The sequence below is a fragment of the Arabidopsis thaliana genome, chromosome 5 (genome assembly GCF_000001735.4).
Source record: "Arabidopsis thaliana chromosome 5, partial sequence".
Lineage (NCBI taxonomy): Eukaryota > Viridiplantae > Streptophyta > Magnoliopsida > Brassicales > Brassicaceae > Arabidopsis > Arabidopsis thaliana.
Genome location: NC_003076.8, coordinates 19,558,625 through 20,073,272, shown reverse-complemented (window position 1 = coordinate 20,073,272; position 514,648 = coordinate 19,558,625). Strand labels below are relative to the sequence as shown.

Below are 514,648 nucleotides of genomic sequence, written 5' to 3'. Positions count from 1 at the left end.
GTGATTTACAATAACCATGCGGCTAATCCATTTGCAACTTCAGAAGATCTTCTTGGTCTCAAACCCTTAGTTGAAGGTTTGTTTCTTTATCCCGATCAGCGAAGATTTAGTGACAACTACGTATGGATCCGTGTCCAGGAAGAGAGATAAAAGATTGGTAATTATTTTTTATTGGTCGAGCTTAAAGGTTACTTTGATCATCTTCTAATTTCAAACCGTTCTTCAAAATTTTCAGTTGTGCTTTTGTAGTCTCGATCTCGATCTGGATTAGGTCAAATTGGATTCATCTTAAAGTCTGTTTATCAATTTTGGTTTCAAGATTCTGTGTATTTGGATGTTACAAGATAACTAAGGTTCTCTTTTGCGATTTTGCAGTTGGGGAGGAAACTTTGAACAACAAAGAAATTATTAAACAATAGAGGTTGTATGAACCAAATATTGAATTATGCATTTATGCTGTTCATGAAGTATGTATTTCCCAAATTCATCAACACCTATTGGATATATAGATTCGTTTGAACGGCGATCGGAAAATCCTAGCTCTATACAGAGAGAGCTTATCACAAAAATTTGGTCTTTTTGCAAAATATACGATTGTCTAGTAGTTTCGTGAAGATGTATCATCTTCGAGTTCGAAACTTCAGTATGGCTTAAGAGATCTCTTTTGTTTTCCAACAGAATAATAAAATTATTCAAAATTTGATGTAGCGGCCCATTTTTTCCTCATGTATGTGGTCTTATAAAATTCAGGGTCGACACTGGTCACGAGCTTAATTAACCCGCCAATAGTGATAATGGACTTTTGGCAGATAGGAATTCATACGGACATGACTTTGGTGGACCGGATAAAAAGCTTGGTTCAACATCCCCATTAACTAATATTGGTAATCGATCGACAAAAATTATGTATGAATATATGGCTTAGCTGAAAGTGTATGTTCTATATTGGATAAATCAAATGATTCTATCTTCAAGCAAAAAAGATAAACACAAAACACCAAAATACAAACACAACATGCGTTAACATATTCGGTCGAGTCAGATGATCAAATAGCACGATCCTTCCTTGCCCTTCACGCATGAATGCGGATACCAATAAATCTATTAGAATCGAGGAAGAACATCACTGGAAGCCATGGCAGACGTGTGAACTGTGAGAGAAAGAGACCATTACTAAGAAGTAGCCATATCTGGTCCAAACGGTTCAGATAGAAAAAATCTAAAGATTGAATTGTGAAAAGTGAGAGTAAGCAAAGGAAGTAGAACACAGTTAATGTGTTTTTCTGTCCTTTCTCTCTATACAACCAATGAGAAAGTATCATTGCCTTTTCACTTTCTTTTGTTTTATCAAACTAATGTTCCGGGATATGCCCATATAAGATAGAACCGTTTTCATCAAAAACTTTGATTCCTCTACATGTTCATCACAACACTAAACAAAGGAAGACCTACTCAAAGTACTTTTACGAATCAAAAAAAAAAAAAAAGTACTACAAACATGAAAGTTCTCTCCTTCGAATAGGCATTGGAAGAGTGGTTGCATTGAAAAGATACATGGTGCTAAATGCCAGTTAAGTGATTTATGGGGTTGATATATTTGGATTCAGAATAGAAGATGAAGAGGCATTTGTACTCTCTAGAATGTTTTCAATGTTTGGTATTAAAAACATAGTTTTCAATGATAGTGAAGAAAGATGTACAACTAGTTTTTGATTGCTCTGCTTAAAAACATAGTATCAACATCAAACAAGATATGTATCATTCGTTGGTGGGTTGGGCCCAAAAGACTTTTGAGAGCCGTTGCTGTAAATCACAAAATATATGAATAGTGTTCCAACATTAGTTTTCTCACATTTTTATAACAACATAAAACAAAATCTGGGTGGACACAAATACACTTCTGCAAACAAACAAACAAAACTGAGAAACAAAATAAAGTTGGAAAATGTGCGGTGTCAAAAAAAACGAACTTTTTTTTTCAACACCCAAAGATCTTAAGCAGACCGTCGAACGAAACGCCGTCGTTTAAATCACCACCGGCTAATCGAATCATAGATTTGATTTCATCGTCGGTTACAGCTAAACCAGCCGAATCCATATAACTCTTCAGATCTCCGTAACTCAGTCTCCCATCTCCGTCTTTATCCATCACCTTAAACACATCTTTCATCAATCCATCGTCTCCTCCGTTACCAGATCTAGAAAACGGCGTCGTTTCTAGAACTTTCTCGAATTCATCGAACTCAACGAATCCGTCTTTGTTCGCGTCCGCTACTGATATCATCGTTCCGATCATCGTCTCGTCGTTGTTTTCACCGGAAGGGATTCCGGCGTAGAATGCACGGAGATCGTCGCTGCTGATTTTACCGTCGTGATCTGTGTCGATGATTTCGAAAGCTGGTCGGAAATTTGGATTCGCGGTGGTGGTTATCGGAATCGCGATTCTACCAGAAGGACACATCTCTCTCTCTCTGAGTTTGAAATTTGAAAAATGGCTTTTGAGATTGTGAAGGAAGCTTTAAGAGATTTTAGAGAAGACGTGTGGGAGCGTAAGGTTTATATAAGGCCAGGGATGAGAGGTGGCTCAAAAGTCAAATGTTTGACTATATTATCTCTAAAGCTTGCTTTGAAAGATTGGTTACTTCTTTACTTATTTTTCTCCCAATTATTATTTTTTTGTTGTTATTTATTTCATCATTTTGGTCAAAATTTGGTTGTTATTATAATTTATACTGTTTTTGTTCCTCAGATTTTTTAATGTTAAGCTATAAATAGACCATTTTCTTAAACTAATTATTTCTCTATATTAATTCAACAGATTCAAAGATTCTTAATTGATAGTTTTTGAAATTTAGAACTATAATTAGTAGCGTACAAAAGTGTTATTTTGACATGTTTTACATTAATTAAGAAAACTATATAAATTTCTATTATATCCTTTATACATACACTAAAAAGCTTTATCTTTTAATTATTAAGTTAAAGTAATAGGGATGAAAAGAAAAAAAGAAAAGAGATTTAGTTTTAAAAACTGCATCGAAAATACAAAATGATATTTTTTGTGACACAAAACTTAAGTATTAAAACGGCACTTTTGTGAAATGAATTAGTATTATTTGATAAAATTCAAAACATTGAAAAATAAATCTTATAGAACAAGAAATTTATATTTTAAAAAATCTCTCTTTTAGGAAGGAAATAGTGAGTACTATTTTAGAGAGGACTCCATCACAAATATATCACATTTATTAAGAGGGGGGAAAATACGAGTTTTTAATATTAAAAAAAAACAAAAAGGGTCGGTTACGAATAAATAACATTAATGGAAGTGAAATTTGTGGTAAGATATTTGGAGTCGGAAGTACGTACGTAGTGCATGACATCACCAAAGTAGTGACTGGTATCTGATTCGTTGAGAAAGTTGATTTTGTCTTTTCATGTTAGGATCAACTAAAGGTCTATCTTGCGAGCAATAGGATCCGCAAATTTTTAAATGGACCCATTTTCTAACAATTTTAGTCTTTTAGTAGGAAGGTATCTTCGTTTTCATCACAAGAATCATTTTCATGGTGGAATAATATTTTGTGGATGGAGAACAAAACTGCAATTTGCTTCATTTTTTATTTCACGTATCCAATATTAGTGTGGTCTACGGTTACCACACGTACGATAATTTGTTTTCTTGTAAGGTCAAACATTTGTAAAAAAGCCAAATTTTCGGATATAAATGTTAATTGTTAGGTAAGTATTATATTAGCCACCATGCAAAAGAGGCAAGTCGTCGATAAGAAACATAAGAAAATCGTTTCTGATCGTCAGGATCAGTAACGTATACGATCAGATATTTTTGTAATATTTTACAAAGATTTTTGGCTGATACTGCTTGTCACATTCTCTTAACTTAAACTACTGTCTACTAATATATATGGGTATTACTTATAAATCATATTTTTCGTAGGGGATGTTACATTAATACATTAGATGTGTTGACGCCTCGGATTAAAAACTAAAAATCCAAAGGGCACCCGTGACCCGACCTTGTCGTGACATTACATAAGATGTCTTGCGGATTCTTTAAATTTTGGGTGTTGTTGTGTAAGTGGTGATTTCTCTATTTTTCCTCAAAACACTTGTGCTTGGCGAGTTTTGGAGTAATTTATGTGGATTACTCTTTAATAGCCTTTTTCTTTTTTTTTTGAGCAACATAGCCTTTTTTTTTCTTTTAAAGACTTGATTTTCAATAGAAACAACAATACATAGGCCCAAAAGTCCAAAGACAACACGGCCCACTAGAGGAACACATCTCCAGCGCCAAAAAGAACAACATTCTGCAAAACCCAAGGCACACCACCTGTTACAAAAGTCAACTTTGAAAGAATTCAATCTGAACCACAGCAGAACACTAAGTAACTCTTTAGTTTGTAAATGTGACATTATCGGATTTACATACATATCACGAAGCATAATGCTAATGAAGAGCTATGAACACCTTTTTAAGTCAAGTCGCATACCTTTGTGGCATTTGATAACTTGGGATGTTGAGGTTATAATGAACAAACTTTCTGAGTTTTTAAGAAAGAAAATAGAATAACCTGACTCCAAACATTAACAAGGCATGTTCCAATAAAAATGGCAATATTTACTCAGAATCAGTGTTCCAAATCTTGATTCTATCTCATACTTTCACCTGTACAGACTATTCTTAAAAAATTGGGTCTGTCACAGGCATAATGGTTTTACATAAATAACCTCTTTAGCTCGCCTCGCAATCGATGACGTTTTCAGAATCAATTCCATACAAAAGAATGGCTCGAGAGAATATGTTTGCATATACCAAAACCCTTCTTTTTGGTGCTTCTCGTCATTGCGCTTCAACGCAAACATGAAACACCTTTCTGCTTTGCTTATGTAGCTCAGCTTTCTCAACGCATAATCAGACTCCGCTCGGTCCATTTAATGGTTTATTTTTCCTTGAGGGCAGAGTTTTCTATTGATGCAGCACGAGCCGCCTGAAACTGTATAGTGTACTTTCTTTGAAGCTCTCTTAGTTTCTCCATAATTTCTTGGAACGATGGTCTGTCCTGCGGTTCACTGCAAAAATTATCTTACTAACATTAGCTGCTGCTTCATCTACTACAGAAACACATTAATCAAACAGCTGTGTAAGAGTTTAAGAATGTTTATCAGCTACTTTGTTTAGTTAAACTTAATAGAGTTTAAATATCTTTTCTATAACACTTTCTAATTTCCTACCAAGGTTTCGGTTGAAAGAAAATCTCCAAAATGACACCAAAGTACCAAACTTACACTAATCATGATACCAAAATTTCTTGTGTAAAAGATCTAAAATGATACCAAACTTACACTCATCAAACTTTTGTTTACTTAAAGGTCTCTTTACACATTATCAACTATTCCAAAGTTTGCATTGTAATAGTTACAAGCACATTCACTTTCTTTCTTTGCTAAAAGATACAATAAACACACGATCAAACAAAAAACCGTTTTTGTTTGCTGACATTTCTACAAAACTAGTTTTTATCTACTCATTCTACAAGTAAAATGACACAAACTTGCAGATTTAGCATCTACTTCCGAAAATCAGAGACTGTGGCATATGATCTAAGTCGTTTATGAAAAATCAGATTTTGGTCCCAAACTTTATGCAACACAATTGAGGCTAATTATTCTCTAGCAAGGTATATGTAATGTTAAGTGTGTTATACATACCTATGCCAGCAGCTTTCCATTAAAGAAATCCACTGAGGATCAACATTTTTCGGGACTTCCAGTCTCTGGTTCATGAACCCTACAGCTCCAATCACCTGCAAGTATCCTAAATAGAATTCTCTTCATATTTGGTTCACTTTGTGTGTTCACAACATAATATGCAAACTTTCTTAAGCAGAAGGGATGTTCAAGACGGCTCTAATTCATACAAATTTACCCTTTCAATTTGCCCCCAAAAAAACAATCATCAACTCACTGGACTTGCAGTCACAGGAAGTATTTATTTACAGTAAAAGATCATTCATTGTACTGTTTTACATTCATATATTGATATTACTAAATATCAAAAATGAGTAGTATGCTTTCCTAATACCCTTTACTGAGTACAGCATATTGATAGGGTTGGTGGACTAGATGCATTTTAACAGCGACCATATAGCTATTAGCTGCAATATTTACCTAAATACGCAAATTATACCTGCATAGCATTTAGACTTTCCCACGGGATCTTCTCAGTCACCAGCTCCCATAGTATTACTCCAAAGCTGTAAACGTCAGACCTGTAGTTTAAAGAGTAGGAGGAACATTTTCAGAGATGAACGGTAGAACAGTAGTTAGGTAACCCAAGCAGAAAATGGGGAATATACTTTTCATCAGCAGCCTCATTTCGGAGAACTTCCGGTGCCATCCATTGAGGCTGCAACACAGGTAAAAAAGCAATGGGATTTCACCCTAGGAAGAAATAAAATCATAAAAATAGAGGAATCAATTCGTTAAAGTCTATCTCTAGTACCGTTCCCCTTCCTGTCTTTGTAGTGAGGTACGTCTCATGCTTGATACGCGAAAGACCAAAGTCAGCAACCTGTTAGAGATGACACGGTAAGTCAACTATGACAAGCGAAGCCTTTTTTATGGTAAATATTAAAATCTAGTTCCATTGTGGACAGTATTTTCTACGGAATATAACTATCTTGCTTTTAGCTCTATTGAGATTACCAAAGGCATGGTGAAAAGTTTGTATTTTTCTGTCTTAAGGGAAATTATATGACTTCTAAAATGAAAACAATACCTTCACGGTCCAGTTTTTATCAACCAGTAGATTTGATGACTTCAAATCTCGGTGAATGATCGGTGGAGTACAATGGTGAAGATAATTCATGCCACGAGCCTGTGCGAAGAAGTATGTAAGAAAAATGTGTAACATGTTGTAGACAAGATACAGTAACTGAATTAAAGAGTCCAAAGAATAATACGCAAGATAGCTGCAAGTAAAAAACCAAATAGAACAACTTTACTTAGAAAACAGTGGGTCTGCAGACTCTGCAGTCACACAACTGGAAAACTAGTGTGTGACTAATACTCACAATATCCGAGGCCATATGGATACGTCGCCTCCAATCCAGTTTTGACGTGTTCCTCTGCAGCAAACGGAAGAGACTTCCACTGCAAATGTTATTTGATAGGGTAAGTCAGAGTTTTGGCCCCGGAGTTCGAATAGCACAAAAGGAAGTGTAATATTAGCCAAAGTAATAAGACCAAACCGTGGAAGGAACTCTGTCACTATACAGAGACGCTGAGGTGATGTCACGGCTCCCATAAACAGTAAAACGTTAGGATGTCTAAGTCTTTTCATCAACGATACCTTCAGAAAAAACCAAGTTCAGCCGATGTACATCAAAATGAGAATGAGTAGCTAAGCTGGTTTCATAAAGGATAAACTTTTCGGGTAGATGCAGTTCCGAAGAAGATTATATATGAGGAAATTGTGGTAGTTTAGGGACTAAATTTTCTAACGAAAGAAACTAAGAGAGATGTGAAGGCAGGTGTGACTCACTAAAAAAAACAAATAAAAATTCAATTTTCTTTTACCAAACATGCTTAGAGAATTGATAGAAAACATAATACCTCTTGTCTAAAAGATGTTATGATCTCTTCTGAATATTCTTGTTTGGAAAACACCTTTACAGCCACATCCTGCAGTGACATTAGCAACTCTTAGTAAGAGGCTTGTAAAAATCGATGATGCATATTCTACAACATCAATAGAAGGCAAAAACGTACGGATCCAAACCATAGACCGTGATAGACAGTTCCACATGAACCTGTATGTACAGAAAAGGGAAACTGTCTTAAAATCTTAGCAGAACAGAGATAAGAAAACCACATAAATACGTAAGATATCTTCAAGGATGGATTTTTTCGCAAAATGGTTCATCTTTCTCAAAGGAGTACATCACCTTGCCCGATTTGTTCTCCAATTGTCAAATCTTCCCATAAGATTTCATAATCCAAGCAGTCACTATCCATATCGACCTTGTTCATAACACTGCTGCTGGTACTTCCACAGCTGCTACTACTGCTTGTGCTGTTCACATTAACAGAGGAAGACCAATACCCCATAGGCTCGTTACTGGAAGCCTTAATACTTTCACATGCCTGGCTTTCAGACTTAACACTGTGATTAGAATTGCTTTGATAAGCCTGTTGTTTTTGTTGTTCATTCCGCACCCAAGGCCACACAGAATGACTACGCCTTCCTTCCAAACCTTCCCTTTCATTCCCTTTCCATGGCCATGATAATCCTTTCTTTACCATCCACTCTTCAGCTTTTGAGGTCAGTGTTTTAGGTACAACAGAGTTTCCATCACTTTCATCACTGGAATCTCTGAAGGGCTTTGTAGAAGCTTTCTCATCGCTACGTAAGAATACACCAAAAGGAGATTGGATAAAATCCCCCCTAGGTGTATCAGCACCACTTGTTGCTGCATCCTCCCTCCGGTCAGCGAAAGCAGCATCAAAGAAACCCTGATCAGATTGATGACTGTCCCCACTTCCACCCTCAAGGTTTGCAGCGTTATTATCACCTGCTCGCATTTTCGACTTGACCTTGTTGCCCACCTTAGATGCCTGAAATGTTGACTACACTAGTCATACGACAGTTTACGAAAAGATCAGAATATGCAACCTAATTAGACTAACCAAATCTGATATCTTTGAAGCTATAGCAACTTGTATAGGCTGCTGAGAATCAAGGCCAAGTTTTGATACAACCGCCTCTTTCGAGTCAAGACCAAGCTTAGATGCAACACTACTAGTCACCCGACTAAAGCTCGTTTCACCTTCTTGCCCCCTCCTTGTCTTAGCCGGAGAGCCTCTCGGGTCTTGAAAGAGTGCCGAATCATTTGTGATACATATGATCCCAATAAGACAACCATCATCATCATAAGAAGGAGACATCGTAGTCACAACTGAAAACCTCTCTCCAGCTTTGTTCTTTACAGGAAACTCACCAGTCCAACTCTCTCCACTACTGCAACGCCGAGTGATATTCTGTGCAACCGAAGCATCCTGAACATCTACAAGAATATCAATCGGATCCTTCCCCAGTGCTTCTGAAGCTGAGAATCCATAAAGCTTCTCCGCCATTGAGTTCCTGGAATTTTGAATCTGAATATCAGTTGGGACATATCAGCTACTACAAAGACATACACATTACAACGAAACTATAGGAATCAAAATCCACAATCCCAGAAATGTTCTAACTAGTACTCACCAAAAGATAATTTGGCCATTTAGATCGAAGACATGAACAGCTTGAGCCATAGACTGCAAAATATTCAAATACTGTTTATCGGTGAACTTGCCTGCCGATTGCCCCTCGCCTCCGCCGCCGGCAACTTTCGCATGGCTCTCCTTACGCAACGGAGAAGCGTGACGAAACGAAGCCGCACCGGTTTTTCTCCACATCGGAGTTCCGTCGTTACTGTTTCTCCTCACAGGACGTTGCGGCGATGCTGAATGCGAACGCTGCTTCATCTCCGCCGATACTTTAAGTCTCGACATCTCTCGTTTTAGATGCTCTTGGCTTTCTTCTAACTCTCGTATCTTCTTTAGAAGCTCCTCCGCTGGTGGAGTCGTCTTCTCCATTGCCAGAAAAACGCAGTCAAATCAAATCAACGGAGATCAAATCTGAGTTTGAATCGGAGAAGCTGAATCAAGGTGAAAATGGTGGAGAAGCTTGAGAGATGGATTAAGGAAGAAGAAACAGAATCTGGAGAGAGTCAACAAAGAAGGAAAACTAATTTGCTTATCTTTCTTTGTTTTGATTCCTTTTTTTCTGGTTTTAGGTTTCTCAGTTTGTCCTTACTTTTTTCTTTAATTTTTCAATTTCTGTTTTTTGCTTCTTATAGAGTTTTTCTTTTTCTTCTTCCTAATTCATGAATAACGATTAAAGTTGTTTATTATAGTGGGGAGATTATGTAACTAAATAATCTAGATTTTTTCTAATTTCAAACAAAAGTGTTTTGGATTAGTGGTGTGATAAATGGTTTGTTTCAAATTACTTAAGTTTGGCTGCTTGTTTGGTATAAGCAATTTTTTATTTTTTGGTTTTTTTCCTCTGAAAGACCATTAAAAAAGAAAAAGTGAAGACTTTATAAATAAATTTTTAAAAAACAGATAAGATGGAAATATAAATTGCTTTATTTTAGTCATTTAGGCAGCCTATATTTTGACCCAAAATAATGCCTTAATTTTTAGATAATTCAGTATAATAAATTATTAAAATATTTATAAAGAAGATAAATTGTAAAAAATGGTGATAAACAAACACAAAAATTTCAACAAACTATTTATTAAAAAAAATGTATTTTATACTACTAGGAGACTAACAAAATTCTCTAATCGAATTAAAAATAACTCCAAACACATATTACGCTCAATAAATTAGAAATCTCATATGTGATTTAGTGTAGTGATATACTTTAAGGAGCTATCCTTAAATACAAGACCCCACGCAATTAATTTTGCATGCAACCCATTTCCATTAATTACTCAAGAAAAAAAAAGTTATCTTTTTTTGGCAAGCTCTCAAATTTAAAGTCTCCCATTGGTTGGACTTCTTTGTTTGTTTCTATTATGACCGTACAAAACTACAGTACAAAATCATCATCGATGTGAAACTTTTTTTGTCGTTCATGTTATTTATTTATTTATTTTCTTGTTTTTTTTTTTTATCGTCTGAAAATTTATTATAGAGATTTCGATAAATTACAAAGCCGGCGATTAACAACTAACCCTAGAAATATAAGCCGACGATTAAAAGATAATCTCGGAAACAAAGCCTAAAGGAAAGGGAAGCAAACAAGGCAAAACAAACCTTACATACAAAGAAAAAATTTTAAAACTGAAACAAAGAAGCAACCAAAACAACCCAATGTTTAAACACAATATCTCGTCAACCACATTACCAGACAAAGGAAAGGCAGAGCTTTACATCAAGCCACTCCGTAGGGGATAAGGAACTCCCAACCAAACGGACAGCGGTGCCACCTATTACGATGAAGACTACCTTACATAGAAGAGTTCCAAGGAATCCATACCGGCGAGAAGAACTAGGCCAAAGACGACAAGTCACACCTACACTCCCGGAGCGGCAAAATCAAAGAATATGATTGTTTAGCGCCTCAAAGGAAACCAGCCAATGAACATATGAGATCTCGATAAGATCTTTAGAGTAGAGACAAGGAGAGAACCAAATCAATCTGAACCACACCGAAGAAGATAAACGGTAGGAGATCGAACCGGACAGAAGCGAAAGCAACCACCATACCTGGTAATAGGCTAAACGAGAAGAAGGTTAAACCAAATCGGATCAAGAGGCGCTACAAGCAACAGAGACGACCAACCCACAAAAACAACATGAGCCATCTAAGAACCACCTTAAATCACTACACTAAAACGCACATAAACCAAACAAAAGAACCATAAAGTTTACAGGAGAGCAAGAGAGGCATAGCTCCGGCGCTATGGAAGCCACCGGAGCCAACCAACGCAAACTGAGATCTAGATTTACTTTTAGAGAGAAAAGAGAGCTTTTAGAGAGAGAAAAGGTAGTGAAAACTTTTGTTTAAAAACTTTTGTGTATGCTAGGGGACTTCAATGCCATTCTGCATAATGGAGAGAAGAGAGGTGGTCCTAGAAGGGGAGATTCTGCTTTCTTACCCTTCAAAGATATGTTGGAGAGTTGTGAAATGCTGGAGCTGTCAAGTAAAGGTAATCCCTTTACGTGGGGTGGTAAGAGAAGTGACATGTGGATTCAAAGTCGTCTAGACCGTTGTTTTGGTAACAAGAATTGGTTCAGGACTTTTCCAGCTTCTTTTCAAGAATTTTTGGATAAGAGAGGTTCTGACCATCGGCCAGTTCTTGTTAGACTGTTTAAGATCACGGAGGAGTATAGGGGAAATTTCAGGTTTGATAAAAGACTTTTCAACCAACCGAATGTGAAAGAAGTCATTTCTCAAGCTTGGAATGGGATTCATAGTCAGAATAGGCCTTTAGTGCTGGAGAAACTGAAGAATTGTCGGTCAGCCTTGAGTAGGTGGAAAAGGGAGAACAACTCCAACTCTTTGACAAGAATTACTCAGGCTAGAGCTGCGCTTAAGGTGGAACAGTCCTCTGCTTTCCCGAGTACTGAGGTGGTTTGGACTCTCAAAAATGATCTCTGTAAAGCAAATCAAGATGAAGAAACCTTTTGGAGTCAAAAAAGCAGAGCAAAGTGGATGCATAGTGGTGACAAGAATACCTCTTTCTTCCACGCTTCTGTAAAAGACAACAGAGGGAAGCAGAATATTAATCAGCTATGTGATGTTAATGGCAATCTCCACAAAGATGAGGCGACAAAAGGGATTATTGCTGAAGCTTATTTTAAAGAACTGTTCACATCTTCGGACCCTCGCAGCTTTGAGGATCTTTTTGCAGATTATCCTTCTCGGGTCACTGATGGAATGAATACAGTGCTTACAGCTTCAGTCTCTAAGAATGAAGTGAGAGAGGCAGTTTTTGGGATAAGAAGCTCTAGTGCTCCGGGAGCTGATGGTTTTACTGGTTTTTTCTTCCAGAAATATTGGAGTATCATAGGATCTCAAGTTATTTTGGAGGTGCAGAGTTTCTTTCTTCAAGGTACCTTTCCTAAAGAATGGAACTTCACTCAGTTATGTTTGCTGCCAAAAAAGAAAAATCCTGTCAAGATGTCTGATTTGAGACCTATAAGTTTGTGTTCAGTTCTGTACAAGATCATCTCAATGATTATGGTTAGACGTCTCCAACCCTTTCTCTCTGATCTGGTTTCTCCTAATCAATCCGCCTTTGTGACTGATAGGTTGATTTCAGATAACATTCTCATAGCTCATGAGGTTGTTCACGGGTTGCATACTCATCGAACTGTGTCAAAAGAGTTCATAGCCATCAAATCAGACATGTCAAAAGCTTTTGACAAAGTGGAGTGGAATTATGTTAAAGCTTTGCTAGAGGCGCTGAGATTCCATCAGAAATGGGTGCAATGGATCATGTTTATGATCACTTCGGTCTCCTTCTCACTTCTAATCAATTAGATATTCTTTCACCGTTTCTGTTCGTCTTGTGCTCAGAAGATCTCACTCACCTTATGAATCGGGCTGAATGTCAATGCCTCATCAGTAGTATCAGGTTCTCTCCAAATGGACCAGCTATCCATCACCTTCTATTCGCAGATGACAGTCTATTTATGTGTAAAGCGGATAGAAATGAGGTGGCTGTGATTAAGAATATCTTCAAGATTTACAGTAATGCTACAAGGCAAAGAATCAATTTTAACAAGTCCAGTATCACCTTTGGAGCTAACGTGGAGGAAGAGAGTAAAGTCTGGATCAAATCAGAGACGGGAATCACCAATGAGTTATTTCATTACTTACGTTTTTTTTTCTCTTGAGTTATTTCCAATTATCACTTCCGTTTTTGAGAAGTATGCTATTTTGAAGAATTGACGATAATAAACAAGTTTTTTATAATAGAAAATTTTGACTTTCAAGATAAAGTAGATACATGCATGCTCTTACTAAAATTTTTTTTTACAGAAATAATTCCAAGTCTCCTACATTAATATAGTTACAAAGTAAAATGAATTATATACACATATTTGACAAAACGGGTACTGAAAACAAAATAATCTAAACGGGTACATGATAATACAGGGTTTTGTTTTGAAGATGGACATGTTCTATCTTCTCAAGAAAATAATCCTTGAAGATATATGTTTCAATCGATATAGCTTTAGTATGCAAATTTTTCGTTGTTTCTAATGAAGATATTAGTTCCCCAACGATTTAGCTTTGATATATATGTAAATTTTTCGTTGTTTGTAATGAAAAATATTAGTTCTCCATCGATATAGCTTTGATAATATGCAAATTAACGTCGTCATCACTGAAATGAAGGTGCTTAATTAAGAATACACTTAATAATTTAATTAAATCTTGTGATCGCGTGCGTCCAAGCTCTTATTGGCTCCAAATGTCAACTCTTTCCCCCTCTCTCTTGTTTTTCTCCATCTCATCATTATTCTTTTGTGGAGGTAATCAAAAAATAAGAAGTTTGAAATGGATAATCCAGTGACCATTCTTGTTACATGTATTAAAACTCGCAATAATGTCATTGTAAAATCTACATGTATACATTCATTTATAACCAAACTTTTAAAAATCAAGTCACGGATACTTAGAAGATTCGACAGTTCGACACCCATCCTAATCAAAATTAATTTCTGTAGCGAGTGGACAACAAGATCCCTAGCTCATCTAAGATATTTAAGTTACTGACCAAATATATATCTATATCTATATAGATATTTGACCATATATATATATATATATACATATATGTTTTCCTCATATAAGATATTAGAGTAGTTGGTAAAAAAAGAAGTATGGCACCAAACAAATTACGTGTCTGAAAATAGAAACTTAACCGAATTCTTAACCTAATGAAGGAATAGGTGGGAAGTTTTGTTTTATTCATATAAGTTTAGACATGAATTTAACAAAAAAAGAGTTTGGACATGCAAAATAAAAACCTAATCACTTGAAAAATCAGAATACAAAACATCACATATTGTTTAATGATGAAATAAAGAACGTCGTCGACGCATCTATATCCATAAACAGAGGAGAGGTTATAGATTCTATGAGTTGGTAATATAGATATATATTTGCTTTGATATGGTTGGACTACAATTTGGTAGTTGTACTTGGTAGATCACCAACATTTCGAAGGACAAATCACGATTAAGATATAGACATGCATGAGCATGACTCATAGAATCCCAAAAAATGGTGATTTGGATGTAACAGAGAAAGAGAGACAAAGAAAGTTTAAATAATTGAAAAAAGAAGAAGAAGTGAACAAACATACATGACAACAAAAGAGACAGAAGAAGAGCATATAGATATGCATTTTTTAAGTAAACATCTCTCAGAAGAATTTTAAAAGGCTAATTAATTGGAATAATAACAAAAATAGGATTGAAATGAGTTTTACTTGGTGTACAACACATCTTCCCATGGGTGACGATACAGTGGCTGCTTCAATCTCTTCTGATCAAACGTGTGCCCGATCAAACCGATGGAGCGAGCAAGAACAAACAGACCGTTGAGATAACCGATCTGAACAATCTCGTCAATCTCTTGTTTAGTGAACATCCCACTTCCAGCTAGAAGGTCCAAGAAGAGAGATCCAATGGCTCCATCAACGTTGAGTACGAGGTTGTTTGCCTTTGAGAGCGTGTATGTCTCCACTGTCACTGCGTACTCCATGTACTTCACTGATGGGAAGTTGGACCGAGCAAATTTCTGAAGAAGCTCCACTCTTTTGTCTCTGTTGTCTCTGCTCTTGATCCTACCATAAAGAAGAAAACAGTTTTCAGACAAGACAAGCTGTGTGGATTTGCCTGTTTCTTTGGTACAATGTTCTGTTTTCTACCTGTGTCCAATCCCGGGGACTCGGATTCCCTTTTTCTTCATTCCCTCAACAAATTCATAAGGTGTGAGATTCTGAAACAAGCAACCAATGTTATTAATACCAATTACAATTCAGATTCAGAAATTTATATTGGGGAAAATGATATAGCCTTTTACCCTGTCACACGCGTCTTTGAAGTATCGAGCAGCGTCATCAATGGCACCACCAAATCGGGGACCAATGGTCAATAAACCTGTTTTATGGTTTAACATTCTTAGAGATTGTTGGACGGTAAAGAGAACTTATGTGTTTTGTGGGGGAAAAAAAATGTTGACTGACCTGAGACAAGACTTGAGACGAGGTCTTTGCCTGCTCTTGCTGTTACAATGGTGTTGTGAGCGCCGGAGACGCATGGACCGTGATCAGCACACAGCATTATGCATATCTAATTCAGAAGAATTATCAAAAGTTGCAGACCAGAGTCAAATTTCACTACGTAACAGTATGTATGTAGTGAGAAAGAATAGGTTAAAAAGGCAAAGAGAGAAACTGATACCTCAATGAATTTTGTACAGTAACGAGGTAGACTACGTTTGAACCATAGAAGGGAAATGACATCACCCACTCCATAGCCTTGTTCGATGATGGAAGACATTGGAACACCAGCATAGCATGGTTCCTCCCCTGCAGATTAATATGAGAAGACAAATTTTGTAGTTTAGTGTCAGAAAATGGGCTTAAAGAGGCATATGAATCTATGTTCTGTGTAACTCATTTGCCAATTTCTCTGTGTTTCAACTCCTTAGAATATGGTTTAGTGTCCATAACAATACCTCTGTCATCAGATATGGTGGAGATGATGTGAGTAGGAGCCCGGACTTTCCCACTCTTAATTGCAGAATTGAGATCCTCAGGGATTTGTGGAGGAATGACTTCCTTGATAGGAGAGACCTTTCCTTCTTCAACCTTTTAAGAGTAATTGAAAAGAACACATAAGATTGCAACAGAAGTCAATGCCAGCTAGCGAATAACACGGGAAAACTAACCAGTTTCTCAAAAGTCTCTTTGATTGCAGATTCTAGAGCTTCAAATGAAGTGGGAACAATAGCTCCAGCATCTATGAGAGCTTGATTCTTGGCTTGTGCAGACTCCATCTCGCCGCCACTTTTGGCACCCTATTCATATATAACATGTTCAAGAACTATTTTGATTTGTACAAGAGATAAAAAAAAGGCATTGCTTTGAAAGTTCTTCCGCGCCACTTACTGCATGACCAAACTGTACTTCAGACTTGAAGAGTCGTGCACAAGTTCCACTGACCCAAGCAACCACAGGTTTATTGACTTTTCCCTCTTTCAAAGCTTCAACAAGAGAGTATTCATCTCTTCCTCCAAGCTCTCCAAGTACAACCATCATTTTTATCTGCAACATAGCTCTTGAATTAAGGCATAATGAATTGAAAGAGTGAATATAAGTTCAATTTGTAACATCAAAACTCCACCACCAGAGGCGCGTTCCAGCGAGCAGCAGGTTAAACAATTGAAGATTGGTATATACCTGTGGGATGTTGTTAAACCGAAGGATGTGGTCAGATAAAGTCGATCCTGGGAACACGTCTCCACCAATAGCAATGCCTATAACAATCCCCCAAATATAAAACAGTGTTAACAATCTTCAGCTTAATACGTCATTAGTAGATTATCTTACATTAAAACTCACCTTCGTAGATCCCATCAGTCACACGGGCAACAGTATTGTACATTTCATTAGACATTCCACCCTGCGGGAAAAGAAGAGTAACGAATAAAACTCTCAGACATCAAAGTGAGCTTTAGGCAGATTATGAAATTTTGCAAAATCAGCACATACAGATTTGGAGACAAAACCAACAGATCCAGGTCTGTATAGCTTGCACTGGATAATGTTATCAATTGTTCCTGCAGTATCACCAATCTTAAAGGCTCCAGCTTGAATACCTCCAACAGTAGCCGGTCCAATAACAACCTGAACCAATTCAATCAGTCTCACAAATTAAGTTCACCATACGGTTAACTGAAGCTAATCATCACACAAAACACACCTTATTGTTTGCACGAGCATACGCAATCAGCTGCTTAGTGTCTGATTCTGGAACACCTTCAGCTATAATTGCCACAACTTTAATAGTCGGCTGCTTCAAAGCAGCCATGGATGAAGCAGCAGCACTATAAAACAGAAGAAAGAATGAAAACATCAACAAAACTATCACAAAGAGGCAATGCTAAGTTTATTCCATGAAATTCTCATAACAAACCTCCTAAAAGATGCAAAGTTGATGAATACATCCGCTGTTGGATGCGCAGCACAAGCTGCCTCAATGCTGTATAACAGAAAACAAGTTAAAACAAAATTTTCACATAGTTAGTTCCTCTCAAGAACTCACATGACATTCTCAAAACTTACGCGGCATGAACAGGGATAGCGATTTCCTCCTGCCCGAAAAAGAGCTTTTGAAAACCTTCAGAACCAGGATTTATGATTCCAGCAACAGAAGGCGTTTCACGTCCTGTAAAAGCAAATCATCTTTAACATCAAAACTTGATCCAAACCAACTGAAAACTAGACAATGTAAATTGTTATGTTACCACAGAGAAAGTCGAAATCGAGCATTCGTTGAACAGGAAGCTGCTTATAGTTGTAGAACAAAGCTTGTGTGGTACGAGAAAAAAGCTGTCCCGTTGCCATAGCTCAGATAGAAAAAACTGAGAATCACAACAAACAAAAGAGAGACAATGATCAGATCCACAAGCTATAAATTGTTCCTATCTCAATGTCGAATTCGAAATTAGGCAACATTACACTAATTCGATAATCACTAACAAACAGATCTCATTACTCCATTAACGAATCTGGGATTGAGAAAGAAAAAAAGTTCCGATTTTTACGCAACCCTCCTCGTAAATATCGAAACTTTGGTATCAAAAACACGAATCGGAATCAAGACAGATCTAAGAAAAAAAGTTACGAATTGTTAGAAGAGAACAGACCTGGTCACGACCCGAGTCGAGTCAGTGATTAAGGAGAGAATAAATGGTGGTAGAGAGAAAGAGAGAGGAATGGTTTAGAGAGGAAGCACCATTAATATAGAGAAATGGGAGGGAAACAAAAGCTTCTCACAGTCATGTGGCTTATTGGTAGGTAGTTAGTTCACAACTTCTTTCTACCCAAAATTGATTTCTCTATCTTACATTGACAAAGAGAAACACCTAACAGTTTTTTTTTATTACAAATTTGTTTTTGTAACATCTTTTGTTTTATTTTATTGCAATTTTGGTCGTTAACATGTCGTCCTTGCTGGTGGTGTTAATGAATAGGCTGTTTTGTCTTCAAGATTCAGCAATATTTTTTGAAGATTGTGAATCACGCATTCATCAAAACATTGTTTAATGTGTTTTTGAAGTATTTTAAAAGTTAGAACGTGTTATAATTTCTTCCTAATCACAAACATAAATAAATGTAAAGAAACATGACTAATGAATACTTGGAGAGAATGATAGAAAGAGAGGAGGACTCTTTTTTTGGCTTATACTTTCTTATGGAAGTGAAAGTGGTTAATCAATTGTGCAATAAAACTTATGTTCGTATATATTGAAGTAAAGTGATAAAGATTTATTGTGCATATATAGATGAGCTCTACACGAATATATGCATACTTATGTCACTTTCTCTTGCTTGATCTAGAACGTTATCATACTAAGACTATGTCTTACGGACTTTTTGTTTTGTGACTTGTCATATGGTCTATTTTCTGAGCGAAAAGAATTATCGGGAAGATAAACTTATGCCGTTGTGAGGTTTCCTGACCATTGCTGTGGACTTGTGGTCGCATATTTCATTCCTGACCATTGCTGTGGACTTGTGGTTGCATATTTCATACTCCTACAAAGAACGGATATGCTCTACGAATTGTTTCAGTTTAAGGAGGCGATTTTTCTTGAAATTGATAGACATATCACTAGAGCTAAAAAATCACCTCGATCATATTTGAAATCATTGAATTTTATGGTTTATGATAGTTCATCTATTGTTCTATACATCGAATATATATATAACATTTATAGACAAATAAATCACTTAAAATCAATTAAACTCCTACGCGTTTAGAATACTCCATGTTGAAAAAGATAGAAAAATCTTATAATTATCACATTTTCATTAATCTATGGGCTTGAATGGTTTACCGTATACCAGTTCACGTGGTCACGTTTTTAAAACGTGATTCCGCTATTTTTACCTTTCAAAATTTTATCAAGTTTTAACGTTTTCATGTTTAAAAAAATGATTCCATTATATAGCACTAGCGTATTAAAAATTATAACTAAGAAACGTGATTAATCTACAATAACTAGTTTTTTTTAGCAATTTATAATCATTCTACATAAACTTTCTTTAGTTCATTTCATTCAGCTAACCATTATTTAGTTATTCTATTGTTCAGCTATCCATCTCACATACCAATCAAACCCATCAAAACGAGAAAACTCTAAACTAAGGGGTAAAGACTTGACTGGTACATTAGTTGAATAACTGAACAATACAATAGCGGAATCACCAGGACGACAAAATTCAAAACGGAATAAACTTAACACGCCAAAAAGCTACTTAATAAATGACTTTGTCTAAACTAGTTAGTTATACATTTAACACATGCGAAATAGATTGGAAAATAGCTTATTAATTTTCACGGTTTATCACTCCGTGGTTATTATTGTGAATGGTATACACTCGGCAAAATCACGTTTTGAAACACATGAACATGCAAATAAGACACATACCATTCAAGCCCTATATTATTTTGAATTATTCATAAAATTGAAAAATTTGACACAAAAAATTGTTATCGTGTTACCAAAGCAATTTTTATCGGTAATACTCAATTATGACCAGAACATATACTACTTCCCCACTTTTTGCTTCAATTTTGATTACTTCATCAGTTCTGCCATTTACATGCAAGGTACCAAAAAAACTTTTTTTTTTTCTTTCGGGTTAACCACCGAAAATCATATAACGTTAAATGAAAATGTTGAAAACAATAAGATATGCAATTGTATCAGAATTCAGAAAGTAATGAGAAGAAACAATTCGATATAAAAAGATTACAAAAACTATAAAATGACCAAAGTAAAACACACACTAATACACAAATCTCATGTCTTAAAGGACGCCATTGGTTGTAGAGAACCACAACTCAATTTCCACGGTGTACGTCTACAATCTCCAACCGCTATTCCCGCGTTTGCGTTCTGATCGTCGACACAATCGCCACCACCACTCTGCGTCAGCGTTAAACTCGTCGTAGCAATCATATTCTCTAAATCGCTAACGTAACTCGAGAGCCAAATCTTCTCCGATCTAAGACCCGCGTTCTCCGTTTCGACCGAGTCAAGCCTCTGTTTTACAGCTCGACATCTCTCACTGTTCTCTTTGATTCGTCGTTCAAGACTGGAGATCTCATGAATCGTGTCTTCCATTAACTTCTGTTTCTTCAAACGCGACCTCCTTGCAGATTCGCGGTTTGATAACTTGCGTTTTCTTTTCTTCTCATCTATGTCGGAACCTGAACTTGTCTTCTCTGCGTTTGCCATGTTTTTTTGTTCAAGAGATAACGTAAAACCAATGAAGAATCACAACTGATATAGAATGATAAACAAGGAATTGGTTGAGATTTATCATTTCATAACTCTGTCCATTGTCTTTTCATAACTCAAGAACTCAAGAATTTCAAGACAAGAAAAAAGAATTTCAAGAATCTGTGATTTTGCGAGGATCAAGAGAAATTAAACAAGAAGATCTTTATTTATGATTACGTTTGATTTTAAGAGAAGAGAAGAGATTAGTTAGAAGAGAAATAGAACAAGGAAGAAGATAAGGATAAGATCGAAAATAAGGAAAGTGGGAGAAGTTGTTCGTTTTAGGTTGCTCTTATTTATAGATTTAACATTATAAAAAAAAATCTCGAATTTTTACATTAGAAAAGATTATCCAAATTGTATAAGAAAGGAAGATTCATCGAATGACGAATCGGAAAAGAAAGAGAATTTTAGTCAAACATTTTTATTTTTTACTTTTTTGGTTTATTGTTTTTATTTTATTTTATTTTTATTAGGACATAACAGCTAAATAGGTGTTGGTGTTGTTCCTTAATAGGTGACCAGTAATTACTATTTTTGCTTTTTAGCATTTAAATTGTTGTTTTGTTGTGCATTTAGTTGTCACACTCGTAGGATAATTCAAGAAATATCCTACGAAAACTAGATTCTATAACCTTCTAATTATGTATATATACTTGTCCAAATTTAATTCATCGTTTTGTAAGTCCCTTTTTCTGCAACTCCAGTAAAAATAGAGTATGATTGTCTAAAATCAGTAAACTGGATCAGTTAATGTCAGTGGGTAATGCATTAGCTGACATAAACACGTTCCGATCATTATTTCTTCTTAGTTCGGTTTTAACTACTAAGCATTTCAAAAAGTTACACAACCATTTTAAATTTTAAATTGCTAATGGGACAAAAATACCTCATTTAGAAAGAATCATACGTACGTAAACTATATCGTCAATGAAACACGAAGTTCTTTTGGAATTGGACAGGTTAAACGTGGAGCAATGACCGACTATTTTTAGTGTTTTTAATTTTGGGGATTTAGAGATTACGCTTAACATGGTTGACAATTTTATTATTAAAGAAAATTATCCATGTTGAAAGCAAAATTCCATTTGATATTACTTTTGTGTGGGTCTTATCTGAAATGATTTTAGTAAACTAAAAGAAAGAGACTGTATATATTGATAAGCCAGCCCTGCTTTCTTTTCAAATGAAAATACAAAACAATAGAAGATGGGCGATAATTTATTAATTAATATAATACTTGAAAATACACGATCCTTATCTGCTCACCGATAAACTATATATCATTATTTATTTATCAGATAAATAAAATACTTCAATATAATTATTTTTCATAAAAAAAAAGTAGATGCACTTCATTGGTTGGCTAGTTTTAGAAATTTGTTTAGGTTCTACGGACCTTTTGTTCGGGTCTGAGTCAATCTTGATATTTGAGGTTTTGAACAAACTAGAAAAAAATGAAAAAACTAATGCAGAAATCTACATGTAAATTGCTGTTAATTGTTATTTTATTTTAAGTGTTTATAACGTGGTAAAGTATATTAAAAGTTTTATTTAGATAACAAATTTATTATTATTTTTGTTTGACATATTTTCATTAATAAGATCTGATCTATAGATAATCCCTAACTATTATCCAAATAACGTGATTTAATAAAGTCAAACTCCAGTAGAAAATGTGGAGTTAAATAGGTTTAACCAATTGACTATTACCACCATTATTGTTTAAACTACTGGTTACATATTTCTTTGTTTTTTTTATGAAATTTGTTAAATTTGTAATCATATACATGATATATTGAAATTTAATGTTTTGGGTTTTAGGGAGTGTTGTAGTTTCTCTTTTTTTTGCCATTGATATTTCTCTATCAACTTTCTTAATTATTTTTTTAATTATTAGTTCCAAATTGTGGTTGAAACTTAGTGGTTTGTTTTAAAAGTGTTGTTGTCATATTAGAATCCTAATTTATAGTTTAAAATGTATGTGTATAAACTAAATGATAGAATAAACATGCAAGTTTTTTTTTTGAACCCTATATCTAATTTTAAGAAGACAAGTACAAAACAGAAATAAAACTTCTCAAATTCTAACACATTTATCTAAGAACGTGAACTAAATCAAGTTTAACAAATAAAAACATTTGCTCCTGTTTATCGTATTAAGAAAGTTTGCATTCTTATTTTTGTTTTCTTTGTTTTAACAGTAGTTTTGTGTGTGCTCTAGAAAGTCAATCAAGTGTTTCAAATATAGAATTTTATAATCCTTCTAACGTTATAGCAAATACCTATGTGTACAGAATATATATATATGATTTATCGTCTTCGACTTCTTTGTATACAGACATTTATAATCTTTTAATGGGTTCAATATAGATAATTGCTGATCCGACAATTAGTATATTCTCGTAGTTATCACGATTCATGATGATGATGATGATGATGATTACATCATCCAATTTGTTAGACAATTTCTATGGATGACATCTGATAAACAGAGTGAGAAGTTTGCTTAACGCGGAACATATATACACTCAAGTATTTAAAGAAGATCACGCGCGGCGATTGATTAAGCGAGAACGACGCTACAGTAAACCAAAACCAAATCTAGATCTGTGCCTCTCCGGTCACGGTGCTTCTCACCGGTGGCCGGAGAGGGCTTCTCCCTCTTCTCCTTTCCTCTCTCTTATCTCCTCTGCCTCTCCTTTGAAGCTCCGGTGGTGTTCAAATCTGGCTTGCTCTTCGTCTCTTGTTGGTGGTATGCGGCGAGTGGTCACGCACGGAGCAAAGGACGTGCGGCGTGTCTCTCTCCGTTTAAGGCAGTGGCTTTGATGAGACGACTGTAGCGGTTGTGCGGCTCCTATCGACGGGACCATCTTCCAGATCTGATAAATTGGTGGTGCATCGCCATGTTTCTTCAGACATCGTCGTTCTTCTTTGATTTGGGCACAACGGTGAGTTTTCGGTGTGGCAGATCTTCTCTTCTCGGGTCTCTCTACCTGTTTTTTCTCCAGCTCTGGTGATGGTGTGATTGATCCGACGGGCTTCTCTTGTGGAGGCAATCCAAGGAGTCGTTTGGCTCTTGTGGATTGTTCGTGGTGGTTAGTGGCGTTGTGGGTTTTGTTTGGTGGTCGACGTCTCTCCTCCATTGGTGGGCAGTTGAGGGTGGTAGCCTCTTCGGCCATGGGTATGGATTCTCTGTGTCCATTGGGTTTCGTCCCTTTTGCTTCATCTCTGGTTTGCTTTCAGGTGGAGTTTTGTTGTTCATGGTGTTGTCGGTGTTGGTTCATTTGGTGAAGGTGAGCCTTTGGGTGTTATGGCTATGTTCACCGAGGGTTGAATAGAGGCGGCGGATAGGTCTAAGTGGCATCACTAACTCAACGAGTTAGTGTAGAAGTCCGCGGTTGTCTTTACGTTTTTGCGTTAGTTCTTTGAGAATCTGTAGGCACCTATCTCGAGGTTTGTGGACGGATCTCAGATAGTTGAGCTCGTGGCAACAACGATGAGGATTCCAATACTTCGGTATTGTGGCAATCACGCAAATTTCCAAGTTTCGCGGACTTGAAATCGGTGTTTCCCTTCGCAACTTAGTCATAATTACTCAGCTGCAATCCGAAGTTTTTTGAGTAGTAATGTTGTTTTTAATTTTCTGTAGTGTGCTTTAATCCGTTCTTGTATTTTCTGTAACTTCTGTCAAAAATCTTAAAATGGTATAAAATTTAACTTTTTACCAAAAAAAAAAAAAGTTTGCTTAACGCTTACATATGACGTATCTACGTGGATGATTTATGATTACAAGCTTTTGTAGTTACATTTTCTTTAATTGTTATTTATCATATTTTTGTTAATTAATAATGTTGGATCTTTTTTTTCCAAACTAATAAAACTTAGCAATATGTAGTATATATGCCATATAGAAATACATACTCCAAATTATTTTCTTTTCTGGTGTTAATTTTTTTTTTTTCGAAAAAAAGAGAAAAGAGTTAAGTCTGTGTTAATTCTTTCTCTACTAACTTTAAAAGAGAGAGATCATGTTACAAAGAATAGAGAACATTGCGTAAATCTCTCCATCTCAAACTCTTCTTAGTTTATTATTACAAAGCCACTCTACATAATTGGGATGCAAACGACAACGTTCATGTCTATAGATGGATAGAAGATAACATCATCGCTCATATTTAGTTAGGCAAAGTATTTTATTATATAGTTGAAAGAGTCTATTTAGAGTCCGACACGTGACAAATTTTCTAAAATATGTAATAAAGTTGCAACGCGTAACAACAAATCGATTAAATTTTGACTTATTTAAAATATTTTATATGTTATTGGAGTGTACAAGTTTTATAATTTTTTTTTCTTATATTTTATCTTGTTATTTTAATAACATTACAAGCTATGAGATTAAAAATGCAGAAATCAATTTACATTTTGTTACTTTTCAAAGTACTAATTAAACAGAGTAAAATATTGATAAAAATTTGAAAGTTCCATAATCTTTTATTTTGCAGGATACCAGTCAAAAATGGTAAGAATTTATCATTTCACTACATAGAATACCAATTCAAATATATAGCTCAAATTCCCCCCCCCCCCCAAAAAAATATAGCTCAACATAAAGTTCACTACATAAATCCTTATTTTCTCAATATATCATTTTATATAATTTTTGTTCATTACTTTACATGGTATAAATTTTATCGATTTATATTCAATTAGGTAATATAATCTTTTATTTTTAATAATATCATATTTAAAGCATGATGATACGCGATATAATTTTTTGGATAAAAGTAAAGACGCGATATGATTATTATGTGTTCAACATAATGTACATAAGATAAAATTTATTTAAATCTATTAATTTTTTTTATAAAATCAATTTGAATGTGTATGTGACATTGGGACATCATCTAGTTTATTTTGAAATATATGTAATTAGGTAGTATGAAACTCTTTTAGACAATAAAAGGTAGTATGAAACTCTTTCTGACTTTGGTTTTTAAACAACCCATATATGTCTCTTGTAAATTTACTTTCAAGGTTGGTTTGAACTCTTATTTCAGTGCAACTGGTTGGTTTTTGGTTGGTTAGATTTTGTTTATTAAATGTCGGCCCATTAGTTAGATGGCAAAAACCATGGGCTTAGTAGAATTCTAATCTATAAGTCCAAGCCTCTTTTTGATAAAAGAATAAATAGAAAAAAAATGTGGCTGCTGGGATTCGAGCCCAGGTCTCCACGGCCACAACGTGGAATTCTTACCACTAAACTACAGCCACTTTGTTGGTTTGAAGCATCAAGAAACAAATACAAAACAAAAACTATCTGATGATAATGGGCCATGGCACGTGACCCATTGAATGAAATCAGCAAAACGCAGCGTTTTAGGTTCGAGTTCGTTTTTTTGCGTTGTGCTCTGTTTCTTCCCTTCTCTCTCTATCCAGTGCGTTTCTCCACAATCCTTTCGCCTTCTTCTGCCGAAATTTTGTCTTGCCCAAAAAACACTAAAAAACCGAATAACGCAAACTACTAAAAAGCTTCAACAAGATTGAAACTTTCTGCTTCTATTGATTCTAATCATCTCTCTTTCACAATACCCTAGTATCAATTTCTCCTTTTGACTCTCTCGGTTTCTAGAGATTATTTGTCTTCCATCTTCAAATCCAAACCAAGCTTTAGAGGTTTCGACGACTCTCTAGCCGCCGCTTTTTCTTAAACAGAGAAGACTTCAAGAGGTTCGAGAAAGTTTTCTCTTTTTAATTGGGATTTTTTTTTTATTGTATAGAGGAACTGATGCTGGCATTGTGCATGTGCTTTGTTCAATCCTGATTCTGTATTGAAATGTTTTGATTTAATTTGCGTTTGGATTCTTTGGTGATTAGAGATGGGGCAATTCTAATTTAGGGTTTTTGTTTTTTTGATTGTTGCAGAGACAATGTGTTATGGTTTTGGACTTCTTTCGAAACAATCGTTTGCTCTGTGATCGTAGTTCTCCTTAGCTCACGCGGCATCACCGAGGTACACTTCCTAAGATCTCTTATTTTATTTGAAAGTTAATTAGAATGTTTTGTACTGTTGTTCGTGGAATGTTTTGGCATGTATATGTATGTGTTGTGGGTTTAGGATATTTTAGTTAACTTTTGAAGTGTATTCAATGGAGTTCTTAATCTTGGTTACTTGAGTTATGTAGTTTTAAGTTCCCTTCTGGTGCTAGAAATTATCCTTGTAATTGTCAAAGATTGTATTTTTTAACATTAGTGTAAGGATGGAGTAGACTGGTTTAAGCTTTAGTACAAGGATTATATTCCGCCAATTTGTTCAGTTTTTCATTTATCCTATAGTGTTTTAGATAGTTTCCGTCGAAGAATTAATAGGAACTACTTGGTGTAGGTTTTAGTATGCTTGAAGCTTATGAGATGCATAGGTTTTGACGTTATTTGCAATCCCTCTAGATTTCCACAGTTGTCTCACTGTAATTTTCCAGAGAGTAGAACTAACTGAAAAATCTCCCAGGATCTTATTTTCACTTCTCTTGTTGGTTGAAAGTATAATATCTTCATGATGTTTTTTTATTTTTCTATTCATGTTCTAGCTGTTGGATTTGCGTTGATGATTAACGTCAGTGTCTGGCAAATTGACAGGGTCTTATGGCTCTTAGGAAAAATACTCCAAAAGGCGATTCAGTTTCACTACCTATGAAGCCTTTGAATTTCTCCAGAAAATTGCCAGGAAATGTGCAGATTCCAGACCCTGATATTGTTCAAAGTGTTGCGCCTAACATTGATCTAGACCTCCGGGAAGTTTACTTTTTGATGCTCCACTTACTTTCATCTGGGCCGTGCCAGAAAACTTATGCACTGTTGCGGCATGAACTTCTTGAACATGAGCTTCTTCCTAGAAGATATCATGCTTGGTACTCGAGGAGTGGATTGCCTAGTGGGGATGAGAATGATGATGGCAATTCCTTTCCTTTGAACTATACTGAGTTGGCTAAGAGGTAACTAACAGTGTTACTCTCACCGTTTGTAGTACTAGTGTGAATTTTAAATTATTTTTCAAGTGAAGAAGTTAATATGTCATTCATTTCTCCTAATTCTGTATTTTCTAATTTGTTAATGACTGGGTTTAGGGTTCTTCTCACCAGAAATATTTAACTTGTTTCATGGCATTGTATGTGCACTTCCAGGTATTCTCATGTAAAAAAAGATCACCTGGTGGAGCTTCTAAAGCAATTGGTCTTTGTTTCAAATAGGCCTAATCCCTCACGAGGGATCGGTGATGGAAATAAAATGATTGGAGCTGGGGTTCCAACACTTTTAGGCACTGGCTCGTTCTCCCTTTTGAGCTGTAGGTGATTTCTAGAATTTGTTATTTTATTGGCACGTTTAACTCACTCACATGCACATACATAGACTCATACATACATATGCTTGCATATGTCTATAATAACATATTAATACTACTAAGGTCTCTTATAAATTATTTGGGGATTCTTTAGCATTTACTAAATTCTCTTTGAAAATCTTGATTTGCTATTAAGCTACTTCGTTTGGTTTTTCAGCTGACAAGGAAATAGTTGGAAGTGATCTCAAACCACCACCTATTGGCATGCGTTGGCCTCATATGCATGCTGATCAGGTTCGTGGTATTAGTTTGAGGGAAATTGGTGGTGGTTTTGCCAGACATCATCGTGCCCCATCAATTCGAGCAGCATGTTACGTCATTGCAAAACCATCGTCAATGGTACAAAAGATGCAGAACATCAAGAGGCTACGTGGACACAGAAATGCTGTGTACTGTGGTATGATATTTAATTGTTTAGGGATGAAATTTTTAGTGTCAAGTTCCATTACTAAATAATAGACTAATCATTTAGATGAACTGGATACCTGAAGCTATCTTTAAATGCTGCAGCTATATTAGATCGCTCAGGAAGGTATGTAATCACTGGTTCAGATGACCGCCTTGTAAAAGTATGGTCGATGGATACTGCATACTGCCTGGCCAGCTGTCGAGGGCATGAAGTGAGTTCCAAGTACTTTGTGAGAATGCTATCATTTTGTTACTGTATCTTTAAGTGGTGCTTAAAATTGTTTTTGGTGCATTTGTAAGGGTGACATAACTGATCTTGCTGTGAGTTCGAACAACATTTTCATAGCATCCGCATCAAATGATTGTGTGATCCGCGTTGTAAGTTTCTTGTATCGTCCTCTGTATATGATTGACTTCCACATATTAGCCTCTTGATGACTTCACCCATCTGGATTTTTGTAGTGGCGATTGCCAGATGGCTTACCAGTTTCTGTTCTCCGTGGACATACTGGAGCTGTTACTGCTATTGCCTTTAGTCCCAGACCTGGATCCCCGTACCAGCTTCTCTCGTAAGAATTCTTCCTTCTTTTTTGGCATCATGTACGCTAAATGTTGCATTATTTTCCCTCTTAATAAATCATTATGTTTTGTCACTTGTTTTCACACTATTGGTTTGGTGTTTGCCTATGTTATTGTTTTGTGATTTTGAATCAACTAACCTTGTGGTCACAAGCTGCAAAGTTAAATGCACTCTGATTCATACACCCTCAGATGGAATTTATTATTTAAGCTGTGGATTCTATCTCTGCTATTTCATAACTCGTGTCTTTATGTTGTCTGGAGATTCTATTTGTGTGTTTGGAAAAGGTGCTTTATTTCATTGGTATCTTTATAAGCTGAGCCTTTGTTATATCTCTGCAGATCGTCTGATGATGGTACATGTAGGATATGGGATGCCCGGGGAGCCCAATTTGCTCCCCGGATATATGTCCCTAGGCCTCCTAGTCCTGATGGTGATTGCTTTACGTTCATAGTTAAATTATTTTGCGTTGACTTATTGGAAGCTGTAGGACTGACTTGGGAATCCTATTCCAGGAAAGAACAGTGGCCCTTCTTCTAGTAATGCTCAGCAGAGTCACCAAATCTTTTGCTGTGCATTCAATGCTAGTGGATCTGTCTTTGTCACTGGCAGTTCTGACACTCTTGCTAGAGTATACTCGGTACTGAAAAATGTTTTCTGACTGCATCTTGGTTTGAGTCAAATATTGCAAATCCACATAAGGTTTTTGCCAAATTAGGATTCACTTAATTTACAAAAGGTGTTTTCTTTGGTTACAGGTTTGGAGTGCTAATAAGACCAATACTGATGATCCAGAGCAGCCAAATCATGAGATGGATGTTCTGGCTGGACATGAGAATGATGTTAATTATGTTCAGTTCAGGTTGGCTATTCACTTTTGAAATTACTTTTCTCATGAGATCCTAATTGTCTTGATCCTATTCATTTGCTGTTGTGCTTTCCAGTGGTTGTGCTGCGGGGTCTAAATTTTCTGTAACTGACTACTCAAAAGACGAGAATGTTCCAAAATTTAAGAATTCCTGGTGTGTGTTCTCTGCTGCAACTAGATAATCATGCAACTACTATTAACTTTTCACCTTTTTCTAATGTTTTTTTTTGTTTTTGACATGGTGTCTTTTCTAGGTTTTGTCATGATAACATAGTTACATGCTCTCGTGATGGTAGTGCAATCATTTGGATCCCAAGATTACGGAGATCTCATGTAACATTCAGTTTTGCTAAGATAACTGCGACTTTAATAGTTTATTTACATATTGTATATTTTCATAGGAGCAGAAAATCAGATCTTTACTTGTGCCTTTCAGGGAAAAAGCTGCCGATGGACACGAGCATATCATCTCAAGGTTCCACCTCCGCCCATGCCCCCTCAACCTCCTAGAGGGGGGCCACGTCAAAGGATCCTACCTACACCCCGTGGGGTTAACATGATTGCTTGGAGTCTGGATAATCGTTTTGTCCTTGCCGCTATTATGGGTAATACTATTTTGACACTCTTAATGGCTATGAGTTTATCCAGGTCGATTTCTAGAACGCTGCACTCTTTCTAACTAGAATCAATTTGTATGTTAAAGATTGTAGAATATGCGTGTGGAATGCCTCTGATGGTAGCTTGGTACATTCTTTGACTGGTCATACAGCATCTGTGAGTGCTTGATCCCTTCTGTATATTTCTCTTTCTCTCTTAAGGCAGGTTTGGGAATTGCAAAAACTTTTGACCTGTGTACGTTAAAGAAGAAAAAGCAAGAAATTTCTGCCCATGCCTAAAATAATGAAAAATCATAATTCTGTTAAGAAGACCATAATGCTCTGCATTATTTCAACCATAAGTTAATTTCTTTTCGTTTTCTGGAAACACTCCCAAGTCCCAACTCTACTTAATGTCATTTATGCCTTGTTATAGTCTGTAAAGTATGACTAGTAAAGTTAGTCTGGTTTCTGTTTTAGTGTTCCAGATATGATTTCCTCTTTGTTCCTTGTATTACCGTTATCAACATGTTACTTTTTGATTGTAGACATATGTTATGGACGTCCATCCATTCAATCCTCGTATAGCTATGAGTGCTGGCTATGATGGAAAAACAATAGTGTGGGATGTAAGTTTTACCTTCCTCACTGTCTAAACCCTTCTTCTTCAGCATCTATATTACTAAAGCACTTGTTCTCTTCCTCTAGATATGGGAAGGCATACCTATACAAATATACGACATTTCACACTACAAGTTGGTTGATGGGAAGTTTTCACCGTAAGCAAATAGGTTTTGGGCTGTACTCCTTATGCTCCTACTCCATCAGATTGCTAATCTGTATCTTCATAATGTAGGGATGGAACTTCAATTATACTTTCAGATGATGTGGGCCAATTGTACATATTAAGTACTGGCCAAGGGGATTCTCAAAAAGACGCTAAATATGATCAGGTACCAATATAACTTCAATTGTGGAGAAAGCTTCATTACTGTACTTCAACTAATTCCGTTAATCGGAGAGGACAATATCTCCTTTCTATCAAAACATTCAATAAACATTAAAGATCTCTGTGTATAGGGTTTAAACCAATAAAACCGTAGAGAAGATATAGGAAACATTCACATCCATACATTCCTACTAAACATTATAGAAATATTTTAGTTCTACTTGCCCCAGTTACCTCCTCTAAGCTAGCTGGCTTCATCAATATCATATGCAAAAATAGAATTTTCTTATATCTGCTCTGTGCATCTTGCAGTTCTTCCTGGGGGATTATCGTCCATTAATTCAGGACACATATGGTAATGTCCTTGACCAGGTAAGGAGCTCATCTTTTCTTCCCCTTCGAGTGGTTCTACTTATAATGTAATCACTAATTGGCATTGGAAAACTTTGATTCAGGAATCTCAGCTTCAACCTTATCGCCGAAATATGGAGGATCCTCTTTGTGATTCAGGTTTTAATTTCTTTTACTATGATTCTAAATGCTTTGTGGATCCTTCCACTTAGGATAAGCATATTTTATTCACTCTCTATTGTTCTGCATTTTAGGGATGATTCCATATGAAGAGCCATATCAGACCACGTTTCAGAAACGGCGACTCGGCGCCTTAGGCAAAGAATGGCGACCATCTTCTTTGAAGCTTGCTGTCGGGCCAGATATCACTTTAGATCGAGATTACCAAATGCCACCTCTGGCAGATCTAGACTTAGCCGAACCGTTGCCAGAGTTTATAGATGTAATGGAGTGGGAACCAGAAGTTGATATCTTAAGTGATGAAAACGACTCTGAATACAATGTGCCAGAGGAGTATTCGTCTGGAAAAGAGCAAGAATGTTTAAATTCTTCAACCTCTGGTGAGTCAGGTTCCAGTTCTGGTGAAAGCTATGAGGATGATGATCATCAGAATAGCCTTAGAAGATCCAAAAGGAAAAAACATAAGAAAGAAGTGAGTATTTTGTAATATTGCTTTGATCTTGTGCCTAAATAGGCTTCTAATCCCTTTTAACCTCTTTACCAGGCTGGGATCATGACTTCTTCGGGTAGGCGTGTCAAAAAGAGGAACTTTGATGAGCTTGAGGGAGCTCCAAGCAACAAAAAACGTACCAGAAAATCTAGGAGTGGTCGTAAAGAATCGAAGAGGAAATCTTCAAAATCTAAATCGTCTAGACCTAGGCGAGCAGCTGCACGAAATGCTCTCTCTTGGTTTTCTAAGATTACAGGTACATCTAAAGATGCAGAAGAGGAGGAAGTCTCTGAATTGAGTGATTCATCAGAAAGTGAATCGACAACACAAGACTCAGGTACTGGGGATAGTGAACTTGAAGTAGCTTTGTTAAATGGGCATGGGAAGCAATCGAAGGGGAAAACTATCCTCGTATGTGATTCTGATGATGGGGCTCAACAATGTGATATCAGAGAAACTCATACTGCTGAAAGGAGGAGATTGGTTCTTAGATTTCCTGTTAGGAATTCAGATAAGCTTACCTTACTGGAGAACCTACCTGGATCATCTTGTGATGTTCCAAGTCCAACTTTAGGGAACGGCTGTACTGAAGACTCGAGGATTCCTGGGAACCAATTTGAAGGGCTAGATGTAAGTAAAGTCAAATGGGGAATGGTTAAGGCTCGTACAACAAAGCGAATAAGAGGTGAAGCAATATCATCGCATGAACTTATGGGCTCTGACCCGGAGGGAAAGGAAAATAATGTTAAGGAAGACTCAAATCACCGTGGAAATGGTGTTACAGCACCTAGTTGTTTGGAATTGAAAACAGATATAGATGACATGGCAGTTGACACTGACACGGTGATCTCTAATGGTTTGCCAAATGGTGGGAAGCGATATCCAGAACTGGATGGGTCACCAAGTCGAGTGGCTGATGACAAGGCCTCTAATAGTTCTCAAAATGTAACCCACCGGCACGATCTAATAGATAGCCTTCCACCAATCTCAACGACATTGAAGATACGCTCCAAGAGAGTTTCAAGGGCTCCGGATACATCTTTGAGGCAAGAAGGAAAATCCTTATCAATAGATCAAGAGACTGGTGGCTCTGATGCATTAAATGATGGTTTTGAAGATGCTAAATGTGATTTGACATTGGACTGTCAAAAGGATGGTGTGGTTGGGACAGAGATATCTCTGCGAAATGATTGTGTTCTGGAATTAAATCCTCAGATCTGTGATGCGCTCTCAATTGCTAATGATGTTCCTGTGTCACACTCACATCCTAAACGGATGTTTGATTTTGTCTATAGACGAAAGTCACGGAAGCATAAGAACAACTTAGACAGGGATGCTGCTCTTACTAAAGAAGTCAGTCCAGGTTCTTGTAGTCAGGATCATGGTAGTGGCTCTAAGTCCCATGAAGGTGCCTCTAATGGGTTCCATGGGACTGAGTTGAATGGATTAGAGAAGTCGGAAGGCAGTTTGACCCACATCCAAGATAAAATAAGTGATTCACGTGGAAACCAAAACTCTCAGGAAGAATTGAGATCCGCTTCTGGAGCAACACTTCGGTTGAGATCCACAAGAAATAGAAAGTCTACTTATCCCTTTAGTGAAACTAAACCTATTGAAACAAAGAAGCCTCAGCAGTTAATAGAAAATGTATCCTGGTTGACATTATCGATACATGAAGAGGGTTCTCGTTATATTCCACAAATGGGGGATGAAGTTGCGTATTTGCGACAGGTAAGTTTTGAGGGTAATCTTATCTGTTGTTTCGTTTAGTCGACCTTTGGTATCAGTTCTCTTATCTGCGGCTGTTACTCTTATCTTTCAGGGGCATCAAGAATACTTAAACTTTAGCTCCCTGAGGGAAGTGGCTCCTTGGACATCAATAAAAGGAGGAAATATAAAGGCTGTAGAAATTTGTAAAGTGGAAAGTCTTGAATATGCAACTCTGCCTGGTTCTGGGGATAGCTGCTGCAAAATGATACTTAAGGTCATCGATCCAAACTCCGAAGTGTTCAACAAAGCTTTCAAACTTACGTTGCCTGAAGTGGTGACGTTTCCAGATTTTCTTGTGGAAAGAAGTCGGTATGAAGCAGCAATACAGAGGAACTGGACTTGCAGGGACAAGTGTAAAGTTTGGTGGAGAGACGAAGGCGAAGAAGATGGTAGTTGGTGGGAAGGACGGATTCTAGCTGTGAAACCCAAATCACCTGATTTTCCTGATAGTCCGTGGGAGAGGTACACAGTTAAGTACAAGAGTGACCCTGCCGAGACACATCTTCACAGTCCCTGGGAGCTTTTTGATGCAGATACCAAGTGGGAGCAGCCTCACATTGATGATGAGCAACGAAACCGTTTGCTCTCGGCCTTAACAAAGTTAGAGACTTCAGACAAGAGAACCCAGGTATGTGATCCTAATGAATATAATATCTCATGGTGTTAAATCTAGCCTATCCTCCCCACCAAATTCAGACTTCACCCAAAGAGCTTAGGCCCATGTTTACATTAGCTTAGTTGGTTTATAGATCACATTCTAAAGCTTAGTGGATTAAGACACAACATTATCCCAAGAACTAACAATATTGATATAATGTGGGCTAATTTGTTTCAGGATTCTTTTGGCCTCCGAAAACTGAACCAGACCGTGGGAAATTCCAGCTACTCCAACAGGTAAATTTCTACAACCCTGGAAGAGTCTTTGGTGGAGCCAAAGCTGACATGGTTTTGTTCTATGGATTCATTCTGCAGGTTCCCAGTTCCTTTGTCTCTTGAAGTAATCAGATCAAGGCTTGAGAACAACTATTACCGAAGTGTGGAAGCATTACGACACGACGTATCAGTTATGTTGTCCAATGCAGAGACTTTCTTTGGTCGAAATAAAAGTGTAGCAGCCAAAATCTCAAATCTCTCTAACTGGTTCGACCGGACGCTACCTTCTTCGTAGCTTATCATCGCGCCTATGTAGATAAACTGATGTTTTTTTTTCTCATGTTTCCAAATTATTTAGTTAGGTTTCCTGCAATTCTTTAAAAACTCTGGTTCTAATGGCAGAAGAGAATTTTAGGGGATTTTTTTTCCTTCAGTTAGAAAATTTTAGGTTTAGGGTTTAGTTGGAGATAATCTTTTTCTTTTTGAAATTGTATGTAAAGAGAAATTGGAGGAGAGGTCAAAAACGTTTGATGCTTTGGAATCATCTTCTGTTGACTGACCAACCCCAAATTTGAGAATCATTTCTTTTTCTGCTAATGGTACAACAACAGATGAAATTGTTGACATTACATGTGCAAATATCCAGTCTACAATAGATGATCAAGACAAAAACAGTATAATTGCAAATATTTTTGACAAAAAATTGATGAATACTAAGAAACAACGTTTTTATAGAAAGTCTGGACGATTTGGTTGCTCTAGACAGTGGTAGTAAACTGAGTGATAGATATTGCTAGGTGTTTTTGAAACACTGTCAAGGTTAAGCTCCAATGAAATCAGTCAGTGATTATATGTTGATGACCCTCTCTCAAGGTTTGTTCTATAGTCACCAATTACAATTGTTTCTTCTTGGTATTGATATTTTGAGTTTTGTGTGTTTAGGATAGCTGATAGGCTTTTTTGTTAGTTTTATTTGATGGACTATTGTTTTTCAGTAGGTCTTTAACAAAGTTTTCTTCTGCTACCAGGTCACCTTTGTCAACTCCATAGCCACATTTTAAGGAGTGAAGAACCAGAAAGAATGAACACGATAATGTGAAGAACCAGCTATATATTTGTTTGTCTCTCTCATAATAATCTGACAAAATTTTTTTTGTAGAATCTAGCAAAATAATATTTTTTGAAAAATAAAAATATCTCCAAATAAATCTGAATCATAATACAATAACTAAAAATTATCAAAATAAAAATAAATAAGACTGCACTAAAAAAGGATTCTGGTGGATAGTTGGGCTTAGCCCATACAAGATTACGGTCCATGTGGTTTAATCGGTTTAGGTGGATGATATTGATATGGGGTTTCGATATTTCCCTTATATATATGAGACTGAGAGATAGAAGAAGCCTTCACTTTTCAATTATCTTTCTCCACACTCAACAAAATTGAGAAAAATCAATCAGAATGGTGAAAAAAGGTGGCACGAAGAGGAAGATTGCGATTGAGACGATACAGAAGAGAGATTCCCTTAGGGTTACCTGCACCAAACGCCGTGAAGGTCTCTATAGCAAAGCCTCTCAGCTTTGTCTTCTCTCAGACGCACAGATCGCTATCTTAGCGACTCCTCCTTCTTCTGAATCCAACGTATCCTTCTACTCTTTCGGTCACTCCTCTGTTGATGCCGTTGTCTCTGCTTTTCTCTCCGGACAACGTCCTGTTCCGAAGGATAACAAAGAGACGAGGGAGGACGTTGGTATCTGTTTGACTCGCAATAATCTAGGGTTAGGTTTTTGGTGGAACGACGAGAGCCTTGCCAGATCGGAGAATCCTCAAGAGATTAGTGAAGCGATCGACTCTATGCGGACGCTGTTGAGGAATCTCAAGGAATTGCGTGCGGATGAAGCTTTAGCCTGTAATCAAGCTTTCGTTAATGATCGCGAGGACCTGAAGAACAACGACAAGTGCGATTTTGTTTCAGACCACGAAACTCATGATCAAACCCTAATTCTTCAGTCCGCTTCTCCAATTTGTTGCATCCCAGAAAATCTCAACGAGATTACTCAAGAGCCAAATCAAACCCTAAATATTCAGTCGAGTACTTCTGCAATTTGTTGCGTCCCTGATAATTCACCTGAAAATTTCAATGAGATCACTGAAGAACAAGATCAGATTCGCTCGATTTGTGAAACTTTTTGTGTTATGGATAACAACGCTGCTTTACCTGAAATGAACCTGGATTACGATCAAGACATTGGCTTCGACACGCCTTTTGAGAGCGCGCTAAATGATTGGTTTTCGGACAACACTACTCATCAGGAGATTAGTGCAAGTATTTTGAACGCTGTTGTTGATGATCAAGTCTCGGTGGATCTAACTCCGTTTTCTTATTTTCAGAGATGTTTGGATGGAGATAATCTACGATTCTCTGATTGTTTCAAAGACTTTGCAAACACTATTTCAGCACTTTGAAGATAATTTCTCTGCAGTTTTCAAACTAACTTCTAGTTACTTCTTTATTATATGTATGTATTGATTCTGCTAATTTTGGTTACAGATATGTTTTAGCAATGTAATGAATGAAAGGGTCTGGTTTGACCTCGATCAGTTTTCCATACATATATGTATGAGGGAAATTGATCGAAATCAAACTGGTTCTCTGCTTCATCAGTTTGGTTTAATGATAATATTTGTCTTCTGTTTCTATGTTTTGTATTTGTAGTTTCAAGTCCAAACTCATGCGATGAGAACATGACCAAGGCAACCAAACCACTTGAACCACAAAAAGACGAGAAGCAGCTTGTACCGGAGGAAGCATTAATCGTTCTGGCGGGTCCTCTAACAAGATCAAAATCTAAGAAGTTCAACCAAGCTATCAATGGACTACTCAAGGAGCTAAAGAAGAATCAAGAAGACGTGACTCAATCCTCCTTCATAGTGATCACGGCTCAAGAGGCTCGGTAAAGGGTTAAGTGTTGCTTATGCATTCTTTTTCCCTTATCAAGTTTTGTCCCAATGGGTTTTCTTGACAAGGTTTTTAATGAGGCCTAAGGAACACTTTCAAGCCTCCCTTTATCAGCTCAATTCGTGGTCCAAGGCCCACTCACAATGCCGTGGCCCATTTTCTATTTTCTCTTCAAACTTTGCATTTATTGTTTTTGTTATTTCCAAAACTCTTTGCATGAGTGTGTACTTGTGCATGCTCTTGCATGTCTTTCTTCTCTCACCTCTTCCCCTTCTTCCTCCTCTCCTATATAAACTCATTGTAGTTCTCATTTGTAATCATCAAACATTTTAATCAAAAACTTTCTCTTTCACTTGTTTGATCTGAAAAGTGTGTAGTATCTTTTCAACTTGTTTTCTTCTTAGTGTGTAATATCTAAGTTGGATCCAAGCTCGTAGTCTAAGAGTCTTTCATCACTCTTGGAAGTACAATTCGTTCCCCTTTCATTCCGCTGCATCCACTCGATCTCGTCGCCATCCCCATTCATCGTCTTTCCACCGCTTTGATTAAGATCAATCCATTATTCACTATCAACTACATCATTTCCAATTCAAAACCAACAAAGTGAGTCCTTGGAGTATAGATCCACTTCCAGGAGTGTATCATCATGTCTTTTTAATATGACAACAGAATCAGGTGAAATTTCGATTATATACATAAAGTTAACCAACTGGTATGCAGTTGTATCATTTACACATTCTTCAACTGTAACAACATCAACTTTCATCTCATGTCTTTTCATATTCAATTGTCACGAGAATCTAGACAAGGAATCTTCAGATGCAGGCTACATATATGTGCTATTGATTTTACTAAGGTGATCATTAATAACTGTAAGAGGAAGATTCAAGAAACAAAGCCTTAAAACTTAACAGAGTCGGCTCAGGGAAGTTTAGGAGGGTGGCCAGAGGATTTTCCTGTGAGATTTTCCGGTGGTAACTTGGGGAATTTAGAAGAAGGGTTGTGTTTAGTGAACCAAGTAGTGTACAAGAATTGCTTGTGAGGACCAACATGGTTACATATCAGCTTCAGCTTCTGTCTCTCTCTCATCCACCTTAGTATTATCTTCATGTGACGCTTGCTCGTCAGCCCTCTTAATCCCACTTCCTGTTCAAAAACATTTATACCAATTATTATCAAATTGAAAACTACAGTTTTGTGCTGACTATCAATGGTGATGATACTTGCATAATCTCTGTTTGAAAGCTAACCAACAACGATTCCACTTCTCTAAGAGTTATCGTTACTTAACACATCACCAATTGGTTTTGAGACAGTGTCTATGAACCTTAACATTCTCTACCTATAGTTATAAAATTTCAGGTCCAAAACCTCTAACAAAGAAAGTGAAACCATCTAGTAATGTAGAAGAAGAGTATTATATCAAAATCGATTTTGAGATATCACTCTCTCTACCTTTGGAACAGATTTGAGAAACAATCATTCTACTTGTCAAAGTCAATCTAAAACCTCTAACAAAAGAAATGAAAAATGCATATGGTAATGTAAAAAGTCTATACCTTGACACGATCCCAAGTTTCAGCAATGGTTAGAGGTCCATGATCCTTCAAAATATCAAAGATCACTCGGGTTATCGTCTGAGTTTGCTCCGGTGGTGTGTTCAGCTCAATCGGTTTCATCTTGGGTTTTGGTTTTGTGGCGAAATGCCTTGTTAACATTCCAACTACATTGTGATCGCTACTGTTCCAAGGCATCATCATGTTCCGTAACATACTTTCACTTGTTTTCTCAGAAGCTATAAATGAAGATCACAAAACCAAAACTGTTATGATTAAAGTACCAACGAAATGGAGACGATTAAACCGTTATGTTCCTAAATAACACCTCTAGAGAATTCCTACGAAAAAAAATTCAAGAAGTTGAGGGATAGAGAGTGAGAAACAAACCAGTTATATGCAATTTTTGTTTCGGCTAGGCATTTTATCGAACACTTTGTGTGCAATATGAGCTTTACAGGTGTATCAACAACAGAGATTGAAAAAAGGTAAAAACTTTTCAAGGAGAACACAAAGTGGAAGCTCCAAGCTTAGACTTTGTACTAGTTTAAAACTTAATGCAACTTTGGGAGAGAGAGGGATCAGTCTGTGAGGAAGGAGACTGGGGACAGAGTCACAGAGATAATTAATGCAACTATTTCTGGAAGATAAATTACGGATATTTACAAAAGAAGCCCTTGACTTTATTACACATATTTGTATGTTTCAGGGGATGATTTTAATTTTGTTTGAACTGATTACTTTCCAATTAGTATTGGATTGATGTGGTTATTATTTTTTTGTTACAGAGTATCTAGTACATAGATAATTTCCATTGAATGCCAAAAAACCTCCTCCATCCTTCGAATATATGCATGCTATAACCAACAGTCACTAAAATCTCTCTATCATAACAACACAAAGGTATTTCGTTTAGGTTTACAACATTCTCCAAGGAGCTATTGAGCTATGAAAACTTGAGGAGATTCTAAAGATTTATCAGTTTGTTACAACATAAAGCCATAAATGGCTGACAAAAAGAAAAAATCGAACTTGAAGAAAAAGAAGTAACATAGCAGTGAGTTTCCTTTAAGAAGCTTAAAATGATTCTAAGGCATGAAAATTTTCATCCACTTATCGATTTCCTAAAACCAATTCAACGACGCTTGTTGCTGTGCCTCTTGCTCTTCTTCTTTCTTCTGCTTCTATCTTCATCAGAATCTGAGTCCGAAGCTGATTCTGACTCAGATGACTCCGATGAAGAAGAGCTGTACCTTCTTCGCCTTTCTTTCCTCTGCTTTTGCTTCTTCTTGCTCTTCTTGGCCTTTCTTCTCCTCCTCCTTTCGTCCTCTGAGTCCGACGATGAACTGTATTCTGAACTACTCTCTCCAGATGAGCCATCACTATCTGTTTCAAACACAGAGGCTTCACTATCACTTTCAGAATCAGACTTTGACCTATGCTTTCGCTTACTCTTCTTAGATCGCTTCTCAACTTCTGCTTTCCCATTAGTTGCATCAGGCCTTTCTTCTTCATCATCATCATCACTACCATCAAGATCATCAACAGAAGGCTTCGTTCTCAGTTTAGGATTCTTAAGCTGCTGAGTTCTCGAAGGCCTCGAGATATAAACCCTTTCATTCTTACACTCATAAGTCCAATGCCCAGCTTGGAAACATTTCTGACACTGTGAAGCCGCCGAAGCACTGCTTCCCACGGCTGAAGCTGACATTGTTTTATCTTTCCTTTCACCAAGCCTGACAGCTTTCTCAGTACTCATCAAATACATCTGCCTCTTTAATTCTCTTTTCTCCTGCCATCTACTCGGACCTTCTTCTTTCTGGCCATAAGCGTTAACGTTTCTCGCTGCTGCAGCCGCTGCTCTCTCCGCTTGTGTACGGCTTAGACCTTTAGCAGCAGTGAGTGTTGCAGCCTTGATTCTATCAGCTGCATCTTGTGATTTCTCGTCCTTTGAATTAGACATGTTTCTGCATTGCATAACAAAGAATATACTAGAGACTTAGAATCAAATCTTCAAAATTGGACAAATAGAATCAGTATAAAGCTGAACAAAATAGACAAATTTCGAAACCCTAAGCAGGGGATCTAAGATTAGGGATTCTACTTGATGGAGACGATTCAATAAACTGGGTTTTCGTTAACTAAACATCACAATATAATTCGATTTCTAAATCCTTACGATTATATACGGAGAAATCTAGGGGAAGTTGCTAGAATATCCACGGAGAAACTAGGGTTTATCGATCTAATTGCTCGAATACAAGATCTACACAAACGTTGGAATAGGAGTTGAAGAAAACTTACAATTAGAAACGAGCGTACCAAGAGGAAGATCGAAGGAGCGTGCTTGGAATGGATGAGCCAATTTGAGAGTGTGAGAAGGCGGCGTTAGAGCGAGGAAGACGAAAGAGAAAGACAAAAGATTATTCACAAACTCTTTTCTTATTTTCTCTCAAGTCCTTCACTCCTTTTTTATTTCCTTTTTTTCCTAAAATTACAAATTGTTTCTCTATGAAGATATATCAAATTGAATTAAATAATATGAATATGTGTGAAATTTCATCGTTTGAACTTTGAATTATTTAATTATACTGTATGATGCAAATAGGCGCTTTTTGGTGTTTGTAAAAACGCTTGAGTTGATGATATCAATTAGAGGTAAATGGTAAATGTGGACATCAAGAGAAACGGAAATTATCAAGACATCTACAAACAAAAACAACCCATTACCTGTTTCAAAAAAATCTGATATATATACACAGAAACACCTGCCTGAAATTATCTTAAATCCTCGGGTGTATGATGAAATCCTCCAAGTCTCTCTTTAAGAAATTGTAATTTCATTTTCACACAAGATTCATTTACAAAATGCAATTGCATAGTCATTTACACGGATCATCGAGTTGTCTTCAAAAGCATCATTTTAACCCTCTATACACAGTTTCTTCTATTCTTCAAAAATCCTATCTATTGTCAAGAATGTTAATCTCAACATCTCTTTACATCTGCTTGCTGTCAATTTCTTCATCTAAACTATTGCTATCGTCATTAGCTCCTTAGAGTTCTCCAGGTTCCTTAGCTTCACCACCTTGTTCTGGGGTGTTCTTATTTCCTTCACTTGTTGAACTGAGCTTCTGTCTTTTACTCTTCTCTAGCTCATCTTCGTCATCCTCATAATCAACCAAACCTCCAGACCTCTTGCTATATGATTAATAGAAAACAGAAAGCAAATCTATTAACTATATTTGTTGCTTCTAATGAATTTCTATCGAGAGAAACCAGAAACAAATACCTCGGAGAAACAGAACTTGCAGCTGTGACACCAGGATTATAGGGCTCAGCTACTTCCATCGGTGTGATAGAAGTAGAACTTGCAGCTGTGACATCAGGATTATAGGGCTCAGCTACTTCCATCGGTGTGATAGAAGTAGAACTTGCAGCTGTGACATCAGGATTATAGGGATCAGCTTCTTCCATCTGTGTGCTAGAAGTAGAACTTGCAGCGGTGACACCAGGATTATAGGGCTCAGCTACTTCCATCTGTGTGCTACAAGTAGAACTTGCAGCTGTGACATCAGGATTATAGGGCTCAGCATCTTCCATCTGTGTGCTAGAAGCAGAACTTGCAGCTGTGGCATTGGAATTATGGGGATCAGCTTCTTCCATCTGTGTACTGGAAGCAGAAGCTGGCTTTTTTTCATCCAGAGCACGCCCATCTTGTCTCATATCAGATTCATCATCAGTGGTGCTCTTTGGTCCCTAAGACAACATTGACACATTGTTAAACAAAGAATAGTTTAGGAAAACTTTTCAAAGTAGAAGTTAGATCGAAGAATGATACCTTCTCATATTTCGTTTTCAAATCCTTGATGGAACGCAGGTTCTCAAATGGAGCTAGCTGGTCCCAAAATGTATCACCTACGTATTTGACCAACACTGCATATTCCTGCACACAAAACAGTAATATGTATTATGTACAGAGGAACACCCCAAAGAAACAGTGAAGAAAAGGATGAAATAATAGGAACCTTGCGTATGTGCTCAAGAAGCTCCAACACAGCAGCAGTCATCAGGTTGTCCCGATGACGATTAGCAACAAAAACTTCGATAATCGGTTTCAGCGTGTTGTTCTCAACAATGTAACTCTGGACATTATCATTCTGAAATAGAACAATATTTTAGAAATTGCATAACTTACCTAAAGACTTATTGTCATCCGAGAACATTTTCTAGCCATTATAGAATCAATTGTCTAATTCATTCTCAAGAGAGAATGCACAGATGAGCCTATAAGAAAAAATGCTGATCGAAGACTACTTTACTTACATGGACAGAGAGGAGAGTGCGGACAAATCGAACAGCTGCAGCCACTAGGGTTTTTTCCTTTCTTCGAGTGAGAAGCAAAACCTTTTCTATCACACTGTTATGGAGAAAACTGCACGTAGCAGACAAGAGAAGTAAATGCACAAGAATATTAGATGGCTACTGTAGTGATACACTAAAACAGAAATAATGTGATAATCATCATAAAGGTTACTTTGTCCTGGATGGATCCAGCTGAACGCAAGAGCACAGCAATTCACAAATGCGCAATAGGATTCCCGGCTTTGTTCCACGATGGCTGCCAACTCTTACGAATGCACCTTCAGATGTATCGCCAGGTCTTTCAGGACATGAGGCCATTATGAAATCAACTAATTCAGGTAGATGCTTCTCACAGAAAATATCCCAAATGATCCTTTGCTGCGAAATTGAAAAATTTATCAAAGAACTCTTAATAGAAATCAAGATGTATTGTAGTTCAATAAAAAGAAGAATTACGGATCTTATACCAACCATTCTAGCAGATATGTATCGAAGAACTATCAATACAAGGCAAGAAAAACTTACTCTGTGAGAAACATTTTTTATTATTTTTCTTCTGCTAATTGTTACGTGCAACTATAACCATCAGACCTTATTTGACTATGACATTTTCTTACAATGGTACATATAAAAAGGGGAAAATACCATATTCGTCTTCTTATCAGAGACCTGAGCTCCACCACATCCCAATACATTTTGAATAATGTCCACAAACAGCGATTCCATCTCATCACCAAAATCTTCCATCATTCCCTTAACCTATTGCACATCACGAAAACCAATTATCACTCCATTCTAATATAGAAAGAAACAGGAACGGCCTCGTAGCTGAAAAGACAAACAATCCAAAAGAGAACAATAGCTAAAGAAAATATACCAAGAGACCAAGGAGGTAAGTTTCTGGTCGAACAACATAAGAGCATAAGCGGATGGAATCTTGAGCCAACAAAACACTAAGGATTTTTGCCCTGCATCCATCAAACAATAATTATAGTGAGTATCATGTACTGAGGGCATAAGACAATAATAACAAAAAATTGACGACCAATCTATCATATATAAGTGGCTAAAGGTAATATAATATACCCCATTAATACGAGTTTCTTATCTGAACTCATCAAGACTTCTGCAATGATGTCAAAAAGACCGACTCTGATAAGTTCCCTACACGATAAGTAAATAGACAAGCACCCCACGTAAGATACAGAAATTGACAACATTCTCAACTGCACTGAATTGATAATCCACAAATGATAATTCAATAGCTGCTACATATCCATTTCAAAAGACTATTTCTCAGTACTAACAATAGAATTAGTTTCTGAAAAGTAAGTACCTCAAGACTGATACATTCTTCTCTTTCGTGCATAAACTACAAAATTCGAGCAAGAAGTACACCTATTTTTTGAAGAATTAAAAACACATCAGTCTAACTCACCCAGGAAACACTATGGTTTTGGCAAAGATATATTGTATGCGTCTATACAAGATTAGCTCTAGTTTCTTCAACCAAATGCCTGAATTAAACTGCAATCCCTTCAATGAATTTTGACTATGACCAATGCCTCAATATCTGAATACGCGTGCAGACACAAATGTTTGGAACTCTTTCATCTAAGAACCTAAATGACAGGACCCTGCCCAAAATCAAAGAACGTCTACATGGATTTCAACTAAAATAACCATTTCCATACATTACTCCATGAATTACAAAAAGACCATAATCTCAAGAAAATGATGGATGCCTCATGAAGCGGAAATACCAAATTATTCCTTGATTCGTCAGATGTAGAAGGTGACCGTAACCTTGCAAATGACTCTTGGATGTCATCCTTCAGTAGTGTAAGAACCTGCAGAACATAGTCATTAATAAAGCAACATATGGGATGCATAAATGTTGCATTCAATGCGTTAAGTTTGAGATTGTTTATTTGGATGACTTACAGTAGCTTTGTTTGCATTGATTACTGAATCTAGGAATGCGGATGTAGCAACATCTAGTACATCCGTCAAAACAACATCCTGCAAAGATTTGAGGAAAAGGTGAGACCAAAAACCACAGAAAAATAAATCAGTAAAATGTTTTCAGGAGAGTTCATGGGATTGAACCTTCAGAAAATCAATTCTGTATGTTTGGTGTATCTTCGACAGAACCAGGGGATTCTTAATTGGTATATCCTGCAAACAATTGTGGGGTTTTAATAACAATGTTTTCAAGTTAGAACTTTTTCTACAAATATCCTACAGAATGTGTCACCAGTAATTCTTATTGAAATAATGTGTTCCCTAAGCTCAGTTTGTGCTAACTGGTCCATAAGTACATGGAATCATGAACATACGAGAACATTATATTACCTCCACAAAAACAACATTCTTTCTCAGAGAAGTCCGGTGATCTTTAGATTGGGGAACATCGGGATCATCTGTGTGGAAAAACAAAACACACAGCATTCTTTAGCATCAAAGATTACGAATAGGGCAAGAAACAAAATGCATACATTGGCCTATAATATTTGCGGTTCCAAATGCACGTAAATTTTTTACTCTCCACAGGTGAGAAGTTCTCAGTACAAGTCCACATGAGATAATTAAACGCTCACACTATCCCTAGATACAAAACAGCTACATCCTACTGGTCATGCCCTTCGTCGTCACTGAAACTTATAATGATCAACATTCTACCAGAGTCTTGAAGCTTACACTCAAGGCACCCGAAAATTTTCATGAACAGTTGATCCCCTAAGATAATCTCCAGGATCTGATAATTGTTGACCGAAACTGCAGTAAAAACAAGAAATGCTGCTCATTACATAAAATCCAGAAGCTTAGGTAAGAAAAAATGATGTTGAGATGTAATTACTAACTGATTTCTTTGACAATATTGAACATCATATGAAGGCCATCAATATCTTTCCGATTCTCACAGTCATCAAATACATCGATCAATTTCTGAAAGAAAGCACCCTGCTGTAAGTGTGAAAAAAGTAGGTTAAGGAGGGTGTGCTTGGTAAAAGTTTTCACAGAGAGAGAGAAAGAATGAAAACTCAATTATTTCTTACAAAAAGAAACATTAGAACTTTGGAATGCACTTAATACTTACATTCTTCAGCATAAGTTCGGTTAATCGCATCTGATCTGTGTTGCCATAGTCAGCAACAACCTGCAGGGAAGAGTGAAACAAATACATTAAGTCCTCGACAAAATAGAGACCTATAATGAAAAATCAGGACAATAAAGGGCACCGTTTAACACAAGAAAATTTCTACGTATTCACGTAAATGCATTGAGAGCGTAAATAAAGATGAGAACAAACAATCGCAGTTCTGGGAGATACAAACTATGAAAAGAAACTTTGAAAAATCGGTAGCACTCTGGACGATGAAAAGACAATGAGAGTAATAAAAAAGTAGGCATCCAAAAGCAATCAAGAGAAAAATATAAACTTATAGTCGAACCCTTACGATAGATATTACAGTTAAGGCTGGTAAGTTGCAATTATCAACACAACGGAGCTCTAAGCTAACCACGAGCAGAGAAATCACAAGATCATTATTATCTTTGAACCTTGAGTATTAGGGGAAGATTAGAAATGTTGACATCAGGAAGCTCCTTCAACTCACTGATCACATTGTGAAACGCTTCGCCTGTTCAAGCAAAGATGATTATGTTGTCAAATACAAAATTTGTGACCGTTACATAGAAAACAATACTTGGAAAGCGATCAAAAGGTTTAATCACCATGAAAGTCCTAAAACAAAAAGGTACAGTCATTATATGATTATATTCAAATACAACAATCATGACTACTATAATAGAAAAAATGCTAGTAGATCAAAAGTTTCATCTTCATAAAAGTTCTAAAACAAATTATTTCTTTTCAGATATTCTAAAGTCCAACTGTTCACAGATGGAAATGAGCAATTGGCCACAGAAATCTGAAAACTCTATGAACTAATATATGCAAACCTCAAACTCAGTCGGTCAGTCCTATGACACATTGAACAGACCATATATATATAATAAGAAAATGAAAAAGCAGAATATCAGACTGATATGAAAGTTTGACAAATACTATATATTTGATCAGGAAAAATCTCTTACTGTTCAGAGAATCGAAATGTAGAATCCGTTGCATACTGGATATTTGATTCCTGCATAGGATGAAGCACCATTTTTGTAGTCAGTAGAATGATCCGTAGAATGGAAGATATTTTTTGTCACTCACCATACGATCGTGCATCCTGCAGTCTCTTGAAAGCTCAAAGCCAATTGTGCTGAGTGTTGTGGGTCAATCCATGAGATAATTGAGTCTGTACATTGACACCACTTATGTAAACAAACCGTGGACCGAAGACATAATAGTTAATAAAACCATAACACACAAAGGTTACCGTCTTGCTGCTTGTAGATATTATCAATGCTGATGCGGTGTGCAAGCAATGTCGCATTATCATCTTCATCAATTACATAAAGATTGAATACTTCCGATCGCTGCATGTTTTAGCGTTTCCATTTAGCTACAAGTAATTTTCCAGAATGCGCAGTGCTGGCCCGCAGGAGGGATCCAGGAATGAGAACAAACCTCCATATAATCCATAGTAATGTGTCCAGTTCCTTTATCATCCCATTGACCATCTTCATTCAAACGATAAACCTTCACTCTCTGAACAACAATAGTAACAATGGCAAGTATAATCATTTTCTTGTGGTTTCTGAATACATGTAAAGATCCAATTGGAAATAAACTCATGAATCTCAAAGATTTTATCAAATAGTATCAGTTATCTCCTCTCCTACACTACCAACAAAACGCAAATCCAGTGAATCCCATCTTTGAGATCCTCTAAAAACACCATCACTAGTGAATTGATTCGCAATTGAACCAAGAAAGATCAATACATTACTAGTTATGATCCGCGAGCACTCGAACTCTCAGTGACATCTTCGCGCAGACTAACGAACAAGAAGATAAGCAACAATGCAAAGATAGAGCTAAGAGACAGACCTGCATTGAATTGGTGTTTCCCCGAGTGGCCATAGCTAGCTATCACCTCCGTAGATCACCGAATGGAGCCGGTAAAGTCAGTACGGTGGTCAGAGGGAGCGAAATTCAGGGTTTTTGGAGGAAGAAGAAGAGATACAGAAGTAGACGGAGGAGATTTGAAGTTTACTTGAGGTTGAAAAGAAATCAACAGAAACTCGAAACCTCCATTAACGTAGAACCAAGAAAGCTTGACATTCTTCTCTCTAGTAGTTTCTCTCACTTGTCTCTGTGTTTTCTGTTATTTTGTTGCGCAAAGAGCTTTTCTTTGACTGGAGAAGAAAACAAAAACAAAATTAAGCAAAAAAAAAGGAAAATTTTATGCATCGAATTAATTTAAAATCCGTCAAATTTATAACAAACTTATATTTTCATTTCGTGTATTTGTCGGCGCAACTAAGGAATATTAATTCAAGAAAACCTTATTATAAATTAGTTAAAATATGATTTGTTTGGGTGAACCTTCGTTAATTATTTAATTGCTACAGAAATGGTTTAAAATTTATAAATTAGAATTTTGTTTTTTTCGTCACTTGATGAAGTCTGATGTCAAAAAAATTCCAAGTTTACATATTGGGCTTTTCATTTAAGTTATTGGGCTTTCTTTTTGTTTGGGCTTTTGCCCGTATTGTTTATGTGTAGGAGAATGTTAGCCTACACTTCTGTTGGCCAGTTCTTGTGTTGTTTGCAAAGAGAAGGGGAAGTGCACAAGTGTGCACTGACTGTTTCCTTTGGAGAATATGAGAATAATTACATGGACTAAAACCAAATTGTTGGATGCATTTGTCACAATTTTTCGAGCCTTTTCTCACAAGAACTTGAAGAGATCTCTAGAAACACCAAGCTTTTCTTTCTCTCTTTTGAAGATTGATAAAAATCTTCAAAGGAGAACCAACAACAATCTGCACACTTTTGAAGTTTGTATACCGTTCGAAAGTATGCTGAAATTGTGGTAAACTTGCTTCTATAGTTTTTGCTTTCTTAGTTGTAGTTGTTTTCTCATTTCAATTAGTTTTGTGGTGTGTTTTTTTTTTTTGGAATTTTAACCTGTTTTTAACCGTATATCAATAAAAATTTTTTTTGACAATTTTTACCTATTTTCTTAATTGGCAAAAAGGCACATAAATAATATGACTAAGGATTTAAAAATAACAATAATAATAATGTGATTTCAAATTATTGCTAGAATATTTTACTCGAATGCTCTTGATTGAATAACCTCGTCATGTTTTGATCCTCTCTTTTTTTTTTAAACTTTTACAATCTACTTTAATTTTATTTTTTTATTGGTTAACTAACTACTTTTCGCTTTCTCTTAATTGTTCTTGATAACTTATAATAGTCCTGAAATATCATATGGAGCATTAATTTCAAACTTGTGACATATCGTGTAGAAGAATATAACTTCGGATCGGATTTGAGTGATAGTATGACACTGCAACTGATGATGTTACCCAGATGGCTAAAAGTTTAGAAGTCTTATGAAATGGATCAAATTTAGATTTGTTATCAAATTAGGCTTGTTTCGGGCCCATCCTTTGCCTTATCTCTTCTGTTGATCATTTTTTTGTCTTACACAATTGTATTAAATTATAACTTCCAGCTTGCTAATATAGAATTTAAAGTGAGAAAAAGACATTACTTTATAGATATGCCTGATTAAAAGACAAGCGGGTTAAGCAGAAGATTCATACTATTTAACTTGTTTGGTATAGTAAGTATTGCATTTTGATGATCATCAATGTGATAAATTTTTACACATTTGAAAGTAAATTTAGAAGGGATCGCAGTACAGTTTTTTTTTCCCTTGATTTGTTAAACAATTGTAATTAATGGTCCTGTTTATGGAGACCAAAGTTGTATATTTGTTACATAAACTAACACATGTACGTGATTTCTTTTATTATTCCTTTTTTGCAAATGTTATGAAATTGTTTTTCGAAATTTTGATTCATGCAGATATATAAAAAATGATTAGATGAGATGAGTTGTGTGGATAGAGGGTGATACAATCCAAAGAAAGAAAATGAGTCGTTAAGATAGAGATAGAGCTGTCTAATATCATTGGAAGGTTGGAAACAAGAAGACGCATTCTTCCATCAAAGTCACGTTACGTTGCCAATTTAATGAACACAATTTTATGTCATAATAATTACAATATTGAAGTATATACTATAACTCTATAAGTGGTGATAGCTAACTAGATTTTCAAAAATTCAATTAGTATTATTGCTTCAATAATTTTCTGAAAGATGAATTACGCTTTTATTATCAAAATCAACGTTTAGTCTCATGTGGAGGAAACTTATGGGCTAAAGATCTATACAATATAGAGCATATGCTGCATATCTATGAATGTATACGTACATGTACATGCATAATTGCATATGAGGATATGAATAGAGAGATACATGGAGACAGATATTGTTAGTTGGCAATGCCTCCAAGCAAAACCACAAACTTTTTTTGATCCAAAATTATCTTCAATTTCTTCCAACTTGTATAAGTTTGTCTAGAGGTATAGCCGTTCATCATTAATGCGATTGTTTGTTTATTTTATCCACCACAATATCAATATATAAGATGCATCAATTATTCGGATTGAGATTCGAAGTAATTATTTTTGTTATAATTAATAACCGATTGAATTGTCGGTTTCGAGGATGATTAGATGCGATCTCTTCATATAAAATTTGTAATGATTTTATATTTGACTACATCTTTATCGGTTGTTCAGATCTATTCAACACAATTGGACTTGTTAGTATACTTTTTCAAATATTTTTCTTTCTATTTCTTCAGTCTAATTAAAAAAACAGAGAAACACATACGATCATTAATCACCATAAGATGTAGATAAATTAGATATGCATGATTACGTCCTTTTCATTACTATTTTTGTAAGAAATTATTTGTTTGTGTGGATTGACACGAATTGACCTGGATTGCGAGGCTGACGTGGCACAGTAATGTCGTAATCAATTTCATAGAAGAAAGTTAACGGAAACGGACATATCGAATCATATTCATATGAATGTCTGTTATATTTTTTTAATTTTTTGTAAGTTTTTTCCAAAAACATTTATAAGTGAGAAAAGCATATAATTCTGGCCTCTCGATCACATCACCCAATAACCAACTAATTACTTACATATACTCATATAGGTGTACTCATTTATACGTACACGCATACAAATTTTCTGCTATGTTATAATCTTTATTCAATGATTGGTGGAAATGTACGTTTATTTCTTTTTGATTTTTAACGTACGATTTCTCTAACGGCGTATTCGTAGGATGAGCAAATATTTTCTCCCGAAATAAAAATTTCCTAAAATGTAAAGAAATAAGCGGATAAGTAATTCACTTGTATATATATATATATATATATATATATATATATATATATATATATACACAAATTAAAGTAACACTTGTAAAATAACATGATTTATCCACCGAAAGTTTTTTGATAGTCCGTTCAGTAATTAGTATTTTCATGAAAATGTTAATGAGTTGACCAAAGGTACTGTTCACAAATGACAAAAAAAAACTATTATTTTTGGGTTTTGTTTATTACAATTTCGTTTGTGATGCAACAAAACATTTATGATTTCAAAAAAAATTAGTTCTAGAAACTTTGGCATGTAATTGTTTATAAAATAAAATACATTATTTCAGAGATTTAAGCATAGGTGGGATATGCATGTTTCAAGTAATAAAAAGGCCATAAAAAAGTAATATACAACAAAGATTATAATTTTTGAAAATTTTCACGGAAACTTTCACTTGTTTTAGGAATTTTTATGTGTGCATTATAAATAAACACAGTTCATTTTCTTCATTTGAATGGTTAATTTTTATATATCTAAATCCTAAATAGTAAAATCCAAATTTTCAATCCAAACATTATAAATCTTAACCGTTGTTTGTATATTAATTTTTGAATCTCGTAATTCTTTAATTATAAAATCTAAACATCAACCTATAGTTTATAGTTTCAAATTCGTATCACTCATCGAACATGTAAAAGTATCCGCTTGCCAGATAAATTTCAACAGAAAAAAACATAAATAAAAGGGTATTTTATCAACTTTGACAAAAAAATAAGTAATTTATCTAATCTAGGGTGAATATAAAAGTGAAAACGTAAAATACTGTACGACCTTGTACTATCCAAATTAATTTCTACTAACTACTATGTAGTTTATATGTACTATTTCACATAACTTGAAATTATGTTTGAATAATTGGTAACATATTTGATATAACTATAATTGATCTGAGGCTGCTATGTAAATAAGATATCCCCAATACTTTGCACGACGTTTGATTAGAAAGACACTGAAAAAGAATTAGTATATACTTAATTTTATGGGTTTTGTTTGCTAGAGACGTTGAAAGTTAAACTATAATTTCTTTAGAATTTTCAAATCCGGATTATTTGTTGTGGCCATTCAAATTCGAATTTTTAGTTGTTATGTTTCAAAAACGAAAATAATAACTTGTTTTACTTTTTAAAAAACAATAAATAATAAAATCCCTAATTTGTATATAGATAGACAAAAAGTATTAACTGCTACTTCTGGAACAAAAGTAAAAATGTAAGGGTCACGAGTGAGTGTTTTCGTTGGGCCTCACGTGTCTGTAAAACTTGTTTTGGTTGCTCAGACCACTTGTGAACCGTACAGTTATAAACTTATAATCATTCCACCAATCCCATTTCAGATTCCTATTTTACGTTATATATTCACAAGTCTTCTTTTTTTTCTCCCGTAGCTTTATGTTTTGGCTTTTGTTTGCATCAACCTTACCTTGTGCAATTTGTTCTTTTGTCTTTAATTAGGTAAAACGAGAACTTTGGTTATAACTATCCATCAGTTTACCGTTAACGGTCAAAACTTTGTCAATGACAGAATGGTATATAGTCATTCGTTGTCAACGAATATATGAGAAGTTGTTAGAAGGAATTGAAATCTTTCTATTTACATAAACTTTCGTATCCAGTATAACTCGAACGAGAAAAGTAATTACAAGCAGGTTTATACTTATAATAATAATAATAATTCGTTCTAGTGTTTTCATTACAGAAGCAATATTTGGTTGTATTAGACCACAAGTATCTATACCCGAAACAAAAGAAAACGAGCGTCGTTATGTTGATGGGTCAATTATTTAATAATTGATGAATATCTCTAACAATAAGCTGATCTGTTAGAAACTTATAATAAAGAAGACCAATAAATCAAATAACAATTAGGAAAATAAATAAAGAAGTATGGGCAACATGACTAGATGCTTATTATTGGCCAATTTGGTAAAGAGTCGATCGATGCTCGAGACCCGTGACAACCTTCTCTGTCTGTCTCACAGCTTTATTAGGTCTTACGTTTCATTTTTGAATTTCTTTATAACTAAATCTGTAAATGTTTCTATATAGATATTCTAATTGATAAACTAAATATACTTCTCTCTGTTTATTTATGGGTTATTTATTTGCTCATAGTGTCATTGCCTCGTCTGACCACGACCTTGTTCGCGTGGTTTTTTCCCATGCCTATACATTGATCTAACCATATGTGCATAAAATTACTTACAAAATATATGTATGCTAATAAAGAGGACTGAAATCAAGAATAGTCTTCAAAATTTGCATAAAACGTGTATTTTTGCCATATCAAACGTTTATAATTCTCATTCATGACTAAAAATACAGTTGGAGGGATCCAATGTCTAAGTCCATAATAAATCTTTCAACTATACTAAACGGACATGAAGTGGTTCATGTGTAAATACTCTTACATGCCACCAAACTTAATTTTAAAATTCCACCAACTAAATATTTTTGTCTAGATTATAAGAAACTTTTGATTACAAAAGTGTACTCCCCAAGGCCCCAAATGTTTTGTATGAAAAAATTGTTGTATAATCTGATCAATAATATATCTGCAAACATATTAATATAAAATTGTTAAAATGTTTGAACAAGGAATTAGTAAATTAGTATAAAATGTCAGAACTTACAAAATTGAAGTAGTTTGTTAGCTGTATAATGGCATGCAAAGAGTGAGTTATGGTTTAATTAAATGTAATAGTAAGTCCATTAAAACAAAAGAGCTAAGATTATAACATTTTTTAACTAGCGTTAGGGATTATGCGGATGTAGTGGCGGCGGTGGGGCACGAGTCCAAGCATGGACATGACTGGAGGCTACGGTAGGTGGTTTCAACGATATATAATTAACAACAAATGAGTCTTTAACGTTGAAAAAAAATTAACGACAAATGAGTCTTTAACGTTGAAAAAGTTTAACAGGTTGATTGATGTGTTGATTAGTTAATATTACTGATATATTTATGTTATTTGTAGCACATTAAAATTGAGGAAACACATTAAAACCTTCATGATAAATAGTCACAACAGTTATATGTATTTTCTTTATAAATAAAAAAAAATATTTATTTCACTCACATTTATCTTAAAATTAGCCATTGTTTTTTCTCTGTAATAGATCTATCGAACATAGTTGCTACCGAATTTTTCATTTTATCGAAGACCATTTTAAAAATATTATAATGAACGATTCTTTGCATAACCAGCATATTTATATATAAGTTACGATAAAATTATAATTAGACGTTGTGCGCTTCAAATAATCATCATCACTGGTGTTGCTTGAGTCTTTATATTGACAAATGTGATCGTACTGAGAAAACGTAAAAATAATGTTGAAGAAAGGAAAAACAAACTGACGCTTTTGAAAAAGGGAAAACAAACTATTAATTTTTTAAATGTTTTCAACAAAAAAAGTTTTTTCTTTTTCTTTTGAGATATCTCATTTTCGTAACCTGTCCAGCTAGATCGTTTTATCTCTATCTTATTTTATGTTCATAACAAGAGTCTCTTATCCTTTGTCATCAATTTTCGCCGAAAAGATCTCTATAAATACCATCATTCACTTTCTATCACATGAAAACTAAAAAACACAAACATCACATGTATACACACATATAGTTACAAACACACATACACAAAACACAGATATATAAAAATGTCTTGTTATAATAAAGCACTATTGATCGGCAACAAAGTCGTCGTTATACTTGTATTCCTCTTATGTTTGGTTCACTCGTCAGAGTCACTTCGACCACTGTTTGCATGTGATCCAGCAAACGGGTTAACCCGGACGCTCCGGTTCTGTCGGGCCAATGTACCGATCCATGTGAGAGTTCAAGATTTGCTCGGAAGGCTCACGTTGCAGGAGAAGATCCGCAACCTCGTCAACAATGCTGCCGCCGTACCACGTCTCGGTATTGGAGGCTATGAGTGGTGGTCCGAGGCTCTCCACGGCATTTCCGACGTTGGTCCAGGCGCTAAGTTCGGTGGTGCTTTTCCCGGTGCCACCAGCTTCCCTCAGGTCATCACCACCGCAGCTTCTTTCAACCAGTCTCTATGGGAAGAGATCGGACGGGTGAGAATAATTTAAGAATATTATGCTTTAAAATACATTTTTAAAAAAAGGAAGAGAATATAAAATTTATGATTTTTCTACGTGAAAAAACGACATTGAAATGGACATTGTAGAAGACTAGAAGTCATACAGTAGAGTTTGTAGTGGGACGCTCTATATTTTTTTTTTTTATAAAATTATAAATCTTGAATATTATGATTTTCATTTGAATTATATCTGACTACGACATGAGTCTATCAAATAAGTCCGAAACGTAAGTTAGAAAAAATCCAAAAACCGATAATATTTTCCTTTAGACATCAAATGCAAAACCAATATATAAATTTATATGGGTACTACCAAACTTTTATTTTGTAATGTTTTTGATAAATTACTTAGTGTGTATATATGCTGTACTGATATCCACGATACTTCCATAGTTAATATGATGATGGGCAAGCTAGCTATAACCAGTGAATATAAGAGAATACTTTTTAACATATGGTTTATATATCAAGTATATTTATTTCTTTCAACAAAAGCAAAGGTGTGTGGAGAATATCTTAATATTGACATGATTTAAAATGAATAAAAGGTGGTGTCTGATGAGGCAAGAGCTATGTACAATGGTGGCGTGGCCGGTCTGACATATTGGAGTCCGAATGTGAATATCTTGAGGGACCCGCGGTGGGGCCGAGGCCAAGAAACTCCCGGAGAAGATCCTATCGTTGCCGCAAAATATGCCGCCAGCTACGTCCGGGGACTTCAGGGTACTGCTGCCGGTAACCGCCTTAAAGTCGCCGCATGTTGCAAACATTACACTGCTTATGATCTTGATAATTGGAATGGCGTCGACCGTTTCCACTTCAACGCTAAGGTAAATCTTCTTCACATATTATATATATCTAATATCGTATATAGTAAGAAAATATTTTGCAATTTATTATCAAATTTATATAACCAATTTTGCATGTTTTGTTTCAAAGTTTGTATGCATGTTTCATTTCAAAATTATATTTTTGCAATTCATTTTGAGGCTAACTTCTTATTGTTTGGTCGAAAAATGCCAAAAATCTTTGAAATTTAGATATTAGACATTGTTATATATTTGTAATTTGTGTGGAAATAAAAGAGAACCCGTGAGTCTCTATTTTCTTACAATTTAAGTGGTTTTTCATTTCAATAAAAATTTCAAATTTCATTTCGTTATCAAGAAATATAAAACAAAATACGTATTGAATTTTCTGCTTAAACATATAAATATACTTGCTCGAATTAGAAAGCTCTACTTTATGTCGTTTTCTGTTATTTATAGCTCCACGTAACCAATTGGATGTGACTAAATATGCGTTTTCTTGTTAAGGCCCATCGTCTTTTATCTTGTTTCATGACTAGTTTCGTTAAATTCAGAAGATAGCTTAAATCTAGATATATCCCAATCGTTAGTCATTAGTTATTTTTGGAGTTCCGTAGAATATGCGTCACTTCGTAATATTGCAAAACACTTTTTTCATACGACTCAATTTAAATTCATTATCAAATAAATAAAATATGTATAGATTTGTATGCATGTCACAGTCAGATACAAACAAAACATTTGCCTAATATAAAACAGCTAATTTTAAGACAATAGACAGCGTGACTTTGTGATGTGTCATATGCATAGTCTTAAGTAATATTGGTGGAGAATCTTATCCTTATTGGTTCATGTGGACCAACTTGGCCCAAGCTCATTGCATTCTATCTTGTTCATCCAAAACATATACTTTAACATTAAATTATATTTTAAAAAGATTCGTTTCTCATGCATAAATAATTCAAAACATAACAATCTAAACGAAAATTCTTTAGCCGGCAAAAAAAAAAAAAAACGAAAATTCATTATTGATATGTATAATTCAAGATAATAGTAGTATGTTTTATTACAGATAGCTAATAGGTGCATGGGTTGGTCCTAAGACTTTGGGACCTCAAACCTAAAAGAATATTATATCCATTTAGTTAAGATTAAACAAATAAAAACACAATAAATTGAAGTAGTGATTTTTTAAACAAAACTTTCAAAGAACTAACCATTTAAAACTAATACAAGTTTAGGATCTTCAAGCTAATTATATCATTTACTAAAGTGGTGAATCATTCGAAATTTTCCTAAGAATGGGTTATTTATAAAAGTTCTGATGGGTTTAGGTCACCCAACAAGATTTAGAGGACACATACAACGTGCCATTCAAATCATGTGTTTACGAAGGAAAAGTAGCGAGTGTAATGTGTTCGTACAACCAAGTCAATGGAAAGCCCACATGTGCTGATGAAAATCTCTTAAAGAACACTATTCGTGGTCAATGGCGTCTCAATGGGTAAGTTATTAAAAATCAACATAATCAATGGTTCATATCGATTTTACATAAAGACTAATAATATCATCAATGCATACGTATGTAGGTACATTGTCTCAGATTGTGACTCTGTTGATGTTTTCTTCAACCAACAACATTACACTAGCACTCCGGAAGAAGCCGCCGCCAGATCCATTAAAGCCGGTGAGTTGTTTTCCTCCACCGTTGATGTTAAATCTAATGCATATGGACCGTTGCATCAATTTTGATACGAAAAACATCGTGTCGTTTTTCAGGTTTGGACTTGGACTGCGGGCCGTTTTTGGCGATTTTCACGGAAGGTGCAGTGAAGAAAGGATTGTTAACGGAGAATGACATCAATTTAGCACTTGCTAATACATTAACAGTCCAAATGAGACTTGGTATGTTTGATGGTAACCTTGGGCCGTACGCTAATCTTGGGCCAAGAGATGTTTGTACTCCGGCCCATAAACATTTAGCTCTTGAAGCAGCCCATCAAGGGATTGTTCTTCTCAAAAACTCTGCTCGCTCTCTTCCACTCTCCCCCAGACGCCACCGCACCGTCGCCGTGATTGGTCCAAACTCCGACGTCACTGAGACTATGATCGGCAACTATGCAGGGAAAGCATGCGCCTATACGTCGCCGTTGCAAGGGATTTCAAGATACGCGAGGACACTTCACCAAGCTGGCTGTGCCGGCGTGGCTTGCAAAGGGAACCAAGGATTTGGTGCAGCGGAGGCAGCGGCGCGTGAAGCCGACGCGACGGTTCTTGTGATGGGATTAGATCAGTCGATAGAGGCAGAGACACGAGATCGAACCGGGCTTCTCTTACCGGGTTATCAACAAGACCTAGTGACCCGTGTAGCTCAAGCTTCTAGAGGTCCAGTCATTTTGGTCCTTATGAGTGGTGGACCAATCGATGTAACCTTCGCTAAGAATGATCCTCGTGTTGCTGCCATCATTTGGGCTGGGTATCCGGGTCAAGCGGGTGGAGCTGCCATCGCCAATATCATCTTTGGTGCTGCTAATCCCGGTACGTTGTTGGTTTTCATTTAGATCAAAGTAAAAATTAAATTTATTTAATTTAGCTTTTAGTAACATTCAACATTATATATCTTATGATAGGAGGAAAACTACCAATGACATGGTATCCACAAGATTACGTGGCCAAAGTGCCAATGACGGTAATGGCCATGAGAGCATCCGGTAATTATCCAGGAAGGACATACAGATTCTACAAAGGTCCAGTAGTATTTCCATTTGGGTTCGGTTTAAGTTACACTACCTTCACTCATAGTTTGGCCAAAAGCCCATTGGCCCAACTATCAGTTTCACTCTCCAATCTCAACTCTGCCAATACCATTCTCAACTCTTCATCACACTCCATCAAAGTGTCTCACACCAACTGCAATTCATTTCCGAAAATGCCCCTTCACGTCGAAGTATCAAACACAGGTGAATTCGATGGAACACACACGGTGTTTGTATTTGCTGAGCCGCCGATAAACGGAATAAAAGGATTGGGTGTGAACAAACAATTGATAGCGTTCGAGAAGGTTCATGTCATGGCAGGGGCAAAACAGACCGTTCAAGTTGATGTTGATGCTTGCAAGCATCTTGGTGTAGTGGATGAGTATGGAAAGAGGAGAATCCCAATGGGTGAGCATAAGCTGCACATTGGTGACCTTAAACATACTATTTTGGTCCAACCGCAACTTTGACGGACGCATAAAAAAACCAACAAATAAGGAAAGCATTTTAACAAAGTGGAGTGTTTCCTCTTATTTATATAATATAGAGAGATAGGTTTATTTTCTTATGAAATTATTACTCAAGAAAGTATGAATTTGTAAAGAACCACCAAAGGGTTGCTTCTTGGTTGTGTCTTTTTTCCTTTAATTTTTTTTTGGACCAAAGGTATTGTAACTTGTGGCTCCCAACATAAGAAATACAAGGAGCCCTTGTAAAATGCTGAAACTAAAGATAAATGATAAATTTGATATATACTGGATTTTTAGAGTATACATCGCGAAATTAGAAGAAAAATAATTCCTTCACATGTATTTGAAAAACGAAGAACAAAACACTCTGTTTATGGAAAGAAAAAAATATGTAACATGTCCCATATTGATAAGTTTGGAAAATGTTATTATTTGTCAAATACTAATGCCTTAAAATTAAGGGTGTGTGTGTTGTTCTTTTCTGTTTTTGTCTTTGTATAATTAGTGTCTTTAAGTATTTTCGATGTTGTGAGAGGAGGAGTTTTTGGTTGGACCATTGGGCATAAAGTCGCAAATGACTCACTGCAACTTTATAGGTTCATGGAATGGTGTGAAGATGTTGTTCTGGTAGATGAGATTTATTTTTAAAGTACATTGATTTGTATCTGAGCCTCTGAGGTCACTTTTTGGTTAGGTTTGATTATGTATTTTAGTTTTTTTTTGGTTTGAAATATGTCTTTAAGTTAGATTTGTAAATGCTTTCACTATCCTTCTTTGGCTATAAAACAAAAAAAGAACACCTTCTTTCGTGTCGGGTCTTGAGATCACTTTTAGGTTTGATTTAACCTTTCTTCCTAATATGGTTTAGTTTCATGGCAGTCAATAAATGGATTACAATATATAGGCAAAGTAAAAACACAGAAGGTGGTTGGTGATGACTTTTACTCAACTGCTACAAACTTCTCTGTATATATACAAAAAACCTAAATTCTACTTACTTGCATCACACGTCTTGAAATTTTCCAGAAACACCTAACAAGAATTATATAAGAAGGATTTACTAATTCTTGTAAACTCTTAGCAATGGCGTTTTCATTCAACAGAGAGCTCCGGATCTCAGTCACCATTGTCACTTTTTTCTTCCTCTTAGTTTCCTTTCCAGGTCTGTTGTTCATTTAATACACACGCATGTATGTTACTTGTACTGCAGGCTTTGGGTTGCTTCATTTAAGAATGTCAATATTACAGGGAACACTTATAGTGAAGAAGACGATTCAGAGGTAGGAGGTGAAGGTGGAGGAATTGGAGGTGGCGGCACAGGATTTGGCGGTGGTGGGACTGGTGTGGGAGGCGGAGGGACAGGTTTTGGCGGAGGAGGATTGGGTGCTGGTGGCAGTGGTGGAGGAGGAGCAGGAGGATTAGGCAGTGGTGGGACTGGTGTGGGAGGCGGAGGAGGATTGGGTGCTGGTGGCAGTGGTGGAGGAGGAGCAGGAGGATTAGGCGGTGGTGGGACTGGTGTGGGAGGCGGAGGGACAGGTGGTGGTACTGGATTTAACGGCGGAGGGACAGGTTTTGGGCCTTTTGGCGGAGGAGGGTTGGGTACTGGTGGAGGCGGAGCAGGAGGATTAGGTGGGGGTGGGGGTAATGGAGGTTTCGGAGGAGGAGGATTAGGCGGCGGGGGATTAGGTGGGGAAGATCCACCGGAGATAGTTGCCAAAGCTTTGGAATGCTTAAATGAGAAACACGTAATCAAATTTAAAGCCAGTTACTTGCAACACAAGAAAGCGCGAACTAGTTCAAAAATTAAAAAACCAACACCCACTCTAATATTATTTATTTATAACTTAACTTTTCAGTTTTCATCCTTGGCTATTACTTTCGATTGATTACAATTTTCACTCAAAACTCCCAAATAAAATGCAGATATACAGAGAGTGTGATGAATCATGGAGGCTAACGTTAAACGGAGACCTAAATATTCCGCTGGGGAGGACAGAAGAGTTCTGTGAAGGACCATGCTTCTCAGAAACACATTTGGCTTTGAATTGCATTGAAGAAATTATTCACCACTACAGATTCTTTAACAGAGCCACCATTCACGACATCCGTGAAACCCTCAAGTCTGGCTGCAGCTACGGACCTGAACGAGGTTTACGATTTTTAAAGACTGGTTCTTGTTCTGGTTTATACCGGTTATTCGCTTCCTTGTTTAATGTTAGTTTATATAATTGTATGCAGGTGTTTTCAACGTCTTGGAGCATATTGAAGATGAAGAAGAAAATGCAAGTGAGAAGATAAAGTCAAGATTTGGGCCGTTGCTATTCATTATTGCCTTGCTTCTCTAAGACCTCTCTTAATTTTTAATCTTAGCCATTATCTGATATACATATATGTTGCTTATCTAGTTAATACAATAAATATAAACCGAACTATTTGAATACTTTTTATGGTGGAATCTTTTCACTTCCATTATATTCAGAGGCTCATGTGTTCTTCAAAAGAAGAGCCAAACCGATGAGAAACTGAGGTCAGATTGGAAGTTTTTTCTGACGTTGCTTCATCGTTTACATATCAATAGATGGGGAAGCTTTTATTTGTTGGTGATCAAATCTGTCTTCAAAGACAAAGAGGAGACTTTTACATTCAATATTGAGTTCACAAGTTGCATATCAGGTTTTGTTTCTTTCCATATTCTAGTTGGAAGGTCACTCAAAGCAGACATGCTTCATCAAGTTGTGTTCTAAGACAAGAGGAAGATTATGTGCTAGTGTTGTTCACTATTGGGGAGGCTGGCTTTAACTACAAAACTGATTTCTAAGCAAAATAAATCTATAAAACTAGATTATGTCAATCAACTCAGAACAATTCACCGTAATTCAATTCTGTATTTAGGAATTTAAAATTTATATATACCCTTAAATTCTGTAATACAACTTAAATATTCTTTTTTTGAACAAACAAAGTACAACTTAATTAATTTTATATTTTCACTAGGACTCTGATTATCTAACAAAGCAATTTAATTTCTAACCGTTGGATTTTCCCTTTCCCTCCAAAGATATCAGATCATAATTGTTTTCTTTTTCTTTTTCCCGAAAACAGAGAAGAAGAAGACGAAGAACAAGATTGTCGACGTATCAATGGCGGATCTAAAGAATCTCTTCCTCATCACGAAACATCCATCAACAACACAGATCTTCCTAACGTCTCTCTTCTTCCTTTCTCTCTTCCTCCTCTCCTCTTCTTCTCTCTCAGATTTCTCTCCATCACTCATCGTCTCTAGCTTCACCTCTCGTCTTCTCACAGCAGCAAACTTCTTCTCTTCTCCTTCTTCTTATACTTCCTCTGCTTCAGATACAACTATGTTTCTCTCTTCTGTTTCTCCCAGAAGAATCAACGAGCCAAAGATTGATTCGGAGACCAAAGAACTCGCTTCTTGCGACATTTTTGATGGAACTTGGGTCTTTGACGATTCTGAACCGGTTTATCTTCCTGGTTATTGTCCTTTCGTTGAAGATAAATTCAACTGCTTCAAGAATGGTCGACCTGATTCGGGGTTTCTCCGTCATCGATGGCAACCTCATGGATGCTCGATTCCAAGGTTAGTTCTTGTTTTCGTGTTAATTACGATTCTGCCATTACCCTTTGCGACTCTGTTTTCATGAGATTGTTTCTGTCTTGCGTCTTTTAGATTCGATGGGAAGAAGATGTTGAAGATGCTGAGAGGGAAAAGAGTTGTTTTTGTTGGTGATTCATTGAATAGAAACATGTGGGAGTCTCTGGTTTGTTCACTTAGGTCAACATTGGAAGACAAAAACAGAGTTTCTAAGATTATTGGAAAACAGAGTAATCTTCCTAACGAAGGCTTTTACGGTTTCAGGTTCAATGTAAGTGTCTCACAGAACAGAATCCTCCGTTGGTTTATTTTAGTTTTGGTGATGAATTTTGATATTTGCTGTTAGGACTTTGAATGCTCTATTGACTTCATCAAATCACCATTCCTCGTTCAAGAATCAGAAGTTGTAGATGTATACGGGAAGAGAAGAGAGACACTGAGACTCGATATGATTCAAAGATCGATGACGAAGATATACAAAAACGCAGACATTGTTATATTTAACACTGGTCACTGGTGGACTCACCAGAAAACCTACGAAGGGTATGTGAACTATGAGAAAAACCTTCTTCTTTGTTTTTGATTCGTATCACTTCAACCGATTTTTCGATTTGCAGGAAAGGTTATTACCAGGAAGGAAATAGGGTTTACGAAAGATTAGAAGTGAAAGAAGCTTATACAAAAGCTATTCATACATGGGCTGACTGGGTTGATTCCAATATCAACAGTACTAAAACCAGAGTCTTCTTCGTTGGTTATTCCTCTTCACATTTTAGGTATGAACTGCTTTCTTTCAATCCAAGCAATGTGTTGAACGGCTTAGGGTTAGTTTTGATTCTGAGTTTTAACTGCAGAAAAGGGGCGTGGAATAGCGGAGGACAATGCGATGGAGAAACAAGACCGATACAGAACGAAACGTACACAGGAGTGTATCCATGGATGATGAAAGTTGTAGAATCTGTGATCTCGGAAATGAAAACGCCTGTGTTTTACATGAACATTACGAAGATGACTTGGTACCGAACAGATGGTCATCCGTCGGTTTACAGACAGCCCGCCGACCCCCGAGGAACTTCTCCTGCAGCGGGAATGTACCAAGATTGTAGTCATTGGTGCTTACCTGGAGTTCCTGATTCATGGAACCAGCTTCTCTACGCTACTCTGCTAGTTTCACATGGTTCCTTGCCTGACAAGTCACTTGGAAGTCTCTTGTAAAATTGTGTTTTACTTTCTTTCTCTGTAAATTAGCCACTTTTTTGTTGATATTAAGTAAGCTTTCTTTTCCATTGTTCTTCTAAGAAATTTAAAATAGAATAGGTCCAAGTAATATAGTTCGGGAGGTGTACCATTTTAGAACCCTCTTATAAACTAAAAAAAAAAAAATACCTCTTATAAACTTCTCGTATTTAAGATTTTGACAAAACAAAAGAAAAAGATTTTACTACATTTTCTACACGGACAGCTATATTGTTCCACTGCTAGTATGTTGATATTTCAATTAGTAGATTATTTTGAAATTTCAAGTTTATTACGACTAAAGTAATGCAATATAGCAAACCAACCGCACATACATAATATTATTATAGGACATGTTCAAAACTAAAAATTTTATTAAATAAATCAATCAATTCTTAAAGAAGAAAATAAAAAACGTTTTTTTAGATAATTTAATTATGGGGTTTACAGTTTTCCTTAGATAAATAACCTTGGTAAATAAAAGCTTATTAGATAACTTAATCGGTCGATGTATAAAAAAGGATTATCCTCACATGTAACTAGTAAACTTTGTTGATGATGTAATTATTTTCTGTTAAGAAAACTCTATTAGTTAAATTTGTGTGATTATAAGTTTTTTACATAGTGAAAGAATAGTTGCAGTCTTGTAGATGTTTTTTTTTGTGTGTGTGTGTGCAAGACTAAGAATATACCGTTTTCTTAGTATAATATGTCGAACGCATATTCGTAATTTAAAACCCCAATTTATTGGCTATGGGTAAAAGATCCAACTTGTGTATGGTTTTCAATTTTCATATGATCGTGATGTGGCTTCACAATCACAGCCATACTGATTACCGACATACTCTCTCTCTATTTATATCTAAAATCTTCTCTATTCTCTTATTTCGAATGTTTTTTTAGCTAAATTGATTTGCATAAACATTAGGCTTCCAGGATTTTTTTGTTTGTTTGTTGTTGTTGTTGTTGTTGTTGTTGTTAAAGGGTACTAGTTTTTGCAGGATCAAAATTTGAAATCAAAAGGTCAAATTGATATTTAGATGTAGAAATGTCCTGAAAGACACCGTGAGTTATAAATAAGGCTAATCATGTTTAATAAGAGGTTTGTCAATTAATCAGAGTTTATGTGAACCGCTCTATAGCTTTGGCCTTTGCAGGGCGATTCCTGTCGCTAGAAGGGAAAATGTGATATTTGCTATTCTTAATTTGTGTACCCAATTACACATCAAACAACTCACTCTGTCCAAAAAATACACACATCTTGCTTACGATTCAATTTATGAATAAGTATCAACAAATATGATAGAAATTTGAGTATCTAACAAATATCAACACTTTAAAACATATAAAAGAAATAATAATGATTTTAAAATATCTAGTACAAACAATAATAATAAAAAAAAAAATCTATGACGAATCAAGCTATATACCTGTCTCATTCAAAAGAAAGAAAAATAAATACCGGTGACTTAATTACATAGACTTTATTTTTGTGTCTTGTCTCGTGAATGTTATAACATGTTACATTTTTCTGTTTAATTGGCAGGTTACTAATTTCTTTAGGGGACGAACTGTTTGGATTTTGTCATCAAATTGAAGACAAAAAACAGAGCTAGCGTAGCAAGTTTATACATGTATAAATGTATAACAACCATACTCAATATGATCATAGTTTTTTTGACCTAATTCATCCATAAAAGAATTGTTGGCAGCAATTATCTGTAACATAAAAAGAAAAGTTAGATTTGAGGTCTAGAAAGCATAAACACTTGATCTTTGGCTACTATTATTGAAAAAATTCATTTTAAGAATATAATTTCAACTAAAAGAAGTTTCATTTTGAAGAAATATAATTATGGTTTCTAGAGCTACGGGCTACAAGTGTATATGTATATGGTTACATGCAGGACATGTCAAAGAGATCGGTTGGGTAATTATTACTCAAGTGCTCATATGCAAAACAAAGCGTATTTATATCAAAGGTCAGATTTATGTAAGTTGGTGAGAGGATCGCAGGATCCTTATGGACCTGCATGGCCATTATAATCTCCGTATTTATACCAACGTCTCCTTACGCGTGGACCCAAATAAAGCATTTTAATATAGACCTAATTTCTATATATGTACAAGTGTGATATTACCAATTTCTAAGAATATAGAAAGAGATCTAAAAAATATATGGCTTCATAAAGTTATAAAACGAAAAATAAACTCTTCTTTTATTGAAAGAAATATATGTACATATGATTTAAATTGTAACTTAATGGTTTATATACTAATGCCATCGTTGTATTATCACATGAATTCATATCCGCATAGTACATGTTGTTTGTAATTTTTTTTTGTTAAATATCTAATTTGAATATCTGTATTATTCGGGATTTTTGTAGGAATACAAAGTAATACATATATATACGTAATTACGTATAGCGTATGCATATATACAATGCAGCAAAGTAATAAATTTATTTGAGTGAGTTAGAATCGGTGTACATTCAATAGATTGGATTGTTGTATGAATTTTACGAAGAATGGGGGATAGGGAGAGGTAGAGGAAGAGACAAAGGACAAAAAGAATTTAGAGCAATGCCTTTAATGGCAAAGCTTTTGCTCGTTGTTACTAAAGTGACTCGTGATGTTAACGTGACTGGTTCATATGTAATATCATCATCCTTTTTCCCTTCACTCTTTCTACGTTCAATATTCATTTTATACATATACCTCAATATATTAGGGTCAATTTTACTTTAATTCTTCTTAATGATGCTTAGGAAAAAGCCCTCTTATTTTATTTGTTCATGGTTATAAACGCATATAATTATTATGAATTGACAAAAAAAGGAAAGAAAATGGGATGTGTTTCAAATTAGGAAATGAGATGTGTAACTACATTAACTCAAGATCTTATAACCAATATATTAGACGGAGTCTTACTCACACTATCTATACCCAATATGTTAGGCTAACTCTCATTGTCTTTTTGTAGAACTCATAATCAACTTGATACTTCACCTATCCATTTATGTTTCCATTTACCAATTTCGGTGGCCCATCTATATCTTCATCGTTTACTACTTTCACAAACATGATTTGTCAAATACTTTTACTAGTTTCAAAGCACGTAATCATGTGTTGCCTCAACTCCCACTCAGCTTGATTTGCTACCACACTAGAGATTACATTTCAACTCCTATGAGTGCTTGAAATTTTTGTTAGACCTTACCATGATCACGCTGAGGACTCTCCAACATTCAAGTAAAAACCGGATTTTCTACGGTGAAAGCGGAGAGCATCCTCGTTTGCTTATAGCTTCATCAAACCGGATCCACCTTCTTCAGAATCTTCTAGTGGAAATGTGAAGAGAGTATTTTTAGTAATTGTCATATATAGCTATCAAAACGAAAATTATAGTACTCTTACGTACAAGACCTAGCTCAACAATCGGATTAGATGTTGTTGGGTAGATTTTACCTAATTAGTAGTTAGGACTAGAGCGTAGGGTTTTGCATAATTTAGGTTGCATTAATTTGAAGAAAATGGACTGCCTTGATCAGAAGAACGTTCTAAGATTAGAAGAGGCAAAGTCCTAATTAATTTCTTATTTGAAAACATGTAGTCCCAAAAGCAACCAAAATGTGACTTTGAAACCTGACTCTTGAGGGCTTATATATTACTTATCTTCCTAACTAATTTCTTATTTGAAAACATGTACAATAATAAGTATTAGGAAACCTACACTATTAATTCTGATTATATATTTGTTTAGTATAAATTTTAGATTTAAACTATTATCATTATTAGTTATGGTTTAAAAAATAGTTAAGTGAAACACAATAATACATGCACTTGCAATGTGGGAGAGTTGCATCGTGAGTGGCTGTATAAAAAAAAATTGTAACTTAAAGAAAAAAATTTGTAAAGAAATATTGAAAATTGATTAAAATAACAATATATGTTAGTTGTCAAAAGAAAAGACAAATAAACGAAGGTTAGTTGTAAAAAGGAAGAACATGTAACCAAAAAATTAGCTGAAAGCCTAAAAATAAATATAATAATCGACTTTGGATTAAAACCCCTGTGCTTTAAGGCTCGACCAGTATAAGCCATTTGCCTTTAAGAATAAAAGAAATGAATTTCATGAGCATACTACACTAAAATCCTTTTTCTTCTTAATTTTCAGTATTGTCTTGACAATTTTCTACACTTCATCATTAGTAAACAAATGCAAATAAAACAGTGGAAGAAATTCAAGATTCCCTTCAACTTTACCACTAATTTAAATATCACAGATAAGATGAAAATATATTTCTGAGTTACTAAAACACTGAATCCAACATTAAACAACGCTTCTTCCCCTTTTGTAAGCTGAACAAGAGAGCCCTGTTGGATACGAGGATTTAATTTACACTGGCTGTTTTGAAGGAGATATTGAGATTCTCATCAACAATATTAATAGTTCGTAAAAAATTGCGAAATAGCAAATTTACTTATCGACTAAGTTTAAGTTTAAGTTTTCATCCATATGTATTAGTTTCACAAAAGTTTGGACCATAATGTAGCTCATAATCTTGCTAAATTTAGTTGTATTCACTCCTTTTTCTATTCCAAAAATGTAACTCACCCGCGGTGGCTTAGATACTTTTTATCTCGATTATTTGTATTCGTTATTTAATTTAAATCAAATAATAGTATATATAATATAGAAATAGTCGAATCAATTTACATGAAGAGACGAAAAAAACAAGAAAAAACAAAAAGAGAGTCGTTGGAATATTCCTACTACATTCTGGATGATACCCGAATTAACCGACCCATGTATGTAAGTATGTAAGTATGTAACTATTACTCAATAATTAAATCAACTTCTTCTTTTTTTTGTCAAAGAAATCAACAACTTCTTATGGCCTACCACAAGACAAAACATGTCCACTTACGAATATGGACCATGATCTTCCACATTAACGTCTATGTATTAACATAGCCATTGTGACCGACTCTAATACTCATTAGACGTGTTCGTTTCATAGACTAGTGTTCTGATTTTATACGCTGTAGTATTAATGTTTTTTGTCTTAGCAATTTCTGATTCGAATCCGGATACATAAACGGCCTCATAATTGTACTCTTAGGCTTCAATCAGATATCTTATAATGTAAATAGTATACACCTAATTTATTAATTATACTCCCAAATTAATTAATATGTACAACTAGTATATATATATATATATATACATTTTGAGTTTTGAAAACTAACTTAAGCACCATTCAACTTAGAGAAGACATGCAAAAATCCTCCAAGTGACAAAATATCCAAGATCAATCTCGTACGATCTAAGAAAATTGCAAATCAAACAATGATCCTATTTTTTTTTTTTAAACCCTTAATCTAAGAATCTAACAATCGTAACTTGTTGGAGAGAACGGAAACCACAATCGTTTCCAATCACAACCTTAACGACATTGTTTACGTCAAGGTTAAATTAACCCCCTTTTAAAAAAAAAATATGATCGAGGTTTTATTGCAGTTTCTTACCACTTCAACTATTAAATAATTTTTACCACCTACTGAAGAGGTGAACCAAGTGAAGAAAAGAATGTTGTAGACACGCTCATTGAATGCATATACAAGTAGGTATATGCGTATAGCTACATTACATGTACATGTATATGCATGAAGTACGTATTTAGGTATAAAAGTATACATAGTAATAAATATCTTGTAATCACGGAAAAAGGGTCGAGAGGGAGGGACCAAAGGTTAGAAGGAGAGGTACGTGGAGTGTCTTATGTGCCGATGGTTTTTAGGATGGACAATACATAACTTTTAATTCCACCGCAACGTGGTTCATTCCTTCACCTATACGAAGTCATTTTCAAACCTTACTATCTTTCTCCCTTTTGTCCTCTCCTATATTAATCACCTGGATGGTTTCTCCTATTCTCACTAACTCACTCTCTCACTCAAGGGTCCAAAAGTGTTTTCTCTTTTTCAGTTTCTCTTTCTCTTTTTGACAGAAGAGACCGAGAAGCAATGGGAAGGGCTCCGTGTTGTGAGAAAATCGGGTTGAAGAGAGGGAGATGGACAGCCGAGGAAGATGAGATCCTCACCAAGTATATTCAGACCAATGGTGAAGGTTCTTGGCGATCTTTGCCTAAGAAAGCTGGTATATACATCTTTATATAAAAAAAATTACCTTTCCTAATTGTCGATACATCTCTCAGTTTAGTAATCGATTCGATTTTAACATTCAAAAAAGTACTAATTTCTTCAAGTTGTTGATGCATGAAAACAAAAAAATGTGCCAATATATCTAAAACCAAAACTTGTGATGTTATATTAATAGAAAAAAGCGTTGTAGTTATACATGTTTTAATAGTTACTTAAAAAATGTGTAGGATTGTTGAGATGTGGAAAGAGCTGTAGACTAAGGTGGATAAACTACTTAAGAAGAGACTTAAAAAGAGGAAATATTACTTCCGACGAAGAAGAAATAATCGTCAAGTTGCATTCCCTTCTCGGCAACAGGTATTAAACCAAAATTAATCAATTTCCCAATCGTTCATTTATATGTGATTCAGAATTTCGTTTTTATATTTACAATTTTGCCACTATGTGAATAGTGACTGTTAATGCTGGGGTCACGTACACAGTACAATTATATGCATGTCTTGTCAACTTAAGAAACATATAGAAATGGTCAGACTCCGTTCCAACCGTCCAAAAATAAATAAGAAACAAAATTTATCAAATGTATTGCCATGTAACATTTCAGCGGTTGATCACTGTTGGAATGGTCCAGCCTTTGAAAAAATATATATATATATATATATATACGAGAATATCCAATTTGACTTTTTGTCAATAAGAAGCTTTGGCATTATGTTGCTATATATCTAAGCGAATTGACCTCTCTAATTAGTCTTGTCTCATGTGTGTTTTGTGTACGGCCCTGATTGTTACTGGCTCTATTGCCAGTTGGTCACTGTAACAATGAGTGGCAAAGTGGTCATGAGTCTATAGAGTTAATGCATTGTTAAAGCTCCAAATTTGAATTTTACTGTGCCTAAACTTCTAATCTTCTTCATTGAGTTTCGGTATTTTTAGTTGCAATAAAATTTAGAAACTTATTTACCAATAAATCAACTCATTTCTAGAATTAAGGTGTTTCTACGAAATCTGAATATATTCAGTGCTAACTCTTATAAAAAAATGAGGAACAGTCCAACCATTTTTAAAGAAAAATTAGTTACACATAACTAAACCATGCAATTTTTCTGACGTCATACATTTTGTTGTAGTATTGGTATTGAATTAATGAGAAGCCAACTTGTAAAGAGTGTGTACACATAATTAATTGATTTGTCTAAATTTATGTTGTCTCACGTGTGTGCATGTGACTATTTTCTTATAGATGGTCACTTATTGCAACACATCTACCAGGAAGAACAGACAACGAAATTAAAAACTATTGGAACTCACATCTCAGCCGCAAAATCTATGCCTTCACTGCCGTTTCCGGAGATGGACACAATCTACTCGTCAACGATGTAGTCTTGAAGAAATCTTGTTCATCGTCTTCTGGAGCCAAGAACAATAACAAGACCAAGAAGAAGAAGAAGGGAAGGACTAGTAGGTCATCCATGAAGAAACACAAGCAAATGGTGACGGCCTCACAATGTTTCTCACAACCTAAGGAGCTAGAGAGTGATTTCAGTGAGGGAGGGCAAAATGGTAATTTTGAAGGAGAGTCTTTGGGGCCTTATGAGTGGTTGGATGGTGAGTTAGAACGGCTCTTGAGTAGTTGTGTCTGGGAATGCACTAGTGAAGAGGCTGTGATTGGAGTAAATGATGAAAAGGTGTGTGAGAGTGGGGACAATAGTAGTTGTTGTGTTAATTTGTTTGAAGAAGAACAAGGAAGCGAGACAAAGATTGGTCACGTAGGAATCACAGAGGTTGATCATGATATGACGGTGGAAAGAGAAAGAGAGGGAAGTTTTTTAAGTTCGAATTCAAATGAAAATAATGATAAAGATTGGTGGGTTGGTCTATGTAATTCTTCAGAAGTTGGGTTTGGGGTTGATGAGGAGTTGCTTGATTGGGAGTTTCAAGGTAATGTCACTTGTCAAAGTGATGATCTATGGGATCTCTCAGATATTGGAGAGATAACATTGGAGTGATACTACCGAGCAAGTGGATTGTACATTAGAAGGCGCGCGTAGAAATCCAATAAAACATCGATGTTTTGATTGTAAAGTCTAGTGTTTTGTTTGGTTATAGTGGATCTTGTGGTTTTGTAGTAGCTTGTTGGAGTGTTTTAAGAAAGTTAAGATAAATGTAGTTTCTAGTTTAGACTAGTTTGAAGCATGTTATGCCTTTTCTTCTTTGTGACTCTTTCGTTCTCTTTTTGTTGCTAGTTATAATGTTTGTTTGTACTTTTTTTATGTTTCCTTGTCAATGTTCTGAAATAATGATGAATAGAATGGGATCATTTTAGTCTTCGAAGTATATGTTTTTACTTCATGTGTTAAAATTCTCAAGTTTCAACGAACCGCCTAACTATAAATCCTAAATTATTAAGTGTTTGTCTTTTTTTTTTTTTTCCAGTTGATGTAAATAACTTTCTTGGTTATTTTTTGTAAAAAAATGGCTGATAAATTTTACATTTTAATAGGATCAAGTATTTGACCCAGCTAGTATTTTACTCAAATTAGATTTTACCCTCTTATAGTACTTTCACACACTCTTGTTTTTTTTTTGCTCTCTCTTGTGAAATTTTAATTTACTCTCGAAGAGTTCAAAATTCAAATAAAACTAACCAAAATACTATAGAATATTTGTCTATAATTACACAACTAATATATATATATATAACAAGGAGTCAATATCTTGATATGGTATATGTAGGTCTTCAAACGACAATTCTTCTCAAGGAGACCATAAGACCATTTCCATCAATGGTTTCTCATTGAGAAACTGTTCAATATAAAAATAAAATATAATCAAAAAGTATGAAAGAGAGTAGAATTAGTCTCTCAAGTGAGAAACTTTGAGAAACCCATAAAAATACTTGTATATCATCTATTGGTCAAATATTATTTTATTGTTAAAATTTAATTATATAACTAATATTTATTAAAATACAACTTTTTTTTTTTTTGATAAACCAAGAAGGTATCTCACTGATGGAGATGCCCTAATATTGGTTTCGTCCAAATAATAGTTTGAACTCTCAACCTTATTTATGGTCCAGAGACCAGTCAATGAAATATAATGCTAATGTTTGGTTATTTTTCACAAAGTTCGAATAAAGAGAGAAAATTAAAAGTTTATTAATAATGCAAAAAAATTCTAGAACTTTTTGATCATATTTTTCAATTCTTTTTGCTTTCCCTTTTTTTTTTGAAGAAACTATTTTTTTTAGAGGCTTTATATATTAGATTTAACGAGTTAAAGAAGAAAAAAAAATATCATTAAAAATATAAATATGAATAAATAGGAACAAAAATAGACAGAATGAAATATATAAAGATAAACCTATTTTATAGATTCACTTTGATACTTGCGTGATGGATCCGAGAGATTTTTTTTTTTTTTCTTTTTTCTTTTTTTTTTCTGTCATCCTCGAGAATTGTCTCTAAGAAAAAAAATATATATAGATATTCGGACCAAAGAACTTCAATAGCACCATGGACGATCCAACGTTATTGAAGGCTCTATTCATGTTATAACGTTTCCCCTCTTTTTAATGTTATTGAAACTTTGATTAAAAAAAAAGTTATTGAAACTCATATATCATAAATAAATCATAAACAACCAAAAAACATATATCATAACTATAAAAAATTATCTAAATAAAATACTACTTTAATAATCTGGTAGGAGTTAAAAGTTCAAAATAAAAAAAACTAACTAATGCAAATCTATTGGGGGAGATCAACAGTTTTTACTCTATTTAATTTTTTTTTATATATATCAATTTTGTTTTAAAAAATCAAAATTTCAATGTCCATACAAATTTTGGATCCTAGTTCATGGCTTTTTTTTTTTTTTTTTTTTTTTTTTTGTCAAAGATCCTAATCTATATATGCCTTAAGGTGCTTATACCATGGACTTTGAGTATAAGTAAAATTTTAAACCCAATATTTTCACATCATAATTTCGAGCTTTGGCGATGGTAACCTCAACTTTCATAACTCATATAGCACAATTTAGGTACATTAAATTCAAAATTCTTACGACGAGTGACGACATCACAAACTTTGTCATGAAAATACCACATGAGTGATGAGTACTTAATACACAACCATGTTCTTTTCAAAACCGATGCGACCAGTGTCGGCAACAATAAAAATATATACTATCACAACGGCAAACACAACATCGGCGAGACACTAACATTAAGGTGATGACAACTTGACAAGTAGTGTTGATCCAATTCGAAGCTAAAGATATCAGTGACACGAGCTCGTTTTTTCTGTCACTATATGTCTTTGCTTTTGAAATGGAGTATCAGAAACCGCTTCTCTATTGGTTATTTATGGTGGGGTGTGGAAGGCTTTTGGCTTCCTATTAAAAATTACACGCCCTCACATGATTATGCTAATAAATAGTATATAGAAATAAGACAACACTCAGTCACTCACGACTCACGAACAAAGTTCATCACCTTATCTTTTTATCTTTATCTTTATTTACTTTCAAGATAATAAAAGGTACGATGTTCTTTGTATGAACACAAAATAAAAAGAAGAAAAGAATGTTCTTATACACGTGTAATATATGAAAAGAATCATCCAACTAACTCCATTAACGAACTCTCGTCACATTATATATTTTACACATCATCGTTTAATAGACACTATACGAAAACAGTATAGTATTTCTAAAAAGACATCCGAAAGAGAACCTGCGAATCTTGGCCTTTAAGCAACCTTTGGCTGAAGCAATTCTTCTATCCTCCTCTCCTTTTTCATTTATTTATCAAATATACTCCAGTTTATTCTTTTCTTCCCACTTTCAATGCCTCTCATATATGTAAAACAAATCAAAGTATAATAACTCTCAAAACATGTAACTTCGATTCCTATCTATTAGAAATTGACGAGAGACATGTCGAGAACAAGAGTGCGAGCTGTGACCCATCAAGATCTTGTTCCAAACCCTAAAACCACAGATCTCAGCAGCAAAACCGGTATTTTCATCGCTGTTTTGACAATAATCTTTGGCCTCTCCTGCTTTGTTCTCTGCCTCTATGCCGAAGCCACAAGATCTCAGGTACATTACTATACAGGGATGTATATAAACTTTCTCTCATATGTTTTCATCATTTATATTTTCAAAATAAATCAGAAATCTATATTGATTCATGTTTTATATTAATTACCATATCGTTCGATTATAATAGTATTTAGTATAAGTTATATCATTGCCATTAATATGTTGTCAATCATTTGCAATAGGCGACATGGGGAAGCAAAACATGCGTGTATAATGGTAGCGGGAAAACGCCGTTGTTGTGTGGTGCGATTGCGTTTGTGGGACTAGCGGTGGCGATGGTGGGCTTCCACATGTACTTACTTATCGCAGTCACCACATCGCCGTCTCTGGTTCTGGTTGAGTGGGATCCTGACTCTGTTCCTGCGAAGAGGCTCACTTTTCAAGCTGCCTTCTTCTTCGTCTCAACATGGTACGTAGACTTATTCTAACGCAACGAATTAATGTCATGTAGTTATAAAAAATAAAATAAAAATAAAAAAATCCTAACTATAAGCAATCGTGAAATGACATATTTATGTTACTGACCATAGCTTAAGTTAATGATAATTTTGTGATTATATTATTCTTTTTTGTTCCTATAAGGGTTTGCTTTGGTGTTGGAGAGGTTCTACTGTTGGTTGCACTTAGTGTGGAATCAGGACATCTAAAGAACTGGTCTAAACCAAAACCTAGTTGTCTAGTAATCCGGCAAGGCTTGTTTTCAGCGGCCGGAGTGTTCTCACTTATAACCGTCTTTCTAGCCACGGGACTTTACCTAACCGCTCTTCAAGCACATCGAATCTCTAAGGATCTTGAAAACACACATAGAGAGATCATCGAGGCATCAGTTCTTTATGCATCTCCTCCAAGATCGCCTACAAATCGGATGGCTACGGTTGCTCGAGAAGGTCTTGCTACTGTTAGAGATGAATCGACGTCTTTGGAATATCTTGTTTCTTTAAAGCAACTTGCACATATAGTATAGTGTACAATGTATAGTAGTTAACATAATCATATGAGAAAAAACAATGTTTTTACTTCTTACATAAGCAATTCAAAATCACAAACCAAAACCTACTTTTTCCAATCAATACATGAACTTTACCGGAAAAGTAGGTTTTCCTTCGCCGGAGAAAACACTACACATCTAACGAGTAAACTCTGCAAATATGGTTCTTTTTATCGTCGGTAACGAGTAACTAAACCAACTTCACGGTTTAGTTCGGTTTAGATTCAAGTATTTTAGCTTATAATAATTATTGACTAATTATTTCAATTTGGAGCTCTTAATAATATGATTGTAAACTTTATCTTAAATTTAGATTATCAATGATTTATGATTCAATCTACTGTATAAATACGGTTAACAATTAAAAACGATAATTAGAAAACCCTCCCGCTTCTTCAAATTGAAACTGTTGTCGCTTCTTCTTCATCTTCACCACTCTTGCATTCTCTTCTTCACTTTGCAAATCCCATTCAGTTCAAATTTCTAGGGTTTCGCTTCGATTTTGTGAATTGATTTAGAGAGGTCGAAGAATCGAGAAAGCTATGTCCTTGCGACCGAGCACGAAGACAGAGATCCGTCGAATCCGTTACAAAGTCTCTGTAGATGCGGAAGAAGGACGCAGAAGAAGAGAAGACTTTTTAGTCGAGATTCGCAAGAGTAAACGCAACGAAAATTTGATGAAGAAACGTCGTGTAAAAGTTTTGCCTCCTGATTACAAGTTGATTTCCAACGACCCCTTTGAGAGTTTGGTAAAAGTTTGATCTTTGGTTTTGGATTAGTGAAACCTAGGTTTTGAAAGATACGACCTTTATCATTATACTCGAATGCTTTCGAATTGGGTAATTAAATTAGATCCTCTCTGGTGATGGTTGTAGTTGGAGATAGCGAATATGATCACTGGGGTTTTCTCGGATGATCCTTCATTGCAGCTTGAGTACACAACTCGGTTCAGGGTGGTTCTATCATTCGGTAAAACTCTTTACTTTTCTTTGATCTTGAGTTGAAAAAGATACGAACTTATATTTACTTGAATGGTTTCTTAAAGTCTTGTGGTTTTATATATTGTTCAGATAGAAGTCCACCTACTGATAATGTGATAAAATCTGGAGTTGTGCCACGTTTTGTAGAGTTTCTTAAGAAGGATGATAACCCTAAGCTTCAGGTTAGACTTAAAGTTCCCATCTTTGATGATTAGTGTAATCTTTGGTTCTGAATTCTTTGATCTTTTTTATAGTTTGAGGCTGCTTGGGCTTTAACAAACATTGCTTCTGGCGCATCTGAGCATACCAAGGTAGTGATTGATCACGGTGTTGTGCCACTCTTTGTTCAGCTTCTTGCTTCCCCTGATGATGATGTCCGTGAGCAGGTATAGTGCTTCTTCTGAGTATGAATGGTTAAATATGTGAGTTCAAATTTTGAAGAGTTTGATGTTACACTTAATTTGCAGGCTATATGGGGACTGGGTAATGTTGCTGGTGATTCAATACAGTGCCGTGACTTTGTTCTTAACTCTGGGGCATTTATTCCACTGTTGCATCAGCTGAATAACCATGCTACATTGTCGATACTTAGAAATGCGACTTGGACTTTATCAAACTTCTTCCGTGGCAAGCCTTCACCACCCTTTGACCTGGTATTCTTACTTCTCTATTTCCTCAGTTTTATAGGTGCAATACTTAAACTTATGAAACATGATTTATAGGTGAAACATGTTCTCCCTGTACTTAAAAGACTTGTTTATTCGGATGATGAACAAGTCTTGATAGATGCTTGCTGGGCGCTTTCGAATCTGTCTGATGCTTCAAATGAAAATATCCAAAGTGTGATCGAGGCGGGTGTTGTCCCAAGACTAGTTGAACTTCTCCAGTTAGTACTTCTCTCCAAATATTAAAAAATTTAACCGTTTGATACATGTTTGGATAATGAAGGCTCGCCATTTTTTTCTTTTGCAGACACGCTTCTCCAGTTGTACTTGTTCCTGCACTTCGTTGCATTGGGAATATAGTTTCTGGAAATAGTCAGCAGACTCACGTATGTAATTCATATTCCTTTGATGGAGCCTTCAAGAACACGTCTCTTGTACACCGTGTGAATTTATTGTTTTTCAAAGCAATAGCACTATCAAAAGCTTAATTTGTAATCCTGTATCTTGGATGATTATATCCTGGAGAACACTTCATTTATATGTTGCTTGAGTACTGTGTTGAGATTAGATTTTGTAACCAAATAACTCTTTGAACTTATTTTTCAGTGTGTGATCAATTGTGGTGTTTTACCCGTTCTTGCTGACCTGCTTACTCAAAACCATATGAGAGGCATAAGGAGGGAAGCTTGCTGGACGATTTCAAACATCACTGCCGGTTTAGAAGAACAAATTCAGGTGAGCATGAGTTTGTGATTGTTACTGTTGCAGAACTTGAACAATTTACGTTGCTATCACTAAATATTTTCTATTTGTCTTTCTTGCATTGATGATGATAACAGTCGGTTATTGATGCAAATTTGATTCCATCGTTGGTCAATCTGGCACAACATGCTGAATTTGACATAAAGAAAGAAGCTATATGGGCAATTTCAAATGCTTCCGTGGGTGGTTCTCCTAATCAAATCAAGTACATCCCTGTCTTCTTTCTTTATCACTTTTTTCATGCTTATTGATCATCTATATTCACAATATCCATTGGTGTGTATCAGATACTTGGTGGAGCAGAATTGCATAAAAGCTTTATGTGACATCCTGGTTTGTCCAGATCTAAGAATCATCTTAGTGTCTCTAGGTGGACTGGAAATGATTTTGATTGCTGGAGAGGTGGACAAGAACCTAAGAGACGTGAACTGTTACTCTCAAATGATTGAAGATGCAGAAGGGCTAGAAAAGATTGAGAACTTGCAGCACCATGGCAACAATGAGATCTACGAGAAGGCTGTGAAGATTCTGCAAACATACGGGCTTGTAGAGGAAGATGGAAGGTTAGTTGAAGAGGAAGATGAAGGTGGTGATGGTTGTTCTCATCCGGAATTCCAGTTTGATTTTTCTCGTTAAGATCCCACATAATCTGATATTAGATTTTGATGTAAAGAAATAGCTGTCATATTGAACCAAAAGCATGCACATAATATGATGGTCCTAAAAGACAAAACAATGTGGATTCCAACAGGAAGTGGAACTTGGTTCTCTAACAGCTACTCATCATATTGGAATCAAGTTCCACTTCCTGTTAGAGAACCAAGTTCCACTTCCTGTTGGAATCCACATTGTTTTGTCTTTTAGGAAAAAATTTTACTCAAATTTACCGAACTAACGGTCAAAATTAAGAAAGGGTTAAATTATTTGTTTACCGAACTAACGGTCAAACTTTAAAGATGGATTCAGTTTTTTTGACGCGGGACGGATTTGTTTTTTTTTTTTTCTTTCGAAATGGATGGGCTCTTATGCTATGGGCTTTGGTATAACGTAAAAGGCCCATATATTCCGAAACCACTTTGTGTTTCGTTTCCATGGAGAAATTGAATCATCGAATTTGGTCGCCACTTTGAGAATTTAGATGAATTCGATAACAAGCTCAAGTAAGAAGGTGCAGAGATGCTTTATTATTTCTTCGCTCGTTGTTAACTCTTCTTCATTCTCGTCTCTGCTATTTTTTCTTAAGCTTCGATCAAAAACCCTAAACAATTCATCTGGATTGAAAATAGAGAATGCTAGACCACAGTGAGAAGATAAAATGATCTGATTCTGATTCGGGTGATCGAAGATGAACTGTTGGAAATGATGATGATCTGCTTCTGTGTTTGTTTCAGATCTTCTTGGTCAATTCAGAAACCATGAAAGCAAGAGCTCAAGTTATGATCGAACAGAGAAACCACAAGAAGAATTGTGCTGATCGTGGTCTTCGTCATGGTGGTGCTAAGGTGATTAGACATATAAACCCTAATTTCACTCCGATTTGGGGGGTAATTCGAGATTGGCAATGATCCGATGATCCTAACCAACACGCCTAACATGTTGAAATTTGGGTTTTATTAAACCGGATTTAAACCCAAAACCAAACTGAATCAATTTGGTTGAACTGAACCGGTTTCAGTCGAAATTAAATCAAACCAAACAAGCCGGTTCTGATAACGATATTGTCGTAGTAAATTCATCTGTTATTTTCGCTCCATTCTTGTTTGCATTCTTGCACTGAATTGCAAAATTTCTTTGCCTCTTTCACATTTCAGCTCAGATTTCTCTTCAAGTTTTGCAAATTTCTCTGGATAGGTCAAAGAAGAGAGAAAACCCACGTTGCTTAAGACCCAAGCTTCCTCTAAACGATCTCACACAAAGTTTCAGCAGCTATGAGTTTAGCCAATGGCCTTTATTCAAAAGATCCTTTGATACAGCTTGATTCAGCTATCAAGATCAACAGGATTCTATCAGATGGTAAATAAAACTTCCTCTGTTTCGATCTGAAAGATTTCATCTTTTAACATTTCTTTAAGTTTTGTGCTCTTATATCTGTCCAGGAATGCAAAGAAACTTGCCTCTTGGTACAAAAGATCTAATACGATCTGGAATTGTTGCTCGTTTCGTTTTCCTTCTTCACAATGAAGAATTCCCTAAGCTTCAAGTTAGAAGAAAAAAAAGAACCCATCAAATTGTTTTTTACGATGATCAGTGTAATCTTTGATTGTGATATATTCAATGGTCTTTTCTAGTTTGAAGCAGCTCGCGGTCTAGCAATCATTGCTGCTTTTAAACCGGATGTGGTAGTTGATCACAAGGTTGTTCCAATCTTAGTCACGCTTCTTGCTTCTTCGACAGATAATGTCCGTGGACAGGTAAAGATTGTACCTATGTAGTAGATAAGTATGAATGATATGAGTTTTGACATTATTCTTGCAGGCTATATTGGCACTGGGTAATGTTGCTTATCATCCAATACACCGTGACTATGTTCTTCAATGTGGGGCATTGACGCCACTGCTGATTAGGCTGTACAAGGATACTAACTTGCCGATGCTCAGAGCTGCCATTCGGACTTTGGCTTTCTTGTGTCGTGGCATGCCTCCGTCTACCTTCAACGAGGTCTTCTTAATTCTCTCTCTCTCTGTTTCCTCTATTTGTATGCGTCCAATACTTTCAACATATGAAGCATTGATTAACAGGTGAAGCCTGCACTTGAAATACATCTTAATTCAAGTGATAAAGAAATCTTGAGATATGTTTGCTTGGCAATTTCGCATCTGTGTTATGGTTCAGTAGATGGAATCCAACGTGTGATTCAAGCTGGTTTTGTCCCAAAACTAGTTAGCGTTCTCCGGTTAGTATTTCTCAAAATCCTTTGTGACATCTGACATGTTTGGATACTGAAGGCTGACAGTTTTTTCTTTTTTCAGACGCCCTTCCCCAGTTTTATCTGCTCCTGAACTTCGTACCATTGGGACTCTAGTTACTGGAAATAATCACCAGAGCCAAGTATGTAATTCATGTTCCACTTATGTTGTCCATCTTGTGGAGTAATCGTTTATCAAAAACGATAAATCTGTCGAAAGCTTATGTTTATCACAATGTCTATAGAATGTTTAGTAGAAGGGATGCAGTGCTTACTTTGTTATATGTCCCTTGTTTACAATGTTATGATTAGATTTTGTAACCAAACAACAAAGTACGTAGACTCTGAATAAACCTTTTTGAACATATTCTTTAGGCTGTAATCAATTGTGGTATCACTTATTGTTTTCTATTTGTATTTCTTGCAATGATGATAACAGTTGCTTATTGATGCAAATTTGATTCCATCGTCGGTCAATCTGGCTCTAAATGCTGAATTGGACATAAAGAGAGAAGCTGTACGGGTAATTTTAAGGGCCACCGTAGGTGGTTCGCCTAATCAAATCAAGTACATCCCTGTCTTCTCTCTTTATCACTTTTTTCATGCGTTTTGATTGATCATCAAGTAACAATCTCCATATATTGGTGTGATTCAGATACTTGGTGCAGCAGGGTTGCACAAAACTTCTATGTGATCTCCTGGTATGTCCAGATATAATGATCATCAAACTGTGTCTGTATGGGTTGAAAAACATTTTGAAGGCCGGAGAGTCGGAAAAGAACAGAGGAGACGTGAACTATTATCGCCAACTGATTGATGCCGCGGAAGGGGTGAAAAAGATTAAGAACCTGCTAAAACACGAAAGGAATGAGATCTACGATAAGGCTTTGAATATTCTGGAGACATACTGGGATGTAGAGGATGATGAGAAGACACAAAAGCCTCCAAGGTGATGATGATCTTGTCTTTCAGTTCCAGTTCCTGTTGGAGGATTCAACTACAGTTTTGTTTTGTGAAGTTTTGAGACTTAGAGTAGGATTTTTTTGCCACCTTCACATGTATTCAACCTAAAGCTAGCACAAGTGATGGATTACACAGTAGGGGCATCGGTATTCTTGACATGGATGAAACTTTTGATTACTATTCATCTTTCCAAGTTGATAATATAATCTCTCTAGGACATTTGGGTATATGTTTGTTTATTCACTCTCATATAGATGAAGTTTGATCTCGAGATTTGGCATATTTGTGACTAGGTTTTAGAAATGTCTTGATCATTAGACGTAGTAAGTTGTAATATATGTCTTGTATTCAAAAAACTCAGCTGCATACACTTAAGGAATCGGCAGCTAGCAATAGGCTATGTACCTGAACGTAAATGTTAATCAAGAGATTAGGACCAATCGTGAGTCTTAATCACATGTATTAAAGATTAAGATCTTGTCTCCGGTCCAGCTTCTTGCTAGTTATCTGAGGAATTTGTCCTAATCATGCAGTTGTGTTTCATTGAAAGAAATGGCTACCGTTTAGGTTCAAAAAGAGCAACATGCTTCTTTCTTGGATGTTTTGAGAAACGTGCTTCTTTCTGTAACTTACAATCTTTCTTTCTTGGATGTTTTGAGAAATGGAGACTGGCCACTCGTGTAAAGTTCTCTGATCAAAGGGATAGAAAAGATTCAGAACCTGCAACAACACGGAAGCTATGAAGTAGACAAGAAGGCTTTGAAGATTCTGCAAACATACTTGAAGAAGTCTTGAGATATGTTTGCTTGGCAATTTCCTATCTGTGTGATGGTTCAGAAGCTGTTATCCAAAGTGTGATTGAAGCTGGTTTTGACCCAAAATTAGTTGAAGTTCTCCAGTTAGTACTTCTCATAATATATACACATATTTAACCCTTTGTGCAAGTTTGGTTTAGATACTGAAGACTGACAATTTTCTTCTTTTGCAGACGCCCTTCCCCAGATGTGCTTGCTCCTGTACTTCATAACATTGGGACTATAGCTAGACAATATAATCACCAGAGCCAAGTATGTAATCATATTCCACCTACGTTGCCACCTTGTGGAGTTATCCTTTATCAAGTTAAAAAAACTGTCAAAATCTATGTTTATCATAATGTTTATATCACTATACCGCTTTTAGTAGAGAGGATGGAGTGCTTGCTTTGTTATATGTTCCTTGTTTACAATGTTGCGATTAGATTTTGTAACCAAACAACGAAGTGCTCTGAATAAACCTCTTTGAACATATTCTTTAGATTGTGATCAATTGTGGTGTTTTACCCATTCTTGCCAACCTGTTTACTCGAGACTATGAGAAATACATAAAGATAGAAATTTTCTCAACAATTTCAAGCATCACTGCAGGCTTTACAGAACAACTTCAGGTGAGAAGCTTTTGTTGCAGAACATATACAAATTTACCCTTATGTTGCTATCACTAATTGTTTTCTAGTTGTCTTTCTTGTACCGATGATAACAGTCGGTTATTGATGCAAATTTGATTCCACCGTTGGTCAATCTGGCTCAACATGCTTAATTTGACGTAAAGAAAGAAGCTGCATGGGCATTTTGAAATGCCACCGTGGGTAGTTCTCCTAATCAAATCAAGTACATCCCTGTCTTCTCTCTATTTGATATAGCTTTTTATTGATCACTAAATCACAATCTCCATATACTGGTGTGGTTCAGATACTTGGTGGAGCAGGGTTGCACAAAACTTCTATGTGATCTCTTGGTATGTCCAGATGTAATGATCATCTCAGTGTGTCTTGATGGGTTGGAAAACATTTTAAAAGCCGGAGAGGCGGCAAATAACACAGGAGACGTCAACTGTTATCGCCAACTGATTGAAGATGCGAAAGGAGTCAAAAAGATTGAGAACCTGCAAGAACACGAAAGCGTGGAGATCTACAAGAAGGCTTTGAAGATTCTGGAGACAAACTGGCGTGTAGAGGATGTTGAGATCTGGCTTTGATCTGGTTTTGCAGCTGTGAGAGAACTAAGTTGCAGTTCCTGTTGGAGGGATTCAACTTCAGTTGAAAAGTAAACTCAAAACTACACAATCTGATATTAGAGAATAGAGACTATAAAGTAAAAAAAAGCCTCCGACATGTAACCAAAAGCTTGCTATGAAGGGTCAAACTCAATGTGGTTCCATGGGAGACCAAGAAGTCCCTTTCTTTCTACTCAATCAATTACAAAATAAATTTACGCTGTCCAAAAAAAGAGAGCAAAATCTTATGTTTTTCTACATTAAAAGATATGCCTTTAATATTAAAACTTATTTCGAGTATTGTCACTTTGACCAGGAAATTGTTGAGTCAACATTACACACAAGCACACTCTCTTATTTTGGAACTATGCAGAATAAACCAATAATATATGGTCTGAATTCTATCTAGTAGTAGTCTACATGGCTTAACCCCTACCACTCTCTTTGTTTGTTTCTTCCTCTTTATAATCCATCTATCTTTAGTATCTAAAATTTCACTAATTTTGGTTTCCCAGTGGATCTTCTACTTAGGATATAACCAAAATGCATCTATATTTAAAATTTACATACACCCAACATAAAAAAAATTTGTGATTTTGCTTACTTTGCAATCTGATCTACACAAAAAGAATTGAATTATGACATTTTTTATCTGTGAGATTTATATGATTGTCTAGTGCTGTACACTCCAAAAAAAAAAAAAAAAAAAAAATCCTTAAATCCACACGGAAGAAAAGAACCGTTAAATTTGTAGAGATCGTTAACGAACGGCTACGATCAAATACATGTGAATCATCATCATTGACCATTCGAAGAAACCTTACTCTTTACCGTATCTGATCAAACAATGGTCAAAGTGGCGCCCTTTTTCTTTTCACCAAATCAGACAATAAGCGAAAATACACATTTTCCTCAAAAATTCCATATTTTGGCGGGTGGCTTCTTCTGATAATGGGGACGAATAAAAGGGCAGTTTCGTCATTTAAAGACCAAATCCTAGGGTTTAATTCTGAACCAATTTATAATCGCGTTTGGTTTTTCTTTGGATCATTGTCTCTGTCGGTTCGACCCTTTGAAAACCCTCTCTTCCTCGCTGACACTCTTCTTCACTCTTTCCAAGTCCTCTGCATGTGAATTTGCGAAGAAACGTGATCTTCTCTAAACCCTAGTAACCAGATTGATTCTGATCCTTTCCTTGATCTCTGTTTTCCCGATCGCGGCGCCAAACTTCAACCACATCCTCAAAAGTCCATTTCAATTGACGATCTAACAGAATGCTAGATCACAGTGAAAAGGTAAAAATGATTTGCTTCTCTTCTGATCTCTATTTTTTGATTCTGACGACGATGATCTAATAATAAGCTGATCGCTCTTCTGTGTTTGTTTCAGGTCTTATTGGTTGATTCAGAAACCATGAAAACAAGAGCTGAAGATATGATCGAACAGAACAACACTAGTGTTAACGACAAGAAGAAGACTTGTGCTGATTGTGGAACCAGTAAAACTCCTCTTTGGCGTGGTGGTCCTGTTGGTCCAAAGGTTCATACATAAACCCTAATTTCACTCTGATTTTGGGGAAAAAATCGAGGTTGATCATTTGATCTTGTCTCTGATCTCTGATTCTGATATGTTTTGGTTTTGGTTCTGTGTAGTCGTTGTGTAACGCGTGTGGGATCAGAAACAGAAAGAAGAGAAGAGGAGGAACAGAAGATAATAAGAAATTAAAGAAATCGAGTTCTGGCGGCGGAAACCGTAAATTTGGTGAATCGTTAAAACAGAGTTTGATGGATTTGGGGATAAGGAAGAGATCAACGGTGGAGAAGCAACGACAGAAGCTTGGTGAAGAAGAACAAGCCGCTGTGTTACTCATGGCTCTTTCTTATGGCTCTGTTTACGCTTAGTGCTTTTTTTTCTTCTGGATCTTACCATGATTAGGGTTTGGAGAGCAATGATGATGACTAACAACAACAACAAACTAAATGTGTACTTTTTGGTAATTGTTTGGTTTTTGTGTTCTTTCAATCATTTTCTACTCTTTTTTTACACCTATGAATTTTGGGTATCTCGATGATGTGAGATTTGGTGGTAATCAAAAACGTTTTGGAAATTGTAAGAAGATGAATGAAAAAAAAAAAAAAAATCGGTGGTTATTACTAGTTTTTTATTTAATTTTTAAATAATTGTTCTGTGCTGAGATTTTGTCTTTATTGCGACAGGAATGTGACTTGCCTATCTGTTAAGCACAATCTTTGTCAAGTCAAAAAAATAATTATATAACTTAACTTTAAATTGAAAAATGGTTTAAATTTCGTCAAATTGTTATTTTTTAGTTTTCTTTTTCAACATCAGATTGTAATGTTCTACTTTAATTCTGCTGCCATTTTAAGGATTGATTGACTCTTCAATCGTATTTGGTAATTTAACAGTGGAGTTTTTTTAAAAAAAATTCATTAGTTCCGTGGGCATCAAACAATTCTAGAAGTAGGGAATAATCATTTTTGTACACAATGAGACTAGCATTATAATTATGTCAACATTAAAACCATAGTCATTAATAATACATGTCCTTTAGTTAGGTAACACAGATCTTGGTCTCTGCCCGCATGAAAAATGTTTATCTTTTTTCCTTTAAATCAAGTCCAATTGCCATTTATACCAATATCACTTAACTAACTAAACCAGATTTTTTAACCTTATTATCAATGATTTGATCATTAACCATACATAGACGAATCTTTTGAAACAGAGAACCTGCATCAACTTACATTCCTCTGTCACAGCAAGTAAAATCCAAAGCACATATATACTTACAAAAAAAGACAGAGGATTGAAGCCTGTTTTGCTTGATAAGGAAGACGTAAGAACTGTGCTGAAATGGTTTTAAGCCAACTTACTTTTCGCAGAGGCAATGAAAGCATCGACAAGGCGGAGCCATGCTCGACGCCAAGAACAATCAACACACATAAGTACAAGAATACCTATCAATGCAGTCACATAAGTTCCAGCAGTACTCCAATAGAAGACCAACATGTCAATAGCAACTTCTTTGTCATCTTCTTCTCCTCCATTGGCATTTTCCTCTGAGTTCTTCTTAGTTTCACAGCTTGTATCGGTTGGCGGTCCACAGAGAAGAGGATTTCCTAAGTAGCTGTTCTCGTCGAAGGTGTTAAATTGCTTTCCTTGGGGAATGATGCCTGATAAATTGTTGTAAGAGACGTTGAAGATAGCAAGAGAAGTGAGGTTGGTTAACTGGTGAGGAATGCTTCCTTGTAACATGTTATAAGAAAGATCAAGGCTCTCAATGTCCTGCAATTTAGAGAAGCTATCCGGTATATGACTCGACAAGAAATTGTGAGACAAATTCAGGGCTCTTAGTTTGAAGAGATCTCCAAGCTCTGCTGGGATAACACCACTTAATTCATTGCTTGACAGATCCAAGCCATACATAGAATTAAGTGTTCCTTCGCTGAACTGAAATGCTCCTATATAAGAATCATACCTTTGCTTGGTTGCGAATTTTACATCAATTTCAAAATAGTTACTGTAGTCTAACCTGAAATTCTCAACCACAAATGTGGATTTGTAGAATCCCAAGTAAAAGCTCTCCAATGCAACTGCAACATAGTAGTTAGTAATCTCCTCTTTTCTCGCCAGTCCAAATGATAAATTATTGAAACATGAAGGTATGAAGCCATTGAGCTTGTTATCAGAAAGATCTAAAAGTCTCATCTTGCTGAATTCACAAAGCGTACTTGGAATATATCCCGTTAAACTGTTCCCCCTCAACAAAAGAAAACTGATGTCTTGGGTATCTACAAACTGCGGTATATTCCCAGAGAGTTTATTGTTCCGTAGATCAAGTATCTGGATGCTTCCCAAAAATGTGTCCGGAATTGGCCCTGTGAAGTTGTTGTTGTGTAGGAACAAAACATTATCCAAACTAACATGTGATGGTAAGGCTCCAGATAATAGATTTCCAGAGAGGTCCAGAAAATTAAGATATTCAAATACCAGAAGCAAAGGTGGTAGCTCACCTTCTAAGAAATTGTTGGACATGTCAAGTATACACAAATCAACCAAGGTAAGCAAACCAACTCCGATCTTCCCAGTAAATAAGTTGTTATTGATTCTCAGCACGATCAATGAAGTGAAGTTTGTTTGTCTTGGAAGAAAATGGCCGCTAAATTTGTTGTGAGACAGCTGCAGGATGCTTAATGAAAAACAACTTGAGACAAAACTTTGAGGTAACTCCCCTGATAAATTGTTATAAGACAGGTCCAGGAATGAAATATTATACATTTCACCCATGGAGGATGGGAAATTCCCTTGGAACCCATTATTGGAGCCATTCATATGTACCAGATTCGGAAGCACACGACCAAAATTATCAGGGAACAGTCCACCAATATTATTTTCTGAAAAATCCAAAACCTGCAAATTATGCACTGATGTAGGCATCTGAAAGATGGTGAATGAGTTATTCTTCAACTGTAGGACTTCAAGTTCTGGATTATTCTCCAAAAGCCATGTAGGAATGATTCCAGATATTCTATTGCCAGATAGATCAACGACATGCAAGTTCTTCTGGTACATGAGAAAGTTAGGGATTTTCTCCAAGCTGCAAAGTCGTAGTACAAGAACACTTAGTTGAAATAATGGCTGCCAAGTACTTTCAATCTTTACTTGTACCATATCATCTTTTGATGAAAATATGAACACCTTGAGCTTTGTGAGGTTGGTAAGTGGATTGAGCGAGAAAAAGCCTTCAAAGCTATTATCTGACAATGATAGATATTCGAGGGACTCGAGGCTACTGAAACTGGGTGGTATATTTCCAGTTAATTGGTTTGATGAGAGGTCAAGAAACCGTAGCTTGTTCAAGTTACCAAAACAAAGAGGAAGCTGACCTACAAAATTAATTCCTCTCAGATCAAGCTCCTGCAAATTCTTCATTTCACAAAACACTGCGAAAAAGAAAGTTTGGAGAACAACAAGATGATGAGAATAATAAGAGTAGTTGTATTCCTCTCGAGAATTCATGAGACACTTTTCAGAGTAAAAGTTATGATGCCCATATTGATAATCTTGGAGGTGAAGCAAAGACAGATCACCTTCTATTGGTATAGGCCCGTCGAAATAATTATAACCAAGACTCAGGACTTCCAAGTTAGTCAAATTCTTTAATCCTGAAATAACGTAAAGACATAAAGGATATACCTTGAAAAATGATCTTGGGAAAAGGGATTCACATCCATTCTTAGTAAAATAAAAAATAACGTTAAACTTGAGCAAACTTGCCTTGCCATTCCATTGAGCTATAAATTCCATTAGAACTTAGATCTAAAGCTTTCAGCTTCTTTAAGTAAGGAAACTCTGCCACAAAACAAAGAAACCAAAAGCAAATTAGGCACCTACTACAATTAATATGGATATGATGTTCTTAAAGATGGCATAAATAATTTCAATAACTATGTAGAGGGTTAAATGTGTTAAAGTTCTACTCTAGAAAAGAAACAGACATATTTTATATGGACAGTCACCAGTGACGTAAATGATACCTCTTACAGGCATGGAACCATCAATTCTGTTTCCACTTAGATCCAGCAGTTCCAAGTTTGTCAAGTTTTTAAGTTCTGAAAGGGAGTCCAAGAGAATAGTAGACTGATAAGAAAATAAAGAGACAGCAAATTGTAGCGTATATATACTACATAAAAATCAAACAATCTAACCAATGATACATCAGCAATAAGTAGGTGTACTAGAAGGAGAAACATACCTTTAAGGGGAATAGGGCCATACATATTGTTACGCCGAAGAGAAAGAGTTGTAAGTGATGTAGCAGCATTAAGAAAGGGAAAGATGCTGTTGTTGAATTCATTTGAAGAGAAATTCAGAATCTGCAGGTTTCTTAATCTCCTTAGGCTTTTATAACCTGCAAGAAAATAAATTCTTGTTAACAAAGTATACGAAAACTCTAATAACTATGATAAGTTCCATTACAGTCTGAGTCTAATCTACATGTCAATATAGAATTATGAGAATTTAAAACTGTACAGACACTTCAGAATTCAGTAATTTTGTTCTTCATGGCATAGTTCTAAACGGTATCAACTTACACGAATCTATAATTCAAACCTTTTTTATTGCAGGGAAAAATGTTTCCAAATGGAGACCATAATAGGTAAGAAAGAGACATTGGGAAAAGCATGATGTTATACCTTCCACGTCATCAACCAATCCGTTTAATCTGGAGTTTGATAAGTCCAGACTTCGAACCTCTTCAAAAGGATGCAGCAAAGAAAGGTTTAGAAGAGAAATCTCTAAGTAGTACGATGTGTAAAGGGAAAGTCCCGTAAGACGCCTGCTTGTACGATTGCACTTAATATTCTCCCACTGACAGCAATCGCTCTTTGTGTCATTAGTCCAAGTAGGGAGAACAGAGTCATACTCGCATTCTTCGCACCTTGACATGACGAATTTCTTGAGCTCCAACAAAGCTTTCCTTTCTTTCTCAATACAGCTGCTGAAACCATGTAGATGTCCCAACAGTAACATCACCAAGATCAGTTTTTGACCAGAGAACACCTTTCCTTCCATTGGTTTGAGCCCAAAAGATAAATAGCAATCAGAGATTCAAAAACATTGCAAAAGTTTGATGTTGTCCAGATATATACAAGGACTACGACTACTGGTTGACATTGAATATTACCAAGTTGCATTAGAAAATATATATTATACGAAGTCAATATCTTCTGTGACAAAACATTCATATGATAATGACATATACTTGTGGCGTGCTTAGCATTATCAACTTCAACTAATCTTTAGTAGACAAATTGTATGCATTAGCCATTACGATTTCCTCATCCTCAAGAAGAAAAGCTCAGTCATAATTAACATGATTCAAGTACAAGCAGACAATTAATAATGAAATCATTTCAGAAGAAAGATCTAACCTTTTAAGTTCTCTGCCAAACAAATGATCAACACTCAAAACGGTAAGAACTGAAGTTGCTTAAACACCAAATACAAAACGCCATCGTTTCACTCCTTTTGATTAACGCGAAACCTCTTGATTACCATTGCCATGAGAGCCAATTCCCATCGAATCGGAGAAGATACACGAATAAGGAATCCGATCGAAACAAAAGATGACAATTCTGAATTTCAAACTCTTTTTGTTAATTCCGGTGATGAATTGAGCGGTGTTTCTCATGACTGTAGAGTAATACAGTTCTCCAATAGGGTTATTGGGCTTTTTGTTATTGGGCCACTAAGAACTGGCCCAATAAATAGAAGAAATGCTCTCTATAGATATAAATTGAATTTCACAGATCGACGACAACTTTTTGTTTTTATTCAATTGAAACCCAAAAAGCAAAAAGTTCTCACTTATATAACCAACTTTTGTTCCTCAACAATCAAATGAAATATAAAAGTTGTCTTTAAACGAAACGAATAACTAGTAGGATGGTGAATTGCTATTTTGAATCTAATTAAGCCAGAGTTCAATTCTCAACCCAACGCTGCAACGCATCTTCTCTTTAGCCATTGCAAAATTCACATACTTTGCAAACTTTAGAGATTAGTTTAAGATTTTGTATGACTTTCCAGTTTTTTTTTTCTTCTTTGTTAACATGAAAATGTTTTAGCATTAACAATTGATTTGAGTCAGAAAAGCAAGCAAAATATTTATCTTTTAAAAAGCAGAGTAACTTTAATCATGAGATCACCATAAGCATGGTGTGATCATCTTCAATCGCCTGTTCAGTTTGATTATAAACTAAGAGTCTAAGCTTGCTCAGATTTTGTGATTGGTATCATCTTATTTTAAGTACCTAAAAGATTAAGACAAACAGGAAACATTTTTTTTTTTTTTTTCTTGTTCTTTTTTAACTAAATCAGTCGTTTTAGCGGTATCATTTTACTTCGATTATGATATTTTTGATAAAATGAGTTCTTATAGAATGCAAAAAATATGTGCTCAACACCTATCCACTAGGTTTCGTGACTTAGTTTCTCTTCCACAATGTTCACATATTCTTTTGCTATGAAAATATGACATCTCAATACGGGACATAACATCCGAACATGTGGTATGTTCCAAGTCTCTCACTGCTGATACAGTGACCCAATTTTATTAATTTGATTATGAAATAAGAAAAACGTAACCCAATTTTACGCCATTTATAATCATGACGATCCGATGTTTTAAATGCTTCGTAAAATTGCCTACTTTTTAATGTTCTTTTTTTTTTTTTAAATAAATACTTTTTAATGTTAATAATGAAATTTGTTTGGAAAAAAATACCACATAACTTGATATTCTACTTGCATATTGTCTAGACTGGATAAAACTGATCATACCATGGTTAAACCTAGAGCTAATTTAAACTTGATGTTATACATTTGAAGTCACAACGCTAATTAGTAGAGCTTTGAACTTTTCTTGTTTGTCTTATATATGGAGGAATGTTTTTGCTTTTGTTTGCTACTCAACGAAATTTCTCATATGTTTTTATTGTCGAAACGAAAGAAGTTGTTGATGAGAAAAAACGCTACTTCACACTAATCGCTTAAGTAGGGGACTTCCGTCATCTTCACGTCTACTCTTCTAAAGCTACCACGTCATAAAACAAAAAACCAATGAATTACGTCCACGTGTGAAAGCTTGCAAAAGAGTCAAGCCCCACTATAATGACTTTTGTTGAAGATTCTCTTTTATTTCCCCAACCCTACTTGGCTCGTCGACGCAGCCGCCACGAGGTCGCCACGGGACTAGAGGTATCATCGTAATTTCTACATTTCAAGAGATTACGTGACGTCTTTGCCCCCGACATCCGCGTATTTCCGGTGCTTTATTACAAGACCTTTGGTTAAAAAGGTTAACGTGTCCGCGTCAACTTTTTCTTGCATTCTATTCATTTCTTTTCTTAAAACACTGTGATTTCTAAATTAAAATTATTTACCAAAAAATTCTACGTCCTCGACTACTAAAATCATGCTTTGAATAAATAAAATCATGCACCACAAAAATTACAATAATTTTGTATCTGCAATGGATAATTATAATTTTCACACACAAAACTATTGATAAATATAATATCCCAAGAATCTCCAATAATTAATCTCCAGTAAACTCTATTTTATAAGAATCAGATAAATTCTTAATACACTCCACCGAACTTTTACTAATTGTTTCTTTATTAAAACACCTTTTTTATGCTGAAAATATTTATTTATAAATTATTTGTAAAAGCCATCGATAAAAAGAAGAACACTCCTCCTCTGAACGTGCTTCTTCTTCTTCTTCTTCTTCTTCTTTCCCACTCCTACTCTTTCTCCCTCCTCTGCTCTCTCATCTACTTCCTCTGTATATTCTTCGCACAAAATTAAGTTTCTAAATCCAGTTTCTGACAATGGAAACAAACCATTTATACACTTTGTCTACACTTGTTGTTATGCTGCTAGTGTCAGTGACACCGACAGTGACATCAAAAGACGAGGTTGTTTCTTGTACAATGTGTTCTTCATGCGACAATCCATGTAGTCCTGTCCAATCATCTCCTCCGCCACCTTCTCCTCCACCACCGTCAACCCCCACAACCGCATGTCCTCCCCCTCCTTCTCCTCCAAGCTCCGGTGGCGGTAGCTCTTACTATTACCCTCCTCCTTCTCAGTCCGGTGGAGGCAGTAAATACCCTCCACCATACGGTGGCGGTGGTCAAGGTTATTACTATCCTCCGCCGTATTCAGGAAACTATCCTACGCCGCCTCCGCCGAATCCGATCGTCCCTTATTTCCCGTTTTACTATCATACTCCACCACCAGGTTCTGGCTCAGATCGGTTTATGAGTTCTTACTCTATTATTTTTGCTCTTTTTGCTGTCTTTCTCTGTTTAGTGTGACGGAAAATAGTCGGAAAATTCGCCGGGAAAATGACGAAGAAAAAGTCGAAATAATGTGGCAGATCCGTAGATCTATAAATCTTTAGATTTCTTTGATCATGGAAACTAAATGATGTTGGATCTTTTACTTTCTTCGATCTGTTTTAACTTTTTCTTTTGTTGTTGACAATTTGTATTTAATTGTTCTTGATTATTAACATATTAATTACTCGTTATTCAGATTTCAAAAATAAAGAATTGTTACTTTCTATGTACTCTTTTAGTGGTTTACACTCAATTAGTTCAATTTAACACTATTTTGTCGGTTGGGTTTAATTTGCGCTGAAACTACAATTTCTTATCTCATTATTCGTTAATCAACTAATTCTGCATGTCGTGTCACGACTAATGGAAATTGGTCAAACAATACAGTAAATAATTAGTTATGTAATCTATTAATCAGCTAAATTCACGGCTAGTAGTATATTTTACTCTTCTTAATCCATAGTATTAGTTTATAATTAACATGTGATTGTCGTTAAAGCAGAATATCTTTCTTTTCTTCAATTATTATGAATTCGCACCGTTGGAAAATTCAAAATACACATGCAAGACAATTTTATCGCCAGCTTTGCTCCAACACATATCTCTCTGTTTTCCCAACACGCTAAATTATGTATAGCTAAGAAAAAAAAATTCGCCTTTGTTTAGCTGATACGGTGGAAATTTATAAATACGTGAACTTTATTGTTGACCTTAAGATAAGCCGTAAATACCTAGAGAGTATTAAAATACGAATACCCAAAATATAGATAGTATATTATTGAGGTAGTGGCAATTAACCCAAAAAAGTTGTTGAGGGAGTGGGACAAAAGATCAATGGTCTGTCTCTACCACTCTCTACAATAATTGATTACATTTACTATATAGTATACAGTGTATTGTTGAATGTTGGTCTTTAGTTTAGGAGACGATAATGGTAAAATGTTGCTGACACTCTGTTTCGGTTAGAGGGTTAGTTTATTTGATCAAGCTGAAACATGGGACTACAACGGCCTGAGAATTTGAAGGCTATCAGCATTAAAAAGATTCGGGCCATTCATTATTGAATTTTTTGAAGGAAAAATTATTCAGGATCATAGTCAGTTTTCTAAGATATACTATACGACTAAGCATATCCGGCCCTCTATTGAAAACCCGGTCTTCGGACTTGGGTCACGTTTTGTTCCCTATAGATACCTTCTTTATTACCTTCAACTAAAAAATGAGATGGACATCAAATTATGATCCTTCTAGGATATATATAGTACGGAAAGGTTCTTAAAAACGATATGTATGGTGAATCAAAGAAAGATATCTTTGAGATCTCATACCCATCCATCTCTTTCTAAACAGTGCTGTCGTTGACCTAGTGCAAGATGTGCATTGCCAAAAAAAAATTGCATCTCTAGACCTTCTAAAATTAACATGAGCTTAGTGAGAAAAGTTGGCCGACTACATATGCTCATTGCACCGCTGTGATCAAATATAAGGTCACTAGATCAATCACTGTTATTCTCCATGCTGTACAACATAGCTACATGTCATATAGGGCCAAAGTCCAACTACATTCAGATCTGAAAAAGTGGCGCTTTCCAAGTTAAACGTGTTCAAAATACTATGAAACGTTATAGTTTTTTTTTTTTTTTCTTAATCTGATCGGATTCGATTCGGCCTTCTCATACTATGAAACATTTAGTTTTGTTTGATGCAAGACTACATGTTTTCAATCTTAACTTAACCATTTTGTTATTTATATATTGTTAAATTTTGGTTGGCTTTTAGGATAACTTCAAAGCGTATGAAAATATATATCATTAATGAAAATAGGAAGTATAGGTTGAATTTGTATTCAATTTCTTTACATTCAAATTTACGTTTAGACTAATGTGGATTTTTAAAAGTAAAAGATATATATCATTGTTGAATCTTAAAAACAGTTTTTGTTAATTAAAAAAAAAAAAAAACTGAAACAATACAGGCTTACCTTGTAGCTGTTATCGGCTGGATCATACTTTAAAATATAAGTCCAAGAAAATCGAGCATGATCAAACCAAATTCAAAAATATACAGGTTTTACGAGTTTGGGCCGGGACTGACCATAATATCTTAAATCTCTTAGAAATATATATGTTGGCATATTGTTGGAATGATCGTGTCATGCCGATGATGTGAAAACTAATAATTTTAATTTGCGTCCACGACTCTATTATTACATTCCCTACTTCATAATCGACCCACCAACGTGCGTGGCACGAGTTCTAAACTCAAAACCTCTCGACGTGCATCCTAGTATCATACAACGTTTTACCATAACCTCCTATGATTATAGACTCGCGTTACACTATTTGTTTCAAATAAACAAAACAAAAACCATTTGGGTTCTTTCTCCAAGTAAACTTAACTTTCTCTGGAGAAAGACACAATGGGCGTTCTCCTTCCGATATTCTTCGGAGTGTTACTCTTATTCACCGTTACTCCACCGTCTATGTCTCAGCTTCCTCCGACAATCATGGTTCCGGCACCGGCACCGGCCCCGATTTCTCCATCAGATCTTTGCAACGGAATATTTCTCTCTTATGATTTCATACTCGGTCGCAAGATCCCTCCGAACGACACAGCCGATCAGCCTTATCGGTTCGAGTCAGTTCTTACGGTTCTAAACAATGGCCGTGAAGAGTTAAAAGAATGGAGAGTGTTTGTTGGATTCCAACACAACGAAATCCTTATTTCCGCCACAGATGCGTTAATAGTCAACGGGACAGAGCTTCCTGCTTTGGTAGGAAATGGTACCATCTTCGGTGGCTATCCTGTCTCCGACCTCAAAACGGCTATTCAAACGGCCGGAGACTTGAAGCAAATGACGGCTGAGATTGAGCTTGTCGGGACTCAGTTCATGGTGGCTCCTCCGGCGGTTCCTTTGCCATCCAACATATCGCTTGTTAACGAGGGTTGGCTCTGTCCTGTGCCTACTCTTCAAAGTAATCATTCCAATCAATTTTTTACTTTTTTATTTTTATTTTTTAAAAACATTTTATATGGTAATTGCTAATGTTCAAAACTTGATTAGAGGTCAGACACTCTAATTGCTTTTATAGGTTTACGGATTTAACTGATTTAAAAACTCGTTTTTTTGAAGATCTTTACTAGTTAATCAAAAGTGTTAACTAGTGTAAACAAAAAGTGGACTTTCAAATAACAAAGTTTATAAATACTTTGTAGATATTTTTCCTAATTCTGATATTATATGAATACAATATTTTAGGAAACAAAATACACATACATGTAACTTTATTTTTTACGGAGATGCAGTAAAATTTGAAGTGAAAATATTAATGTTAGTCTTAACTAATTTTGTGTCCATTAGGCAAAAGAGAACTAACGACGTGCTGCATACGAGACGCGAGCATTATAGTCAACACAACAATCACCACCAAATTCCTCCCACGACAACCCGGAGACTTGACCATAATGTACGACGTGATCCGAGCCTACGACCAGAACTACCTAACTGAAGTAACCATGGAAAACCACAACCCGCTAGGCAGGCTTGACCATTGGGAGCTTAGTTTCGATTGGATGCGAGACGAGTTCATACAAAAAATGCAAGGCGCATATCCAACGGTCGTGGACGCCACAAAATGCATCTTTGGTCCTCAGTCCCTAATCTACACTGGTCTAGATTTCGCTGACGTTCTCACATGTGAAAGAAGACCAATCATCATAGACTTGCCTCCAACCAAAAAAGATGACTCTACTTTAGGAAATATTCCTTCTTGCTGCAGAAACGGTACCATCTTACCACGTATCATGGACCCTTCCAAATCAGTCTCCGTCTTCACGATGCAAGTTGCCAAAATGCCTCCTGATTTCAACCGATCCGCGCTTTTCCCACCGCAGAACTGGAGGATTAAAGGGACGCTAAACCCGGATTACTCGTGCGGGCCACCCGTTCGGGTAACCCCGACTTTTTATCCGGATCCGAGTGGTATGCCGACCAACAAATCATCTTTCGCCAGTTGGCAGATCGTATGCAACATCACGCAAGCCAAAACCGAGATACCAAAATGTTGTGTCTCCTTCTCTGCTTTCTTCAACGACTCTATCATCCCTTGTAACACTTGCGCTTGTGGTTGCGTTTCCGAAACGCGACGCACATGCAGTGCAGAAACTCCGTCTCTTCTCATCCCTCCAGACGCTCTTCTCTTACCTTTCGAAAACAGAACCGCTCTAACGCTTGCTTGGAACGCACTCAAACACAAAACCCTACCTAATCCAATGCCGTGTGGGGACAATTGCGGTGTATCGATTAACTGGCACATGGCGTCGGATTATAGAGGTGGTTGGACAGTGAGGATCACGATTTTCAACTGGGGAGAGATAGATTTTCCCAACTGGTTCCTTGCGGTTCAGATGAAGAAACCGGCGCTTCTAGGGTTCGAGAAAGCCTACTCGTTTAACGCGAGTCTCCTTAGCGTGGACGGAGGTGTAAACAACACCATCTTCATGGAAGGTCTTCCGGGTCTAGATTATCTTGTGGCGGAGGCTGATGAAAAAGATCCAAAGAAGAAGAATATTAGGATTCCTGGTAAACAACAATCCGTGATACAGTTCAGCAAGAAACTCACGCCGGGGATTAATGTGGCGGAACGTGACGGGTTTCCGGCGAAAGTGATATTTAACGGTGAGGAATGTTTGCTTCCTGATCTGCTTCCGATGGCTAGTGGTGGCAGACGAAATGGGGCTATCACGGTTTTGTCCTTTATAACGTTTTATGTTGCGGCGTTTATGGTTCTATTATAAGCTTTTTACTAGGGTTTTATTATACTCTGTTTTGTTGATTGATTAATTTGTTTTGTAAAATAAAATTGATCTTTACTCTGCAGTTGTTTGTAAAACCATGCAATATTCTAGATTTTTGTTTTGTCTTTTAATACCACAAAATTTTGAACACAAAAATGTAGAGAATAAACTTTCAAGTTTTTCTATGCACTTACTTGGCAGACGAAAAGCAGAAAACCATATGTTTGTGTGGCTTGAAAAGACTGATTTTATCAATTGGAGGCAACCGACGAAATATAAACAACGACAAGTGCATGAGGTGATACGTGATTTGATCTAATTCTCTTTATCAGAGGAAGATAATCAGCTCGCGCCATGCTCAATGCTGTGTAGCAAACCATGCCATGAACACTAGGGAACTCTCTAACAAAAAAAAAATCGTTACCATCGAGTCGAGTAAAACCGTATTACTGATTAATAGTTGTTACCGTTCGAATATTGCGTTTGTTATGCAATAATCCAAACCTTTTTTTTCAACTGGTAACGAGGTCGAAGCTTGCAGTCAAGAAGGACCTAATTAAGTATTAGAGCATTCATAGAAGCCAAACATTATCTCACGAGAAGTTCACAAATCCATGTAATTAACTTTTTCTAACAAGTTTAGATTCATGCTGTTATGATATGAGCATCAATGTAGTAACTTGGGGAGTTGATGCCACTTTGAACAACTGTCCTTATTCCCACTTATTGTATGATATCAATCTATTATTTACCAAGGTTATAGTGTTCTTCCAGTAATCTTCCCTCTTTTACTTTCCTTGCATCTATATAAAGCTCATTAATGATCTATTTCCTTAAAAGTACATATATAATCTAGGTCTAGCTATCATAATAAAGCTATAACAGTTTGAATCCTTCTAGTTTTGGATTTTCCTACACTGAGTTGCAGGTATTTTTTTCATAAACAGGAAATAATTTAAAATATAGTCAACACATTACTCATTTGGTCATTGGTAACGCGCGATCGTTTACTGGTAAAACATTTCTAATTTCTGTAGTAATTTAGGGACGATAGTGTTCTAGCTAGGTAAACAAGAGAATCTTGTATATACATACTATAAAAGCATTGGTAGCAACGTGTCGACTATATACAATTTTAAAATATTTATCTCTTGCTACCTTCTCTCAACTATATAGGGATTCAGATACTTATAACGGGATTAAGATAGAATTGGATCAAAAAGAAAAGAAAATTTTCCTTTTGACCGGGAATTTTTATATTTAAATTTTATCGTTAATAATTATCTTCGTTACATGTTTACTTTTTCTATACTTTATAGGGCTGGGCGGTTTTTCGGTTTGGTTTCGGTTCGGTTTTTTCGGTTTTACGGTTTTTCGGTTTTAAAAAAAGTAAAACCATATAAAAACCATATGAAATTCGGTTTGGTTACGGTTCGGTTTTAACGGTAATACCGTTTTTTGGTTTTAGAAAAATTAAAACCATTTAAAAGCCATATGTATTTTGGTTCGGATCGGTTCCGGTTTTGACCAAAACAATTAAAATCATTTAAAACCAATTTTTCATGTTTTTACCAAAACAATTATAACTTTGATGCATAAATAAAATTAAAATCTAGTTTGTAAACCCAAATTCTAAATGACAGCATGTGATTTATATAGAATTTTAGTTTAGGTTAGGGTTAGGGTTTTGTTTTTGATAGTTTAATAGATATGATATTATCAAATGAACATTATATTTATATATACACAATTAATTTTAATTTTAATCAAAAACCAAAAAAAACATTCGGTTTTGCGGTTTTTAACCAAACCAAACCTAAACCGAAACTTAAATAAGAATTACAACCAAATGGATTTTTATTCAAAACCATAACCAAATCAAACCATTTGTTTCGGTTTTTCGGTTTTCGTTTTTTTTGCCCACCCCTGAGTTTATTAACCTTTTTAGATTGTAGTACAATTATTAATATTTACTTATTCAATATTGTTTTTACGCAGTCAGATTTGTTAGCGTGATCTACAATATAAAGATTAAAAATCAAGAGAATAATCTTTAAAAATCTTCATTAATTTGAATTCTTCGAGCATATATATATATGTTCTTCTTTCATAGACCTATATATAAACCCTCAAGGCCTCAATAGTCTCTCCGATCTTTACACCTTTTTCACTTAGTTCCACCTCATTTTTATTTTCCTTTCTTTTTTATGAAAGATCATAGGTCGGACTAGAACTCATCTGCGGAATTTACAATCTCCATGTAAATTTCGCAATGAAAGAAAAGGATGCGTCCAATATAAATCGCTATGTGACGTTGATGATCGAACAAAATGATTATGATAATCAAACAATGAACTATCGTTAATTATTTAGCTTATATTGGCTTTTACACTAAGAAACGTTTATTGGGGTTTTTTAGTTCCAACTCTAAGAATGTTTTAAGGTGTTTTTTTTCTTTCTCAAGTTTGTTTAGTTCCTCCATTTTTTTAGATATTTCCTTTCTTATCTATGAATAGATGAGTTAAAGTTGGTTGGTCCAACTGGATCAAAGACAATCTAATAAAATGATCTATGGCGGGTCAGTCCCAACATGCAGGGCTCGTGGTTGACATGAAAAATTGTATTTGGTCTGCGAGTGTCCATCGTTTTGGGCCTTCCCATGGGATTTTTTAATATATATATAAATAACAATTTCAATGTCATTTTGTTTTTGTTTTTAACCTTTTTAGTTTCATTCATAAGAAATTCACACATACAAATTGTATTTTTATTTTTTTTAACTTGTGGATATACGAGGTCCTCTTTTTGATGGATTAAAATTTTATAATAACATCCGCCGTGTGGTGGTATTGATTAGGTTCTGCCCGGGGTGTTCCCATTTGAACACTTCTATCAACCGATTCACTTTTTTCAATCGAATTTAATAATTAGTTTTATGTGGGTTTTTTGTTGCGACGTCCAAATTAATCGCCGAGATGAGCAAGCATTCCGATAAGAAAATTCGACAATCTCATCTCGGATAAAGCAATGGACTGAAATTCAGTGTAATGACCGATTAGCTTACATGAAATATTTGATCGATATATTGAATCCGGAAACGTATTCTTTGTTTTGATTTAGTTTTAGATCACGTTTGACATTGCTCTTATAAGAGAAATGTGAATATTTTTGTATGGCATACTCCTTCTGTTGCATTATATTAGATGTTTTAGGAATTTTATTTTGTTTTATATTATAAGATTGTTTGATAGTTTAAATGCATTGACAACTTATGTCTATTTATATTCTGCAGACTATGTTGTGATTGGTTGATTTTTTCTTAAACTAAAAATAATGATGTTTTAAAAAGAAAAATAAATGATCTAAATATGTGGGTATTTACCTTTTTTTTTTTTTATTGTCAATGTGGGCATTTACCTTCAACCTCTTATTTGAAACTGAGGGAATACTAGTTTTGGTTTTACTTAACATTGCATGAAATAGATGATTGATTTATTCGAAGATTTATTTTATTACTAGCTGTAGTTTAATTAAGTACGGGACAAGACGTCTTTTCTGGTTTGGTTCTATTTTTAGTAAAAGTGTATCCGTTATTGATTGTTCACATTACTCCAAAGATCCTACCTGAAGAGTGAGGAAGTGCATCAGTCACAAAAATTTTGGTAGGTTGGATTTCTTTAGTCGTTTTGATCATGTCTTGGTTGTACAGTTTTTAAATATGTAAGTAAACAATTTTCATAAATATTATTTGACATTTTAATTTCTTAACCAATTTTTTTTTTTGAACGTTTGGTCAATAATCTCTTTAGATTCGAAACTAGTTTGGGTGGTTTCATCATATCATCAGTTTCCAAGCGTATTTGATTAAAACATAAATGTTTTGCATATTATTATCACTTTTTCATTATGGATGTTTTCTCTTCATATATTTTGTGCTAGTAATGGGCGTACAACTTAAACGTTATGGACAACGACGACCACATTATTTGCTGTTGGAGGAGGAAATACGGCTCATTTATTGAATAGTTGTAATCACTTGCAAAATATTCTATTTTTTTATATATATATATCCTATTAGTTGATCCGGTTAGTTTTGGTAGGAACGCACTGAAGTGTTACAGAGTGGATTTCTCCTGATTCAGATAGAATTGGGCCACCACACTGCCTGATCCAAGTTTAGAATGTCTTCCGACTAATGTCAGAATATAATCAATAATCAGGCCGCCTGCATTTCTAACTACCAGGTAAACCAATTAAAGCAAAACCCAACTGATATACTTCCCAAACAAATGTAAAAAACAACTTTTTCTATTTTTGCAAATTCTTACTTTAAATGAAGAAAGAAAACAAACAATGTATTGATTTGACTCGCAACAATGCAATGATAATTCGAGCATGTAGAAAAGAGAGAGAAGAGTACTTAGAATATGAATTAAACCCTAAACGCTAGATATTAATAAAATTAAAAAAAAAAAAAAATTGTAGTACGTACATCATCTTCCGTCTTCATGCTTGGCTCCGATCTTGACCCATCTTGATCCCTTCTTGCAAATCCCAATGTTGGATTCATCATTAGAAAAAACAGTATTGTAGCTAAGTCCTCCACTTTCTTGCTGAAGAAGCACACACACACAAAATACAAAGATATGAATAACACATAATGTTTATTCAAGAAACATAAGACTTGTAAGAAACATAAGCCTCATCACCTGATCAAGAAAGGAACTACGTTGGTACTTATTAGAGGAAAACGGCGAATGAAATATGGGCGATGGCACAACTTCATGCCCATTCTTCTTTTCAAAAGAAGCATCATCCGGCTCGCTCAAATAATATGTTGATGCCATCATTAAATCTTCCTCAGTAAAGTTGTTATCACCAAGATTCTCTTCTGGCGTGAAGTCCGAGGTCTGTTGGTGGTGAAAAAATTGTTGATTCATCTCTAGGTTTGTATCGGGAACCACAATAGAGCCTCGATGATCAAAATGATGTCCGAGAGATGGTATGAGCTGTGTGTTGAGATTGTTAGGGTTCAAGGTGTGTTGCGGCACATAAGAAGGTTGAGGAATATTGTTGACATGATGTGTTGGGAAATGATCATTTCTTCCTCTGTAGAAATTTGATGGATCTTCTCCAACATACATTCTTCCATTTTGTGGGGTTATTAAAGATTTGTTCATCTCCTCTTTCTTAATCTTTTCATCATTCTCCTTCTTCAGCATGAGCCGGAATTTCTACACACCCAATTCAGGACAAAAGAAAATTAGTACGATATATATATATATTAAAACATAACCAAATAAGGATTATCTTTTGACATTTTTAAATGTATTTTACTCTAAATTTGTGTCAACCATATTTAATTTGGTGTAGTTTAATTAGTTGAGCTTTCTGATAATATAACTAGTATATTAACATCCATATACTCTGATTTATGTATATGATGTCTTATTGTCTTACTTATTTATCCCCAACAGTTCAATAAGAACTAAATCATGTTAAAATTTTACCAAAAAAAGAAAGAAAGAGCTAAATCATGCTAATATTTTACCAACAAAAGAAAAGAAAGAACTACTTTATTTCTAAATAAGAAAATAGTTGAATGGAATCTACCCATGAATTAAAGTTCCCAAAAAAGAAAGACTAGAAAGCAAATACAAAATTTTAACTACTAAGTATGTCTTAGTATGGTCTGTATCATGATTTAAAACAATAAGTAAGAGGTCATGAACTATATATGAATATCAATTAAAAAAACGGAAAACCTCTGTGACTGTTATCAGAAGAAATCTGAAAATCACACTAATACACATAACTTTAAAATAAAATAACTAACAAAAGATGATCTATAAGCATTTTATTGGGTGAACACCTCTCTATTATTTCTCCTAACATCTCTATTAGTAGAGTGATCAAAAATATGGGTAATGATGACTAAGATATTCAGCTGATAAAAACATACTGGTAACACCATGGTCTAATCTGTTACATTTTTAATATCATCTAATTAAAAACATGCAAAATCGGTTGACCACAAAAAAAAAAAGGAAATTGTAAAGAGAAATTGTGAAAATATCATTTTTGGAAAAGGCAAGGAAGCGCAATGCACCATGAGAGGTCACGGTAAATCGAGAGATCATCCTCGAAGAGTTCGAAGGACGACGGATTAGTCACAGTCGAAGGATATAGTGACATTGACAAACGGATCAATGATATGAATCTCGCCGGAGCAAGCTTCATTACCCACAGTAACACGATACCAAGGATTCGGGAGACTATGGTGCGATAGTCAGGTGAGGGTGGCTTTAGAAACCAACTCGAATGAGGATCTCTCCGGTCAATAGCGGCAAAGACTATGAAGCATATGGTCTGGAAGATGGAGATGATAAAGAGGGTACAGTGTTTGAAGACGAAAAGTGAGCTGCTTAGTGGCAAATGAGCAACGAAAAAGAATAATCCAATACCACAAATGCCACAACAATAAGAACGATTCAAGGAACTTAGCACAACAATCTTCAATTCTTTATAAGGATACCATAAAGCCTTAAAGGTAGCTAAAACCAAGGTTCGCATAAGGTAAATGAAAACCCAAACCGTCAATGTTGATGTCTCTTTCACATGGAGTCCATGACCATAGAACAGAGGAGATCGACACAAAGAAAGTAATGGGCTAAGCATAAGAATAATGAGTTCAGACCTAAGATTAAAAGCCTTAGAATGATTAAACCAGCAGGTGGGCTTGGACCTTATTATAGGTAATGGGCCAACAGAAGAGTCTAGGTCCACTGGGGAAAACCCTAGGTTCACTTCAGGATGCCAAAATGGGGCAGACTCTGACCGTGGTTGTGTTGAGGTTCCAGGGGTTCGTAGCCTTTCCTACAAAGGGAAGCAGATCTGAAGGGAGTGTCCAAGGAGATGCAGGGAAAGAGTGGGAGAAGGGAAGAGCACAATGTCTCATCCTTCCTTCTTCGATTGGATCTGAAGAGCAACCTGAAACCGATGCAAGGTGAGGTAAAAAGTTTGGAAGGGTTCGTGGTGTGTTTTTTGTTTTTTAATCTATCCTTTTAGTTAAAAACTATTTTTTTTTTAGTTTTATAGAAAAAAATTTGTAACTCAATCCATTAAATTATAGTTTTTTTTTACTTTATACTCAAATAAAGTTATTTGCTACTATCTCATAGTTAAAACATATAAACAATAATGTTAATTATGTGGTTAACTAATATTTTAATATTAAAATGACATATATTACCTACTCCCTATGTATAACTTTAAGTGATGTTTAAGAAAATTTATTTTGTTTCATTTTAAGTGATGCTCTCATGTTTCTATGCAATAATTCAATATCTAAATGTTGTTTTTTTCGACCAATTATATTTTAGAGTATGTTTTCAAATTGGTTGAATTCATTTTATTTAGTTTTGTTTCTATGTAAAAGAGGTATATTAAATGAAAGATTTATGTTTTCATAATTTATGTGTAGAAACCTTAAACATCACTTATAATGATGAGGGATCAGAGTATAACATAACTAAGGTAAAATTACAAATATATGGGTTGAATTTGTAATTTTCATAAGTAAATTATAAAGGGTCATTCTGAAAATCAATAACTAAATAGATTTGAAATCTTACTCCATTTTGAAGTATAAAAAAAATGGAGATGCTATTCAAGAATAAAAGCAAAAATGTTGTTGAAAATGAACAATTATGTTGTATATAAGAAACGTTACCTGAAGATGACTGGCTACGTTTTCTCGACTGATGTAATCAACCTTCATAACATCTAATATTTTTTTGGGAACAGCTCCTGCATGAAAATATAATTATTCACACATTTATTATATAAATATAGAGAGGTATAGTATATATAATAAATTGGGAATGGTAATTATAAACAATAATATTAGTGTTTGTGACTCACTTTCGAGTCCAAGAAAATCCACGGCGTTGAGAAAGTTTTGGTGAAGCTCCTCGTCCCAAACGACTCGTCTTTTCTTGGCACTAGAAGCACAAGCACGATCATTATGATCATGACGATCCTCCTCGTTGACTTCTGCTTCAAGGCAACTACTTCTTTTACTCTTGTTAGGGTTTCTTATGGTGGAATCTCCGACAGAGGATGATTTCTCACCTGCTGCTTTCTCTGCCTCTCCGGTCACCACACTCCTCCTTTCTCTCATCTTCTTTACCAAATGTTTGAATACTATCCGTAGATCTTCGGGTCTTATCGGTTTTATAAGATAGTCGGCAGCACCGTTAATCATCCATTTCTTCACCGACTTCACTGAATCGTCTTCAGATATTACTGCGGTATAAAAAAAGGTGTGTTTTCTTGTTGCATATCGAATTTACACTTAGTTCAATGAAATGACATTTTTATTAAAATTATGATACGCTTATAAAATAGTAAGAGAGAGTAGAGAGAAAGACATCCTGCGTGATGATTGATGAGTAAAGAGGATTAGAGCTTTATGTGCTCTGTTCTTGGGTGATTAGATATCTTACTGATGATTGGAAGATCCATTTCCGATCCGATTTCCGAGAGAAACCGGAATATATCACCTTCTGCATTATTTACTTGTATCATAGCGAGGTCGAACCTATTCCTATGGTTGCGGAGTGTATGCATAGCTTTGTTCACTTCGTTGCATATAGTCACTGCAAAAATACACATCGCCATTAATATGGAGAGATCTAGTCCAAAGCATGTCATGGCCTCAAATATAGGTCAAAATTTGGGAGAAATGTTTTAGGTTTTTTTTTTGTCAACGACTATATGAAAAGGGGAACAAAACTTTTTCATACATTTGAAAATGTTAGACCAGCTTTGAATATAGACTTAAATAAACACTAGATCAACTTCGAAAATGGTTAAATAGCTACCTTGGTATTGAAACTTTTGGAGATGTCTCTCCAATATCAGAAGATACGATGGATCTTCATCGAAGACTAACACTCGCAAACCTTCAGGAAAGTTGCTTGAAAACATATCATAGAAGTTTGTTAGATTTCTAAATGGACCATCATCACCGTCGGTCAAGACTCCACGGTGATCCAATATCTCAGCCATATTTAATGGCTGCATATAAACACTCTGCGTGTTTTTGTGAAGGTGTCCGGCCTTTTAAACGAAGGAAATCTGAAGAAATCTGTTTTTTTTTTTTTTTTTTTTTTTTTTAAAGATTGTGATCAAATTTTGATATTATCTTATACAAATATTAATGTCATTTTTAAGAGTAAAATTAGGAGGTGGACCCCAAAATCATCATCTTGTTAACAGATTTAGAATTTTGAAAAATTAAAATCGTAACAATTAAAAACTATAATGTGTTAAAACAATTAAAATCCTCTCCTAAGATAACACGCCACCATCTATTCGTTTTAATAAAACCGTTATCACGATCTTCATCTCTTTTTGCAAAGCTTCTTCATGATCATAATTTGAGTTTTTCAAAATTAAAATGGATCCTCTAAGCTTTTATTTATTTATTTAATTTATATAGTTAGATCCAAAGCTAAACAAAGGTAAAAAAAAAAAAAGGAATAAGATTCTTACAATTTAGAAAAACTATAAACATTGTGAGGTAAAAACTCAACTAATTAATGTATGTCTAACTATCAAATATAACAAACTAAACATTTTGCTATAAAAACTCAACCAGTCAGTTTAAAACACTCATAAACATAAAATTGCTATATAGAGAAATGACTCTTGTGTCAAAATTAAATTACTATCCAAATTTTCCTTATTGATTTCAAAAATTCAAAATTTGTAATTTTGTTTCATGTATTTTCTTTTTTGAATTTTTATTTAAAATATTTTAGTGGATTTATCATAAGGAGTTTCGAAGTTAACATTAGTGATATGAAAATATATAAAGAGAAAAATCAAACAGAAACAAAAGTTTAAGAGATCGGATGAAACTAAATTGGTCGAAATGAATAGATATTTAATCAATAACAAAAGGAAATAGCTATTGAAAATTGTGAAAACAAATGACAGAAAAATGGTTTTGAGAAATATGTCAACAAAAAAAAAGAGTTGGAATTAAGCATCAAACTACTTCTATAAAATTTTAATAGAGATATTCTTCACTAATTACTCCAACAACCTTTAATTTTTATAACAAATTGCAGTTTTTAAAAAATCATAAGTAAATGAATGAACGATGAAGTATCACATTTATGTTAATTTCAGTTCGAATTATGAATAAAAAACCAAAATACTTGTTAAGAAAAAAAAACCAGTTTGTTTTTGTTCTTAACAAAAAAAAGGAAATTGGGGATCTTTTTGTGCGTGACCATAAGTATTTTTACTTTACAAAATTTGCATGCATAAATTTTAGTATTAAAATAATATATTTACTTTATAAAAACTCATATGATATTGGCTCTAAAAAAAATAACAAGACTAAATTAAAAGTGAAGTTAACCATGATAACTGTAAGAAACATTGTTAGGATTAAAATCTTATAAGGTAATATCATACTTTAATTTATGAAAAAAAGAAAGTCTTAGAGAGCCTTACTTATTAATTTTTTAAATAAAATTCTCTTGAACAATATCTTCCTTTTCAAATATTAATGTAAAACTTTTTTTTTTTTTAATACCAATATTAATGTAAAACTTATGTAAACCAAAACCTTCTACATCGTCGTTAGCAACCGGTTTAACAATTTTTATGAGTTGCTTTCTTTTTTTAATTATCACTTTAGGTGACTCTCCTTTTCAGTTGCTTTTAAACCTTGTACTGTTCTCCCACTTCTCCTTGCTTATATATTGATCAAAAGCTCTTGAAATGTAGGAAAAATACGGTTCATATAAAACTTCCTTAATCAATCTTAGAAGAAAAATCGGAAAACTTTTTTGATCAGAAGTTTCGTTCGATATATGTCTTGAGCTCTAGGGTATAGTTTCAAAGATTCTAACATGAGATATGGTCGAAGTCAAAGTCAAAAGACCTTGGGACTCAACACGTCAAATCACGAAGCTTATAATAGTATGTCCGATCAAGAAAAGATACAATGCTCGATCAATTGATTTTAATATTTTATATTGTAAAAAATTATATAAAAAAAACACATTCCTCTCCATAAAAATTTTGTAGTAGATTAACCATTATCAAAAATAATAGTAGCATAATTAAAAAGCTTAAATATTTCCCCAACATCAAGAAAACCAAGGTTGCTAATATATTTTTTTTGTCAGAATTTTTAAAAAAATAGTGGTTCATGTCAATGTCATTTGCTATCCACTTTTCTACTAAAACCAAAACTTGGATACAAAAAATTAGATGGAAAAAGGAAGGAAAAAACAAAAAGCACACGAGCCAGAAAAAGTCACACGTGTGAAAGTGAAACATAATGAACGCAGTACAAAACACAACTACCACTAGTTTCGGTTTGGTCAAGACTGTAAATACTCAAACAAACTCCGAACCAGTAGTAGTAGTTCTGGTCACAGCTCTTTGTTTCCACTCTCTCTCTCTCTACCTCTCACATCGTTCTACTTCTAGGGTTTGGCTAATTTAGATTCAACATCTCCTTTAAAATTCTCTGTTCTTTTGTATTCCTAATCTTTAACAATTTAAGAAGAAATGGATTCGAATTCATGGATCAATTGTCCCCCTGTGTTTTCATCATCGCCTTCTTCACGCCGTTACCAATCTCGATCAGGTTTGTTTAAAAAAATGCTTGAGGTAGATTGATTATGTAAAGTTTCATCCTTTGTTCTGAATTGATGGTGATTAACACTTTTTGACGCAGATTTGTATTTGGGAGATGTTGAAGGAGAAGACGATTTGAAAGCTGAGTTTATGTGTCCTTTTTGTGCAGATGAGTTTGATATTGTTGGTCTTTGTTGTCATATTGATGTGAATCATCCTGTTGAAGCTAAGAATGGGGTAATGTTCATTGAGTTTTTTTTATTTCAAGAGTTTCATGATGATTCTTAGGTTTTATATTTAGGTTTAAATTTCCAAATCTCTAAGCTTTCCTGAAATAGAAAAAGTTGCTTTTCAGTTTTAACCCATTGTTTAGCTTAATCAAGTGAGCATTGTAATTACCATTTGTAGAAGATTATATAATCAGTAATTTAGGGTCTCTTATGTGTCATCTTTGATATGAGAACAGAGTGCTTAAATGATCATCCGCATTTTACATTTACATGTTATTCTTAGATTGATTATGTTTATACTTAGGTTTGATTTCCAAATCGTGAAACTTGCTTGTAATGGAAAAGGTTGCTTTTTTACGCAGTGTTTAGCTTAGTCAAGTGAGCATTGTAATCTCGCAGTGCTTCTGGATTAGAAAGTTATTTAGGTTCTCTTATGTGCTATCTTTGATGTGAGAACAGTATGTTTTTGCTTTGTTACTAGGTTTGTCCTGTCTGCACAAAGAAGGTGGGATTGGACATTGTTGGCCATATAACAACGCAACACGGGAACGTATTTAAGATATCCTTTTGAAACTTTGATATTCTCTTTTAACGGTTTTAGTAGAGTTTGAAGAGTCATTTTGTGTATTCCTTGACGTGAGAGATTTTACGTGCAGCGAAGAAGAAGGTTGCGTAAAGGTGGATATAGCTCTACCTATCTTACTCTTAAAAAAGAGCTTCGAGAAGCTAACTTACAGTCTCTTGGAGGGTCTTCCACTTTCATTCCCTCTTCCAATATAGATTCTGATCCTCTACTCTCATCCTTTATGTTTAAACCCCCTTCGGCTATACCTATCACTGAAGGAGACTCGGTAGCACAAGTCTCACCTAAGGACACCTCTAAAAGGTATAATTCCATACTGTATTCTCAAAAAAATGTGTCGCTTCCGTTTGTTTTCTCACAGTGCCTGTTTTTATCATTCCTTTACAGCAAAATACAACAAGAATCATTCTCAAACGAAGATCAAGAGAAGGCAAAGAAGAGCAAGTTTGTGCGGGGCTTGCTTTGGTCAACCATGCTTGAAGACAAGTTCTAATTTATCTAGATATCTTATATTGTAATCAATGTATCAAGAAATCATACATTAGTCTCAATGTATGTAGCAGAGGCTTGTAGCAAGCATAATGGCATGCTGAGTATGTTGTAATCGGATGTTCGTGGGGTATCTTTTATGTGCATAATCAGAAGATATATAAGTACTATTTCACTCTACTCAGGACTCGTAAAATTAGCCAACGCTTAAAACTTTTCAGTATAAAACTTATAAGCCAACCCTGTGTTTCATCAGTTCAGCAATCAAATTGTATCACAAAAAGTGTTGCATCTCAACATTACAAAAACACTCCTCGCAAATTTCACTATATGGGCTCCTCAAATCCTTATTCAGGGAAAATCAAAAGACTAAGTTTCAGAAGAAGAAAGAGGAAGATTAGGCTACAATTCACAAAGCATCTTCTGGAAACGAAACAGCAGAGACTCTTAAATCGCCTGAAAAACACGCAAGAGTCTAACCACTATTTGGTGGTTCTTCAGTGTAAGAGAGACTTTATATGTGAAGTAAGAGCAGCAGATAATGGGTCTTTTGATCAGACCAGAGCCAAATCCATGGTCAAGAATGTATCTTTCATTTTCACCTCATTTGTGGACTGTTAGAGGTGAAGAATCTGTAGTCTGGATGATCAACTTGCAGACGCTTGAGCCATTTATCTGCAGCTTGTAGCAAAGAAGTCATCTTTTGGGACTCTTGAATTCTATTTTGGTTCCACACAGATACTTTCAGCTTATAAGATGCGAGTCCAAAAGTAGGCAACGGTAGCTTTGTGGATGGTTGTGAATCACTACAACCCATAGCACCTGCTCCAATACATACACAACACTGAGAAAGAGATCACAAGTACGAGGACATAAGAGGATATTGTGTTCCATTACGTCATCGGGTGCTTACTTTGAGGAGGTGCTGTTGAGAGAGAGTGAAAAGTTAGAAAGCAGGCATCAAGATTTTGTAGTGTTGGACCAACCGGTATTCTGTATATTGGATACCTACACACCAACAAATTCACAACTCAATATTTTCAAATCCATTTCCACATATATTCCAAAATGTAACGATCCCAAGAGTCAAGACTCAGGAAGGTTCACATGAAACATACCATGACACAGAGACCCAACTTGAAGGAAGAAGATCACAGCTCCGGTATGTCATTAGCTCAGGAACTCTTGACGCGAGATCCGAGATCTGGTGTGTATGAAAACTTTATTAGAAAATATTGAAAGTTAATAATGATCTAACTGTCTTTGCTTAAGAGGATATTTACTTTGTTAGCCAGAGGTTCCCTGCCAAATGGAGGTTCATACTCCAAGTACTCGAATAGTAATCGTCCCTGCGGATTGCTGATCTCAGCTTCTCCACTAGACAACGAGCCAGTAATAGATTGATCTTTCAGACTAATTCTATTCAGTTCACCGACACTCAAGTCCACCGGCAAAGTCCTACTGTTGCTGCTTCCTTCACTACTTCCTTCATTATCTCCAACTGGATTTCTATTCAACAAGACCATAATCAAAACCGTCAAATGTAAAAAATCCTGGAGTTCTTCCGCGCAATAAATCATATACATATCAAACAACTAACCTAGGCTTCTTCAACGGATCAACATACAACTGAATACCGGATAAGTAAGGCACATAATACTGCACAGTGGAGTCATTCCCATGCATTTCTAGAGGATGCATCTCTAAAGGAACACCAGCACCGTATGCACTCCATTCAGCAAATGACTCCCAAAGATCCTCCAAAACAAAATACGTATGGCAATCCGATTCACGGGTTTTAAGTTCCCACCTGCTCCTCTACACAAAACAAATTGCAGCAAAAAGCAATGCTCATAAGCCATAATACAAAATCAACTGAGTTCTACACTAAATCACATGACAAAACTCAAAGTCTTCTCCAATTCAACTCTATAATATCAAACAGAGATTACAAACACAACGAACACTATAGTATCAAGTTCAAGTAGCCACAACAGACACAGAATAAGTATCAAGACCCAATAGATTTGAAAACAGTGCTTACCATGGGAAATAAACGAGCAGGAACAACAGGAGTAGTATGCTCCAAGAACCGATCCAAGTTAGACCCATCACTAAGAACCCGACCCGACCCGGAAGAAGAATCAGAAGAACCGGCACATACTTCCGAACCCGAAACAACAACCCGACTCTTACTCTCCGACACACCAAGACCTTTCCTAGTAGTCCTCGGAGCAACAGTAGCAGCCTTTCTCCTTTCCTTATCCATCAAAACCTCATCTTCATCATCACGACGTTGCTTCTCCCTAATCTGTTGCTGCAATTGGGCCTCTTGCTGCATCCTACGCATCGGAGGTGGATTATAAAACCGATTCTCACCACGGATCGCTGTACGTGCGATTGAAACTCCTCCAGAACCCGACATTGTTTGCTAATTTCTCAAAATCGATCGCAAAAATCCAAAACCCAGATGAAGCAGAAATCGGATAAAAAAAAGTGAAATTTCTTTCTCCCCAGAAAAAATAAAGAAGAGAAGAGACTAAAGATTGCTTCTTTTAGGGTTTCGCTTGATGATACGAAGTACAGAGTTGGAGAAACTGAGGAAGTGAGTTTCTAGGGTTTTAGAGAGATTGGGGAAGATGAAGGAAATGGGTGAATTTTTGATTATATTATTATCTAATCAGGAAGGTGATGAAAAATATTTTATATAAAAATAATTCTAGTGGCATACACTAAATTAGTTAATTTAATAATAATAAGTTGAACATAGTGAGAAAAAGTAAATATTTACGGGTGTGGCGAAAAGAAGAAGATGGTTGGAAAATGAAGAGATGTGTCTCTGTGTGGTTTGGTAAGCGAATGGTTTCGTGACGTCTCTTTTTACGAAGCAGCTCTTTGTTATTGGGCTGGGCTTTTTAACGAGGCCCAAATATTTAAAAAAATTAATATCTGGTTACTGGGCTAATACAAAATTTCTTTGGTTACACATGAATGAAGAAATGAACCTGTACAAGATATATTAATCTCACAAGCTGCAAATAACAGGGACAACAACACCAACAAGGAACAGGTAATAATTCTACACACTGTGGTTTATTTTTGGGGAAAAGAAAAGAATCAGAACCATTTGCTCTCTCTTAAACAAATATGAATCATCATTCCTAATGAAGTTTGGTTTCATAAGGCCTCAGCTCTACCATAGTAACTATCAAAACTCTTCAGCTCAAGGCACGGTTCAGGGACTACGAATTCCGAAGACCCGTCAACATATGAGCATTGCCAAGAATCAGCAGGGGAAGCCGAGTTTTTAATCGACAGAGAGATATTCGATAACAAAATCGAAGTGAAAGGAGACTCTTTCGTTCCAAAGAAATATCCAGCAGTGCTTATGTTTTCTCCAACAATGTCATGTAACCTGATGTGACTCACAAGCGGGTAAGCATTTTCATCGAAACCAGAATCCGGATGAGTACCGAAGCTACCGTTGGCTAGAAATGCAGTACCAACATTAACCATATGGATGTTGGAAATATCAATCTCCTTAATATAACCACCTCTTCCATTTGTTGTTCTAAAGGCAATCCCGGATAACGAGTTGTGTATGTGAGCATCACTGACCTCAACATCAGATATACCACCAGACATTTCACTACCAAAGGAAATGGAGGAACCAGAAGCTGCTCTAAGGTAAACATTTCTTATCTGGACATTAGCAGTAGGTCTTGCATACGATAAACCGTATTCATCACAACCACTTTTAAGAGAAATGGCATCATACCCCATGTTGATACTAGATTCTTGGATACACACATTTTCAGAAGAATCTGAAAAAAATAACAGTTTGAGATTTTAGTGCTGCAACAAATTGTTTCAAATTACACATATATCTGGATAATAACAACTAACCTGGGACAATACCGATGGTATAAGGAGATTCTGGACAAGTATTAGCCGTTACTCTATGAATGTATAAATTGCTGCAAAACGAGTCAAGAGGTTACCAAATGATTTCAAAACCAAAGGAGGTATAATAATAAGAGGGAATTTTCAAACTATTTTTACCGACAATAAACTGAATGGATAGTATAAGCCGGAGCGTTCAAGAATGTAAGATTTGATACAATGACATTTTCGGCAGAGACAAACTCGACAAGGTGAGGGCGACTGTACTCTAAAGAATGAGAATTAAACCGATCCCACCAAACAAGGCCTTGCCCATCTATGGTACCGTTATCACCTAAGCCAATGAATATGGTATACAACAGTGAGTTTTTATTTAGCATTAGCAAACAAAATGAAATGAATGGAACAAAATATGTATATAACCTGTTACTACTACATCATGTAGCATGTCACCGTTTATCAAACTCATGTATCTCTTCCCTGGTAGATCAATACCCCGCCCATATGACGGTAAGGCATCCGTGACTTGCCAATGCGATGGATCCTTCACACGGTTGAGGTAAGAACAACAAATAAAAGACAAAATGAGAAACAAATACACAAATGTTCTGACTGATAACAATGCAGAACCATGGAACATTGGTAGATATATATATTGATTTAACTGAAAACCAGCGCAATGAGATATATCCTTTTATAATCCCCAATCTTGCTAGCAATTGGAGCCAGAGGTCATCCTAAGCCACAATGCCTAACTACTGAACCAAATTTGGGTTTCTACACATCAATTCAAAAACAGGATTCTCTGAAGCTAATCAGAAGTCTATGAAACAGTTAAGCTGCAAACTCTGATCTTTACTCTTTAGAATGATCAAGACTTTAGACAAAGAGAGAGAGAGAGAGACACACACACAGACCTGTGAGGCAAGTATGACGGCGTCTTTCTCGAGAAAGAGAGTGAGATGACTGGTGAGGTTGAAACTTCCGGTGAGCCACCGTCCCGGAGGAACATAAAGCTGAGCACCACCTTTATCAGCGAAAGACTTTAGATAAAAGACAGCATTTTGAAACGCAAGTGTGTTCAACGTTTTCCCATCTCCCACAGCACCAAAATCAGTGATTTTGACACTGTGTGGTCTCTCGCTCGGTCTCCGACCACGATCGCATATGTTTCCGACGCCGTAACTTCTCCCATTAATCAGAATCACACTGCTCAATGTCAACAGCAAAACTAGTGCCACCTGAATAAAAACATACTAAGAGCTTCAAATTCAGATCGGGAATCAATAGATAACAAAAAGGAATCATTTTTCTAACGGATCCAGTGAAATGACGAAGACCCAGAAACCATTAACGAACTGGGTTTGTTTTTCAAGCTTCGTCAAAATCGAGAATCAAGCAATTTCGGACAAGAGAGTAAAAGAAAGACAAGAGACTTCAGAACTAAACTTATAAAAAGACACTTACACTTACTGGCATCTTTATTTGTAACCAAACAAAAAAAAAAACTGTCAGAGAACAAAAAAAAGCTGGAAAAAGTGAAGAACTTTTCGCGCCAAATGGAACCCGACAGTGAGAAGAAGAGCGAAGAAGAAGAAGAAGTGAAAAGAAAGAAGAATGACCACAGAGAACAACACAGAGAAGCCTTTTTTTCTATTGATTGAGAAAACAGTCTACAAATGAAATGATAGGAAAAAACGAATTATGTTTTTTTAACATATAGTATAAAATAATTCCATTAAAAAGGAAATAAAATTAACGCCAAATGACAGCCTTTTTTATATTCGTATTAACAATTTAAGAATTTATAATTAATTTTTCTTTCTTTTCACTTGTAAAGGTAAATGAAAGCATAACGTTATTAATATTTATCATTAATTTCCACTAATTAGCAATTAATAGCATTTTGGCTACAAACTTGTTTGAAGAACGAGCGTAACGTATATTATCGCCGACAGGACTACCGGAGAGAAAGAGAAAACGACGTTTTTTTTCTCTCTTCTTCATGAAGAAAAAAGTTGTGGAAAGGAAAATTGGTTGTCTGAAATCGATCTTTTTGTCTTTTACTTGAGAGTGCATGTGTTTGGTTTTAGTTTTTGTAAATTTATTTTGATAAGAACATTATTTTAGTGTTTGATTTTTTCTAATGTTTTGTTTTTATTATGTCTTTTTCATTGTTTTGTCGCCGTCAGTGTGATGTGACGGTGTTATGGTTGAATTGTATTCAGAAAAAGTTGGACATGTTGATTTGCTTTCATGTATACTTTGTTTGATAATTTCTGTATAAAACTTTAGATTAATCTACCGGCCAAATTAATTCTCGATTTTATATTGACGTGACATAGTCAGTTAAAAGATTGGATATAATTCTGTCAAATTAACATAAAAATAAAAAATTAATTTAGTTGAAAAATAAGTTAGATACTGATAACCACAATTATATACCCGATTTAAAATCTATAAAGACGGTTGTCTACATTTAGCTAAACAAAAAAAACACAACCAACACCAATACCATATTAACCTAATGAAAATTACATTCTAAAACCAGATTGTTGTTGTCTTTACTTGAGATTCTTGTGGAGTGGAACCTCTTTGCTTTGCAGAAAACTTTTCAATAGTTTGCTTCCAGACAGATTTCAAGTTCTCTCTTGCAGCCGTGACATGACGCAGTTTCTGTTTCAACTGGCTCACGATCATAGGTAAAACTCTTTGATGATCTTCTGTCACTATTTCAAACATATCTCCACCATATAACATTTCTACACATTTGTAGAACTTCTCTCCAAGATCTTTTGGTTTCATCTCTCCCTTAATAACTTCTTATGCACTCTCCACTACACTTGTTAGAGCTCCCATCAATATATCTACCTCGAACATCTGATCTTCGCATTTGTACATATCTTCCTCGATATCGGTTAGATTTTTATGTCCCTAGATATCATAACTCTACACAACACAAGTGTTGTTTAGTACTTTTGATGAGACCGGCCTTTGTTTTTTCTTATGGATTAGCTTATAGCAAATTTTCTCCTTTTCTTGAGAGGTCTCTCAGGTTGGTCCAGCAACATTCCTCTCTTCCTTTTTCCCTCCAAATTGATCTTATCCGACTCTGTTTTTTGCGGGCTATCATCTACTTTAACCCTAGTTACAGCCTCATCTTTTCTATCACCGTAGACAATTTTTACGAACCGTTGATAAAGATTCTTGTACTTGTCGATCAAACATTGAAGAGACTTACTAAGCCCATTACTCGAATTAACTATTGGGCCTCTAGAAATTTACAAATTCGGTTCCTATAGAAAACTACAATATTGTCCCTCATGGCATTGTATAAATTTACAAAACATGTCACGCTGATAGGCCTACTAAGCCCATTACTCGATTAACTATTGGGCCTAGGTTCATTATATTCGAAACCAATGAGGAAGATGATTTACCAAAAAACAATCTTCTACTGATAACAATCAACAAGAGAAAACTTCTTATTAATGATGATATTACGACACCAGAACCACAACAAACAAGAGATTGGTCACAAGACCACAATTCTCATTATGTGCTTGATGCAAAAAGGCTAAAACAGCCTTCGCTTTCTTCTCTAAGAAAAAAAAAAGACTTGTCTTCAACAAAAGGACTAAAGTGATTGTTTCTTAAACAAAGATTCAGAGGAGAAGCTTTGGTTTAGAGAACAACGTTGTCAACCAAGGCTTCTGTAATCTTCCTCTCCAGTTCTTTTTGCTCGATCCATAGTGAACTCTGTTCACGCAGTAGCTTCTCTCTCTCTTTGATCTTCTCTTCCCTCTTTTGGCCCATCATCTTCCACATCTCTAGCTTTTCTGCTCTTTCTTTTATCTACAGTTTATTAAACACATAAACCAGTCAGTGAATCAAGCTTGAATCAGTTTTACAACTTTAAGAAGAAAAGCACTATGACCATTACTGCTCTGAGGCTGTGACCAAGAAACATGAGGAACTCAAACTAGAAATAGAAACCTAGGAGTGGTACTACTCTTCTGAATTAATTTGCAGACATAAGTACGTGAAATCAATTAATGAATCAGTGAATACTGCTTTGGTCAGTGTGTGTGTGTGCGATGTCTCATCTACCTACAGCCCGAACAAAGGAAGCTTCTAACTAACAAGTTTCACTGCCCTCAAAAGAATTCCCATTAAAAGCATCAAGATCCAGCATCAAAATCCATCTTATTTTTGATTGTTAGGTACGATGCTAAAGCTGTAACCAGAACAACAACAGCTAATGTAAGGAGACAATGATAACTACAGGATTCATCAAAACCTCCACTTGATGCTAAGCAACGTTTATCAAAGCTCTTAGTCATACATCTCCATCAGCTCTAATCTAAAGTTCTCTTCCAATCACAAACATAATACTATACCTTGAAGTTCTCTTCTATATAATACTACTACACCCTGATGCATAACTAGGAAAAGGTTCCAAATTTTCAAGAGGAAAACAACAATTTGATTCTCCACATGCTAGATGAACCTTATCCAGACAAACCCATTCTCCTATTTACTCAAGAATCATCTCACACTAATCCAACTACTTGATCAAACATCCACCATGGTTTCTATACAATAAACAAAGAACGGAGAAGAGAGAAAGTGAACTCACCAGAGTTTGCCTGAACTCTTCGTCAGCAATCTTACGTTCCTCAGCTCTAACCTTAGCAGCCTCAGCCTTCAAGAGTCGCCTCTCTTCATTAGCAGCTCGTTCAGCCAACAATCTAGCCTCATCCTTACGCTGTTTCTCAACACGAAGCATCTCAATCTCATGAATGTACTCTTTACGATACACTCGAACTTTCTTAGCATAATCTCTCCTAAGCTGAGCAAGCTTTCTCTCTGCATCTTTCGGATCACTCGGAGCTTCCCAGCTACCAATATAGTATTCTGGCTCAAGAAAATTGTGAGTCTCCTGGTGGAATCTATGGTGAGTGGCATCAGCAGAGAAAGACCTGAGAGAGCCAATCATGGAAGCATTCTCACTCTGCCTCCTCACGAAACGGCTTAGCTTATTGCAAAAAGCCATTTCACTAAATCTTCTGATTCTACACAAGGAGACAAAACGTTAAACTCAAATACAGATTCAGATTCAAAAACAATTAGATCCCTAGAAGTTTCTGGCTAAATCCTGATTAATGGGAACAGCTAGGGTCTGTGAATCGGAGAAAAATGCGAAAGTAAAATTGGTCGAAGAAGCTTACCTGGGAGGAACGAATGAGTCGTCGGAGATTTGTTTGTTTGAGAGAGAACCCAGGTAGAAGAAGAAGAAGAAGCACAACGGCGGTGAAACAAACCGGCGTGAAGCTTTTTTAGGGCTGAGAGAGAAATGAAGGAATTTTTTTTGTTGTTGTTCGAACAGTGAATATTTTATTCTACTCGAACCAAACCAATAAAACTAAACATTCTAAATCAAATATGTAAACCGAATATAACCGAATAAATTGGCTTTAATCAGAATCATAAAATTGTTAGTTATTCAGTCGATTAATTACTACATTGGCTTTAATCAGAATATTTCCTTGTTCTTGATCCATTTTTGTTGAATGAGTTAGTATTTCACTGTCTCAAGGTTTAAAAGAAGTTAGTCAATGGATTAATTACTACTTTGGCCTTCAATACTAAAAGGTTTACATCATTGTTAACATATGATATTGACTCTAGGGTGGTCTTGGCTAACAGTAATTAGACAAGTTGCGATGGACTCATCCTGATTTAGCTCTAATTAGTAATTAGTATACAGAATAAAGACCTCTTTTTTTCTACTAGTACAGAGATTTTAGGGTATAATTAATGACCTAACCTAATGATAGAATTGAACATTAATTGGACCCACGAATGATGGGCCTAAAGTTAAGCCCAATAGAAATTATTATAGCGTAACCGCCACGCTCATCTATATATACACCATTCCTCTGCAGCCCCAGATCATTCTACTCTTTACATGTTCTTTACTCCGTCTCAAAATTTCCTTTTTTTGTTGGCTCTCTCCGAACGAGTTGGAGAAATCGTTAACCCTAATCGAAGATCTAGATTCCTCTACATACGTTTGATCTCTCTCTCAGTATGGATTACAAAGCGCCAAGGAGATACTACTCACACGGAGTTGTTGCGAGACAGCAAGATTTCGCAACAGATATAGTTACGAGAAGAAGACCTTATGTCCCTTACGACCGTCCAAATAAGTTTTCAAGGAGTCTGGTTTGGACGTCAAAAGAGTACAAATCACCCGAGGGCAATAATATGCCAAGGACCAATGATGTGTCACCGAAACCACCAGTTTTAGGTTTGGCGAGGAAGAATGCTGCTTGTGGGCCAATGAGATCTTCTAGTCTCAGAAAATGGGTATGTAAGTATTGGAAAGATGGAAAGTGCAAGAGGGGTGAGCAGTGCCAGTTCTTACACTCTTGGTCTTGTTTCCCTGGATTGGCCATGGTAGCTTCTCTTGAAGGGCACAATAAGGAACTAAAGGGGATCGCTCTCCCTGAGGGTTCAGATAAACTCTTTTCAGTCAGTATTGATGGTACATTGCGAGTTTGGGACTGCAATTCTGGTCAGTGTGTACATTCCATCAACCTTGACGCAGAAGCAGGGTCTCTAATCAGTGAAGGCCCTTGGGTTTTCCTTGGCTTGCCAAACGCTATAAAGGCTTTTAACGTTCAAACCAGTCAAGATTTGCATCTTCAAGCAGCAGGGGTGGTTGGTCAGGTGAATGCAATGACTATTGCAAACGGAATGCTTTTTGCTGGAACAAGTTCTGGTAGTATCTTAGTCTGGAAAGCTACTACAGACTCTGAGTCTGATCCATTCAAATACTTGACATCTCTTGAGGGACATAGTGGTGAAGTCACTTGTTTTGCTGTTGGAGGTCAAATGCTATACTCTGGTTCTGTCGATAAAACAATCAAGATGTGGGATCTCAACACCCTGCAATGTATAATGACCCTGAAGCAACATACCGGCACTGTCACTTCACTCTTATGTTGGGATAAATGTTTGATATCGTCTTCCTTGGATGGGACCATAAAAGTTTGGGCTTATTCTGAAAACGGAATCTTGAAAGTTGTTCAAACTCGCAGACAAGAACAGAGTAGTGTTCATGCTCTTTCTGGTATGCATGATGCAGAAGCCAAACCGATAATATTCTGCTCTTACCAAAACGGAACCGTTGGCATTTTCGACCTACCATCTTTTCAAGAAAGAGGAAGGATGTTCTCTACGCACACGATCGCCACACTCACAATTGGTCCTCAAGGATTGTTATTCAGTGGAGACGAGAGTGGTAACTTGCGTGTATGGACCTTAGCTGCTGGCAACAAAGTTTAGTCTTTTCGACTAAAGAATTCTGATTTAATTTTGTGGTTTATATGTTGAGTTAACTGTTAAGAGAGTTTTATTTTGTAATAGGTGTATCAGTCAATAAACAATCTTTGTATCAACCAAATGTAATTTTTCTCGTTAATTCGATTTCAGAGTTTTTACTTTAAGATAAACAAACTCTTTCACACATCATTTAATGAAAGTGGAGAAGCTTAAAAAACAAACAAAGAAACTGATCCATTTTTGGCGGGTCTTCTTCTACTCTTATTCATATGTGTTAACGAACTATAGCGTAAAATTCAGAGCAAGCGATCTCCGATTTGAACGTGGCTATCACCGGAGGCCCACCACTACGGGCGATACGCTCTAAGTGAGGATTAAAGTGCTCTGGTGGTGACGTTGAAGAAACTCGCCCATGGTTTTTGTTATCTCTGCAGCCAAGTGTCGTTCTTTCTTCGCCACTTCTCATCAAGCTACAGTGAATTTAAAAATGGCGTCTTTCTTTGATCTCGTATACATAAGCTGGATTGGTTTCTTAAACAAATTCCTCTCCTTTTGGGTCTTCTGGGTTTGCCTTGTAAGTGTTTGTGTTTTTGCCTCTGAGAAAAAATCATGCCGACTGGTAGGTTCGAGACTATGCGTGAATGGGTTTATGACGCTATCTCTGCTCAACGCAATGAGCTCCTCTCTCTTTTCTCCAGGTTTCTTCTTAACCCTCTCGCTCTCTCTCCCTGAGCCTTGCTTATAAATGCATGTGTGTTGTGATTGGTCTCAAGTCATGGGTAATGGTTTTGGTTGTTATCTTTATTAGATATGTAGCCCAGGGAAAGGGGATATTGCAGTCCCACCAGCTGATTGATGAGTTCCTTAAGACTGTGAAAGTTGATGGAACATTAGAAGATCTTAACAAAAGTCCATTCATGAAAGTTCTGCAGTCTGCAGAGGTGAACATATAGGATCCGAGTATCATTTTATGGCTACGTTGTGTTCATATATCTTGATTTGTTAATAAACTCAAGTTTTCGCATTCAGGAAGCCATAGTTTTGCCTCCATTTGTTGCTTTGGCTATACGTCCCAGACCTGGTGTTAGGGAATATGTCCGTGTGAATGTGTATGAGCTGAGCGTAGATCATTTAACTGTTTCTGAATATCTTCGGTTTAAGGAAGAGCTCGTTAATGGCCAGTAAGTAAATCCTGCGAGCAAAGTTTTTGTGTATATGTGTCTATACTTCTTTTCTGCTTGGCTTAAAGTCTCAACCTTTTTCATTAGTGCCAATGGAGATTATCTCCTTGAACTTGATTTTGAACCTTTCAATGCAACATTGCCTCGCCCAACTCGTTCATCATCCATTGGGAATGGGGTTCAGTTCCTCAATCGTCACCTCTCTTCAATTATGTTCCGTAACAAAGAAAGCATGGAGCCTTTGCTTGAGTTTCTCCGCACTCACAAACATGATGGCCGTGTTAGTTTTTTCTACACTTGAACGTAGCTTATGTCATAAACAATGCGTAATTAGTATATAACACTGACTCTGTACTCTCTCTGTATAATGTGCAGCCTATGATGCTGAATGATCGAATACAGAATATCCCCATACTTCAGGGAGCTTTGGCAAGAGCAGAGGAGTTCCTTTCTAAACTTCCTCTGGCAACACCATACTCTGAATTCGAATTTGAGTAAAGATCTTTTGCTATTCGCGTCATATCTGTTTTTTTCTGTATTTGTTAGTTAGCAGATTATGTTGCCTTTTTTCTTATATTGGCAATGTTCTTTGGTGAAGACTACAAGGGATGGGATTTGAAAGGGGATGGGGTGACACAGCACAGAAGGTTTCAGAAATGGTGCATCTTCTTCTGGACATACTCCAGGCACCTGATCCTTCTGTCTTGGAGACGTTTCTAGGAAGGATTCCTATGGTGTTCAATGTTGTGATTTTGTCTCCGCATGGTTACTTTGGCCAAGCCAATGTCTTGGGTCTGCCTGATACTGGTGGACAGGTATACAGTATTTAGTTGGAAACTTCCATATCTTAGAACTTGGTGATCCTCTGTTGATTCAACTTACAATCTACTGTTCTGACTTGCAGGTTGTCTACATTCTTGATCAAGTACGTGCATTGGAAAATGAGATGCTCCTTAGGATACAGAAGCAAGGACTGGAAGTTATTCCAAAGATTCTCATTGTATATTTGCTTGCTCACTATCATCTACTTCGTTCTTCATGTTTGAAAGTATTTGTTATTCGAGTTCCAATAAAATTTTATGCTTCTATGCTGGCTTATATAGGTAACAAGACTGCTACCCGAAGCAAAGGGAACAACGTGCAACCAGAGGTTAGAAAGAGTTAGTGGTACAGAACACGCACACATTCTGCGAATACCATTTAGGACTGAAAAGGGAATTCTTCGCAAGTGGATCTCAAGGTTTGATGTCTGGCCATACCTGGAGACTTTTGCAGAGGTTAGCATTAATTAGTAGCTAGAGTTCTATGTAACTTCTGCAGATTATTCTTGCTTCTTCACTTAGATGTGGTTAGCTTAAAGTTACGGTGAATTAAAGAATATACTTGTTCGTATCACATAGGACAATCTGCTTCAGCTGTGTATGCATGCCCTATGTATTGGCTAACACTTTACTTCTATCAATGTGACTAGGATGCATCAAATGAAATTTCTGCGGAGTTGCAGGGTGTACCAAATCTCATCATTGGCAACTACAGTGATGGAAATCTCGTTGCTTCTTTGTTAGCTAGTAAGCTAGGTGTGATACAGGTTGACGGGTTTTATGCTCTCTGTAATATTAAATTCTTTTTTGTTGTCTTTTGTTCTGATCTCTCCTTTACCATTTCGGATGCAGTGTAATATTGCTCATGCTTTAGAGAAAACCAAGTACCCCGAGTCTGACATTTACTGGAGAAACCATGAAGATAAGTATCACTTTTCAAGTCAGTTCACTGCAGATCTAATTGCCATGAATAATGCCGATTTCATCATCACCAGCACATACCAAGAGATTGCGGGAAGGTAAAAATTCATCCGCTATTCAAAGGCATGTTATTGCCTCTGGAATTGTGGTTTGATGCCAACAGAAACTATTTTGCTTTTGTCACAGCAAGAACAATGTTGGGCAATACGAGAGCCACACAGCTTTCACTATGCCTGGTCTTTACCGAGTTGTTCATGGAATTGATGTCTTTGATCCTAAGTTTAATATAGTCTCTCCAGGAGCTGATATGACCATATACTTTCCATATTCTGACAAGGAAAGAAGACTCACTGCCCTTCATGAGTCAATTGAAGAACTCCTCTTTAGTGCCGAACAGAATGATGAGCATGTGTAAGTCCTCTTACAACAATTCTGATTTAGCAATTAAAAAAACAATCTCAGACAACCACATAATATTAAGATTGGTTTGCATGTCTCAATCTTCTTGTGTTGATGCAGTGGTTTACTGAGCGACCAATCGAAGCCAATCATCTTCTCTATGGCAAGACTTGACAGGGTGAAAAACTTGACTGGGCTAGTTGAATGCTATGCCAAGAATAGCAAGCTTAGAGAGCTTGCAAATCTTGTTATAGTCGGTGGCTACATCGATGAGAATCAGTCCAGGGATAGAGAGGAAATGGCTGAGATACAAAAGATGCACAGCCTGATTGAGCAGTATGATTTACACGGTGAGTTTAGGTGGATAGCTGCTCAAATGAACCGTGCTCGAAATGGTGAGCTTTACCGTTATATCGCAGACACAAAAGGTGTTTTTGTTCAGGTAACATGAGATAAATTCCCTTGTATTTGGATTTTTTTTTTGTTGAGTCAGCAGACCATCTAATCTCTCTTTTTCCACCACAGCCTGCTTTCTATGAAGCATTTGGGCTTACGGTTGTGGAATCAATGACTTGTGCACTCCCAACGTTTGCTACCTGTCATGGTGGACCCGCAGAGATTATCGAAAACGGAGTTTCTGGGTTCCACATTGACCCATATCATCCAGACCAGGTTGCAGCTACCTTGGTCAGCTTCTTTGAGACCTGTAACACCAATCCAAATCATTGGGTTAAAATCTCTGAAGGAGGGCTCAAGCGAATCTATGAAAGGTTGGCCCATTCTCCTTGACAGGCTTAACAATACAACTTGTATCGCTTCAACAAGATGATGGCTTAATAAGGATTTTTGCATGTATAGGTACACATGGAAGAAGTACTCAGAGAGACTGCTTACCCTGGCTGGAGTCTATGCATTCTGGAAACATGTGTCTAAGCTCGAAAGGAGAGAAACACGACGTTACCTAGAGATGTTTTACTCATTGAAATTTCGTGATTTGGTTAGTGTAACCCACTGTTATTCTTTTGATGTCTACATCTACTTTACTTACATTATTCTTTTCTTCGGTTTGCAGGCCAATTCAATCCCGCTGGCAACAGATGAGAACTGATCATGACAGGGTAGGATTTTATTTCCTGCACTTTCTTTAGATCTTTTGTTTGTGTTATCTTGAATAAAAATTGTTGGGTTTTGTTTCCTTCAGTGGTTTGATTTTGGACTTATTTGTGTTAATGTTGTTTTGGCTGTTCTCTTAATATCAATAACAAATAAATTTACTGGTTGGTATCTAAGATCTAACAATAGTTACTATTTTTAGAGGTAAAGACACCAACCTTGTTATATTGGTCAGAGAGCTAAAACCTTGACTTGTTGGGAAAACAAAACTCTAATGACAGAAAATCTGACATGATGCCTTATAATTCACAGCCTCATGTTCTACATAAATCCTAACAATAGCACTTTGTTTCTTCATTATATTTTGTTAAGTCCACTCTTCTCTCTCATATCTTCTAACCAAAACAGAGTCACAAGGGGCTCTTAAGCCCTTCCAACTAAATTCTTTTCTTTTGTTCTCTTGAAACTGAATCCACCAGACAAAAAAATGGGGGTTGATGGTGAACTGAAAAAGAAGAAATGCATCATTGCTGGGGTTATCACAGCCTTGCTCGTTCTCATGGTTGTCGCTGTTGGCATCACAACATCAAGAAACACCAGTCATTCAGAAAAAATCGTCCCTGTGCAGATTAAAACAGCCACCACGGCAGTTGAAGCAGTTTGTGCACCTACTGATTACAAAGAGACTTGTGTCAATAGTCTCATGAAAGCTTCTCCTGACTCTACTCAGCCTCTTGATCTCATTAAGCTTGGCTTCAACGTCACCATTCGATCCATAGAAGATAGCATCAAGAAAGCTTCCGTGGAGCTGACAGCCAAGGCAGCTAATGACAAGGATACCAAAGGGGCTTTGGAGTTGTGTGAGAAGCTTATGAATGATGCTACAGATGATCTGAAGAAGTGTCTTGATAACTTTGATGGGTTCTCAATTCCTCAGATTGAGGACTTTGTCGAAGATCTTCGTGTTTGGCTTAGTGGCTCCATTGCTTATCAACAAACATGTATGGATACGTTTGAAGAAACTAACTCGAAACTTTCACAAGACATGCAGAAAATCTTTAAAACATCTAGAGAACTCACTAGTAATGGCCTTGCCATGATTACTAACATCTCTAACCTTCTCGGAGAGTTCAACGTCACAGGTAAAACATTTTATATACATGTTTAAGTCTTACACAAGAATTATGAATGAACAAGACTACAATTTTTGGTGGCAGGAGTAACCGGGGATCTCGGTAAATACGCAAGAAAACTTTTGTCGGCGGAAGACGGTATACCAAGTTGGGTTGGACCAAACACTAGACGGCTCATGGCAACGAAAGGAGGTGTGAAAGCTAACGTGGTGGTTGCACACGACGGAAGTGGTCAGTACAAGACTATCAATGAAGCCTTGAATGCAGTGCCTAAAGCCAACCAAAAGCCATTTGTTATCTACATTAAGCAAGGTGTCTATAACGAGAAAGTTGACGTCACCAAGAAAATGACTCATGTCACTTTCATCGGTGATGGACCAACCAAAACTAAGATCACTGGTAGTCTCAACTATTACATTGGCAAGGTCAAGACATACCTTACTGCCACTGTTGGTGAGTCCAATTCTGTTTCTAATCCCTAAAAATTCCCACATTTCAACCACAAACATAATTATCAAAAATTTGATAGGACTTAAATTTTATATCCAAGTTGGTAAAAGTGATATGAAGACATTTAGTTTGCAAAATACCCCTATGTTGATGAAAATTGCGAGCTTTATATTTCATGGTTTCATTCAGTGACACTTTTTTCATTTTTAACATGCTATTTTTCAATATGTCTCCCGTAATTACTATTTTGCTACTTGTTTTTGTGCGATCTAGTTAACCCAATTTAACATGCATACTTTGTTACAGCGATCAATGGTGATAACTTCACGGCGAAGAACATCGGGTTTGAAAACACTGCAGGTCCCGAAGGACATCAAGCTGTGGCCCTAAGAGTCTCGGCGGATTTGGCCGTCTTCTACAACTGCCAAATCGATGGTTACCAAGACACACTCTACGTCCATTCTCATCGTCAATTCTTCCGTGACTGCACAGTCTCGGGCACCGTTGACTTCATTTTCGGCGATGGTATAGTAGTCTTACAAAACTGTAACATTGTTGTGAGAAAACCCATGAAAAGTCAGTCTTGCATGATCACAGCCCAAGGCCGCTCCGATAAACGTGAATCCACCGGACTCGTGCTACAAAACTGCCATATTACCGGAGAACCAGCGTATATTCCCGTAAAATCTATAAACAAAGCATATCTTGGAAGGCCATGGAAAGAGTTTTCAAGAACCATTATAATGGGAACAACCATAGACGACGTTATTGATCCAGCGGGATGGCTTCCTTGGAATGGTGATTTTGCACTTAATACGCTTTACTATGCTGAGTATGAGAATAATGGGCCTGGGTCAAACCAAGCCCAACGTGTTAAGTGGCCTGGAATTAAGAAACTATCGCCCAAGCAAGCTCTTCGATTTACTCCTGCTAGGTTTTTACGTGGTAACTTGTGGATTCCACCAAATCGTGTGCCTTACATGGGGAATTTTCAGTAGATTCCAATTGGTGAATTTTCCACTTTCTGTGTGCTCTTTAAAAAAAAAAATGAAGGTGAATAATTTATATGCGTGTCTTGTCTTAAAGTCCTGACTTGCCGAATCTAGTATCTTACTCTCAGCCAAGTTACTACATTGAAGATAAAAGGCTTGTCGTGTGCTCTTAGGACAAAATTGGTCAGGCTTGGATCTATGTTTTTGGTACAAATAAGTTGATCAGTAAAACTCATATAGATTTGTGGTTGATCATTGGCCTTATCATTGTACCTTTATTACTAATTGGTACCGGTTCCTCGAGGTCAACGTGAAGAACCAGCAGAATTACAAGCTTGATGTTATTGATTTTTAGGTTCTTGTTTCTTGTAATTTTTTGATTTGTTTTGTTTTATTTTAGTACAGATTCTAGTTTAATCATTTATTTTTCGGGTGCGCATTCTTTAAGATTGAGTTTGAATGTATTTGGGAATGGACTAACCGAAAAAGAAGGTGGAAAGTGACAAGAGAGTAAAGACTGAAGAGAGTATTAAATCAAGCAAAGCACCTTTACTCTTGGAACCCCTAACCGATGTCTAACAACAAATATCCTAGTTTCTCGATATCCAAATCCACTACTTTCAGTTTCATGGTTTTTTATCTTCTTCTTCTTCCACTAATAAATCAATGTAACTATATTACTTCAGGGAACCACTAATAATATAAACTTTTTTGATAAAAGTATTATTTAACTTAAAAGAATAAAAGAACCATTTAATACAAAGTTCTAGCATCCTGAATTTTAACCTAGTTCTTGTATTAAAGAACCACTCGTTTGGAGTAAAGTGTCATATGCTTTTTGTGAAAGTCATCTCAAATTCTTAATGGTTATTACATAAACATAGTAAATGTGTGGAAGAATAAATGATGAGAAGGACCCATGCAAATTCCTTGGTAGTATTAAATGTTCAATGGATCTTAAGATTTTCAAAACAAAAGATATAGTATTACTTTTCCGTTTCTAGTGGGTCATATATACAAAAGCAAAACAAAACAAAAATCGTCAAAATTACGACAATGTTTTGTATAATAAGAAACCATACCCATGTGATTGGTTACAGAATACAATTCTAACTTTTTATTATTTTTAAATACGGATCTCCATTTTTTTTTTTAAATAGCTTGAAAGTATTTGGGATATAGATTATAGACTAACCGAAAAGAAGGTAGAAAGAGACAAGAGAGTGAAGAAGCATTGAATCAACCAAAACACTAACACTAGAACACCTTTTCTCTTGAAACACTAAAAACTAAAGTCACTTCACCAATGTCTAACAAGAGCATATCTCCAATTTTCCCAATGCTCCAATCTCAACATTTTAGCGATTATGGCTTCGATCCCCAGATCCATTACTTTCAGGTTCTCTTCTTCTTCTTCTTCCACATTGTTCCTAGGGTTTCGATATAAAGCTAACTCTGTTTTTTTTTGTTTTTGTATATCTTAAGGTTTTGGAAGAAGCAAAGAAACACAAGTCTTCCTCCATTGACACATTTCAGTTCAAACTTCAAAAACCTATCTCGAAAGACGATTTGATCCGAACCACTCTCCACAACAAGAACAAGAACAAGAAGCGTTGGTTATGGTGCAAGAACGCTTTGTTCTTCTTTAAGTGGCGGAAATGGCCAATCTCCTCTGCCGTCGTTGGAAGATGCTCCGGCGAAAACGACGGAGACAATGAGTTCGACGATCGTAGCGATGTTCATTTTGCTAGAGCTAGAAATTTTCGAGCTGGTTCGATATCAGGTCCGGTTTACGTGACAGAGAGTTGGAGCGGTTCGAGTACACCATACCGGCCGATGACTACGACGTCGGCAGTTCAGTATTTGAGTCTACGGGAGCTTAATATGGAGCGACAGCAGAGGATCACTACCTCTTCTTCTATGTCCGGTCCAATTTACTTGGTCACGTGAATAAAAACATCAATTTGCAGAATTATCCTTTTATAGGATCAAAAAAGGAAAAAGAAATTAATAAGATTTGTTTTGGGAGGTGTGGAAGATAAGTTTAGATTTGGTTTGTGGGCCTAATGGGCCCAATTGTTTTATAGGATATGATGAGTCCATTACATAAGTGTGACTGGGTAGCTTAAGGTAATAATAACCAGCTCCCGTTATTTGTTGTTTCTTTCCGTTGGTTGATGCGAGATAATTATAAACTGTTTTAGGTGTTTTTTATTTACCTAATTTTTATAATATTGAAGTTTATATTATTATTAACTGTTGTACAGTGCATTTTTCAAGAGTCTAAAATTGATAGATGACTGAAACCTTTACATGTTCTGGACAAACTTTATTTCGACGCAATATCATTGAAACTGTCTCTCATATCTTTAAATTTTCGACGCAATATTATTTCAACCCAATTCACAAGGCAAATAAATCATAGTCTATAGACATCATTGCTTGCTTGTATAATGAGATTTTTCAATCCGAATACGGAATATACAAAAACTCTTCGTAGGCTTTCTTTATCAAAAGTATCAGCACCAATGAGTTTCATTCAAGACAAGGATCATAATGACTAATATTATTGAAAAAGGAAATGCCAAATTTGGGTGGTTATCTAGGGTTGGTGTTGAGGAGACTTCTTGAGATGTAGGGCTTCTTTGAGCTTACGACCTAGAGCAAATGCCAATGGTGGAGGGACTGCATTCCCAATCTGCCTGTGCTTGTGATTTATGTTCCCTGCAAACTCGTAGCTATCCGGAAACCCCTGCAGTTTTCATTAACAACAATTTCGCTTAAAAGGCCATATCGATAAAGCTAACATTACTACTCTATCTCCCAAAACCATTCAGTGCTTTGCAATCTCTAAGTCTGTAACTGATGCTATAGGACTGACTGGGAACAGAAGAGTTTTTCTTACCTGAGATCGGGCGCATTCACGGACTGTAAGGATTCTGTGCTGTTCAGGATGAAAGCACATTCCAACCTTACCCATGGGCTGAGGATCCGTGACGGAAGTCGGAAAGTTTCCTTGCCAATCTAATCTCCCATATAGTCCCTTCCAACCGTTGTGGCGCTCAGCTGTGTTTGGGAGACAAAAAGGAATCATTTCTTCTACGCGCCCATCAGATAACGTAACCTGTGATATTAAAACAAAGCGATTTGGGTTGATTTCTAGTTTCAAAAGCAATTCTTTTGACCGTAGTCAACCTGACAAAGGTATTCCTGAGGTAGGATGTATAAGACTGACCTTTCTCTTTGGCAAGTCATGCCAATCAGCCCCAGGCCTAGTTGGGATTAATTTGCATCGAATGAGGTTAAGCTCATTCATAGCCTTGCAGATATGATCAGTGAGAGCAATCGTGTTTCCTCTTATCTCCTTTTGGAACCACGAGACTGCAACCTCTTTATACTGCAAGAAACAAGAATTTCCCCCACATAAATTAATAAATTAATGGGTTCACGTCATTTGTGTTTAGCAAATATGTATGTATAGATATTTTCTCCAGATGTGTTATCATACCTCTTTGTTTGTCCTAGAGTCTCCGTTTTCTACTGATGGAAGATCACCAATTGTGTCTCTCACGGTGATTGGACGGAAAGGGGCACCAAGTGCAGTACTACGAACAGCAGCATAATGTAAACCTTGAGATAGTGAGATTTTCAACTTTGGAACACCAAAGACATGCATCGGCTCAGGCCATTCAGGGAGAACTTCTTCTGGTGCAGCAGCCCAAATGAAAGCTCGTTTACGAGATTGGGATACTCCATATGCACCGGCCTCCAGGATTCCAAATCTCACCTGGGAAACATCATAGAAACATCATATTTAAGAGATTTAAGTCAATTTTTGTACTTCGCAAACCATTCTTCACAGAGCATGCCAACTTCTACTAAAGAGAAATCAATTTAACAAAAGCGTTAGGACTTTACCTGGTAACCCATTTCGAGAAGGGAAGCCAAAGTAAGCTGAAATGTCTGCCCTTTATTGAATGACACAAAGGTCCTCACGTTCTCCAGAAGAAAATACCTTGGCCGGAAATAGTCAGCAAAGGACAAGAATGCTAATATCATTTCACACTGAACTTTACTCCAAGAGCTTTGGTTGAACCTGTTCATACCAGAAAATCCCTGCCAAATTGCACAGGTTAAGGGCTTTTCACTTATTCAACGAAAAATTTACACAAGTATAGCCACAATCTGAAATATATACCTGACATGGAGGTCCACCATTGATGAAGTCCACTTGACCAGGCAGTGGCAGAGTACTCTTCTGCTCCTCAGTTAGTTTAGCTGCTAATTCATTTGCCTCTGTAGTAGAGACACAATCATCTTGATCTCCACCTTTCTCCATTATAGCCCTGCAATTAATCACAACAACTGATCACAATGCAAAAAATAGCCACACTAAAAGAGTAAGCGATAACTTGTTGGCTATTTACCTAAGAATCACATTGCAGTTGTCAACAAAAACTGTTGACTCAGGATGGTTTTGTTTAAAAGCCTGCCCAGCTGGCTCTTCATACTCAATCGCCCACTTTGCATCAGATACACCTTTTACATATAGCATGAATATTAATACAACTTATTCAAGCATTTTGGAAGATTAAGAGTTGACTGGATATAATACATACCCGCCTTTTTCAGTCCATGAGACAGGCCACCACAACCAGCAAAAATATCTAGAGTAGCCAGACGAATCTCTTTAGGTGGCTCAACAGGCTTGACAATCTCAGACTCAATTTCACTCTCTACTCCCTTTCCCTTTTTCTTTCTTAAAAGTGTGTCGTCCTTAATAGTAGAGAACTTTGGCTTCATATTGGCGGGCAGCTGTTACAAGACAGTATAGAGAAAAAGTTCAACTTTGTATCAGAACAACAATAATCATAACATATAAATCCTAGACACAACTATATGAATTCCTTAAGAAACTAGGTACACAAATAATTGACAAATACGAAGTGAAGAGAGGTATATACCTGCTTGAGAGAACCTTTGGAGGTGTCAAAGAAAAGATCACAGAAGAAAATATGGTCTGATATTGGATATTCACGGGATAAGGGCATATCACTTTTCTTTCTTACTTCACATTTTCCCTCTAGAGCACCTGGAGGGAGAACAACTGTGTCCTGGCTGAAATACAACTTAAGAAATTGCAAAAAGAAAGAAAAAAGATTGTCAGATAAACTTATGAAGAAACCTCACCACTGAACACATTACCAGATATAAAAAATAGTTCTTACTTCTTGGATGTCTGAAGCATAGGCCTTCTCTGCAGAAACATCCTCAGGCCTATAAAACCTTCTCACTTTAACATCAAAGGAACCCAAATCAGCCTTTCTAGATTCCTTTGGAACAATTTCCAGCAATTGGCAAACAACATACGCTCTTAACCCAATGTTTCGCCCAGACTTAAAAGAAGTTTTACTACCCTCCTTCAACCCACCAATAGAGTCAGGGTTGACATAGACAAAATCCTCAACAGAATACTCAATCCCATTGATGAAAAAGCCTGTCTTTGAAACATTTAGTTTAATTGTAGACCTCTTCTCTTCATCCTCCCTTATCTTACATGAAGTGCAGAACCCAGAACTGCGACCAATATCACTTAGTGGAAGACTAAAGAATCCCCCTCTCTCAGGTGAGTACAAGCTTTTGCAGTAATACTCTGTTGGCAAATCTTTTACTTTTCTTTCTAATGCTCTAGCCCAGTCAAGCTTATCCGCAGTGATGTTCTTTTTCCTATACTGATGCCCCCATGGCCTTGATCGAATCTCAAAACTGGCTACTCCTTTAATGTCCTTGAGCTGTGTAGTCATGCATTCATTAGTCAGGAATAGTTCCCTCTCGTTAGCAGCATTCCCCAGAACAGTCATAGATCCTCTTTGTAAGAATCTACCATGTAACATTTTGCAGTGATCTGTACTTTCGAACATGTACTCCACAAAATAGATGGCCGGCATTTCATCTGGATCATCAACTTCCAAGGTGACAGCGCCACCTACAGCCACCATTTCCCCTCCAACAAGGGCTTGTTGATAGAGAGGCTCGCCAGCAGAAGTTTTTCCTAGACTCTCACCATCCCATTTTATTTCCCTTTTTCCAGAACTGCCTCGGATTTTCTTAGGAGTATGAGGCTTCTGAACCTCAACAGGTTCTGGTACAGTGTCCTCTGTGAGACCATTTTCACCTTCCTCTTCAACCTCTTCCTCCCCATTTCCGCCTTCCTCTTCCACCTCATCCTCCCCATTTTCTGCAGCAGTCGCCTGCAATGGATCCTCTGGAGAGTAATTGGAGTAAAACTCTCCCCAAATTCTGTTGACCAGGCGAGTTGTTGTTGCTTGCATAGCTTTCCTCTTCGATGCTACTGGTGCCATGCCTGCCCTTGGATTCAGATTCAGTTCCTTCAGCGAAATTTTCTTCTTCTTGATGATCCATTTTGTGTGGTGCCTATCCTCCAATTTGCTTGCAAGACCAACAACAAATGGACACCTTTTGACATTGTCGTCCGGATAAACTGCAAAAAGCTGTAAAATAATTTGCCCATGGACGACCAAATATCTCTCAACAGCCAAGGGGTCAGAAGAAATGTAAGCTTTATCATTCGCCTGTAACCCAGACAGTCTTTTTGTGACATCTGCAAATGAAAGCCTAGCAACCCTACTTTCCACCCTAAGAAAAGTAAGAATGCTTATCCCAACCCTTGCTGTTTTCAGAACAGGTTTCCACCAAGGGGCATAAAGTTTTGATGGTTTCCCAAGACGGTACCTGTATATACCTTATACATCAGCAACAGAAGAAAAAACAGACGTAGAAACATGCGAGTACAAAATACTAGGATAGTAAGCTTACCAGGCCACATCTGTTCGTATAGAAATGGAGATAATATCATCGCTCCCAAACTCAATCATCCATTCTTTAATTTGACTGAGGAATATGCACATCCCATCAGGATCGTGTGACTGAGAACCGCTGTCAGGATCGTTTAAAGAAATCCAACTTCCATTATCATCAGTCACCACACCTGACCCAAAAATGTTGACATCAATATCATCACATTGTTTCATCGGTAGAAGTTCCAGTGATATGAATCGTAAATCAGAGTTATAAAGAGCCCAGTTGTGAAGCATCCTGTGAGGCAGGTGTTCAGATTGAACCTCATAGGAAGCATCATAAAGTATAAGTTCATCTGTTTCTTCTTCGGAGGTCTTATAGTACGATGGGAGAGGATAATCATTGGCAATCTCATCTTCATTTATCTTAATGTAGAACATATTTGAAGCAGAACCTGAGCTGCTGTTTTTTCTGGGCTGTTGCATAGATTTCCTATTCTCTTCGTCTTGTAAGAGTATAGCATATCTTCTGTCATCATCAGTACCATCAACCAGTTGATCAGATGTCAAGGCCTCGCTCTCCGCAACTTGAGAAACTTCTTTAATCCTCACACCATTAGATGGGTTTCTTTCCCTCTGCAGAGGCTTGTCAATCTTACTACTCTTCTCTCTGAGAGCTACAAGAACAGGAATCTCAACATAGCTTGATTCATGTTTCTTGGCTGTCTCATCCAAACCAGCGAGTTGGTTATATATAAAATCTCCCTGGGATATAACAAAATCGATGATTGCCGCACCACTAGAAAAGTACTTGCTTCCACTGCTCATTGATCTGACAACCGCCGCAAGTAACTCCTCAAGACCTATATCAGGATCCCCACCAGATGACTTGGACAATTTCTTATACACAGCCACTGAAGCACGAGCTTTCTCATAGAAGTAATCATAAACCTTCCTGTAGCTAGCAGCAGGTTTACGACAATCATAATCCGCCAATTCCGTTGAGATCCAAATAACAGGGGAACCATCTTCATAACCAGAGATACTCCAATGCTCAACCCGTCCAAACGATGTACACCTCACACCCTTCTCTTTCTCCTTATCAGTACACACATCTGAAGGTAAGATAGCACCTGAAACGAATATGTCATGAATCTCCAACATCTCCAGAGGTTGTGGAACTCCATCTGAATCAAACAAAACAAAATCATTCAGTCTCCTGGTTGGACGATCTTCAACATCAGTTTCCAGAGCCGTTAACCGTAACGCGAGAAACTCTTCCTCCACAATCTGCTGTTTCTTTACTTCAATAGTAGCAGATTTCTCACAGACTCGAATAGATTTCTCCTTGAAACTGGTACACGCTGCAGCACGCCTTGGTCTCCTCGTCCTAGGTACATCTTCTACCTCTTGAATCTCTGGAAGTGGTCTCTTCTTTCGCTTCGCAGCTTTAGCCCCATTTTCCACCATTTTCAAAATCCCTAGTTTCAAAATCAAAATTACCAACAAAATCATCACTATAACGCAATTGGACTATAAAATTTTCACACAAATCTATGTAATCGAAGCGTTCACTACATCGCATTGACTAAACCGACGCAAATAATAACAAAGCCCAGGAAAATTTCCGAGTCTAGGGTTTAACAATCACTGTAGTTAGACTGAAATCGACACAGATTATAGAGAAAAACTTACGTTGAGAAGCGAAATCTACTGGAAGATTGCGAAACCCTAATTGGTCTGAGAGATAGAGAGGTTGAAGAAAGCAGTGATGTGTGATTTGAGAGGAAGAGTGGGAGAGAGAGAGAGGGGGTAATAATAAAAGGAGACGAGACGAGGAGCGAAAACGACGCGCGGCAATAAACGGCGCTAAAAACTTTTTTAAAATGAAAACGAAATAAGAAAAAAAGCCGCGCCTGAATATTTAGGGCTACCATAAATGGCTTTTTATGATTCAATGATTTTATCTTTTGGGGAATATTCCGTATAAATAATCCTAATTTTAAGATTTTTACAGATTTGTTTCTATCTCTAATGTTTATATTCTAATATCTTTCCATCAGTCAACAGTCAAAGTATACGAGTATTATTTTGATTAAGATTTTTATTTGACTACAAAGTATAGATATTTTTTTGATAGAAAAAAGTCTGATTTTTAGACGAAATGTTGAGGGTTAACAACTTAACAATGAGATCCTCCAATAATACTTTTATGTGTGTGTTTTTTCTTATAACAAGAACAATATTTTTATTTTCAAAACTAATACTTTATCATGAAGTGTTTATCAAATGGATAATTTTAATATATATACGAAAAATCTCAAATTGGTAGGATGCCGCTATTTTAGTTAGCTCGTTAGGTTTATGATTTATAACAATATTTTTTCTTTCGAGAACTAACATTTTACCATGATCCTACTATATTATTTGGGAAGTACATTTTAAATGTAACCTTACTTTTTGTAAGTAATTACATATGTATGCCATTAGAAATAAAATTTAAAGAGTAAAGTAATTCATCTCTTTAAAAATTAAAAAGTCAAATACTAATTTAATTAATTAAATTTCATTAAAAAATGAAATACATTATTAATTTCCAAAAAATTAACCAATTAAAATCAACAAATTAGATTTAATATCTAAATTATCATATTAATTTTTTATTAATTATTATAGTTCACCTCTCATCTTTATATGATTCTATTTTTGCGAAAAAATAATATCATCGTTATAAAAAAATAATTAGAGTTTTTTCGCATATGCCATAATTTAAACTTTTAAAAACGAATATAAACTGTTCAATACATAAAAAAATATTATAACGGGTCAAAAATAGATTTAAAAAAATTTATTACTAAGTACTGGGTCATAATTTAAATATTTATATTCAATTTCATGCATATTATTTTAAGAATTTATAATCTTATATACAACAATAATTAATAACATATTAGATTTTTTTATGTGTATGATGTGATTCAATTTTTAATACAAGCTGGAAAATCCTAGAATTGACGGGTTTAAATCGATATTAATATAAGATGGTATACTACAGGTGAAACTCTAAAATTAACAATCAAAATACAAGTGTATAATTTTAAACACTAAACAATATAAATAATATCAAGAAAACATATACAACTCGCAGTTTACTATATATTTAAAATCAAATAAAATAATATCATATAATTAATATTTTGGATATTAAATTAATGTTTGGGTTTTTGAATACTCTTTTTAGATAACGGGTAATTTCCGGTCCAATCGGATATCCACGGGTTTACTAAAACTCTACCCAATAAGGAAATTTCCTAAAATTTTAACCCGCCCTAACCCGATTTTTTGGTTCGAGTATTGGGTTGGTTATCGGGTCCGTTTTTTCGTCAGCCCTATTAAAGATAATCTAATATAGGCCCCAATTAGGTCCACAAATATAACCAAAATACTATACAAAAACTAATTCTAAATTAGGCCAAAAATTAGATCCTCTAATACAAAGGAAACATGTTTCTTACCAAAATAACTTCTATACAAATTTTACACATTTACTTAAAACTACATATGTTGTATTTATTATAACAATAACATTTTTAAACAAAGTCAATCTAATGCAGCATTATATGTAAATAGTAAAACATTGAAAAATATTATGGCATCACTTTTATACTATACTATTTTTTATGTAATTCAAACAAAGTATACAATTTAATTTATACAAAATATTAATGCTCGTGCTGTATAGCACGGGTTATGATCTAGTAAATCTATTAAATGAATAATCATATGAGTTAATCAGATTTATATACATTGAAAACCTCAAATTAATATACTTATTTATCTTTCAATTTTGAGCATAGTTTGTGGGGATTTTTTTTTTTTCGCAAACTTATTTAGTTCCTTCTTATATCTTTTAATGGCATTATTAATAGAAACACAGATGACAACAACAACAAAATTCGATAATGCACGATCTACAGAGTAAAAGTTTCTATCAAGACATTAGGAAGCTCGTACAATATAAAAATTCACTACACAAAAGTCAATTTGGCCAGATTCGATTGCTCTTTATACAATCTTGTAACGTAGAGATCACCACGCTCCATCTCCACAGTCTCGGGGATCTCTCCGATCCTCTGCCAAAATAAGTAAAGGCAAACCCAAACTTAGTTTACAGAAAGGTTGTGTATATATGTGTATGGAGGGAATAAGAGAATTCTCACTCTTCGTATAGATTGAGGGAGAAAAAGTTTACCATTATAGTCATCACTAACAAAAACAACTCTAGCTACTGTGAATGGATTTTTCAACTATAATAACAAACAAGCTTAACCAACTTAGATGATGGTTCAAAGTGATTAGGTTAAGTGAAATTTTCTGTCTGTGTTGTAGAATGGTATGGTTCTCTTTAGATTCACAAAAACTAAATCAAGATATACAGTTAGTGCTTTTTTTTGTCTATTTGTGTTCTGTTTAATGCAGATATTTGTGTTCTGTTTCTATGTTTTGTATTTGTAGTTTCAAGTCCAAACTCATGTCTTTTTATAAATCTAATCGGATCATTAATCAATTTAATCTTGGTAGCTAAACCAAAAAGGTAATTATAGAATCATTGAGCATTTACAACAGAAGCATGACCAAAAAACATTCTGATGGCTCAGATTTATCAACTTCGAGCCTTATCTAGCTGGAACGGAAAAATGTTAATATCTGGAGACTACTGCTTATTCTGGTTGCCGGAAGTTTCACCTATGTGTCTTTACCAACAAACAAATACACAGAACAGATTACATTTCAACAAGCGATACTATTTTATACAATTAAACCATTTCCCCCAAAATATACCTCTGCTGCGGATGGCGATTCCAGATACTCTCAGGTAGACAACCAGTGATTGTTGTTGTTGAAAGATTTCTGTTTAACAATTCGGCATTGTCCTGCTCCAGAAGAGAGAATAACCTTTTTATGCTTGAATATAAATGGCTATAGGAAAATACAACAAGAGAGATGTGTTTTTAGTTACCGTTGGTTTCTGCAAATTCTTGTGTTGGATTCTTTTCTCGTGTACTAGTAGAAATGCGCATTTGCAAGTGAAGAACAGAAGCAAAGTAGCTAGAGAAAAGACCACGAGAGACTCCACTACAATCACAGATCCTAGAACTGCGACCAAGTGACAACACTATTAAACTATTTGAACCGGAGAAATAAGAGTGATAAGAATTAAGATATGAAACTCCTCTCTTATCACTTCTCTACCCAATATACATATGCTTATCAGAGGTGTGCCTAAGAAACAATACTAAACCAATCAAACCATTTTTTCAAGCGACACTAGAATCCAGACCACCAATCACCTAACTCTTTATTACGTGTACGTTCATATATGCATTTAATATATGATCTTCATGTTCAAAACAGATTTAGACTAAACAAAATCACACCAGATTTAACCTATCAGAACCATTAACAAACTAAAAAGCTTAATTGAAAAAAAACTGAATGGAACCACAACCAAGTATTTCATAAACGTACCGTGGGCTCCAAGGGAACTCAAGGGTCTCTTCCTAATGAGGTTTACGCGAGCTTCTGCGTGAAGAGGCAGTGAAATTCTCTCGGTACAGTCAAGGAAGCACCCGTAGTTCCCCATGTCACTCAGTTTCAAAGTCAAGACCGCACCATTCTCTCCTCCCTACACAAGATTTGTGATGATAATGTACATATGAGGAACCAAAAACATTTATCTGAATGATCAAGAAGAGAATTTACGCGATGGAGCAGCTGTTGCATGAGGTCGTTGCATTGCCTTATAGTTCCACGAAACCTGATCCCACTAGCTTTGACATTCACGTGTTTAGAAATGGCAGCATACGTCTGAATTGGCTGCCATTGGAACAAGTTTTTGAACTTCAGCTCTGTTGAGTTTATAAGCTCTGACGGTAAGTTTGTCAGCAGAAATCCGTCAGTGACTTCCAAGGAAAATGTTACTAAGAAATGAGATTCACCACCTGAAATTTGCTTTCATCAGTCCAAAAAAGGATAGTTACTAGCTTGAAAGTGATCAAGAGTGAACATTACCGGGGAAATTAACAAGATCTGGATCTCCAACTGAGAAGTTGAACTTGTCTCTTTCGGGGTGAAATATAAGTGACTCACTCCCATTACTCTCCAGCATTATATATTGAGGAACATTAATAAACGGTGGGTCATTTACAGGTTCAACGAAAACCGGAACATCCAGATGGTTGATCCCATTCTTGTTCTTTGTAGACAGCCGAAGAGAATCAACACCAGCAAAATTCTCATTTCTGAGGCAGGCAAAGCCAAAGAAAACAAAGTTGAAATGAATAAAACTTGAAACTCTCTTAAGATGCAACAAATAGTACCTGTGGTTTCATATATACCCGAGATATTGAATCGACTGAAGTGCGGGATTGATAACTCCTACTTGTCCTTCTAAGATTAAGACCCTTCTATCTTCACCTCCATTGCTAACTGAGAGTTTTCCACTTCCAGGAGGTCTAAACTGCATCAACATCGGAGACAGAATGACTGATCCCGAAAGTGCTTGTACCATTACTGAAATGTTCTCCAGCAGGTCTGAGTAGCTTATCTCCAGGCCAGAGAAGCCACTATAATAACATTCAAGAACAGGATTACTATATATAGCTGAAGTGGAATTTCATTATAAAGATAAATTAACCTATGTAAGCAAGGAAAAATGAAGAATGCTTGCCCATATCTAGGACTGATTAGATCTTCAGTTGCTTGCAATCCGCCCGAAAATGAAACAAACTGAGGAGGAGCAGTAAGAACAAAGATGTATACTGTAGCTGCGGCTAAGTTTCCATTGATATCAGCTATTGTATAAAGAAAGGAGTCATTTCCTGAAAAATTCTTCATTGGCGTGTATCTAAGGAGGTTTCCATCTCTCAGAAGAGAACCATGACCTGGCTAACATCCCAAAACCAATAGAAAACAACAGTTTAAAGACAAAGATTTTGCTACTGTCAAGTGATTTAACTATCTGCAAAACAGAGGAAATGAAACATTCATTCCTCACTTGTGAGAAACCGAGCATGCTTGCATTGTCGCCAGCAAAATAGTCGTTTTCCAGTGGATTGAAAGATATTGACTCATCTTCCCACACATTGACTGGATCATCATAGGCTCTTGGAAAGTATCCATCTAAATCATGGCAGAATCTCAAAAACATGCAAACGAAGAATCATATATGGTGAAAGAAGAAAAGTAATGGACTTACTGCTATACACATTTACGTCGAAGGGGCAAGGTTGGATATGTTTATTGTCAAAAGATATGCACATTCGGTAAGTACCAACCTCCATGGCCAGATAGCTACCAGTATATGTCCCATCATTATTATCTACAAATTCCCATGTAGTGAAACTTGATGTATTAGCTGAGGTGATCTCAAACTTTAACCGAGATGGCTGTGACGGTACAGGATTGTAGAAACCATCCAAGAGCAACACTACAATTTCATTCTTGATTTCTTTTGGTACTTTTCCATTGAATTGAGTCACACTACACGCTGCCACATTCACTTCACCTAAAAGAAGCAAGAGTGTGCTGGTCACAAACAAGGAGAGCGGACATTTTACACATGGAAGTTTCCAGATGATACCTGCATATACTTCCTTGATGAAAGGCTGGCCTCCATTGAGGACTATGTTTCCAGATGATATAAAGATTCTATAAATTCCAGTCCTTTTAGGAGTATAAGTTACGTCAAAAATACTCGCTTGAGTCACTAGGTTGCCTGAAGCCTGCAAGATGGAAACAACCTTAAGTCTACAGGCCTAATCTGGTATGCATAAGCACAAATGCAGATAATCTACTTACTCTTCCGCCATGTTTCTCGTACAATGGAGTAGCAGCTTGGTGACTTGATCCAGTCCCTATTAAATCATTGTATAAGCCACCAGTGAAGAAATTAACCAATACTGAAAGTAAGCAAATCAGGAAAATATGTTTATACCATTGAGAGCCTCTCTTGGCTGTATGGTTGGCAAAATAATTGAGGAATCAATCTCTAGTACGATTCGGACCTGAAGTCTATCGACTTGGACTGGTGAGGGATAACCATAAGCATCTTTCAAGTAAACAGAGAAGCCAAGAGACTCCCCAGCAATAGAAGCATTGATCCCTGAACCATTTACTATACTTCTTGATCCATCACAATAACCTGTCAAGAAAAAAAATGAGATAAGTGCTGCAGAGAACATTCACAAAGAAGCATCATACCATGGAGGAGTTTAGGCAAACACTGACCTATATATACTGTATACACATATGGCATACTAGAGATGCTCTTATTGTGCTTCATATCAGAGAGAGTAAGCAAGAAATTTCCAGGTTCAGATAAGGTGAAAGACATCAACTGAATCCCTGGCTCTACATACTCAAACTGGAAATCTGCTACCGGTATGGACAAACCCGTCTCTACTTCCACCACATCAGCATCAAATTCGTAGAATCCAGAAACAATGTTCCCGAAGCGATCTTTCTGGTGTAACAAGATCTCCATTTTGGAAAATATCTGCCATGTGCTTAACTCTGACTTCCATATACTCACACAATTGGAAACATCCAATGGTCCTGCACAAAAACCAACAAAATTTCTCAGCTTAAAAGTCCAAAACGTTCTGAAACTGAGAACAGTTTAAGGAATCGAAACCCAATCACCTGAATTCACCTCAAGAGGTAATGGACCACCATTCAATGTTTGGCTTTCCTTCTCCACAAGCAATAAGAATTTTCCAGAAGTAACAAGAACAAAATCAATGGAAATATAACCAGATACAATCCATCTAATGTGTGTACTATTAAGAACACCAGCAAATGAACCATTTTCACTAATAAGAGACAGAGAAAACTCCTGAAACTCCATCTTCTTCCCGGAAAACGATATGTTGTTCCCGAATGCATCCTTCGGAAGAATCAAAATCGACGCATTCATCCCGGCTTCAAACACATTTGCAAGACCCATCCAAGAAACAACACTAACAGATGGGTACATTAACCCTTCACAACAAGAGTATAAAAACTCATACTTTTAGTAAATTTCTGACACTAAAACAATTAAAGGAACATTCTCAAGAAATCGCGAACCTGCTTCGACTTCAAAATGGAGCGACGAATCGAGGACTTTGAAATTCTCCTCATCTATAACAATATTGAAGATACCAACCATGATTGGAGTAAAATAGATCTTCCAATTGCTGATATCTTCACCAAGATCCAACGAAACCCCAGAAATATACGTACTGTTCCCAAGTTTTCCGTTAACAGTAACTGTAGGCTTAAAAGCTCTCTGACCCAACGAAGCGTTTCCATGGTTGTCGAAATTTCCCAGAACTTTGATTGAAATTTCAGAGATTTCACCAGATTTGAACTTGTTCTTATCATTCGACCAACTGAAAGTAAATTTCGGGATCCCAGATTCATCTAAGATAAGAAAAACACTCAAAATCAAAGCCCGTCGAGTAAAATGGATAAAGTAATGACATAAACGAACCTGTGGATTGGGAAATTGAGATTGCATTGAAGAAGAGGAAGAAGAAGAAGAGATTTAACAGTGAAACGAATTTAATCGCCATTGATAAAGAGAAACTGCGACGATCGAAGTTTTTTAGGGGGAAGAAAGCGCCAACTGCTGTGATGTTTGGGGATTTGAATTTCGAAAATTACTTTTTTAGTTTTTTTTTGTTTCTTCTTTATCTTCCGAATTATTTGATCGATGGATAGAAAGTATAACACGTGTCCAATAGAAACCGTTTGATTTCCATTATTGCGGTTTGAGGCGGTCGTGGAGGAAAACCACTCTAAACCGATTTTTAACTTTGTTTTTTCACTTTATTCATTTAAAAAACTACATGCAGTGCACATCAGCGGCTATCAACGTCAAAGGCTTTGCGAACTGTTGGGATTTCAAGTCTAAAACAATAAGAACATATATAATATCCCGTTAATGTTAGCTTAGATTTTCTTTTTAAAAACTCATATCTTAACTACAATTACAAGAGATGTAGTTGTAAGGTCGTGGTTTTATTTTCAAATTCAAAATTTAGTTGAGCTTTATTCTTCTTCTCTTTTCGTTGTAAATATTCTTTTTTTTTGAATAGTAGATTTAACATTTCACAACAAAAAAAAACATAAATAAATGATTAACTAAAGACTAATAATTTCTCTAAGTCCACGATAATATTAGAAAACCGATTGCAAGGTTTGTCAAGTCCTTAAGAATGGTAAAATATAATATGAATCAATCATATTTGGCTTATCAATTATTATTGAACTAAGAAAAAACATTAAATAATTATATGTCACATTCAAAATTTGATATGTATTAGCTCATACAACTTTTTTCCCCTCCATTAACTTATTTTTACTTTTGAACTTTTCAAACCGCTGACATAGTCGATAGATCACCTAATTCCGTATAAATTAAACAAGAAGGGTCATTCGTTAGCTCCATGTATTATGTTCCATAGAAATTACACAAGGAACATAGAAATAATTGTTTTATATTATTCCCATGGCTCCATGTTCTTCGTCTGGCTCTAGTAGCTGTTGGAAGTATGACGTCTTCCCCAGCTTCCGAGGGGAAGATGTTCGCGGAAACTTTCTCAGCCACTTGATGAAAGAATTTGAAAGCAAGGGAATTGTTACATTCAAAGATGATCTAATCGAAAGAAGCCAGACAATCGGATTGGAGCTCAAAGAAGCCGTAAGACAATCTAAGATCTTTGTGGTGATATTCTCAAAGAACTATGCTTCTTCAAGCTGGTGTTTGGATGAGTTGGTTGAAATTTTAAAGTGCAAGGAGGAGAGGAGGCTAATACCGATTTTCTACAAAGTGAATCCATCCGATGTAAGAAATCAGACCGGGAAATTTGGGAGAGGCTTCCGAGAAACCTGTGAAGGGAAGAATGATGAGACACAAAATAAATGGAAGGCAGCCTTGACCGAAGCGGCAAATATAGCGGGAGAGGATTCACAAAGCTGGTTAGAGTTTTATTTTTTTGGTGCACCCTTCTTAATATAAATCACATTATCACAAAAAAAAAAAAAAGCAAATGAACATGATTTAAGAGGCGGTGAAATTTCTTAGGCTTCAAATACCAGTATTTAAAAAAAATAGTCTTCACACAAAATTTAGAACGTTTATAACATAGGTTTTTCTAGACAAAACTTTAGGCTTGGTATTGTTTTCTCTGCAGGAAAAATGAGGCAGATTTTCTCACAAAAATCGCGAAAGATATATTGGCCAAACTCAATGGTACACCGTCAAATGATTTTGAAAACATAATTGGAATTGAATCCCATATGGAGAAAATGGTTCAATTATTATGTTTAAACGATGATGACGTTAGGATGGTTGGGATTTGGGGTCCCGCTGGTATTGGTAAGACCACCATCGCAAGGGTTTTACACAGCCGCTTTTCTGGTGACTTCCGCTTTACTGTTTTCATGGAGAACGTTAGGGGAAACTATCAAAGAATTGTCGATAGTGGCGGCGAGTACAACTTACAGGCTCGTTTACAAAAAGAGTTTTTGCCCATAATATTCAACCAAAAAGATAGGAAGATAAATCATCTATGGAAGATAGAAGAAAGGCTAAAGAAGCAAAAAGTTCTCATTGTTCTTGGTGATGTGGATAAGGTAGAGCAATTAGAAGCCTTAGCTAACGAGACACGCTGGTTTGGTCCTGGAAGTAGGATCATCGTTACCACCAAAGATAAACAGATATTGGTAGGACATGAGATAAACCATATATACGAGGTCAAATTACCATGCAGAAAAACAGCACTTGAGATCTTATGCCTCTATGCTTTCAAGCAAAATGTGGCACCAGATGATTTCATGGATGTGGTGGTTGAAGTAGCAGAGCTTTCTGGTCATCTTCCATTAGGTCTCCGTGTGTTAGGTTCTCATATGCGCGGAAAGAGCAAGGATCGGTGGAAACTTGAACTAGGAAGGCTCACAACTAGTCTTGACGAAAAGGTGGAGAAAATATTAAAAATCAGCTATGATGACTTACATATTAGGGATAAAGCTTTGTTCCTTCACATTGCATGTATGTTCAATGGTGAGAACATTGATCTTGTGAAGCAAATGCTTGTCAATAGTGACTTAGATGTGAGTCTTGGGCTCCAACTCTTGCTTGATAAATCTCTCATTCAAATAAATGATGATAGAGAAATAGTCATGCATAGTTTGTTACTAAAAATGGGAAAAGAAGTCGTTTGTCAGCATTCAAGCGAGCCTGGAAAACGTCAGTTCTTGTTCAATACAAAGGAGACTTGTAACATACTTTCAAATAATACAGTACGTATGTTAACAAACTTTGATCATGATTCATGAGCTTGGCTTGATGAACTTGTTTGACGTTCATTTCACACATTTTGTTTTTCATTGGTAACAATATTTACAGGGTTCAGAAGCAGTACTTGGCATATCATTAGATACATCTGAGATCCAAAACGATGTCTTCATGAGTGAGAGAGTTTTTGAAGACATGCGCAATCTAAAGTTCCTAAGATTCTACAACAAGAAAATTGATGAAAACCCAAGTTTGAAACTCCACCTACCTCGAGGGCTAAACTACTTGCCTGCTGTAAGATTATTACATTGGGATTCATATCCCATGAAGTATATTCCTTCTCAATTTCGTCCAGAATGCCTTGTGGAACTCCGCATGATGCATAGCAAAGTGGTGAAGCTTTGGGAAGGAACCCAGGTTAGCTCTTATTCTTGTTATAGTTTCTTCATATGTATATTTTTCTTATACTTATTATAGTTTCTTCATATTGATAGAACCTTAGTTCTCTCTCTAGTACTACTCTACATAGCTTAAAAAATTAGAAAATTACATTTAAAAAAGAGAGAGAGAGATCTAAAATAATCACTTCAATATCTTCTTAATTGCCCAAAGTTGTCATCTAATTAAGTGATATTGATAAAAGTGTTTAGACTAAGGGTGGAAAACTTGAAGTTGCTTAAAATTACAAACACATCACTGAATGATTATTTGTTTGATGTTAATCTTCTTCCATCATCGTCTTCCCAAACTTCCACATCATTTTTCGTAATAACCGAAATCACAAAACCATATAGTTCGATTTATGTTACAAAAACTATGTTAATCACAAAACCATAGTTTTTGGGTGGTTTATCTAGTGTTCACTATTTTATCAGCATAGAAATCGAAAACTATATATTTTCTATTTATTTTCATTTTTATTAAAATGAGTTAATCTTAAGAAATTTCTTATTCTTATTATGCTTAAACATTAACTTACTAGCCCACTTGGTCCTTCTCTAGCACATCAATCTTTATATATATGCGGGTCCATGGAAAAATGGTTAAAGAGTTCATCAATATTTAAACATGTTATTTGTCTATGTAAGTGTTGTAGTACATTCATTTCTTCTAAACTCTCCCGAATGATTCAAACATACATAAGCATATATTTTATATCTTAATGATGTGTTCTTTGTTTGCATATATTATCAACTTATTGATGTTGTCTTTAGCCTATATTATTATCTTATTGATGTGTTCTTTGTTTGAATATGTTATTATTATATTATCTTATATTGATACGTTCTTTGTTTGCATATATAATCATCTTATTGATTTGTTCTTAGTTTGCATATATTCTCATCTTATTGATTTGTTCTTTGATTGCATAGCATATATCATCATCTTATTGATATGTTATTTAATTTGTTTGCATATGTTATTATACTATTGATATTTTGTTGATACATTCTTTTTTTGGTTGTTGTGCTTCTTGCATTCAGACGCTTGCATATCTCAAGACGATAGATTTGAGCTTCTCCAATAATTTAGTAGAAGTTCCGGATCTTTCAAAGGCAATAAGTCTCGAGACATTGTGTCTAGAAGGTTGCCAAAGTTTGGCGGAGCTTCCTTCCTCTGTCTTGAATCTTCATAGACTAAAATGGTTGAGGCTGACTATGTGTGAAAAGCTAGAAGTTATACCGCTTCACATCAATTTGGCATCTCTTGAGGTCCTTGACATGGAAGGATGCTTAAAATTGAAAAGTTTTCCAGATATTTCGAAGAACATCGAAAGAATCTTTATGAAAAACACAGGGATAGAAGAAATACCTCCATCAATTAGTCAATGGTCTCGCCTTGAATCCCTTGATATTAGTGGCTGCCTAAACCTCAAGATATTTTCACATGTCCCCAAGAGTGTAGTGTATATATACCTAACGGATAGCGGTATTGAAAGGCTTCCAGATTGTATCAAAGATCTCACTTGGCTACACTACTTATACGTCGATAATTGTAGAAAACTTGTGTCACTGCCAGAGCTTCCAAGTTCGATCAAGATTCTATCAGCAATAAATTGTGAATCACTTGAGAGAATATCTTCATCTTTCGACTGTCCAAATGCGAAAGTCGAGTTCAGCAAATCCATGAATTTCGATGGAGAAGCACGACGAGTAATCACGCAGCAATGGGTTTACAAGAGAGCATGCTTACCTGGCAAAGAGGTTCCTCTGGAGTTCAGTCACCGTGCCAGAGGAGGTTCCTTGACCATCCATCTAGAAGATGAAAATGTTTGTTCTTCATCTTTAAGATTTAAGGCTTGCATCCTACTTTTCCCAAGCGAAAGGAACAATATTTGTACTGTATATTGTCGTCTCATAGGTGAAAGTGGTCGTCTCATCGCAGCACATAGATTTGGTGGAGTTGTCAAGGACTTTGTCACACCGCATCTGTTTATATTTAACTCAGTCTTACTTGAAGAAGTGGATGTGATACGGTTTGGATTCAGCAGCATACACCACGAGATTACGGAATGTGGTGTACAAATATTGACAGATGCATAAGCATTCGGGAGCTATCAGGAACTTCTACAAGATGTCGGAGCGTTCGAAAATGAAAAAAAGTACTTATGTTAAAAGTTTAACTTCATTTCAAACTATATCCACTAAAATACTCGCACGTTATGTTGTGTTATTAGTGCTTCATTATTGGTTTTATTTTGTTCAACAATAACAACTAATAATTGTGGTGTCAAGTTTACGCTTAAGCCTTTGATTTGTTCTTGCAAACCCCGTACGTGTGATGTTGACAGAGATCGGTAAGGTTTAAGACTAATTTTCAATTCAAGATTTATCAAAACTTCTTTTAATAGTGACTATTGTAGATAAAATTGCTCGAGCCAAAGTGTTAATATAAACAACAGAAAACAGTGAAAAGGTGAAGGAACACGTGTTAATTAAGCAGGGCACATCATGGTACGTACGAACGGAAGGTAATGAAGTTTTTTGAGGTAAAAAACGTCAAACCTCAAAGGTCTTAGTATTTGTTAACAACAAAGGAAACAAAACATAATGTGTCTCACTCCTTATCCCCTCCCCACCTATCTTCTTCGATCGGGCTTACTTTCACTACACCCAAATATATTCGTGGCTAATTCTAATTGTTGATTCTTTATTCTACTTTTACCCAAAAAAACTAAAAAAATTGTTGGCGAAAAAAAACAAAATTTTGTTATTAAGACTTACCATTTCTCATTGACTAATCTTACCGGAACATAGATAATTTTGCATTCAATTTTTTTATAATATATCTACGCAATATATTCAGGGCTAATAATAATATATCTTTAAGATAGTCATGCAAAATTCTCTTGCAATCGTACGTAGTTATTATCAAATACAATGGCTTCAAGCATGAAATTAGGCAACTTACTTTCATCACCGATCACCATTTTTTTTGTTTTTTGTTAATAATTAATTCTATGCCACATTTTTTCTGATCTGAATGATACAAATTTTATAATATTTTATCAGTAGTAATTTGAAACTGTGTATATGATGTTTCTTTCATTTTAAACCTCATTAAACATACTAACTGCTTATTCCACTGCCAACATGTAAACATTAGTTTGGATTCAATTGAATGAAAATGAGAATCATATATTTCCATTTAAAGGTTTCTGAAAGTATGAGCTTAAAGCTTTAGTTGTTGTGAAAGATAATTAAGGTGGGAGAAAAGAAGCGAGAAGCCACAAGGACACTAATATGATGCCTATTTTGTATGGGTACACATGCACATGCTTGCACATGTGTTCCGGCCAATTAGCTCTTGTTTTTCCATGTGGTTCGGTATCTCTATATACACTCATGCACCCAATATATATTACACGTCATGGTCATTAGCCATCGCATCCATATAAGTCTTCATCATCCAATCCACGATTCCACTCCCTTCAATAATGCAAAATCTTCAACAGTTTTGTGTTTCATAAAGTTTTACATTCTGTCCTTGTCCAATGAAGACACTTACATAAATGTATAAGTTTTAAAACAAAAGCAAATCATTGAGACATAAATGGAGATAGTATATATGAAGAACAAAAAGAAAAGAGAAGGAAAAACTGTTAGTGTAGGCCTTCTTCGCATTTGACAATAATTTGATCGACATTAGGTGAAATGACGTTCTTGCCCACCAAGTCATGAGCCTTCAAGGACTCTTTGTTCCAATCTGTGTTATAAACAACGGTCAAAATGGAGATTGCACAAGCTAGCTGTGCCCCAAGCAAGCCATAGCATAGGCCCATGAAGCCTAAACCCCACACAAACGCTAAAACAACCGCCACTGGTGCTCCAACTACATAGAAGGCGTAGAAATTAATCTTGGCCCCTATACCTGGCCTCGCACTGCCACGTAAGATTCCACAGCTAATGGTCTGAGGACAGTTGGCAAGCTCACAAGCTCCAATCACCGGAATAACCGCCGCCGTCAGCTCGAGGACAACTTTGTCGGCGGTGAAAACTTTTCCCCAAGCTTCTCTCCCCACGGTGGTCCCCACAAGTCCAAACACTGACACTGCCACGGCGGCTCCGACAGCCACAGTCGCCGCTGTTTTTGCTTTCTCTGGCCGTCCTGCTCCTAACTCGTTGCTTACCCTCGTGGATACCGCGGCCGAGAGGGCCGTTGGGATTGTATACATCAATGAGGTTGTTTGTATCACGATGGCGGCTGCTGCTAGCGCCACCTTCGGCTCGGGGAGATATCCAGCGAGGACCGTCATGAACTCGTACCACCACCACTCCAAGCAAACCGCTATACAGCTCGGAACAGCGAATTTAACCAGCGTTGACCACACATCATTTTCACCGGAGTCTCTCGAACCATACAGCATCAACGGCGTATCAAGACAAAGAGACTTGGAAGTGGTTTTGTCGTTGTTGTTGTTTTCCAAGTAGATGTAGCAAAGGAGAAGCGACAAAGAGATGAAGTTGGTAAGAAAAGAAGAGACGGCGACTCCGGGAACTCCGAGAGAGATGTAAAACGTGAAGAAAGCAGTAATGGGAAGATGAAGAAGGACGGAGACTAACGTGCACCACATCAAAGGCCAAGTGGTGCCTTTACAACGTAAGTAAATACGTAAAGGATGAAGGAAACTATTAGCGAGAAGATCAGGCAAAGAGAAGGAACAATAGAGAGATGCGACACGAGTGATATCATGTTGTTGGCGGAGCATCAGCATTAGAGGCGCGAGGTTTAGCCAAAGGAGTGATATGGGAAGAGAAGCTAAGAGAAGGAGGAAGATGGTTCGCTTGAGGGTTAAGGAAGCGAGTGAAGGGTTTTTAGAACCGATGGCTTGACCACATAATGGTTCCATACCGGTGGCTAAACCAGAGAGGACGGAGTAACCGGTGATGTTGGTGAAACCGATGGCTAAGGCTCCTCCTGCGAGCTCAAGGCTACCGAGTCGTCCCATACACACGACGGATGTCATGTTCTTTAGGTAGTTTAATATGCTCATGGCGGCCACCGGAAAACTTATGTCCCAAATTCTCTTCAGCTCCTCCACCACCTTTTTAAATATTTTAAATAAAAAAATAATAATTATAAGAGAGGAGATATTTGAAAGACTCTATCTGAGGAAGAAGTTTACTAAGAATAGAAGTTTTAGATTTAATTTAGTACCTCGGGCATTGTCGGGTTGTACTTGTGTTGGAGATTTATGAGACGTGAATCTTCTTCGACCACCATTGTTAGTGTTTGTTTATTGAGATGAGAGATTTAAAAAATATGAAGAGAAGATGCCATTTTATAAAGAAATTTTATTTGTTTTGTTTTGTAACATGGAGTTGGGTTTGGCATGGTGGGGGTTCCCAAAATATTGATGTCATTATTTGTTATCCATTTTTCTTTGTGTGGACTCTAATATATACAAGTATAAATACAAACTAAGTATAGTTTGAGAAAAATATAGGATATTAAGTTCAAGATTTAATCGTATATCTCTTATACTATCAAAGTTCGAGATTTTTTTATTTTTTTATTATAGTACGACTCTCAATATCCTACATTTTTATTAAACAACATATTTCTTTATTTTTGGTCAGAATTAAACAAAAGAATGTATTGACCTAAAAGAAGTACGAATCCAAACCTGATTTTGTCGTACAAAAGCGTCACATAAACAAACGAAAGTATAGGCATGTGGAAATTTAAAACAACAAAAAAAAAAGAACAAAACTCAAATCAAATTTCTTCTCAAGATTCTGTTAGTACAAAGTTCCATTTATGATTATCTCTTTATTTAATCTTTGTTAAGAAAGTGAGTGTATATTTTCTTTGGTTATAAAAAAATCATGCATATAGGCAATCTAAATTAAACTAAAATAGTGTTCGGAACATACAATTGTTATCTAATCCATAGTAAATATGAATGCATCTCCGGTGAAACAGTATATATTTGGCCTAATAAATTTGTTAAGAAAGTGAGTGTATAGTTTCTTTGAGTATCGGAAAATCATATAGAGAATCTAAACTAGTGTTCGAACATACAATTGTTATCTTAAAAAATGCATTTACCATGAAATAATCTTTGTGTTGAAAAAATATTAACCAATAGATTACTAACACTTGATTTTAGATATCGAATTTGTATTTCTCCTGAGGAACTACTCTCTTTTTTTGTCCATGATAAAATGTAAGAAATTGAATATGTTAGTTATAAAGGCGTAAATATTATTATGAATATTTTTGAAACTTCGTGTGGTTTAAAAAGATGCATAGAACTAACAACAACCTTTCTAAAATAAAATGTGATAAAAGATATTTATGAAGCTCAAACTAACGATATTAGTAGAAAGTGATATGATTGGTCCATCAGTCTAGAAATGAAACTAGTTAGAATTAGGTATAGCGCAATGTGTTGTCTCCCTCTCACTGTAATTATCAACCCAAAATCGACTTGAAAATTATGTATACCTTTCCTTTAATTTTTTCCCTTTTCCTACTTATTCCCACTCCACTCCCTATAAACTAGTGACATTTTACATCTTGTCTCTGCTTACGTGGATAAATGATCATCATGACAATCGAAAACAATATATATATATATGTGTGTGTGAATTAGCTAGATAGCCCATGTGTGGTTTTAATAAAAATATGAGAAGTTTGATTACATATATTTTAACATTATAAACTACTGAAATACAAGATTGATGCTTTTTTTACCAGGATCTTATTTTATAAGTTCTATAGTGATGAATTATATCATATGAGTAGTGAATTTTTTTAATTTTCATATATTTAAATTATTATTGAAGTTATTTGGTTTATTTGATATATATATATATATATATATGCTAAATACACATATATAGAAATTGAGGAAAATGATTTTTAATTGAAAATACTATTATATATGTAAATCAGATTTTCATATCGATCGTTTTCATAGAATTTGCAAGCCGTTCCAATTGGTCGATATTTGGCCACAAGATATGATTTTCGCAGATGTATAAAATTTATACACATCTTCATACCGTCAATTTTCACACACATGAATCATGATTCATGCATGCTTTCATACGATTTCATGTGTAGTTCTATATAAAGATGTATAAATAATCTTCAAAATCTGTAAATACGAGCAGAAGAAAGTTGTGTAAATCGTGGGGGAAACTAAGTACTGAAAGAAAAAACATAGACAAGTAGTGAACTAGAAGTACCAATAGAGACAGAGTTGTGATGTTCCCATCACAAAGGAAACATATCCTCTCTCCTTTCGTCGCTTATATCTTCTTCTTCTCTTCTTTTGCTTTTTCCACACGTGGCTATTTTTACTTGCTTCCATCTCCACCGTTGATCTCGATGCCCTTTCAATCTACACGTAACATATGCATGGACATATGCCTAACCTATATCTATACTATGCATCGTCTAGTTCGTGTGGTATGAACTTTGTCTCCAATAGCAAGCCGTCGCTCTTCTTTTGCTTCCCCACTCATAGTTTACTATTCATTTTTTAATGTTTTCTAATATGCTTGCTGATAAAGATCCTTCCACTGATATTTTTGTAGCTGGTTTATACGAGATGCATAATTACTAAATAACTAGATTTTAACCCGTGGTACACCGTGGAGACAATTTATATTTTAAAATTAGTATATATAAAATTTTGCTATAAAATATTTTTATTTTATACTTTATATTTGTTATTAAGTAACGTCCTGCTAAATCGCGTCCCGCCAAACCCATCCTGTAAAAAAATCATTATTTTATTAATGTTAATCTTATTTATGATATATTTATGAATCATTGTCTAAATATTTTAGTTCATGTGGGACGTATAACTCACACATTTTTTGCCAATTGATTAATATATGTTTATTTTTAAAATTTCGAGTCACAAAATATGACGGAAAGAATTAAGATTTTTTAAAACTCTATATATTATATAATAATATTAAAAAATTATGATATATTAAACTTTTTATAAGTTTAAATATTAATAATGTTTTATAAAGTCTAGATATATAAATAATAATATTTAATTTTTTTATATTTTGAGCCTTTTAAGTAATGACATAATAATTCTAAAAGCAAGGATTTAGAAGATTTAATATTTTCATTCCTAAATAATTAATGTCAGTGTCATTACATTGTAAATAAGTTCAAATACATGATTTATTTATTTAAACAAAAAACGTTTAGTAAGAATAATATTTGTTTTAACAAAAAAATTTGTTTTAAAATATTGTTAACAAATATGTTTATGCTAATTTTAAGAGATTGATTTGAAGTTTGTTTGGATTAAATTTGATTGATAATGTGATTAACAATTTAAAGTAAAATTAATTATTTTGGAGAAAGATTTAATGCTAATGGCATTGAGTTGTAAATAAGTCCAAATCCACGATTTATTTGTTAAAATGGTTGCAAAAATGTATATATAGATACATCCCAATAAGTTATGTTTTCTTATTTCTGATATAGATAAACACTGTCGGATTTCTTTGGATATGCCAAATTGTAACAATCACGATATTTGTCAAGCCAAATATTTTTTATTTAAACTATTAATTCTAAAGAGGATAAAAACTTACAAATTAATATCTTTGCACATTAATATTCACATTCCGATTAAAAGAGTAGATTTAATATAATCATGTTTGCAAGAATGTCCACGTGAAATTTTAATTATGTTTATGTGTGATTGACTGATTGTTTAGAGTCATGAACTCATGATGCTTAGTAGTCTAATCATCAACAATAAGAGCGATGCTTTCATAATTAATCAACCATTGCTTGTATCTAAAACAAACAAAAAAAAACCACATCTTCCTAAAGATATATGATATGAGAGGACATCATTATTTGAAAGAGAACATTCGTATGTTAAGTTGTTAACGGACATTAACTAAAATTAGAAATGTAGACGGAAACAATGGTTAGAAACTAAACAAAATAAAAATATCCTTTAACCTTTCCTTTATCTTGAACTAATGTCTTTTTTTTGGCAGCACCTTGGACTTGAACTAATGTTTCTTGAGCCGAAAGTAAAGCTTCCAATCATTGGGCCAAACTCGTGATTCTTGTGTTAATGGCTTTCTGACTTATGCATCTAATATGGACGAAGCCCAACACCAACATAGAGATAAATAATGTCAATATATGATGTAACTGTTCACAAATGTTTTCAAATTTTATTTGCCAATTTCAGATTGTTTTATAGCAGAAAGTGTTAGCTTATTATATAGATGAAACTGCATAATAAGAAAATCTAGTGATGAAGTAAAGCAAACTTGACAAAATCATGTGCTTGCATTGTAGCTTGTTTGACAAAAAAAAAATATAAAAAAATAGTGTTTGTAGTTTTTACTTTTTAACAATATGGGCCAAAAAAGATACCCGACCCACCTTCCTTTTGTCTTCGACATCTCATGTGTTGTGAAAACTCTAATCATCGATTCCGCATTTCATCTATTGGTGAACGACTTCGACATCTCATGAGTCATGATACCACGGCTTAGTATCTCGGCTTCAGTCTTAGGCCTGTTTGTTTGATCATTTGGCATTTACATCCAAATGATCCATTTACATGATTCATTTGGATGATGCATTTGAATGATGGTTGTTTGATTATTTAGTATTTTATCTAAATGATGCATTTAAATGAATATTTTTTTGCTTGATCATTTTGTAATTCATTTACATTCTCATTCTAATAAAAATAACTAAAATACCCATGTTATAATTTTAACAAATGACAAATACTTAACATCATTACCAAATATAATTTTAATGAAGAAATGATTTTACGGTTTTGACGGAAAAAATATGATTTTACGGTTTTGGCGAAAAATATGATTTTGTGGTTTTGGCGGGAAAATATGATTTTACGGTTTTGGCGGGAAAATATGATAATACGGTTTTGACAGGAAAATATGATTTTAACGTTTTGGCGGGAAAACATGATTTTGTGGTTTTGACGGGAAAATACAATTTTACGGTTTTGGCGGGAAAATACAATTTTACGGTTTTGGCGGAAAAATACGATTTTACGGTTTTGGCGGGAAAATACGATTTTACGGTTTTGGTGGGAAAATATGATTTTACGGTTTTGACGGGAAAATACGATTGTACGGTTTTGGCGGAAAAATACGATTTTGTGATTTTGACGGGAAAATATGATTTTACGGTTTTAGCGGAAAAATATGATTTTGCGGTTTTGTGGGAAAATATGATTTTAACGTTTTGACAGGAAAATATGATTTTGCGGTTTTGGCGAGAAAATATGATTTTGCGACTTTGGAGGAAAATATGATTTTGCGATTTTGGCGGGAAAAACGAATTTATAATTTTGACGTAAAATAATAGTTAGTGATTTCACAATTTTTAGAGTTTTTTAGTATAATATGTAATTAAAAAAAAAAAAAAACTATTGAAAATTAACATTATTAAAAGAGGATATATTTGTCATTTGTTTTTTGGACTAAATCATCTTCATCCTAATGGTTCTACCAAATCCATCCAAATGAGTTTCACAAATTAGCCTAAATTTACAAAGTCATTCAGATGAAACATCCAAATGATTCATCCAAATGATCTGTTAATTTGTGAAAAACAAACATTATTTTTCATTTTCATCCAGATGATCCATTTGGATGGAGAAACAAATAGGGCTAAGGCTGAATAATTTATCATAATAATTTATGAATTACCTAATTTGTAATCACCTCACACTTTTTCGAATACGATGATATATATCATAGACAAACTGACAATTCACGCCTAGATAGAAACCATACTATAAGATCAAGATCTTGATCAGATATGATATACAAAGATATGAGGAGTAAAATATCCAAACTCAGTATAACACCATGCTCGAAAAATCAAGAAAGGTAAGAGATCTATAGACTAACCTCATAAGATAATAAAAACCTGCGAACCTAGCAATAACCAGAGTCGAGCAACCACTCATTGTCACACCATAAATGAAAAAACTGACCCCTTATCCAGAACAGCCAAAGACATTACAATAACTATTCATCTAAACCCTGAAGATACTCTCTATTCCACATTTCAGATAGTAGGATAAAATGAAAAATAGTAATCGTGTATGCATGCTAAATTCAATTTAAATATTTAAAATGATAAAATTTAAACTCAATTACCGCAATCCAACCTCAGTTGTAGACAAATTTGACCAATGGTTGAGTTTGAATATTTGCGAGATCATACACGAGTTCAGCTTTATCAATTCATTTTCATCTTATTCAATGGAAATTAAAAAGATTATGTATTTTTTCCCAACCAGCTGATTTATCATCGTATTAACATCATCAATCACGCAATTCCACGTTAATAGATCCAAAAGAGTTGAATAATTTAAAAATATCTTCTAAGAAAGCTACTAATCTTAGCATTACGAAATAGAGTTAGAAATGATACAACTTAGACTAGAAAAACATGAAATAAGGACTGAAATTTAAAGATGACACGTCTCAAAACAAACTCTCCTATAGTAGTAGTAGTAAATAAGAAAAACAAAAGAAAACGACAAAAGTAAAATTTGATAATATTGTAAACATTTATCCCAAAAAAATGGGTAAAAAAGATTACACAAGTAATGAAGAGAAGGACACACGTGGCGTATATCGAGCAAAAGAAATCAAAATCAATCGTCCTCGCATAGTACACTTGTAGGTCCCACCTATCCTCTATAACTCTTTTCTCGGCGAATCCAAAAAAAATAAAACTTCTTCTTCCTTCTTTTCGCTATTAACACCTGAAAGAAATGAGATAGGAGAGAACAAAAAAAATGGTGGGACTAAGTATTGTTTTGGAGATGACTAACAACAACAACAACAACAACAACAACAACAACAACAACAACAACAAAAACCCTCTTAGTGAAGGTGTCTTAATTAGTCCTAAAGTCGTCAACAAAGCCAACATTATTGTCACCACCGCCGTGACGACGGACACGACTAATCTCCGTCGTTGTTATCAAGATTCTGGATTTCTCGAACATTGTTTTCTCTGTAGACGAAAACTTCTTCCAGCGAAAGATATCTACATGTATAAGTAAGTCATCATCTATAAATGGCTAAATCCATATATATTCTTTTGTTTGTTTCCTGAGATCTTTGATATTTTTGTTTTAGAGGTGATAGAGCGTTTTGTAGCGTGGAGTGTAGATCGAAGCAGATGATTATGGACGAAGAAGAAAGCTTGAGAAGAGAGTATTGTTCTTTAATGGATGTTAAGAAGAAGAAATTTGATTCTCCGGCGACTGCGCCGTCGCGTTACCGTCGAGATCCGAGAAACCAAGCAGGCGGTTTCGCTTACTGAAGCAGAGAGAATCGCAAAAACTGAAAACTTATGTTTTGTTGACTTTGTTACCCTTTGGCTAATTTTTGTCGTTTTGTTTAATAACGTGTAAAGCCGAAAGGGTGTTTTGGGTATTTCAGAGCTTTCTTTTTGCATATCTATGGGAGCCCCTAGTAAAATATTTAATTTCATTTAGTGTTTTTTAATCTGATTGAGACCTTTTTGACAATTAAGTTAGCTTTGATGGAACTAACTTAGAGATTAGAGTTTATTTAGTTCGTTTATACAATTAGTATTAAAATCTCGCAACCATGCAACTTTATATTTAAAAGATTAGAAATTGTTAGAAGATGATAAACAAAAGGGAATTTGTGATATTATATAAGTGATTAGTGATAGACTATGTTGATCTAATCCACAAACCGACAAACAAAAGGGATACGTAATAAATACTACATATTTTTTTATTATATAGTATAAATAAAGATATTCTCTTGGTTTCATGCGAATTTAGCTTCAATGTGTGGGCGAATCTTTAAGCTTTAACCGACATAAGTTTGTGTAATATTTATTTCACATGTAGACGTATAAGAATTTTATTTTTTTGGAATTTAATTATGAACATGTTCTGTATTACTCGTTCTTTAAAGGATAAAACATTTACCAACTTACATACTTTTTCTTTTATAGGTTGATTGTGAATCGAAGTTATGCGTTATATATTCATATGACAAGCAGAAATAGACTATAGAAACCTTTTTTTCAAATCGCTTACTTTGTTTTATTCATAAAGGAAAAGCATTATCTCGTATAGTGTCCAAAATAATACAGTACTACACAAACATGTCATTAACATGCTCTGCTCAGTTAACAAAAAATATCTTATATGTTTTTTTTTCCATAATGATGAAAAAATGTATGGTTCTTTGTGTCAGAAAGTACGTTTCTAAATGACAATCACCGGAAGTTTATACGTATTGATCTAGTTGTATAAAATGGAAAGGATCATATCAACGATCACTGGAATGTTCCAAAATGTTCAACTTGAAATTAAAAGGATACTGTATATAACAAATCGTTTTAAAGACGACATTTGTGGATTAAATTAAATGGCTTTACTATAGTGGATTAGTGGTTTACAGTATATAACAAATGGGTTTACTATATTGGTTTCTCTATTGGTCAAAACAAAGCAAAAAATCGTATGCAATGCAAAAACTTGATTAATGTGAGTTTCACATTGCAATTAAAAAAAAGTTTGAAGTTAATTTTCATCTTAATGCAACGATCCGCTTCTGCAATTCTTTTTTATCCGAATTCCTAATGAAAATATCATGAAAAGATAAATAAGAAGAAGCAAGAGATCATACAGGTGGTTGAGATTCGATATAGTCATGTACAATCGGAAAGTTTAGGTCAAAATCAATAATTTTTTTAGATTTTTTAAAAATCAATATTTAGTGTTGACCAGCACGATGGCAACGTAAAGAGTATTATCAATTGGTCAAGTCTCTAGACTCACAAGATTCTAGTTTTCTTAGGTTTTGGAATAATGTGGGGTAAATTTATATATTTTGGCATTTTACTTTGTCTTTATGTAATAATATGTGTCCCATGAAATTAGTGCTCCACATTCATAGGATTCGACTGTAAAAGACACTGAGGTCCCTTACCTATATGTCTCTTTCTCACTTTCAAAAGTGTGTTTATTGTTATATTGGTGGGGTTTAATACTTTGTGATCAATTCCTTAATTTAATGCAAAAGATTAGAGAAGCTGGTTTTTAGTTGAACAAATCAATGCTCTCTTTAAATTAATGCCTTCTTCACATAAACACCTGCTCATTCATTAACAATGGCTCTTAGTTATTGCATGCCTGACTAATAAAAATTATACAGCCTGTAAAAAAGCTGATGAACTCATAGATACGTCAGACATGTAATTTAATTATATTATTAAAAAAATTGTTTTAGCTTAGGAATTTGTGAATTTGATAACCATTTTAAAACCTAGTTGCCTTAGTTAGTAGGGTTAGTTAATCCCAACTATGCTTTTAATAACTAAAAACTTCTGGATAAGGCTTGTGATACATTAGTTAATAATGAAGGTCAGACCACATGTTCCCTTATAAACCATCATTTTAATGCATAATCCACAATTTTTTCAGAGGCACAAGTCACAACACTAAATTACTCAAAAGGTTAGTGGATGTAGCATAGAGTCTACAACAGCAACAAAAACAATTTGTTATTATGAATTATGAAGATAGTTACATTTAATTTGGGTCATAGTTAAATTAAGTAAATAATTTTGATGGCAAAATGATAAAATGATGGGAAGGAAAACGGGATTTTTGCGTAGGTTGGCGAAAAGATTCTTATGCCTTTTTAAAAATTCTGTGATTCTATAAGATAACTTGACATGGTAAACTAATGTCTTCTGGGCAAAATAGCAATAGCGTACAATTATGAATAACGTGTTTTAAATCACACGTAAAACACTTACTAATTTAAAAGTCAAATGGTAAATAATCAAAATGTCGTTTACGTAAAAAAAGATTAAAAAATAGGTCAATGTCCTTTACTTGATTTATGAGAAAATGTTTTTGGATTTTGACTCCGGAAAAATGTACTTATCTAAGTGTATATTCCACAAAACACTATTAAAGATCTCCAAGTATGGTGAGATTATATAAATTATATAATCAAACTGGTTTAGGACTATTATCAACATTTGACTCACATAAGCTTGCAGCAATAGAAACCCTAATACAAACTTTGTAGAGATGACCTGCCATGAAGACTTGCTCTTTAAGGAAAAACCTAAGAGCTATAAGTATATAATCTTTATGTGTTCCTTCTCTGAGCTTGCTAGTTTTATTTACAAACAGGGAACCTAAAATGTTTCAGAATCTTCATCAGAATCTTCCACAACCCAACTCTTCCTAGCCATCTTTTTAGGACGATTATCGCCACTTTCTTCTTCTCCTTCATCTTGTTCTTGTTCTTCTTCATCGTCCTCTTCTGTTGCTGCTGCTATTGTTTTATCAGAATCTAATCCTGGTGATGATACTGAACTAGCATTTCGGGGGGACAACATTTCTTCTGAACCATCATCATCTGACTCTTGTCTTAAATCATCCTCGCCAATATTATTGTTCTGTGTCTCTGTCTCTTCTTCCTGGTTTCCTCCATCTTCGCCTCCTGCAGGAGGGTCTGAATCTTCAATTATTTTGAAGTCTCTGGCAGTGCTGCGCTTGGCATGCCTCAACAAATTCAATTTAGTAACTTTGCTTAGCTGAATTAGGTATCTTTCACAGTCTTCTATCTGGAATATCAAATCAGGAATGCATTTGTTCTCCTGTTTGATCTTATTGATTATTCCCTTGGAATTGTGACTCACACTTTCTTGTTGTTCCTGAATTTGGAAAAGAAGCAACACTTCACGCTTTTGGATACGAAGAAACATCAATGTAATGACTGCTTGAACAACTTTTACCTTTTGCATTTCAGATAAAAAGGGATATAAAGGAACCGTGAGACTCTTGCAAGTCAGTTCCACGAGTTTTTGAAATTTAAGGCTAGGAAGAATTTGCTTGCAACCCTTGGGAGCAATCCTCAGCTTCACAATTTGTGCCAATTGTTTATAAAACCTAACTGCTAGTCTAAGAAACTGCGCTGCTTGCGACTCTGCAGATCACCAAAAACATCTATTAAACAAGCTCAGTTAGAGTTAATGAGAAGCAGATCAGTGAGAAGTGAAAACTTACCTTTGAGGTTCATCAAAACAAAGGAAGAAAGTATTCTGACTGTTGACTCAGCCATTGAGTAAAGGGCTTCCTCGAGAACCGACCCGACTGTGCTCTCAGTATCATCGCTGAGATGGATGTTCTTTTGAGAGACCACATAAAAGTTCTTTAGCTTCTTTGTGGCCCAATCCATGTCAACTATTGCTGAATCAATAGACTGTAATATACAAGAAGTTACGGAAGCACTAGTTGACTGGTTTATGACCATGTATGACTCAGACACTTCTAACGTATCAGATTTGTCTAAACCCATGATATTTTGCAACTCCTGAGCCACTTCCACGGCTATGCATAGATCACCAGGGGATGTAGTAAAAGAGATGGCAAGTTTCAGAACGCTCTTTGCCACAGTGGTGTTAGATGTTTCACAGCTTCTGCAGATTTGATGAGCCCATGATCCATGCCTTTGTTTGAATTTGTCTGGTAGATTGTTCCCAAGCTTCAACATTATGTCACAAAGAATCTGAACAGTGCAATTGAATATTATGGTCTTAGCTTCCTGTGCGTTAAAGAATGCACTCAAGAGAAATAGCAGGAAAGTTTAAAGGATTTTACCTCTACGTCATTAGAGTTTTGCGCGATAAAGTCTGTGATCATGGGCTTCATGATTTTCGCCATGAAAATTTCGATGCTCTTTATAAGTGGATCTTCAATTTTTGAAGCTTCCCTGCACTCTTCTAAAGTAGCATCCTCGGATGCAGGTACTGCCAACAAATCTTCAAGCAAGCCAGTCAAACCAGATCCACTTGAATATATATTGAGTAGCTCTTTCAAGCTAAGTAAGGCCAGATGTAGACACTGTTTTCTTCCGTCAACATCTTTCCTTCCTTTCTTCTCCTTATTCGTCTGTCCAGTAGCTAGAGGTGGCTCTGGCTTTAGCAGGTAAACTACTTTTAGCAGTGGAGGACCCAGAACCTTCATGTCACCACAGACCAACGGTTTAAGTGGATTTTCCTCCTTCATGCAAAGAGATGAATTTATGTGCCCAACACAAACATGCAAAGTGAAGGAGAAAATTGATTTTTCTGTCTTCGCTGGTGATGAATGGCTGTGATCCTGCGAGCCTGACTGAGTACCAACGGATTTGCTGCTATAGAGTTTGAAACTGAGTAGAAATAGCTGGTAGATACTTGAAGTAGCCAAAAAGGGAACTTTCTCTCGCTCTTCATTGATACTCGTGTTTCCCAGATCAGTATCATTACAGGCGCTAAATCGTACTCTCTTGCCAACATTGCTCTGCTTCGATTTTCCCACATCCTTTTCCAGTGATTCATAAAGATCAATTAAGTCGACAATCTCCTTTCTGACAGAACCCTTTTTCCCTTCTGGCTGTTTCTCTAGATCCACTATAATATAATTTAGCAGCACTTGAACGATTCCCAATATAATCAAACAATAGGATTTTCTTTTATCTTCTTCGAGAGATGCAGAAACTGTGTCCTGAGACTGCCCTACAATATCTGTAAAATGCAAACGAAAAGATCAGAAGCTATGTGCTAAATAAACAGATTTTTTTTGAGACAGGTGCTCCTTTCGGTTAGAAGACTCACTATTTATAGCTTGTACTTCAAATGACACTAGACTAAGCCTAACACACAACCTATACGAACCAGACTTGAAAGCAAACAAATGTAACAGCAGATCAAACGTGTTCAGGTATATAAAACTAGTCAAGGCTTTTTTTAAGAACGATCATTTGTCACGTACCTCCTAACTTCTTGCCTAGTAAGAAGCTTCGGATCTTTACCAAAGCACTGGAGTACGCTTCATGAGATAGGTTTCTTCCAACCTGCTGCTGCCATACGAAATTTGAATGTACCCACACGTTATTATTGACAGCTATGCTCTATTAGGTAACACAAAACCAGTTCTTTCTGTAGCAATACCTCATTATCTTGTGAAAGGGAGAAACCAAAGCATGGCCACGCAGCATCGGAAGGCCGATCAGAGCTGTTTTGCTGCTGGAGAAGTAAAATCCAAGAGACACAAAAGAGAAGCCTATCCAAGGGCTCTTCAATAGTAAATTTGTCACCTTCTACTCTAATGCATGAAGTGATTCCAAGTTGAAAATCTGTGTCCTGCCAGCATAATCGTAAGTTGTCAAAATATGTGTGAGGTTGTGTCTTTCAACAATAAAAGTTGAAAAAATCAACAGCAAGTCCCTGTAAAAATAGTCAAGGGTAGAGAGAAGTTCACAATATATATATATATATATATATATATATATATATATATATATCAACGTTTTCTGTTTTGTCAAGCATGGAGGGATGAAGCTGACAGTTACCTGTCCGAAGAAACGAAGAAAATGAGGCATAAGAAAGTCCAACACATGTCCTCCACTTGATGGATCAATCAGGACTAACTTCACAAGCCCATCATAAACTACTTCCTTCACTCTTGCCTACATGTAGGAACCAAAGAGCTCAAAGAATATTTTCATACTCTTGAAAGTAACTTTTCATGATAAAGAAGGAAAAAGACACCTGCTGGTAAAGACATCTTTGAAGCAACCCATTCAGTTCAGTAAAGAGGTTTCCCCTCACAATACAGCTCATCTCAGTCTGCTGACTGGAACTGGCTTGGCTTGCTGAGTCTTGGAAAGTAAATGAGCTGTCTCTCTTAGCTAGTTTCTCTGCAAGTATAAGATCAGTTATTACTTTGGTTGCTGCAACACGAACTGTATCTTCCCGTCTAAACATAGCTTTGCGAATCACCAAGATGGTGTAGTCCTGCATCATCAAGTTAGATTTAATCTGAGGTCTTGGCGTGAACAGCTTGTTTTTTTTCCCAATTCCATAGACAAGTAAAATGCATACAAATTGATGAGTATAATCAATATGAAACACTAGCAGCAGCAGATGTGCAGAAGAAAGTATTACAAAAGAGAATGTGCAACACATATTTTACCTGAAGATCACGGCTGAATTTGATGAGCGGGATAACAGCAGAAACAAGAAAACAGCTGATATGTCCCTCCATGAAAGTGAAATAATCCAATAACTCTTTGAGATGGTGGACAAATTCCAACATGATAAGTGAGTATCTCTGGACAAGATACCCTAACAACCTACAAAGTCAAGTCAACAACCTTAGCACATGGAAATAAGGTTGACAACCCTATCCATTAAAAACATTATTGACCTTACTATTGGCTTGCTCTTTGCGCATTTCAAAGAAAGAATGCGAAATTTGCATTGCTCAATTATCTGCAAAATTTGAATGTCACTCAAATATGTTTTGTTAAGTTACGGATGCAAAGAACTAGCATAAAAGTTTAAATGTCAGTCTATAAAGCATTAATAATTAAGGCAGTAGTAATCAACCTCGTTTCTCGTCATATCATGGACTTCAAATAGGGTTCCCAGAATCTGAATGCTAAGCTTCTCAATACCGAGTACACCTTTCGAATCACCAAACTCATTGGATCTACCTTCTTCAACAGATTCTAGCAACATAAAGCCAAACTGAATAACACTTGGAACCACATGCTCTCTCCCATATCGGCACTCACTAACCTAACACAATATAACAAAATACTTTTTTAATCGTCTCGCAATGCTGTCCTGGTATGATAGAAAGGGCTAAAAGTCCAAAAATAAAAAATCATGGCAACATACCGCTCTTAGCAAAGATTTTTCAACCAATTTGGCATGCAGGAAACTCTCTTCCTTAAGCTCAACAGGTAGCCACTTGCAATCTCTGTACATCATTGACGAAAACATTGGTAAAAATGTATCCCTACAGCCTTCTTTGTGTAAGAGACTATTACTTACTTGGAGAGTCTGTAATCATTGTACGCAGTAAGCAAAGCCGTTCTCAACATCCCCAAGGAGCTCTCACCGAATTTTCTAACCCGAGCAACGGAAAACAGAACCGCGACTGTAAAATGATTGAAAGCTCTAAGATCAGATTTGACTAACGCCACAACCTCTTGCCCCAATGAAGGATCCTGCTTCACAGCAAAATTCACATGAAGAAGAACTGTTCCTTCTATCTGTCTAACAACGGAAGCTACTCTAGTCTCAGCTTTAGACCCAAAGTAACCAACAACACCACCAATCACTTCCCTCTTGCAAAAACCTTTAGAGGCAAGAACCAACAATTGATACACAAGTGAAGGCAAATCCTGCAAGTCTATCAACTTAATACCAACAAACACTTTCTCTACCAATTCACTTTTTCTCCCTTTATCCAGAAATGAAAACTCCTTTGCAAGAGAAACCATTTTCGTCAACAACGCTTTGTTCCATTCACAACTAAGAACACGATCAATCGCCGAATTAACGAAATCGATTTCACTAGCTTTACCTTCTCTACGCAATAAATCAAAGCACACAGGCAATAAATCGAACACCTGGGCTTCATCAACAGTGATAACTCTAGTCACACCTGATAAGATCGAATCAACTACAGATTTCACCTCCTTAACGTGTAAGTATCGTAAGAGAGTACCGAAGAGCTGAATCGTCTTGAGAGAATCAGAATCGCTTGGGATTTTGCAGGAATTGAAGATTTGGGTGTAGGAGATGAGAAGAGAAGCGAGGAGAGAGCAGAGAGAGGGAGTAGTAGGGGAGAGAGATATTAGAGATAGAAGAGCGATTACATACTCAGAAACTTGTTTCGACGGAGATGGTGAAGAAGAGCGAGATTTGAGGTATGAGAGAAGGGAATCGTGGGAAGACGGTGAGAGAAGGTAAGGTGGGAGAGAGAATCCGGTTTGACAATGGTGGTACTGTGCTAAACGAATGATATCTTTGTCGGTGAGAGGTCTCTGAGATGGTTCTTCGGCTGCGGCGGCGACGGTCATTTTCTCTCCGGCGGGATTAATCTGATTTCGAAACTTCTCGGGGAAGATTAATTTTACGATTCTTTTTCCTTTACGCGGGAAACTTTATATGGGCCTTAGTGTTATATGGGCCGAAGGAATGCGGACCAAAATCTGCAATCGGAAAAAACTATCGAACCAAACCAAAATTGTAAAACGAAACTGTGTCAAATTAAAAATTTGTTATCCATGCAAATTTAGCCTTTAATGTAGGTAGCTATAATTATTATTTCAGTCCATCTTGGTCTCTCCATCAAGTTACACTATTACGTGAAGCATCTGTATTTTAATATTATACATAATCCAGTCATAATTTAAGACCTGTATATTATATCATAAAGTATGTAGCCATGTAGTCGATTAATGAAATAGGGAAAATAGCAAGTCAAAGATAAAATAAAATTGGAAAGAAAAATAGTTCGTAGGTAGTGTGCTCTCAAGGTGGCGTGACACCTTTCCCATATCTTTCGCTAAGTTCTTTAGAATAAGACAAAACAAAAGATGAAAAATGTGCATGTGACACTCCTCTTATTGCAAACTGCGTAACAACCACCATTGGATTCTTGTTCGGCCCGTATTTGTAGTGTATTGAAACAACAAAACTTGGTTTTCACAATCAATAGGAATTTACTGCTCGAGTCAATTCGTTTTTTTTTTTTTACCAGCTGCATCAAGTATTGATCTTTATATAGTCTACAGAGTAAGTTTTGTTGTTTAAAGCTACCTACGTATAACCATTTCTTTTACATGAATACTACAGACTACAGAGTAAATTACTGTATAGTGTATAGCCTAGTTAGCTTTTAGCTATATAGCCTGTAGCAGGTGCGGTGATTTAAAGCGAGCTAGATTTAATTTTGTCCAAAGAAAAAAAGAGAGCTAGATTTAATAACAATAATAGAAACCAAAAATAGAAGAAACAAAGCCACGTGGATGTATGGTTACATTACACACTAGACCAGAAAACCTTTTTAGTCCATCCCAAACCAACCAAAAAAGATTGATGAAAAAAAAAAACCAACCAAAAAAGATTAGTGTTAAAAACCTTTTGGAAGATTTGAAGAAAAAATAGAGAAGAAATAGAGAGAGAGGCCACAAGGCACACACAAGTCAGTATCCCACGTGCATCTGGGAACTCGACCCCTCTCCTCTGCCACAACCCACTCTTCATTTCTCTCTTTCTCCACCAATCTCTCTTTCTCTCTCTCAAAAGAAGAGAAACTAATAATTCTCAAAAGCTCACACACAGAAACAGAGGAATCTATAAGGAAGTTTTGGTTTTTGGTTATCAACAATGGTGGAAGCAAAAGATCAAGATATGGGTGATGGTATGCAATGTATAAACCATCCATTTACTAAAAACCCAGGTGGGATCTGTGCTTTTTGTCTTCAAGAAAAGCTTGGAAAGCTTGTAACTTCATCTTTCCCACTTCCTAAACACCTCACTTCCTCTTCAACTTCTTCTTCTCCTTCCTTCAGATCTGACTCTGTTGGTAGCACAACCACTGCCTCTGCCGCAAATCTCTCAGCGTCTCTTTCTCTCTCTGTCTCCGGAGCAACAAACAACAACAACAGCAAGCTTCCGTTTTTGTTAGCTAAGAAGAAGAAGAAGATGCTTACTGCTTCTTCTTCTTCTTCGACCACGGCTAATATTGTCTACAAGAGAAGTCAATCTACAAGGACTACGAAGACAACGTACGGAGATTCAGATTTGAGCCCGAGAAAGAGAAATGGGTTTTGGTCCTTTTTTCATCTCTACTCTTCGAAACAACATGGTAGCAGTAAGAAAGTTGGAAACTTTCATCAACCCATAAGCCAGACTGAGACAAAAACAGAGTTGGCAGAGACTACAACAGTGGGATCTTCGTCTTCTTCGTCAGCTTCTTCTTCAATGTCAAAGAGAGTTGTTGGTGGTGGTGGGAGTAGTAGTAACAGAAACGGTATTGATGTGATTGTTGAAGAAGATGGAAGTCCTAACATTGAAGTCACACCAAGTGAGAGGAAAGTGTCGAGATCTAGATCTGTTGGGTGTGGAAGTAGAAGCTTCTCTGGTGATTTCTTTGAGAGGATCACAAATGGGTTTGGAGATTGTACTTTGAGAAGAGTTGAGTCACAGAGAGAAGGTAATAATAACAAAGGTAACAAGGTCAGTAGTAACCCTAGTAATGGTGTTAGAGAGATGGTGAGATGTGGTGGGATCTTTGGTGGGTTTATGATAATGACGTCATCGTCTTCTTCTTCATCTTCATCATCATGGGTATCATCATCATCAGCTGAACATCATCATCATCATAATCATAACATGGGTCATGGTGGTGGAGGAAGGAACAGAAGCTGGGGATGGTCATTTGCAAGTCCAATGAGAGCTTTTACTTCTTCTTCTTACTCTGGTAAAAGAGGCCGTACAATTTCAGATTCTACTACAAGCAAGAACACAACTCCAAACTTGGGTGCAATTCCTTCTTTGTTGTCTGTCAGAAGCTGAATTAATAATAAACTTTGATCTATGTGTTTCTAATAAGTTCTTAAACGAGAAAATACATTTAATTAGTTTTTATCATTTTCATCAATGTGTTTATCTTTTTTTTAGGTGTTCTTCAAATATTTGTTGATGCTCTTTTTGATAATCTTATTAGTATTGTAATGTCACACCACTCTTCTATGTTCATTATCATCTTTTGTCAAACAAGGAACTTAGGATACTTTGAGCTACTTTTTCTGTTTATTTGTCTTTTTCTCTTTTGTTTATTTTGATCTTTGGATTGATTCCTATGTCTCTTTGAATGATCTAATGGTAAATAAATTGGTTTTATTTAGATTAATATCATGTGATTTTTCTTTGATAAATTTCATTCTATATGATATAACTTTATTTACCAAATGACTTTTATTCATGTTTTTTTTGGCCAAAGCTTGGCTCTTTGCCAATTCTGTCTATTTTATAAATCCTATTTTCTTTTCTCTAATCTCTCTTAGAGCCATGTGTCTTGCTTTATGTTGTGATTATGATGTGTGTTTTAGAAGTATTAATTAAATTAGTAACCAAAAACCAACTGGAAAAGCCAGTCAAAGGAAGAAATTGTTTTATGAGTTTGACTGGCTTTTAAGTGTATGTTTTGTGATAGATGAGTGAATCAAAAGGCACATGCCTTTGCACATGCATTATGATTCCATGGTCCCCAAAATACTTCAATTTTTTTTTATCTTATGTGACCCACAAAATTAAGGCATTAATAACGGTTGCACTGCTACATACATCACTGATCACCTAATCTTCAGAAATCAATACAGTGCAAATTTGGTTTCACATCGATATTGTTAAGTAGATTAACGACAAAAAGACTCAGAAGATTTGTTATTACATAACGTGTTGAAGAGGACATGAAAGGGGTCCATGAGATGGAAACTACACATATCAAGGATTCTGCAAAGCCAAAGAGACAGGGCAAAAAGGTCTCATTATTATTTACTCTTTCAATCGTTATTTGTATTTTTTTTTCATGTGGATTCATCCATGTACCAAAGACCAAAACTATGTGTTATTTAAAAATTAAAAGCTGATCATGTGTTCTTAGATCAATTTTAGTTGGATCGTTTAAGAGATCAAGATCTCAATAAAAATACTAGGCATGTTGTGTTCTGTACTATGAATCAAAATTTGGTAATTTAACCCAAGCAAAGTGGTGCAATGGTAGTTAGATCATAATCTTAGAAAAGGAGTTTGTATCCTTCTGACTTTAGTGGGAGTTTGATTTTTTGTCCAAACTAATTCGTTTTGTTTGGACTACTTGAAATTTTGGACTTCGGTTCTAGGGATAAATCCGTAGTGGAATTGTGGGAAACTCCTGCCAAAGAACTTGCTAATCTACAAAATAATCGGCGTTGGTTTCTAATTGTGTTTCTGAAAATCCATGATCGATGCTAATCTAAAAATATATATTCAGGATTATGATTTTAATAAAGATTTAAGTTTTTTTATTCAATGCAAATTTCTGCTTTTGCAAATGCATTTGTAGCATAACTCGAACATTTTTATTATCTTTTATAAAATAACCTTTTCATTTTATTTTATTTTAAATTTCCGAAAAGAGTTTTGTAGTATAATACAAATGCACGTTGTTTGAGTTTGGCTTTCAACAAATGACAAAAAAAGAAGTAGAAAAATGCAATGAAAAAACAACAATCGAAGTCGTAATCTGAATATATCACGGCCCAGTGTCCCACTTTTGGATACTCGCTAGAGTGATTAGTAGGAACACAACCACTCATTATTGATTATTACATTAAATTCCGAAATTTGCGCTCATAACAAATAGTTATTTCAAGATCAAGTCCATAGATTTTTGATATAGCTACCCCGGAAAACTTAAAGGTTTTTTTGCCGACCCAGCTAATTCAATCATGGTGTGACAAGAACATGTTGGGTCTATAAATACTATTCATGATGGGTCAAACCCGTCCATTTAATACCTCTATGACTTCTTCATGCTCATGTGTTGCGTTGTAAGTTTCGTCGATCGTTTTCATAGTTATTGCCAAAGCCAACCAGAATCTATTGTGTCTGTAATTTCCAAAACCTACTTGTCATTAATGAGGCCAATATAATCTGAAAAGCAAGAAGTTCTGCTATAGTATTAGAATGGCATGCATTTTATATTTTTATATTCCATCCGCTTCATCATATGATGTTTTAGAAATTTGTTTTGTTTTATATTAGATGATAGTTTCAACTTTCGATACAATATTAACTAATATATTTAATTAATTTTGACAATATATATTTTCTGCAAATTTTATCATTGAATTGTACCCTTTCTGTTTATTTTAATTGATTTTCTAAAAAAAAACACAAATTAAGAAAATATATTAAAACTGGTTATAAATGTATGAATCTTTGTGATTTATATTTTTCTATAATTCTAAACTAATGATATTTAATTATTTATCTTGAAGTTTAAAATACAACAATAATAACTAATAATGAGAAACAATTTTTTTCTTAGAAAAATCAAATAAAAAGAAACAGAAGGAGTATTTAGATAGATAAATAATAAATAATATTTTAGAAATAAACATAAATAAATAAATTTATTGATCTGTATGCAAAAACTTTGAACATCATATATTTTCAAACAGAGGGAGAATTCTTTTGCTTAAACTGAAATCATTGTTGCTCTCATTAGTGTTTTTTTTTTCAGTTGATAAACAACATTTGAAAAAGCATCACAATTTCTTTTGTTTAAAAATAAAAACCTTAAGATGAGTATACAGACTCTATCGATTCTTCTGGAAATCCAACCATTTAAATAATATAACATTGTGTTTTTATCCCTTTTTAGCATCGTTTTATAAATGTTATTATGATCTTAGTGTTTTCCACCATTTGTGGTCTCAAACACTTAATAGGTTTTCTAGACAAAAAGAATGAAAAAGAAAACATGCATTTTGGAAATCAAGACATATTCTCTACCTAAAATGTTCAACCTCCGTTGGGAGACATATTATATGATGAGAGGCTACTGACTAACTTTCTACGGTATAAATAACAAGGAATATGTCAGAATGTTTTGCTATTTTAACATTCCAAAGTCAAATCTGTCTATCAAGAATCAAGTATAACAGGTCGGGATCAATTCCCCTTGAGAAGTGTAGGTATCATACATTTATACTATGGCATAGATGATAGATGATAGAAAGAAAATGGTAATGTCAATGTCGCTTCTTTCAAATTCTACGTATTTTAATCAGTTGAAACGAATTTTCATTGTTGCTGCATGCATTTAGATTTTGACATACTGCGAAAGTATACTGAATGCCGAAGAAAACAAATTGTTGAAGATATATATATGATTTGTATATAATTTTTACTGTTCATGAATCATATCCCTTAAACGTGCCCATTATTTTGTAGTTGATATTGGTGTTTGCAAATAGTTTCATGTGCAGTAATAATGCAAAAGATGTGTGATGCATGTAAGCATCCAAATCAAGTAGCTTGGCACAAAGGAGCATAGTTTGCTCATGAAACTCCGAAACACTTTTTCTGTGTTTGGCTAGCAATCCTGAATAGACTCTCAACAAGGGATCGAATGGAAAAATGGAACATCCAATCTTCAGTGGGATGTGTTTTCTGTAACAATAGCTTGGAATGACGAGACCACATCTTCTTCTTTCTGCGCCTACACATCAGAAATATGGGAAGCTTTAGCAAAGAACATTCTCAAACGAAGCTACACCACAGACTGGCATAACCTCATCATATCTGTATCTGACCAACGCCACAACACGATAGAGGGTTTCTTGGCTAGAAGTGTTCTACAAGCATTGGTATATACAATTTGGAGAGAGCGTAATGTGAGAAGACATGGTGAATCCCCAAAACCAGCAGCTAGATTCATTCAGTGGATAAATAAACACATCAGGAACACGTTCTCAGTTATAAAACGAATGAGGGACAAAAAATACGACTAAGGACTTTAAATGTGGTTCGCATTACGAGCTTAACACTCTTTAGTTTTAATTTTTCCAGCCCTGTTTACCTATCAATAAAACAGTTACAAAAATTATAAAACAGTTATTTAAAAGAGAAATATAATTTAACATTTTATTCAAAAAAAGAACAAAGATCCTTTTTACATTTTCGACATATTTCAACGCTACTCTCGTAACAATTAGGCTCTAATGCTTTCCTCTGCCAAAGAATTAATTGCTTCACCTTCCATAATTTATCTTGAAGAGTTCTACAAAAATATTAATCTATTAATTTCAAGAATAATTTGACCCATAATTACAAATAAATATTTCATCTACACTAAGTTTTTTTTTTAGTACATATTAAAAAATGTGTTGTTGGAGGAAGAATCAAAACGTCATGTGAACCTGTATATCGATCACATTGAATTCTTAATGAACTTTGTTTTCAGAAGTATTTCATTTCTAAATATAGTTATTTTTATTTCACTTTAAATTATACAACTTTCAAATTAATAAAATTGATTAAAACCAAGTAAATCGTTTATGTTCGAACAAATTTTACCCAATCTATACACCTCAAATAATCATCAATCGACGGATATGTTTTGTTCTTCAAAATAATTGAGTCGATAAAATTCATACAAATAAAGATTGTGAGAACATATTTAAGAAAATGAAAGATGCAAGAGAATTTAATAATATTTATTCTCCGAGTCACTACTTTTCAACTTACAACTTAGCACGTACCCTTATGTGTTTGGAAGTGCCACACACGAACCCAAGTTGACAAGATAATATGCTATTTACATACAAAGAAAAACTATATAAAGGGTGTTCATGTTCAAATATATCATAACAAAAACAAAGAAACAAAAAACCAGTGAAACGATCCTCAAAAACGATGGGGTTAAGGCAGTTTTTGGTTTATGTCGTGGTCTTAAGTGCCATTGCGGCTACGGTGACATCATATCCTTACTCATCCCCTCAAACACCACAATACAATTTTCCCAGCCATCAACACAAATCACCTAAGTATACACCACATTCAAAACCATATATCTACAACTCTCCACCACCACCGTATTACTCTCCTTCTCCAAAGGTTAACTACAAATCTCCACCACCACCATACGTCTACAGCTCACCACCTCCACCGTACTACACTCCTTCTCCAAAGGTTGATTATAAATCTCCCCCACCACCATACGAATACAGCTCCCCACCTCCACCGTACTACTCTCCTTCTCCAAAGATTGACTACAAATCTCCACCACCACCATACGTCTACAGCTCCCCACCACTACCGTACTACTCTCCTTCTCCAAAGGTTGACTACAAGTCTCCACCACCACCATACGTCTACAGCTCCCCACCACCACCGTACTACTCTCCTACGCCAAAGGTTGACTACAAGTCTCCACCACCACCATACGTCTACAGCTCCCCACCACCACCGTATTACTCTCCTTCTCCAAAGGTTGACTACAAGTCTCCACCACCACCATACGTCTACAGCTCCCCACCACCACCGTACTACTCTCCTTCTCCAAAGGTTGACTACAAGTCTCCACCACCACCATACGTCTACAGCTCCCCACCACCACCGTACTACTCTCCTACGCCAAAGGTTGACTACAAGTCTCCACCACCACCATACGTCTACAGCTCCCCACCACCACCGTATTACTCTCCTTCTCCAAAGGTTGACTACAAGTCTCCACCACTACCATACGTCTACAGCTCCCCACCTCCACCGTACTACTCTCCTTCGCCAAAGGTTGACTACAAATCTCCACCACCACCATACGTCTACAGCTCCCCACCACCACCGTACTACTCTCCTTCGCCAAAGGTTGACTACAAATCTCCACCACCACCATACGTCTACAGCTCCCCACCACCACCGTACTACTCTCCTTCTCCAAAGGTTGACTACAAGTCTCCACCACCACCATACGTCTACAGCTCCCCACCACCACCGTACTACTCTCCTACGCCAAAGGTTGACTACAAGTCTCCACCACCACCATACGTCTACAGCTCCCCACCACCACCGTATTACTCTCCTTCGCCAAAGGTTGACTACAAGTCTCCACCACCACCATACGTCTACAGCTCCCCACCTCCACCGTACTACTCTCCTTCGCCAAAGGTTGACTACAAATCTCCACCACCACCATACGTCTACAGCTCCCCACCTCCACCGTACTACTCTCCTTCTCCAAAGGTTGACTACAAGTCTCCACCACCACCATACGTTTACAACTCCCCACCTCCACCGTACTACTCTCCTTCTCCAAAGGTTGACTACAAATCTCCACCACCACCATACGTTTACAGCTCTCCACCTCCACCGTACTACTCTCCTTCTCCAAAGGTTGATTACAAGTCTCCACCACCACCGTACGTCTACAGCTCCCCACCACCACCGTACTACTCTCCCTCACCAAAGGTTGACTACAAGTCTCCACCACCACCATACGTCTACAGCTCTCCACCTCCACCGTACTACTCTCCTTCTCCAAAGGTTGACTACAAATCTCCACCACCACCATATGTTTACAACTCCCCACCTCCACCGTACTACTCTCCTTCTCCAAAAGTTGACTACAAATCTCCCCCACCACCATACGTTTATAGCTCACCACCTCCACCATACTATTCGCCTTCTCCTAAAGTCACTTATAAGTCTCTCCCACCTCCATATGTCTACAAGGCACCCTATTATTGATTTTGAATTGTTTCATTAACAAGAAACATGATTGCAATAATTTCTTTTTGTCATTTTTTTCTCTTGATTCTTCTGATCTTATTTTTTTGTTAAGCTTTTTATTTGACCAATCATTTTTGGCTATCTTTTTTATATGCACCTTTTTGTTGATATTTGTTCGAATTGGCATGAAATTTCTAATCTATATATTTTTTGCAATCCAATGATTAAAAGTATTTTGGTTAGGATAGATAGTTTCTTTCGTTATTTTCTTGATTCCTCGTCTTCTCGTTTATATTGCATAATGGCCAGAAGAGGAAGAATTAATCAGTCAGTCACCGGACTCGCAGTGTAATCAGTTGCAAAGGAAGCCAACCCCTTGAGAGAGTATTGTTTGTTGCAGCTCATATCCCCTGCTTATCCTATCCGAAGCTCTTCACATGCAAATTACAAACAACAACGAACAAACAAATTGACATAACAACTTTGGAATTAGTCTCACTTTTTCTCTTACAATATTATTTAATAATTGCAATGTATGATTTTCAAAATTTGGGAAGGATTTTGTTTTATTAATCAACACAATTACAATAATTTTACAGTGGCTGGTTTAACGTGTAAACCCTTAGACCCAAGTTAGCTCTTAACTAATCAGACAAGTAAGAAGACGTGTTGTGACTAATTGTTAGAAAGCACATAAAGAATGCTGAAAAAAATAGCATTGCCTAACGCAGTGAAATCCTCTGCAACAACTTCCACATGATAAGTCCATTCTCTTATATCTTCACGTAAAAGCCACCATAATGGGAAAATCAATCATCCATGAAAAACTTGAACCTAAAAGAATAAAGTGAAATGAATCAAACGATACACAGAGTTTCACCAATCTCCATGAGCATCTCAGAGCTGACAACACTTCTCAGCTCAGGTGTTTCTGTCTTTGAGATCTTTGCCGGTTTGCTAGTAGTGCATCTGATCTACCAAAGAATTAGAACAAGAGTCAAAGTCTACTTACTTGATTTCACTTGTTACCGGGCACCTGACTCAAACCGCGTCCCAATGTCAACTCTTATCGAAACCATCTACCTCGATGACAAGCTTGATCAAGAGAGTATTGACTTCCAAGCCCGGATTCTTGAGAGGTCCTGGTTAAGCAACCAAACCAGTATTCCTCGTTCCCTGATGGAAATACCCCTCAAGAAATCTCTCTCCTCGGTCAAAATAGAAACCATGACCACTATCTTCACCTCTGTTGAGGATCTCCTGAGGAAAAACAAACTAAGCCCAAGAAGCATAGACATACTGATAACAAACTGTAGTTTGCATTCGCCTTCACCGTCTCTAAGTGCAATGGTGATCAACAAATTCCATATGAGAAGCAATATCAAGAGCTTTAACCTGTCTGGGATGGGTTGTGCGGCTGGGATTCTATCAGTCAATTTGGCTAATGATTTGCTACAGGCTCACCGAGGCTCATTGGCTCTTATTGTTAGCACCGAAGCGCTGAACACACATTGGTACATTGGCAAAGACAGATCTATGCTTCTTACTAATTGTCTCTTCCGAATGGGAGCAGCTGCAGTTTTGATGTCTAGCAATGATCATGACAGAGACAATGCAAAGTATGAGCTCTTGCATGTTGTTAGAAAAAATAAAGCGAAAGATGATCGAGCTTACCGATGTATCTATCAAGACATAGACTCTGATGAAAAGCAAGGGGTGTCGATAACCAAAGATGTAATCAGCGTTGCTGGGGATATGCTGAAGATGAATCTAACTTCACTGGGACCTCTGGTATTACCTTACTTAGAGCAATTCCAATATGTGATACAACACATTCTTTGCAAGAAACTAAAGATCTATGAGTCGAATTCTTCTTATACACCAAACTTCAAGACAGCGTTTGAGCATTTCTGCATTCATACAGGAGGAAGAGCTGTAATTCAAGCAATGGAGATGAACCTGAAACTGACAAAAGTAGACATCGAGCCATCAAAGATGACTCTTCATAGGTTTGGGAATACTTCTTCGTCATCCATTTGGTACGCTCTCTCTTACTTGGAAGCAAAAAGGAGAATGAAAAAAGGCGATAGGGTCTTGCAGATTGCATTTGGAAGTGGGTTCAAGTGTAACAGTGCGGTGTGGAGATGCATCCGAAAAGTGGAGCCCAACACAGAAAACAAATGGCTCGACTTTATCGACTCATATCCTGTAGACGTACCTGACTCTACAAATATCAGACCAGGCTAGCATGTGCAAGCAATATAACATTGAAGATAGAACTCAGGAGGGTTCTGAGTTATTAGTTCAATTCATTCTCAATGAACACAAAGACCGCTTTTCACAGGTTTTGTAATGTTGTTTGGGCTCATTTTCACCCTCTATTAAGACACTGGAATTTGATATTTACTTTTCACATGATTCATGTGTATAATCTAGCTGTAACAATAGCATTTGAATTTTTGAAATAATATATGACCAAGAACCGAGAATCTTGAACCAAAATGTTCTAACGTAAAGCATTAAGAGATCTGATTGAAACAAATCAAAGGACTTGTTGCCATATAAACAAGTAATAGAATTGTTATCTGCTACATCTTCTAGAGAGAATTGTTAGACTCAACCTTTATTTTTATTGAATCATAATGTGAGTATGGTGACAAGTACCTTGTTGTGAGTAATTTCTTCTTTGTTGTTCTCAATATTCACCTAGGAATTATCATCTCCAAATCTATATGAACCAAACAAAAGAGACTATTGTTATCCTCCCTACACACATTACAGATTATACTTGCAGCCCAAGAACCTCTGGAACATCCAAATCTGGCAGGTCTCAGCGAATGTTGGAAAGTTCTGAGCTGGTATCATATCGGTATATGCCTGTTTTGTGTCAAACAAACAAAGGACTAACATCAATGATTGTTGTGTGACCATAAGAAAATCTAGCACTAGCATTTGTAATAAGTTATGTATGGGTTCCACGTTTTGTATGAGAGATATAGGTTCTATGTGTAAGGCCCTGTTTACGATCTTAACCTGTCTAAAAGCCTTCATTTGTTAAGATCTTAAAAAGATTGGTCAACTCGGCTTCTAACTGTGGAGGAGCTTAGTAAACATGATACGTGGGGATCTATGAAGTACATGACATATCTAAAACATAAATGTGGAGGTAAAGTAAAAGCTGTTACCTGTCAACAAATCCGCGATCTTGAAGTTCGATGCAGTGAGGGGTTGGTATCTTCTTGTTCCACCGACGTTTTTGAAGCTCAATGCGACAAGACTGGAAAAGAAAGTGTTTGTACTCTTTGATCACGTTGCCCTCAAGGTTAGCTCGGGCTGAGCTACTGAGCGGAAACTTCTCATCAAAGGCTGATGCTGATCTAACATAAAAACTAATCTCCGTATTCTGTGTCGTCTTTGGTATCTGATAAGACTGGTTCTTGTGCAGAGAATAGTCAGGCTCAGAAAAGGGTAAATAAGCCAGCAACAAAAGCAGAAAGAATGGCAAAATCTGAATAATCGTCAAACAACTTGGTCCAGCAACATTAATCTCCTCCTCTCGGAATTGGTTACGTGGTTGTCTAGTCCTATAAGCATGAGAAGCACGAAACACCTCTCGTTGTTGACCAAAAACCGTCCTGAATATCTCTTCAGGATCAAACTCATCATCAAAGAAATCATTCCGCGTATTATATCTCCTCCTCGGCCTACGATTCCGCCTCTGAACATGATCAAACTCATCAACAATCCCCACCTGATCAAACTGTCTTCTCGAGTTACCATCACTCAAACAAGTAAACGCTTTCGAAACTTTCTTAAACGCCTCCTCTGAACCAGGTGCCTTGTTCTTATCTGGATGAACTTTCAAAGACAACTTCCTATAAGCTTTTCTAATCTCATCAACAGAACAATTCTTTTCCAAACCCAAAATCGCATAATAATCATTGTTTCTTATAATATTCCTAACCAAATCCACATTTTCCTCAGTATACTTCATTTTCCCAGTCTCAAGCTTATCATCATCACCGTCCATAGTTTTAAGCTTCTCGCTAACAGAAGAATTCCTCGAAACTGAATCCAGATTGTCACAAGCAGCAACAAGTTCATCAACAGAGAGACTTGGATTAAGCCGTTTCGCCATATTGATGAATTTCAACGCTCGTTCTTTATCACCAGAAACAATGGCGTCTTCGGCGATTCTCAAACACCGAGACGCATCATCCTTATTACCATCCATCACTATTCAAAACCCCTAATTTCAATAATCTCCCCTCTCAATACTTCGATTCCACAACCTTACACGAATTCAACAACAAATGGAATCAGAATCGTAATATCAACCCTAAACAAATGGAATCGAGCTTCGATTTTGAAATTTTCGTATTTCTAGGTCAAGACAGCAAAGAAGAGTCAATTTCGCGTACTGAATAGAAGGTGTAAGATTTAGAAAAGTACCTAATTCAGACGACGAGAATCGCCATGGAAGAGAGAAGGAGAAGCTGATCAGTTTTGTAGTCGTAGTACTAAAGTAGGTGATGCTGAACCATTTTAGAGTTAAGCTAAACCTTGCGTAAATCTACAGTAACACTAACAGCTTGTGAAAAAGGAAAAAAATATATTAACAGCTTCCGTAACAATATTTAAGAAATCGTGTATCAAGCAAGCGAACGTGTTTAAAACAGTCTGATAATCCAATAAAAAAAAAAACAATTTATAGTATGCACTTCAATGGGCCTAGAGGACATATGGGCTATGGCTCATGTGTATAACATAAAACTCATCTCGTTAAAAAGAGACCAATAGGTGTGTGAGATGTGTTAATTTGCAGAGTCCCACATCGCTAAGACCTGAAAGAATGATTGAGGAAGCAGAGTATAACTGAAGATGTGGACAGTCTGTGAAAATTACTTACCTGGACGGGGTCAACTTGTGATCAATAAGACGAGTGGCCTAGGCTAGTGACCTCCATTGCACATAACGGAGGGGTGCTTAGCTTAAGGTCTCCCCAAGTGGGAGAGCCTGCGTCATTATTTGTGGCAGAGGGGGCCTGCGTTCGCGCGGTCCCTACCATTCTTTTTACATGAAACCTTTGTTAAATAAAGCTGTAAAAGGTAATTTCTTATTACGAATTGTAAGTTTCGAATTCGATTGTGTTTATTTATTGTATTGGTACAAGAATACCACATCGGAAGAACGCATCAAGTTGGTCGGTTTTGTTTGGATATAAATAAAGAGGCTTGTGTTTGAAACAAACTTATCTTTGCGCTTGGGGCAATGACGCAGCTAATGAGGTTCTAACCGAGGCGCGTCTATTGCTGGTTGAAAACTATTTCCAAACCCCCTCCTAGGCCTAAGCTTGTCTTGGGCCTTCGAGAATTTCTGGAAGGGCTCCCTTTGGGGTAAAGCCCTACAATTTTCAGTTCAATTTTTAGTTGTGGCATTGTGTCTCTCTTTCTCGAAGGGCTCAGTGAATTTGTGGAAGACACTCTTTTGCATTGGAGACGGTGCAGCCGGTTTGATCGCATCGAACCGGTGGCTGTGGTGGTACCGATTGGACGGTCCATATTGTGACGATGAAAGATAGAATTGAGAACTGCTGGAGAGTATGAGAGTAACGCATCATTATTTGGAGAGATTATGTTTATCCGATCTTTTGGATCTGTGATATTTATGTTTTGGAGGTTATGTTAACTATGTATAAATGAGTTTGAAGATTGAAAATATTGCTTAGAAGGAAATCAACATTGCCGGATCTTTTTATATTTAAGACACCAAGTGTTATCTTACACAAGCTCGGATTGAAACCTTGTTATGCAAACTTGACTCATAAAATGGTAGAGGTAAACTGAGAAAAGAAGAAAAAAGTTGCTAAAATCGATTGTTTACAAGTCCTCAGCAGTCAGCAACATGATTATTTGGTTATAGGAGTTTTAAATGTCTTTCGCATAAAACACAAGTGGCGTCTTCTACAAGCTCGGATCAAACCTTATTATGCAAACAAGACTCACAAAGTGGTAAAGGTAAACTGAGAAAAGAAAAAGAAGTTACTGAAGCCATTGCTTACAAGTTCTCGGCAACATTGGTTATAGTACATTCACGATAAGGTTTAATTTCTACCTCAGCTTTGTACATGATCAAGCTCTTTGCAAGGTACTACAAGTTTCCAAAGAACAAATTTAATTGGAACCTTTCAATTATGATCATATAGAATAAATGTAAAAATGTTCTAAGAACTTCATTTTTATGCAATATATACAGAAAAAAGTAAGGAGATTAATAACACAAAGAAGAGGCGATTAATATAGTGAATATATACAATGAGTATATACATTAGAGCTAAGCTATTAACGTTGAAATGGAAGATGTTGGGGAAGAAGAGTATGCACAATGTTCGATAGATAGGGTCTTACTTAAGAAAACAGAATGGTAACATATACGAAAATCACGTCGTCTTGTTCCTCATTGCTGTTTATTGGTAGAAGTAGGTTTATCCTTAGGCTTCTTGATGATCAGAACGGAGGAATGTGCTTAATGAGCTAAATAGTTACGCACACTTGACGCTCCACAAAAACATCCTCTTGACGTCAGCTCCATAACCATGGCTACCAAGGACAAGAACTCATGCATGATGTCTCTCCACGGCTTCCAACATTATGTTTCTCGGATCTCCTTCAATCACCTCCAAAGACGAGATCTCAACGGACTTAGCCGAGCACACTTCGGCGCACTTCTTCTTAACCAAGTCCGCGGTCTTGTTTAAATCTTCTTCCACCATTGGTATAATATCGACCGTTCCCGGGCCAGCAACACCGAGGAAGAAGGTCGCTGTTGGTCGAGCGTGAAGGACGACAAGTTTGAATCGTGGGTTGGCCTTGAAAGGTATGAAAAAGAGATCAAGAGCCGTCTCGAGTGCATGGTAGCTATGGGCTGAATCATCTACTCCGACAACCACCACACGCTCACTTCCACTAGCCATTTTGATTTTCTTTAGCTTTCTTGATTTGCTTTGTGATTGTAGAGTAGTGATCTCTATTTGAGCGTTGTTGTCTGGACCGATATTCACGCGAGGCATATTGTTCCAACTAAAACAGGTCAGTTTCAATACTTTTTGTTAAAGAAACATTTAAATAGTTAGGTTTGTTTTCCTTTCCCGATTATATCGGTCTATTAAGGTTATGACCAAGGTGTTTTTATTTTCTGTTTGGTTTTATATGAATAAACAAACCAAAGTGGAGAGAGTTCAATTATTCAATCTTTTGCATGAAATAAAAAGGTAAAGCGTGAGATTTAATTAAAAAAAGGATATAATATTGTTTTTGTTTTTAAGAATTTAACACCCCAACAAAAGACTCGAAATCAAAGCTTAGAGGAATCGTATAACTTACAAATGCTCACCTAGCTATACTCATCTAAATACTTTGCCAATCAAACTTTTAGAAACTGATATTGATTGAATCTTTTGTAACTTCCCCCATAAAATACAATATTTTACACTTTATTCACCTAACAAAATCAAATAATCCAAACTCACTTTATTTTCTAGAAGATTTATCAAATAGCACGTCTTCTTCTATATGTAGACACTCGTTTATCTATTTCCCCTTTTTAATTTTCACACTCGTGATCTCATCTATTACTCGATATATATAGCACGTTGCACAGTTGCAGTATATACACCCACAATTTACATAAACTATCATTCTATCAACAACAAATAAAACAATTAAAGTACGACACCAGAAAACTAACATGTCAAAGCTCATTCTCATCCTCACCGCACAAATCCTCCTCCTCACCGCAACCGCCTTAGCCGGAAAAAACGGTGAAGACTTCGCAAGAACAATAAACCGAAAACACCTCGGCCTCGGCAAAAAAGAGAAACTCACACATCTCCGTGTCTATTGGCACGACATTGTAACTGGTCGAAACCCAAGTTCCATCAGGATCCAAGGGCCGGTTGCAAAATACTCAAGTTCCTCATATTTCGGATCAATCACCATGATAGACAACGCTTTAACATTAGATGTGCCCATTAACTCGACTGTGGTGGGTCAAGCCCAAGGGATGTACGTTGGAGCAGCCCAAAAGGAGATAGGGTTGTTGATGGCGATGAACTTGGCTTTTAAGACTGGGAAGTACAACGGGAGTACCATAACGATTCTTGGTCGGAACACGGTGATGTCCAAGGTTAGGGAAATGCCGGTGGTTGGAGGCAGTGGAATGTTCCGGTTTGCTAGAGGTTATGTCGAAGCACGGACCAAGTTGTTCGATATGAAGACTGGTGATGCTACTGTTGAGTCTAACTGTTATATCTTGCATTACTGATGATATATGCCTATAAATTCACCCGCCTTATCTAATGGTTGTTTTTGTTTTTGTTTATATTTAATCTATTTACCATACATGTTAAAAGAATTTCGCCTCTTGTTACTTGTTAGTATATTTATGTATTTAAACGTGATTATCTTTTACTATTATGAGCTTGAAGAAAAAAAACAAGAGATTTAGGGATTTAACGGATAAAATCCAAAAATTGAAACCGAGTTCTGAGGTTTGGTTTTAGTTTCAACTTTTCAGTTATCCACACACATACACACATACGCTTCCCTGAATTTGGTGACGTTAGTCTTCTTCCTTCCTTCTCACTCTTTGTTTCGCCGTGAAAATGAGCTCTGATAGATAGAAGCGACAGAGAGAAACTTGAAGCAGATGTCGTCTTTCTTCAAATCCTTCGCGGGAAATCCCAGGGAAGCTGCTGCAATGGCGATGGTTCAATCTTCATCTTACAGAGTATGTGAATGTAAATTTGATTACTTTGAATCCATCTCTGCTCTGTTGACTCTTTGTTTTGTGTGCTGGGGAAAGTGATAGTCTTTCTAATCAAGTTCGATTCCTAGAACACATTTGTCGACGAATTGGTTCTTATTATCAATGCATTGGCAATTTCGGTTTGTGGGTTTCGTTAAAGTAGTTCGCTTTCTGTTATTGTTTGTGTTCTTAAGGTTTACTATTGCACACCAGTTGTTCGATAAAATTTCAGAGGCTTCTTGGTTGACTTTTATCCATTGCTTATATCTTTGAAGAATGAAATTGCAAGTAGTTTACTTGAGTTCTGACTATCTGAGCATCACATGACGAGCTCATATGTGTCCTCTGTAATGCTTAAAGCCCTTATTAACCAAACTAAGTCTGTTTCTATGCTCTATTTTCTTTCTTAGAAAAATGTGTTGTCTCAGGAACTTGTTTGGAGAAACTACTTCTACCACCTATATCAATCTGATAGAAGTTATTGTGTCTTGCTGAAAATTTGCGTGGAAATAGTTTTTGAGATGTAGTTTGTCCCCGTTTAGGTTTTGTCAGGTAAAAGTTGTTCAAATTTAAGGAGAAACACGCCGTTGGATTCTTTTCTTGCCAAGGGAAGGTCTTCCGTCAAGGCTTTTTCATTCTTATATGTCTCACGGTTTTCAACTGAACCAAACAATGAGTTTGGTCATTCATCAAAACGAAGGTCTCGTGGGCCTGTTATGGCAGCCAAGAAAGCATCTGAAGGTTTGCATCACATTGCTTGTACTTCTTTCTTAATACTATATTGCAATGTGGCACTCATTTACCGTTGTGTGTTGGTTAGGGGAAAAGCAAGAAGATGGAAAGTACAAGCAAACGGTTGATTTGCCAAAGACTGGTTTTGGTATGAGAGCGAATTCTTTGACAAGGGAACCTGAACTCCAGAAGTTGTGGGAAGAGAACCAGGTCTTCAAGAGAGTTTCTGATAATAACAATGGAGTGAGTTTCTCAAAATTATCTTATGCCAACTTTGCTTTGAGAGACTGGTGTCTGATAGTTAGTTAGAATTTCAGGGGAGTTTCATTCTTCATGATGGTCCTCCTTATGCCAATGGTGATCTGCATATGGGTCATGCTCTTAACAAGATACTGAAGGATATCATTAATCGCTATAAGGTATTTGTCTTTCCTACTTGGACATCCATTTACTCTCCTTAGGGATTCTTTATTTTCCTTACGTCCAATAGTGGAGTTCCTTCTCATCAAACTGCCTGCTTCTTCATGCAGCTGCTCCAAAACTATAAAGTTCAGTACGTTCCTGGGTGGGATTGCCATGGCCTTCCAATTGAGTTGAAAGGTAAACACACAATAGGTTATGGACCTTTGAGTCATTAGAAACAGAAAGTAACTGTGCTTTTGTTATTTTCCAGTTACTTACTTGCCTGTGTAATTTGGTGTAACCGTCAAACGTTTCAGTTCTGCAGTCCCTGGATCAGGAAGTAAGAAAGGAACTTACACCATTAAAATTAAGGGCAAAGGCGGCGAAATTTGCAAAAGCAACAGTCAAAACACAAATGGAATCATTTAAGGTGGCTATCAAGCTTTGTTTTCATATCTGATTTCTTGTTTTGAATGCAACCGTCATAATGATTCTTATATCTCTCAGGACATAATAATTAAGAAAGATATTTCGTTTGGTATTCGATTGACATGTAGCACATATGACATTATTCTTGGTGTTTACAGCGATTTGGAGTATGGGCAGACTGGAACAATCCTTATCTAACTCTTGATCCGGAATATGAAGCAGCTCAGGTAATGGTCTCACGTCCCACATTATTTACTGGATGAAATAACCGTGTAGGAGATGATTATTAGAGTTCTTCAAAGCCTGATAAAGTCAACATATATTTTTATCATATATTGTAGATTGAAGTATTTGGCCAGATGGCCTTGAAAGGGTACATTTATAGAGGTAGGAAACCAGTTCACTGGAGCCCTTCATCTCGGACTGCTCTTGCAGAAGCTGAACTAGAGGTAAATTTGAATCAATAATCTAAGAATAATAATAATATTACGGCCAGTTCAATGCAAAACTTAAGTCTGCTAAAGTCATACCAGTCTTCCTATTCTCTTTCTTACTTCCGTTGACATTTTACCATGATGCGATCTGTTGTCCATTAGTCGAAGACTAATTCTTTATGTATCACCAATGAACCCTGATTTAATGTAGTTTTCTATTGCTGTTCTCAACGCATGCCGCTTTCATGAAATAATATTTTGACAATTCCACACTTTACCTTGTTATCTGATATCAGTCCCACATGTATCTGCCATTATGTGTAGTATCCGGAGGGTCATATTTCCAAAAGCATATATGCTATTTTTAAATTGGTTGGTGGAGCGAAAACAAGCCTTTTAGATGAGTTTATCCCTAATATATACTTGGCAGTATGGACAACTACACCTTGGACTATGCCAGCCAATGCTGGTAAGGGGTTATATTAGTATATGTGTTTCTCTCAGCTGTCAAATTGCATCCTACTTTACTTTGTATCCGTTCTTTCTCATATCTCTTCTCCACTTAGAAGCAATAATACGTACCTTTTTTGAATGCTATATAAGCACATTTAGTGACTCTTCTTCTATTCTTTCTTGTCTAACTTTCAGCTGTCGCGGTGAATGCAAAGCTTCAGTACTCTGTTGTGGAAGTGCAGTCATTCTCAGAAGATGAATCAACAGTGACAAGCAATAAAAAGAAAATTCCCGGGAAGGTTCTAAAGAATCAACAAAAGCTTTTCGTGATTGTAGCGACCGACCTTGTGCCAGCATTAGAAGCGAAATGGGGTGTGAAGCTTAGCATAAGTAAAACATTCCTTGGTTCAGATCTTGAAAACTGCAGGTTACATTTTAAGTTAGAGAATAAAAGAAATTCCAGTTTTGCATGTAATGCTATAAATTGAACCCCTTAGTTTATGGTGTGTCATCATGGTTGTAGGTACACTCATCCCATTGACAACAGAGACTGTCCAGTCGTTATAGGGGGTGATTACATAACTACAGAATCTGGAACAGGGTTGGTCCACACTGCCCCTGGTCATGGTCAGGAGGATTATGCAACTGGCCTGAAGTACGGGCTGCCTCTTGTCTCTCCGGTGGATGATGAAGGAAAGTTCACTGAAGAAGCTGGACAGTTTAGAGGGCTCTCTGTCCTTGGAGAAGGGAATACCGCTGTTGTCAGTTACCTGGATGAAAATATGTCTCTGGTCATGGAAGAATCTTATGGTGAGTTTGATTCAAATGCTTTCTGAGGAACCATTTGAGGAAACATTTGCTATAGAGTCTCATGATTTAATTTCCTTCTTGTCATGCAGCTCATAAATACCCATATGATTGGCGAACTAAGAAACCGACGATATTTAGAGCGACTGAGCAGTGGTTTGCATCGGTTGAAGGGTTTCGCACAGCCACAATGGATGCAATCAACAATGTAAAATGGGTACCACATCAGGTACCTAGTTGAATACATACTGAGTTTATAAGTTGATTTTTTTTTCTTCATTATGTGGGCTAAAAGTATCATGTGTGGGTGTTAGCTGTGAAAGGAGATTCATAGCACATGAACCACATGATCTGATCCACCTTGCTGTGAGATTTTTTCAATGTTGAGATGATACCGTACTGCTTGACTTAGCGTCTTTCCTTACTTTATCTTTTTTAAGAGATGCATATATATTGTTTGGAGTTTAATTTTGGTACTTGTTATCTTTTGGCAATTGTCATTCAGGCAGTAAACAGAATATCTGCCATGACTTCCAGTCGATCTGATTGGTGCATCTCAAGACAAAGGACATGGGGTGTCCCTATTCCTGCTTTTTATCATGTTAAGACAAAAGAACCACTCATGAATGAAGAGACAATCAACCATGTTAAATGTAAGGGCCTATAAGAGAGTATGGTGTGTTTTATTGGTTGTTATTTACTGGCTGTGTTTTCTGTAACCTTATTTGAATACCTTGTCTGGCAGCTATAATTTCCCAAAAGGGTAGTGATGCGTGGTGGTATATGTCAGTGGAAGACCTACTTCCTGAGAAATATCGTGATAAAGCAGCTGATTATGAAAAGGGGACTGATACGATGGACGTCTGGTTTGACTCAGGTACTATGATAAAAGAAGCTAATTAAAATCAGATAGTCACACTAAGCACCCAACACCTATTTTACATCACTTTCTTTCCCATCTGTATGTCCAGGATCTTCTTGGGCTGGTGTATTAGGGAAACGCGAAGGTCTTAGTTTCCCTGCAGACGTGTATCTAGAAGGTACAGATCAGCATCGTGGATGGTTCCAAAGTTCTTTGTTAACAAGCATCGCAACGCAAGGTGAGAAGTGCATGCCATGATATTGCCTTATAAATTGAGATTATTCTACAGATTTTTAGCTATCTTTGTGTGGCTTTTGATTTTTTTCTTCACATTTTGCATGATTGTATATAGGAAAAGCCCCCTATTCTGCTGTTATAACACATGGATTTGTATTGGATGAGAAGGGTATGAAAATGAGCAAGTCTCTAGGTAACGTAGTGGACCCACGTTTGGTCATTGAAGGAGGGAAAAATTCAAAGGTTTGTCACATTGTAAATCCCATTGTATAGAACTATCTTCGTTATTTAATCTGTTTCCTGACATGGGTTTGTCTTCTTACAACAGGACGCACCTGCTTACGGAGCTGATGTTATGCGTCTTTGGGTTTCTAGTGTAGATTACACAGGGGATGTACTAATAGGTCCCCAGATTCTTCGTCAAATGTCTGATATATATAGGAAGTTAAGGGGAACGTTAAGATACCTCTTGGGAAATCTTCATGATTGGAGAGTAGGTTTTCTAACTCTTAAGCTTTACATAGAGTAGTGTTTTTCACCTCTTTTCCCACTTGTCAAGACTTCTTGCTTCTGTTTTATATTCTGGGGTTGGTGACAATCTGTTAATATTTAACTTGTGTTGGTTTGTAGGTTGATAATGCTGTTCCATACCAGGATTTACCTATCATTGATCAGCATGCTCTCTTTCAGCTTGAGAATGTTGTAAAGAATATACAAGAATGTTACGAGAACTACCAGTTCTTTAAAATATTCCAGGTAACCTCTCCATCTTATTTTGGTACATCATTCACGTATGTATTGATTTTCCTGTGACGGGAAACAGACATAGATCACTCTTACAGGAGTTAATTTATCAGTTAAAAGCTTTAATATATCTAAGAAACTTTAGTTCAGCAATTGGATCACTATCCATTAAGGTGAGAGTGAGGTTGATGTATTTGCAATGGACCTTTGAACCTCATGAGGCTTAATTTCATGTTCTAGATCATCTGTGTTACTAAATGAGCTTTCTTTATTTCAGATCATACAACGATTCACAATTGTTGATCTGTCAAATTTCTACTTCGATATAGCTAAAGATAGACTGTATACTGGGTAAGTTTCTCATCTTCTTTTGGTTGATATTTGCTAGAACCTATGTAGACCTGTTCTTAATACGTCTGTGCTATTCAACGTAATCTGGACCAAAAATCTTTTTTCTCAGGGGTACTTCAAGTTTTACCAGAAGAAGCTGTCAAACAGTTCTTTCAACACATCTTTTATCCATATTGAGAGTGATTGCTCCAATCGTACCTCACCTAGCGGAAGATGTCTGGCAGAATCTTCCATTTGAGTACAGAAATGAAGATGGCTCTGCAGCAGAATTTGTCTTCGAACTTAAATGGCCTACTTTGAATGAACAATGGCTTTCATTTCCTGCTGAAGATGTTCTCTTCTGGCAAAGGCTTCTCGAGGTATCAAAACTCTCCTAAATCAATTCGGAAAAACTCAGCAATTCAGCCCATTGTATACTCTCTACTCTGCTTGTAATTAAAGTAATAGAGTTCCTTAGCTACTTAGTGGAGATGAACTCAATGAAATCTTACACAATATCAGAATATTCAACTCGATGTTATGTCAAGTTGATCGTGTAATCAGTTCTTATGATATGGCATTATCGAAATTTCTCTGGAAGAACTTTTACGTTTATTCTTTGTTTTACTGGCCTTATTCTTGATGCGCTTTTTGTAATGAGGATCTTAGAAATACTTATGGTGTTTGTGTGACAGTTGAGGACTGAGGTGAACAAAGTGCTGGAGCTAGCACGTAATGAGAAAATGATTGGTTCCAGTTTAGAAGCAAAGGTGTATTTGCATACTGCAGATGCAGGCATGGCTGCAAAATTACTAGAGATGAGTGAAGCAAAGAACGAGGCTGACACTCTGCAACGCATATTCATAACATCACAAGTAAGCACTAAATCTCCTTATCTGGAAAATTCATATTCCTGTTATAGCTTAAGATAAATTAGAATCATGGTGACCATCAACAAGTAGGGCCGTTTTTATGTGAACCGTGGTTTTTCTGTGTAAAGTTCAGGCCAAACTACAAGTAGGCTCTTCCCAAAACAGATAAGTAAAAGATTTAGTGTGAATAGGATTAGGCACAAACCGGAATTTGTTTTAATCCAGTCTGGTTCTTTATCCTAGATATAGTATTTGGACCCCAAGAGAAATGCTAAATGTTTAGATGTTAAAAGAAGAGTACTTTGTAGCAGTAGACACATGTACTGATCAGATCTATAGAAGTCACTCTCGAAAAGCCCTTTAAATCCCTAAGAAATAGGTATGAAGGAATTACAATATATTGTGTTTTTAGTTATACTTGGTGATGGTGATTCATCTCAAATTCCTCAATTATTATCCACAATTTTCGATTGAAGTTGAGATTTGATCATGCTGAGTGTAATTCTATGAGACTATAGCCATGAAACTGATGTGGATGCATATTACAGGTTGAAGTATTGTCTTCAATGGAGAAGGAGATGATAAGCAGTGTGCAACACACAGGAGAGTATGTGGAGGGAGAGAACAAAGTGTGGATTGGGGTGTCACGAGCCGAGGGGTCTAAGTGTGAGAGGTGCTGGAATTACTCGGGCCAGGTCGGATCATTTTCTGACCATCCTACTCTCTGTGGACGCTGCTTCAGTGTCATTGTTGCTAATCCACCTGAGCCTGCAGTTGCAGCTGTGAACAGCTTAGCCTAAAATTTGCTCTATACTATTACAGTTCCTTTGTCCATTGCACAATTTGCACGTTCTCCGATTCATTTTTGTTTCAGTAAACTCAATAAATTGAAGTCAACTCCAGTTATGAATTATCTAGGTCCCTATTGCAGATTTGAAAACAACTCCAAATCAATTTTAAAAATTGCAGTGTCAGAACATAGTTGTACAGAAGTTCAATTAACCTGGCTTAGCGCCCAAAATAGAATGATTCATTTGCGTGTAGAGGATCAAATACCATGTGGGTGATACGTAGTGAAATAGAGTCGAACTAGACAAGAAAACGCAAGATAATGTCTGAAAATAAAGGGTTGGTGCTAAACCGTAGGAAGCAGACGCAAAGTACAAATACATGGACAGAAACAACGGTTCTATTTCTAGTTCTAGTTCTAGAGCTGAGCGTTTGCGTTTTGTTGTAGCAACTCTAGTTCTTCCAAGTCATCACTATGTATATGTATGTCCTGCACCAAGAGAATGTCCACATATGTTTAATGCTGATATATACTTTTGCAAATATGCAAATTCAAAGAATGTAATGGCTTTAAAGCGCCAAATGATTAAACACAACAGCAATCATATCCTGATTGTTTAATCAAGACAATAACAAACGCTTACTTGCGACTGAGCTGGTGGTTCCTGTGTAGGGTAAACCTGTGGCTGAGACATTCTATAATAGGGTTCCTTCAGATCGAGTTTGCACGATGATGTCTGGAGGATTCCACCTTGATTGGCACCGGGACCCCACATTTTAGCTGTGTTTAAAAAGCCAATCAGAAAATAAGTCCAAAGTAGATGATATGATTCAAAAGGAGAGATGTCAGAAAGCAAAATTGACCTGAGAGTGTTAGATTTATAGTGTAACTCTGAGCACTGTGGGCAATCAAATGAAGTCTACCAGTGATCTCTTGCCCTGCCATGACGTGAATAGGCTGCGAGAGAACACATCTTATTTGGTACCAATGGGTTGTTGGTGCACCGGGAGCAGTTGTAAACCATCTTTGCACCGTGCTGTTGGATACAAAGCATCAGGTTTGTATGATATACCTTTGAGGCTTTGATGGTCAAAAAGGAATATTAATCTTTAGCTAGCACAGGATGAAAACATATAAATTGTTACGGCTTGATACCTCCCGTCAAAGAGAACATCAAACCAGCACGCAAGTCCATGAATTCTGGTACACACAGACGCAGTGAACTTCAACGGGATATCAATCTCATAAAATTGTTCTTCCTGTGAAAAAAATTTGACAGTTATTGAATTTGGATCATGCCATTCACTAAACAGGGACGACTGCACATAGAAATAGCATGACAGAAAAGTGTCCTCAATTTTAAGGAAACACCGTGGAACCGAATCTAATGTAGGAAATAGCTTTACCGTCATCATAGTGAAATCTATCACATGAAACATCGAGGGAGCCACCAATAATCTCGGATCAAATGCATCAACCACGGGCTACAAAATCAGTAAATATGAAAAATTGTAAAGGATGAGACAAGCAAAGAAATATCAGTGATTCACTGGTTGTAAATGCATATACCTGGGAAAAATAACCCTGGTGGGCTGATACATATAGAGGTGTCAAATCAACTCCATAATAGTTCTGTTGTTGCCAAAACAAAGCCTGCATAGAGAGGTAGAAAAGCCTAAGTTACTGAAAGCCTAACCATCCCATACTTAATTCAACCATTTTATTTTATGTTACAAGCAATCTCAAACATATCTTCCTGATAAGATGTGCAATATGTACCTTATTTGCCATTTCAACAAATAAGAATTCATCGGCGAAAGGTGCCATGTGGATCCTACAGTGACAAAGTTACATGAGAAAGAAGACATTTATGAGATAGAAAAGTAAAACTATCGAAGATCAGCTTTACCTTCCAACCGTCGGAAACATTTTTCCGTTTGGAGACAGAAAACGATCCCTAGCAATAACATATGTTTCCAGCATCCTCTCATTGACCAATAGGGTGCCTACAGACACAGGTATATCAGATATAAGAGATATTCTTTCATACATAACTTTGAATCAGCAATGGTGTTTCTCCATTTATTTTCTCACAGACCAAAATTTGCCTTCTGAAAGATTCTGATTTTCATGAAGAGCACGTGAAAAGAAGAATCCGTCTCTGAAACACGTACCCATTGGTTCAGAGATCAAAACATCGGCCTTCTCAGGCAACTCAATATCCTCAATTTTTCCCTTGATGACCTACAAATACAATTGTGTCAAGTTGAAGAACATCAGAAAAATGGATATAAATGAAAAAAATTACAAACGAAACTGGACTACAGGTCTTACTGTGATCCTCTCAGCAAGCAATGGGTTTCCAGCAATCAGTTTACGGGCATATTCAGCCATTTCTGACGCCTCCACAGCATACACATGCTTGGCACCAGCCTAAATTAGGAAGAAAATAATGGACGTTTATCAGAAAAAGTGAAAGCAAAATGCAGACGAATAGTAGTAGTAGACCTCTAGGCCCACAATATCTTAAATTTATGCATACCAGTGCAGCAAACATTGACAAAATTCCACTACCAGCGCCTACATCGACAACAACACGGCCAGAAAAATCTGAACGGTTCTCCATGACTGCAGCATGATATGTACCTGAAGAGAGTAATATGACGAAAAAGAGCTATCTTGGGTCAAATTGCTGTTCGCAACAACAAAAAAAAAGTTATCCTTCCTCTGAGGTAATCAATGCACAAAGGCCAGATCTTACCCGTCCTCACATAATCCTGTAGCATATTTTGCTGATGTAAAAGTTGTCCATAATAATGGAAATACATTTTGGCTGAAGCAGCCTCAATCTTATCATCGAACTTGCTTTTATTAGCTGAAACAACTGTTCCGTTCGGCAAGGCTGATCCTAGAAACAAAAGAACGAAAAAGACATCAAAGAATGAGTACGATCAAGAGTCATGAATATATTATGATCAATGAAATGGGATTTTGATGAACGATACAACTAGGATGGGGAATTAGCACATTGATTCGCACCTTGTTTAACAGCATCATCCTTTTTACATTCCTCAAATGAATCACAAAACTCCTTGCTATCCTTCTCATCTCTAAATTTTATTACAACTCCTCGAGAAAATGACGATTTCTGGTAACAAAATCAGCAAAAACATTTCCGATTACACACTAGATATAGTAAACAAGGATGCGCAGTCGATCAAGTCATCTCCTGCAACCAACTACACTAAACCAATCCCATGAACACTCAGAAGAAACTGAACAAAAGAAATGTTTCACGTACCTCCTTTGCAGAAGAAATCGAACCATCAGATACACAAGTGAACTGAAGTGGCCCCAACTTGAACAACTGAGCAGCACAAAATCAAATACACTAATCAGAATCTAGCTCAAAGAACAGAAACTTACCACACGTATAATTTAATAATCCTAACTAAACAGAGATTGTTTTAGTGCATTACTTAACCAAGCATAGAAACGTTTCAAAACGAGATTAAAGTAGATTCTTTAACCAGAAGAAGTGCAAATTGTAAATCGAATCGAGAGCCACCTGAGTCGAACTAAGATCAAAACTGAAACCATCAGACGATTTCGATTCCTGAAATCGGAGTTCCTTGACTTCATTAACGCATGAAAACGTAGCTACAACAGGAGAGGACGAAAGAGATGAGGAAGGAGAAGTGAGATCAGTGACGGAGGCGAGAGTGAACTCTTGCTGCTTATTCAGAGAAGGAATCTCCATTGTTTTGAGAATACAGTATGTGTCTGTATAGATGAATCAGAAAGGACTTTTTTTAGGGTTTTTGATTTCTGATGAGAGAGCTTCGCGAGCTCCGAGCGACGACGGCAGAGAAGAAGATGAAAAGAGTGGAGTTAACCGAAGTGGTATTTTCGTAATTTAATTGGATAGTGGAGTCTGCTTTTGTATTCAAAGCACTTTAATGTGTGTGATTTTTTTTGACCTTTCTGGAACTTTTATATGACGTGTCGGATTATTATTGGTTGGCTGAGTCGAGTAAATACTCTCACTTAGTAATTTTGACTTTTGCTCTTCTAACAATCTTCTAAATTCCTAAATAGAGAATTATATTCTAAATTTCTAACTCATAATTCATAAAATTGTCCAACCGAATGGCCGGCATTTTCTGTGTATTTGGAGGAATTGCAAAGCGACAAGGAAGAACTCACAAATTTTTCTTTATCTTTAATTTCTCGAAGTGCTAATGTAAAAGCGAATAATTTGGCGCGGAAAATCCGTACCGAACCGCATCATATCACATGTGTAAACAATATCCCTCGAGATTGGCTCGTTTGAGTTTTAATTAATTTTGGATGACAAAAAAAAAAAGAAAAAAAACTCATAAAATTATATTCCTTCCGTTTATAAATAAATATCGTTTATATAAAAAAAACAATTTTAAAATTTGACATACATATGAAAAACCTATTTTTTACTATTTATTAATATATTTTATAAATTTTCTTATTAAAATACATTTAAATTAAAGTCATAAAAATGTAAATAATTTTTAAAATAATGCATTAAAAATGACATTTAATTTTAAACGGAAATTCAACAGTTCAAATCCTAAATGCCATGAATAGTTAAAATTCTACATGAACAAAAGTTGTGTCTGTTTAAGTTTAGTTTGTGTTAAATAGAAAATCATTTGAAATCATTTAACCATGCTTATCTATTTGATAAAGTCAATATCGTGAATTTCAATCATAATATATAAATTTGATTTGGGAAAGGTGGAAAAAGAATTCAGATTAATTATAAACAACATTTCTAATTACATTTTGAGAGATTGATGTTTTCTAAGGCTAAAATCTTTCACTTAACTCCTCCACCAGGAGCTTACATGATTGCATCAAATCTCCTCCTCATCAATGCAAGCTGAACAAATCAGAGGAATCAGAATCAGAATCGGAGAAATTGATGAAGAAGAACGAATAATCACTAAAGGAAAACCATTGTATATCTGCTAAAAGATAAAAATCATGGTTTAATCTAGATTCTAAACTGATACCAACTAAGTTAATATGTGATGAGAATGTGCCATGGTGCTTGCATATAATGCTCAAAGGTCATACGAAAACATTGGTCCAGAGATCACACAGATACTAGCTAAGGGGAAAAGTGTCGAGAAGGTTTATTTACCTCCACAGCAGAAACAGCAGTAGCAGCAAGAAAGAACCATGGCAACATCTCTACAAACAACAGCAAACCCACCACCAGACGAAATCTCGGGGCTTCCAGATTCTTTGTCGCCGTCAAGGAGTTTCTGCTGATTGCTTTGACTTTGTTTCCCACTGTTCATCCTTTGATATCTCTTCTGGCTAGTGCTCTTGAAAGAGTTTCGAAGTTTCAACGATGGCCACAAATGCATCTCTGCTCAAATGTTTATAACACTAAAGCAGTTCTTGGATAATAACACGCAGAACGATCTTCTATTGCGTCAAAAACACCTCGATCTCTGTTTAAAGATTGACAAAGAAATCAACTTTAAGAAAGAAACAATTCTGACATTACAAGACCAAAGAGAAATACAAAAGCAGGCAAATCTTAAATCCTCACAATAACAACCAAGAAAACATGTAAACTCAATAGAGATAGTCACCAATTTGCTAACTTTAACACCAAACTCAAAGGACAATGCCTTGCAATTCTCAAATCAGTAAGAAACATTAATAATCTCTATGCATTTACCAGAAAATAAATTCATCTCAAATCTCATATGTGTCACTGTTATCCAACTGAGTTCACTAAGAAACTCAAAATAAACAAAATTTGACAAAGATTACAATTTCTGTACTTATTCTGGAGAAACAAAGATCCAAAAGGATAAATCCAAACCACACACACACTGGTCAAAGAAGATATTTAGGAGAAACCCAAATCCAAAAAACCTAAACTTGATCGATGCAAATTCAAAGAAATCAACATGAGAATTCAAAAGCAGCTTCAGAGATTGAAAAGCGAAGTTTTGGGGATCTCTTACCTCTCAATCCAAGACTGAGCAGAAGATTTGTTTTTCTATGGCGGCACACGTAACCGTAACTAGATATTTTAGTACTAGCCTTTTGTTTTTAAACTATAAAGATTCCATCTTTTTTTACTTTTTACGGCTTTTGGGGTCTTACTCAGTCATCATGGACCAATTACAAAAAGATCTAAGAAAATAAAAAATAAACAGACAGGCCCTTTTAAAAAGAAGTATGTGGTTTAGTTATGGACCATAGATTCTGTGAGTCCGATAGATTCTTTTCGTTAGTTTGATAAGTCCATGCTCGTGAGATTGATCGAGTTTTATCCAGATGACTTTAGTTTTGTGGAGCGTAGATCTCTTGATCATCAACTTGAGATCTACCTTGATAATGTGAAAAACGATGAAAAGTTTACAGATTTAAAGTGTCTTGGTGATCTTGCTCGTGTGATGGTAGAGACAAAAAAGCATCTTTCACATCCTTTGGTATATCGTCTTCTAAAGCTATCTTTGATTCTTCCTGTTGCAACGGCAACTGTCGAAAGATGTTTTTCCGCGATGAATTTTGTGAAGACTACATTGCGTAACCGTATCAGTGATGTGTTCTTAAGTGATTGTCTTGTTTGTTTTATTGAAAAGCAAGTACTTAACACTGTTACAAACGAATCGTGATAAAACGATTCCAAGATATGAGTGAACGTAGAGTTCATCTTTAGAGTTTTTATTTGTAATGACATTGTTATGTTTATAGTAAAGTTTATCGTTTCGTTTAACTTTTTTTTGACCCCAGTGAGTCATTGTTCTGGCTCCGCCACTGGTTATGGTTAAGCCAATGGATAGCTAAGCTAGGCACAACTGCAAGAAGCTACAAAGATACTAACTACTAAGTTTATATCAAGAACAGAAACTCAAACTCACTATACAACTCAAGTAACACAAGATCATACAGAGTGAATACTGGTAGCATCATCCGAAACTTATTCTATGAGAAGAGATTTGAGTGAAAAAAAAGGCGAGCTCAGATCAAGTCAATTTGGCCAGATTCGATTGCCCTTTTTACAATCTTGTAACGTATGAAGTAGAGATCACCGCGCTCCATCTCCACAGTCTCGGGGCTCTCTCCTCTGCCAAGGTAAGTAAAGGCAAACCCACACTTAGATTACAGAAAGATTGTGTATATATATATGTGTATGGAGGAATAAGAGAATGCTCACTCTTCGTATAGATTGAGGGAGACAAAGTTCTTGCTTCTACAAACAACAAAGGTATCCAAATGCGGCTGCGGCACTGTAAGTTCACAAGTGTAGTCATCACTAACACAAACACAACTCTAGCTACTGTGAAGGGAATGCTCAGATATAATAGCAAACAATCTTAACCAACTGAGATTATGGTCCAAAGTAATAAGATTTAGGGAGGTACCCATATCATCCACTTCACTTATAAGGGATTGCTTGAGAACCGACTGATAATTCTCGGGCAGCTTAAGCAGTACAGTCTCTTCGAAATGCTTTGCCAAATCATCAGCACACCTGTGATCATTCAAATATATGTCTCACAACAGCAGCCACTAACGTAAATTGTAAAAAAATTGAGTTTAAAGTCTGAAAAAACCACTCAAACAAAATATTCATGAAAAAAGTGCCTAGGCTACCTGAAGTTTTTCAATTCTCGGGACAGTTCAAATACTCCATGAACAAGAACTATATTAATATGTAAGTTCATTGTATCCCATTCACAACTCAAACATGTAGAGAGTAGTACCAGACAAATCTCTAAACACTATCTATTCCACACAGATTCTACACCAAACCTATAACATTTAGAACAAAACGCATACAAGGAAGAAGACAGCCAATTAACATAAAGTCAGACAAGTAAGAAAACAAACCTGGTAGCAAACACTTTCTCTTGCTCAGAAAGTCGCCTTTCAGCTTCTTCTGAGTTGAGGTTGTGGAACATAAACTTCTCTATCTGCAGCAATCAAAAGAACACCATTGGAGATGACATAAAAGCAAAGTCAATTAAGCAACATTGACACTTGGAATCAACGTTGATAAACTCGCAAAACTAATATGAAAGTCTTGGAAAAAAAAAAAAACCTTGAGAAGCCTAACTCTGAGATATGATCTGAGTAGAAACTGGGCTCTGTCCAAATCCATCTGATATAGAGACACCACCAGAGGATCTATGCCATTTTCCACATAATCTTCAATTGTTTCTTCCTGTTTATTTACAAACATTTCAAAAACTGATAATTTCCAAATGCAACCACTAGAAAGTGACAAGACAATGAACAACTCTAACTAAGTTTAATGTGGCATTCGATTTCACACAAAAACGAATACTATTCTAACAATTGGAAAGTCTAATTTGGATCATAGACCAAAAGATTTCTGATTTAGTGGTTAATTTCTGGGAAAAAATCCAACAGAATAATTTAGGGTTTTAGACATTTTACCACTAATTCGATCTGTTCTTTGGCTCTATCGACAAGAGCTCCTTCGTACTGAAGAATCTCCGGCGCCGCCTTCTCGTTACGCCACGCCCTCTTCAATAGCTCAACGTCCGATGTCGACATCAATGTTTCGTAATCCGCCGATCCTCCCGCTTCCGAATTCGACGCCATTAGATCAATGTACTAACGAATCTCTCTCTTTCTCTCCCCGCTTGAAAGACTCGGATCAGATCAATTTGCTCGAGCGGGAAATAAAAACATGTAACTGCGGGTTTGGCGCCAAATAAAAGGTCGAAGAAGAAGGATTTAGGGTTAATTAATTTATATTGAGCCTTTAGCAAATGTGTGGTTGAGAAATCGGTTTAGTTAATTTATATTATATAATATGAAACTCAGATCATTGTGTCCAATTTTGTTGTATTCAGGAAGTATCTATATAAAGGTATTGGCACTTGGCTTGATGTTACTACATGATGATAAGAGTCTAAAAGCCTTAGCTTAGCGCACATAATTGCAACTTAAATCTTCTGATTTGTTATAGTTGTCAATTAACCTCAAAATCAACTTAATCAACAAGCAAGTGACTGCAAATGTTTATAAGCAAAAACAATGTCAATTTCTTCGGCTTTTCCTCTTTGTTCTTTTTTAAATTCTTGCTCTTACTCTCATCGCAAATGTACATTCTTTCTAAGACCGAGAAGGCAAAAAAGATTCTCACTTCCCTGTCCCATCAAGTTGTTGTTTCAACCGGTGAAGGTGTAATAACTAACTACTAGTTCAGTGATTTCTAGACAACAAAAGACGCTATAACTGAATAATCTTTGTTTGATCTTGACAAGAAAACAAAAATGAAGAAGGAAATGAAGCCAGTTGCATTTTGAAATAATATGGTAAGAAGAATCCCATCATTAAGTTATTACAACATAGAAAGCAATTATCTGTAAGCTAGCTAGACAATCAAATGTGTGTGCCTCGTATGGCAATCATCATCAAAGAGTAGCAGCAAGAGCACCCACAAAGTTATAAGAGCTAGGTACCGTAAGCATATCATCAAACCACTCAACCTTTCCCCTAATACCCTGATTCTTGCATCTCTCAAGGGAAACCACCGCACACGAAATCGAATGACTCTTATTCCCACTACAAGGGATATACTTGTCCCACAAAAGAGCCATCTTTCCACCATAATCCGCTAACTTAACACAGCTACTAGCAAGCTTAGACAATCCCTTCAAACCCCTCAACTTCCTCCACGATCTTTTCTCTGATTCATACCATTTGATTCCACCAGGACGATAACAATACAGTACATTATCTATCACGCAATAAGAATGAAAAAACAATCCCAAATCCATACTCTGATGTTCTCCTACACCTCCCCATCTATCTTCTTTAGGCTTGTAAGTCACAACCTTATCCCCAAAAATGTAGATTTCTCCTTCAATCACCAAGCTCCTATATATAAATCTCTCCGCTAAAGGGCTTAACACAAACTCCCAAGTTTGAGTCTTTATATCGAAAACCTCCATCCATTTAGATGAATCAAACTCTTCCAAGCCTCCTGCTACATAAATCTTCCCATCAACAACATTAGCAGCTGGATAATTCCGCTTCATCCTCATGCTTGGTGCCTCGTGCCATGTATGAGACCTGCAGTCTAAAATTGAGACTTTAGAAGAGGGTGCATTCTCAATGGATCCACCAATGGCATAGATGTTAGACCCAATAGCAACGATACTCGAACTATGTGAATGGTGATTTGGGATTGGGGCTAAAACAAACCCGCTTGAGTTCTTTGTCTTCTCGGTGATGTTTTGGTTAGGTTTTCGGTAGAGTGTAAACCAACGTGGGTTAGGGTCAGGAGGGAAATCTAAGCATACATAGAGACAACTCTCCGTTCGGTTGAAGAAAGATCGAGTCTTGTATAGCTCCGGCGAAGTAACGAGGGTTCGAGAGCTCTTGGAGACTAACGAGAGAATTGGGTAGTACAATCTAGAGACTCGGGCTAAGATGCTCACAATCAAATCATCGGGAAGTGACGGGTTTGGGGTCGATTCCGGTGACGGTTCAAGCGACCGTTTCTTCCTCTTCCTCTCTGGAGACGACATTGGCGAGATTAGTCGATTTCTTCTGCTTCTACTCCGACTTGCAGATTTTCATTGAATCTTAGTGGGCCTTTAGAAATTATCTAAATAATTTGCATTGAATCTTAATGGGCCTTATAGAATTATCTAATTCATTTGTATTGAATCTTAATGAGCCTTAAAACAATAGTTTTGAGTCACCACAAATTTCTACAACACAACTCAAAATTACCAGTAGAGGACCAAAAATTCGTCAAATATATATATTTTGTTACACTTATTTCTTCCTATGAAGCTAGTAATCACGTATGTTCAACAACAAAAAAAAAGTCTTTCAAATGCATCATAGTGGTCAATGGCACAAAATAAGTTAACCCTTCAAAATTTCAACAAAATTCAAAAATGACAGTAGAGCTTTGGACATATGATCAATTTAATTTTCTGTGCATAATGGAATCTAACTTGAATTGAATCATAAAAAATAGAGAGTATATAATTGGATAATAATAGTGTTCGATTGAGAAGAAAAGAAAGAGTGGCTTGACAAGTCCACCCGTATTTTCACACAAGATCCTCAAATTGTTACAGTAGCAATTTCTTTGTAGGTTAGGTTGGCTACAAGTACAAGACATGAACATAAGCCTCAGTTTAAACAACAAAACAAGCACTAACTGTGTATCTTGTTCTAGCTCTTATCGTGAAATGTAAAGATAACAGTACTTTTCTATGCAAGACAAACAAAAGTATTCTCATAGACAAAGTAAGCTTAAACAGTCTACAAGTGAGTGCATATGTTTAGAAGTGAAACAATATCCGCTAAAAGCATGAGAGAAGCATTCATCATAGTCACATAAATATAGGCATTTTGCAACACAACATTCAGAGCAAAAAACAGTAGGAGAAAGAGTTTGGCATCAAAGGAATTATCAAAGAGACAGTCACAAAATAAGCTTAATCATCTACAAGCAAGTGAGTGCAGGTGTTTGTAAGGCGAAAACAATGACAACTGCATTCCGAAAAAGATACAAGACATTCTTTCAACTGTGACATACTAAATAAAAGAAGCTTCGTACCTATGTCCTGAGTCATCAATCAAACAGTAGCAGATTTAGCACAGACGAATTTATAAGACTTAGGGACTGTAAGAACCGCATCAAACCACTCGACCTTCCCCCAAATCTCTTCACTGTTGCGCTTTTCAAGCGAAATCTCTGCACACCAAATCATCTTCTCCTTATACCCACTTGCAGCTACATACTTGTCCCACAAAACAACCAGCTTCCCGCCATATTCCGCTAATTTAACAGTACTATATCTAGCAAACTTAGGTAGCCCTTCTAAACCCTCTAATCTGCTCCAGTCTCCTTCCGCAGTGTTACAATTCATCCATCTAAACTTCCCACTAGGGTCATAACAATAGGCTATGTTCCCTATCATACAAAAAGAACCCCTATCCAAATTCGTACCCAATCCTACCGCTTCCCATGTCAAAACCTTTGGGTTTAGAGCCACAGCCTTCCTATGATTCTCTTGACAAGGGGGTATGTAAATCTTTCCTTCCATATTTCCGAATTTGAGTTTTCGTTTTTGGGGAGGCACGGGATTCCAAGTCTGAGTATTTGTGTTGTACACTTCAACACAGTTCAAAGAATCTGGCTTTTCAGAGCTTCCTGGGAAATACGTCCTCCCATTAAAGTCACTATTGATGTGAGCCAGTCGCAATCTTGGAGAATCAAGCCAAGTGTGCGTTCGACAGTCAAGGTACCAAACGTTAGAGCATGGAGAATCTTTGATGTCTGCGGTAATGGCGTACAGATAAGAACCAACAGCGACTAGACTTGACCATTCCACAGTTGGAGAATTGAGAATTGGAATTGGAGCCAAAAGATGAACACTTGAATCCTCTTTCTTCTTCTTCTTCTTAGTTAGGGTTTGATTAGGCTTCCGGTAGAGAATCAACCAACGAGGATTAGCTTCATCAGGGAAGCGTAGGCAGACATAGAGAAAAGTCTCGGGTTTGCCTAAGAGGGTTCGGGTTTTGTAAAGCTCCGGTGAAGTAAGGATTGATCGGAAGGTTTTTGAGACTACGGAGAGATTTGTGTAATACGATCTCGAGACGCGGGCTAAGATGCTCACTATCAAATCTTCTGGAAGTGACGGATTTGGGGACGATTTCTGATTCTTCTTCCTCTTCTTCTCTGGAGACGACATTGGCGAGAGATTAGTCGATTTCTTCTGCTTCTTCTCCGACTTGCAGATAACACAAACGCAGGGAGGGAGGAATTTAGGGATTTGACACTCTCACTTCACTGCTAGTGAACACAAACGCATGGGCCTTATAGAAATGATAAAAAAAATCATTTTCATTGATTCTTAATGGGCCTTAAAACAATAGTGGATTTTGAATCATATTCTGTAACCTATTATTCATTGAATCACTTAAGCAAGTAAAGCAACAATTTCGTTTTGTGTGCATTTGTAGGAAATCTAACTTGATTTGAACTATGAAAAAAATTAAGGAGTAATATCAATGGAAAATGAGTTAACTGAATTGTAATGACTATGTTCGACTGAGAAGAAAATAAACAATAAATAGCTTGACAAATTCAAGTTCCCGAGTCATCGAATCAAAGAGTAGCAGCAGTAGCACACAAGATTTTGTAAGACTTAGGGACTGTAAGCACAGCATCAAACCACTCAACGTTCCCCCAAATCTCTTTACCGTTACGTTTTTCGAGCGAAATCTCTGCACACCAAATCATCTTCTCCTTATACCCACTCGCAGGTACATACTTGTCCCACAAAACCACCAGCTTCCCGCCATATTCCGCCAATTGAACACTAGAATATCTAGAAAACTTAGGTAGCCCTTCTAAACCCTCTATTTTCCCGTAAACCAGTATCTTACCGTCAAGTCCTCTCCAAATAAAATTTCCTTTACGATAAAAATAGGCTATATTCTCTATCATACAAGAAGAGCGAAGATATGAATCCACCGTATCCAATACTACCAATCCACATGTCAAATGCTTCGATTTATAGCTCAAAGATAGACCTTTCCCAGCCCTAGAGTCTAAATGAAAGCTCTTGTAGTAAATCTTTTTTTCCAAATTTTCCAATTTGAACATCCGTTTTTCGGGGGGCACCGGTTTCCAAGTCTGAGTCATTGTGTTGTACACTTCAACACAGTTCAAAGAATCTGGACTTTCAAAGCTTCCTGGTAAATACACTATTCCTTCAAATTCACTATTAGTGTGAGCCAATCTCATTCTTGGAGCTTCATTCCAAGTGTGAGTTCGACAATCTAGGTAAGGAACGTTAGAGTACGGAGCCTTTTCGATGTCTGCACTAATGGCGTAGAGATAATGATCAACAGATATGATAGCTGACCATTCCACAGGATGAGAATTGAGAATTGAGATTGGAGCCAACAGATTAACACTTGACTTCTCCTCCTTCTTCTTCTTCTTCTTCTTCTTCTTAGTGGTGTGATCGGTTAGGGTTTGATTAGGTTTCCTGTAGAGAGTGAACCAGCGAGGATTAGCTTCATCAGGGAAGCGTAAGCAAACATAGAGAAAATTCTCGGTTTTGCCTAAGAGGGTTCGGGTTTTGTAAAGCTCCGGTGAAGTAAGGATTGATCGGAAGCTTTTGGAGACTAAGGAGAGATTTGTGTAATACGATCTCGAGACGCGGGCTAAGATGATCAGTATTACATCATATGGAAGTGACGGATTCGAAGTCGTATCGTTCGACAGCTTCTTCTTCTTCCATGGTGGTTGGCCGTCCTTGACGCCGGAAGCGGTGGACAACCTTTGGGAATCCGCCATTGAGACAAATTCAATCAAAAATTGGGCCTTGTTGGACCAATATTTAGAGATAAATATAAAAATTACAAAACGATACTATCTTTTTAGCTAATTAATTATTCAACAACTTTACTCCAAAAATTAAAAACTTATTTTTGTGACTAATTAATTATTCTACAACTTACTCCAAAAAAAATAAAAAAAATTTTGTAAATAATTAATTAGTCTACAACTTTACTTCAAAAAATTAAAAACTTTTTTTTGTAACTAATTAATTATTCTACAACTTTACCCCAAAAATAAAGAGAAAGTATTCTAACTCTTAGCAATGTTACATCCCATTAACTTATTCTAAATCTTATTACTTAAAAATTTATGAATAGAAATATAACTTTTTGTGATTTTTGTATGTATTTTCATTCTTCCATAGGGTTAAAAATTTTCTATATTTTTTGTTTTAAATATTAACAAAATTAGATTTGACACATGTCGATGTGTTGCAAACACTTGAGTTACCAACTATGAAAATCATATTTTACATAAGAAAATGTTTTAGCTAAAATCATTAAAAAAAATAAGAAACTATTTTATTATTTTTACATAAATGTATTTTAGTGTATTTCTCTAAAAAAATCTTATCTACCTTTATTTAAAAAAGTTTAATCAAAAGAAAAAAGATTGCAGAATAGAAATAATCACAACATATTAAATATGCATAAATTATACATAATGTTTTTTCTTAATATAATAAAATGAAACAAGAAGAAAGCAGAAAACATCTAATATATTGGAACATAAGGAGTAATTTTCTTTTTGTAAGGGTCTCTGTTGATCTTCAAATTAGTAAATGACTAAATCCATCCAACAAACGTAAAGGAAGAAGGTTTAAGAGTAACCATAAAACCCCTTTGAAACAATTTAATTACTTTAAGACGAATTGATACTTCATTAAACCGAACCGACAAGAGTCCTAAAAAGGGCAAATTTTGTAAGAAAGCCAGCTTTAATCTCTCTATCGGAGAGAACACGAACGTTGACGGAGAAAGAATCTCTCAGCTTCTTTTTTTTTTTATAATCTTTTTCCGAGTCAAATCATTTTCAATCTCCACCCAACTCTCAAATCCGCGGCAAACGTTTAAGGGTCATCTCAAAGTTCCTTGCTTTTTCCCCGGAAACTCCATCAATGTCGACCCTTTTCGTTTCTCGCTTTATCTGGTAAAAAAGATTTCAGTTTTCGTTTTTGATTTTATTTGTTGCCTTGAATTTAGTTTCTTTCCTTATTTTGTTTGAGGTTTATTATATTGATGATAGGGTTTTGGAAACTTTTTTAATTGATTTTAGCTTATAGAGACCAAAAACCCTAGAAAAATATGATTCCTACGACGGCGACGGTTGATGATGAGCCGGGACAGATTAAACGTGCTCTGATTGATGCTTCTGCCGGAGCTATCTCTGGTGGTGTTTCTCGTTCTGTAACTTCTCCTCTTGATGTCATTAAGATTAGATTTCAGGTTTGGCTTTTTTTTTCTATCCTCTGAGTGATAAAGTTTAGATTTTTATTTGGTTTAGCTAAAGAATATTTGAGTTTGTTGTTGTTGCTTTGGATTGTATTGTGGAGGTTTTAGATGAGAATTATCATTGTTAGAAAATGGTTAGCTTTTATATATTTAGAGATGGTTGAAGAATGTTATATGTGATTGCAGGTTCAGCTAGAACCGACGACTTCATGGGGTTTGGTTCGGGGAAACTTGTCAGGAGCTTCTAAGTATACTGGAATGGTACAGGCGACTAAAGATATATTTAGAGAAGAAGGTTTTCGGGTCCGTCTCTTGAACATTTCCGTTTTCTGAAACCATTTCTTTTTTGTTTATAGTATGTTAGTAGTTTCAGGTTTGTGGCATTAGTTTTTATGAGGTCTTGTTCTCTGTTTTGATGTTTGATACTTGTTTTCTTTAGGGGTTTTGGCGGGGTAATGTGCCAGCTTTGCTCATGGTCATGCCGTATACTTCAATTCAGTTTACAGTACTACATAAGCTGAAATCTTTTGCATCTGGTTCTACTAAAACAGGTAATTTAGTCTACTGAGTAACATTGCGGTCTCTCTAGATATGGTATTTGGTAGATTGCCAGTGCTATTTTTTGTTGTAGTCTGGTGGCTATCTTAGGGGTATCATTTCTGTTTGTTAATTGTGTATTTCTTTGAATAGCTTTTGGAATTGACTCGTATAATTTAGAGATCAATGTGGTTCCTTACTTATTAGCTGGTTGTGATCTTATGGCAATGCAGAGGATCATATACATTTGAGCCCTTATCTATCCTTCGTCAGTGGAGCGTTAGCAGGATGTGCTGCTACTCTAGGATCTTATCCTTTTGATCTTTTAAGGACAATATTGGCCTCACAAGGGGAGCCTAAGGTTAGTTGCGTGACTTATGAACCTGTAATATAATTTAAATTCCATGTACTGGGGATTTTCTTGTTTTTCTTCCTTATTCATGCTTAAGTGACATATAGATGACTGACTGATGACTGTCAACAGGTGTATCCAACAATGAGGTCTGCTTTTGTCGATATTATTCAGTCTCGAGGTATAAGAGGATTGTATAATGGATTAACACCAACTCTTGTTGAGATTGTGCCTTACGCTGGCCTGCAATTTGGCACATATGATATGTTTAAGCGTTGGATGATGGTAAGAGCATAGGAATATATAGTTTATGTGTGATCAATGTTCATATGATAATCAACTCAATTGATTATTTTTAAACAGGACTGGAATCGATACAAATTATCCTCCAAAATCCCGATCAATGTGGACACCAACCTTTCTAGCTTCCAGCTTTTCATTTGTGGGCTTGGGGCGGGCACTAGCGCCAAGCTCGTCTGCCATCCCCTTGATGTGGTCAAAAAACGATTCCAGGTCAGTTAATCTTTACCCAATGGATTCTCTGGGAAGATAATGTGATAGGATCCAAACTATTAAACTCCTTATTTATTCACTTCAGCAAGAACTACACATCATAGAGAGACTTGATTAATGAGAATCTCTACTCGACCTAATTACACATCCCAAACTTCCTTTTAGCCACTTAGCTCTCTTGCTAACTTACTCAACTATAGTTGCTGAGTTGTCAACACATCTACTATCTACTACAAACCAGCTAGGGTAATTACAATGCTCCTACACTGAACTAGCGCAATGACTTATCGTATTCATGTGGTTTCATGTTTTGGGTCTATCCTTATGTATCTTAGACTAGACTTTCACATTTACTGCCCTATGATATGTGCTTGCTGAGTCTACTTACTGATTCCGGGTACCCCACTTGTTCTGTCACCGTACCTATAGAAAGAAAACTCCAATTTGTGTGAAACATTTCTTAAATATAAAAGCTTTTCAAACTTGCCAGTGGATCTCCAACGCAATGAAAATGCAATTGCCTTCAAACATGAAATAATAGAAATGCCAGATAGATTTTGAAAGTTTCTTTTGTTGCAGATTGAAGGTTTACAGAGACATCCAAGATATGGAGCCCGAGTGGAGCGACGTGCATACAGAAACATGTTAGACGGTCTTAGACAGATTATGATATCAGAAGGGTGGCATGGTCTGTACAAAGGCATTGTGCCATCGACTGTGAAAGCTGCTCCTGCTGGTGCTGTAACCTTTGTGGCCTATGAGTTTACCTCCGATTGGTTGGAGTCAATTTCTTGGTAGAGATTTTACTCTTTTGATACTTATATCTTACTGTCTCTAGCATTTATTATAGGCTCATATGAACATCGATCATTTTTGGAATGTAAACGTCAAAGTGTTGTCGGCAACTGCATAAGCTTTTTAACAAGTGTGGTGGATTTTGTAAAGCTCGAAATACAAAATATATGTAATTGAAAAGATTCATTGAAATTTTTTGTTAAAAATCAAATTACATACAAAAAAATTTATGTAAAATCTTTCATCAAGTTTAATGCCATTTAGGAACAGAGATTCTGAGCCGCTTTGCTCTCTTCACGTTTGGGTTTCAACCTGAAGGAGATTTTTACCCTTTAAGATCATTCTCAAAAACCCAACAAACAGAAGAACCAAAACCAAAATGTTGGGCAAAGTCAGCTATATAACTACAAATTTGTCCTAACCATGTCTCTCCTCTCTATTTCTCTCTCTCTCCCTAATACTTAAGATACAGCTTTGCAGGTCTTCTTGTTGTGTCCTAAACCCTTGCAGTTGCTACACTGGAGCTGACGCTTGAACATGTCCAGCGGTTCCACCTGCTTACTCTTTGGCCTCCCTGGTGGTGTTAGTCTTGTGGGCGGTGGAGTAACCGAAACAACCCCTTCAACGGGCGGCTCCTCCAAAATCATCATCGTCATTGTTGTGTTAGGGACAGGGTTAATGGACTCAGCATACGTTAAACGGTAACTCTCTGAGGTAAAGTATCTGGAGCAGTATTCATAAGGGCTTTTCCCTATGCATTCAACCACTGCAACTGCGTGGCTACACGGTAAACCCGTTAGTCTCCATACCTTACAGTCGCAATCACACTGATTGATGTCAACTAAGTTGATGGTTTCACCATGAACCTCGAATAAGCTATTGTGAGGCGCTGAGACCTGAAGTGACCTTGCAAGTTCTATTTCTTTCTGTAGCTTCTCTTCGTTGGTTGGTGTTAGCGTTGAAACAATCCATTCCCGGGATTGTACCTGATGGGTATATATTGATTGCATCAACTTTGCTCGAAGTTCGTCTATCATTTGAGTTATGGGCAACTCATGTGCTTCAGAAACCCAGCTGTAGAAATCTAGCCCAAAAATGGAGTTCATGTGGTTATATCTCTCTCCTTCAAACAAAGCATTTGCCCAATGGAGAGGCTCACTTTCGATAACCCAAGTATAAGCATCAGGGGAAATGCTTTTTATATTTTCCAAGGAACGGTAATATGCATCAGGTTGTGTCGCATAAGCAGCAGCATAGAAATCATTGAGTATAAACCGTCTTGCTTCATGAGAAAACTGAGCCTGCAAGTCCATGTTTAATTTCTCAGCGAGGTGGCGCAGACAATAGGCATGATGGTGTTGCTTTTCAAATACCAGAGGTAATGCAGTCTTCAGACCGTTTTGAAAATCTGCAACAAATGTGATTGTCCGGGGATCGGCCAGTGCCAATTTGAGGTGCTCCAAAAACCAAACCCAGTTATCTTCTGTCTCAGCATCCACAACTGCAAAAGCTACTGGAAATATTCCATCTTCGGCATCAGGAGCTGTAGCAACAAGCATAACCCCTTGGTACTTAGAGTTTAAGTCGGCGGTGTCAAGGAAAAGGAGAGGACGACAACCTTGTCTAAACCCAGATATTGATGCATAGAACGATATGAAAAGCCGATGGAAACTCGAATCTTCTTTTGTCATGAAAATGGCAATACTTCCAGGATTTGTCTCCCTGATCTTCTTGCAGAAAGAAGGAAGTTGACTATATGCCTTTTTATAAGAACCTTGAAGCTGCTCTCTAGCAATCTCTTTAGCTCTCCATGCCTGCGAGTAATTCAGTTGAATCCCATACTCTCTTTTGATATCCTCTGCAATATCCTTCGGTTTGTAATCTGGAAAAGCTTTCAACTTCTCCTTTATGATACTTCCAACCCAACCTCTACTTGCACGGTAACCAGCTTTCACAACCGCTCTCTCACACGTGTGCCTCGTATTCATTTTCTTAATGCAAATCAGCTGCGTAGTCGAAAGCCTCGATGCAGTGATACGCCATGGACAACCTTGAGCTTTGCATTTGACTGAAACACGATGGCTATCGTTCTTCTTGTACTTGTAAGTAAACCCATGTGCGATCGAGTACTTGTGCAACGCATCTCGGAACTCAGTAAAGCTATTGAACCTTTGATCAACACCCGTAATAGCGTTTTCCCACTGCTGTGCAGCTTTTATATGTTGTTTCTCATCAGTCAAAACAAAATTACACGGCAAAGGGCTGCTTTCTTCAGGCATTATACCCATTTCAATCTGAAAATCATTTGCTATCATATCATCTCCCACAACAATATCTCCTGCAGACACTACAGGTACCACTGCTTCTGATGCAGTTGTCCTACTTGATCTGTCAAATACAGAAATCCACACATCAGTCATTACAATCATAAACAATGTCGATAAACCGTTAGGTCTTAGAACTAGAACACACACCTACTAGCTGGCATGTTGGAGACATTCCTTGCTTCGGCTTCTTCGGGTAAGACGAAGATTTCGACATTTGGTGCGTCTGCGGAAAAGCTAACCATGCGTTGGAAATCTTTATCCTTAGAGATAGTAATTAAGGTTTTCTTGTTTCCAGGGAGGAAGTACTTGAGTGTCATATTCTCCCAACTAAACCCGAAATTTTCAGCTAATTCGGATTTGAAATCGCTCATACAAGTGTCCTGATCGATGTCTATGGCATAAGCATCACCACCAGAATAAGCTAATGAGCCATCTTTATTAGTTACAAACTCTCCTCCTGACTGACATATAGCTATCACTTTCTTCGTCGCCATAACCAAAAACCTTCAAATTTACAACAAAAAAGAATCTGACTTTTAGGTATCCAACTCAAATTGGGATTCTAATCCTCAGCTAACGCAAGGCAAAAAGATGTTTCGAGAATCTTAAAATTACGGAACCCTAAGATCCAAAATTGAACCCTAAAAACTAAGCTGGGTGATAAAAAAAGAGTACCTTTTTGAAAGAGAGGGACGAGGCACTGAGTTTTCGTTGAAAGTCGGAGTTTTTTTTGCTTGGAGAAACAAAATCCAGAAGAGCGAATAAGAACGACAGAGAAGAGTCCGTATGTTTCAAACTTTGACGTAAGGAAAACGGTGCGTTTTCTGCATCATAGGTCTTAGATGTTTCGTATAGTAATATCACAAATTTGTTATCTGCGAAAGATCGAGATACTGAATAATAAAGAGATTGAGAGATTTCTTATTAATTCTCTTGCAATTGAAGTAATGAATTGTGTGCTCACAACGAATCGATTGTTTATATAGAAGTCTGCACTGTCTAGTGTCTAGTGGTTGATATAACAGTCATCAGAATTCACAAAATCTCAAAGTATAATGTTTCTCTAAAAGTAGTCATTTGCACAATCTGCCTCTGATGTCAGCCTGAAAAAGCTTAAAAAAGATAAGACAGTAAATAAAAACAACAGCAACATACCAACCAAGGCCAGCTTTAACTTCAATTCAGAGAATAAGAATACACATTTTATACATAAAGTAGACTTTTGAGCTTAAGAATTTCTATTGTTACATTTCTTCTATCCACAGTTTTTTCATCTAAAAATATTACAACACACAAGTTGCCTCAACTTTGGTCACAACCGCTAGTTTTCTATACCCGCATCTGGAAGCGGAGAATCGTGAGCCAGTGACTGCAGAGGAGAGAAAAAACATGAGTGAGTTTAATTAGAATCTGCCTCAGATTTCGTTTGTATCTATACTGATAATCTGATTTAAGCTTTTTACCTGCTCTTGTGAGCGGAAATACATGAAGGGTGTGTAGTTGAGGAAGTTGGAGACTCTTGATGTGTATATATCCGCATACCTGAAACCAATTTTGAAGAAAGTAAGTGTAGTTTAAATGTGAGCTTGGTTTGAGCTTATGAGTTACTCGGAAATGCAGAGAAGAGGCATAAATACTTTTCGATTTGTCTCATCAAGTGGCTTTTATCCCACAAACCCGCGCGTGAGAGGAAGCCCCACCTGCAAAACAGCCCAAGAATTATGGCTCAGACATATCCCTTTCTGTGAATCTTGAGTAATCTTACTACATTTGTTTGTCTTTTTCTTTTTACCTTTTGTTAAAGAGCTCGCCATCTGTTTCCAGCATTAGACCAATCTTGTCATCTAGTCTTTGCATTACAATAAGAAGCTTTTGCATGGTCTCTGTCAGTTCTTGATCATCCAAGTTGGTAGCAGCGAGAGTCTAGAAGGAAAAGAGAAACGGATATCTTTATAAGCAATTTCCGTCACAAATCTCTATCTATTTATCTGTTCATACACATTGTGTTCCACACAGGGAGAGAAGATAGACTCTAGAGCTTGTAAGGAGATAAACAAACCTGAGCAGGACGGCCTTTGCTTCGTCTTTGAAGAGCAAGCCGAAGTTGGTTAAAGAGATCCCCAACAACCTCTTTTTGATTTATAAGCTCTATTAGCTCTTCTCGGTGACCACGACTGCCAATTAGAGCCATATACTGCAAAGAAACAAGAGAAAATCAGGGTTTTTATGTTACTTCAACGAACGAAAACCCTTCAAGTTCTGTCATCTATTGATATAGTTCAGAGTATAATTTATCCAAACCTCTTCTTCCAGTTCACGGCAAATCAGCGCAGTTCGCCACCTGAGATGGACTTTGGATACGCTGACATCAGTGTAGATGTGGTCACCAACATACAAAATCTCATCTCCATGAACGTTGAGTGAACTCTCTATCATTTGAGCACTTCCTCCTGAGTACAAACCTCCTATAGGAGACAAACAGTGAGAGGAAAAAAATTTTAGCTTTCTCCACCGTAAAGTTATCAGCTTAAATTCAGTAGAAACAATGAGAAATTACCTGTTTCAGCCTTGAAGCATGGACGCATCAAACCCTCTCCAGTCACAACCTCATATAGAGGGTGCGACATCTGGAAGAACTCTGGTTTCCTCGCAGAAACTATCACCTATGTGGAAACATGAATTCAAAAACAGTAAAGTCTAATGCAAACTACTCTCTGAAAAACAACAGATTTACAATCAAAATGCAGAAACAAATTTACGTTTGCTCACCATGTCAAAAAGATCTCGCCAGTCCATGTCATTGGGAAGGAATTTGTTAAATGAATGCTTCATCATTTTGTCTGTGTAGTGATAATCCGAGTTTGTGATAAGCAAGAGCTTCTTACCAGCCTATGAACGAACATGACAATATTAACAACTGAAACCATCATAGTTAGATATATTGTGTAAAGACTGAACCATTACCTCCTTTTGATCTAAAAGAGCTAAAGGTAGTTCTGGGTCTGGCTCGACAAATAGTTCCGGCTTGGACATTATCTCACTCTGCAAAGTAACTATTATTCAAGAGGGACCGGAGAAAACTGATATTTAAGAAAATGATTATGGAATGGACAAACTATCAACCTTAAGTTGTCCTTCAACATGTGCTCTGAAGAGAGCTTTTGCAACAGCCTGGAAAAAATGATTAGATTAAAAAATATATATGCAAAGATTTCAGTTCAATGAAATTTAGGTTCTATGAAACACAACCTTATACAGTCCTTTATAATCAAGAGTGCCAAGATCTGCCGAAATAAATCCATCATCCAATCTATCAACCATCTGAAATGATTTGAACTTTCATTGCTTAGCAGAAGCCGTGCGGAAAATTTTGTAAAAAAGAAAGTTCATTGGGGTGAAGAGTCATCAGTTGAGAAAACGAATGTGAAAATTATATGAGTTACAAATAAATAAATAAAGTAAATTATGTCCAAAATCAACTGCAAATTGTTCAGCTACCATTTCTTGTAATAAAAGAACGTACCTGTGCATAAGCCAGAGCCTCTGAAACTGAAAAAAATGTATTGAGAAACTCCCATCGACTCTGGTTCCGCAGGTCAACTAACTCCCTTCCATAGATCTCACTTTCATCCATACAAAGACAATAAGAGAATGAGACTTCCTTCAAAACAGAACAATGACTTTGCAACTCTCTTTTTTCTTCACATTACCAATGGTGTTGAAAAGTCAAATATACCTGACAGCTTTATTTGATAACATCTTTGTACCGTGCATGGCTCTCTTCACATACCCAAATCTATCGGCCTTAACTAAATTACCTTTCTCTTTGTCAATCATGAGACCCCTGATAACCTATAATAAGAGAAAACATAGTTTGAGTACTCTAAAAACTAGATAGGGTACTACAATGTGGAACCTTTCAACTTTCACAAGAAAATAAACATATCACCAGTTCCGGATCAAAAGCAAGTCCATCAACAGGGAAACCCATGCTCTTTAGATTTTCCATGCAATAGTCATAAGCCTTTCCTTCCCAAGCCTGAACAAGACCATAAATTAGCATCAAATATGGGTGCATAAATGTTTCCTACTTATGTCTGAGAAAGGAAGAACTCACCATGACATTGTAGTGCATCAAAGTGTAATCCATATCATATCCAATTGCACTAATGGACCGAAGATTCAATGTACGACTACAAAATATACCCCGAGGAGAGTGCTGTGCAGAGAAAGGGCCCTGCAATACCAGGCATGAGAATGTGACACAAAAGAAAAAGAAAAGTCCATATAAAACCAGACACAAATAACTCAATACATTCATGTTTTCGCAACAAAGGGATACTCAAACTTCAAATACATAACACAAAGTTGTAAGGATTAGATAACGAACTTGGATACCCAACTCTCTAATCAAATTTTCAGCCGCTTGAGCCTCTGTTCTCGCTACCTCCTCAATGGGACCCTCCAATGTAGCCTGCCCATCTCCTACATAGATACACCAAAGTTACATTTTGCTCATACAACGTGACATTCACAACAAAGGTTCGATCTTTTTAGCTCTTATTTATCTCAATTAAACAAACATCAACCAAAATCAAGTTCCCTAACCAAAGACCAAAACTTTATCCCACATTTCACTAAAACCAATCTGAATTTCGAAAACTAACAAAACAAAAAGGAAGATTGTATATATACCAAATGACTGAAGAGGGTCAAGCTTGAGATTCAAATCTCCCTTAGTACTTTGACCCAGATAGTCAACTTCATACTTAGAAGAAGTAGTAACCGAAAACACATCATCCCCAACAGCCACGCGTCCACCGTCAGCTCCGGCGGCTCTGCACTTGATCATCCTAAGAGATCCCCTCCTCTTGTTACTTTTCCTCAAATCAGGTAATTCCGCAGCAGAAAAAGAAGGAAATTTCATCTTCGTTGACATATCTCTCCACAGAAGCTTTTTATCGAACACCTGATCGGCACATAGATTCATTCTCACTTTGGGCGTTTTTGTACTGTAAAGAGATGAGAGTTGGGGAACGTTAACTGAGAAATTAGGCATCTTTACGCTCGTTCCAATATGTGAGACAGAAAACGACAGAACATCGGCGTTTGAATTCGGAAGATGGCGTGATGTTTTAACTTCTAGAAGATGAGAGTGAGAGATGATGATTCTCTCTTAAATAAAAGACACGACACAAGGAGAAACATGTGCTCTTAATAATATCCAAATTTGGCATCAGAATCTATTCGCACGAATCGCGAAAAAGCAACTACTAATTTTTTTTTTTAATAATATTTATATACATTTATTCACACTTGATGATATATTTACAACTTCTTATGGATTATGTCGAATAATCTCTGACCAATAGTGTGACGTTTGTTTGATAGTCATGTATCAAAAATATGATAAAATATATATCTTGATGATAAATGTCATATTAACATATTTGTCACTCAGCGAAAGAATTAATTAACGGAAAAATGTGACATTTACAAAGTTAAAATCAAATAAGAAAGAAAGTAAATTCTTGAAAACCTTTTTAAGGCCAAAGCAAGGTACAAGGGGCGGGTTAGCCCTCTTCTATATGGATGAATCAGATAATCATATACATGATCGATGTTGAGACCAAGTTTGAAGGCCATAAAATCTTTATGACATTCGTTTATAGAGATCATGTAGTAAAATAGATTCATTTTGACTTGTTGAATGAAGAAATAAAAAATAGGGCGAGACACATGTGCAAAGACAAGAACATGTTTTCGGGTTAAAGAATAACATCAATTTTCCTTAAATGTGGATTTGGTTCAAAATGATGATTGGCATTGACCAAACTATCTTTAATTTATATGGATCTTCTTTCAGTAGTGCTTTCTATTTATTTTCATATATATTAGATTTATTAAAGAAATTTCTGTGTAGTTCTTTTTTCTTAAATCTAAAATACTATGATTTAATGTTCATTTAAATAAAATGGTATATTTAAGGTAACAAGAAATTTTATTAATGTTTTCTTTGTTAATTCTTGATATGAAATTTCAGTTTCTAATTTTCTTACATAAATGTTTCTTAATTGTATTTACATATGATATAGCCTTAATAATTTTTGAACCCACTTTGTTTCTGGTATAATATAAAATTGAGTAATTATTTTACTAAAAATTAAATGAGAATTATCTCTTTCTTAATATATATATAGTCAATTTCATAATGCGTTATGCAGGTTTAAATCTAACCAAAGTTGACACTTTCATGAACCATCATATCAAAATTATATCTTAGCTTTTATAAATTTATTTTGTGGGTATAGAATAAAATCCAGCTAAATTGATTAATTTTATCTGCGAAAACCAAACCCCTATATAAGAGCACTTTAATCTCAATGGATACATCTAAAAACAAAGAGAAAACAAAGTAATAGCTATTAGCTAGTGACACCTCAAAACAAAAAAATGCAGAACCAGAAACATTCACATATACTGACTGCCATAACAATTGTTCTCTTGTTTGCGATGGCCGGTAAGTCAATTTACAAATTCATAAAACATATACACAAACTTTTTGATTTCTATTAGGGTATTTTCTTGATCTAAACCATATTACCTTCGTTTGTTTATATATATACCTTATATTTTTTTTTAATATAATTTACATCATTCAGCAAAATACACTATCTTCGTTAGTTTATCGTGAAGTAACCTTACCGTTTGATCGTGATCGAATCTCAATGTAGAGCTCTCTAAATATAAACATAAATGATGATCTATCATATATAATAGATTTTTATGATATCTTTTACAGCTAAAATAAACGCTATTGACGTTCATGACGCCATGTGTTATCGGTCCGAGTGTACAAGCGTATGTGATCAGATTTGCTTAAGCCACGGGTATACAAATGGATGGTATTGTGGAACATTTAGACTCCACACTGGATGTTGTTGTCTCAAGAAGAAAGAACTCAACCAAATAATATCTCCATCGAAAAACTAATATCCATCTTGTTTTTTTTCTTTGTATACGAAGATTTAAATGGTATTGATACACATTTATAATATGAAGAAAGATATCTTAAATGCACTACATAGTTGTGGTAATTATATTATGCGTATCAAACTAAAAAAGTATGTATGATTCAGTTATTACAAAGACAGAATTTTATGCAAAAGAATCATATAAAGGAGTTTAGTTTTGTTACCCCATCTATACGATTTGGACGTTTCAACAAAATAGTCTATTAATACTATATTTCAAAATGATCTACAAACTAAACCCACAATAACTTGTCAATTTTTATAACCTTATAATATCTCATGTTTGGTACAACAATTTATTAAAACGTTTGGTTCGTACAATAAAACCAAACTAAAATTGTTCTTATTCCTAACAAAATGAGATAGATACAATTTGAATTTATAATTTGGATATAACTTTCTTCAGCTCGTCTGGAGCATCTTTAACATGGTCCGGTATAGGTAAACCGCAGAAGAGAGTAACCCGTGATGTTGATACCATTATTTTGTTGTCCGGTGTCTCGGTTTTCTTAGCTTTCCATAACCGGACCTCCCACACCTAGTTAGATACAAAATACTCCACACAACGTGTCACTTTCACATTCATTTTACTCTTTAGGTCTTCAGTCTACGATAAATAAAATAAAATATTTGCGTTGGTTTAGTCCAATGCATGCTAACAAAATTAAAGTTTCCGACAACTTGGTACACGAGCTGCTTTTGCTTGCCGGAAATTTATACAATTCAAACTCACAAGTCTATCAAATACATGAAAAAGTTTTCCAATTTTCATTTTAGGTGAAATTAATAAGGTTCACAATTTAAATATGGTATTGCATATATTAGTTTTCTTACTTTTCACACGATATTGCATCAAAACAAATTTCATTTTTTAAAAATCACCTGGTTATAAAACATAACTTGTCACTTTTACTTACTAATACGTGAAAATTTATCTTATGTTATCTCTCAAATTGCAGAATTATATTTAACTTCTTCAACAAAATATTAATTTTTTTTTTTACATTTAAAAAAAATTTATTTTTACATTACTTTGACACAATATTAAAATTTAATATTACTAAAAACTTTTCTAGTTAATATAATTTTATATACATTAAAGTCTAAAGATAGCTGCGTATATATGTGTATTGGTCAGTGTTATGTATAGGTTACCTGAATATTTTTGCCGACTGAGACTGGAAAAGATTCGGCGAAGACAATTTCGCCGAGAGCAGCAGGACGGAGGTGGTGAATAGAGAGATGGATTCCAGCGACGCGTTTAAAACCAGAGGCGATTCCGGCGCCGAGACTGGCGAGTGCCTCAGCGATCAGAGCCGATACGCCGCCGTGCAAGACTTTGAACGGCTGGCAACATTTTTCAGTTAGGGTGAGGTGGCCGGAGACTCTGGTGGCGGAGAGCTCATCGAATACAAATCCTAAGATTTTAAGCGGCTGATCAATGATAAATTCCGGCGATTTTGGATCCATTTCTTAGGTTTTAACGATCGATCAAACCAACTTTTTTTTTTTGTTCGGTTACGTCTGATTTGTTTGCTTCAAATGGATTGATGTCATAAAACGAAAGAGAAGAAGAGGTTTGTTGGGCTTAATGGACTTATTGACAAAAAGACTTACTGGGCCTTTAGTACGATTTGTGACAATTTTTGGATGTGTTAATTTTTTTTTTTTTTTTTTTCGGCATTTGGATGTGTTAATTTAATCATGAATTTTGATAGAATTTGAAATTTTAATTCAATATATGATATCAAAATCATTTAAATTTATTTTTAATTCTTGTTATCTTACTTATGTTGTTTGAACTAACTAGAGGGTTAGACAATATATGATATAGAGTATGATTTTTTTTTTAGAATCGGCATATTACATATTGTTGACAAAACAGAAACAAAAAAATAATCAAAATAAATTATTTATCTCTCATTTAATTGAAAAATCTTTTAAATTGTATTGGTATGGCAGATATAAATAAATTTCTATGAGTATAGTTAACATAAATTTCAGCATTCGTATGCTTTATTAATATATACGATCAAATGTTTGGATCGTACTATAACTTACGAATGATTATCCATATTATAGATGGTTCAATATCGAAACATATTTGAATATATTTTTATTCATATCAAAATACATATATCTAATGATGTACTAATTATTATTAATAATGATATCATTAGATTTGAAAGAATCTTGAGATTTGAAATTAGGTTTACAGCAACAAGCACCGGTTGTTGAGCCTATGCTCATGCTTACACAAGCCCCTCCTTTGTATCCATTTGATTTGCAAGCTGCATTGCATTCCGATGGGTTTGTACATTCGCCCGGTAAACATGTTATGATTTGTCCTGTTTAGTTTATAAACAAACAAATTAAACGACTCTAAAATAAAAATTGATCAATTTCAATAAACGACTATTTTCTTACTACATAGTGCAATTTTCTTCTTCTGATTTTGAACACTATTTTTAAAACCACGACTGTTTAGTTCAAAATCAAATATTTGTGTTACTCTAATTGCACTCGTAATCTAAAATTTGTGACCTTCACAAAAAACCTACAAAAGTGACATTTTGTCGTAGTGGAGTAGAAATATTTTCACATAAAAGTAAATATACAACTTAAAAACTTTATTTTTTTGGTTATATTTTTTGATAGTTTATGTTTAACACCCATGAGCTAATTAAAACCTTCAACAAAAAATTAGGTTAGGTTTTGTTTTTCATAGAAACACACGGTAACTTTCATATTTAAAGTAGAATTATTTATCATAACATTACAAACCAAATTTTAATAGATAATAGATGTGTTACCTGAAATCATTGGCAGCAGAATAGCAGCAAACGCCATCAACGAAAGCAACAAAATAGATAAAAATTTATTTGTTGCCATTGTTTATGTTGGTAACTCTTGAAATAAACTTGGATCTCGCTTTGAGAAAAAAAAAAAACTAGAGAGAAACAAGTTTCAAAAATAATGTTAGAAGATATTATTATACCATAGGAACATGGATAGTTAGAATATATAGATAAAACTATTAGGTATGTTATAATTTGAAATCTTATTTTATGGTAAAAATTGTTTGAGGGACTTCTTAAAGATTAAGCTTCACTGTTTCATAAAAACAATTATTGATTTTTTGAAAAGAAGATTTTCAACCATTTTTAAATAGACAAATATATATAGATTTATAACCTTTTTAACATTTTCATCAATTTATAATATTAAGATACTTACTCATAATGATTGTGTTAATATATATGTCTATATGTATAATAGGTCTTCCACATTTGCAAAGAATTATTTGTAAGAGATATATTTCCGTAAATATAGATTTTTCTTTTATTTTATTTTATTTTCATCAACCAAACTTTAGACTACAAAAAAAATCTGAAAATTGAAGTTAAAAAAAAACTAAAACATGAATCTATACTTATTATTTATCTGGTCAACAATTTCTGTTCAATTTTATTTCGTTACTTAATATACACACTGGTCTTGGTTAAGGGTTTGCTATTTTATTTTTTAATTAAACATTTGTATCTAATTGATATAAAATTATTAAGTTATAGAGTATATAGTGAAGGTACACTAATTATCCGCCTTCCTGGACAAACCTCGAAAAAATGGGTACAAAGCAAAAGGTTCCGTGACCGTCAGCCACGATACATGATTTATCTCGTGAGTCACAGTTATGAGTTATGACCTCCTCATATCTGTTTTCACTAGTTTTTTCTTTATTTGATTTTCAAAAAAAAATCAACTTGACGCCTTGACGGAAGAAAATGTAAAAGGTAAGACGAGATTAGTCTCCGTTAATTTTTCTTGGTTTGAAACACCGAGTTCATCTCAACGTCATATATAGATAAAACAAAAACTTTAGACATAGAAACTTGTTCACTTAAAAACATAATTACCCATGCATTTATTTAAGATTTGGTCTAACATTAGAAGTAGCAGAAGAAGAAGAAGAGTAAAGCAAAGAAGACGCAGAGAAACTCGTGCTACTACTTCTCAAATACTTAGCCGTTTGTTGCATAACCGATGAAGTCGAATCATCTTTGCCACGTTCTCTTCCATTGTTACAACTTCCCGAGCAACCATCAACTTTCATCGATTCCTCTCTCTCTTGACATATCTCACTAAGCATAGCAGCCACATCTTTCATTGTAGGCCTGTCTTCGGGTATTGGATTAATGCATAAAAGCGCGACTCCTAGCGTTTGCATCATCTCTTCAACCTCTGACTCTGGTCTTGCTTGTAGTCCTTGGTCGATTACTTGTATGTCTCTGATTTTCTTGACCCAGTCCACTATGTGGAGTCCATCTGGTATCGTTGGATCGATTGGTTGCTTACCCGTTAGTACCTCGAGCACTACGACTCCATAGCTGTACACGTCGCTTTTCTCTGTTATCTTCATTGAGTATCCGTATTCTGCATAATTATAGTGTTATAGCCTTATGGGAATATATAACGTTATGCTTCCCAATTGATATTTGTTGTTAGTTACTAAGGATGAACATATAAAAACCAAAATGCTTACACCAAAATTACATCGAAAATCTTGTAGCGTGTAAGTATATGATAGATTGGTCAATATTTTAACTATATGATTCACTTTCAGACTAATCAAAACGAAACCGAACAAATATTGATTAGTATGAAAGTCATGAATCATATATATAGTAAAAATATTGAACCAAGCTACAAGCAAAATATCGAGACCAAACCAAATCAATTTTTTTTTTAAATCGTATACAGTAGATGATATAATATTAATCAAAAATTATTTCTTCTACCATTTTTTTTCTAAAATTTTAAACCAAATCGAAAATCAACTGAACCAAAATACTATTCTTTTCAAAATGCCAAAAACCAAAACCAAACTATAAACCTGAATTTCTACCATTACTAGGCTAAGACTACTAGTAACTTATGATGTATCAAGTTAACTAATTAGCAGCAAAACAGAAATTTGGGAAGTACCTGGAGCTATGTAACCATAGGAACCAGCAATGGTGTTGGAAGAACGAGCAAAGTCGCCATCATCAACAAGCTTAGCGAGTCCGAAATCTCCAATGTAAGGTTCAAAATCAGGGCCAATCAGAATATTATTTGCCTTGATGTCTCTATGAACAATGGGAGGAACACAGTCATGGTGCAAGTAAGCCAAACCCTGAGCTGCACCAAGTATAATCTTGTACCTCACTTCCCATCCTAAGCTACATACACCGCTCCTTTCGTGAAGCAAACTTCCCAAACTCCCATTTGACATATAATCATACATAAGAAGTCTAGTGTTCTTGTTCCAACAACATCCCAAGAAGCGTACAATGTTCTTGTGTCTGATCGATCCAAGTGTTTTTACTTCAGCTGAGAATGAGTCTCGAACTCCTGATGACTTAGTTTTCTCATTCAGATTAGGTACTGTCACTGGCCAGAGCTTTTTCACCGCGATGACTTCTCTGTTAGGCATTTCAGCTTTGTACACTATCCCGGAGCAACCTTTCCCTATAACATTACCTTCTACCAAACACTTGAGTACATGTTCGACTGTGAAGTTGAGTTTCTGAAAAGGTGTGAATTGCCATGTCCATAGATTTTCTCCAGTCTCTGAATCGTTATCATCTCGAATCATTTGTTTAGCTCGTATAACCGCCAACACGCCTAATACCGCTAGAACCGCTGTCACGCTGATTAGCAATCCAATGGCTATCCTGAGTCTATGTGAGTGCACACCACGCTGTGTAGTTAACTGTGAACTGTTACTTACAAAGCAAGACCTGAAACCTTTGGAACAGAGTCCATTGTTTCCTTCCATCTCTGCTCCTATCAGCTGTCTAAACACTTTACTATCTGGAAGATAACCTGAGAATCTGTTATGAGAGATGTTCAGAGAAACCAAGTTTTCTAGACCGGACAGCGCAGAAAGGTCGCCTGAAAGCATGTTATGCGAAATATCGAGCACGGATAATCGGTTAAGCGCGGAAATCCTTTCCGGGATAAAGCCATCTAATGAATTCCAGCTCAAGTTTAACGCAATGTCTAGATCTTGGATGTCAAAAAGCTCCTCCGGTATAGTTCCAGAGATGTTATTACTGCTGAGATCAAGAAGCTGAAGATTCGTGCAGTGACCGAGAGACGAAGGGATTTCTCCATTGAAAGAATTCTTACTTAGAATGAGCCGGTTGAGTGAAATGAGATGACCTAGACTATCAGGTATCTTGCCAGTCAAGTCATTGGAAGAGACATCAAGTACTTGAAGCTTTGTTAACGATGATAAAGACAGAGGAAGATAACCTTGAAGAGTGTTGTTGCTCAAGTTAAGCATCTGGAGTTGTCTACAATTACTTATCTCCAAAGGAACTGGACCGGAGAGATTGTTCTCAGACAAGTCGAGGAAGCTAAGGTTCTGAAGAAATCCAATACCTTTAGGGATTTCTCCGGTGATTCTGTTATTGACAAGCCTTAATCTGACAAGCGAAGTGCAGTTCCCGATCTCCAGTGGGATAACACCGGAGATGGCATTAGATATAAGCAAGAGCTTAGTCAGATTACGAAGCTGAAACAAACCTGCAGGTAATGATCCGGTGAGATAATTCTGTGACAAGTCAAGAGCTTGAAGATTCTGACAACCAGCTAACTCGTCCGGAATATTCCCTTCTAGCTTATTCTGCCATCCCAAGAAGATGTTGAGCTCCTTAAGCAATCCAATCTCTGGTGGAATCAAACCTGAAATCTGATTGGCGTCAATCTGGAACTGAACAAGCTTTGTGCAGTTACTTAGAATCGAAGGTATTGACCCGGTGATGTTGTTGCTGCTAAGCATAAGCTCTTGGAGATTCGACAAGTTACCGAACGATTTAGGGATGGTTCCTGAGAAATAGTTCATAGAGAGATCAATGGCGTTTAAGCTTTTCATGAATCCAATCTCCTCAGGGATAGGTCCGTGGAGATTATTCTGCCATAGAAGCATCTTCTCTAGGTTTTGAAGCTTTCCTAGTTCTTTTGGAAGCGTGCCGGACAAGTCATTGTCGTATAGAAACAGATTGATAAGTTCAGAGCAGTTTCCAAGCTCTTTAGGGATCTCACCTGAGAGCATTGTAGAATAGACAGATAAAGACTGGAGCTTGCTTAGTTGACCCAACGAAACAGGTAAAGAACCGGATATTTTCGTTGCTGCTAACCCTAAGACCTTGAGATTCCTACAGTTTCCGATCTCCTCCGGGATCTTCCCTGAAAGCTCTGAGTTTCCTCCGGCTCTTATGCTCTCAAGAGTCGAGATCTTTCCGAGCTCCAACGGGAGATTCTCGGATAAGTAGTTATCGAAAATCTCAAGATTCTTGAGGCTAACGCAGTCGCCGAGTTCCGGTGGGATCTTTCCTGTGAGGCCATTGGAGTTTAAACAAAGTTCTTGAAGATTCTTGAGCTTCCCTAGACTCGAAGGTATTTCACCAACAAGACTATTTGAGCTTAAATCGATAACTATAAGCTCCGAACAATCTCCGATCTCAGAAGATATAGCTCCGGTGAGATTAGTGTTGGAGATAACGAGTTTCTGAAGTGAAGTAAACGAAGAAATGTTAGGAGGGAAAGGTAAAGCTAACTGAACAGAGACGACATTGATCTCTGTAACGAGTTTGTTGTCTGAGGAGGAACAAGTAATGTAAGGCCATTGACATGGGTCAGAATCAGAAGGATTCCAGCCGGAGAAGACTGACGGTGGCGGCGAGTTCGAGCTGTGAAGCCAAGAAATCAAAGCTGAGACTTCATTGGTTGATGCAGAGGTCGAGGAGATGAAGAAAGCTAAAAACAGAGACAATGTAATGGAAAAATGAGAAACAGTTAAGGCTTTTTTTCTTGGAATCGGCATTTGCAAAGACATAAGAGTTTTTTTCTTTGCATTTGGCTCTCAAATCCAAAACAAGCCTTCTTGGTTCTGCATCGATCTGAGTCCTTTGGCTTAGGGTTTAGGGAAGTTTTTGCTTTAGAGATAAGCAATAAGAAAGAATGATATATTAAATATATAAAAGTACTAAACTTCATGTGCTCTGTCTTTTTCTTTTACCTCGGGGTTCTGTTTCTAGCTTCAGATTAATTAATTACAGTCATTAACTTTTCTTTGAAATATGTTTGCCAAGAGCCCGAGACACTATCCATAGATGACAAAAGTCAATAGTTATATATACATAAAATATCACAAAACAAAAGGCATTGGTTATATATATACAGAATCATTTCACTTAGTAGTGTTTTTTCTTATAAGATTATGATAGAAATATGGAAGCATGCATGTGGTTTTGCATTGTTTTCCTCAATTAAGTCAGGATTGTGAGTTGGTTTGTTTTCGAGACCTGAACCGAGCGTTTAAGATTCTTCCTCGTTTGAAGTAAACTCCATAATTGTCCACACCTAAGCTAAAAGAAAGTAATAACAAGTTTAAATATTCATGACAAGGAAAATATTGCATTCAGAAAATTGTTAACAACGAAGTAAACATTTTTTTCAATCCGATGCCAATAGTCTCTAGCGGCATCAAAAGTCCACAAACTCGATACCTCTGGGTAAATGAGCGAATGGGCCGGTCCGTTGTAGCCCAGAAGAGAAATTGTCCTCTAAATTCCATACTTCCATGAATTTTCTCTGTATATCCTCGTTTGATGTATGGTATATTTGTTCCGCTCTAAATCATGACCAACCCAAGGTACTAAATTGTCATTTAAGCTTTGATTGGTATTTGGTAGCATGGGTTACCATTGACCAACCCACGGTACTAGTTGCTTTTCTTTTAGTTTTGCTTTTGCTTTATTTTCTTAGAGAGTGGGAGGACAAAAGGTTTGGATCATTAAGCCAATGAATGCTTCAAAGAAATTGAATTTTTATTAGATCCTCAAACCAAGTTGGATCATCAAATAATGGCTAAGAAATAATTTTAGAACAGAAAGCAAAGAAAAGCTATCCGCAACAACAACCATTAGTTAATAAATTAAAATGAAATGTGAAATTTATGACTAATTGAGGTATGTTTTCATATAATATAGTATAGTTCGGATATAAATTCAACATAATTTATTTGTGGTGTACTGAAAAAAAGACTTTCTTGGATTCTGACGTAATTCTCTTAACACGTGAGTTTACGCCGTTAGATGTTATTGGTGGTTGTTGTTATGCTCTGCTACGTGGTAATGAGTTAAGTTAAGCCAAACTTTGGCATTCGATTGACTAACTTGTACGGTAGCTATAACAATCAACTTGTCAATTTTTTTTCCTTCTTCTTCATTCGAACTTTATACTATTTAAGCCCATTAGTATTATTTGGGCCTTAGGACAGAGGGAACGGGTTTACCAACCCCGGATAGAAAAGTAGGACCGAGTGATGAGATGGACCAATGATAAACCTTCTGAGAGAGTTGGTCGACAGATGGAGTAGGCGGGGTCGTGGGGCGGTAGGTGAAGGATTACGACCTTTCCTTTTTTGTTCACACCCACTTATATCTACCCCTCCTCGCTTCTCACACAATTTCTCAGATCAAACTCAAAACAAAATTTGTTTGTTCGTTTGATCTTTCTTAAAAATATGAAAATTAACATCAGAGATTCCACCATGGTCCGGCCTGCCACCGAGACACCAATCACTAATCTTTGGAACTCCAACGTCGACCTTGTCATCCCCAGATTCCATACCCCTAGTGTCTACTTCTACAGACCCACCGGCGCTTCCAATTTCTTTGACCCTCAGGTCATGAAGGAAGCTCTTTCCAAAGCCCTTGTCCCTTTTTACCCTATGGCTGGTCGCTTGAAGAGAGACGATGATGGTCGTATTGAGATCGATTGTAACGGTGCTGGTGTTCTCTTCGTTGTGGCTGATACTCCTTCTGTTATCGATGATTTTGGTGATTTTGCTCCTACCCTTAATCTCCGTCAGCTTATTCCCGAAGTTGATCACTCCGCTGGCATTCACTCTTTCCCGCTTCTCGTTTTGCAGGTCAGCTTAATTTAAAGTCTTTCCCTTTTTTAATTTATTGAATGCTTGTGTTGTTCTGTTTTTTAGTTCTGTAATGATATTCTTTGATGATGTATGTTCTGTTTTTAGTTATGTAATGATATTGTTTGATGATATAGGTGACTTTCTTTAAATGTGGGGGAGCTTCACTTGGGGTTGGGATGCAACATCACGCGGCAGATGGTTTCTCTGGTCTTCATTTTATCAACACATGGTCTGATATGGCTCGTGGTCTTGACCTAACCATTCCACCTTTCATTGATCGAACACTCCTCCGAGCTAGGGACCCGCCACAGCCTGCTTTTCATCATGTTGAATATCAGCCTGCACCAAGTATGAAGATACCTCTTGATCCGTCTAAATCAGGACCTGAGAATACCACTGTCTCTATATTCAAATTAACACGAGACCAGCTTGTTGCTCTTAAGGCGAAATCCAAGGAGGATGGGAACACTGTCAGCTACAGCTCATACGAGATGTTGGCAGGGCATGTGTGGAGATCAGTGGGAAAGGCGCGAGGGCTTCCAAACGACCAAGAGACGAAACTGTACATTGCAACTGATGGAAGGTCTAGACTACGTCCGCAGCTGCCTCCTGGTTACTTTGGGAATGTGATATTCACTGCAACACCATTGGCTGTTGCAGGGGATTTGTTATCTAAGCCAACATGGTATGCTGCAGGACAGATTCATGATTTCTTGGTTCGTATGGATGATAACTATCTGAGGTCAGCTCTTGACTACCTGGAGATGCAGCCTGATCTGTCAGCCCTTGTCCGCGGTGCACATACCTACAAGTGCCCAAATTTGGGAATCACAAGCTGGGTTAGATTACCTATTTATGATGCAGACTTTGGTTGGGGTCGTCCTATCTTTATGGGACCTGGTGGAATTCCATACGAGGGTTTGTCTTTTGTGCTACCAAGTCCTACTAATGATGGCAGCTTATCCGTTGCCATTGCCCTCCAATCTGAACACATGAAACTGTTTGAGAAGTTTTTGTTTGAGATATGAGAGCGTTAAGCCCTCGTTTTTCCCTCAGTAAATTTGGGCAAATTTGCTTCTTGTCATCATCCTGTGTTTTAGAGGGTACAACAAATCATAAGGTGTGCTTATGGTCTGTAACTTTGGACTATGTCGTATAGGAACTTTTGCTTTATGTTAATACAGATGATAAGTGTTGTTCTATAACACATGCCGTGATTGTTTTGTGTCTCATTGGTTATATCCACCATGCTGTATGATTTTCAGCTTCCATGCAATAACTCTGTTTCTATCTTTCTATCTTTCTATACTTGTGAATTTTGGGAGAATTAGAGCTGCTTTCATTACTTATTTAATAGAAACATCTGAAACTCGAGTTAAATGGAATAATGTTATTGAGAAACCAAACAGAGTACACTAGGAATCTACATTAAAAGCCAGCAAACGGAATCAATGATCATAAATATATAAGGTTACTTACATTCGCAAAGTGGAAATCATAGTAAAATATTAAGTTGTATTAATTGGACGGACATGTACAGCATTTATCTTGGAATCAATATCAAGTTTTGGATTGCAAGATTTGGTACCATATTTAAATTGTTTTTATTAGTTAGATGGTGTGAATAAATATGATTGTTTACATTTTGAGCCTTTTGATTTAGGACTTTTGCTCAGTAAAATGATGATTGGGATCTGAAATATCAATGGCATGTCTTCCAGTTGAACTGAGGTGACTAGGACGGCTAAGCTTTTCAGTCTTGTGAATATCCTCTACCAAATGAATGTCCTCTTCAAGCATTACCACTCTCGTTTGTTCGCCATGGGGTCCTTGCACTATGGTTTCTTGGACTTTGAGGTGTTCATCAAACTCGATAATCTCAGCCTTTGTAGAAGACTTTCTTCTTTTCTTGAGATAGCAGAAGAGAGCAGCAGCGAGGAATGCAAGAAAAAACAAACTTCCAAGAGAGATAACAACCACAATGATAACATGATGCCCCGGTGCTGGTGTTGGTGGTGGTGGTGGAAGAACGTGAGGTGGAGGCGGTGGCTGATGGGGATGAGGATATGGTGATGGTGGTGGCGGATGAGGATGAGGATATGGTGATGGCGGTGGCTGATGAGGAGGAGAAAAATGTGGTGGTGGTGGGTGATGAGGAGGAGAAAATGGAGGTGGTGGAGGGGAAATGTGGGAAGGAGGGGGTGGAACTGGAGAAGGGAGAGGATGTTGATGGGAGGGTGGTGAGTAATAGGGAAAGTATTCCACAGAGGCAGCCATTTTGGGAGTATGTATGTACTTAAATGGTTGTTGCAAAGGTGAAGTGCATAGTCTCTAATGTTGAAGCCTATTTGTAGTAGTAATAGTAGTAGTGTAAAGGTCGGATTTGTGGAATGTGCTTCTAAGCTTCTGCTTGCGTGACTCTCATGCTAAGCTTTGCATTAGTTTAGTCCCAACTTGGCTTCCTCTTGTCTCATAAATAATCAAATCTCTTTGTCTGCGCAAATGCATAAGATTATTCGGTTATTCGGTTAGAGTTCTAACTATCTTTAGATATGACAACAAAACGGTTCAGAGTTGCCGAACCGAACCGATCCAAAGACCGAAATTCCAAAATAATTTCGCCGATCGGTTAACTCCTCCTTGCAGCTTCAGCGCCGATAACTGAATAAATCGGTTTATTCGGTTCGGTTTAATCGGTTTTCGACCACAATCTTTATTATATCTTGTTATGCGTCTTACATAGCCACACGTAGGAATCTTTGTTGATTCTCAATGAACCCAACACAGACACTTTTCTCTCCCGGCGGTAACTCGCCGGCGTCTTCTCCGGCGAGTCATCCATCTTCACTCTTTCCTCAAATCAACAACTGTCGAACTATAAGAGACCTCTCTCAAATCCATGCCGTTTTCATTAAATCTGGTCAAATGCGAGACACTCTCGCCGCCGCAGAGATTCTCCGATTCTGTGCTACCTCCGATCTCCACCACCGTGACCTTGACTACGCACATAAGATCTTTAATCAAATGCCTCAACGAAATTGCTTCTCTTGGAATACTATAATCAGAGGTTTCAGTGAGAGTGACGAAGACAAAGCTCTGATCGCAATCACATTATTCTACGAGATGATGAGTGATGAGTTTGTTGAACCGAATCGGTTTACGTTTCCCTCTGTTCTTAAGGCTTGTGCGAAAACTGGGAAGATTCAAGAAGGTAAGCAGATTCATGGTTTGGCTTTGAAGTATGGATTTGGTGGTGATGAATTTGTGATGAGTAATCTTGTTAGAATGTATGTGATGTGTGGTTTTATGAAAGATGCTCGTGTGTTGTTTTATAAGAACATTATAGAGAAAGATATGGTGGTGATGACTGATAGAAGAAAGAGAGATGGTGAAATAGTTTTGTGGAATGTTATGATTGATGGTTATATGAGACTTGGTGATTGTAAAGCTGCACGGATGTTGTTTGATAAAATGCGTCAAAGAAGCGTTGTTTCGTGGAATACGATGATATCGGGTTATTCGCTGAACGGGTTTTTCAAAGATGCTGTTGAGGTTTTTCGTGAGATGAAGAAAGGGGATATTAGACCGAATTATGTTACTTTGGTTAGTGTTCTTCCTGCTATTTCACGGCTTGGGTCTTTAGAGTTGGGAGAATGGTTGCATTTGTATGCAGAGGATAGTGGAATTAGGATTGATGATGTGCTTGGCTCTGCTTTGATTGATATGTATTCGAAATGTGGGATCATTGAGAAAGCGATTCATGTATTTGAGAGGTTACCTAGAGAGAACGTGATTACTTGGAGTGCGATGATTAACGGGTTTGCTATACATGGCCAGGCAGGTGATGCTATTGACTGTTTTTGTAAAATGAGGCAGGCTGGAGTTCGACCTAGTGATGTTGCCTACATTAATCTTTTGACTGCTTGTAGCCATGGCGGGTTGGTAGAAGAAGGAAGGAGATATTTCAGTCAGATGGTGAGTGTGGATGGTTTAGAGCCTAGGATTGAACACTACGGGTGTATGGTTGATTTATTGGGTCGTTCGGGTCTTCTTGATGAGGCTGAGGAGTTTATACTTAATATGCCTATAAAACCAGATGATGTGATATGGAAAGCACTTTTGGGTGCTTGCAGAATGCAGGGAAATGTCGAGATGGGCAAGCGCGTTGCCAATATTCTGATGGATATGGTTCCTCATGACAGTGGAGCTTATGTCGCCCTCTCAAACATGTATGCTTCTCAAGGAAACTGGTCAGAGGTTTCAGAGATGAGGCTGAGAATGAAGGAGAAGGATATAAGAAAAGACCCTGGGTGTAGTTTGATCGACATTGATGGCGTGCTTCATGAGTTTGTTGTGGAAGATGATTCACACCCAAAAGCCAAAGAAATCAACTCAATGCTCGTAGAAATCTCAGACAAACTGAGACTAGCTGGGTATAGACCAATCACCACACAGGTTTTGTTAAACTTGGAGGAAGAAGATAAAGAAAATGTACTTCATTACCACAGCGAGAAGATCGCTACAGCGTTTGGGTTGATAAGCACGAGCCCTGGCAAACCAATACGCATTGTTAAGAACCTACGTATCTGTGAGGATTGTCATTCGTCCATCAAACTCATCTCCAAAGTTTACAAGAGAAAAATAACGGTACGAGACCGGAAACGTTTTCACCATTTCCAAGATGGCTCATGCTCGTGTATGGATTATTGGTGAAACTAAACATAAAGACGGAAGACTCTTTCCCTGTGTATACACAAGCTCTGTTGTTTCTTTACTGACTCCACATTTATAAGAATTGAATCTTTTATTCAGTAGTTTAGAAATGTGATAAAATAAAAATCTTGATGAATTGTAATATAAAAGGTAAATGATGAATTATGTCTCAAAGTTTTTATTCAAAAAAATATCAAAACTTCAAATTTATAAGAAACCAAGTTTTATGTGTGTAAAATATATACAGTAGAATAAACTCATTCAAATATTTATTACCAGAGTTAGACATTTGGGCTGATTTTTCTCAAAGTAGGGAGAACCCTAACATAATGGGTCTGATTAGTAACCAAAAATTGTACAAGATTTTTAGCTGTTAGCTTTATTGGAACAGTGCAAAGCTGTTAGAAAAAGTTGTACAAAAAAGTTGTACAAAAAAAACTCTGAGTAAAACTTTTTGTAACGTTTTTGATAAAGTTTTTGTGATTGGTAACTGTCAAAGCTGTACAAGCTGTATCGCTTTAATAAGTAGAACTGTCAAATGGTCATCCAACCATGGGCTAAGCTCAGTCCAAAATATTGTGGACGGTCTGTGGTCAGCCCGCAACTAAAACGGATCATATGGTCTAAAGACCAATTTTGTTCGCGGGCATAATGAGCTAGCTCATACGGAAAATATCTTTAAAATTTACACATTTGGGGAAAAACGAAATTTAGACTTTCTCGCTATCTCCTCGTATCTATTCTCCTCGTCTAAGGAGATTCTTCGTCTCTAGCTATTTTCTCGTCCCAAATCTCGCAAAGGGTACCAATCTTCTTAGTCTTTAGCTTGTCTTATGCTTCCAATTTTGGGTTTGATGTGTATCATTTGTTCATGGGTCTGTGATAATCCGATGAGGTAGAAATTGATTTTGTGTGATTAAATTGTTATGCAGGAAGATCTAGAAGAAGGAGATGGCTACATCACGTTTATCAAAAAATGGTTAAAGCACAATATAGTAATATACTATCAGAAGAACAAACCTTAAATATGGCAAGTATAAAAGTTTTGTAATTTTAAGATAAAGATAAATTTTCATTTTTTGTTAAACTATTACATTATTTGTAATTTAAAGATAAATTTTCATTTTGTAATCCATAGAAAATTAAACTATTGTTTCATTGAGTTTACATTATCTTGCGTTCTAAAAAAATCCTGGTGGACCACAATTGTAGAAACAATTACATGTATACTTAGAAGAGCCTGGTGGCTTCTCAATACAACTCCCGAATCCTTTCAATTGTTTGAAACACAGTTCCCTACACTTTGCCAACACACATTGCTTTCCCGGCTCTAGTTCTTGTCTACATCTCTTTTGTGCCTCAGTTTTAGGAATAATCGTTAATACTGCAACAAATAGTGAGTTAAAGTATCATAGATATGTATCTAAATTAAAAACTATACAGAATTATCATTAAAATTAGTATGCTTCTTTTAAATAAAATGAATATGTATGAAGAAAAAAATGATAGCATTAGTTCATTAGCTTCCTATGAAAAAAATATAAAGAAGTTCTGTCAAAATGTCAAAGCTAATTGTACATTGACGTATTAGATCGTTGAGCATATAAGAAGAAGAAGAAAAAAAGTTAATTACCTGAGAAGAGAACTACCAAAAGCATGAAATAAGAAAATAATTTCGTAGACATGGTGCAAGACTTATTAATTATCGTATTATTTCTTATGTTGTATGTAAAATTTACTTTATTGTTGTCAAATAGTTTATCTTATATACTACAAGAGGAAAAAACCTTAATGTGGTAGGTAAACTATATGGGTAAAAACTATTGATTTTTTAACAAATTTTGATAGTGTTGACTATCAAAAAATGGAGACTATATTTGTTGACCAAATAATTTCATACCAATTCTATAAACACTATATATTATGTCATAATTCATACAATATAAGGGGTGAGAAAAGTGTTGACTACTTTTTATCTAACATATTTGATATTGTGTTATGTTCGCATAGATAAATGAGTTTTTTTTGTTTATGATTTTTAAATACAAGTGGTTTTTGGTATACGTCCAAGTACGGACAATAATACTATGTCGAAATTTTCAAAACAAAATCTAATTTAGATATTATGTTTTCTTCATGGAATAAGTAACATAGTAGTATGACGTCAAAATTCTCTATTTGACGTCTTTCGACTTTTGTTTTCAAAACGGCAATGTATTGTTAAAAGATTAAAGTACATGCTTTTGAAATGTTAACATATATAAATCTACAAAATAAAATATATTTTTTGTGATGAAATATTCTAAACCGGAGCATGTAACATAATTCCCTCTGTACGTCTTAGATTTCTGTAACATAAGATTATTATTCTTAATGTATTTAAAGGATGCTTAATATAATTGTTAGCCACTTGTACGTACGTCTTTCGCGAGACCACGAAAACAAATTGAGATGGATTGTTGATGTGTTCATGATGCTATTTAAGACGGGGTTATGTGTACACTTCAGGTCAAAAGAAAAAAGAATATCAAATTCTAAACTTAAATTTTAATTTTATCTAACCTACTATTCAAATTGTTTAAGAAATTACTCCGCTTACTCACTTAAGAAACAAATTAAATTTAGTTAAGATAATTAGCATGTTCGTTTAACAGTCGCAGCTGCAAGAACTGCGGCACAAATAAAAAGCCTGAGATGATGTGTATTTGGGAAAAATAAAGTGCCGCAGTTGCCGCAGCGATCAGAAAAAGAAAAAGAAACAGTAATTCCGTAATCGCTGGAAATTTCAGCGTCAACTTTAAAAACTGTTTTTACTTGTCGTCTGAATCGCAGCGACTCAACGGCGTTAAATTTCTTGCCGTAATAGTGTAATTTTGTGGCCGTAGAAGCAGTCTCTGCGACTGTAAAAAAAAACACGCTAAATGTGACAAATTAAGAAAATAAAAAAGGAGAGATTAGCATAAAGAGAACATTTGGTGAAACAAAGTGTGTAATGAAAGAGAAGCAAGCCATTTGCCAAACCTATCTTATCAATATCAACAACATAACATGACAATGATACTAAGGTCCTTTCTTTTATTTCCTCTCATATGCTCTCATGTGGTTCTTGTCTCCTCTCACGTGGTTCCACCACCTTCACATCCCTTCTTATTCCCTTTGACACCATACCCCACACCTCTCCATCATTATGAAGGATGTTATCCTCGACCAAACGGGGTTAGTCTTGGTCAGCCCATCTTAATCATATCCCGGTTAGCGGACTCTACGGGTTGGTCAGGTTTAACCTTGAATGACCAACTTGTAGTTAGCCTACATAATAAGACGACCCGTTATGCGGGATTTCAGCCAATGGATAAATAACCCAACCGAGAAAACCGAACCGGATTGAATCAAGATTTTCAGTTCTATCGGTTGAACCTCTAGGAAGAACTTTAATTTTGCATCGCTAAACGGAAAATTTTGGTTCGGTTCGGATCGAACCGTCCTTAGGTATTTTTGTTTTAATAACCAGATTATACCAAACTGAGACCCGTTTTCACCAAATTTTTAGACTTCTTTTAACTGTTACTAGAGTTTTATTGAACCAATTTAACCGGAAAATAAAACCAACTTCAGCCAAAAATAACCAATTTAGCCGGAATAAGAAAATCGGTTAAATTTGGTTTTGAAACTCTTAACCAAAGCTAACCAAGAACAAAAACAATCATAGGCGATATAACCGAACCAAACTGATCCAAAAACCATAGTCACATGCCAAGATGATAAACTTCACCAATATTATTGATACTACATTGCATTTCCGAGAGAACTGCTATTTTTTTTTTTTTTGACAAATTTCTATGTTTCTTTTATCCTTGTGTAGGAAAACATTAAGATGAGAGAGTAAAGGGAGAGTTCCAACTTTGTTTGCTTTTATAGATACATCAATAATTGGCGGTGAAACAAATCATTACAACTTTATAATACAGTTGAGGCAATTTTAAATCAAGCCTCGACATTCAATAGTGCTATTGCCATGTATAATGCAAGAAACCAAAAGAAGATAGACTTTAGTAACTATTAACACCGGCGACCACCTCTGCAATTAAGAGCACCGGCATTGTAGGTAATGACGCCAACAAGAGATGATGATTTGGCTGCTAAACTTGAAGCTCTAGCGTAGCTAGCTCCAAGACCTGATCCAGAACGTGTGAAGAAAGCTCCGTTTAAAAAAAGATCTCCTTCTGATCTCCAATTCCAATGCCTCCATTGCCATTGCCCTGCATAGTCTCTCTTTGTCACCTGAAACATCCCATAAGTTTTTGCTGTAAGAATTTTGTTGAAACTGTAATCTATAAGTATAAGGGTTATAGTTTGACACTAAGTCAAAAGTCAAGAAAGATCGGTTCTTTATTTGACCTAGTCGACCTAACTCTTGAAAGTACCTCTTTAGCAAACCGGTTTCTTGGGGCGAGATATCTATTTCCTTGGCTGTTAATGGTAGGACTCGCACTGCCACCGATCGCATACATTTCCCAATGTGTATAGTCATTGTTAACTACATGAAAATATCCATGCCTACACCTGCATTAATGAAAAATGTTTATTTTGTCGACTTTTCGAAGTTTTTGCCAAGAATCATAAGTTAGGCCAAAGTATGTACCTCGGCATTCTCTGAATAAGACCTTCACCAAAATGATTATAAGCTATTGTAACTTGCATAACCTTATCCCTTGTATAGGTATCACTATGTCCCAATAACATAACCTGTCATAAAACAGAGCTACCATAAAAAAAACTAACTTCCGATTCAAGCAACCAAAAAACATAAAATGTGAGACAAATTCTTACCTCATTGTGGTGTGTGAAGTAATTATTGGAGATAGTAATAGCAGTAGAAGCCATAACAGCATCAATAAGCCCATCAGCACAATTCGAAAGCGAATTATGATCAATCCAAATATGACTCGACCCGAAAATCGAAATCCCATCTCCATCAGCCATAGTTCTCCAACCATAATGCGAAGGAGAGCTTCTAACCATAGCGTTACCAGTTGGTCTACAATCATGAATATGTATCCCATGAATGATAATGTTAGTCACGAACTGAATCGTGATGCATGCACCATTAGCTATGTGAACGTTGACGCCACGACCATCGATTGTTTTGAAACTGTTCATGATTAGTTCTTCTTTTAATGTTATGACCATGTCACGTTTAAAGACGATCCATAATGGTTCTTCTTGAATTACTGCGTGACGTAATGTTCCCGGTTTAGGGTTAACCGGGTTATCGTCGTTTGGATCACTCACTACGTAGTAACGACCGTCTCTACCGCCGATTGCATTGCGACCGAACCCGATTGCGCAATTGGCTAGATGTTTTCGCCGGGATTGCCATCTCCGGTCACAACGCCAACAATCATCGATTGGATTTCCGGTTGAGCATGAGAAGTATCCTAATCTTCTTCTCGCTGTGCTGTTTCGAATGCTCCTGAACCATCAAAACCGGTTTAGTCAAACCAGATTAATTTAACATGATCACTAAGCTAAATTGAATTATGACAGAATTAATCACTAAATATAAACATGGTTACTATATTAACCGAAATCAGAGGAATTGGGTGGACCACTTTTAATGTGTGTCATTTGACAAATAGTTTCGTCGGTGGGATTATTCTAATGCTTCTAATTCACGCATTGTAAGAAAATTGAAAAAAATCTTGCTTTGTTACGCAAACTATTCCTATTCAATCAAGAATCCAATGATTTCTAAAAGCCAAAAATAAAAATAAAACACTGCTAAACTTTCTTAGAAATGACGTTATAATAGTTGTATATGTTTTTGGGTAATAATAATCCAAAAAATACTATTCGTTTAATCATATAGTCATAACATTATAACTTGTGCCAAACAGATCTTTAAAGTACTAGTATAGTTATAAGTAATAACGAGATAAGACTAAAGATACGAGTGAAATCATTCAGAGAACAATTCACTACACGAGGGAGATGCATGGGGCTGATGGCAATTCACTGTTTTAAAGATTAGGTGTTGGAACATTTACACATGTTTCTCTTCAAAAACAAAAACAAGAACATTACACGTGTTTTTGGACCAATGTCTACAATAACTCCATAAGATTTTTGCAAGCAATAATATTTAATGTTTTTTACAAAAATAAATTTATTCATCTATATGATTTGGGTGCATTGCATTAAATGAAGAATCCCATCCAAATCTTACTCAACTAAATGAACCATGTTATGCATCATGTTTCATGTCTGGTCCACCAATAACTCTGAAACCCCTCAGTAAGAATAAGCATAAAGAACTTATCCTCACTACTTATTTGATTTTTATTTTTTTTATGTTTTACAATATGATTTGCAAATTGTTTAAATGTATTGATTGGTTTCATGCCGAAAAAATTTAATTAAAAACATGGAAGCGAAGACAAATCGAAAATCGAGTCTGTTGGCATTAAGTTCTATAACTTACGGAGTCAAAATGTAGTCAATCTTGAAAACACAAAAAAGAAAACGGAAGAACCAAAAAATAACTCCGATGGGAATGTTTCTATAAGTGAAAATCAAACTTTTATAACCTATTTAGGTTTTCGTTTTGTATTTGATAAATGTGGAAACATAATACTGTATAAAATAGAACAATCAACAAAGTTTTCAATCATTTTCTACGGCAAACGAAAAATTCTAAATAATCAAAAGATTTTCTCGTTGAAAAAGTCAGTGCGCGGGAACCAAGAACATACTTTTAGTTAAAAACAGTTAAAATTTGCATAAGAGAAATTTTTTTTATCATTATGAGAATTAAGGTAATATAAAACAAAAACATAAACAAAAAGTATGAAAGAAATGGAATCGAGGTGTGGTGTTTGGCCCTATGGATTTTGACCTTTTGACCTTTTGACCAGAATGTATAAAAATTCTTACACAAGTGCCATGTGAGCCCTGCTCCACATAAATACAACTTTCACCAGTTTTCTGATTTTTATTTTCTTTTTCTCCAGTAGTTAAAAATGTATAAAAGAAGATCACATGAATTTATCCAACCAAAACGTCAAGTAATGCTAGTTTAGTGTATTTTTTAAATTGTTTTACTAACTAACCAATCGCATTAGATGCTAAAATACTTAATTAGAGAACAAACAACAATCATTATTATTCATATATAGTATATAACACAAAATTTAAGCAACAGAAAAACTCACATGTCCACCATGGCAGCTACTTCCTCTGGATTCTCAACTGCATGTTCATGCCATGTTTCATTAGACCTGGAAGTCATTAATTAACCAACTCATTAGTTAAACCCGAAAACACAACTCAAATTATAAAACCAATATACCAAACCTCGCTTAATCACTGCTAATACACATTGAAATGTTGCATTATCATTCAATAAACTCTAATAACACACTTGTGTTTGATCACATGGATCTCTACATAATCTATGATAAAAAAATAAAATAAAAAGAACTCCCTCCATATTTAGATCTATAATACAAAATCCATGTAATCATGATCAAGTAATTCAAATCAAGAAAAAGGGTTTTCTTGTTTTAGCTTAGATTTGAGAAGTGAGAACTTCAATGCTTTGTTCCATGAACCAGATCACGTATAAATTTGACTCAAAAACATTTCGATACCTTGTGGAATCGACGCCAGTGAAGAACATTGATAGGAGTAATGCAGAAGCAAAGACGACAAGTATTTGTGTAACAGCCATTGTTCTTGCTCTGTTCTGTTTCTTTGTCTCTGTCCGAGACAGAGGCTTTTGTCGGTTTTTTGTGTTTAAAGAAGAAGAAGGAAGAAGGAAGATGAAAAGAGTTAAAGAAAGGCTTCAAGGGAAGGAGTTATTATATAAGAGAAATTGAGCGTGACATTTTTCACTTAGAATAATATTTGGCCTAATTAATTATTTAGAATAGATCATATAATTTCTTCATTATTTACATAGTTTGAAATGGCCCGATGCTGCTGACATGTTTTTTACATTATAGTTTGTTCGCATTTATAACATCCAATGCTGAAAATGTAGGTGATACGACAAGAGACAAATTACACAAAAAGGAGGAAATAGAAGATAAATTGTACTTTGTGTCCAAAAAAAAAAAAAAGGGAAGACAAATTGTACTCACTCGTTTTTGTTTTCAGTAAAAGCGGAAATGCTAATGAGAATTGATGTTATAATTGTAAGTCGCTCACATTTTCCATGTTTTGTACTTGCTAAAACATTTATATATGTATCACATAGAATAAAATTTAACAATATGTATAATAATCATATTGTCACAGTTTTATAATCAAAGTATAATCATTTAAGACAAATAGTTTAGCACTTTCATTCTTCTCACCATTAAATGATGGGCTAAAATCTCAACAATTGGAATTTAAATGTTGGCAAAAAAAAAAAAAAATGAACCAGGAAAAAGGTATTATAAACTTTTTTTTGACTATTTCTCCAAATAAACTCTAGATTAATCACAAACACTTTCGTTAACTGAATATTTTTAATTCAAATAAAAATTAACATTTATATAGTGCTATGAAAGACGTTAATCATTTTTTCCTCCCGTTTTAAAACTAGAAATATCCAAATTCATCAATAGGTAGTAATTTTACTAAAATATCTAATTCCATGAAAATGAACTTGAATCGTTAATGTGATTTGAGTTACGTACCTTATGATTTTAAGTAGATTCAACTGAACTAGTGATGTAAGTATATTGGTGAAAACACTTCGTGAAAATCATAAAAGCAGAAAATGGCCCAAGCTCTATATGTTTTGTTTCTAATATTGTGGAGTTGTGATAGCAGTAGATTAAGACACATTTGGATTTAGAATTCATTAAAAAAAAAGTTAAAATGAATCACGTTTATACAAAATTTATTTAATAATATTTTAAGTTGATGTTTTCAATTACAATTAGAAACATTTAATGGAAATTTTTTGTAGAGAATTGTTTAGCTTTATCTAGAGGAGGTGGGTTAGTGGTTCTAGTCTCGTGGAAGATTAGTCATGTTGATCAAAGCTTGAAATCGATTCTCCTAAAACATAGAATTGAATTGTTTAGCTTAGCTTTATCCCCTGTTTGTTTGATCATTTGTCATTTACATCTAAATGATCCATTTACATGATCAATTTAAATGATGTATTTGAATGATGTTTGTTTGATTATTTAGTATTTTATCTAAATGATGCATTTAAATGAATATTTCTTTGTTTGATCATTTTGTAATTCATCTACATTCTCATTCTAATAAAAATGACTAAAATACCCATTCTATAATTTTAACAAATGACAAATATTTAACATCATTACCAAATATAATTTTAATGAAGAAATGATTTTACGGTTTTGGCGGAAAAATATGATTTTACGGTTTTGGCGAAAAATATGATTTTGTGGTTTTGGCGGAAAATATAATTTTACGATTTTGGTGGGAAAATATGATAATAAGATTTTGGCGGAAAAACATGATTTTACGGTTTTAGCGGGAAAAATATGATTTTGTGGTTTGGTGGGAAAATATGATTTTACGGTTTTGGCGGGAAAATACAATTTTAGGTTTTGGCGGGAAAATATGATTTTACGGTTTTACCGGGAAAAATATGATTTTGTGGTTTGGTGGAAAAATATGATTTTACGGTTTTGGCGAGAAATATGATTTTGGCGGGAAAACATGATTTTATGGTTTTTGCGGGAAAATATGATTTTGCGGTTTTTTGGACTAAATCATCTCCATCCAAATGGTTCTACCAAGTCCATCCAAATGAGTTTCACAAATTAGCCTAAATTTACAAAGTCATTCAGATGGACCATCCAAATGATTCATCCAAATGATTTGTTAATTTGTCAAAAACAAACATCATTTTTCATCTCCATCCAGATGATCCATTTGGATGAAGAAACAAACAGGGTCTAACTACATAAATATGGATCTCTTGTTTAGAATCAATTTAAAATTTTGTGGGACTCTACCCAATAAATATTTTCAGAGTTCAAAGATTTACCTTAAATTAATATAAAAAAAGTAGAGAAAACTACAAATAATGCATAAATCTGATTAGAAGTTTAATAATGCTTTAGTATTTGGTATTTTCTAGGATAACGATTTTAACATGACTAGGAACAAACTAAAGCATTATCCAAATTTAATCTCCAAAGGCAAATGCTATTTAAATTCTTACCGGCCTTATTACTCCCTATCTCCCTCTGTCACGTGTGGTGGGTCAGATGGATCACGTGCCCGGACGGCTGGTCATTCAGACACGTTATTCTCATAAAAGATTCCACGTCACTGTTTGATTAATATTTAATAGTATAATTGCTATCTGTTCGTCGGCTTCGAATGTCCGGGAAACACGCCGGAGATTAGATTAACGTGGCAGATCATATAAACTAACCAATCGAAAGTTATCTATATTACCTTGAAGACCCAATCATCATCGTTTGTTTACCTATTTTCTACTATTGTTTAAAGAAAACGTTAAATTTTGCTACTGTTTTTTATAACTGTACATATAATATACAGTTACGTATACACTGATGCCAAATAAGAAAAAGAGTTAAAGAAAAGTTAAGTGATTTACGTTAAAAGTTATAATCTACAGCTAAAACATTATGTGTAACAATGTTTATAAAGAAAATATTATTCGAATAAAACAAAATTAATTGACAAAAGATTAGTTTGTATACTATTATAATTACTACATGGATTACATTATCGGATAATAATTAGCAGAAAGTCAGAAACCAATGAAATGAATTATTATTGACACAATCCTTGAAAATTTTAAAATAGCTTAGCACATTAAGTCATTAGCATTGATATAGTGTTGAATCAAAATCAAGAAGATTTTTTTTTCTGGTAATGTTTTGTATTTTACTTTTATTTGATTAAATTTCATATCACTAATTAATTTTGCATACAAAAATTAGAAAATTAGAAAATTAGAAAATTAAAAAATCTGAATGATCTCCTATTTCCAGAAGTACAAACAGTATATTAATTCGGGTGTCTCATCAATTTTCACATGTTGGACAGTGATTAGGCTTCCAGACTGATCAACATTAATTAAGAGAAACAATATTATACAATATGCTTAGATATTCAATGACAACAATAATGAGTTTGGCCAACAACGGATCATGTCATGTGTGAGTGTTCTTCAATCCATTTTTCTTTCGGTCTCAATTTACAAATTAATTTTGAGAGGAGAATAACAAATTAAATAAATAAATAAAACTCTTAACAAGTAATGTAATTAAGTTGTAGGTCTTATTTTGTCCACATCAATATATTATCTGTTCAGCTCACATTAATTAGTTTTTCCTATGGTTATCTTATACATTCTCTCCGTTTTGAATTACATGTTATTTAAAGTTTTCTCATATAAAGTAAGAATGTTTTATCTTTTATTAATATATTTTATAAAAATTTTTATTGACCAAAAGAATTAAAACATTAGAGCATCTTCAATGTGAGTCTTTAGAGGAGAGACTCTCTATTAAACCAGAATAAAAAATTAGAAAAAGGAGGAGAAAGAACAGAAACGTTTCTCACCTGAGAAACGTTTCTCACCTGAGAAACTTTGAAAACCTCATTTCTACCTTTACTTTGTTCTGATTAGTTTAAATAATAATTAAAAATTTGAACAGTAAAATAATAATAAAATTTATATTATTTTATAAAAATGAGTTTCTGGAGATGGTCTTAAGGATAAAACTATAATATTTACCAAATATCTGCATTCAAAACCTAAAAACAGGCCCAATGATTTGGGCATATCACACAACAACGTCGTTAAAAAATAAATTAAAAAAAATCGTTTTTTTTTTTTTTTTTTTTTGCCAACCTCACTCTACATCGGTATTTTATAAACCTAAGTACCTTAGCAAAGTTAAATGTACAAAGTCCAAAAGATTTCAAGAATGATAAACCAAAAAAAACGTAAAAGAATTACAAATAGTTTAATCACTATATATCGTCCATTATTTCTCGGAATACCAATTAAAATCAGGATACGGATGGAACAGTTTGTAGTCAATTTTGGCAAGACCATAACTAACAAATGATAATGCTAAAATCACAAATGTAGGGAGAGATCAAGACACTGATCTTTACCCTTGTCACTATTGACCACGTTATAATGATGATCCAAAATGTCTACACGTTGTTGACAACAGTACCCTCCTTTGCAATCTCTACCTTGGTGGGATGTAGCCAACACGACATGAGAACCACTGGATTTGAAAATCGGATGGTCGGGATGAACCGTCGGAAAACAGGCAACGGAGGCAGAAGCAGGGTAGCCTAAGATGGTCAAGTGATGTTGAGAGGGAGAGGATAAGAAAACAGGTAACGTGTGAAGGAAGTCATTGTTGTTGACAAAATCATAAGCCCTTTTGGCTCTTCTAGCAGCGGTTCGCTCCTTCTTGTGGGCGTTCTGGTGGCCTCCTAGGGCTTGGGAGCTATGGAACTTTCTAGAACAAAAGAGGCAGGGGAATATTCTTAATGATGATGTGTTTTCGTCTGTCTTGTTGGCTTCTTTGCTTGGCTTGATCTCTTCTTCTCCCTCCACTTCTACTTGATGGTAATGATCTTCCATTCTATGTTATCTATACACATACAAAAAAGTGACTAAGGATTATATTAACTTCCAATAAGTGCACAAACAACTTGGAAAGCCAACCCTAAAATGAAATGCGTATGAATGTAGCTATACCTTGAGCTGAAGACCGAGAGGGAGAGAAAGAGAATGTGAGTGTTGTGGGCTTGAGAGGATGAGTTTAAAAGGGCAAGTGTGAAGATGAGAAGTAGAAGAGAAGTCAAGTTTAAGATGGTGTTTGAGGAGAGTTGGAAACTGTGAGACTGTGAGTGGATACATTAGTGTTACTACAATTAAGAGTTCTGTTCTGTTGCAGAGCCAACTTTGGGAGCAGGTTCTTTTGCCCGTATGGGCTTGGGAACAGTGGAGATAAGAGAGAGTCAGATAAAGAGAGAGAAGAGAATGAGTAAAGGTGGTGCATGTTAATGAAAAGGAGATTGATTGGTGAGAAAGAAAGAGACCTTTGAATTGGGAAATGAAACTTCTTTTTATTTTCATATCTTGAGATTAGCATTTTTGGGTTTTGCATCATCTCTAAATGGAACTCTATTTGCTATTGGCTTAACTGTAATTTCCTCGCAAATGGAACTCTATTTCCTTTAGTGAACTTTGACTATTACCTTTGTCTTTCATTTTGGCACACCAAGAATCACAAGATTACCTTCTTTGAGACACATATTTACACATGAATTATTTCATCATATTTTAATAAAAAAAGTTGGTTCTTGTTACTCTATTTCATTTTCTACTTTCTAATAATTTAAGTTACAGAAAAACTAAGTATATTTTTCCTACCAAAAAAAAAAAACTAAGTATGTTTTTACTAAATACTATGCTTAAGTTATATAACGATATATCATGTAAACAAAGAATGAGAGTTCAAGATTGTGTTTAAATTGCGTGAAAGAAATCAAATAAAAGGAAAATCTCTTTCATTTATGAATTATGATATTTGGCTTTATTCATTAGTGCTTATCTAGATTCAATCGTTTTGTAGAGGTTGATAAACCGTGTATGGAACTAATGTTTGTATAATGAAAAGTTGTGTTCAGCCCCCAAAAAAAAAAAAAAAGAAAAAAACATCAGTCGAAATCAATATATTTGTTTAAAGAATAGAAGCAGAACACTCCACAACTTGAGAAGCAAATGGGTAGTCATAAAGACTGTGATGGGTCCTGACTCCTGACCGATCGCACCGCCCACATTCCCTTGCAACTTGTCTCCTCATAGTTGGCTACTTCCTCTGTTCACTATACCAAAAAAAGTAAGCCAATTAGTTTTACGTTTTATGGACTTGTTGCGGCCCGTTTAGCTTTCATTTGTTATTACTAGGCCGGAAACAACCCACTGGCCTTTACACCTCTATAAACCACCAACGCAAGTTATTTTCTTTTCGACATTGAAATTTAATATATGTTTTCATCAATCTCAAATTCATCACAATGCAGTACAAGTGAATTAACTAACTACACTGTAAATCTGTTTGGGTTACATAAATTGTATAGCGTGAGCTACATACAAATTTTCTTTCTTTTCGGTGTATGTATTTTTGTGTTGGTTTTTGTTTTAGGATTCTCATGGCTTTTGAATTGTTTCTAGTTATGCTTCATGTCAAAGCACAATTTCATTTAGGTTTGACAAAGCTAGTCATAGTCATGAAAAATATAGGGAGTATATTAAAGTAGGATTTTGCTCTTCTCCTATTACACAACTTGACATGCTTTTTGATAATCAATATTTATAAATAGACTATTTTATTTAAACTACTCAACAAAAAGACCCAATTTAATTGATTATTATTTAATTATGAAAATAAAAATAGGACTATTATGTTTCTTTTCTTTAATTTTTAAAATTCTGTTTCTAATTTGGGCTGCTTAGTTGAGTAGTAATGTAGAGGACTGTTTTAATTAATTACTGAATTTTTTATTTTAAAAACAATACTATTAGTAATGTAATTTTAAAAATAAAAAATAGTATTGTTTGCATGGAATACTTTGCCTCATAATGGTTTCACTTTGACTATTAGAGAATGGGAAGAAGAACTGTTTGAAGATGTTGAACTGGTTCTTCTTCCTCTTTGTCGGAGTAATCTGAATCGAAATCGACGACAACCTCCATTGAAAAACATATATATATATATGTATAGATTTAAGAGAAACCTAGTAACATATTTAATCAATTCAATATTTGATTTATTGTTTTTAAATAGATAATTAAACATTTTAAAATAGAAAAACAAAACCAGTTCAAAACCTTACTTTATGTAATAAGTTAGATACTTAATAAACAAATAAAAGAAATTAGGTTTGCAAGAAATCTAACATGAATGGAAGGTTAGGTAGGCATAAAAATGAAAGATAAGTAAGGAGGTTGGTAGGAAGAGTGGTGGAGGATCAAAAGAGTATGGCAAAAGAGTTAATTGCCAAATGCAACGTCACTTCTTTCACTCCTCATCTAACTCTCAACACTATTTTTGTATATATAATCTTGAACAATCGGTTATCTCAACATTTGCATATTGTCTACTTTTAGATTTTGATATCTATTGGAACTCTTACTAGCTCATTCATCCGTCGGGTAACTTTCTTGACCTCTCTCCATCTTATCTTTTACGAGTCTTAAAGACTTTACTTATCTAAGAAAATCCGTTTTAGTCTCTCAAAATTGATTTATTAGATGGTATATTCTAGTCACAACAACTATTTTTTGGACGAGAATTTTACAAAATAATTGAAGGATACTTAACTCTTTCTTACTAAACAAAACAACTTAAATCTATATCCGATATGAATTCTTGTGGGTAAAGAATACAAATCATGTATATTATCTGGATATCCAAATTATTCACTAAAATTTTATAAATTATCTCAAATTCTTCTAAATTTGTAAATTACTCAAATTATCAAAATCACTAATACCCAAAATGAGAAGAAACATTTATTGCTTAAAAGTTAGATTCTTCCCACGTGGCCCGGTTTAGTTATAGTTGCCGACGATTAATTTCCGGTCACATTTTTAACGGCGTGAGTTTGTATGTGGCGTAAAACATGTCAAAATGCGATATTTTCGTAACGACGTTAACTTATACAAATACGACAAGACAAGGTTTTGGCAACGAGGCCAATCAGACCAGACTTGTGAGAACTGAGAACGATCGATCAAAAATCTCTCCCACGATAAAAATGAGGACCCTGAAGCTCATTGTACTTAACGTCTTCCCCTTTCCAGAAAAATCAACCAAACCCATTTCAGTTTCCCCGGAAAGTTTTTGTCTTTCAATCACCATTAGAATTCAGCTGCAACACAAGTGTTTGCAACAGAGAGAATCATGGAGAGAGCTATGGAAAGACAAAAGATATTGCTTCGTCATCTCAATCCAGTTTCTTCTTCTAATTCTTCTCTTAAACATGAACCTTCTCTTCTGTCTGTAAGTTTAGTTGTCTTAATCCGTGAGTCTTAATTAGACATTGAAATTGTTTGTGGAAGCTGATGATCTTTAACTCTGTTTTATTATGTGACTCACTTGTGTTTTTGTTAATTTTAGCCTGTGAATTGTGTTTCTGAAGTTTCCCCAATGGCTGCTTTTGGAGATGACATTGTGATTGTAGCGTAAGTATACTCATTGAGTTTGCTTCACTTTCACTTTCTTTAGTTTTCTTTGTTTCTTGATTCTTCTTCTTCTTCAGGGCATATCGTACCGCCATTTGCAAAGCGAGACGTGGAGGTTTCAAAGACACTCTTCCTGATGATCTTCTTGCTTCTGTTCTTAAGGTAAGTCATCAATTAAACCTTGTGCATGCATGGAGTAGTAGTATCAATGATTTCTTATGTTTCATGGTTTGTTCTGATTAGGCTGTAGTGGAAAGAACATCTTTGGATCCAAGTGAAGTTGGTGATATCGTTGTTGGTACCGTGATAGCGCCTGGTTCTCAGAGAGCAATGGAGTGTAGAGTTGCAGCTTATTTTGCTGGTTTTCCTGGTACTAAATCTCATTCAAGAATCAAGATAAACTTAATATCTCACAAGTTGTTGATATGTTTCTTCATCCTTCTCTTTTACGAGCTAGACTCCGTGCCAGTTAGAACTGTCAATAGACAATGCTCATCAGGACTACAAGCAGTTGCTGATGTTGCTGCTTCCATTAGAGCTGGTTATTACGACATTGGTAAGATGCTGCTGCATCAGTTTTTTGTAGTCTCTAGCTGCTTGTATAGGCCATGGGATTGATTCTCTCAACTTTGTGAATTGCATAGGTATTGGTGCTGGAGTGGAATCAATGTCAACTGATCATATTCCTGGAGGCGGCTTTCATGGCTCTAATCCAAGAGTAAGCTATCACAATGAGTGTATAAATTTACTCAACAAGAAGAGTTTTGTGATGATCTTGTAAACTCTACATGGGAATAGGCACAGGATTTCCCAAAAGCCCGTGATTGTTTGCTTCCAATGGGAATTACTTCTGAAAACGTTGCAGAAAGGTTCGGTGTCACAAGAGAAGAGCAAGATATGGCTGCGGTTAGTTAGTTATTCTCTTCACTTTTTTCCTCTCTAGTTCATATAAGTACTGATTCAGTAATAATCAGGTGGAGTCTCACAAACGCGCTGCAGCTGCAATCGCGTCTGGTAAACTCAAGGATGAAATCATTCCTGTTGCTACTAAGGTAAAACAAGAACCTCCCAAACTTCCTTTAAAGCCCTTTTGGTAGAGCTTTCTCAGTAAATGATATTGTTCTTGACAGATTGTGGACCCTGAGACTAAAGCAGAGAAGGCAATCGTCGTATCTGTTGATGACGGTGTACGTCCAAACTCAAACATGGCAGATTTGGCAAAGCTGAAGACTGTCTTTAAACAGAACGGTTCCACCACAGCTGGTTAGAAACAACTCTCTTAACTATCACTGGCATAAGTGAGATCATAGATTGAAGCATTTAAGTATATGTGTTTTGTGTAGGCAATGCTAGTCAGATCAGTGATGGTGCTGGAGCAGTACTGCTAATGAAGAGAAGTTTGGCTATGAAGAAGGGACTTCCCATTCTTGGAGTATTCAGGTAAAATGAATATACAACATTTTGCCAGTTCAAGAAACCGAGCAAATCTGATTCCGGAACAATGCAGGAGTTTTGCTGTTACTGGTGTGGAACCATCTGTAATGGGTATTGGTCCAGCTGTTGCCATTCCCGCTGCAACTAAGCTCGCAGGGCTCAACGTCAGCGATATTGATCTATTCGAGATCAATGAGGTAACAAAATATTTCACATTGGTTTTTTTCCTGTTTCGGAATAATACATACATATAAATCTTTATTGTTGCATTGTTAAACAGGCATTTGCATCTCAGTATGTGTACTCTTGCAAGAAGTTAGAGCTGGATATGGAAAAGGTCAATGTTAATGGAGGAGCCATTGCTATTGGCCATCCCCTGGGTGCTACAGGTTACTACTTACCAAGCTTGTCGTAACTAAATAAAATGCAACATTTGTTACAGGCTAATAGAGTTCTTTTCTATATGTTCAGGAGCTCGATGTGTTGCGACATTGTTGCACGAGATGAAGCGGAGAGGAAAAGATTGCCGCTTTGGAGTAATCTCAATGTGCATAGGTATATATATAAGATTTTTTTTCAGATTGAATTGGATCAATGATTACCTATGTTAATGGTATATGTAAAATGCGAACGTCACAGGCACTGGAATGGGAGCTGCAGCTGTTTTTGAGAGGGGAGACTCTGTTGATAACTTGTCCAACGCTCGTGTGGCTAACGGGGATAGTCATTAGAACATCGAAGAGAGCTTGAATAAGTAGAAGTAATGATGCATTGAGTCTAATAAATATGATGCTTTAGCTCTTTCACATTGCTGAACAATGAAAACTTTTGTCATTCTGAGTTTAAAATCAACTACTTTTCTCTGAACAAAGTGTTAAATCTAAAACCAAAAGTTACATCCTTCCTCACACAAGTCTGAAAACACCAATCAAATCTCGCAAATCTCATTCTCCATCTTCGGGAGACCCACCTGGCACCAGCTGCATCACAAACATTTTCAACACCAGTTTCTTAGCAATTTGACTATTCAAATGACCAACTGTTTATATCAAGATACTTGAAAATTCATCACAAGGAAGTTTATACAACGTATGGCTATGAGTAACCACAAGTGTTTTTTTACTTACAATGGCGATGTTGTTGCCATTGAGTAGAATCTGATCAAGCTTTGTGACCCGTCTTCCTTCTGCCGTAATCTCACTACACAACGATGCTTAGATAAATTAGTAACACACTCTAGTTACAATTCAATCAAGAATTTGTTACAATCAAAACTTGAATCTATGAGATCCTAACTCCAAAGCAACACGGGTTTAAGCATCAATTAACTAATCCTCACACAACCACAAACAACTCAAGTCACCGAAACCACATATGACCCCGCTGAAATAGACTCTATGCATACACAATAAATGTCATTAATCAGCAAATGAATGAACTGTGATGGACATTCACAAATCAGTATTGAGATCAATTACCCAAAAACAAAATCCAAAAGGCTAAGTTCTGCATAATCACATCCATGGTTCAATGTCTATGATTCACCTCCTAAAGTGTAATAGATCAAGCAACATTCCAATTAAACAAGATATGAAGCAATAATCGAAACCCTAAAATCAGACTTACTATTCGGTGACATCTTCAAGAACCATGTTGACATAAACATCGAATCCTTTGAGAATACCAACGAGCTCCTTATCTCCTTTCATTATCACCCAAATCTTAGACCCTATACACCTATCGATTAGCTCTGCACAAACAAACCAAATCGCTCAAAAATTGAAAACCAAAAAATCGCAGATCTAGTTCGATTTTCTTACATATAAGAAGGTGGAAAGTGAGAGATGTGAAGAAAAAATTGCATACCTGAAGGAAGAAGCTGTGAAGGATTGTTCGCCATGACGAAGAACAGTGAGGCAAGTGAAGGGTTTTTGAATTTTCTCTGATTTTTCTTGCTCCGAAGCTTTTTCTGATTTTTCGATTTTTAGGGTATTAATGTTTTACTTTTAGGAAATTTACAAGAGAACCCTCAAACTATCTTTTTGTTTCAAGATTGACTTTTAACTATGGAAAACTTAATATATAAACCTTCAATCTAATTAGAATATTAAGGATAAATAATCACGTCTCAAATCCCTACATTACTAGTACGGAAGTACCTTTCAAATAGTAATATTGGCTTTTGTAAGATATTATGTTACAATGTCATTGGAAAAAACTGTAACCACCTAATTCACTTTACTTTAGTTATAAGGTCAATTTACTTTCGAATTTAATTATGCTAATCTTGAATCATGGATCCATTATACGGATCTATGAAATTTTCTTGTTTCTTCCAAACATAGGTCTACTGAGATTTTATTATTTCTTTGAACGATTGATCTGTAGTAGAGTTATCAAAATGGACGAGTGGCCCGTGTCCAACGCCTAATGGACCGGGCATGGACAAGCCCATTATGAAGCAGGCATTAATGGACATGGGCGTTAACGGACATGGGCATCAGCGGACTGGACGTGATGGACATGGGCGGCCCAATGGTCAAAAAATATTAGGTTTAAGTGTTCGGGCAAAAATAAATTTGGGGAAAAAACATTTCCCCGACGCTTATTTGGCGATTTCTTCTTTCCGGCGATTTCTCCGGCGAGTTCCTTCAACATCTCAACTCCATCACATCATGGATCCTCCTGAGATTCCTAATCCAGTTCAAGTAAGCAAATTCTCGTCATTTTTACTCAATTCGATCTGGGTTTTTGATTACTCAATTCGAAATGATTTTTTGTTACTGTTTTTTGCTTATTGAGAGTGATTTTGACATGGGTCTCTTTCGATTTCTGTTACTATTGTTTGATATAGTGTTCATTGTCTGCATTATGCATAGTATGAACTATGAAGCTTGGTCCTTTGACACCGTGTATTCATGAAACTGCAAATATCAAAAGCTTAGCTCACTAATATGAGTTACTTAAACAGAAAAAAGAATTGGTAGTAAGCACAAAATGGAATTCTACACATCTAATGCTCTCTAGAGCGATTATTTACAAAGAAACATTCAAGCATCTTGCTGAAGCAAATACTATTGTGTTAAAATTTGGTTTTGTTATGCCTATTGGACAACCCATTTGGACATGGACATTAATGGGCACGGGCGTTAATGGACATGTGCCTTAGTGGACATGAACACTATTTGTCCAATATCGAAATGGACATTATTGGACTGGGCTAATGGACATGGACAGCCCGCTGTGACAGCTCTAATCTGTAGCAATCCATGTGCAAAGCTACATCCAAGATTAGCAAAATTAATTGTTAAATACACATTACCAGAAGAATTGAAAAGAAAGTATATAGTTAAGATACCATTTGTATCATTAGATATTCAATCTCGTTGTTGTAGTCATATACTTGGAAGCTTAGAGGATCGAAAAACAAGGTGCAACACATGTTAATGAGGATAGGAACTTATCAAAGATCCTTGCAAGAAGGTATGGAAGTCGTGCTTTACATTATTTCTATAAAGAACAATGTCCATATCTTCTCAGCTACGAGGTATCCGAGAGTAAGGCGAATAAGAAAACATGTTTCAACCAAATCAAGAAACATTTTTCCAGTCAAATTCAAATCAAGAACTCTGTTTTCAGCCAAATCTAAATCATGATCATGTTTTTGTTTTGTGTAGAGAAGACGTTAGGCGTAAGAACACACAAAAACATTAGCATGAAATTATGTGATGTAGTCAGGACCGGCTCAAACATTTTGTAGATCCAGTGCTATTATGTAATCATATCATGTTTTTTTTTTTTTGGACCCTAGACCATATGTCCTAGCACCTTAAGCACATGTGCTAAGCCGGCACTAGATGTAGTTGTAATATTTTATATAAAAAATGTAACATTTTTTTAATCTTCTATGCTTTTTAGTTAACTCAAAATAATCTAACATACCCGTAATTTTTGAAAACAAAAAAAGAATTGTTCAGCATACTTTTGAATGAGTAACCAAAACTCATGCATGATATCACATATGTTTAATAGTGGGCCATATAGACTGCTTCACAAACACCACTTTTAAGTCTTTAGCAAGCTTTCTCCGTTATTATCTTCACGATTGTGTACCCAAAATTGATATGATTCATAAAATGTTGTTGACTTGTTGAGTTCATAAATTCAACCCAAAAGTAAATGAAGAACAATGGACAACAAAAAGAAAGTAATTGTGGAAGATAATTGGTTAAATTAATTCAAATGTCGGTTCTTGCCTTCTTGGTATAGAGGGATTATTCAACTAGTTAGGATCGATTTCAAAATTTATGGAGATAGAAACAATGACAGTTTATATATGTATGTTCTCAAGACAATATTCTATTAAGACCGGCTTTGCACCTAAACAGAATAAATAGATGTAATACGAAATAAATCGAACGAGTGATTTATATGCAAGCATGAACCCATACTCTAAGGAATGAATTAATCAATGGTTCTTATTTTTAATCATGTTAGTTAGATGCAAACCAAATCAATCTTGAATAATGCTGATAAACCGTCTTAATTCATGCGATGTCTCCACTAGTCTCGGATTTCTATAAAATATTCAATATTGACTTATAGCTAAGTCTCAAGTCCGTAGAATTATTGTATATTTTTGTATTCCCCGAAAACACTATTTGCCTTATTGCTTTGTGGTCCAAAATGTTTATCAGTGAGCGGCAAGTCTTGTAAACTAGTGAATAATGCCTCGCAAATTGTCCAGATTCATTGTGTTTTGGCTTATTATTGTATATGCCACAAAACGACTGAGAGTGACGATGATTCGCTACGTTTTTTTTTCTATAATAAAGTTTATAATTATTGATGTGGTTACCACTTAGATATTAAAATCAATTATATCCTTTTCAATGATTCTAATGACGATTGGATAATTAAATTTAGATAATGCTTTTTTGTTTGCTACTTTTTTCTTTTGTAATGAAGATTGAAATGCTTTGCACTAGTTGGGATCGAATCTGCTTATAGTATAGTACTTATATTCCCACAGTACATCCCCGACTTCTTTTTAATGGTATTTGCAACTGATCATGTGTACAAGAATGGACTGATTAATCTCTGAAACATGAATTATAATTTAAGCTAAGAAAAGTAAAGAAAGTACCTAAAATAGATAGTAAAACCTTATAAACATAAATCTAGATACTACTTTAACTGATAAACTTTTTTCTGTGAGGCCATTTTTTCTAATGGATACTAAAATTTATTATGTGCAATTGAATAAAATCTGAATATCACTACAAAAGAAAAAAAAAATGAACAATGGATTGACTAGTAAAACATTTGAATGATTAGTTATTCACTATATATGTAAAGGATGATGTTTGTGATGGTACTATCCAAATTGACAAAAAAAAAAAATCAAAGATATTTCGTCCAAAATAAATTTATGCGACGAGCTGACCTAAGTAATGACTTGTGGTCCGAATCCTTTTCTGTATAGTGTCTTCTGCTAATTATAGGCAAAGAGCTGATATACGCTTCTCTTTGTCTCTCTTGCGATTTCTCCTTTTTATCTTTTCGAATCTATCAGGTTGGGCCAAACTAAAATGGACCGAGCTAAAATATTACTAGACTAAGCCACTGTTATGTTGAGTTGAACCATCTTTATTTGGGTCGAGCCGTTGTCTTAATGGGCCGATGTTCTAATGGACCGTTTTACCATATTAGCAGCTTGTTTGACTTAGTTAATCTTTGTTTGGCCGAATTAGGCATGGAAAACAAAACAAGTATTACATACTAACTATCACAAAACATATCGTAAAAAAGATTATATATTTTTTCATGCAGATTTTTACTATAAAATTTAAAATTAAATGTAATGTATTAATTATAATTAAACTACAATAAATAGAAGTTAAAACAAATATTAGAAAAACTGAAAAGTATTGACTTAAAAATAATATTGTCATTTAATTTGTTCGTCAGATACTCAGATCTTGAGCCATCATGGGCTGTTGAATCTTGAGCCACCTTGAGTTTCTAAAGCTGGTTGTGGCACCATGTGATCCACCTCCCCATGATGTCATTGGAAGCAATTCGCAATCATAAAATGGTATTATTGTCTAGTTTACCATTTTTTGATATTTTGTTTTAAAAATGTCATTTTTACTAAAATTTTACGTATTTATTATTTTTAATATTTAAAAATATACGTATGTACGATATTTTTTTCGCAAAATACATATTGTATATTAAATACTAAATTTTAAAAATAAATAGAACTGACTAAATCCAAATATAAAAGGTAAAATGCATGTTAAATCATAATTTTATTATTTAAAAATGGTAAAAACCACAAATTATTCAAAAATACATAAGCTATAGTTGATTCTTGTCCAAATTTGTGTACGAATTTGCAAACTCGAAAATTCATATACACATAACAACAAAATCCTTAAACTTGTAAATGAATATAATTGACCGTTTTTCACACCATTAAATCGATAAGTCTAAAAACCTTTAGCTGAAACCGAATTACGCTAAAATATTTGACCGAGTAGTCAAGTCGGAAATGGGCACAAGACCATCGAAAGATCTTCTTTTACACACCGTAATAGTGAATACTTACATGCAACATAAATTATTTGACGGTTAAACCCAAATTAATACTCCATAAAAAGACACAAAATATGTAGAAAAAGACAAAAAGCAATGGTAATTGTAAAACAACACGTTTTGCTCGTTCACCTACGTGGTAAGAAGTCACCAAGTGATGTGGCAGTATAATTTTAAGCTGAAACCGAATTTGCTTAAATTTAACCGAGTAGTCAACTCGGAATAAATGGGTACAAGAACAGTTCTTTTTTTATACACCGTAACAGTCAATATATATACATCTTTTAATGGTTAAAAACCTAATTAAAACTCCGTACAAAAGACACCAAAAATGTAGAAAAAGACAAAGGCAATGGTAAAACAACACGTTTTGCTCGTTCACCTACGTGGTAAGAAGTCTCCAAATGACATGGCAGTATAATTCTTAGCTGAAACCGAATTTCGCTAAAATTTGACGGAGTAGTCAAGTCGGCATTAATGGGTACAAGAAGATCGAAAGTTCTTTTTTTTTACACCGTAATAGTCAATATATACATGTTTTGCTCGTTCACCTTTGTGGTAAGAAGTCTCCAAGTGACGTAGCAGTATAAGTTTTAGCTAAAACCGAATTTCACTAAAATATGTAACCGAGTAGTCAAGTCAGAATTGATGGGTACAAGAACATCGAAAGAACCGTAATAGTCAATCTATACCTGCAACATAAAAAATATAGAATCTTTAGACAGTTAAAGACCTAATTAATACTCCGTAAAAGACACCAAAAATGTAGAAAAGACAAAAGGCAATGGTAAAACAACACGTTTTGCTCGTTCACCTATACGTGGTAAGAAGTCTCCAAGTGACGTGGCAGCTTCTATGAACAGAGACGAAATATTGTCCAAATTCATTTCTTACAGTAACAAACGTACGCATATTTAAGATCTAGTGCAGAGGTTGTCTTTCCCAGCCTGTCAACAGACATCTTTATAATTAATTATTGAGAAAAGAGAAAAACAGAGGAAAAAAAGATGGAGAGAAGCTTGAAGAAGACGAAGAACAATTATAACAACTCCATAAAGAGCAATCTTATGAAAGATGATGAATTGTTTCATGTGATTCACAAAGTTCCCTGTGGAGACACTCCTTATGTCAGAGCCAAACATGCTCAGGTCCAGATTCTTTATCCATTCTTGATATGAGTTTTTCTTTCTTTGTTGTTGTTTATGAGTCAACAAAATTTTGAAAGGTTACTCATTCTTTCATATGATACTAATGAAATTACTGATGGTAGAAGATATTATTGTTCAAGATAGAAATATCTTTGTTGTGGGTGAATATTGGTGTAATTTGGATAGAATGTTATTGCATTTCTTGCCTGAAAAGGTTAGATAGTTTACCTAAAAAAACAAGCTATAATAATTTTAGGTGATCTGGTAAAAAAGGGTATATATATGCACTCAGGTTTATTTGCATATGTTTTAAACATATATCATGATTAATACGGGATCTAAAATAAATGTCATGCCACTTTTAATTTACATGATTTAAAAGAAAAAAACATGCGCGGAATTAATATCCACTTATTTACTAATTTTCCACTTCGTTAATTTTAAAAATATCCTTTCAAAACTTAGTTACCTAGCAAATTAACCAAGAAAATTATATAACCAAATAGTTTTGTATATAATTTTTTGAAAGAAATAAAAATGTGTATTTTAACTATTTTCCGGTTAAAAAAGGTAACACTTGCAAAAAATTGACCGATTGGAAAACGAAAGTAATTTTCTTAAATTTTATCTCCAATAACGTGTCACACTTTATTCTATATCTTAAGTTATGTTTATTTGATTAAGCCAAAAAAAAAGAAGAAGTATATTGTTCCAATTTGTTGAACAAAAAAAAGTTGTTCCAATTTATGGTCTAGATGTTGCCGTGTGCGTATGAGAGTCAGTCGTTGCACCGAACGGTGTGGGATCTCGTTTACTTTTTCCGAATAATAGTGCAAAAAGTCTTTTACGTTTGAAAGAATATAATTCTTCACATTTTTTATTGGCCGGCCCATCGAATCATATCCTAATTGGTCAAATACATGAATATATTTCTATATGAGAAGAGTAAAGTAATTGGTTATTAATAATTAGTATGTCTTAATGTTGGTTGCAGTTGATAGAGAAGAACCCGGAGATGGCAATAGTGTGGTTTTGGAAAGCCATCAACACTGGAGACAGAGTAGACAGTGCCCTCAAGGACATGGCTGTTGTAATGAAACAACTTGACCGTTCTGAAGAAGCTATTGAAGCTATCAAATCTTTCCGTCCTCGTTGTTCCAAGAATTCCCAAGATTCCCTTGACAATGTCCTCATCGACTTATACAAGGTCTTACTATAACCATACACGCTAACATACTCTATTTGTGGAATTCAGTATATAAAAATGATAATAGTCCTTTATTATGACACTGACATAGCGCAATTTCTTACTATGAATAGAAATGTGGGAGAATGGAGGAGCAAGTTGAGTTGTTGAAGAGGAAATTAAGGCAGATCTATCAAGGAGAAGCTTTCAATGGTAAACCTACCAAAACCGCTCGCTCCCACGGAAAAAAGTTTCAAGTGACTGTTCAACAAGAAATCTCAAGATTACTGGTATGTAACAAATGCTCCAACTCGATTTGTGTCTAATTTCACTCAGTGTTTCTTTTTGGTAATGGACTGACTTATTTCATTGGAACTCATATACAGGGTAACTTGGGGTGGGCATATATGCAACAAGCCAAGTACTTATCGGCCGAAGCGGTATACAGAAAAGCCCAGATGGTTGAGCCAGATGCTAACAAATCGTGCAACCTTGCGATGTGCCTTATCAAACAAGGCAGGTTTGAGGAGGGAAGATTGGTTCTTGACGATGTTCTCGAGTATAGGGTTTTGGGTGCGGATGATTGTAGAACAAGGCAACGGGCCGAAGAGCTTCTGAGTGAATTAGAGTCTTCGCTGCCACGGATGCGAGATGCTGAGATGGAGGATGTCTTGGGAAATATCTTAGACGATGACTTTGTTCTTGGGCTTGAAGAGATGACATCCACTAGTTTTAAATCTAAGAGACTCCCAATCTTCGAACAGATCTCGTCTTTTAGAAATACATTAGTTTGCTAGTTAATTCATTCTGTGTTTTCTTGTGTATCATCATCATAGCTTTGCTGCTTTATAGTTTTGATGAGTTGTAAATATATGTTTCTCTTTAGTAACTTTGTACATACAACAAATAATGGGAACAACTTCATTTAAGCTCCAAGTTTTTGCAAAATCTCTCAAACTCCGATAAAGTGAGTATTTTTAGCGAAATAGAATGAAAACCATGAAATCTCTAGAAGTTGCCGGTTCAGTTGATACTTACGACGTACGAGGGGGACAGTATAAACTTTATGGCTCACTCGTTTTCTGGATAGGTTAAGTCTGGTTCGCGAATTTTCTTTTGTAACCACGTTCTTAGACCGGTTACAAGCGTGGTTCTTGAAATCTATCGAAAACAAACCGGAATATACAAAAAATTCAAATTCGGTTAATATTTAACCAATCATAAAATCCCATAGATTTTGTTCTATGACCGGTTTATTTTTGGTTTAGATAATTCCAGTTATCTCTCTCCACGAGAAACATTCGTCGGAAGACAATCTCAATTTTCCGACAATGGAACCAGAAGTAATCAGAGACAAAGACTCTATGAGAAAATGGTCTCGAGCCATGAGATCACAAGGCAAGACCATTGGTTTAGTACCAACAATGGGTTACCTCCACGAAGGTCACTTATCTCTCGTTCGTCAATCACTAGCCCTCACTGACGTCACCGTCGTCTCAATCTACGTCAATCCAGGCCAATTCTCTCCCACTGAAGACCTCTCCACATACCCATCTGATTTCTCCGGCGATCTCACTAAGCTCGCGGCTCTTTCCGGTGGTAAAGTCGTCGTCTTTAACCCAAAAAACCTCTATGATTACGGCGGTGAGACGAAGAAGATAAACGACGGTGGTGGTAATGGTGGGAGGGTAGTGAGTTGTGTGGAGGAAGGTGGGTTAGGGCATGAGACTTGGATTAGGGTTGAGAGATTGGAGAAAGGTTTTTGTGGGAAGAGTAGGCCTGTGTTCTTTAGAGGTGTTGCTACTATTGTTACTAAGCTTTTTAATATTGTTGAGCCTGATGTTGCTCTGTTTGGTAAGAAAGATTATCAACAATGGAGGATTATACAGAGAATGGTGAGAATTGGTAACATTTTGCACAATTTCTTGCTGGTATAGAGATTGTAGAGAATGGTAAGCCTGATGTTGCTGTGTTTGTTATGTAGGTTCGAGATCTTAATTTTGGTATTGAGATTGTAGGATCAGATATAGCTAGAGAAAAAGATGGACTTGCGATGAGTTCGAGAAATGTGCGTCTTTCAGATGAAGAAAGGCAAAGGGTAAAGTAACAACTCCTTTATGTTCTGGTATGTGAACAAGGATCAAGGATGGCTTACTTTGTTTCTGTTGTTTTGTTATGATATGGTAGGCTTTGTCTATAAGTAGGTCACTGGCCATGGCTAAAGCTTCTGTTGCAGAAGGGAAAACCAATTGTGCAGAGCTTAAGGATATGATCATTCAACAAGTTGTTGGATCTGCAGGACGAGTAGATTATGTCGAGGTAAGCATTTCATTTTATTGGAAGTGGAGTTGAATTTCAGTTGTTGTTTGGATCAATCTGTACACACATGTGTTTTGATGTGAGCCATGCGATTGTGTGCATATGCAGATAGTTGACCAAGAAACTCTTGAAGGAGTAGAAGAGATAAAGAGTGGGGTAGTGATTTGTGTTGCTGCTTGGTTTGGAACGGTCAGGCTCATAGACAACATTGAGATCAATGTCTCTCTCTAGATCTCACTGTATGCATCAAACTTCATGAAAAAACTTGGAAGCTTCGAAGCTAGTTATTTTTGACTGGAATATGTGACAAAAAAATGCATTCGCAAATCCAAAAGATTGATGAGTATCATCGTAAACTATCAGCTTCACCATGTTTGTGTGTACGTGATAGGATTGAAGCAGGAATGATATTTGCACATTCTCGTTGTCTCTGTTATAACCTCTTTCATTGCAAACCTGAGTGTTTTGAGTTTTGAATTTTACACACAGTTTTGGTATTCTGTATACGCAAGTCGGAATGAATTAAACATCACAAGCTGGCCATGATAGAGATTCATCTTTATACATATAATATGTTACTTATATGGAAAGACCCGTCTGAAGGGGATCGATCACGAGCATCAGATTACTCCAGAGTGATATGATATTGAATCACTTTGACAAGCTCATTGTACAAAGCTATCTGTTAGTTATGCGTGACACAATGGACATGCACACACTTCTGGCAATGGTTAAGCAAATGTCCGCTTTTGCACTAAGAGAGGCTGATAATGCTCTTCTCAAATGGCTTTGGCTGCTCCTCACCATTTTAACGATTAAATAAAAAAATATTGTGGGGTGAGAGAGGCTCGAACTCTCGACCTCAGGATTACTCAGATAGCTATGAGACCTACGCGCTAGCCAACTGCGCCACCACCCCAATTGTTTACTCCCTTTAGAAAATACTCTATCAAGCATTTCAAATCAACACTATCGTTCTCGTCTAGTCTCTGTCGAGGAAAGAGAGATTTTTCACGTACGCACAACCCCAATCCGCTTCTTCTGCTCTGCTCTGCTCTGTCTCAATTCGTCCTTGTTGCTCTTCTCTTCCATGCTAATTTGAGGTTTGTTTGCTACTTTTCACTCTAGCGTGATTCTCGTCCTTTGACTATCGATTATCAATGTAGATTGGTTTCCTTGTTCTATTTTGCTTGTAATTGGTGTTTCTTCGGATTGTCTCTGCCATTGACACTGGAATCTACTAGTTTGGAATCTGTATCTTGGTGCTAGAACTGGGATTCAAATCTCAAATTCAATAGCCAAGTCTGTATGCAATTAGGTTCTGGAATTTGATTTGTTTTCTTCTTGTTGATGTAGAGATTGGGCTTGAGGATCTGTTTCCGAGATTACGAAATGCTTTAGTAGTGTGAGTTCTAAGGTTATTTACCAATGGTTGGACATGTTGTTGTGTCTCCTTCATCGAGCGTTCAGCTCCGGATGCACAATGTTCACTCTAGTCAAACAAGCTGCTTCTCCACAAATCCTCGTGTAAAATTTTCCCAGAGGTTTGATCTCAATATCTCTTCTTTAACATATGAAATGGTTTAGTAGTAACAATGTATCACTATTGTGTTAAGTCATGGTTTCTATTTTGTAGGAGTTGCAAGATCGTATCAAGGAAAGCTTACAAATTTAATGTTTCTACTTCCTTGAATCTTGGATCGTCTTGTTCTCAGGGAGATTCTACTTGTAAGTGTACTTGTTTTGCTTCTCTGGCGGATTTTGATGGTGTTGCTGGTTCTGGTTGGGTTCCTATTGGTGACCAAGTTCTCTTGACGGCTAGTATATTTCTTACGTATATGGCTGGAGTGATTCCTGTTCAAAAAACCTCTACCTACTCTTCGGGAAAGAGTACGATCGTGGAGGAGATACCAGAAGTTGGAACTTCAAAATCTTCTGGTAGGTAAGAGTAATCATCTGAAAAATTCCATATGTGAATGATATCTCTGTTCCATTTTAGCTTTAAGATATCAATAAAATAAACTGCTGTGTATTTACACACCTCCTTTCTTCTATGCATTGACTTTAGGGAGACAGATTTTGAGGGTGATTTGAAGTCTGTATGGGATGTGGTGAAAGTAAAGCTTTTAGATTCTTTAGACGCCATCAAGCGTGAGAATACACTTGGAAGCAAAGTTCTCAAACCCAAACCTCCCCAAGGGAAGCCCCCATTGAGTTTGTATGCGATATCTGAAGGGCCTCAGTTGTACTTGCTCTGGTCATGTTTTCAGAAACTTGAAGAAGAGGTCAGCTTTTACCTTCTTTCTCCTATAGTTCACTTTGCGCTTATCTGCTTTCAAATTCCAATGATTTCTAATTCTAGTTCAGGGGCATATATCAATAAAAAGCAGAATGTGCACTTTGAGTTAAGGAATTGCATTAATGTCCGTTCTAGTGTAGTAGAAACCTGCCATTTAAAAATCTTTATGGTAAGAAAATTTGATTCACATTACCTGTGGCAAGAACTTACTGATTCATTCGATTGTTTTCTTCCTCTCTGGTAGTAAGATCTGTTTATTCTCTAGCCTTAGTAGCATTCAAGACATTAGTTTTCTTTGATTCTTCATACCTGCTGATAAGCTATTGAATTTGCTTTGCAGACAAATAAGATCTCTGGCACAATCAATTCAGATGAGTGGATGGGTAGTTTTACTCAAATTGTTCGAGAAGCATATCAAGCAGCATGCACGGCTTGGCTAAAAGAGGAACTGTATGTGGAAAACACTGATTCTGACAATGTAAGTCGATATCACATAACGTGTTCGTCATTATTTGATTAGCAGATTTAGATATGAACTCCAGAATCTAGCCCGTGATTTGCAGGCGATAACTCCTTTGCTGATCAGAATGCTAAATGAAAAGGATGCTATATTTGACAAAATAAGAAAATCAGGCAAGGAGGATCTGTTTGCAGAATTTTTATATTTCCATAAATTTGGATCTCCCGGGAAAGCTTTCTGCTATGACTTGAGCTTCTTTCGCACTCACGGAGTTGCCATTTTGGAAGACTTCATGATAACATTGGCGGATGGGGTCGCTAGCATCTATCTAGAGCTTATTTCTGTAGACAGCAAATTTTCAAATGAAATGAATAGTGGAGGATTAAGTATCTGTAGCCTTTCTAGTCGAGCACTCCAAAAACTACGTAACGAGGTAAAAAACCACTTCACTTTTGTTTAGTTCCACCTTACGTTTCATCTCTCATGGACTAAAATTTCATTTCTTCCTGTTGATAGGTAGCTCTATATCAGTGGTTGCATCAGAATCTGGAAGCAGTTGTATCGATGTATGAAGATCGCTTTGACCTCTACATTCTTCAAACCCAGGTTATCAACAACCTTGATGGTAGTGACGATACAGAAAGCCTTAGTTGGTGGAGAAAGTTCACACTGGGAAAAACTAAAGCTGCCCCATCATCACCCTTGCGATACTCCATAATCAGCGACTTTTCATTGCCCGTTAAACGAACCAAGGAGCTTAAAGCTCTATCGGGATGGTAAACCTCTCTTCTTTTACCTTGATCACAAAACCAAAAATTCCATGAGAATTCCACATATGAAAGTGTTGATGTGTACAGGAGGTACTACTTCAGTCTATTTCTGGAGTTATCAGACATCGGGATGCCAATTATCAGAGTGGTGTTGGATAAAGTGAGTAGCGTCATATCCTTCTTTCTCGTCACCTTGATCGGTAGATCAGTCGGACTCATCTTCACCGGCATTAGACAGTCTCTCCGCTGGAAGTGAAATCTCATATAACCGTGATGGTAATTTTTTTGCGTCGACCTCATTTTTGGTGTTCTTTTCATTATTCTTGTTTGGTATGTGATAAATTGGTGAAATATGATTTTTAACTTGTAGTTTTGGCATTGATTCAACAATATTACCAATGTTCTTGTGCTTCCGGTTTTTTTTTTTTTTTTCCTCTGGAAAAGAGTACCTTCATGTCTTATGCAAGTTAGGAAATTTACGAGCTACCTAGGTATGTGTCAATTACCAAAATGATACTACCTTTTGTATCAATTTTTAGAGTTGATCTTCGTATTTGTGATGGTTTTAATAATTGATGTCAATTATTTCTATCACTTATAGTTATATACTTATATTTCTATCAATTATTTATAAGTTTCAATTTATATAAGAAGACAACTAATAAAAATTAATAATTACTTTCTATTTATTTATCAATTATTCAGTTCGTTACAATCATTAGTTATTCCATTCGTTTACTAAACAGAATAAATGTGTAGGATTAAACGAATTTAGGTTTTGTATAAAATATATTTATCAAATAAAAGAAAAAAGCATTAATATTAGCAATTAAATGATAAGACATATGATTTATGGAATTGGATCTTCAGAAAGATATAAGAAGAGAGAATGAAACATAATCACAATAGTTGAAAACACATTCACTAGTTGTACAAACATTACTTTTTCTATAAATATAACTTAACATTAGATTAAAAAAAAAAAATAGTTGAAGATAATTCACACAATTATGTTTATATTATTAGTATTATTTTTTATTAGCATCAATTTTTATTGATGTAAATTTTGCAATGTTTTTATTAGTGATGTTAACAAAAATTAATAAAGACATTGATTACCTAAGCAAGTTGTTGTTGAGAGTTTATGTCAAAAAATAATATAGTAACTTGTAATCCAAACAATTAATACATATTTTTCAAAATTTAAATTTTTGGATCCACCATTGGACAATGTAATATTATTAAAACTCTGAAAGTGTCTAAACTATTGGTTTTTGTAGTTTTAAAATTATAAATATGGGTTGGATCCTAAATTTTGGATCCAACATTTGATGTTTCTCTTATCTACTTCATCAAACGAAAAAGTTTGGTTTTAGAGGAAGACTTGTGGCATTTTATATGGTCTTAATTAAACATTTTGTTTTTAGTGTCTAAAGTTGGGATAGAATTTAAATAATGGAGTTTGTGTTCTCTTCGGAAATCATATATATAAGAGGAGGTGAACTCTTTCCATCATTCGATCACGTCAGCACATGAGAAGATGATATGTGGCATTTAAGTTCTCTAGACTAAATCCTAACATCAATGAATCTCTTTCTCCTACGATGTTAGGGTTTCACATTTATCGCTTCAATTTTAATGTTACTTTTCATCTTCTTCTTCTAGCCCGTTTAAGGCTCGACTACTAGAAAAACGATTGATTAATGTCAAATCCACAAGAGCGTAGCAACACAGAAAAAAAACCCGGCTCAAGGACATGACGAAAGACGTTGAACAATTGAAACGTGAAATGTAAGAAAGTGTAAAGATTGAAATATTCAAAACTAACACGTAAGATCTCTAATTCTACCTTTTGTTTTCTATGATTTATTTTATTTTGGAAAGATAACAAAAAAAAAATGAAAACGATTTTAGCAAAAGTTACGGGCTAAGAAAAAAGAAAACGTTGACTCGAACAAACTCTAGAAGCCTGCTTCTTTCTTTCTTCTCTCATGTTCTCCCAAACGTACAAGATCAACACAACAATTGGACGAAGTAAAGATAAAGTTTGAAAACATTGTTTGTGGTAAACCTATAAGTATATTAAGTTATTAACACAATCCAAGTGAAATATAAAAAAATATCAATATATATATCAAGTAACTCAATAAATTACCACATAATTCAATGCATAGTGAGGGTACTCATCTAGTAATTTTTAAAAGTAATAACTCTCATGCCATTAGCCCACAAAAGTTTATCTAGCTGTATCATACAACTGCAATTTGATATCTTAACAGAGTTATTTCTCCAATCTTGTATATGCCATTAGCTCTCAAGTGAATCCAAATTACAATGTTGATACGTACACCGAGCATAACTAGAGTAAATGTAGACAAAATTTGGTATGTCAAGTGAAACAGAACGAATGCAATCAACATCATTAACACGCTTATAAAAGATGACAAGTCTCCTAATTGTTTTGTTGGAGATAACTTTTGGCAATCCTGAAAAAGATATCATGGGCAGGATTGCCAAACGTTATTTGAGCAATACAAGTAGGAGATTCTCCATCATTTATAAACGTGCTCATGATGTAGATTGTTTTTCGCTATGTTTTTCACTCGACACACCAAATCTTCTCTACATCTACTACTCTAGTTATGGTCGGGGTAGGTATCGACATTGTAATTTAGAGTCACTTGTCAAAGCTACACTTGATCATGATTTCTTAGTAGAACATGACAATTGTTGTTGTGCTAATGTTTTAAATTGGTTTTAGATGATTAAAGATGAATTACTCATCTGACATATAGTTTTTAGTTTCTGGTTTTGTTTCTATTGCTAAGTTCCGTGGAAACAAATACTCTAGATTTTACAAATACCCTCCTTGTTGCCGTGTGTCACTTTCGGACTATGTACTCGAAACACTAAGCATCAGGTTGGATATTTCCAAGTTGACTGATCCATTGTGAAGGAGTTACTAATCTCTAAGCCGTTCCTTTAGAAAATTCTTCCCAACCCTTTTCCACTCGAATTCTCATGTGTTTTTCGTAGAAAAAATTATATCCACTTTGTACCATCTGTTCCCAACAAAATTACCGTCAAATCTTTTTCAGGGTCTTCACCATTGCCATTCATGAGAGAAACTGACATGAATTAATCTAGGATGATAACTTTTTTTGGAAAAGATGGTACATAGATGACACATCTTCTACGAAAATGCACTGGAAAGAATGAGTTTGGGAGCACATAGTTTAAAGATTGGTTAATTTTCACGTTGGAGTCAATTTGGAAAAATGTAATTCCTAAGCTCAGTTTTTCTAGTACAATATCCAAAAGTGATACAAAGGCAGCACGAAGAGTATCAAAAGCTAGAGAGAAAGATTATATTTTCACTAAACCTACCAGTTTTCGAAATAAAACCAAGAAACAAAATTAACATCAATGATATGATACGCTTTCTAATAATGGTCTCCTAATGTGTTGTAAGTGGGATATATTGAAAGAATTAAAGTTCATATAAGATACATATGCTCTTGGACATATATATGATGCAGTTTAGACATAGTTTATAATTGAAAGTGAAATACAAGAAATCCTCATTAGATAGTTTATGAAATATATTGAACTTTGTAAAAATAGTAAACAAAAATAAATCTAAATTTTTATTTATTTTGTATTTGAAATAAAACCCAAAAAGAAGATCTTTTCATGAAAGAGAAAAAAAGAAGTAAAATTGGTTGTAAATTTATTTCTGAATAGAAAAAAAAAAGAAATTGTGCCACGCAAAACCTTAATGCTTGAGCTTAATAAAATGAACCTTAATGCTTGAGCTTAATAAAATGAACCTTAATGCTTGAGCTTAATAATTGGGGATTATGTGGTTAATAGTATGGACCAGGAATCTTAGTCAGCAAACACTATATGGATTTTCTAATTATCTTAAATGGAAGTAGTAATTTATTTGTTTTTGTTTTTTAACATAGGAAATTTTGAAATATTTAGGTCCAAATTCGTGGTTTCCAAATATCTACACTTCAGATATCCAAATTTGTGGTTTAATATATATGTATATCCAAACTAAATTTAATTACAAAAAAAAAGTGGAATTTTAATATTTAGTTTGCCATTAAAAGATTTTAGATACAGTATATGGATTTTTGAGAGGCATGGCACTATTATTCGGAATCATAGATCCAATCCGGAATTCTTTCCGATCCGATCCAGAAAACCGGATATCCAAGATAGGTGAATCCAGATCCAGAGAATGAATTTACGGATACGTATAATCCGAATTATAATTTGATTTTAATTTATAATGGTGGGATACATACCTTCATCTTTGTTGCCTCGTTCCAGCTTGCATTTCTCCGTAGTAACATGTTGCAGATGATTCCTTCCTAAAGGTTTTGATTGGTATTTTATATTTCGCGCGGCCCAATTGTCACATACATTTTGATTATATCCGCATAATAAATGTTGTTAGCAAACAAATGAGGATTAATATTGAAAATTGTCCCTAGATCAAAAATTTATTACTGAAATCATACCTTTCTTTGCATATACCACATAAAATGCCAATGAATCAAAATTCATCACAAGAAGCAATCATCACTAGTAGCTGATGTGTATATGTAGACGTCTCTTTAGGGTTTTTACAACAATCTCCATGGAATTTTCGATCAACATGTTTTATTAAATCATATTGATTTTTTATTATTTTATGTTTTAAGGTAAATAAGAAATTGTTTATTTTCTTCTTTGTAAACTATTGTCGGATCATATATTTATGTGATGTAGAAGCCATGTTATCGTGTACAATGCGTGTTAAAACTTAAAATTGTGAAACTTTTGTATGTAATAATGATTGATTGACTAATTGATTTTAAAAGATAGAAAATATATAAATTATGGGTCCACATGGTAATTTTATAAAGAAAAAATCCCGGATTTTTTCTATTTAATCGAGAAATATAGATAATGATATACAAAAATTGGTGATTTTTTGTGAAATGTCAGTTGACTAGAAATTTGAAACAATTCTTATCAATGTATTTTTAAAAATATCATGTTTAATATGTAAGTTTAATATTCATTAGTGTGCATAATGTAAGAATAATTACTAATTTACATAAATATTTTCTCTTATATGTGAAAGTATTTAACTACTGATTTATTGATATACAATGAAAAAGTATGGGCTATTAACTTTATATGATTTCAATAATTTTTATGATTAATATATTTGATAAAAATGATAAATAATAAATCATTATTTTAAAAGAAACATGTATATCCAACAAAAAAAGCCGTGTGTAATACGCGTTGGTTCAAAGGGTAATTTAACTATGGAAAATAGTCCTAGATTTATTTTTGTTAAATTGAGAAATAAAAATCATTATATACCAAAATTGTAAACTTAGCAATTTTTTGGTGCAATTTCCGTTGACTCGATTTTTTGGAAAAAGTCTGTCAATTTCAAAGAAAAAATATTATGTTTAAATACTTAAGTTGAATATTTATTCGTGTGCATAATAATAATTTATTTTTCGTATAAACATTTTTTATTCTATGTGAATGTATGTAACTAGTTGTTTGTTGTTACATGTTAAAAGTATGTACTATTAAGTTTATATGGTTTCAATAAAAAAAATTCAATACTTTTTATGATGAAATTATTTGATAAAATTTAAATAAATGAAAATTGTTTTTTTAACAACAAACCGATCATATTAATGAGAATTTATTTTAAAATAGAAAAGCCGTATGCAATACACGTTATATTTAATAGAAAATTCGTAGTCAAATGATGAATTTAATTAGCAGTTTAATTTTTAAGAAGTTAAAGATTTAGTCAAATGATGAATTTAAATTTATTCGACAACAAAAATTATCAATAAATCAAAAATGTAAAACTGACGATTATTCTATGAAAAGTGAAAACACAACGGAAAATACAAATAATAATGATGAGTTTGGGGTTTTATTTAAAAATAATAATAATAATAATATTGTTTTTGACAATTAGATAAAAAAGGTAAACTTTTTTTTTCTTCTCCTTTGTTTTATTTTAACCCCACAAAACTCGAAAACCTTTTTCCCATTTTCTCACTTTCCCTCTTCTTCTCCTCCCTCAAAGCTTTTCCCTCTCATTTTTCTCTTTCCGCTTTCAAGCTTCTTTTCCCTCTCTCAAAAAATGGGGAAATACATGAAGAAATCAAAGATAACTGGCGATATCAGCGTCATGGAAGTCTCTAAAGCAACAGCTCCAAGTCCAGGTGTTCGAACCAGAGCCGCTAAAACCCTAGCCTTGAAGCGGCTTAATTCCTCCGCCGCTGATTCAGCTCTACCTAACGACTCTTCTTGCTATCTTCAGCTCCGTAGCCGCCGTCTCGAGAAACCCTCTTCGCTGATTGAACCGAAACAGCCGCCGAGAGTTCACAGATCGGGAATTAAAGAGTCTGGTTCCAGGTCTCGCGTTGACTCGGTTAACTCGGTTCCTGTAGCTCAGAGCTCTAATGAAGATGAATGTTTTGACAATTTCGTGAGTGTCCAAGTTTCTTGTGGTGAAAACAGTCTCGGTTTTGAATCAAGACACAGGTTCGTTGTTTTTTTTTTTTTTTTTTTGTGCCCTAATGTTTTCTTATTACCAATTCGACTTTTGTGTTCTGTCTTATCCAATAATCTTAGTTTTGAGTCTTACATAGTTTTGAATCTTAGTTAGGTTTCTCTGAAACTTTTGTTGTTTGCTTCAAATCAATTTTTTTTTTTTTGGGGGATGAAAATAGTTTAGTACAAGAGAAAAATAGGTTTTTTATGTTTCCCTTATTGGTTTGGTTTTTGTTTATGAATTGACTCTCTTGTGATGTACTGAATTTTGTTATTACTACTTCTCCGTATAAGTCTCTTTTGGTGTTAGATTTACATTATATCTGATTTATTGCTGTATGTCCCATGTGTACTTCATTGCAGAGATTATCAATGAATGTGTCAAAGCTATTTTCGTTTTATATATGTATTTCATTATTTGTTACAAATTTGGTGAAACTCTGATCTGTTTTTGTGTATTTTAATTTGTTTAAGAACATGTTGATTCTCCTTGTTATTAGGCTAATGGCATAAGAAGTATTTGTACATTGGGTATACAATATTGGGATTTGGTTATTGGGGGTTTACTTAAACACATGGTTTTCGTTTTTACAAAAGTGGGTTGTTGTATAAAGGTCAGAAACTTTTAATATGTAAGATTATATGAGAATTGGGACTTTCCTCATAAGTGTAATGCAAGTACTGTGGTGTCATGTTCATGGGACCTAGTGGTTTTTGCATACTTGGGGAATACTTTTGTAGGATCCTCTGTTTTTTGGGGTAACCGTCCTGCTGCTAGTTGACAATGTGGTGATTGCCTTCTCTTTGTTATTTATTATCTTATGGGACCATATTACTTAGAAAGTCTCTAGCTTTTGTTGTTTACTTAAACCAAGCCTCTTTTTTATTCTGGATGTTTGGTTTTGGTTTGATTCTTGATTTGGTTAAGTGTCTTTGTGGTGATAATGTTATTGAAGTTATTTTATCTGTGTTTTTTTCTGCAGCACAAGGGAGAGCACGCCTTGTAACTTTGTTGAGGATATGGAGATCATGGTTACACCAGGGTCTAGCACGAGGTCGATGTGCAGAGCAACCAAAGAGTACACAAGGGAACAAGATAACGTGATCCCGACCACTAGTGAAATGGAGGAGTTCTTTGCATATGCAGAGCAGCAGCAACAGAGGCTATTCATGGAGAAGTAAGCTTATTCTTTATTTTATTTTTGTGTCATTACGAAGAGGGTGAACAACACTCATGTGTTTTCAATAATCTTCAGGTACAACTTCGACATTGTGAATGATATCCCCCTCAGCGGACGTTACGAATGGGTGCAAGTCAAACCATGAAGTTCAAAAGGAAACAGCTCCAAAAGACATGGTGTGAAGTTAGAGAATGTGATGGAGTTAACAGACTAACCAAACATCAGAAATCGTGTAATCTTAAGTAATAATGTGGTTAGAGAACAAGTTTGAGAGTAGCTTAGGGACCTTAAAACCTCACACCATTTGTACTACTAATCTTCTTCAGATGCTTAGTGAAATTTTCTCATCTGTTTCTTTCAAGTGTTTGTTTTTCTATCTATCTCTCATGTTTATTCAAAGCTATATGTAATGATGATGATTGAGAGGGATGTGTGTGAACATGTTTAAGCTTGGCATATAGTGAAAAAAATGATTCAGATGCAGAAGAAAGAGACCCAATTGAGAGGTTCACGTGTGAATTTTGGTAGGTGTAAAAATCTGAATCATATCCTTTTTCTTTCAACTATACAAGATTGGTCCCTTTTCTTCTCTTACCATAATTATGACGCACGTGAATGTGTGTGTAAATACTTTGACGTTTACATTGAAATACTGTAATGTAAGTTCAGAGTTAAAAGTACAAACACAAAGGTGAATTTTGTACTAATTAGTAAAGAGATAAGAGTGTTTTGAATCTTGAATATCAAATTATTATTAACAAGAAACTGACAAAAAGATGAGACAGTGTTCATTGAGAAGATCTCTGTTGTTTTATCTTTTTTTTTACATTTCTTGGAAATTGGCAAAACCAGTGTGATGAAACTGTGAAATCTTATCTCGAACCCAATCATTGTTCTATGTTTTTCTTTAATCTCTAAAAGTGAAAAAGTGAATGCATGAAACGTTCAGATACATTCATTATATTATACATTTATACATATGGACATGGTGTACGTATGTACACGGGTGCTTGTTTGATCACGGGCTCACTGACTATAAAAATCATGTTTTTTGGGACATATAGATTCGCTTACATCAACTGTGTGACCAATGGGGTATCTGAATTCAGCTTGTTCGATGTTTTGTTTGACTCTTTTAAACTATTTGGTAGTAAAAAGCCAAAAAGGAAGAGCACTGATTACGAAAGCCTTTTTGTCTTTTTGTTTCTTCTTCTCTAGCTCTCTTTCGTTCTCCTTTTGGGTTAGTCCTTCAAAATAAATGTCTTTAACTTGTCATGTATAGTTTCTTTCTCTCGTTGAACACCAACCATAGGCCTTGCAATGTGAGTCAAAACATGCATTGAAAAAAGAAGTGAATTTCAACATTAAATGCTCTCGTTTAACATGCCTATGGTTCCATTAAGCAAAGTACACACTCTATATATGTCGAAAGAACTATACAGTCGGTGTTTTAGCCCTATAGTTAGATACATTCGAACTGATTACAGAAATATCAAATATCCAGTTCTAAGATCGGATTAAGGCAAATACATTTAAACTACTTCTAGCGAATGAGGTTCACATAGAAAAACTTTTTAAAATGAATCACTAAACAAGATTCATTTTCTTTCTAAATAGTGTAAAGACGAGTGATGCATGCAACTGCTCTCCTTTCCGTTGGTCCCTTGTCAAAATATACGACCGTGAATAATTCTTCCCATCATATTTATCTGTCGGAGAGTTCCAACCTCAAAACATTCTCCTTCTCTTATCAATTCTTTCTAAAATCATAAACCAACAAACTGGGCCTATGATCAATTATTCATATTCAATTTAGCCTATAACTAAAACCACACTGCTTTCGTTACACTGGCCTTCCGACAAGTCTCTTTGACTGTTTTTATCTTAAGCGCCATCAAGTTTTAAAGAAGACAACCCCATATCTTTCCTCCCATGAATCATCGTGTCCATATTGCTATAGTTCATGAAAAAACTAAATACTATCGACAACTGAAGAAAAGATCCGGATCTTGTGGACCGAGTGAATGGTTGGGCCCAATTAGAATGGTCTACCCTAACATCTAGCCGTCTACACGATTGATCATACGTCTAAGAGGGCGAAACCACCAAACGTTTGGATTTTATCTAAATTGATGTACATAAAGCTAACATGATTTTAGTATAAACATTATAAGCATCATGGAAATCAATAAGCTAACATGATTTTAGTAGAAACATTATCAGCTAACATGAATTACTAAAAACATTTATTTTATTTTAAGGAAAAACATACAATACTAAGATTTTTTATAACATTTTTTCTTTGTAACATTATAAATTGTTTTAGTTTCTACATTAATTAAATATATAAAATAAATTCATTTAAATAATATAAGAAAACGGAATCTTTGATTAACTGCTGATTATTGGCCACTGATTAATTTCCGACCCCATCAATAGATGAGATCAGACATACACAACTTAAGTAGACCAAAAAAGCGGTTGGTGTAAGATCCCAAACTCACAGATTCCCAAATAATAGTAATACTCTTCCTCTTCTCAACTCTCACCAGTCACCAGCAGATCATCGGAGATGGGCGGAGACGGAAAAGTTTTCACCTTGTCCGAGGTTTCTCAGCACAGTAGCGCCAAGGATTGTTGGATCGTCATCGACGGCAAGGTCCTACATCTCCGATCCCAGTTTCTCATTCGATTTTCCGTTTTCCCTTAGATTTTGCATCTTATCTTCGTGAGATCCGAAATTCTTGAGTTGTGTTGACTTGGATTTATAAATCTAGAGTTATGTAGTAACAAGTTTGGGGATAGATCTGATCTGATTTGCTAGATTAATGTTACTTTTCTAAGTCTAAATCACAGAGAAATTGCTAAAAACTTACGTCTTTATAATTGAATGTGATAGTTGGTGCTGCTTAAGATGTCTCTGTGTGATCTTGTATCTGTAGTTAAAGCTAGTAAGGTTCATGTAGTTCATGTATGTTCTGATGTATGAACTTTTGATAACCCACTTAATCTAGGTCTCTGATTGTGTGGAATTAGGGACTTATATGACAAAGTTTACATTTTTTGTGTGTTTCATTTTGATGGTTATATATAGGTTTATGATGTGACAAAGTTCTTGGATGATCATCCTGGTGGTGATGAGGTTATCTTGACTTCTACAGGTAACATATAGAGATCACTTTCTCTGTTTGTTAGTTCATGTTTATGTTAACAAGAATGTGTTGTTGGTATTCAGGGAAAGATGCGACCGATGATTTCGAGGATGTGGGACATAGTTCGACTGCGAAAGCCATGCTAGATGAGTACTATGTGGGTGATATTGACACAGCTACTGTGCCGGTTAAAGCTAAGTTTGTGCCTCCTACGTCGACGAAAGCCGTGGCTACTCAGGATAAGAGCTCGGATTTTGTTATTAAGCTCCTTCAGTTCCTTGTTCCACTTCTAATCTTAGGCTTGGCTTTCGGCATTCGGTACTACACTAAGACCAAGGCTCCTTCTTCTTGAAAGATTGAATTGTGGCCTAAGTGAATTGCTTGTGTACGACGTGGTTAAACTCTGTCTCTACCTCTGTTTGTCTTGTAAGACATCATTATATTCTCTATTCCAATCAACTGATAGACCTTTGATTTTTAAGCCATCTACCTTTGTTGTCTTATATCAATCAAATCCATTTACAATATCACTCACACACCAGTCTCAAGTCTCACTTAAAAAGCAGCAACAGGTAAGAGAAAATGATAAACACTGAGCTAATCTGTGCTTGCGCAAGTTCTCTCCATCAGTACCTTTGAATCTGTTCTGAAAGACTGCTTTGATGGAGAGCTTGATCCTCTTGAAGAGCTATGCCCAAAGAAGCTAAGTTTCCCCATTTTCTTTGAGAAACTGCTCATGAATTTGCGCGAATGAGACCTCTGCATATCTCTCTTCATACATATATGTTCTTTCTCTAGGTCGTTGAGTCTCATTCTCAACCTAGCTAACTCGAGCTTCAGTTCTCGGTTTTCTCTCCTCAGAGACGCATAGTTGTCTTTGGGGGACATTGTTGCACTGAGAGCTCCGCTATTGATTCTCCATGACTGCTGTTGTTGCTGCTTTGGCTTTGGCTCTTCGTCTGAGTAAGAAGAGCACAAGGAGCTTCGAAGCTTGAGTTGCTCAAAGTAGAGAACTTGAACTATGGATTGCAGAGGAAGCCGCTCGTTTTGTGCAGCGTGTGCTCCAGCTTCTTGTGAGAGTTTCTGGAAGTCAATAAGTTTTGATAGTTTCTTCTTGTCTGAATCTGATAACCCTTGATGTGCCTAAGAGCATAAAACCTAATAAGTATCAAGTCACAACAAGAGTAAGTAAAATTTTCTTGTAGCAACATACCTTAAGATAGAGATCAATGGCGCGGTATAAACCATCGTGAAGGGTGCGAGCATGAGGCGGTAAGGCTTCTGCGATAAGCAAGAACTTAGAAAGGTCAAGGTTAGCATCGGGAGCTATCTCAGCAAGATAACTGTCTACAAGCTTTGCAACTTTAAACATGGCGGTTTGTGAAGGCGAATGTGGACTATCGCATTCAAACACAGACTCTTCATCCTCACTATCATCTCCTCCTTGCTGTGAGAAATTCACTAAGATTCTGTGAACCGTGTCAATGTCGAACAAAGTGTCTCCTGCATGACGAAAAGACGGGATCAAGAGATCGTCAAGAGTCGCCATATCGAGCTGAGAACCTAACCTCCTCTCAAGATCAAGCCTGCAGGAAACTGAAGTATCAAGAATCACTGCTCTTCTCAGTAACCCGAATAGGAAACTGATCGGAACCACGAGGTTTTCGACTGGCAAAAGCGTAACAATTGTCTCAACAATGGTTTGTTCATGTTCAGATCTCTTTGTTAGCTCTCTCTCAGCGTAACTAACCAAAGAAGCTCCTATACTTTCTGGACGTACACCACGACACTTCATTGCATTCATAACTCTCTGATACAAATCAATCCTCAGAACCGAAAGATCTTCGATCCACCAATCTCCTCCATCACCACTGCTTTTCACTTGTCTGCTCATATGAAGCCTCCCTGAGCTACTATACTCCAACCTCGAAAAGCTTGAAGCGATCTGCTCAGCGCAAGCCTTCGAGGCAATGGCATCGATACATCTACCTATGATATTCAGTTCATCTGCAAGAGGGAGAAGAATCTCGGATTGTTTCAAGACTTGAACACACATCTCAAGATTCTTGCATACGATGCTCTCAAGATACTCCTCTGTTCTTGAAGCCAAGTTATCTTTGGAGTACTCTTCCGTCATCTCGAGGTAATCAGAGACACAAAAGAGCTGTGCAACGTTCGAAGAAGTGATCTCGAAGTTAATCCCATAGCAGAATTTTGCTGCTAGTTCGAATGTCTCTGCTCCTCCTGGGAGATTAAGAAGCTCCACTTTGGAGATATCTGAATCTCTATGTTCTGCAACTATTCTTCGGATTCTTCCACTTCTAGAGACTAAAGGGAACTGAGAAATGGAGAAGCAAAGCATGTTCAGTAATGGTTTACTTGAGAAAGCAGTGATGGTTGTGTTCTAAGTATGCATATACCTTATGCAGAGCAAAGTTTCCACCGTTTACTTCTATGGTTATATCACTTGGAACATCTCGAAAGATCCTAAAAAGTTGCAAGAAAGAACATCATTAGCAAGATTGAGACAGAGCCATGTGCAGACACCAGTTTCTTGATCAGAGAAACTTAAAGTGTTTCAACTGGTAACATTACTCATGAAAGAGAACATACCATTCACTACAGCTTTGTCTGGATGATTTGGCAAGAGAGAGCTTCTGATGATGGTGAAGATGTTGATGATGCTGTAATAAAAGATGTTGATGATGATGCTTGTCCATGAAGCAGAATTATGTTCAAGAACAAGAGAAAGAAGAAGAAGATGGTTATGGCTAGGTTTTTTCTCAGGCAGTTTTCCAAAACCAGAGAGAGAGAGAGAGATGATGATGATGGAAATGGTAATAGTAGTGTTGAATGAGCATTAATCATAGTATTTGGCAAAATCCAAAGTTTTTGTCTTTGTCTTTGTTGTTGGGTCCCTTGACTCACTTCTTGTCTCTCCAAATTTTTCTCCTTTACTTTTTTCCCTCTTTTGAAATTTCAAGATCAAACCTTTTTCAAGCAACATTGTCAAACGTGAATTTAGGCACCTTTTTCTTTGGGATAACAAAAGATTCTCTACAAAGTTGGAGCAGAAAATATGAATTAAGAACCAAAAGTTAACAATGGTAGCTAGTGAAGAGTGAAAGTCGACAAGTTTAAAATGTTTGATAAGAGATGAGTAACAACAAAACAGAGAATAGTGTAAAAAGTGTGAGAAAAAGAAAAAGTATCATGAGGCTTGAATCCAAAGGTAAAATGATTTGCGAGTGGGAAAAGTTAAAGCGGGAACAAAAAGGAGCGTTGATATTGGAAATCTATTACATTTCTAAAATCCTTTTTTTTGTTTACTTTTGTCTCTCTTGTCATCATTTTTTATTATCTTTATTATTTTGTCTTTGGGGTAGAAAGAATAGAGCCCCTTTCCAAACACTAGGTTCTGCTTTATCAATTTACATATTTTTATGGTATATATGTTGGGACTAATTTTTGGTTTCCATCATAGGGTCACAATTGTTATGGGGAACATCGGTTGTGTTGTATTGCTGTTGAGCATATGTTAGGTGATTCGACCACTTGCCCGCGGACCAAGTTAGATTGTTTGTTGTTAGTCAAGGTGAGAGACTCTTTCCCTCGGATTATGCCATGGCATCGTTTTTCAAAAACAAATTAACATTCGAAATGACTTCCGGGAGGAATAAACTGTCCTCCGGCCCAAATATTCCTCCCTATCTCTCAAACAAGAAGAAAACAATATGATTGATAGCATAGCTGATTTTACGGGAGGAGATATGGACATGTGGTGGTTCGGTTCTGAACTTACCAAGAGATATCCAACCTCATATGATGTTAGTGAATTTCAAGGGTGCATAACTAGTTGATTTGAATATGAATATCATGATAAAAAAAATCAAAAATACAATTATTGTCAAATTCAATTAAACGCAGTTCTAAGACAAACTAGTTGATTTGCCTCTTATGTTGAAAAAGAACATTGGAATACAAAACCGAAAAGAAAAAAAAAAAAAACCTATACTTAGTACTCTTCAAGACTAAAGATTTCCATAATGATTCATCCATTATTTAAATCTTTTAAACATAATTTTAAAGTCATCAATCTCTCATTAATGATCGTAAATTATTGATTCATAAATTTAATATTTTGAAAACAAAAAAAAAGTATTACTATCAAAGCCAATCGTCCCTCTATAGTAACGATATATTTATTCTAAATCAGACAATTTCAGAGTTTTTATTTTTTAATTTTTAGAGTTTGTTCTTTGTTGGGTTGGGGTTGTACGTCTTGGTGTGTGATGTCGATTAGTGTTATTGCTTGAATCAAGTAGGGCCCTAATCACACGTTCTTCATACTTCATTCACATTCACATGCCTTAATAAATCGTTGCAAATACATGCATTGACGTATAGAATACTTATAAAGATAGGCAACTGATCCCATTAAAGAAATAAGTATAAATAGCAAAATTATTGGTTTAGTTTTGAAATTCTTGAAAAAGTCAAATAAATCTATTTAAACTGGTTGAGAATATATTGATAGGCTATATACTACTAAGAACAAAGAACTAGAGTATACTCTTAAAAAGTTCTGTAAACCTCGTTTATAAAATCTCAAAACAAATTTATCAAATCTTAATTAAAATATCAAAGAAATTATGGAAACCCAATGTCCACAAAATTAATCTTAATTAAAATAGAATAAGCATTAAAACTAAAATATGGAGCACGTCTATGCTGCACCGCATATTAACACATTCATATATAACTAAGTATTTCATTAACCTTAACGTTAACCTCACCGCTCCCGAGGATTGCAAATTATTTAAATATTTTTCTCTTATGCTAACTAAAGTTCCAACTACTCACTGCCATTTAACAAAACAAATTCGTGTGATTCCACAAGTTAAACTAAGCATGATAAAATATATATCTTCTAAAAATTATGAAAGTATTTTTTTAAAAAAATTATTAATCAAGGACTAGATACATCTATAACATTTTAAGAACACTTTTGTTTTTCTAGGACTAGGTGGATCTTTCATCCTTTCATACTCGTCGATTGTTAAGATTGCCAATGAACACGTTCTTTGTTCCACTATTTTCTTTATTTTTAATTGCACATTAGTAAATAATTTTGAACAATTTATATGATTTACGTAACAAATTATATTAAATATAATATTAATAGCAAAAGCTGAGGATGCGGAGATGATTATGTGAGAATGATGTCTTCTTCACCTCCATTATTACCTTTCGATTTTGATTAGTGCTTTTAGGTACAAACAAAAGCATTGTCTTTTTATTATCTATCTTTAACGGAAAATATTGTCTATTTTGTAGTCTTCCAAGTCAAAACTTTCTTCAGTCCACTCGTTTATATTTTATTTCGGCAACCCGGCACTAGCCACCAATATTCAATGATCATTTTTTATATCATTTGATTTTAAATATAAGAAATTGGAATCAACTATTTAATTGGAGTATATGTTGTTGGGAGATGATTATCCGATTGTCTACATGTGGACATGTTGCGGTAGAATTTGTAACCAAAATTTTGAAAAATATTTGGTTCTGCGGATAAATGCTAAAACCTAGGCACCAATGGCTTAATTCCCTAGCTATGCAAAACGCGGCTCGCTATCCTAAGTAATTATGGCAAACAAACCATTGTCCGCATCACACAAAGCCGACTAAATGCATTTGTACGAAGAGTCATTTACGTCAAACACGCATAGAACGTTCCCTCGATGGATACAATATCTACAACAAGTAAAAGACTACACCAACACGAACCCGTTACATCGCACATGCTGAAAGCACATTGCATCCGGTATTCTAAAGTCATATGACTAGATTTACCTTACACAAAAAAAAAAAATTTAAGATATAGATCATGTATGTTGTTAGAAACACTCTCTCATTAGTTTATAATTAAAGAATTGGAAAATATTTGGAAAAGAGGATAAATATTAAAATTTCAAAAGATTGAGTCGTACACACACGCCTCATGCTAAATAAACGCTTGACCTTAATTACGTCGGTGGCAACGTATCTTCAATCCGTCCCTTACCATCATTCTATGATTGGAGTAGTCGATTAACCACACTCGCCACTTGGAACTCTCCAACCCCTATCCAGGAACCCTTCTTCGTTCGCTGAATCCCTACCAAACTCACTAAATATCAAGTTGGAGATGAACCACTTCCAAAACTAGATCTATATATCTTTTTTTTTTTTTCATAATGTAAGTGTAAATGTATACATACAAGTAACAAACAATCGAAGCCTTGTTCTAAAAGAACTTATTTTTGTAATCATTAACTATTTGTTGGATTATAAACAAAAAAAAAAACTTAAATGCATGGCAAATTGGCATTAGTCCATGTTTTTAAATTTAGTTACGATTTTCATGATTTGTTTTCGTTAAATATTATAAAGTTGAAAGTCACGTTTCAACGTATTCATATAAGTTAAAAACTTAACATAACATATCTCTTAAAATTATCAATGACGGAAATTATGGGAATTCTTGTTTTCCTCCCGGTAATTGATGGCCATTCGAAAGAAAATGATTATCACAATTCATAAGACAATAAGAAACATGAGTGGGTCAATGGTAGGTATGATATTCTTTGGTTTCGATTATGTTTGGGGATGGGATGGTCTGTGTTTTCTCATATGCTTACAATTATCTTCTAATATAATTCTAAGAATTACATTGATTCTGATATATATCTTTCAGGTATTTATGAAAATAAATTTAAAACTTTATATAAATTTTTTACTATATATCCATAACTGAAATTCTACGAGTATAGTGAATTCGGATAACTATTTTACGGATTCAAAACATGCGGAATTTCAAGGTATCTTCTTAACATGCCAAACATGAATAATAAATAGAGAGAAAAACAAAAAGAGACAATTCACATGAAACGAAAGGAGATCCTTTAAGAACGCATAATTTGTCTGCTTGCACGCTCTTTGATTGCTTCGTGCATTTAACGCTTTGATTGTCATTATTATTGTTTTGGTCTCCTTTTCCTTTTTGTGTGTGGACATACCCAAACAAGCATCCAATGCAAACAACACAAAAATAGATGTTGGAGTTTCCTAAAAATCTCATGTGGACCGGTCTTATTAGTCTCCCAATATCAAAGTTTAAGCCCAACCCATATTCAGTTTCTCCGACCCATATTTTATATCATGGTCTAGTCTAGTCCACACCTAAAGTCGATAAGTTCGAATTAAAATGAAAGTGTTAAAACTATTAAAATGAAATGAAAACTATTCAAATCAAAAAGCTAATTTTGCAAACGTTTAATGTATTAGAAAACAAATCATTGCTTAATTGTGTGTATGTAATTTATTATTTATTATATTATTTTTATAATTACTAAATTTCTGTAGGGTATATAATAAATTGAAAAATATTATTTTGCAAACGTTTATTATCTTAAGACCTTTTTGAAATCACATTATCCAAAATTCAAAACTGATTATTTTCCGTAAATAAATTAGGAATATATAGGATATTAGGATTTTCCCACTCCACAAAATTCTGAACCAGAATTATTAAAAAAAAAAAAAAAAACACATTGTCATATCTCTGGTCCCATATGTGATATGTCACCGTCCTTCTCCATCGCCACCACCGTCTCACCGGCTTCTCTAGCCGGGACTCTGGCCTCGAACTCAAAGGTAGCTTATCGCTGAGACTTTTCCATTGATTAGTGAAGAACGTGTGAGATTACGTCTTTGATTAGTGTTGTATCTGTTTTTTTTTTGCTGTAATAATTCTGAAATTAGAAAGACTCAAATCACACACATATCAGCTTTAACGTTTCTAGATTTTGAAAATTGATCAATTAACTGTTATGTGTTCTTTAAATTCAGTTTACATTTGTTTTTTTTGTAGAATGTTTTGTGTAGTTTACATTCAAAGAACAATGATATTACCAAGACAAATAGGAATCTGAAGTTTAGAGCTTGTTCTGTTTCTGGAGGGTATAACAACAATACATCTGTGGACAATGTACCTTTTCCTCGTGATTACGTCGAGCTCATTAATCAGGTAAGCTATCTAGTTTCTGTCTTAAACAAGCTAGCAATAATGACTTATTATGTATCACTATATTTTTACATGGACTGATGTTCAATTTCACTGTATAGAAACTTTAGTGTTGTGGTTAAATGAAGTAGCTAAAGATTGTAGATTTCAGGTTTCCTATGCAAACTTACTTGTAATGCTAAAGTATTAAGGGATGATCTTTCTGTGGTTGAAAACTTACAGGCCAAAGAAGCAGTGGAAATGGCTTTGAAGGATGAGAAACAGTTAATGGTGAGTTTTGTTGCAATGGTCTGTTTTAAAATGGATGTACGAAAACACGTTATTTTTCGTGATCCAAAGGAACCCTTTTACAGGAAATTGAGTTCCCAACATCTGGTCTAGCATCTGTGCCAGGTTATAATCTTTTTTCTTCTTATACAATTTTTCATTGAAGGCTTTTCTCTTCTTGCTTTTTCATCTTAGCAACATTGTTTTTTAGTTCTTTTTTACTTGTGTTAGGTGATGGTGAAGGAGCTACAGAAATGACAGAAAGTATAAATATGATACGCGAGTTTTGTGACCGACTATTAGCTCCTGAAAAGGCTCGAAGTACAAGAATTGTAATGTGTTCTACTTATTGTTGTTATCCAAGTCATGATTAGATTCAGAATCTTTCTTAAACAAGATTGTGTTACATGTTTTTTTCAGTTCTTCCCGGAAGCAAATGAAGTCAAATTTGCTCAAAAGACAGTCTTTGGAGGAACTTACTTCAAGTTGGACTATCTAACAAAACCATCTCTTTTTGAGGATTTTGGTTTCTTTGAGAGAGTAAAAATGGCAGATCGAGTGAAGCCAGAAGACGAACTGTTTCTTGTCGCATACCCGTATTTTAATGTCAACGGTAGTTCCCTGAAAACCTCTTATCATCTATACTGTTAAACAAAATCCACGTTCTGACTCATTCCTTTGTTGTTCTTCTTTTTCCACTCAGAGATGCTTGTAGTGGAAGAGCTCTACAAGGAAGCTGTTGTGAACACTGACCGAAAACTAATCATCTTCAATGGAGAACTTGACCGCATACGATCGGGTTGTATCCTTTTTCTTCTCATAAATGAAACAAAGTAGATTCTTTTTTCCATTTGCATCACAACTTGAGAGCCAAATGAGAAAGCTGAATCAAGAGAGAGAGACTCTTGTTTTCCTTAAAAGAAGACAAAACAATAGACTATCCAAAGTTCTTTTATCCGAAACTGGCTGCACTTACCAAGACACTTCTTCCAAAGATGGAGACAGTGTACTACATCCACAATTTCAAAGGACAGAAAGGAGGTGTACTTTTCAGGTTTCTGCTATAAACCTGCAAATTAATCTTCCCTTGTTTCTTTATCTTTAGCTGAACGGTGTTGTGTTTCGAATGGATTAGATGTTATCCAGGTCCATGGCAAGTACTGAGGAGAACAAGGAACAAATACATTTGTGTTCATCAGCAAGAATCCATGCCTTCTCTTAAGGAAGTTGCCCTCGACATTCTTGCGTCCGCTTGAGATTTTTGTATTGAAACTTTTTCATGCATCCACTTGTAAGTACATGTCAAAATTAATTGTTTTGTGCTGATATGAGTTATAGTGATCCATACTTTATATACAATTCATGCTTGTCAAGCTAAAATTTGAGCAACTTCTTAAAAACTTTAATTCGGTATCTTAAAGTAATTCCTATCAGAAAAATTAAAGAAAAAAAGTATTCCAATGTTTTATCACAAATACAGCGGCGTCAATTTATTTTTCAACTTCCAGTCCCGATTTAGCATCCTTAGCTATGTATCAGAGATTCAGGGTAACCAGATTGTTATGTGGTCCGATACGGCGATACATACCAGAAAAGAGGCCAGCAATATATGACGGAAACTAATGTTGTTCATCTACTTGCCATGGCTATTCGACTGGTACTCAAATTGTACCTTTATTCTGCTTTTCTTCAAAACACTGCAATATAGTTTCCCAGTAGGATTCTTTTTTACGATATAACATTGAGCCGGTCACTTTAAGGGCTAAGGGGAGAAATCCAACAAGCTTGATTGCCCGAACTGATAGCTGTCTGAACCGAACCGGAGGTGATTTCTGCTTGAAAGCGAATTGATAGAAAAGTTGAAGAGCTTGGTCAAATCTCAGGCCCTTAACTTCAAAAATATATTTCACTCCACTGGCCAGAAGAAAACTCTCATCTCGTGCAGTCACAATAACTCTACTTCCAGGGACCAACCAACTGGTGATCTTGAAGACTTCCTCTAACGTCTTGACGTTATCCACATCATCAACTATAAGCAGAACTTTTCGGTGTTGAATCAATGATTTCATTATTTCTGGACAGTCTTTAGAGTTCCTTACTGCAAGCGCTTCTCTTTGGATAGCTTTGGATAGAAACCGTTCTTCTAGACAGGATGAACTGCTCTCTTGAGCATTTTCTAGAAAAGCATGGGTGTGGAATTGCTGCGAGATTCTCTCGTAAGCATATCTTGATAGAGTTGTTTTACCAATGCCTCCTGTACCCCAAATTCCAACTACACGAACTTCTTTGTCGGATTCTAGCTCTAACAATGCCGACAAAGCTTGCATACGATGATTCATCCCCACAAGGTCTTCAAAACTTCTTGTTGTGCTTGAAATCGGTTGACTTGAAAAAGTTTCCATGATAGAGCTGTATTCGTATAGCCCATCCAGGCTATTTTTTTCGGGATTTATAACACCGTTAACAGTTGATCTTTCGTATCCAAACAAGATCACTTCCCATTCATCCTTCTTTCTACCAGAAAATCTGGAGCCTAATCTTTTTAAGGATAAAGGAAAACCACCTGCGAGTTTCACTGCACGACATGAAAGGTCTTCAAAACCAAGAAAAGGATGAGTCTGCTCGAAAGCATGGAGACAGAAGAGCTGAAGAGCTTCAGAGAACTCCAGCCCTAAAACTTCATATTGAAACGGTAAAGGGGAAGTCGAACTGAACTGCAAGTTTCGGGTGGTTGTAATGATCCTGCTCCCTGGACCAAAAGAACTAATCACCCTTGCAAGTTTTCTTATTGGGTCAAATGATTCATTCACATTATCCAGTACGAGGAGAAACCTTGATGCAGTGTCCTTCGATGTTTTTGACAAAGTTCTTGCTTTCTCAAGTCGAAGACACACATATTCTGCCAAACGAACCTCCTCAAAACGCGAAATTCTTTGTGGAGCTTTTAACATGACATGGGTATCAAAGTTGTGCAAAATCTCTTCATACAGATATTTTGCAAACTCAGTCTTGCCGATGTCTCGGCTACCCCAAATTTTGATATGACGAACTTCATCTTTCAATCCTAAATCTAACAATCTATACATGGCTTTCATGTGGCGATCCATCCCCACAAGACCACACAAATCACTTGACTTGGAAGCGACAAATATATTCCATATGTCAACGGTAATTTGATGGATCAGCTCTGCATCACCATCCCTATCACAGAGAATACTAAAATCAGGAAACCATTTAAAGTAACACATAAAAAAATTGTTAGATAGAACCTGATTATAGGATTACCAAATCTCTGAGTACTGGCCGCCCGGAATGCTGACCAGTTGGGACAGTGCTTGCCTCCATGTTTGAACCTTTTCAGGGTTTTCTCTCTCATGCAATGAGAATGCTTCGTACAGTTTCCCAATTTGTTTTCTTACATCCATAGGATCAACTTCATAGAAGATTGGTATCAAAACGAGTGAACCTGACTGGTGAAACTTCAAAATCTTAAGGAGACTATCCAGGCACAAAGGTGAAGAGGCATAGTTCACCGATATCAAGACAACGGCCACTTTTGACTCTCCAATTGTCTGATAGACCGCAGAAGAATCTAATTCACCTCTCAGAGACTCATTTTCATCTTCAAAAGTCTTAATGCCTTTTCTGTCCAATGAACGGCGGAGATGGCTGACAAAGGTTCTACGGGTGTCCAGGCCTTGGAAGCTCAGAAAAACGTAGAATTTCTGACTGGAAGAGGAAGAAGAGGAAGACATAAGTTTCCAACAAAGCCAGATTCAGGGTTGCTACTCCTTTGGCAATATGAGAAACTAGCTAGTCAACATTGAAATTGTCAAAGATAAGCAAGTTTATTGGTTTCCAAAAATTATAATACAGTAAATACAAAATATAAATACACACACCTTCATGCCTCATGGAAGCACGCAAACGATATGCTCCAGCCTGTACGGGTAGTTGACTTTGTCCGGAATTTCATAGTCTAATTGAAGTTGTTTGACAATTGATTGTGGATCCAAACCAAAAATGGCTTCTTCGTCTTTGTCTTCACCTCCTCCCTGTAACTATGATGTCTTCCTAAGCTTCCGTGGGGAAGATACACGTAGAACCATTGTCAGCCATTTGTACGCAGCACTTGGTGCAAAGGGAATCATTACTTTCAAAGACGATCAAGATCTTGAGGTAGGTGATCATATTTCTAGCCACCTCCGCAGAGCCATAGAAGGTTCAAAGTTCGCTGTTGTGGTTCTCTCTGAAAGATACACAACGTCAAGGTGGTGCTTGATGGAACTGCAATTAATAATGGAATTGTACAACCTTGGTAAACTCAAAGTCCTTCCCTTGTTCTATGAAGTTGATCCCTCTGACGTGAGACACCAGCGAGGAAGTTTTGGTTTAGAAAGGTACCAGGGTCCAGAATTCGCGGATATTGTGCAAAGGTGGAGAGTAGCTCTGTGCATGGTAGCCAATCTCTCAGGCATGGTTTCCAGATATTGGTAAGTGTTTCTTATATTTTCTCCTGGAGAAGAAAAGGTAGTCTATATATTCATTTATTACTACCATGTCATTGCAGTGCGGACGAGGCTATGATGCTTGAAGAAATTGTTGAAGTCATCTCAAGCCGGTTAGCTTCTATGCAAGCAACTTCTTTTGAAGATTTAGTTGGTATGGAAGCTCACATGGAAAACATAAGACCTCTCTTGAAGAAAGACTTTGATGCCGAGGTTTGTATGGTTGGAATATGGGGAATGGGGGGCATCGGAAAAACTACCATTGCTAAGTATCTATATGAACAGCTTGCAAGCCAATTTCCAGCTCATTCTTTCATTGAAGATGTCGGCCAAATCTGTAAGAAAGTTGATCTAAAATGTATACAACAACAACTTCTCTGCGATATTCTAAGTACAAAACGAGTGGCCTTGATGAGCATCCAAAACGGTGCAAACCTTATTCGGTCAAGGCTTGGAACCCTCAAGGTTCTCTTTGTGCTTGATGGTGTTGATAAAGTGGAGCAGTTACATGCCTTGGCAAAGGAGGCTAGCTGGTTTGGTCCAGGGAGCCGAATCATTATAACCACACGTGACAGAAGATTGCTAGATTCCTGCAGAGTGACCAACAAGTACGAGGTTAAATGCTTGCAAAATGAGGACTCGTTAAAGATTGTTAAAAATATTGCTTTTGCAGGCGGAGTTCCTACACTTGATGGATATGAACGTTTTGCGATTCGAGCATCTCAGCTCGCTCAAGGTCTTCCTTTAGCCCTGGTAGCTTTCGGTTCATTTCTCCGTGGAGCGACCTCTATAGACGAGTGGGAAGATGCAATAGACACGCTTGAAACAGCTCCTCACCAGAATATCATGGATATTTTAAGAAGTAGCTATACCAATCTGGACCTACGAGACAAGACCATTTTCATTAGGGTCGCATGTCTTTTCAATGGAGAACCAGTCTCCCGTGTTTCTACCCTTCTCTCTGAAACTAAAAGAAGGATAAAAGGTTTAGCTGAAAAGTCTCTCATCCATATATCAAAAGATGGATATATTGACATACATTCCTTGATAAAACAAATGGCTAGAGAAATTGTTGTTGAAGAATCATTGTACATACCTCGACAACAAAGAATTTTGTGGGATCCTCATAACAGTTATGGCGTACTGGAAAGCAAAACAGTAAGTATTCTAGGAACGACATGTTTTTTATTCTTCCATAGGACTTGTCTTATATGGTTTCTTCTTGTGCTTTTATTTGTGTATGCTAAGTAAATCTGACATTCAATCATCAGGGGACAGAGAGAATCCAAGGCATGACACTACATATGTGTGAATTGCCCCGAGCAGCATCCATAGATGGGAGTGCTTTTGAGCAGATGGAAAATCTCATATTTCTCAAATTCTTCAAACACTTAAATGATAGAGAGTCCAAGCTGAATATCAATTCAAAGAATCGTATGGTACTTCCACGCAGCCTTAGGCTATTGCATTGGGACGCATATCCATTAACAACCTTGCTTCCCACATTTCCTCTGAGTCGTCTTGTTGAACTTCATCTGCGTTACAGCAATCTGGAGAACCTGTGGGATGGAAAAATGGTAAGCTATAAACGAAACTTGTAGTTTGCTTTTCAGTTTTCAACTCTCAGCGTTTACAAATTTAGAATGTCACCAACGCCATCCAAACTGTCCTTTCTGTTGTATGATATTCAGTCGCTCTTGGAGTTAAGGATGCTAGATGTCACTGGATCTAAGAATCTGACCAAACTTCCAGATCTTTCAAGGGCAACAAAGCTTGAGGAGCTGATTGCTAAAGGTTGCACGAGGTTGGAGCAAATCCCGGAAACAATTGGTAGCTTACCTTCACTGAAGAAACTTGATGTATCCCACTGTGATCGCCTCATCAATCTTCAGATGATTATAGGAGAATTGCCTGCCCTTCAAAAACGTAGCCCAGGGCTTTTTCGGCAAGCTTCATTGAGTTTCCCAGATGCTGTAGTTACACTGAACTCTCTTACGAGTCTAGCCATCCATGGCAAATTAAATTTTTGGTTGTCACATCTCCGAGGAAAGGCAGACCACCTCTGCTTTAGTTCCGAGCAATGGACCCCTAACAAATTTCTGAAGCAAGTACAAAAGACGCCTAAGCTCATGTCTGAGTTTTACGGATTTAAATCACTCGACATCATGCAGTTCATCTACCGTAAAGACAGTGCCTCTTTCCAGTGTTATAGCTTTTCAGATTTCCTCTGGTTAACCGAGTTAAATCTCATAAACCTAAACATAGAAAGCATCCCAGATGACATTGGCCTTTTGCAGGTCCTACAAAAACTGGACCTCAGCGGAAATGATTTCACATGCCTACCCACAGATATGGAAAATCTTTCTAGTATGAAATCTCTCAGGCTTTGCAACTGCCTCAAACTTCAAACACTACCAAAACTACCTCAACTGGAGACACTCAAACTTTCTAACTGTATACTTCTCCAAAGTCCACTAGGACATTCAGCTGCCAGAAAAGATGAGCGTGGATACCGCTTAGCTGAGCTTTGGCTTGACAACTGCAATGATGTTTTTGAATTGTCATATACGTTTAGTCATTGCACCAATTTAACATACTTAGACCTCAGCGGAAATGATATGGTGACGATGCCTGTAACTATCAGATTCCTTAGGCTGTTGAATACTCTCTGCCTCAATGACTGCAAGAAACTCAAGTCAATGGTACAGCTTCCACCAAACCTTACATCTCTCTATGCACGTGGCTGCACTTCCCTGGAAATTATTCACCTTCCCTTGGATCATTCCATAAAACACGTTGATCTTAGCTACTGCCCCAAATTGAATGAAGTTGCGAATCTGATGGATCGATTTCTGAGATGTGGACGAAAGGAAGAGGTGAACTTTCTTCCCTTGTGTTTCTCCCTTGCTCAATTCATACATCGATTCCAGTTCCATATCTTTTCTTTTATATTTGATCTTAATAGGTGCCTCAGCGTTTTGCTTGCTTATCTGGAAGTAGAGTGCCCATCTACTTCGACTATCAAGCAAGGGAATATTCCAGAGAAATCAGCATACCCCCAATATGGCATGCCTCTGAGTTTGTGGGTTTTGATGCCTGTATCATAATTGCTTGTCAGAGTCCTTATCACATAAAGCTCTCGTCATCTTCTTATAGCTGTAAACAGGAAGATAACCAGTCCTACCGAATTGACCTCAAGCCCGATTTCGTTCTCCCACCGGAGAGTACTCGTAGCAGCAATGACAAAGAGGCATTCTCAGCACATCACATGTTCATCTTCCACGTTCCAAGTAACGTAGACTTCAACGAGTTTAGCCTTGAGCCAAAACTTGTAATTTCAGAGGAGTTTCAGTCTACACCGGGCAGAATAATATCATACGGAGTTCGAGTAGTACTCAAAACTGAAGAGGATGATCGAAACTACGACATAAACTGCGGAAACCTATCCAAAAAAAGGAAAACAGATATGTTGACAATTTGAAGGATAAGAACGACGACCAAATCATAGATTTCTTTCAAAATAAAAACAAATGACCGATGCTTCATCTCCCCATGTATATTTTCCTCATCGATCGCCCATGATCAGGCTGTTTCTCTTCCAATTTTTATGAGAATAACTGTGGATTTTTGGTTTACCATCTGCAGGCATGCGATCGCTTTCTCTTAACTTGAAATCTCTGCAAATGCGTCTGGAATCGATGTTGGTCGGTGAGCGGGGAATTTCGTCGTCTATAAATCCAGGGAAAATCATAGCAAATCTGTTTTGTGCATCCATCCTCTCAAGCTCACCGAAAAAGTTTCCAAAATTATTTTTCTTTTTTAAACTCAACATCACTGGGATTCACTGCTCTCCCGTCATCACCGATTCGGCGATTCCGTTCTGTTGGTCTTGTGTATATTGAATTTAGTTTCTCTGAACCCATGCGATTACGGATAAGGCCTAATTGATTCGGCCCATCATAAAAAAAACAACTTATTAAAGTGACGTAAATACCCCCAAAACCCTAATTCAAAAGAACACGAGAAATATCATCAGCCGCTCAAGCTCTCACCACAGTTTGAGAAGCGAAAATGGTGTCAGGATCAGGGATATGCTCGAAGCGCGTTGTCGTCGACGCGCGCCACCACATGCTTGGCCGTCTTGCGTCGATCACCGCTAAAGAGCTTCTCAATGGCCAGAAAGTTGTCATTGTCCGGTGCGAAGAGATTTGCCTCTCCGGCGGACTCGTTCGTCAGAAAATGAAGTACATGAGGTTTCTTCGCAAACGTATGAACACTAAACCTTCTCATGGACCTATTCACTTCCGTGCTCCTTCCAAAATCTTCTGGCGTACTGTTCGCGGGTTCGTATATCAATCTCTCTTATCTCTCCAATTAGATGAGGTTTCGAGAAATTGATGGTTCTTGCTCTGTATGGATTAAGTTTGTGTTTGATACTTATGAGTGAATCATTTGTGGTTGATTTCAATTCAATGCTTTTGAAATGATGATTTAGATAGCAGAGTGATTCATAGTTGTTATGTGTTTTGATTTGTGAAGTATGATTCCACACAAGACGAAGCGTGGAGCTGCTGCATTAGCACGTCTGAAGGTATATGAAGGTGTTCCTACTCCATATGACAAGATCAAGAGGATGGTCATCCCTGATGCTCTCAAGTTTGTTCCTTTTACCATTTTTGTTCTTCTCTTTTGGATCCGTAACTGTTCTACTTCGGGCATTGATGATTATCATTGTGGCTCTTCTTCAGGGTGTTGAGGCTTCAAGCTGGTCACAAATACTGTCTATTGGGCCGTCTTTCTTCTGAAGTTGGGTGGAACCATTACGACACCATCAAGGTATGTGTTGTGTTCTACTTGCCTACGTTGCTCTGTAACTACTTTGATTGCTTGTATTGCTAGTTGATGAATGGCCTTGTGATGGTAGAAAGGATAATATTTAGCTACTTGAATATCTAGTTTTCTAGTTTTTGTTCAGAAAGAAGTGATAGATATTTAGCCTTTTCGTCTTCATTGCTCCTGAACCACTTTGAACGCTTGTACTAGTGGATGTGAGCTTTTGTAATGATAGAAAGAAAGAGAATGTGTCTAGCTTTGTTCATAAAGTTATGATTGATAGAAGAAGGAAATATTTTTGGCCTTCTTGTCTCCATTGATCCTGATCCACTTTGATCGCTTGTACTAGTTGATGTGATGACAAAAAGAAATATAGTTTGTGCACAAAGAAATATTACATAGAAAGAAAGATCTTTAGCTATGAGGTTGTGTGGGTACTTTATGGTGTTTGATGTGCAATAAGCAGGAGCTGGAGACAAAGAGGAAGGAGAGAGCCCACGTGGTTTACGAGCGAAAGAAGCAACTTAACAAACTTAGAGTTAAGGCCGAGAAGGTCGCTGAAGAGAAGCTCGGAGCACAGCTCGATATTCTTGCGCCAGTTAAGTACTGAGCTTGTCAGTAGTAGTTTTTTTTTTTTTTGGTAAGGAGCTTGTCAGTAGTAGTTTGTCTTGGCATGTTTTGAGCCAACCCAATACTTTTTTACTTTTTATCTTTTACTTAGGTCTTGTATCGAAATTTGTACTCCTAACATTTTATGCTTGAGTTTTATTTATTAGATTGTGTGGCTAACTCCTTTGGTTTAAAAAGTTTAAACAACGAAAATAAATCGCTTTTACGAAATTGAAATGTGGTAGAAATTAGATAAATTGAAATTTGGGGGGACAAAAAATTTAAATAGATTTGTCGGCAAGGAAAAAGAACGATTCACGAAAAAAAAAGGAAAAATAACGATTCACAACTACACTTGGAATTGGAATCGTGTATTCTTTATAAATATAGACCACTAGCTAACAACGAAAAAATTCATTAATCGAATTTCTTCAAAAGCAAGATACTCTGACTTCGAAAGATTAAACCTAAGTGTTCTCTCGGAAAATCCATCATCATGTTTCTGTCTTCGAGAACTATTTTTGTGGGTTTGTGTTTTCTGTTCGTTTTGGCTCCATGCTTTACTAGAGCAACAACCAATGAAGTTCAAGTTAGCTGCGACTCTCACAACTTCAACAATGGCAAACACTTCCGTTCATGTGTTGACCTTCCTGTGTTAGATTCGTTTCTACACTACAGTTACGTTCGAGAAACCGGAGTGCTTGAAGTTGCATATCGTCATACCAACATCGAGTCTTCTAGTTGGATTGCTTGGGGCATAAACCCGACGAGCAAAGGCATGATAGGTGCTCAAACACTTTTGGCTTACCGTAACTCCACGTCCGGTTTTATGCGTGCATATACTTCCTCAATAAATGGCTACACACCTATGCTTCAAGAAGGCCCTCTGAGCTTTCGTGTAACGCAACTATCCGCTGAATATCTCAATAGAGAGATGACTATATTTGCCACTATGGTGTGGCCGTCTAACACAACCGTTGTCAATCATTTATGGCAAGACGGTCCGTTGAAGGAAGGTGATAGGCTTGGGATGCACGCCATGAGTGGAAATCATCTCAAATCCATGGCTAATTTGGATTTGTTGTCCGGACAAGTCATGACCACTAAAGCAGCTAATGATAACATGTTACTAGTCAAAAGCATTCATGGACTAGTGAATGCAGTGTGTTGGGGGATTTTCATACCCATTGGTGTCATGGCTGCAAGGTACATGAGGACCTACAAAGGACTGGACCCCACTTGGTTCTACATACTAATCCTCTAAGGATCTAGAAGTTGATCAGACGGTTTGCATTGATGTCTATGATGTCTAATTTCTTAAGGTTGACTTAGTAGTTATATTGCTAGTTTGCTATTAGCTAAGCCTAGTTCGTGTGGCTGTCAAAAAAAAAAAAAAAAGAAGCCTAGTTCGTGTGTAACGTCCAAAAAAAAAAATCAATTAGAGATTAACGATTTTGAATTAAGTACTAAATACAGATTTATGTTTTTGAGGCATTAATTAGTTTTTCTTTCTCCTTTTCAAGTTATGGGAGACTTTGGGTATGTAAACGATTTGTCCAAAAAAGATTTTCCCTTTATAAGGAAGCTTAAGGAGGATGCATTGAGGATTAGTGTTGAAGCCAAGCAAAACATAAATATCATTGCATTTGAAGAATTCTCACTCAAGCATCATTCTCATTATCATTCTTAAAAATTGAGCAACCAAATTTTGCTCTCTTTTTACATTTTAACTCACAAATACCATATTTGACACTAAAAAGATCTCACTTCTATTGTTAAATAAACATTCATTTTAGTTAAATTGTAATTTATAATATTAACTTGACACTGACTGTTAGTGCATTCTGATGACCACTAAGTAAAGTACCTACGAGTCATCATCATTGACATCTTCACACAGACACTCATATTATATAAAGAATGAATTCACTCACAAATTAGGAAACAATATAGAACAATTAGTTATATATGTTCTTCAGATTTCAATCAGGAAATTAGAACATGCTCTTTTGGGTTTTGCTCAGTAGTTTCTGTGTGTTTTGTTTCTCCAGTCCAGATGGTATGCAGATTCTAGACTTTGTCTCACATTATTTGTACTCATTTTGCCTTCAACTGTTTGATTGAATCTTTGTGATGGAACAGGTTTCTTGAGCTTATCATGTGGCGGCTCAAGTTACACCGCTGCTTATAACATCTCATGGGTTTCAGACAACGATTATATCGAAACAGGTAACACTACCACGGTTACTTACGCCGAGGGGAATTCTACTTCCAGTGTTCCCATCAGATTATTCCCGGATCCTCAAGGTCGCCAATGTTACAAGTTACCTGTGAGGAAAGACTTGTCTTCAGTTCTGATTCGTGCTACATTCGTTTATAGAAACTATGATAGCCAGAATAGTCCTCCAGCATTTCATGTCTCTCTTGGAAGGAGAATCACTAGTACTGTTGATCTTAGAACCAATGATCCTTGGATTGAAGAGTTAGTTTGGCCAGTCAACAATGATTCTCTTTTGCTTTGCTTGCTTGCGGTTAAAGGAAGAGGTATTCCGGTTATCTCTTCTCTAGAAGTACGGCCACTTCCTTTAGGTTCTTACAAATACAGCCTGGAGGGTTCACCAGATATAATTCTCAGGAGAAGTTACCGAATCAATAGCGGATACACAAATGGGACTATCCGGTAAGAATTCTCAGGCTCTAAACTTTGATCGCTGTCTCTTTCTTTGGTGTGTTTTGTTGAATTTTCTTGGTGAATTATGTTGAATGGTAGGTATCCTTCAGATCCATTTGATCGAATATGGGATCCGGATCAAAGTTATTCACCGTTTCACGCCTCTTGGAGCTTCAATGGACTCACAAAATTGAATTCCTTCAATATTACTGAGAATCCACCAGCTTCTGTTCTTAAGACAGCAAGAATTCTTGCTCGCAAAGAAAGTCTTTCATATACTCTTTCTCTACATACACCAGGGGACTACTACATTATCCTCTACTTTGCTGGGATACTCTCACTCTCCCCTTCTTTTAGTGTGACGATCAATGATGAAGTCAAACAATCTGATTACACCGTAACTAGCTCAGAAGCTGGTACCTTGTACTTTACGCAAAAAGGAATCAGTAAGTTAAACATCACCCTCAGAAAAATCAAGTTCAATCCTCAAGTGAGTGCTCTTGAGGTATATGAAATCCTCCAAATCCCTCCTGAAGCTTCTTCTACCACAGGTACTCTCTTTTGAGGTTGTCTGGATAAAGCAAACTACACAAGAGCCGAAGTTCACCTTTCAAGTTTATATTTTTGCAGTTTCGGCACTTAAAGTCATAGAGCAATTTACCGGGCAAGACCTTGGATGGCAAGACGACCCATGCACACCGCTTCCTTGGAACCACATCGAATGTGAAGGAAACCGTGTTACATCATTGTAAAAACAATCCTTATCATATCGATTGCTTTCAACATTTCTTCATCTCAGCTCATATTTTTCCTTCTTCTGGCTGTCCAGGTTCCTTTCAAAAATCAACCTGAGGTCCATTAGTCCAACATTCGGAGACTTGCTCGATCTCAAAACACTGTAAGGCAATCACTCTTCAACAGTTGTAGTGTCTCATGTATACGTATGTGGTTACCTTGAGTGTTCTCTACTTCTCCGTGCAGCGACTTGCATAATACATCACTTACAGGAGCAATACAGAATGTAGGCAGCCTTAAGGATCTCCAGAAACTGTAATACTCATCCATAGAACATTAACATAATTTTTATGTTTCCTGTAGTACTAAAAAGCTTCTGACGGTATATACAGGAATTTGAGCTTCAATCAGTTAGAATCTTTTGGCTCCGAGCTGGAAGATCTGGTTAACCTTGAAGTTCTGTAAGTCAATCTTATACTGAGAGTTTCTGGATATACGTTCGTTCTTTGTGGAAAATTTTAAAGTATTTCTCCATTTCTTGAAGGGACCTGCAAAACAACAGCTTACAAGGATCAGTTCCTGAAACATTAGGAAAGCTGAAGAAACTTCGTCTCCTGTAAGTAAACATTAACATCAAGAAGTAGCTTGTACATACCATATTCACACAGAAGAGAATCTTTATGTTACTTCTTCTCAGGAATCTGGAAAACAATAACTTAGTAGGTCCCTTGCCACAGTCTCTTAACATAACGGGTCTGGAAGTCAGGTATACACGATTTCTGTCTCGGCATTTGCTACACTATTCTGTTCTTGTGCATGTTACTGAATTGCTTCTTTTTTTCAGGATAACGGGAAATCCATGCCTTTCGTTCTCTTCAATATCATGCAACAATGTGTCTTCAACAATTGACACACCACAAGTCACTATCCCTATCAATAAGAAACAAAGAAAACAGAACCGTATAGCGATCTTGCTTGGAGTTTCTGGTGGAGCCTTGTTTGCCACCTTTCTTGTCTTTGTTTTCATGTCGATCTTCACGAGGAGACAGAGAAACAAAGAGAGAGATATAACCAGTATGGGAACAATGCTTTCTCTTTGCCCCCACAAAGTTGTCCCTTTATAATTCTTATAGTATATCAAAATCTGTATCAGGAGCACAACTGAAAATGCAGAACTGGAACGCTTCAAGAATCTTTTCTCACAAAGAGATCAAGTCAGCTACTAGAAATTTCAAGGAAGTGATTGGTCGTGGAAGTTTTGGAGCTGTATACCGTGGAAAACTACCAGATGGAAAACAAGTTGCGGTCAAAGTGCGATTTGATAGAACTCAACTTGGAGCTGATTCTTTCATCAATGAGGTTTAAGCGTCCACATAGTTCTCCCAAAATTACTGTCCATATTTGAATGTCATGCATTCCAAATCCACGGTCAAGTATACATTCATCTTTAGTGATCCCTTTGTACTGTCTGCGTTCTAGGTGCACCTTTTGTCTCAGATCCGCCACCAAAATCTAGTTTCATTTGAGGGCTTCTGCTATGAACCAAAACGTCAAATACTGGTGTATGAGTATCTGTCTGGTGGATCCTTAGCTGATCACCTTTACGGTATGAAAATCCTCAAGTATCTAGCAATTCTCATCATCTTTTTGCAAAATCATCTTCCTCGCAAAGCTATAGCTGTCGGTGATATCTTGCTTCTGCAGGTCCACGTAGCAAAAGGCATTCATTGAACTGGGTTTCAAGACTAAAAGTTGCTGTTGATGCTGCAAAAGGTACATCTTCAACATCTGCGGATCTGCCATTGGTATCATTATAATAAAACTCGTTTGATCCTGGTAGATAGTAAAAGTTTTGGCTTATTCATGAAGGATTGGACTACCTGCATAATGGAAGTGAGCCGAGAATTATACATCGGGATGTAAAGAGCAGTAACATACTTTTAGACAAGGATATGAACGCGAAAGTTTCTGATTTTGGCCTGTCAAAACAATTTACAAAAGCAGATGCATCTCATATTACTACTGTTGTTAAAGGCACCGCAGGCTACCTTGACCCCGAGTAAACTCTTCTACAATATCTCTCCGAATTCGTGATGGATTAACAGCTTCATTAGCTAATCATTACTCACACTTTTTCATTCCAGATATTACTCTACCCTGCAGCTGACAGAGAAAAGTGATGTCTATAGCTTTGGTGTGGTTCTGTTGGAGCTTATCTGTGGAAGAGAACCCTTAAGTCACTCAGGATCACCAGATTCGTTTAACTTGGTCTTATGGGTGAGAGTAACATAGAATATTATCTTAGTTTCTCATCTCTCAAGTATCTGAGTACACAGTGTCTTAAAAGATCAGAATACTTAAATGCAGGCTAGGCCAAACTTACAAGCAGGAGCTTTTGAGATTGTGGATGATATCTTGAAGGAGACATTTGATCCAGCGAGCATGAAAAAAGCTGCTTCGATTGCTATAAGATGTGTGGGAAGAGATGCATCTGGAAGACCGTCTATCGCCGAAGTTTTGACTAAACTGAAAGAAGCGTACAGTCTTCAACTCTCATATCTAGCTGCTTCAGCACATACAGACTGATAACACATCACAAACAAGAGTAAATACATAACTTGTATTATTTTTTTTTGTTTTTCCGTTTGTGTTACATATATTTGTAATCCAACTGAAAATGTATTTACTCTTATACTAACTACATTTTATCATTAGAACAAGGAGATGGATACTAGAAAGATATATACTAGCAAAATTGAGCTCTATTCCTCCACTAAAAATCTGGCTTCTTCACCACAACTTGGGCTTCACCAACAGACTCAACCACACCATGAAGTTCCTTTACATGGGTAGTCATGCCACTAATTCTATAAGCCTTAACCATTGTCCTGTATGTAATCTTATCAGGTTTGAATCCCTTCTTTTCCATTAGTTCAAGAACACCTTTCATCTCTGCAAACTTTTCCATCCTCCCGTACGCATCTACCAGACAGTTAAAGAACACGAGGTCTAACCTTATGTCTGAGTTCTCGATGAAACGCAATACTCCTCCAATTTTATCAGCTTTACTAGCTCTTCCATAAGCACGAACAAGAGAACATAGTGTAACACAACTCGGGAAAATTCTCTCTGATTGCATCAGTCTAAATAAGTATTCCATTTGTTTTAAGTCTCCTGCCCTCCCAAACGCGTCAATGACCACATTATAGGTGACTATGGTCCATGAATAATGATACTTCTGCATGTATTCCATCACAGCACTCATCTTCTTGTAGTTTCCTGATTTCCCATAGGAATCAAGGAGGATATTGAAGGTTCTGATGTTGGGTTCAATCCCAGAGCTCTGAAACTTCTCATAACAATTCTCCATCATTTCTATTTGTCCATTTCCCCCAAAGGCTCTAAGAGTTGAGTTCATGGTCCACGAATCAGGCTTGCAATCATCCTCTCCAAGCATTTGGATAAGTGTTGATTCCATCTCCACGAACCTTCAAAAACAAAAGAAATATCTCAGTTCATGGATGCTTTGAAGTAAAGCATAACAACTAAAAATGTCAAATTCAGGTATTTACTCCATCCTAGCAAGTGTAAAGTTCTCGGTTAAAATGGAATGAAAGATAAAAGGCGTCAAAATGCATGTGTAAAGTTCTCGGTTAACATCACACGGGATGGAGTGAGTGCAAATTGCTACAACATCATAAGAATTCAAAAAGACAGGTTGCTAAGTACATTTTTGCTTTCCCATATGCATCGATGAGGGTATTATACGTGATTGTATTAGGCCTAATACCCTGTCTTCTCATATCAGAAAGCAGATCCTGAACTTTATCAAACGCAAAAACCTGAAGAAACGACTTAATAAGGATGGAATAAGTGTGCACATCCGGCTGACAGTTATGACTACTTTTCATACGTTCCAGAAGAGTAAACGCAGCATCAAAGCGTCCACTCCTACTATAAGCAGATACAAGTGCAGTATACACTTCATGATTCACCACACAACCTTCATTAATCATTTCCTGAAAGAGTTCATGAGCCTTTTCCGGCTGTTTGCATTTTCCAAGCATCACAATCAGCTTCACATAGATGCCAACGTTTGGTTTGTACCATAGCTGTTCGCGCAATAGTTCAAACACCTACAGATCCACCAACGTTATCTTGTTCAATATTGCAGCTAATCAAAATACAATCTGAAGCTAAGCTACTATAAGCATAATCTGAGTTTCTCTTCTTCAACATTCATCTATATCAAAATCTATAACCTAACATAATCAAATTAGTGTATCAAATTCACTATTATTGCCAAAACTAAACTTACCAATTTGAGATAATTGCGGAGAAGAAGAAATCTACCTGAATAGCAGATTCCCATCGGAGAGCAGTGATTCTTTCGTGAAGAGACTCAAGCACAGTCCTTGGAAGAAGCTTCTTCGAGCCTTTCTTCTTCTCAATGATCGATTTTGTAGCTTCTCTTCGGAGTATTATCGATATCGCCTTCCTCGAAGCGATCTTCGTGTTCTTATCCTCTTTAATCTCCTTCGAATCTCTTTCATTCACGTCCTCTGCATTGATTAGCCATTTGCTTTGTCTCGTCTCTCTAAGCGACAAGGAGGTATTGTTGCTTTTATCGGAAGTAATTGCGTAATTAGGCTCGCGTGGGGAGATGGAGATACAGCGGACGGTAAAAGTTCTCTCCGCCGTCCGGCGGTTAGTCGGAAGTGGTGGCGCGTGGCTAGTGGAGGTGGAGAGTGAAACCATTTGAACCAATCCTGAGAAAATTTAAGGATCAGACATTACTGAAGAAAAAAGAAAAATGGAAAGTTTTATTGAATTTTATTGGGCCAGGCCCAAATAACTAATGAAATGTGACCAAAACAAAAAAAAACACAAATTTTATTTTATTTTTAATTCGAAATAATGAGTTTTGGGCCCAAAATTCTTTGAATTATTTAGAAATTTGACCAAAGACAAAAATTAATCGTGATTACTGAAAAATACTTATGTATTTATTATAATAAGTTTTGTATTATTCTCGAAATAATATTATCTAAACTATCTCGTCAACTTTTTTAACATTTTTTGCATGTAAGAAGTATTGTGCAAATAAAACATATATCTTCCACCTAGAAGTAATAATCTGTTTAAGAAAAAAATGTGTTCTATTTGTCATTTTAATGTGTGACTATAACTTCTTTTTAGCCGAAAATGGATCTGATGCCAATAAATAGCTGAAGTTAGAGAAGAAAAGATAGAGCAAATGTGAGCAGAATTTTTTTTTACTCTGGCGTAAAAGTTTACTTAAATTTTTATGAAGTAAAATTTTACTCTGCTTTATTATGTTTTAGCTATAATTTTCTCTTTCCTATGTTTTGCTGATTAGATGAATAAAAACTGAAACAAGCTGAACTGAGTAAAATTTTAATTTTCTGCTCACTTTTTTGCTCTAGCGTGTATAAATCCAATGAGAACCAAAGAGTAGAAAGAAAAAAAAAATACTTTACCCTTCATTTGTCTGTAGTAAAAGTTTTAACCCTCAAATCCTCCAACAATGGGATAGTCAATAAGTCATAACCAGAGTCAAAAGAAAGGATCATATAAATTCATCATATAATTGATAATTGTTTAAAGTATATATTGATTTGACCATAATCGAACGTGATTGATATTGACTGATGATATGCGTCATGCTTGATTGATCTCAGTAATATCCTTTGGATTGACTGATGATAAACGTGATTGATAGCGAAGATCTCTAGACTCTAGGGGATTTGCTTAAGCGTCAATTTAGGAGAACATATTTTAAAATCCCTGAACATACTAAAACCTCAACTATTTTGATATTTTCAAAGCATACATTATAAACTTATATTTACTTTTAAGTTTGTTTTTAATCTCTCTTCTTGACCATGAAACGCAACGTTTCACTGCAATGTAATGGATAACAAAACTTGCTTATACTTTGTATAGCAGTCCAACCAGAGAGAGAGACAAGTTTCAGGTAACATTGAGAACCAGGGACTTTATACAAACAAAAATATCTACCACATGGCTAACAGATCTTTAAAGTTTTCTTTCATACTACAGATACAAAAACGAGACAAGAACATGATTCATAATAAGATCTTGAAGAGTTTTTAGCCGCTGTACCGATAAAAAGGCCCTTGACTGGAACTATATCCGATAAAAAGGATTTAAGGGCCTCTGAGAATAAGGCAAAAAGTTTAAAAGTTTTCTGCAGTGAATTTTTAAAACCTTCTATCAGCTTATTACTACTTACTTAACTTAGCTTTAGCCTCTAGTCCTCATTATCGTGATGCTTCCTTTTCCTCCTTCGGTGCGGATTTTAGTCTTTCCAACAACGGGTTTCCCTGAGAATGCTGAAGTTTGGATCACTGCAGGCTCTTCTATGTGTGCCTTTGGTTTTGCTGGTGGATTTCGGATTTTCTGGTTTATGTCCTTGAGAGTCATTCCACCGTGAACCCCACATGGTTTGATGAATGCAAATGGATAGATGATTGAAGATGGTAGCTTTGAAACTGGCCTTGAAAACGATTTCCTACCTGCTATTACCAATTAACATTACAATAATGTTTTGTTTTCTCATTTTCGTCGTGAAATAGGTGTGTATGAGACTCATTTGAGACTAAACCATTTTATTATTTTACCTTTAAAGATAACATTTGGAGAAGATCGAGTCACAGGCCGCTGAACTTCCCTAGTCTCTGTTTCTGGTGGCACATTCAAATACTCTGCATCAAACACAAGGATGTTAGCAAGAGAAGCCAGAGCTAGGACAGGCTAAGGAAGAGATGAAAACAAAGATATCTAACCTGAAATATCTACTTGAACATCAGGTGAACCAAAGTTTCTGAGAAAAACAACAATAGTAACCAGTTAATGAAGCAAAATGATGCTACTAAACATAACATAAGCAAAAAGAAAGGTTGAAACATACAAGTCATCAGGTAGCATTGGAGTCTCAGCATCATTTAAGCAATCAGCATACCACTCTTCAGCGTACAGATCAAGGCCCTCGAAGCTAGAGGCAGAAGCGTCTTCTGAAAAAGAGACAGTGTTTTGTTTAAATGGAAAACACATTGGCACGACTGACTCGGAAGAATTATAAGAGCCCAACCTGAAAACCCTTCTATAAGCTGAGACCCTTCGGGTAAAAGCTCATCAAATGTGTCATCTCTAGCCTGAACATGCATAAAGAATCATCAATCAAAGCATTAAAGATAGCATCAGAACCTCATACAACCTCCTAAGCTATCCAATGTTACTTCGATAATAAGATCACAACTGAATTAGGTAGCCAGATACTAAGAAAGTAAGAGGCTTGAATTTGTTCTAGGAGTAGAAGTAAAAAGTCTATGAAACAAAACAGAATCCCATTTGCAAACGTTTGAAAGGAACATGCATTCACATTGCAGTCCATATGCAGTGTGATAATCAATAAGTGAGCAATCAGTTTGGTTATCTGCAATGCATATGTGGTCATTTGGTGCCTAGCTAGAGACAAGATATGGGTATTGTATACTCACACTTGATTTTAAGATTGCAGAGAAACTCTCACTGCTGAAAAGGGATGTTTCAGGTTGGTCTTCAAACTGCAACATCCGACGCCTTTTTAAAGCAGAGCGTGTCTCACTGTGCACTTCCATTTTCCTGTTCGTGTCCTCTAAAGCCAAAGATTCTTTAGATTAGAAACCATCGTCAACCATACATCAGGAATGGAAATGATCGATCACTTGAAAAAAAAAACCCACCTGTTGTGACATGGTAACCCAACTCGCTACATGCCTTCACAGGAGTATTTTCATCATCAAACATGTACGAGTGATCTTCTTGGTTCAATGTGACTTCAGTCATCGTGCAGTCAGGCACATCCGCTGGAGTTAAGATACCAATTCAATCATGGTTATTACAGTGTTGTAAGAGTTAACTGATTCAATCATGCTCGTCACAGAGATGTAAGACTTACAGAAATGAGACTGAGGTTGGTGATTATAGTTATCCACTTGCCAATTCCATGAGGAGCTACTGCAAAAAATTAACACCAAACATGATCAAACCCATAGTACATTTTACATGATTAGAGACTACTGTTTACTACTTTAAAGCTTTTTGAAGACTGAAGAGTCTCAACGACTCAAAACTAAGCAAATAGAGTAAGCACATTGCATAGTTTCAAGCTCAATCACAACATCCCAACCTGGATTCTGACCATAGAGCACCATTTTGACAAGAGAGGGCTTACGAAACTCGGGATTTAGTAGAAATGATAGAGCATTGACAAGCTAAAATCCAAATCCTAAATGATTGATGAAACATTAAATGACCAAACATTTCTTAACTCACAATTAACATCAAATCCAACATTTCATCTTCGCATTAAAAACACAGAAATCAATCAAAACCTAAAACCCAGTAACCACCACCAAATCTAAGCGAAACCACAACGATTACAGTGAAACCCATACAAGAGAACACACGAATCAGACTAAGAAAGCACAAAAACACACAAAAATCGAAGAATGTACTAATCAATCAAACACACAAATCCAAACGAGAAAACAAAAACCAAGAAACACATCAAAATCAAAAATAAACCAAATCGAGATGAAATAAGCAGCGATAAAGGAGAAATCTACCGATCGTCGTCTCCGTAATCCATCGATCTTCTTCTGTCGTCTACAACTTGTGGGAATAACTAGCCGTTGCCCAGAAAATGAAAACACACACAAATCAACAATAAGAACAAAAAACATGCACGCTCCAAAGACCCACAAAGCAATATATATATATGAATCAGAAAAAGAAGCAGTTTTTGACTGACCTTGTGTGTGTGCTCGAGATATGTGCTTAGTGCTTACTGCTTAACCAAAAAAAAAAACCAGAAAAAAAAAAAGTGTTAAAAGCGGCGAGTTTCTCTCTCTAGGACACTGGTCAATATTTATAGTCTTACTGCATCTCTATTTATGAGGGAAGAGAGAATTGCAAGAGAAGCTTTTTATTTTTATTTTATTAGTGTATATTGAGAAGAAGAAGAAAAAGAAAAGACCATTGCGAAGCACGCTTTCTAGTTTTTTTTTTTTTTGCAAGTTTCAATGTGTCGTGGGTTCCTCTTTTCTCGCGATTTTCTTTACTTAATTGTTGCAATTAATATTACTAATCAATCATCACTTTCTTTTTAATGTAATCTGTTTATTTTTGGATATAACATTATTCGCTTTTAGATTTCATTTCAGTAACTATCACTTAATTCGTGTAAATTGACTCTGTCTACTGTATCGTTGAATTCATAAAGCAAGATAAATCAAATTTTCATAGTCAGTAGTCACTGATAATGTCATAATGATTTTGACTTATCTTTCCAAGACATTTAGAAATGAGTATTTGTTATAAATTATACTTCATTTCCAACCTAATCATATGAGTAGTTAAAATTCTATGAGAGTTTTTTGAATTTTGGCTAATATAGTTAAATCCATCAAATTTAGTATTATTTTGTGAAGACTAATTTTATTCAAATTTTGTTGATTTTATTGTAACTGATAAAGGAATGAACTTATTTTATTCAAATTAGTTTTGTAACTTTTTTTTCTTTATTAAGTAGTGACAAAATTAGTTTACTTGTGTATATGATTCATATGTTGACAAAAAAAAACTTAACGCACAATAAATAAAATATACGTTTCGTTGAACGATAATTGAAAACGTTAAAGTTTCATGATGTTTTAAATAAAAACAACAAAATATAACGCCTATTTTAAAAAAGTAAAAGTCAATAGGCTCACGTTTTAAGCTTATTTGCGGATTTTTCAATGTAAAACTTCTTTTTATATATTAGAGAGTTTGAAATATTATTTTTTAAACCATAAAATAAGAATATACTATCCTGTATTGGATTTTTTTTATGTTATGTGGACACCAAACCTATTCTATTTAATGATTCTTCATTCACCATTTATTATATAGTTGGTAGAACATAACTCTTCTTTCTTTATTTTAATTTATTGTATAGAACTGAACCCAAAAAAAAAAAAAATCTTTTACTAAATAAAAAGTTATTTAGCTAAAATTTATTATGTTTTTTTTGGTTCAGTTCTATATCTTTGGATTGTATTTCTCATTATATAAAGTTATGTAGCTAAAATTACAATATATGAAAATTTTAATAGTTCTTTTATAAACTGTGGGAGTTGATATTTTGAAAGATTTGATGGAATTTACTATTTAGATTTGGAGTGATTTAAGTGATATTTTAGGATATTTTGATTAGATTTGTACATTATGTTTAACAAATGCCAAACCAATCTTATGATTGGTCCAATAATTAGTGTAGGCTAAAAATTGTAATTGTGGCCCAAATCTATCACAGTTTGTTTTGGTCAAATATCATCCCAAGAACTTGAGCGAATTTCTTAGCAATATATGTATTTTAGATTAGCGTCACATTTGGTCTTCAGGCCAACTCTAGCGATATATGGCCACAATTTTCTAAGTTAATTAACAAAAGATGCACATCAAACTAGTTGTTGAAAGAAGTAAAAGCATCATAGATCATGGTAACAATACTATTACGAATACAATCCTCTACAGTGACCCAACAATACATTAATTTCATCTCTATCTTTCATATCAAGCTGCATCAGTATATAGCTCAAAGATTAGATATCAACCAAAAACCATCAGATACTAGGCCAATCTTGTCATCAAAGGTAGGTGGAGAAGAAGATGAGCAAGCTCAAACAAGGTTCATGTGGACAAACTCTTTCCTAGAAATCAAAAGTTTGTAGTGCTTTTTGGAAATTATTCTATATGCTTATATCTATGTTATTTAGTCATATAGAATTCTATCAGTCCGCTCTGATTAGCTTCCCGAATCGTCATACAAGATTAGATTTCCAAGAAGAAGCCAGCAACTTACCTTTGTTATCAAAACTCAAGGTATAAAATTTGGTCCATTGGTGTTTCCTATACGAATACAACAAATCTCAGCTTTGCTTGTGCCTCACAACCTTTTATTTTAGCTTGACTTATAAAGATTCAAAAAGTAGGCATAAAGTTTTTTTTTTGTTTTGTTGGTTCTTTGTTTCAATAGAAGTAACACGTTTCCTCTTTTTAATGGATACTTTTTGTAACATTTTTGGTGTCGAGAATTCATGAACATGTTCCAAGATTCAGGTCAATTAGTTGGAACTATCTTATTACTCGGTGTCGTTGGAGGTTGGAGTCACGGAACAATGGGGCGGGCGGATTTGACCCGTTAGCAAGTATGAACGCAAGACCTTTTGGGGTCGAGCTTTGAGCTACGTTTGATGGTCATATATGTTTCAAGTTTATACTTGTCAGAAGAACTTAACCAATGCACTTAGCAAAGCTAATCTATTGGTTCTCATTTAGGGAGAAATGTTATCATGAAAAGATGTTCTTGCAAAGTCGAATAAAGTTTATGTTCAATTAAAGGGTTTTCGAGATCATGGAAATGAAATGTATATACCATGAAAGAGTAAATATCTGATCGTAGTTATCTTGTATTAATAATAATATCCTCTGGATGCTAATCAAGAATTTGATTTACCATCCGCTCTTGTCAGCTTTCCAGAGATTAGAATTTCCAAGAAGAATCCAGCAACTCGCCTTTGTTATCAAAACTACTCGATAAAACACACGAAAGTGTTCAAGTTTCTTCCATTTTCGTAGCTTATTTGAATACAGCAAATTCAGTTTGTTCTGTTTTTGTTGCAGGTAGTAAAATCATGAGTGCGTTAGTATGATTGTAACATCCATGTCTCAATATATGGGCTATTTGTTTTTTAAATCATAAATATCAGCCCATTAAGGCCCAACTTCATCCTTGGGTTAAAAACGACGAGGGGTTTGCAAAAGAAACACTGAGCATATCAAAACCCAAAAGCAGCCACCACGTGAGTGGGAGAGAGACAGTTGAGCCACCATTGTTTATTGTTGTCCCCTTCGTACTGTCACCGGAGCAGTCGTAGCCAATCTTCGAGGCGGTTAAGGGTAAGAAAACCCTAGACTTATTCTGTAACTTGCGCAGGAATTTTCTGTTTTGGTTATAGGATATGTTGCTTGTGCTGCAAGTCATCCAAATCCTAGATCTAATCTCTGTTTTGCCTTTGATTGTTGAACCATTATACCTAACAACCATGGGCTTGAACCACCGCAGATCTTTACTGTAGAGCCGTCCACTTCGCCGTTTGAGCCGCCAAGCCGAGTGATCGGTCATGATCTGTACTGTACTGTTCTTGTTTATTTCTGTGTATTCATTTATTGAGAACTGAAATATCTGTTCAGACCGGTTGAGATAATGTCAACAACGAGCAGAGTTGGAAGCAATGAAGTGAAGATGGAAGGGCAAAAGCGTAAAGTTGTGTCGGACCCAACTCATGTTACTCTGAAAGTTAAGGGTCAGGTATTGATTGTTTAAACCTTACATTTTCTTAATTCAGTACATACATATAACATATCTGACTAATAACATAACTTGTGTGGATTTATATAGGACGAAGAAGATTTTAGAGTGTTTTGGGTGAGAAGGAATGCTAAGCTGCTTAAAATGATGGAACTTTACACCAAGATGAGAGGCATCGAGTGGAACACATTTCGCTTTCTATTTGATGGCTCGAGGATTCGAGAGTATCATACACCTGATGAGGTATGTATTTATCATTCGAACTTGTAGATCCGTCATTCATAAAATTATCTTTTGTTCACTGTGTTTTGTTTAGCTGGAGCGTAAGGATGGAGATGAGATTGATGCAATGTTATGTCAACAAAGTGGTTTTGGCCCATCTTCTATAAAATTTAGAGTTTGAGTGTTTATGTTATATGCAATTACATGTACACATATTTAGATTTCTAAAACCCATATATTATATGCAAGAAAATGGTTCATTGTTACATGCAAGAAAGGAACAAAAAGCTTTGTTACAAGTTTTGAATAGAATAAAAAAATTGCATAACTTTGAGGAAAGGGAAGCAACAAAAGGAAGAGTTTATCTGTATTAATGTTGCTTGTGCCTCTAACAACCCTTAAATTTAGCATGTCTTACGTAATTCTGATGCACAAAGCCCTTGTTTCAAAGAATTGTTTTATCCTCCATAGGCATGTAGGCGAAGAAGGAAAGATTTATGAAAAGCCAAGGTATTTGGACGATCTTTGAGGCTAACTTTCTTCTAAAAATCTATCTTGAAAAGAAAACAATGCACGTTTAGTGTCACTTCTCCAACTCTACAAATCACTAAATCAATAATACCATATCTAGACTTGTCTTTGTTTTCATTCTCTTCTCATGAAAAAAAAGCGCCTCAATAAGTCTAAGTTCAACATACAAAAATCCACCTAGAACTAGTAATAGAAGTAAAGACATCACAGATCATGGTAACTATGTTGTTACGAATCCAATCCTCTATATTGCCCCAACAATTATTGCTTCGATTCCTGCTCCGTTTTCCATATCAACCTGCACCAGTAAATACCAAAAGATTAGATCACAAATTCTAGGCCAAGAATCAAGAATGAGACAAGAAACATTGAGATCAAATTACCTTATCATCAGGTGTGAGTTCAGGACGTAGACGATGACCATTGTAGAGGAAGACGAGGTTGTCATAATCATCCTGAAGTATCTCACATCTTTATTTATATTGTTACAATTCTTAGTTCAGTATTTATCTCTACAATTATCTTTGGAACCATTGTGTCTGCCAAAGATATTCAAGAGAATATGCATTAAGTATCGATAAAACAGAGGATCAAGCCAGACTCTATCTATTTTAATGGTTGTGATTTGGCACCAAACACATATTTATCTTCAATCTCTCTACGCGCAAGGTCGAGCCATTTATGTCTTCCACTAGCAAGTTCTTTGATGCTCGATGGTTCATCCCAAATATCTAATGTAACAAGTGTTTATTCTTTCTTTCTTTTTTTTTTCTTTTTTTTGTCATCGCTCTTGACTGGTTTTATAGACTTATAGTCAAATAGATTTCTATTCTTTGGGGAAGCTACGTAAATGTGCCTACTGCATATTGACCACTATTATTTCTCTCTCTTTTGTATTTAAATTTTTCTTCTGGATGTTGCAGGGTGGTTTAGCTGCTCATGTTCTGTACTCTCTTTTGAACCATGCATGTCACTTTTCTTCCGTTTGCAATACTGACCAAAATGTATAAACTGTTAGCAAAATCGATTTTGTTCACATGTGAATTAGTCTATCATGTCTGCTAGTACGGACTAACAAAAACAGATTCATATATTGTCAGTCTTCTATGCAGGACCATCGTTCATGGACCCGAAAAATATTGCTTCCCATTCATAAGACTAACAAATATAGTCATGAAAATTTAAGAATTTAAACCACGTTCTGTATTATTTCAATAACAAAAAAGTTTTGATGATTGAGGGTTCTTATACAGCAACTCCAATGGGAGTTCTCTTCAATTTCTTATGGGTTTTCTCTCATTTATTTCAAAAAAATAGTTCTAAAATCGTTTTAACTGAGAGAAGCGGCTCTTTTTAGAGAGTTTTGAGAATTTGAGAGAACATGGCACGTGTCGTCTTGTGATTGAACACATATTTTTAACAAAAAAAGACTTTTTTACATTCGTTAATTTTTTTGTTATCTTTTAATTTATACTAGAAGCTATCAAACGATATGACTTCTTCATCTCGTATTCCATTTGCCGATGTCATAGAGCAAAGCTTTGATCGTAATCAATTACTCGATCAACAGTCCGATAATATATTTTGTTTTTCTTTTGCACATCTATTTTAAAAATAGTTTAAAATAATGTATGTTTAATAATTTTATGAATTACAATAATTATTATGTCTAATAAAATAAAATAATTTAAAATACTGTATGTTTACTATTTTATGAATTACAAAAATTATTAAGTTTTATAAGTTTTAGGAAATAAAATATATATTTTTTTCTTGAGAACCCCATTAAGAGAAATTACGATTGGAGTATGAATCTTTTCTTTTAAAAAAACTAAAACTCTCTTCTATTTTTTTTTAAATTTATACTTCAAAAAATGGAGAGAGTCGATGAAGATCTCTCTCCATTAGAGATGCTCTTACCAACTGATACAAGGCTTGGTCGCATATCTCTTTGTTGATCTTCTTGCAATTTGTTGGAAAGCAAGCTAACAAAATTCTCACCACTTGCTTTTACACAAACAATCCTATATCATCTTAATTATTGCAGTTTTAGTAACAATTCGATCTCTCTCAAAAGTTTAGGAATGGTTTATGTCCTTCCATATTTTATTATACTGATTTTGTAATAGGGCCTCACAAATTTCCATATTTCGCCTCTCTAATCGAGAAGACTAATTCAGAAGATATGATTTGTATCATCAACAAGATCATCTTACATGGTATATTTTATTCCCAATTTCTTTGTTTCAGTTTACTTCATCATGTCATTGATCATTCTTCATCATCTTCTTGTTTTCCTACAGCTTTTGACACACTACCATGGTACTCGGGACTTGGGAGATTTAATTACTCTTCATCAGGCTGATCATCATGGTGATGACTTAAGATTCTTCATTTTGGAATCCATTACACTTCTTCTTCTTCTCCGTAGAAGAGAAAGGTCCATTCAATTAGCTGTGAGATACAAAATAACGATGGAGCAGCACGAGACTCAACTTTCAAACTCTTCTTCACTTCTTCACTTCAATAATATAATACTTAAAAATTTTGGTTAAGATAATTATGATTCTCCTATCATCTTTGTTTGACCTTTTCCAATTGTTTTGAATCATTAATAATACATAAATTAAGAAAATTCACAAATTTGTTTCCAGTATATATTGTGCTTAAAAATTTTAAAAATGTACATATATTACTCAATTAATGAAGTATTTAGTGTGTTAACATTCCAAATCGGCTAAAATGTTTAGACTATGATTTTGAGCCAGAATATAAAAAAGATCAAAATGATCATATAAATCAGAATGAGCAGGAAATTTAACTTACGAAGCATACAAATTTAAAAGTTTGTAGACGGTTCAATTCAGATTTTTAGTGAAATCATTTAATTCTACCGGCTATAGTAAATTTAAAACTTTTAAATTTTATAATTGATATATTTAAAATCAATAAAAGTTTTTATAATATTATGAACATTTGAACATAGAAAAAAATATAAATAACAAGAAACATGTTATTTTACGAGAAAACGTTATGGCAAAGCAAATTTGAATCAACATTAATAAAAATTGTAAATATCATTAACCCGCTGTTCCAATTCGGGTTATATTCTCATTTTATTATTTTTAACACCACCAATATTAGATATATCGAATCAACCTGATTTAGATAAGATTTTATAATATAAAATTGTCATGTGGTACTATTAGTTACTTAATGATACTTGTAAAATATAAAATATCATTATCTTTAAAATGATACAATTTTCAAGTTTTTATATATAATATATAATCATAAAATTTTAAAAATCACAAATTTTCAAAAAAGAAAACAAATTGTCAGCGGATCAATCCCTAATTTAATTGATATATCATTACAATCAATTAACCGATTTGGTTGGGTTGGTGGATTATATAATGGATATTAACTTTGGGTACTAATTTGATTTAATCTTTGACCAGTTTACCATAATTGATCTAGCCCGAGTTTGTTGTTGAATCAGGTTCTAATCTCCCGTTAGTCCTAAACCCATAAATCAATCTATAAATTGTTAAGGTGAGGACAATTTCATGTCTTCTTCAGTCCTTCACTGATACGCCAAAATAATTTTTATTACAAAAATCTTAAATCTAAACACTAAAACAAATATAAAAATATAGAGCACTATATACAATTTTTCTTTATTAATCAAAATAAAAATAATAATACATGAATGATGTCTTGGTAACAAGAGAATTACATGTACATGTCAACTGATTTTAAATAGCAAAATCTTAAATATATTTAAACACAAATTTAAATACATGAATAGTGTCTTGGTAACAGTACTACATGAATGATGAATAATGTCTTGGTAACTTAAATATAGACATTAAATGAAAAATAAAAATACATTAATAATGTTTTGGTAATAGGAGGATTACATGACGAGTCAATTGTTGTTTAAATAACATAAATCTTAATTATAAATATTAAAATAAAAATAAAATACATGAATGGTGTCTTGGTAATAGGAGCACTATTTGGACATGTCAACTGATTTTCAATAACAAAATCTTAAAATAAATATTAAAATTAAAATTAACATACTACATGAATAAGATCTTTGTAACAGGAGGAATACATGGAAAGATCAACTGATTTAAATTAATAAATATTAAATAAAAATAAAAATACATAAATGATGTATTGGTAACAGGAGCACTACATACACATGCATGTCAACTGATTTTAAATAACAAAAATCTTGTATATATATATTAAAACAAAAATAAAAATACATGAATGATGTCTTGATAAGAGAAGGACTACATGGATAGATCAACTGTTTTAAAAAAATAGAAATCTTAACTATAAATATTAAAACAAAAAGAAAAATACAGGAATAATGTCTTGATAATAGGAGCAGCACTACATGCAAAGGTCAACATGTATTTTTTCTGCTTCCCTCCCATTCAAAGCCTTAATCAATGAAGTTTTGGCTAAAAGAATGTCATAGAGAATTAACATTGGGAGTAGTAATAATTGGTCGACCATAAATTTTTGACCGATGGAGTATTGTCTCGCTTGTCTTTCAATCTTCGTCAGTTTCTTGTATAAATATACAACGATTAACTCCTACCTTTTAGCAACAACAAAAAAAATCATTCCTACGTAATCATGTCTTGAGAACTGAATTATCTGATCCAACCAGTGGAGATAATGTCAACGAAGAGCAGTAGTATTCATGGAAGGAATGAAGTGAAGATGGAAGGGGAAAAGCGTAAAGACGTTGAGTCGGAATCAACTCATGTTACTCTGAATGTGAAGGGTCAAGTAAGATTTGATTGTTGAAACTATACAATTTCTATATTAGCATGCATGACTTAATATAACATGTGTGGATTTATGTAGGATGAGGAAGGGGTTAAAGTCTTCCGGGTGAGAAGGAAGGCTAGGCTTCTTAAATTGATGGAATATTACGCCAAAATGAGAGGCATAGAGTGGAACACATTTCGCTTTCTATCTGATGATGGCTCAAGAATTCGAGAGTATCATACAGCTGATGACGTATGTATTATCATTCAAGCTTAAAGATTCTTATAATATATAAAGATAAATCATTCATAAATGATCTTTTTTCACTGTGTTTTCTCAGATGGAGCTGAAAGATGGAGATCAAATCGATGCATTGTTGCCTCAAGAAAGTGGTTTTGGTCCTTCTACAGTATTTAGAGTTTGAGTGTTTCTGGTGTGAATGTAATGTTGGAATTGGTCAAAGTTGAAGTCGTTTTCTGAGTATTTTCGTATCACGTTTAGCTGAATAAGTTACAGGGCCGAGTATTATGCTTGTGCTGATTTGTACGAGTTATTGTTTTCGATTTGATTCCTGTAAACAAGTCTCCTCTATATAAAGGAGCAATGAGTTTCTCTTTAATCTAATAAGAAAAGCTTTGATTGAATACTCTGTTTTATCCACTTTTAAGATGTAATAATACGCAGATTTAGATTTCTAAAATGGTTCATTGTTACATGCAAGAAAGGAACACAAAGATATGTTGCTTCTGTTACAAGTTTTGAATAGAATCAAAAAGTTGCAAACTTTGAGGAAAGGGAATCAACAGAAGGAATTTTTTTTTCTTATATTACTTAAATCTAATGTACATTCAATGATGAAACATCCTATACAAATACAATTGATACCATTCTTTCATCGGCTTCAAACATCAATACAGAGTTCAAGAAATCTCTGAGATTTTTTAGAAATATGTCAGACGGAACCGGTAACAATAATAATTCTTCTCTGTTTCAATATCAAACCATATCATAGTTCTGGTGTTTTGAGGGCTCATTTCTGTTATCTAAAGCTGTTGTTGATGGTTTTTTGGTGAAACAGAAAATGCTGCAATTGAGGTTAATCATGGATTGCTTAAGGAGCTTGAAGATATGGGATTCTCTATGGCTCGAGCAGCATGGGCTCTGCATCACTCTGGTATGTTTTAACCACTTCAGCATATTCCAAGAATCATTTCATGGATCAGTATCACCCATATTTTGTCTCTCTCTTCATCTTCAGGTAACTCAAGCCTTGAAGCAGCTGTGAATTGGATCATAGATCATGAGAACGAATCGCAGTTTGAGAATATGCCTTTGGTATGTATTATTCATCTTCATTTCTTTTTCATATATTTCATAGAAAACTTTTGATCAAAGGTGGTCTTGCAGGTGGAGTTTAACATTGAGATTGAGTCTCCAAATCCATCTGATGATACTGCAGAAACTTCTCATGCAAGAGCAAAAGAACTATCGTAAGTAAGTCTCCATTTAAACATATATGCATATTTTTTAAACTTGACTCTTTTTTAGGACAAATGACTTCATTGTTAATTCTCAGGGAACAAGCTCGTAAACTAAGAGAAGAACAAGAAACTAAACGCGAAAGAGAAAGAGAAAAGGTACAAAGCAATTACTTGCATCATATACTATCGTCACGAAGAAGACTAAAAGCTTTAACACTCTTGCAGGAAAGGATACGAGCAGGGAAAGAGCTGATGGAAACAAAGCGAATTGCGGAAGAAAACGAAAGAAAACGGTATGAGAAAGAGAGTTTTGAATCTCATATTAGCCCTTTGAACTAAGTAAAACAATGTTGGATGCTATAAAAAACAGGAACATAGCTTTGAGGAAGGCTGAGAAAGATGAGGAGAAAAAGGCAAGAGAGAAAATTATGCTGAAAGTTAATGCAGACAAGGTGATAGATCTTGATATCTTGTTGTACACTCAAAATTGAAAACTGATGATTCTCTGTTAACAGTATTTTTGATTAAATGTATCCTGTAGCTGGAGAGAAAACGGAGGCTCGGATTACCAACCGAAACAGAATCCGCTTCGACATCAAATCCAGTTTCGCCACTTGACCCTAAGGTACACATTTTGTAACATTTTACTGTGAAGAATGTGATAATATTGCCCTTAACATTACATGTACAGAGAATAGTGATGTCGTCGCCAAGCGTAGTCTCGAAAGCAGAGGAGATGAGAGAATGTTTAAGGTCATTAAGACGAAACCACAAAGTAAGAAAACGTTATAGGATGATTCAAAAAACGAAAGAAGAGAGATAATGAAATCTTGTTTGTTTTTGTAGGATGAAGATCCAAGAATCACGAGGAGGGTATTTGAAACGCTTCTGACAATTGTGAGGAACGTAGCGAAGAAGCCAGACGAAGAAAGATACAGGAGAATCCGTCTCAAGAACCGCTTGTTCCATGAGAGAGTTGGAAGATATAAAGAAGGTATTGAGTTCATGGAGCTTTGTGGATTCAAAAGAGTTGAAGGATCTGAGTTCTTATCTCTATCGAAACGTGACTCAGACATCAACCGGCTTCGAGACGCTGCGTTTCTGTTGAACTCTGCGAGTGCCAATCCCTTCTTTGGTCTTCTATCCACGGAAGCTGAAAGACCGTGAACAACAAACTTTCGCTTCCTGAATTGTTATGTTCTATATAAGACAAAAAGTGTAAAAGTGCCTATTTTGCAAGTCGAAACTCAAAAAGTGTTACTATGGCTACAACAACAAATGTAACCATATCAATACATATATAAAATTGATGGTTATGGTACGATATTCAAACAAAAGTTAGAACTTCAATGTGGATGGGGAAATTCATAGGAAAAGATTAAAATTGCCGGAAAACTCACGGATTTAACAATAGTAGTTGACCACCGTTGAGATGAAGCAAAAGATAGATTTAGATCAAGAAAGTCATATTTGTATTTGAGAAAATAAGAGAAATTTTCTTCTCCGGTGGTTAAAGAGGATTGTAGAAAGATCCTATTGATTTATACAAGTTAAGATAATGGTGATTGTCTTAGCAATAAGAGGAGATGAAGAGTGTGAAGTTTCATAGTTTAAATAAGTGTATAACATACATATATATATGTAGAATGAAGCAACGTGAAGGAGAAGTTAGTTACTTGCAATTGAGCTTATGTGAGAGTTGTATATAAACAATTATAAGTTCATTGTTTGAAACTATTGAGAAAATCAGTTTTTTTTTTCTCTTTTTTTTTCACAAAAATTATATTGGATTGAAAAAAGTTACCACATACAATACACATGAAAAATAAAGAGATACAATGTTCAACTCATAAGTCATAACATATAACAAGATGAAAAAGAGAGTTTTTGATAATACATTGCAAAAACCAAACAAATCTTGTCGCGAGACTAAACGAAGCTCTCGAATCTCCCATACTGCACAATATAAAAAATCAGTTTGATAAGTACTAAAAAATCTAAAAAAGTATAATATAAAAACAAAGTTTTTTTTGGACTAATTTTAAAACCCACTAACATTTAACCCGATATTTCAGTTTTAATGATATATATATTTTTATATAAATTATGGTAAGAAAAAAAAAAAAAAAAAGAAATAAACCTATCTGACCCGACTTATTTGATTCGACCCGATTGTATAATACTTCGGGTAGACCCGATTCGACCCGGGTTTGTTTGATAATAATATTGTGAAACCTGTCGAGCTCAAGTTTCTGAGATTTCCGGATTTAGATTTAGGGTTTTGTAACTTTGGAGAGCTCAAGTTCGGTTTCGTTCATCTCCCTCTTAATTCACTTTAATTCAGGGTTTAGGGTTTCATTTATTTTGTTTTCCCCAATTCGATATGTATTCTGATCTAGTGGTGGCTGAAACTAAAATCAGCAAAACGTTCAAGAACCGTCTCAATGGTGGTTCCGGTGACTTCTCTTCTCGCGGCAAACAACAACAAGTCACAAGGAAGAGGTTCGATTTAAACTTTGCTTTTATGAATTCTTACTTCTATGGATTCTTATTTCGAATCTCCTCTTTGGTTTTGTATTGAAGATAACTAGTTGTGATTTTTCTCATAAACTCTGTTGCTTTACTACAATTTCAAACAGTTCCATAGATTTTAGCTCTGTATTATGATTGATTTTGTGATGTTTAAACAAAAGCGTGATGAGTATTATTACCTAATTGTATTCAGAGGAAGGCAAGATGATGATAAGTGGGAGCATGATCTTTTCGAAGACGATGACGAGCCTCGGCTTTCAAGTATGTTGTTAGCTATCACTATTCCTTTGCTTGTTTTACTTACAATCATTGAATGCTTGTGTATGTATATTCTGTTTGGTTGTTGACTCTGTTGTATTGACTTTGCTAAGAACGTAGAGTTGACCCTAAAGATCTTCGCTTGAAGCTCCAAAAGAAACGTCATGGCTCGCAAATTGGTGGACGAGTATTTAGTGTAAGCGTGGCGGATCTACGAGATAAGTTATCCAGGACAGTGAATCCACAAACAAAGAACAGTAAAAGGGAGGCTGTTAGACCAGCCATAAAGAAGGTTTCAGTGGGAACCAAACCCGAGACTAGAGCGGCTCCGAATAGAGCTACCAAGAAGGATCCACAGCAGGCAATATAATTCATTCTCTCCAACTATATAATTCTTCACCAGTGTTTTATGCCATATAGATGTTTCATCAGTACTAGTTCTCAGTTTGTTATCTTTTGGTTCAGAATGATGCATCGGTTGATAGCTTCCTGGAATCATTGGGTCTCGAGAAATATTCGACTGCATTTCAAGTGGAAGAAGTATGTACATGTATTTACTGTTAGTTTCTGTGTTCTCTTCTTGATGACATCTATAGATGTACAAGGATTCTTATTGGTTTTCATCTTTTTGCAGGTTGATATGGATGCTCTTAGGCATATGACAGATGATGACCTCAAAGCTTTGCTCATACCAATGGTAAAGTCCTTGATAAGCTTCCACAAGATTTGTTGTTGCAATGCTTGATATCAGCATACCTTACTAATAGTCATGGCCTCAGTTTTGCTCCATATTTAATATGGTTGCTATTAAGAAGACAATGTTTAGATTCGAGTTTCTTTGTTTGAAATGTTGACAAGATGTGTTCTTTTTCAGGGACCTAGGAAGAAGATACTTCTTGCTTTGGGAGATAACCGTGGATAGTCCAGCTTCGAGCTTAGGTGCATGATGATACACATCTCGGATATTGTCAGAAAGATGCTGCATTTTGACTTTTCATTGTCTTTTTATCTTTCTCATATGTATCTCAAGAGACAACAAGTAGTTAGAGTTTTGAGATTAAACAGTTGTAACCTTTTAACATAGAGAGACAAGAGGAGCAATGTTGGAATGTGTTTAAGATCTTGCTTCCTTTAGTGAACTTTGTATCAAAGCAATGCGAACAAGAAAACAAACTTGTGACTGGAATGTAAGAAACAAGAGTTGATCATTCACCAAGTTTTGCGAATGAAAAACGGAATTCGAAAGACTCTAAATTACAATCCTCAATTTGCAAAGAAAAGACATGATAATGAAGATTGAAGAGGTGTTTAAGACCAGATTATGTAGTAAGGAGGCAAGAGTTATTGGTCTTATGAATATAACTTGAAACATTTATTAAAATAAGAATAGATAACATGAAGCCGTCTTAGCTCAGTGGTAGAGCGCGTGGCTTTTAACCACGTGGCCGTGGGTTCGATCCCCACAGACGGCGTTTAGAGCTTTTTTTTTATTTATTGTTTGAAATATTACTATATTTTATGATTTCTATTTAAAGCATGTGGAAGTCTGTGTTCTATATCAAGTTATCAACGGTAGTGAATGCTACTTTTGTTATACTTACAAAATTTGTTTTAACATAAATAAAAGTTTAGATTTTATTTTTTTTTGTAAAATTTAAAAACCCAAAGACTCTAACCAAATGCTGATGAAAAAAAAAAGTGAAAAACTTTTGTTTTGTTATAGCTCTCCAAATTAATAAACTTTTAGTTTATTATAGCTCTTAGAATTTTGTTTTTTTGGTTATAGTCTTTGCGTTTCTAAATTTAAGAAAAAAAAATGAAAAATAATTTTAATTGATTTGATTTTCGTTTTTCCTCTTGATTTGATTTAACTTTTACTCAAATTTAACTTTTACTCTTAATTTTAAAAAAAATCTAACTTTTACTCTTGATTTGATTTTTTTCTTTGAGCTCAGTTACTCTTATTTCTCTTTCACCTTAATTGCTCTAGATTTGCGGTCCGAATAGTGGCTGCGTTTTGTGGTGCAGGGAAATGCGGTGCGGTGCAATAATAATGAAAATACATAGATACATATGTATATGTAGAAATTTTGATACTTTTATATCACTGTTGCGGTGCGGTTTTGAATGCGGTTTATGTCACCATTCATAACCTTGATGTTATGATATTTCATGTGTAAATTAATAATAGAACCGTATTGCCCTTACATGCGCATTTTCTTTACTCTTGTTTTCTTTTCATTTTCTCTTTCTATTTTTCTTTTTGAATAATTTCTTTTTTCATATCTTTATATTTATTTGCAATCAATTTTTGTAAAAACTAAATGAATCTTGAAACCCCTTTTAAAACTTCGCTCAGGCTACGATTTTAATTTTCAAAAAACTAAATGTATATGTGACTTAGTAAAACGTTTCATTCAATATAGAACATATACACTAACACATGTTTACATATAAATCATAAAATATAGTAAATCTATCTAAACAAGCTAAATTTTTTTTAGAGTTTAAATAAAAAAAACAATACCAAAAATAAAAAATTCTGCTCTAGATACTTTTTATTCTTAATTGTCTTTTACACTGTTTTTAAAAAAAAAAAACTCTAATAGTACTTTCCAGGAAGACCATTTATGTTATATGATTATTTGACAAAATATAAATGTTTATGGTTATTTTTGCCAATTTCTCTACAACTACTATGTAGAGTTTTTCTATATTATACATTTTTTTATAAATTCCATATAAATATACTTATACCAATTATTTTATTCTAAGAATGTATGTACAGTTGGTTAGACTTTTGATTTTCAATATACACTCTGATAGTCTGATTCATTACTAATGTGACTTGTAATATTCTGATAACATCACAAGTTGGCTACAAAACAATTTCCCATCATGTCCCTTCTAAAATTTTATTATTTAAGTTACCACCCTCAATTATTTATTTTATTTTTCATTTAAGAAATGTTAAGAAATGTGGTATAATTGTACATGCCTTTATTTCTGAAATATTTATACTTCATATGATCCAACTATATTATTTGGGAAGTACATTTTAAATATAACTTTAATTTTTGTAAGTAATTACATAGGTATGCCATTAGAAATAAAATTTTAAAGAGTAAACTAATTTATCTCTTTAAAGATTAAAAAGTCAAATACTAATTTAATTAATAAAATTTAATTTAAAAACAAAATACATTATTAATTTTCAAAAATAATAACCAATCAAAATTAACATATTAGATTTGATATCTAAATTTTAATTAATTTGATTTAATTAGAAAAATGAAATACATTATTAATTTCCAAAAAAGTAACCAATTAAAATCAACAAATTAGATTTGATATCTAAATTATCATATTAATTTTTTATTAATTATTATAATTCACTTCTCATCTTTATATGATTCTATTTTTGCGAAAAAATAATATCATCATTATAAAAAAATAATTAGAGTTTTTTCGCATATGCCATAATTATAATTTTTAAAAACAAATATAAACTGTTCAATACATGAAAAAATATTATAACGGGTGAAAAATATATTTAAGAAAACTTATATTTCTACTGAGTAACGGGTCATAATTTGAAATATTTATATTTAATTTCATACATATTATATTGAAAATTTATAATCTTATATACTACAATAATTAATAACATATTAGATTTTTTTATGTGTATGATGTGATTCAGTTTTTAATACAAGCTGAAAAATCCTAAAATTGACGGGTTTAGATCGATATTAATACAAGATGGTATACTACAGGTGAAACTCTTAAATTAACAATCAAACTACAAGTGTATAATCTTAAACACTAAACAATATAGATAATATCAACAAAACATATACAACTCACAGTTTACTATACATTTAAAATCAAATAAAATAATATCATATATTTTTAAATCATCTTTACGATAAAAATTTTTAGTTTAACTAAAATATAAGCCTACATGCGGTATACTACAAGTTAGTATCTAGATTATAGGGCTTATTGGATCTAAAGACGGATCATCAAAGATTTCCTAAACTGAAGCAAAATATACTGAATACTCAAATATTTATCTGTTACCAAATTATAAACAAATAAGTTCGTAAAACAATTTAATATTTTATATACAAAATCAATTAAATCTTAATCACATAAAAATTAGCACAAAAAAAGTATTCAACAATTAAAAAATTATCAAATCTCTGTGTTATATAAGTTTTGATACTATATTCGAATAAAGTGTAATATTCCTTTTAAGTTTGTATTCTTTAACTAATTTAAACTAACTAATATATTTGCTAATCTTATACCTATCAAAACCGACTATCGTTTCTTATCTTTATAGTATTTTTGCAAAACTTTTTTGGTGGATTTGGGTAAAAATGCATTCGGGTCATATGGTACATTCCCCTATTAAATAAATATGGTCTACTCCTATGTTATCAGCTAAAATATTTAAATTATAATTCAGAGTCATATCATTAGTAAAATTAATATTAATAAAATAAATGGCTTTTTGGCAAGACGGATTTGGAGTGACGGGTTTTTGAATCAACATTAATAAAAAAGTAAAATATAATTAATCCACCGTTTCAATACGGGTTAAATCTTTAATTTATTATTTCTTAAGACCACTAATATTAAACATATCAAATCATCCTAATTTAGAAAAAATTATATAAAACCAAAAATGTTATGTGGTATGTATAATGTTACTATATATAAAATTAAATTATAAACTATAAATGTATTAGAGAATGATACAATTTGCAAAACTTATATATATAAAAAAGAATTCTTAAATTTTAAAAATTATTACTTTAAAAGAAAAATCACAGGACGGGTAAATAAATTATAGAACAGGTTTTATTTTGGAATTGGGTTATATGGTGGATGTATTTGAATCAATTTTTATAAAATTTTAAAATATTATTAATATGTTGTTTTAATAGGGGTTACAACTTCAGTTTTTTAACAATTGTCTCATGGATTCGTGGTATAGCGTTACTTAATAACAATTATAAACTATAAAATATAAATATTTTATAAAAATAAAATTTGCAAATTTTAATATATATTACTTTTAAAAAATAAATCGTCCCGCGGTATACCACGGGTTAAAATCTAGTGTGTATTGTAAAATTCCTATCTATGCAAAAGCATGAGATTTATGAAACGATTTTTTTAGATTAACTCTATGATGCTTAGATCATTCAATAACCTATATTCATTGTTTCCAGTAAAGAAAAAAATCACAAAAATATATTGAAACAGAATCTTTGACTATCTTATAATACCAAATCCTACTAGTTATCACAATATTTGAAATTATATTTTTAAATAATTGTACTAAATGCATTTTGATTAAATAACATTACTAGATTGATATTTCTTGATTATTGTTGTTAAAAAGTAAAATTGTTTATTCTATTTTATTGTTTTCATATTATCATTCTCATATTAGATTAATACAATATTTATCTATGACTTTTGGACAATAGTATTTTCATATGTCAAACCAGTAGTCCTAATACATGTAAAATGAAAAACGGTTTTCATCTGTATCTAAAATCCATTCAGATTTTTTAATATAATGTTCATGCATTAAGCTTGATTTGGACGTTTAGATTTTTTTCTTGTAATAAAAGAAAAGATACCCTATATAACACAATTTTATTAGCAGTAAATATTTTATATTTTTTGACTACCTGTAATCTAAAATTAAATGTCACTTACTAAAAGAAACAAAATTTTGTACCCTTTCATTACTATATATATATAACAGTACATATTCACAATCTCAAAACAAAATACACAAATAAAAAAGAAAAAACAAAGAGAAATATTTTTTCAATGACAAGAAAGAAAGTGAAACTTGCTTACATTTCCAACGATTCTTCAAGAAAAGCGACTTTCAAAAAAAGAAAGAAGGGTTTGATGAAGAAGGTACACGAACTCTCGACTCTTTGTGGCATCACTGCATGTGCGATCATCTACAGCCCGTATGATACCAACCCTGAAGTGTGGCCATCAAATTCCGGTGTGCAAAGGGTGGTTTCAGAATTTAGGACACTCCCAGAGATGGATCAACACAAAAAGATGGTAGATCAAGAGGGTTTTCTCAAACAAAGAATCGCGAAAGCGACAGAAACTTTGAGGAGACAAAGAAAGGATAGTAGGGAGCTAGAGATGACTGAAGTCATGTTCCAATGTTTGATTGGAAACATGGAGATGTTTCATTTGAATATTGTGGATCTTAATGATTTGGGTTATATGATTGAGCAATATCTTAAAGATGTTAATCGCAGGATTGAGATTTTACGAAATTCTGGTACGGAGATTGGTGAATCTTCTTCTGTTGCGGTAGCTGCTTCTGAAGGGAATATACCAATGCCGAATTTGGTCGCTACAACAGCTCCCACCACTACAATTTATGAGGTGGGTTCTTCTTCCTCATTTGCGGCTGTCGCGAATTTTGTTAATCCTATTGATCTTCAACAATTTCGTCATCCGGCGGCTCAACATGTTGGACTTAATGAGCAACCTCAAAATCTAAATCTGAATTTAAATCAGAACTATAATCAAAATCAAGAATGGTTTATGGAAATGATGAACCATCCTGAGCAAATGAGGTATCAGACAGAGCAAATGGGATATCAATTCATGGATGATAACCACCACAACCACATCCATCACCAGCCACAGGAGCACCAACATCAGATCCATGACGAATCTTCCAACGCTCTTGATGCCGCCAACTCAAGCAGCATCATCCCTGTTACTAGTTCAAGTATTACCAATAAAACATGGTTCCATTAGGTTTTTGTTAAATGTTATATTACAATAATTTGGATGAATTGATAAGTGAAATTATGATCAGCTTTAAGTTTTTTTGTGTGTAATAAATTGCATTACAGTTTATGTTCTCAAAGTTGTGAGTTTGTGACTGTGTTATCTTTACTATTATAGTTTTGCAATAATTATGCCTTTTAAAGTCGTAGATGTGTGATACTTTTATTTTTGTTGTTTATTTTTCCATGTGATATGTGTTTTTCCCCACAAATATGTCAACCAAGCTTGGAAAAGCTCTTACCAAACGGGTTTTAGTTACAAATTAACTATCTTAGCTCTCTTTCTTTGTCATACTCAACGCTGATTTTGATATAATTGTCGTCACAAAAACATTCCAAAGACTTGAGAAGAAACAAGAACCATTCAATATCCATACACTAAAAACAAAAATGTTGCAAGAATTCCTGCAACTACAATACTCTATAAACTCTCTCATTGTTAAATAACACCAGACAATCTTAACATCAGCTCTTGGTTTTCCCCAAGATTTGGCTTTGGAGATGTTGGTTATCTTCTAGCAATCTATCATACTCTAGAAGCAGCTCTGCAGACTGTTTCTGTAACGCCGTAACATGTGTTTCAGCAGTTTCGAGTTTCTTCTCTTTCTCTTTTGACTCAGTCTCTGCTTTCTTTAGTCTCTCTGTAATAGATGACAATTTTACTTGCAACTGCTTGATTTCCTTGGATGCTTTCTCCTCTTTCTCCTTCAGTTCGGTTCTTTCTTTCTGGAGCTGTTCAAGTTCTTCTTTCGATGATCCGACGTTGCTTCTCAAATTGATTAGCTTTCTGAGGTAGTGATGCATTCTGTCAATTATAAAGCCGAGAAAAAGTACGACTCCTGCAATGATCATTAAGATTTTTTAGCTTCAAATGTAATTTCATTATGTTACACACTTTATATAGCTCAACATTTTTATGTGTTACATATAGCTAAGAGCTAGATCATATGTGAATGCACTGTAATCAACAAATCAAGATCAATAAAGGAAGTATTTTGTTACTGTTAATAAGGATTCAGGTTCCAAACTTATCAACTACCGAAGCAGCTTCTCAAATCTGGTGAATACTAGCAGAACAGAGCCTTGGAGACAACTATAGATATATTCATATGTGCGATACGAAAACACCGGTACTGTGGTTCTATACATCGACACCACCATCCACTCAATTGGTATACAAACTCTTAATCAAAACATTATTAACTTCTTACAGAAGTGCTCACTCAACTTAAGCTTGCGAATTTGCATTATTCAGATCATTCCTCTATGAACAACAAAGCCTACAAGAATTCAGTAAAAGCTGTATTAGCCCTACTTGAGAGCCATGATCAACACAAAGTCTAGCCAAGATTTCAACTCTTGTTCAGAAACCATAACTAAAAACTAATCAAACAACAAAGTCCTATGGTTCAACTGTTGTTCAGAAGCCAACAGCTAAAGACAAATCAAGACAACAATCAAATAACAAAGCCCTATGGTTCAATTTTTATCACATCAAGAGAAAAAAAGAGAGAAACTGACCCAATAAAGAAGCTTCAAGCAAGTGTGTTCTCCAAAGAACCTGATCCATAGGAGACATTGTCCCAAGCTTTGCACCTTTATTCTGGATCTTGACAATGCTCATAAGATTAGAAAAGAGAATAACAGACATAGTTCCAGCGATTGTTTTCACAGTGGCAGGACCTTTACCCATCTTCATCTGGTCAAGACTTTTAATCACAAGCTCTCTCAAAGGACCAATCTTTATCAACAGTAAGAATGCAATCGCACCTTCCACAAATAGAACTAGAAACAGTAACTGAATCATGTCTGAATGAGTTCTCCCCCTAAAGTTTGTTCCTTTACCACAATTCACCAATAAGGTAAACTCTAAACCCTAATTTCTATAGCTCTTGTCTTCTAGTTTTGCTACTTGGGTATGGATTTAAAACCAAAACCCAGATCGGAGAATGAAGAGAAAGCAAGCAACGAGTTTATCTAAAACTCATTAGCTTTTTCAAGAAATCGGTCACTGAGTTCTTGATACCACCAAGAAATCATAAAATGGAGAAGACTAAGAGAAGAATTGAATTCAAGAAACTGAAGAAGGTTTTAGTAGGAGAGAGGAAACACTGAAGAGTGAAGAAGGATCTGAGAAAAGTTCAGTAGAAAGCATAAAGGTATAAATGTTGTTTAGTACTAATCTAGCGAGAGAGAGGGAGATCAATGGTTGTGATTAGTGGTGTACTAATTAATTATGTAAACTTAAAATTTAAGAGTGAACTCTATACTCTACTCTAAAGTCTAAAACTACTCATGCCTTTGTAAAAGCAACAATAAATTTGTCCTTTTGCTTTACTTTTAAGAGAGATGACGAAGCAATGGTAAAGTTGCATCTGTTTTTTTTTTTCCATTGAATTGTGGATTTTTTTGGTTAGTATATCAAATTTATTCAATATACAAAAGGTTATTTACAAGAAAAGAGACCAAAAAACATTGGAAAGAATTTAAGGAGCCGAGTTAGAGACTTGATCCATCGTGGGAGGAGTGCAAGCTGTCATGGTAACAAAGGGAAGTCACCCTCAAGTTCTGTTACAATTGGGATGGCCTTAGGTAATTTCTGTCATTCACTTTCTTTCCCATACCTTTACGAAACCAAAAACATTACTCCGCCTTGTTCTATAAAGTTTCTCTACTCACATAGTTGAGAATAAGTTTAACTTGTAGCTTAATAAATTCTTCATAAATTCTTTCATTTTTTCATAAAAGAATTTTAGGCATACCATCTCTAACTTTATTATCTATCTCAAATAGCTATATGTCAATTACTCAATTATTTGATACTAGTTAACAAAAGTTATACATGGTATGTCACAAATATTGGTCAACTTAACTTCTTTTTTTATTTGTCTAATTTCGAAATTAACCTTCTCAAATAGTAGTTTTTTTTGTGGTCAACAAACTCAATTAGGTTATTGGACCAATTAACTATAATTTTTATGTGATCGGATAATACCTAGTATGCAATTATTTTATTTTGATTAATAAAACAAGCATGAAGCGCGTCGTTCGTTGGAACTATTCGTTAATCATTAAGGTGCAAAGAAGACCAACTAGCACCGTAGAATGAGTCGTCGTTGGTTTACGCAATCACAAGAAAGACAAGTCAATGACAATGAATTGTCAACGCCTTCGTGTTTACACGTCTCTTACCTCTCTCTCTATCTTTCAATAATCTCTCTTTGTTTCAGACTCCTTGAAGCAATTCTTCATTCTGGCTGCTTGACATTCAGAAATATGGCAGTAAGTTTTTTTTTTTCTTTTGGGTGTGGTTTTAGTCTTCTTTTTATTTTGATTTTCTAAAGCTTATTATCCTACAAGTGTAGTATTTATTATACCCACAATCTCTGAGTTTTATTCCGTGAGAATGGAGAGTAATTGTCAAATATTTGTAGTTCTAAATATGGATCCTATATCATCCTGTTTAGGACATATAGTGTTTTGTTTTAGAATCGGCGGTATCATGAGATTTTCTTTTGTTTGACATTTATGCGTAGGAAGATCACCTAATTCTTTTTGGTCATCTTCTGAACATCAATATAATTCATATGTAATGAAATTATACTTAGATTCTACAGATGAGGTTTCTGTTCAATCAAAACCAAAAAAAAAGAGATAAGGTTTATGTTTCTTGCACCTTAAGATTCAGCTCTAAACATTTAGCCAAAAACAAAGTTTCAACTGTAAATCTCTGGCATCAACTCCAAAATACCGTATATATGAGATTTCGATTTTCTAATATTTATGTCTCCTACTTTCAATTTAAATGCAAGCCTATGTTTCTCAAAATCTTTTTTTTTTGGTTCTTGTGGTTATAGAATCGTCCACACGTGCCCAAATTCGGAGACTGGACCGAAGATGCTCCATTCACGGTCGTGTTCGAAAAAGCAAGCAAGAGCAAGAAAAATATGAACGTGGCCAACCCGAATGAATATCCAGATATGAATCCAAACGCTGCACAAAATCGAAATATGTCTAGGCCTGACCAACAACCACCAAACCATAATGTTAGACCAAGACATGAAAGATTCAATAGCAGAGACGAAACCGAATTCAGACCGTCTCCTGCACACAATGAAAGAAACAACAGAGTTAGATCAGTTCCTCCCACACCAGAAACATACAACCATCAAACATATGGTGGAGGTGGCAGATCAATGGGAAATCCAACAGAAATAAATAGACGGCAATCACGTGATCATGTCCCGGCGCGGCCAATACGCAATCTTAGAGGGCAAAGTAGTGAAAGGGTATGCATAACTTTACCATTTTATAGTACAAAATATGTGTCACAACTCATAAATATATATCGCTAAGTAAGTGTATTTTTCTCAATTAGGTGGCGACTATTCCTCCATTTCCTGGAACGGGTTCTAACATGGAAAATCAGAGTTACACACTTATCTTTGACAAAGTGAAAGAAGATAGGAACCAAGCGAGATCTTACAATGGAACCGATCATAGCACCCCGACTCGACCCATCATCGACCAACATCATCAACCATTACCTTCTAGTCCCAAGGTAGATAACCAAAATATCATTTCCCTTTCTTTCATAAATCCTCTTTTTTTACAATTGACGTTGTTATGTGTAGGGTTGCTGTTTTCCTCCATGGAGCCGAAAGGGAAGCTAATGAAGATGATCATTTCCCTTTTTTACATAATCCTCTTTTTTTTTATTTGCTTCTGCTTGATTTTTTTTAATAATATCTTTGTTATTCTTATGGAGATGTAAGGAGTAGTTTTTGCTAAAACATTATGCAACTTCTGTTACTCTATTTGCGTTTTTTTGAACAATACTCAGATTCATTTATAGGGGTGAATCCTTTTATTCACCTCCTATTATAATAAACAAAAATTAAATTTACTTAATTATAATATACAAACCTTAACTATTCTTTTATAAACCCAAGACGATATTTAATTTCGTTTAGTTACAAAAAATCTAAACTCTAATCTCTTTTTGTAAACCTAAACCGACACTTAACATCGTTTAATTATAAAATATAAATCCTAACCGTTAATTTTAAATCCAAACCGAGTTTTAACCTCGTTTAAGTGTAAAATCAGAATCCGTTTATAACCCTAAACCGAAATTTAACTTCGTTTAATTATAAAATCTAAACTCTAACCCTCTTTTATAAACGTAAAAAGCCAAACCGACATATAATTTCGTTTGGTGACATGTTATATTTTATAATTATTATTATTTTATCAGATAAAAAATTCTGATTGGTTAGAAAAGATGAGGTAAATAAAAAGATTCACCTCTACATGTGAATTGTGAATCCAAATATTTATCAGAAAATCAAACGTTACGATTAAAATGACATTTCGAACATTCATGTATTTTATTTCAAATTTGAAAATTTGCGTTTTTTCGACATTTTTTTAAAATGCGGTGGATAGATTTACAAAATTAAAAAGTTGAAGAATTTCTTAGCAATATTTATATGTTTTTTATTTACCTGTACGAGTGTTTGAAAATCCAAACAAATGGGCTGAACAAAGTTTTATAAATTGTTATCGTCATTGCTAACGTAAAACCCAATGGGCTATTTAAACATCTCAAACGGGTCCATTTTAGAAATTTTGCTTTTTCCTAGGAAACAACACTGTAAACCACGAGGAAGCTACATTACGATTTCGACACGTGTCACAATCGCACCGACCGCGTCGCTTTTTATTACGAACTCAAAAAACTCTCACCGTTTCTCACCACCTTCGTGTTTCTCTCTCTATTACAGAAAAAAAGATTCAAAAACCCTAGATTTCACAAAATCGATTGGCTGTCAAATTTCTCTCCGGCGATTTTCCTCGAGTGAAATTCGGCTCAAGGTGATTATAGCGATCATCGAATCAAATTGATTGAAGAGGTTCTTCTCTATCAAAACCTAATCTAATTCATTTCTCTTGTTGTTTGATTAAAAACGATCATTCTCGATTTTAGGATCGGATTTGTTAATTTGATCGTCTCGTTACTGTCAATTGAGTTTAATTTCGTAAAGTCGATGAATTTCTGGGAGATTGATTCTTTTCCCTTTTTGCTGTGAAATTGTGTTCTTTTGAAAAATTCTGTCTAAAGTTTGGATTTTTTTTTTCTGTAAGTATATGTGAAACTATACATTTTGAGATTATTCACGGAAATTATATTATCTTGCTTGCAATGATTTGAGTTTGTATATAAGACTTTGAGGAGTAAATTAGATTGTTTTATTGTTTGGTTGAAACTTACAGGTACAAAGGTTAGTTACTTTGAGCTGAAAGATGAACACGTCAGAGGTGAGAGTACCTCGAGGAAATCGACGGAGGAAAGCTGTGATTGATCTGAATGCGGTACCTGTTGATCAAGAAGGGACCTCTGCTTCTGTTAGAACTCTTACGGTGCCTATTACACCGTCTCAGCCTGCTCCTACGATGATTGATGTCGATGCTATTGAGGATGATGTTATTGAATCATCCGCTAGTGCTTTTGCTGAAGTATGTTTGATTTCTGTTATCTTTTAGTTTCTCATTTTTGCAGTGATGGATAGGATTTGTTTGTGTAGTAGGTTCACTGATTTTGTTTTATTTTGATACCAGGCTAAAAGCAAATCAAGAAATGCACGTCGGAGACCTTTGATGGTTGATGTAGAGTCAGGTCAGTTTTTATCTATTGTGAAAAGAAATTTTACTCTTCTGGTTCAATGTCATGTCTCAAGTAGTAGGGAGAGACAGAGAGTTTGATGGATGGATTTTACTTTGTGTTTGCAGGAGGTACGACTAGATTCCCTGCCAACATAAGCAACAAACGCAGAAGGATTCCTTCTAGTGAATCTGTCATCGACTGTGAGCATGCCTCTGTAAATGATGAAGTCAACATGTCTTCGGTAAGAGAGATGTGAATTTCTGGAATCATGTACTGTGCAGTTATGCGATTTAGTCTAAGCTCACAATTTCTTTTATCTTGTGTAGAGAGTGTCTAGATCAAAGGCTCCAGCTCCTCCACCAGAAGAGCCAAAGTTTACATGTCCAATCTGCATGTGTCCCTTTACGGAGGAGATGTCAACCAAGTGCGGTCACATCTTCTGCAAGGGATGTATAAAGATGGCAATATCTCGCCAGGGCAAATGCCCTACTTGTAGGAAAAAGGTTACTGCAAAAGAGCTGATTCGAGTTTTCCTTCCAACCACTAGATGAGTGGTCCGGCAACATCACCAGCCACCCTGTAGGTCAAACAATGATTATATTATCATCCACGTTTGTAGAGATTTACTAGATTTGAATTGTATACTTAATTAACTAAACTGGAATTTGGTTTCCATTCTCACAGGTCTAATGGTTTATCAGACTATCCTCCTATTCACTTTGGAACATTGAAGGGACTTCGTTGACTTGGTATTTTTGAATATTTTGCTTTGTTGGAAGAGAAATATTCAGTGATCAAGAAGCCAGAAGGCCCTATCATTCGATGGATATCATTGGTAATAACTCTTTGTTTTTAGTTGTTGTTCTATGTAATTTAGGTCTCTGCAAACCTCTCAGTCGATACTCTTCTCTCTTGATAGATGATAAGATATATGGAAAAAAAAATTAATATTGAATCTTTACTAAAATTCTACATCTTGATCATGTCGTGTATGCCAGTTCTCATCTCACATTGCTGATAAATGCGTAAAGTATTTATGTATGTCAGTATGAGCAAATAGTAGGAATTATAAGGGAAATTTATTGTGAAAAAAAAAAATAAAAAAAAAATAAGGGAAATTTATTAGAACTCCATGCACTGGGTCTAGAGTACAATGGTAGCAGAAGATAGATTGCAGAAGCTAATAGAATCGGTTTTGAATCGATGCTCTATTGCTCTGCCTTGTGGTTATTCACTCCTTAAGGTCACATTTTGCTAGCATGCATCGTCACCTAGTCATGGAAACTTGGTGGATGCAGCAACATTGGCATCACCTGTAGTCTGAGATCCGGGCACGGGGTTCTGTTTGTTGAGGCCAGCTTTGGGAGGAAAATAACCAAACCGTCTTTTATGAAAGGGCCAGCCATAATGTGGAAGAGGAAACCAACCCCAGAGTTGCTGGTTATTGGTGATAACCTCACTTTGCTCCTCAGGTGCATACCTCCCTTCAGCGCCTGATAGTAGAAGTGCCAGAAGGAGCTTGGCTTTCGTGTTATTCTTCTCCATTGTGATTTGTATATGGTAGTCTACTTTGATTTCTCGTTTTGCTGGGTGGTTATACTGAGAAGTAAGAACTGGATACTATAGGCCAAGCTGGTGATATGGTGGTTTTTTAGATGCCTTCTTTGTGAGGGATATTGAATGGTGTATAGATTATAGTTTTTGATCCTTTTGGAATGTTAGTCCACAGTTTTATTAACTGTTGTGTGATTAAGATCTTTCTAGTGGTAGATGCAATTCCCTGAACTCCATTGATAACAAACAGACCAAGAACACCAACCTCTTGAGCCTTGAATCTTGTAGTCATGGAGTGTGATTGGTATAGCAATGTATTGTTGAACATTAGCTTAGTTTGTTTTCTCTACCAACTGGTGAGTCGCGACATCTTAAATATCAAGAAGATAGAAATCGCACCTTGCTATTCCTATGTGTAGCCTCTGAGATTGTTGGCCTTAACGACTAGGTTTTGGTAACGACTCAAATTACTTGTCTTAGTTATATCTTTTCCATCTGATCCAACAGTCCTGAGTAACCGTTAAGCGGTCACTTAACTTTCCCAAGAAACCTAAACCACCATCAAGCCAAAGACTATCTCAGTCAACTAAACTCGACTAAGTGTCGGTAAACTTATTTGGCTAGTTGAGCTATATAGTTTAGTCGAAATATCTCAGTTTTTCCAGCTCATGTCATCTCGTCAATGCACTTTTTCTCAATACTGGGTAAAAAAGTAGCTCATGCTGCTGCATCCGGGTCAAAATTCCTAGGTCAAAGAAGGAACAGTAATACCAGTATACCACACGTTCAGAATCAAATAAAAAAACAAAAAACAAAAGCATAAGCACATTCATTTCATTAAATTTAGATTGTCGAATTAGAAACGTCTTACATATCATAAGCCATAATATCACCACAAATCCTTTTTTTTTTTTTTACCTTTTACTAATATTTGAATACCCGAGAGAGAGATATCTACCAATTCTGTCTGTCTTGCTACCATCTTCTTTCCACCATTCCAAAAATCAATTATCCGCCACAAGAGAACCCAAATCCGCTCTAGTACGAGTTGATGCTGGCGACGTATTCATTGCCTCTACGGTTAAAAGACCTTCCTCCTCCTCCAGGACCTCGACCTCCCCTCCTGTAATCATAGCCATATCCATAACTTCCTCTTCCTCTCATTCCCACTCCCACATTCCTATTTCCGTATCCCACGTTTCCATTTCCTCTTTTACCTGTTACTCAAGCAAACAAACAATCATCATCCTCTTTCTCCACATTACCATATCAACGTTTTGCTACTTTGCTCACCTCTTGATGTCGATAGCTTCTCCTCCACAAAAGCTCTCAGTCCACCAATCTTCACAGGTGAAGCCTGCATCATTCAGATGATTTCATATCGGTTTTCTATAATGCTAAACAAGAAAGTGAAAATTATATTCAAGGTTAGAATATAAACCTCTATTGCTCTGTGGGCAGCATCTGCCTCCTCAAACTCAACAAAACCATAAGGATAACCAAGGCCCTGCCAGTCATACAGTAAATTATCATTGTTCAGAACAATAATATATGTAAGATCTGCCAGTCATATATGTAGGATTCAAGCTTCCAATACTTAAGTGTTAGTTGATTGGTCAATCTTACCCTTTGATTTATGACTTGAATCCCACCATTGGTAATAGCTCCAAATTGCTTAAATTCAGCCTCAAGCATGTCAATGTTGGCATTAAAAGGAAGATGTCTCACATAAATAGATGTACCCTCAGCTACCGCTAATAAAAAAGACAAAAGAAGTATAAAACCATGTCATGAATAGATATGAGAATATAGACCACCAAATATTATAATTGAAAACTTGAGGATCAGCTATACTGTGAACTACTACCTTCCTGATTGTGCCCATTTTCAGAAGCATCAACAGACTCAGAAACTGTATCAGATTCTATCACTTGAGAAGGATCTGAAGATGCTTGTTGACCTTGGTCTTTGAGTATCTGGCCTGTAGAAGGATCTGAAGGCGCTTGATGTTCTTGGTCTTTAGGTATCTTCTTTGGAGAAGGTAAAGAGACAGCTGGAACTCCAAATTTATCTTTCGTAACCTTCAACTGTTATGATAGTCATTGATTATCAATAGAAAACTCAAGAAGTGATATAGTAAAGCCTAAAATAAGATGTAACAAGATCGAGTATGAATCCTCTAGGGTGACTACTTACCACAGAGGCATAGGATTTCTTGGGAGCATCTGCAAGTCCATCATCAGGGTCATAATTTTTCTGTGAATCATCTGCAACTTCTTTGCAAGTTATCTCAGTCCTTGCAACTTCATTAGCAATCTCAGGTACCAGAACATTATCCTTAGCATTCTCATTATCCAAGGGTTTGGACACTTCCTTACAAACAGGATTCACTGAAACACATGCAGCTTGCTCCGAACCCTTCATGCCTGTAGGAGCTAAAGTGTAAGAAAAGGATTGGAATAGAATTTGCGTTAGAAGAAATATAAGTTTAACTTACCATTGATAATAGTGGGTGTTGTAGAGTTTATCCCAGAAACAACTTCCCCATCTATGGTCTCTGGAACATTATCCTTAGCATCATCATTAACAAATCTGAGGATGTCATTCAGAACAAAGAAACCCTTTTCTTGCGGGGCAAGGAAAAAAGTTTGGGTGAATTTCCTTCTCGATCTCTCGTTTAGAGTGAAGTATCCAGTAACGAAGAGAAGGAAACCCCCATTGTGAGACTCTTGAGTATCATAACTGGTTATCTCAGCCGAGTTGCAATCTCCATAAGTCAGTCTCTTAAGCTCCTCACTTATACCCTGCACAAAGAATAAGCATCAATGAGAGACACTTTTAGCAAGTTACTTAAACTGCCATCCAATTTCCACCATACCAAATGACACTCCAGCCCAACCCCATGTTAGTTACTAATCCTTAACATCATAAAAATGATATAGTCTCATCCTCATTCAACCAAACCCAACTAAACTACTAAGAACTACTTACTTGAAAAGTGGAGAAATCACGCATGACTCCGTCCTGTCCAACACGGCCAACTCTACTGATCTCTTGATAAAACCGGGGCAGATGCTCAGGCATGTTACAGAAAATGTAGTAGTACTGATTGACAAACGCACTCCCAACCTATATTAACCAAACCCAAAAATACACTTTAACAACAACAAAAACAGAACAAACCACACAAAGAATCACAATTACAACTAGTAAAAAGGAGAAGAAACCCCATAATTGAAAAAACATACAGTAAGTGGGTCAACAACACGTTTGGTTGCAGCAGTAGAATCCATTGTATCGCCAACTTCCAGAGAATAAACAACACCTGTAATTCATAGAAGACTGTCAAAACTCAGAATCAATGTAAATCACAGAACAACCCAAGAATCATGTAAAAAACAGAAAATCTCTAAATCTCACACACAACTTTCCAAAATCGTTTCCGTAGAAAACGTAATTCATGAACTACACATAGTGACTCGATAAACACTTAACAAGCAAGAAAACGAACTAAGAGGCAACAACAAAATCAACTTCACAAAAGCAACCCAAAATCGTTTCATGAAATAAACACAGAAACAACTTCGAGAAAAGCACAAACTAGCTAAGAAACCAACGAAATCTACTTCACATTTCACTCCGAAACAGTGTAGATCACATTTTTCCGGCGAAATCGTGACATTAAACTGACGGAAGAGAAATAGTAGAAGAAGATTCACCTGAAATTAGTGAAATTGGAGCTTCGATTGAAGTCTGGGACCAACAATGGCGGGACCTAGGGTTTGATCGCTAGAAGGAAGGCCAAGTGTACGGAGAAAGCGAAAAGGCAACGGAAGAGGACTTTGTGGGGACTGTGAAGAAGATGTTTATATAGACGGGGAGAGAGTGTGTGTGTTGACGACTTTTTTATTGCCTTTTTGACTCTCACGTGTCAAACATGGTCCGTTGCACTTCCTCACCTTTCTTCAACAGATTTTATTCTCCACTAACTTTAATATTACTTACCTTTTATTAATGAGTACATTAGATTTTAACTTGGGTTAGCACATAATCCCAAAGAATTCTATAAGGTGAATTAGAGAATAATAACTCCTCTTGAATTGTTTTGATAGCGAAAAACCGGAATTAAATTTAGACACGGGATAATCGATACTCTTCTCGTGCGTTTTTTAGATTGTAGTCAACTTATTTGGCTTATTCCTTTGTCATGCGGTTTTTCTCGTGCGTTTTTAGATTGTAGTTTACCTATTTGGCTTGTACCAAATATTGAACGTGAGAAACATGTAGGGTGTTAATTTGAGTATGTATTAGTCTAAGTTTAGTTTGAATTTAGTATGTTTAAAGAAAAAAAGTTAGTTTTGATAAAGGAGTATGGGCTCAATAAAACAAATGAACATGTATATTAGGCAAACGAAAAATGTGTGGTGTTCTTCTGAAAATTCTTTTATGAACACCCAAACTTATGGTTAGAAGAAAATCACTGATCAAGCGTTTGAACAATACATGATACAAAAACTTGTGAGAGAAAAATATTCGGTGTGGCTGATGATATAAAGCTAGAATTTTTATAGCCTTAATCATGACGAAAAAAACCAAACTCAAATTTAATCCTTTTGAAACTGATTATACCTCGTCGAAATGATATATTCGGTCACTTCTTAGCTATTTATAAGATTTCAATTTTTATCATCTATATGTTCTGTTATTCAAAAAACAACGAACATGTTATATCAGAGTTAATACTTTCATTTGTTTGCCTATTGGGCCGATAATGGGCCGAGCCTTAAATTTAATTTCAGAAAAAAGCAACGATATGATAGATCATGAGACCACCAACCAAAGAGATTTGACAGATAACAGAAAAATGTTGAACTTATGAGCTAAAAAAGCTTCTCCTCCTTACCAAAGACTCGACGGTCTACCGGAAAAAATGGCTGCCAATTTCTGGAATTCATCTCACTAGTAAATGTTCTTTAAAACTTTACCCATCAAAATTCACTTCTTCTTCTCCTTCTAAGCAACTTCTAATTTCAATTTCTCGAATTTTTTTGTTTTGTTTTTGCGTTTGTACGAAACAGTAAACAGCTTTTGGATCCAGAAGAAGTCGACGTAGTTCATGATCTCGATAAAGAACGTGGAATCTCAATTGATGATTTTAAGCTCATCAAGTTCCATATGTCTAATCGTACGAAATCCTTTTTCTTCTTAATTCTTCGAATTCTCCTGCTTACTTAAGCAAATTTGTTGTCTCTGTTGCACTGGTTTGATTAGAGATTGATCAGAGAAGTTTTTTGAGTTTATGTCTCTTTGTTTCTTCATTTATTGTTGTTTTCAGATATTATGAAATTGGCTCAGCACATTAAAGTGAGGCAAAGGTTGGTTCTTTACAATTTGGGGGTCCAATTTTTGCTATATCAAAGAGATTCTACTGTTGCAGTACTTCCATTACTTTGTTTTGCTTCTGTAGATTTAACTAGCTCTAATATCTGGTGTAACCTGGACTTGTATATGAATCGTCGCCTTGGTTTTTCTACTTATGTAGGGTTGTAGCTACTGCAATTACGTATATGAGACGGGTTTATATCAGGTATGCAATGTATTTTTGATATGATCGTATACATCAATGTGCATCTTTGTGTATGTGAGGAATGAAATGAGTTAAATTCTTGTCATGCCAGTGTCTCTCTATGTTGCATCTCTGCTATCAAAAACGTTAACTGTGTTACGAAAGTTTTCAGTTTTGGTGTCTAATATCTTCCTTTTGTTACTATACTATCTCAGAAAGAGTATGGTAGAGTTTGAGCCTCGACTTGTTGCTCTTACGTGCTTGTACCTGGCATCTAAAGCTGAAGAAAGCATAGTGCAGGCCAGGAATCTTGTTTTTTACATCAAAAGATTGTGTAATATCTTCTTCTTCTGTTTTTTTATTTTTCAAATCATGAGAGTACCTCCCCTTCAATATGCTTTTTTTTGACATATCGACGACAACGGTTCTTATATCTTTGCAGATCCTGATGAGTACAACAAATATGAACTAAAGGATATATTAGGAATGGAGATGAAGGTGTTAGAAGCACTAGATTATTATCTGGTTGTGTTTCACCCTTACCGGTCATTATCGGAGTATGTCCACTCATCTCTCTTATCCGCTTTTCGGAAGCTTTGAACATGTTTGCCTTATTGTCTGTGGTTACAAACGGAGAAGTGTAAATGATGATACATGTAAAAACTTGCAGTCTTCCCATACAATGTTCTTGATGTTTCTCATTATATCAAAATTTTGGACCACCTTAATATTTCCTTGGTGAGAGTTTTGTGTGCCTTGATGGTCAGAAAATCAACACTCATTCTAATACTTCATTCTTTTGATTTCTAGGTTTTTGCAAGATGCTGCATTAAACGATGTAAATATGAACCAGATTACATGGTAAGTCCTTCTATATGAGATATATTGCATAGAACTCAATTCCTAGCTCCAACCTTAAAATCTAAGAGATCTCTGACCTGTATAAAAAGCATTTTGAAAACCTATTTTCCGTGTTTCAGGGGAATTGTTAATGATACTTATAAGATGGACCTCATTCTTGTACACCCTCCCTACCGCATAGCGCTAGCATGCATATACATAGCAAGTGTCCACAGAGAGAAAGATATCACTGCATGGTTTGAAGATCTTCATGAGGACATGAACTTGGTCAGTCATTCTTCTAAAAGTTATTCAATCATTAGTTAAAGCGAATAGCTATGATCTTTTGCGTGATTTTCGGTATTCTTTAGTGACTTTGAAAGCTCTACATGGGGCAATGGGTTGCAGGTAAAGAATATTGCCATGGAGATACTGGACTTCTATGAGAACTACAGAACAATCACAGAGGAAAAAGTGAATTCTGCCTTCAGCAAATTGGCTTTGAAGCTGTAGAGAATCACCTCCATCTCCAAGACTTATCGCACAGAAAAAAATGATTAGAGACTTCCACAATTGCCCATCCATCTAGCTTTGTGGCAAACATGTAACACTGTTATTACCAAACCTATTAATCTTAAAGTAAACATTATTGTTAATTGTTCATCATAATGGGTTTGTTTTCCCTTTTATTTTCTCCAAAACCTAAACCTCTCGTAGAAGCAAAAATGTGAAATAAAACAAAGGTCAAATTGATGAAGATGAGAAATATGAAAAAAAAAAAAAGATTTCATATAAGAATTTTAAAAACTTTTTTTGGTAAATAATTTTTTTTCTATCAAAAAAGATAAATACTGAATTATTACTTTTTTTGTTTTGTATTTTTCCTTGGTGGTCTTTATGCTCTCATTATCCACACCATAAAAATAAAAAGCTTGTATTTTTGAAGTTGAAGGATCAAAGAAGCTATGGCTTCCAATTTCTGGACTTCGACGCACTAGTAAGTTTCAATCAATGATTAAAGATCGTCTTTTTTTAATTCAATTTCCATGTTCCTGATTGATTCGTTTTGTGGGTTTTATTTTCACAGCAAAGAGCTTAAGGACCCAGAAGAGGTTAATGTTGTTCATCCTCTTGATGCTCAGAGAGGAATCTCTGTTGAAGATTTCAGACTCATTAAGCTTCATATGTCTAATTGTATGTTTTCATTGGATTTGATTACCTTGTTAATTAATTTCCAGATTGGATTTAACATCTCTAATGTCATGAATCATGTTTTTCGTGTTTTCCTTGTTGTTATTTGATTTCAGATATATCGAAACTGGCACAACACATTAAGATTAGGCAAAGGTGAAGTCTTTCGTTGTTAGTCTTAAAGAGATATGGAATGTGCTATGACCCTTTGAACAATGCTGACTGATTTTTAGCACTTTTATGATTCAGAGTTGTTGCAACTGCAGTAACCTATATGCGTCGTGTTTACACAAGGTATGGCTTCTTTGGTAATCGTTGTGTAGCACGAGGCTTGGTCATTTGATTTATGGGTACTGTTGTGTGTGTTTTGACAGAAAGAGTTTGACGGAATATGAGCCTCGGCTTGTTGCTCCTACATGCTTGTATTTGGCTTGCAAAGCAGAAGAGAGTGTGGTGCATGCCAAACTTCTTGTCTTCTACATGAAAAAACTTTGTAAATTCTTTTTTGTTTTCTGCTTCCAAAATTTTCTTGAGTTTTTTTTGTCTGAGTTTCTGATGAGATTGGATGCTTTCACTCTCTGTAGATGCGGATGAAAAGTTTCGATATGAGATTAAAGATATTCTGGAAATGGAGATGAAGGTCTTGGAAGCATTGAACTTCTATCTTGTTGTATTCCACCCATATCGATCTCTGCCTGAGTAAGTCGTTTGCTTAGGATCATATGTGTCGTCATCGAAATCTTTTTGCCATTATACTCTGCATTTCGTTTTGATTATTCCTTCTTGCATTACTTGCAGGTTCTTGCAGGATTCTGGAATCAATGACACTAGTATGACCCATCTAACTTGGTAAGTGTCCAAAACTTTTGTCCTTCATTAAGCTTCTTGGAAGAGAGCCTAAACAGGTTTTGATTTGCAAGCAAAAAAGTAAATGCTCTCTTGATGCTTTAAGTTTTGTTGTGGAAACTTTAGGGGTCTTGTCAACGACACATATAGAATGGACCTCATCCTTATACATCCGCCGTTTCTCATAACACTCGCTTGCATTTACATTGCTTCTGTACACAAAGAGAAAGACATAAAGACATGGTTTGAAGAGCTTTCTGTCGACATGAACATTGTAAGTCCATGCACTGTTATCTCTGTTGTTACTAGAAGGCATGGTCTTGTTTAGTTGTTCATCGGAATGTTGTGAACATATTGGCAGGTGAAGAATATTGCAATGGAGATATTAGATTTCTATGAAAACCATAGACTGTTCACGGAAGAGAGAGTTCACGCCGCCTTCAACAAACTTGCTACAAACCCATAAAGTTTCGACTTGTCTGTGTGTTTTGTTCCCTTGAGAAAATATAATGTTTTGCCAGAAGTTTTGGAAATGAGATTATTCTGTTTATTGTACATCAGTTTTGCTCGTCTTGGTTCAACCATGTCTTGCCTCTGCGTATACACAGTAAAAGAGGTGCAAAACTAACAAAACGTCAAAAAAAACTGACAAGATTTGATGGTGTAAATAGAGCTTACAAAACGAACTGGGTTAAATCACAAACGAGAAAGCAAAACGCAATTCTTAAAATATATCCAAATTTTACAATAAACAGAAAATATCCAAATTTTACAAGTTTCGTTTCTCCATTTTGTAAAAGAGTTCTCAAGCAAGTTCCATGCATCCACATCAAAAACAAACAACAATATAAGCATTGTTTCTATAATATAGTTCTGAGCTACACAACATAACGATTCACTGAAAGCGAGAGCTCCAAGACTGGAAACGTAATCATTAATACTTGAGGATCTGTATTCTTCATAAGCTATTCTTCGGAAAAACCTGTTGATCAGCTGATGACTTTTGTGAAGCAGCCTCTATCTCTCCCAATATAAGAGAATTTGGCTCGCTTCTTGGTCTTTCCTGCATCTATTTCAAAGATGATCGATGCTGGAACAATGTATAGTCGTTGAGACTGTCCACATGACTTTCACACGAATCCAACAACAACATAGAAAAAAACAAAGTGAACACCATACAATTTATTTTTTACCTGCTACAGGTCACAGTTGATAAATTGAACATCGGGAATGTGTTGGACTTTGTAGTAATCTTCTCCACCTGGTACCAGTTTCTCCTTCCACTCCCTCTTCATTTCTCTAATCTTTAGCTCCTTTAAGGATGTTATGTACTTGAGTCCATCAGGAAGTTCCTTCAACTTTTCGCAATCATGTATAGTCAAAGTACGAAGACATGGCATCGACCCTTCTTCTACTATCCACTCTTCCAATTCTGATTCTCCAGATATTCCTAGGGCACATAATTGAGGAAATCCGCCTTTTGAGCACACCACTCTCCGCCCGATGAAAGCACCATAACTTAATGCAACCGACTTCAAATGAAGCAACTTTTCTAGAATTGGCATTGGATCCTCTTTCATGACGCAATGCACTAGATGTATGTGGGCAAGGTGGGGAGGGAATTGATGTTGATCAGGAATCTTTGACATACGTACTGCCAATCCCAACTGTTTTAGATGAATAAAATGATCCAGAACAAACTCTCCCATATGATCAACCATAACGATTTCGGGCGAAAAAAGGACATTAAGCATTTCGAGGTTTCGCAATTCACGGAGAGATGACGATAGAGTTTCAAAATTGCACCTTTCGCTCAAAGATACACCGAGATTCCGGAGCTTAGTCATACGGAGGAGGTCTGTCACACTACTGTGTTGCGTTGAGAAATACCACAAGTACTCCAGGTTCACTAGATCACCCAATTCCAACTTGGTTTTATCATCCATTTCCTGAGGTAGGGAAAGGTACCTCAACTCTAGCATCTCTTTCAAAACATTTGGCACGTGAATCGGTTCCTTGTTATCAACACGTAAGTTCAAAAAGAGCAGAAGCTTTAAGTTCCGCATAGTAGAAGGTAGATGAGATACCACAGCTCCGTATAAGCTCAAGTATCTCAAGTGGATGAGCCCTCCAATGCTAGAAGGTAACTTCCCTCCTTCAAACTTTACCCTAGAAAGATCCAACACCCTGAGCAATGTTAAGTTGTGGAAGACTGAAGCTGATCGTATCCAAAAGTCTTCCTCGAATCTCGAAACTATAAGAGATCTCACCTTTGGATTGTTTCTGTGTCCCAATATATGAAAGGCTTTACCACTATGTATGCTGAATCTGCGAGATCTACTAGGAGATTGAGCATTGATGGTAGAGGTGGAAGTAGGGTCTTTGATAATTTGTAAGAAGTTCTCTTCTTTGGCTTTAGATAAACATACTTCTCTCATCATGTCGTGCATTTGACAAAAATTAAATTCCAAACTCAAATACCTGTTGTCTGCAATAACCAAATTTCTCCTCACTAGCTCTTCTAGGTAGTATTCTCCACTATCTTGGATGGTTGATCCATCGTAAATCCCTTCTGCAGCCCAGTAATTGAACAAATCCTGCGTGTATATCTTGGAATCTTCAGGGAAATGGGCTAGGTAAAGGAAGCGATGCTTTAAATGCGTTGGCAAATCTTCATAACTCAGAGACAATATTCGGTTAACCGAATTGAGACTGTTGTCATCTAAGCACGATCCTCCTACTATTTGAGATCCAATATTGTCAGAAACTCTTTTCCACTCAGGAACTGTATGTTTATTAGCTAACAAGCCTCCCAACGCTTTAACAGCTAATGGTAGTCCTCCACAATGTGTGACCATTTCCTTTCCCATGGCTTCCATTTCTTCATCAAGCCTTACTTCTGCACAATATCACAAGCTAATACATTTCAGGATGTGAGCTGCCAAATTAAAATAATACACTAGATTCTTGGTCTTAGTATTCTATTTGAACTTTATTACAAGGAATCGTGTAATCACGGGTTAATCAATACATGTTTCTTTCAAATTTAGTTGATTTTATTACGTTAAATTTTTATCAAACCAATCATGAATTAACCATAAAAGTAGATAATTCGATATTCTAATTTGAATAAACCTATAAAAAATAGGAAGAAAAAAGCAAAACCAATTTTCAAGGTTCGTAATTACTGACTTACTGTACTAGGATTAGTAGTTAATTTTTTTAATTGTTATCCGATTAAATTAATGTTTAATAATTATATTGTCCTTTTGAACCTCAACAACACTCATTGTTCATGTTAATTAAATTAATTATTTTTATTTTTGTCAAAATCAAGATTACCATTGATATTTTTTTATACATGCCTAAATTAGCATATGGATTACCATACGTTTTTAGTTAGTTGTTCTAATAGTAAGGAAAAATTAACAATATGTATACAAATATTACTTTTTGGTTAAGGAAAATAAAAGTTTATAAAATAATTTAAATATATACATGTAAATTAGTATATGTAAATGTATTTTTCTTAAAAGTTAGAGAAACTAAACATTATATAATAAGATATGTACCAGTTTCATCTCTCCTAGGGAATACTATTCTCTCACAGAGCTTCCAACTTTCTTCAGGGTTAAGGATGCTTGCTCTAAAAGTTAAACATGTTGGATCAGCATGTATCCCAACACCTTCATTTCGAGAAGTAAGCAGCATCTTCCAACCTGCAAAAATATTTGTGTTTCTCATCTTAGGGAATAAGAAAGGCATTTATTCTATATATTTCTTTTAATAATCAATTTTATGAATTAAAAAGAAAAAGTGCTGCATGTATGTACCATAAGAGCTCACCTCTTTTCCGTGGAAACACTGCTTTTATTCGATCCCAGTCTTCTTTTTTCCATACATCATCGAGGACAAGTAAATATCTACCGGTCTCTAACAATTGAAAGAGTTTAGGCTGAAGTGCAGATTCGTCCATCTGTAAAATATTCCCATCATGTGGCTGAAGTTCTTGCAAGATCCTCTGCCAAACATGTTTCAGTGTAAATTGTTGCGAAACACAGACCCATGCGAATCCATCAAAGTGACGCCGGACTAAATCATGATGAAAGACTTGTCTAGCCAGAGTGGTTTTACCAATACCGCCCATCCCAGCTATAGAAACCACTTGATAAATATCATTCTCCACCAAATGACCAACCAATTCTTCAACACTCTGCTCCACCCCGACAAGATCGCTTTCAGAACTGTCAGGATACGTTTGTCGGATCTCCCTCTGCACCCTTTGTCTTTCCTGAAGAGACAGCGAACGAACACCATCAATGATTTGTTGTATCCCAAAACTCTGCATCTCCCCAATCACATCAGAGATCCTCTTAGTTATACCCTCGATATCTGAAGCAACTTTGTGGCGATCCGTTAAGAAGCGAGCAAGTCGTCTCACATGCTTCTTGACCCCTTTTCCTTCTCCTCTAAGTTTGTTCAGAACATAGGATTCAATTATATCCTCAGCATCAAAAACAAGGTCTTTGACATCTTCCAAGAAGTTCCTCACCCTATCACTTCCATGTTTCTTGGCATCTGCATCTTTCAACAGCGACTGTAAACTTCTCAGCTGACGCTTTAGTCCATCAAGTTGCTCATCAATTCCCTGCAATCGCTCTGATTCTCGACTCAGGAGATCCCAAAGCTTCTCAAGCCCAAACGACACAAATCCTTCAGCCATAACAACTAGACGTCGAGTATCACCTACGATGAACCAGTACAAGAACGCCAAGGGTACAGATTCTCTGGAAAAAAATGAGTTAAAACGTTTACTATAAATGAAGAAAGCTATAAAATTTATCAAAACTCTAAGCTAGAAGTTGACTCCAAGTCAACCTTATCTATCTAGCTACCAATCTCTTGGCTGAGGGTTCTCTACAATAATATAATGATTAATCAAATAAAAGATATATCCCTATATTTTTTAATAATAAAAGATATTTTATATATTTTTTAATGATAAAAGTTGTCGGAACCAAATTGAAGAAGCAGTTTGCTTAGTTGTCGGAACCTTCACGTTCTTGAACTATTGACCCAGTCCTATCATTGCTTATTGGATTCTCTAGCTCATTCACATTGCTGCCTGAACTCTGCAAACTAGTCATATATAGAGCTCGTTAACACTTCAGAGACTATATTTTCAAGAGAGGAACACAAAACCTTGCACTGTTGAAAACTATTTAGAGGATTGATAAAGCTGTAACCAAATTCTCATCAGGATTCCACGAGCATATATATATATATACAGAGTAACAAATATATCATTTTGAGAGAAACACACACGAAGACACCTTAACTCACTGTAAGTCCTCTAATAATAGTTAACACATGCCTAAGTATTACAAAACCACAGAAACTGTCTACTATAGTAAGCAGGGCAGGACAGTAACAGATTGATCAGTTAATAAGCAATATATTATTGTAACCTGACCAGATACTGATGAATACACACGAATCTAAAGAGAATAAAGGTTTACCGTTTCAGTCGCAGGAGATAGCCATTGAGAGAGGAGACAGCTACAACAAGCTTATCAAAAGACAAGACCACCACGTCACTGTGTATTCTAGAATTCAGTATCAAGACCACAAGGCTTCTTTGCTTGATATCTTGTTCTATCATTAAAAGGAATTCGCATCAGTAAAAAAGCTCTTAGTGAAGTAATTTCCCGAAAGTCTCTCCTACGCATTTCATCGAACACCTTCGCTGCATTGATCACTACAGTAACCAAAACCGAAATTGCTCTCTCCCAATTAGTGTGAAAACCAATCTCTCTTCACCAATTTGCTTCTGATTGAGGAATTCGATCATTTGACTAAGATCATTGAACTTAACTGAAGTTGGTATAATACATCCGTAAAAAAATGAAGTTACAAGATTTCCCGAAACGATTGAAGTCCATGGTTTGATATTTGAAGTAAGAGACCGATCCTTTAAGTCAAATTTATGAAAGATTTAACCTTTAGGATAGAAATGATTGAATTTACTAAAATTATACACAACATTATTAGGCATGGAGCTAGGATTGGCTAGTGATCATTGGTTTATTCAGGATTTGGTACAATAGTATTCCTGAGAAACTCGAGACTATATACTCTATAGTTATAACGGAAAGATTAAACTTTCTTCCGTCTCCACGCCCAGTAACACACATAGAGCCCTACTCTTTCTTTTTCCATTCTCTGTAATATACAAACTTTATCCACTAATGTTGATGATGCAAGCAGGGAATCAAAATTGCGTGCAGAACAAAATGCCACACATATCCTTGTCCTTATAACACAACATGGTGTCAAACAACAATCAACTTCTCTATAAACTTACTCTACTTACATCTTCCTCATTCATTCTTTTCCCCCACCCATGCAGAGCTTTGTGGGTGTTCATATTATGGGCGTGTATAACATATTTGATCCCTGCTCATAAACTTTGGGGAGCCATGGACTGCTGTTGTCGGTCTTCTTTAATAGATGCTGCTGCAAAGTGGCGTTGTGCGAGGGATAGTTCTTCTCCTCAGGGATTGTAGCGTAGGAATATAGTCATAGCTAAAATGGAACTACATAAGGAAGAGCTGTGATATCCGCAGACTCTATTCTGAAAGCTTGGTTCCAGACCTGCAAGGATTCGCCAGAATCTGGAGGATCTGTTCTCGCCCTTTTTAATTTGATACCCGACTGACCAAGTAGCCATTCTTGGTCATCATCAATCTCTGGCAACAGCTCCCTTGTAGGTACATGGAGTATCTGATTGAGATACTTTAGGTCAGGATGAGGCGGCTTTGCGGATGCTTCACCATTTTCCTTGACTTTCACTTTCATTGTTGCAGCCAAAGGGCTTGGTGGACAGACTTTACGTTTTTCTCCAGAGACAGCAAAACCATTAATTCTGACTTCTTTGACTTGTGGCTTGCAAGTTGTTCCTTGCACCTCAGAAGCAGGCATTGGAGGAGTTCGGGGTGCACCTAATGTTCTTCCATTTTCCACAGATGGTACAGAAGCACTCAGCTTCTGTAACTTGTGTGGCGTGGTTCCATTTTCTGCGAAAGAATTAAAGACTAATGTTACAACAAACAGGTAATAAACTACATTGTTAACATTTCAGACCAAAACCAAGAAATACGGATCTTGCATCATTACTCCAAACCAAGAAACTACCAAACCAGTAAGATACCCGTAAATTTAAAAAATCTTTTAAGGTAAGAAAACATACCATGATTGGATAAAACTATTAGATGCTTCTAAGTACCAAACCATATATCATACGATGGTTAATATGGCAACTACACTCCTCATTCACCAGACAGAGAATTGGATCAGAGAATAACTCACCATACAGGAATCCATTTGTCATATGATCCTTCCGTTTGCCAAGATTTCCCTCGGTGTGAAGGTTCTTGATGCTTGTCCGTGAAACGTCAGGCAGCTTGCAATTTCTTAAATCCGGAGAGTCCTTTTCTCTTTCCTCTAACTTGGGCCCTCGTATCAATTTTGGTTTCTCCTGACGAGTTTTATTTATCGACTCTGTTTTTTCCTCTTTCTTCTCTTTATTTCTGTCTTTATCCTTTGCTTCAGTCTTCTTTACCCCTTCTTGATCCCTTGGTTTCTCACTCTTGGTCACATTTTCCTTGCGGTGACTCTTCTCAGCTGATTCTGTTTGCCTCACCTGGTCTCTGTTCTCCATTGGTTTACCCATCACCTCAGCTCTTTTATGATCTGCACCAAATGATACTCGAGAAACTGCATTTTCAGAACTTTTTGCCGCTGTAAAGTTCTTCTGGTTATTGATTCTCTTATTGTCATCTACCCTATGGCTTGTTTCTTCAATTGGGCTGTTCTCAAATGCTTTTTCTGTTATTCCTACATTTTTTTGGTTAGGATGATCAATCCTTTGTGCACTCTGACTTCCTGTTGCTTCTTCGTCATATCTGATCCTTCTTGCCAGGTCCTGTACATACTTTGACTCTCCATTACTATTATTCTGCACCGTATCTGTTACACGATTCTCTCTGTGCCCGGCATTTGTCAGCAGCTCAGCTTTCTTCTCCTCCAAAGGTTTGCCTTTTTCTTTACCTTTCTCCTTGTCTTTCTGATCTTTATGTTTGTCTTTTTTCTCCTTTCTTTCCTTCTGTTTGTCTTTGCTTCTATCTTTACTCTTTTTCTCTTTACCCTCTCTCTTTTCTTTATCCTTCTTATGCTTCTTTTCCTTGTACTTGTCCTGAAATTCAAATCCCATGAAGAAAATCATATACATATAAAAGGCAACTGCATATAGTTCAACCTAAAACAGACTAATCTATACATGGCAGAAGCATCAAGATAGCATACAAAAGCAGTTCAGCACAAAAATTTCATTGTCCACAAGTCAATTACACTTGAAGCAAGAACGAAAGTCTCTAAATCCCTCAATTATTAACAGACAAGATTGACCATGCTTGGTAGATAGGACTTTGAAAACCAATATGAGCTTATATAAGGTTGCTGGGCAAAAACAGTGAAAAAAATGGATATGCATTGTTTGCGGGTTTTCTCCAATTCAAGGAAGTGTTATCCTCTAGTAGGTAACTAGTCTAACCGGCCTGCCATAAGCTACTACCAGTAAGTTCAAGTTCCATAACTAATTCCTAAGCTCCTTGCTACTCTCTCTGAATATCTTTTACTGCAGTGTCTTAATATGGCTATGAAATCACCTACATCAATGCAAAGAATATCACCCTCACTATCTCCCGGTCCTCAAATAGTCTAATCCTAAATGGGTTGTGACTCTAAAGAGACACTACTTACTATGGTCTTCAGGCCAAATAAGTAAATCCTAGTGAAAATAATGAATGAGATAATTCTAATATCTAAGATTCTGAAACAAACTACATGAACGGCCCTTTACTTGAAAGCTTGCACCTCATCATTTAAAGTCGATAAAGTATCCATCAGCCCTATATGTGTGCTATATATATTAGGAGACAAAGGAACATTCTTGCAGAATCAAGAAAAGAAAGATACAATTCTATAGATGATAAAAGATACATCTCTGATGATTTCTCTACACATCAGTACCAATCCATCAGCATCAGTAATGCTCTTGTTAGAGATAGTCAGCTCGTTACTATCGATAATAGGTGAGAATACTCAAGGTTTGACCACCTAGCAATGACGTTTCCATAATAGCAAGAAACTAAGTCTTCAGTCTCAAATTCCACTAATCAAAAGGGTTTATCAAGTATGTCTATATGTCCTAGAAAACAGCGAAAAATATTCCAGAATACAAAGAATTCCGTGAACCCATTAATCAAAAGGGTTTATCAAGTATTTTCACCTAAATTCGTTCAAGTTCTAAAAACAGCAGAATGACCATGATTCATAGTAGAGAAAATTGTAAGAGTTGAGTCAGTTGACATATGAACCTTTACAAGAGGGTCTGCTTCGTCAGTTCTAATCTTCTTCTCATATCCTGGTGGAGGAAATGGGAAGCAGCGAGACATGGCACTTGTCCGTGGGAACTGTAAAGTGGTATACTTTAACCACACACACTCCCTACTTTTTGGCTCCTTTATCCCAACACTTGACCAGATCAGTATCTATGATCCAGTTTACCATTCCAGCTCAAAATTTACTTTCCGACCCGCAATAATATACTTTCCGACCCGCAATAATCACCTCCAAGAAATCAAATTCCAAGTCCACAATTCTGAACCCTCTGATAAGGGTCAACTTTGGTTGAATAAAGAGTGATACCCCAAGATTGGAGATTTATATAAGCCTGCCAAACCAAATCACCAGAAATCGAGATCAGAACCACTTTCCACAACTCACATTAACAAGGTTCAAAGTTATGAGCATCTCAAAAGCACCTTATTAGCTTAATCAATCAACTCAGTGGCAGAAACCCAATTGGGAAATTGGGGATAAATACTGACTCGCGCATCAATCAATCCTCACACTCCAAACGTTTGAGCTTTTACTAGTATACAAAACCACAATTAGGGTCGATTCCAAAGACGATCCAATCAAAACCCTAGAAAACCAAATTGAAAACAAAATGTTAAGTGAAATCATCTAACTTCTCAAAAGGAACGTAAAGTGGAAGCTATGCACAAATTCTCTCCATGTGGGTTTGAAGTAAACCAAACAGAAAGTATCAGAGAACCCAAAAGAATCAAGCTTTATAGTATCTGGGCGGATCCAATTTCAAAACTTTGGAACAAAATTCACTCAAAAATCAAAACTTTTAGTAATGAAATCAAACGATGTTGATATAAAATCAGCTTTGGTTTAACGTGAAATCAAAAACTTGCGATTTCAAAGATCTCACAGTGAGAAATACCAATCTCTTTCTCTCTCTCTCGCCCATCTCTCTTCTAATCTATATGTGTTGGCATATGTATGTGGATATATATACCTTTCTCTTTGTGTATATATATGTAAATGTTCTTCTGTGAAGGTTTTATTTTCGAAAAAAATGAAATTTTACGGGTTAAGTTTTGATGGGTTGGCTCTTGATGTGGGAAGAAGAAACTCTCTCTCTCTATTTAGTTTCTCTCTCTAAACCCCAGCGAAGAAAAGAGAAACTTTGGCGAGAGAATGGTAAATTGGTATTTATAGACGACGAGAAAGAAGAAGGACACGTGTCATTCGTATACTTATTTCTCGACATTCTCTTAGAGTAAATGGGCTTTTTGGGACTATTTTCTTAAATTAGGCTTGGCCCGATAATGACTCTGTTTGATTCGTCTTTTGCTTTTGTTACAAATTTATCTGTGTGTAGAATTCGCTTAACAACAGAGATATCATTTTCACTTCCAATTCATAGTGCACAAACCCGCCCTAGCCTCCTCCCTAAAAACTGAACTAAATCATATTTTAGAAACTAATAATCTCTTGTTTTTCGTTGACATATAAAATAAACATGTTCTCTATCCAAATATTTAGAGATCGTATACGAATAGTCCGAATCTGTACCAAATACTTAAAATTACAAACCTTTGGGTCGCTTATTTTTCTTCTTTTTTTCGTTTTTTCTCCGAACAAAAAATATCACCTTTTGATGTTCCATGAAAATTCAAATTTTCATCAAATAATTAAAGAGATTTTTTAAGAAAAATTACCGTCAGAGACATCCTTAAAACCGGAAGTTCTAGTGATTTGGACCAAAAACTTTACAACGATTCCTATTATAAATCCATTTTTCAATAGCATATTTTAGCATCTTGGTTTTATTACATGGAAACCAAGGAAGAACTTTAGATTTCGAAAATAACCCTAACTGGTTTTGCCTTTATACTCTCTCACTTTCTCTATTATGTCTATTTTTAGATATTGTATATCATTATAAGTTTTAGTTTAGCGAATTTATTTATTTAGATTCTATAACCTAACATAAACATTTCATGCAAATGTACGTATACATAACAATTGGATTAAAATAAGTTGCAAAATGAAAACATAGAATCAGCAAATAAATTTTGTATATTACAAGAATTTAATTTTATAAATAATTTATTTTAAAAAGGGAATGTTTTACAAAATGTCTTCCAATGTACAACGACAAATAGAATTTTCACAATTACCTATATTCTTCTTTTTCTCAATACAATGAAATGCACATTGTTGGCAAAAGATAATTTTCATATCATCGGGAGAGTGTCCAATATGTTCGTCCGCTGGATCAACATTAGGGCTCAATGCAGGGCTGAAAAACTGAGATTTTACTTGTGAAATAGATTTTGTCATAATATTTGATGTACCTATAAATAATTCAAAAGAAAATAAAACTATTAAATTATTATACTATTATAGACTAAAAACTATTGTATATAACGAGAGTAAACTTACATGATGAAACAAGAACTATAAAAGTTATAAAGAAGAAAATCGTCTTCATTTTCTATAGAAATTTCAAGATTTTAACAAAAATAAAATAAGTAATTTGTTTGCTAATCGTTTTGAGTTTTGGTTGTGATGTTTTAAAAGCATGATAGTCATACATTTATAAGTCCTTTACTTAAGTTACATAGTAGTTAATGTTTTATCAAACGTATTTTCTTAAGAAACTATAAACTTTTAATTTAAAGTTTTTCTTTTAAAGTATTAACTAAAACATAATTACTATATTCACTAGTGAATTGATTATTTCAGGTGAAAGTGAGGAAATTATTTAATTAAGTTTTGTTTAGAATACAAAAAAAGATCGAGAATGCTGGATCTTATCATAGATGGGTAAACAACGTCTCGACGATCTATCACGCTGAATTCATCAGTCAATTATTAACAAAGGTAATTTCGAAGAACAGTTTCTTTTCTTGGTTTGAATTGTAGAGTGCATGAATCATGATCACAACATGAATTTAACGACATAACATGGGCCAGAAACTATACGTTGGTTTTCTATTGAGATTCGACTGATGAACATGTGAAATTCTATAAGCAAACTATATTATATACGTTATTGCTATAAAAATATATGCTTTACGTCAGTCTTGCAAACTCTGCTTCTGTTTAGAAGAATTATATTCAAATCATGAAAAACACCATGAAGAATTATAAAGCGAGTCACCGGAAACTAACCGAAGGGAAGTACACCCGAACACAAATGTCATGGAGATTTGAAAACCAAAGCTAAAGAATGTATTAAAGAAAGATATGAGACGGCTTACGAAAATACATACTAGTTATTGGATTTCATACTTATTTAGTTTACATAATTTTTTGGCTTCCAATTTTTTAAATTTCTGACCAACAAACAATCCGATGTATATCAAGTCATGTCCAAATTCCAATCAAGTTATAAAGTCAAATTGCTTTGAAAAGAAGAAAAAAAGATGCAAATAGTTGACTTTGACCAGTAGTCAAAAAGTAGACTAGCATAACCAATACTTACAAGAGACAAAAGTAGATTAATTCTCTCGGCATAGTTAGTGTTAATCCCAGCATAAAAAAAAGCAAAACCCAAAATTACAAATACAACACAATAGTAAGTGGTTAATGTAGAGATGCCATTTGGTAGACTAAGCAGGAGTTTTCTGACAAACTGCAAAACTTCCAGGATTGATCGTAATGCTCTTCGTACAGTTATCTGTTTTGTAGATTCCCACCAATCTATCTGCTAGCTCAAACATGTTGTTCCTCAAACTGCACACCATGTCACCACATTATTTATATATATTATTAATTAGACCTCAAGAATCAAGAACTGGTTGAACTAGAAGATTGAACTGACCTGATGATAATGAACTGAGCATCTTTAGTCCGGTCTTTCACGTAATGTCCAACGATTGATACGTTTTTGAAGTCTGATGTAAGAAAGAGTCAGGGATCAAACGTTTTGGGAGATGAAAATTGACAATATGAAGGGGATGGAAGAGTTACCGAGAGCAGCGTCGATTTCGTCCATGACGTAAAGTGGAGTAGGCTTGTAGTGATGGAGTGCAAAGACTAGTGCGAGTGAGCTGAGTGTCTGCAAGTAAAAGAGATAGACACGTTTTTATGAGAAACTGGCGATATAAAAGTGTGTTAAGAGATGTTTGTTGAAATGACCTTTTCACCACCCGACAAGTTTGCAATGTTCTTCCAGCTCTTCTTGGGAGGTCTTACACTGAATACCACACCTTCTGAGAAAGGGTCCAGCGAGTCTACCAGCTCCAGCTCTGCATCACCTCCCAGAGTGATCATCTGCAGAATCATGTTTGTATAATTCATCAGAGACAAAGATAAAATCTATAAGATAGGCCAAGCAAAGAAGTATCTTCTAGTTGTAAGATTTGAAAAACTCAGCATTCTTAAGTTTTCTTCTCAGTTCTGGATATCTTCATTATACACCCTATTGTTATTAGCCAAAAGCTTTTGGAGTTGTAAACAATGTTCAAAAGGTAAACTAACCTGATACATTTCTTTGAGCTTTAAGGATATAGTGTTAAACCCTGCCATAAACTCATCCAACCTGAAATGAATTCGTAGTCATCGAAGTGTAGATTGGCTTCATGAAACAAGAGCAGAAGGGAAACAAATATATATACAAAGAAAACTAGAGGTGTGGAATACCTTCTTTTTCTCAATTCATCATACTGCTTCCTTGTGTCATCACGTTCTTGGGTCACAGAGTTAAGTTCGTCTACCCGTCCGTTGTAAAGTTCCACTTTGCTCCGGTACCTTTAAGTAATTACAACAGACAATTAAGAAAGCTAGAGAAACATGAGTCAATCGAAGCAAGAAAGAAACAACAACAAAATTCTTACTCGGCGATTGAGTCAAGATTTGGATTCAACTCTTTCAGCTGAGCCTCCAGTAAGGCAACCATTTCAAGAGCCCTTTTCAGATCACAAGCTTCATTCAAATTATTATCCATCAATGTTGCTTGAAGCTTATCCGGATCAACAAGATCTTTCTGAATTCTGCAATGGAGAATGACGAATTTTAGATGTAAACGAGGTAATCATATAATGAAGGGTTTACCGCACTTACTGTTCCATATGCTTTGTGAATGCAATCTGCAAGTCATTGAGTTTCTTCTTGTAACCCTTCTCTCTCATTTCTAATTCATTGTATTTCTTTTTCATATCTTGGACTTTGAATTCTGCATCTACCTGTATTCGACTAAAGTTTAGATGATGAAAACAACGCAATGAAATATAGACCGAAAGAAAAAGATTTAGTTGTTTGTTACCCTAGATGCCTTCAACTCATCCACAGACTTTTTCAGGTTCTCATAATCGGACTTTGCTCCAGTCAACACGTCTTTGTGCTCATCAATCAACTAAACAAAAAGAAAGGACTGATCTGTGACTGCTATCCAGATAGTATATAGATAACAGGTATAAGAACTGTCAAAACCTGCTGTGTTTTCTTATACGTCTCTTGGATCTCGAATGCTTTCTGCGTTATATCTTTGAAAGTCACATGCAAATTTTCCTTCTCACCCTCTAGCCTCTCTTTTTCTCGAGTAGCCTCTTCAATCCCCTTTGTCAACTTCTTTATCAGTTTCTGGTTTGTTTCTATTTGAACATTACACCGATTGATCTCTGTATTGTTTTTGTCGATATCCTAAACATGTGCAACATAAATTAGGACACACTTAACTGTGAGTTCACTAACAGCATGCTAAGAACAAAAGCAAACTTACAGTCTGAATCTTCTCAACCTTTGCCTTTTGTCCTTTTAATTTTTCACCACCAGCGTTCTCTATGTTGGTTTGCAGCTCCAAAGCCTATAACAAAAAACCTCGTCAGTTTAAAATGCACAAGTTCTATATTACAGGGTATTAAACAAGGAACAACTCCATAGATTTTGCGTTTACTGATCTAAGCTCCCAGGGAAAGATAAGTCAAAAATTTCATAAGCATGGCTGGTTAGACCAAAAACATATTGGAAGAAAAGGGATGTGCCACATTAAAAAAAAAAAAGAATTACTGATGTTACGCACTTTATCCTTCAGCTGTTTAGAACCCTTCTCAAGGTTTTCAATCTCTTTTTCTTCTTTAGAGATTATTTTCTTGAGCTCTTTAAGCCTGTCAATCTCATCTGTCTTTGGTTGAGATGCGGCTTCCAGGGAAGCTAGTTGTTTTTCCAGATAATTATGCTCTGAATTGAGACTTTCAATCTAAATATGAAAGAAAGAAACAATTGATTACATTTAGGGCAACTTGATTACATATCTCAAACGGGAGGGTTATACTCATAAATTCACGGAAGACAGTACCTCTCTTTGGCTTTTCGCCAGTTCCATCTCTAGGCCAGAGACTTCGTTTTCTGCAGCTCGATACTGTCTCACAGCATTTCCAACCTTTTCACGGATGTTGTTTAACATGTCAACAATTTTGGAGAGCTCATTTTCTGCATTAGCAACAGCTTCACCAGACACACCAGTGGCTCGAATAGAGGTTCCCATTCTTCCACCACGTGCCTTGCCTCCCCCTCCACTCATGGTACCAGATTTTTCAAAGAGAGCGCCATCAAGAGCCACGACTCTTCGAAATTCTCTGTTCCCACCATATGCAATACGTGTTGCCTAATAAGCAAGAAAATTGTATCTATTAGGCTCAGCACTGAGTCCAAAGAAACTTTGTATTTTAGGAGGTATTACCCACTTGGGTTTCACTAGATTAGCCGAGCTTAGCTCAATTCATAATTTACTAATGGCAGTAAATAAATTATGTAGCCGAGTCAGTCTTGATGAGCAAACATAATATACCTGATCAAGATCCTTTGCCACAACAGTGTTTCCCAAGGCTGCATAGAATGCAAGTTTCATCCTTTCATCCTTAACTCTGACAAGATCAAAGAGGCGTGGTACATCCTCTGGTGTTTTCACTTTCTCCTTCAGTTTATGTATATGATCTGTTTGTTTTTCCTGCAAAAAAGAATATTGTTGAAGGGTTATTCACTCTTTATTTGCACGAGCAATTACTAGAACCTACTTGGCGAATGAATGTGAAGCTTCAGATTCAGTCCCCTTGAAGATTTACTAAGACCGCTGCCTATTGCATTTCATTTGCTGAATCAAAATCCACCATAACACGCTCCTAACTTCCTAATTAGATATAATAGTTTACTAAGACCAACTCAGGAATCACAATTTTGAGGATCCCTGTATAACGATTCTTCTGTTTAAGTTGGCATTTTTAATAAAATGGCCAGGCAGGTAATTCAAAGCATATAAACAGAAAGTGGTATGCAATACCAATATCATAAATGTTGCAAAGCCAAGATTTCCCTTCCGCAGCAGCTCAACACATGCTTGTGCTGAAGAAGTTGTTTCAACAACAATGTAATCAAGGCCGGCGCACGCAGTTGATATGGCGACATCGTATTTTGCTGCATAGGACAGCCATGTCAGTGATTGTTAGTTTCGCTGTATTTCTTTTAAAATCATTTAGACAAGCAACTGGGGATTTACTTCTAAAATTCATTTATCATTGAAAATATTGTCAATCAAAATTTCACACCTCATACTACAAGGAGAAAATAACAGTCTGCAATATTCAAGGTCAGAGCAATGTTATAGTAGACAATAGACCAATATACTCACCATCAATGGCACCTAAGTCCCCCATCCTTCCATATATTCCTTCAATTTGATTGTTCTCCTTCGCTCTTAAAACTGCCTTCAAAACCTCATTCTGACTCTTCTCAGAATTCATTGCTGATTTGAGCTCAGCAACTTTTTCTCTGGCTGCCTGTTCTTGTGGAACGAGTGTTTCTTGTTCTTTAAGTGATTCCTGCAGAAGTTAAGATGCATACTCTCAGTTTCACCATCTAAGCTGCACAGATTACAGTCATATCTTAATAAAAGTACCTCTTCCACTTTCCGAGCTTCGATTGCTTCCTGTTTCTTCTTCTTTATATCAGCTTTCCAAGAGGTAGTTGCTGCAGCTTTTTCTTTTTTTCTCGTTGATATATCAGAGAGCTGTTTCTGAGCATCTGTGAAGGCTTTCAGAGCAGCTTCATGCTAGAATAACAAAGAGGTAATGTTCAAACAGAAACAAAAAAATTAGTCGTCCAACAGTATTTTGGATTATTCAGCGCGAAAGCAGCTCCAGGAAGCATATAAAGATTTGACTATGGCAAACGAATTCTTTAAAGAAGCAGTGGGATAAGCTAATTAAAAACCTCTCTAGAAATTCTTTTGAAGACGAGCCAAGTTATTTTGACAAGCAAAAGTTCTTGACTCCAAGCAAATCGTTATAACTATATGAGATGTACCTTCTTGCTCAAGAGTTCACTTTCGGATGATGCAACATCAAGCTTTCCCCTGTGCACAATTAGATCTTTTTCCCAAGGTTCTAATTCAGCACGAATTTTTGTAAGCTCAGACCGGTAACCTTCAGTTTCAACTGTAACAAAATTGACAGAAATTATTAACTGAACAAGCTTACTCTTGAGCAAGAAGCTAATCGTTATAGATGGGTACTAGCATGTTTAAGAAGTTGCCAATTCCAAGTACTTTTCACTGTGATGTTGTTAAAGAAGCTGCCAGGGTAACAAGGACATCATTATTTGGGGACTAATATCCTAAAGCATAACACACCTTTAGCTATCGCTTTGATTTCCTCCAATTTCTTCTCCTCATCTAGCAAGACCTTCTGAAGCTTTGGTATGTTTTCCTGAAGTTTCGGTATTAGATTGCTTGAGTCCTCAGACTCCTTTGTCATATCACCGATTTTGGATGAATCCTGCATAAGAACACAGGTAAGGTATATGCACGCCATAAAAAAGTCAACCATCCTTCCAAAACTATTAACCTTCTCAAGTTTATCCTCGAGTTTCTTGATTTTTTGCTTCACATGCTTCAAGTCCTCCCTATGCTTTACGTCCTGCCTTTCAAACTCTTTGAATTTCTCCTTACAGGCTCTAAGTTCATTATCAAGAACCTAATCATTGCAAAGGAAGATAAGGTGATTCACCATTTGTTGAAAGTTAGGAGAGAGAAAAATGAATTTAGCCTCGTCGGCAATAAGCATGAGAGCAGACACATCTTATTGATTTCAGACATACCTCTTGTCTCTTCTTATGTTTTTCATGCACAGACTCAAATTTTTTTAACTCTTCATTACTCTCATCCATTTTCACTCTGTAACAGAAATGTTACGATATTTGTTACAAATGAGTTTATATAATTTCTTTGATATTTTAAAGAAAAATTAGTAGTGCTTACCGCTCATCTTTTAGACTATTTTCCAAATTCTGCAAGCTGTCTCTCTGTTCAGTAATTTTCGCTACAGTATCTTCATATGCCATTTTTGTAGCCTTTTCTTGCCATTTAAGATGTGATAACTCTTTCAGCATGTAAGTCTCTGCCTCATCCTTCAAACCCTGTTCCAAAAGCACATCAGCAACATATACAACAAAACCGGGTCACATACAAGAAGGAAAAACGTCAACAAACCTCTAAGTTGTCTCTTTCTTTCTCCGCTAATTTCACCATTTGCACAACTCCAGACCGGCTTTCATTGAGGGTTTCAAGCCTTAAATTTCAGAGGCAGTTGCAGTTATATTAATAGCATCCAACAAATCAGGAACCACTTACGTCTAAAAGAAACAGTACAAATGCATAGATTACTCACTGCTTATTTAATTCATCTATCTTCTCCACATATTTATTCGTTCCAATTATATCCTCGAGGTATTCAAGAAAACCTTCATCATGGGGACCTTGTGCTTTCGGCTTCATGAGTGATATTTGTTCTACCTCCCCCTGTCAACGTTCAAGAAACAATATTAGAGGGGGAAACAAGTTAATTCAACAAGCTGTTTCTGTAAAGTGAGAACCTGAAGAATCAAGAAACGGTTGTTGTCAAGATCTACTCCTTTCCCCTTGAGTTTTTTGGTAACTTCAGTGAAATTGCTCGACCTCTCATTGATATAATACTTGGAAGAATTATCTCGGAATGCAACCCGAGTAATCATGAAATCGCTTCCAGGAACAGTTTCGTACAATCCATTTTCCTGAGTTAGTTAAAAATAAACAATTCACATTACTAGAAAGCTTAACCAAAGTCTAATAATAGGTAAGCAGACAACAAGTTTTACCAAATCGATAATCTCTTCAAACTGTACAGAAACTCCAGCACTATCCAAGTTCTGGTGATTAGTTGAGTTGTGAATTAGCTCTGAAACTTTGTTCAGCCGCATCTAACACCAAATAAACATAAGAGTTACTCAAACAAAGTTCAGTGACTAAAAGAAAACACAAGAGTAAATCAAGTACCTGCTTGGCTCGTTTCCCAAATACAAAGAGCATTGCATCTATCACATTGCTCTTTCCACTCCCATTAGGTCCAACCACCGCAGAAAAACTCTGAATTTTCAACAATTCAGTAAATCTAATTTTCCGAATCAATAGATTCAAATGAAAATCTTGTAATTCGCAAGAGCAATTCAAACTAGCCAAAAACAGAAATCCGAAAAATATGCTCAAATTCATCTTCAAATTGAAAAAAAAACTGAAATTCGCAAGGGCAATTCAAAAGCGAGAAATTCGAAAACTATACTGTAATTGACATAGAAGCTCAAATTCGAGAAAACCCAAATCTAATCAGCGTAAAATCCTAACCTTGTGGAAAGGACCGACGCGTTGTTCACCAGCATATGATTTGAAGTTTCTCATGACAAGCTCTTTTATGTAAAGTCTCGGAGTTCCAGATTTCCTCTGCTCAGGCTCAGACTCGCCGCCGCCCATTGGCTCATCTTCCTCCATAAATAACTACTCTCCGGTCAACAAAATCTGATTTCAACAACTTTGGAGGAGGAGGTGCGAATTTTGAAATTGAAAGAGAAATGAAAATCGAGGGAGATTCAAACAAGATTGAAAGAGAATGGGAAGAGGCACGGAGAGAGAAAGGGAAAGTTAATTTTAGGTCACAAATGAAAATTTATGGGGGGAATAAATTGCCGCTAATTCTTTCAAATACCATCAACTTTGTGACGTTATTAGTTACCGACGTAGGAAAAAACCAAAAAAATATTTCATTTTTAATTGGACGTTTAATTGTTACTTTGTTTTTTATTGATAAAAAATACCTCATTTAATTAAACTTTTTATTATAATATTTTGTCTTTAAATTTTTGATAGATTCAATCCTCTAATTTAACGGTTGTTATGCAATTAGTAAACATCGTAAAATTTAGACTAAATAAATATATATATATATATATATATAATTGTTTATAATCAAAACAAACAAGATAGTTTCTAGGTATTTTTTCGGATTGTTTATATTCAAAAAAAGAAATATATGACTTATGATTTTATATTCTATTTCTAAAATTAAATTCTCTTCTAAAAAAGCAAACCATGAGATGATGAGTAAATTTTATGTGATAACCTTCACAAACATTTTATAAATAACACATGTAACACTTAATACATATAGAAGATACAAACAAAAATTACAATTTTGATTTTTTTTTCTTTGTTATAAAGATTCAGTGTATATAGTCGTTTAAATATATGTAAAAATGTATAACTCAATGTATTTTCAATTCTATATTATTAATTTTTATTAAAAATTGAAAGGAGGCTGTAAAGGTAGAAAATCAGTCACAATGATTATTTCTTATATTATTCTAAAAATATAATGTCTTACAAAATGTCTTCCAATGTACAACGACAAATAGAATTTTCACAATGAGCTATATTCTTCTTTTTCTCAATACAATGAAATGCACATTGTTGGCAAAAAATAATTTTCATGTCTTCGGGAGAGTGTCCAATATGTTCGTCTGCTGGATCAATATTAGGGCTTAATGCAGGGCCGGAAAACTGAGATTTTCCTTCTGAAATAGATTTTATCATAATATTTGATGCACGTAAAAATAGTTTTTTGAAAACTTATTAAATTAAAATTTAAACTATAATATATATATATATATATATATATATATATATTTTTAATTGAACAAGAATGAGAACTTACATGATGAAACCAAAACTGCAAGAGTTAAAAAGACAAAAATTGTCTTCATTTTCTTTAAAAATTTTAATATTTTAACAAAAAAATATGGAACGTATTTGCTGATCGTTTTGGTTGTGATGTTTTAAAGTTAAGATAGTAGCATCTTTATATGCGCTTTTACTTATGTTTTTTTTTTGTAGGGTACGGTTTTACTTATGTTACATAGTAGTTAATGTTTTATCAAACATATTTTCTTATAAATGATAGTAAAAAAAACTATAAACTTTAATTTACAATTTTTAATTTAAAATACTTCATCTGTTTCACAAAAAATATCGTTTTAAGATTTTTTTGTTTTGTTTAACAAAGATTGTTGTTTTGTGTTTTCGATGCCGTTTTTAAAATCAAATATCTGTTTTATTTCTGTTTTTTCAATTATTAATTAAAAATAAAAAGTGTATTACAATAGGTAAAAGAAATTTTTAGATGTTTTTTTAATTTGTGTTAAAAATTGTAAAATGATACTTTTTGTGAAACATAAGGAGTAGTAACTAAAAACATAATTACTATATTCAGTATACAGTATACTGCATTTACATATAAATTTTGTCTTTTTATTTTCAATTAACTAACATGCGTCCACAAGTGAAAATTGATGAGAGATGAGAAACTGGTCAAATATGAGAGACACCTAGAATAAATGTGGTTTTTAACTATTTTCTTTTCCTCTGAAGTTGCAATATATTGATGGATATATAAAATGACAAAACCAATCTCTCTATTAAATCATCCATTATACACTATACATATGATTACTCAAACTATAGACAAAAATAATTTCATATAGCCATTGACCCTGATTTAATCTATATATTATATGCAATGTCCACCAAAAAAGATATTCAAGTTTTCTTCTAGCAAACTGGTTCATACATACTTCAAACACTGCTATTTGTTTCTTCCTCTGCATTCTCATTCTCCTTGAGCTTAAACGCGCCATCTACATACTCCTCTGTGTCCCATAGAAACGTACCAAACGCCACAGCCTCAAGAAGCAACCTCTTCAGGCTAGAAAACGATGTCACAATGCTCTCTTTGCTGCTTTCCTCAGGACCAAAAAGAGCTAAACTCTGCTTTTCTATCAGGCTTTTTGCTTCATGTGACCTTGGTTTTGCGCATCTCCGCAATATCTTGGGATCGAACTCAGAAATGTAATGCCTCAGTTGCTTAGTGAAACTTCCATGGTGTTGTGATAATGAGCATTCGAGTTGGTGTCTAAGAGAAGCAGATTTTAAAAAGTATCCATATAAGACCGAAGCTGTGTATACTTTACTGAGACGATTCTTATCTATCTCCGTTGTCGCACAATCGTCAGTCAAACTCGAATTCACTCTTAAACTGATGACTGCGTTACTATGTTCTTTGATGAGTTCAAGAACGTCAAAGCTATGGATTGACTCAAGTTCCCAGTCTTTCGAAGGCGAGATCTCGAGTCTTCCGTTGTAAATGCAACTGGGAAGCTTTGGAACAAGAGGCACTCTTATCTCTGAGAATTTGTACAAGATCAACATGTACATTATGTCTTCAATTGCAATTTGGCAATCACTCTCCTTAAGTTGAGCTATCCTTCTGCAAAACATCGATTCAAATACGTTAATCAGTCTCCATATAAAAGCCAGATCATAGAACATAAAACAGAAACAACCATTCCATAGTGATAACCAACACTAATAAACCATTGATTAGCATAATTTCTGGATTCAACCAAAGATTCAAACATTTCTGGATTCTGCAATTTTACAGATTTTGTTTTCTTCTACAACTCGGCGATTCTACAGTGACAACAAACACTTGCGATTGTGATTAAGAAAAGTGGAGGTTAAAAGGAACCTGTGGAGGGAAGCTTCATCGGAACCATAACTAAGGAACATACGAGATAAGGAAGCTTCCTTATCATCAGCGAGCTGTTTAAGCAAATCAGCGACGGCGAAATGAAAGAGCTGCCGTTTTTTCACCAAGACGGAACTTAGAAACCTTCCCTGAGGCGACCGTGGAACTAGAGGCGCGTCGATGCTCTGTCCCGAAGACGCAGCGGAAACCACCACCAACGAATCGTATCGGAACTTACGACGCGAGGGGAGAAAAACGCAATCGCCGCCGCGGTTTTGTTTAACGAAATTGCGGCGCGATGGGGGAAACGGGAGAGATCCGTGGTGGGAGAGAGAGGTGTCCATTGAAAGAGATAAGCAAAAAACGATTGTGAGATTTTTTGGGATTGTGAAGAGATTACAGAGGAGAAGATTGAAGGAAGAGTCAGTGGGAGCAGATTTGGATAAGGTAAGCAAATGGTAAAAAATCTTTTTTGTTTATTGCTTTGTGTGGTTAATGCTGATTTTGTAAGTTGACTAGTAAAGTAAAGCGACGTTTATTTGGGTAATATAAAAACTCTTCAAGGATCACCTTAAAAACTTTTTCATTTTAATAAATTTCTTTGGATATTAATTGTAACATTAAACTATGAAAGTCTTATTGGTTGTAATTTTCTTTGAATTTAGTCGAAATGGCTTTTGGTTTTTCATCAAGCTAGAATTTTCGAATTCAAAAATATGAAGAATCATTTTCTGAGATATAAATTAAAATTTTAGCTTAGTTAGTTAAAAATTAAAAGATTCTTCATTTGTCCCATAATATTATAAGATATTCTAAATAAAATCACAATGGTTAAAAAACCATAAATATTTTTGTTACTAGATATTTGTACCGCAGTCTATATTATTATTAAAAAAAAAAAAAAATTACACTCATCTCATCTTTTAAATAATATGTGACATACTAGAAAAAAAATTAGAATAGAATATGATAATAATAATAGAGATTAACTGTTTTTTTCTATAACTTTAAATAGTGACATAAATCTTCAAATGAGATTGTGTGAGCTTCTCATCTTTGTTTGCTTCCTCTTCTATATTAAACAAAGATATTAAACCGTGAAATTATAAAATAAAACTTTTATTTGTAAAACATTACAGCAACTTAAACTACAATTAGATGCATGCGAAACATTCTAATATAATTAAGAGATAATGTAGTTGTCTTCTTGCTCGTTAAATAACTCTTTGCATACCGGTGTAACCACCATAGTGAACACTCTTGAGTAGATTTAGAAAGAAATGAAATGAAATGAAAACTCTTACCGAAATTTTCAACTTTGCTAGTAGAAATATAAGACTCTAACGTAGTGAAATGATAAAACTCTTAAACCGAAATTTTCAACTTTGCTTGTAGAGATAAAAGATGGGCTTTTACAAAAATGCAGAACCCCACAGGCCTACCTAGGCCCAATAAGATTACCTCTATACACTGAAGAAAAGGAAAAAACTGAAGAGTGAGAACTGAGAAGCGATTATGGCGAGCAAGATGAGTCTCCGTTACTCTCTCTTTTTGATCTTCTTCTCTCTCATTTCACTCCAAGGTTCTCCATTCATCTTTCTTTCTCATTATTGAATGTGCTAAAATCATGATCTCTTTGTTTCCAATCTAATTCCTTGTAATTGGATCTGTTTATAGGTTTTGCCAAGAAGACCGGAGATGTGTCGGAATTGCAGATCGGTGTCAAGGTAATTTTTATATTTTCCGATCAGGAAATGAACGATCTCGTATACTGTTTCTAGCTATAATATTGGTTTATTCATTGTTGTTTTCTGGAATGTGAATTTGGATCTGGTTTTGATTGTGCTGTGTTCTGTTTTGGTTTGTCTTTTGACCATTTGGTTTAGTTGGAGTCTTTTGGATTTGACAAGTGTGATCTTGTCAACAAATTTGTAAGATACTTAGGGTTCTTGATTGGATTCAGAGATAATAAAGAGTTTCTTTTTTTTGCAGTTTAAGCCAAAAACATGTGAAGTTCAGGCTCACAAAGGTGATACGATCAAGGTGCACTATAGGGTAAGTTTTTGCTAGATCTTATAACAAAATTGGGATTCATTATTGTCATGAAGAAATGTTTATTGTTGTTTTTGTTGTTGTGTAACTTAGTGTTGTTATGTGGCAGGGGAAACTTACTGATGGAACTGTATTCGATTCGAGTTTTGAAAGGGGTGATCCGTTTGAGTTTAAATTAGGAAGTGGTCAGGTTATCAAAGGTAGTGACTTGCTTTTGGCTTTTGAGTATCTCTTTTCTTTTAACATTTTCTTAATTCCTTCAATGGTAATTTTCGGTTTTGTTGCAGGTTGGGATCAAGGTTTGCTAGGAGCGTGTGTAGGTGAGAAGAGGAAGTTAAAGATACCTGCTAAACTTGGATATGGAGAACAAGGCTCTCCACCTACTATCCCCGGTATAAATACGCTTCATCAATAAGCTTTTAAAATGTGTATTCATGTTTGTGAAAAAAATACGGGATTTCGACATTATAACTAAAAACAACCTTGCAAACTTCAGGTGGTGCAACACTGATCTTTGACACAGAGCTTATTGCGGTAAATGAAAAACCAGCTGGTGGTGAAGAATACGGAGGGGATGAAGATGATGAGGGATATGGAAATGACGAGCTATGATCCGGTCTCCGTTCTTTAACGATTTTGCTTCAAGAGTTCTCTGGATAATACAAAGAAACCATCTATGGGAGGGTTTTTTCTAGTCTTTTGGCTTTTAGGCGTAAAGACTGCAGATGATTGTTATGGTGATATTTAACATTTTCTTTTCATAATTGGCTCAACTTCAATTAGTTAGCCAAAGCAAATTACACAGTACGGCTTAGCGACCTCAATGGTGATCTATGCGCAGAATGAGAGGGGTCAAGAAAAATCTTAGGCAGTGTCGTCTTACAAAAAAAAAAAGACAACTACAATGGCAAAATACAAAAGTTTACCATCAATGCTTTTGTGAAACTCTTTGCTATTATTTTGACCTCAATCCACCAAATTCTCAATGGTCAGTGGATCAATGATTCTAAACATTGAACACTAAACATATCTACGAAAGCAGAACAAATAAATAAATTTCTTCAACCTTCATTTCTCACAAGATAGAATAATGGCATGAGTTCAGCTGTTGTTATGCTTCACCATTCTTTTTGTATCTGTGTCCCTTCTGGACATTGTTTCAGCTCACTTGAAGATTAAGCCATCTTTACCTCAAATTCCAGATCCGCAAACGGTGAAGGATGTAGAGCCTTGCACCGTTAAAGTAGTGATGGTCTTTGTGTCGGACCTCGAGAAAGAATGTTCTAAGACAACTAGACAAGTAAATTCAAATTTACTTCGAAATACATTCTTTTCTTGAAGGTGAAAATGTATGGCTAATGAAACATTTTATTTACTTCATCTTGCATATGTATAACAGATTAAGAAAGAAATTCAAGAAGAGAAAATGGATGTCATAAATACCTTTAAATTTATGAGAACTGAGGCGGGAAAGATTATAGGTAGCCGCAAGAAAGAGGAGAGCGAAGAATCCATGAAGCTAGCAGCTCAACATCAAAAAGAAATCAAAGAAGGGATCTTGAAATGGAGACGGTTATTACTCGGATCACAAACACAATTGTTGTAAACACAACAAACTCTTTTTCAATGGAAAGTTCTACAAGCGGAAAAGGAAGTTCTAGCGATAATAGCAAAAGCTTTGGTAGCTTCATTAGCGGAGGCGCTTTCACAGACACTACAGGTTCAGGCTCTAACTTAGGCATTCCTGTAGTTCCTGAACTACCGGTAGAAGCTTGCTAGTGCTAGTGGAAGTCCTACGAGCAATCCTTCTGGCAGTGGGGTTTCCTTTACGGACACTACTGGTGGAAGCTCCATTAGTCCTACTGAAAGTGGAAGTGCTGGATCAGCAACTCAGAAAAACGCTATAACATTGACACAAGTTGAGGCTGAGACTTCCAAAGAAGTCATGATATTCATAATAAACCTCGAAAAAAAGTGTCCACCAAAGGAGGAATACGAGGTCTTCTTTGAGAAACTCAAGGGTATAATGGCTGCACGCTCAAAGAATTCTCCCAAAAGCAAAAAAAGTTTCTTCTCTACGATCAAATATGCTGCTGGGAAACTATCTGATGACATGACATTTATGCGGTCAAGAATTGGAACCAAATCAGCAAAGGTACAAAAAAGATACGTCTCTTTCTGTTGTTACTTGCTACATGTTCTTCTAACTCACAATATAGGTGAAGCAGTCCATGGAAACTTACCAAAAAGAAGTGAAGACTATCAAAGAGTTAGAAACCATCCATAGTAGAATAGTAAGTTAGAATAAAGGCAAGAAAGATGGGTATTTGACATGCACAACGGCACAACAAACAGAGATTAAGAAGACAATCACTAAGTGGGAACAAGTCACAACCAAATTCGTTGAGACCGCTATTCAGAGCGAGACATCTACAACTTCTTCCTCTTCTCCCGGCAAGATCAAGTCAACTTGAACTCAAAGGCATAACTATACATAAACTAGTTAGCCACAAATCATAAAAAAAATTGAACCAACCATACGAAATACAGATCAATTAACTAGCTAATAATTTTAGTTTTTGTGTTTATTGTAAATAAAACCACGGCTATAGATATTTCAAAAAGATAAATCGTTTAAGTCTTTATGCTCTTTTTAATTTTTATTAGTCAAGGATGATGAATAGTAAATTGTATAAAATAAAATATTATTTGATTTAGAATAATAAAAAAAAATCTAGTCACAAAAATAATGCTTCTATAATCAAATTTTAAATTTTAAGTATTTAAAATGATTCAAAACTTGTGTGTTTTTAAAAAATTAATTTATTAATTTTAGATTAACGAGACCCGCTCAAAAGAAAAATAAAAAGTGTTCTAACAAATAAAAATAAAAATCACGCTAACAGTCAGTATCTGGAAACATCGGGACACATCTTTAGGCTCAAGGATTCAAATGAAAATCAGAAGTCTCTAGAAAAACCCCAAAACACTCTTTCTTCACTCCCCCTATAAATTCTCATCACAATTTCTCAAACCATCTCATCTCTGCCAACACACTCTCTAGAATTCTCTCGTGATTATCGATTTCACTCTCTTAAATTTGATCAGAAAATGGAAGACGATTTCGACACGCAGAACCAGTTTCCGGAAGAGGAGCCAGAGGAGATGGATATGGATCTCCCCGACAATGACGAAGCTGACTCTGCTCCTTATCTGAAAATCGGCGAGGAAATGGAGATCGGAAAATCAGGATTGAAGAAGAAACTTGTTAAGGAATGTGAAAAATGGGACACGCCTGAGAACGGTGACGAAGTTGAAGGTAATTTGAAATTGCTGAAGTCTGATCTGATGATAATATATGTGTGAATCAGGTTCTCAGATTGTGTTTTCTTTTGCAGTGCATTACACTGGAACTTTGTTAGATGGTACCAAGTTTGATTCGAGCCGTGACAGAGGAACTCCTTTCAAATTTACTCTTGGCCAAGGTACTTTTCTATTTTGCAACAATATTTGTGAGGCCTATGTATTCGGATTTGGATCGGATTTTTTCGGATTCGGATAATATTATAGGATCATATTAAGGCTGTTGTCTTCTTTGAGGCCGGTTTGTGAGAGAAGTTTTGGTTGAGAGTTTGTTTTGATCGATAGTTACTATTTAATTACGGTGTCTTTCGAGTTCTGAATTTTGTTTTGGTTTGGAATGGTCAGGACATGTCATTAAAGGATGGGACTTGGGGATCAAGACAATGAAGAAAGGTGAAAATGCTATTTTCACCATTCCTCCTGAGCTGGCATATGGTGAAACCGGTTCACCGCCGACTATACCTCCGAACGCTACTCTTCAGTTTGATGTGGAGTTGATAGCATGGAGGAGTGTTAAGGATATATGTGGTGATGGTGGTGTGTCTAAGAAAATAATTGTGGAAGGAGAAAAATGGGAGAAGCCAAAAGACCTTGATGAAGTTTACGGTGCGTGTTTTTCGTCTTCCTATGATTTTGGTTTGATTCTTTGTGCTGGAATATAGTCTTGTCGATGTTGTTGGTTCTGATTTGTTTTATGGTTTGGTACCGTGGCAGTCAAGTATGAAGCTCGGCTTGAGGATGGCACCATTGTTGGAAAGTCTGATGGTGTAGAGTTTACTGTCAAGGAGGGTTAGTATTTTTTTTTCTCAACCGGATATTATTAGCTATTCGAGGATCTAAATACTTCTCGTGTAATAGGCCATTTCTGTCCTGCGCTTTCTAAGGCTGTCAAAACCATGAAAAGAGGGGAGAAGGTTCTCCTGACTGTGAAGCCACAATGTGAGTATTTTATTTGGTGTTTGTCCTTATTTAGCGATGAATCAGTGAATTTAGATTGATGTGTGACACTCTGACTTGTACAGATGGATTTGGGGAATTTGGAAGACCAGCTTCTGATGGTCTTCAAGCTGCAATCCCACCAAATGCAACCCTTCAGATTGACCTTGAGTTGGTTTCTTGGAAGACTGTGGTGGAAGTAACTGATGACAGGAAGGTTATTAAGAAAATACTCAAGGAAGGAGAAGGATATGAGCGTCCCAATGAAGGAGCGATTGTCAAATGTTAGCATCTATCTTTAAGGGTCTTATCTGAAGACCTCCTCTACGCTATGGTTAAGCTATGTGATCTGACAACGAGTTTTTTGTTGCAGTGAAGTTGATTGGTAAACTTCAAGATGGAACAACCGTGTTTGTGAAGAAAGGTCATGAAGAAGATGAGGAGCCGTTCGAGTTCAAGATTGATGAAGGTATAATATTCATATATACAGAACTTGGAATATTGTTTCCTTTTTGTATTTGACATTTCACGGCTATGATATTAAATGACAGAGGATTGGTGATCTGTGCAGAACAAGTGATAGAAGGGCTTGAAAAAGCTGTGATGGGCATGAAGAAGGGTGAGGTAGCACTCATCACAATTTCACCGGAATATGCTTTTGGTTCCTCTGAATCAAAACAGGAGCTGGCTGTAATACCGCCAAACTCGACTGTATACTATGAGGTCGAGTTGGTATCTTTCATCAAGGTGAGAGGATTCACTTTCTGAGTGTTGTTTCTTTCTTTATGAAGAAACTTAAGTGTGCTAATGATATCGTCTCTCTTGATGCAGGAGAAAGAGTCTTGGGATATGAACACACAGGAAAGGATAGAAGCTGCAGGCAAGAAGAAAGAAGAAGGCAATGTGTTGTTCAAAGCTGGAAAATACGCAAGAGCTTCAAAGAGATACGAGAGGGTTTGGGATTTGGTCCTAGTATTTGCTAAAGAAACTTATGTTTTTGTTTAGATTTTAACATCAAGTTTTGATTGCAGGGTGTCAAATATATAGAATATGACTCAACTTTCGACGAAGAGGAGAAAAAGAAATCAAAAGATCTCAAGATTGCCTGTAACCTGAATGATGCAGCTTGCAAGCTGAAACTGAAAGATTACAAGGAAGCAGCAAAATTGTCCACAAAGGTAAAAACAAAACATTTCAGTTTCAGTAATTTTGGATATTACAATTGGAGATGAACGACTAAGTAGTGAATGAAACGAATGTGAATAGGTGTTGGAGATGGATAGTAGGAACGTGAAGGCAATGTATAGGAGAGCACATGCCTACTTGGAGACGGCGGATCTTGATCTGGCTGAGCTTGATATCAAGAAAGCTCTCGAAATCGATCCAGACAACAAGTGAGTAATTTTCTATTGGTCCTTTGTTTTTTTCGTTGCGATGTATTCTAATTTCCAACATGGGTATGCACAGGGAGGTGAAGATAGAATATAAGAAGTTGAAGGAGAAGGTGAAAGAGTATAACAAGAAAGATGCTAAGTTTTACAGCAACATGTTGTCGAAAATGCTTGAGCCACACGTAAGTAGTTTCTTAAAAAGGAGAGTTTCAATGGGTAAAAATAGGGAAAGCTTTATTGAGCTGATAATATTCTGGTTTGTATGAACTGTGATTGTGCAGAAAGGAACTCAGAAGGAAGCACAAGCGATGAGTATTGACACCAAGGCATGAGTCTTTGAATCACTTTAGAGAGTCGCATTGATTCCAAAAACTAAATGTGAAAAGTCTACAAATTTCTGTTTTTACTCTTTGTAATCAATCTTGGTGTGTGTTACTGTTTCAGAGTTGTTATAAAACAGACTTGTAATAAACGAGGATCTACTCCAAGTTAATGACCCCAATAGCTTGATATATCATATCTAGTAGTTATGTTCTATCTACCTATTGTTCAAAAACAAAAAAGTTCTATCTACCTAATAATATTTAAATCTAGGTTAATATAGAAACAATATTCAGAATATCTAAAAATGTGTGATCATCATATATATTCAACTTTACATATTCAATAATTATATATATATATATATATATGTTGATTTGATGGATGAAGCTCTAATTAATATGGAAAACCTTTTGTGATGGAATTATATTATATGTGCTAGTTTAATGGTTTTGACCTAGCTATACGGTGACTGCTTGACGGGACTATCAAAATTAGTGTACAAATCCAACGTAAAGTATCTTTGATTCGCATCTTATTTGTTTAAATTTCTATAAATAGGCCGGGTCAAATATTTCAACGTAACGTTTTATATTTATAACAAGTTTTTGGTTACCAAAGATATAGATTTTCCAATAGATTGTTATAAAAGATATATTAATATTTAATGGGTTAACACTACATAATCAAAAAGAAATGGACCACTCTAATGGATTTGGGAAATGTTCGAAAAGAAAAGAAGAATAAGCTTTCTTCAACATAATAAGTAGTGATTTGCCACTGTACAACATTTGTGAAGATAAAAAGTATATCACATGTACACTGTCATTACTTTGTAACCATTTTTTAATATCATTAAATTTCCGAGTGAGATGCAACTACTCTTCGATATTAAAAATATAAAAACCACCCACATTCAAAGCATCTTCTACTTTTTATTCTAGTGATCAAAATAGAATGGATTAAATTAAAGTATTAGTAAACAAAAGCAAATTATAATTCACCCTACCTATTCCTGCGTCCAATAATTCAATCTCCAGTTCTTAATTATGAATTTATAACTAAAGCTGCAAGTGAAGACTAATAAAACCATAAAGATTTATAAATTAGTTTAGAAGTTTTAATTAACAACTTTTCAATTATGAACTTGAAAGTAGTTGGTGATTAATAAAATCCAATATCATTATTCTGTGTGCTAAGTCCACGAATCAGAGTGCAGACCCATGTGATTGCTATATTTTTGTTAATTCCCTTTCACACTAGTACTCTACATAATTTATCAGTTAATCTTCATATAATCAGAAATGATTATACCTATCATTGTTTCCTTATATTATTGTTATACTGAAAAATGCATTTTTGAAAGATTATTTATGTATATGGAAACTAACTTCGCCACAGTGAAGAAGAAAAAAAATCAGCATATCTATATATTGACATATAATATTGTTTGATAAAAAAATGAATTTTGTTTGCATATACATAATTTGCATAATCATAAATAAGACCCTATTTAAAAGACACCTGAAATTTAGTAAGATCAATATGTTACATTTACTTAGATTAGTAAATAAGATGGTGCAATCTTTGCTATAATTCGGTTGGTCAGCTAAGCCACTTAAATAGACATAATGATGAGGATATAGATTTAGAATTCTTCAGGCCAAAACAAATATGCTCGAGAAAATTTATCCGGTATAAGAAATAGTCGAACAAATCCAAATATTATCAAAAATATTATCAGAAGTGATCGAGAAAAACCCGATGTTGAAGATGATCGAACCTGAAGTGTAAATGAACAGAATTTTTTTTATCATAAACAAGATTGATCGATCGATAAATCTTAACGTAATCAGGATTGATCGAAAAATCTTTACCAAAACAAAATTGATTGAGAAATCCTTACTAGAACTGAATATGATAGAAAAACTTGCCATAAATTGATCGAAAACACATACTGGAAGGTGATCAAGCTCAATCGAGCAATATACATACTTAATAGTATAAGACATACATGACCTAATTTCCTATAGATTTGTATACATGATTCAGTGGTCATGTTTATTCTAGTTAGGACCTAACACCTACTGGAATTTGGAACAAACAGAAATTTAAGCTACGGAAAGATAAGATTAAAATAATGGAACAAAATTATTAATTAGAGAAAGATATTTGGTTGATCATTGAATCATTGGTTGATTATGTATTAAACCGGTTAGAGAAAAAGCAAACATAAGATTCCGCCTTTTCTCAGTAGATCTCAAGAAATTACAAGCAGGACATTTAATTTTCAGAAATCACAACTTGATCTCACTATAATATTGTTTTCAAATCCCACCTCTAATCCAAAGACAATAGAGATAAAGACATAACACCTCACACAGCTGGTTAACATTAGCAAATATCAAATCAAAAAGAATCTAGGAATGAAAGTGATGTTGACTAATTAGGAAGTAACGAATGTAAACAATAAATTTTCGTATTTTGATATATCATTTAAATCAAGTTTATTTTAGATCATAGACCATCATTAAGAAATTTATTAATTATCCAGAGGTTTCTTTCTGTCTAATGATATTTGTCGGAAAGTTCTTTGTCCTTAAGTGTTTGATGTAAATGATTTGATTTAGATAAGATTGTAATTATTGACCTAGAAAATAGTAACTACGTTGAATAATTTTGCATAGGATCCAGGTTAGGGTTTAGTATAGCTGATCACCAGTGTTTTCACGCCAGACCCGAACCGTCCGGTCCGACCAGTTAACCCGTGATTTGAACACTTTTCCGGTTTGGGTTTAGTGTTAAAACCCAACAAGTTCAAAACCAAAAAAACCCACAAAAACTCACAATTAACCCGTGACCCGGTAAACCGGTTGAACCGGCCGGGTGTGGGTTTTAAAAAGTTCTCTTGATTTTACAATAAAATATGGGATTTTAGACTTTATTCAATTATTTTTAAAAGTTTTTTCAGTTCTTAAATTCATTTGATGTTTTAGATTTTGGTGAAGACTTTACAATACCGCCTTAAAATTGAATCGAATGGTGAGAGAGACAACCGAGATTAGTTGTTTTAATTCACGATGTTTTATTAATTTATTTCTGTCATTGATGATCTCCTAATATATTTGTTACGGTGTGAGACATTTATTGGATTTCAAATTTTTAACCACTTTATTATTATTGTTTGATTTTTTCTATATATATATATATTTGGGTGTAAATGATTTTATATTCTGTTAAACATAATATAATTTTATATTTGATTAAATATGATATGATTATTTTTGTTTTATATTAAATACTACAAAAATTTTTTATAAAATATTCTAAAATTTCTATTAATATTAAATTTATTAAATAAATTTTAACTAATTAACCCGTGGTCCAACCCGGTTGACCTCCTTAATTTAATAAAAACATAAAAGGAGTTTTTTTGGAAAATGTACACTTTCATATAAAAAAATATTGTGACAATAAGTTCCTAATTTTACAATACATTTTGAAAACGATGGTCTTTCTATAATTAACTTAAAATCAAATAAATATAAAAAGTGGTCTTTTTGTTTAGCCTAATTTAGAGTAGATTAGTTATCTTGGATTGTAGTGGATGGTAAGAAACTTACATTGATATTACATCAGAAAAGCAAAAGGAATCCAAAGTGGATAACAATACAATTGAACCCTAATAATGCTAATAATGAATTGGAAGATGATAATATAAAGTATAAAAAGTAAAAAAATATAGGTTATTTCCATAAAAGTGTGTATACATATATATATGGAGATGAGTATATGAATAAATCACAAATATTGGTATGGTTTATGTACACCCATCAATCCTTTTTCTCTTGTTTTCTTCCTTGAGACCTTGAAAAAAATGGTTGATCAAAGCTCAATTTTCATGTGTTGAGATTCATTGTTGGGGTTTTCTGCCACTCCCATTCCTACTATGCTTTGTAAATCTTCTTCGCTAAACATTTGATACTGAAAACACAAAAGAAAAAAAAAAACTTGTTATATAAAACTTGAGATTGAAGAAGAAAATTAAAAGAGTAATTTAAACCTGAGAAATTGAGTCAGTAAATTGGGTAAGTGTTGGTAAGTGAGTGAAGCTTCTGGCTAAGGTAGAGGTTTCCAAAGAGTTCATAGGAGACTGGAGCATCATGTTATTGGAAGAAATATTGGGAAGTAATTGTGAATTATTGTTATAAATATTAAGTTGTTGTTGATGATGATGACTTGAAGACTTTGATTGGAGTCCTTCTTCATGCAATCGGTTGTTACTTGATGGAATCATCTGAAAAAAAAAATCAAATTACACAAAACACATTTAAAAAAAAAAGATTGCATATTATTCAATAGAAAAGGTACAAAAGGTACTTTATAAAAGAAAATAAAAAGCTGCCTGATTAATGCTAATGGGTGGATTGAAAAAAGTATTTAAGATATATATATATATATATATATAAAAGTGACGACAAAAACAAAAAGCAAAAAAAAAACAAGGATTTGAGAAATGAATAATTACAAATTATCATTATTAATGGTTGTTAAATTGATGTTAATGTTTAAGGTGACTTACAACATCCTTTGACACAAGAGCGTCCACGTTAAAATCCAGCCTGGTGTCGTTCACTGATGATAACTTCATTGACAAGAACTGCCCATGATTATTAAACACAAAATATTAGAAAAATAGATTAAAAAAATCATTGCAAATAATTTAAATTCGGTGATTAATGAATGAAACAATTAATTAGATTTTAGATGAAACCAAATAATAATTATACCTCAACTTGTCTTTGCAATGATTGTACGTAGTTTATAATTTCATCAAGCATCAGTGCTTTTCCAGTAACCTTTCATCGTATAAACAAAGAAAAACAAAGACATTAATTTTCTAATTATACTAATCAACAATTTAGTTCATAACGAAAAATAATCAGTGATAATCATGTACTTAAAAGTATAAAAATAAAAGTCTCACCTTATTGCATCCAGGCACAAGATCTTGAAGAAGCTTCATCCTTTCACCAATTTTCTCCCTCCGAACCTAAACCAACATTAAAGAACAAAATCAAACCCAAATTCAATTAACACAACTAATAAAGGTTTAATTTATCCCCTTATTACTAAAAAAAACAGTACTGATCAAAATTTAAACTAGATCATTGAACTTGCAATGTCATCAAGAATTCACTAAATGTGATTATATTTTGTTTTATCTTCATATCCGATAAGTTTTGGGCCAAAACCTATACATTTCTTTGTGCCAAAACCTATAAATTTCTTAGCATTTATTTTGCCTCGCAACTAGTGTTCCAACTCATACATTAGCCCGACTCTCTCGAAATTTTGGTTTAAAATTTAACCGAATCTAAAGAATATTTTGCCAATTTTATCCGGAGTTTAACAAACTCCGGATAATTGAGGTCAACTTTACTATATAAGATTTTAGGAGAAGTAGAGAGTAAAGAGAAATAATTACTCGTTCGGCGAGGCTGTGACTATCGGTTGCTTGGCCTCGTCGAGCTCGAACATGAATGTAATCTTTAGGAGGCTCAGGTGGTTTTGTGTTATTGCTTTTGTTCCCTTCACCTTCTCCTTCTTCTTCTTCATCATCTTCTTCTTCTCTTCTCCTTTTTCCTCCTTTTTCTTCTGAACTTTTACTTCCTCCTTTTCCACCATTCTTTTCCGCCGTCTAAGAAATTAAAAATACAAAAAGTTAATCACTTTATATAAAAGCTGACTTTTCAAAGAACTGGGTTCTTCCAACAGTGACGCTAGAAAAAAAGCGGGTCTTCCAAATTTTGAAAAGTTGACGAAAAAATTATAACTTTCCGGGAAAATTTTGTGTACCTTTGAGAAACTAGGAGATGGAGAAGCTGTAGAAATGGGGTTTTCTTTGGATTTTCCTTTAGGCACAGATTTTCTCTTCCGGGAAAATTCGCCGCCGGGTGTGACTTCCGGTGAAACAAGAGCCTTAAGAGCTGGTGTGCTGGAGACACGTGTCAGCTTCCCGGAGTTGTTGACCATGTTATTACCGTTGTTAATCGGAAGATTTGTATTGGTTCTTCCGTTAAAGCTCCGACTACCAAAACAAGAGAATCTAGCTGCTCTCTCCGCAAAACCCGGATCTGCTGAGAATTCCGTCAACGGCGTCGTTCTGTTCATCATCATCTGAGAATTCGAATTCGTCGGTGGCGGTGGAGAGCTCATCGGAGTTGCGTAACATGAGGCGGAGCGAGACATCGGAGTTCCGTAGATCTCACCGGAGTTGTTATTATTATTACCGATGTTTCCAAGCTTTCCGATGAGTTCTCTGATGAGAAAACCGTCACCGCCACCGCCGGAGAAGTTGGAATTTGACGGCGTCGGTGATGAGACTAATGAGCTTAAAGCAGAGTCAAAGATGCTTTGTTGTTGTTGTTGTTCCGTTGACTTTTCCCATAAAAAGGAAGAATCTTGATGCGGATTTGGATCCATTAAAGCCCAATTAAGCATCATGGCCGATGAAGAAGACTGTTGGTGTTCGAAATGCGTCGCCATCTCCGGCGGTGGTGGAAACTCTGTGTTCATAAACAGCTCGTTGTCCATTTTCTCTCTAATCTTTGAATAAGAAGAAGATTGGTGAGTTAAAGATTTGTAGTAAGATCCTGAATTACGAAAGAGTTAGTCAAATTCGCATCAGATAGATTTATGAGTTTTGGAGTGTGTCGGAGGAGAAAGAAGAGAACGTAAATAGTAAGGGAAATGCTTAAGTGGTCGCTAAGTTGGTTTATATAGTTGTTTAATGGAACATTAAATTACGTTTTTTTATATTAATAAATCATTTAACGTAATATAGTTATAAAAAAATAGTAATTCAATTATCATTTTGTGTGTTGCACCGTAACGGGCGGAGATTAGGAATTGTTTGCCGGGCCTTTGACGTTGAGAGATATTTGCTAATAAATATGTAATTGTTTTACAATATCGACGTAAAATTTTACATGAATGTCAAAGTTTATTATTTATTTTATTTTATTTGGAATCATTTTTAAATTTCTTAAATGAAAGAAAGTCTACTATTGTATAAGGGGTTTTACAAGCACGGTCTCCAACTTGTTCACTTCTTTCTAAAGGAACATTTTAGTACATAAACTTGTTCTTCTTATTGACCAAAAAAAAACCTCCGTTCTTGCAGAGATCATCTCAGATTTATGGAAATCTATGGCGTTATTCATTGGATATTAACTTACTTAAGAGCCAATTAACCGATATATGTCATTTTTTTGGTTAGAGTTGGTTGTATCTACGATTAGATGTTAACACTGTTCTTGAGGAGATATTCTCAGATTTTAAATATATACGTTTGAATTTTTGAAGTCTATGGCGTTATTCATTGGATATATATTAACTTATACAAGAGTCAATTAACCGATATAGTAAAAAAAATTTTGTTAAAGTTGGTTGTATTTACGGTTAGATGTTAACAACTAACACTATAATTTATAAACGTTATTATTATGGATTACGAAAAAAAACGTTATTATTATGGACACATTTTGTAGTATGATCCTTGCGACTTCAATACTGTATTTGGCATTATAATTAGTCAATTCTTGTAGCATTGAATAGAAACCATAATAAGTTTCATTGATGGATATATATCTCAACTTCCAAAAAGTCGTTGATAATGCGGCATAGTTTCTCACAATGATATGATGGTATATACATTCGTGGTCCGTGAACGTAAGGCGGATGAAATATCAAATTCATTAGCACCCATGACTCCACTTTTCAAAGCCCTAAAGCACCTACTGCCCTAACACGAGAGCTTGTTCCGAGAGGTACTGACGTATCTCTCGAGCATTTGAAAATTTGAACATTGATTGGTGATGGCCGCCCGAATTTTACCTCATATGTTCATATGGTCTTCGTTCTCATACTACATGCCCACTTTAGGAACTTATATTTATTTTTAGAGTTGGCAATCTTCCTAAGGCTCCGTAAGTATATCTCCAACTCATCTCTATGGTTGATTATATGTACTTCAATTCCAGCATAGACTCTATCAGAGACTATTTGATTATGGTCCTTAATCGAATGGCGATCTAGTTGGAGTCTCTGATTGAATTGAAGAACATATAATCAACTAATTTTATGAAATGCGTGATTATCCTTCGAAGTATAGAACTCCAAATTTTTCATCAATCTCATTCCGATCAAGTCTAAGGCATGCAATTATTATTATTATTATTTTTAATCTGATCTGGAGATTTTTTAGGGACCATACAACTAGAAAGGATGAATTTGATGTCTTCAAGGCTATTAACCACTCATCGACGAGTGTTCTCTGTATCCCATAGCATGACCACAATATATAATGTTTAAGGCTCAAGTAGAAGGTGTTTCTCATCAAATTGTTAAATGTCTTTGTAGATACGACTTACGAGCCCAAAGACCTCTAGAACTAGCATAAGAGACCAACACTGAACTACTATTTGATGTTACAACATTTTTCTACGTTAAATTACTTATGATGATGCTACAGTACTATTTGCTTAAACCAAATTATATGTAATGTTAAATGATTTTTAAAGCTTGTTATAATTTTGATCCAAATGTATTATTATCATTTAAAAGAAATTAATTTAGTTAATTTCTACATATATATATATTGATTTATGTTCTAGTATATAAAGAATTGAGCATGTTTTATTATAAAGTTACTTTTCACTGTTTGTAAATATTCTGGTTTGTAAATGTAAGTACAAACTAGATACATATAATCCTCGACAAAAGATGGATACATATATAAACTAACACTTATTAAATTAGTATAGTTCACATATACAATTACGAATTCTATACGACTATACCCTATTTAGTCTTTACATAACCACTAATACACACTTGACCAAGAATAAAACAACGTTACAGGTTCTCTCTCTTATGCGAGATCATATATATAAAAAATGTAAGAAAAAACAAATTTCAAGTGGTCGTGATATGCTGTGAGAATTCACAAAGGCTTATAAATTTATTTTCAAGTTGATATCAAATAAATATTGTTAAGAATAAATTTTCATTAGAAAAAAAAGATTCGTCAATGTCATATGTACAAAACCGCCTACCTAGTACCTTCTTTTCTGTACACTCTTTACAAAAAGACATTCTTTTAAAAAGCAATTATCTATTAGGAAAATGCGTCCTAGCTATATCAGAAATATAAGTTTAATATGGTAATTAAGAAGAGCTTTTTAACTGTGCTGGTTACAGATAGCATCTATATATTAAACTTATAACCAAAATGAAAATAAAAATCATGAGGTCTGTGAATTATTCTATGTATAATATATACACGTATGGCCAACTTGGACGCAGATCCATCCCCTTTAGTCGTAGTTAGAAGTTCGATCCGAAATTATTAAATTGAAGACGATAAAATAATCAAGGAAAATAACTGTGCTGGTTACAGATAGCAGCTACATTTGTAGGTTAGAAGTTAACAAGACGAACAAGTAACAGAAGAAAACATATACTTTTTTTTCTTTTTTCTTTTATGAAATTAGTTGTGGTTAAGTTGGATTTGCATGTATGAATATTGAATGCAGTTGTTTACATCTAAAAACACATTGATTGAATATTGGCCTAACGAGTAACGACTCATGTTGGTAAGAAAAATGAGGGAATTAGGTTTGGTAAAGTAAAATTTGAAAATTGTATTGGGGGTTAGGTCGTTGGACATGACTTCTATTGCTAGTTTGGTATTTATGGATCAAATCGACAAATACCAAAAAAATATATGAAAGAATCTTATACACCAAAAGTGGAGGAGCTCGAAATAGCCATAAGAACTATATTAGCAATAATATTGTCCGCCCTTGGAATGAAAACAAAAGAGATATAAGCAAAAGAGTTCCAAAGCAAAGCTAAATCATGATTTGTTTGCAAATTGTGTCTAAGGGTATAGTAATGACAATTGTGGAATTGTTTTATAAAACTATATGCTAAATCTCTTTTGTGTTGCCCCTTTGATATAATAGATGAGTAATGACTGTTGTTGTTTTCCAATGATAATGCTCCAACGTCTGAATTGTTTTAGAGAACAAATTCAGGCAGAAACTAATTAAACAACTCGATCCGGAAGTATAGACTCACCTAATATTTAAAACGGGAAAGGGAAAGGGTTCTCATGAGAAGAGATGGTCCTAAAGAAAAATCCATTCAGCTTTATCCTTCATTTTTACAATTTTCTCAAGTAGTTTGTCTTTTTCACGGCGGTCTTCATTATACCTAAAACCAATAAGCTCATCAAATGTGGAGTGTAAAGTATCAAAACAATACCTAAACTCATAAAGAAGATCATCTACGCCCGTAAGCATAAAATGGAGACGTCCTCGAAGACGTGCACCAGCATGAGGATGAGCACATATGACTCTTGATTGGTCATAGTAAGTCTTGAGACGTAGTAGATAATTAGGAGTATAACTGATGATGAAATCCCGACTTATTAATCCTTGAATCTCATTCTCAAACCCAATATACTCCATACGTGTTGTCTTGAAATTCAAGTAAATACAGACAGTAGAGTCCCAAATCCGTAGAAGCAATCCTTCCTTCCAAGCACCGACCACATGTAATCTGTTAGTACTCCAGTCATGGCCGCGGCAGAAGCATCCCACTTTGTCTCTGAACACATTGGCGTCAAATCTGTAGTCGAAAGACCATTCTCCTCTCGCCTTGTCTCTCAGTGTCCACAACCCTAAACACTCCTCGGAAGAAAAATCCACCATTGCCAAGGTCCCTCGAAGATTAGTGAGGCGGAAGAGTTGGACGAGAGACCCCTGGATGATAGTTGGGTGAGGAAACCACTCAAATGTCTCCTATATAGGACCATGTGCTTTGTCCAATTTTTAGTTTCCAACCGATAGCCTGTCTCAGCAGATCGACAACCACATGTACAAGCCCCTTGAGATCCCTGAAATATTTGTAAGAAATAAAACTACGATCATACAAAATACTAATAAATTAAAGGTATAATCCAAAATTCTATGTATACAATAAATTATCGATACGCTATAATAGTAAAACTTGTTGTCTGACACCCTATTTACATTTGTATTCATGACTTTCATCATACTTAGTGACAGCTTAACAATTGTTATGAAAACAAGAGGCAAAGCTATTACTTAGACACTACTCACCTCGCTTATAGTGGCAGTCCAATAAACATATCCACCAATTGTCACCGTGGAAGAAGAGAAGGAAACATGGCCGAAAGGTAGAGCGGAGGCGGAAGAGGAGATGTCTAAGCTCCTCCATTTTGTGTCTGTATCTCCGAGGCTGAATATTTCGGCCACAAGCACGTGCTCTTGTGTCTCCCAAACACTAATGATCTTGTGAGTGTTTCCTTTGGGATCATATCCGAATCCTAGAGGCTGTTTCCATGCGTTTTCGTCCCCCTGTGCTGGTATCTTCATAACCTCTTTCCGTATAGGGTTGAAGACAAACGGACTATTAGAATTACATCTGGTTAGAATTAGTCCACCCGAGCTTATAGGGTGAAAATAAGATTGTGTTTCTATGCAAGGATAATTCCAAAGGTGTCGATCGTCCACCTTCAACACTTTTGCTTCATCACTCTCTTCCAGCATCGTCTTACACATCCACAGCTTATAAAAGACTGCTACATCATGGACTCCATAAGTGAGCAAAGCTGGAGGTTCACCGTCATCATGATCATCACGAAGATGTCTCTCCATGAAGCAAGGAGAGTCTAAAACACTAAGAAACGTCTTGGAGACACAACGGCAGATCAATGCTTGTTTTCCTGGTAATTTTCTTAGAATCATCGTTAGAATCTCCGTTGGTAGCTCCTCTATAAAGCTTCTACGTATATGACCCTTCTCTTTTCCTCCCCATATCACCCAAGATATTAGCTTTGTAATCATTTTCATCTTCTCTCTATCACTTCGAGCGAGTTCTTCATATATACGTGGGACCGGGAGGAACTAATTCCTCTAATTGGAGAACAAAAAAATATCTCTTACTTTATTGTGGTTCCAATTTAAAGCTAGACTTAGTCCCAAATGCGACTTGGATTTGGTTGTTTGCAATTTGAAGTTAGACTTAGTCTCGTTATATCCCAAAATTATTTGCAATAATTACTATTGTTAGGCAGTGGCTGATAAACTATTATGATAAAGAAAAACCTTAATCAGTTACACAGCCTACACCAAATAGTATTAGTCTATCATTAAGGTTTTTCTGAAAAACTGCAAGCAATAGTTAAAGAAAATGTTTGTAGGCAAAGAGAACCGGAAACAAAAATCTCGGTTGAGCTCGGTTCGGTTTTTGGTTTGGTTCAAAGTCGCAGCCCTAGCTGTAGCTATGGGATGGATGGAGAAGGAACACAAGAGATGATTTTGCTGTGAAGGAGAAGAATGCTGAGTTTCTATCTCAAATTGGATTATATATATGCAAGAGTATTACTAGTTAGATGATCTTAACAAGCCTCTGATTTGAATGAGACTTAACAGCTTCTTTTCTATCACCAAATCTTAATAAAGTAACAGAATATACTTTGGGTTTGGATTCAAGAATTAGATAATATCAAATGAGACTGATTACTGGAGATGAACCTAACAAGCCTCTGATTTGAATGAGACCAACTTCTACTTGTATCACTAAATCTTGATAAAGTAACAGAGATTCAAGAATTTAGATGAAATCAAATGAGACTGAATATGAACTATACAGAATATACTTTGGGTTTGGATTCTGTATCTAAAGTTACAACAATGGGTTTCTTGAGAAGGGACTTTTACGAGGGTTGAACCAGTTGTTCTTCAGGAAGGCTGCACAAGTGTCGTCGAACACACGATACCAGTTGAGATGCTTCCTTGTCAAGTTTCAGAGAGTGTCTCCGTAAGCTCTGTCATCACAAACAAAACAAAAGACTATCACATCAGGCAACTTTCATAAACCTTTCAAAATGTATAGTTTTGATCTTGTTTTGTACCTCGGAAGCCCATAAGCAGTCACGTTCCTTACGCGGGATTATGTGAATGTGTGTCTGAAATGCAAACAAAAAAGGAACTGTTAGTAGAAACTTCCTTCGTCAAGAAATAAGAGAAATGGAAAGTTGGGGAAGTCAGTATGTGCTAACGTGAAATATGACTTGTCCAGCTGCTGCGCCGTTGTTAACCAATAAGTTAAATGAGTCTGATGAAGATGAAATAGTTTCGAACAACGAATGAGAGTCAGAATCATACACCTTAAAATGGTTAAAGATTCCAGAAAGAATGGCAAGATTACTTTAGAATATGACAGCAAGTGGTAAACCCCGTTATAACTCTATTTCACTTGCAAAAAGATTGCTATATCACTAAATAAGAACAATAAACCTAGTTCACAAGCAATGTAAAGTATCCATTGGTTGCGTAAACTAATGACGAGATTGATACTTCGAGTCTTTTACTCTTCTAAGTAACCAGTGTTTAGCATAAGAGTAAGTATGGTTTAAAGGTTCCGTGAACCATCTATATAAAATGTGCAGAGAAATGGGGTTGGGATCATATAGATTCAGGGTTGCTAAGGGAAAGTAGGAGGAGCTCCATCATCAAAATGCTCAGGTTTCTATGCAATTCCAGCAGAAATATAAATGTAAAGACAGTTCCAAATAATCTCATCATATAAGAAATGGATGGAGAAATGAGAAGTGATCGAACATACCACTCCCGGTAGCTTTCACGATGGCGTTACTGATAAGAGGCACTTTAGAACACATGGCAGCAACAACCTGCATGCTCCTTGGAGGAGACCTATAATCAAAATCTTATACGCATATACATTTTCGATATACTAAAATACTTCCAAACAACAACAACACAAAACTAGCAAATTAATATGTTCAAAACACGCAAAATCCATGAGCATAAAACATTTTAATGTAGGAAGAGGAACTTACTGAGGGAGGAGTTTCCTCTAAGGTTGGATAATGTAACTTTGGAATGATAAGAGAGTGCCTGAAACACACACAAAATAAAGTTCATACCTTTTTAGATTCAAGAATAACTAACACATGTAAATAACACTATCCATTGATAAACATTCAAACCAACTCCGCCAAGTAATCAAGTAACCAAAGCAAAACTACATAGACGCACAGTAAATAACAGAGCAAATGGTAAATCTTAAACAAAGAATCATGGTTATTACCCATGACTTAGTGGATTAGTATCCAGAATACACAAACACATATCATCCTCGTACAACTGCATCAAAGTAAGAGTTTAGTTAGTTCTGTTCTGTATAAGAATTAGAAGAAACAGAGACATAAAAGTAAACCTTGAGACATGGAGACTCGCCACGGATAATCTTGCAGAAAACGCAGTCGTTTTGGAGAGTAGATGATTCCACTTTCCCGTCGCCGGAAGAACCAGAGCTACAATCGGAGACCCTGAGAGTCGGGTCTCGGGTCGGGTTCGGACCAGGTGGGTTCAGGTGAGAACAGAGGATCGCGAGTCTTCTAGCTTCCATTATCTGAATTCAATTACGATTTTCCGAATCGAGCAAATAATGAATTCAATAATTTTATATTTAAATGTATTATTAATTCATTAGTGAGGATGAAGATTGAGAGGAGAAGAGTGGATCATGTATGGAGTGGGGTGTTTTGTTTTATCCACAACCAATTCCATGTGATGACACTGTCCACTGTTTTCTCTTCATTAACAATCATAAAAAAATTATGGCCATTGGATGCTTTAGAAGGGAATTGTAACTAATACTATTTTTCCAATCGATAGAATTAGAGGAATGTGTAACAGATGGAATTTTCAAAAGAATAACATATTTTGCTATACAAAATTGCCATTTTTTAATTTTCTATTTAAATAATATTTGATTATTTCTTGTGCTAAGCAATTACGGATAACAAATGAATTAAGGTTTGTGGGTGTTTAGTGATGGTTGGTATTTACACTATGCTTATAATATGATTTTTCCTCATCTAATGTATTCAAACCTCGATTTACTTCATATGAAAAAAAATTATCTAACTTCGCTCCGCTATTCGATTTTATCCACCCAACGGTAAAATCACGAAATCCTGATTTAAAAATAAAAAGAAAGAATACAATCACAATAAGATCGGTATCGCAATACTCGATAGTAGAATCTTCGAATTTTAAATAAATCATATACTCTTGAGACCTACTTTAAAAAGAAAGAGAAAAATAGGAGAGAATTTCGTTTAGCTCTGAGCAAAAACTAATGAAGAAAATGAGAGGAGGAGGTGTTCTTTTTATAGGCGAGAAGGAGTAGATTCGATCCGCAATTTACACCCACAATTCTGAGCTTCATGTTACTTTTTTCAAGTGAATACAAGTAAAAAATAATAGGTCCCAAACCTCATAAAAATATTTTATTACTTTGTAATACGAATATTTATTAAAAATAAATGGGTAGCAACATTAGTAAAGTGGAGGCCATAAACCACAACATTTGCATTGCTTAGGATCTTTTCCTTTGGCATTAAACTTCCAGCAAATACCCTCTAACCCTTTACTTGTCTTCTTACACACAGACTCACAATCTTTGAGAACACACAATCCAGTTTTTGGGTTAACTGGAAAGTCGATACATCGATTACTTCTTTTTTGTTGTACATTCCCCACCACTCCTGTTTTCATAATATTTAAAATATAAAATGTCAGTTTGGTAATAAAAACTAGAGAAAAATATTTCTAATCTAGAAAAATGTTTAGAGAGTTCTTTGTATATTGTAACTAAAAACAGATTACGTAAAATTTATTCAAGGATATCATATGAATTTATATCAAAAACTATGGAGCATAACATTTATGAGGCAAAATACATATCTATCTTTGCACCACGAACATAAAGAATCGAAGATGAAATAAAACAAGGGAAATATGCCGTATAAATTTATACTACAATAACTCTTACAATATATCAGGACGAATTTTTAATAATTAAAATAATTAACCAAAATAGGTGGAAATTTGTTTTATTTTTCATATACATTTCGAAATTGGTTTTTAGGTCTAGCAACTCAATTGTCTAAATCTAAAATGAATTAGACATTATAATGCTTTTTTTTTTTTTTTTGTGAAACAGACATAAGAATGCTAAATATGATATTGTGTAATTTTATAGTGAAAACTCTTGCTATAATTTTACATAACTTAGTGTAACTGATGTTATACAATAATAGTATGATATCCAAAATCAGTTTGTTGTAGAACGAGTATATGTAATATATTAATATAATTCTAAATGTATAGACTAACCTAGCACAAGACTGATGAAAATAATAAAAACAGTAAATGACAGTTGAAAGATTTTCTTCATCACCGATCGATGATTAAAATGAATTGATGGTTTTAAAACTGAAAAGAAGAAAGGTTATGTATATATATAGAAGATATTAGATTTTTTCACACAGAACATATCTATTTAAAAATAATTACCTTCTTTAGTTCCGAGTTAAAGGGATCTTGAATTATTCAAATTGCTAATTTTTTTTTCTTATTTGACACGTTTTTAGATAAGTTTTAGACTTGGTCATTGTTAACAAAGTATTAATTTTAAAAAAGAGTCAGGATATTTTAGAAACTCTGTAAAATTATAAGTGCATGGCGCTAGCTAGCTTAGTTGATTAATGCTATATTTTTAATTGTGATTTTATAAATATATTTTACTGTGGTTTGAATAGTTTTGAGATTTTTTTCCAAATCTGTTTAAATTGCTTCATTAAATCTGTTTAAAGTTTGAATCAAATTCGAGAACATGTAAGCTAGACCGGTTAACTAGAATTCTAATTGGTTCATGAATTATTGATTGATTGACTTAATTGGGTGGTTGGTTTGATTGAATAGGCCGGTTAAGGTTCCAGTGGTAAACTGATAATTCCGTCTTGCACATTGGTTCAGTCTTCGGTTTAGTTTGGATACACTAACTGTCATAGGTGAGTCATGGTGACCACCACTGCATTTTAAAACTGAAGAATGGATATTGGATGTATGATTATGATTAAATCTCAAATGAGACATATTTATTTGGTCATATTCACATAATGAGTACATGAAATGATGTTATTGTGTGGTGTTGGTTGGTCGTAATGTATGAGTTAGTGGTTAAAATGAACTTGTTTCAAAGAAGTGAATGACCACTCCACGATTTCCTCAAGAACCTTGCGATGGTAACAAACTGTAACATTCACCTCTTCTAAGATAGTTTTGGAGACTGGATTTGAAGTCAAATGAGAGTAACAGACACAAACACACAAAAGAAATATTGAATTTATTACTAACTTGCAAGTTGCAATAACAATTGTTTCGTTCATCCTCCAAGTGTTCGCTTCAACTTAATTTTGTTTTATAATTAGCGTGTGACTCGGGTTTTTACCACATGACTAATTTTGTAGGGTGAGTGTTTTCTAATGGCCATAAAACGTGACACTGTTTTGATGGGTCAAATCAGTGGCGGAGCCACATTGGAGGGAGTGGGATCAACTGACCCCAATAACTTTTATATTTTAACTGATTTGTTATTAAAAATTAAGAAAAATTAGAGAAAATGGTTAAAATTTATGGAATTGACCTCGTTAACATAGGTACGAGTTTCTTTATTTTTATTCATGTAATACATTTGATCCCATTAGAAACTTATTCTAAATCTACCACTGGATCAAATGGAGTGATTTAGTTAATTTCACGTTTGAGAAGAATTGATCTTTGACCTTGGCCTACATGACAACTCATTCTCTAATAGAAACAATTAGACCACTATCATTTGGTTCTTTTGCTTCGACCTTCAGCCCTACACAACTCACTCTCTAGTAGATTATTACCCCACTATCATTTGGTTCATTCGCTTCAACCTTCAATTTTCAACACATACTAGATCATAACCCGTACAACACGGGCATTAATATTTTTTATAAATTAAATTGTATACTTTGTTCGAATTACACAAGAAATAGTATAGTATAAAAATGATGTCATAATATTTTTCAATGTTTGTACTATTTGCATATAATGCTGCATTAGATTGACTTTGTTTAAAAATGTTATTTTTATAATAAATACAACATATGTAGTTTTAAGTAAATGTGTAAAATTTGTATACAAGTTGTTTTGGTAAAAAACATGTTTTCTTTGTAATAAAGGATATAATTTTTGGCGTAACTTAGAATTAGTCTTTGTATAGTATTTTGGTTATATATGTGAACCTAATTGGGGCCTATATTAGATTATCTTTAATAGGGCTAACTAAAGAACGGACCCGATAACCAACCTAATACCCGAACCAAAAAACCGGGTTAAGGCGGGTTAAAATTTTAGGAAATTTCCTTATTGGGTAGAGTTTTAGTAAACTCGTGGATATCCGATTGGTCCGTAAATTACCCGTTACCCAAAAAGATTATTCAAAAATCCAAACATTAATTTAATATCCAAAGTATTAATTATATTTAATCGTAATATTATCTAATTATCTAAGATTATAATTATAAATCTAAATATATCAATTAATTTTGGACCTAAATATTTAAAACAACTAAACTATTCAAAAATTATTTGTTATGTTTGTCAAAATTTAGTAAAATATATTCAAATATAATTAAATTTATTAAAACTTAACAAATTTAAAAGTTTTTTTTTTTTTGGAGACCCGCTATCTACATACAAATTTCTCGTTTCTATTTTTTTTTGGTATTTTTAGGGTCTGAAACATTTTGTGCAAACTGACCCAAACCCAACTGGATCCGACCCGAACCAGAACCGAATATTTAAAATTATTCTATTAGGTAGTAAATCATATACCCATTAATCCCAAATCCGAACGGGTTCTACCCGAACTCGAATGGGTTACTCATATGCCCAACCTTATTCTCTGATTTAATTATCTAAAAACTCCCCAAAAAAACGTATGTTTTGCTGACTACTTTTTATTCAAAAAAATTTACATCCTCTTCTGCCAAAATTATTTCATAAGACATCCCAAAACCCTTGGAATAATGATTCCATGAATGAAGAATCCTAATTTGAATATACCAAGAGGTTTTGAAAGGTTTTAAGTTTTTGATAGGTGTGTATGTGAGAAGGTACAGACATCGTGATGGTAATCTGCTTATTTATAATTTTAACTTGCAGTATACCGCAGGTAAGGTTATATTTTAGTTAAACTAAAAACTTTTATTGTAAAGATGATTATAAATATATGATATTATTTTATTTAATTTTAAATGTATAGTAAACTGCGAGTTGTATATGTTTTGTTGCTATTATTTATATTGTTTAGTGTTTAAAATTATACACTTGTATTTTGATTGTTAATTTTTTAGAGTTTCACTTGTAGTATACCATCTTGTATTAGTATCGATTTAAACCCGTCAATTCTAGGATTTTCCAGCTTGTATTAAAAATTGAATCACATCATACACATAAAAAAATATAATATGTTATTAATTATTATAATATATAAGATTATAAATTTTAAAATAATATGTATGAAATTGAATATAAATATTCAAATTATGACTCAGTACTCAGTAGAAAATTTTCTTAAATCTATTTTTGACCCGTTATAATATTTTTCATGTATTGAACAGTTTATATTCTTTTTAAAAATTCAAGTTATGTCATATGCGAAAAAAATATAATTATTCTTTTATAACGATGGTATTATTTTTTGCAAAAATAGAATCATATAAAGATGAGAGGTGAACTATAATAATTAATAAAAAATTAATATGATAATTTAGATAATGTATTTTGTTTTAATTAAATTTAATTAATTAAATTAGTATTTGACTTTTTAATTTTTAAAGAGATGAATTAATTTACTCTTTAAATTTTATTTCTAATGGCATACCTATGTAATTACTTACAAAAAATAAGATTATATTTAAAATGTACTTCCCAAATAATATAGCAGGAAGTTTTCATTTTTAATTATATATGTGCCTTTTCATTTAACAAATTTTCCAACATGAAAAGAAGATATGTTGGTAAATGGTAATCTACAAACCCAAATAAAAAAGAATATAAAAAAAATTTTAGTTAAAGATAAATATAAATTCTTTATCAATACTATTTCCATACCAACTTGTAAATCTTCAAATTATTTTGATTAGTATCTATCTACACCAAGTACCGGAACAAGTTTTTGTGCAATACGGAATCTTCACCTCAAACCAAGCCTAACATAGGCATTCATCAAGGCTGAAATTGTGCACAATAACACGTACAAAAAATCATCGTAAAATAAATACGAACATCTCTCGAAACAGAGAAGTGGTCAATGGTGGTTATATTTTTTCTTTTTTTGTGGTGGTGATATTATGTAATATGATTAGTCATTGAAGACCTTTTGTAGAGAGAAGTGGTCGATGTTGCGCCACTTTAGCGTTAACGTTGACGTTTGGAAATAAGAAGCAATAAATAAATCGACGGTCAATAATTCCTGCTCCATATATGTTGACCTACACGTGATGCCATTTTGGAATCTTCCAACGAAAATTATTTAGTTTTAATTCAATTCAATATATTATCCATTTTGTCTTTCTACAATACACAAATGAAAAAAACAAAGTAAAATTGACCAACTAATATTTATTTACTGATTTGATTGGTCACAAACTCACAAGATTTTGGCCACAATATAGACTTCTCGGTCAACAAAAATTTGTATTTGATCATAAATAAATAAACAATTATTTCCCACTTGTTGTTATGCGTTTTGACCGACTTCTAAAAAAATCAACGTTCTAGAATAGATAACGTTTTGGTATAAAATCAGTCTCTTCTTCTAGTGACTCAAAACAAACTGTAAAGTTTATTAAGAAATAATAATGAAGACATTAGTTGTGAAATGTTTCCTTCTATTGGCTCTTGTATGTAGCTGCAGAGCAGCAGATTCAATATGGCAACTCTGCAACACAAATTCAAACATCTCAGCAAGCAGCCAAGTCTCCAAGAACATCGATTCTCTTCTCGCGACGCTTGTCTCAAAGACTCCTTCAAAAGGTTTCAAGACCACAACTTCTTCAAGTTACAACAACAAAGAGAAAGTGTATGGACTTGCTCAATGTAGAGGAGATATCAGCAATACCGATTGCTCCACGTGTATCCAAGACGCGGCCAAGAAAATCCGTGAAGTGTGTCAGAACCAATCCGACTCAAGGATCTTGTACGATTTCTGCTTCTTACGTTATAGCCAAGAGAATTTCATAGGGAAGCTTGACACGGGGGCTGGTCTTATATACTTCAACGTCGCTAACGTAACCGAAATCGACCCCAAAAAGTTCGATAATGAGCTCGGGGCACTCTTTGACAAAATTAGGTCTGAGGCTGTTTTACCTAAGAATAAAGGTTTAGGTAAAGGTAAGACAAAATTGACACCTTTTGTGACACTAAACGGTTTGGTCCAATGCACGAGAGACTTAAGCGAATTGGATTGCGCTCAATGCTTTGCAACTGCGGTCGGGAGCTTCATGACAACTTGCCACAACAAGAAAGGTTGTCGTGTTTTGTATAGTAGTTGCTATGTCCGGTACGAGTTTTATCCGTTTTACTTCCCTCTTGATCCGGCTAAAACCGGTCCTAGTGTTGGTAGAATTTCTTCCGTTCATCTCTCTCCGTAATCGCATAGTCTAATAAAAGAGTAAGTTTGTTTCTAAAGAGTATATGTATATGTGTGCAAAATAAGGCTCTTTGCTTATGTTTCTTTCTTTAAGATGCAAGACAATTAAGTAACCAAGTTATTTATGTTCTAGACTCCAACATGTATAGTTGCATACAAATCATCGGATCATAATGCATCAATGGAAAAAATAAACGAACTAACAAAAACCGACTTGGTTTGCTATAAATGCAATACCGGTTTGGTTTGGTTTGGTACAATCATATATGCAAATAGGTTTACTCAGTGAACGCTCACTTACCAACTTCACCAGCTATGCTCTCCGTCGCAAGACGTCTCGGTTCGGCGACGCCGTCGCTTCAAAACGGAGCTTCCTTACTCCGGTTCATGAGAACGGAGGCAAGTCAGCCAAGACGGCGGAACAAATTTCCCTCTCTATCGCCACTCAAGAAGAAAGAGGAGAAATCAGAGTGGTGGATCGTCGACGGAGAGATGCACGAGATCGGAGATCACGTACCTCTGCGTGAGCGTTTCACAATCCCGAGAGACAATATCCCCAATAAGCGCCGGAAACAGCTCCGTGAGCAGTTCATGCGACGAACTCGTCTCGTTCTTAAAGAATCGGTCAGTGTCTTTTCACAATGTTAGGATTTAGAGGACTGAATATGAATGTGTAGCTTTTGATTACTGATTGGATTAGTATGATTAGGAGCATGAGCCATGGTGCAAGAAGTACATGGAATTGTATAATGAGGTTAGAGAAAACTGGGAGAGGCTTTATTGGGATGAAGGATATTCTAAGAAAATTGCGAGAGATCATGCTAATTATGAGTCTGCTGAAGAAGATGATGAAGATTTTAATCCATACAGGTTTCTTTATTTGTGGAGATAGCAATGTTACTGTACTGTGTGCTTATTTGTCGATTTTATGGTGTATTGATGGATTTGGTTCTCTGGTTATTGCAGGAATAGGCGTCCTTATAATGATTCAATAAAGGTATTGAATTTATAAGTTTGAATTGGTTGTTGTTGTTTTCTTGTGTCTAGTTTCTATAATCTGATATTGTTTGGTATTTTGATTCTTGTGACAATTTAAAATGACAGCAGGAGCAGGGGTTTAATAGAACAACACAAGGTGATGATAACTGGGAGAAAGTGAGTCAAATCCGGGACAAATTTGAGTATGACTGAGAAAGGAGAATGAGAGAAAAAGGTTAGTCTACATCGCCTAGTATCTTTTTGTATTGCAGGATATTCTATATTCATACTCCTTCTATTCCTGCATGAACAGAGGTTATGATTTGTTAGTATGAAAAAACAAAGATGACGCATCAGTTTGCACTTGAGACTAGGTTTAAGCCAAGCATATTGATCCTTATTTTGTTGCATGAGTCTGATACTGGGATATATCATAAGTGGAAATATTGCAAAGTATTTTCAAATCTCAGTTAATGGAGAGGTGAATATGAAATTATATTGATTTGTTTTGTAGTTCGCCATCTGCGTTAGAGGGTGTGGTATGTTGTGCTTGAGTTGCATAGTATAATTATCGGTTGTTGATCTCTCTGTCGTTTCGTGTCTCTGATTTGTATAGACTGATATGCATATCTAATACAGGATATATACCTTTTCTATGTTTCTTACATATCGTTTTTAAATTACGTTTATTTGCTTCTGGATTTCTCAGTTGTCTTTTGTAACTCTGTTATGTTGCAGCCTTTGCACCAATGAACGCCGCAGCACCAGACTCTAGAGACTTGAATTGGAATGCACAGAGACAGCCATTTGATGCTGAGAGATACACTCGGGGATTGAATTGATCATTTATCGCATAGGTTTCAGGTTCTTGGTACTATCATTTTCAGTGTGTCACGGAAATGTAGATCTAGCAGAAGTTCGAGTCATAACCTGAGTACGAAAGTTTATCTGACACAACACGGTTTGGCATCTGATTGTCGACCACATTACAATTGAAGCAAACGTGCTACAGAACAGAGTGATCGCACTTCCTAGACTAGATGGTGTTTGATCATTCAGTAACCATCCGCTCATGAGTCACAATCCCCTTCACCAAGAGAGTTTTGATCCTGAATTTCTTCACTATAAGTATGTAGTTCATTTTCATCCATTATATCTTTCTTTAGCACTAACAATTTGAGTTTGATTAGGAAACACCGAAAAGGTTCTATCAACCGTAAAATAAGTTCACATGAGTATTTATGCACTACAATGTTTGTTTGGTTTAACTATAGTTTTACTATTGGCCTCTCCAAGATGGATTCCGAGATGGGCATTTAAATTTGGAAAAGGACATCTTGAAACTAAACAACACAGATTCGAGCACGAATCTTGACATCAATTGTTTTGAGAAATGTGAGTAATGGATGACATTTCAATAGATGCATGTATGTATTCATTTCATGGGGAAATGGCCAATTAATACACGAATTCTAGCATTTTGTTACGATAGCATATTGCGAAATTTTTAGTTTTTACATCACATTTAAACATTTGGCCAATTCATTTACACAAACTGACATCATTTGGAAGTTGGTGTATGAATCTACACATCTCTATAGTTCATCTACTTATAGTAGTGACTAAAACCATAGTTCGTGTATTAATTGGCTGTCTGCCCTCATTTCATAATAACCTGTATTGCTTTTGAACTGGAAATTATTTTTTTGAGAATGATGAATTTAAAACCAAAAGTAGGAGAACAAATGTAACACACAAAAAAATAAGAGGCAAAAGAAGAATTATACAACTGAAAATACTAACGAAAGAAGAAAAGCTCAAATAACCCCAACAAACCACGAAACTCAGAAACAATAGAAGATGGGCAGTAAGTAAAATCAATCAACCACTAGATAATACAATCACAAAGTGAAATGACAAAAAACTAAGAGAGATCACTTGTGCTATGTACTTATGGTGAGAAGTGAGAACCTACGATGATGAGGCTTGGCGAGCACGAACGAGTGCATTGAGTTCCCTCACTTGGTTTCTCAATCGCTCTGGGTTGCAGAAAAAGTCCACAAATACCCGCCTTTGAAGTTCCACGTCCTTGGCGTGATGCTTCACAATCTGCAACAATAGTAGTATATTCAGATTGTCTATTTCACTATAATCTATATATATACATTCATAGGAGAAGAATTAAGACTCACCTCCCTTTTATTGCGGTGCTCAAGCGTCACCTCTTCCACTGCTGTAGAGAGTTTGGAGTTGATTTTCCCCATTTCATCAAGTTCTTTCATCAGTGGCTAATAATACATGAAGGAAACAACATTTAGTTAAAACTTTCATATATTGGTTTAGATTAACGACTAAAATTGGTAACTGAGAATTATTTTACCCAAGGTGTCAATATGGGTTGTGCCGTAGTTGAAGACGCAAAGAGCAGTTGCTGCAGATTCTGAATATGGGTACACCTGAGAAACAGAGAAGAGACAAAAGTGATATATGAGCATCGTAAATACTTGTTTCTGTGAAAAGAGATTGAGAATTCTGGACTCACAGCTCATTAATGCATCTATTTCGGTCATCTGGAAGGGAATTCTCGAGGTCAGACTGAAGAGACGACAGATCGGATTGAAGAGCAACTATCTGCTGAATGATGGCTGGAGCTGAGACATAAGTTGATAATCCGGCTTGGGTATCTATAACAGCAAGAGATGAAGATTATCAGCCAAAACTAGGTTTGGAAAATGTCAGATAAAGGGGAAATAATTTGTGTAAAATGATAGTGTTGACTACTTGAGTGAATGCTCAAGAGATCTCTAACTCCATGTAAAAAGCTGTCACGGTCATCTACTGCTCCTTGTTCTTGCACATCAGATGCAGCTTGTATCAGTGCCGAACATCGCCCCTGTATATATAGTGAAACGATGAATTAGTTTCAATATCCAAAAGTTGCAGGAAAGCATGGACGGTAACTATGAATATGACCATACCACACGGCTTCTTGTGGCGGAGAGGTAGCCCTGAAGTTCGGATTCAATTACTTTTAGCAGAGAGAATGCTCCAAGCATGTTTTTCTTTTCTAGCTGACATGCTAATTTTAAGAACTGGTGTCTTGCTAGCTGATTAACCAGATGATTGATGAACTGCAACAAAAAATTTGGAATATCAAAGACAGATTAACAAGTAGATCTTCGTATTTCATACATGGAAAACACACAGTATTGTGGCCAACATATCTTGAAGAGATCTAATCAACAGAAATACTAATAAAACTGAAGGCCAGGCCAACATACCACTTTCTGTTTACTAATATACAGTTCTTGACGCATGACCTTTAGATCGTAGTCACCTACAAGGTTATGATGAGGAAAATGATATGACAGCCCCAAATTATCCAAAAGCTACAGGTAAAGAGCAAAGACTAAATGCTGAATACCTTGCAAGATATAGGTGTCCTGCAGTTGTGCGAGCTCCCAACATAGTTCGGGAATAGTCTAAAAAGAAGAACGGATTAACATGTGTAGTTAGTCAAAGAAGTGCCTAGTTTTTCATAGTTTGGAAACACGATATTTGAAACGTTAAAATTGAGTACATAAACAAACCTCAGATAAGAGTTTTTCTTCTTTCTGATAAAGGGTAGAGATTTCTTCGACTAGATCTGCATGTTTTCTCCTGCACAGATAAGAACATGAACACCAGAATACAGTATGAAAAGTTAAAGACTTAATGATGATTTTATCAATGTCTCGTCCTTTGATGTTCGACTAGATCTGCATGTTCTTTTTACCTCAGAGAATGTAGATCAAAATGAATATGAGCTTCCACTGATGTTACTTGAGATTTGAGTGTCAAAAGAATAGCTTGTTGCTTAGCATTCTCCACCTGGGCTTCAATCCATTGTCTCTCACTTGTTCCAAAGCTGTGAGTAACCAGGAAAATGCCTTGGAGAGTGAGAAAACTTGTATGCGTGAAAAGTCCACAATTTTCTATGCCCTAAATATATACTGAATGCCCTCAATTCTAAAAATCCTAATTTCTATATTTCTGAGTACAATTTTTCTCAACTAAAAGACTTTATCCAAATCCAGAGTAACGGTCAAAGTGAAAGCTGAAAGTTATATTGCCGGAGTACCACATAATACATACATGGACCGAAGCCGTTGGAGTTCAGCTACACGTTGATGCTGTGACTTTTCCAAATCTGCTGCATTGTAAATAGAAAAGTTATAGATGCACAATAGCTTCAAAACATAGGAATTTTATTATACAGAGGGAAGTTACATAACTCCACAGGGATATATTTCTGCTATACAAAATCACACTGTAGCAAAGTTACCTCGCAACATGTTAGATGTATCATCAAGACTGACCCATGAGCATTTCGATTTTCCTTCCTCTGCAACTAAACGGTATGGCCCCTGATATGACAGCAGATAATTACATTAAAAAGAGTGCAAGATGAATACAGTTGATACTCTCCATTCTCAAAAAGTGGCAAACTACAGCATTTCTCACAAGGTACTAGGAATAAGATCTCTTGCTAGACTTTTCTATACGATGAAGAGAAATTGAAATCATCAGCAATGTATTCACCACTAATGTCATTCACTTACTGTGTCTAGCTGCTTAGCAAACCACTGATTTAGCTCCTTTGTGCAGGCTGAATCTCCAGCCAAGTAGGCATGGAAATCGGAGTATGCTAAGTATATTCCATCCTCTGCACATATGAAACAACCAATTAAGTTAGCTAAAAGATTTGATGACAATTTACTATAATACATATTCCATGAAATAATCAGTTAGATTTTGCTGACATAGCTGTGAAAACCACCTTTTCGTCTATCATCCAAAAGAAATGTCTACAGAAAATACAACTTATAGAAAAGTTTCATAAAAATGAAATCCAAAAGTTGCTACAAATATAACCTCGATCTAACTTATCAATCTTTCAAATAACTACCAGAGCTAAAGTTCCTCCCCCAAATGCTGCTAATTTGACGGTATTTTGCATTGAAGCCTATTAAAAATTTCAGCTTCAAAACAGATTTACAATAGTTCACCAGATATGAAAAAGTTAAACCAAAAGATTGAGAAGGGATACGAAGGACACCTTCGCCAGAATGATAATGCGCCAGCTCTTGAGAAGTGGAAGCCAGTCTTCCTAGAACTCCATTCATCTAAATCACAGTAAAATACAAAAGGAAACATCACAAACTTATCAAAAACCAAAATAATTGCATTCCACTTTACAATTGTGTAGGACATGTATCAAACCTGCAAATTTCGAGCAGATAAACTGTCTTCTATAGCTGTTATCTGTCCAGAGACAGCAGAAGTTGCAGCAACTCGAGCACGTCTCCCTTGAATAAGAGCTGAAGATTGGCCAGTGAGTAAATCATATTGAGTTTGTAACCGCCTTAGCTGCCTCTGCAACTCTAAGGCTTCAGCCTTATGCGCCAAAGTTGCATCTCTGTCAATTAAAAGAAACTGTCAGTGGGTGCCATGTAATGATTGGTATACACGACTACATCAGCAAAATCTAGTGATACATGAACATCCAAGTGATGTGAAACACAGTCCCTGGAAATTTCTCAAAGGGAATAACAAAATACATTTATAGAAAACACCAAGGTCAAAGAAACCTACAAGTACGTAACTTATGTAAACGCATGACCTAACAAGGTAATTGACATGAAACCAAATTTCTCAACAAAATTAACCAACTTCTCACGAGGAAAAAAAACATTTATCAGCGCATCATCGGTCAATAAACTTCTCACGAGAAAAAAAAAACATTTAACAGTGCACCATCGGTCAATAAACTTAGTGCACACATGATAATCCACACTAAAAAACTGGACAGTTATACTTGTTTCAAGAGCCTTATAATAGGCATGAAACAGAAAGTACAGATTCGCATATGTGATATGAAGGTCTAACCTTACTTCTTTAATGCTTTCTTCTGCTCCAAAAACGGCCTCCTGGTTATTTCTCCTGGAAGAAAATGCTGATATGCTATCATATGCCTGGTCTAGATCATCGCCCTGAAGAGAACAAAATGCGCCATAGGAAGGCAATGAAGTAACATCTTAAGACGGATGCTTCTAGATATGATTAACTCTCAAAAAATTTAAGAAAAAATCACAAGCAGAATGGCCCAAGAATTACCTCTAAGAGTTTCCCATCTCGTTGAAATTGCTCATATCTGGATCCAGAAACAAGAGAACAACCCATTAACCACTGATATATGAACTAACTACATAGATTAACGACAAAGAAAATTAATCTGATTCATTGCTAATATGTTCCAGATAACTAAATGCAGCAAAACATTGATCAATGAGAAAATTTTAGGAAGCTAGCAACAACAATCGAAAGTAAAACCACAAGGATTTGCCTAATTGCAACAATTCAAGCTTCATCAAACTGGAATACAAACCTAATTCACCAAAACCAAGACAAATTCAACCGAATCCGGAAACGAAACAACATTGAGAAGTGAGACATTCGATGTGAATCTGAGAATGAGAGCGGAAATGAGAACATACAGTGATAGTTCGGCGAGAGAGAGGACATTGGAAGGACGAAGAGAGGAACAGATCCAGTCGAGGATAGGTCGAGCATCGTCGTACTGAAACGGCCATTCGAAGCTATCGGGATCCAATTTTCCGGCGCCTTCGTAACCTAGCTCCGCCACAAGAGAGCACAGTCTCGCGCTGCTCATCTCCGATCGCCGGTGGGAATTATGCGATTGCCTCAGAAATGAAATTTGAAATTCTCACTGTCGTTATTGCCTCTAATTCAATTTTGAAAGTTATGTAAAAAACAATAAGCATTCGTTTTCAATAGATAGGTTGTGAAGAGTTTTGATTTTTGATTTTTTTTTGTTGATGTTGTTTCCATTTTCCATACGACGTCTATATTTCACTATGTAAAGTAAGTATTTCTTTATTTATTTTGTTTGAATGCAATTATGCATATATGGTTGATGGGCCTAAATCATGATTTTGACGATAAAAAGAGATTATTCACCTTAGAAAAATAGTATAAGACTATATGACCAGACCATAGCTAGTTTCCAAACTGATGCCATAAATTTGGAGAAGGAAAAAGAATCGATGCTACAAGAGAACGTGACCCTCAAGAAGCAGAATAATGTTTTGAGGGAAGAGATCAACTTCTTTTTGGATCGAACGATAGAAAATTATGTTATTATGTAAATGTAGACGCAATTGAAAAATCACTTAATCAAATTTACAACGTTAATTGAACTTTTTCTCTTTAATCAGATTTACAACATTAATACAATTAGTCAGTCACCAATTCCTAATCTTCTCAACCCCACAACCAAAACAATAGATATGTTAAACACTCTATTCACTCACACCAAGAACCCTAAATAGTTTCTAGCCTATAACTTGTGATTCATATAAAAGAGCAAAACGACCAACTTAAGCCTAATGCTTAGACCGCCAATATACATGTAACAACAGGTAAATAGTTTCTAGCCTATTAACAACTGTACCATTTTTCACACAAATTAATAAAAACATCTAAATTTTTCTTTTACACTTTATTTTTAATTAATAAGTTGAAAACACATAGATAAAACAGAGATTTGATTTTAAAAACTACATCACAGAGATTTGATTTAAAACATAAAAAAAAAAAAAAAAAATTAAACAACACTTTTTGTGAAACGGGTGAAATACTTTAAATTAAAAACTGTAAATTAAAGTTTATAGTTTCTTTGACTATGATTTCTAAGAAAATATGTTTGATAAAACATTAACTACTAGTACTATGTAACATTAGTAAAAGCACATATAAATATGCTACTATCTTGACTTTAAAACATCACAACCAAAACTCAAAACACAAATATATTCCATTTTTGTTTTTGTTAAAATATTGAACATTTTAACGAAAATGAAGACACTTTTTTTCTTTCTAACTATTGCAGTTTTGGTTTCATCATGTAAGTTCATTCTTGATCAATTTATATTTATATTTTAATTTAAAAAGTTTTCAAAAAAACTATTTCTAGGTACATCAAATATCATGACAAAATCTATTTTAGAAGGAAAAACTCAGTTTTCTATCCCTTCATTAAGCTCTACTATTGATCCAGCATACGAACATATTGGACATTTTCCCGATGACATGAAAATTATCTTTTGCCAACAATGTGCATTTCATTGTATTGAGAAAAAGAAGAATATACCTCATTGTGAAAATTCTATTTGTCGTTGTACATTGGAAAACATTTTGTAAGACATTATTTTTTTTGTAAGACATTATTTTTTTGTAAGACATTATTTTATAATAATTTACTATATTTTTTTTCCATGTTTTATATGTCATTCTAATATAAATAATCTAAGTTTGGCCTTTGAGTTCAAGTTGACTTGATCTTGCCGAGAGAAAATGAAGAAGTTGAAGAAGATTGTGTCATGCTCTGAATATTGGTCCCTCAACGAATTTGGTTGTGACTTGTTTTCACCTAGTGATTGTCTGCTTTTGTCATATAAGCTCTGCCGCGGGGTAAGTGAGATTAAGCTTGCATTATGGCCCTAAGTTAAAGCAGTGAATGGATTCTAGAGATCGAGTGGTATTGAGATAGAATTCATATACTAGACAGATTTGCTAGTAGGAACTATATGGATTAATCGTTGGAGTCAGAGTAGCCTACATTTATCTCCATAGCAGGAATTGGGTTCAAAAACCACAAAAAATATTGAATTCACTACAAACCGAGATATCATACTTAAAAAGGAAATATCTTAAAGTGTGAGGCCGTTAAGAGAACTTTCAATATGTTGAGTAACTCGTTTTCGAATTTGTCCTTCAGAGAGATTCTTCATCATTCACAACCTTCATCATTCATAGTAGAATAACTGTATGATCAATATCAATCACCAATTCTCTCATTAGGAATCACGAAACAATCAACAACACATTCCACTTTAATAAAGGCTTGCTAGTCCAAGTGCGCGGGTACCTTTGAGATGATTAATAAAGTTACACAATACGCTTGGTTTATATAAAATCGATCTGTTTTCTTAACATTTGTCTTGTTTTTGCATAGTAAGAAGATATTATTAGATATAAATAGATATACAAGCCAATTATTTTAATATGAGATTTGCTATATAAGTTTTAGAAAACGAAGAAATCCAATTCTTTTAAAATGTGAACATGAGATTTATCGAAGTGATACGACAGAAATTAAAATACATTGTGATTCTCTAGATCAAACGAAGAGTACCGTAGCGACAACAATTACAACAGTACATACCTTGAAGACTATGGTTTGAACCACAGGAGGAACAGCGTAAAGTAAGAGTAATGAGAGAAACCTTCATTATCTCCACGGCAAGATTTGGGTTACCGGCGACGAACAACTTGAACTCATCAGAGCTAGCAATCGTACTTATATTATTTTTTATATAACTGAAACTTTCATCGTTGAGGACTTTGTCAAAAGGGATTTGAGCGAGCACAAGGAGGTCAAGAGAATTCAACAAACTCAGAGAAGATATAAGCTCGGTTCTGCATAGGTCTCGTAGATGCAGAATCTCATACTTATCAGCCGCAAGATAGAGTGAGCGAGCATGTTGTTTCACGTTGGCAGAAAGCATTGAGCCATCACTGCATATAAACTCAACAAAAGCTTCTAACTCTTCATGTTTCATCTCTGAAAGAGTAATTGTTTCCACATGTTTAGTCGAAGTCTTGAACTCGTCTAATTCGAACATATTCTTAAAAACCTCCGATCTTGATGCCTATTCAAATTCCGAACATATACGTTGAGAAAACTTCATTAACCACACAAAGCAAAAATATAAAAAAATCATAGTGATTCTTGAATCAGATGATGATATCAATAAAGAGAGAAGATGAAAGAAGAGACCAGAATAAGTTTGTGGGCAGAGATAGCTGAACCCTCATCACTATTCTTTGCCTTGAGCATTACGTCAACTTGCCATTTTTCTGCCAAAACCTTTGCAAGTCCACCCGAGAAATGCTCTTTGTTGGTTGGAGTTGCCATATTTATAATGTAATGTATATTTTTCGATGTAATATGATGGTGGTTTAGATAGAGGATACAATGAAAACGGTCAAAATAACTTTTGGAAGTGGAGAAGACAGAAATTTAGTACAATGAAATTCCCAAGTCCAAACTCTTAATTGGCGTCCTCCTCTCTTGAAAATTGTGTAACGAAATCAAACCGGTGCCAAAGAAGAATTAGTAAATTGTGTAACGGAATGATTGAGTTATTGGCTTTATATTCATAAATACATTATACATAAACATATGAACAAAATGATATGTCACTAAAACTATATTGCACTTTGAATGTAAAATGGTTAAAACGCTAATATGAAGATGATTAAAATACTTATTAAAAAATGTTTAAAATAATAGCTTAAATATTTATCCAAGTTTTAACAAAATAAAGATGTTTTCCAATTTCCAGTATTTTATAATGTGATCTATGTAATTTTGTTTACACCAAATGTAATTTCGTAAGAAACGAGAAACGGAGAATAGAAGCTAAATTTATACGGTATGTAGCTTAGTTTTGCATGACCATAACTCGTGATAACGTGGACGTATGCGTTTTTATAATCACCATCTACGTTTCTCTTCTATACGTTAAAACTTAAAAACACATGTCTATGGACGTATTAGGTGCCTCAATCCATTAACATCCCCAAAATTTAAGCACCTTATGACAATACCGTAATAAGAAACTTATGAATGGTTCTTTCTTATTTAGACTTTGAATGTAATTTGTAATTTGAATGATTTTACTGGTTTTAAGTGGTTTTCTTAAAATCTTTTTTCACTATTCCGAAATTTTAAAAAATTTAAGAAAAATAATTTTTGTGTGGTTTCTTTAAGTTTCGAAGAGAAACTTAAATGTAAAATTTATACATAAACATGTTAAAACGCATACCCCCACGTCCAAACTATGAATGACTGAATGTTAAATCAAATATTAATATATCAATAATAGGAGTGCATATCAACTTAAGGGTCTACAATAAATAATTAAACAGTACAGGAATAAACATGAAAAGAAAATAGTTAAACAAAACAAACTGAATAGAACAATTATTTTATTCTACTTATTCTTTTACAAAAAAAAAAAAAGGCTTTAAAATTTATTCAAAATATTAATATTGTAGTGGAATAAATGAAGCTATTTATACCCACTTTTCATCACAAGTAGTAAAAAGTTGTAGAAAGATTATTTTTTATCCAACCTATTTTGACTTCTAATTATACAACTATTTAATTCTAAAAACTTCTCTATGATTGTAATAGAAACGAAAATATAATAAAACAACCATTCCGCGACAAAGTAAAAAAAAAAAAAGTAGAAAAAAAAGATTGATCAAATTAGCTTCTACTTTTTTTTGATCAATCTTGTTGCTTTAAATGTGCTTTAATTTAGAGTGCTACCGTTCTCTTTCCCTAATTTTAAAGCGTGGGTGTTTCCTTTAATGACATTTGATTGCCATAATTCCACAACTTTTGTATTCTTTTTTAAACACTCACTTTTGCCTTTATTTGAACGTGTATTTTCTTTTCTTTTCTTTTCATTTGTTTACTCAAAAGATGATAAAAAGATGAAATAATTTGGTTAGGAAATTAATAGCCTGTATTTTTAGTAGTTGTAAGTTGTAACCTAATAAGAAAGAAAGCAAGTCTTTCATAATTTACTTAAGAGTCACGCCCAACATTCACATGATACTTTAACGTTATGTAAAGTCTTTTGGTTACACATAACTCAATTTTGTTTTTTGTCAACGGATAAAACTCAATTTGAGAAAAATGCTTTTATGAAAGACGTACTATAGAAAAGTTATAAAACATCGTGAGAAAAATGCAAAGCAAAACAAGAAAAAAGAATGATTTTGTAGCTAAAGAAAAAAGGCTATATCTCTCCAAGAAAATGAATTGAATATTATGGTTATATAAGCATATATTCTACAAGATCCATCCAGACTATGGATTCCAAAGAAATACCATCAGTATACAGTGAAAAGTTAAACGAAATGTAGGAGATTTCGACAACGTTGTTATACGTTACAAAAGTGTCAGTAGTGAAAAGAAAAGGTGAAGGGGATCATCAGTCACCATATTAGCTGGGGTAACATAATGATATTAAGTCATTTCATGTATTTTGGGTTTGGTAATAATGGGATCTCTGTTGTTTGTCCAGGAAAAAAAAACAAAAATTATGCTACCATATTTGGGAATTTGTTTTCTCTTTTGGTCATGATATTAATTTTTCTATTAAGTATTGTTTAAGAGGTATGAACTTCATAGTATCTATTAGATCCGTTTAAATTCGATATCATCTTGATTCGATGCAAAAGATTGGAGTATTCGTCATGATAAAAATTGAAGGAATCAAATAACAAATACTACTTTTACTATTATGGTTCAAAACTCTTTATATTTAACATTGAATAATAATTTATTCCAAATGGTCAATCAACACAACCGTTTCGAAACTCTTTATGTTATATTTTTGACATATAAATGTTTTCTTATTTGTAAACTTCTTTTTTCTTTCTAGTACATCACAAGTAAGCACCGACGTATTTTGAAGAATATTGATGATTCAAGTTCTTTGCCAACCTTGATATGCATCATTTGAATATCCCTTGAACCTTAAAATTCTGATATCCGCTTCGTTAACATCCCCAAAAATAAACTTCATTGATTCATCGGTTACCCATGAAAACCCCTTAAAAGCATCACATTTTCACATAAATATTCATTGAGCATTTACCAATAAATGATAGTCTTTTTCCAAAACAACCCAACCGTAGAGGGCTTTGCTACATGCGTAACTTCCCCTATGACCTTACAACCATCTGTGCTTATCGAAGTATTTGTCTCCAGGCTCTGTTAGAATTTTCTTATATATAAGTTACTTATGTTTAAAAATTAAAATTACAGGATTTTTAGAATTTTCTTACAAGTACCTATCTCCTAATATAAATCCTTTAACAAAAAAAAAGTACCTATCTCCTAATATATTTAAGATTTTTTTTTATAAAATTGTAGTTTAGTTTGTCTCCACCTTAGAAGACAGATTGTACTCATCCTTTCACCAAAGGCAACATCCAGTTTCACGCAAAGCCGACTTACCAAACCAAAAACATACGACGGCATTCTCAAAAGCTTTGACATTAATCCCTAAAATATAGTAAACCAGCTCACATTTTACCTTAATTTTTTTTTTCCTTGAAATCGACCATTATCCTGAAGATTTGACAAAAACCACTATAATTAAGAACATATGATTGTAAGTTGTAACCTACCAACATTCTTTAATTATCATTACTTAGTTACTAGAAATTGACCCCCCAAAAAAAAAAATGAAGTCCCCCAAACATAGAACTCAGCTAACTATAGTTAAAAGTGACAAGCCATCATCTTATCTAGTAATTTGTATATAACTATATTGCAATATTCATTACACAAACTTTGGACTGGTAAATGTAATAATTCGACCAACTAAGTTTCAATTAATCCACTCAATGATTATTCACTTATCCCATAACTCCCATTAGTATTCTGCCAATTTCTACAAATATCAATTTTTCTATCTTTTAGACCATTTATCTGATTTTCAATAATAATTTTCATATAATTATCCTTTCTTTTTCAAATCGGAAAAAAAAAGTAAGGTATCTCTGCGACAAGTCAAACTTTCAGTAGAAGAAGGAAGCTAAGCTACTATTCAACATTCCCCTCCCTCAGCTTTAACTCCTTTCACATCCCTAATCTAACCAAACCCATCACTTACACTATCAACATAATATATAATTAGATGATCTGAGCCGAATATAATACATAATTTGCAAAACCAAGTCTCATTTATAGTTTAGTTAATATAATATGGCTAAGCTTTTCGCAAAAGCTACATTGGTCTACTATCTTTTAGCATTCATCTTTTTTTTTCCTACGCATTCATAAATACATACTCTCACAAGCATAGTCTTTTGATATATATAATAGGATTAGAAAAAGAAAAGAAAAAAAAACAAAGTGTTCTTCTGACTCAAGTCTCTCACGCTTGTTTCTTCAAAGCACCCGTGTTGGCAAAAAACACCTTGAAATGCACCCAAACCCACCTCCTCCTCTTTTCTGCAAATCTCAATTATTAACATTTTCCATAATCAAAATCATTAATCGAAGCAGACTAACAAAGATAAGACTAATTTAATAACAAGTTAATTAAATTAAAGTTTAATTACCCTTTTGGATTTGACTGAGAGAAGTTGTGGGGAAACTTTGTACAAGTCTTCATCCACAGGCTTTGGTGCCTTCATCCTCCGCTTCACAACCGGTGTTGGACAGCTTACCGGCGCGTTAAACTCACGCGCCTCCGTCTTATAGTTGTGTTGCTGCTTCGACACATTTCTCTTCTTCTCCGCTGGTTCTTGACCCACTTTAGCCTAGAAATAAACATTTTCCACGAACATAAGACTAAATCAAGAAACTCAAGGCGTCGTGTTGAATACATGAATCAAGAAAGTACCCGGCGACGAGGGACAATGATAACGGCCGGAGCTACAAGGTGGTGGTTGTCGTAGAGATCACCGGCGAGGTAAAGATCACGATCTTGAGGGTAAGAAGCATAGTGAAGAAAAGCTGGTTGTTGAGTTGTTGCTGTCTCGAAACACTGAGTGAATGGAACGGCGTCGTTCCAATCCCAGCTTCCAAAAGCTGGCACGTGTCCTCTCCGACAGTACTCTCCTCCTCCGTATTCCTGATTGAGAAAACATAAAAAGTTAAAAACTTTGTATAACCCACAAGAAGATGACGAAGAAGAAGAAGAAAGAGGAAGGAGCTTACGTAGTCCATTGTCGTAGTAGTTGTGAATGGGTTTGATTGATGATGTTCGGACCTCTCTGCTTTAAGTAATCTAAATAGAGAAAGAGAGAAGAGAGAGATCTATGCGTAATAAATAACCAGATGGGTATTTTACATTACTCAACACTGAGACAAAAGTTGTCTTAAAGTCTACTTGTAGGAGATAGAGAAAGAGTAGTGAGGGACTGTGTGTCTCTGAGCATAGAGTGGTGTTTTCAAAAATATAGTGTAGGGTAAGTGAAAATAATATAAAGTTGGGCTTTAGCTACTCTTCTTCTACTACTTTTTTTTTTTTTTTACTTTTTAACAAAATTCTACTGTGTTTTTTTTGGGTTTTTTATTTCTTTTTATACAATGTTCTGTAGTCTGTTTTTACTTTTGATCTTTTAATAAATTTTTATCCTTTTCTATTAGTTTTCTTGTTGGCTTTAGATTTTGTTTTTACATGGGGTAACTTTACTTCTATAACAAACGTTTTTTTTCATGGTTGACTAACAAAAGATACACTACTTGATGTAACGTTACTTTCACTAATAAAAGAATTGACCAAGTGTTTTATGGGTTCTAAAGCTGACTTATGCATTCCATTTATTACTGTATCTTGTAATACATCTTCTGTGTTGGGGAATTAAATAAGTTTTTTTTGTTGTTGTGTGGAGTAGATAACATTTATAGTCATGTATCAGAATATCCAATTTGAAAAAAGGAAGAAAAAAGAAGTGTAAAATTTAAGAGACAAAAGAGTTAAGAAAGGAGCTTTAGGAAGAAGGGGCCACATGCAACAATTACCTCTGTTATGAAACTTTGTGCTATGTGCAGTGTGCAACCAAAAACATTGCCACGACTCCAAGCAATCCCATTTATTATCTTTTGTCAATTTCTCTTACTTTTTCCTTATAATATTCCAACTTTACAATAATTAATAGTAGTATGTCTAGAAATTTTGAATATTTTTATCAAGTAAGTTTTATATTGACAGCGGACAGGTGGGGTTAGGTCAAAATTACTGATACTGTTGATAGCAGGATAATAAATTGGAACTGCTCATTGCAGCCTTTGAAATTGAGAAAACAGTTAGAAAAAACACAATTCAGCGGAATGGGCTTTTCACTGTTGTCATAAATATCTTGGTTAGGGCAGTTTAACACTAGCTAGAGAAAATATTGTAGTAAGCCATCTTAGGGTTAAATGTTTTTGCCTTGAAAATTTTCAATTGTGTTGGATTATTGATGAGCTTATAAGTATGGAACTTTTGTTGGTAGAACCACTAAATTAAACAAAATGGTAATCATCAGAAATTTTTTAGATTAATTTTTTATACACCAAATTATATATCAATGAACATTAGGGGAAACAAAATTGTTGAGTCGAAACTAAAATTCTGTAGTAATTGTAAGGCAGTTTTGAAAATTATTAACAATGTTTTCTTTAAACTATTAATGAGTTTTAAGAAATTGTTTTTTTCATATTTTTTTAAAAAATAAAAACGCTTTAAACTGCAAATTAAAAATGGAAACGCTTTGGGTAGTTTGTATAAATATTTTGCAAACAAATATTTAAAAAAACAAAAAAAAAAAACGAAATGGATGCAATGCTTCTGAAAATCCCTAGCTTGCTTTTTGGGTAGTTAGGTATTTAAGATATCGTGCTTTTGAGTTGTCATGCTGTAGTGTTGTTTATGTTGCTTGGCCTACTCTACTGTTAACGTTTGACATTTCTATCATTAGTCTTTTCTATGTTTCTATCCTTAATCCACCGGGTTTGTGTTCTTTTGCAGTTAAATTTACTTTTTACGAAATATGTTACTTGAATTCTGATGTTTTCGCCTTATAACTTTAATATAAAACATAGCTACGCATTAGTTTAGTAACTTCTATTAAAAATTAAAATAGATTGGATATTCAAAACTAAAGATATCTAACGAATTTTATAGATTCACATACGTGAACGTTATACAAAATACTCTTCATTAGTTTAGTAACTTCAATTAAAAATAAGCATAGATTGTTATTCAAGATCTAAAGATATCTAAGGACATTATTTAGATTCACATATGTATGGAGTAGGATATATAATTGATACAACATCACTTTTAAGCTAAGTAAGAATCAACATCACTTGCAAGGCTACCATTAATATGCTACATTAAAATAGTGAGTATAAAACATTTGTGAAACAGGAGAGGATAATTGAAAAACATTTATTGATACGGGAATATAAAATGAGATATTAATTTTCGTTTTTGAGGTTTCGTGAACATGCTCTACTACACATTGAATGAACCTGTTTAATACTCCTCCTTGGGACCTTGAAATATTAGATACGTCATTTGAGTACTTTGTGTCAAAATAATTGTTAGTTTTTGGAACTCCTTGGAGCCTCTTGATACAACTACTCTAGAATGAGCAATGCTACATCACTATAGTGTTAGCCTGTTAGGTTCTAGAGGTTACAAGTTATAGGTCTGGTCAACACCCAATACTATTGTGGTTCTCTATGCGACCTAAGACTTATTTATACTCTATCAGGCTAATTAATAATCCTAATAACGAACACAATGAAACTACAAAATCTAATAATGAACGATCAAAAATGTAAATTATACTTATTTAGAATCATCATATAGTTAAGGTTCACATGATAACATCATTCTTAACATAAAACATGAATAATAATTATATCAAATATCAAAAACATCACAAAAGTTTGACAAAAAAATTGAAAAAAAAAAGAGAAAACAAAGTTGATGAGAAAATCAGTTGTTACATCAAATCTAAGAACCATATAGATCTCAATCTAATTGCATATAAAAGTTGAAGTTCTTGACTATGAAATCTGAATTCCTCCTTTTCCTCTTATTTTATTTTTCTATTGGCTCGGATACCTCTAAAATTGAGTCTCTTTAACCTTTGTTGGCATAGGAATGATTTGCTTTCATTCTTTTCAAATGCTTAGCAGAAAATGATTGTAAATTAGGTAAAACAATAATTATCTTTGAAAACTTATGCTCTTGTCTTTCAACCCTACCAATTTTGAGGAAGATTAGAGTGAGTGAAATATATAAACTTATCATCTAGAAATACGTATATTAAAACCTTTAAACCAATTTATTATCAGTGAGTGATTGAATAAACAAAATCGTAGAGCAAAGAATCGTCGCGTTTGTGCCATGAATATTACTAATAATAGGACTGAAATTCTTATTTATTTATTTTTTAAATAGAAGAGTAAAAGTAAAGAAATTGAGAATCTAGTGATTTGGATTTTCTCACAGAGAATGAAGGGAAAGGCTAGTCTAAGACAATGGTCAAAGGTTATTTTTCATCTTCTTTTTTTTTTTTTGGAAATGAATTTTCATCTATTTTTTCAACTTCATATTACTTTCTTTTTAACTTTACCATTTGTGAGTAAGTCTGAAAACTGCAGTAAACTTTGTATGCTTCTTTTATTCCGAATAGTCTCGACACTCGAGTCATTGAGAGAGATTCTCGTTCTCGTTCTCTTTTTATTTTTTTCCTTCTATGTTTTGTCCCATTTATATACTAATTGATATTCTCATTAGTTTTGTGGTTAAAGTAGCTAACTTTTGTTGCCAATAAAGAAAACGTAGCTAATAGTGGCCAGAATAAGTTTTGGGTTGGGTTTATTCAGGTTTTGGTAACCCAAGTAAAATCTGGATTTAAGGTCTTTAGATTTTATATTAGGTTTAAGTTGTTTACGATCATAAATACTTTGACCAAAACAAACTCAAATCTAAAATTAAATCAACTTTATCTGGAAAATATTTTAGTTATACAGATTTGTCTGGTTATTGAGTTCTTATAAAACTGACAATAGCATCCAAAATGAATTTCAATAGATAAAATAAGTTGAAATATCCAGAAATAAAATAAGACATGCTAAACCTTTTTTCCCTCTTATTTTTCAACTTCAAATTTTTTATTTTTTCCTTAGCATTTATTTGCGAGCAAATCTGAAATGTGCAATAAGCTTTTTAAGCTCCTTTTAATTTCAAAAATCTGGAATTGATGGGTAATGAACAAGGAGAGAGTTACATGATATTCTAGTTTGGGAAGCTCTTAAAAAGCATCGAAACACTAGAAAAGCACAAATCCTTCATGGGCTAAAATCAGGCCCAGTAATTGCAAATGCCTTTTTCATATATGTTATTTTTGGAAAAAAGTATTTGCAAATGTTGATTAGTTTACCTATATAAATAAGAAGAATATTTGTAGTTATAAAGTGTATTAGTTGAAAAAAGTTATATATAAGTTGTAATTAGGGTCTATGACATTAATAAATATATGTTGCCCTGCATCCATTACTTGGTTTTGTATCCGCCTTAGACAAGATTCATCGTTATCAAGTAAATAACAAATAACGTAATTTAGATACTCGCAAGTACGGATAATAAGATTTAGACAAAAACAATAATTCATGACTAGTTTTATTAATTTTCTGTTTGATTGTTTACTATTTATAGAGATATATTTTATTTTAAATTAGTTTTTAAAAGTAAATATAATATTATGTTATAAATTTAAATTAAATTTTAACCGGAAAAAAAAAGTGACAAATAATCAGCAAGTGACATACAAATAACTGTTGTATTTTTTTCTTGGTTATAGTGGCATACAAATTACTTGCCATTAATCCACAAATATTTGTAAGAAGCAACATATGTTTATCAATATCAAGAAAATTTACACAATGTGCCAGTTGTATTACTCTGGAATTTTCTTCTTCCATTTTGTAGTAAAAGATTTGTGGGCTGGAGATTGTGGATAATTGATAAATACCAAAAAAAAACAAAAAAGAGCAGCAATAATAAGAATCCAAGTGACCAATACCCTATCCCAAAAGTGAAGAAAGAAAATCCAATCTAGTTCACGGGTTTGCTCCAAAACTTAATAATAAATACACCATTGCATGCACATTCATTTTAACACCACAAACACAACAAATATATAAAAAATAAAGAGGATAAAATGACAAGCAAGAAGGTGGCAATTATGGTGATTGTAATGGTGATGGCTAGTTTAGTCGTTGAGAGGTCAGTGGCGATTGACCTTTGTGGCATGACTCAGGCAGAGTTGAATGAATGCTTACCAGCGGTGAGCAAGAATAACCCGACGAGCCCATCGTTACTTTGTTGTAACGCTCTGAAACATGCTGACTACACTTGTCTTTGTGGCTACAAAAACTCTCCGTGGCTCGGTTCTTTTGGTGTAGATCCCAAGCTCGCTTCTAGTCTCCCTAAAGAGTGTGACCTAACCAACGCCCCAACTTGTTAAGCATTATGGTGTTTTCCTTTGTTTGTTTATTATTTACCATGTTTAATGGAATATTCTAATTAAATATAAGGATATTTTAATGGATTCGCTTAGATTCATACCGAGATTATCGCATAGCTATGGTTCACACTTCACAAAATAATATCAATGATCTAAACCTATAAAATCAAAAATACTTATCATAAAAACGTCACAAAAAGTTCACCAAAAAATAGTATGAAAATAGAGAAAACAAAGTCATGAAAATGCTGTTGTTGCATCAAATTCATCATGAACAATAGATCTCAATCTAATTGCAAATGAAATTTTGATGGTTTTGACTATGAAGAATGAACTCCTCCTTTTTCTATTCTTTTCCATTGGCTCATATACCTTTAAAATTGGTCATTTGTTATAGTCTTTCTATTTCTAACCTTCGTTGGCCAAGGCCTAATTTGCTTTTCCTAAAATCTCTTTAACAAAAAGAAGATAATTGTGAATTAGGTAAAATAATGATTGCCACTATACAGTTTTTACTTTTTAGGTTTCGGTAAAACAGTGATCGCCGGTAAAAACAGTAATTGTAGTTGAAAAACGATTAGATGGTGAAAAAGTATCAACTATAAAAATACATATATTAAATCCACTAAACCATTTCGTAGACCAAATAATCATCTCGTATGTGCCATGCTTATGAGTTTATCACTAATTACACTAATAGGACTGAAATTCTCAAAGAAAATAAAACATTTATTTGAAAATAGAACAGCAAAAAAATTGAGAATCTAGAGATTTGGATTTATTCTTCGTTCTATATTTTGTCCCGTTTATATACTAACTGATGTTCTCATTTGTTTTGTGGTTAAAGTAGCTAACTGTTGTTGACACTTAACAGTAATACTCGCTAACTGTTTTATTTTCGTAATTTGTGAAACTTCTTAGAGTACTCTTACTTGGGCTCATATCAGGCCCAGTATTTTGCGGATGTTTATTAATGTGTTTTTTTTCGATTAAAAGAGAATTTTATATACAAATACAATGTGCAAGTTGAATTTTCTTTTTCCATTTGTAGTAAAAGATTTGTGGACTGGAAATTGTGTAATCGATACTTGATAATTGATAAGAATCCGAAAGCTTATGATTCTATGACAAAAGACCCTCTCCCAAAAGTAAAGTGGAAAAACACATCCCCGTGACTATATGGAGCAATCCAATCTGGTTCACGGGTTTCTCTAAAACTTGATATATATACACCTTCTCATGCACATTCATTTCAACACCACAAACACAAACAAACATATAGAAAAAGAGAGAGGAGGATAATAATATGGCGAGCAAGAAAGCAGCTATGGTTATGATGGCGATGATCGTGATAATGGCTATGTTGGTCGATACATCAGTAGCGATAGATCTCTGCGGCATGAGCCAGGATGAGTTGAATGAGTGCAAACCAGCGGTTAGCAAGGAGAATCCGACGAGCCCATCACAGCCTTGCTGCACCGCTCTGCAACACGCTGATTTTGCATGTCTTTGTGGTTACAAGAACTCTCCATGGCTCGGTTCTTTCGGTGTTGATCCTGAACTCGCTTCTGCTCTCCCCAAACAGTGTGGTCTAGCCAACGCCCCAACTTGTTAAAAGACTCTGTATACGTGTGTTTATGTTTTTTATTACTCCTATTCTAAATATCGGATGTTATTAATAAATCGTATTTTCTGCCAAATGGCGTTTATGGGTTAACCCCAAAAACTGGTCAAAAGAAAAGAAAGAGGACCAATCGAAAACTACACAAGGCCCAAACACGGAAGGGCAATTTCGAAAAATATGTAACCAATAAGCGATAGAGAGAAACCACAAAGCACAAATACAGAGGTTTATGGTTTCACTACCTCTGACACAGTATTCAACACTCTGACACCAAAACAACAAATATTCTTAATTCCGTCTTATCTAATCACTAACCATTTCATTTTCATTCCAAATAGACGATTATACCCTTAGTACTAAACCAACAAAAATGACAAAGAACACAGATTAAACACAGAACGATTATAGAAGATAGATAGAGAAGCGAAATCATCAACAAAACATAATATAGCCCGAGATTAATATGCAATTTCACCAAGATTAGAGTTTGTCAAAAGGGGTGAAATTAGAATCCGAAAGTCATTAGCCTACTCGATCCGGTTTACTGATTACCGGATTCCACAAAAGACAAAATAAAAGCATAAACCTAGGATAATAGATAGTTTTTTTTGTTCAGAAACCGACGAAGAATTAGATCCGACGACAGATTCTAAACCTCTTTGTTCTCGTCGGTGATCACGGTCTTCTTCTCCGCGAAGATCCAAGTGACACCAAAAGGATCCGTAACTTTTCCTTTGAATCCCAGTTCAACTTCTGCCTCCGTAACCTCCACTTTCACAGCTCCGGCGTCAACAGCTTTCGCAACGGCGGCTTCAGCATCCTTAGTTCCGAGAAGAAAAGTCACTCCCGAACCTTCCGATTTCGCACTGTTTAACGATTTAAAAAAGAAACAAAACCACATAAGTAAACAGTAATCGTATTTAAGAAAAGGCACAATCATCCACTTAAAATAGTTTTTTAAGCGTTATAAAAGTTTCCAAAAACTATTCATTTCAAAAACCTAAATCCAGATCTAAAACGAACAAAAAAATCGTGTTTAAGGGAGAGGAATAACTTCTAAACATGATTTATTCTCCAGATTTCTTCTAATAAAACAACCTAAAACCAGATCTAAAACGAAATCAAACACTAAACGAACAAAAACCTAAAAAAAAAACAGAAAACATGGAGATCTAGAAGCTAAACACCAAAACGAGAGAGAGAGACTTACGTAGAAAAACCAGGGAGAGAGGAAACGTCGCAAACAACGAAGGAAGAGCCAGCGAGATTAAGCTCAGAAGAGAGAACATGAGGAAGCTCTTGGTCAAGCTTACGCTTAGGGTAAAGAGAATGACCAGACTCGATCGCACCAAAAGCAGATTTGTAGAAAGTAACAGCGTCACCGACCTTTTGAGCTTCAACGAGCAACATCTGCTTGAACTCAGTGAAGACAAGATGCGTCTCCACCGGACCAGCACCGTTAGTAGCAACAGCAGTAACATCTTCTTGAGCCATCGCAGAGAGAAAATAAAACTTTGAGAAGAGAGATTCGTTTACGGTTAAGAGAGAAATGAAAATTGCGTGTGAAAGAACAATCTAGAGACGATGAGTGAGATATTTATGAAGGAAGCGGAGAAGCGGAATCGTTTCGTGTAACCTGACGAGGATTTCAAATGGATATAACAATTGCTCTCACGTCCGTGGATTTTTACCCTTACTTTTTGATTTATTTACGTGAATATGCCCCTACTAATCACTTTTCATTTACTACCCTATAGGACTCGTGTCTCGTTCGCATGTCTCCTCTATTAAACCGTTGGAAAGAAATCAATTAAAATTGGTTACTCGAATATTTTAATCTTTGTTATATACTGTGTCATCAAATATTTTAGTTTGTTATCATTGTGTAACTCTGAATGGTACACATAGGACAAAAGTTACGATTTTATTTTTTCCCATCCGTTTCGAATGGGTTTAAAGATATGTTAATATCACTACCATTATTCTTTTTTTTCTTCTATCCCTTTCCAATTTTATTTTACGTCACATGTAACTTTTGAGGTTTAATGGATGTGCATAGTTTAGTAGAGAGACATTATATGTCATATCAACCAACCAAATTACAAATTATATACCGATCAAGATTATTTCAGGACGCAATCTCTACCTGCGAGTCTTTCTTGATGTAACAAAAGATATTACTAATAAGCGATTTCTTCAAGAACTTGGAGGGTTTTTTGGTGAACCTGTGAACAGAAATAAACTATGATGAATGCAAAGAAACGAGACTTTGGTTGCAAATGTTTTGGTGTTATGAGGAACTTACCCATTCTAGATGTTGTGCTGTTATCCCGGAGGCATTACCCGAGTATATACTTCCCAGTACCTATCAAGATTGGATTTAAACATCACATAAAAAAGTGGTCAATGTTCTCTATTACTATCATCTGTTGAACATAGGGGATCGAGGAATGTTGGAAACATACCTTTGTGACAGTTTCTAGAAACATTCCTGGTCTTACTGGTAACGGTTTTCTTCCTGTAACGCTTCCCTGAGATCGCATCAAGTAGGCCAAGTAAGAAAAGAAGACATATCTTTGGTTCAGAGCCTACTGAAAAAGTCTTCTCTTTTAACAAAACAATGTGTCACTTGATCATACTTACCCTTCCATTTAATCCACTTGGTTTTCTTCCTTCGGTAGAAGAATCGTCTTCTTTGCTAAGATTATCTGCGCCTTCATCTTTCCCTTGCATTACATTCTGGATCATCTGCTGCACAGTCTTTCCAGGTTTCAAAGCTACCAATTTGGCTAAGAAATTCACCTGTTTGACGATCAAGCAACAAGTCACTGTATCTCAATGTTTAAAAAATGTTCACAAACACAGCATCATGGACATAATAGTTTGTCACACAAACCTCTGATTCAGGAAGAGTAGTGAAACCTCGGTCATTTCTTTCATCAAGTATACCTCCTCCCATCATGTTCCGGGCTTCCTCTCTAATCAAAACAAGCCTCGCTAGTAGTTTTCGATCCGGAATAGCTGGCCTTGTTTCCATAGTCTGCAAAAATCCTCAGACTTGTTCACATTCTCAAACTATCTCAAATACAGATTGATATCTATACTTAAACAAACACAAGTACCTCTAGCAAGTCATCAGCTTGATTAGCTATGTCATTCAGATTTGCTCCGGGTATATGAAGTTTAGTACCGTTCTCACTTTCAAAAGCCCCACCACCTGCAGCCACCCTACGCAGAAGCTCATGTCTACTTTCCTTTTTCGGGGTTCTACAGAGTAAACCAATCACCTGGACCTAAATATGGAGCAACACTTACACAAAATTAAAAACATGAAATGAAGCTAATGAAAAATTTAGAAAGTAAGAAGAAACTAATCTTAATATTACTCACATGAGGAGGGCATTTCTTGGTGAGATGAGATAAGACAGTCTCCTTGACGACCTCTAGTAAAGACTTTCTCTGAATCCAAAACAAAAATTCTTTAATCCTTTGTCCCAGCTTATGCTACAGAACTAATGGCAAGACTAACAACAGCCATAAAATCCAGAGAACATGTAATATTTGCTACACTACATTGCAAAAGCAATTCTAGCTATCCTGGTCGTTCTATGTAGCAAAACTCAAGTCAATTCTAGAAATATTTTTGTGTACATTCAGAGGGAAAATGCAGAATTGGTTTACCTTCTCGTCTTGGTCTTTGTCTGCAAGTTGGATCATGTAATCAAGAGCCATCATAAACCCTGATTCCATTTCATCAACCCTTTTCCCTATAACTCCTTGTGCAGCCAATTCTACAGCAACATTCTCAGATGCTTCATTCATCTTCATATCTTCCAACTACACATCAGAGACATATCAAGCCATTACGGAACCAATAATTCCCTTAATAAACAAGTAACGATTCTATGTATTAAAAAGTGAACAATATGCCCCAAAAACTACTAAGCCTAACGCCGTTAAGTTGTTCGACGAAAAGCCTAGCTTACAAAAAACAACACTAAAGCAAGCCCAGATGAAAACATAACTCTATGGAAACGTAGAAATACGTACTAACGAGTAAGTAACGATTACATGTAACATAAAGCTTAATGCCTATAAGTTGTTCGACGAAATGCCAAGCTTAGAGAAACGAAACAAAAGCAAGTTTTGATGAAAGATAACTCAAAATACATACGAGGGTAATCATTTCTTCAAGAACGGAAGTCACTTGTTCGCCTCCTTTAAGCAAAGCTTCATACTCAGCTGGATCTAATTTATCTTTGACATTAGTTTGATTTTGCTGAGTTCCGTATCTTTCGAACAATTCTTCATCGGTGTATCCACCTCCGACCTCGTAAGGAGCGCAAAATTGAACCAGACGCTTCAGTTTCTGGGTTTGCTTTGGACGGAACGAAGAAGAGGTGAAAGGAAATGAGCAAATAACCGATGGAATTATGAGAGATTCTCTTTTAGAAGGTGATGGTGTGGAGGAAAAACGAAGATGAATGGACTGTAACATAGTTTGTTTTCTCGTTTCGGATTCAAAAAGTTTGAGGTTTTGGGTTTATGCAAAGGAAAAAAAGATAAAGAATCGAAGAAGACGACGGGGATAAATTGGAAAAAAATAATTCGACAAAAATTTAGGAAATATATGCGCCGTCTGTGGGGATCGAACCCACGACCACGTGGTTAAAAGCCACGCGCTCTACCACTGAGCTAAGAAGGCTTGGTGCTTATTATGTAAAGTTTAAAATTTTATCTCAAAATAATATACCCAAATTACAACAAAAACAAACCATTTCAAGAATTCTTTACATAATAAGTTTGTAATGATTGATTGGTTTGTCAAATAATACCGGTTATCAATATTGGTTATTTTTATAACACTACTTAACTTGCAGCTTTAAGCTAGGTAAATGGCACAAAAGGATAAAACCTATTAAGCTTTTTTTTTTTTTGTTAAAAGTTATTAAACTACAGTTTTTATCATTAATATTCTTAGTTTGATACACAAAATCAGGTTTCAATTATGGAAATCTTCCTAGTTGAGATCAGCAACCATGTGGAGGAAGCATGGAGGGGTCCAAATGATATAATGGTGTTTTATGATTCTTATTAAGTTCATTGCCTACTTAGACAAAGTTGAGCGATCCTATTTATAATGCCATATAAAGATCTCAATTTATTTATATCAATATTTTTATCAAATGGTAAAATGAGAAACAATGTATAAATGTGTATATATATAAACATAATCGCTTAATTACAAATATAATTTAATTTAATTGAAGTGAGGAAGCTATAGATAAAGTAGGCATGGCAAAGGATTGCTTCATATTTTCTCAATTATTACAAAATCTCTCTTTCTTTCTCATTCACTATGTCTGGCACATGCTTTATTTCCTAATCCTCTTTTAGGAGTAGCTTTTTAGTACACTATTGCTATCAAATATTTTGTCCATGCTTATAACATTATAGACGTTACCTATAACAGTGGTTTATACATGATTATTAATAGTTATAGACTTAAGAGTAGAATAAGATGAGCAATAAAGTTATATTTTGTAGTATAATCGGATCAACCTTTAACTACAACTCATGCACTTTTTGCTGACTCAATTTTCTAAAACATAATGGAGATTTGTCAACGAGTTTTATGTGTGTAGATCAAAGCATTGCAATTACTTCAGAATGCTTTGATCGAAAAATATTGACACGAAAAATATTTGTCAAGTGAAATATTTTAGATGAAAAATGTTCGTTTAATATGCGAACTTTTAAAATATAGTTATTTAATACGTGAAATTCGTATATGGGTATTTAATACATGTAAAAATTATTGATCGGTCATTTCATATAAACTTAATTATTAACCACACTAAAATCTACCCGATGTTATTTGGCGTTAATAGACCCGATAACAACTATTAACTAGTCTTCGTTAGTTCCCAAACGACGTCGTTTCACCATAATCGAAATGGAAAACATGTCATTTAATACTCCAACTTTTAAATTATAGCCGTTTTATACATCAACTTCACATGTGACCATTTTATACATGAACTAAACGTTAATCTGCGGTTCGAAATATGAGAATGCGTTGATTAGGCCAAAAAGACATACGACTATCTAGGCCTAAACATTGGAATTACGGTTTGGATTCGATTCATATTTATTTGGATTCAGATAATTCGGTTAAGAGAATTTATTATTTGTTAGGATTTTATAAATCTACAGTTCAGATAGGCTCGATTTTTGGGAGAAAACACTAAAAAATTGTTCAATTTAAATAAAAATTAGTTTAATTTTACTAAATTTTGGCTAAACTTTGCAAAAATATGTTAAATTTTAATGAAAATAACTAAATATCTAGGTTATTTAGGATATGTCTCTTATTTAAATGCTATTTTTGGCTCTTCTTTTTTAGTTATAAATAAGTTTTACATCAAATTTTGTTTGGGCTTTTCATATAAAAACTAATTAACAGAAAAATAGTAAGAAACAAATATTGAGAAAAACTAGTCATCTTTTTTTGTTCAAAAACTTTAAGTCAATAAAGTTTGAACTTTTAAAATGAATCCACCTTATAGGATGAATAACCAAATTACTCAAAACGACCGTTACATTCAGCTCCAACTAGTTTATTAGCCGTAACTTCATAAATACCCTATTTACCCTCTCGAATGTCACGAGAAGTCATTAAAGGTAAAGGGTAGAATCGGAAATTCACAAAATCTCAAACGACAATACGGAGTCATGGACCCCTCCACAGGTCACAGTTTTATTGCCAACACTAATAAAAAAGTTGATTGCGAAATTTAAAATCGAAAAAGCTAAAAGGGGTAGTTTCGTCATAAATTTGAATTTTTTCTTTCACTGCCAGCTCTGCTTTAGAGCTTCTCTACTTCTTCTTCTTCTTCAAGTTCGCTTAAGAGATCGATCGGAGATTCGGAGTAGAGAAAAATGTCAGGATTCGTCGGGATTTTGGTATCGGATCCATGGTTACAGAACCAATTCACGCAAGTGGAGCTTCGGAGTTTGAAATCTCACGTACGTACGTCAGATCCATTGAAATTGAAGAAAATCTCCATAAGCTTTTTGATATTTCGTTTGTTTCTCATTGAAATTTTCGATCTGATTCTGTCAATTTCCAAATTCTATAGTTCACGAGCATGAAGAGAGAGAGCGGGAAGCTAACAGTATCAGACCTCGCGTCAAGGATGGGGAAATCAAAAGTAGTTGGAGATCAGAATCTAAGCAACGAAGAACGAGCGACTTTGATCCAAAATTTTCATCCGAATTTGAATGATGAAGTCGATTTCGAGTTTTACTTAAGGGTTAGTATCATCGTCTCTCTAAAAAATCTACAGATCTTTGTGTTTCTGGTGATGAAAATTGCAATTTGATTTGATTTGCAGATTTATCTGAATCTTCAAGCGCATGTAAACGCAATAATCGGAAGCGGTGTTAAAAACTCATCTGCGTTTCTTAAAGCAGCTACAACAACTTTGTTGCATACTATTAGTGATTCTGAGAAATCTTCTTATGTTGCTCATATCAATAATTATCTCTCTGGAGATGAGTTTCTAAACAAGTGCCTTCCGATTAATCCGTCTTCGAATGATCTATTCGAAGTTGCAAAAGATGGTGTTTTGCTTTGGTAAGCTTCTCCCCTCAGATTATTGAATTGTTTTTACTTTGATGATAGAGATTCTGAATTTGTTTCTGGTGTGATGTAGTAAGCTTATAAATGTGGCGGTTCCTGGAACAATCGATGAACGAGCGATTAATACTAAGAGTATGCTTAATCCATGGGAGAGAAATGAAAATCATACGCTTTGTCTTAACTCTGCCAAGGCTATTGGGTGTACTGTGGTTAATATAGGAACACAAGATATCATTGAAGGAAGGGTATGTGAATCAAGTGACTTTGTCATCAGTAATCTTGAAATTTTGGTGATGGTTATGACTAAGATTTCTCTGTTTCTCTAATTGCAGCGTCATCTTGTGCTCGGTGTGATCTCTCAAATCATTAAGGTGAGGCTATAATGTCTAGATACTGCTATTTGTTTTTGCTAATGATGAATGTGTGAATAATTTTCATTGTGATTGTTCTGTCTAGATACAATTGCTAGCAGACCTAAACTTGAAGAAAACTCCCCAGCTGGTGGAGTTGGTCGGTGATAGCAAGGTACATACTACTCACTCATTGTCTAGATTCCTGTTGGTTAAGTGAAACATTAAAAGGACAGATTTTTTAATTAAAATTTTGACTTTGTTATAACTTTTGGGATTAACAGGATGTGGAAGAGCTAATGAGTTTACCACCTGAGAAGATCTTATTGAGATGGATGAATTTTCAGTTGAGAAAAACTGAATACAAGAAAACCGTCACAAACTTCTCTTCTGATGTTAAGGTATCCAAAAGTCTCTGATATCAAGTTATGAGTTCTCTAGTGGTTGGTTTGACCAAATGTTTCTAGTGATAGACTCTTTTTATGTGGCTTATGACATGGTTTTTTGTAGGATGCGGAAGCTTACACTAATCTATTAAATGTCCTGGCACCAGAGCACAAGAATCCATCACATTTAGCAGTTAAAAGCTCATTTGAGAGAGCAAAACTTGTTCTCGAACATGCAGACAAAATGGGATGTAGGAGATACTTGACGGCGAAAGATATTGTTGAGGGTTCTCCAAATCTTAATCTTGCTTTTGTAGCACATATATTCCAGCACAGGTGAAATACACTTCAATATTAAAAACAGTTCATGTAAAAGGGAACATTTTTAGTGTGGGTCTAACAGATCAGAACTATGTTTTCTTTCTTTCCCGCAGGAACGGACTTTCAACACAAACGAAACAGATATCTTTTCTTGAAAATCTAGCTGATGACATTCAAATTTCAAGAGAAGAAAAAGCATTCCGGTTTTGGATTAACAGCTTTGATGGTTCAGTATACATAAACAACGTGTTTGAAGATCTCAGAGATGGGTTAGTATTTCTGCATTGAGTATAAGAAATGGCTAATACAGTGTGGAACGTATTTTAAACATTGAGTATATGTTTTTCATCAGGTGGATACTATTGCAGACACTAGACAAAGTGTCTCCAGGCATTGTTAATTGGAAAGTATCAAGCAAGCCTCCAATCAAATTGCCATTCAAGAAAGTAGAAAACTGTAATCAAGTTGTGAAATTAGGGAAGCAGCTCAAGTTCTCTTTGGTTAACATTGCTGGAAATGACATTGTTCAAGGAAACAAGAAACTCATACTAGGTAAAAATTTCTCAACTCTATAATTGTGTGTTTTTATGAATCACCAACTTTAATAATGAGTTGTTTTGAAACCATCTTCCAGCATACTTATGGCAATTGATGAGATACAACATCCTGCAACTTCTTAAGAACTTGAGACTACATTCAAACGGCAAAGAGATAACAGACGCTGATATATTGGAATGGGCAAATGCTAAAGTGAGAAACAACGGATGCAAAACACGCATGTACAGTTTCAGGGTAAGTACTCTACAGCTGGTATAATACTCTCCGGTGTTATCTTTCGAACCGGGCTTGCGTGAGTAACGAAGAAAGTTTTGAATTTGACAGGACAAGAGCTTATCCGATGGGGTATTTTTCTTGGAGCTGCTGAGTTCAGTGCAGCCAAGATCCGTAAACTGGAGTCTTGTTACAAACGGAGTTACAGGTAACTATAACTGTTTATATTCATATGTTTCTATATTTGTTCATGTTTGATAATTTAATAAGGACACTTGTTAATATACAGATGAAGAGAAAAAGATGAATGCAACTTATGTGATTAGCATAGCCAGGAAACTTGGTTGCTCCATTTTCTTACTCCCTGAAGATATAATCGAGGTAACTTTTATACAAAACCAATAGAAAACACTATAGTGAAAGATTTGGTTTTTATGTGTGTAAATATATATATGAACAGGTGAATCAGAAGATGATGCTGACATTGACGGCGAGTATAATGTATTGGACTCTAAAGCAACCTCTTCATCTGAATAAGCCTATCGGATCTCCTGATAGCCACAATGGAAGTTTACTCGATGATTCTACGTCAGATTCCTCTATAGAATAAAATTGTTTTACTGTGAAATTATATATTCTTAAGAACTTTATATGAATGATGTTATTAATTATTTTGCTCCTTTGTATTTTTTGGGTGTAAAAACTATATTAAAATTGAAATGTCATCAACGAATATTGACATACATCCAATCCAACTACGGAATAATACACTCGCGGTGTCGCAAAGGTGAAACTTATTGAGGATTTAAATCAAAGTTTTCAATAAATTAAAGATTTTAATGATATTTTTCCACAAAAAAAAACTCATTTTACTTTGTCCTAATATGAACAATGTGACAAAAAGAAAATTTGAGCTACAAGTAAAAGTATAAGGGGTAACGTTGGGATGAAGAATGTTGACTCTTTTAGTCATAAAACATTCAAATTGTGACTTCAAAATAAAACGTATGGGGTTAAATTGAATAATTTCTCCAAGTTTATGGACATTTTGATAATTTCTCTGAAATTCTGAAGAAGTAGGACCCAGCAAGTATGTTCTCTTTTGGCGCCTCTGCTGTATTCACATTCAGAAGACGCGGTTTAAAGCTTTCCCAAATCTCTCTGCACATGGTTTTCTCCATTTTCACTCACTGCTCTACTCAGACAGAGAGTGAGAGATCCAATGCGGTGCTTTCCACCTCCCTTATGGTGCACCTCCTTGGTCGTTTTCTTGTCGGTTACCGGAGCCCTAGCCGCCGATCCCTACGTCTTCTTCGATTGGACTGTCTCTTACCTCTCTGCTTCTCCTCTCGGCACTCGTCAACAGGTTTCAAAAATCTTCTGCATTAATCATCTATTTCCAATCTCAAAGTTTCGATTTTTGAAATTCGATTTCTAGGTAATTGGGATAAATGGGCAATTTCCTGGTCCGATTCTAAACGTAACTACGAATTGGAATGTTGTTATGAATGTGAAGAATAATCTTGATGAGCCATTGCTTCTTACATGGTAATAATGTCTATTATTAAGTTCAATTCAATGTATCTGTATAATTGAATTTGTAACTAAAACTATGTTGTTTGTAATGGTGGTGATATGCAGGAATGGAATCCAACATAGGAAAAACTCATGGCAAGATGGTGTTTTGGGAACTAATTGTCCAATTCCTTCTGGTTGGAATTGGACTTATGAGTTTCAAGTTAAAGATCAGATTGGTAGTTTCTTTTATTTTCCTTCTACAAATTTTCAAAGAGCTTCTGGTGGTTATGGAGGGATTATTGTCAATAATCGCGCTATCATTCCGGTTCCTTTCGCTCTTCCTGATGGTGATGTTACTCTCTTTATCAGTGATTGGTATACTAAGAGCCATAAGGTTTTTACATATAGCCTTAAACCTTTCTTTATTGTTTTCTGTCCTGTCTCTTTTGCTATGCTTGTTTTAACATCTGAAACACTTCTGTGGAATCAGAAGCTGAGGAAGGATGTTGAGAGTAAGAACGGCCTTCGACCTCCGGATGGTATTGTCATCAATGGATTTGGACCTTTTGCTTCTAATGGTAGTCCTTTTGGGACCATAAACGTTGAACCAGGTATCTTATAATAACATCTCTTTTTGTTGAATCTTCACTTTGTTTATAGTTTGAATCTTCTCTCGTCTCTGAAAACATTCATATCTTCATATTTACTAGGACGAACATATCGTTTTCGTGTTCACAATAGTGGCATTGCGACCAGCTTGAATTTCAGAATACAGAATCATAACCTGCTTCTTGTTGAGACAGAAGGGTCATACACAATTCAGCAGAATTATACGAATATGGATATACATGTGGGTCAATCTTTCTCATTTCTGGTCACTATGGATCAGTCTGGTAGTAATGACTACTACATTGTTGCCAGCCCAAGGTTTGCTACATCCATCAAAGCTAGTGGAGTCGCTGTCTTGCGCTACTCTAATTCCCAAGGACCCGCTTCAGGTCCACTCCCTGATCCTCCTATTGAGTTGGACACATTTTTCTCAATGAACCAAGCACGATCCTTAAGGTTGTTAACGACTATGTATAGTTATGTTTCATACTAGGAAATATCTTGGCTAGAATGGTACCCCTTTTCTATTTCTATTCAAAACTGCAATATTTACTTGTTGCTGATGGGAAAATGCTGTTTGGTAGGTTGAATTTGTCATCTGGAGCTGCCCGTCCAAACCCGCAGGGATCTTTCAAATATGGCCAGATTACAGTAACTGATGTGTATGTGATTGTCAACCGACCACCAGAGATGATAGAGGGACGATTGCGTGCAACTCTTAATGGTATATCATACTTACCTCCTGCAACACCCCTAAAGCTTGCTCAGCAATACAACATCTCAGGGGTATACAAGTTGGATTTCCCAAAAAGGCCAATGAATAGGCATCCCAGGGTTGATACCTCAGTCATAAACGGCACGTTCAAGGGATTCGTGGAAATCATATTTCAAAATAGTGACACCACTGTTAAGAGCTACCACTTGGATGGTTATGCATTTTTTGTTGTTGGGTAAGGTTCCATTAGTTATATTAGATCCATTTACATGACCAGACGTTGAAAGATAATGGACAATGTGATTGTAAAGTTAAAGAATGATGTTTGTCTTGAAGGATGGACTTTGGTCTGTGGACAGAAAATAGCAGAAGCACATACAACAAGGGTGATGCAGTTGCTCGATCTACTACGCAGGTTTTATGACTTAACACCTGAAACCGAAATGTTACATGTGTTTCTATGTGGTTTTAAACGGCTAATTTGTTTACAGGTGTTTCCTGGTGCATGGACGGCCGTCTTGGTTTCTTTGGACAATGCTGGCATGTGGAACCTTCGAATAGACAATCTAGCCTCATGGTATCTTGGCCAAGAACTATACTTGAGTGTGGTTAATCCAGAGATTGACATTGACTCATCTGAGAATTCCGTTCCTAAAAACTCTATATATTGTGGTCGGCTCTCACCATTACAAAAGTAAGTCTAGAAAAGGAATTAGCTTTTAGGTTGGCTTTCTCAGTCACTGACCTGTGTCTTGTTATTTTTGCAGAGATCAAGCACAGAGGGTAAACTTCTCCGGATCACAGCGATCCATCTTTGTAACAAGCAGAGGGATTCTCCTCGCTCTTTTTGCAATCTTAGTAAGTAGTTTAGCAAGATAACGATTCTGAGCTTTTCGGGCCTGATTGTAGCAAAACTGCAATGCCACTCCCATCATTTCAGAAGATCATAGTGTTGGTATAACACAGTAGAAGCTTGAAGATCACAGATGAGGTGTTTGTTGTTTATGCGTAGTGTTTAATCTACCATCAATATAATGTTATGCTGTAAGGCTTGATTTTGTAATAGAACTTGGTGAGAAGACATCAATCGTCTTTGTAATACTAAGAAGATTCTTGATTCTACTGCCAAGGCACAGACAGACCTGAGTCTTGTAGAAACGGATCGGATATCCGAAAAAAACCGGGATCGGATATCATATTAGATTCATGTCTGAGGAACTTGGATTCATGTTCCTACTTGGATGATTAACTCCATATTACAAGAAGATGATTAGTAGGTGGAAATGTGAAGAAGCACTGAGATAGTAATTGGCACATAATAAAACTGAAGTGTAATACTTTGCTAATTCTTACGTTGACTTTTGAAAGTTCAAACCTTTACGATACCAAAAACCTTCTTCTCCAATGGTTTCCATTTTCCTTCAATCACCCACCTTTTTAACACCACTGAGCTACCCATTTTCATCTCGGAGCTCCACCAAGAGAACCCAACATGGAGCTTCTCTGTCACTACGTGTCACAGCTTCTCGTAGCTCCTTCGATGTTGTTGTTGTAGGTGGTGGGATCATTGGGTTAACCATAGCCCGCCAATTCCTTACCGGGTCGGATCTATCTGTTGCTGTTGTCGATAAAGCCGTACCTTGCTCCGGCGCCACCGGTGCCGGTAATTCTCAACCCTTCTCTTACAAATTGGATCTGACGATTGACATTAGTACATTACCTATGGATTCTGCAAATAAAGCTGGACTCTTGAAGTGAATGAAGTTGACTTAACTTGAAATTTGTGGTTTTTGGATTTCAGGGCAGGGATATATATGGATGACACACAAGAAACCAGGCAGTGATGTGTGGGACTTGACCTTGAGGAGCCATGAACTCTGGCACAAGCTTGCAGAGAGCTTGACTGATGATGGTCTTGATCCTGAAGAGTTGCTTGGCTGGAAAAAGACAGGTTTTTACTGACTACCCACTTTACGTTTGTATAGAATTTGGAGCTCTTTGAGCGACTTTGTTGATCATGATCTTGTGTTGATTCTTTCTTCACTTTAGTCTATTGGGTTCTATACACTATTAGTTAGGTTCTTTTGGCAATGTCATTTTCGTCGTGTTCAACAAAAATAATAGTTCAGTGTATTGTTGTCAACGAAAATAGATGATATATACACCATTAGTTACGTTCTGTTTGTCAACGAAAATAGATGATATAGTTCAGTGTATTGTTGTCACTTGTAGGAAGCTTGCTCATTGGTAGGACCACTGAGGAATGTGTTGCTCTGAAGCAAAAGGTTCATGAGCTATCTGAAGCTGGGTTAAGAACTGAATATTTGTCTAGTGCTGAGTTGTTGTTAAAGGAGCCTGCGATACTTGTAAATGATAATACTGGTGCTGCATTTCTTCCTGATGATTCACAGTTGGACGCCCATCGTGCGGTTGCTTATATCGAGAAGGTTGCTTTTTATGTATTTATTTGATAGTTGAATGTCTCATCTGACACTTTTCTTTTGTGGTTTACTTAGTTTTATTTGAGTTACTCAGGGTAATAGAGCGTTTGCAACAGCAGGCAGATATGCCGAGTTCTATAATGAACCAGTTACAGGTTTAATAAGGTTGGTAATCTTTGTAGCTGAATCAGAACTTTTCTGAACCAAAAATTAAAAATGCATTCTCCAATCTAGGCATCGATATAACATACATATCTGTATACTAAAAACCATGGCTGTGTCCTAATTTTGTTACCTTAAATTAAGAGGCTGAAACACAAAAACAAATTCATCCAAATCTATGTAAATCTTCAGTGGACGCTACTAATCTTTCTTCTACTAGAGTTTTATTAATAGTATTTCTATTCAGGTCTGATGGGGATAGCAAGGTGGTTGCTGGCGTTAAGACTTTGAAACGCAACTTGTATGGTAAGAAGGCTACTATAGTAGCTGCTGGTTGCTGGAGTGGATCTCTGATGCATGAATTGCTTAAAGACTGCAACATTCCGCTGGACGTTCCGGTGAAGCCAAGAAAGGTTTGAAGTCTCGTCTGATTGCCCAATTTATATTCCCTCGTTTTAAATCTCTATATTGAAGTGTATCTTTGTCATCACGAGGTGTCAAAATTCTGGCAAGCCAAGTTCTTGAGGATATTATTGTTTAAGAGCAGCAAGTATATCTTTATTTGTCGTGAAGATCCTTTGCAAGCTTCTTGAAATGGACTGCTTTGGTATTTTTTTAAATTGCAGTATCCAACTTTGCCTTGCAGGGGCATCTGCTTGTGGTAGAGAACTTTGATTCATTCCACTTAAATCATGGGATAATGGAGGCTGGTTACTCGAATCATCAAAGTGCTTCAGTTTCAGGATTGGATGTCGATGAACGGATGCTATCTATTTCCATGACAGCCACAATGGACACATCAGGAAACCTTGTTCTTGGTAATTTCATCAATCTATGTCCACTAAAATCCATGTTCTTCTTATTATGTGTGCTTAACATATTTATCAGTCACACACAATATATCTCTTATCTTCATTTAGCCATCTCTAATTTCAGGGAGCAGCCGTGAGTTTGTCGGGTTCGACACTGAAGCTGATGAGTTTATCATCCGTTGCATATGGGAGCGTGCTGCAGAATTCTTTCCTAAGTTACGTGATATTTCCCTCGAAGATTTCATCCGTAACAGGAAAGTGAGAGTCGGGTTGCGCCCTTACAGTAAGCTTCTTGCATCTAATGCTCCAAACCAAAAGTACTTGAAGCCGGCCTTTGGAATGTTCACAAAACCTGAACTTTTCTTTTAACTGATCATAGTGCCTGACGGGAAGCCAGTGATAGGATCCGTGCCCGGATTACAAAACATGTACTTAGCAGCTGGGCATGAAGGAGGTGGACTTTCCATGGTAAGTAACATTCATTCTAATCCTCTAACACCTTTCTCAAGAACCCAATCATGATTCACGGTTTCTTGAAATCGTTTAGGCTCTAGCAACAGCGGAAATGGTAACGGACATGGTACTAGGAAAACCATCACAAGTGGATACTTCAACGTTTGGGGTTAAAGGGCGTCGTTGTTGCTGATGAAATAGAAGCAGTTTGGTTTAGTTAAGAGAGTGAATCCTCTTAAGCATTGTGGTTGCTATAAACGGGGTCTTAAAGGAAATGTCTATGAGCTACATAAATCTAGTGTTGGTTTAGTCCGGTTTTAGTATACTAAGACCAATTCTAATTCTACGTCTTTAAACCAGACTTTTTCTCTAGCTTTCGACATGCATGATCTATTTTTAATACGGTTGATTACAAATATGTTCCATTCAAAATATTCTCAAACAATAATTTAACCATTTATACGCATATTAGCAAAGATATGTCATTCGAATTTGACCAAAAATGCGCACATGGTTATCATATCCTAGAAAACTTTCAAATCAGTGATTATCACATTCCATATTCAAACTATTGCTATTTATTTATTTCAATATATCTATATATATAATATTAATTGTCAACAAACATATAAAACCACAAGTAGTGATGCTAGTTGAAGTTTTTTCTTTTTCTTATTAACGTATAAGTCTTTTGAGTCTATGACCATCTACATCCATCAGTAGTTTTTAAATTTATCTATCAACTTGACATACATATAGGACTGGCTTTGCCTAAATGGTTGGCCCTCCTATGTCAACTTGATATACATATAGTAATCTTTTAAAATATATATATCTAGTTGTTCTGGTCGGACCGTATTATTGTGTGTACAAGTTCGTACATATTAACGTGTGTGATGTCTATATGTTAAAATGTCAACTCTAATTAGCTATATATACGTTCTTAATTCTCCTAGTAATTATATCCATATCTTAAAACTTTCCAACAATCTTAAACACAAACACGCAAAAGATGGAAAAGAGTCTTCTTGTCCTCTGTCTCATTTTGTTTTTTACTTATAGTTACGTCTCGGCTAATTACTATCCACCTAAAGCCTTAGTATCAACCGTCTCTAAGAACACAATCTTGCCTATCTTCACCTTCACACTCAACACAAACCAAGAGTTTTTCATTCACATCGGCGGTCCCTATCTTGTCCGTAAATGCAACGATGGTCTCCCTCGTCCCATCGTCCCTTGTGGCTCCCCCGTATGTGCTCTAACTCGTAGATTCACTCCTCACCAATGCTCTCTTCCCAGCAACAAAATCATCAATGGAGTATGTGCTTGCCAAGCAACCGCTTTTGAGCCATTCCAACGTATATGTAACTCTGACCAATTCACCTATGGAGATTTATCCATCTCTTCTCTAAAACCTATATCTCCTTCGGTCACGATCAACAACGTTTATTACCTATGCATCCCCCAACCGTTCCTTGTAGACTTCCCTCCCGGTGTTTTCGGCCTTGCGGGGCTTGCACCTACGGCTCTCGCCACTTGGAACCAGCTGACTCGACCTAGACTCGGACTCGAGAAGAAGTTTGCGTTGTGTCTTCCTTCTGATGAAAACCCTTTGAAAAAAGGTGCTATTTACTTTGGTGGAGGTCCGTACAAGCTCAGAAACATTGATGCAAGATCTATGCTCTCTTACACTCGATTGATTACAAACCCTAGAAAACTCAACAACTATTTCTTGGGACTCAAGGGTATTTCCGTTAACGGGAATAGGATCTTGTTTGCCCCAAACGCTTTTGCTTTTGACCGCAACGGTGATGGAGGCGTTACTCTAAGCACCATATTCCCTTTCACTATGTTACGAAGCGACATATACAGAGTCTTTATCGAAGCATTCTCACAAGCCACATCGGGTATTCCACGTGTCAGTAGCACGACACCCTTTGAGTTTTGTCTTTCGACGACGACAAATTTCCAAGTGCCTAGGATCGATCTAGAGCTAGCTAATGGTGTGATTTGGAAATTGTCTCCCGCAAACGCGATGAAGAAGGTCAGCGATGACGTGGCTTGCTTGGCTTTTGTCAACGGAGGAGATGCGGCGGCGCAGGCGGTGATGATAGGAATACATCAGATGGAAAATACTTTGGTGGAGTTTGACGTTGGAAGATCTGCTTTTGGATTTAGTTCTTCTTTGGGTTTGGTCAGCGCTTCATGCGGCGACTTTCAAACACGGCCATGAGAATGTCAAAACAACTTGATAGTTGACATTATCTTGTGATTGAATATTTATTTGTCAGTACTCTGGCTTCATTTGTTATGTAACATTCATGTCAAGTGTGGTTTTAAAAAATTTAGTCAATGACGAATGTCAAAGAATGTAATAAAACACTAAAGTTTTATCTTATTATTAATGAACCTTAATATATAAGTTGCGTCGACAAGTCATTTCACTTTATATAATATTAAAGATGTTACATAAGTTTGATAAACCATGTCAATTATTGCTGATGATTTTTTTCTTACTTCCTTTGTTACTATTAGTGATTTATTTGGTTATTTTTCGTCAAACCATGTCATTATATTAAAGGGGTTATATAAGTTTAAACTACTATGACTACTAAACGATATGTAGTTAGTGAAGTGACTTCTTGCAGATTTAGCAAATACCTCAGCTACTTGGTTAGCTCCTTTTTCACAAAACTACAAGTGGGATGAGCTAACTCTAGTACATCTCTAATTACAGTATGTTGGTATGGCAAGATATTTTCGAAAAACCACCAGATAAAATTACCTAATTAAAAATCAAGCATCTTAATATATAAGACTCTCATTCAAAGTGCTACGTATCTAATCTTAAAACTTAAATGGCTTATAAATGGATTTTTTTCAGTGGTGAAAAATCCCAAATTATGTTCAATCCAAGGATCGTTCATTTTTGCACTTTTTAAGTTTCTAATTGAGTACAACGATATATGTCAATGTCAGTGTAATAATACAAAAAAGTTGTAAACTAAAGTCGGAATTATTTGATTTTCTTGTGTTAAACCCATAAATCCGATTCTCCAATCCAAAGCATATGAAGAACAAACACTACATGAGAAGGTTTTGCTTTCTTTAAACTACATTCCGTTATGCGATTCTACCTACAAACTACATGACGTTTTTGTTCACGTAGTACAAACAGCACGCATGTCTAACAAGAAGATACAAAACGGCCAATATCTCTTCCTTGTCTATTTTTGCATGTTGTTGAACTCGAAACTATAAATTGTAACAAACTTCTTATTCTTCCTCTGTGAGTGAAAAATCAAAAATCACAAAAGAAGCAAGAAAACAAAAAATGGCGATTCTCGACCTCGAGACTTTCAAGTCACTCACTTCCCTCACCTTCAACTTCGAGACTCTCTCCGATACTGTCACTTCCACGAAAGATTCGTCGTACTCTGTTTCATCTCCGGTTACTTCTGGTGATCGCGTCGACGGAGGTTGTATTTGCTCGAGGATGGTCTCTCTTTGTGAAGATTCACGTTATTCTGTTAAAGATGGTATCAATCGCGATGGTTATGATACTGATGAAGAAGATGACTTTGACTACTATGATGATCTCGATGATGATCATGAGCTGGTAAAGATTCAGAGGATTAGGAAAACGGGAAAGAGAACATTCTGGAAAAACGTTACGTTGAAGAAGAAGAAGTATTCGTATTCGCAGTTGAAACCTGGGTGTGTTCATGGCAAGCATGGACTCGATATCAAATTCAGGTGCTGATTTGACTTAAAGATCGTTGTAAAAAGTTGTTTCTTGGCTCATTTCAGATTTGCGTTACTTTGGATAGTTTCTGTGTTGAAATTTGGATGTCTTTTGAGGATTTGATTTAGTTGTTCATGGATTGTTTAGTTTCTGGAATCTTGTAAATCGATATTTAGAGAAGAATCAATGAAGAAGAGTTAGTTTGATAAGAGTAGTTACGTACAACCATGAAGAATATTGAAGATTGTACATGATTTCAGTTGTTCTTGTATGGTTTAGTTTCTGCAATCTTTGTAAATCGATATTTACTTTTGTATAGTATGAACGATAATCTTTAGGTGTCATATGAATTTGTGACATCTTTGCAGAAGTTAATCAATGAAGCAGCATTTACGTTTCATTAATTTACACTCCTTAGTCCATGCGAATCTTGAAGATTTTAATCCCTTTCTTCAATATACCGAAAAACATTGACGAATGTTTTAATATATGTAATATTAATTGGTTTCAAGTGGGTTTGTTTATTTAATTAAGTTTTTGGTTAGTGAGGTTTTTTCCCTAGAATATATCATCAATTGGTTTAATACATGAAGCACTCTTTCTTCTAAATTCTCAATGTAGTTCATAATAAAAACCAGTTAAACTGAAAAAAATTAACGACTTCAAATAGACAACAGGGAAAAAAAATAAAAAAACAAGAATGCGATGAATACTATACTGCATGTATACTTTCAAAAAAGGTTGATGCACCTTCCAAACATAAATGGATAATATGCCCAAAAGATTCAGGCCCATTAAAAGCCCAATTAAAATTATAGCGCCGAAGATACCGCCCGAGTCCCGACTAATGCATCTCTTATCTTTCTAAAAAGCGCCAAACCCGTGGCAATATGTCATAGTATCTGATCCGTACTTGACCCGTTCAAATACCAACGGGCTATAGGATCCGGCTTCATACCCGGAATATATGGGCCTAAATGATAGAAAGCCAAACGTCTAATTGAAGGACTTTCATCATCAATAATTCAGTATTATGTTCATCAACTGAAGGACTTCCATCATTAGTATCTTCTTTTTGTTTTTTTATCCATCATCATCAGTATCTTCTGTTCTTCTTCAACAACAATTTCAGTGAGTTATGACACATTTAGTCTTAGATACGTGCCTCTTGATTTTGGTTATAATCTTCAGATTGGGAAATTACGGGATATACGAATTGAGTAATTTTTTTGGATATATAAGTTATTCGTTCGAAAGGTCAAAATCAAATGTTCTTCAAGGCATGTTCTCACATAATCTATTCAAAGATTCATTAGATGTTTCAAGTTTAATCCTAAGCCGTTCATTAAACCTAAATCCGAAAACAATTACCGTCCTTGGTGACTGTATCACATAAATCGTACACCAGATAAGATTTATTCTTCTGCAAAGATATAAACATATCAATTCAAATAACAAACTAACTCCTAAAAAACGATTTATGTAAAACTATTTGGTATCGAAAGAATCAAAGTATAGTAAACCAATCATGTGCCCATATAGGGATCACAGAGAATAATCCCGAGGACATGATTAAAATTGGAGTACAGATCAATTTAGCAAACGAAGAAATTGCACCAAAACATGGAATTAATGGTCTTGGGACAGAGTGCGTTTGCCCAAAACAACAACAACAAAATCTAATTTCAAAAGATTGTGCCAGTAGATTAAGGGCCTGGATAATCATGATTATAATCAGATCCAGGCGAGTGATACTGCCGATTTCTATTTCGCAAGTTATGATTTTCATAAAATTGATTGGATCGTGAATATCTTGACCCAATCAAAGAAGCTGAGACTTGCTTTAAAAAAAAAAAAACTACAGACCCAAAAAAACAACAAAGGAGTACTTTACGATTCGTTTAAGCTGCAAAATTTTGAAAGAGTAGCTAATTTAGAGACATGAGAGAAAGGCGTTGTAGAAGAAGAGAAAGAAGAGAGATTATATATAAGATTGGGAGAGAATAGAGATTAGGGTTTCTCTCTTCTCCTTTCTTCTCTTTGAAAAAGCTTATGGGCTCATTAATTTTATTAGCCCAGCCCAAACTGAAAGCCCACAACTGACCGGCATTTCGGATTTCTTACTAGGTTTGATTTTGATTTTGGAACTAATGTCAATAAACCGGATATTAGATTGATTCGGTTGGAAGGGGAAAAGATCAATTTCTCTCTCTTCTCTCTCTTCAATTATTCAGAGAGAGGAACACGATCTTTGTTTCTCCATCCGGTTTGTTTACTAGTTTTGTCTCTGGTATGGTTCAGCTTTGTCTCCGGCGAGGTCCGGCTTTGTTTCGGCTATCTGTTGCCGCTTTTTGTTTTTTCTGTTGAATAAATTATGCGATCTATGTTAGTGTTGTGGTTTTAGGTGATTCGTCTTTGCCTAAACACAATTCTCTCCAACATAAGATTGATGAATATGATGCTTGAGTTCGTGAACCGTTGACGTTTAATTGGGAAGATTTTGAAGTTGAATTTCCATGAAGTTGAAGATTTGTTTTTAGAGCTTTGGAATTGACAATTGCTATCACCGGATTCAACATGCATATCGCGGCGTTCTGGGTTTCAATGGAGTCGACAATCTTCTTCGGCGGCGACCAGTGATTCTCCGATCTTCTTCTTCTCACGTGTCTTCAGCACCTAACCTTTTCATGACACGTGTTTTAGGTTCTGTTTCAATGATTCTTCTTTCTTCCTGATGCGGTTTCCTACTTGGGCTTCATAGTTGGGCTTGAAAAGTCTTACACTTATGTTTAGTTGAATTTGGCTCTGTTGTTTGTCTCAAACTTTGGCTTATGTTGATATAACAAAATGGACACTCTTGTGACAAAAAAAAAAAAATTGATTCGGTTGGTTCCACCTTAATTGTTTTTTTTTTTTTTTTTGAGAACCATACCATTTGAAAGACACTAATCATATATGAACCAACTATATAAAGGTGGTTTTGAATTTGATCATACAATTTACAAGCAAGGATTTGGTCTAAACAGCATTTATACTTTGATATGTAAGTCATTTACAAGTAAAGATTGTTTGTGGACCTTTTGATCTAACCCTAATCAGTTCCTATTGTCTATTTTGTTGAGCCATTTGAACCGCAGTTTCGCCAATGGGGTCATCAAGGGGACTAGTATGTATAGATCTTACAAAGTGGATCCTGAAATGTCTAAGTCGTTGTGAGAGGTCTAGATTGTCCACAAGAATTTCCCATTTGTCGCGGAGACAGAGAATGACAAGTACCGCAAGAGCGAAAGCGAATGAAACACCGATGATTATAAACAAACCGCGGAATCTGTAAAGAGTAATAGGATTTGATGTATCATCGGTTGTGTATGGAAGTTGATTATCAAACCATCTTTTCTCCATCTCATTTAGCTTCTCGCTCGTCCTTAGCTTTGAGATTTCTCGGGACACATTAGGCACCAACTCGAAGCCCTTTTGAAACATCTAAAACATAGTATAACAATAACAAACCAAACATGTTCTTATGTCAGCAAGTCAAAAGTAAAGAAAGAGTAAAGAAGCTTATGACGATGAAGAAGAAGGATACATACAAAGCCGAAACCGTTGGTGGTAGATTGTGTCTTGACCATGAAAAAATGTGTTGGATTCTCGCCAAGGACAACTTTGAGGTATGGCAACTCATCAACAACAAATGAAACAGTCTTGTTCAACAAGGCTTGAGCATAATCTGCAGCACTATTAAGACCCAATGATCTCATTGCTCGGAGGCTGGAACTAGTGAGAGCCACATTTGCAATGAGGGAGCCGGAAAGGTGACCCACGTAGTCTTCGTTGGAGTTAAATCGTATCTGTTGTACCGTCATCATTGATGTCAATGTTGCAGTGTAACTTGCAGTCAGTATGAGCACTGCAAATACCCAAACTGTAACAACAAATCTTGATAAGTTGTGTTTTAGCTTTTCCCCTGTCACACATAGTATAAGCAGCAAAAGGTAAGCATGATCACTACAATCTTTTCTGAACAAGATTGGCATATATAAATGTGAAAAGGTGAGTACTTACTATGAGCATAGACAAGGGTAGAGAAGCCAAACCAAAGCACAACTCCAATCTGTTGTGGCCAAGATCCTTGGAACTCTTTGTTCTCAGCTCTTTCTATCAACCAAACTATAACTCCGGTCAAGACAAAAAAAAATGCACTTGTTATCCAAAGATCTGGTGTTAAAGGTTGGAAGAACACCCACATACTTCTCTCTTTTACTGCTACAATTCCAAGACCCATTTCAGTGAATGGCAACGTAAAGTCAACATACGTCGATCTATTCGAAGTGATTGTAATATCTCCCACGGCCGCATCATATTTGTCTTTCTGTGGGATGCAACACAAAACAATTAAAAAAAAAAAAATACTTGTTATAATATAAAACACTTAAGTAAGACATGGTTAGTACCTGGCTATGAAGTGCATATGCAAGATTGTCGTAGTTACTTCCATTGAGCCAAGGTATATACTCAACTTCATAGTTGAAAGGACTAATCGAAGCGCGAAAGACTTCTATACAGAACCCTTCAACAATTAATTCATTTGTTACTGGATCAGTCTCCACTTTCATCAGTCTTGGGAATCTATTGCTAGATGTAACCAAGACCCTCAGCTTTTTTCTATCGCTATCTATTAGACTAGTCCCTTTCGGACTTTGAGCAGACCCACCTGGCCAGATTATGGTCTCAAGCTTGTTATGAGTAGAAGATAAATGTCTTCTATTACTAAAACTACCGTTAGAGTTCAAGAATCCTACTCTTCTCTCACTTGATCCTATCATATTGATAATCTCAAACTTGTTTGATAACAACTTCTTATCATTTAGTTGGAAATCACCACTCAAACCGTTAAACCTAGTCTTTGTGATTTCCTCAAGGAGAGTTGATGTCACATTTGGCATCCTTATAACTTCTGCTGCTCTCGCCAGAGCAAAAGCGATATCGTGAGCCCATATGCCAGAGATACTCAACCGAGTTAGCTCCGCTTCTTCAACAGGCAATGATTTTCTCCATCTCAAAGTGAAATTTTGAAGCTCTATAGACATTGGAATGTAAGACTTGAAACCAACCACACCTTCCATTGCCTGCTTTGTGAAATCATCAATGTTCTCATGGAAGCTGTTCATAGTTTTAGCAGTCAGGATCCAAACAAACCCATCACCCATCAACCCTAATCTCCGAGCACATGGGAATAAATGAGTTGCAATAACTTCAGACAAGTGAACAACAAAGACAGTAGTCCCCAAGTCCTTCAGCTGCTGTAACCGACCCATCACAAAATCCTCACTAGAAGAGACAGTAAAACCAACCTTGGACTGTACACGAACACCGTTCTCATGAAAATGCTCCACCAAAAGTTGCATACTCTCTCTCCAGTCATCATGATCTTCATAAACAAGAGCAACACTGTTCCAATCAAACACATTAATAAAAGATGTAATCCCCTTTGCCTCAGAGGTAGAATCATGTGTGGCTTGGATCAAGTGAGTGTATTTGCTTAATGACAATGAAAACGGAGAGTCAAGTGAAATCATAGGAACCCTAGCTTTCTCTCCAAGTTCCCCTAAAAGCTTCGCTTCTAACAACGAGTTCCCGCCAATAATCGCTTCTACTCCTTCAGTTTTCAGAAGATCTACAGCTGTTTCATTCACAAGAGATAGAAAACCAAGATTGTGAGTGTGAATGGAGACAGAGAAGAAGAGAGTTTTTGTAGAGAAGAAGTGTTTTTACCAGAAGCAAGAGCAAGAAGAGGCTCTCCATGAGAGTTTCTGAGTGAAACAGAGACTCTTGTTTTGTAATCATTATGAATAGCGTAGAAATAGGAAAGAGCCATGGAAACAGAGTTTTTCACTATCTTCCCTTTCAAGGAACCCAAATCCAAAACCAACCCGACCCGGATCTGAACCCGTTTACCTCCATCAACGTCGTCGTTTTTAGTAGAAGCAAAAGACCTGGAGATGAAGAGAAGCAAAACAAGAAGAAACGATAGCAAAGTTTGGGTTTGAATACAAAATCTCTCCATTAAAAAAACTTTCCAACTAGAGAGAAAGGAGAAACCCCACGTTTGCTGCTTTTAGTCATTATTTTATTTTGTTGTTATATAAACCCATGCCGTGTTTTGTTTTTCATCTGTCTAATTATTCCAATTTTAAAAATTAACATACGTACTATATTTGAAGAAAAATTCAAAGTTTAAGATGATGACATCATGATTTTAAGAAAAATTACATTAGTCAACGTAAAATTCGGTATGGGCTATCGAGTTTGGCTACTCTTTTGTCTCTCAAATCATTTCATTATTTAAGAGAATCTGACTAAATCTATCAAAATGTTTGGTGAAGAAAGTAAAAAGGTAAAAATACGGAATAAATTCGAAAAGGATTCTATAGGATAAAATTTTGTCAACTAACCAATTTTAGCAAAAGAAAAAAATCATTTGTCTTAAAAAAAAAAAAACATTTGTCAACGGTCGTAGGAACAAATGTGTTTTAATCTGAAATTTTTACACGTAGAACTCCATATTTGTTTTTTTTTTGGTTAAAAACTCCATATTTGTTGGGGTTGTATTAACTTGTGTTGACAAGAACAAATCAACAAAAGTACTTAGTGTAAGGGATTTGACAATTTAGACAGTCAAAGATATAAATCTAGAAGCAGAGAAAAATGGTGAAAGTCGTCTCATCTCAAATAAATTGATGGAAGAAATTAAACACAAATACCAACAAACGAAATGCACGAGTCTTTTACATACTGATTAAAGTTTGGTACATTTTTTAAGGTTTATAAAATGAAGAATTAAAGTATTTTTTTCTTTGCAAAAGTATCATATTCTCCAAAAAATACTCAAACTAAATGTGTTAAATTTTAACTCAATATATTACCAATACCTTTTTGCTATTTACAAAAGTGGTTGCGAATATGATCACACTATAATTTACAAAATTGGTATAACAATCATTTATACTTTCAGACGTAAGCCGGCTTGGATCAGGAGCTAGTGGATCACTGGAGGATCTTCTTTGCTGCTCCAAGGTCAGAGTCAGAGACGTACCACATCACAACAATTGTTTTCTCTCTATGTTACTCATTTCCTATCGTCTGTTACGTTGAGCCATTTGAACCGCATTCTCGCCAATGGGGTTATCGAGGCCGAGGGGACTAGGATGGATAGTTCTTGTGAAGAGGATCCTGAAATGTCTAAGTCGTTGTGAGAAGTATATATTGACCGAATTCACAAGGATTTCCCATCTTTCTCGGAGCCAAAGAATGAGAAGTACTGCAAGAGCGAAAGCGAATGAAACTCCGGTGATCATAAACAAACCACGGAATCTATATAGGGTTATAGGATTTGATGTATCATCGGTTGTGTATGGAAGCTGTTTATCAAACCATCTTCTCTCCATCTCGTTTAGCCTCTCGCTTGTCCTCAGCTTCGCAATCTCCCGGGACACATTAGGCGCCAACTCGGACCCCTTCTGGAACATCTGGAACATAGTATAACAAACCAAACATTTCTTTTTCAACAAGTAAAATCAAGAGTAAAGCAACTGATGATGCAGAAGAAGGATACATACGAAGCCAAAACCATTGGTGGTAGATTGTGTCTTGACCATGAGAAAATGTCCAGGATTCTCGCCAAGGAGGATTTTCAGGTATGGCAACTCACTAACAATATATGAGACACTTTTATTCATCAAAGCTTGAGCATAATCTTCTGAAGTATTGAGACCCAATAATCTCATTGCTCTGAGGCTGGAATTGGTGAGGGCCGCATTTGCGATGAGGGATCCCGAGAGGTGACCCACATAATCTTCATTGGCGTTGAATCGTATTTGTTGCACCGTCATCATTGATGTCAATGTTGCAGTGTAACTTGTAACCAATATGAGCACCGCAAATACCCAAACTGTAACTACAAATCTTGATAAGTTGTGTTGTAGCTTCTCCCCTGTCACACAGAGTAAGCAACAAAAGGTAAGCATCACTACAATCTCTTCTCTTATGGCCAAATTGGTATATAAGAATGTGAAAAGGTACTTACGATGAGCATAAACAAGGGTAGAGAAGCCAAACCAAATCACAACTCCAATCTGTTGAGGCCAAGATCCTTGGAACTCTTTGTTCTCAGCTCTTTCTATCAACCAAACTATAATACCCGTCAAGACAAAGAAAGCTGCACTTGTTATCCAAAGGTTTGGTGTTAGAGGTTGGAAGAACACCCACATACTTCTCTCCTTTGCTGCTACAATTCCAAGACCCATTTCAGTGTATGGCAACGTAAAATCAACATACATCGATCTATCGGAAGTAATTGTAATATCTCCCACAGCAGCATCATATTTGTCTTTCTAAGGGATGCAACAAAAATTATCAATGGAATTAAGTCAGTTCCCACACACAGTCTACGCAAATTTTAAAAGTACTTGCAATTGTAAAATCGAGCCATGCTTAGTACCTGGCTATGAAGTGCATATGCAAGCTTGGTGTAGTTAGTTCCATTGAGCCAACGTATGTACTCCACTTCATAGTTGAAAGGTGCAATGGATGCCTGAAAGACTTCTATACAGAACCCTTCGACAATTGTTATCTCATGTGTTATTGGATCAGTCTCCACTTTCATCAGTCTTGGGAATCTATTGCTAGATGTAACAAGAACCCTAAGCTTTTTTCTACCGCTCTCTCTTAGACTTCTCCCTTTCGGACTTTGAGCAGACCCACCGGGCCAAATTATGGTCTCCAGATTGTCATGAGTAGAAGATAATTGTCTTCTATTGCTGAAACTACCATTAGAATTCCAGAATCCTACCCTTCTCTCACCTGATCCTATCATATTCACAATCTCAAACTTGTCTGATAACAACTTCATATCATCCAACTGAAAGTTACCACTCAGACCCTTAAACCTGCTTTCTTTTATGGCCTCAAGGAGAGTTGATGTCACAGTTGGCATCCTTGTCACTTCAGCTGCACTCGCCAGACTCCAAGCGACATCATGAGCCCATACGCCAGAGATACTCAACCGAGTAATCTCACTCCCAGTAACTTCTTCAACAGGGAGTGTTTTTCTCCATCTCAAAGTGAAGTTGTGAAGCTCTTTTGACATTGGTATATAAGACTTGAAACCAACCACACCTTCCATTGCCTCCTTTGTTAAATCGTCAATGAACTGATCATGAAAACTGCTCATGCTTCTGGAAGTAAGAATCCAAGCAAACCCTTCACCCATCATCCCTAATTTCTCAGCACATGGGAAGAGACGAGTTGCAATAACTTCAGACAAGTGAACAACAAAGACAGTTGTTCCCAAGTCCTTAAGCTCCCGTAATCGATCCATCAAAGAATCCTCACTCGAAGTGACACTAAAAGCAACCTTGGACTGTACATGAACGTTGTTCTCATGGAAATGGTCCACCATAAAATGCATACTCTCTCTCCAGTCATCGTGATCTTCTAAAACAAGAGCAACACTGTTCCAATCAAACCCATGGAGGAAAGCTGTAATTCCTTTAACCTCAGAGGCAGAGTTATGTGTGGCTTGGATCAAGTGAGTGTATTTGCTCAATGACAATGACATGGGAGAGTTAAGTGAAATCACAGGAACCCTAGCTTTCTCTCCAAGTTCCGCCAAAAGCTTCGCTTCTAGCAACGAGTTCCCGCCAATTATTGCTTGCACTCCTTCTGTTTGCAGCAAATCTACAACTGTTTCATTCACAAAGATTGTGAGTGTATGAATAATCACAAAACAAAAATGGATAAAGAGAAAAAGGTGATTTATATAGAGAGGTGCAAGAGTAATGGAGTATGTTACCTGAATCAAGAGCAAGAAGAGGCTCTCCATGAGAATCTCTGACTAAAAGAGAGAGTCTTGTTTTGTAGTCATTGTGATTGTCGTAGAAATCAGAAAGAGCCATGGAAACAGAACTCCGCACTATCTTCCCTTCCACGGAACCCAAATCCAAAACCAACCCGACCCGGACCCGAATCCGTTTATCATCATCGTTGTTTTGACTCGAAGCAAAACAGTTGGAGATGAAGAAAAGCAGAACAAGAAGAAACGATAGCAAAATTGGGGTTTGAATACAAATTCTCACCATTAAAATTCTTTCCAACTAAAGAGGAAGGAGAGACCTCACGTTTGTTGCTTTACACATCATTATTATTATTTTATATAAACAGTTATAGCCTACACATGCCGTGTTTTACATTTTCTCTATTCTATTCACATATATTTAAGAAAATCGTAAGAAGAAAAAGAGAAATTCAAAGTTAACGAAATTTTTAGGAGGATGACATTAGTCAACCGATTACAATTTAAGAGAAATTTCGTTGTGGAGTACTAAAGGTTGGCTACTTATCTTTCTCTCAAAGTTATTATTTTAGTTACGAAAGTAAGAAGAACAATATGAAAAATGAAGATTCTATTGGACAGAATTTGTCAAAGGTCAATTTTAAGCAAAAGAAAACAAACACCTTTCAATCCCATAGCTTTTGGAGAGTATTATCCTTTGCCGACAAGAACTAATCAACAAGTACCAAGGATTATATAATCAGACGGTCACAGATATAAATCTAGAAGCAGAGGAAAATTGTGAAAGTCGTTTCATCTCAAAAGTAAACGATCTCATATGATCAAACTTAGTCAGTATCTTATGTCCTTTCTTAAGTTTAGGCCTCCACCTAAAACTAAGTGAATTCTTAATAACTCTACACGACCACAAACTCTTTCCATCATAAAAATCTACGGTCAAATGAATTTTGATCTTAGTAAGATTTGCATAATTCCCATGAGAGATGAATATGTCTTAGAGCAGATTCTGTTTGCAAGAAGCGATTAGAAATATAGTTTTACATGTTTTAATTAGTTTTTCTAGGGGATTTAGTGTGTACTATATGAACTAAACATCTTCAACAATTCTATATCTCAGATTTATTTCATGGACATTTAAACTAATGAGACAGTTAATATGAATGAAACTAAGCAGAAGAAACTTTGGTCTGAAAACCAGCCAAGTAATCCTGCATACAAGCTTTATAAGTATCCATACCTGTAACCTTATCAGCGATTTCCAACCCGATGCTCAGCCATTTTTTAGCGGTCTCAAACTGTCCTAGCCTCACGGGCAACGCTGCTCGGTTCCAAGCTGTCATTGCGAGCCATTTCCCTTCTTCAGTCGGGTATTCCCCTTCCTTCAACCCAACCATGATTCTGTATGCTTGTTTGTACATCTTTAAGATTGCTTCTTCATCGTCTGTATCGCCTTTGTGGACGCTGGCTATGGAGATCAGCTTCCTGATTATAAGAGCTATGGTTGGGTACTCTGGTGAAGCAGATGCGATCAGAGCGGATAGGCATTCGTTAAGAGCAAATGTTGACACGTCCGGGTTGGACTGAGGGCTTTGAGAGGCGAAAATTCCAAGTTGGAGAAGATAGTTGTAATGACAAGACTTGGAACCAGCAAACGTCTTTACCACAAGTAACTGGAATGCCGAATTGTTGAGCCTTCCGTGTATGTCATACGCAAGTAAAGTGTACATAAAGATGAGTTCTGGCTCCATGATACAATCTTTACCATCTGAGAGCGAAGAAGACATAATCTGCAAATATATAACCAAACATCAGTGAAACTGAAAGGTAAAACTCTGCAGGTAATATTAATAAAGAGGAGGATAAGACCTTTCCTGCTCTCACGAGCAATTCTGCAGCAAGTTTCACTTGGGTTTCAGTCAGTGCGCTCTTGGTTTGCTTCTCCAAAGCAATCATAGCGGTGACACTTAGTATTATGGACCTGCAAATCATCAGTTTGTCTTCTCCAGACTCATCAGTATCTATATAGCCATAAAATTCAGATGCCAGCCTCAAGAATTCACCACAGAGCTCATACTTCTTTTCCTTCCCACACCTTGACCCAAGATTCCAGCAAGTCGCAGCAAACCAATTCTGTTCTCGCTTTCCAGTCTCTCCTAATCCAAAGAAACACTCTGTCCCAAGCTTAGAAGCCCTGCTCTGAGCTTGCAACATAAAGTTAAGAGCTTCGGTTTCGCTGCCAATGTCTTGAGTCAATATAGTGACTAAGGTACGGAAGACCACAACCTCTGTGGTTGGCATTTTTTTTCCTGAGATATAGAAACTGAGAAACTTGGAAAGAGAAGCAACAGCAACTGGAAGCGCTTGGCAAGAAATAGCTTCATGCGCTGAAAGGGAAAGATAATCTGGAGAAAAATCAAGGCAGGACGTCATTGCATCGATCTGACCAATGGCACAACTGTGTTCCTTCTTTTGCAGGTAGATCTTGAACTGCAAGAATCAGAAGCAAAGAGAAGTTGCTGAAACAATTTTTCTCAAACAATCTCCAGATACATATATATGGCGAGGTAGCCGAAGGCCATATGTTGAATAAGCATGTACTGTGGGGGAAAAGACAGTCTACCTTAAGAAAGGAGCAAGCAATATTGGGCTCAAGCTGCAGAGACAGAAAACTAGTTAGCAATTCTGAGTTGAAAGATCCAACTAGGACCGTTGAAAATAGAAGTTCCATGGATAAATGTATACCTTTTCAGCTTCTTCTATGTATTCAAGAGCTCGATCCAGCTGAGAGAGCCCAAGGTAGCAAAGACACAAAACCCTGAAGCCTTTGGCCCTGAAAACTCTATTTTCTATATCATGTGGAATATAGAGCATTGATTTCTCAAACATCTCTGCACTTGTCTCATAATCTTTAGCACGGAAATGATCTGAAGCACTGTAAACAGCAGAAAATACCCAGATTAGATCCCCAAGACATACACTCAAGAAAACAACAACAAAACCTATCAATCACTGTAACCAAGCTGAATCACTCAGTTAACTAAGATGCAATAAATATGACACACCAATGTTAACCAAGGGAGATGAAAGTTCAATGGCAAAAACATACCTGTTCCAGAGAACAGAATGTATTGCCTTCCTCTCCTTAGTCACAGCTTCACTAGCAAAGAGAGCAACAACTCTCTCATCTGACACGAGCTGAGCCACAACGTTCGCCCTAATTCTCGAACCATTATCACCTCCCCTACTCTCACCAAGCACCCGATGAGCCACTCTAAGTGCCGCCTTTGCACTGACATGACACCTTCCCAGCAGACCTAAGAACACACCCTTTGCAGTTTCTGCTCCAGCAGTCCCAACCACCTCAAAATATGCTTCCACAGCAGATACCCACACTGCCTCTGGAATATCATTGTTTCCCACCATACCTCTCAGCTCCTTCTCTGCCTCACTATGCCTCCCAAGTCCTAACCAAGCCTTCATCGCCAACACAGGTAATGAAGCATGTTGATCAGCTCCATCACTACCATTTCCTCCATTCCTTAGAACTTTCACACATTTTATCACATTCTCGAACTCTCCCTTCTGCAAATGCACTGCTGATATGAAACGCAGAGTTTTGATTCTCATGGCCGTGAACTCCGTAGTATCTTCCCGAGTTTTTGCTGTACCTAATCCCTTCTCACAAAGATCCAACGCTTCATTCATTAACCTAAGAGCGTCGTTTAGACTGCAATCGTCGTCACCTCTAGACAAAGAGCTTTTACCAAACGCAAGGAATTGATTTGAGAGCGATTTGTAGTGATCCGGTGAACCAAACAACAAATTCTTCGCCCGATTAAGCAACGTTACAGCTAAATTCCTATCAGAAATTTCCCAGGCAGTTCGAGATCTAGCTAGGTTTAGATCCAGAAACAATTTCTTTTCTCCGGCATCGGAAATTTTCGCGATATCAATTTTCGAGACGATTTCGGTGGCTCTCTCGAAGCAATCGGAGGCGAGATCGAATTTCTTGAGACTGTGATAAACAAGACCGGTCTTATAGTAGAATAGAGAGGACTTAATCGTCGGAGATGGAACACCGGTAACGTCCTTAGCGAGAAAAAGCATATCGGCGGCAACATGTCTGAGATTCGCAATGTTCTCGGCGGAGGTTAAAGAGGATTGGAGAGAGGCGGCGTTAGCGAGATCAACACAAGCATTCCAGAGGCGAAAGCTGAGTTTCCATATGGTAAGCTTGAAGGAGTTATCGGGAAAAGGAGCAAGTTGACTCAGCCGAGTTAGGAATTGTCTAAGAGAAATAGGGAGAGATTGAGGTAGCGGCTGATCTTTGGAAATGGCTTCAGATTGTTGGATTAAGAGCTCGATCTCGGAGAGAAGAGGATGGTGAGTGTGTGAATCGGTTTCCCGGTGATGTAACCGGAGGTCCGGCGTGGTGATCTCGGCGATTCTCATTTCGATTGTTGGCGGGAGATTTCAGAGAGAGAATTGGGAATTTCGAAGGACCGAGTCTGAGAGAATAAGATATTTTCGAAATTCAAATTAGGGTTAGTATTGTAATTTACACCTCCTGTGTAGGTTAAGGAAAAATAATAAAATACAACATTAAAGATATAATAATTAATAAGAAAATCTGAGTATTTTTTTGTTTTTTGTTTTGAGTAGGGTTGATCCTTAAAAATACTAAAACCATCCGTACACAACAACAACATCAAAGGGAAAGAGAACTAAGGAGAGGAGTTAAAAAAGAGCTGCCACAAGTTAACACCAAAGGGGAGTCACAGTCACAGTCACATTTTACCATTCACCTTTTTTTATCACTAGTGAAAGTAAGGAGGAGGAGGAGGAGCCTGGTACTGATAGCAGTTCGCGTAGAAGTTCCCATGTGCAGGAGCAGGATTGAACGTGTAAGTCTGAGGAGGAGGAGGTGGTGGAGGTTGTGCTGCCATGATTGGACCGCTAAGGAACGGTCTGTTGTCATAGACATACTGCGGATACCTTTCAGGGATGACTCTACCGTATCCTGTCTTGTTGTTGTTGATGTTGTTGTTGTTGTCAGTGACTCGGGGTTGAGCACCACGTGGTCGTTTTGGCTGAGGTTTCATGGGTTCTGTTGCTCTCTTTTTGTCCGCTTTGGCTTTCTCGAGCTGGAGAATCCGTTTGTGAAGTGGCTCAACTGGGTACTGCTCTTCCAGGCTATGCTCTTCGATACACTTTATAACGGTTTTGAGGCCTATAAGCTCCCGCTCATTGAACTCATCCTGCATTGGTACACACATAATAATGTACAACAATATGAGACTGATCCTGCATCAGCAAGTACTATGATATACGCCTAAAGTAATTGATAATGAAAGCATCGGTTTTCAGTTTCAAATGGTGTTAGAAGTCTGGAGTAAAATATGACAGCTAACTGAACAGAGCTCAGGAATGTTCCAGCGAGGTAAGATTTACTTTTTCAAATAGCCAGATGCTCGAGAAAAGGTAACGAGTTCAATAAAAGATAAGATCACTCGTTCTAGGCAAAATGCATTAATATAGCCCTTCATTTTCACCAACAAGGTAATCTATAACTGCAAGTTATCAAGTCAGGGAACACTTGCCTGAACAGCAGGAGATGCATTGCCAGGTCTGCCTTGGGGGGAAGATCGCCTTGCCTCTATCAAGTAAGATTTCAGTAATGAGACAGGTGAGAACTGTTCTGTGAGTTCAAACGCAAATGCCAAGTTAACCGCATCAATCTGTTTTCCACTGTTCACGAGAACTTCAATCACACCTGGAATAAAAGGAGCAGTGCACATTAAAGATAAGATCAAGGGATAAGGTAGAGAATCTGGGTGTAAACTAAACAAGGAAAAACACAGATATCCACCATGTTTAGGCCCTTGACCAGAGACCCTATCACTCACTAAATAGTTACTATCAAACATCAACTTTCCTATCGAAATGTCATAACCTGTAAGATAATCAGCCATATACTAAAAGTTAAGAGAACAAACCAGGCATTTTTTCAGCTAATCCAAGTGAACGGCAGAGCTCAGCTGCCTGACGGCGACGTGAAACCATGGGGATCAGCTTTAAGAGTTCATCTTCTTTAAAATCAGCAACAATAGCAAAAGTGGCCAGCAGTTGCAGGAATGCATGAGCCTCCAAAGAATTACCATTGCAAGCATCCATGTCAAGAGATTCCAGCAGTGGATTCCATCCTTCTGCAATAGTTTTGGCTCTATGCTTAACATTTTGTGAGAGAACAACAGCAAGGCAGTTGCGGTCCAGACCAGATAACAGTATGCTAAGGCACTCCATCAACATGATACAGGTTCTGCGCATGCCCAAGAGGTTAGCGTCTTTTTTTCCATCAGCAGTTGGTGCCTCCATAGGGTAAAACCCTTCCAAAGAGTCCAACACTAAGCTGGCTGGGTTTGCTGCAGCCCTGAACGCCATAGGAATCTCCTCCTTTAGTGATGCAAGGTTCTTGCGGTTATCTGATACAAACTTATGGAGACCCGTTGAGTCCATATCCCCGCACAGTTTCAGTAACTGTGGATAAGCCTTCACCTCATAATTTCCCATCACAGGTGAGATCTGAACATCTTGCACAATACCATCCGGATTATCATCGGTAATACTATCAGCAGCAAAGACATTGGATGAATCCTCTACAGCATTTTGTGGCCAACGTTCACCAACAGAAGGTTTACTGACAGGAGCGTTGTTATACTTATCCAAAGCACTGTTTATAGTAAACATAGCTGCGTCTCTCTTCTTCTGAAGCCTTTCAAGCGCCGCCTTCTCCTTAGCCTCAACAGCTGCCTTCTTTTTCTCCAACAGTTCTTGAGCTTTCCTTGTTTTGGTTTCATACTCTTTTTCTTGATCTTCAAGCTCATGAAACCTTCTCTTCAAAGACCTCTCAAGCCCATGAAAATGCTCCTCAAGTTCCTTCCACTTCAGATTAAGTGTTACAGCACGCTGACTTTCAAGTTCAGCAAACGCCTTCTGAAGCTGCTGAATCTTGGATGATGTAGAGTCCATGAGTGAAGCAACTGACCGAGTATCCTCCATCACAAAAGAGCCTAAATAAAACGGAAATTTAAGTAATGATTAAAAAGTCCCGAACAAATAAAAACAAACATGAGTACAACGACATTAGAGGCCAGACACAATATTGTTACCAATTCAAACAAGTCCAATCTCCAAGCTGCGAATAGAGAGCTCCACGAAATCTCGATCCTTGAACAACAAACAACTACAAAAAAAAAAATCATCAAGAACAGATAAACAAAGATCAGTCAAAACTATCCAATGACAATATCACTCGTTAAAGATAAAAACAAATTAGCTCTGTAACAAGACCGTACAAGTCATAGTGGACAACTATGTAAGAAAATGGCCTACAAGGCAAGTAAAGACAAATGAACAAGAAACCCCCAAAAAAATGAATCCATTCAAGAAAAATTCACACTATTTTTTAGTCACAAAGATAATTCAACCTCAAGAACTAATCAGACGTACTTATAAAAAAATTAGCTGAAATAATACAAATACAGATTAAGAGAAGAGTAGATGACGAAATGAGAGTAGAAACAAGCAAGCTGATTCAGTGATTCTATGAAATCCCAGCTTAATCCATCACATAAACAAACTTCACGACCAAAATTCAAGGTCATAGCAGAAATTTTGAGCTATATTGTGGAGAAATCAACAAACCCTAGCTACAGTGAAGAGAACACGAACATGAACTCAAAACAAAAAAAAAGTATATACCTCAAGAGAAGATAAAAAAAAAGCAACTTTACCAGGAAAATCAAACGAAGTAAAAACCCGTAAGAAGAAGAGATCAAAAAACTTCAAGAAGGACCACATGATCGTAGATCCATGGTGAAGAGCGATCGAGAGAAATCGAGGTTAGGCAGAGAGAGAGAGAGAGAGAAGAGGAAAGTGAAATCCCTAAAAAGGAAAGAGGAAAGTAGAAGAGAGGCAAAATAAAAGGAAGCAAAGCGATTTATAACAGACACTTTATTAAGCACACCCAATTTTACTTAGTTGGCACGTGAGAGAGACTGGTGTGGTTTAATGGCTCGTTCTTCACTATCATATCTGGTTCGGACCAGACAGCTTATGTGGCTCTAGTCAAACCCTTTAAAGTTTGCGTCACGTGAGTTTGTCTGAAACTGCCGGGAACTTGTAATTTACTCTTTCCTCCTTTTTTTCTATTAATTGGTATATTCACCATCTATGTGTATCAATCACTCTTTAAATTCCTTAACTTTTTTTACCAAACACCCAATCTTTTTAACCTGTTGACGAAGCTTTGGCTTCATGCTTAAGGCTATGTTATAATGGGGAAAAAACTAGATTGCACAATCTTTCATAGACTGATATTCTTCATCGGATGTTTCGATCATATAAATTGTCTCCAAGGATGAAACTATGTGTCTAATTTTTTTGAATGCAAAATTTATATATGATTGTTTTCTTAATAAGAGCAACAATGAAAATATAGTTTGGTTATACATTGGTATTTGTCAAAGAGGAAAGACTAAACCAAGAGTAAATAAATCTTACAACTTCCCAAATTGTTGGAATTCTACAATTGTATTATATATGGTGAATGATTTGGTACAAAACATTACAAATATCAAATGAATTTCGAAGTTGGTTCAGGTCACGAATGGCGGATTTGGCTTGGGAGAGACTAGAGGTTGTGATTCGTGGTTTATCTCCTCTCTAAAATCGTTATGTTACAAACTGACTATCAAGGATAATCATATCAATCAAGATAATGAAGAGAATCAATATCGTCAATCACGTTAATTGCTCATAATCATTGTATACAATATTAAGTTTCCTTCAGTAGCTTTCTAGTCTTTGTATATAAACACTCTGTAATCATCTTGTTTCATATATTCGATATACTCTTAGTCTACATGGTATTAGAGTCTCTGTATATAAACACTCTGTAAAATTTCTAAAATCGTTATGTTACAAACTGACAATACATAAACAACACGAATTAACATTTTGGGGTGTTTGCTGAACCGTGGTTGGCGGGTACATCTGCTAAATGAACAAGCTTTTTATATATATATATATATATATAACTGTCAACCCATAATTTAAAGATTCCAACAACAACAAAATAAGTACTACTCCTAATAAGTATTTAAATATGTGACATGATATTCAATTTTTGTGATACAAATTATTATGCATTGGTATTTGTCAAAAACTAATACCAAGAAAACATTTCTTGTAAATGTCATATTCCATTCTTTGATTTGGTCAAAACACCAAAACCATTTACAAAATATCCAGAATTATCTAAAAACGAATGAAAAGCGAAAAATACCAAATGGAAGAAAAATTTGTCCATCTCCTAACAAACAAGATAATATATATGATGATGTTGAAAAGTCAAAAAGAGAAGAAAGAAAAAAAAAACATTTAACGCGCAAAGACCGATTTGGTTTTTGTTGGGAGTCATTGCGTTCTCATCATCAGTGTCTCTCTTTTCTTTGCCCCATTCTTCACGAACTTTCACTAGACGACGACGACGATCCAAAGTCCCAGTCAACTCACTCACAAAGACGACTCCTTTATTAAATTATTCCCAACTCCTTTCTTCATCATCATCATCATCATCATTCATAACCACTTAGCCACAGATGCGATTTTCTTCTCCTTCTTCATTGTGCTCTTCAACACTTATGAACAAGAGCACCACCACCACGACAACGACGACTACAAAGACCAAAGCTTTCGTTTTGTGTTTCTGATTTTGATTCGTAAGTTGTTGTAAATTTTTCTAAGTCAACTTCAATTTTAAAGATCGCTTTAGTCTTTTTGATTCGCTGGCGATAATCCAATTTTCGTTGTTGCTAATAAAGTTTTGATTTTTTTTTATTTGCTTACAGGATTTTGATGCTCATCGAAGAGAACCCTTGATTTTGTTGCTGTAGTTCATAGAGATTTTACACATTTTGTGGAATTTAGTGGATTTATGATGATGGGTAGGTTAGTTTTTGTAATCTGGCTCTATAATTGTCTCTGTTTGCTGCTACTCTCGAGCTTGGTTGACGCGGATCAGGCCAACATAGATTGCTTAAGGACCTTTAAATCTCAAGTAGAGGATCCAAATAGATATTTATCGACTTGGGTTTTTGGCAACGAGACTGCTGGTTATATCTGCAAGTTCAGTGGTGTGACTTGTTGGCATGATGATGAGAATAGGGTTTTGAGTATTAAGCTATCTGGTTATGGTCTTAGAGGAGTGTTTCCTCCTGCGGTTAAGCTATGTGCTGATCTCACTGGTTTAGATCTTTCTAGAAACAACTTCTCTGGACCTTTACCAGCCAACATTAGCACCTTGATTCCACTTGTTACGATTCTAGACCTCTCCTACAATAGCTTCTCTGGTGAAATCCCTATGTTGATCTCCAACATTACCTTTTTGAACACTCTTATGCTTCAGCATAACCAGTTCACGGGTACTCTTCCTCCCCAGCTAGCGCAACTTGGACGGCTCAAAACATTCTCTGTGTCTGACAATCGTCTCGTTGGTCCTATCCCAAATTTCAACCAAACCTTGCAGTTTAAGCAGGAATTGTTTGCTAATAACCTGGATCTGTGTGGTAAGCCTCTAGATGACTGTAAGAGTGCTTCTAGCTCTCGTGGTAAAGTTGTTATTATAGCGGCAGTTGGTGGACTGACTGCAGCAGCATTAGTCGTTGGGGTTGTTTTGTTCTTCTATTTCCGTAAATTGGGTGCTGTTCGGAAGAAGCAGGATGATCCTGAAGGAAACAGATGGGCAAAGAGCTTGAAAGGACAGAAAGGTGTTAAGGTAAAAACATCATTGATTTGAATTTTGCTGTATGTGGTTATGTTCTAAATTTATGATATATGTTTGGTGCTTTTGTGAATGTTCAGGTTTTCATGTTTAAGAAATCGGTTTCAAAGATGAAATTAAGCGATCTTATGAAGGCAACAGAGGAATTCAAGAAAGATAATATCATTGCAACAGGAAGAACAGGAACTATGTACAAAGGTAGGCTTGAAGACGGGTCTCTACTTATGATAAAGAGGTTGCAGGATTCTCAACGCTCTGAGAAAGAGTTTGATGCAGAGATGAAGACTTTGGGCTCTGTTAAAAACAGAAACTTAGTCCCTCTCTTGGGCTATTGTGTTGCCAATAAGGAGAGGCTTCTAATGTATGAGTACATGGCAAACGGTTACCTTTATGATCAGTTACATCCTGCAGATGAAGAATCCTTCAAGCCCTTGGATTGGCCTTCAAGGCTGAAAATCGCGATTGGGACGGCAAAAGGATTGGCATGGCTTCATCATAGCTGCAACCCGAGAATCATCCATCGCAACATAAGCTCGAAATGCATATTGTTGACTGCAGAGTTTGAGCCAAAGATCTCGGATTTCGGTCTAGCTAGGCTGATGAACCCAATTGATACCCATTTAAGCACATTCGTCAATGGAGAATTTGGGGATTTCGGTTATGTTGCTCCCGAGTATTCAAGAACCATGGTTGCAACTCCAAAAGGAGATGTCTACAGCTTCGGTGTTGTGCTTCTAGAGCTAGTAACGGGCCAAAAAGCAACGAGTGTAACAAAAGTATCTGAAGAAAAAGCTGAGGAAGAAAACTTCAAGGGTAACCTCGTGGAATGGATTACAAAGCTATCAAGTGAATCAAAACTGCAGGAAGCAATCGACAGGTCCTTACTTGGGAACGGTGTGGATGATGAAATCTTCAAAGTACTCAAAGTAGCATGCAACTGCGTTCTACCGGAAATAGCAAAGCAGAGGCCAACCATGTTTGAAGTTTATCAGCTTCTAAGAGCCATTGGAGAGAGCTACAACTTCACCGCCGATGATGATATCTTAATCCCATCTGAATCAGGTGAAGGCGATTTCATTGAAGAGCTCATAGTTGCTCGTTGATCAAGAGGAAGGGTAAGAATTGTGAAACAAACATCTCTAGTCGTAGCAGTCCAAAGATATATATAATGTATAAGTATTGTTTTTATTTTATTTTTGGGTTCTCGTCGTCGATGGTGTGTTGTAATATGATATATTGTTAGATGCACTCTCTTATTACTATGTACTAAGCTTTGGGTGTGTGGTACAGTCACTGTTTTGGTTTTGCCACTACGTCTTTGCTGCCTTATATTTTGCAGCACTAATTTGGTTGAGGAGAATACAGTCATCACGTGGGATATCTTTGAAGACTAACTATGTGCTCGATTTGGACCCACTGACTATGGAGATTTCAACGAAACTCTGTCCGAAATTGGACAAACCACAAATATATTGCAATGACGAATGATTGGGTCAAGAATACCAAATTCAAAATAACTAGACTTAGTCAATTCTTGGTTTTCTTTTTTTTTTGCTTAATTCTCGTCGACAATAATAGAAGAATTAACAAGTGTTCTTACATCACCTTTTCACTTCCAATTTTATAGGAATCCATGATTCCATTTCGTTAGCTCCTTGATGTAAAATTTCTATTTAAGGACACCAAAACAAATATACAAAGCAAAGATTAAATTTTCTACAAAAACTTCTTCTTTTAAAGTTTAATTGAGACCGCATTAGGTTTCCATGCAGCTGAATGAAAACATACATGTACCGATTAACCATGAAGTTTCGTGCACTCGGCTTAGTTCTTCTATTAGCAGTGGAGACTTGCAAAGCTGAAGAGATTACGTGCGAAGAGACCAAGCCATTCACATGTAACCAAACTGATCGTTTCAACAGAAAACATTTCGATGATGACTTCATCTTCGGTGTTGCATCTTCTGCTTACCAGGCATGCAACAGATCACATATTCTCCCAATTTTGACGTAAAAAACAATTCACTAACACTAAATTCCAACGTTGCATGGTTGTTTTGTTTCACTTCAGATAGAAGGTGGAAAAGGCCGTGGCCTTAACGTTTGGGATGGCTTCACTCACCGATATCCAGGTTTGTCGTTTGCATGGTTGATATATAAAGGCTTACATATTTATACGAGAGAAGTGTCGGTACGTTATCTCTCTATACATTCATAGTAATGTCTTTGTACGCTACCAGAGAAAGGAGGACCCGATTTAGGGAATGGAGACAGCACTTGTGGATCATATGAGCACTGGCAGGTTAATACGTGTGGAATTACTGAATTTAGTCACTGAATTTTTATCAACTACGTGTGGAATTTACATGTGATTATTTGTATTACTACAGAAAGATATAGACGTAATGACCGAACTCGGGGTTGACGGCTATAGATTCTCGCTTGCTTGGTCAAGAATCGCTCCAAGTATGTACACATTAATCCATGCATGTATATATGAATATATATTGTTTGTCGTAAAAATAAATCTACGATCTATATGAGCAGGAGGAAAGGTGAAGAGGGGAATCAAACCAAGCAGGTGTTAAGTACTATAACGATCTCATAGATGGCCTCCTAGCAAAGAATATAACTCCTTTTGTTACCCTCTTCCATTGGGACCTTCCTCAAGTTCTGCAAGATGAATATGAAGGTTTCTTGAACCATGAGATCATGTATGTTATCGATGCCATGCTACTTCTTAATAAATATGACAACATATAAAAGATTTGATCTCGCATTAACGAAATGATTCTATAATATGAGCAGAGACGATTTCAAAGATTACGCGAATCTATGTTTCAAGATATTCGGTGATAGGGTTAAGAAGTGGATCACGATCAACCAACTCTATACCGTTCCTACTAGAGGTTATGCAATGGGAACAGATGCACCGGGTCGATGTTCTTATTGGCTTAATAAAGATTGTTACGCCGGAGATTCTGGAAGAACCTTATATCGTTGCACATAACCAGCTTCTTGCTCATGCCAAAGTCGTCCATCTTTACCGGAAAAAATATAAGGTGAGTTCTCTGGTTGAAAAAGATATAATCTGACATCTGATTCTAGATAATTTTATATATATATATGCAATGCTTCCTCACAACAGCCAAAACAAAGAGGACAGATTGGAGTTGTGATGATTACTAGATGGTTTGTTCCATATGATAGCACTCAAGCCAACATAGATGCGACTGAGAGGAACAAAGAATTCTTCTTGGGATGGTATATCTCTCAATATATCCAAAAATAAATAATAGATGTACATTTATAGAAACTTATTAAGGCATGTGTATAAAATAGGTTCATGGAGCCACTAACAAAAGGTAAATACCCTGATATCATGAGAAAACTTGTGGGTCGACGCCTTCCAAAGTTCAATAAGAAAGAAGCCAAACTTGTAAAGGGTTCATATGATTTTCTTGGTATCAACTACTACCAAACTCAGTATGTCTATGCCATTCCCGCAAATCCTCCGAATAGACTCACCGTCCTGAATGACTCGCTCTCAGCATTCTCATGTACATCTATATCTATATTGCTATTTAGTTACAACTTTTCTTTACAAATACTATCTTCTTAATTTGTTTACAATATTTTGTGACCATCCCATTACTTTATCTTTGTGTTTACAGATGAAAATAAAGATGGTCCCATAGGTCCATGGGTATGCATGCATGATCCATCCCTATATTTCATTATTTTTAAGAAAAAGATAACATACATAAATATACTTGGGATTTATCTATGTTTCCCTTTCTCAGTTCAATGCAGATAGTTATTACCATCCAAGAGGAATTTTAAACGTGTTGGAGCACTTCAAAACTAAATACGGAAACCCATTAGTCTATATCACTGAGAACGGTGAGTTACTTATCCTTGTAATTATATTTTTTTTCTCTTTATGCATGTTTAGTTAATTTATTTCTAAATCGGTCCAAGAAATCGACTCATTTGTGTAACTGGTAACGATGGTCTAACTAGGATATAGTAGCCCCGGTGGTGACACACCCGCCCTTGATGTTATAGCTGATTCCAACAGGACTGATTATATATGCAGTCATCTCTGTTTTCTCCGTTAGGCCATCAAGTGAGTGGATTCTACTCGTCTTCCTATCTTCTTCTACTTAATTTTTATATATATGTATATGGATGTATGATCAACAAGAAAATTGTCTCTAATGATTGTTCCTGTTTTTAGGGAGTCTGGTTGCAATGTGAAAGGATACTTTGCTTGGTGTCTTGGGGATAATTATGAATTATGGCCATCAAGATCATTTCATGTCTCCCCTTTCTACTTGCTCCATAGAAAGGACAAAGGAGCGTTCCCTTCATTCGAAGCATAATTCATCTAGTGACTGACGATTTGAGTTATATATTCATCCTTATTGTTCGTTTGGACCTCTTTGTTGATGTTTAACGAGTTATGATATAAGAAAAGGGAGGAAATTATTGCCATGCTTAAGGCCTAGAGCACTGAATCTCGACACTTTTTAATTTATGTTTTAAGTTTTAACCATTCTGTTGTAGACTTTGTTGCGACATAGCCGTCTCCAATAAATTAGTTTGGAGACTCACATTCAGATTCAAACAACCGATGTCTAAACGTTCTGATGAATCCCTATGATCTTAGGCATCATATCTTGATTATCCAATGTCGTAGCTTAGGGCATCCAAGAATGTTGGTCGACCAACACCAATGAATTATGAACCATCGTATCTCCATGTTCTTTACAGTCTCTTTCCCTAAGATTGAATATCTTCTTGTGCTAGGTAAGGCTCCAATACCATTTGTAAGTGTAGAAGAAACACACAATAACATAATTTTAACAAGCTTAATCAACATGCATACGTTCTCAAATTTTATTGAAATTGTTGATTGTAAAATTAGAAAAAAAGACAAAGAAAATAAAGAATGTTTGATGAGAATCAGACAGAGTGCTCTTTAAGCTAACCTTGTAAAAAAAAAAACACTAAAGCAAATGTCAAAAAAAGAAACAATCTAAAAAAACTCCAAAGTCAAAGGAACTAAAAATCAAACAATGTCCTTCCTTTGAATGATTCACCATCTTCTCTTTCACCTTCCCCCATTTTCAAAAACCCAGAAACAAAGCTTCTCACTTTCTTCACCCAACCATGAATTCCCCAAGACCCATCTCCGTCGTCTCCACCTTCGCTTCACCATCCTCCACCTCTGACCCAACCCGAAAACCCTTAAGCTTATGGCCAGGTATGTACCATTCACCTGTCACCACCGCTCTTTGGGAAGCCAGATCCAAAATCTTCGAATCTCTTCTCGATCCTCCTAAAGACGCTCCACCACAGAGCCAGCTTCTCACCAGAACTCCTTCTCATAGCCGTACCACCATTTTCTACCCTTTCTCCACTGATTTCATTCTCAGAGAGCAATACAGAGATCCTTGGAACGAGGTCCGTATCGGGATCTTGCTCGAAGATCTCGATGCTTTAGCCGGCACTATCTCCGTCAAGGTATCTTCATTTGCCAAATTGAGTGATAAAGTTTGATCCTTTTTTAGGATACTGTGAATCTCTGTCCTCTGACTATGGTTGTATTATAGGTTTTAGTGATCTTATTGTGTATTTGATTTTCTGACTATGTTTCTAGTATAGGTTTTAGTGATCTTATTGTGTATTTGAATGTGTCTGTACATTGTGATACAGCATTGTTCTGATGATGATAGTACAACGAGGCCACTCTTGCTTGTTACAGCTTCTGTTCATAAGATTGTCTTAAAGAAGCCGATTTGTGTCGACATTGATCTCAAGATTGTTGCTTCTGTCATTTGGGTTGGTCGTTCATCTATCGAGATTCAACTCGAAGTTATGCAATCCGAATTGAGTATGTGTATAGTCGTCTACTAATTCAACTTACAAGCATGTATCTTGAAACTAGAAATTAAAAGACTTCTGTTTTGTTGTTGTTGTTGTTTTCAGAAGATGTCAAGGCTTCTTCAGATTCTGTTGCTTTAACTGCAAATTTCATTTTTGTGGCGCGTGATTCTAAGACTGGTAAAGCTGCTCCTATCAACCGTCTTTCTCCTGAAACCGAGGTTGAGAAACTTCTCTTTGAGGAAGCTGAAGCTAGGAATAACTTAAGGAAGAAGAAGAGAGGAGGTGACAGAAGGGAATTTGATCACGGGGAGTGTAAGAAGCTTGAGGCTTGGTTGGCTGAAGGAAGGATTTTCTCTGACATGCCAGCTCTTGCTGACAGAAACAGCATTCTTCTTAAAGACACTCGTCTTGAGAATTCGCTGATATGCCAACCGCAGCAGAGGAACATCCATGGTAGGATCTTTGGAGGGTTTTTAATGCATAGAGCATTTGAGTTGGCTTTCTCTACTGCTTATACGTTTGCGGGTCTAGTGCCTTACTTCTTAGAAGTTGATCACGTCGATTTCCTAAGACCGGTTTGTAACCAAATCACTTCTTACCATTATCTTCTTGTTCACGTTCGTCTTCTGTGTAAACTTACGCTTAATGGACTTAAATGACAGGTGGACGTCGGGGATTTCTTACGTTTCAAATCCTGTGTTCTTTACACTCAACTGGATAAACAGGATTGTCCGCTCATCAATATCGAAGTTGTTGCTCATGTTACAAGTCCAGAGATTCGCTCCAGTGAGGTAAAATTCTAACTTGATGATGGAGCTTTCTTAAACGGTTGTTAAAATTGAACTTGCTCACTGATTCTATCTTCATGCCAAAATTTCTTGAACCTTATCAGATTTGAAGCTCATTATGTTAATTTTGAGGTCTCTTTTCTGTTACATATGATGTAGGTTTCAAATACATTCTACTTCAAGTTCACTGTAAGGCCAGAGGCAAAGGCCAGAAACAATGGGTTTAAACTTCGAAATGTAGTTCCTGCCACAGAGGAAGAAGCTCGTCATATCCTCGAGCGCATGGATGCAGAAGCTTTGAAGTCAAGCAAACAACAATGTGTAGGCACAATTCTTCAGTAATGGTTATGGTGTTTCTATGTTTAAAAGACCTGGCTTATCAGGTTTATCCTCTGACCACAAATTAACTAGAAATGTAGATGCATTTCTACTGTATCTAAACGATTCGCTAATATGACCAAAGATATGGCTTACTTGTGCAACTCATTGATTTGTGCTTGTCGTAAGGGTAACATGTTAAAGCATCAAAATTAGAATCATAGCATCAAAACCTAATGAATTGTCTTCCAAAAACTCATACAGAATTATCCAGAAATGGCGTTAGTCATACTGGTTACAATACAATGAAACTAGAGATGCGTTCCTAATCATTACATTAAAAATCTTACAATGGGAATCAGTCTCCCATTTCCTTACACACTTGGTCTAGAACAGACAGGAAGTCTCTCACAATCATGAAGATTCTCATTGTGTGACCTTCCTTGGAAGCATCTCCATGGAACTGCTCTGTGACCTCTTCCAATGCAGAGAGCGTTGAACTTTCTCGTATTTTAATCTTCACAATCTCCTCTGCAGCGGTTTTCAAGAACCGGGTCATCCTCTCCTTGAACTTCAGCCATTGATCTCCATATGAACCACTCTCCTCGCTAAGTAGCAAAAGCGCTTCAATGTTCTTGAGTCCTTGGCAAATCCTTGACACATTGCTTCTTAGTACACCATACTCAATGTCTGCCGATTTCTTGACATTGCTCAGTTCTGTATTCAGGTTTCTGATGCCTTCTAAAGCTCTCACACTGCCTTCTGATTTCATCATTTCCTGAACAACAAAATGCAAGAGACTGCTTCTTCCATCTAATCCCTTGACATCAACGAGCTTGAGGAGCGTGTCGAGTTTGAAGGCATCCGCATCCCCACAGCGGTTTGTTCTAACACTCATCATGTTTCCTGTCTTCAGTATAGCTTCAAGAAGTATCGAAAACATTCTACTATTTCTTAGTTCTTCACAAGCAACCTGCAAAAGCAGATAAGTTTAATGAGTAATGAGACATAACATAAGATTACATCATTAGACACAAATATGTAAATCCGCAATCATCAGCATTACCTGAACAACACTGAATGATTTTCTGAGACGTTTGATCTCCGAATGGAAATTAGCCACAAAAAGCAATGCATCAACACGTTTAAACACAAAAGGCACATGAAGCAATTCCTTAAGAAACCTCTCAGCTGGACCAATCTCTGAACCATCACTAAAGCTCTTCAACTTCCTCTCTTCTTCTTTACTAGGTGCTAATCTTGATAAACACTCAAGAAGTTCAGCTCCAAGTACATCACAGTCACCTAAATCAATAACTCAAAGAACACAAATCAATAACATTACAAAAACAAAACAAAACAAATGGCAATACATTAAAGATTATTTTACCATCAAGAAGAGCTTGACAAACATCCTTAGTGCTTAAGTTAAGTAGTTGAAGCAGAGTAGCAATATTCTGTGCCTTTCTTGGATCTAAAACTTGATTTTGAATCGGAAGATCTCTTGGATTTGACGAGTTTGCAATGAACATAGTCTCTACCATCTCTTTGCTCAATCTAGCACAGTCAGAAAAGATAGACTTCGTTAAACTCTTATCAACAAAAGTAGAAACAAAGAGAAAGAAGAAAACTTTCACTTCACTTACTTAGAAGAGCTCGATCTAAGACGTTCCCAATGCAGCTGTTTGGGAGGTTGGTCTGAAAAAGATTGCTTTTTTACATCATTTTGAACCACAAAAGGTTGAGACGGTGGAACAAGAGGAGGTGGTCTGGTCGGAGGAGGAAGAGCAGGAACTTTGCTCTGTTGAGAAGAAGATTCACCAATGTTGATAACAAAATCTCTTCTTGATGACGCAGTGTGAGAGAGCAAAACAGACTTCACATTCCGACTAAAGTCATTCCAAATCGGCGGCGAACTATCGAGAAACTTCCGGAATAACCCATCAGGAGAAGTGGAAACTGAAGAGTAGAGAGACGAAAGTGGTGTTCTTATGAATCCTCTGTCTGGTGAAGTAGAAGCAGAGGAGATACGAGGAAACCCAAATCCCATATTTTGATTCCAGAAGCTAAACATTCTTAGAGAAGACGACCCATTTCCGTTATAGTTCTTCCTTACTCTTAGTCTCTCCGGTGACGGAGACTGGAGGTTAGTGGCGTCTGAGTATCTAGGGTTTGGTGGAGACATGGTGATAGAGAATGACCTAGCTGGAGAAACCCAACCGGAGCAGGAGGAAGAGCATGAATGAGAAGGGCTTGAGTTCGCTGAGCCAGGGAGAGAAGCCATTGGTGAGAAGAACACATCTTCTTCTTCTTCTTCGTCTTCTTCGTTTACCTCTGTTTCATAGTTGTTATGGTGGAAGCTACGAGGAGGTAATGGTGGTAATGGTCGTATCTCCGGCGAGTCTTGCTTCAAGAAAAAAGTACCTCCGGTTCTAATATGGTCAGATTCCTCTGTATTGAGGTAAAAAACTTCTGAAGGAGAAGTAGTAGCAGCCATGTTGAAGTTAGTGGTGATATGACTCTGTTCATCACCATAGCTGCTTGTGTTGCTACTAGAACAATGAGAGTTCTTTAAATGACGAGTTTGCCCTCGGTGGCGGCCGTAGAGAAACAAGGCTAAGCCTATGACTGTAGCAATGACAAGAACGGCGGAGAGAGCTGGGAGGAGAAGTGTAGGTGAAGTGTGGTGTGGTTTAGAGGAGCGAGGGAGGACTAAGGCGGAGATATTAGCCGGAAAAGTTGGAAAGACGGCGAAAGTTGTCGGAGGAGTAGGCGGAAGAGGAGGAGGTGGAGAAGGAGGGGAGGATTCAAGAGGGAAGAAAGGAGGGCTAATGGGGGATAGAGGAAGAGGAAGAGGTGATTCATAGTCATAGAGGAGACGACGGCTGAGAGTTACGGTGGATGCGTAGGATAAAGGAGACGGTGGTGCGCATGTTAGCAGGAAGAAGAAGATGGCGAACCAAAAGTTCTGCATTTTTTTCTGCAAAGCAAAGCTCTCTCTCTCTTTCTTTGTCACTGTTCAACACACAATAAGAGAGTGAAAGAAGTTAATGGGGCACTATTATGGATGTACCTGTGTGACTGAGCTAGGGCCTATTGAGTAATAATAATACTCTGCAACCATTTTTACTTTTATCGAAGTAACTATTGATGTGTTTTTGTTTTTGCAATACAAATCCTTGTAATATTCCTTTTTGCAAAAGTTTACCGTTTATATTCCAAAAATGAATGACAATTAACTAACCACCAACGGAAAAAACAGTAATACACACCTTTTCTCAATGTCGTTTTAAGAATTTTATGTTGTGTTGTTTCTCTATAGAGAACGACACTTGTTACAATTTTTTTTTTTTTGAAGCATTCTATGTATTCTATAGGGTCAACAACGAGCTTCCTTACCATCTGAGTTATTAATTTCGTTTTCATGCAATCAAACAATGCTCCTTGCTTTTCGTTTTTGAATAAAAAGAAAACACATGTTTGGATGATCGATATAACCGAGGCTTGTATTTGTATTGCAGCTTTTTCTTTGGTTGGGTAGTTGTCAATTGTCATGTACTTTAAGGATTAGGAGGGTAAGTTTGCAAAAACTAAATACTTTGGAGGTTTTTTTGTAAAATAACATTTTACATATAGTTACAATATTAAATTTGCTACATATGCATTTGTATTCAAATAAGATTTAGTGAATCCAGGAACAGAGCGTATATGAAAATGCAATAATTACTTGGAACTCCGAAGTTTACCCGTCTTTCAAAAGAATCTTTTTGACTCTTTTTTTCTGACTCTCTTCTCTCCAATACATGGAACTTATTTCTTTTTCATGGAAAACATCAAAAAACTGTACAGTTCTACTTTGTCATTTTATTCTAAAATAGTTTCACTATCTAAAGGTAGACAATGCATAGAGGCCCACTTATTTTGGGTTCTAAGCCCAAACTCTTATACATTAGTTAAAATTTGGGTTTTATTAATCACAAATTGGAAACTAATCCCGCAAAAAAAAGTTACACTTTACATAGATAAGATTAAGAGATGATGACTGATTTGTCCCAAGAAAAAAAATGATGATCATTTCAGTTTCATAACTCTCTCTTCTCTCAGAAGCTATTTCATTGCTTCAAGTTGAACACTTAATTAATCATCCTTCAGCCCCCTAGCAGCAGCGGCTCAAGATTTCGTTATGTGGTCTAATAGGCCCTAATCAACTTTTAATTATCAGGCCCAGTTCAATAGCTCACGTGGTGTAGTAATAATATTATACCTTTACCTTGACCTCAGAGTTTAGGGTGGCTACAATCATTCAGACTCTAGCTAGTTGAACGCTTATTGTGGCAGTCTAATTAACCTCAAAACTTTCCCAATATTACACTTTGTGGTCTAACAGAGAGAACAAGAACAAAAAAATGAAGAACCAAATACCACATTTTGTGGTCTTTAAAACGGTTGAAATGCAAACTACAACAAGATACTGAAGAACATAAGAAAGAAAAACAAAGAAAGACAAACAGAAATCTAGATTCATTAACTTAAAATCTGAACATCCAACAAAATGTTCCCAATGCCAAAAGCAAAGTATGCATTGGAGGCTGCAAGCTTGATCTGGTTCTTATTGAGAACAAATTTCTCCCAGTCCTCAAGTACGGCATTTGATGGTCTCTCAGTCGAAACAATAGCACTGATCCTAAATTTCACATCGGTCGTCATATTGGTCAGATTCCATGTGGCGGGTCCAATCTCAACAACATTCTTGCAGGTCAAACCAAACTCACTCTCAAGCCTCATCATAGTCTTGTTTATGCCAATGCCCACAAATGTGAACTCGGGTAGATTGAGAAAATTGAAGAGGGGGAGTGGCAGATTATCATCTTCACCTTCACCTTCATCTTCATCTTCATCGGGAAGTTGTACTATTAGACAATTGTCACCATCGCAGAGCTGCAACAAGACGGTCTTATTTAGCTTTCTTCCCTTTTGCACCCGTTCGGTATCAAGACCAATGATCTTCTTCCTGTTGTTTTTGTTGGACAAGAATGTCTTCACAAGACGGTTGATATCTCGCTCTTTTTCAGTTACCGTTGTTTTGATGCTATCTATTCCGATTTTAACAATGGAAGAAGACATCTCTGAAATAAAGAGGGTAAGTGTTAGATAACATTCTGAACATACGTGTCTTTATATAGACATGAAAGGGAATTGCAAAAGTCACAACCTTTAGAGAGGACTACAAAGAGTCGAAAGTATGATGATGATAGCTGTCTCCAACTTTTAGATTAACGAGGCATTAATATTTGTTACCATCAACCTTTCTAGAGGAAAACGAAGAGACGAAACTTAAATGCATGTCGACCTTTTGGTTTCACGAGGCTTTAAGCACGCTACAGCTACTGTGTGATTATCAAGCATTTTCTTTAAATCAAGGTCTGCGATGTGAGCTCATGGAAAACTAAGAACTTTGAAAACCATGGCCACACAGAACCATGTTTTGACAAAACTAAAAGAGAGATGGGTCCCAAATTGAAACAAATCTGAAAGAAAGTAATCTGTTTAAAGGCTGAACTATGAGTACAATGAAATGTTTAGAATGTTATAAAGACAGACAAAAGCCGAAACAGATAGCCAGCTGTTGCAACGGACAAGGGCAGTATTTAACATTGCTTTCCATATATGAGAGTGTCTTAACAGTAAGGAACAACCCTTGGTTTGCGATTCCTTGCCAACCGCTGCTGCTAGAATGGTACAGTAGATAAGCTTTTTATTCAAAAATATTTTTCACTATCAAAAGCTACACAATGCAAAAGATTACTGTACATTAGTTCTGAGCATCAGAAGCAATAAAGGGTTCTGAGCCCAAACTCTTATCTTCGAAATTTGGGTTTTATTGGTCACAAATTGGAAACTAATCCAGCCAAAAACGTTACACTTTTTACATAGAGTGATAATGACTGATTCAGTTTCATTCCTCTTCTCTTTCATTGCTTCAACACCTTCATGAACATATGTTATACCTATATATGGTGAATATTTTCGAGTTTCGCACTTTGTACATATTGGTAGGATCTGTAAAGAAGAGCAAGTAGAAACCATTAGGTTGATTTGATCATCTTTGAAATCTCTTTTGTTTAGTACAAGAAAACGTTCAAGTTGAGGTTGTCACCAATACCTTACTATTTTGTCATCTGAATTCCGACTTGTCTGTGAATCATTTTTGTCTAGCTAATAACCCCTTCATCCATGTCGACAAACAATACTTTGCGATGTATTCCGGTAAATCCACCTGAAAAAACCCATCTCAGATGATAAAACAACACAAATAAGAAACACATCTATTATACGAAACACAAATAAAGAAGAATAGGCAACTCACACTGGTCCATGTTGCAGAAAACCCATCAGTAGATAGCAACCAACTTCGACTTATTGAATGCAGATCTAAAAGCTCATCATCACCACGATCATCATCATCATCAAAAGCCCTCTTCTTTTTCTTCTTTCTTTTCTTCTTCTCCCTCTTGTGCCTCTTCTTAGACACACGGCTTCTACTATCTGAGTCAGATTCACTTTCTTCAGAGAATCCATTATAGCTTAGCAACGAATGGTCACTAGACCTGCGGAACTCAATCCCATTTTCTCTAAATAGAAGCTCCCAAGAATCTGGCGTCTGACATTCCTCTGATAGTCTGAAGTGAATAGTCCAAGAAAGTAGCCCGAGTAATTTTATCACCTGTATGTGTTTCATCTTCGAGAGCTCTCTCAGAATTACAGAAAAGCTACTTTCGTTTTCCAAACCTCTGCATATCTCTGCCATGGTTTCTTTCAACAGTTCTCCCTCATCATTCCCGTTTTCATCACGTACAAGCCGCAGCAACTGACGACCTTGATTGATAATAGAACTCAGCAGCAGCAGCTCGTCGATAGATTCTGTGTCAACATATCTTGAAAGAAGAACCCCAAGCCAGCGAGACGAGTCACCACTATCCCAAGATTCAATACCTGGCTCAAAATAGTTACCAAGCAATTCAAGAAATCGACACAAGTCACGTTCTTCAAGAGTGATAAGGAGATGCTGTGTTAACGAAGAGAAAGACTCCTCCCTAAGAAACTCCTCAACAGCATCCCACACATCATACATATCTTCTTCATACATGAAACGAATAAAGAGATCTATAAAGAATTTGGTATCAAGAAACAAAATCTGTCCATCTTTAAGCGACTCAGCAAACTCATTGGAAGACCAGAACTCAGGGACATTGTCAAGAAAATTCTGAATAGTTCTTTCAACGTCTAAATCAAGAAGATAATGAGGCTTTGTAGCTACAACCGCAGGCGATTGCCCATGTTTACCTCGCCACTCAAGCTCTTCCCAACAAATATCCCGATTCGCAAACGCAAACTGCGCCAATGCTTTTGCACCTCTCTTGTGATCAGACCCACCATCATAAGCAAACTCAGAAAACCACTCTAGTATACGCTTCTGATTCCCTACAAATATCAAAAACTCAACATCAAGCACAATCTTAAGATAATGTAAATACACAATGTGAAACCAAAGACTCTTTTACCTTCAAAGAACTTCTCAAGTATATAACTTCTTTTAGCTAACAAAAATCCAAGTTTCCTTGGTCTCTTCTCAAACATCATTGTCAAAACCTGAGATAAAAACTGCATCTTTCTAGGTTTTGATCTCAATAACTTCATGAAGATATTAAGTTGCTTGCTAGGAGATATAGAAATAGTGGAAAGAGCACTACAAAGCCAAAGCCTAGCTTCTGATCGAGCTCCATGAGTCACCAATGATTGAATTTGAGAGCCTAATTTGTTTAACAGAGGCAAAATAACATTGATGTTACTACTTTTCTGGGCATCATCGTTCCACTTTGGTTCAGATAAGAACAAATTCACCATCTTGGTTTGATTATTCAATTTGATATTAACAACAATAGGATTTGGGTTTCATCGTCAGGAAAAGTAAGCCCCTGCAATTGAAAATTTGAAGATATCAGAAACCGAAAGATTCAAATCGAAAGTTTAGGGTTTCAAGATGATTTAGGGTTTGAAAAGAGAAAGAAGAGTACCTGCTACTTCGTGGAGGTAGCGAGAACCATCTGTTTCTGACCGACCTCACCTGCTACTTCTGGTTCGCAATTTTCCCCACAGGCTAACCACGATTGGTTCGAGCTGACCGGCCCTATTTAGTTTGAAAGAAAACAGCCCTGACCCAAAATCGATAATATTTGCATTTGAAGACTAATCCGGTCTAAATAGAATTCCATGTATTTTCTGAATTATTCCGGTTTTTCTGGTTTTTTTGTTCTTTGTCAATTATATATCTGCCCCATTCTTCTTGGCGGTCCGTGGTCTCTAATTGGGCTAGGTTTCGTACTTTGTGCTTGTCTTTCGGATGGCTTTTTGTTGCTGTGTCATCTACTAAATAAGTAAGGAATTGGCAAAATAAAGTTTCGAAGCATGATCCAACCTCTTTCCCTTCTTTCGAAACATGATCTAGATAAGTAGTTGTGATCATCTCTCTTGTGCCGATTGTGGAAACTCAGAGTCAAGTACCTACTCTTGTTCGAGTCAGATTGATTCTCGCTCTTCCGCACACTTGACGACCACTTCACCTTCACATCTTGAACACATCTTCAACTGCCTTGTGGTCGTCCAAACTAAATTACTAACGAGGTTGGCCACTAGTCTCTTTATAAACGCCATTGATTTTGAGGATAAGTAGTTGCGTATCGCATCATAAGCTTGGCTTCTCTCGAGACCGTCTAGCTCCTGTGTATTCAGTGAATTGGACATGAACAGAATTCGAGACCAAACGGATTATCTTGTAAAAACACTTGTCCAAATAGTCTTGGTATAGCACAAACTGTTTGTACATTGACCAGGAGAACATAGACATCATCGTGCATGTTAAACCCCAAATCGCTCCGGCTTCAAGCATCTTTGTGTTTGTTTAATTCTCTTATCAGGATAGTTTAGTCTTTAGAGCTTTTCAGTCTTGTAGGATCTTACGTAGGCTTGTTCATGCCATCGTGTAACTTGTGAGAGCCACTTAATTCTTGTTAGAAAAAAGATTTGGATAATGAATAGATAGAGAAAATCTTAAAAATTAAGGTTGAAAGCGTTTCACAATTGTCGCATAGAGTTATAACCATTAGATTTTGACATCAGGAATAACAATGATAAGAACTTGGAGACCTTATAACCAGCCAATCCACGACTGAATTCGGCTCTGTAACTCGTTGGCAACATTGATGGCTTTGTTTGCTGAAGCCAATATCAGTAATGGTCAAGTCCCGCTCAAGAAACGACTTCACTTAGTGAGGCAGTTTACCCCACACATCCCCACCATAGTACATCATCGGTCTTTCTGTTAAATTAGATAAATACAAGATCAAGGTGGGGACATAGGTGTATCATATATCCAGGAACAATTTTTTTATCAAATTATACCAAACAATCGGAAAGATTTAAGCTTTTATACTAAACAAATTTCTTAAACTCACCAGACAAATCAACACTAGGGTCATTGTATAGATGCATTGCAGCTGTCCAACCTACAATCAAAATAGTCAATTTCTTTACAATGAGACAAAAAAACACACATATACAAATCAAGTACTTGCATAAAAGATTGGCACTAGAACTCTGCTAGGATCAGAAACTGAAACTTGCTTTGATTTCTCACTGAATCGTAAAACACAAACCGAATCAAAGCACAATCTCCCAAGGTCCTAAACCAGACTCAATAACTCGACCCCTTGCCACATCTCATAATGTTTAGCATGAGTATTCGATATTACTCTTATCAATCTCCTGATTCATACTATTTTAACCGTAGCAACATAAATACTAAACTTGTATCTAGTCGAGTTAAACTAGCAGACATCGATATTGATACAGAAGCCATAAGATGATTAAAGACTGAAGTAAGAATACATACGATCACTGAGAAGCTGAAAAGCTTCACTCCTAGAGCAACCCTCTACTGATATAATCTTTGGAGAAGAGTTTTCCCTCTGGAAACCAACAGCAACAGACTGACTGCTCTCTCCCTCATTACTATGGAAGCTTCCTGTTCCATTCAAATTCAGCTCAATTTACCCTTTAACCAAGAACACACACTTACACACATTACAAGCAAAAGTGGTTAAAGCTTCTATTAGTTGCTAACTAAATTCTTAAAAAAGGGATCTTCTACATGCAAGAGAATGCAATTTTACAGAAACCTCCACATTTCTCAATACAGTGACTACAAAAAATTACAGGTTTAGCAATAATCTTATTATCTATAAAAATGGTTCTTAAGTTCACCAATTACACACAAAGCAACAAAGTGAAACAGAGTGTCTCTCTATACAGTGAGATAAGCTCTATTCCTATAAATTCGCTATACAAAATCGAAGAAGAGAGAGACAACGAACCTCTTGATCTCCTCCGGTTCGAGGAACGGTTCCTGTGAGGCAGAGAAGGAATCTCAGAAATCAATCGAAAGCAAAGGAGAAAGAGAAGACGAGAATGAACCTTTGGTTAGGTGGAGTGTATCGTTTAGGGGCGGAGGTTGAATCCACCAGTGAAGATGATGAGTTCGGGTTCTGCATCTCCTTCCAATGGAGATCTCTCTGCGTCTCGAGGTCGTCGAATAGCCTCTGCTCTTCACGCGCTAGTCTTTCAGCGCGTGCATTTCTTATCACCTTACTTGTTAAGCGGAAACCGAATAAAAAACCGACCGAACCGGAAATTTGGTTGTTAGGATTTGAAATGTTGTGATACCGAATAACATGTTGGATTATTGGTATCAGTTTCTAGAGAACATGATGTATTACTGATTATCTTTTTGTTACTCGCTGATCTTTCTAATTTTATTTCACCAGTTCACTTAAAAAGCAACTGATCGCACGTAAATACATGAAATAAATTTTCAAGATCAATGTTTACTAGATATTGGGTGGGGCTATTCAGCCACTAAGATCAGGCTGTGATCAAAGCCAGCGACTGCTTGAAGAACACAACCCTCTACATCCTCTAACAACATCGGTTCAGGCTCATCGCTCGAGCTTCCTAAACCGAGCCTACCATTCTTCCCACAACCCCAAACCCAAGCTTCTCCTTTCTCTGTTACACACAAGGAATGCACACGCCCTGCTGATACTGAAGCTGGACTTTCCCCATCGAAACCTTCTACTTCTCTTGGCAGGTTTTCCGGTTTTCCCCTACCAAGCTGCCGGCTTCGGTTCCAACCCCATGAGAGAATATTTCTTTCACCCCTGTTGCAGATAGCTAGTGAATGACCAAGACCAGCTGCTATAGAGATCGGAGATTCAGTTATATCAACAGGTTTCATTCCTAGATCTTGTTTAGACCGACCCAACTGACCATAGATGTTGCTCCCAGCGCTCAAAAGTGTGCCATCATCTGAAATAAGCCAAAACCTATCAGACAAAACTAATCCTCTTTTTGTTTAATATATACTCTCCCATAGTGTAAAACGGTCTCATTTACTTACGACAAAGGATCAAGGAGTGATCGGAACCGCACGCAATATCTGCTACCTTCTCGTTACACGTTTCTTCCACCAGACAAGGTTCCCAAGCAATTGGCATATCGTTCTCTTTACTCATTGCTTCCACAACCTTCTTTTCAGCTGCCTCAAGATTCAAATCACCAGCAGCATGGTGACCTTTCATCGACCCATCTGTAATTGAATCTAGCAGAGATGCTTCAAGTGGAAGTCCAACATTGCCTACTCTTCCATCAGCTACATAACCCCATCCAAAAACTTTACCATCCACAGTAAGCGCAAGTGCGTGCCCCCAACCTAATGATACCTATCAAAATCAAACCCCCCTTCCTATGAAAACTTAAAATCATTTTAAAGCTGATTATACAAAGACTTGATTATCCAAACCTTAACAACGTGCTCTGCAGCTAAATTTTCAACTCTCGAAGGAACTCGAGCTTCAATGATACCATTTCCAAGACCAAGCTGTCCTCTTTTAGATCTTCCCCAAACCCACAAAGAGCCATCATCTCCAATAGCAGCTGAAACAACTCCAGACGCAAACGCTGCCTGGACATTCACATTCTCTAGACCTTCCACTCTCTTAGGTTCACTCCTTGAATCTCTACTAATCACATCATGAAAACATCAGGTATAGTAGCATTACTAGCATAAGAGACCCACCAAATCCTAAATAACATCATGACTAGCAAATTCATGTTAATGATTCTTAAAGTATTCTCACTAATTGACCTATCAAATTCAAGTTCAATCACTACTTTACTCTGATGAAATCAATTCAAAATTGGGTTCTCAGGTAGAGATTTTACCTAGAATCAATTACGATTCGACCGAGCTGGCCTTCGTCGTTGCGACCCCAAGCCCAAATCTCACCGCTAGATGTAACGGCAAGAGAATGGTAATGTCCGGCGGATATGGAAGAGATATCGGAAGGCAAATTAGAAACTACGGTGGGTTCGTAAGCGTCCATTCCCATGCCTGGAATCGACGATGATGAAAGACCAAGAGCGCCAAGGTTTCCGTCACCGAAGCTCATCACTGTTCTTCTTTCGCCGCTAGTGCTCGTGAATTGTCGTCTGACAACTCCATTGAAGAGAACGTGTGTGCAAAAGCGAGAATCGGATGAATAAACTTTACTGATTTGTAGTTTCGCGATCGACCATGATCGAAGCATATCGCCGGAGAAAGAAAAGTTTTCATTGTGTAAATGATTCCGGCATCTTGAGTGAGTAACCGAACCGATCCGACACGATATTTAATTCGGGGTTTTTCGGAACCAATTACAAAAGGGAACTATAATTACCCGATTACCCAACCCGACCCAAACTATCTAAACCCGACAAAAATAATAATCTTTTAAACGTCTTTTATTAAATTAAAAAAAAAGATTACAAATATATCGATGAGTATACAAGCTAATAGAATTAGCCTCAACTATCTATAAATTAATATTTTTATATATTAATAAAATTTTATGGTTTCAACATTATTAATTTATAGAATTTTACTGTAAACTGATGTGAACAAATGACATGAAATTGTTTTGAGTATTTTTGTTTTGGCTTACGTGGACACATCTTCTTCTATTAGTAGAAGAATTTGCTTTTGATTTTCAGTATTTACTTAAGTATTTTTAGTTTCAAGGTTATTTTGTACCCATTTCCTAAATTAAGGGTCACTAAAATATTCTTCAATTATACGAAAGTGGTTGGTACTACGTCAAAACTAATCATTGCCTTTATTTATTTGAAATTGCCGCCTCTCTCTTCTTCTGATTTATCATTTTCAGCTTCCCCAAGCAATCTCCCCTCCATAAAAACTTCATCAATATAGTAATCAGATTGATGGTTACTACTATGTTGGTATCTCACCAAGCAATTTTTTTTAGAATAAGTAAAAATACATTATTTGAGTTGCCTAGTTGGGATACGTAACCATATGACGGGTTATACTTGGTATGACTGTCGATCATATAGCCCATCTTTTATATCTAAACTGATTATTGACTCTGCCTTCAGATGACCTATACATTTTAAAATTGTACGGCTGTAAACTTTTTCAAATCTATATAATATAATGAGGGAAGATCCGCCAACTACAAAGTCCATGGCGCCATTAAATTAAAAGTCGACCGTTCAATGCTTTTGGTAAATAACTGAAATATTGGAAAGATTATTTCAACAATTTTGTTTATGAAGAGAACGTGTAGTGCATAAACTCGTATACTAAACTCTTGTAATAATATTATAGTACTAGTATTGGGATAATTAATATCTAATCTCCAAATTGATCATTGACTTTGTAGTTGGACAGCCCGTAAGTTTGAGAATGTCTCGTGATATTTTGATGTGTTTGTATAAAAATTAGCATTTAGAAACATAAGCCAAATAATCATCTCATATCTCTCGTTGCTCAAAAAATCTCTCAGCATCTCTATGGAGTCGAACTCGAATCCCGAGTCAGAGCTCAAATCACTCATCTTTCAAATATATAGTCTGAGCGTGGGTTTGAATCCGGATTCATATTTAGATCCGGACTGGGATTCTATTTCTAAGATGATACCACTCATTACTCAAACAATCTCTCTGGTCAGCTCAATGGATTTCGATTCGCAACCGGGGTCGAGGCTCATGTCACTCACTAATCAAGCAATCTATGTCTTCAACTCTATGGATTTTGATTCCCAGCCAGATTCGTTAAGGAAGCTCATAGCTCTCTTTTCACACAAGCTCTCTCTCGTCAACTCTACGGAATTTATTTCGGAGCAGGACACGAATTCACAGCCAGACTTGGAGTTTTTCGTGTTACTCATTCGAGAATTATGTAGTCCAACACCGGAGCCGCCAGAGCTTATATCACTCATCAGTCAAATAATTGACGAAGTCGTCTGTTGGAAGCCACAGCCAGAGTTAGTTCGTGATTTGGAGCCAGAGCCGGAGCCGGAGCCGGAGCCGGAGCCGGAGATTAATCTTGGGTTGAAAATCATATCTCTCATTACTCAACTAATCTCCCAACCAATATCTTTATCCATTAAGACATCTCTCATTCCTCAAATAATATCTATGGTCAGTAAAATTGATTTGGATGCGCAGCCGGAGACGGAAATGATGTCACTCACTACTCAAGCAGTCTCGCTCTTCAACTCTATGGATTTGGGTTCCCAGCCGGATCCGCTAAGGAAGCTCATATCTCTCATTTCTGGAGAAATCTCTCATGTCAAATCTGTCAGCGTTTTAAAGCGGGAGCAAGACCCGGAATTGCGTCATTCTGCTGGAAGTTTACTAAGAGTCCCACGAGGCTTATATCGAAATTGCCATCCCGAAATAGATACCGGGACAAAGTTATTGAAGCAGGATTCAAACTCGGGCACATATTCGAACATAGAGCATTTGGAGATGGATTTGAACATAGAGCATTTGGAGATGGATTCGAACTCGGACACATATGTGTACATAAAGCTTTCGGAGCTAGATTCAGACCTGGACATAGAGTTCGACCTGGAGGCAGATCCCGACCTCTTTTTCCGCTATTTTAAAAGAGTGAGTCTCGATTCCTACCTCATTTCCCTCGTTGGTGAAACATTGAGTCTCGAGCCACAGCCGGAGCTCATATCACTCATCTATCAAATATTCTCACTCGTCGTCTCTATGTATTCAGAGTGGAAAAGGCTTATTTTCCTTTACCCTCAAGTACAAGTAAAATTGAAAAAAGGAAAATTTCAAGTGATTGACGAAGAAGTCTCGTGGAGCAGCAATGGCAAGTGGAAGTGTCTCCCTTTTAACTGGGAGAAAATCTGGATATCTGAAGAAGGCGTTAGTCATATTCGCTGCCAAACTTGCAATGGCGAGAACCATGGAGAATATGAAAAGGCTCCAGTTGTGATCAAACATACTCTTCATCCAAAACATTCCCTCCAACTTGTCTTGTTGAATGGGGACACAACCAGGGAATGTTATTGTTGCGATAAAGATCTCGAAGAGGTATTTTATTATTGCTCGGCTTGCGATTATGCTATGAATATTGCTTGCATAAAGAGAACAAGAGTATTGTCTTTGGACCAACCGAAGTGGCATGAGCATACACTTGCTCAATTTCCAAGAAAGACTTCTTTAACTTGCAACGTTTGTGCCTTGACACATTCAAGCTGTCCATTTTATATGTGTCCCCCTTGCGACTTTGTGGTCCACCAAAAGTGTATCAGCTTACCACGTGTCATAAGGATATCTCGTCATTTCCATCGTATCCATTTTACTCCTTCTTTCGACCAAGAAGTTCGATGTTGTGGTGTTTGTCGTAGAAAGATCGATAATGATTATGGGGGTTATTCTTGCAACAAGGACGGTTGTTGGTATGCAGCACATTCAAAATGTGCCACACAGAGCAATGTGTGGGATGGTAAAGAACTCGAGGGAGAGCCCGAAGAAGACATCAAAAAAATTGAGCCGTTTGTGACAGTAAGAGATGGAATCATACGACATTTCAGTCATGACCATCATCATTTGAAACTTGATGAGAACATTGACAGAGATTACAACGAGAATAAGTTGTGTCAAGCATGCATCACTCCGATATATTTCGGTAACTTCTACTCATGTATGCAATGTGATTTCATTCTTCATGAAGAATGTGCAAAACTGTCTCGCAAAATACATCACCCAGTACATCCACATCTGCTTACTCTAGTGGGAAGATCTGACCTTGTTATGGATGCTACGAAATCATGTTCAATTTGTTCTTGGAGGTGCACAACTGGTTTCTTCTATGAGTGCAGTGAAAGAGAATGTCGTTTTAAGGTACACGTGCAGTGTGCCACAATTTCCGAGCCATTGGTCCATGCAAGTCATATGGATCCTTTGTTCTTAACATCGAAACCAGGAGAGGAACGAAGATGTTGTGTTTGCAAAGAGTTAGGACATTGTTCCACAAATGAAACATTCAATTGCATTGAGTGCGACTTCGCTTTGTGTTTCAAGTGTGCTACTTTACCTCAAAAGGTGAGGTATAAGCACGATAAGCATATGCTTACTCTTTCTTATGGAGAGGAAACAAGTACCATGACGTATTGGTGTGAAGTTTGCGAGAAAAAAATAAACCCAAAGGAGCGGTTTTATATGTGTGATGAGTATTGTTGTGTCACCCTTCACATTGAATGTATGCTTGGGGTGGACCTATACATGAAGTCTGGTTCATTTTGGCTCTATTGCAGTAGCAAGGTAAGCGTTTTACCCAATAATCACCATATGTCCAGACCTATTTGCTCCTTTTGTAAGAAGCGTTGTCCACACAACATAGTTTTCCAATGTTTAGGATTAATATCGTGTTCCACTTCTTGTATTCGCGTTAAGGATTCTAAAAAGATGACCATGTAACTTGGCTTGACGGACATCGCTCGAGCAACAAGATATTATTGAAATTTTATGGTGTTATATACTTATATGAAAGAATTCTTAAAATGGTCTACATTTGAAAAAATTATTCAGTAAAACCTCTTTAATTTAATAATATTGGAATTTTGATTTTCTTATAATGTGTATTGTACCGGATAATGAATAGTTGTAGCCGATTGTAGTTGGAGATATTGAGCAACGCGATTAGCTGGTCCACCCCATTTCATTTTCTTTTAAAGTTTAATCTCTTCATACAAATTTATTAAATTTTGCAATCACTAAAACACACATAAATTTTAGCATGTGCTATCAGTTGAGAAATTTGTAAAACCTACAAAAATTATCTGAGAAAATGAAATTGTGATTTTGGATGAATGTTTCATTCTACGTAAAACCATAGACGTATATGGTATAGAGAAAAAAATCCATTTGATGTGTTCTATATTTTGTAAGTTAAACAAAAATAATCTGTATTACAACACCTAAATCTAAACTCTAAAGCTAAAATTTTAAATCAATCCAAAATAATAAGGTATAAACCGTAACATCTTTATTTGAATTCAACTGAACCCTTCTTCGACCTTCGAGTGCTCGACCTATCAATTAAACCTGAGCTCTTCTTACTTTTACCCCGCCTTCCAAACTCTCTAGTTCGTTTGATGTCGCTCGAAGACTCGTTCATTTGATTTTGGTCCATGTGACAATCTTTGGGTGGATCTGATCATAGAGTTCGATCAGGATCGACACCAACAATCACCTTTTGCTAATTATAGCCGAAAGTAATTGATTGAATTAAATCTTTGTTCACCGCAATTTAATCATTTACTAAATACTCGTATTACTATCTCATATCTCTCTTTTCTCATGATTCTTATCATATATTTGTTTCTGATTTTAACTTTTGATTTGAAATAAAGAATGTAACAAGTTACCTTATTTTTAATATAATTATATCATAATTTTTTTGACAAAAATAAATAAATTATATCATAATTTCCAATTTTTGAATTTAGATGTTTATAGAATTTCTTTAGATAACCAAAAGTTTAAACTTTGTAAGAAAACAAGACAATTTGTACAATACTATAATATACATACCATAGCTAAATAAAAATATGTCACAATTTTGTTTTCTTACGGCAAAAATAATAATCTGACTAAAATATTTCCTCAAGAGTTCAAGTCCTTGTGAATAATAAACGACAAAAATAAATTAATTGTGACAACAGTGTTTAAAAGTCTTCAAAATTTAATAAATTAATTGCGGAAAAAAGTATCCTTCAATAATACGAAAAGTGGCAACAGTGTCAAAACTAGCCGTTGCCATTATTTTTTTCCAAAACAGCCGCTCCTCTCCTTTCTCTCTTTCTCAGCTTCCTCAAGCATTATCGAACCAAGCTGAGAAAAAACTCCATGGCTCAACTTCAACGACCTCGCATCAGATCTCCACTCTCCGAGAATCTTCCTCCTTCTACCTTTTCACAATCTCCACTGAAACGAAACTCAAACCTGTCATCGCCAATCCTCGTAACTCCAACTCTTAACGATGATGAATCAAACGATAACATGAGTATCGAATCGGTTTCGGATACCGGAGAAGGAAACGAATTGTTATTCTCTGATTACGATGTTGAAGATGAAGAGGAAGAAGAAGTGATTGGGAGACGTTACGATGAAGAAGAAGTGTTTGGTGACAAGTCGAATTCGAAATTGAATAGAGGAATGTTGAAAGATAAGAATCTGAGAATTGAAGTTCCGTTTATGAATCGAAGAGTCACAGATTGTGAATTAGAGCTTCGGAGATTCGCATTGAAGAATTCAACTCCAGCTAGTGAACGACGACCACATACTCTGAGTTCTAAGGTAACGATTTTGTCTCATTTTGAGATATTGAGCTTAATTTATAATTAAATTTCTTCTTTTTAGGGTTCGGTGTATTGGGATTTAGAGGATATACGAACTCCAAGTGCTCCACCTATAATGGAAAGTGGACAAGAAGATAGCATCAGCTTAGAGATTGAAAAGGACATTCAGAAGATTGAGGATGAGATTTGTGGAGAAGCAGGAGTAGAGAGTAGTAAGCAAGAAAGCATGAGAAGCAGTTCACATTTGTATAGAGTTGAAGAATTTGGTGAAAGGTATTTTCCGAATTTAACGAGATTTTTTGTAATTTCGTTCTGCGGACTAGTTTTGATGTGTTTAATCATGGTTTGGTGTAGTGTGAAGGACAGTAAAACTGTGGAAGATTCGAAAATCTCGGAAATTTGCTCAGATGAATTAGAAGAGTGCCATAGTATCAGGTTCAGTACTTATTTTATTTCAGAGGTTATAATGAAAGAGTTGAACTTTATTATGGTTTCTTACAAAATGTTTCTAATGACAGTGGTCAATATGCTTGGCAAAGTCTTTTGGCATATGATGCTTGTATAAGACTATGTTTGTATGAATGGTCAAAGGGTTCTACTGAGGCGTCTGAGTTTCTGCGTGATGAGTGTCGTATTCTTCGAGGTGCATTTGGGTAGGGGCATGTGTTTCTTTATGGTTTCTGAGATATATTACTTATTTGGCTTATGTTGAGTTATTGAACTAGTCCTTTTTGTTTATGTGTTGTTATAGTTTGCACAAGTTTCTCTTACAACCTCGGGGTGTACGATCGTCTGAGAAAAACAACAATGTGAAAGCGGAGCCAAAGCCATCCTTAAAGTCTAAAAACGTTGTCAGAAAGTTAAGGGTGGAAGGTAAACTATCAGTTTTTCTGATGATTTTGTAGCTGCCTGACATGAATCAGATATTTATACCTCTTCAATTTTTTATTGTTTTAGTAAAGAGACTTCGATTGATACCACAGCGAAAACTTAGAGGCACAGATTCGCTGCGGAGTTTAATGAATATGCAAATAGGAATGGGGGCAGAGTATTGCAGACAAGTTTCATCACTTGTAAAAACTGGGATGACTTCTATTAAACAGGCTACCCTTTCAGCAGTTTCAGAAGGTTTGCTTTTGATATTTGGTTATGAATTTAATTTTCTTAGGCGGTTAATATGTGATTTGTCCACTGGTTTGACACAGTTTACTAAATGGAAGATAACATTTGTTAGATAAGCCCTTTATTGATATGAGATGACACGACTTATTCTACCTGCAGAACAATTCTCTTGCTACCTTCAAATGAAGAGCACAGCAGAAGGTGGTCAAATTGAACAAGGATCTTCTGTTTGTTTGCAGTCAGGAACTGGAAGTTACCATGTCTTGTAAGTTCTTTTATTTCTATTGAAAATCAGTAAATGTGTATGCTAGTGGTTGTTTGAGAAAATTTGAATTACATGTAACCATAGTGTTTAAATAAATGAAACTTTCATGGAAAGTACCACAATCTAGTTTTATAGTTTTCTGAGTACATAGAGTTTTACTCACAACTGCTCCTTCAGCTTTCCTGAGTCCGAAGGCGACGCTCTTATGATAGAAGTTCAAGATAAGAAGAAATCAGTTCAAGGAAAAGCAATGATTTCTATCACATCATTAACTGAAAATCCGGTAAATACGCCTTTAGTTGTCCTTCCCGAGTTAAATCTCTTCCATTTTGCTTCTGAGAATATGTTAACTAGATATACTGAAGAAAACTCTATATTTGTCTAGAATGATAATGTCAGATGGTGGCCTATATACCATGGTGAACAAGAATGTGTTGGCAAGATCCAGCTCTTTATTGGTAGCACAACCACGTCCGATGAAGACTGTCACATAAAGGTATGTTCTTTCTCCAACACAATCTCCCATTATCTGTTTTGTTCAGTGAGTTAACTTATGTTTTGCATTTCTGTATATTCTAGAACGCACCTGTTGTGGAGACACTAGCATATGATTTGCTACTAGAAGCGGCTACACGTGCCCAAAAATTCCATCCTCAAAACTTAAGGCTGGATGGATCTTGGAAATGGCTGTTAAGCGAATTCGCAGATTATTATGGAGTTTCTGATTCATATACCAAGTTGAGGTATTCATAAAGATATTTCAGTTAGATTTCCTTGTATCTATTGTAATTCGTCTGGAATTTAGCTCAAATATGCTGCACCAAACTTTTCAGATATCTCTCACATGTAATGAATGTGGCAACTCCAACAAAAACCTGCTTACAACTTGTTCATGAGTTACTTGTGCCCATCCTAATGGCTCGAAGTGAGAAGAGTTTAACCAGACAAGAGGTAATTCCCATTTTGTTTGTAAATTGATGAATCTGACATCTCACCAAAATCATGAACTTGGATTCGAATTATTGCATTTAGTTTGAAATTTGCTGGTTTTGTTATCTTCATGGCTCCCTAGGAATATTTATTGAAGACTTGTTCTATTTTTGCAGAAAAGTATCTTAATGGATTGTGAAATAGAGATAGAAAAACTCATGGCAACTGTTTTTGAGAACTACAAGTCCTTAGATGAAAACTTCCCTTCAGGATTGGCAGACATATCTTGTCCGGTGCAAGTATCGGCAACAACAGCACTTTCTTCAGCTGTTCAGGTTTTTACCCTCCTTCATGATATATTGTCTCCAGAAGCACAAGAAACTTTGAAGAATTACCTCCAGGTAAAATATTTCAAGTTTTCAACAACCTTCATATGTTCTCCTATCATTAAGAAAGTCTACCACTAAGAGACCTTTAAACCTGTTCTTTTCAAATAGTATACACATTTCATACCTTTAAGTTGTCTTGATTTTGTAACATATCAAGGCTATGATGTTCACGATTTTCTTGTCATATGGAAAACCTACTGCAGACAGCAGCAAAGAAGAGGTGTCGGAAGCACATGGTTGATACCGATGAGTATGTTTCCTGCAACTCTGAAGGTTTTCTTTTGGACTCCGTCACAATTTCTACAGCCTACCTGAAAATGAAGAATCTTTTTCTAATCATAAGCAATGAGATAGAGGCTGATATAAAGATCACCAATGAGCATGTACTCCCAAGGTAAAATGATTCAATCCGAACAAAGAACTTACATTTGTCATCTGGTTTTCATCTTGAGATTATCTCTGAGTCTTGATATTGATTTGGTCTTATGTTCTCATTACCTTGTTTATCGTTCAAGCTCAATCGACCTAGCGAATCTAGCTGCTGTCGTATACAGCACTCAGCTGTGTCACCGGCTCAGAGCATTTCTGTCAGCAGTTCCACCATCCTGCCCACTGCCTCATGTCAATGAGCTTCTCATAGCAGTTTCAGATTTTGAAAGAAACCTCGATTCATGGGGAATCAGGTTTGACATTATCATTTCGGAATCAATCACAATATTTGTGGGAACTCATTCTTTCTCTTTAACCGTTTCATTTTATATTACACAGCCCAGTACATGGTGGTGTAGACTCTAGGGGGTTGTTCCACAACTACATAATGGTTTGGATACATGATATGGAACTTAGACTACTTGACCGATGCAGAGCAGAAAAGGTAACCATCCTGATAATTTTGCATTGATCCTTAAAATAAAAAAACCTATCGTGTGACTGTTAAGCACGGATGGCTTGTTTTTGCAGGTTCCATGGTCTGGTGTAATAACAAATCACTCAACATCCCCATTTGCTGAAGACATATATGAGAGAATAAAAGATTCTCTTATAGAGTATGAAGTGGTGATTAGTCGATGGCCACAATACACATTGATCTTGGAAAATGTAAGCTACAGATTTATAAGTGATTAGTTTGCCGCCTACCGGATAATTATCGAGACTAACTTAGGTTTCACTCTCTTTTTCATCTACACTTTTGGAAGACTGCTTCAATTGTAGAGAGAGCCATTGTTAAATCACTGGAGAAGCAATACAATGACATTCTAATTCCTTTAAAAGATAGCATTCCAAAGAGGCTAAATATGCATGTCCAGAAGCTGACAAGAAGGCAATCATCGGTTCTCTACTCTCTTCCAACTCAAGTAAGAGTCACTCATCAATCGTGTACAATAGAAGTTTTTACATTTTCTGACTTAAGGATTTGTGTTGGAACATCATTCATTCTCTCTTGTTAAATGCAGCTGGGAACTTTCATCAACACAATAAAGAGAGTTCTTGATGTTCTACATCCCAGAGTTGAGGATATCTTGAGACAATGGGCGTCGTGTCTTCCTGTTGTAGAAGACAAGAAGTTAATCTTTGGGGAGCAGATGAATGTTATCACAGTCTTGCTCAGGACAAAATACAGAAACTACATGCAGGCCGCGGTTGATAAACTCGTTAGCAATGTAAGAACTGATATAACGCCTCGTAGCTTCTGCATTTGAATCCATGTTATGACAATCTCTCTGTATGTGTGGATGTTTCAGACGCAATCAAACAAAAACACAAGGCTGAAGAGAATCTTAGAAGAGATAAAAGACAATGAGAGAGAAGTGGAAGTCCGTGAACGTATGAAGACGTTATGCTTACAAATCACAGACTCAGTCTCAAATCTGCATGATGTCTTCACAAGTCAGATATTTGTGGCTTCGTGCCGCCTTTTCTGGGATAGAATGGCACAAGTGGTATTGAAGTTTCTTGAAGGAAGAAAGGAAAACGAAGTAGGGTACAAAGGCTCTTACTATGCTCTTGGGGTAAAACTAAAAACCTTAAACACTAAACCATAATTAGAGAATGTGTTTGGTGTTGAAACTGAGTTTGTGATCACTTGTGCAGATAATTGAGGACACGTTCGCATCAGAAATGCAGAGGCTACAAGGGAACTCACTACAAGAGAAGGATATGGAAGCTCCTCGTTCGGTCATTGAGGCACGTTCCATTCTCTCCAGAGACAACAACGCCAATCACTCTTCTTACTTCTATGTCTAATTCAATATTTCTGTTCTATTTCATTCATTTGTTTGATATATCGTATATATAAAACTCCCCAACAAGTCTTAAATGGTCGTTCATATAATCATACCAAGCTTCTACTTTTGTCCCATTGTTCCGACCTAGTATCTTTTAAGATTCACCACAACGTGCTTCCTAATAACTCATTTCATTTATTTGTGGCACAAAGCAATATAGAGAATGACCTAGACACAGGATCGAAAATTAATGTGCATCGGGATGAATTAGCACTTCTTTTGTTAGAGAAATCTAGAACTTCGCATCATTCACCTGTCTATGACGTGTTAATGTGCACTTCTATTGTTCCGAGTCATGAGTACAAAGAAGAAGAGATCGCAAAAAGAAGGGTGTGGTGGATAAGGAGTATTGCTTACTACTTAAACATGAACAAATACTGTTGAAGAATCAAACTCTAATTTTATCATTATAAGAAAATAAAAATAAATATATAAGCTTATCATCTACTGGAGCATTTTCATAGCTGAATATTAGTTACATAATAAAATATTAATACTTAAATCTTGTAAAGTAGTTTTTGTTTTTTTAGTTAAAAGTGTTACAGTTGTGTGATGCTTCATAGCAGATTAGCGAAGATGAGAAATCTACAATCTAGATGTATCGCTGATGGTTCATAAGTCTTAGACATGGCACATATTTTTTTTTCATTTTTTCTAAAGATATATTTCATTCTGCTCCATTTTGGATTATAAGAAAGAAAGATTTCTGGAGGTTTGGTTTTCAAATTGTTTCTCTGTCTTTTTATTATAAAGATGTTTTAGTCTGAATAAAATTGGAAACAGAAGTATAATTCTTTAAGGAGCTAAAGCAGAAGTATAATTCTTTAAAAACATATTTCTACTCCATTTTAAATCACTTGCTGGTTATTGTTGATACAATATGTTCTGGTTGTTGTTCATATCTGAATGCATGTAAGCATTTAAATGAATTTTTTTTTACGTATTGGTCATTATTCATAACCGAATCCAAACCTTGACTGGGCTTAATGCTTCTGATGATATAAAAGAGTACATGGACGAATCAGAAAATTTTTTATCTAGCAAAGAAAATATGAGAGGATCTTAACATCTTTTTGAACTGTGTTTTTCTCAACTTTATTAACGTTGTAACAATGTGGTATGTCATGGGGGTCAACTTGGAAATTTTGTACCAAAACATCTAATAATCATTGTAGTTAACCTTATATGTAATAAATAAATAAAAAACTAATGTTAGGGGGGTCAAATCTCAAATAAAATTGCCTTTTGTTACAAGTCTCCATGAGGTGATACTTTCATGTATGTTTGTCAAGGAAGGTCTTGAAAACCCTGGTGGTTCTTCCCATCTTTCTCTCAGGAATTTTACTCTCTAAGAGTTTTGAAGAAATATGTTGAAAAGTAGAGAAAATGATGAATTCAATTTGAACTTTAAAACAAGGTGAAAAGGAAATTGAAATAAAGGAGTCATGATTATCATAGAGGAATCAAAGCTCAGAGAGTGATCAGAGAAGAAGACGTCAAACTCATATATCACCGTAGAACATTCTTCAAAAAAATCTTCCCAAACTGAGAGTAATCTCTGATGTCAACCGACTCACTAAAATCAGACTCAATCTTAGGAGGAGGAGTTGGAAAAAGACTCTTCTGGATCTTTTCAGCTCCCTCCAAGCTCAATGCATCTCAACTATCACTCAAACGAAAACTTGCCATTTTTTGAATGATTCCAAAAAGTAGTTGTTTTATGAATAGAAATGCCAATCATTGGCATAAATAAACCACACAAGCCGTTCTTTATGGCCCTTTTAAAATATTGGTGGTCTTGTCTAGAGTGCACTTTACTTTCTTTCTTTTTATCATTTGGATGCAAACATTTCTCTAATGTGTGTTATTCATGTATATTAATATTTTTTTTAACATGTATTCTTTTGTAAAATCACATTTAATTATAATACTTTGTAGGTTTATAAATTAACTTTAACAGAAAAAAAAAACTAACATTTGTTAGTTTTTTCGAAAAAGATATATATATATATATATATATATATATATATATATATATATATATATGTATCTATTTAAAATTAATTTTATAGTTTTAACATCTTTAAAACGAATAATGTTGAACTACTTATTATTATAATAAACTTGAAGAAACTTAATTTTATTGATAATAAGCTACAAAAGATAAATTTAGTGAAATTCATAGGGTCTTCTTTTTTCTCAAAAGAGACAATGGTATTGTGAAAACATGATTTCGTAATCTCTTTCGTAAGCAGCATTACAACTAGTAGTAGATTTATTGGGGCTTAAAAAGCCATAAAGAAAACTTATTGATAGGGCATTAGAAAGATGAAGAAATAAACAAAGGAGCATTATGTGTACTTCAGATGACAGTGCCGGTTGGGATTAAGGCGTCTTTGATAACCGTTACAATTCCGCTCTTTATGAAATATCCATCAGTCTCTCTCGCTGCCTCTTGCACGTTGTCGCTGTTTATGATCTGTGCCAAGGTCCACAACAAACACATTTTAAGAGCAGAGCAAGTATGAACAAAGCTAAACATCCTGTGTGTGTTCCAAATATAAACACTAACCTTGACATTGTCACCGATACGTGCGTTTTTGTCGATGATGGCCCTTTTGATGTGCGAGTTTTTCCCAATACCTATGGGTACACTTCCTTTCGCGCTTAAGAGGCTCTTTTCCGTAGCAGTCTAGGCAAACAATCATCAAAGAAGACCACCATCATCAAAAGGTTGACATTACTTAGCAAGAAGATTGATTGCAAGACAGATTTTTACCTCGTAATAATCAGCTCCCATTAATAACGAATCTTCAATAATAGCACCTTCTGATATGCAGGAACGGAGTCCAACCACAGAGTGATGAATTTTGCAGTTCTGTGCCCAAAATTCATAAGACATTGGTGAATTCGTATGTCCGTAAAGCATATATCGAACAGAAGCGATTTGATTGTACCTTGATAACACAGCCCTCTCCGATGACACTGTCAGTAACATCAGCATCAAGCATCTTAGACGGTGGTAAATAACGCGGCTGTGTGTAGATCGGAGCAGAACGGTCATAGAAACTGCATCAAGAATTCAGATAAGTTAAGTAATCATTCAGATACAATAGAGAGTGTAGTAATGCGGTTACTGTACCTAAAATCAGGAACTGGTTTCTTGGTGATTCCAAGATTAGCGTTATAAAATGCCTCTATAGTACCAATGTCTTCCCAGTAACCATCATATAGGTAAGCTTGCACCTGCAGTGCCCATGATCAAAGTTAGCAGGTTTTGCCTTCTGCATAGCATAATCAGCTACAAGAAGCTGTTGAATCCGAAAGCAAACCATAGAGTAACAGAGACTTGCTTGAGCATCAGAATACAAACTAGATGTTGTAAACATGAATATAAACACTCACCCTCAGTCCAAGGGAAGTGGCACCGGGAATGACTTCACTTCCAAAGTCATTAGCTCCAGGAAACTGATTCCGTAGTAAGTCTAGCATTACATCTCTGCTTACAACATAAATACCCATACTAGCAATGAAAGGCATCTCCTTGGCTCTCTGATCATCAAGACCTAGAATTGTTGTGTCAACCTAGGAGCAAAGAAATCGAGATTTTTTAATTTACAAGGCCGCATGATGAAGCAGAGAAGTAGCGTAAAGTTTATAGTACCTTCATGGCCTTTAGGTGCTCCCCTTTTGGTTTTTCAGCAAATTCAATAATACGTCCTTCCTCATCAATCTTCATCAGCCCAAAAGCAGTGGCTCGTTGCTCGTCCATTGGTAATGCAGCTACTGTGATATCAGCATCAGTCTCCCTATGTGCTTGAATAAACTTCTCATAGTCCATTCTATACAAATGATCCCCAGCAAGAATGAGATACTCCAAGACATTATGCTCCTCGAACAACCACAAGTATTGCCTGACGGCATCAGCTGTCCCCTGGAACCAGTTGGGGTTTTCAGGACTCTGTTGAGCAGCGAGAACTTCAACGAATCCTTCATTCTTATAACCTCCCATGTTACTAGCATAAGCTCGTGAAAGATGACGATTCAAAGACGCGGAATTGAACTGAGTAAGAACATAGATCTTGGATATGTTGCTATTCAAACAGTTGCTCACAGGAATATCAATAAGCCTATAGTTAGCACCAAGAGGCACAGCTGGTTTCGCTCTCTTCTTCGTAAGTGGATAAAGACGAGTTCCAGCTCCACCTCCTAAGATTATCCCCAAAACACTCTGCAAATTGACAACAATTAACAGTTCCAATTTGATCTCAACTACATTCCTCAAAGCTTAAACAACAAAGATAAGAAGAAGAAGATAGATGATGCTTACGCTGCTAGCATCAGGATCGAGACAAGTTTGAGAGTTTTGAGAATCTGAGACGGCTTTGGGAGAGACGATGATCGGATTCCTGCGAACAACAGATTTACAAAGACGGGAGACGGTGGATTTGAGTGAAATCTTGTCGTCGGATGAAGTAACAGAGGAGGAGAAAGAAAGAGTCCTCGTGGGAACCGCCTCCGTGGCTTTTCCGGTGGAATTGGAAGTCGAAGCAGGAGGTACCTTGAGAACTCCAATTGCAGATACAGACGCCATTGTAGTATTCGATCAAAGGAAGGCAAAATTGAGAGTTTTGGAGTGAGAGTTTTGTGGTTGTCTTGTGATTGTGGAAAAGCGAAAAAGATCTCTTTTTTATTTTCTTTCTTAATATGTGATGGGTTCTCGGGAACCGTTAGTTTTTTTCAGTTGAAATTACGTTAACACCCCTTTGAGTACGTTACGTTTACCGTTGCGGAGCAAGAGTAATGGGGGTGTTTTCGGAAATCTAGTGGTAATATTTTAATATTAAATTAGTAATATTTCACAGTATTCAAAATGCTGATTATTCTGGAGGAGTCAGAACATTATTGCACAATGACAAGTCAAGATATCATATTCAAAATTCCAAAGATTACGATTATACCTAAACTAAAATCCGAATAGTGAGTGAGAAGATTCTGGGCCAAGATTGGGTCGGGTCATTTGAACAGTGTGCAAAATCTTTCGAATAGTGAGTGATTTTGCTGTGCTCATACAAATATTTACTAGGAAATGCATAAAGATTAAAAGAGCATGTTGAGATAGCAGTAAATTGATTTGGTGGCCTCAGAGCTTTATTCATATGACTAAATAGTAAACATAGTGCTTCTTTAGTTCTTTACAATAAAAAAAAAAACATTGGTCATCATGCTCTCTCTATCAATCTTCCTCTGTAAAACTCATTTCACATGATTTTGCAATTGGGTTCGTGATTGTAAACGGGTTCCCCTATATCATTGTAGGGATGTGCCGGATGGCACGGGTATGGAAACGAGGAAGGTACACCGTCTCCCTGGGGAAAGGTGGAAGGCACACCGTATCCTTGATGAGGAAAGGAGGAAGGTACACCGTATCCCTGCAGAGGCCATGGATAACACGGCACAGGTTTTGGCTCCGGAGGTTCCTTGTCATCTGGCCCTTTCTTATCGCCACCTTTTTGGTCACCGCCTTTTCCCTCTGCACCCTTTCCGTCCCCTCCTTTCTTCTCGTCTTCTTTCTTTGGTGGTTCAACTTTGGTCACGCTCACAAGCTCTGCGAACGCTACCTTCTTTCTGAGTATTTGGATAAGAGGGATCATATCAACTTCAACGCCGGTTACCTCTATCTGGTTCCTGTGATCGCCTTTTATTTCCACGGCTGACACGCCTATAAAACCATTAGATCCAACAGAGTTTGGTAATCTTTTTTGTGGAAAGGTCTTCTTACCTTTAAACTGAACTGCTTTTGTCATTGCTTTTGCTCGGGTTTTGTCATCGGTCATAGTCACTCTTATCAAGATCTTTTGCTAAAAAAATGATATGTTGTAACGTCAATCAAAGAAGCCATAAAAACACATACATAAACCATATAATACTTACCTTCATCTTCTAGTTTTGCTTGAGAAATCGCTTTGAATGTTTTGGCTTAGATTTCTTGTTTGGTAGAATACAAAGTCTGAAGAAATTTGTTTTCTTTTGTTTCTTTTCTTCTCATCAATTAGTCATTGTCGATAGTTGTGATTTCGTTTTCAGTTTGTTATAAAGAAAAGCTAATAAAACCATAACTCTTCTTTCTTTAAAGCTAGTTGCTAATTCCTACAGTCTTATTCACAATTCTTTGTTTAAAGTATTTAAAATAAAAATAAAAAATTACTTTGTTAAAAGCATTTTTTTGTGTGGTTTTTGGTCAACGTCAGAAAAATAATACAGTACTTTACAAATAAATAATAAATAATAAAAGAAAATACAGTAAACAATTATTGGATATTTAGATGATTGACTTGCATTGCGTAAGCTAAGAGTTATGCAAGACAAAAAAAAAAAAATTTATAATCGAAGATACCAAACTAAAGTCCTGACTAAGACTAATCCTTATGTTATATAATACGTGGAATGTTGGAAACTTAGCACTTAAAACATTTACAACGACAAATTAGACAAACCTTTAACCCTTTAGCCAGTGAGCTAAGGGTGTTTTCACATATTTATTTAATTTATTAACTAATTTTGTATACTAGCTATCTTCTTCTTTCATTTGGGTCTAAATTTTGTAAACTCTCTGTCATTAATTTAATAAATTTCCAACTATATCTGCTCAGCTGGACTGAAATTTCATTGATTTGATGATATTGGGCCAAGCTGGACTGAGATGTCTGTGAGAAATTTGAGTCTAACTTTGATGTCGATGTCTTGAAAAACCAGTATATGATTTTTTGAAGAAAACTTTAATGTGATTATAAGAGTCTTCACTGATTAGATGGTTTGCTTGGGATGAAGACTTTAGATAAATATTTGTGGCATACAAGAGTTTAGACAGACCCGTTGTTCATGCGTTTTCTCTTCATCAAAATTCGAAAGTGCAAGTGCTCTTTCATTGGCTGACCTTAACATGTAGAGCATGAAAAGAATAAAAAGAACTGCTTCTCTTAATGTATTATAATGGGCAAGATTCATGACAGAGATAGTATATAAAATAATTGTACCTCTTTTCATCTTTCTTTGATCAGCTTCTTAGACCATCCTCATTGCACAAAAAAATACAGTGTTTTTAAATTTTTTTTTTAAATAAAAAATAAAATAAAATGTTATTTAGTGCTTTTAGGAGGAAGATCCAGTGTCTTTCATGTCTCTGCAAAGACATTTTCTTACTTTTACAAACATCACACATGACTAATAAATGATTCAAATTAAAATAATGTTAATTTTTATAATAAACTATAGTAAAGATATCTCTAAAAAGGTCACCAATGAAAATGCTCTAATAGACACTGCTATGGAGGATGATAATGTGATCATGGGAGATCTATTCACAGATTTTGCATTTGATTTGAAATCTCACAAAAGCAAAAACCCTTCTTCTCTTACTAAGACATGAGAGGAGAGAAATCAATCTACATGTATATAGTTTTAGCTTGATATGAACAAGACAACAAAAAAAATAAAAAAAAGTTGGAAACAGTATGAATACTACACAGATATATCCCTCTGTAATTGAAATAAAGAACCATCCAAAAATTAGAGTTAAAATCGTAGATTTCGAACATGAAATGTATGCTCTCAAATACGGCAACACAGACCACAAAATCATGAAAGTGATGCTCGAGCAAATTATTGTCATGTACGAAATCTACAATTTCAACTGTAATTCACGGTTCTTTGTTTATGGGTTAGATCCAACAGGTTTTACACCAAATACGGGTTCCACCACTACGAGCCTAATGTTTTTTTTTTGTTTTCTTTTTATATCTACGAACCACGAAATCTTTTTTCTTTTCTTGAACGTGCCATTTTGTTGTCTGTAACTGCGATGGCTTAGTGTTGTGCGTTACCAAAGACAACACAAGCCTTATGTTTTCTTTGGTAACACAACAATAAGTCATCGTAGTGAAAGACTAACGGTGACAACTTTGGATCATTTTCGCTTGAGCCCTAGAATTATAAGAATTTGATTTTCTCTTGAACAACCCTAAAAAAATTCTAAGCTTTCTTACTCTTCTCTTCTCTTCTATTCTCTCCGTATATAAATATATAGCTAAGTTAGGGTTTTATGTGTCACCGGCTCACCGCTTTCAAAGCTATTTCCATTTCCGATTTATTATATGATGCTGTTAATATTCGAGTTGATTTGGAATTTAATGTATTATCACAAAGATCTATTTTATTTTGGTAAATTAAGGAAAATATCGCTGCAGATTCGAATATATTTGGAATAGAATATTATCACAAAGATCTATTTTAGTAGATAATATCTTAATTCCTTTCTTGTCGTTCAGTTTTTGGCCGATTCAAGTCAATCGGTGTTTTCTAGCTAGACATCATATGATAAGAACACACATGATGATAGTTTCAGCTTAATATGAACAAGAGTAAAAGACACTGATAATCTCAAAACAAAGGTAAAATTAAAGATAGGATGCATACTCATTTTAGAGGTAATTAATAACATTTTAGATTCTTTTAAATCTCTATTTTCTCTCTCTAATTGGATGTTTAGATTTAATCACTATTGTTACATTTTCGATCGAGATCTTTAATATTCCATGAGATTAGTGGTAAGTCTTTTAGTATAATCATGGATTAGGGTAGTAGACTAGGAGTCTAGGGTGATGATTTACATGCTGTTGTTGATGATAGATTCACCTTCATATTTTTAATCCTAATCTCATTTCCGATCAAAATGTCTCTCATGGCTGGCTTCATCTTAAGAGAGGAGAGAAGGAGATGGATGCTGAAACCGTGGAGGTTTTGAGAAGCTCTAAATAAAGAAAATATTTATTGGATGTTACACATATTTTGAACTGCATAAAGCCATTTTTATCGATTTTGCCACTATTAATTAAGATGTCAAATATAGATTCCTTCTTTATCGGTGTTCCATCAAATAATCTCTCAGTTTTTCTTTCTCTCTCTCTTTCTCTTGCCAAAACTCAAAAAACCAATTCCCCATTGAATCAAACGAACTCAAACTTTTGTCAGTTTATTACTAAACATATAGGAAAAGTTGAACTATCTTGCCTAATCCATTTTTTACAATAGAGGAAGATCAACATTTTGGCAAAATTCTTATGCAAAAAAATAAGAACAAAGTGTTTGTCATTCTTTTAGTTGATTAGTTTTTTTTTAACTTTGAACCCATTGAGGTTTGTAATAAAGATGTTGTCATTTCGAATGCCGTCTATCGGAAGCCAACCTACGGCATTTGCTGCAAAAATAACGGACAATCCAAAGACCGTGGCACAACTCAAGTCGGCTGCATCGCCTTCACCTCATAGTACCGTGACGTGCGGTTACCAAGCTCATGTGGCAGGGTTCTTTCGAAACGTCACCGTTTTATGGTCCAAGAATCTCATGAATCATTCCCTCACCGTAATGGTGTCGAGTTTAGACAATGACATGAATTATTGTTGTAAGATTGATCTCGTGAAGCCATGGCAGTTTTGGAGCAAAAGAGGGTCAAAGTCATTCGACGTAGAGGGAAACTTTGTGGAGGTCTTTTGGGATCTTCGATCAGCAAAATTGGCTGGAAACGGTAGCCCCGAACCCGTGTCAGACTATTACGTGGCAGTAGTTTCTGATGAAGAGGTTGTTTTATTGTTGGGAGATTTAAAGCAAAAGGCTTATAAGCGGACCAAGTCAAGACCGGCATTGGTGGAAGGGTTCATATACTTTAAAAAAGAAAGCATATTTGGGAAGAAAACGTTTTCGACTCGGGCAAGGTTTGACGAACAAAGAAAGGAACATGAAGTGGTGGTGGAGAGCTCTAATGGAGCAGCGGAGCCAGAGATGTGGATAAGCGTTGATGGGATCGTGGTTGTGAACGTGAAGAATCTACAATGGAAATTTAGGGGAAACCAAATGGTGATGGTGGATAGAACACCGGTAATGGTCTACTATGATGTTCATGATTGGTTGTTTGCAAGTTCGGAGACTGCAGCGAGTTCAGGGTTGTTTTTGTTTAAGCCTGTTCCGGTTGGAGCGATGGTAGATGAGAGCTTTAGCGATGCGGAGGAAGGAGATAGCGGAGGAGGGAGTAGTCCTTTGAGTCGTTATAATTCAGCATCAAGTGGTTTTGGACCATTGCATGACTTTTGTTTGTTTCTTTATGCTTGGAAACTTGAATGAAGACTATTAATATCATAGTGTGTGTGTTTTTATTTAAATCTCTTTTGGTGATTAAGTTGGAATAGAATTAGAAATTAACAATTTAGTCTACCTTAGTTTGGTCCCAAATACCAACTAAACGATTGCTCAAGAGTTAGGACAATCAGATATTTGCAAACAAAAAGTTTGTATTAGTTTAACCATACTTTTTGTTAATCGAATAACCATAAGAAAATTTGGTAAGTTTCTTATGGATATGAGTTAGTTTTCTTTAGCTAGGCCATTATATATATAAGTCTATTTATTTACAAATTCAATTAAAAACAATTAGCTTATTTAGTTATCAATTAAAGCTGTTTTTTATTTTAAAAAATTAGCCTATTAAGGTTTTGACTTTTTAAAAAAAATACATGAAGCAAAAAAAGAATGAAAAGTCTTTAAAAAATGAAATACTTGACACTAGCATTGTGACTATCTAGTGTACATAGTTTCAAATTAAAAGTTTTCAACTCAAATTAATGTACTAATATTTTGTCAAATTGAATAATATAAGTAAGAGTGGACACCGACCTGCGCGTGTCAGTGTTACAGATACACAAATATCTTTTTTTGTGTAGACGTTTCCAATTTGCCAGATATTATATTTGATCTTTCTCTTTCTTTTCACCTACAAAAATAATATCTCCTTTTTTAGGCAAGATATTTTGTTCATTCATGTGCGTCTCTCAAATTAAGATATTTTGGTTTTTTGTAAAGTCAAAGCAAAGACTATTGTTGTGATTGGGCTTTTAAGCCTTAAAGCATCTAAAAGAAGACGCTTTTGAGAATCCAGAATCGGAAAAGTTCCACTTGTGCCTTGTAGATCGCGAGTACGGCTCTTTGTCTACACGCGAGCGCGTGACTTCATACTCATAAAAATATCTTTAGGGTCCTTAGAAAATGGGTTCTTTTGAACTTTTTACCCAATGTTTCTAGAATTATCAGCTTATGTCACATGCCTCTGCCTACATGTCCCTTTGCAGACACAACCCACCCATTGTCTATCCATCTGTTTCTCCTTTTACCCTTCTTCACACGCAGCTAAAGAAGAAATTTGTGGAATCATCGCTTATTCGTTTCAAAAGTCATTCATTTTTGGTGTCTCTGCTTCAGAAGATACTTGACGATCTCTCCTACGTGAGCTCTTTAAAACCCTTGTCTTGTTATTTTAGTGAGGGTTGCTTTGATTCTCAATCCTTTTTGACTGATCTTGAAATGGATCTTCTTTCACTTCTCTCGGATTTGTAATAAGAAATCTATAATTTTTTAGCTCACTTCTCTGATTGGTACATGTTGATCTGAAATTTGAAGTCTTTCTGCGATGTTAATTGGTTTCTCTGATGTCTCTTTTGATTGGTCTTTGATTTAGAACAGTCTCATCCATAGGAAGTTACAATCTTTGAGGAAGAGATGTTTAAAAAGATTGGACTTTTATCTAATTCTGGACTTGCTTTCGATACCAAGTTTCAAGCTTTTGTTAGTTGTTTAATGTATTGTGGTAAGTTTTTTTCCTTCTAAGATTATGATATAAGGGACTAACCAAAATGGTTTGATTCTTTGTTAGTGAAAGGAGCTTGCTTTCTTCAGTGTGACGGTTGAGATTGGTTGAAAGATGGGTTATATGTGTGATTTCTGTGGTGAACAAAGATCAATGGTGTATTGTCGATCTGATGCAGCGTGTTTGTGTCTTTCGTGTGACCGTAATGTTCATTCTGCTAATGCTCTATCGAAACGTCATTCGCGGACTTTGGTATGTGAGAGGTGTAATGCACAGCCAGCTTCTGTCCGGTGTAGTGATGAGAGGGTTTCTCTATGTCAAAACTGTGATTGGTCAGGCCATGACGGCAAGAATTCTACTACTACTTCACATCATAAAAGGCAAACCATCAATTGTTATTCTGGTTGTCCCTCGAGTGCCGAATTATCCTCGATATGGTCTTTCTGTATGGATTTGAATATCTCTTCTGCTGAAGAATCCGCTTGTGAGCAAGGAATGGGTTTGATGACTATAGATGAAGATGGCACAGGAGAAAAATCTGGTGTCCAAAAAATTAATGTAGAACAGCCTGAAACCAGTTCGGCTGCACAAGGTATGGATCACTCTAGTGTTCCAGAAAATTCATCAATGGCTAAGGTATTTTAACATGATTTTCTTCATATTGTGGTAAGATCTTGAAAGCAACTAGCGTCTAAATGTTTCTTATTATTGTACTGGTTGTAGGAGCTTGGAGTATGTGAGGATGACTTCAATGGAAATCTCATTTCAGATGAAGTAGACTTGGCTCTTGAGAACTATGAAGAACTCTTTGGTTCAGCCTTCAACTCATCAAGATATCTCTTCGAGCACGGTGGAATTGGAAGTCTTTTCGAGAAAGATGAAGCTCATGAGGTTTTGTCAACCTTCTTCTTCTATCTGAGACTAGTATCACTAAAGTTAAGGATGATTTTTTTCTGTGATCCTTATGCTCTTTTGTGTGTTTTCTCAATTCAGGGCTCAATGCAGCAGCCAGCATTAAGCAATAATGCATCTGCAGATTCGTTCATGACTTGTAGAACCGAGCCAATAATTTGCTATTCATCAAAGCCAGCACATTCGAATATCTCCTTCTCTGGCATCACTGGAGAAAGTAATGCTGGAGATTTCCAAGATTGTGGGGCGTCATCGATGAAGCAGCTTTCAAGGGAGCCACAACCATGGTGCCATCCAACAGCACAGGACATTATTGCTTCCTCACATGCAACAACACGTAATAACGCTGTTATGCGTTACAAGGAAAAGAAGAAGGCTCGCAAGTAAGTATAAACGCACACAGAAAGGAATTTAATTCATCATTGAAAGTTGTTATAGCTAATATTTAACATATTTTGTATAAATAGGTTTGACAAGCGAGTAAGGTATGTCTCTAGGAAAGAAAGGGCTGATGTGAGACGGCGTGTGAAAGGACGGTTTGTCAAGTCCGGTGAAGCTTATGATTACGACCCGATGAGCCCAACAAGAAGCTACTGAGGATAAAACCTCAAAACAATGAAAGATCACAAAGTGGAGATATAAGACAGAGATGCAACTAATTGGCAGCGATGGATCTGGAAGCCATTATTGGTTGAAAAGGAACACGAGTTCTCCGCCTCAAAAGCGTCATACTTGCTTAGAAAGGCGCATGCTTCTGCAGTTCTGCCTCATTTTTTGCATAAAGTTTGTTATCTTCTTCTGTCATTTGGCATCATGACTTGACTGTGAAACTAGAAACTCTTCTACAGATTCAGGTTCATGATCCTTAAATTTTGTCCTATTATAATTTGTGTAGCCAAGGCAAAACAACGAATGTATATTTTTTTTACGTCATATAAATAATAACCATGTAGAAGTTTGGAGTATCATCACTTCTATATTTACGGTATTGGTTAATGATACTAACAAGTGTATTTTCTAAAAGCGTAACCACAAGAATCACAACCTTTCAGGATCCTTTTGCACTATCAAAAAACTGAATTCATTCATATTGATCAGACAAAATTTGCATGATACAAAGGCAAAATTAAAGTTTGCTCGTTTAACTACTAGTTTAAACTCTTCAGTCTTCATAACTTTCATCTCCTGACAAACCGGCAAAATCATCTCCCTCGCTTGTTTCCTGCGGACAATTCAATTTTAAGTTTCAGATCAAAGAGTATAAATCAGTATGCAAGCTATGTGATTCCAGATTTGTGGATAAGAATGAAGAGATACCTGTTTCTTGTCCCAGTCCTTCAGTTTTGGGTTTGCTAACATGTAATTATCTCGTAGAGGAGCCCAAACAGGAGCTTCGTCTTCAGATTTGTGAGCCTGCACCATCCAACAGAATATCACTAGTTAACTAACCAACAATACTTTAGACTTATAACTAACGGCTCTCGCTACTGAAGGTGATCCTTTCTCTATAGAAGCCAGCTCAAGACAGAATACTAACTTGCTTCTATGTTCATCCAAAGTTGAAGGCTTTAAGAACATTCAAAATTGTTACTAGTAATTTACTAAGAATACTTCTGATTTATAACTAACATCTATCACTCACTCATGAGGTGATTCTTTTCGTGACTCTCTATAGGAGCTAGATCAAGACAGAATACTAACTTGTTTCTACGTGCATCAAACGGCTAAGGAATAAACTCTCAAGATAAATCATAATGAAAGAGAGAGAGTAAGAGATATGGAGACTATGCCAAACCTTGGTGTCTGTTTTTGTTTTCCCTAACTCAGACAAGAATGCTTCTTTTCTTCGCTTCTTCAGCACTGATGGATGTTCCAATAGGATAAAAAACGAGAATTAGAAGATAAGAACAAGACAGTGGATTCATGCCAACGATCAATTTCTAAGCCTACCTTTAGCGTCTTTAGACCTTGAAGGATTCAAACCCTTCTGAGCATGTTGAGCCTTGTTGACCTATTTGAAAAACATAAACTAAGAATCATACGAATCACTACCGGAGAATAAAAACCTCAAAAATAGACATAGAAACAAACTTACAGCATTGAAAAGCTTGACCACTGTGATACCACAAGTTCATGGAGAGGAAAAAAAGAGTCAATACTAAAACAAAAAAAAAAAACCAAACAATCTCAAGAAACAGAGAGTTTAACCAAAGCAACAATACCTCCTTTAGTAGCAACACCAATAAGAATCTTTTCATGAGAATCCAAATAACTTCCAGGTTTAACATGTCCCTTCTCAGCAATCTTAAAAAAGCAATTGTTAAGATAAATCATCATCTAAAACACAAGAACACAAACGAATAGTGAACACAACAACCAAACTCATACCAAATGTTTAGCCTTTCTAGCTTGACCTTTAGCTTTCTTTTCAGCTTCATCTTCAGCTAGCTTCTCTCCAATAAGATGCTTATGTGCTGATAAAACTGGGCCCTATTACACACAACACCAACACAGTTCAACACTATATTCCCAAATCAAAACTCAAAACTAGAATCTGCTATAAAATCTCACCAATGTATCATCTCCTTTAGTCTTCTTCATAATAGCTTTAAAAGCGATTTTGAAAGCATTACATCCATCAGTAGCAAACTTAGTGATTCCAGATTCAATCTCTCCATGATCTTCACCATCTGAATTCTCATCATTATCTTCTTCTCCAATCTCTTCGTAATTTGGTCCCATGTTAGCATCAGAGAAGATCTTCTCACGAATTGTTACTTCTGGTTGTTTCTTCGATTCATCATCTTCTTCTTCATCGTCATCGGAATTGTAATCTCGTGCTCTCTTCTGAAATAGCTTTTGATTCTTCATTGTAACCTTAAACCTATCGGAAGTAGAAGGTTTTGATTTTTGCTTTTTGTTCCTCGCCGCTTTAGTACCTTTCTTAACGCCGACTCTTCTCTTTCTAGAGCCTCTATCTGCCATCGCCATGTGACCTTCTTCTCCGGTAGACATGGCTTCGTCGAGAACTTTGGGTTATCACGGCGGCGAGAGTTTGGGGGAGAAGAGACGAGAGATAGGGTTTTGTTATTGCTTTCTTTAAACCTTGCTATAAGGGAAAATGTTTTCGGATTCTGATTTCCGGTTAAGGTCAGGTTTGTAAGTTGGATTTGGGTTCGAATTTGAGATTTCGGTTTAGGTCGGGTTTTGTCGTTTTGATTTCTATTGATAAATAATGGTTTCCACATGGTTAGCGACTTAGCGTCGGATATAAGATTTGGCCGCGTAATCGGTTCTTGACCAAACTACGAGGCTTGAATGGTTCAAATGCAGACTGCTGAAATTTATGGAAACGGAGAGTTGCGGTTTTAAGAGTTATCATATATTTTAAATGATTGATTTAGCGGTTAAATTTTACGTTTGTTGAAGTTTTATAGTTGGTTAACTAGCATGTGCGATAACGGTAAATACAAAATACCAAAATAATATAATTTATAATTTTAGAAAACTGAAAAACACCAAATTTTTATATTATTATGATTTAATGTTAAAATTTTAAATATAACTAATGATAAAACCATTTTGAGGATCTCAAGCTTGATAAAAAAATTGTCATGAATGAATATGTGTCAATTGATGAAATTTATAATAAAATATTATATTTTTTTACAAAATATAACTAATAAAAAAA

General features: G+C 35.7%; 138 protein-coding genes, 19 long non-coding RNA genes, 14 other non-coding genes and 5 pseudogenes across 300 annotated transcripts in view, besides 1 other annotated feature; 90 read left to right on the top strand and 86 right to left on the bottom strand.

Annotated features, from left to right (window-relative positions):
* Positions 1 to 746, top strand: part of AT5G00605 — an 854-nt gene extending 108 nt beyond the window's left edge. The window contains exons 1-2 of one of the 2 annotated variants that reach the window (NR_144195.1): positions 1 to 157; positions 376 to 746. The exon at positions 1 to 157 is cut by the window's left edge and continues 108 nt beyond it. This is a non-coding gene — a transcript (uncharacterized misc_RNA). The remainder of the gene's footprint in view (positions 158 to 375) is intronic. The other variant, NR_144196.1, reaches the window with a different exon arrangement.
* An 844-nt stretch (positions 747 to 1,590) lies between these two features.
* On the bottom strand, positions 1,591 to 2,784 carry CP1 (Ca2+-binding protein 1). Its single transcript, NM_124325.3, has one exon. It carries the CDS (start codon positions 2,459 to 2,461, stop codon positions 1,979 to 1,981), a length of 483 nt encoding a protein of 160 aa, NP_199759.1. The 5' UTR covers positions 2,462 to 2,784; the 3' UTR covers positions 1,591 to 1,978.
* A 1,695-nt stretch (positions 2,785 to 4,479) lies between these two features.
* On the bottom strand, positions 4,480 to 9,942 carry AT5G49470 (PAS domain-containing protein tyrosine kinase family protein). Of its 7 annotated transcripts, NM_001203571.1 has the most exons (14): positions 9,429 to 9,825; positions 9,284 to 9,336; positions 8,710 to 9,177; positions 7,968 to 8,637; positions 7,792 to 7,832; positions 7,636 to 7,704; positions 7,272 to 7,372; positions 7,095 to 7,173; positions 6,800 to 6,898; positions 6,524 to 6,592; positions 6,378 to 6,427; positions 6,209 to 6,290; positions 5,731 to 5,825; positions 4,608 to 5,091 (listed from the first exon to the last, which is right to left on the bottom strand). In NM_001203571.1, the coding sequence occupies exons 1-14, from the start codon at positions 9,655 to 9,657 to the stop codon at positions 4,962 to 4,964; spliced, it is 2,235 nt and encodes a 744-aa protein (NP_001190500.1). In that variant the 5' UTR covers positions 9,658 to 9,825; the 3' UTR covers positions 4,608 to 4,961. The 7 variants fall into 7 exon arrangements, with proteins under 7 accessions (NP_001190501.1, NP_199758.2, NP_001331499.1 ...); NM_001203572.2 differs by having other exon boundaries at positions 4,480 to 5,091; positions 8,710 to 9,163; positions 9,284 to 9,942; NM_001344847.1 differs by having other exon boundaries at positions 4,508 to 5,091; positions 9,284 to 9,870.
* A 1,139-nt stretch (positions 9,943 to 11,081) lies between these two features.
* AT5G49465 lies at positions 11,082 to 13,431 on the top strand (annotated as a pseudogene; the record flags this gene model as incomplete). Its single annotated transcript has 1 exon — positions 11,082 to 13,431.
* A 1,286-nt stretch (positions 13,432 to 14,717) lies between these two features.
* ACLB-2 (ATP citrate lyase subunit B 2) lies at positions 14,718 to 18,772 on the bottom strand. 2 transcript variants are annotated; one of them, NM_001344844.1, is made up of 16 exons: positions 18,340 to 18,772; positions 18,126 to 18,242; positions 17,944 to 18,046; positions 17,795 to 17,860; positions 17,582 to 17,705; positions 17,371 to 17,505; positions 17,221 to 17,281; positions 17,059 to 17,135; positions 16,768 to 16,923; positions 16,548 to 16,676; positions 16,335 to 16,467; positions 16,058 to 16,185; positions 15,841 to 15,946; positions 15,678 to 15,754; positions 15,523 to 15,593; positions 14,718 to 15,438 (listed from the first exon to the last, which is right to left on the bottom strand). In NM_001344844.1, exons 2-16 carry the CDS (start codon positions 18,223 to 18,225, stop codon positions 15,078 to 15,080), a joined length of 1,827 nt encoding a protein of 608 aa, NP_001332247.1. In that variant the 5' UTR covers positions 18,226 to 18,242; positions 18,340 to 18,772; the 3' UTR covers positions 14,718 to 15,077. The 2 variants fall into 2 exon arrangements, with proteins under 2 accessions (NP_001332247.1, NP_199757.1); NM_124323.4 differs by having other exon boundaries at positions 18,528 to 18,772.
* Positions 18,773 to 20,537: 1,765 nt separating this feature from the next.
* bZIP1 (basic leucine-zipper 1) lies at positions 20,538 to 21,444 on the bottom strand. Its single transcript, NM_124322.3, has one exon. It carries the CDS (start codon positions 21,126 to 21,128, stop codon positions 20,691 to 20,693), a length of 438 nt encoding a protein of 145 aa, NP_199756.1. The 5' UTR covers positions 21,129 to 21,444; the 3' UTR covers positions 20,538 to 20,690.
* Positions 21,139 to 21,216: a sequence feature (AT5G49450.uORF1).
* Positions 21,445 to 23,496: 2,052 nt separating the features above from the next.
* On the bottom strand, positions 23,497 to 25,034 carry AT5G49440 (uncharacterized protein). Its single transcript, NM_124321.3, has one exon. It carries the CDS (start codon positions 24,353 to 24,355, stop codon positions 23,810 to 23,812), a length of 546 nt encoding a protein of 181 aa, NP_568709.1. The 5' UTR covers positions 24,356 to 25,034; the 3' UTR covers positions 23,497 to 23,809.
* Positions 25,035 to 26,378: 1,344 nt separating this feature from the next.
* AT5G49435 lies at positions 26,379 to 26,450 on the bottom strand. The gene has a single exon. It is a non-coding gene; the product is annotated as a tRNA-His (tRNA).
* A 120-nt stretch (positions 26,451 to 26,570) lies between these two features.
* On the top strand, positions 26,571 to 36,285 carry AT5G49430 (WD40/YVTN repeat and Bromo-WDR9-I-like domain-containing protein; the record flags this gene model as incomplete). Of its 2 annotated transcripts, NM_001344843.1 has the most annotated exons (25): positions 26,571 to 26,906; positions 27,102 to 27,189; positions 27,813 to 28,168; positions 28,358 to 28,518; positions 28,733 to 28,972; positions 29,086 to 29,195; positions 29,284 to 29,361; positions 29,446 to 29,552; positions 29,905 to 29,996; positions 30,079 to 30,203; positions 30,322 to 30,425; positions 30,508 to 30,585; positions 30,686 to 30,764; positions 30,868 to 31,036; positions 31,135 to 31,205; positions 31,576 to 31,656; positions 31,736 to 31,806; positions 31,884 to 31,980; positions 32,289 to 32,348; positions 32,432 to 32,486; positions 32,582 to 32,979; positions 33,052 to 34,728; positions 34,820 to 35,395; positions 35,603 to 35,661; positions 35,740 to 36,285. In NM_001344843.1, 23 exons carry the CDS (start codon positions 27,819 to 27,821, stop codon positions 35,933 to 35,935), a joined length of 5,034 nt encoding a protein of 1,677 aa, NP_001318768.1. In that variant the 3' UTR covers positions 35,936 to 36,285. The 2 variants fall into 2 exon arrangements, with proteins under 2 accessions (NP_001318768.1, NP_199754.2); NM_124320.3 differs by lacking the exons at positions 26,571 to 26,906; positions 27,102 to 27,189 and having other exon boundaries at positions 27,819 to 28,168; positions 35,740 to 36,224.
* Positions 36,286 to 37,067: 782 nt separating this feature from the next.
* On the top strand, positions 37,068 to 38,601 carry AT5G49420 (MADS-box transcription factor family protein). The gene is made up of 2 exons (NM_124319.4): positions 37,068 to 38,160; positions 38,358 to 38,601. The coding sequence occupies exon 1, from the start codon at positions 37,103 to 37,105 to the stop codon at positions 38,105 to 38,107; it is 1,005 nt and encodes a 334-aa protein (NP_199753.3). The 5' UTR covers positions 37,068 to 37,102; the 3' UTR covers positions 38,108 to 38,160; positions 38,358 to 38,601.
* A 651-nt stretch (positions 38,602 to 39,252) lies between these two features.
* AT5G49410 (thiamine-phosphate synthase) lies at positions 39,253 to 40,986 on the bottom strand. 2 transcript variants are annotated; one of them, NM_124318.3, is made up of 3 exons: positions 40,547 to 40,986; positions 40,160 to 40,395; positions 39,253 to 39,746 (listed from the first exon to the last, which is right to left on the bottom strand). In NM_124318.3, exons 2-3 carry the CDS (start codon positions 40,370 to 40,372, stop codon positions 39,522 to 39,524), a joined length of 438 nt encoding a protein of 145 aa, NP_199752.1. In that variant the 5' UTR covers positions 40,373 to 40,395; positions 40,547 to 40,986; the 3' UTR covers positions 39,253 to 39,521. The 2 variants fall into 2 exon arrangements, with proteins under 2 accessions (NP_199752.1, NP_001032044.1); NM_001036967.1 differs by having other exon boundaries at positions 39,347 to 39,746; positions 40,160 to 40,786.
* A 3-nt stretch (positions 40,987 to 40,989) lies between these two features.
* Positions 40,990 to 42,621, bottom strand: AT5G49400 (zinc knuckle (CCHC-type) family protein). The gene is made up of 2 exons (NM_124317.4): positions 42,461 to 42,621; positions 40,990 to 42,123 (listed from the first exon to the last, which is right to left on the bottom strand). The coding sequence occupies exon 2, from the start codon at positions 42,117 to 42,119 to the stop codon at positions 41,292 to 41,294; it is 828 nt and encodes a 275-aa protein (NP_199751.2). The 5' UTR covers positions 42,120 to 42,123; positions 42,461 to 42,621; the 3' UTR covers positions 40,990 to 41,291.
* A 264-nt stretch (positions 42,622 to 42,885) lies between these two features.
* AT5G49390 (serine/threonine-protein phosphatase 4 regulatory subunit-like protein) lies at positions 42,886 to 49,831 on the bottom strand (the record flags this gene model as incomplete). 2 transcript variants are annotated; one of them, NM_001344841.1, is made up of 23 exons in its annotated part: positions 49,527 to 49,831; positions 49,104 to 49,184; positions 48,913 to 49,012; positions 48,747 to 48,831; positions 48,623 to 48,672; positions 48,086 to 48,165; positions 47,622 to 47,681; positions 47,386 to 47,488; positions 47,222 to 47,299; positions 46,877 to 46,944; positions 46,631 to 46,699; positions 46,466 to 46,543; positions 46,285 to 46,371; positions 45,858 to 45,919; positions 45,608 to 45,685; positions 45,399 to 45,489; positions 45,167 to 45,280; positions 44,694 to 44,899; positions 44,483 to 44,591; positions 44,185 to 44,316; positions 43,998 to 44,102; positions 43,449 to 43,915; positions 42,886 to 43,357 (listed from the first exon to the last, which is right to left on the bottom strand). In NM_001344841.1, exons 1-23 carry the CDS (start codon positions 49,557 to 49,559, stop codon positions 43,213 to 43,215), a joined length of 2,481 nt encoding a protein of 826 aa, NP_001318767.1. In that variant the 5' UTR covers positions 49,560 to 49,831. The 2 variants fall into 2 exon arrangements, with proteins under 2 accessions (NP_001318767.1, NP_001331637.1); NM_001344842.1 differs by lacking the exons at positions 42,886 to 43,357; positions 43,449 to 43,915; positions 43,998 to 44,102; ... (5 more) ...; positions 45,608 to 45,685; positions 45,858 to 45,919 and having other exon boundaries at positions 46,195 to 46,371; positions 49,527 to 49,824.
* A 6,584-nt stretch (positions 49,832 to 56,415) lies between these two features.
* BXL1 (beta-xylosidase 1) lies at positions 56,416 to 61,461 on the top strand. Its single transcript, NM_124313.3, has 6 exons — positions 56,416 to 57,033; positions 57,608 to 57,889; positions 59,203 to 59,372; positions 59,458 to 59,555; positions 59,648 to 60,406; positions 60,499 to 61,461. Exons 1-6 carry the CDS (start codon positions 56,614 to 56,616, stop codon positions 61,092 to 61,094), a joined length of 2,325 nt encoding a protein of 774 aa, NP_199747.1. The 5' UTR covers positions 56,416 to 56,613; the 3' UTR covers positions 61,095 to 61,461.
* A 712-nt stretch (positions 61,462 to 62,173) lies between these two features.
* AT5G49350 (Glycine-rich protein family) lies at positions 62,174 to 63,753 on the top strand. Of its 2 annotated transcripts, NM_001203570.1 has the most exons (5): positions 62,174 to 62,256; positions 62,343 to 62,492; positions 62,724 to 62,839; positions 63,018 to 63,243; positions 63,333 to 63,532. In NM_001203570.1, exons 1-5 carry the CDS (start codon positions 62,178 to 62,180, stop codon positions 63,437 to 63,439), a joined length of 678 nt encoding a protein of 225 aa, NP_001190499.1. In that variant the 5' UTR covers positions 62,174 to 62,177; the 3' UTR covers positions 63,440 to 63,532. The 2 variants fall into 2 exon arrangements, with proteins under 2 accessions (NP_001190499.1, NP_199746.2); NM_124312.3 differs by having other exon boundaries at positions 62,343 to 62,839; positions 63,333 to 63,753.
* Positions 63,754 to 64,234: 481 nt separating this feature from the next.
* On the top strand, positions 64,235 to 65,960 carry TBL4 (TRICHOME BIREFRINGENCE-LIKE 4; the record flags this gene model as incomplete). Its single annotated transcript, NM_124311.2, has 5 exons — positions 64,235 to 64,695; positions 64,786 to 64,981; positions 65,057 to 65,253; positions 65,328 to 65,486; positions 65,565 to 65,960. 5 exons carry the CDS (start codon positions 64,235 to 64,237, stop codon positions 65,923 to 65,925), a joined length of 1,374 nt encoding a protein of 457 aa, NP_199745.1. The 3' UTR covers positions 65,926 to 65,960.
* A 5,740-nt stretch (positions 65,961 to 71,700) lies between these two features.
* On the top strand, positions 71,701 to 74,450 carry MYB111 (myb domain protein 111). Its single transcript, NM_124310.3, has 3 exons — positions 71,701 to 72,112; positions 72,345 to 72,474; positions 73,361 to 74,450. Exons 1-3 carry the CDS (start codon positions 71,980 to 71,982, stop codon positions 74,124 to 74,126), a joined length of 1,029 nt encoding a protein of 342 aa, NP_199744.1. The 5' UTR covers positions 71,701 to 71,979; the 3' UTR covers positions 74,127 to 74,450.
* A 2,465-nt stretch (positions 74,451 to 76,915) lies between these two features.
* On the top strand, positions 76,916 to 78,279 carry AT5G49320 (transmembrane protein, putative (DUF1218)). The gene is made up of 3 exons (NM_124309.4): positions 76,916 to 77,223; positions 77,409 to 77,635; positions 77,809 to 78,279. Exons 1-3 carry the CDS (start codon positions 77,059 to 77,061, stop codon positions 78,188 to 78,190), a joined length of 774 nt encoding a protein of 257 aa, NP_199743.1. The 5' UTR covers positions 76,916 to 77,058; the 3' UTR covers positions 78,191 to 78,279.
* Positions 78,280 to 78,600: 321 nt separating this feature from the next.
* IMPA-5 (importin alpha) lies at positions 78,601 to 81,327 on the top strand. The gene is made up of 10 exons (NM_124308.2): positions 78,601 to 78,963; positions 79,090 to 79,183; positions 79,285 to 79,376; positions 79,449 to 79,580; positions 79,662 to 79,847; positions 79,917 to 80,080; positions 80,167 to 80,245; positions 80,466 to 80,594; positions 80,699 to 80,826; positions 80,909 to 81,327. The coding sequence occupies exons 1-10, from the start codon at positions 78,757 to 78,759 to the stop codon at positions 81,255 to 81,257; spliced, it is 1,560 nt and encodes a 519-aa protein (NP_199742.1). The 5' UTR covers positions 78,601 to 78,756; the 3' UTR covers positions 81,258 to 81,327.
* A 365-nt stretch (positions 81,328 to 81,692) lies between these two features.
* Positions 81,693 to 84,809, top strand: AT5G49305 (importin subunit alpha). 5 transcript variants are annotated; one of them, NM_001344836.1, is made up of 10 exons: positions 81,693 to 81,789; positions 82,013 to 82,123; positions 82,433 to 82,634; positions 82,718 to 82,821; positions 82,910 to 83,032; positions 83,097 to 83,279; positions 83,360 to 83,514; positions 83,591 to 83,669; positions 83,966 to 84,093; positions 84,182 to 84,809. In NM_001344836.1, the coding sequence occupies exons 3-10, from the start codon at positions 82,550 to 82,552 to the stop codon at positions 84,477 to 84,479; spliced, it is 1,155 nt and encodes a 384-aa protein (NP_001331293.1). In that variant the 5' UTR covers positions 81,693 to 81,789; positions 82,013 to 82,123; positions 82,433 to 82,549; the 3' UTR covers positions 84,480 to 84,809. The 5 variants fall into 5 exon arrangements, with proteins under 5 accessions (NP_001331293.1, NP_001331296.1, NP_001331294.1 ...); NM_001344840.1 differs by having other exon boundaries at positions 81,693 to 81,923; positions 84,182 to 84,716; NM_001344839.1 differs by having other exon boundaries at positions 81,695 to 81,781; positions 81,865 to 82,123; positions 84,182 to 84,716.
* On the bottom strand, positions 84,243 to 84,719 carry AT5G07385. Its single transcript, NR_142997.1, has 2 exons — positions 84,434 to 84,719; positions 84,243 to 84,371 (listed from the first exon to the last, which is right to left on the bottom strand). It is a non-coding gene; the product is annotated as an other RNA (long non-coding RNA).
* A 380-nt stretch (positions 84,810 to 85,189) lies between the features above and the next one.
* AT5G07375 lies at positions 85,190 to 85,563 on the top strand. Its single transcript, NR_144259.1, has 2 exons — positions 85,190 to 85,387; positions 85,478 to 85,563. It is a non-coding gene; the product is annotated as an uncharacterized misc_RNA (transcript).
* On the top strand, positions 85,488 to 85,700 carry AT5G07365. The gene has a single exon (NR_142996.1). It is a non-coding gene; the product is annotated as an other RNA (long non-coding RNA).
* A 2-nt stretch (positions 85,701 to 85,702) lies between these two features.
* AT5G49301 lies at positions 85,703 to 86,487 on the top strand (annotated as a pseudogene). Its single transcript has 3 exons — positions 85,703 to 85,915; positions 85,999 to 86,142; positions 86,224 to 86,487.
* A 997-nt stretch (positions 86,488 to 87,484) lies between these two features.
* Positions 87,485 to 88,647, top strand: GATA16 (GATA transcription factor 16). Its single transcript, NM_124307.3, has 3 exons — positions 87,485 to 87,818; positions 87,913 to 88,062; positions 88,176 to 88,647. The coding sequence occupies exons 1-3, from the start codon at positions 87,798 to 87,800 to the stop codon at positions 88,422 to 88,424; spliced, it is 420 nt and encodes a 139-aa protein (NP_199741.1). The 5' UTR covers positions 87,485 to 87,797; the 3' UTR covers positions 88,425 to 88,647.
* Positions 88,648 to 89,141: 494 nt separating this feature from the next.
* RLP56 (receptor like protein 56) lies at positions 89,142 to 93,714 on the bottom strand (the record flags this gene model as incomplete). 9 transcript variants are annotated; one of them, NM_001344829.1, is made up of 7 exons in its annotated part: positions 89,142 to 89,994; positions 90,077 to 91,487; positions 91,635 to 91,709; positions 91,822 to 91,896; positions 92,082 to 92,156; positions 92,300 to 92,455; positions 92,742 to 93,714. In NM_001344829.1, 7 exons carry the CDS (start codon positions 93,118 to 93,120, stop codon positions 89,937 to 89,939), a joined length of 2,229 nt encoding a protein of 742 aa, NP_001330458.1. The 9 variants fall into 9 exon arrangements, with proteins under 9 accessions (NP_001330458.1, NP_001330456.1, NP_001330461.1 ...); NM_001344830.1 differs by having other exon boundaries at positions 89,142 to 91,487; positions 92,742 to 93,108; positions 93,480 to 93,714; NM_001344831.1 differs by having other exon boundaries at positions 89,142 to 91,487; positions 92,742 to 93,046; positions 93,480 to 93,714.
* AT5G07355 lies at positions 93,605 to 93,955 on the bottom strand. Its single transcript, NR_142995.1, has one exon. It is a non-coding gene; the product is annotated as an other RNA (long non-coding RNA).
* A 1,697-nt stretch (positions 93,956 to 95,652) lies between these two features.
* AT5G49280 (hydroxyproline-rich glycoprotein family protein) lies at positions 95,653 to 97,051 on the top strand. The gene has a single exon (NM_124305.4). It carries the CDS (start codon positions 95,943 to 95,945, stop codon positions 96,429 to 96,431), a length of 489 nt encoding a protein of 162 aa, NP_568708.1. The 5' UTR covers positions 95,653 to 95,942; the 3' UTR covers positions 96,432 to 97,051.
* A 1,691-nt stretch (positions 97,052 to 98,742) lies between these two features.
* On the top strand, positions 98,743 to 101,389 carry SHV2 (COBRA-like extracellular glycosyl-phosphatidyl inositol-anchored protein family). Its single transcript, NM_124304.4, has 2 exons — positions 98,743 to 99,430; positions 99,817 to 101,389. The coding sequence occupies exons 1-2, from the start codon at positions 98,875 to 98,877 to the stop codon at positions 101,250 to 101,252; spliced, it is 1,992 nt and encodes a 663-aa protein (NP_199738.1). The 5' UTR covers positions 98,743 to 98,874; the 3' UTR covers positions 101,253 to 101,389.
* Positions 101,390 to 105,745: 4,356 nt separating this feature from the next.
* AT5G49260 (uncharacterized protein) lies at positions 105,746 to 106,474 on the bottom strand (the record flags this gene model as incomplete). Its single annotated transcript, NM_124303.1, has 2 exons — positions 105,746 to 105,865; positions 105,962 to 106,474. The coding sequence occupies 2 exons, from the start codon at positions 106,472 to 106,474 to the stop codon at positions 105,746 to 105,748; spliced, it is 633 nt and encodes a 210-aa protein (NP_199737.1).
* Positions 106,475 to 107,327: 853 nt separating this feature from the next.
* Positions 107,328 to 107,930, bottom strand: AT5G49250 (Beta-galactosidase related protein; the record flags this gene model as incomplete). The annotated part of the gene is made up of 1 exon (NM_124302.1): positions 107,328 to 107,930. One exon carries the CDS (start codon positions 107,928 to 107,930, stop codon positions 107,328 to 107,330), a length of 603 nt encoding a protein of 200 aa, NP_199736.1.
* A 991-nt stretch (positions 107,931 to 108,921) lies between these two features.
* Positions 108,922 to 110,339, bottom strand: APRR4 (pseudo-response regulator 4; the record flags this gene model as incomplete). The annotated part of the gene is made up of 4 exons (NM_124301.1): positions 108,922 to 109,061; positions 109,176 to 109,559; positions 109,760 to 109,912; positions 110,138 to 110,339. 4 exons carry the CDS (start codon positions 110,337 to 110,339, stop codon positions 108,922 to 108,924), a joined length of 879 nt encoding a protein of 292 aa, NP_199735.1.
* Positions 110,340 to 112,591: 2,252 nt separating this feature from the next.
* HRB1 (Drought-responsive family protein) lies at positions 112,592 to 114,401 on the top strand. 2 transcript variants are annotated; one of them, NM_124300.4, is made up of 5 exons: positions 112,592 to 112,929; positions 113,020 to 113,156; positions 113,631 to 113,708; positions 113,800 to 114,035; positions 114,120 to 114,401. In NM_124300.4, exons 1-5 carry the CDS (start codon positions 112,851 to 112,853, stop codon positions 114,223 to 114,225), a joined length of 636 nt encoding a protein of 211 aa, NP_199734.2. In that variant the 5' UTR covers positions 112,592 to 112,850; the 3' UTR covers positions 114,226 to 114,401. The 2 variants fall into 2 exon arrangements, with proteins under 2 accessions (NP_199734.2, NP_001332206.1); NM_001344827.1 differs by having other exon boundaries at positions 112,642 to 112,929; positions 113,631 to 113,699; positions 113,806 to 114,035.
* Positions 114,402 to 114,411: 10 nt separating this feature from the next.
* Positions 114,412 to 117,055, bottom strand: AT5G49220 (hypothetical protein (DUF789)). The gene is made up of 6 exons (NM_124299.5): positions 116,266 to 117,055; positions 115,822 to 116,039; positions 115,505 to 115,730; positions 115,340 to 115,425; positions 115,135 to 115,229; positions 114,412 to 115,043 (listed from the first exon to the last, which is right to left on the bottom strand). Exons 1-6 carry the CDS (start codon positions 116,644 to 116,646, stop codon positions 114,820 to 114,822), a joined length of 1,230 nt encoding a protein of 409 aa, NP_199733.2. The 5' UTR covers positions 116,647 to 117,055; the 3' UTR covers positions 114,412 to 114,819.
* Positions 117,056 to 117,127: 72 nt separating this feature from the next.
* AT5G49215 (Pectin lyase-like superfamily protein) lies at positions 117,128 to 119,814 on the bottom strand. Of its 2 annotated transcripts, none has more exons than NM_148104.4 (6): positions 119,592 to 119,814; positions 119,042 to 119,365; positions 118,548 to 118,668; positions 118,284 to 118,458; positions 118,128 to 118,198; positions 117,128 to 118,045 (listed from the first exon to the last, which is right to left on the bottom strand). In NM_148104.4, the coding sequence occupies exons 1-6, from the start codon at positions 119,601 to 119,603 to the stop codon at positions 117,399 to 117,401; spliced, it is 1,350 nt and encodes a 449-aa protein (NP_680409.1). In that variant the 5' UTR covers positions 119,604 to 119,814; the 3' UTR covers positions 117,128 to 117,398. The 2 variants fall into 2 exon arrangements, with proteins under 2 accessions (NP_680409.1, NP_001032043.1); NM_001036966.1 differs by having other exon boundaries at positions 117,157 to 118,045; positions 119,598 to 119,786.
* Positions 119,815 to 121,559: 1,745 nt separating this feature from the next.
* Positions 121,560 to 123,582, bottom strand: AT5G49210 (stress response NST1-like protein). 3 transcript variants are annotated; one of them, NM_001344826.1, is made up of 3 exons: positions 123,356 to 123,582; positions 122,764 to 123,199; positions 121,560 to 122,361 (listed from the first exon to the last, which is right to left on the bottom strand). In NM_001344826.1, exons 2-3 carry the CDS (start codon positions 123,178 to 123,180, stop codon positions 122,356 to 122,358), a joined length of 423 nt encoding a protein of 140 aa, NP_001331536.1. In that variant the 5' UTR covers positions 123,181 to 123,199; positions 123,356 to 123,582; the 3' UTR covers positions 121,560 to 122,355. The 3 variants fall into 3 exon arrangements, with proteins under 3 accessions (NP_001331536.1, NP_851158.1, NP_568707.1); NM_180827.3 differs by having other exon boundaries at positions 121,560 to 121,979; NM_124298.3 differs by having other exon boundaries at positions 121,586 to 121,979; positions 122,764 to 123,193; positions 123,356 to 123,430.
* A 515-nt stretch (positions 123,583 to 124,097) lies between these two features.
* AT5G49200 (WD-40 repeat family protein / zfwd4 protein (ZFWD4)) lies at positions 124,098 to 125,584 on the top strand. Its single transcript, NM_124297.2, has one exon. The coding sequence runs from the start codon at positions 124,218 to 124,220 to the stop codon at positions 125,475 to 125,477; it is 1,260 nt and encodes a 419-aa protein (NP_199731.1). The 5' UTR covers positions 124,098 to 124,217; the 3' UTR covers positions 125,478 to 125,584.
* Positions 125,585 to 125,684: 100 nt separating this feature from the next.
* Positions 125,685 to 130,092, top strand: SUS2 (sucrose synthase 2). 3 transcript variants are annotated; one of them, NM_124296.3, is made up of 15 exons: positions 125,685 to 126,172; positions 126,283 to 126,415; positions 126,504 to 126,655; positions 126,743 to 126,935; positions 127,031 to 127,149; positions 127,254 to 127,470; positions 127,560 to 127,655; positions 127,759 to 127,932; positions 128,127 to 128,243; positions 128,329 to 128,495; positions 128,584 to 128,808; positions 128,917 to 129,238; positions 129,322 to 129,566; positions 129,655 to 129,793; positions 129,869 to 130,092. In NM_124296.3, exons 1-15 carry the CDS (start codon positions 126,084 to 126,086, stop codon positions 129,902 to 129,904), a joined length of 2,424 nt encoding a protein of 807 aa, NP_199730.1. In that variant the 5' UTR covers positions 125,685 to 126,083; the 3' UTR covers positions 129,905 to 130,092. The 3 variants fall into 3 exon arrangements, with proteins under 3 accessions (NP_199730.1, NP_001331823.1, NP_001331822.1); NM_001344824.1 differs by having other exon boundaries at positions 126,172 to 126,415; positions 129,869 to 130,070; NM_001344825.1 differs by lacking the exon at positions 125,685 to 126,172 and having other exon boundaries at positions 126,260 to 126,415; positions 129,869 to 130,042.
* Positions 130,093 to 130,257: 165 nt separating this feature from the next.
* On the top strand, positions 130,258 to 132,811 carry AT5G49180 (Plant invertase/pectin methylesterase inhibitor superfamily). The gene is made up of 3 exons (NM_124295.3): positions 130,258 to 131,051; positions 131,127 to 131,495; positions 131,799 to 132,811. Exons 1-3 carry the CDS (start codon positions 130,397 to 130,399, stop codon positions 132,488 to 132,490), a joined length of 1,716 nt encoding a protein of 571 aa, NP_199729.1. The 5' UTR covers positions 130,258 to 130,396; the 3' UTR covers positions 132,491 to 132,811.
* A 664-nt stretch (positions 132,812 to 133,475) lies between these two features.
* Positions 133,476 to 134,733, top strand: AT5G49170 (uncharacterized protein). The gene is made up of 2 exons (NM_124294.3): positions 133,476 to 133,883; positions 133,970 to 134,733. The coding sequence occupies exons 1-2, from the start codon at positions 133,791 to 133,793 to the stop codon at positions 134,432 to 134,434; spliced, it is 558 nt and encodes a 185-aa protein (NP_199728.1). The 5' UTR covers positions 133,476 to 133,790; the 3' UTR covers positions 134,435 to 134,733.
* Positions 134,734 to 134,802: 69 nt separating this feature from the next.
* On the bottom strand, positions 134,803 to 141,159 carry MET1 (methyltransferase 1). Of its 2 annotated transcripts, NM_001344823.1 has the most exons (13): positions 140,998 to 141,114; positions 139,758 to 140,783; positions 139,322 to 139,493; positions 137,713 to 139,237; positions 137,449 to 137,613; positions 137,104 to 137,299; positions 136,912 to 137,023; positions 136,683 to 136,830; positions 136,403 to 136,600; positions 135,993 to 136,271; positions 135,720 to 135,881; positions 135,390 to 135,608; positions 134,873 to 135,236 (listed from the first exon to the last, which is right to left on the bottom strand). In NM_001344823.1, the coding sequence occupies exons 2-13, from the start codon at positions 140,770 to 140,772 to the stop codon at positions 135,087 to 135,089; spliced, it is 4,341 nt and encodes a 1,446-aa protein (NP_001331134.1). In that variant the 5' UTR covers positions 140,773 to 140,783; positions 140,998 to 141,114; the 3' UTR covers positions 134,873 to 135,086. The 2 variants fall into 2 exon arrangements, with proteins under 2 accessions (NP_199727.1, NP_001331134.1); NM_124293.4 differs by having other exon boundaries at positions 134,803 to 135,236; positions 139,322 to 140,783; positions 140,998 to 141,159.
* A 2,736-nt stretch (positions 141,160 to 143,895) lies between these two features.
* AT5G49152 lies at positions 143,896 to 148,951 on the bottom strand. 2 transcript variants are annotated; one of them, NR_143339.1, is made up of 18 exons: positions 148,838 to 148,951; positions 148,432 to 148,767; positions 148,006 to 148,344; positions 147,592 to 147,918; positions 147,299 to 147,505; positions 147,163 to 147,218; positions 146,945 to 147,086; positions 146,561 to 146,869; positions 146,360 to 146,484; positions 146,033 to 146,250; positions 145,701 to 145,928; positions 145,375 to 145,604; positions 145,066 to 145,304; positions 144,832 to 144,988; positions 144,556 to 144,585; positions 144,323 to 144,459; positions 144,145 to 144,236; positions 143,896 to 144,056 (listed from the first exon to the last, which is right to left on the bottom strand). It is a non-coding gene; the product is annotated as an other RNA (long non-coding RNA). The 2 variants fall into 2 exon arrangements; NR_143338.1 differs by lacking the exons at positions 144,556 to 144,585; positions 144,832 to 144,988; positions 145,066 to 145,304; ... (10 more) ...; positions 148,432 to 148,767; positions 148,838 to 148,951 and having other exon boundaries at positions 144,323 to 144,393.
* On the bottom strand, positions 144,017 to 148,919 carry GEX2 (gamete expressed 2; the record flags this gene model as incomplete). 8 transcript variants are annotated; one of them, NM_001344816.1, is made up of 17 exons in its annotated part: positions 144,017 to 144,056; positions 144,145 to 144,236; positions 144,323 to 144,459; positions 144,832 to 144,988; positions 145,066 to 145,304; positions 145,375 to 145,604; positions 145,701 to 145,928; positions 146,033 to 146,250; positions 146,360 to 146,484; positions 146,561 to 146,869; positions 146,945 to 147,086; positions 147,163 to 147,218; positions 147,299 to 147,505; positions 147,592 to 147,918; positions 148,006 to 148,344; positions 148,432 to 148,767; positions 148,838 to 148,919. In NM_001344816.1, 17 exons carry the CDS (start codon positions 148,917 to 148,919, stop codon positions 144,017 to 144,019), a joined length of 3,264 nt encoding a protein of 1,087 aa, NP_001330856.1. The 8 variants fall into 8 exon arrangements, with proteins under 8 accessions (NP_001330856.1, NP_001330858.1, NP_001330861.1 ...); NM_001344819.1 differs by lacking the exon at positions 148,838 to 148,919 and having other exon boundaries at positions 148,432 to 148,513; NM_001344817.1 differs by lacking the exon at positions 144,017 to 144,056 and having other exon boundaries at positions 144,120 to 144,236.
* Positions 148,952 to 149,857: 906 nt separating the features above from the next.
* On the top strand, positions 149,858 to 154,302 carry AT5G49140 (Disease resistance protein (TIR-NBS-LRR class) family; the record flags this gene model as incomplete). The annotated part of the gene is made up of 4 exons (NM_124291.2): positions 149,858 to 150,327; positions 150,543 to 151,650; positions 151,757 to 152,062; positions 153,130 to 154,302. The coding sequence occupies 4 exons, from the start codon at positions 149,858 to 149,860 to the stop codon at positions 154,186 to 154,188; spliced, it is 2,943 nt and encodes a 980-aa protein (NP_199725.1). The 3' UTR covers positions 154,189 to 154,302.
* A 1,003-nt stretch (positions 154,303 to 155,305) lies between these two features.
* AT5G49130 (MATE efflux family protein) lies at positions 155,306 to 157,401 on the bottom strand. Its single transcript, NM_124290.3, has 2 exons — positions 157,304 to 157,401; positions 155,306 to 157,190 (listed from the first exon to the last, which is right to left on the bottom strand). The coding sequence occupies exons 1-2, from the start codon at positions 157,367 to 157,369 to the stop codon at positions 155,748 to 155,750; spliced, it is 1,509 nt and encodes a 502-aa protein (NP_199724.1). The 5' UTR covers positions 157,370 to 157,401; the 3' UTR covers positions 155,306 to 155,747.
* On the top strand, positions 155,486 to 157,467 carry AT5G49138. The gene has a single exon (NR_143337.1). It is a non-coding gene; the product is annotated as an other RNA (long non-coding RNA).
* A 6,353-nt stretch (positions 157,468 to 163,820) lies between these two features.
* AT5G49120 (DUF581 family protein, putative (DUF581)) lies at positions 163,821 to 164,659 on the top strand. The gene is made up of 2 exons (NM_124289.4): positions 163,821 to 164,206; positions 164,287 to 164,659. The coding sequence occupies exons 1-2, from the start codon at positions 163,941 to 163,943 to the stop codon at positions 164,471 to 164,473; spliced, it is 453 nt and encodes a 150-aa protein (NP_199723.1). The 5' UTR covers positions 163,821 to 163,940; the 3' UTR covers positions 164,474 to 164,659.
* Positions 164,660 to 167,101: 2,442 nt separating this feature from the next.
* Positions 167,102 to 173,123, bottom strand: AT5G49110 (fanconi anemia group I-like protein; the record flags this gene model as incomplete). 4 transcript variants are annotated; one of them, NM_001344814.1, is made up of 13 exons in its annotated part: positions 167,102 to 167,869; positions 167,951 to 168,141; positions 168,222 to 168,723; positions 168,816 to 169,720; positions 169,968 to 170,055; positions 170,147 to 170,338; positions 170,548 to 170,664; positions 170,747 to 170,992; positions 171,171 to 171,330; positions 171,405 to 171,469; positions 171,587 to 171,778; positions 171,881 to 171,962; positions 172,037 to 173,123. In NM_001344814.1, the coding sequence occupies 13 exons, from the start codon at positions 173,068 to 173,070 to the stop codon at positions 167,348 to 167,350; spliced, it is 4,296 nt and encodes a 1,431-aa protein (NP_001331416.1). The 4 variants fall into 4 exon arrangements, with proteins under 4 accessions (NP_001331416.1, NP_001331415.1, NP_199722.2 ...); NM_001344815.1 differs by having other exon boundaries at positions 167,163 to 167,869; positions 169,968 to 170,052; positions 172,037 to 173,070; NM_124288.3 differs by having other exon boundaries at positions 167,281 to 168,141; positions 168,222 to 168,759; positions 169,968 to 170,052; positions 172,037 to 173,070.
* Positions 169,950 to 170,114, top strand: U1a*. Its single transcript, NR_142994.1, has one exon. It is a non-coding gene; the product is annotated as an other RNA (small nuclear RNA).
* U4.1* lies at positions 170,303 to 170,455 on the top strand. Its single transcript, NR_142993.1, has one exon. It is a non-coding gene; the product is annotated as an other RNA (small nuclear RNA).
* Positions 173,124 to 173,971: 848 nt separating the features above from the next.
* AT5G49100 (vitellogenin-like protein) lies at positions 173,972 to 175,903 on the top strand. The gene has a single exon (NM_124287.3). The coding sequence runs from the start codon at positions 174,383 to 174,385 to the stop codon at positions 175,571 to 175,573; it is 1,191 nt and encodes a 396-aa protein (NP_568706.1). The 5' UTR covers positions 173,972 to 174,382; the 3' UTR covers positions 175,574 to 175,903.
* Positions 175,904 to 179,039: 3,136 nt separating this feature from the next.
* AT5G49090 lies at positions 179,040 to 179,559 on the top strand (annotated as a pseudogene; the record flags this gene model as incomplete). Its single annotated transcript has 2 exons — positions 179,040 to 179,061; positions 179,231 to 179,559.
* Positions 179,560 to 180,463: 904 nt separating this feature from the next.
* On the top strand, positions 180,464 to 182,489 carry EXT11 (annotated as a pseudogene; the record flags this gene model as incomplete). Its single annotated transcript has 1 exon — positions 180,464 to 182,489.
* A 609-nt stretch (positions 182,490 to 183,098) lies between these two features.
* KCS21 (3-ketoacyl-CoA synthase 21) lies at positions 183,099 to 184,522 on the top strand (the record flags this gene model as incomplete). Of its 2 annotated transcripts, NM_001203569.2 has the most annotated exons (2): positions 183,099 to 184,066; positions 184,200 to 184,522. In NM_001203569.2, the coding sequence occupies 2 exons, from the start codon at positions 183,128 to 183,130 to the stop codon at positions 184,212 to 184,214; spliced, it is 954 nt and encodes a 317-aa protein (NP_001190498.1). The 2 variants fall into 2 exon arrangements, with proteins under 2 accessions (NP_001190498.1, NP_199718.1); NM_124284.1 differs by having other exon boundaries at positions 183,128 to 184,522.
* Positions 184,523 to 184,701: 179 nt separating this feature from the next.
* On the bottom strand, positions 184,702 to 186,965 carry AT5G49060 (DnaJ heat shock amino-terminal domain protein (DUF1977)). Of its 2 annotated transcripts, NM_124283.5 has the most exons (3): positions 186,728 to 186,965; positions 185,461 to 186,567; positions 184,702 to 185,152 (listed from the first exon to the last, which is right to left on the bottom strand). In NM_124283.5, the coding sequence occupies exons 2-3, from the start codon at positions 186,507 to 186,509 to the stop codon at positions 185,137 to 185,139; spliced, it is 1,065 nt and encodes a 354-aa protein (NP_199717.2). In that variant the 5' UTR covers positions 186,510 to 186,567; positions 186,728 to 186,965; the 3' UTR covers positions 184,702 to 185,136. The 2 variants fall into 2 exon arrangements, with proteins under 2 accessions (NP_199717.2, NP_001331231.1); NM_001344813.1 differs by having other exon boundaries at positions 184,758 to 185,152; positions 185,461 to 186,895.
* A 128-nt stretch (positions 186,966 to 187,093) lies between these two features.
* Positions 187,094 to 187,800, top strand: AT5G07325. The gene is made up of 2 exons (NR_142992.1): positions 187,094 to 187,383; positions 187,558 to 187,800. It is a non-coding gene; the product is annotated as an other RNA (long non-coding RNA).
* A 1,091-nt stretch (positions 187,801 to 188,891) lies between these two features.
* Positions 188,892 to 189,344, bottom strand: AT5G49050 (universal stress A-like protein; the record flags this gene model as incomplete). The annotated part of the gene is made up of 1 exon (NM_124282.1): positions 188,892 to 189,344. One exon carries the CDS (start codon positions 189,342 to 189,344, stop codon positions 188,892 to 188,894), a length of 453 nt encoding a protein of 150 aa, NP_199716.1.
* A 631-nt stretch (positions 189,345 to 189,975) lies between these two features.
* Positions 189,976 to 198,348, top strand: OVA2 (tRNA synthetase class I (I, L, M and V) family protein). 3 transcript variants are annotated; one of them, NM_001203568.1, is made up of 23 exons: positions 189,976 to 190,553; positions 190,956 to 191,062; positions 191,623 to 191,821; positions 191,901 to 192,055; positions 192,130 to 192,231; positions 192,343 to 192,412; positions 192,532 to 192,644; positions 192,802 to 192,870; positions 192,985 to 193,092; positions 193,402 to 193,546; positions 193,726 to 193,957; positions 194,054 to 194,340; positions 194,430 to 194,566; positions 194,843 to 194,990; positions 195,083 to 195,214; positions 195,309 to 195,437; positions 195,552 to 195,679; positions 195,765 to 195,929; positions 196,067 to 196,192; positions 196,458 to 196,531; positions 196,641 to 196,890; positions 197,206 to 197,385; positions 197,931 to 198,329. In NM_001203568.1, exons 1-23 carry the CDS (start codon positions 190,022 to 190,024, stop codon positions 198,180 to 198,182), a joined length of 3,840 nt encoding a protein of 1,279 aa, NP_001190497.1. In that variant the 5' UTR covers positions 189,976 to 190,021; the 3' UTR covers positions 198,183 to 198,329. The 3 variants fall into 3 exon arrangements, with proteins under 3 accessions (NP_001190497.1, NP_199714.2, NP_001032042.1); NM_124280.4 differs by lacking the exon at positions 189,976 to 190,553 and having other exon boundaries at positions 190,699 to 191,062; positions 197,931 to 198,348; NM_001036965.2 differs by lacking the exons at positions 189,976 to 190,553; positions 197,931 to 198,329 and having other exon boundaries at positions 190,811 to 191,062; positions 196,641 to 197,226.
* On the top strand, positions 190,022 to 190,597 carry AT5G49040 (Disease resistance-responsive (dirigent-like protein) family protein; the record flags this gene model as incomplete). The annotated part of the gene is made up of 1 exon (NM_124281.1): positions 190,022 to 190,597. One exon carries the CDS (start codon positions 190,022 to 190,024, stop codon positions 190,595 to 190,597), a length of 576 nt encoding a protein of 191 aa, NP_199715.1.
* On the bottom strand, positions 198,299 to 202,082 carry PRMT4A (protein arginine methyltransferase 4A). Of its 2 annotated transcripts, none has more exons than NM_124279.5 (15): positions 201,741 to 202,082; positions 201,474 to 201,539; positions 201,212 to 201,320; positions 200,934 to 201,080; positions 200,715 to 200,818; positions 200,507 to 200,605; positions 200,347 to 200,416; positions 200,082 to 200,178; positions 199,952 to 200,006; positions 199,742 to 199,825; positions 199,579 to 199,656; positions 199,328 to 199,431; positions 199,036 to 199,208; positions 198,816 to 198,952; positions 198,299 to 198,661 (listed from the first exon to the last, which is right to left on the bottom strand). In NM_124279.5, exons 1-15 carry the CDS (start codon positions 201,930 to 201,932, stop codon positions 198,590 to 198,592), a joined length of 1,587 nt encoding a protein of 528 aa, NP_199713.2. In that variant the 5' UTR covers positions 201,933 to 202,082; the 3' UTR covers positions 198,299 to 198,589. The 2 variants fall into 2 exon arrangements, with proteins under 2 accessions (NP_199713.2, NP_974913.1); NM_203184.2 differs by having other exon boundaries at positions 198,353 to 198,661; positions 200,934 to 201,074; positions 201,741 to 202,022.
* Positions 202,083 to 202,862: 780 nt separating this feature from the next.
* Positions 202,863 to 204,347, bottom strand: AT5G49015. 3 transcript variants are annotated; one of them, NM_001344811.1, is made up of 3 exons: positions 203,904 to 204,205; positions 203,355 to 203,670; positions 202,863 to 203,090 (listed from the first exon to the last, which is right to left on the bottom strand). In NM_001344811.1, the coding sequence occupies exons 2-3, from the start codon at positions 203,581 to 203,583 to the stop codon at positions 203,065 to 203,067; spliced, it is 255 nt and encodes an 84-aa protein (NP_001318766.1). In that variant the 5' UTR covers positions 203,584 to 203,670; positions 203,904 to 204,205; the 3' UTR covers positions 202,863 to 203,064. The 3 variants fall into 3 exon arrangements, with proteins under 3 accessions (NP_001318766.1, NP_001330611.1, NP_001032041.1); NM_001036964.2 differs by having other exon boundaries at positions 202,879 to 203,090; positions 204,196 to 204,347; NM_001344812.1 differs by having other exon boundaries at positions 203,355 to 204,205.
* Positions 204,348 to 204,395: 48 nt separating this feature from the next.
* SLD5 (DNA replication protein-like protein) lies at positions 204,396 to 207,042 on the bottom strand. Of its 2 annotated transcripts, NM_124278.4 has the most exons (6): positions 206,642 to 207,042; positions 206,283 to 206,405; positions 206,072 to 206,154; positions 205,603 to 205,712; positions 205,395 to 205,467; positions 204,396 to 205,304 (listed from the first exon to the last, which is right to left on the bottom strand). In NM_124278.4, the coding sequence occupies exons 1-6, from the start codon at positions 206,807 to 206,809 to the stop codon at positions 205,199 to 205,201; spliced, it is 663 nt and encodes a 220-aa protein (NP_199712.2). In that variant the 5' UTR covers positions 206,810 to 207,042; the 3' UTR covers positions 204,396 to 205,198. The 2 variants fall into 2 exon arrangements, with proteins under 2 accessions (NP_199712.2, NP_001119399.1); NM_001125927.2 differs by having other exon boundaries at positions 205,395 to 205,712.
* Positions 207,043 to 207,447: 405 nt separating this feature from the next.
* Positions 207,448 to 208,863, bottom strand: AT5G49000 (Galactose oxidase/kelch repeat superfamily protein). 2 transcript variants are annotated; one of them, NM_124277.2, is made up of 2 exons: positions 208,421 to 208,760; positions 207,518 to 208,288 (listed from the first exon to the last, which is right to left on the bottom strand). In NM_124277.2, the coding sequence occupies exons 1-2, from the start codon at positions 208,744 to 208,746 to the stop codon at positions 207,628 to 207,630; spliced, it is 987 nt and encodes a 328-aa protein (NP_199711.2). In that variant the 5' UTR covers positions 208,747 to 208,760; the 3' UTR covers positions 207,518 to 207,627. The 2 variants fall into 2 exon arrangements, with proteins under 2 accessions (NP_001119398.1, NP_199711.2); NM_001125926.2 differs by having other exon boundaries at positions 207,448 to 208,863.
* Positions 208,864 to 209,297: 434 nt separating this feature from the next.
* AT5G48990 (Galactose oxidase/kelch repeat superfamily protein) lies at positions 209,298 to 211,038 on the bottom strand. Its single transcript, NM_124276.4, has one exon. It carries the CDS (start codon positions 210,931 to 210,933, stop codon positions 209,815 to 209,817), a length of 1,119 nt encoding a protein of 372 aa, NP_199710.1. The 5' UTR covers positions 210,934 to 211,038; the 3' UTR covers positions 209,298 to 209,814.
* A 182-nt stretch (positions 211,039 to 211,220) lies between these two features.
* On the bottom strand, positions 211,221 to 212,565 carry AT5G48980 (Galactose oxidase/kelch repeat superfamily protein). The gene has a single exon (NM_124275.3). The coding sequence runs from the start codon at positions 212,547 to 212,549 to the stop codon at positions 211,350 to 211,352; it is 1,200 nt and encodes a 399-aa protein (NP_199709.1). The 5' UTR covers positions 212,550 to 212,565; the 3' UTR covers positions 211,221 to 211,349.
* Positions 212,566 to 213,425: 860 nt separating this feature from the next.
* On the top strand, positions 213,426 to 216,443 carry AT5G48970 (Mitochondrial substrate carrier family protein; the record flags this gene model as incomplete). 2 transcript variants are annotated; one of them, NM_124274.3, is made up of 8 exons in its annotated part: positions 213,510 to 213,743; positions 213,870 to 214,039; positions 214,232 to 214,348; positions 214,485 to 214,596; positions 214,816 to 214,943; positions 215,067 to 215,219; positions 215,298 to 215,447; positions 216,027 to 216,443. In NM_124274.3, exons 2-8 carry the CDS (start codon positions 213,899 to 213,901, stop codon positions 216,243 to 216,245), a joined length of 1,020 nt encoding a protein of 339 aa, NP_199708.1. In that variant the 5' UTR covers positions 213,510 to 213,743; positions 213,870 to 213,898. The 2 variants fall into 2 exon arrangements, with proteins under 2 accessions (NP_001330533.1, NP_199708.1); NM_001344810.1 differs by lacking the exon at positions 213,870 to 214,039 and having other exon boundaries at positions 213,426 to 213,743; positions 216,027 to 216,245.
* MUG6 lies at positions 216,414 to 219,282 on the bottom strand (annotated as a pseudogene; the record flags this gene model as incomplete). Its single annotated transcript has 3 exons — positions 216,414 to 218,630; positions 218,717 to 219,073; positions 219,245 to 219,282.
* Positions 219,283 to 219,674: 392 nt separating this feature from the next.
* AT5G48960 (HAD-superfamily hydrolase, subfamily IG, 5'-nucleotidase) lies at positions 219,675 to 223,836 on the bottom strand. The gene is made up of 17 exons (NM_124273.5): positions 223,265 to 223,836; positions 222,960 to 223,054; positions 222,687 to 222,806; positions 222,519 to 222,608; positions 222,306 to 222,421; positions 222,093 to 222,192; positions 221,819 to 221,890; positions 221,693 to 221,740; positions 221,534 to 221,611; positions 221,339 to 221,458; positions 221,127 to 221,232; positions 220,871 to 221,034; positions 220,629 to 220,763; positions 220,362 to 220,492; positions 220,207 to 220,269; positions 220,033 to 220,111; positions 219,675 to 219,938 (listed from the first exon to the last, which is right to left on the bottom strand). Exons 1-17 carry the CDS (start codon positions 223,626 to 223,628, stop codon positions 219,891 to 219,893), a joined length of 1,929 nt encoding a protein of 642 aa, NP_199707.2. The 5' UTR covers positions 223,629 to 223,836; the 3' UTR covers positions 219,675 to 219,890.
* A 1,152-nt stretch (positions 223,837 to 224,988) lies between these two features.
* Positions 224,989 to 225,631, top strand: LCR86 (low-molecular-weight cysteine-rich 86). Its single transcript, NM_001036963.2, has 2 exons — positions 224,989 to 225,089; positions 225,372 to 225,631. Exons 1-2 carry the CDS (start codon positions 225,023 to 225,025, stop codon positions 225,560 to 225,562), a joined length of 258 nt encoding a protein of 85 aa, NP_001032040.1. The 5' UTR covers positions 224,989 to 225,022; the 3' UTR covers positions 225,563 to 225,631.
* A 206-nt stretch (positions 225,632 to 225,837) lies between these two features.
* Positions 225,838 to 227,274, bottom strand: DHNAT2 (Thioesterase superfamily protein). Of its 2 annotated transcripts, none has more exons than NM_203182.2 (2): positions 226,759 to 227,274; positions 225,838 to 226,210 (listed from the first exon to the last, which is right to left on the bottom strand). In NM_203182.2, the coding sequence occupies exons 1-2, from the start codon at positions 227,071 to 227,073 to the stop codon at positions 226,142 to 226,144; spliced, it is 384 nt and encodes a 127-aa protein (NP_974911.1). In that variant the 5' UTR covers positions 227,074 to 227,274; the 3' UTR covers positions 225,838 to 226,141. The 2 variants fall into 2 exon arrangements, with proteins under 2 accessions (NP_974911.1, NP_199706.1); NM_124272.3 differs by having other exon boundaries at positions 225,838 to 226,141.
* Positions 227,275 to 227,724: 450 nt separating this feature from the next.
* On the bottom strand, positions 227,725 to 228,590 carry LCR46 (low-molecular-weight cysteine-rich 46). Its single transcript, NM_001036962.2, has 2 exons — positions 228,417 to 228,590; positions 227,725 to 227,951 (listed from the first exon to the last, which is right to left on the bottom strand). Exons 1-2 carry the CDS (start codon positions 228,493 to 228,495, stop codon positions 227,755 to 227,757), a joined length of 276 nt encoding a protein of 91 aa, NP_001032039.1. The 5' UTR covers positions 228,496 to 228,590; the 3' UTR covers positions 227,725 to 227,754.
* An 823-nt stretch (positions 228,591 to 229,413) lies between these two features.
* AT5G48940 (Leucine-rich repeat transmembrane protein kinase family protein) lies at positions 229,414 to 233,610 on the bottom strand. The gene is made up of 2 exons (NM_124271.3): positions 230,590 to 233,610; positions 229,414 to 230,037 (listed from the first exon to the last, which is right to left on the bottom strand). The coding sequence occupies exons 1-2, from the start codon at positions 233,486 to 233,488 to the stop codon at positions 229,529 to 229,531; spliced, it is 3,408 nt and encodes a 1,135-aa protein (NP_199705.2). The 5' UTR covers positions 233,489 to 233,610; the 3' UTR covers positions 229,414 to 229,528.
* A 1,427-nt stretch (positions 233,611 to 235,037) lies between these two features.
* On the top strand, positions 235,038 to 236,974 carry HCT (hydroxycinnamoyl-CoA shikimate/quinate hydroxycinnamoyl transferase). Its single transcript, NM_124270.4, has 2 exons — positions 235,038 to 235,588; positions 235,726 to 236,974. The coding sequence occupies exons 1-2, from the start codon at positions 235,181 to 235,183 to the stop codon at positions 236,617 to 236,619; spliced, it is 1,302 nt and encodes a 433-aa protein (NP_199704.1). The 5' UTR covers positions 235,038 to 235,180; the 3' UTR covers positions 236,620 to 236,974.
* Positions 236,975 to 237,014: 40 nt separating this feature from the next.
* On the bottom strand, positions 237,015 to 237,936 carry TED7 (tracheary element differentiation-related 7). The gene has a single exon (NM_124269.3). It carries the CDS (start codon positions 237,866 to 237,868, stop codon positions 237,251 to 237,253), a length of 618 nt encoding a protein of 205 aa, NP_199703.1. The 5' UTR covers positions 237,869 to 237,936; the 3' UTR covers positions 237,015 to 237,250.
* A 188-nt stretch (positions 237,937 to 238,124) lies between these two features.
* On the top strand, positions 238,125 to 240,488 carry LPA66 (Pentatricopeptide repeat (PPR) superfamily protein). Its single transcript, NM_124268.2, has one exon. The coding sequence runs from the start codon at positions 238,364 to 238,366 to the stop codon at positions 240,302 to 240,304; it is 1,941 nt and encodes a 646-aa protein (NP_199702.1). The 5' UTR covers positions 238,125 to 238,363; the 3' UTR covers positions 240,305 to 240,488.
* An 867-nt stretch (positions 240,489 to 241,355) lies between these two features.
* Positions 241,356 to 242,018, bottom strand: LCR12 (low-molecular-weight cysteine-rich 12). The gene is made up of 2 exons (NM_001036961.2): positions 241,938 to 242,018; positions 241,356 to 241,688 (listed from the first exon to the last, which is right to left on the bottom strand). The coding sequence occupies exons 1-2, from the start codon at positions 241,987 to 241,989 to the stop codon at positions 241,486 to 241,488; spliced, it is 255 nt and encodes an 84-aa protein (NP_001032038.1). The 5' UTR covers positions 241,990 to 242,018; the 3' UTR covers positions 241,356 to 241,485.
* A 1,283-nt stretch (positions 242,019 to 243,301) lies between these two features.
* Positions 243,302 to 243,659, top strand: AT5G07295. The gene has a single exon (NR_142991.1). It is a non-coding gene; the product is annotated as an other RNA (long non-coding RNA).
* Positions 243,660 to 244,132: 473 nt separating this feature from the next.
* AT5G48900 (Pectin lyase-like superfamily protein) lies at positions 244,133 to 248,195 on the bottom strand. The gene is made up of 6 exons (NM_124267.3): positions 247,954 to 248,195; positions 247,516 to 247,581; positions 245,135 to 245,777; positions 244,947 to 245,050; positions 244,729 to 244,867; positions 244,133 to 244,585 (listed from the first exon to the last, which is right to left on the bottom strand). Exons 1-6 carry the CDS (start codon positions 248,031 to 248,033, stop codon positions 244,364 to 244,366), a joined length of 1,254 nt encoding a protein of 417 aa, NP_568705.1. The 5' UTR covers positions 248,034 to 248,195; the 3' UTR covers positions 244,133 to 244,363.
* Positions 248,196 to 252,265: 4,070 nt separating this feature from the next.
* LATE (C2H2-like zinc finger protein) lies at positions 252,266 to 253,325 on the bottom strand (the record flags this gene model as incomplete). Of its 2 annotated transcripts, NM_001344809.1 has the most annotated exons (2): positions 253,038 to 253,325; positions 252,266 to 252,930 (listed from the first exon to the last, which is right to left on the bottom strand). In NM_001344809.1, the coding sequence occupies exon 2, from the start codon at positions 252,918 to 252,920 to the stop codon at positions 252,399 to 252,401; it is 522 nt and encodes a 173-aa protein (NP_001318765.1). In that variant the 5' UTR covers positions 252,921 to 252,930; positions 253,038 to 253,325. The 2 variants fall into 2 exon arrangements, with proteins under 2 accessions (NP_001318765.1, NP_199700.1); NM_124266.2 differs by lacking the exon at positions 253,038 to 253,325 and having other exon boundaries at positions 252,399 to 252,946.
* Positions 253,326 to 255,317: 1,992 nt separating this feature from the next.
* KAT5 (peroxisomal 3-keto-acyl-CoA thiolase 2) lies at positions 255,318 to 258,878 on the top strand (the record flags this gene model as incomplete). Of its 4 annotated transcripts, none has more annotated exons than NM_001344808.1 (15): positions 255,362 to 255,500; positions 256,152 to 256,350; positions 256,468 to 256,532; positions 256,610 to 256,694; positions 256,776 to 256,902; positions 256,990 to 257,088; positions 257,177 to 257,250; positions 257,331 to 257,438; positions 257,507 to 257,584; positions 257,663 to 257,795; positions 257,876 to 257,972; positions 258,040 to 258,163; positions 258,247 to 258,355; positions 258,438 to 258,521; positions 258,606 to 258,697. In NM_001344808.1, exons 2-15 carry the CDS (start codon positions 256,252 to 256,254, stop codon positions 258,695 to 258,697), a joined length of 1,374 nt encoding a protein of 457 aa, NP_001331840.1. In that variant the 5' UTR covers positions 255,362 to 255,500; positions 256,152 to 256,251. The 4 variants fall into 4 exon arrangements, with proteins under 4 accessions (NP_851157.1, NP_568704.2, NP_001331840.1 ...); NM_001036960.2 differs by having other exon boundaries at positions 255,442 to 255,500; positions 256,244 to 256,350; positions 258,606 to 258,871; NM_180826.4 differs by lacking the exon at positions 256,152 to 256,350 and having other exon boundaries at positions 255,318 to 255,500; positions 258,606 to 258,878.
* Positions 258,719 to 259,927, bottom strand: SAD1 (Small nuclear ribonucleoprotein family protein). The gene is made up of 4 exons (NM_124264.4): positions 259,833 to 259,927; positions 259,593 to 259,716; positions 259,094 to 259,166; positions 258,719 to 258,946 (listed from the first exon to the last, which is right to left on the bottom strand). The coding sequence occupies exons 1-4, from the start codon at positions 259,864 to 259,866 to the stop codon at positions 258,911 to 258,913; spliced, it is 267 nt and encodes an 88-aa protein (NP_199698.1). The 5' UTR covers positions 259,867 to 259,927; the 3' UTR covers positions 258,719 to 258,910.
* Positions 259,928 to 260,407: 480 nt separating this feature from the next.
* Positions 260,408 to 261,622, top strand: AT5G48860 (uncharacterized protein; the record flags this gene model as incomplete). The annotated part of the gene is made up of 2 exons (NM_124263.1): positions 260,408 to 260,674; positions 261,362 to 261,622. 2 exons carry the CDS (start codon positions 260,408 to 260,410, stop codon positions 261,620 to 261,622), a joined length of 528 nt encoding a protein of 175 aa, NP_199697.1.
* A 3,797-nt stretch (positions 261,623 to 265,419) lies between these two features.
* ATSDI1 (Tetratricopeptide repeat (TPR)-like superfamily protein) lies at positions 265,420 to 267,836 on the top strand. The gene is made up of 4 exons (NM_124262.4): positions 265,420 to 265,714; positions 266,709 to 266,921; positions 267,035 to 267,190; positions 267,287 to 267,836. The coding sequence occupies exons 1-4, from the start codon at positions 265,574 to 265,576 to the stop codon at positions 267,695 to 267,697; spliced, it is 921 nt and encodes a 306-aa protein (NP_199696.2). The 5' UTR covers positions 265,420 to 265,573; the 3' UTR covers positions 267,698 to 267,836.
* An 80-nt stretch (positions 267,837 to 267,916) lies between these two features.
* PANC (pantoate-beta-alanine ligase) lies at positions 267,917 to 269,771 on the top strand. Its single transcript, NM_124261.4, has 4 exons — positions 267,917 to 268,795; positions 268,885 to 268,998; positions 269,088 to 269,219; positions 269,328 to 269,771. The coding sequence occupies exons 1-4, from the start codon at positions 268,232 to 268,234 to the stop codon at positions 269,448 to 269,450; spliced, it is 933 nt and encodes a 310-aa protein (NP_199695.1). The 5' UTR covers positions 267,917 to 268,231; the 3' UTR covers positions 269,451 to 269,771.
* A 281-nt stretch (positions 269,772 to 270,052) lies between these two features.
* AT5G48835 lies at positions 270,053 to 270,138 on the bottom strand. The gene is given in 2 exon segments: positions 270,053 to 270,088; positions 270,100 to 270,138. It is a non-coding gene; the product is annotated as a tRNA-Met (tRNA).
* Positions 270,139 to 270,174: 36 nt separating this feature from the next.
* On the top strand, positions 270,175 to 273,320 carry AT5G48830 (phosphoglycolate phosphatase). Of its 2 annotated transcripts, none has more exons than NM_001203567.1 (8): positions 270,175 to 270,322; positions 270,576 to 270,763; positions 270,856 to 271,161; positions 271,288 to 271,504; positions 271,859 to 271,996; positions 272,061 to 272,411; positions 272,495 to 272,754; positions 272,839 to 273,104. In NM_001203567.1, exons 2-8 carry the CDS (start codon positions 270,648 to 270,650, stop codon positions 273,002 to 273,004), a joined length of 1,554 nt encoding a protein of 517 aa, NP_001190496.1. In that variant the 5' UTR covers positions 270,175 to 270,322; positions 270,576 to 270,647; the 3' UTR covers positions 273,005 to 273,104. The 2 variants fall into 2 exon arrangements, with proteins under 2 accessions (NP_001190496.1, NP_568703.1); NM_124260.3 differs by having other exon boundaries at positions 270,258 to 270,322; positions 272,082 to 272,411; positions 272,836 to 273,320.
* A 5,472-nt stretch (positions 273,321 to 278,792) lies between these two features.
* On the top strand, positions 278,793 to 281,003 carry ICK6 (inhibitor/interactor with cyclin-dependent kinase). 2 transcript variants are annotated; one of them, NM_001203566.1, is made up of 4 exons: positions 278,865 to 279,357; positions 279,540 to 279,566; positions 280,323 to 280,517; positions 280,596 to 281,003. In NM_001203566.1, the coding sequence occupies exons 1-4, from the start codon at positions 278,927 to 278,929 to the stop codon at positions 280,663 to 280,665; spliced, it is 723 nt and encodes a 240-aa protein (NP_001190495.1). In that variant the 5' UTR covers positions 278,865 to 278,926; the 3' UTR covers positions 280,666 to 281,003. The 2 variants fall into 2 exon arrangements, with proteins under 2 accessions (NP_199693.1, NP_001190495.1); NM_124259.2 differs by lacking the exon at positions 279,540 to 279,566 and having other exon boundaries at positions 278,793 to 279,330; positions 280,596 to 280,991.
* A 1,897-nt stretch (positions 281,004 to 282,900) lies between these two features.
* Positions 282,901 to 284,206, top strand: CB5-D (cytochrome B5). Its single transcript, NM_124258.4, has 3 exons — positions 282,901 to 283,179; positions 283,615 to 283,681; positions 283,756 to 284,206. The coding sequence occupies exons 1-3, from the start codon at positions 283,093 to 283,095 to the stop codon at positions 284,022 to 284,024; spliced, it is 423 nt and encodes a 140-aa protein (NP_199692.1). The 5' UTR covers positions 282,901 to 283,092; the 3' UTR covers positions 284,025 to 284,206.
* AT5G07285 lies at positions 283,158 to 283,659 on the bottom strand. The gene has a single exon (NR_142990.1). It is a non-coding gene; the product is annotated as an other RNA (long non-coding RNA).
* On the bottom strand, positions 284,144 to 286,808 carry AT5G48800 (Phototropic-responsive NPH3 family protein). Its single transcript, NM_124257.4, has 4 exons — positions 286,286 to 286,808; positions 286,093 to 286,159; positions 284,886 to 286,010; positions 284,144 to 284,815 (listed from the first exon to the last, which is right to left on the bottom strand). Exons 1-4 carry the CDS (start codon positions 286,390 to 286,392, stop codon positions 284,270 to 284,272), a joined length of 1,845 nt encoding a protein of 614 aa, NP_199691.1. The 5' UTR covers positions 286,393 to 286,808; the 3' UTR covers positions 284,144 to 284,269.
* Positions 285,044 to 285,279, top strand: AT5G07275. Its single transcript, NR_142989.1, has one exon. It is a non-coding gene; the product is annotated as an other RNA (long non-coding RNA).
* Positions 286,809 to 291,206: 4,398 nt separating the features above from the next.
* AT5G48790 (LOW PSII ACCUMULATION protein (DUF1995)) lies at positions 291,207 to 293,413 on the top strand. Of its 3 annotated transcripts, NM_124256.4 has the most exons (9): positions 291,207 to 291,370; positions 291,588 to 291,743; positions 291,963 to 292,010; positions 292,094 to 292,133; positions 292,239 to 292,339; positions 292,428 to 292,620; positions 292,711 to 292,809; positions 292,944 to 293,061; positions 293,143 to 293,413. In NM_124256.4, exons 1-9 carry the CDS (start codon positions 291,296 to 291,298, stop codon positions 293,261 to 293,263), a joined length of 951 nt encoding a protein of 316 aa, NP_568702.1. In that variant the 5' UTR covers positions 291,207 to 291,295; the 3' UTR covers positions 293,264 to 293,413. The 3 variants fall into 3 exon arrangements, with proteins under 3 accessions (NP_568702.1, NP_001332148.1, NP_001332149.1); NM_001344806.1 differs by having other exon boundaries at positions 292,711 to 293,061; NM_001344807.1 differs by lacking the exons at positions 292,944 to 293,061; positions 293,143 to 293,413 and having other exon boundaries at positions 291,223 to 291,370; positions 292,711 to 292,897.
* A 44-nt stretch (positions 293,414 to 293,457) lies between these two features.
* AT5G48780 (disease resistance protein (TIR-NBS class)) lies at positions 293,458 to 295,820 on the bottom strand. 2 transcript variants are annotated; one of them, NM_001344805.1, is made up of 4 exons: positions 295,293 to 295,820; positions 294,840 to 295,208; positions 293,823 to 294,749; positions 293,458 to 293,704 (listed from the first exon to the last, which is right to left on the bottom strand). In NM_001344805.1, the coding sequence occupies exons 1-4, from the start codon at positions 295,760 to 295,762 to the stop codon at positions 293,641 to 293,643; spliced, it is 1,830 nt and encodes a 609-aa protein (NP_001318764.1). In that variant the 5' UTR covers positions 295,763 to 295,820; the 3' UTR covers positions 293,458 to 293,640. The 2 variants fall into 2 exon arrangements, with proteins under 2 accessions (NP_001318764.1, NP_001190494.1); NM_001203565.1 differs by having other exon boundaries at positions 293,823 to 295,208.
* Positions 295,821 to 296,030: 210 nt separating this feature from the next.
* Positions 296,031 to 300,156, top strand: AT5G48770 (Disease resistance protein (TIR-NBS-LRR class) family; the record flags this gene model as incomplete). The annotated part of the gene is made up of 5 exons (NM_124254.2): positions 296,031 to 296,500; positions 296,578 to 297,673; positions 297,787 to 298,092; positions 298,207 to 299,391; positions 299,481 to 300,156. 5 exons carry the CDS (start codon positions 296,031 to 296,033, stop codon positions 299,994 to 299,996), a joined length of 3,573 nt encoding a protein of 1,190 aa, NP_199688.1. The 3' UTR covers positions 299,997 to 300,156.
* Positions 296,042 to 300,429, bottom strand: AT5G48775. Of its 4 annotated transcripts, none has more exons than NR_143334.1 (4): positions 300,152 to 300,429; positions 297,612 to 299,957; positions 297,202 to 297,482; positions 296,042 to 297,105 (listed from the first exon to the last, which is right to left on the bottom strand). It is a non-coding gene; the product is annotated as an other RNA (long non-coding RNA). The 4 variants fall into 4 exon arrangements; NR_143336.1 differs by having other exon boundaries at positions 296,412 to 297,105; positions 297,202 to 297,397; positions 300,152 to 300,399; NR_143333.1 differs by having other exon boundaries at positions 297,202 to 297,397; positions 297,612 to 300,429.
* A 54-nt stretch (positions 300,430 to 300,483) lies between these two features.
* AT5G48760 (Ribosomal protein L13 family protein) lies at positions 300,484 to 302,174 on the top strand. 2 transcript variants are annotated; one of them, NM_001085268.2, is given in 5 exon segments: positions 300,535 to 300,559; positions 300,573 to 300,858; positions 301,055 to 301,171; positions 301,264 to 301,351; positions 301,815 to 302,137. In NM_001085268.2, the coding sequence occupies 4 exon segments, from the start codon at positions 300,587 to 300,589 to the stop codon at positions 301,956 to 301,958; spliced, it is 621 nt and encodes a 206-aa protein (NP_001078737.1). In that variant the 5' UTR covers positions 300,535 to 300,559; positions 300,573 to 300,586; the 3' UTR covers positions 301,959 to 302,137.
* Positions 302,175 to 302,453: 279 nt separating this feature from the next.
* On the top strand, positions 302,454 to 303,221 carry AT5G48750 (Cytochrome b561/ferric reductase transmembrane with DOMON related domain-containing protein; the record flags this gene model as incomplete). Its single annotated transcript, NM_124252.1, has 1 exon — positions 302,454 to 303,221. The coding sequence occupies one exon, from the start codon at positions 302,454 to 302,456 to the stop codon at positions 303,219 to 303,221; it is 768 nt and encodes a 255-aa protein (NP_199686.1).
* A 682-nt stretch (positions 303,222 to 303,903) lies between these two features.
* AT5G48740 (Leucine-rich repeat protein kinase family protein) lies at positions 303,904 to 308,078 on the top strand. Its single transcript, NM_124251.4, has 16 exons — positions 303,904 to 304,016; positions 304,100 to 304,637; positions 304,728 to 305,179; positions 305,259 to 305,376; positions 305,458 to 305,526; positions 305,610 to 305,678; positions 305,756 to 305,824; positions 305,908 to 305,979; positions 306,061 to 306,129; positions 306,208 to 306,437; positions 306,517 to 306,722; positions 306,843 to 306,969; positions 307,068 to 307,136; positions 307,233 to 307,422; positions 307,508 to 307,640; positions 307,731 to 308,078. Exons 1-16 carry the CDS (start codon positions 303,959 to 303,961, stop codon positions 307,947 to 307,949), a joined length of 2,688 nt encoding a protein of 895 aa, NP_199685.2. The 5' UTR covers positions 303,904 to 303,958; the 3' UTR covers positions 307,950 to 308,078.
* AT5G48730 (Pentatricopeptide repeat (PPR) superfamily protein) lies at positions 308,001 to 310,163 on the bottom strand. Its single transcript, NM_124250.4, has 3 exons — positions 309,717 to 310,163; positions 309,093 to 309,499; positions 308,001 to 308,851 (listed from the first exon to the last, which is right to left on the bottom strand). Exons 1-3 carry the CDS (start codon positions 310,119 to 310,121, stop codon positions 308,137 to 308,139), a joined length of 1,527 nt encoding a protein of 508 aa, NP_199684.2. The 5' UTR covers positions 310,122 to 310,163; the 3' UTR covers positions 308,001 to 308,136.
* Positions 308,533 to 308,851, top strand: AT5G07265. Its single transcript, NR_142988.1, has one exon. It is a non-coding gene; the product is annotated as an other RNA (long non-coding RNA).
* A 462-nt stretch (positions 310,164 to 310,625) lies between the features above and the next one.
* On the top strand, positions 310,626 to 310,914 carry AT5G07255. The gene has a single exon (NR_142987.1). It is a non-coding gene; the product is annotated as an other RNA (long non-coding RNA).
* A 343-nt stretch (positions 310,915 to 311,257) lies between these two features.
* XRI1 (x-ray induced transcript 1) lies at positions 311,258 to 314,392 on the bottom strand. 4 transcript variants are annotated; one of them, NM_001161298.2, is made up of 10 exons: positions 314,203 to 314,392; positions 314,018 to 314,076; positions 313,348 to 313,406; positions 313,133 to 313,255; positions 312,908 to 313,044; positions 312,499 to 312,562; positions 312,319 to 312,421; positions 312,194 to 312,231; positions 312,029 to 312,112; positions 311,258 to 311,923 (listed from the first exon to the last, which is right to left on the bottom strand). In NM_001161298.2, exons 2-10 carry the CDS (start codon positions 314,038 to 314,040, stop codon positions 311,652 to 311,654), a joined length of 903 nt encoding a protein of 300 aa, NP_001154770.1. In that variant the 5' UTR covers positions 314,041 to 314,076; positions 314,203 to 314,392; the 3' UTR covers positions 311,258 to 311,651. The 4 variants fall into 4 exon arrangements, with proteins under 4 accessions (NP_001154770.1, NP_001330160.1, NP_001330159.1 ...); NM_001344804.1 differs by lacking the exon at positions 314,203 to 314,392 and having other exon boundaries at positions 311,311 to 311,923; positions 314,018 to 314,154; NM_001344803.1 differs by lacking the exon at positions 314,018 to 314,076 and having other exon boundaries at positions 311,360 to 311,923.
* Positions 314,393 to 316,068: 1,676 nt separating this feature from the next.
* On the top strand, positions 316,069 to 316,441 carry AT5G07235. 2 transcript variants are annotated; one of them, NR_144257.1, is made up of 2 exons: positions 316,099 to 316,122; positions 316,211 to 316,386. It is a non-coding gene; the product is annotated as an uncharacterized misc_RNA (transcript). The 2 variants fall into 2 exon arrangements; NR_144256.1 differs by having other exon boundaries at positions 316,069 to 316,441.
* A 511-nt stretch (positions 316,442 to 316,952) lies between these two features.
* AT5G07205 lies at positions 316,953 to 317,358 on the top strand. Its single transcript, NR_142986.1, has one exon. It is a non-coding gene; the product is annotated as an other RNA (long non-coding RNA).
* AT5G48710 (Ubiquitin-like superfamily protein) lies at positions 317,222 to 318,208 on the top strand (the record flags this gene model as incomplete). 4 transcript variants are annotated; one of them, NM_001344800.1, is made up of 5 exons in its annotated part: positions 317,222 to 317,393; positions 317,560 to 317,614; positions 317,688 to 317,805; positions 317,896 to 318,048; positions 318,122 to 318,208. In NM_001344800.1, exons 3-5 carry the CDS (start codon positions 317,701 to 317,703, stop codon positions 318,206 to 318,208), a joined length of 345 nt encoding a protein of 114 aa, NP_001318763.1. In that variant the 5' UTR covers positions 317,222 to 317,393; positions 317,560 to 317,614; positions 317,688 to 317,700. The 4 variants fall into 4 exon arrangements, with proteins under 4 accessions (NP_001318763.1, NP_001331738.1, NP_001331737.1 ...); NM_001344801.1 differs by having other exon boundaries at positions 317,560 to 317,805; NM_001344802.1 differs by lacking the exon at positions 318,122 to 318,208 and having other exon boundaries at positions 317,281 to 317,393; positions 317,896 to 318,107.
* A 1,444-nt stretch (positions 318,209 to 319,652) lies between these two features.
* Positions 319,653 to 319,946, bottom strand: AT5G07195. Its single transcript, NR_142985.1, has one exon. It is a non-coding gene; the product is annotated as an other RNA (long non-coding RNA).
* A 3,313-nt stretch (positions 319,947 to 323,259) lies between these two features.
* Positions 323,260 to 323,779, top strand: AT5G48700 (Ubiquitin-like superfamily protein; the record flags this gene model as incomplete). The annotated part of the gene is made up of 3 exons (NM_124247.1): positions 323,260 to 323,373; positions 323,452 to 323,607; positions 323,696 to 323,779. 3 exons carry the CDS (start codon positions 323,260 to 323,262, stop codon positions 323,777 to 323,779), a joined length of 354 nt encoding a protein of 117 aa, NP_199681.1.
* A 432-nt stretch (positions 323,780 to 324,211) lies between these two features.
* AT5G48690 (ubiquitin-associated (UBA)/TS-N domain protein) lies at positions 324,212 to 326,247 on the top strand. 3 transcript variants are annotated; one of them, NM_124246.3, is made up of 10 exons: positions 324,212 to 324,320; positions 324,434 to 324,529; positions 324,614 to 324,690; positions 324,763 to 324,845; positions 324,932 to 324,992; positions 325,062 to 325,129; positions 325,207 to 325,288; positions 325,378 to 325,461; positions 325,528 to 325,611; positions 325,683 to 326,247. In NM_124246.3, the coding sequence occupies exons 1-10, from the start codon at positions 324,305 to 324,307 to the stop codon at positions 326,001 to 326,003; spliced, it is 972 nt and encodes a 323-aa protein (NP_199680.2). In that variant the 5' UTR covers positions 324,212 to 324,304; the 3' UTR covers positions 326,004 to 326,247. The 3 variants fall into 3 exon arrangements, with proteins under 3 accessions (NP_199680.2, NP_001119397.1, NP_001332692.1); NM_001125925.1 differs by having other exon boundaries at positions 324,763 to 324,849; NM_001344799.1 differs by having other exon boundaries at positions 325,528 to 326,247.
* An 833-nt stretch (positions 326,248 to 327,080) lies between these two features.
* AT5G48680 (Sterile alpha motif (SAM) domain-containing protein) lies at positions 327,081 to 328,869 on the top strand. The gene is made up of 6 exons (NM_124245.5): positions 327,081 to 327,338; positions 327,562 to 327,629; positions 327,740 to 327,987; positions 328,092 to 328,166; positions 328,261 to 328,323; positions 328,501 to 328,869. Exons 1-6 carry the CDS (start codon positions 327,220 to 327,222, stop codon positions 328,546 to 328,548), a joined length of 621 nt encoding a protein of 206 aa, NP_199679.2. The 5' UTR covers positions 327,081 to 327,219; the 3' UTR covers positions 328,549 to 328,869.
* A 157-nt stretch (positions 328,870 to 329,026) lies between these two features.
* On the top strand, positions 329,027 to 329,098 carry AT5G48675. Its single transcript has one exon. It is a non-coding gene; the product is annotated as a tRNA-Lys (tRNA).
* Positions 329,099 to 333,431: 4,333 nt separating this feature from the next.
* AGL80 (AGAMOUS-like 80) lies at positions 333,432 to 334,627 on the top strand. Its single transcript, NM_124244.3, has one exon. It carries the CDS (start codon positions 333,483 to 333,485, stop codon positions 334,446 to 334,448), a length of 966 nt encoding a protein of 321 aa, NP_199678.1. The 5' UTR covers positions 333,432 to 333,482; the 3' UTR covers positions 334,449 to 334,627.
* A 107-nt stretch (positions 334,628 to 334,734) lies between these two features.
* AT5G48660 (B-cell receptor-associated protein 31-like protein) lies at positions 334,735 to 336,733 on the bottom strand. Of its 2 annotated transcripts, NM_001344798.1 has the most exons (3): positions 336,170 to 336,626; positions 336,002 to 336,083; positions 334,735 to 335,319 (listed from the first exon to the last, which is right to left on the bottom strand). In NM_001344798.1, exons 2-3 carry the CDS (start codon positions 336,057 to 336,059, stop codon positions 334,946 to 334,948), a joined length of 432 nt encoding a protein of 143 aa, NP_001330883.1. In that variant the 5' UTR covers positions 336,060 to 336,083; positions 336,170 to 336,626; the 3' UTR covers positions 334,735 to 334,945. The 2 variants fall into 2 exon arrangements, with proteins under 2 accessions (NP_001330883.1, NP_199677.1); NM_124243.3 differs by having other exon boundaries at positions 336,002 to 336,733.
* An 813-nt stretch (positions 336,734 to 337,546) lies between these two features.
* AT5G48657 (defense protein-like protein) lies at positions 337,547 to 339,391 on the top strand. Of its 6 annotated transcripts, none has more exons than NM_001344795.1 (4): positions 337,547 to 337,762; positions 338,338 to 338,769; positions 338,859 to 339,041; positions 339,115 to 339,389. In NM_001344795.1, exons 1-4 carry the CDS (start codon positions 337,586 to 337,588, stop codon positions 339,151 to 339,153), a joined length of 831 nt encoding a protein of 276 aa, NP_001332111.1. In that variant the 5' UTR covers positions 337,547 to 337,585; the 3' UTR covers positions 339,154 to 339,389. The 6 variants fall into 6 exon arrangements, with proteins under 6 accessions (NP_001332111.1, NP_974910.1, NP_001332109.1 ...); NM_203181.2 differs by having other exon boundaries at positions 337,604 to 337,762; positions 339,115 to 339,391; NM_001344794.1 differs by having other exon boundaries at positions 337,604 to 337,762; positions 338,859 to 339,391.
* A 725-nt stretch (positions 339,392 to 340,116) lies between these two features.
* AT5G48655 (RING/U-box superfamily protein) lies at positions 340,117 to 342,893 on the top strand. 6 transcript variants are annotated; one of them, NM_001344793.1, is made up of 7 exons: positions 340,236 to 340,357; positions 340,757 to 340,999; positions 341,102 to 341,159; positions 341,273 to 341,388; positions 341,474 to 341,726; positions 341,832 to 341,982; positions 342,406 to 342,869. In NM_001344793.1, exons 2-5 carry the CDS (start codon positions 340,787 to 340,789, stop codon positions 341,696 to 341,698), a joined length of 612 nt encoding a protein of 203 aa, NP_001332108.1. In that variant the 5' UTR covers positions 340,236 to 340,357; positions 340,757 to 340,786; the 3' UTR covers positions 341,699 to 341,726; positions 341,832 to 341,982; positions 342,406 to 342,869. The 6 variants fall into 6 exon arrangements, with proteins under 6 accessions (NP_568701.1, NP_851156.1, NP_001332108.1 ...); NM_124242.4 differs by having other exon boundaries at positions 340,117 to 340,395; positions 341,832 to 342,883; NM_180825.2 differs by lacking the exon at positions 342,406 to 342,869 and having other exon boundaries at positions 340,230 to 340,395; positions 341,474 to 341,730; positions 341,832 to 342,123.
* Positions 342,894 to 343,508: 615 nt separating this feature from the next.
* AT5G48650 (Nuclear transport factor 2 (NTF2) family protein with RNA binding (RRM-RBD-RNP motifs) domain-containing protein) lies at positions 343,509 to 346,601 on the bottom strand. Its single transcript, NM_124241.4, has 10 exons — positions 346,421 to 346,601; positions 345,950 to 346,026; positions 345,693 to 345,830; positions 345,199 to 345,505; positions 344,898 to 345,127; positions 344,569 to 344,788; positions 344,328 to 344,455; positions 344,143 to 344,208; positions 343,995 to 344,058; positions 343,509 to 343,918 (listed from the first exon to the last, which is right to left on the bottom strand). Exons 2-10 carry the CDS (start codon positions 345,992 to 345,994, stop codon positions 343,740 to 343,742), a joined length of 1,377 nt encoding a protein of 458 aa, NP_199676.2. The 5' UTR covers positions 345,995 to 346,026; positions 346,421 to 346,601; the 3' UTR covers positions 343,509 to 343,739.
* A 923-nt stretch (positions 346,602 to 347,524) lies between these two features.
* Positions 347,525 to 349,885, top strand: AT5G48640 (Cyclin family protein). Of its 5 annotated transcripts, NM_124240.3 has the most exons (9): positions 347,525 to 347,663; positions 347,780 to 347,886; positions 348,037 to 348,076; positions 348,244 to 348,288; positions 348,483 to 348,601; positions 348,710 to 348,824; positions 349,078 to 349,128; positions 349,248 to 349,395; positions 349,516 to 349,869. In NM_124240.3, exons 1-9 carry the CDS (start codon positions 347,632 to 347,634, stop codon positions 349,618 to 349,620), a joined length of 762 nt encoding a protein of 253 aa, NP_199675.2. In that variant the 5' UTR covers positions 347,525 to 347,631; the 3' UTR covers positions 349,621 to 349,869. The 5 variants fall into 5 exon arrangements, with proteins under 5 accessions (NP_199675.2, NP_001330775.1, NP_001330772.1 ...); NM_001344788.1 differs by having other exon boundaries at positions 348,037 to 348,288; NM_001344787.1 differs by having other exon boundaries at positions 347,561 to 347,663; positions 347,780 to 348,076; positions 349,516 to 349,885.
* An 80-nt stretch (positions 349,886 to 349,965) lies between these two features.
* On the top strand, positions 349,966 to 351,808 carry AT5G48630 (Cyclin family protein). 2 transcript variants are annotated; one of them, NM_124239.4, is made up of 9 exons: positions 349,966 to 350,104; positions 350,195 to 350,301; positions 350,415 to 350,454; positions 350,548 to 350,592; positions 350,673 to 350,791; positions 350,883 to 350,997; positions 351,097 to 351,147; positions 351,271 to 351,418; positions 351,506 to 351,808. In NM_124239.4, the coding sequence occupies exons 1-9, from the start codon at positions 350,073 to 350,075 to the stop codon at positions 351,608 to 351,610; spliced, it is 762 nt and encodes a 253-aa protein (NP_199674.1). In that variant the 5' UTR covers positions 349,966 to 350,072; the 3' UTR covers positions 351,611 to 351,808. The 2 variants fall into 2 exon arrangements, with proteins under 2 accessions (NP_199674.1, NP_001190493.1); NM_001203564.1 differs by lacking the exon at positions 349,966 to 350,104 and having other exon boundaries at positions 350,105 to 350,301; positions 351,506 to 351,770.
* AT5G48620 (Disease resistance protein (CC-NBS-LRR class) family) lies at positions 351,796 to 357,169 on the bottom strand. Of its 6 annotated transcripts, none has more exons than NM_001344782.1 (5): positions 356,664 to 357,169; positions 356,198 to 356,283; positions 354,991 to 355,931; positions 354,717 to 354,863; positions 351,796 to 354,043 (listed from the first exon to the last, which is right to left on the bottom strand). In NM_001344782.1, exons 3-5 carry the CDS (start codon positions 355,865 to 355,867, stop codon positions 352,341 to 352,343), a joined length of 2,727 nt encoding a protein of 908 aa, NP_001331072.1. In that variant the 5' UTR covers positions 355,868 to 355,931; positions 356,198 to 356,283; positions 356,664 to 357,169; the 3' UTR covers positions 351,796 to 352,340. The 6 variants fall into 6 exon arrangements, with proteins under 6 accessions (NP_001331072.1, NP_199673.1, NP_001331069.1 ...); NM_001344783.1 differs by having other exon boundaries at positions 351,821 to 354,043; positions 356,198 to 356,276; positions 356,664 to 357,130; NM_001344784.1 differs by having other exon boundaries at positions 351,821 to 352,234; positions 352,338 to 354,043; positions 354,991 to 356,276; positions 356,664 to 356,797.
* A 44-nt stretch (positions 357,170 to 357,213) lies between these two features.
* Positions 357,214 to 361,732, bottom strand: AT5G48610 (myb-like protein X). 5 transcript variants are annotated; one of them, NM_124237.4, is made up of 5 exons: positions 361,577 to 361,732; positions 361,029 to 361,192; positions 360,582 to 360,937; positions 358,394 to 359,398; positions 357,214 to 358,220 (listed from the first exon to the last, which is right to left on the bottom strand). In NM_124237.4, the coding sequence occupies exons 3-4, from the start codon at positions 360,657 to 360,659 to the stop codon at positions 358,412 to 358,414; spliced, it is 1,065 nt and encodes a 354-aa protein (NP_199672.2). In that variant the 5' UTR covers positions 360,660 to 360,937; positions 361,029 to 361,192; positions 361,577 to 361,732; the 3' UTR covers positions 357,214 to 358,220; positions 358,394 to 358,411. The 5 variants fall into 5 exon arrangements, with proteins under 5 accessions (NP_199672.2, NP_001332322.1, NP_001332323.1 ...); NM_001344779.1 differs by having other exon boundaries at positions 358,513 to 359,398; NM_001344778.1 differs by having other exon boundaries at positions 357,214 to 359,398.
* Positions 361,733 to 362,673: 941 nt separating this feature from the next.
* AT5G48605 (Putative membrane lipoprotein) lies at positions 362,674 to 363,110 on the bottom strand. The gene is made up of 2 exons (NM_001036959.2): positions 363,010 to 363,110; positions 362,674 to 362,921 (listed from the first exon to the last, which is right to left on the bottom strand). Exons 1-2 carry the CDS (start codon positions 363,056 to 363,058, stop codon positions 362,695 to 362,697), a joined length of 276 nt encoding a protein of 91 aa, NP_001032036.1. The 5' UTR covers positions 363,059 to 363,110; the 3' UTR covers positions 362,674 to 362,694.
* Positions 363,111 to 363,930: 820 nt separating this feature from the next.
* On the bottom strand, positions 363,931 to 371,545 carry SMC3 (structural maintenance of chromosome 3). 2 transcript variants are annotated; one of them, NM_001203563.2, is made up of 28 exons: positions 371,222 to 371,545; positions 370,877 to 370,966; positions 370,699 to 370,800; positions 370,438 to 370,614; positions 370,233 to 370,363; positions 370,055 to 370,133; positions 369,824 to 369,981; positions 369,664 to 369,739; positions 369,411 to 369,539; positions 369,197 to 369,341; positions 368,872 to 369,002; positions 368,465 to 368,617; positions 368,198 to 368,387; positions 367,850 to 367,983; positions 367,361 to 367,519; positions 366,869 to 367,177; positions 366,593 to 366,769; positions 366,293 to 366,376; positions 366,004 to 366,213; positions 365,837 to 365,926; positions 365,635 to 365,756; positions 365,409 to 365,564; positions 365,215 to 365,322; positions 365,053 to 365,113; positions 364,711 to 364,845; positions 364,543 to 364,630; positions 364,394 to 364,466; positions 363,931 to 364,305 (listed from the first exon to the last, which is right to left on the bottom strand). In NM_001203563.2, the coding sequence occupies exons 1-28, from the start codon at positions 371,363 to 371,365 to the stop codon at positions 364,182 to 364,184; spliced, it is 3,735 nt and encodes a 1,244-aa protein (NP_001190492.1). In that variant the 5' UTR covers positions 371,366 to 371,545; the 3' UTR covers positions 363,931 to 364,181. The 2 variants fall into 2 exon arrangements, with proteins under 2 accessions (NP_001190492.1, NP_199671.1); NM_124236.3 differs by having other exon boundaries at positions 364,143 to 364,305; positions 366,293 to 366,367; positions 371,222 to 371,396.
* A 705-nt stretch (positions 371,546 to 372,250) lies between these two features.
* On the bottom strand, positions 372,251 to 372,633 carry AT5G48595 (Defensin-like (DEFL) family protein; the record flags this gene model as incomplete). The annotated part of the gene is made up of 2 exons (NM_001036958.1): positions 372,251 to 372,498; positions 372,585 to 372,633. The coding sequence occupies 2 exons, from the start codon at positions 372,631 to 372,633 to the stop codon at positions 372,251 to 372,253; spliced, it is 297 nt and encodes a 98-aa protein (NP_001032035.1).
* A 647-nt stretch (positions 372,634 to 373,280) lies between these two features.
* AT5G48590 (phosphoserine aminotransferase, putative (DUF760)) lies at positions 373,281 to 374,993 on the bottom strand. Its single transcript, NM_124235.4, has 2 exons — positions 374,454 to 374,993; positions 373,281 to 374,192 (listed from the first exon to the last, which is right to left on the bottom strand). Exons 1-2 carry the CDS (start codon positions 374,795 to 374,797, stop codon positions 373,502 to 373,504), a joined length of 1,035 nt encoding a protein of 344 aa, NP_199670.1. The 5' UTR covers positions 374,798 to 374,993; the 3' UTR covers positions 373,281 to 373,501.
* Positions 374,561 to 377,506, top strand: FKBP15-2 (FK506- and rapamycin-binding protein 15 kD-2). Its single transcript, NM_124234.4, has 7 exons — positions 374,561 to 374,900; positions 375,849 to 376,035; positions 376,131 to 376,180; positions 376,446 to 376,508; positions 376,615 to 376,705; positions 376,793 to 376,897; positions 377,002 to 377,506. Exons 2-7 carry the CDS (start codon positions 375,969 to 375,971, stop codon positions 377,115 to 377,117), a joined length of 492 nt encoding a protein of 163 aa, NP_199669.1. The 5' UTR covers positions 374,561 to 374,900; positions 375,849 to 375,968; the 3' UTR covers positions 377,118 to 377,506.
* Positions 377,507 to 378,207: 701 nt separating this feature from the next.
* AT5G48575 (mediator of RNA polymerase II transcription subunit-like protein, putative (DUF1216)) lies at positions 378,208 to 379,123 on the top strand. Its single transcript, NM_148102.4, has 3 exons — positions 378,208 to 378,660; positions 378,725 to 378,847; positions 378,894 to 379,123. Exons 1-2 carry the CDS (start codon positions 378,451 to 378,453, stop codon positions 378,806 to 378,808), a joined length of 294 nt encoding a protein of 97 aa, NP_680407.4. The 5' UTR covers positions 378,208 to 378,450; the 3' UTR covers positions 378,809 to 378,847; positions 378,894 to 379,123.
* A 304-nt stretch (positions 379,124 to 379,427) lies between these two features.
* AT5G48570 (FKBP-type peptidyl-prolyl cis-trans isomerase family protein) lies at positions 379,428 to 382,812 on the top strand. Its single transcript, NM_124233.3, has 13 exons — positions 379,428 to 379,824; positions 379,904 to 379,990; positions 380,214 to 380,474; positions 380,583 to 380,657; positions 380,727 to 380,807; positions 380,891 to 381,088; positions 381,178 to 381,273; positions 381,376 to 381,551; positions 381,636 to 381,758; positions 381,836 to 381,982; positions 382,071 to 382,198; positions 382,272 to 382,377; positions 382,477 to 382,812. The coding sequence occupies exons 1-13, from the start codon at positions 379,617 to 379,619 to the stop codon at positions 382,525 to 382,527; spliced, it is 1,737 nt and encodes a 578-aa protein (NP_199668.1). The 5' UTR covers positions 379,428 to 379,616; the 3' UTR covers positions 382,528 to 382,812.
* A 3,273-nt stretch (positions 382,813 to 386,085) lies between these two features.
* AT5G48560 (basic helix-loop-helix (bHLH) DNA-binding superfamily protein) lies at positions 386,086 to 389,464 on the bottom strand. Of its 2 annotated transcripts, NM_124232.4 has the most exons (7): positions 388,376 to 389,464; positions 388,005 to 388,217; positions 387,504 to 387,569; positions 387,307 to 387,375; positions 387,099 to 387,176; positions 386,580 to 386,813; positions 386,086 to 386,500 (listed from the first exon to the last, which is right to left on the bottom strand). In NM_124232.4, the coding sequence occupies exons 1-7, from the start codon at positions 389,111 to 389,113 to the stop codon at positions 386,402 to 386,404; spliced, it is 1,497 nt and encodes a 498-aa protein (NP_199667.1). In that variant the 5' UTR covers positions 389,114 to 389,464; the 3' UTR covers positions 386,086 to 386,401. The 2 variants fall into 2 exon arrangements, with proteins under 2 accessions (NP_199667.1, NP_001330141.1); NM_001344777.1 differs by having other exon boundaries at positions 386,086 to 386,813.
* Positions 389,465 to 392,712: 3,248 nt separating this feature from the next.
* AT5G48550 (F-box associated ubiquitination effector family protein) lies at positions 392,713 to 394,448 on the bottom strand (the record flags this gene model as incomplete). Of its 2 annotated transcripts, none has more annotated exons than NM_001203562.2 (2): positions 392,713 to 393,482; positions 393,709 to 394,448. In NM_001203562.2, 2 exons carry the CDS (start codon positions 394,354 to 394,356, stop codon positions 393,267 to 393,269), a joined length of 864 nt encoding a protein of 287 aa, NP_001190491.1. The 2 variants fall into 2 exon arrangements, with proteins under 2 accessions (NP_001190491.1, NP_199666.1); NM_124231.1 differs by having other exon boundaries at positions 392,713 to 393,348; positions 393,709 to 394,356.
* Positions 394,449 to 395,078: 630 nt separating this feature from the next.
* Positions 395,079 to 397,821, bottom strand: HINT3 (histidine triad nucleotide-binding 3). 3 transcript variants are annotated; one of them, NM_203178.3, is made up of 7 exons: positions 396,854 to 397,821; positions 396,725 to 396,780; positions 396,474 to 396,531; positions 396,239 to 396,305; positions 395,673 to 395,728; positions 395,526 to 395,579; positions 395,079 to 395,438 (listed from the first exon to the last, which is right to left on the bottom strand). In NM_203178.3, exons 1-7 carry the CDS (start codon positions 397,043 to 397,045, stop codon positions 395,328 to 395,330), a joined length of 594 nt encoding a protein of 197 aa, NP_974907.1. In that variant the 5' UTR covers positions 397,046 to 397,821; the 3' UTR covers positions 395,079 to 395,327. The 3 variants fall into 3 exon arrangements, with proteins under 3 accessions (NP_974907.1, NP_001330362.1, NP_001330363.1); NM_001344775.1 differs by having other exon boundaries at positions 395,673 to 396,305; NM_001344776.1 differs by having other exon boundaries at positions 395,526 to 395,728.
* LCR1 (low-molecular-weight cysteine-rich 1) lies at positions 397,808 to 398,915 on the bottom strand. The gene is made up of 2 exons (NM_001036957.2): positions 398,821 to 398,915; positions 397,808 to 398,189 (listed from the first exon to the last, which is right to left on the bottom strand). Exons 1-2 carry the CDS (start codon positions 398,879 to 398,881, stop codon positions 397,981 to 397,983), a joined length of 270 nt encoding a protein of 89 aa, NP_001032034.1. The 5' UTR covers positions 398,882 to 398,915; the 3' UTR covers positions 397,808 to 397,980.
* Positions 398,916 to 399,509: 594 nt separating this feature from the next.
* On the top strand, positions 399,510 to 399,898 carry AT5G07185. Its single transcript, NR_142984.1, has one exon. It is a non-coding gene; the product is annotated as an other RNA (long non-coding RNA).
* Positions 399,899 to 403,352: 3,454 nt separating this feature from the next.
* AT5G48540 (receptor-like protein kinase-related family protein) lies at positions 403,353 to 404,309 on the top strand. Its single transcript, NM_124230.2, has one exon. The coding sequence runs from the start codon at positions 403,386 to 403,388 to the stop codon at positions 404,175 to 404,177; it is 792 nt and encodes a 263-aa protein (NP_199665.1). The 5' UTR covers positions 403,353 to 403,385; the 3' UTR covers positions 404,178 to 404,309.
* Positions 404,310 to 404,442: 133 nt separating this feature from the next.
* Positions 404,443 to 406,483, top strand: AT5G48530 (uncharacterized protein). Its single transcript, NM_124229.4, has 5 exons — positions 404,443 to 404,800; positions 404,886 to 405,046; positions 405,143 to 405,173; positions 405,281 to 405,389; positions 405,893 to 406,483. Exons 1-4 carry the CDS (start codon positions 404,492 to 404,494, stop codon positions 405,365 to 405,367), a joined length of 588 nt encoding a protein of 195 aa, NP_199664.2. The 5' UTR covers positions 404,443 to 404,491; the 3' UTR covers positions 405,368 to 405,389; positions 405,893 to 406,483.
* Positions 406,484 to 406,836: 353 nt separating this feature from the next.
* AUG3 (HAUS augmin-like complex subunit) lies at positions 406,837 to 412,070 on the bottom strand. Of its 2 annotated transcripts, none has more exons than NM_124228.4 (18): positions 411,691 to 412,070; positions 411,311 to 411,347; positions 411,083 to 411,186; positions 410,417 to 410,612; positions 410,253 to 410,319; positions 409,756 to 409,859; positions 409,479 to 409,560; positions 409,289 to 409,343; positions 408,930 to 409,061; positions 408,745 to 408,814; positions 408,579 to 408,636; positions 408,436 to 408,491; positions 408,133 to 408,285; positions 407,936 to 408,047; positions 407,697 to 407,838; positions 407,535 to 407,610; positions 407,347 to 407,442; positions 406,837 to 407,263 (listed from the first exon to the last, which is right to left on the bottom strand). In NM_124228.4, the coding sequence occupies exons 1-18, from the start codon at positions 411,864 to 411,866 to the stop codon at positions 407,126 to 407,128; spliced, it is 1,854 nt and encodes a 617-aa protein (NP_199663.2). In that variant the 5' UTR covers positions 411,867 to 412,070; the 3' UTR covers positions 406,837 to 407,125. The 2 variants fall into 2 exon arrangements, with proteins under 2 accessions (NP_199663.2, NP_001330720.1); NM_001344774.1 differs by having other exon boundaries at positions 409,289 to 409,346; positions 411,691 to 412,060.
* A 1,001-nt stretch (positions 412,071 to 413,071) lies between these two features.
* On the top strand, positions 413,072 to 413,416 carry AT5G48515 (Putative membrane lipoprotein; the record flags this gene model as incomplete). The annotated part of the gene is made up of 2 exons (NM_001036956.1): positions 413,072 to 413,120; positions 413,190 to 413,416. The coding sequence occupies 2 exons, from the start codon at positions 413,072 to 413,074 to the stop codon at positions 413,414 to 413,416; spliced, it is 276 nt and encodes a 91-aa protein (NP_001032033.1).
* Positions 413,417 to 413,664: 248 nt separating this feature from the next.
* Positions 413,665 to 413,943, bottom strand: AT5G07155. Its single transcript, NR_142983.1, has one exon. It is a non-coding gene; the product is annotated as an other RNA (long non-coding RNA).
* A 391-nt stretch (positions 413,944 to 414,334) lies between these two features.
* AT5G48510 (BTB/POZ domain-containing protein) lies at positions 414,335 to 415,193 on the bottom strand (the record flags this gene model as incomplete). Its single annotated transcript, NM_124227.2, has 2 exons — positions 414,335 to 414,927; positions 415,056 to 415,193. 2 exons carry the CDS (start codon positions 415,191 to 415,193, stop codon positions 414,391 to 414,393), a joined length of 675 nt encoding a protein of 224 aa, NP_199662.1. The 3' UTR covers positions 414,335 to 414,390.
* A 3,724-nt stretch (positions 415,194 to 418,917) lies between these two features.
* AT5G48500 (pathogenic type III effector avirulence factor Avr AvrRpt-cleavage: cleavage site protein) lies at positions 418,918 to 420,293 on the bottom strand. The gene is made up of 4 exons (NM_124226.4): positions 420,030 to 420,293; positions 419,713 to 419,943; positions 419,429 to 419,629; positions 418,918 to 419,318 (listed from the first exon to the last, which is right to left on the bottom strand). The coding sequence occupies exons 1-4, from the start codon at positions 420,036 to 420,038 to the stop codon at positions 419,256 to 419,258; spliced, it is 504 nt and encodes a 167-aa protein (NP_568700.1). The 5' UTR covers positions 420,039 to 420,293; the 3' UTR covers positions 418,918 to 419,255.
* Positions 420,294 to 424,910: 4,617 nt separating this feature from the next.
* On the top strand, positions 424,911 to 425,489 carry AT5G48490 (Bifunctional inhibitor/lipid-transfer protein/seed storage 2S albumin superfamily protein). The gene has a single exon (NM_124225.2). The coding sequence runs from the start codon at positions 425,036 to 425,038 to the stop codon at positions 425,339 to 425,341; it is 306 nt and encodes a 101-aa protein (NP_199660.1). The 5' UTR covers positions 424,911 to 425,035; the 3' UTR covers positions 425,342 to 425,489.
* A 943-nt stretch (positions 425,490 to 426,432) lies between these two features.
* On the top strand, positions 426,433 to 427,245 carry DIR1 (Bifunctional inhibitor/lipid-transfer protein/seed storage 2S albumin superfamily protein). Its single transcript, NM_124224.3, has one exon. The coding sequence runs from the start codon at positions 426,648 to 426,650 to the stop codon at positions 426,954 to 426,956; it is 309 nt and encodes a 102-aa protein (NP_568699.1). The 5' UTR covers positions 426,433 to 426,647; the 3' UTR covers positions 426,957 to 427,245.
* AT5G48480 (Lactoylglutathione lyase / glyoxalase I family protein) lies at positions 426,433 to 428,734 on the bottom strand. Its single transcript, NM_124223.4, has 2 exons — positions 428,176 to 428,734; positions 426,433 to 427,831 (listed from the first exon to the last, which is right to left on the bottom strand). The coding sequence occupies exons 1-2, from the start codon at positions 428,457 to 428,459 to the stop codon at positions 427,615 to 427,617; spliced, it is 501 nt and encodes a 166-aa protein (NP_568698.1). The 5' UTR covers positions 428,460 to 428,734; the 3' UTR covers positions 426,433 to 427,614.
* A 176-nt stretch (positions 428,735 to 428,910) lies between these two features.
* AT5G48470 (uncharacterized protein) lies at positions 428,911 to 431,529 on the bottom strand. The gene is made up of 9 exons (NM_124222.3): positions 431,140 to 431,529; positions 430,647 to 430,802; positions 430,356 to 430,424; positions 430,088 to 430,258; positions 429,862 to 430,005; positions 429,609 to 429,767; positions 429,431 to 429,496; positions 429,271 to 429,330; positions 428,911 to 429,190 (listed from the first exon to the last, which is right to left on the bottom strand). The coding sequence occupies exons 1-9, from the start codon at positions 431,461 to 431,463 to the stop codon at positions 429,146 to 429,148; spliced, it is 1,194 nt and encodes a 397-aa protein (NP_568697.1). The 5' UTR covers positions 431,464 to 431,529; the 3' UTR covers positions 428,911 to 429,145.
* Positions 431,530 to 431,598: 69 nt separating this feature from the next.
* AT5G48465 lies at positions 431,599 to 431,670 on the bottom strand. Its single transcript has one exon. It is a non-coding gene; the product is annotated as a tRNA-Lys (tRNA).
* Positions 431,671 to 433,743: 2,073 nt separating this feature from the next.
* AT5G48460 (Actin binding Calponin homology (CH) domain-containing protein) lies at positions 433,744 to 437,228 on the top strand. The gene is made up of 14 exons (NM_124221.3): positions 433,744 to 433,994; positions 434,108 to 434,281; positions 434,363 to 434,604; positions 434,684 to 434,855; positions 434,943 to 434,981; positions 435,067 to 435,135; positions 435,245 to 435,361; positions 435,471 to 435,682; positions 435,781 to 435,936; positions 436,020 to 436,219; positions 436,302 to 436,459; positions 436,550 to 436,646; positions 436,728 to 436,819; positions 436,899 to 437,228. The coding sequence occupies exons 1-14, from the start codon at positions 433,908 to 433,910 to the stop codon at positions 437,046 to 437,048; spliced, it is 1,965 nt and encodes a 654-aa protein (NP_199657.1). The 5' UTR covers positions 433,744 to 433,907; the 3' UTR covers positions 437,049 to 437,228.
* Positions 437,229 to 437,593: 365 nt separating this feature from the next.
* On the top strand, positions 437,594 to 440,570 carry sks3 (SKU5 similar 3; the record flags this gene model as incomplete). 2 transcript variants are annotated; one of them, NM_124220.3, is made up of 10 exons in its annotated part: positions 437,609 to 437,804; positions 437,877 to 437,986; positions 438,080 to 438,350; positions 438,447 to 438,567; positions 438,667 to 439,021; positions 439,150 to 439,515; positions 439,617 to 439,695; positions 439,772 to 439,974; positions 440,048 to 440,142; positions 440,361 to 440,482. In NM_124220.3, exons 1-10 carry the CDS (start codon positions 437,661 to 437,663, stop codon positions 440,480 to 440,482), a joined length of 1,866 nt encoding a protein of 621 aa, NP_199656.2. In that variant the 5' UTR covers positions 437,609 to 437,660. The 2 variants fall into 2 exon arrangements, with proteins under 2 accessions (NP_001332438.1, NP_199656.2); NM_001344773.1 differs by having other exon boundaries at positions 437,594 to 437,804; positions 440,048 to 440,570.
* Positions 440,045 to 440,578, bottom strand: AT5G07145. Its single transcript, NR_142979.1, has 2 exons — positions 440,422 to 440,578; positions 440,045 to 440,191 (listed from the first exon to the last, which is right to left on the bottom strand). It is a non-coding gene; the product is annotated as an other RNA (long non-coding RNA).
* Positions 440,498 to 443,615, top strand: AT5G48440 (FAD-dependent oxidoreductase family protein). Of its 3 annotated transcripts, none has more exons than NM_124219.5 (9): positions 440,498 to 440,943; positions 441,082 to 441,231; positions 441,513 to 441,727; positions 441,816 to 441,886; positions 442,131 to 442,296; positions 442,530 to 442,701; positions 442,820 to 442,978; positions 443,075 to 443,163; positions 443,243 to 443,615. In NM_124219.5, exons 1-9 carry the CDS (start codon positions 440,685 to 440,687, stop codon positions 443,339 to 443,341), a joined length of 1,380 nt encoding a protein of 459 aa, NP_199655.3. In that variant the 5' UTR covers positions 440,498 to 440,684; the 3' UTR covers positions 443,342 to 443,615. The 3 variants fall into 3 exon arrangements, with proteins under 3 accessions (NP_199655.3, NP_001331065.1, NP_974906.2); NM_001344772.1 differs by having other exon boundaries at positions 440,634 to 440,943; positions 442,804 to 442,978; NM_203177.2 differs by having other exon boundaries at positions 440,635 to 440,943; positions 442,820 to 443,163; positions 443,243 to 443,506.
* A 490-nt stretch (positions 443,616 to 444,105) lies between these two features.
* On the top strand, positions 444,106 to 445,639 carry AT5G48430 (Eukaryotic aspartyl protease family protein). Its single transcript, NM_124218.3, has one exon. The coding sequence runs from the start codon at positions 444,161 to 444,163 to the stop codon at positions 445,379 to 445,381; it is 1,221 nt and encodes a 406-aa protein (NP_199654.1). The 5' UTR covers positions 444,106 to 444,160; the 3' UTR covers positions 445,382 to 445,639.
* Positions 445,640 to 446,482: 843 nt separating this feature from the next.
* On the top strand, positions 446,483 to 446,911 carry AT5G48420 (uncharacterized protein; the record flags this gene model as incomplete). The annotated part of the gene is made up of 1 exon (NM_124217.1): positions 446,483 to 446,911. The coding sequence occupies one exon, from the start codon at positions 446,483 to 446,485 to the stop codon at positions 446,909 to 446,911; it is 429 nt and encodes a 142-aa protein (NP_199653.1).
* A 640-nt stretch (positions 446,912 to 447,551) lies between these two features.
* Positions 447,552 to 447,889, bottom strand: AT5G07125. The gene has a single exon (NR_142978.1). It is a non-coding gene; the product is annotated as an other RNA (long non-coding RNA).
* AT5G07115 lies at positions 447,637 to 448,026 on the top strand. The gene has a single exon (NR_142977.1). It is a non-coding gene; the product is annotated as an other RNA (long non-coding RNA).
* Positions 448,027 to 448,403: 377 nt separating this feature from the next.
* Positions 448,404 to 448,553, bottom strand: AT5G07105. Its single transcript, NR_142976.1, has one exon. It is a non-coding gene; the product is annotated as an other RNA (small nucleolar RNA).
* Positions 448,554 to 448,585: 32 nt separating this feature from the next.
* On the bottom strand, positions 448,586 to 448,725 carry AT5G07095. The gene has a single exon (NR_142975.1). It is a non-coding gene; the product is annotated as an other RNA (small nucleolar RNA).
* A 315-nt stretch (positions 448,726 to 449,040) lies between these two features.
* Positions 449,041 to 449,757, top strand: AT5G48412. The gene has a single exon (NR_144289.1). It is a non-coding gene; the product is annotated as an other RNA (non-coding RNA).
* Positions 449,758 to 449,847: 90 nt separating this feature from the next.
* On the bottom strand, positions 449,848 to 453,006 carry GLR1.3 (glutamate receptor 1.3; the record flags this gene model as incomplete). Of its 4 annotated transcripts, none has more annotated exons than NM_001344770.1 (6): positions 452,666 to 453,006; positions 451,345 to 452,573; positions 451,142 to 451,262; positions 450,956 to 451,048; positions 450,484 to 450,857; positions 449,848 to 450,376 (listed from the first exon to the last, which is right to left on the bottom strand). In NM_001344770.1, the coding sequence occupies exons 1-6, from the start codon at positions 452,955 to 452,957 to the stop codon at positions 449,996 to 449,998; spliced, it is 2,490 nt and encodes an 829-aa protein (NP_001332595.1). In that variant the 5' UTR covers positions 452,958 to 453,006. The 4 variants fall into 4 exon arrangements, with proteins under 4 accessions (NP_001332595.1, NP_199652.1, NP_001332596.1 ...); NM_001344771.1 differs by having other exon boundaries at positions 449,996 to 450,376; positions 450,956 to 451,060; NM_124216.3 differs by having other exon boundaries at positions 450,956 to 451,262.
* A 758-nt stretch (positions 453,007 to 453,764) lies between these two features.
* Positions 453,765 to 457,207, bottom strand: ATGLR1.2 (Glutamate receptor family protein). 2 transcript variants are annotated; one of them, NM_124215.2, is made up of 5 exons: positions 456,744 to 457,207; positions 455,391 to 456,634; positions 454,977 to 455,283; positions 454,510 to 454,883; positions 453,765 to 454,419 (listed from the first exon to the last, which is right to left on the bottom strand). In NM_124215.2, exons 1-5 carry the CDS (start codon positions 457,027 to 457,029, stop codon positions 454,027 to 454,029), a joined length of 2,604 nt encoding a protein of 867 aa, NP_199651.1. In that variant the 5' UTR covers positions 457,030 to 457,207; the 3' UTR covers positions 453,765 to 454,026. The 2 variants fall into 2 exon arrangements, with proteins under 2 accessions (NP_199651.1, NP_851155.1); NM_180824.2 differs by having other exon boundaries at positions 453,765 to 454,883.
* Positions 457,208 to 457,889: 682 nt separating this feature from the next.
* Positions 457,890 to 461,253, bottom strand: AtSPO22 (Tetratricopeptide repeat (TPR)-like superfamily protein). The gene is made up of 5 exons (NM_124214.7): positions 459,850 to 461,253; positions 459,486 to 459,675; positions 459,364 to 459,396; positions 458,610 to 459,230; positions 457,890 to 458,530 (listed from the first exon to the last, which is right to left on the bottom strand). Exons 1-5 carry the CDS (start codon positions 461,193 to 461,195, stop codon positions 457,910 to 457,912), a joined length of 2,811 nt encoding a protein of 936 aa, NP_199650.3. The 5' UTR covers positions 461,196 to 461,253; the 3' UTR covers positions 457,890 to 457,909.
* A 12-nt stretch (positions 461,254 to 461,265) lies between these two features.
* Positions 461,266 to 464,783, bottom strand: AT5G48385 (FRIGIDA-like protein). Its single transcript, NM_180592.3, has 5 exons — positions 464,537 to 464,783; positions 463,913 to 463,986; positions 462,740 to 463,813; positions 462,344 to 462,516; positions 461,266 to 462,001 (listed from the first exon to the last, which is right to left on the bottom strand). Exons 3-5 carry the CDS (start codon positions 463,800 to 463,802, stop codon positions 461,561 to 461,563), a joined length of 1,677 nt encoding a protein of 558 aa, NP_850923.1. The 5' UTR covers positions 463,803 to 463,813; positions 463,913 to 463,986; positions 464,537 to 464,783; the 3' UTR covers positions 461,266 to 461,560.
* Positions 464,784 to 466,125: 1,342 nt separating this feature from the next.
* On the top strand, positions 466,126 to 469,184 carry BIR1 (BAK1-interacting receptor-like kinase 1). The gene is made up of 3 exons (NM_124213.5): positions 466,126 to 466,525; positions 466,655 to 467,580; positions 467,667 to 469,184. Exons 2-3 carry the CDS (start codon positions 466,741 to 466,743, stop codon positions 468,687 to 468,689), a joined length of 1,863 nt encoding a protein of 620 aa, NP_568696.1. The 5' UTR covers positions 466,126 to 466,525; positions 466,655 to 466,740; the 3' UTR covers positions 468,690 to 469,184.
* Positions 469,185 to 469,389: 205 nt separating this feature from the next.
* TGG3 (thioglucoside glucosidase 3) lies at positions 469,390 to 471,970 on the top strand (the record flags this gene model as incomplete). Its single annotated transcript, NM_148101.1, has 12 exons — positions 469,390 to 469,537; positions 469,661 to 469,717; positions 469,826 to 469,887; positions 469,976 to 470,051; positions 470,149 to 470,299; positions 470,394 to 470,521; positions 470,574 to 470,647; positions 470,734 to 470,849; positions 470,928 to 471,145; positions 471,260 to 471,291; positions 471,389 to 471,505; positions 471,830 to 471,970. 12 exons carry the CDS (start codon positions 469,390 to 469,392, stop codon positions 471,968 to 471,970), a joined length of 1,320 nt encoding a protein of 439 aa, NP_680406.1.
* Positions 471,971 to 472,564: 594 nt separating this feature from the next.
* Positions 472,565 to 474,787, top strand: AT5G48370 (Thioesterase/thiol ester dehydrase-isomerase superfamily protein). Of its 3 annotated transcripts, none has more exons than NM_124212.4 (5): positions 472,565 to 473,114; positions 473,307 to 473,484; positions 473,580 to 474,052; positions 474,140 to 474,268; positions 474,425 to 474,787. In NM_124212.4, exons 1-5 carry the CDS (start codon positions 472,761 to 472,763, stop codon positions 474,605 to 474,607), a joined length of 1,317 nt encoding a protein of 438 aa, NP_199648.1. In that variant the 5' UTR covers positions 472,565 to 472,760; the 3' UTR covers positions 474,608 to 474,787. The 3 variants fall into 3 exon arrangements, with proteins under 3 accessions (NP_199648.1, NP_001078736.1, NP_001332741.1); NM_001085267.1 differs by having other exon boundaries at positions 472,629 to 473,114; positions 473,583 to 474,052; positions 474,425 to 474,750; NM_001344768.1 differs by having other exon boundaries at positions 472,629 to 473,203; positions 473,256 to 473,484; positions 473,583 to 474,052; positions 474,425 to 474,750.
* Positions 474,781 to 477,737, bottom strand: AT5G48360 (Actin-binding FH2 (formin homology 2) family protein). The gene is made up of 4 exons (NM_124211.3): positions 476,230 to 477,737; positions 475,974 to 476,140; positions 475,650 to 475,888; positions 474,781 to 475,556 (listed from the first exon to the last, which is right to left on the bottom strand). The coding sequence occupies exons 1-4, from the start codon at positions 477,555 to 477,557 to the stop codon at positions 474,942 to 474,944; spliced, it is 2,349 nt and encodes a 782-aa protein (NP_199647.2). The 5' UTR covers positions 477,558 to 477,737; the 3' UTR covers positions 474,781 to 474,941.
* A 1,094-nt stretch (positions 477,738 to 478,831) lies between these two features.
* AT5G48350 (Polynucleotidyl transferase, ribonuclease H-like superfamily protein) lies at positions 478,832 to 480,056 on the bottom strand. Its single transcript, NM_124210.2, has 2 exons — positions 479,796 to 480,056; positions 478,832 to 479,709 (listed from the first exon to the last, which is right to left on the bottom strand). The coding sequence occupies exon 2, from the start codon at positions 479,705 to 479,707 to the stop codon at positions 479,108 to 479,110; it is 600 nt and encodes a 199-aa protein (NP_199646.1). The 5' UTR covers positions 479,708 to 479,709; positions 479,796 to 480,056; the 3' UTR covers positions 478,832 to 479,107.
* A 141-nt stretch (positions 480,057 to 480,197) lies between these two features.
* AT5G48340 (uncharacterized protein) lies at positions 480,198 to 482,964 on the bottom strand. Of its 4 annotated transcripts, NM_001344766.1 has the most exons (6): positions 482,659 to 482,837; positions 482,146 to 482,559; positions 481,928 to 482,065; positions 480,951 to 481,576; positions 480,747 to 480,860; positions 480,324 to 480,643 (listed from the first exon to the last, which is right to left on the bottom strand). In NM_001344766.1, the coding sequence occupies exons 2-5, from the start codon at positions 482,486 to 482,488 to the stop codon at positions 480,786 to 480,788; spliced, it is 1,182 nt and encodes a 393-aa protein (NP_001331911.1). In that variant the 5' UTR covers positions 482,489 to 482,559; positions 482,659 to 482,837; the 3' UTR covers positions 480,324 to 480,643; positions 480,747 to 480,785. The 4 variants fall into 4 exon arrangements, with proteins under 4 accessions (NP_001331910.1, NP_199645.1, NP_001331911.1 ...); NM_124209.7 differs by having other exon boundaries at positions 480,234 to 480,643; positions 480,951 to 482,065; positions 482,659 to 482,964; NM_001203561.1 differs by having other exon boundaries at positions 480,953 to 482,065.
* A 702-nt stretch (positions 482,965 to 483,666) lies between these two features.
* Positions 483,667 to 485,401, bottom strand: AT5G48335 (uncharacterized protein). Its single transcript, NM_203176.3, has 5 exons — positions 485,114 to 485,401; positions 485,014 to 485,045; positions 484,533 to 484,664; positions 484,096 to 484,146; positions 483,667 to 483,959 (listed from the first exon to the last, which is right to left on the bottom strand). The coding sequence occupies exons 1-5, from the start codon at positions 485,188 to 485,190 to the stop codon at positions 483,907 to 483,909; spliced, it is 345 nt and encodes a 114-aa protein (NP_974905.1). The 5' UTR covers positions 485,191 to 485,401; the 3' UTR covers positions 483,667 to 483,906.
* Positions 485,402 to 485,415: 14 nt separating this feature from the next.
* On the bottom strand, positions 485,416 to 487,349 carry RUG2 (Regulator of chromosome condensation (RCC1) family protein). Of its 2 annotated transcripts, none has more exons than NM_001085266.2 (4): positions 486,920 to 487,349; positions 486,498 to 486,714; positions 486,096 to 486,417; positions 485,416 to 486,004 (listed from the first exon to the last, which is right to left on the bottom strand). In NM_001085266.2, the coding sequence occupies exons 1-4, from the start codon at positions 487,282 to 487,284 to the stop codon at positions 485,544 to 485,546; spliced, it is 1,365 nt and encodes a 454-aa protein (NP_001078735.1). In that variant the 5' UTR covers positions 487,285 to 487,349; the 3' UTR covers positions 485,416 to 485,543. The 2 variants fall into 2 exon arrangements, with proteins under 2 accessions (NP_001078735.1, NP_199644.2); NM_124208.2 differs by having other exon boundaries at positions 485,432 to 486,004; positions 486,498 to 486,717; positions 486,920 to 487,337.
* Positions 487,350 to 488,500: 1,151 nt separating this feature from the next.
* Positions 488,501 to 491,576, top strand: AT5G48320 (Cysteine/Histidine-rich C1 domain family protein). The gene has a single exon (NM_124207.4). The coding sequence runs from the start codon at positions 488,546 to 488,548 to the stop codon at positions 491,477 to 491,479; it is 2,934 nt and encodes a 977-aa protein (NP_199643.1). The 5' UTR covers positions 488,501 to 488,545; the 3' UTR covers positions 491,480 to 491,576.
* A 1,227-nt stretch (positions 491,577 to 492,803) lies between these two features.
* On the top strand, positions 492,804 to 498,493 carry AT5G48310 (portal protein; the record flags this gene model as incomplete). 2 transcript variants are annotated; one of them, NM_001203560.2, is made up of 20 exons in its annotated part: positions 492,804 to 493,360; positions 493,424 to 493,635; positions 493,717 to 493,797; positions 493,881 to 494,015; positions 494,114 to 494,235; positions 494,320 to 494,490; positions 494,644 to 494,749; positions 494,927 to 495,032; positions 495,135 to 495,245; positions 495,329 to 495,492; positions 495,583 to 495,700; positions 495,856 to 496,080; positions 496,272 to 496,462; positions 496,584 to 496,751; positions 496,837 to 496,942; positions 497,029 to 497,166; positions 497,265 to 497,423; positions 497,523 to 497,729; positions 497,811 to 498,077; positions 498,160 to 498,493. In NM_001203560.2, the coding sequence occupies 20 exons, from the start codon at positions 492,911 to 492,913 to the stop codon at positions 498,310 to 498,312; spliced, it is 3,390 nt and encodes a 1,129-aa protein (NP_001190489.1). In that variant the 3' UTR covers positions 498,313 to 498,493. The 2 variants fall into 2 exon arrangements, with proteins under 2 accessions (NP_001190489.1, NP_199642.1); NM_124206.2 differs by having other exon boundaries at positions 492,911 to 493,360; positions 493,424 to 493,797; positions 498,160 to 498,414.
* A 1,975-nt stretch (positions 498,494 to 500,468) lies between these two features.
* ADG1 (ADP glucose pyrophosphorylase 1) lies at positions 500,469 to 503,035 on the bottom strand. Its single transcript, NM_124205.4, has 8 exons — positions 502,684 to 503,035; positions 502,018 to 502,584; positions 501,759 to 501,938; positions 501,496 to 501,599; positions 501,311 to 501,422; positions 501,133 to 501,231; positions 500,926 to 501,045; positions 500,469 to 500,832 (listed from the first exon to the last, which is right to left on the bottom strand). The coding sequence occupies exons 1-8, from the start codon at positions 502,945 to 502,947 to the stop codon at positions 500,716 to 500,718; spliced, it is 1,563 nt and encodes a 520-aa protein (NP_199641.1). The 5' UTR covers positions 502,948 to 503,035; the 3' UTR covers positions 500,469 to 500,715.
* Positions 503,036 to 503,406: 371 nt separating this feature from the next.
* AT5G48290 (Heavy metal transport/detoxification superfamily protein) lies at positions 503,407 to 504,513 on the bottom strand. Of its 3 annotated transcripts, NM_124204.4 has the most exons (3): positions 504,288 to 504,513; positions 504,136 to 504,214; positions 503,452 to 504,075 (listed from the first exon to the last, which is right to left on the bottom strand). In NM_124204.4, exons 1-3 carry the CDS (start codon positions 504,291 to 504,293, stop codon positions 503,615 to 503,617), a joined length of 546 nt encoding a protein of 181 aa, NP_568695.1. In that variant the 5' UTR covers positions 504,294 to 504,513; the 3' UTR covers positions 503,452 to 503,614. The 3 variants fall into 3 exon arrangements, with proteins under 3 accessions (NP_001032032.1, NP_001330947.1, NP_568695.1); NM_001036955.2 differs by having other exon boundaries at positions 503,407 to 504,075; positions 504,136 to 504,444; NM_001344765.1 differs by having other exon boundaries at positions 503,407 to 504,214; positions 504,288 to 504,444.
* Positions 504,514 to 505,584: 1,071 nt separating this feature from the next.
* AT5G48280 (uncharacterized protein) lies at positions 505,585 to 506,209 on the top strand (the record flags this gene model as incomplete). Its single annotated transcript, NM_124203.1, has 2 exons — positions 505,585 to 505,695; positions 505,883 to 506,209. 2 exons carry the CDS (start codon positions 505,585 to 505,587, stop codon positions 506,207 to 506,209), a joined length of 438 nt encoding a protein of 145 aa, NP_199639.1.
* MIR4243 lies at positions 505,887 to 506,065 on the bottom strand. The gene has a single exon (NR_142974.1). It is a non-coding gene; the product is annotated as a microRNA ath-MIR4243 precursor (primary transcript).
* MIR2939 lies at positions 506,189 to 506,313 on the bottom strand. The gene has a single exon (NR_142973.1). It is a non-coding gene; the product is annotated as a microRNA ath-MIR2939 precursor (primary transcript).
* Positions 506,314 to 507,304: 991 nt separating this feature from the next.
* AT5G48270 (DUF868 family protein (DUF868)) lies at positions 507,305 to 508,851 on the top strand. Its single transcript, NM_124202.3, has one exon. The coding sequence runs from the start codon at positions 507,561 to 507,563 to the stop codon at positions 508,527 to 508,529; it is 969 nt and encodes a 322-aa protein (NP_199638.1). The 5' UTR covers positions 507,305 to 507,560; the 3' UTR covers positions 508,530 to 508,851.
* Positions 508,852 to 509,440: 589 nt separating this feature from the next.
* BBX8 (B-box type zinc finger protein with CCT domain-containing protein) lies at positions 509,441 to 511,954 on the top strand. Its single transcript, NM_124200.3, has 5 exons — positions 509,441 to 509,684; positions 510,112 to 510,681; positions 510,769 to 510,936; positions 511,039 to 511,340; positions 511,425 to 511,954. The coding sequence occupies exons 2-5, from the start codon at positions 510,160 to 510,162 to the stop codon at positions 511,552 to 511,554; spliced, it is 1,122 nt and encodes a 373-aa protein (NP_199636.1). The 5' UTR covers positions 509,441 to 509,684; positions 510,112 to 510,159; the 3' UTR covers positions 511,555 to 511,954.
* Positions 511,899 to 514,072, bottom strand: AT5G48240 (Rrp15p protein). 3 transcript variants are annotated; one of them, NM_001161297.1, is made up of 10 exons: positions 513,529 to 514,030; positions 513,346 to 513,447; positions 513,180 to 513,261; positions 513,053 to 513,072; positions 512,908 to 512,968; positions 512,753 to 512,817; positions 512,596 to 512,681; positions 512,446 to 512,500; positions 512,275 to 512,370; positions 511,998 to 512,179 (listed from the first exon to the last, which is right to left on the bottom strand). In NM_001161297.1, the coding sequence occupies exons 1-10, from the start codon at positions 513,970 to 513,972 to the stop codon at positions 512,120 to 512,122; spliced, it is 1,071 nt and encodes a 356-aa protein (NP_001154769.1). In that variant the 5' UTR covers positions 513,973 to 514,030; the 3' UTR covers positions 511,998 to 512,119. The 3 variants fall into 3 exon arrangements, with proteins under 3 accessions (NP_199635.2, NP_001154769.1, NP_001119396.1); NM_124199.5 differs by lacking the exons at positions 512,446 to 512,500; positions 512,596 to 512,681 and having other exon boundaries at positions 511,899 to 512,179; positions 513,529 to 514,072; NM_001125924.2 differs by lacking the exon at positions 511,998 to 512,179 and having other exon boundaries at positions 512,349 to 512,817.
* Between the last annotated feature and the right edge of the window lie 576 nt (positions 514,073 to 514,648).

Excerpts from the sequence above, each read along its gene's own strand:
- CP1 (NM_124325.3), bottom strand. The coding sequence starts at position 2,461 with ATGTGTCCTTCTGGTAGAATCGCGATTCCGATAACCACCACCGCGAAT.
- AT5G49470 (NM_203185.2), bottom strand. The coding sequence starts at position 9,657 with ATGGAGAAGACGACTCCACCAGCGGAGGAGCTTCTAAAGAAGATACGA. Across the intron at positions 9,164-9,283 it reads AATGGCCAAATTATCTTTTG|GAACTCAATGGCGGAGAAGC; the intron begins GTGAGTACTAGT and ends TCAAAATTCCAG. Across the intron at positions 6,993-7,094 it reads TCCATATGGCCTCGGATATT|CTATCTTGCGTATTATTCTT; the intron begins GTGAGTATTAGT and ends TTTTACTTGCAG.
- ACLB-2 (NM_001344844.1), bottom strand. The coding sequence starts at position 18,225 with ATGGCAACGGGACAGCTTTTTTCTCGTACCACACAAGCTTTGTTCTAC. Across the intron at positions 17,136-17,220 it reads GACTGATGGGATCTACGAAG|GCATTGCTATTGGTGGAGAC; the intron begins GTGAGTTTTAAT and ends GGATTGTTATAG. Across the intron at positions 16,924-17,058 it reads GGTTTAACAACATCCCACAG|ATAAAAATGATGGTTGTACT; the intron begins GTATATACCAAT and ends GCTATGTTGCAG.
- bZIP1 (NM_124322.3), bottom strand. The coding sequence starts at position 21,128 with ATGGCAAACGCAGAGAAGACAAGTTCAGGTTCCGACATAGATGAGAAG.
- AT5G49440 (NM_124321.3), bottom strand. The coding sequence starts at position 24,355 with ATGGCCGAAGAGGCTACCACCCTCAACTGCCCACCAATGGAGGAGAGA.
- AT5G49420 (NM_124319.4), top strand. The coding sequence starts at position 37,103 with ATGGTGAAAAAAGGTGGCACGAAGAGGAAGATTGCGATTGAGACGATA.
- AT5G49410 (NM_124318.3), bottom strand. The coding sequence starts at position 40,372 with ATGTTACGGAACATGATGATGCCTTGGAACAGTAGCGATCACAATGTA. Across the intron at positions 39,747-40,159 it reads AAACTTGGGATCGTGTCAAG|GAAGTGGGATTAAGAGGGCT; the intron begins GTATAGACTTTT and ends GTTTTTGAACAG.
- AT5G49400 (NM_124317.4), bottom strand. The coding sequence starts at position 42,119 with ATGTCTAATTCAAAGGACGAGAAATCACAAGATGCAGCTGATAGAATC.
- BXL1 (NM_124313.3), top strand. The coding sequence starts at position 56,614 with ATGTCTTGTTATAATAAAGCACTATTGATCGGCAACAAAGTCGTCGTT. Across the intron at positions 59,373-59,457 it reads GGTCAATGGCGTCTCAATGG|GTACATTGTCTCAGATTGTG; the intron begins GTAAGTTATTAA and ends ATACGTATGTAG. Across the intron at positions 60,407-60,498 it reads CTTTGGTGCTGCTAATCCCG|GAGGAAAACTACCAATGACA; the intron begins GTACGTTGTTGG and ends ATCTTATGATAG.
- AT5G49350 (NM_124312.3), top strand. The coding sequence starts at position 62,178 with ATGGCGTTTTCATTCAACAGAGAGCTCCGGATCTCAGTCACCATTGTC. Across the intron at positions 62,840-63,017 it reads AATGCTTAAATGAGAAACAC|ATATACAGAGAGTGTGATGA; the intron begins GTAATCAAATTT and ends AATAAAATGCAG. Across the intron at positions 63,244-63,332 it reads CAGCTACGGACCTGAACGAG|GTGTTTTCAACGTCTTGGAG; the intron begins GTTTACGATTTT and ends AATTGTATGCAG.
- MYB111 (NM_124310.3), top strand. The coding sequence starts at position 71,980 with ATGGGAAGGGCTCCGTGTTGTGAGAAAATCGGGTTGAAGAGAGGGAGA. Across the intron at positions 72,113-72,344 it reads ATCTTTGCCTAAGAAAGCTG|GATTGTTGAGATGTGGAAAG; the intron begins GTATATACATCT and ends AAAAATGTGTAG. Across the intron at positions 72,475-73,360 it reads CATTCCCTTCTCGGCAACAG|ATGGTCACTTATTGCAACAC; the intron begins GTATTAAACCAA and ends ATTTTCTTATAG.
- AT5G49320 (NM_124309.4), top strand. The coding sequence starts at position 77,059 with ATGTCGAGAACAAGAGTGCGAGCTGTGACCCATCAAGATCTTGTTCCA. Across the intron at positions 77,224-77,408 it reads CCGAAGCCACAAGATCTCAG|GCGACATGGGGAAGCAAAAC; the intron begins GTACATTACTAT and ends CATTTGCAATAG. Across the intron at positions 77,636-77,808 it reads TTCTTCTTCGTCTCAACATG|GGTTTGCTTTGGTGTTGGAG; the intron begins GTACGTAGACTT and ends TGTTCCTATAAG.
- IMPA-5 (NM_124308.2), top strand. The coding sequence starts at position 78,757 with ATGTCCTTGCGACCGAGCACGAAGACAGAGATCCGTCGAATCCGTTAC. Across the intron at positions 79,848-79,916 it reads CTTCACCACCCTTTGACCTG|GTGAAACATGTTCTCCCTGT; the intron begins GTATTCTTACTT and ends CATGATTTATAG. Across the intron at positions 80,595-80,698 it reads GTTTAGAAGAACAAATTCAG|TCGGTTATTGATGCAAATTT; the intron begins GTGAGCATGAGT and ends TGATGATAACAG.
- AT5G49305 (NM_001344836.1), top strand. The coding sequence starts at position 82,550 with ATGAGTTTAGCCAATGGCCTTTATTCAAAAGATCCTTTGATACAGCTT. Across the intron at positions 83,033-83,096 it reads CAGATAATGTCCGTGGACAG|GCTATATTGGCACTGGGTAA; the intron begins GTAAAGATTGTA and ends TTATTCTTGCAG. Across the intron at positions 84,094-84,181 it reads GGTTCGCCTAATCAAATCAA|ATACTTGGTGCAGCAGGGTT; the intron begins GTACATCCCTGT and ends GGTGTGATTCAG.
- GATA16 (NM_124307.3), top strand. The coding sequence starts at position 87,798 with ATGCTAGATCACAGTGAAAAG. Across the intron at positions 87,819-87,912 it reads TGCTAGATCACAGTGAAAAG|GTCTTATTGGTTGATTCAGA; the intron begins GTAAAAATGATT and ends TGTTTGTTTCAG. Across the intron at positions 88,063-88,175 it reads GTGGTCCTGTTGGTCCAAAG|TCGTTGTGTAACGCGTGTGG; the intron begins GTTCATACATAA and ends GGTTCTGTGTAG.
- AT5G49280 (NM_124305.4), top strand. The coding sequence starts at position 95,943 with ATGGAAACAAACCATTTATACACTTTGTCTACACTTGTTGTTATGCTG.
- SHV2 (NM_124304.4), top strand. The coding sequence starts at position 98,875 with ATGGGCGTTCTCCTTCCGATATTCTTCGGAGTGTTACTCTTATTCACC. Across the intron at positions 99,431-99,816 it reads TCCTGTGCCTACTCTTCAAA|GCAAAAGAGAACTAACGACG; the intron begins GTAATCATTCCA and ends TGTGTCCATTAG.
- HRB1 (NM_124300.4), top strand. The coding sequence starts at position 112,851 with ATGGATTCGAATTCATGGATCAATTGTCCCCCTGTGTTTTCATCATCG. Across the intron at positions 113,157-113,630 it reads CTGTTGAAGCTAAGAATGGG|GTTTGTCCTGTCTGCACAAA; the intron begins GTAATGTTCATT and ends CTTTGTTACTAG. Across the intron at positions 114,036-114,119 it reads CCTAAGGACACCTCTAAAAG|CAAAATACAACAAGAATCAT; the intron begins GTATAATTCCAT and ends ATTCCTTTACAG.
- AT5G49220 (NM_124299.5), bottom strand. The coding sequence starts at position 116,646 with ATGTCGGGTTCTGGAGGAGTTTCAATCGCACGTACAGCGATCCGTGGT. Across the intron at positions 115,426-115,504 it reads GGGAACCTCTGGCTAACAAA|ATCTCGGATCTCGCGTCAAG; the intron begins GTAAATATCCTC and ends CATACACACCAG. Across the intron at positions 115,044-115,134 it reads CTCAACAGCACCTCCTCAAA|GTGCTATGGGTTGTAGTGAT; the intron begins GTAAGCACCCGA and ends GTATTGGAGCAG.
- AT5G49215 (NM_148104.4), bottom strand. Across the intron at positions 118,669-119,041 it reads CCGTCATACTTGCCTCACAG|GATCCATCGCATTGGCAAGT; the intron begins GTCTGTGTGTGT and ends AACCGTGTGAAG. Across the intron at positions 118,459-118,547 it reads ACATGATGTAGTAGTAACAG|GTGATAACGGTACCATAGAT; the intron begins GTTATATACATA and ends TCATTGGCTTAG.
- AT5G49210 (NM_180827.3), bottom strand. The coding sequence starts at position 123,180 with ATGGCTTTTTGCAATAAGCTAAGCCGTTTCGTGAGGAGGCAGAGTGAG. Across the intron at positions 121,980-122,763 it reads AAGAGTTCAGGCAAACTCTG|ATAAAAGAAAGAGCAGAAAA; the intron begins GTGAGTTCACTT and ends AATAAACTGTAG.
- AT5G49200 (NM_124297.2), top strand. The coding sequence starts at position 124,218 with ATGGATTACAAAGCGCCAAGGAGATACTACTCACACGGAGTTGTTGCG.
- SUS2 (NM_124296.3), top strand. The coding sequence starts at position 126,084 with ATGCCGACTGGTAGGTTCGAGACTATGCGTGAATGGGTTTATGACGCT. Across the intron at positions 126,173-126,282 it reads CTCCTCTCTCTTTTCTCCAG|ATATGTAGCCCAGGGAAAGG; the intron begins GTTTCTTCTTAA and ends TATCTTTATTAG. Across the intron at positions 127,471-127,559 it reads TGCCTGATACTGGTGGACAG|GTTGTCTACATTCTTGATCA; the intron begins GTATACAGTATT and ends TCTGACTTGCAG.
- AT5G49180 (NM_124295.3), top strand. The coding sequence starts at position 130,397 with ATGGGGGTTGATGGTGAACTGAAAAAGAAGAAATGCATCATTGCTGGG. Across the intron at positions 131,052-131,126 it reads CGGAGAGTTCAACGTCACAG|GAGTAACCGGGGATCTCGGT; the intron begins GTAAAACATTTT and ends TTTTGGTGGCAG. Across the intron at positions 131,496-131,798 it reads ATACCTTACTGCCACTGTTG|CGATCAATGGTGATAACTTC; the intron begins GTGAGTCCAATT and ends ACTTTGTTACAG.
- AT5G49170 (NM_124294.3), top strand. The coding sequence starts at position 133,791 with ATGTCTAACAAGAGCATATCTCCAATTTTCCCAATGCTCCAATCTCAA. Across the intron at positions 133,884-133,969 it reads CCCAGATCCATTACTTTCAG|GTTTTGGAAGAAGCAAAGAA; the intron begins GTTCTCTTCTTC and ends GTATATCTTAAG.
- MET1 (NM_124293.4), bottom strand. The coding sequence starts at position 140,772 with ATGGTGGAAAATGGGGCTAAAGCTGCGAAGCGAAAGAAGAGACCACTT. Across the intron at positions 137,300-137,448 it reads CCAAAGGTTCTCTCAAGCAG|CTGCCCGCCAATATGAAGCC; the intron begins GTATATACCTCT and ends GTCTTGTAACAG. Across the intron at positions 135,609-135,719 it reads ATGACTTGCCAAAGAGAAAG|GTTACGTTATCTGATGGGCG; the intron begins GTCAGTCTTATA and ends TTAATATCACAG.
- AT5G49130 (NM_124290.3), bottom strand. The coding sequence starts at position 157,369 with ATGGTGGTCGAAGAAGATTCACGTCTCATAAATCTCCAACACAAGTAC. Across the intron at positions 157,191-157,303 it reads ACAACCCGACAATGCCCGAG|GTGGTGGAGGAGCTGAAGAG; the intron begins GTACTAAATTAA and ends ATATTTAAAAAG.
- AT5G49120 (NM_124289.4), top strand. The coding sequence starts at position 163,941 with ATGGTGGGACTAAGTATTGTTTTGGAGATGACTAACAACAACAACAAC. Across the intron at positions 164,207-164,286 it reads AAAGATATCTACATGTATAA|AGGTGATAGAGCGTTTTGTA; the intron begins GTAAGTCATCAT and ends TTTTTGTTTTAG.
- AT5G49100 (NM_124287.3), top strand. The coding sequence starts at position 174,383 with ATGGTGGAAGCAAAAGATCAAGATATGGGTGATGGTATGCAATGTATA.
- AT5G49060 (NM_124283.5), bottom strand. The coding sequence starts at position 186,509 with ATGGATGGTAATAAGGATGATGCGTCTCGGTGTTTGAGAATCGCCGAA.
- OVA2 (NM_001203568.1), top strand. The coding sequence starts at position 190,022 with ATGTCAAAGCTCATTCTCATCCTCACCGCACAAATCCTCCTCCTCACC. Across the intron at positions 191,822-191,900 it reads AGCCAAGAAAGCATCTGAAG|GGGAAAAGCAAGAAGATGGA; the intron begins GTTTGCATCACA and ends TGTGTTGGTTAG. Across the intron at positions 195,438-195,551 it reads AACAAGCATCGCAACGCAAG|GAAAAGCCCCCTATTCTGCT; the intron begins GTGAGAAGTGCA and ends GATTGTATATAG.
- PRMT4A (NM_124279.5), bottom strand. The coding sequence starts at position 201,932 with ATGGAGATTCCTTCTCTGAATAAGCAGCAAGAGTTCACTCTCGCCTCC. Across the intron at positions 200,007-200,081 it reads ATGTTTCCGACGGTTGGAAG|GATCCACATGGCACCTTTCG; the intron begins GTAAAGCTGATC and ends TTGTCACTGTAG. Across the intron at positions 199,657-199,741 it reads ACCAGGGTTATTTTTCCCAG|CCCGTGGTTGATGCATTTGA; the intron begins GTATATGCATTT and ends CTGATTTTGTAG.
- AT5G49015 (NM_001036964.2), bottom strand. The coding sequence starts at position 203,583 with ATGCATTTGTGGCCATCGTTGAAACTTCGAAACTCTTTCAAGAGCACT. Across the intron at positions 203,091-203,354 it reads CTGCTGTTTCTGCTGTGGAG|CTTGCATTGATGAGGAGGAG; the intron begins GTAAATAAACCT and ends TGATTTGTTCAG.
- SLD5 (NM_124278.4), bottom strand. The coding sequence starts at position 206,809 with ATGGCGTCGAATTCGGAAGCGGGAGGATCGGCGGATTACGAAACATTG. Across the intron at positions 205,713-206,071 it reads GAGAAAGTGTTTGCTACCAG|GTGTGCTGATGATTTGGCAA; the intron begins GTTTGTTTTCTT and ends GAATGATCACAG. Across the intron at positions 205,468-205,602 it reads AAGTGAAGTGGATGATATGG|TGCCGCAGCCGCATTTGGAT; the intron begins GTACCTCCCTAA and ends GTGAACTTACAG.
- AT5G49000 (NM_001125926.2), bottom strand. The coding sequence starts at position 208,746 with ATGTCGTCTCCAGAGAGGAAGAGGAAGAAACGGTCGCTTGAACCGTCA.
- AT5G48990 (NM_124276.4), bottom strand. The coding sequence starts at position 210,933 with ATGTCGTCTCCAGAGAAGAAGAGGAAGAAGAATCAGAAATCGTCCCCA.
- AT5G48980 (NM_124275.3), bottom strand. The coding sequence starts at position 212,549 with ATGGCGGATTCCCAAAGGTTGTCCACCGCTTCCGGCGTCAAGGACGGC.
- AT5G48960 (NM_124273.5), bottom strand. The coding sequence starts at position 223,628 with ATGCCTAATTTCTCAGTTAACGTTCCCCAACTCTCATCTCTTTACAGT. Across the intron at positions 222,807-222,959 it reads TTAGAGAGTTGGGTATCCAA|GGCCCTTTCTCTGCACAGCA; the intron begins GTTCGTTATCTA and ends CTGGTATTGCAG. Across the intron at positions 221,891-222,092 it reads AGGCTCTGGCTTATGCACAG|ATGGTTGATAGATTGGATGA; the intron begins GTACGTTCTTTT and ends AAATCATTTCAG.
- LCR86 (NM_001036963.2), top strand. The coding sequence starts at position 225,023 with ATGCAGAACCAGAAACATTCACATATACTGACTGCCATAACAATTGTT. Across the intron at positions 225,090-225,371 it reads TCTCTTGTTTGCGATGGCCG|CTAAAATAAACGCTATTGAC; the intron begins GTAAGTCAATTT and ends TATCTTTTACAG.
- DHNAT2 (NM_124272.3), bottom strand. The coding sequence starts at position 227,073 with ATGGATCCAAAATCGCCGGAATTTATCATTGATCAGCCGCTTAAAATC. Across the intron at positions 226,142-226,758 it reads CAGTCGGCAAAAATATTCAG|GTGTGGGAGGTCCGGTTATG; the intron begins GTAACCTATACA and ends GTATCTAACTAG.
- LCR46 (NM_001036962.2), bottom strand. The coding sequence starts at position 228,495 with ATGGCAACAAATAAATTTTTATCTATTTTGTTGCTTTCGTTGATGGCG. Across the intron at positions 227,952-228,416 it reads TCTGCTGCCAATGATTTCAG|GACAAATCATAACATGTTTA; the intron begins GTAACACATCTA and ends TAAACTAAACAG.
- AT5G48940 (NM_124271.3), bottom strand. The coding sequence starts at position 233,488 with ATGTCTTTGCAAATGCCGATTCCAAGAAAAAAAGCCTTAACTGTTTCT. Across the intron at positions 230,038-230,589 it reads CTATGGTTACATAGCTCCAG|AATACGGATACTCAATGAAG; the intron begins GTACTTCCCAAA and ends ATAATTATGCAG.
- HCT (NM_124270.4), top strand. The coding sequence starts at position 235,181 with ATGAAAATTAACATCAGAGATTCCACCATGGTCCGGCCTGCCACCGAG. Across the intron at positions 235,589-235,725 it reads TCCCGCTTCTCGTTTTGCAG|GTGACTTTCTTTAAATGTGG; the intron begins GTCAGCTTAATT and ends TTGATGATATAG.
- TED7 (NM_124269.3), bottom strand. The coding sequence starts at position 237,868 with ATGGCTGCCTCTGTGGAATACTTTCCCTATTACTCACCACCCTCCCAT.
- LPA66 (NM_124268.2), top strand. The coding sequence starts at position 238,364 with ATGAACCCAACACAGACACTTTTCTCTCCCGGCGGTAACTCGCCGGCG.
- LCR12 (NM_001036961.2), bottom strand. The coding sequence starts at position 241,989 with ATGTCTACGAAATTATTTTCTTATTTCATGCTTTTGGTAGTTCTCTTC. Across the intron at positions 241,689-241,937 it reads TTTGGTAGTTCTCTTCTCAG|TATTAACGATTATTCCTAAA; the intron begins GTAATTAACTTT and ends TATTTGTTGCAG.
- AT5G48900 (NM_124267.3), bottom strand. The coding sequence starts at position 248,033 with ATGGCTGTTACACAAATACTTGTCGTCTTTGCTTCTGCATTACTCCTA. Across the intron at positions 245,051-245,134 it reads ACTTCACACACCACAATGAG|GTTATGTTATTGGGACATAG; the intron begins GTAAGAATTTGT and ends GTTTTATGACAG. Across the intron at positions 244,586-244,728 it reads GAAACCGGTTTGCTAAAGAG|GTGACAAAGAGAGACTATGC; the intron begins GTACTTTCAAGA and ends GGGATGTTTCAG.
- SAD1 (NM_124264.4), bottom strand. The coding sequence starts at position 259,866 with ATGGCGAACAATCCTTCACAGCTTCTTCCTTCAG. Across the intron at positions 259,167-259,592 it reads CTTGAAGATGTCACCGAATA|TGAGATTACGGCAGAAGGAA; the intron begins GTAAGTCTGATT and ends ATCGTTGTGTAG. Across the intron at positions 258,947-259,093 it reads ATGGCAACAACATCGCCATT|CTGGTGCCAGGTGGGTCTCC; the intron begins GTAAGTAAAAAA and ends TTTGTGATGCAG.
- ATSDI1 (NM_124262.4), top strand. The coding sequence starts at position 265,574 with ATGGAGAGAAGCTTGAAGAAGACGAAGAACAATTATAACAACTCCATA. Across the intron at positions 265,715-266,708 it reads TCAGAGCCAAACATGCTCAG|TTGATAGAGAAGAACCCGGA; the intron begins GTCCAGATTCTT and ends TGTTGGTTGCAG. Across the intron at positions 267,191-267,286 it reads AAGAAATCTCAAGATTACTG|GGTAACTTGGGGTGGGCATA; the intron begins GTATGTAACAAA and ends ACTCATATACAG.
- PANC (NM_124261.4), top strand. The coding sequence starts at position 268,232 with ATGGAACCAGAAGTAATCAGAGACAAAGACTCTATGAGAAAATGGTCT. Across the intron at positions 268,999-269,087 it reads CAGATGAAGAAAGGCAAAGG|GCTTTGTCTATAAGTAGGTC; the intron begins GTAAAGTAACAA and ends ATGATATGGTAG. Across the intron at positions 269,220-269,327 it reads GACGAGTAGATTATGTCGAG|ATAGTTGACCAAGAAACTCT; the intron begins GTAAGCATTTCA and ends GTGCATATGCAG.
- AT5G48830 (NM_001203567.1), top strand. The coding sequence starts at position 270,648 with ATGGTTGGACATGTTGTTGTGTCTCCTTCATCGAGCGTTCAGCTCCGG. Across the intron at positions 270,764-270,855 it reads CGTGTAAAATTTTCCCAGAG|GAGTTGCAAGATCGTATCAA; the intron begins GTTTGATCTCAA and ends TCTATTTTGTAG. Across the intron at positions 272,755-272,838 it reads CTTAAAGCTCTATCGGGATG|GTACTACTTCAGTCTATTTC; the intron begins GTAAACCTCTCT and ends TGTGTACAGGAG.
- ICK6 (NM_001203566.1), top strand. The coding sequence starts at position 278,927 with ATGGGGAAATACATGAAGAAATCAAAGATAACTGGCGATATCAGCGTC. Across the intron at positions 279,358-279,539 it reads GTTTTTTTTTTTTTTTTTTT|GTTTTTTATGTTTCCCTTAT; the intron begins GTGCCCTAATGT and ends AGAGAAAAATAG. Across the intron at positions 280,518-280,595 it reads CAGAGGCTATTCATGGAGAA|GTACAACTTCGACATTGTGA; the intron begins GTAAGCTTATTC and ends AATAATCTTCAG.
- CB5-D (NM_124258.4), top strand. The coding sequence starts at position 283,093 with ATGGGCGGAGACGGAAAAGTTTTCACCTTGTCCGAGGTTTCTCAGCAC. Across the intron at positions 283,180-283,614 it reads GGATCGTCATCGACGGCAAG|GTTTATGATGTGACAAAGTT; the intron begins GTCCTACATCTC and ends GGTTATATATAG. Across the intron at positions 283,682-283,755 it reads GGTTATCTTGACTTCTACAG|GGAAAGATGCGACCGATGAT; the intron begins GTAACATATAGA and ends GTTGGTATTCAG.
- AT5G48800 (NM_124257.4), bottom strand. The coding sequence starts at position 286,392 with ATGGACAAGCATCATCATCAACATCTTTTATTACAGCATCATCAACAT. Across the intron at positions 286,160-286,285 it reads AGACAAAGCTGTAGTGAATG|GATCTTTCGAGATGTTCCAA; the intron begins GTATGTTCTCTT and ends GCAACTTTTTAG. Across the intron at positions 286,011-286,092 it reads GAAACTTTGCTCTGCATAAG|TTCCCTTTAGTCTCTAGAAG; the intron begins GTATATGCATAC and ends TCCATTTCTCAG.
- AT5G48790 (NM_124256.4), top strand. The coding sequence starts at position 291,296 with ATGTCACCGTCCTTCTCCATCGCCACCACCGTCTCACCGGCTTCTCTA. Across the intron at positions 291,371-291,587 it reads CTCTGGCCTCGAACTCAAAG|AATGTTTTGTGTAGTTTACA; the intron begins GTAGCTTATCGC and ends TTTTTTTTGTAG. Across the intron at positions 293,062-293,142 it reads AAAGGAGGTGTACTTTTCAG|ATGTTATCCAGGTCCATGGC; the intron begins GTTTCTGCTATA and ends CGAATGGATTAG.
- AT5G48780 (NM_001203565.1), bottom strand. The coding sequence starts at position 295,762 with ATGTCTTCCTCTTCTTCCTCTTCCAGTCAGAAATTCTACGTTTTTCTG. Across the intron at positions 295,209-295,292 it reads GGCCAGTACTCAGAGATTTG|GGATGGTGATGCAGAGCTGA; the intron begins GTAATCCTATAA and ends TCTCTGTGATAG. Across the intron at positions 293,705-293,822 it reads CAGAAATCACCTCCGGTTCG|TGTTTTGAAGAAAAGCAGAA; the intron begins GTTCAGACAGCT and ends ACTATATTGCAG.
- AT5G48760 (NM_124253.3), top strand. The coding sequence starts at position 300,587 with ATGGTGTCAGGATCAGGGATATGCTCGAAGCGCGTTGTCGTCGACGCG. Across the intron at positions 301,172-301,263 it reads GTCATCCCTGATGCTCTCAA|GGTGTTGAGGCTTCAAGCTG; the intron begins GTTTGTTCCTTT and ends GCTCTTCTTCAG. Across the intron at positions 301,352-301,814 it reads ACCATTACGACACCATCAAG|GAGCTGGAGACAAAGAGGAA; the intron begins GTATGTGTTGTG and ends TGCAATAAGCAG.
- AT5G48740 (NM_124251.4), top strand. The coding sequence starts at position 303,959 with ATGCTCTTTTGGGTTTTGCTCAGTAGTTTCTGTGTGTTTTGTTTCTCC. Across the intron at positions 305,180-305,258 it reads TGAAGCTTCTTCTACCACAG|TTTCGGCACTTAAAGTCATA; the intron begins GTACTCTCTTTT and ends ATATTTTTGCAG. Across the intron at positions 307,641-307,730 it reads CGTTTAACTTGGTCTTATGG|GCTAGGCCAAACTTACAAGC; the intron begins GTGAGAGTAACA and ends ACTTAAATGCAG.
- AT5G48730 (NM_124250.4), bottom strand. The coding sequence starts at position 310,121 with ATGGTTTCACTCTCCACCTCCACTAGCCACGCGCCACCACTTCCGACT. Across the intron at positions 309,500-309,716 it reads GATGGGAATCTGCTATTCAG|GTGTTTGAACTATTGCGCGA; the intron begins GTAGATTTCTTC and ends GTGGATCTGTAG. Across the intron at positions 308,852-309,092 it reads GCATATGGGAAAGCAAAAAT|GTTCGTGGAGATGGAATCAA; the intron begins GTACTTAGCAAC and ends TTGTTTTTGAAG.
- XRI1 (NM_001161298.2), bottom strand. The coding sequence starts at position 314,040 with ATGGATTACGGAGACGACGATCG. Across the intron at positions 313,256-313,347 it reads CCAACCTCAGTCTCATTTCT|CGGATGTGCCTGACTGCACG; the intron begins GTAAGTCTTACA and ends TCTTAACTCCAG. Across the intron at positions 311,924-312,028 it reads TCCAAATGTTATCTTTAAAG|GTAGGAAATCGTTTTCAAGG; the intron begins GTAAAATAATAA and ends TGGTAATAGCAG.
- AT5G48690 (NM_124246.3), top strand. Across the intron at positions 324,530-324,613 it reads ATGGGCTCTGCATCACTCTG|GTAACTCAAGCCTTGAAGCA; the intron begins GTATGTTTTAAC and ends CTTCATCTTCAG. Across the intron at positions 325,130-325,206 it reads GAAGAAAACGAAAGAAAACG|GAACATAGCTTTGAGGAAGG; the intron begins GTATGAGAAAGA and ends TATAAAAAACAG.
- AT5G48680 (NM_124245.5), top strand. The coding sequence starts at position 327,220 with ATGTATTCTGATCTAGTGGTGGCTGAAACTAAAATCAGCAAAACGTTC. Across the intron at positions 327,339-327,561 it reads CAACAAGTCACAAGGAAGAG|AGGAAGGCAAGATGATGATA; the intron begins GTTCGATTTAAA and ends AATTGTATTCAG. Across the intron at positions 328,167-328,260 it reads CTGCATTTCAAGTGGAAGAA|GTTGATATGGATGCTCTTAG; the intron begins GTATGTACATGT and ends ATCTTTTTGCAG.
- AGL80 (NM_124244.3), top strand. The coding sequence starts at position 333,483 with ATGACAAGAAAGAAAGTGAAACTTGCTTACATTTCCAACGATTCTTCA.
- AT5G48660 (NM_124243.3), bottom strand. The coding sequence starts at position 336,287 with ATGATTCAGTTACTGTTTCTAGTTCTATTTGTGGAAGGTGCGATTGCA. Across the intron at positions 335,320-336,001 it reads GCTTGAAGCTTCTTTATTGG|GAGTCGTACTTTTTCTCGGC; the intron begins GTCAGTTTCTCT and ends TGATCATTGCAG.
- AT5G48657 (NM_001344796.1), top strand. The coding sequence starts at position 338,098 with ATGAGGTTTCTGTTCAATCAAAACCAAAAAAAAAGAGATAAGGTTTAT. Across the intron at positions 338,203-338,337 it reads CCAAAAACAAAGTTTCAACT|AATCGTCCACACGTGCCCAA; the intron begins GTAAATCTCTGG and ends TTGTGGTTATAG. Across the intron at positions 338,770-338,858 it reads GAGGGCAAAGTAGTGAAAGG|GTGGCGACTATTCCTCCATT; the intron begins GTATGCATAACT and ends TTTCTCAATTAG.
- AT5G48655 (NM_001344791.1), top strand. The coding sequence starts at position 340,787 with ATGAACACGTCAGAGGTGAGAGTACCTCGAGGAAATCGACGGAGGAAA. Across the intron at positions 341,000-341,101 it reads CCGCTAGTGCTTTTGCTGAA|GCTAAAAGCAAATCAAGAAA; the intron begins GTATGTTTGATT and ends TTTTGATACCAG. Across the intron at positions 341,160-341,272 it reads GATGGTTGATGTAGAGTCAG|GAGGTACGACTAGATTCCCT; the intron begins GTCAGTTTTTAT and ends TTGTGTTTGCAG.
- AT5G48650 (NM_124241.4), bottom strand. The coding sequence starts at position 345,994 with ATGGATTCTACTGCTGCAACCAAACGTGTTGTTGACCCACTTACT. Across the intron at positions 345,506-345,692 it reads GTGATTTCTCCACTTTTCAA|GGTATAAGTGAGGAGCTTAA; the intron begins GTAAGTAGTTCT and ends TTCTTTGTGCAG. Across the intron at positions 344,209-344,327 it reads TTCAAGTCATAAATCAAAGG|GGCCTTGGTTATCCTTATGG; the intron begins GTAAGATTGACC and ends TATGACTGGCAG.
- AT5G48640 (NM_124240.3), top strand. The coding sequence starts at position 347,632 with ATGGCTGCCAATTTCTGGAATTCATCTCACTA. Across the intron at positions 348,289-348,482 it reads ATGAGACGGGTTTATATCAG|AAAGAGTATGGTAGAGTTTG; the intron begins GTATGCAATGTA and ends ATACTATCTCAG. Across the intron at positions 349,396-349,515 it reads TTCATGAGGACATGAACTTG|GTAAAGAATATTGCCATGGA; the intron begins GTCAGTCATTCT and ends AATGGGTTGCAG.
- AT5G48630 (NM_001203564.1), top strand. The coding sequence starts at position 350,154 with ATGTTCCTGATTGATTCGTTTTGTGGGTTTTATTTTCACAGCAAAGAG. Across the intron at positions 350,455-350,547 it reads CACATTAAGATTAGGCAAAG|AGTTGTTGCAACTGCAGTAA; the intron begins GTGAAGTCTTTC and ends TTTATGATTCAG. Across the intron at positions 350,998-351,096 it reads CCATATCGATCTCTGCCTGA|GTTCTTGCAGGATTCTGGAA; the intron begins GTAAGTCGTTTG and ends CATTACTTGCAG.
- AT5G48620 (NM_001344782.1), bottom strand. The coding sequence starts at position 355,867 with ATGGCTGAAGGATTTGTGTCGTTTGGGCTTGAGAAGCTTTGGGATCTC. Across the intron at positions 354,864-354,990 it reads AGTGTTTCCACGGAAAAGAG|GTTGGAAGATGCTGCTTACT; the intron begins GTGAGCTCTTAT and ends ATATTTTTGCAG. Across the intron at positions 354,044-354,716 it reads CCCTAGGAGAGATGAAACTG|AAGTAAGGCTTGATGAAGAA; the intron begins GTACATATCTTA and ends GATATTGTGCAG.
- AT5G48610 (NM_001344779.1), bottom strand. The coding sequence starts at position 360,659 with ATGTCTCGCTGCTTCCCATTTCCTCCACCAGGATATGAGAAGAAGATT. Across the intron at positions 359,399-360,581 it reads AAGCAGACCCTCTTGTAAAG|GACAAGTACAAGGAAAAGAA; the intron begins GTTCATATGTCA and ends TTTGAATTTCAG. Across the intron at positions 358,221-358,512 it reads GACAAATGGATTCCTGTATG|AAAATGGAACCACGCCACAC; the intron begins GTGAGTTATTCT and ends ATTCTTTCGCAG.
- AT5G48605 (NM_001036959.2), bottom strand. The coding sequence starts at position 363,058 with ATGAAGACGATTTTCTTCTTTATAACTTTTATAGTTCTTGTTTCATCA. Across the intron at positions 362,922-363,009 it reads TATAGTTCTTGTTTCATCAT|GTACATCAAATATTATGACA; the intron begins GTAAGTTTACTC and ends AATTATTTATAG.
- SMC3 (NM_001203563.2), bottom strand. The coding sequence starts at position 371,365 with ATGGAGGAAGATGAGCCAATGGGCGGCGGCGAGTCTGAGCCTGAGCAG. Across the intron at positions 364,846-365,052 it reads AGCTCAAAGAAATGTATCAG|ATGATCACTCTGGGAGGTGA; the intron begins GTTAGTTTACCT and ends ATGATTCTGCAG. Across the intron at positions 364,467-364,542 it reads CGAAATCGACGCTGCTCTCG|ACTTCAAAAACGTATCAATC; the intron begins GTAACTCTTCCA and ends TTCTTACATCAG.
- AT5G48590 (NM_124235.4), bottom strand. The coding sequence starts at position 374,797 with ATGGACACCTCTCTCTCCCACCACGGATCTCTCCCGTTTCCCCCATCG. Across the intron at positions 374,193-374,453 it reads GATGAAGCTTCCCTCCACAG|AAGGATAGCTCAACTTAAGG; the intron begins GTTCCTTTTAAC and ends GATGTTTTGCAG.
- FKBP15-2 (NM_124234.4), top strand. The coding sequence starts at position 375,969 with ATGGCGAGCAAGATGAGTCTCCGTTACTCTCTCTTTTTGATCTTCTTC. Across the intron at positions 376,036-376,130 it reads CTCTCTCATTTCACTCCAAG|GTTTTGCCAAGAAGACCGGA; the intron begins GTTCTCCATTCA and ends ATCTGTTTATAG. Across the intron at positions 376,898-377,001 it reads CTCTCCACCTACTATCCCCG|GTGGTGCAACACTGATCTTT; the intron begins GTATAAATACGC and ends TGCAAACTTCAG.
- AT5G48575 (NM_148102.4), top strand. The coding sequence starts at position 378,451 with ATGATATTCATAATAAACCTCGAAAAAAAGTGTCCACCAAAGGAGGAA. Across the intron at positions 378,661-378,724 it reads TTGGAACCAAATCAGCAAAG|GTGAAGCAGTCCATGGAAAC; the intron begins GTACAAAAAAGA and ends CTCACAATATAG.
- AT5G48570 (NM_124233.3), top strand. The coding sequence starts at position 379,617 with ATGGAAGACGATTTCGACACGCAGAACCAGTTTCCGGAAGAGGAGCCA. Across the intron at positions 381,089-381,177 it reads TGAAGGAGCGATTGTCAAAT|TGAAGTTGATTGGTAAACTT; the intron begins GTTAGCATCTAT and ends TTTTTGTTGCAG. Across the intron at positions 381,759-381,835 it reads CTTCAAAGAGATACGAGAGG|GGTGTCAAATATATAGAATA; the intron begins GTTTGGGATTTG and ends TTTTGATTGCAG.
- AT5G48560 (NM_124232.4), bottom strand. The coding sequence starts at position 389,113 with ATGGACAACGAGCTGTTTATGAACACAGAGTTTCCACCACCGCCGGAG. Across the intron at positions 388,218-388,375 it reads CATCTCCTAGTTTCTCAAAG|ACGGCGGAAAAGAATGGTGG; the intron begins GTACACAAAATT and ends TTAATTTCTTAG. Across the intron at positions 387,570-388,004 it reads GTCACAGCCTCGCCGAACGA|GTTCGGAGGGAGAAAATTGG; the intron begins GTAATTATTTCT and ends ATGTTGGTTTAG.
- HINT3 (NM_203178.3), bottom strand. The coding sequence starts at position 397,045 with ATGGAAGCTAGAAGACTCGCGATCCTCTGTTCTCACCTGAACCCACCT. Across the intron at positions 396,781-396,853 it reads GCGAGTCTCCATGTCTCAAG|TTGTACGAGGATGATATGTG; the intron begins GTTTACTTTTAT and ends ACTTTGATGCAG. Across the intron at positions 395,580-395,672 it reads CTGGACAAGTCATATTTCAC|ACACACATTCACATAATCCC; the intron begins GTTAGCACATAC and ends TTTGCATTTCAG.
- LCR1 (NM_001036957.2), bottom strand. The coding sequence starts at position 398,881 with ATGAAGAAAATCTTTCAACTGTCATTTACTGTTTTTATTATTTTCATC. Across the intron at positions 398,190-398,820 it reads TTTCATCAGTCTTGTGCTAG|GAGTGGTGGGGAATGTACAA; the intron begins GTTAGTCTATAC and ends TTATGAAAACAG.
- AT5G48540 (NM_124230.2), top strand. The coding sequence starts at position 403,386 with ATGAAGACATTAGTTGTGAAATGTTTCCTTCTATTGGCTCTTGTATGT.
- AT5G48530 (NM_124229.4), top strand. The coding sequence starts at position 404,492 with ATGCTCTCCGTCGCAAGACGTCTCGGTTCGGCGACGCCGTCGCTTCAA. Across the intron at positions 405,047-405,142 it reads GAAGATTTTAATCCATACAG|GAATAGGCGTCCTTATAATG; the intron begins GTTTCTTTATTT and ends TGGTTATTGCAG. Across the intron at positions 405,174-405,280 it reads CTTATAATGATTCAATAAAG|CAGGAGCAGGGGTTTAATAG; the intron begins GTATTGAATTTA and ends TTAAAATGACAG.
- AUG3 (NM_001344774.1), bottom strand. The coding sequence starts at position 411,866 with ATGAGCAGCGCGAGACTGTGCTCTCTTGTGGCGGAGCTAGGTTACGAA. Across the intron at positions 411,187-411,310 it reads GAGATGGGAAACTCTTAGAG|GGCGATGATCTAGACCAGGC; the intron begins GTAATTCTTGGG and ends TGTTCTCTTCAG. Across the intron at positions 410,320-410,416 it reads TATCTGCTCGAAATTTGCAG|ATGAATGGAGTTCTAGGAAG; the intron begins GTTTGATACATG and ends ACTGTGATTTAG.
- AT5G48500 (NM_124226.4), bottom strand. Across the intron at positions 419,630-419,712 it reads TCATTGTCCCTCGTCGCCGG|GCTAAAGTGGGTCAAGAACC; the intron begins GTACTTTCTTGA and ends GTTTATTTCTAG. Across the intron at positions 419,319-419,428 it reads TCTCAGTCAAATCCAAAAGG|AAAAGAGGAGGAGGTGGGTT; the intron begins GTAATTAAACTT and ends TGAGATTTGCAG.
- AT5G48490 (NM_124225.2), top strand. The coding sequence starts at position 425,036 with ATGACAAGCAAGAAGGTGGCAATTATGGTGATTGTAATGGTGATGGCT.
- DIR1 (NM_124224.3), top strand. The coding sequence starts at position 426,648 with ATGGCGAGCAAGAAAGCAGCTATGGTTATGATGGCGATGATCGTGATA.
- AT5G48480 (NM_124223.4), bottom strand. The coding sequence starts at position 428,459 with ATGGCTCAAGAAGATGTTACTGCTGTTGCTACTAACGGTGCTGGTCCG. Across the intron at positions 427,832-428,175 it reads TCTCTCCCTGGTTTTTCTAC|TGCGAAATCGGAAGGTTCGG; the intron begins GTAAGTCTCTCT and ends ATCGTTAAACAG.
- AT5G48470 (NM_124222.3), bottom strand. The coding sequence starts at position 431,463 with ATGTTACAGTCCATTCATCTTCGTTTTTCCTCCACACCATCACCTTCT. Across the intron at positions 429,497-429,608 it reads CAAGTGGATTAAATGGAAGG|GGAAGCGTTACAGGAAGAAA; the intron begins GTAAGTATGATC and ends ATGCGATCTCAG. Across the intron at positions 429,191-429,270 it reads CAGCACAACATCTAGAATGG|GTTCACCAAAAAACCCTCCA; the intron begins GTAAGTTCCTCA and ends TTCTGTTCACAG.
- AT5G48460 (NM_124221.3), top strand. The coding sequence starts at position 433,908 with ATGTCAGGATTCGTCGGGATTTTGGTATCGGATCCATGGTTACAGAAC. Across the intron at positions 434,282-434,362 it reads ATTTCGAGTTTTACTTAAGG|ATTTATCTGAATCTTCAAGC; the intron begins GTTAGTATCATC and ends TTTGATTTGCAG. Across the intron at positions 434,605-434,683 it reads AAAGATGGTGTTTTGCTTTG|TAAGCTTATAAATGTGGCGG; the intron begins GTAAGCTTCTCC and ends GGTGTGATGTAG.
- AT5G48440 (NM_124219.5), top strand. The coding sequence starts at position 440,685 with ATGGTTTCCATTTTCCTTCAATCACCCACCTTTTTAACACCACTGAGC. Across the intron at positions 441,232-441,512 it reads GCTTGGCTGGAAAAAGACAG|GAAGCTTGCTCATTGGTAGG; the intron begins GTTTTTACTGAC and ends TGTCACTTGTAG. Across the intron at positions 442,702-442,819 it reads ATCAGGAAACCTTGTTCTTG|GGAGCAGCCGTGAGTTTGTC; the intron begins GTAATTTCATCA and ends CTCTAATTTCAG.
- AT5G48430 (NM_124218.3), top strand. The coding sequence starts at position 444,161 with ATGGAAAAGAGTCTTCTTGTCCTCTGTCTCATTTTGTTTTTTACTTAT.
- ATGLR1.2 (NM_124215.2), bottom strand. The coding sequence starts at position 457,029 with ATGGTGAGAATTTGTATTCAAACCCCAATTTTGCTATCGTTTCTTCTT. Across the intron at positions 456,635-456,743 it reads TCTTCTTGCTCTTGATTCAG|TTGTAGATTTGCTGCAAACA; the intron begins GTAACATACTCC and ends TGAATGAAACAG. Across the intron at positions 454,884-454,976 it reads TACCCTTGTTTATGCTCATC|GGGAGAAGCTACAACACAAC; the intron begins GTAAGTACCTTT and ends TCTGTGTGACAG.
- AtSPO22 (NM_124214.7), bottom strand. The coding sequence starts at position 461,195 with ATGAGAATCGCCGAGATCACCACGCCGGACCTCCGGTTACATCACCGG. Across the intron at positions 459,397-459,485 it reads ACATAGAAGAAGCTGAAAAG|CTTGAGCCCAATATTGCTTG; the intron begins GTATACATTTAT and ends CTGTCTCTGCAG. Across the intron at positions 459,231-459,363 it reads TTGCTTGCTCCTTTCTTAAG|TTCAAGATCTACCTGCAAAA; the intron begins GTAGACTGTCTT and ends TGATTCTTGCAG.
- AT5G48385 (NM_180592.3), bottom strand. The coding sequence starts at position 463,802 with ATGGAGGATACTCGGTCAGTTGCTTCACTCATGGACTCTACATCATCC. Across the intron at positions 462,517-462,739 it reads ATTAGCTGAAAAAATGCCTG|GTGTGATTGAAGTTCTCGTG; the intron begins GTTTGTTCTCTT and ends CTTTTATTCCAG. Across the intron at positions 462,002-462,343 it reads ATGCATCTCCTGCTGTTCAG|GATGAGTTCAATGAGCGGGA; the intron begins GCAAGTGTTCCC and ends GTACCAATGCAG.
- BIR1 (NM_124213.5), top strand. The coding sequence starts at position 466,741 with ATGATGATGGGTAGGTTAGTTTTTGTAATCTGGCTCTATAATTGTCTC. Across the intron at positions 467,581-467,666 it reads AAGGACAGAAAGGTGTTAAG|GTTTTCATGTTTAAGAAATC; the intron begins GTAAAAACATCA and ends GTGAATGTTCAG.
- AT5G48370 (NM_124212.4), top strand. The coding sequence starts at position 472,761 with ATGAATTCCCCAAGACCCATCTCCGTCGTCTCCACCTTCGCTTCACCA. Across the intron at positions 473,485-473,579 it reads AGTTATGCAATCCGAATTGA|AAGATGTCAAGGCTTCTTCA; the intron begins GTATGTGTATAG and ends TGTTGTTTTCAG. Across the intron at positions 474,053-474,139 it reads ACGTCGATTTCCTAAGACCG|GTGGACGTCGGGGATTTCTT; the intron begins GTTTGTAACCAA and ends CTTAAATGACAG.
- AT5G48360 (NM_124211.3), bottom strand. The coding sequence starts at position 477,557 with ATGCAGAACTTTTGGTTCGCCATCTTCTTCTTCCTGCTAACATGCGCA. Across the intron at positions 475,889-475,973 it reads TTGTCAAGCTCTTCTTGATG|GTGACTGTGATGTACTTGGA; the intron begins GTAAAATAATCT and ends TTATTGATTTAG. Across the intron at positions 475,557-475,649 it reads AATCATTCAGTGTTGTTCAG|GTTGCTTGTGAAGAACTAAG; the intron begins GTAATGCTGATG and ends CTGCTTTTGCAG.
- AT5G48350 (NM_124210.2), bottom strand. The coding sequence starts at position 479,707 with ATGTCTTCTTCCATTGTTAAAATCGGAATAGATAGCATCAAAACAACG.
- AT5G48340 (NM_124209.7), bottom strand. The coding sequence starts at position 482,488 with ATGGTGAATTTGTTCTTATCTGAACCAAAGTGGAACGATGATGCCCAG. Across the intron at positions 482,066-482,145 it reads ACTTGAGAAGTTCTTTGAAG|GGAATCAGAAGCGTATACTA; the intron begins GTAAAAGAGTCT and ends TGATATTTGTAG. Across the intron at positions 480,861-480,950 it reads TTTCTGCAACATGGACCAGT|GTGGATTTACCGGAATACAT; the intron begins GTGAGTTGCCTA and ends GGGTTTTTTCAG.
- AT5G48335 (NM_203176.3), bottom strand. The coding sequence starts at position 485,190 with ATGCAGAACCCGAACTCATCATCTTCACTGGTGGATTCAACCTCCGCC. Across the intron at positions 484,147-484,532 it reads TTTTCAGCTTCTCAGTGATC|GTTGGACAGCTGCAATGCAT; the intron begins GTATGTATTCTT and ends TTTTGATTGTAG. Across the intron at positions 483,960-484,095 it reads CCCTAGTGTTGATTTGTCTG|AAAGACCGATGATGTACTAT; the intron begins GTGAGTTTAAGA and ends CTAATTTAACAG.
- RUG2 (NM_124208.2), bottom strand. The coding sequence starts at position 487,284 with ATGCTTCGATCATGGTCGATCGCGAAACTACAAATCAGTAAAGTTTAT. Across the intron at positions 486,718-486,919 it reads CGAATCGTAATTGATTCTAG|TAGAGATTCAAGGAGTGAAC; the intron begins GTAAAATCTCTA and ends TGATGTGATTAG. Across the intron at positions 486,418-486,497 it reads CTGCAGAGCACGTTGTTAAG|GTATCATTAGGTTGGGGGCA; the intron begins GTTTGGATAATC and ends TGATTTTGATAG.
- AT5G48320 (NM_124207.4), top strand. The coding sequence starts at position 488,546 with ATGGAGTCGAACTCGAATCCCGAGTCAGAGCTCAAATCACTCATCTTT.
- ADG1 (NM_124205.4), bottom strand. The coding sequence starts at position 502,947 with ATGGCGTCTGTATCTGCAATTGGAGTTCTCAAGGTACCTCCTGCTTCG. Across the intron at positions 501,939-502,017 it reads AGCACCTAAAGGCCATGAAG|GTTGACACAACAATTCTAGG; the intron begins GTACTATAAACT and ends CTTTGCTCCTAG. Across the intron at positions 500,833-500,925 it reads GTATCGGTGACAATGTCAAG|ATCATAAACAGCGACAACGT; the intron begins GTTAGTGTTTAT and ends ACCTTGGCACAG.
- AT5G48270 (NM_124202.3), top strand. The coding sequence starts at position 507,561 with ATGTTGTCATTTCGAATGCCGTCTATCGGAAGCCAACCTACGGCATTT.
- BBX8 (NM_124200.3), top strand. The coding sequence starts at position 510,160 with ATGGGTTATATGTGTGATTTCTGTGGTGAACAAAGATCAATGGTGTAT. Across the intron at positions 510,937-511,038 it reads AGAAAGATGAAGCTCATGAG|GGCTCAATGCAGCAGCCAGC; the intron begins GTTTTGTCAACC and ends TTCTCAATTCAG. Across the intron at positions 511,341-511,424 it reads GAAAAGAAGAAGGCTCGCAA|GTTTGACAAGCGAGTAAGGT; the intron begins GTAAGTATAAAC and ends TTGTATAAATAG.
- AT5G48240 (NM_001161297.1), bottom strand. The coding sequence starts at position 513,972 with ATGTCTACCGGAGAAGAAGGTCACATGGCGATGGCAGATAGAGGCTCT. Across the intron at positions 513,448-513,528 it reads CTAAAGGAGATGATACATTG|GGCCCAGTTTTATCAGCACA; the intron begins GTGAGATTTTAT and ends TGTGTGTAATAG. Across the intron at positions 512,818-512,907 it reads AAGGTCTAAAGACGCTAAAG|TGCTGAAGAAGCGAAGAAAA; the intron begins GTAGGCTTAGAA and ends AACATCCATCAG.